The sequence below is a fragment of the Globicephala melas genome, chromosome 8 (genome assembly GCF_963455315.2).
Source record: "Globicephala melas chromosome 8, mGloMel1.2, whole genome shotgun sequence".
In the NCBI taxonomy this organism is placed as follows: domain Eukaryota; kingdom Metazoa; phylum Chordata; class Mammalia; order Artiodactyla; family Delphinidae; genus Globicephala; species Globicephala melas.
In genome coordinates, this window is record NC_083321.1 from 53,745,259 (window position 1) to 54,237,724 (window position 492,466).

The 492,466-nt window shown below is 43.9% G+C and overlaps 5 protein-coding genes, 1 non-coding gene and 1 pseudogene across 10 annotated transcripts; 5 read left to right on the top strand and 2 right to left on the bottom strand.

The window, feature by feature from the left end:
- Window positions 1-17,643: 17,643 nt before the first annotated feature.
- ACER3 (alkaline ceramidase 3) lies at window positions 17,644-208,848 on the top strand. 3 transcript variants are annotated; one of them, XM_030835995.2, is made up of 11 exons: window positions 17,644-17,873; window positions 89,276-89,386; window positions 114,645-114,697; window positions 132,871-132,923; window positions 135,339-135,420; window positions 143,798-143,833; window positions 158,931-158,989; window positions 191,133-191,234; window positions 193,322-193,426; window positions 198,265-198,310; window positions 198,823-208,848. In XM_030835995.2, the coding sequence occupies exons 1-11, from the start codon at window positions 17,771-17,773 to the stop codon at window positions 198,874-198,876; spliced, it is 804 nt and encodes a 267-aa protein (XP_030691855.1). In that variant the 5' UTR covers window positions 17,644-17,770; the 3' UTR covers window positions 198,877-208,848. The 3 variants fall into 3 exon arrangements, with proteins under 3 accessions (XP_030691855.1, XP_060159732.1, XP_030691858.1); XM_060303749.1 differs by lacking the exon at window positions 193,322-193,426; XM_030835998.2 differs by lacking the exon at window positions 114,645-114,697 and having other exon boundaries at window positions 17,852-17,873.
- Window positions 170,930-171,001, top strand: TRNAK-UUU (transfer RNA lysine (anticodon UUU)). The gene has a single exon. It is a non-coding gene; the product is annotated as a tRNA-Lys (tRNA).
- Window positions 208,849-215,316: 6,468 nt separating the features above from the next.
- Window positions 215,317-272,817, top strand: CAPN5 (calpain 5). Of its 3 annotated transcripts, none has more exons than XM_060303751.2 (13): window positions 215,317-215,602; window positions 234,730-234,956; window positions 241,910-242,041; window positions 258,417-258,625; window positions 261,953-262,145; window positions 262,990-263,183; window positions 263,807-263,884; window positions 265,318-265,513; window positions 266,153-266,275; window positions 267,418-267,614; window positions 268,529-268,644; window positions 269,169-269,305; window positions 270,258-272,817. In XM_060303751.2, the coding sequence occupies exons 2-13, from the start codon at window positions 234,792-234,794 to the stop codon at window positions 270,438-270,440; spliced, it is 1,923 nt and encodes a 640-aa protein (XP_060159734.1). In that variant the 5' UTR covers window positions 215,317-215,602; window positions 234,730-234,791; the 3' UTR covers window positions 270,441-272,817. The 3 variants fall into 3 exon arrangements, with proteins under 3 accessions (XP_060159734.1, XP_030691852.1, XP_060159733.1); XM_030835992.2 differs by lacking the exon at window positions 215,317-215,602 and adding an exon at window positions 220,026-220,171; XM_060303750.1 differs by lacking the exon at window positions 215,317-215,602 and adding an exon at window positions 220,221-220,339.
- Window positions 248,010-248,486, top strand: OMP (olfactory marker protein). The gene has a single exon (XM_060303313.1). The coding sequence runs from the start codon at window positions 248,010-248,012 to the stop codon at window positions 248,484-248,486; it is 477 nt and encodes a 158-aa protein (XP_060159296.1).
- A 4,207-nt stretch (window positions 272,818-277,024) lies between the features above and the next one.
- MYO7A (myosin VIIA) lies at window positions 277,025-379,354 on the top strand. The gene is made up of 48 exons (XM_030835990.2): window positions 277,025-277,089; window positions 291,381-291,494; window positions 295,454-295,606; window positions 302,664-302,848; window positions 303,337-303,458; window positions 303,545-303,687; window positions 303,963-304,076; window positions 305,231-305,384; window positions 306,099-306,175; window positions 306,707-306,826; window positions 307,559-307,701; window positions 308,701-308,911; window positions 309,433-309,568; window positions 312,799-312,905; window positions 318,778-318,915; window positions 320,793-320,951; window positions 321,367-321,459; window positions 323,583-323,677; window positions 324,867-324,951; window positions 325,491-325,709; window positions 326,193-326,300; window positions 327,309-327,518; window positions 327,904-328,107; window positions 328,343-328,519; window positions 328,943-329,032; window positions 330,589-330,716; window positions 332,888-333,014; window positions 334,194-334,313; window positions 334,859-335,032; window positions 335,932-336,159; window positions 360,780-360,950; window positions 363,246-363,363; window positions 364,119-364,245; window positions 365,426-365,595; window positions 366,507-366,697; window positions 367,404-367,528; window positions 368,202-368,359; window positions 369,385-369,538; window positions 370,929-371,084; window positions 371,615-371,720; window positions 373,094-373,207; window positions 374,286-374,373; window positions 374,531-374,637; window positions 375,734-375,919; window positions 376,271-376,387; window positions 377,318-377,401; window positions 378,295-378,414; window positions 378,713-379,354. Exons 1-48 carry the CDS (start codon window positions 277,072-277,074, stop codon window positions 378,800-378,802), a joined length of 6,534 nt encoding a protein of 2,177 aa, XP_030691850.1. The 5' UTR covers window positions 277,025-277,071; the 3' UTR covers window positions 378,803-379,354.
- Window positions 354,329-355,275, bottom strand: LOC115841747 (ester hydrolase C11orf54 homolog; annotated as a pseudogene).
- A 62,896-nt stretch (window positions 379,355-442,250) lies between the features above and the next one.
- GDPD4 (glycerophosphodiester phosphodiesterase domain containing 4) lies at window positions 442,251-469,501 on the bottom strand. Its single transcript, XM_060304342.1, has 6 exons — window positions 469,496-469,501; window positions 469,187-469,408; window positions 467,945-468,099; window positions 454,741-454,888; window positions 443,096-443,178; window positions 442,251-442,320 (listed from the first exon to the last, which is right to left on the bottom strand). Exons 1-6 carry the CDS (start codon window positions 469,499-469,501, stop codon window positions 442,251-442,253), a joined length of 684 nt encoding a protein of 227 aa, XP_060160325.1.
- Between the last annotated feature and the right edge of the window lie 22,965 nt (window positions 469,502-492,466).

Genomic DNA, 492,466 nt, shown 5'->3' on the forward strand with positions numbered 1-492,466 from the left:
TGGCAGGCGGACTCTCAACCACTGCACCACCAGGGAAGCCCAGAGTATCGTTTTTTCAGTTTTGCATGTTTTTAAACTTTATATAAAAGGAATTAGAGCACACCTGTTTTTCTGTGACATTTTTTTCATTCAACATTATGTTCCTGAGTTTCATACTTGTTAATACATAGAGTCCTGATTCATTCATTTTCTTGGTTGTATAGTATTCTGTTTTATGAATACATTATAATTTATGTATCCATTGAGTTGAGGAAAACTTAAGATGGTTCCAGTGTTTTTCCATTACACATAGTGCTAGTAGGAACATTCTTGGATATGTCTCCTAGGGCACATATGCTATGGAATTGATCTAGTTCATTCTTTTTTTTTTTTTTTTTTTTTTGTGGTATGTGGGCCTCTCACTGTTGTGGCCTCTCCCGTTGCAGATCACAGGCTCCGGACGCGCAGGCTCTGTGGCCATGGCTCACGGGCCCAGCCACTCTGCGGCATGTGGGATCCTCCCGGACCGGGGCACGAACCCGTGTCCCCTGCACCGGCAGGCGGACTCTCAACCACTGTGCCACCAGGGAAGCCCCGATCTAGTTCATTCTTTACAACAATCATATGAGGTACATATAATTAGCCTCATTTATAGATAAAGTAACTGAGGTTCAGAAAACTTCAATGACTAAAGATAGGAGTCTAATAAGAAGTGTGAGGCTTTTATATATTGAATCTCCCCACCTCATGAAGTGGTCTCTCAGAGGAGAAACCCACCCTCTGACCCATTCCCTAAGCAAAGAGTTGCTCTCTGGACAACTTCTAATCCGTCCCCTCCCCCTACCCCCCTATCCCATTCCTCACAGCATCCTACCAGTCCCTCCCTCCAAACCTCATTTCTCCTTGTCCCCTCCCTTTCTATGCCTAAACCCCACTACTGTCCAGGTTTCAAATTGATGCTGACCACCCCCTGAGTTAAAACCAAGAGCCAAGGACCTTATCTCCCACCTACTCTTCCCACCTTTCTTATCTCTCAGCCTCTTGCCCCCAGGTAGGCATCTTCCCTCCCCTTCTGACGACACACACCTCTGCCCTACTCTGAGAATCCCGATTACTCTGCCTAGGATGCAGTGTATCCCTCTCCCAGATGGAGTTCTTTGAGCAAGGGTCTTTCATGTCTATTTCCACAGCAGTTCCAGAGGGCTTCTCTAGTGATATTTACACCTTATAGCTCATGTTATTAAGGACCTGTCTTATTCTCCTTTATCTCCCCTGGGCCTTGCACAGAGTGAGTAACAAATATTGAATGAAAGGATTGATTTTCACCCAAACCACTTCCTGTGCCATGCCTGGATTAATTTCAGTTACTGTTTACTGATCTGCTTTAAAGTACCAAATGCTGTGCAAAGCCCTCCTGCTCTGAGCAAGCCGAGTCATTCTCTCCATCTCATCTCTCCAGGCTCAAGCAAAGGGCCTACCCTGCATTTGCATCTACACTACCTTGCTGGCAACAGTCTCCTCTGAGATATCCTAAAGTTCTAGCCCCTAACAAAAAGCACTAACATTCACATAGCTCTTTCGAGTTTAAGCAGCACTGTCAGACGCATTTGATCTGTCCAGCCATTCAGTGCTACCGGTGTCATGATCTCCATTTTGCAGATAAGAAAACCAAAGTCCACAAATATCAAGTGACTCACCCTGATCCACACAGAAAGACTACAGAATTGAAGCCAGGTTTTCTAATTTGAGAGCCCTTGCCTTTCCACTATATTTAGCCATCTTCGCCATGAAGCCTTTGTCAAGGCAATGGAAATTGACATGGTAGAGTGGTGTGGTGGGAAAGGATGCCAGCTTGGGGTAAGTCGGCCTTTGAGTTTGAGCTTCGTCGCTTAGTAACTGTGTGACCTTAATCAGGTCACCAACCTCCCTAATCCTGAGTGCTTCATCTGCAAATGGGGCAGTAGCACCTACCTCACAAAACTACAAGGATTCAATGAAAAAAATGTGTGTGAATTGCCTTACATGTAGTCAGGGCTCAGTAAATCTTAGTCCCTTACCTGGCCCTTCCCCCAAACTCTATGACAATAATCCAGTACTCCAAGTTCTGAGCCTTTTATGTGCATGCTGGGGACCGCTCACCCACAGAAGATGGAGACACTGAGTTCAGCACAATGGACAAATGCATAACTTCCTCACTCTTGGGTCCTGGTCTTTTGTGTTCCTCTGGTTGGTTGGTTGCCTTTTGAGACTTTTGAGAGCATATATGTTTGGGTTTGCCCACAGCTTTATGCAGCATGGTTTAGCTACAGAGCATAGTCTTAGCATTCCTTCTCCCATAATGAACCCTTCACCCTGCCCAACAGCTATCAAGCCGCAAAGGAGTTTGTGGTTCCTTGAAGCCCACATCACCTTCAGGGGATTTTTTTGTAGCTGCTTTTCATCTCAGAAATTATCCCCTGGGCTTCCCAGGTGGCGCAGTGGTTGAGAATCTGCCTGCCAGTGCAGGGGACACGGGTTTGAGCCCTGGTCTGGGAGGATCCCATATGCCACGGAGCAACTGGGCCCGTGAGCCACAACTACTGAGCCTGCGCGTCTGGAGCTTGTGCTCTGTGACAAGAGAAGCCATGACAGTGAGAGGCCCGCGCACCGCGGTGAAGAGTGGCCCCCGCTCGCCGCAACTAGAGAAAGCCCACGCACAGAAACGAAGACCCAACACAGCAAAAATAAAAATAAATAAATAAATAAAACTTGTACTACATGCCAGACGCAGGACAAATTTAAAGGAGAAAATTAAGAAAAAGGAAAGAAAAGAAATTATCCCCTTCCACACAGATGGTTGGTCTATCAGTCCATTTCTGGAGACTTAACTGTGTGCCAGCTCATGTACCACACATCAGAAATAATTACTATAATGACTGAGGCTGCCAGTTCCTGGGCATTTATATGTGTGCAATAGCACTATGTGCATTATACACATGATCTCATCTAATCTTAATAAAATATTGGGATGGGTGGCTACTCCATTTCAAAGATGAGAAAACTGAGGATTAGAAAGGCTTGGTAACCTGTTCAAGACTGCACTAGTTGCAGAACTATGGTTCAAAACCCTGTCCGATTCCAAAGCTCAGAGTTCTTTCCCTGCCATAGGAATCTCCCCAGTCTCTTAATGGGACATAGAAACCCAGAAACAAACACCTCATTCGTTGCAGATAGCCCTTTGTTTCTGATTATGAAAATTGGTTCAGAATATAAAGCCCTACTCTGGGGAGGAGGGTTAAGGAACTGGGGTGAGAGGAAGACTTACTTTTTTTTTTTTTTTTTTTTTGCGGTACGCGGGCCTCTCACTGTTGTGGCCTCTCCCATTGCGGAGCACAGGCTCCGGACGTGCAGGCTCAGCAGCCATGGCTCACGGGCCCAGCCGCTCCGCGGCATATGGGATCTTCCTGGACCGGGGCACGAACCCATGTCCCCTGCATCGGCAGGCAGACTCTCAACCACTGCGCCACCAGGGAAGCCCAAGACTTACTTTTTGAGTACTTTTTTGTACTTGGTGAATTTTTGAACTGTGTAGTTACTTTTCTTTTAACCTAATGACGGGAGGCGGGGAGGGAGGCGGGGAGGGTATGCCATCCCCAAACGTGCCACTTTGGCATGTGGGTTATTTTGAGCTGAAGGCAGTCAAGACCCAGCACTTAGGAAAAGCTTTTTACCACTCCCTTAACGGCCTAAAACAATTTAGAGTGGGGGCCTGAACCAAGAAGAGAGCTGTTACCAGAGACAAGTATTTCATCTGAGAGACATATCCGCGTGGCAGCGCAAACATCTGCTCTTCTCACCTTTCTGTGAATTGCTTCCCCCTCTTTGAAGACCCAGACTCCTATCCCTTTCCTTAGCTCAGGATGGTAGATAAACCTCAATTGCCCGGTTGCCTTTGAGTCTCATATATTTGCAGAAATTTGTTTTTCTTCTATTAATCTGCCTTTTAATTATGGGGGTGGGACGTCTCAGCCAAGAACCTAGAAGGGTAGAAGGAAAATTATTTTTCCTCCCCTACACCAGTTTTTTTAAACCAATTAAAACGTAGTAGCACATTTTGAAAATACAGCTAGTAATAAAAATCATTCCTAACCCCACTTCACACAGATACTCACATCTGCCTTTTTCGCTAGGCACACGCTAAAAAATGGGATTATATTTACACATGCCGTTTTTTGTAACCTGCTTTTTTTCTCATAATACTATCTTACGACATTACTTTTCATGTCTATGAATATAGATCTAATGGTACTGATGCAGTTCAGGTGGCTTCCAAGCCCCTTTATATGTGAGAATGCTGAGACGAATTTTGAACGGGAGTTTGCAGCATCCTGTCACAGCGGGAGGCAGGGACAGCGGGCTCACCGCAGGGCATGCTGGGCCCTGTGCTGCTGGCTCAGGGAACCGAGAGGCCAGGGGCGGGGCCCGGGCCGGAAGGCGGGCCCGAGCGTGGGTCCGGGCCGGGTCAGGGCTGGTGTCCGCTGGTCTCTCCACTTCAAGCTCACTGGCGTGGCTAGAGTTGAGTGGAGTAGTGATCGAGCTGCGGAGGTTCATGGCTGGGATCTGCTCCTGGAGGGTAACTGTGGTTCCTCTCTGGCACTAAACTCGGTGGCACCGGCGGGCGGGCGTCCCCGCCGGGGAGAGTTGCAGACTAGGTTACGCGAGTGCCCAGAGCTTGCTAGACTTCAGACCTGCGGGCGCCCATGGCGCAGGTCGGTCATTTTGACAATGAGGCCCCCAGGCAGCCAGGAGGCTTGCGGAGGCGACCACCGTCAGGGATGGTGGTGGAGTGGCCCAAGGGGAGATTTAGGACATTTCTGGACCCCACAGTGTCTATTTTCCGTGTTCTTAATGAAACCTTTTAAAAATTAGGAAATAAGACATACACAAAAATAGAATAATAAAACCAGTCTCTATGTACTCATTACCCAGCTTAGTCACATCTTAGTATTTTCCTATATTTGCTTCAGCTGTTTTGTTCTTTAGGCAATGAAGCGTTAAATATACAGCTGAATGTCTCTGTGTAACCTCCCTAATTGCATTTCCTTCTCTCCCTGTAGATCGTTGCCATCTTGAATTTGGGGTTTATCAATTTATCAACTCAGTGTGTGTTTTTATGCTTCTAGTACATACGTATTTATCCACAAAAATAGACGGCATATTTAGCATGTTTTAATCTTTATATAAACGGTATTCTCCTGTAACTATTCCTGAATTTCCTTTCATCCCCCTCAATATTTTTGAGATTCATTCAATATAACTGCTGTATAATATTTCATTTTGTGATTACACTCCAGTTCATTTAAACATCCCTCTGTTCAATAAATAATCACACAGTGAACATTCTTGGACCTGCCTCCAAATACACAGGTGTGATAATTTTTTAGGATATATTTCTAGGAGTGTACTTGCTGAATCATGGTGTACGCACAGCTTCACCTTTGCCAGACAGCGCTCCCCAGTGATCATAAATCATTTTACATTCCTACCAGCAATGTATAAAAGTTCGTATTGTTCTATGTGGTTGCCAAACTTGATTTACTTTAATAAAGCTTTAAAAAGTTTCTTTTTTAACCAAGTTCAAATTGCATCTCTTCTCTTTGCTCTCAATTATACCCAGTATGAATTATTTTGCCTCTCTAAGCCTGGGTTTTCTTATCTGTAAAATGGGGATAATGATACTTAACCTTGCTATGATGAGTAGGAGGATTAAAGAAAATAATGCATATAAAAATGCATACTCAAATGCCTGGCTAGAATTTGATAGGTACTCCAAAAATAGTAGTAGGAAGAGGAGTAATATTAGTAGTAATAATAACACTAATAATAATAAATGGTAAATTTGTATTGAGTTCTTGCTATGTGTCAGGCGTCGTCCTAAGTGCTTGAAGCTCATTGTCTCAATTACTTGCAATAGCAACCATATGAGGTTGGTATAAGTATTAGCATAGTTTTTCAGGTGAGGGAGCCAAGGTGTATATAGTTCAAGCAAATTGCTCAAAGTCACAGAGATAGTAAGAGGTACTGCTGGATTCAAATCTCAGGTTTGTCAGAGAGTTTGGACTTTGAAACTGCAGACAACGGAGAATCACTGAAGGAGAATAATTCATTCATTTGCCTGACAGCGGTTTGTGCTACCCTATAAACAGTGATCATTATTATTATGTTGACGAGGCAGTGTAGAGAGGAGGAAGGAGAAAATGTTGGAGTTAGATGACCCACTTTGTGCCTGGCTCTGTGCTAGGCATTATGGATGCACTAGGGACCAAAACACTTTCCTTGAGGTTGCCTGGAGTCTGGTTCAGTGTTTCTCAAGACCTGGTTCCTGGACCATCTGCCTGTCAATGACCCTGGCTGCCTGTTCAACATGCAGATTCCCAACTCCCCCCTCCCCAGAGATTCTGATTCTGTAGGTTTCTGGAGAAACATTATGAGCAGAGATTCTGACATTCACATAAGTTTGAGAGTCACTGATCTTGCTGGTGAGGAAGACAAGTAAACAGATGGCTACAATACAGAATGATAAGAGTTACAAAGGCAGGTCCTGGAAGAGTTTCTGGAGGAAGTCCGGTCTAAGCTGAGACCTGTCAGATAAGAAAAAGCCAAGGGGGCAGAAAGGAAAGGGTAGATTCAAGCTGAAGGGAAAATGAGAGAAGTGGCTCTTTTAGAGAAGAGAATTTTAAAGTATTTTAGTGTGACTGGAGTGCAGAATGAAGCAATGAGGCTGCAGAAGTGGGCAGAAAAGTCACAAAGGTCACAGAGCCTTGCTGGTCATGTCAGTGAGTTTGGACTACCCTAGAGGGAGTGGGAAATTTATTTTTTTTGGGAGAGGGCATCGATAGTTTTGAATTTAAGAAAGAACCCTGTGGGGACTGCCCTGGTGGTCCAGTGGTTAAGACTGCGCTCCCAATGCAGGGGGCCCAGGTTCGATCCCTGGTCAGGGAACTAGATCCCGCATGCCACAACTAAAAGCCCGCATGCTGCAACTAAAAGATCCCGAACACTGAAAGGAAGATCCCGCAGGCAGCAACGAAGATCCCGCACGCAGCAACAAAGATCCCGAGAGCCGCAACAAAGACCCAGTGCAGCCAAATGAATAAATAAATATTAAAAAAAGAAAAAAAAGAAAGAACCCTGTGGTAGACACAATGTAAAGAATAGGCTGCAGGACTGGAATAGGGCAAGAATTTCCTCAGGGCAATCAGGAAGGGAACAGGCACTACTGACTAGGACTGAGACAATGGCAGGGAGAGAAGGTGGGAAGTGGACAGATACGAGAATCCATACGGGTGATAACTGATTGGATACGGCTGGATGCGGATAGGAAGGAGTTAAGACTTTCTTTAGCAAACTGGGTCAATGGTTGTGAATTTCATCATAGTTAAAAAAAACACTGGAAGAGAAACCAGTGTGGAGGGAAAATGACAAGATCACTTTAGGACATACTGAATTTGAGATCCTTATGAAATACCCAAGTAGAGCCGTCCAGAAGATAGGTGGAAATCCTGCTAGTTACTCACTCACTATCCTCTCCCCCTTCTTCTCTCCTAACAGAAGCCAGCTTTGTTTGGGACAGTGAAGTGCCCAATTAAAACATTCACCCTCCTAGACTCTCTTGCCAGTCTTCCCAGACTCTCTGTGGTTGGTTATGAGATCCAGTTCTGACCAATAAGCTCTAAGTGGACATCCTCCAGTGGAGGTTCTGGAAAAGCTATTGTTTTCCTGATAACAACGTACAGGCCCAGGCGGCATTTGCCCTTCACCCTGTCCTTCCCGCTTCCTGCCTCAACAGGGTTGCGATGCTTGGACAAGATACAACCATTTTGTAACTTTGAGGATGAAGGCTTATGCTAAGGAAGGTAGAGGAGGGAGACAGAAGGATTTGGACATTTTGGAGCTGTTATATGGCCCTGGGCTGTTTACCATCTGAGAAAAATAAACCCTAATTTAGTTAAGCCATGGGGACTGGTTTTCTGTCACCTGCACAAAACATGATCTTAATTGATTCAAGGGCGAAAGCTCTGGAGACCGATCTGGGTTAGAGATAGCGATTTAGGTCAGCATCTAGATGGTAACTGACAGTGTTTGGGTCGATACAAGAAAACGAGGCACCCAAAACGCACAAAAGTAAGAGATTCTTACGGGTTAAAGGACAGAGAGGGCTCAGTTTGTGGGCAATGTTGAAAGGCGGAATTCCTGTTCACAGGGCAAGTGTCTTTAGGTTACTTTTTTGTTGTTGATGTTTCCATAACCTCATTCAAAACAAAACAATCCATTTAGGACTATTCAATTCATACTCAACCCACCTGAAATTTATTTTGTAACAACTTTCCAGGTGCTTAAGCAAGGGCTGATGACTCTGGTCATAAGTGTGGTGACTTACTTCCCAGGGTGTGGCATGTCTGGGGCTCGGGAGCTGACTTGGTAAACCTCAGCTGTCCTCTGTTTTTCCTGGAGCAAGTACCCCTGGAGTTCCTTCTGGGAAGGTTGGTGCGAGGGCTGCTGGCCCAGGACCTGTGTTGCAATTTAACCGGCCTGTCCTATCTTTTGTCAAGATTATTTGTCACAGCGTCCTAATTGATTAAGAAGCCAATCAGGCTAATTTTCCTGATTCCTCACTTCTCCCCACCTTGCCCCCAACAAAAAAAATCTCCAGGCCAGAAATCTATTCTCGCTAACACATGGAAACATGTTATTCCCTCTCTTGAACACTTTTGTGGTCTCTAGGATAAAGCCCAAATGCCTTATTACAGCATATTAAGCCTCAATCTTTCCATCCTCCATCCCTGATAATTGCTTCTCTGCACACATGGGCAGCCACCCTGAATGTCTCATTCTGCCCACATTCCTCTTGCCCTTTCAAGCCCTTGCAGGCTGTTTTCTTGCCCAATAATGCTTCCTCCATCTCCTGCACTGACTGCCTACCCACACATACTCATTGCAGCCAGATTCATTTGCTGGTCTTCCAGCAGCCAGGAGTAGCTGGAAATCCAGGAGCAGTCCACTTCCTACTTCTCCCTCAGTCCCTCTGCCCCCCATCCCCAGTCTCTCTCCAACTCCTGTTGATTCTATCCCCTAAACATCTGTAAATTTGTCGTCTCCTCTCTGTCACTCCTGATACTAACCAAATCACTGCAAGTCTCTTTAGGAGCCTCCATGTCTTCAGTCTTTCCCAATTCAATCAATCCATCCTCCCCTCTGCACATTTACCCAGGTCGATCTCTTCCTTAAAACCCTCTAGGTCCCTAAGGGAATCGTCCCTGCAGAACTCTCAAGCCTCATTTTCTACGTTCCAGGAGTTGAGAAAGTTCAAATCCAGTGTTGTCCACAGTCCTCTCTGTCCTGCACAGCCCCTCTTCTGAGCTCCTGCAGGACCAGCCTGGCACAGTACTTAAGAACATGGCCACTGGCACCAGAGTGCCTAGATTCCAGCCTCTGCTCAGCCACTATTAGCTGGGTGCTCTTGGGTGAAACCTCACCATGTCAGTTTCATTACTGGTAAATGAGAGCTAAAGGTAGCCCGCATTCATGGGGTTGTTAGAAAGATCGTAGAAGGTAATGTTGAAAAGTACTCAGAACAGGGTCAGGAACAGAGTAAACATTACATAAGTGTTAACTATTATAATTGTTTGTTACACCTCATTTCTATGCTTGAAATGTGTCTATTTTGTCCTCTTCTATTGTCTAGAATAGTGCCAGAGACACTGGCAGCAGATGGCTGTGGCTAGAGTATGGGAGTGGGGGACAGACTGTGAGAGGAAATAACAGGGAGACTAGGGGCCAAGGAAGTTTAGCTACCTCAAGGAATGTGAAATTGGCTTTTTGTTTTCTGTAATCCAAGTTTCATCTTAGTTTAGAAAGAAGTCTTATGGGAAAATCAGGCCCAAATGTTCCCCAGTATCTTCCCTGTGCCTAGTGGACAGTATGATTCCCTGTGCTTCACCAAGGACGCTTTCTCCTCCCTTCAGAGTAATAATACCACAATACCCTGAGATGTACTGATCTCATTCCATTTCCAGGTACTGTATTTAGCAATTATTTTTTGAATTTAATCTAAACATGAAGTGGGTACTACTGCTTCGCCATTTTATAGATGGGGAAACCTTAGAGAGGTTAAATTACAGCTTATTAAGAGGTGAGTTTGGGATACAAGGTCATGTTTGCCACTTTCCAAAGCCAATACCCTTAATGCTATTCAGGTTGCTTCATAAAAGTGGATTTGTCACTTAATCTGAAAAATATTTTCAGATTTGCTCACATGCTAGACCCAGTTCTGGGCACTGGGAACATAAATTGAATATAGGAGCTCCTTTCTCTCCAGGAACTCATAGCTGCCTTGTGGGTACGAACTAGTCAGCAGGCAGTGAAGCCAAGTGTGGGAAATGCACAGGGACCTAGAGAGCAAGGGGAGGGAAGCATTAACTCTGCCTGAATAGTGGGGCTTGGGGTCCAGCCATAGAAGTGGCAGTTAAGTCTCAAAGTTTGGGATTGGGAGTGATGATCACACTAATGATGTTTCTGGAAACAAAAGCATCGGCAGGTGCATAAAACATTTATTCTTTAATGCTTATCATGTACTGTAAGTGACAACGGGAAGCTCCAAAATGATCTGTATTATTTTATTCTATTTTAACAAAACAATACATGTCTATGGCTTAAGGAAACATACACACATGGGCTCCCCTGGTGGCGCAGTGGTTGAGAGTCCACCTGCCGATGCAGGGGACACGGGTTCGTGCCCCGGTCCAGGAGGATCCCACATGCCGCGGAGCGGCTGGGCCTGTGAGCCATGGCCACTGAGCCTGCGTGTCCAGAGCCTGTGCTCTGCAACGGGAGAAGCCACAACAGTGAGAGGCCCGCGTACCGCAAAACAAACAAAAAAACATACACACACACAGAAAAATGTTTGACCAGTTATATACCAAAATATCAGTATTATCAGTGGTTACTACCAAGTGATGAAATTTCAAGTGATTCTTTATATATACATTTTTTTAATTGTGGATTATATTTTTATTTGTATAAATACATTTTATATTATGAAACATAATTTTATTGTAGAAATGTAAATTGGTACAACCACTTTAGAAAACTATTTGGTGTTATCTAATAAATTTGAAGATGCAAAGACACTTCCATTCACAGGTAACATGTTAAAATTTGCACACGTCTATCAGATTTGTAAAAATGAAGGTTCAGGGTAGAATTGGTTATAATAGCGAAAATGGGAAACAACTTATATCCATCTCAGGAAAATGGATAAATCCACTGTGGCTGTCATACAAGAGAAGACTTTTTTTATTTTTAATTAAAATTTTTTTCTTTTTGGCCACACTGCTTGCGGGATCTTAATTCCCCGACCAGGGATTGAACCCTGGCCCACAGCAGTAAAAGCACAGTGTCCTAACCACTGGACCACCAGGGAATTCCCCAGAAGACTTATTATAAAAGACTAAAAATGAAGAAACTACAGATTTATGGCATAACATGGATGACTCTTAAAAGAATAATGTGGAGCTTAAAAAAGCAAATCTCGGAAGAATATTTATTATATGAGTCCACTTTTATAAAATTCAAAAACATACAAAATTTATGCTCAGGGATACATTCATGTGATAAAAGTATATAGAAAAGTAAAGGAATGATAAAAACAAAATTCAGGAAGGTGGTTGCTTCTGGAAGGAGGAAAGTGATGAGATTGGAGAAGGACACACAAGGGCTTAAGGAATCAAGTTCTATCCCTTAAGCTGGGTGGTGGCTATATCAAGATTCACTTCATTATTATTCTTGATACTTTATATATAAGTGATATATTATTTTATATATCATGTATTTCATAATAAAACTTGCCCTTATCTATATTGTTAATTTTTTCATAATGAATGTGTATTGCTTGTTATATTAAACAGAAAGTAAATAACGAATGTAGTAACACTTTAAAAATTCTTCTTCTCTTGTACCTTTTCCATCCTTGTCTTTTTATGTCATTCATTCACCACATATTCACTGAGGACTTAATCTGTATCAAACTGTATGTTGGGGATTACAGTGGTGTTACATGGTGCCTGTACTCGTGGAGCTTACCTTCATGTGTGCCCTCCATATCCCTATAAAATTCTCAGAGTTAGGCTTCATTCTCAATATTTTACAAATTCATTAGCAATTTTTCTTAACATAGCTGTTAAGCACCCATGCTCTGAAGCTAGAATGCCTAAATTCAAATCCTGGCTCTGCTGCCAACTAGTCATGTATATTCAGGCAAGTTACTCAACCTCCTGGTACTTTAATGTCCCTAACTATGAAATGGGGAAAAGAACAGTATCTAAATACCTCATAGGGTTGTTGTAAGATTTAACTAAGTTAATGTAAATAAAGGACTCAGAACAGGGCCTGGCCCATGGTTAAATGTTTAATAAATGTTACCTTATTATTATTATTGTTCTATGACTATTCCCTGAGCACCAATTCTGTGTCAGGCCTAAGTGAGGGACTGGAGGGAGATACGGAGGTAGAATGCGACAGGGGCTGGAGACCAACTCCTAAACAGACTACTGTGAGGGGTGAGAAGGGCTATGGTGGAAGGAAACCCAAGGGCTGCAGGAACATAGAGAGGCCCCAACCCAGGCTGGCTGTCAGAAGACTCTTCCCAGAGAGGCTTGGGGCTCTGTCCCCAGGTTGCAGTCTATTGTATTTGGGTGATGCTCTAATATCCCCTATGAACGGGGGCTAGGAATTGTTGATAGGCTGCCATGACTGTGCCTCACTGTTAGAGAGGCCAAGAGGTAACTTGTAGATCATAAGGTCGTTTAATCTGTGGTGAGCCTACACACGCAGTCTTGGTGGATTCAAATTTTCCTTTGCAGTTATGAAGTTATGGCGCAATGTATCTCATGTGGAAAAAATGGATTACAGCTGGGATTTCTTTAGTTGTTTTGGGAACTAGTAGAAAGGGTTTCCAGTAGGAATCTGGTTCAAAGCTTTCAAATTCGGGTTCTCATTTGTTAGTTGAAAAATAAATATAGGCTTTGGAAATAACCTAAAAACCTAGAAGTAAGGGAGTAGTAACATGGATATTTAATAATTAAGTAAATGGTGGTTTATCTATAAAATTGAATATAACTATTAATACATTTACAAGGATTTTTTTAATAGCATGAGAAATGTTTATGAAAAAATATGCTGTACTAAGGCATTATTAGCTCTATCATGTGAAAAAGAATCCATAGATAAAATGCTTGAAGAAAATATACCTAAAGGTTGACAATGGTTATTGCTAGTTGGTGAGATTATAGGTGATTTCCTTTATTTTTTACACTTTTTTGGATATTTTCTAATTTTTCCAACATGAGAATGTATTTTAAAGAAAGCTTTATTAAGACATAACTCACATACCACACAGTTCCACTATTTAGAACATTTAGTGTACAATTTAAAGTACACAATTCAGACTTCCCTGGTGGCACAGTGGTTAAGAATCCGCCTGCCAATGCAGGGGACATGGGTTTGAGCCCTGGTCCCGGAAGATTGCACATGCCATGGAGCAACTAAGCCCGTGAGCCGCAACTACTGAGCCCATGAGCCACAACTACTGAGCCCACGTGCCACAACTACTGAAGCTTGCACGCCTAGAGCCCGTGCTCCGCAACGAGAGAAGCAACCACAATGAGAAGCCCCCGCACCAAGACCGCAACTAGAGAAAGCCCACGCACAGCAACAAAGACCCAAAACAGCCAAAAATAAAAATTAATTAATTAAAAAAAAGTATACAATTCATTTTTTTTGTTGTTGCGTATTTACAGAGTTGTGCAACCATTACCACAAACTAATCTTAGAACACTTTCATCATCCCCGAAGAAACCAGTGTGTGCCCACTAGCAGCCACTCTGCATTCCTATTCCCTCTCTCAGCCAACAACTGATTTATTTTCTATTCTATAGATTTGCCTGCTCTGGATGTTTTGTATAAACAAAATCATACAATACGTACCCTTTAGTGTTTGACTTCTTTGATGCAGCATAGTTTTCTAGGCTCATCCACATTGTAACATGTATCAGTATTTCATTTCTTTTAATTGCCAAATAATATTCCATTGTATGGATATTCCACATTTTATTAATTCATTTATCAGTTGATGGAATTTGCTTTGTTTCCACTCTTTGGCTATTGAGAGTAATGCTGCTATGAACATCCTTGTACAATTTTTTGTGGACATATGTTTCAAGTCTTTTGAAGTAGAATTTTATATATATATATGTATACCTAAAAGTAGAATTGTTAGGTCATATGGTAACTCCACTTAGCATTTTAAGGTACTGTTTTTCAAAGTGGCTGCATCATTTTACATACTATCAATGTATGAGTGTTCTAATTTCTCCATATCTTTGTTAACAATTGTTAGTTTGTTTATTTATTTATTTATTTGGCTGCACCTGGTCTTAGTTGCAGCACGCAGGATCTTCATTGCGGCATGGGGAATCTTTACTTGCGGCATGTGGGAACTTTAGTTGTGGCATGTGAACTCTTAGTTGCGGCATGTGGGATCTAGTTCCCTGACCAGGGATCAAACCGGGGGCCCCTGCATTGGGAGTGCAGAGCCTTAGCCACTGGACCACGAGGGAAGTCCCATATTGTTTGTCTTTTTGATTATAGCCATCTTAGTGTGTGTGAAGTAGCATCTGATGGTGGGTTATTTTTTTGAATTTTAATTATTTTTTATACAGCAGGTTCTTATTAGTTGTCTATTTTATACATATTAGTGTACATATGTCCATCCCAATCTCCCAATTCATCCCCCCCCCCACTTTCCCCCCTTGGTGTCCATACGTTTGTTCTCTACATCTGTGTCTCTATTTCTGCCTTGTAAACCAGTCCACCTGTACCATTTTTCTAGATTTCACATATATGCGTTAATATACAATATTTGTTTTTCTCTTTCTGACTTACTTCACTCTGTATGACAGTCTCTAGGTCCATCCACGTCTCTGATTGTGGTTTCGATTTGCATTTCTATTATGGCAAATATGAACATCTTTTCATGTTATTATAGGCCACTTGTATATCTTGCTTGGGGAAATGTCTATTCAGTTGCTTTCCCCATTTTTTGGGGTTATTTTTCTTTTTTTGAGTCATAGGAGTTCTTTATATATTCAGAATATGTCTCTTATCACGTATATGATTTGCAAATGTTTTCTCCTATTTTTGGTATCATTTGTATCAAAAGTTTTAAATTTTGTTGAAGTCCAGTTCATCTACTTTTTCTTTTGTCACCTGTGTTTTTGGTATTTTATAAAAGAAACTATTGTCTAACCCTAGGTTACACAATAGATTTACTTTTATATAAACTTCTAAGAGTTTATAGTTTTAGCTCGTACGTGTAAGTCTATGATCCATTTTGAGTTAAAATTTGTTTATTATGGCAGGAAGCTAATTTAATTCTTTTGCATATTGATATCCAGTTGTCACAGCACCAGTTGTTGAAAAGACTATTCGTTCCCTTGGCATCCTTGTTGAGAATCAACTCACCATAAATGTACAGTTTTTATTTCTCGAGTCTCAATTCTATTCCATTGATCTACATGTTTATCCTTATGCCAGTACTATACTGTCTTGATTAGTGTAGGTTTGTAGTAAGTGTTGAAATCGGGAAGTGTAAGTCCTCCAATTTTGTTCTTTTTCGAGATAGCTTTGGCTGTTCTGGGTTCCTTACATTTCCATGCATTGCATTTATACTGGCGGGGGGTAGTTTTTTAGAAAAGAGAGAAAGGAGGACAGACATTGCTGAAGGACCTATGAAATACATTTGTGTTTTCTGAGTGATACTACTGCAGTGCACCTTTTGCCTTTGTGAGAAAAATTAATTTTCCTCCTCTAAATTTTTCCTGGTCATGGTAGGTCCCACCTCCCTGTAACTGTTGATGTGACAAGGTATTAATTTAGCCAAGACCTCATCCCCTGCTTTGAGTCATTTGGCTGAGTTAGGGGTTCTTTCCACATAAGGGCTCCCGCAAAACCTTAATTTTTGCTTTACTCCTAGCAAGTATTATCACAGTCTACAGTTGTGGTCTCTACAGTTTTTATTGCACTCTCATCAGCAAATCACTTTTAGTATGTATTTCTGCATATTCATTATGAGTATACAAATATATGTATATTTATTCATTTATAAATTATATACACTTATGATTAATATATTAAGAATACACGAGACAGAAATTTTAGAGGACAAGATAAAAAATGACTAGAAATAGAAGTTTTCCCACACCTCAATTTTATTAATCTCTCCGGAGACTGCCATCTTGAATCTTTACTGTTGACCTCCATGTGTTCCTAGCACTCAGCCAAAGGCAGGGTACATAGCAGAAGCTCAATGTCTGCTGTTCAAAAGAAAAATTTCGATATCCCACTATTTCTATTAAAACACAGCCTCTATTCCTAGGATTTGCACCCTGCAAGTAAAGGTTCTGCTTCTGTCATCCGGTAGGGTCACTTTGTAGAGAGGCTGTGTGGGTGCCTCATCTCTCCTTGTTTTTTTTTTTACCTTCAATTACACCTTAATTGACTTATTTCTTTAGAAAATAGCAGTTGTATCCTTAACTATACTCTTCATTTCAAACTGCTTGGTCAGGCGGAGTTCTGGGTGTTAGGACCACAAAGAAGGGAAATCAAACTTTCAGATCAGGATGTATCTATCACTGGAGGATGTGAACAAAGGTCAAGGGAGCTCTTGGGGGTGAGAGTCAGGGAGGGTTTCAGGAAGTTGGATTCTAAAGGACCAGTGGAAATTAGCTAAATGGAGAAGAGAGGAAGGCAGGCAGTCCCAGCTGAACTGCAGGAGCAAAGGCAGGAAGATGGGAGTGGACCCTAAACATTCTGAGCTGGGGAAGAGTTTGGTGTAACTGAACACAAGGGGCAGGGGGCGGTTGTATTTGTGTTTTAAAAAGGTCCTTCCAGCAGCTCTGTGAAGTATTAGGGTTTTGAGGCTGGTAGTAGGGGAGGCTGTTGGTTGCCTTAAGAGTAGGACACAATTATAGATTGCTAGAAGGTAGAAACTTCCGAGCTTGGAAGCCCAAACGGAAGCAGGTAAACTCTGCTTTAGTGCTCTGGCTGCACTGCTTTTTAGGATCCCAAAGCCCCCCCCCCCCCATTCTTTTTGCTCGGTCCGGGGTTTGTTGCCCTTTCCCTTTGTTCCCAGGTGACACTTATACCTTTATCAGAAAATTATTATTTTCTGGGAGTCCCCAGTGGGGCTGGGAGTATTCGGTTTCTGAGCTCCTTTTCAGGCCTGCGGCCGAAGAAAGACACTGTGGTGCCTCTCTGCACTGGTTTCATCAAGCCAGGGCTTGATTGAAGACTTCATCCCACCCCCGCCGCAGTAAAATCAACCCCGCCCGCCCCCCCCCCGCCGCACACACACTGAAGCTCAAGCATCCAGATAGAAAACAGCCTCGGGGATGTCAGGAACGCCCAACCCACAGTCAAGGGCGTGTCGAGGCGGGGCCGGTGGCCCAGCTCACACCCCTTCCCTGGGAAGGAGGGGGCAGGGCAGTCCCGGCGCCCTCCGGCTGGGCCCTGCGCCGGCCGCGGTGGGCGGGGTCTCCGGCCGGGCGGGTCTCTGACGGCACTGGGCCCCGCCCCTCGGGGAGGGAGAGCGGGTGGAGCGCGAGGTTAGCGCGCCAGCAGGGCCAGAGCCGGCCTGGGGATCCGCGGAACCAAGCGCAACGAGCGGAGCGCCTGGGCGGCGGCGGCGACGCACGCTATGGCTCCGGCCGGAGACCGCGAGGGCTACTGGGGCCCCACGACCTCCACGCTGGACTGGTGCGAGGAGAACTACACGGTGACCTGGTACATCGCCGAGTTCTGTGAGTGCGGGTGCCGGCCTGAGGCGGGAGCGAGGGAGGGAGGGCGCCGGTCTGAAGGGGAGACGCCGCGTGAGGAAGGGACAGGGTGGACCTGGCCGCCGGGGGAGGCACGGGGCCTGGCCGGGGGAGGTGGCGTGGGGAGACCGGGCCAGGGGACAGGAACGGGAATGCTGCGGAGGAAGGCAGCAGCTAGGGGAATCCAGTGTGGCGGGCGAGGAGGGCCGGTCTGGACGGGTTGAGGGGGGCCTCGAGGTTGGGGGGCGGAAGAGATGTGGAGAGCCCCTGCTGGACCTTAGGGGAAGCCTGAGGGGCAGGGTTGGGAATGGGGATTTCGCTGCCTGAGGGGCAAGTAGGGGCAGCCCGAGTAGAGCTTGGGACAGTGGGGGACTCGGCTAATTTGAATGAGGGCCCGGGACACCTGCTTCTACTGTTGCTGCCACCACCTTCATCGCAAGGGCACAGGAGAAGGGAACAGGTCCTAGCTCAGTCTTCCCCCAAATACGTGAAAACGCGGTCTTTCCCTTCCTCGTTCTCTGTTCCTGTGAGTCCTCCTTCGGTCACCTCTAGGGAACGGTTTTCCTGCTCTCAGATACCGACCCCCAACCCTTACCCCCCAGCCCAGTCCCACCCAGGGTATTTTCGGGTACCAGCTATCACCTCCTTTCTGAGTACGATCATTCAGCTGTCTCCTTGCACCAGGAGTAGAAGGCAGCATCTAGTCTGTACCTTCCGGCTCGTGCCAGGTTCCTAAGAGCACAAGGGATCAAGTCCCTACTCCACTCTGCCTCCTCTCCGACTACCTGACGAAGGTTAAGGTTCTTCTGAGGACGCTACTTGCACTGATTACACCTTCTGAGGACTTGGGGAAGAATCCTCCTCCAGCTGCTGCCCCTGACTGGCCCCTTGGGTGCTGTGTGTGTGTGTGTATTTCCCCAGATGATTGTTCCTTCCAGGCTAGGAACAGGAAAAATCTGCCACTTCTTTTTCTGTAGTTTACTGTGGTCAAGTTTTGAGAGCGCAGCATTTGATCCTTCTTCAGGTACCTGCTTCTGGCAAGGTACAGAGGATATTTTTTGACTCACTATTACTGCCTTCTTTTAATTGGCTCAACTTTCTCAGGACATGAAGCAAAACTCTTTTTTAGCTAACCTTCCCATTGTTGGGTCTTTGTCCCAGGCAGGTGTTTGGCTTTGTAGGAAAGAGGCAAGACTTTCATGCCAGCTGATCCTACTTTATTGCATTCCCAGTAATTGGCTAGGATTAAAAAAAAAAGAGAACTCTTTTGGTAGTTTTTAAGACTTTCAGTACTATTCCCTTTAAACTGCGATTTAGGCTGAGAGTTACTTTTCCTGAACTACTAGCTTAAATTAATAATTTTTATATGATAATGGATGAATATGGGCAAAGGGGTACATTCGTAGTATAATTACTCGGCAGCTCAAATGTTGGCAAAGGAAGTGCTTTATCAGTTTGCTGTTAGATCACGTTGGCAAACCCATACATGGTCCAGAGGAGGACCACGAGAGAAGGGACTTAAAATTGTGCTTTCTGAACTAGAAATTTGTAATGTGGAAGAGTGAATGAAACTCAGGGTTCTTAAAATGTTGAATGGGCTGTGATATAGAGCAGTTAAGCTTTCTGTATTTCTCTAGAATGTGGAATTAGAGCCTATGGGTGGAAACTGCCTGTAAGGGGAGAGATTTTGCTTCAACGTAGGGAAAATTTTAAAGTTATAATCGTTGAATGGGTTGATTTGAGAGGTAGAGGGCTTGCTGTCACTGAAAGTGTTCAAACAGACCTTGCTCAACTAACTCACATGGATATTTTAGGGGGAATTAATTGTTTGGTAGAGAAAAGGGGTTGGCTTTAGTTGGCCTTTAGGTCCTTTGCAGCTTTATGGGTCAATATAGGTAATAATGACTCTTAGTTTAGAATGAAGGATTAGAATCAAAAGAGAAAACTGAGATTAGAGTCAAGAGAAAACTGACAGTTAAGTCATGTGAGTTATGAGACAGCAAGATACTACTGTTCTGACAGATAGCTCTGAGAAATGGGAAATGGCTTTAGTTCTTAACGACCTCAGAAGAGGAAGCTCTGAGCAGCCGGCAGGGAGGGTTTTGACATAGGGATCAGGGGTTGCAAGAACAGGATGAGTGAGTGTTGGCAGCCCTTTGCACTTGTACCTTGGGAGAAAATGATCTGGAGGAGGTTGAGGTCAACCTTCTCAGCCAGCAAGTGGTGTGTGTCTATCATATCTTTGAGTAAGAGACTTGATCTTTGAAAAATAGGCTGATTAATAATGTGTTTAAAACAAATTCAACTTTATCATCATTATAATATTTACAATAATGATAGAAATATTCATAATAATAATAATGGTGATAATAGCTATATCTAAGTGCTTACTATGTACCACACTTTGCTAAGCACTTCATATATCTTATCTTTTTCGATATTTACCATAATTCCAAAAAGAAGGCATTATTATCCTTATTTCACAGATTAGGAAATTGAAACTCTAACAAATAATTTATCTAAGGTTGCAAAAAGTGGGGTAGAGGTAGTATTCAAGTTGAGGTCTGACTCTAAAGCTGCTACACCATATTACTTCTATCACACATTCACTGTTTTGCCCCTGCCTGCAGGGGATGAAGACAAGCATGACTAATATACTATCACAGATGACAAATTGAATAACTATTCAGGAAGCCTATCTTTCAGCATTGGGGTGTGTGTGTTTTGGGTAATCTAAGGACAAGTTTGGGGAGTTGCATGTAAAGATGGCAACAGTTCTCAGTCACTGAAAAACCTGAAACGCTGTCTTCTTAACGTCATCCAAGATGAGCTCATATTCCTTTTTTGCTTGGGTGGATTGTAAGAATGAGGGGAAAAGGTAGCCAGTTTCTCTTCAGTTGTGAAATACTAAGTGCCTTGATGTGCCAGAAGTTACAGGTACTTTGCCTGGTAGTATGGGACAATACAAATGACCATGCAAGTTAAAACCTGGCAAAGAAATCTTCATAATCAATGAGAAAAGTTATGAGTATTCCATGACCTTTACACATTTTTGTCAAACATTGTAAATCCTCTTATTGTTAGTCATAAATATATGGAGAAATGAAAAAAATGTTAAAACTAATATTTATTTAGTACACTGTAATTTAAAACATTAAAAACATTGAGAATTAAAATGTGTTATTTCTTTGTAGAAGAACTTATCTAGAGTACTTTGAGTAGTACTTGCCTTCTTGTCATATAACCTATGATATGGAATGAGTATTTTTTTCTATGCCTTGGTGGATTGTCATGCTCCTTTCTAACTTTGGATCAGGTTCCAACATTTCATTCTTTGCACTTTCAATAATGTGAAATATTTCTGAGAGTTCCTTTAATGCAGAGTTTTTGCTGGTTCACTTCTGTTCCATCTTCATCCTTTTCTCACAATCACTTTCTTCATTTGTGTCGGTAAGTTTGCCTTCACTAAGTTCCTCTGGCTGCATATCTAGTCTCTTGAGTGGCAACAGCGTCAACATTGTCATGGTCAGTTATTTCTTCTATAACTCCGTTTATGTTTGATTGGGATTTTATTTCCAACACTATTACTTTAAAAAAAAATTTTATTTTATTGAAGTATAGTTGACTTACAATGTTGTATTAATTTCTACTGTAAAGCAAAGTGATTTGGTTATACATATATACATTCATTTTCATATTCTTTTTCATCATGGTTTATCACAGGATATTGAATATAGTTCCCTGTGCTGTACCGTAGGACCTTGTTGTTTATTCATTCTCTATATAATAGTTTGCATCTACTAATCCTAAACTTCCAATCCATCCCTCCCCCACCCCCTTAACACTATTACTTTTTGTTTCTTTGCTGCACTTTCATCATTGTTGGCCTGTTCCACCTTTCAATTACCCATTTTTGTAGCATGTCACATACATTCATCACCAGGAGACAAGGAGGCAACTCAGCTACATGCTTTGCCGTCTGTACATGAACTGAATAACAGATGTGCAGTGACTAAACACCAACAGACTTTGCCCTGGTCTTTTATCTGTAGTTAGAAATTTAGGCAGAGAGATATTTTTCTGTCAGCACTTCGAAGATATTATTCCATTGTATCCTGGCTTTTACTGTTACTGATGAGGAGTCCACCAACGGCCTAATTGTTGTTCCTTTGCAATTTATTTTGCCAAATCCACCAACAAACTTTAAAAGAAGTGACTTGATTAGTCACCGATCGTGATGTGCTTCTATTATTTACATAGTCATTTGTGGATTGAAGATCTAGTAGTGAAGTTTGTACTGTATTCAGTTATTCACAGTTAATATACTATGGTAACTGAAATTTGAATTGTGTTGTCGGGGAATTGGTATTGTTTAACGAAACTGTGGTAACTGAAATTTGTGCATATTAGAGCTCTGCAAAGTGAAGACTGCTTGTGTATTTCTAATCCTAGTAACATTCCTAGTAAGTAGGTGGTGTTATCCCCATTTTATAGGGGAGAGAACTGAGTCTTAGAGAAGTTAACTTGCTCAGTGTCATATAGCTATTAAGTGGCAGAAATGGTATTCAAATATAGGTCTGACAACTCTTTCTACTAAGAAACACTGTAACAGGAAGTGGAATTTCAGGTGCTGTCGTTTTTATGGAAGAAATATTTCCTAAAGGGAAGCAGAAGGGAATTCTGTGTTTTAATTATGGCCTCAAGGGAGAATTACCCGGTTAAATTTTTTTTTCAGAATGTTTAATTTATTCAGCAAGTATTTATTGAAAACTTATTTTGTCATTGACTTAAAATACAAAACTATACAAAGACTGTCTCTCTGTTCAAGGTAGCTAATAAGCCTGTAGAGGTATGAACAGATAAGTTCAAATAGGCATTTCCTACTTTCAAGGGAAATGCATTCCTAAAAATGTATTTGAAAGAAGAATGTTTAAAATTTGATATATTATAAAGGAGGGTTTATTAATCAGAAAGCTAAAAAATATTTTTAAATCCTAATTATGGGTTTCATAGGAGCTACTTCAGTCTGAGGGGGGTAACCTGGCTAGTAAGACTTTCATGGATGGGGAGAATGGATGGTAACTTCTGGTAGGACCATCTAGCTATCTCCCTTTTGTTCTTGGGCTAGGATGATTCAAGCTAGGTAGGTGTCGTCTCTTCTCACAGGTTTGCTGCCCCTCTCCCCATCCTATTCATAGGAATTGAGCAGAAGGGAAGCAGGGCAACCCTCAGTCTTTACACCTTTATGATGGGATTTGCTTAGATGGGGTAAAGGAGTCTGTCTTTCATTGCCAGTGCAGCACAAGACTAGAGAGGCTTTAATCAGCTGCCCCTGCCGTACACATATGCCACTCAAGGCATCTAGCTGCTTGTACCTCCTTGCACCCTTTTCCTTTCGTTTTTTCAGGCCCCTTCCCACTATCTTCTCTGAATAGTAGCCTCAAGGAAGTGAGCGTGCTTCAGGCTTCTTTTGGCCATGGGGTCCTGTGGGCTGGTGGAGTGACATCCTGTCACCTTAAGGAAGATAGTCTTTTTCCTGAGGGTTATTGATGAGCAAGCATCACTGCCTCTGACTCATAGCTCAGAAACACCGTAAGTCCACTGAAGAATGAAGGCCAAATGAAGGGTCAAATTTAGTGTACCAAAGGGTTTAGATTTAATTTATACAGTCAGAGACTGCCAGTAAATTGTTCTGGGTGCTATGATGGACATATGTATATGGTGCTTTGGAATGCAAGGAAGGGGTGCTTATAAAAAACTTAAAGCGTAAAGGCTTTACAGTGTTAGTGCTGGAAGAACTGCCATACCAGCTAGCTAGCTGGTTGGTTGTGTATTTATTTATTTATTAATCATTGTGGAAAGACACACATAACATAAAATTTACCATCTTAACCATTTTTCAGTGTACAGTTCTGTAGTGTTAAGTACACTGACACTGTTGTGCAACCAATCTCCAGAACTCTTTTCATCTTGTAAAACTGAAACTCCATTTCCATTTAACAACTCCGTATTCCCTCCTCCCCCGCAGACCCTGGCAACCAATCTTCTGCTTTTTGTCTCTATGAATTTATATAAGTGGAATCAACAGTGGGTTTTTTTGTTTGTTTGTTTTTGGTGACTGGCTTACTTCACTTAGCATAATGTCCTTATGTAGCATTTTGTAGCATGTGTTAGAATGTCCTTCTTTCCAAAGGCTGAATAATATTTCATTGTATGTATACACTACATTTGCTTATCCATTCATCCATTGATGGACACATGGGTTGCTTCCACCTCTTGGCTGTAGTGAATAGTGAGGCTGTGACATGGGTGTACAAATATCTCTTCAACCCAAAAGTGGAATTTCTGGATCATATGGTGACATAGTGTCTATTTTAACTTTTTCATTAGGAAGAAGCATTTTATTATTTTCTGTCATGGGCTCCATGAATTTATTATTATTTTTATATAAATTGTAACTTATTATTTCTACATAAATTATAATTATTAATGTACTTTATCCCCATTTCAAATAATCAGAGGCACATGTGACTATCAATTAGAGGAGATCTAGTCACTGTTACTACACTGTATTGATCCATATGAGATATATGAGATAAGGTAATGTATTACCTTAATATATTGATATAATTCTAGTCCAAAGCAAAAGAGCATAATAATTTCACTGCAGCCTTATTTCAGATAAATATGATTTTTGAGATACTGAAAATAGCCAATAGAAATAATAAAAGCTAACATTATGGGACACTATGTGCAAAGCTCTGTGTGTATATTATCTTATACGAACCCTTATTATAATCCTTATAAGAACTCTTTTAAAGTTTAAGACGTTTAAGTAACTTGCCCTAGGTCAACACTATTAAGTGGCAGAGCCTAAGGGACCCAAGGGCCATTTGATTCTAAAGCTATGCGCTTAACTCTCATACTATCTTGCCTCCCTCCGTTACTACTTTTTCAGACCCCAGTGCATCCAGGGACCTCAGGTTGGTAACTAGTGGTCTAACCTTCTCATTTTACATGCAAGGAGAAGGACCTTGAGAGTTGACATGATTTGCTCAAGATTATATTGCCAATTAGTTGTGAAACCTAGACCAGAATCCACATTCAGTAGTTTCTCAGTATGGGAAATAGTAGAGCTGAGGAGGATGATGTCAAATATCGTTGATGTCATATTGTTAATGGGTTACCAGGTCATAGGACTTCCTCAGAACAACAAGAGCTCCTAATTAACTTTTTTTTTTTATGGTGAAGATACCTAAGGTCTGTAGAGTGCTTTATAGTAGTTCTGCTCAGATTTTAATGTGCATGTGAATTCCCTGGAGGTCTTGTTAACATTCATATTCCAGTACAGTAGGTCTGGAATGTGGCCTTAGATTCTGCATTTCTTATAAGCTATGAGATGACTCCAGTGCTGTTGGTCTGGAGATTATACTTGGAGAAGCAAGACTTTATAGTTCAAAAAACACTGTTAATTCTTTTTTTCCTATGGAGTGTAAGCGTTATCACTGTTTCTATGTAAGGAACCAGGTTCAAAAGGATAAGTGACCTGTTCAGGATCACAGGGCTGGTACTGGAACCTAGGTTTCTAACTTGAAAATCAAGTTAGGTGTTGATCACTACCCCCCTCCTCCACTCTGCTCTCAGCAGTAACAGGCCAAAAATACTGCATGTGAACTGAAGTTTGAAAATGATTGTTCTGGGTAATGAGCTAAATTGAATTTAAAATTGAACATGTTACATTTTCATTTTAGAAAGTTTTCTTTCCATTTGTTCCCAATACCTAAGCGAAGCTCAAACCAAACTATCTTTCAGACTTTGGTCTATAGTTAGTAATTAGTTGTAAGTGTATCTGCACAGTTCTAGCCTGTTTTGTTCAAGGGTCAACCGTATGTACTGTGTTTTTTCATATATATAAATACCTATGGTAAAATTTAATTTATAAATTAAGCGCAATAAGAGATTAATAACAGCTAATAATAAAATAGAACAGTTATAACAATATACTGTAATAAAAGTTATGTGAATGTGGTCTCTCTCAAAATATCTTATTGTACTGTACTTACCCTTATTGTGATAATCTGAGATGATAAAATGCCTACATGATGAGAAGGTGTTGTGATCTAGTGTTAGGCTACTATTAACTTCTGATTATGCAGAGAAGGAGATTCATTTGCTTTGGGTGATCCTGGATCATTGAACCATAATGATGTGGACGGTTGGATGTCAGGAGCAGATGATGTTGATGGCTGAGGATCCTAGGTGGGACAGAGCAGGACGGTGCAAGATTCATTATGCTACTCAGAACAGTGCACAGTTAAAACCTTATGAATTGTTTATTTCTGGAATTTTCCATTTAATATTTTCAGACTGCAGTTGACTATGGGTATTTGAAAGCTTGGAGAGTGAAACCGCAGATTAGGAGAAACTACTGTACTTGAAGGCTAAGTACAGTTTGAAGTCTAATCTTGATTTAGCATTTACCTAGGTCATCCAAGATTTTAACTAGGAAAAATTGTCATTTGGTAGCACCTGTTGGAAGAAATGATTTATTTCCTTTTTTTTTTTTTTTGGCTGCGCCGTGCAGCATATGGAGGATCTTAGTTCCCTAACCAGGGATCGAACCCATGCCCCCTGCAGTGGAAGCGCAGAGTCTTAACCACTGGACCGGCAGAGAAGTCCCTATTTACTTATTTTAGTGGAACAGTAATTGATGTATGGGTAAATAAGGAGAACAAATACCTCAAATTGTAATTTGGGCAAGTTTACTAACTGGAATACAGAGAATAGTAAACATTTAAAGTTTTGTCCAGTACACTATTATTTCAGGTTGAAATTTTAAGTTGTTTATTTGATTTTGGGGTTCTACCCTTGTTCCTTTGCCAACTGTTTCATAGTGGGCGGAAAAAAACACTCACCCGGAGAGTTTTCGGTAGTGCAACAAAGAGTGTTTTATAATAAATAAGTAAGGGCGGCTTCCCTGGTGGTGCAGTGGTTGGGAGTATGCCTGCCAATGTAGGCGACACGGGTTCGAGCCCTGGTCTGGGAGGATCCCACATGCCGCAGAGCAACTAGGCCCGTGCGCCACAACTACTGAGCTTGCGTTCTGGAGCCCGGGAGCCACAACTGCTGAAGCCCGCGCACCTAGAGCCCGTGCTCGGCAACAAGAGAAGCCACCGCAATGAGAAGCCCGCGCGCCACAGCGAAGAGTAGCCCCCGCTCACCACAACTGGAGAAAGCCCGCACGCAGCAACGAAGGCCCAATGCAGCCCCCCCCCAAAAAAAAAATAAGGGCATGAAGAAACATTTTAGGACCCAGAAAAATGATTGAGCCCAAAAGAGACAGCAAAAGCAGTTTATGGTGACATGAAACCCTACATGCTTTCCTGTGGGGAAAGTACCTGACATAATGACTTGAAGTCAGAATCAGAATCCTCTCTGAACTTTGCTCCATTGAACATTGTGACTTTGGGCAAATCACTTAATCATTCTTTGTACCAGTTTATTTTCTATAAAATGAGAACAATGAATATCTGGTAGGGTTGTGAGAATTAAATGGCATGATACATGTGAAAACGCACAGGGAAGTGCCTGGCAAATACTAGGTGCTCAATAAAAGTCAAATTGGAATCTAGTCAAAATAAGTTTAAAAAATAAATACTACTTTGTTATAGTTGTGACCTTCCTATCTGTGATGGTTAGTTTTATGTGTGAACTTGGCTTGGCTATAGTATCCAGTTACTTAATCAAATACTGATCTAGGTATTGCTCTGAAGGAATCTTGTAAATGTGGTTAACACCTACAGTCAGTTGACTTTAAGTGAAGATTACCCTCAATAATGTGAGTGGGCCTCATTTAAACAGTTGAAAGGCCGTAAGAGCAAACACTGAGTTTAGGGATTGGGGTAGGGAAGTTAAACCTTTATTTGGGGAGGTCTCCTGTCTGACCCCTCACCTTGGTGGACTTCCCCTCCCTTCACCCCTCTTCCCTTTCTTCCTTCTTTGTTTCATTTATTTGAATATTTTGAATATACCAGAATTTTTAGATGTTTTCAGTGGAAAGGTCAGTTGGAGTATCTAGTGTGCCGCACAACCTTAACCCGATTGCTTTTGCATCTGCTGTTCCCTTGTCATTTGTAGCTGCATTCCCAGTCAGTGGATACCTCTTTAAACCTTGACTGATTACTCCTTACAGAATTAGGTGCTTCTTCTGTTTCCATTTGAAGACTTTCTATTGACTGAAGGATAAAGGCCAAATAGTAAATATGGCATGAAAAGCCCCTTTTTTAAATGAATATTTTCACATGTACAGCAAAGTTAGAAGAATTTTGCAGTGATTATCCATTCACCTATTGCCTAAATCCTACCAATAACATTTTAGTATACAGTACTTTTTTTAATCTTATATCTATTTATCCATTCCTCTCTCTATCAATTCATTTTATTTTTTGATACATTTTAAAGTAAATTGCAAACATCTGTATACTTTCCCTCTAAATATTTCAACATACATATCATTAAAGTTCAATTCTCTGTTTTTTCTTTGGATGTAAAATTTGTATTCAATGTAAATGCACAAATCGTGTGTATTTGCTGAATTTTAAGAAGTGCATTTATATGCATAACCAAAACCCCTATCAAGATAGAGAACTTTACCCATCAAACATGAAAGTTCCTCATGCCCCTTCCCTGTAATTCTCACCTTCACCTTCCCCCTTCTCTCCAGGGCAACTATCTGTTCTGATTTTTTTCTTCACCATAAATTAGATTTGTTCATTCTAGGACTGCATGTGAGTAGAATTATATAATATTTACTATTTGGTGTCAGGTTTCTTTCACTCACATAGTATTTTTGATATTCATGTTGTTGCATGTGTTGGTAGTTCCTTTTTATTGCCAATTAGTATTCCATTGTATGAATGTAACATAGTTTATCTATTTTCCTGTTGATGCACACCTGGCTGTTTTCAGGTTTTGGTAACCATAAAGCTGTGATATACATTCTTGTACAGGTCTTCTTGTGGATATATATTTTCATTTCTCATAGGTAGATACCTAGACATTTAGGTTACTTCCATGTCTTGGCTGTTGCAAACAGTGCTGCTATGAACATTGTGGTAGTTTTTGTCTTTTCTGGATATATGCCCAGGAGTGGGACTCTGGATTATATGGTAACCCTATTTTTAGGTTTTTAAGGACCATCCATACTGTTCTCCTCAGTGGCTGCACCAATTTATTGTACAATCCCACCAACAGTGTAGGAGGGTTCCTTTTCCTCCACACCCTCTCCAGCATTTATTATTTGTAGACTTTTTGATGATGGCCATTCTGATTGGTGTGAGGTGATGATACCTCATTGTAGTTTTTTTTTTTTTTTTGCGGTACGCGGGCCTCTCACCGTTGCGGCCTCTCCCGTTGCGGAGCACAGGCTCTGGACGCGCAGGCTCAGCGGCCATGGCTCATGGGCCTAGCTGCTCCACGGGATGTGGGATCTTCCCGGACCGGGGCACGAACCCGCGTCCCCTGCATTGGCAGGCGGGCACTCAACCACTGCGCCACCAGGGAAGCCCCTCATTGTAGTTTTGATTTACATTTCTCTAATAATTAGTGATGTTGAGCATCTTTTCATGTGCCTATTGGCCATCTGTATGTCTTCTTTGGAGAAATACCTATTTAGGTCTTATGCCCATTTTTTGATTGGGTTGTTTGTTTTTTTGATATTGAGTTGTATGAGCTGTTTATATATTTTGGAAATTAAGTCCTTGTCAGTTGCATTGTTTGCATTTTCTCCCATTCCATAAGTTGTCCCCATGTACACACATGCTTTTTTAAAGTAGATGTGAGGGCAGTCTGTCTTTGTTGTCTGATATTCTGTTGATCTGTTGATCACTGGAGTTGATTCAATTAGGCTTGCCAATCAAATGGATATTCTTTGTTCTCACTATTCTAGGAATGTCCAATTTAAAGCTTGACAATTGAAGAGAATTATGACCTTGATAAAGGAGGACTATTCTTTGGTTAAGAGCAGCCATCATTGGGTAAACATTTAGCCCCCTATGTGCCCTTCCCTCATCCCATCTTCTTTCTTTTTCTTCAGAGATAACCACTATCCTTAATTTTGTGTTTCATTTCCTAGTCTTTTACCACTTAAGCATTCCTAGAAAATACAGTTTAGGTTTGCTTGTTTTACATTTTATGTGAGTGGAATTTTACTATATATACGTTCTTCTGCAACTTGTTTTTTTCACTCAAATTGTGGTCCTTAGTATCATCCACGTTCCTGAGAATTATCTACGTTGATAGGTTAGGTAGTTCATTTTTTTTCTTACTGTTGTTTAGAATTTCACTGTATGAATATATTGATTTATCCATTCTTCAGTCGTTGGATGTTTTGTTGTTTCCAGGTGTTTGATATTACAAATAATGCTGTGAACATTCTTGTACATCTTCTGGTACACACAAGTGTAAGAGTGTCTGTATATATTTAGGAGTATAATTATTAGATTGTAGAGCATGCCTATATTCAACTTTTATTAGATCAGAGGTTCTCAGACTTTTTGGTCTTATGACCCCTGTACACATTTAAAATTATTGAGAACCCTGGAGAACTTTGCGAGTTAAGTCTATTGGTATTTACTATATTAGAAGTTAAAATTAGAAACAAATGTTTATTAGTCCATTTAAGATTTGTGTCTATGAGAAATGAGATTTGTCCTGCTGTTGAATCAGTAGTTTGTTCCTTTTTATTGCTGAGTAGTATTTCATTATATGAATATACTATAGTTAGTTTATCCATTTACCTATTGATACTAGGACTGTTTACGTTTTTGGCTATTATGAATAAAGCTGCTATGAACATTCTTATTCAAGTCTTTTTGTGAACATATATTTTTCATCTTTCTTGGGTAAATTCATAGAAGTGGAATTACCAGGTCATAGAGTTAGTTTATGTTTAGTTTTTTAAGGGACTGCAAGACTTTTTTCCAAAGTGATGTAACTTTTCATTCTCATCATGGAAGTTTTGGGTGCTCCACACACTCAAGGACATTTAGCGTTGCCATGCTTTTTAATTTTGTCTATTCTGGAGTGTGTATAGTGGCATCTCATTGTGATTTTTTTTTTATTTTGTTGCGGTATGCGGGCCTCTCACTGCTGTGGCCTCTCCCGTTGCGGAGCACAGGCTCCGGACGCACGGGCCCAGCGGCCATGGCTCACGGGCCCAGCCTCTTCGCGGCATGTGGGATCTTCCCGGACTGGGACACGAACCCGCGTCCCCTGCATTGGCAGGCGGACTCCCAACCACTGCGCCACCAGGGAAGCCCTCATTGTGATTTTAATTAGCATTTACTGATAACTAAAGATGCTGAGCACATTTTCATGTGCTTCTTGGACATTCGTATATCTTCTTTTGTATATTGTCTTTTCAGATCTTTTGCCCATTAAAAAAAGTTGGGTTGTCTTTTTATTTTTAAAATTAATTTTATTTTTGGCTGTGGTGAGTCTTCGTTGCAGCACGCGGACTTTCTCTAGTTGTGGCGAGCGGGGCCTACTCTTCGTTGCAGTGTGCGGGCTTCTCATTGCGGTGGCTTCTCTTGTCACGGAGCACAGGCTCTAGGTGCGTGGGCTTCAGTAGTTGTGACACACGGGCTAAGTTGCTCCGCAACATGTGGGATCTTCCCAGACCAGGGCTTGAACCCATGTCCTCTGCATTGGCAGACAGATTCTCAACCACTGTGCCACCAGTGAAGCCCGGGTTGTCTTTTTTTAAAATCTTTTTAGTTAATTTATTAATTTTTATATTTATTTTTGGCTGTGTTGGGTCTTCGTTTCTGTGCGAGGGCTTTCTCTAGTTGCGGCAAGCGGGGGCCACTCTTCATCGCGGTGCGTGGGCCTCTTCACTGTCTTGGCCTCTCTTGTTTCAGAGCACAGGCTCCAGACGTGCAAGGCTCAGTAGTTGTGGCTCACGGGCCTAGTTGCTCCGCGGCATGTGGGATCTTCCCAGACCAGGGCTCGAACCCGTGTCCCCTGCATTAGCAGGCAGATTCTCAACCACTGCACCACCAGGGAAGCCCCCGGGTTGTCTTTTTATTATTGAGTTGCAAGGTTCCTTATATATTCTGGACATAAGTCCTTTTATCAGATGGATGTTTGGTGACTGTTTTCTCCCTGTCTATGTTTTGTCTATTCATTTTCTAAAAAGTATCTTTTAATGAGGAGAAGTTTAAAATTTTTATGGAGTCTAATTTATCTTTTTTTTTTAATAGTTATTGCTTTCCTTATCCCGTTTAGAAACTTTTGTCTACCCTCAGATTATAAAGGTATTTTCCCATATTCTCTTATAGAAGTTTTATAGTTATAGCTTGATACTTAGATCTATATCCATCTCAAATTCGTTGTATATATGGTGTGAGGTAGGGATTGAAGTTTATTTTTTTCTCATATGCATGTCCAGTTGTTACAGTGTTATTTGCTGAAAAAACATTCCCCCCCACATTGGATTGCTTTTGCTCTTCTGTCAAAAATCAGTGAGCTGTACATGTAGGTCTATTTCTGGGCTCTCTGCTCTGTTGATCTATTTGCATATCCTTATGCCATTACCACAGAGTCTTGATATATATAGCTTTATAGTGGACCTTGAAATCAACTACTATAAATCTTCCAACTTGGTTCTTTTAAAATATTGTTTTGGATATTTAGGTCTTATGCATTTTCATATAAATTTTTGAATCAGCTTGTCTATTATGGTGGTTTTAAAAGATGTGCACTTTGCTATTTCTCTGTAGAACTTAATTACCTTCCCCTTGAGTGTGGTCCAAATTTAGTACCTTGCTTCTAATAAAATAAATTAGAAGTAATGTGATGAAACTTTGGATACTAGGTTATAAAAGGCATGACTGCTTCCCTCTTGGCCTCTTTCTTGGATCACTCACTCTGGGGGAAGACAGCCCTCATGTCATGAAAGGTCTGTGATGAGGAACTGAGGCCTCCAGCCAACAGACAGGTGAATTAGCCATCTCGAAAGTTGACCTTCCAGCTCCATTTAGGCCTTCAGATGACTTTGGAGCTGGCCAACATTTTGACTACATTCCCATGAGAGATCCTGAGTCTGAACTGTTTCCATATTTTTGACTCTCAGAAATTATGTGACATAATAAATGTCTGATGTTTTAAGCTGCTAAGTTTTGAGGTAATCTGTTATATAAAATAGATAATACATCAATTTTTATTTTAAAAGCCTACTGGGATTGTATCATATTATAAATCATCTTGGCGAAACAGACATCTTAAAAATATGAGTCTTACAATCCACCATGTTATATTTCTCCATTTATGTAGGTCTCCTTTAATTTTTCTCAGTAGTTTTCATTGTAGAGGTCTTAAACATCTTGTTAAATTTATTTCTAAGTACTTTATATTTTTTGATGTTCTTATACATTATATTCTTAAAATTTCATTTTTCTCATTGTTTCTCTATTGCTAGTATAGATATTTAAATTGATTTTTGTCATCATCCTTATATCTTCTACCTTGCTAAACTTATTAATTTTTTGTCACTAAGTAAATAATCATGTAATCTATGAATAGAAAGTTTCGCTTCATCCATTTCAGTAATCTTTATGCATTATTTTTCTTCCCATACTGTACTGGCTAGGACCTTCCAGTACACTGTTGAGTAGAAGTGATATGAGCAAACAGCTTTGCCATTTTTATTTTTTAATTTAAGGAGGAAAGCATTAAATATTTTATTATTAGATATGATGGGTTTTTTATTATTAGGTAAGCTGTAGATTTTTTGTAGGACTTCTTGGTTGAGGAAATTCTTTTCTTTTCCTGACTTGCTTGAGTTTTATCATGAGTGGGTATTGAATTTTGTCAAATATTATTCTATACCTGTTGAAGTGATTTTGTCCTTTCTGTTAATATGATGAAGTCAATTGATTGATTTTTTAATGTTGGACCAACTTTGCTTTCCTGGCCCATTTGGACATGATGTATTAGCATCTCTGTCTCTCCTTCTCTATCTCTGTCTATGTCCATGTCCATATCCATATCTATATCTATAAATCTATATCTGGGTTTGATTTGCCAGTACAGTTGCCCCATGAACAACATGGGTTTGAACTGTGCAAGTCCACTTATACAGGGATTTTTTTTCAGTGAATATGTGCTACAGTACTACATGATCCTGGTTGGTTGAACCCACTGATATGGAGCCCATGGGTGCAGAGTGCGGACTGTAAAGTTATGCTCAGATTTTCAACTGCTTGGAGGGTTGGCTTCCCTAACCCCAGTGTTGCTCAAGGGCCAACTGTATTTTTGTTAAGGATTTTGTATCTTTGTTCATGAGAGAGACTGGTCTATAATTTTGTTTTCCATTATGTTTCTTTTGTCAGTTTTTTATAGGTTGTATTTTTCAAGAAATTTATTTTATGTAAATTGCTGAATTTTCTGATGTTCTCTTATTGGTCTTTTAATGTCTGTAGACTCTAAGGTGATCTCTGCTCTTTCATTCCTCATATTGGTAGTTTGTGTATTCTCTCTTTTTTTGTTGATTAATCATCTTAGTGGTTTATTAAATGTTATTAATCATGTCAGAGGTACAACTTCTTGCTATGTTAATTTTCTCTACTTTTTTCTTATTCTATTCTTTTTTCTTTTACTTATTTTTTATTCAATTTATTATTTTTTAGTTTCATGAGATAGAAGCTTAGAACACTAATTTTAGACCTTATTTAAAAAAATTAGAATCATTTATAGTTATAAATTTCACTCTTAGCACTCTATAGCTGTGTGTCAACACATTTTAATATGCTTTATTTCCATTCTTCCTGTGATTTCTTTTACATGACCCATAGGTTAAAGAAGAAATCACAGGGGAAGTAGAAATAAACTATAGGTTATATAGAAGTGTGTTGTCTAATTACCAAATATTTGGAATTTGCAAGGTATCTTTTTGTTAGTGATTTCTAGTTTAATTTCATTATGTTCAGAAAACATATTTTTATTTTTTTAAAAAGTATTTATTTGTTTATTTAATTTTTGGCTGTGTTGGGTCTTAGTTGCGACGTGCGGGCTTCTCTCTCTGGTTGCGTCGTGTGGGCTCTTCGTTGCGGTGCACGGGCTTCTCTAGTTGCAGTGTGCGGGCTCGGTAGCTGCGGTGTGTGGGCTTAATTGCCCTGAGGCATGTGGGACCTTAGTTCCCCGACCAGGGATTGAACCCGTGTCCCCTGCATTGGAAGGTGGATTCTTAACCGCTGGACCACCACGGAAGCCCCTCAAACATATTTTTAATTTAAATTCTTTTAAACTTATTGGCTTGTTTTATGGCTTGTCACATGTTTCACTTGGTGAATGTTCCACACGGATTTGAAAAGGATATATATTCTGTTTATGCATGTAGTATTCTATAATAGTCAGATCAAATTGGTTGCTAGTGTTGTTCAAGTCTTCTGTATATTTACTGATATTTCTGTCTATTTCTGTTAATTATTAAGAAGAGTATTGGATCACCAATGCTATACTACAACTTTAGTAGTATATTTTTCTATATCTCCTTTCTATTCTTATATGTTTTGATGCTACATTCTTAGGCATATACACTTCAGGATTGTCATATAATCTTGAGGTATTCACCCTTTATCATTGTGAAATGTCCTTTTTCTCTGGCAATATGCTATGTTCTGAAGTCTCTTTTGCCTGATATTAATGTAGCCATTCATCTTTCTTATAATTTGCATTGGCATAGTACTTCTTTTTTATCCTGTTAATTTTAACCTCTCTGTATCTTTACATTTAAAGTGCTTTTCTTGTAGTTGCTTATAGTTGGCTCTCTCTCTCTCTCCCTTTCTTTTCTTTTTTTCTTTCTGGTCTAGTCTGACAGTCTCTGATTTCTTTTTATTTTTTTAAATTTTTGAATTTTATTTTATTTATTTTTTTATACAGCAGGCCCTTATTAGTCATCAATTTTATTCACATCAGTGTATACATGTCAATCCCAATCGCCCAATTCATCACACCACCACGCCCACTCCTGCCCCTTTCCCCCCTTGGTGTCCATACGTTTGTTCTCTACATCTGTGTCTCAGTTTCTGCCCTGCAAACCTGTTCATCTGTACTGTTTTTCTAGGTTCCACATATATGCGTTAATATAAGATATTTGTTTTTTTCTTTCTGACTTACTTCACTCTGTATGAGAGTCTCTAGATCATCTATGTCTCTACAAATGACCCAATTTCGTTCCTTTTTATGGTTGAGTAATACTCCATTGTATATATGTACCACATCTTCTTTATCCATTCGTCTGTCGATGGACGTTTAGGTTGCTTCCATGACCTGACTATTGTAAATAGTGCTGCAGTGAACATTGGGGTGCACATGTCTTTTAGAATTATGATTTTCTCTGGGTATATGCCCAGTAGTGGGATTGCTGGGTCATATGGTAATTCTGGTTTTGTTTTTTAAGGAACCTCCATTCTGTTCACCATAGTGACTGTATCAATTTACATTCCCAACAATAGTACAAGAGGGTTCCCCTTTCTCCACACCCTCTCCAGCATTTGTTGTTTGTAGATTTTCTGATGATGCCCATTCTAACTGGTGTAAGGTGATACCTCATTGTAGTTTTGATTTGCATTTCTCTATTAGTGTTGTTGAGCAGCTTTTCATGTGCCTCTTGGCCATCTGTATGTCTTATTCGGAGAAATGTCTATTTAGGTCTTCTGCCCATTTTTTGATTGGGTTGTGTGTCCTTTTCTTCCAGGTTGTCCATTTTATTGGCATAGAGTTGCTTGTAGCAGTCTCTTAGGATGCTTTGTACTTCTGTGGTGTCTGTTGTAACTTCTCATTTTTCATTTTATTGATTTGAGTCCTTTCCCTCTTTTTCTTGATGAGTCTGGCTAATGGTTTATCAATTTTGTTTATCTTCTCAAATAGCCAGCTTTTCGTTTTATTGATCTTTGCTATTGTTTTCTTTGTTTCTATTCCATTTATTTCTGCTCTGATCTTTATGATTTCTTTCCTTCTGCTAACTTTGGGTTTTGTTTGTTCTTCTTTTTCTAGTTCCTTTAGGTGTAAGGTTAGATTGTTTATTTGAGATTTTTCTTGTTTCTAGAGGTAGGCTTGAATAGCTATAAACTTCCCTCTTAGAACTGCTTTTGCTGCCTTCCATAGGTTTTGGATTGTCGTGTTTTTATTGTCATTTGTCTCTAGGTACTTTTTGATTTCCTCTTTGATTTCTTCAGTGATCTCTTGGTTATTTAGTAACGTATTGTTTAGCCTCCATGTGTTTGTGTTTTTAACGTTTTTCTCCCTGTAATTCATTTCTAACCTCATAGCGTTGTGGTCAGAAAAGATGCTTGGTATGATTTCAATTTTCTTAAATTTACTGTGGCTTGATTTGTGACCCAAGATGTGATCTATCCTGGAGAATGTTCTGTGCACACTTGAGAAGAAAGTGTAATCTGCTGTTTTTGGAAGGAATGTCCTATAAATATCAATTAAATCTATCTGGTCTATTGTGTCATTTAAAGCTTGTGTTTCCTTATTTATTTTCATTTTGGATGATCTGTCCATTGATGTAAGTGAGGTGTTAAAGTCCCCCACTGTTATTGTGTTACTGTTGATTTCCTCTTTTATAGTTGTTAGCAGTTGCCTTATGTACTGAGGTGCTCCTATGTTGGGTGTATATATATTTATAATTGTTATATCTTCTTCTGGGATTGAACCCTTGATCATTATGTAGTGTCCTTCCTTGTCTCTTGTAATATTATTTTAAAGTCTGTTTTATCTGATATGAGTATTGCTATCCAGCTTTCTTTTGATTTCCATTTGCATGGAATATCTTTTTCCATCCCCTCACTTTCAATCTCTATGTGTCCCTAGGTCTGAAGTGGGTGTCTTGTAGACAGCATATATTTATGGGTCTTGTTTTTGTATCCATTCAGCAAGCCTGTGTCTTTTGGTTGGAGCATTTAATCCATTCACGTTTAAGGTAATTATCGATATGTATGTTCCTTTGACCATTTTCTTAATTGTTTTGGGTTTGTTTTTGTAGGTCCTTTCTTCTCTTGTGTTTCCCACTTAGAGAAGTTCCTTTAGCATTTGTTGTAGAGCTGGTTTGGTGGTGCTGAATTCTCTTAGCTTTTGCTTGTCTGTAAAGCTTTTGATTTCTCCATCGAATCTGAATGAGATCCTTGCCGGGTAGAGTAATCTTGGTTGTAGGTTCTTCCCTTTCATCACTTTAATTATATCATGCCACTCTTTTCTGGCTTGTAGAGTTTCTGCTGAGAAACCAGCTGTTAACCTTATGGGAGTTCCATTGTATGTTATTTGTCATTCTTCCCTTGCTGCTTTCAGTAATTTTTCTTTGTCTTTAATTTTTGCCAGTTTGATTACTATGTGTCTCAGCGTGTTTCTCTTTGGGTTTATCCTGTATGGGACTCTGTGCTTCCTGGGCTTGGGTGGCTATTTCCTTTCCCACGTTAGGGAAGTTTTCGACTATAATCTCTTCAAATGTTTTCTCGGGTCCTTTCTCTCTCTCTTTTCCTTCTGGGACCCCTATAATGCGAATGTTGTTGCGTTTAATGTTGTCCCAGAGGTCTCTTAGGCTGTCTTCATTTCTTTTCATTCTTTTTTCTTTATTCTGTTCTGCAGCAGTGAATTCCACCCTTCTGTCTTCCAGGTCATTTATCCGTTCTTCTGCCTCTGTTATTCTGCTATTGATTCCTTCTAGTGTAGTTTTCATTTCAGTTATTGTATTGTTCATCTCTGTTTGTTTGTTCTTTAATTCTTCTAGATCTTTGTTAAACATTTCTTGCATCTTCTCGATCTTTGCCTCCATTCTTTTCCCGAGGTCCTGGATCATCTTCACTATCATTATTCTGAATTCTTTTTCTGGAAGGTTGCCTAGATCCACTTCATTTAGTTGTTTTTCTGGGGTTTTATCTTGTTCCTTCATCTGGTACGTAGCCCTCTGCCTTTTCATCTTGTCTGTCTTTCTGTGAATGTGGTTTTTGTTCCACAGGCTGCAGGATTGTAGCTCTTCTTGCTTCTGCTGTCTGCCCTCTAGTGGATGAGGCTATCTAAGAGGCTTGTGCAAGTTTCCTGATGGGAGGGACTGGTAGTGGGTAGAGCTGGCTGTTGCTGTGGTGGGCAGAGCTCAGTAAAACTTTAATCTGCTTGACTGCTGATGGGTGGGGCTCTGTTCCCTCCCTGTTGGTTGTTTGGCCTGAGGTGACCCAACACTGGAGCCTGCAGGGTCTTTGGTGGGGCTAATGGCAACTCTGGGAGGGCTCACGCCAAGGAGTGCTTCCCAGAACTTCTGCTGCCAGTGTCCTTGTCCCCTCAGTGGGGGGACAAGGGAAGCCCATCATTCTTTTCTTTTTTTTCTTGTTTCTCTATGTGCTTCAATTTGTGTAGTTTCTATTTCCTTAGATTTAAGTTCACTGATCCTTTTTTTACAATACATACAATGAATTTTTAAACTTTAAATTTTAAATTTCAGATACTGCATTTCTCAGCTTTAGAAGTTTCATTTGATTTACAAAAATAGTTTATAGGGCTTTCCTGGTGGCCCAGTGGTTGAGAGTCCGCCTGCCGATGCAGGGGACACGGGTTCGTGCCGTAGTCCGGGAAGATCCCACATGCCGTGGAGCTGCTGGGCCCGTGAGCCATGGCCGCTGAGCCTGTGCTCCGCAACGGGAGAGGCCACAACAGTGAGAGAGGCCCGCGTACCGCAAAAAAAAAAAAAAAAAGTTTATATATTTCTCTTTGTTGTATTCATGTTTTTCTTTAAATCCTCAAACATATTTTTAATAGGTATTTTAAATCCTCATCTGCTAGTTTTGCTCTTTTCTTCATTTCTAGGTCTGATTTCTTTCCCCTTGTAGTAAGTCACATTTTCCTGATTCTTTGCATGTAGAGTAAATATAGAAACATTTTTATCTATAGCTGTATCTGCTTTAGTGAAAAAAATATTTTGAAAACAATCTCCAATGTAAAGAATAGTTTCAAGTACAGGACAAGTAACTTTTTCTAAGCCATTTAAAGTAAATTGCTGATGTAATCCTCTGTTACCCTTCATATTTTATTGTATATTTCCTTCAAACAAGGATATTGTTCTACATAACCACAATACAACCATTAAAATCAGAAAATGAACATTGATATATTACTATCATCTAATCCTATCATCCCATTTAACATGTTTTAGTTGTCCCAATAATGCCCTTAATAGCAAGAGTATCCAGTCCAGAATCACATGTTACCTGTAGATTTCACGTCTATTTAGTCTCATTCTATCTGGAATAGTTCCTAAATCTTTTTTGACCATTATGACCTTGACAGTTTTAAAGATTATATACCAGTTAACCTTGTAGAATGTCTGCTAGTTTGCTTGCAGTTTGGGGACACCTCCCCTCACTAGGATTGGGTTAGTTGTAATTCTTGCAAAGGAAAAAAAACTCTTTCCTTTGATCAGATTAAGATTCTACCCTGATCAGACTCTCAAAACCAGAACCCTAGAATTTCAGGGCACAACCCAGATAGTCACTCTTTTAACTCAATACACGTACTACGCATCTTAATAATCAATAGAACCTCAAGATAACTGCAAGAGGAAAACCATGTAATTCTGTTATGCAATTGCCTTGGATACCTTCTGATAACTCTGAAGATTCTTTCAGTATAAACAGTTTGAAGTTCTGAACAAACAGAAATAGTGTAGAAACAAACTGTAGAAACAGGCAGGCTTCTCCGTGGGACCCCAGTGAAGGTCATTTTTACCTTTCTGTGCCAGCTGTTATCTGAGCCCCACCTTGAGCCATTATTCTTCAATTGCTGCTCTCATATGGGTTGGTCTAGGCACTAATTGTTGAATTAAATGAACAGCAACCCTTAAACTTTTTAAGTAGGAAATCCATTAGAGTTACAGTTTTATTTTACTTTTAAGTATGAAAGGAGAAGGAAATTCCCAAAGCTCTTGTAACAAAGAAATATTGCAAGTTTTTATCTTTTTAAAAACAAACAAAACCCTGAACAGATAACAATGTAAATATTATCAAAAGGGCAACAGACTATCAGGTTTACTGCGGTTAATATGGCCAGGTGTGGGTCTGCCATTTTATTATTATTTTTATTTTAGTTTTCTCTGTTCTTTGTTACATTAAAATTCTTTTTGGCTATTTTTCAGAATTCCATTTTAACATTCCTATTGGCTTTTCAACTGTATTATTTAGTTAGTGGTTTTTGAGGGATTACAGTATCTATCCTTAACTTTTCACAGCCCACTTCATGAAAAATGTAGAAGCGTGCAGAATAAGACAGCTGTATAGGTCCATATCTTACTTACCCTGTTCTTTATGTTATAGTTGTTATATTACATCTACATATGTTATGTTCACAACAGCTATGTGTTAAAAGTAAATAAGTTATAAATAAATTTAAGGAAAACAAAATAATTAACTTTTGCATTTAACTGGGGGTTTACCATTTTAATGCTCTTCTTTCCTGTCTGAGGATCTGGATTTCCCTCTGGTATCGTTTCCCTTCAGCAAGTTGAGAGTCTTATATCTATAAATTTCTGCCTTTAAGCATATTTTGGGAAACTTTGTTCATTCTTTAAATATTCTTTTCTGCCTTAGTCTCTCTCTTCTATCATTTGTTTCCAGTTACAAGTATGTTGGACTGTTTGTTGTCATGTAACAGGCCTTTTAAGGTCAGTTCATTTTACAAAAAAATATATTTTTATCTCTCTGTGCATGTGCAGCTTGGATAATTTTGATTGATCTGTCTTCAGGTTCACTTACCTTTTTTCTTTCTGTCATTTCCATTTGTCTGTTAAGTCTATTCAGTGAATAATTTATTTCAGATACTGTATTTTTTTCAGTTTTAGAACTTGCATTTAGTGCTTTTTTATCATTTCTATTTTTCTCCACAAATTCCCTATCTTTTCATTATTGTTAGCATATTTTGTTTTAATTCATTGAGGATAGTTATAATAGCTGCTTTAAAGCCCTTGTCTACCTGGGTGATCTCAGAGTCAGTCTCAGTTGACACTCTTTTCTCTTGAGAATGTATTTCATTTTCCTGATTCTTCATATATTGAGTAATTTTAGATTTTATTCTAGATAGTAAGAATGTTAGGGCTTCCTTGGTGGTGCAGTGGTTAAGAATCCACCTGTCAGTGCAGGGGACACAGGTTCGAGCCCTGGTCTGGGAAGATCCCACATGCTGTGGAGCAACTAAGCCTGTGCGCCACCACTACTGAGCCTGTGCTCCAGAGCCCACAAGCCACAGCTCCTCAAGCCCTGGCGCCTAGAGCCTGTGCTCTGCAACAAGAGAAGCCACCGCAATGAGATGCCCATGCACCACAACGAAGAGTAGCCCCCGCTCACCGCAGCAAAGACCCAACGCAGCCAAAAATAAATAATAATATATAAGAAAAAAGAATGTTAAATTGTGGAGATTCTGTTCTTCTTTTTTTTTTTTAACATCTTTATTGAGGTATAATTGCTTTACAATGGTGTGTTAGTTTCTGCTTTATAACAAAGTGAATCAGCTGATCTCCCTGTGCCATGCGGCTGCTTCCCACTAGCTATCTATCTTACGTTTGTTAGTGTATATATGTCCATGCCTCTCTTTCGCCCTGTCACAGCTCACCCTTCCCCCTCCCCATATCCTCAAGTCCGTTCTCTAGTAGGTCTGTGTCTTTATTCCTGTCTTACCCCTAGGTTCTTCATGACATTTTTTTTTTCTTAAATTCCATATATATGTGTTAGCATACGGTATTTGTCTTTCTCTTTCTGACTTACTTCACTCTGTATGACAGACTCTAGGTCTATCCACCTCATTACAAGTAGCTCAATTTCGTTTCTTTTTATGGCTGAGTAATATTCCATTGTATATATGTGCCATATCTTCTTTATCCATTCATCTGATGATGGGCACTTAGGTTGTTTCCATCTCTGGGCTATTGTAAATAGAGCTGCAATGAACATTTTGGTACATGACTCTTTTTGAATTTTGGTTTTCTCAGGGTATATGCCCGGTAGTGGGATTGCTGGGTCATATGGTGGTTCTATTTGTAGTTTTTTAAGGAACTTCCATACTGTTCTCCATAGTGGTGGTACCAATTCACATTCCCACCAGCAGTGCAAGAGTGTTCCCTTTTCTCCACACCCTCTCCAGCATTTATTGTTTCTAGATTTTTTGATGATGGCCATTCTGACTGGTGTGAGATGATATCTCGTTGTAGTTTTGATTTGCATTTCTCTAATGATTAATGATCTTTTTTGGTTTTTTTGTTTGTTTTTCTCCTGATGAGTGTTGTTTCTTTGGTTTCAGTTGACAGTTATCTTGACTGACTTGACTTGAACTGTAAACTCTGTTTTTGGCCAGCACCTTTTTTGCCTTTAGCTGAACTCCTTTCAATCTGTCATATATACATGCATGGGCCTCTAATGGTAGAGACATGAGCAGACAGAATTTGGGGGTACCTTCTCTGTCTTGTTCCCTTTAAGGATTTCTCCATTCTCTTCAGTAGTCATGTTTCTTCTGACTTCAGTTTCTTGTTTCCCCAGGCTAGAAAGCCTGAGTATTACATTCCACTGCTCCTTGTGTGTTGTACTTTGCCCAAGGCTGAAAGCTGTGAAAATGGGAACCCAGTTTGTATAACTCCCCTTCTTCAAGTATGTGCTTTCCATTGGAGTCTGTCTGCTTCTCTTTTACTCTCCAGTGCTTTCACATAAAATTTCTTTTTGTATTATTCCAGATTTTACCTTTTTTTATGAGGGAGAATCAGACAGTAGGATCTTACTCTGTCATTACTGGAAGCAGAAATGTATTTTGTCTTTTTAAATTTATTCCATTTTTCTCTTCATTATTTTCATGTTTTTCTTTATGTTCTTGAGCATAGTTGTAATAGCTGATTTAAAATCTTTGCCAGTTTCACCATCACTGTCATTTCTGGGTTATTTCTTTTGACTGATTTTCTTGCTTTTTAAACTTATATAGCCGTTTTTGTTTGGATGTTGGAATTGTGATGTTTGTTGAGTGACTGAATTTTGTTGTCTTCTTTTAAAGGGTGTTTGACTTCTTTTTTGGCCAGTGATTAAATTTCTGGTCAGCTTCTCTCTCATGGCTTGTTTTAAAACATGTATTTGGGTGGGTTTAGAGTTGTTGTCTTTACTCTCTTGCTAGTTTTGCTTCCTGACTGAAATGTGACCTTTCTGGGATCCCTATTGAATGCGCCAGGTGTTCAGTGTGATCTGTATTCTGTCTGTGTGCTGTGGTAGTTGTTCATTTTACAGCTCTCTAGTAGCTTTTCTCCCCAGTAGTTCTTTTCTTTGCCTAATTGAGTCTTATTCTGTGCATGTGCAGCTTAGTATTCAACAGATTCAAGAGGATCCCTTTAAAGTTTTGGACCTCTTTCTCTGCAAAGCTACCTCCTTTGGTATTCTGTCCTATAAATCTTAATGGCTCAGTCTTTCTGAAGTCTAATCTCTGTCTCCTCAATTTAGTGAGATGGCTGTGCTATGTTTGGATTCCCTTTCCTTACACCAAGATCTGGAAAGTGTGTCCTCTAGAAAACTGGGGTAATCATATCGCTTACCTCATTTGCTTTCCTTTTCTCAGGGGTCACATTTCTGTACTACCTTGTTGTTCAACGTCTGAAAGGAGGTTTTTCATATCATTTGCCCTCTTTTCTAGTTGTTGACAGCAAGGGAAAGTCCAGTCCCAGTTACTCTATCATGGCTAGATGTGAAAGGCCCTCAGATTATTGTAGTGTCCTTATGTCTATTAGTGCTAATGTTTATTAGTTCAAGCCACTTGTGGTGTTAAAATCTTCTGGAACCCTGCTGATTTGGGGCTGGGGGTGGTGTGGAGAGGAGAATGGGGAAAGTTCCTTCATATTTCAAACACTGAGATGGGTATGCTGATGGATATGATTACTTTCCCTATATTATTCTGTTAGTTTTTGCTTTAAGTGTTTTGAAGCTATGCAATTAAATTAGATATGTGTGTGATTAGGGTTATGATATCTTCTTGGTGAATTGGATCCCTATTTTTGTAATACTTTTTATTTTAAGGTTGTTTTTTATCTGATGTTATGATAGCTATACCAGTTGTTTTTTCCTGTAGTAGTTATAGATTATCTTTTCATTCTTTTATTTTCGACTTTCCTGCATTCTCATATCTTATTTGAAACTCTTATGAACAGAACATATCTATTTTTTATTCATCCCTGTATCTTTAGTACTTAGCATGATGACTATCTCTTATTGGGCAAAGAATACATGTTTTACAAATGATTCAATTATTAAAGTGTATTGAAGAATGATATAAGTAAACTCAGTCATGCTAGGAACTGAAAGGAAACAAAAGGAATTTATTCTCCAGGTGATCCATTCAACAATATTTGTTGAGCATGTACTTTATGCCAGGCCCCTATTTTATTTATTTATTTTTTTATATTTTTTGTGGTATGCGGGCCTCTCACTGTTGTGGCCTCTCCCGTTGCGGAGCACAGGCTCCGGACGTGCAGGCTCAGCGTCCATGGCTCACAGGCCCAGCCGCTCTGCGGCATGTGGAATCTTCCCAGACCGGGGCACAAACCCGTGAACCCGTGTCCCCTGCATCGGCAGGCAGACTCTCAACCACTGCGCCACCAGGGAAGCCCCAGGCACTTATTTTAAAGGTACCTGGGATTTGTTTAATTAGGTATGATAAGACACACAAACATGGAAATGATTGCCATAAAGGAAGAATTTTTTATTGCTGTTCCTTAGAAGCAGGAGGCATAGCACACTGTGCAGTACCACATGGGGAAGCGCCAGGATCAGTCCATGGAGGGGAGATGTGGGTGAGAGCCTTTATTGTGGCTTCTGTGGGAAGGAGTGGGCAAGGTAGGGTAAGCAGGCCTGGGATTGGTTAGTTTGAATAATTTCAGTGGGCTCTGGGGCTTAGGGACTGTCTTTAGTTGTCTGGTACATGGCCCAGAAGTGATTAGGGCAGGGGAATAGTGGCCTAGAGTCTGATAAAGGAGGTAGCTGGGGTTATGGGCTGTGATTGTTTGGTTTGCATATAAAAGGTGTGCTTACAGGCAAGTAGTATGCGAACTAGCTAGCCGTGGGAAGAACAGTCCCACCAAGGTCAGCAAGACCCCACAAGTCAAAGCAGAAATTACAAAACCCAGAACACATGGCTATTACAAGTACTGTTCTAGGAGTTTGTGATACAGCAGTGAAGAAAATAAATAAGATTGCTATTGTCAAGAGATTGCATTCTAATGAGGGAAGATGACAAATGTATAAGTGAGTATATAAAGGCTTCTAATTGTGATAAATGTTATGAAGAAATAAAACAAGGTAATATGATAGAGAATGGTTAGAGGACTTCTTTAGATAGGGTAATTAAGGAAGGCTTCTCTGAGTTTGTAGTATTTGGCATAATATCTAAAGAGTGAGAAGGAATTACCCAGAGATAATCTGGGGTAATGATGTTCTATGTAGTTCTGCTTATGGCCCTGAAACTGGAACGGACTTGGTTTGTTTTTAGGAGCATTAGGAAGGCTAGTGTTGGAATGGGTGGGCAAGAAGAATAGTTAGAAGAGGAAGGCAGAGGTCGATTGTGTTGGCTTTGTAGTCCATGGTAAGGTGTTTGGTTTTTATTTTATTTGTGATCAAAAGCATTTGGAAGGTTTTAGCCAGAAGAGTAAATCTTTCTACACTCAGTTCAGAAAAAGTCAGTTTAGTACCAATGACAATGACAGTGTAACGCTTGGGAGATATATTAACATGTTAAAATTATGTGATTAAAAATGAAGATGTTATTAAATTGGGAAAGTTTTCATGAAACAACCATCTTCTAAGGAAAATATTGATCATGGAGGGAGACTAGGATTGATGAAGAACGAGGATGAAATTTGAAAGGAGAAGAATCCAACAAAGCAGGCCTGTGTGCTCAGGTACCCTCGCTTTTTAAATGTAAGAATTTGTTATCAAGAAGGACATATAGATGAAGTTTAAATTTTAAGAATGGCCAAAATAAATGATGAGAGAAAGGATCTATAATATAGCTATATAGATCAGAGAAGGCCATTGTCCTCAACTTTCTATAAAGTATTTTCAATAAGAGATTGGGGGACTAAAGCTAAATTAGTTTTAAGAAAGGATAAAGATTATGAGTAGGTGATGAGAAAGCAAAAGAAAACTCAAGGCGAGGATCATGGGGTTGAGTTTCGTGGTTGTCACACATCTTTTTATACTTCTAAGTGAGGTAATTGTTTTTATTGTTTTATTTGTTTGTTTTTTTGCGGTACGTGGGCCTCTCACTGTTGTGGCGTCTCCCGTTGCGGAGCACAGGCTCCGGATGCGCAGGCTCAGCGGCCATGGCTCACGGGCCCAGCCGCTCCGCGGCATGTGGGATCTTCCCGGACCGGGGCACGAACCCGTGTCCCCTGCATCGGCAGGCGCACTCTCAACCACTGCGCCACCAGGGAAGCCCTATTTGTATTTTTTGAATATATAACAGCTTTCTTGTTTGTCTGGGCTAGTGGGTACTTTTCTACTTAACTTAGCTACTGACTAGGTAGTCTCTCAAGCATTTTAGCTTTATGTAGATGATCTCAGATCTAATTCCCATCCTTGCATGGTCGAATGCCTCATCTGCTATTCCTGTGTGAGCATTGAAACTCAACCTCCTATGGTACTGAGTCAGGCATTTCACTGCCCTACCTTTTTCCCTTGGTAGGAGAGTCATACCCAGATACCATATTGATTTTCAATTTACTCTCATTTTTCCCCCTCTGGGAATTACCTTTAGTCTTTCAGGAGCTCAACTGTGCATTTAAAAATAAACGTATTAAATATTATCCAGCATATCTAGGTGTTTGTAAAGAGAGGACTTCTGGGTTGTCTGCCAAATTGCCCAGTAGGTATTTATTCTCTTTTAACTAAGGATTTATATATTTCAAAACTGGAAATATTGTTTACTATGTATACATATAAATATGTATACTTACATATATGTAAAATAAGAACTTCAGATAATCAGTATAGGGACACATGGAATATAGAGTTGAGAAGTATAGTGTATGAAGACTTTCACAATCTAGCCCTTGATGACTTTTCTGATGTAATCGCTTTCCTTTTTAAACACTTGCACATTATATTTCAGCAGTATAATTCAGCTTTTATTTCCTTGAACACAGAATGCAGCTTCATGGTTTCATGTGTTTGCATACACTGTCTTTTCTGTTTGGGATGTCCTGCTTTCTCCCTCTCATCTCTCTTATTTGGTTAATTCAGCCTTATTTTTTTCCCTCCTAAATTCACTTTTTGTCTTTAGTTTATGTTTGTTTTTGTTTTTGCGGTACGCGGGCCTCTCACTGCTGTGGCATCTCCCCATCTCCCGTTGCGGAGCACAGGCTCCGGACGCGCAGGCTCAGCGACCATGGCTCACGGGCCCAGCCGCTCCGCGGCATGTGGGATCTTCCCGGACCGGGGCACGAACCCACATCCCCTGCATCGGCAGGCGGACTCTCAACCACTGCGCCACTTTAGTGTTTTTAATTATTATATTTTTTCATTTCTAAAGGTTCTGTTGTTTCTTTTTCAAATCTGCCTGATGATTTTTGATGATTTTTTTCTTCTTTGGTTCTTTTTGTTGCTTTCATTTCTTTAAACATATTAAACATACTTAATATTCTGTATCCATTAATTTCAGTATCTTTCATCTTTGCATATTTGTTTCTGTTGCTTGTTCTTTTACTGATTCATTCTTTATGGGTGCATGTTCCCTCATGTGTTTTTGTGATATTTGACCATGAGTTCATTTTTCTGGAGACTTGGGAAGTCTTTGAGGCCATGTTAAATTATAAAGTCTATGAGGGCAGGGACCCTAGAGTTTTGTTCATTGCTGTATCCCAGGCTTGTTACAGTGTTTGTTACATGAGGCTTTCAATAATAATTACTGAATGAATGATGTGTGTACACTTCACACAGTGTTGTAATTATTTATATATCTGTCTATATTCTCCACTATATTGATAATGCCTCAAGTTAAAAACTTTTAAACTCTAACCTTGTATCCACAGCACTTAGCATAGTGTCTAATATGGATTAAGTTCTCAGTAAATGTTTATTAAACCAGTGAGGAATTGTTTGGCATATTCTGCCCATTGTAATCTGCAGAATAAAAAAGATTTATTTTGCCTGGTTGTCATTCTGAAGCCATTTTGATAAAATGGAGAATACTAGAGAAATGATGAACTCAGATAAACAGTAGTGTGTCTTGGTCATGATCGATTAAAATAGAACCATTTTTCAAACTGAACTCCCAAACCAGAACTTTAAGACCAGTGTCCCTGAAGGATAATCAGATCATTAGCTATTCAGGTACTTACTGATTTCAAGGCATTGTGAATATACAAAGTTTTCAGCATATTTACTAAATACCTACTCGATGTGTATTACTTTGCAGTGCTGTATGATGGGATTTTTTTTCCCAATAGGTTATGTGCTAGCTAGTATATAAACTTAAAAATGTGAAAAGATAAATAGCACAAAAGATAAAGGATTCATTACACCAGTGAAGGAATTGTTTTTAAGACAGTATTGTTTCTTTACTCATATGGATTACAAACGAATAAATTCTGTAGAGGTTCAGATGAATCTAGTATAGTTGCCAGAATTATATGATTTGCTTCCCTCTTAAGAATTATTAGAGGGACTTCCCCGGTGGCGCACTGGTTGAGAATCCACCTGCCAATACAGGGAACATGGGTTCGAGCCCTGGTCTGGGAAGATCCCACATTCTGCGGAGCAACTAAGCCCGTGTGCCACAACTACTGAGCCTGTGCTCTAGAGCCCGCGAACCACAACTACTGAGCCTGCGCGCCACAATTACTGAGGCCCACACTCCCTGGAGCCCACATGCCGCAACTACTGAAGCCTGCACGCTCTAGGGCCTGCGTGCTGCAACTACTGAGCCTGTGCGCTGCAACTACTGAAGCCTGCACACCTAGAGCCCATGCTCCGCAACGAGAAGCCACCGCAATGAGAAGTCCGCGCACGGCAACGAAGAGTAGCCCCCACTCTCCACAACTAGAGAAAGCCCGCACACAGCAATGAGGACCCAACACAGCCGAAAAAAAAAGAGTAAGGCTATTAAAGTTAAAAAAAAAAAGAATTATTAGAGTAGACCAATGCTCATGATTTTGTCTCTTTTGTCCTTTTTCTTCTCTTTTGCTTTTTGTTTTTGCATGATGTGGTAGGAGGACCACAGCTTGTTAAAGAGAAATGGTATGAGATTGAATGTAGATATTTCCATTTAGGAGCAATATGACACTGGGCAAGTTTCTTATTCATACTGTGTCTCAATTTCCTGATATGTAAAATAAGAATGTTAACACCAGCTCACAAGGTGATAGTTTGTATTAGGAGAGATTATGTAGGGCTTCCCTGGTGGTGCAGTGGTTGAGAATCTGCCTGCTAATGCAGGGGGCACAGGTTCGAGCCCTGGTCTGGGAGGATCTCACATGCCACGGAGCAACTAGACCCGTGAGCCACAACTACTGAGCCTGCGCATCTGGAGCCTGTGCTCCGCAACGAGAGGCCGCGATATAGTGAGAGGCCTGCGCACCGCGATGAAGAGTGGCCCCCGCTTGCCACAACTAGAGAAAGCCCTTGCACAGAAACGAAGACCCAACACAGCAAAAATAAATAAATAAATTAATAAACTCCTACCCCTAACATCTTAAAAAAAAAAGAGAGATTATGTAAATAAAGTCACCAGCATGATTCCAGGCATACAAGTTCAATAGATTTTAGTACTCTGTTTTATTCTTTTATTATCTAATTTGTGTGAATTTTTTCACTGTTTCATTCTCTTTATTGTTTAATATAAAATCAAAACCAAGTTTAAAAAAGTAAATAAATTAGTATTTAGATTAAAGGTTAATGGAAAAGACGATAGAAATATTCCAGTTATATGTGTGTATGGGTATAACAGCACTGCTGTTTTATTTGGATCACAGAGAAACCACTGTTTGCTACATGGCACACTTGTCTTGGCTGGCCTATCTCATTTTCTCTGGCTTTCTTTAAAGCAGGTTTTTTCAGACCTTTAAAAGCTGACACTTGGGCAATGAATACCCTGGAAAAAAGACTTGTTCCAGTGGAACTTGGCCCAAAGGATTCAGATAGAACTAGAACAGTTCATTTGAGAGATCTGGGAATTAAAAAAATTTTTAAACTTGTGTTTTACTGTCTTTAGTTTTTTCCTTACCGCTTAGGAATTTAGCATTAACACTGTTTAAGAATTTAAGTTAAATGAATTAAATTCATAAACTTATTTTTTACTTAATGTATTCTTTTGGAAAAAATATATTTAGTTGCTTACACTGTTCAAGAATGAGATACTGTTAAACATTAACAACTAATTATACATTTTCCAAAAATTCTACAACTCAGAAAGCTTTTCATGTTTAGAAAATACATATCTAAATTTAGTTATTTGTTTTCATTATATTGATCTGCAGGCTGACTAAAAGAAATGAATGATTTTTATTTCATTTACCAAAAAACTGTTTAAAATTACCCAGAGGTTAAAGATATGTCATTCAATACGTGTTTAAGAAACATATTTAAAGAAGATGTGGCGCATATATACAATGAAATATTACTCAGCCATAAAAAGAAACGAAATTGAGCTATTTGTAATGAGGTGGATAGACCTAGAGTCTGTCATACAGAGTGAAGTAAGTCAGAAAGAGAAAGACAAATACCGTATGCTAACACATATATATGGAATTTAAGGAAAAAAATGTCATGAAGAACCTAGGGGTAAAACAGGAATAAAGACACAGACCTACGAGAGAATGCACTTGAGGTTATGGGGAGGGGGAAGGGTAAGCTGTGACAAAGCGAGAGAGAGGTATGGACATATATACACTACCAAATGTAAGGTAGATAGCTAGTGGGAAGCAGCCGCATAGCACAGGGAGATCAGCTCGGTGCTTTGTGACCCCCTTGGAGGGGTGGGATAGGGAGGGTGGGAGGGAGGGAGATGCAAGAGGGAAGAGATATGGGAACATATGTATATGTATAACTGATTCACTTTGTTATAAAGCAGAAACACACCATTGTAAAGCAATTACACTCTAATAAAGATGTAAAAAAAAAAAAAGGAAACATATTTATAGCCATCAGCTAGAAAGAGAAGTAGATCAACTATACTTCAATTAAAAAAAAGAGAGAGCAGAAAACCATCACTAGGACATTTAAATTATTTTACTTTAAATTCTGAATTATTAATAATTATCATGATAAGCAAATGTTTTACTTAGTGATTTTCATTATATGGATTTTTAAAACAAAAAGTGAAATAGCACATTTAAATCTAAATCAACATAAGAATAATAGAAGTATAAAGTAGAAAGAAAATAAATTAATAGTACCATTGCATTTGAATCTTGACTTTGCCTTATACAAGCTATGTGATTTTGTATATATTAGGACAAATTACTTAATTTTTATTTTCACTTTCCTTAGCTGTCAAATTGGATTAAAAATGTCTCACAGGTTTGTTTTGAGGATGAAATTAGGCAAAGTAATGACCTTATACACTCTAAAGTACTGTATATAAATGTTGTTTAATGACTTTCTTAAGAATTTAGAATATCAGATTATGCACTTAAATTCGAACTTTCTTTTCATCCATGAACTGAAAAGGTATTCATTTTTCTTCTTTAAAATGTCTCACTTTTTCACTAAAACTGTAAACTCTACCTAACACAGTGCCTAAGCCCTATAATAGGTGCTCATATAATTGTGGAGTAAAGGGATTAATATGTTCAGCTTCTTGATATCAACATTGTATATTACTATTAACCTCTTTAATAGATGAATGCAGATGTCTTTATGACTTGTTTCAATAAACTTTATCAGGATACAGAGATATTACCTTAAATCCTCAAATTACAGCATAGGAGTGTACAATTGACCCTTGAGCAACGTAGGGGTTAGGCTGCCGACCCCTGCATACTTGAAAATCCCTGTATAACTTTATACCTGTGTACAGGGTTCCACATCCACAGATCCAACTAACTGTAGATCGTGTACTACTGTAGTACCTATTTATTGAAAAAAATCAGTGAGTAAGTGGACCTGCTCAGTTCAAACCCATGTTGTTCAAGGGTCAACTATGATTGCTGCAAACACTGGGGGCAGCCTAGTACAGCTGAGAGGCCTAGACCTAGGCTTGAGTCCAGTTCTGCCCCTAACTGGTTGAGCTACTGTGGACAAGTCATTTAATGTTTTGAGCCTGAGTTTTTCTAGTAAATGGTGAGACTGTAAATGGTGGGCCCAGCCGCTCCGCGCCATGTGGGATCTTCCCGGGGGCATGAACCCGTGTCCCCTGCACTGGCAGGCGGACTCTCAACCACTGCGCCACCAGGGAAGCCCCAGTGGGGTATTTTTATGTCGCTTTGGTCATGTAGTCAAGGTAGGCTCGCTAATGAGTTCTGTCAGGTGAAAACCATCAGTAAACACTGATTCAGAGGCCACCAGGGCAGTTTTGGACTCTAAACAGCACATCATAAATCCAACTGACCTTATCTTGTCCAAAGCCAGACATCAAGGTGTCTCCAGAGATAAGGATAGAGCTTTCCTAGTCCAACTATAAATTGACTGTATCCTACACAATTATATTGGAGCACCTACTGTGCACAAGGTATATACTATGACTTTGGCATACCAAGAGGAGTAAGACAACTAGAGAGATCAGAGATTAGTGAAGAAAAAATAGAAAATCAACAAAGTGATATTGGCATTTAGAGGAATAAGCAGCTAACTCTGTTAGGGTGTCTGGTAAAGACTTATTTAAGGCTTCACAGAGGAAATAACAATTTAGATGAATTCAAATGATGAATAGAATTTTGCCAATTTCTAGCACAAGTGACTGACATTCAATTAATATTTGATATATTATAGGTCACCTAAAGTAGGGAACAATATGTTCAAATCCATACATGATGAAAGTGCAAGCTTTTCTGGGGAACAGATAATCTAATGTGATTGTGCATAGGATGCATGGTGGTAATGGAAAAGTGATTTAGGGACAGATTATTAAAGCTTTTATATCACATCTTAATAAGTTTAATTTTATCCTATAAATAATAGTTTATCCTATAGACCAGCAGTTCTTTCTTTCTTTCTTTCTTTCTTTCTTTCTTTCTTTCTTTCTTTCTTTCTTTCTTTCTTTCTTTCTTTCTTTCTCTCCCTCTCCCTCTCCCTCTCCCTCTCTCCCTCTCTCCCTCTCCCTCTCTCCCTCTCTCCCTCTCTCCCTCTCTCCCTCTCTCCCTCTCTCCCACCCTCCCTCCCTCCCTCCCTCCCTCCCTCCCTCTCTCCCTCCCTCCCTCTCTTCTTTCCTTCCTTCCTTCCTTCTGCACCGGGTCTTAGCTGTGGCATACAGGATCTTCGTTACAGCATGTTTAGTTGCGGCATGCAGGATCTTTAGTTGCGGCATGCCGGCTCTTAGTTGCAGCATTCAGACTTCTTAGTTGCGGCATGCGAGCTCTTAGTTGAGGTACGTGACCTCTTAGTTGCAGCATGCATGTGGGATCTAGTTCCCTGACCAGGGGTTGAACCCAGGCCCCCTGTCTTGGGAGCATGGAGTCTTACCCACCAGACCACCAGGGAAGTCCCAGACCGGCAGTTCTTAAACAATTTGGTTTTGGAACCCCTTATACTCTGAAAACTTAATTGAGGACCTCAAAGAGCTTTTGTTTATATAGGTTGTGTCTATCAACATTTGCCATATTTAGAAATAAACATATCAGCTCACTTCTCCGACCATAGTTGTAAGCTGCTTTGAGTTGGCTCTGTGCATGCATAGTTCAGGGGTCTACCAGAGACTTGGGTAGAGTTCATATGCAGAATCTAGGGCTCCCCCATCTGTGTTTCTCCCCTCACTCTCAGGTGGCAGTGGTTGCCCTGGGCTCTACTCCCTGGTTCCTCAGGCCAAAGTGACTGTAGGCTTTCTCTCTGGAGGTTAGCTGCACCGTTAGGACTGTGGCTTGCCCTTAGGCCAAACTGCGAAATTAGGAAATTCAGTTCATATCTGTCCCTCTGTACAGAAGGATTCTTGCTTTTAAATGTTTGAATCCTTGAAACATGTTTTACACATATACCATCCATTGTATCCTTACTGTCTTACCAAAGCCCAAGTTCTGGAGCTGCATCTGGGGTTTTCATGACATTTTATTCTTCCTTTTTATCCTTCCATACAATGGTTAAGGGGAATAAAGAAGACTAGTAGAATCCTTCCTTCAGGGTTTCTCACTACCGTCCCACTAAGTGGAAATCTTTGAGACAAAAGTGCATTATGGGAACTTGGCTAAAGGAGACCTCCCCGACCTCAACTCCCAATTCTAGCTGTTTCTGAATAGAAGATTGGCTTGGGCTAGTGCTGTTCTCTCCTGTTCTCAAACTTTTTGCTTTCAGAACCTCTTTCTACTTTAAAAAATTAAGAATCCCAAAGAGTTTTTATTTATATGTGGGTTTTATCTACTGACATTTACCATATTAGAAATTAAAGGTGAGAAAAAAATTTAAAATATGTTTTAATTTATTTAAATTAATATATCTATTACATGTTAACATAAATAACATATTTTTATGAAAAATAGCCAAAAAAACAAAATTTACTGATAGAAATGGCATTGCTTTATGTTTTTGGGGGGTCTTTTTAAAGTATGGCTTAATAGAAGTCATCTAGGGCTTCCCTGGTGGTGAAGTGGTTAAGAATATGCCTGCCAATGCAGGGGACACGGGTTTGAACCCTGGTCCAGGAAGATCCCACATGCGGCAGAGCAACTAAGCCCGTGTACCATCACTACTGAGCCTGCGCTCTAGAGCCCACATGCCACAACTACTGAAGCCCGCACGCCTAGAGCCTATGCTCCGCAACAAGAGAAGCCACCGCAACGAGAAGCCCGTGCACCGCAACGAAGAGTAGGCCCCACTTGCGGCAACTAGAGAAAGTCTGCACACAGCAACGAAGACCCAATGCAGCCAAAAATAAATTTAAAAAAAAAAGTCATCTGGATTCTCACTTCTGCTTTTGCATTTAATCTCTTGTAATAATGTTTTGATTCAAGTGTATAAAGAAAATCAGGCTTTAAACAGACATATGTAGCTGGAAGAGGGAGAATTATTTTAATAATCGCCTTTACAGGTAATTGTGGATATTCTTCTTTGATAGTGTATCAAAACTTGACAAGTGGCTGTCCTGGGGTTAATTGGAATGTGGAATCTGAGGCTGTATCATTGAACTTTTCTTAACTATGTTACATTAAAATTCATTGGTCTGTCTTGCACTTTGAATGGACTTTTACCCATGCATGATTTTGTAGCATCGTGCATCATTGGTCTTATGGAAAATATTGCTTCACTGTTGATGCCGATCTTCCAGATGTTGACATATCTCTTTATATAATATCAGAAGATCACATTTGTTAATATATCATCTCAGATTGCATTGGAAGGTCTTTTAAGTATTGGGAAGCTATCAGACTCACAATGGCAGATGCAAATTTTTCAAAATTCTAATTTTTGCCTGAAAGCTTGAATTTTATCACTGGCAAAAATACTGTTAGTTTTTCTTGAAGTGACAGGCTCATGTTACTCATTTTTAGGAAAACGTCTTCCAAATACCCCAAAATGAATAATCATAGTTTACCTGTCAGTTCTTTTAAAATGGTGTTCTATGGAAAAAGTAGCTAATTGAGATCACAACTCAAAACAGTCACACAGAATTTCTAGAGATGACCATCATGCTTTAAAATCTTCAGTTCTTTATGCAAATTCCCATTTCATTGCAGAGAATATTAAAAAATTGTCTGCTCAAGAGTTGAGATTTAATACAATTAGTAATTTTTATTTTATCAAAATAAAAAGCATTATTTAAAGTCTTCATCAGAATGAAAGCCTTCATCAAAGGCATTGCTGATTGAAACTGCTTTTTTTATTTTAACACTTTTTTGCCAGATTTAATGAGGTATAATTGACAAATAAAATTGTATATATTTAAAGTTCATCATGATGATTTGATACTCATATATACTCATATATATTGTGAAATGATTACCATAATCAGACATCACTTCACATGAAGCTGACTTTTAAAGAAGCTGTGAATGTTCAGTGGTAGGGAAGAATACAATGATTATAGTATAGTTTGGTTGCTACTGCCCTGATTCGCACGAAGATGCCAGCATTTGTACCCAGAATTACCTTCGTGCCATCAGTGCAAATGTCAATACGGTGAATAAAGTAAATAACTCTCGGTATTATGAAAATAGTTTTGACCTCAAGGACCCCTTGAAGAATCCACAGACCACACTTGAGAACTGTTGCTCTAACCTACTAAAAAAAGATTTATACTCTTAGACATAGTATTTAACATTTCGCTTTTTGAAGTCTAGTACTTCGTAGAAGCGTTTACATGGAGTAAACAGGAAGTAAGAAAATATAATTAATTAGTCGTTTCAGATAATGGGCCCTACTCTATGCATAGACATATTTAAAATGCTCATTGGTAGCCTCCCTACCACTGCTAAATAGTTTGATGTACTTCCTGTTCTATTTAAGGACTCTTTCAGTGATTAGATCTGATGTAATTCCTTATGCCCTAGGCAGTAGGAAAGATTTAAATTCTGAGAACTCAGGCCAGTATTTCAAGGAGGAATCACTATTTGTTAAATATGCAGATGTCCAGGGGAAAATGAGTTCCTTTTGTGGCCTTTTCGATAATATTAAAAACAACAATATTAATACAGCAGCTCATATTTACTGGCACGTACTGTGTGCCAGCCACTATGCTAAGCACCTTGTTTAATTATAATGAAAAATCTGAATAGGATATATTAATGATGATGGCCCTTCATGTTTAAAGTTATTTCCTCCTTCTATGGAAAGAAAGCAGGTAACTTTCTTCACACTTCCGACATTTTATGAGGTTTTAGTAGAGTAGTAATTACATATTTGCATGTTTTTATTTGCCTTTTGCATAATCAACTAGAAACCAATTGGGAGTGCATTCTTTCATCATAGAGAACTTTCTTAGACAAATTTATGCCTACTCTTCCGTTTTCCCCATCTTACAGCTGTCTTAGTTCAAGCCCTCATCATCACTTATTTGGACTATTGCTGTAGTGTCCTCTTTGTCCCCTTCCTACCATAACCAGTCTGTCAGACTTATCTTAAAGTTACTTGTCTTTCTGTCATTCTTCTGCATCATTTGCTTTCCATTTGCTCCCTCTGGGATAGAGTTCAAATTTTTCAGTGCGATAGATAACAACCCATGTTTATATTAGTTCTAGTTTATCTTAGTAGCTTTATCTCCTTACACAACTTGTGTGCTAGACATAATATAGGTTATTTATTGTGGTTTCATGGCACACGGTGTTCTTTCTTGCTTTCGCATATCCATGTTTTATCTCTTCCCTGAATACTGTTCTCTGCACTTGTCTAATTCCTGTTCACCCTTTAAGGCATACACAAATATCTCTTCTGTAAAATTTTCATCAATATACCAAACTAAGGTTTAATTAATTGATAATATTTTTTTATCAACCTCCATTATGGTATGTTACATTTTTTTTTTACAATTTTATTTTATTTTTTTTTGAAATTTATTTTTTTATACAGCAGGTTCTTATTAGTCATCAGTTTTATACACATCAGTGTATACATGTCAATCCCAATCGCCCAATTCGTCACTCCACCACCCTCACCCCCTGACGCTTCACTCCTCGGTGTCCATACGTTTGTTCTCTACATCTGTGTCTCAGTTTCTGCCCTGCAAACCTGTTCATCTATATGATTTTTCTAGGTTCCACATATATGCGTTAATATATGATATTTGTTTTTCTCTTTCTGACTTACTTCACTCTGTATGACACGCTCTAGATCCATCCACGTCTCTACAAATGACCCAATTTCATTCCTTTTTATGGCTGAGTAATATTCCATTGTATATATGTACCACATCTTCTTTATCCATTCGTCTGTGGATGGGCATTTAGGTTGCTTCCATGACCTGGCTGTTGTAAATAGTGCTGCAGTGAACATTGGGGTGCACATGTCTTTTAGAATTATGGTTTTCTCTGGGTATATGCCCAGTAGTGGGATTGCTGGGTCATATGGTAATTCTATTTTTAGTTTTTTAAGGAACCTCCATTCTGTTCTCCATAGTGGCTGTATCAATTTACATTCCCACCAACAGTGCAAGAGGGTTCCCCTTTCTCCACACCCTCTCCAGCATTTGTTGTTTGTAGATTTTCTGATGATGCCCATTCTAACTGGTGTGAGGTGATACCTCATTGTAGTTTTGATTTGCATTTCTCTACTAATTAATGATGTTGAGCAGCTTTTCATGTGCTTCTTGGCCATCTGTATGTCTTCTTTGGAGAAATGTCTGTTTAGGTCTTCTGCCCATTTTTGGACTGGGTTGTTTCTTTTTTTAATATTGAGCTGCATGAGCTGTTTATATATTTTGGGGATTACTCCTTTGTCCGTTGATTCGTTTGCACATATTTTCTCCCATTCTGAGGGTTGCTTTTCATCTTGTTTATGGTTTCCTTTGCTGTGCAAAAGCTATTAAGTTTCATTAGGTTCCATTTGTTTATTTTTGTTTTTATTTCCATTATTCTAGGAGGTGGATCAAAAAATATCTTGCTGTGATTTATGTCAAAGTATTCTTCCTATGTTTTCTTCTAAGAGTTTTATAGTGTCTGGTGTTATATTTAGGTCTCAAATCCATTTTGAGTTTATTTTTGTGTATGGTGTTAGGGAGTGTTCTAATGTCATTCTTTTACATGTAGCTGCCCAGTTTTCCCAGCACCACTTATTGAAGAGACTGTCTTTTCTCCATTGTATATCCTTGCCTCCTTTGTTGTAGATTAGCTGACTGTAGGTGTGTGGCTTTATCTCTGGGCTTTCTATCTTGTTCCATTGATCTATATTTCTGTTTTTATGCCAGTACCATATTGTCTTGATTACTGTAGCTTTGTAGTATAGTCTGAAGTCAGGGAGTCTGATTCCTCCAGCTCCGTTTTTTTCCCTCAAGACTGCTTTGGCTATTTGGGGTCTTTTGTGTCTCCATACAAATTTTAAGATTTTTGGTTCTAGTTCTGTAAAAAATGCCATTGGTAATTTGATAGGGATTGCATTGAATCTGTAGATTGCTTTGGGTAGTGTAGTCATTTTCACAGTATTGATTCTTCCAATCCAAGAACATGGTATATCTCTCCATCTGTTGGTATCATCTTTAATTTCTTTCATCAGTGTCTTATAGTTTTCTGCATACAGGTCTTTTGTCTCCCTAGGTAGGTTTATTCCTAGGTATTATATTCTTTGTGTTGCAGTGGTAAATGGGAGTGTTTCCTTAATTTCTCTTTCAGATTTTTCATCATTAGTGTATAGGAATGCAAGAGATTTCTGTGCATTAATTTTGTATCCTGCAACTTTACCAAATGCATTGATTAGCTCTAGTAGTTTTCTGGTGGCACTTTTAGGATTCTCTATATATAGTATCATGTCATCTGCAAACAGTGACAGTTTTACTTCTTCTTTTCCAATTTGTATTCCTTTTATTTCTTTCTCTTCTCTGATTGCCGTGGCTAGGACTTCCAAAACTATGTTGAATAATAGTGGTGAGAGTGGACATCCTTGTCTCGTTCCTGACCTTAGAGGAAATTTTTCAGCTTTCAGTTTTTCACCATTGAGAATGATGTTTGCTGTGGGTTTGTCATATGTGGCCTTTATTACATTGAGGTAGGTTCCCTCTATGCCCACTTTCTGGAGAGTTTTTATCATAAATGGGTGTTGAATTTTGTCAAAATCTTTTTCTGCATCTATTGAGATGATAATATGGTTTTTCTTCTTCAATTTGTTAATATGGTGTATCACATTGATTAATTTGCATATATTGAAGAATCCTTGCATCTGTGGGATAAATCCCACTTGATCATGGTGTATGATCCTTTTAATGTGTTGTTGGATTCTGTTTGCTAGTATTTTGTTGAGGATTTTTACATCTATATTCATCAGTGATATTGCTCTGTAATTTTCTTTTTTGGTAATATCTTTGTCTGGTTTTGGTATCAGGGTGATGGTGGCCTCATAGAATGAGTTTGGGAGTGTTCCTTCCTCTGTAATTTTTTGGAAGAGTTTGAGAAGGAAGGTTGTTAGCTCTTCTCTAAATGTTTGATAGAATTCACCTGTGAAGCCATCTGGTCCTGGACTTGTGTTTGTTGGATGATTTTTAATCAGAGTTTCAGTTTCATTACTTGCGATTGGTCTGTTCATATTTTCTATTTCTTCCTCGTTTAGTCTTGGAAGCTTATACCTTTCTAAGAATTTGTTCATTTCTTCCAGGTTGTCCATTTTATTGGCATAGAGTCGCTTGTAGCAGTCTCTTAGGATGCTTTGTGCTTCTGTGATGTCTGTTGTAACTTCTCGTTTTTTTAATTTGTTTTTTGTTTGTTTTTTTTTGCGGTAAGTGGGCCTCTCACTGTTGTGGCCTCTCCCGATGCGGAGCACAGGCTCCGGACGCGCAAGCCCAGCGGCCAGGGCTCACGGGCCCAGCCGCTCCGCGGCATGTGGAATCCTCCCGGACCGGGGCACGAACCCGCGCTCCCTGCATCGGCAGGCGGACTCTCAACCACTGCGCCACCAGGGAAGCCCGTAACTTCTCGTTTTTCATTTTTAATTTTACTGATTTGAGTCCTCTCCCTCTTTTTCTTGATGAGTCTGGCTAATGCTTTATCAATTTCGTTTATCTTCTCAAAAAAGCAGCTTTTCGTTTTATTGATCTTTGCTATTGTTTTCTTTGTTTCTATTTCATTTATTTCTGTTCTGGTCTTTATGATTTCTTTCCTTCTGCTAACTTTGGGTTTTGTTTGTTCTTCTTTTTCTAGTTCCTTTAGGTGTAAGATTAGATTGTTTATTTGAGATTTTTCTTGTTTCTTGAGTTAGGCTTGTATAGCTATAAACTTCCCTTTTAGAACTGCTTTTGCTGCATCCCATAGGTTTTGGATCATCGTGTTTTCATTGTCATTTGTCTCTAGGTACTTTTTGATTTCCTCTTTGATTTCTTCCGTGATCTCTTGGTTATTTAGTAACGTATTGTTTAGCCTCCATGTGTTTGTGTTTTTTACATTTTTTCCCCTGTAATTCATTTGTAATCTCATAGCGTGGTCAGAAAATAGGCTGGATATGATTTCAATTTTCTTAAATTTACTGAGGCTTGATTTGTGACCCAAGATGTGATCCATCCTGGAGAATGTTCTGTGCACACTTGAGAAGAAAGTGTAATCTGCTGTTTTGGGGTGGAATGTCCTATAAATATCAATTAAATCTATATGGTTCATTGTGTCATTTTAAGCTTCTGTTTCCTTTTTTTATTTTCATTTTGGATGATCTGTCCATTGGTGTAAGTGAGGTGTTAAAGGCCCCCCCCCGTTACTGTGTTACTGTTGATTTCCTCTTTTATAGCTGTTAGCAGTTGCCTTATGTTTTGAGGTGCTTCTACGTTGGGTGCATATATATTTATAATTGTTATATCTTCTTCTTGGATTGATCCCTTGATCATTATGTAGTGTCCTTCCTTGTCTCTTGTAACATTCTTTATTTTAAAGTCTATTTTATCTGATACGAGTATTGCTACTCCAGCTTTCTTTTGATTTCCATTTGCATGGAATATCTTTTTCCATCCCCTCACGTTCAGTCTCTATGTGTCCCTCGGTCTGAAGTGGATCTCTTGTAGACAGCATATATATGGGTCTTGTTTTTGTATCCATTCAGCAAGCCTGTGTCTATTGATTGGAGCATTTAATCCATTCACGTTTGAGGTAATTATCAATATGTGTGTTCCCATGACCATTTTCTTAATTGTTAGGTTTTTGTAGGTCCTTTCTTCTCTTGTGTTTCCCACTTAGAGAAGTTCCTTTAGCATTTGTTGGAGAGCTGGTTTGGTGGTGTTGAATTCTCTTAGCTTTTGCTTGTCTGTAAAGCTTTTGATTTCTCCATCGAATCTGAATGAGATCCTTGCCGGGTAGAGTAATCTTGGTTGTAGGTTCTTCCCTTTCATCACTTTAATTATATCATGCCACTCTTTTCTGGCTTGTAGAGTTCATGCTGAGAAACCAGCTGTTGACCTTATGGGAGTTCCCTTGTATGTTATTTGTCGTTCTTCCCTTGCTGCTTTCAGTAATTTTTCTTTGTTTTTAATTTTTGCCAGTTTGATTATTATGTGTCTTGGCATGTTTCTTCTTGGGTTTATCCTTTATCCTCTCTGCACTTCCTGGACTTGGGTGGCTATTTCCCATGTTAGCACAGTTTTCGACTATAATCTCTTCACATGTTTTCTCGGGTCCTTTCTCTCTCTCTTCTCCTTCTGGGACCCCTATAATGCGAATGTTGGTGCATTTAATGTTGTCCCAGAGGTCTCTTAGGCTGTCTTCATTTCTTTTCATTCTTTTTTCTTTATTCTGTTCCACAGCAGTGAATTCCACCATTCTGTCTTCCATGTCACTTATCCGTTCTTCTGCCTCAGTATTCTGCTATTGATTCCTTCTAGTGTAGTTTTCATTTCAGTTATTGTATTGTTCATCTATGTTTGTTTGTTCTTTAATTCTTCTAGGTCTTTGTTAAACATTTCTTGCATCTTCTTGATCTTTGCCTCCATTCTTTTCCCGAGGTCCTGGATCATCTTCACTATCATTATTCTGAATTCTTTTTCTGGAAGGTTGCCTAGATCCACTTTATTATTTGTTTTTCTGGGGTTTTATCTTGTTCCTTCATCTGGTACGTAGCCCTCTGCCTTTTCAACTTGTCTGTCCTTCTGTGAATGTGGTTTTTGTTCCACAGGCTGCAGGATTGTAGTTCTTCTTGCTTCTGCTGTCTGCCCTCTGGTGGTTGAGGCTATCTAAGAGGCTTGTGCAAGTTTCCTGATGGGAGGGACTGATGGTGGGTAGAGCTGGCTGTTGCTGTGGTGGGCAGAGCTCAGTAAAACTTTAATCTGCTTGACTGCTGATGGGTGGGGCTGGGTTCCCTTCCTGTTGGCTGTTTGGCCTGAGGCGAGCCAACACTGGAGCCTGCAGGCCCTTTGGTGGGTCTAATGGCGGACTCTGGGAGGGCTCACGCCAAGGAGTACTTCCAAGAACTTCTGCTGCCAGTGTCCTTGTCCCCTTGGTGAGCCACAGCCACCGCCCGCCTCTGCTGGAAACCCTCCAACACTAGTGGGTAGGTCTGGTTCAGTCTCTGTGGGGTCACTGCCCCTTCCCCTGGGTCCCGATGTGCACACTACTTTGTGTGTGCCCTCCAAGAATGGAGTGTCTGTTTCCCCCAGTCCTGTCAGAGTCCTGCAAGCAAATCCCTCTAGCCTTCAAAGTCTGATTCTGTAGGAAATTCTCCTCCCGTTGCCGGACCCCCAGGTTCAGAAGCCTGACATGGGGCTCAGAACCTTCACTCCAGTGGGTGGACTTTTGTGGTATGTGTTCTCCAGTTTGTGAGTCACCCACCCAGCAGATATGGGATTTGATTTTATTGTGATTGTGCCCCTACTACTGTCTCATTGTGGCCTCTCCTTTGTCTTTGGATGTGGGGTATCTTTTTTGGTGAGTACCAGTGTCTTCTGTCGATGATTGTTCAGCAGTTAATTGTGATTCTGGTGTTCTTGCAAGAAGACTGAGAGCATGTCCTTCTACTCCAATATCTTGGTTCAGGCTCCACAGTTTTCTGGTATGTTACATTTTAAAAATTGATATTGTATCCATTGACAGATGAATGGATAAAGAAGATGTGGGACATATATACAATGGAGTATTACTCAGCCATAAAAAGAAAAGAAATTGAGTGATTTGCAGTGAGGTGAATGGACCTAGAGTCTGTCATACAGCGTGAAGTACGTCAGAAAGAGAAAAACAAATACCGTATGCTGACACATATAGATGGACTCTAAAAAAAAATGGTTTTGAAGAACCTAGGGGCAGGACAGGAATAAAGACGCAGACGTAGAGAATGGACTTGAGGACATGGGGAGGGGGAAGAGCAAGCTGGGACGACGTGAGAGAGTGGCATGGACTTATATATACTATCAAATGTAAAATATTTGGCTAGTGAGAAGCAGCCACATAGCACAGGGAGATCAGATCAGTGCTTCGTGACTACCTAGAGGGGTGGGATGGGGGGGTGGGATAGGGAGGGTGGGAGGGAGCCGCATTGGGAGGGGATATGGGGATGTATATATACATATAGCTGATTCACTTCATTATACGTTTTACAGCAGAAACTAACACAACAGTGTAAAGCAATTAAACTCCAATAAATATGTTAAAATTTTTTTAAAATAATAAAAATTGATATTATGTTCATATGGATATTCTTCGTGAAAACAACTTTTCTTTTTTTCTTATTAGAAAGTAATTATTTCCCTGTTGTAGAACATTTTTAATTAGTCAGCAAATATTAATTGCTTACTTTCAATATGCCAGGCACAATGCTAAGCCTGAGAGAAACAGTGGTAAAGTCTTTGTGGAGTTCATAGTAGACTTGGGGAAGTATTCAAACAAACAAAGACTTTAACTCTTCAAAATATTGTGAAGGAAAAATTAAAGAAGATATAAAGAAGCAGAAAAAGAAAATGAAAAGCACCAGTAATCACTCTGCCCAGCATTATGTTATAAAATGAAATTGGTAAATATGGGACTTGACCCAAGCAGGTCCATGATGCACAATTAAACTGCACAAGCAGGTGGCTTAGATTCCATGGTACCAGCTCCTACTGCTTCACCATCCCACCATCGTCCCATACCTGTGGCCTCATGGAAAATTTCTTAAGACCAGTTAATTATTTGCTATAAATTTTCCAGACTCTTCTATTTCTGTATGTATATACACATATATTTTTTAAATAAAAATATGATTATGTAATATTTTTGATGTGATTTTCTCACTTAATGAATATAATGAACACTTACATGCCTTTAAAAAGTAATTTACAAGATAAACTCCTATAGAATAAAAAGAAAAGTTTACCTTTAAATTAAAAAAAAATTGAACCTACATTTCTCTATCAAAAGTGAAACAATATCTGTTGACTCCCTGCTTGTAAAATAATACTCTTAGCATGCATTGTTCTTTAAGTTTTCACTTACTTTACTTTTTATCATACAAGTCAAGGTAAGGGCCTGAAATATGGCAGTGACAGTGAAGATGGATGTAAGGGAACTCTAGTCTGGTGAGCATTCTCATCCTTTGTCCATTGACCTTCTGCCTCCTGTGATAGCTAGGACTCCTTTCCTCTTTTCCTTTCCTTCTCCCCCAACCAGAAAGATTCTTCCATATGTATGTAAAGCATAAAGCAAGACACCTGTATAAATGTACATAAATAAGGATTTCACCGAAATACTGTTTAATAGAAAAACATAGGAAACAACCTAGAATGTCCATTGGTATGAGAATAGACACATAAAATTTGTTATATTCCTGTGATAGCATACTATACAGCAATTTAAAGGAATGATCTAGAGCATCATTTATCTAATGGATCTCTCAATTATAATTTTTATTAGTAAAAACTGTTGGTGGGGCAGGAATATACAATGGAGAAAAGACAGTCTCTTCAATAAGTGGTGCTTGGAAAACTACACAGCTACATGTAAAATAATGAAATTAGAACAGTTTCTACATTGACACATCATAATCACCCACAGTCCATAGTTAATCTTAGGTTTCACTCTTGGTGTTGTACATTCTCCGGGCTTGGAAAAATGTATAATGACATATATCCATCATTGTGATATCATACAAAGTACTTTTACTGCCCTAAAATTACTCTGTGTTATGATGTGTCAATGTAGATTTATTTCTGGTAAGAAATGTACCATTCTAGTGAGCAGTGTGGATAATGGGGGAGGCCTTACATGTGTGGGGACAGGGAGCACATGGGAAAACTCTCAATTTTTTTATAAAACCTAAAACTGCTCTAAAAAAAAAAACAAAAACGTTCCCTAACACCATACACAAAAATAAACTTAAAAATGGATTAAAGACCTAAAGGTAAGACTGGATACTATAAAACTCTTGGAGGAAAACATAGGCAGTACACTCTCTGACATAAATCACAGCAAGATCTTTTTTGATCCACCTCCAAGAGTAATGAAAATAAAAACAAAAATAAACAAATGGGGCCTAATTAAACTTAAAAGCTTTTGCTTGGCAAAGGAAGCCATCAACAAAACGAAAAGAAAACCCACAGAATGGGAGAAAATTTTTGCAAATGAAGCGACGGACAAGGGATTAATCTCCAAAATATACAAACAGCTCATGCAGGTCAATATCAGAAAAACAAACAACCCAGTCAAAAATGGGCAGAAGAGCTAAATAGATGTTTCTCCAAAGAAGACATACTGATGGCCAAGAGGCACATGAAAAGATGTTCAACATCACTAATTATTAGAGAAATGCAAATCAAAACTACAATGAGTTATTACCTCACACTGGTTAGAATGGCCATCATCAAAAAATCTACAAATAATAAATGCTGGAGAGGGTGTGGGGAAAAGGGAACCCTCCTACACTGTTGGTGGGAATGTAAACTGGTACAGCCACTATGGAGAACAGTATGGAGATTCCTTAATAAACTAAAAATAGAGCTACCATATGATCCAACAATCCCACCCCTGGCCATATATCCGGAGAAAACCATAATTCGAAAGGATACATGCATCCCAGTGTTCATAGCTTCTCTATACACTTTAAAGAAACTCCCCCACCCCCACCCCCAGTGATGATACCCTGAGGTACAAATTCAGGAAACAAACATTCTTTAAAATACATTGGGCCAGGAACCAGTTATTATGAGAGATACCAATACTCCCTGTCTAGCAACTTTTGTGTTATTATCCAGTTATTTCTTCTACTCTTGAAAGTTTTTGTGTAAATTACAACTCACCAGACACTATTTCAAATGAATCTATTGTGAAACCTGTGCTATTTAGCTAACTTGTTATTAGTGGACTTGCTGCTGGTGTGATTATGTCTCTGTTTCTGTGGTTACTTCTTTCATATTTTTGGCAACAAGGATAACATACTTATCTGGTGACTTTCTTGAGTGCATTTATTTGTTTTCATCCTGATTTTTAACTGTTCAGATTTACAAGATTTTTTTTTTTAATTTTTTATTTAAAATTGTTTTTCACTGTGTAGCATGCAGGATCCTAGTTCCCCGACCAGGGATCAAACCTATGCCCCCTGCATTGGAAGTGCGGAGGCTTAACCACTGGACCACCAGGGAAGTCCACAAGATTATTTTTGAATCTAAGGAAATAAGCCCACAATGTCCAGTTTTATAAAACTATTGTTGCTTATCATGGTATACAAACTATAATTTTCACAGATAACCATTTTTTATTCTTTTTTTTAAGATTACATGTAATTCCAGTGAATCTATTACTGTGTTTTTTCTAACAAATGATTTATAGTTGTATATTTTTCTAAACTCTTTTACCTTATTAGAATAAAACTGTTTATCTTATTATAGAATAAAATCTTAGGAAGGGAACTAACATTTATTGTATACCTACTCAGTTTCCTTTTGCAGTATTTTATCATCATAGCGATAGGTATTGAACCTAATCTACATATGAGAAGATTAAGCCTTAAGGTGGTTAAATAAACTGAATAAACATTTCATAAAATATACTATTAATAAAAAGAAAAATGAATAAACATAAAAGTAATTCAGGGGCTTCCCTGGTGGCTCAGTGGTTAAGAGTCCGCCTGCCGATGCAGGGGACACGGGTTCGTGCCCTGGTGTGGGAAGATCCCACATGCCGCAGAGCGGCTGGGCCCCTGAGCCATGGCCACTGAGCCTGTGCATCCAGAGCCTGTGCTCTGAAACGGGAGAGGCCACAACAGTGGGAGGCCCGCGTACCACACACACCAAAAAAAAAGCAATTCAGTAACCCAAAGAAATATAATGCTACATAATTTTTCACCTCTTAAATAAGACATTATATTATTCAATTTTAGGGTTATACTGTGAGCCACTCAGCCTTACACACTGCTAATAGAACGCTTGTTCCAACCATTCTGGAAAGCAGTTTGGTTGTGTTGTGTAATGTACCCACAAGTAAAATGATTAATAAAGTGATTATCATATGTTGGAACATTATACTGCCATCCAAATTATTATTTTCAAGATTATTAAGTTACATGGATGAATACTCACGTGATAATGTTAAGTACGAAAATTGGCATTCAGTACTATTGAAGTTATAGTATGATTCTAAATTATTGTACAATTGTAAATTTATTTTAATTAGGTGGAAATACATAAAAATATTAACAGTATGGTGGAAAGCTTATGCATGATTTTGATTTTATATTTCTGTGTTTTCCAGTTTTTTTTCCAATGGACATATAGTGCCATTATATTCATAAAAACTATTTTTAGAGCTGTAAAGTTCTTTATTGTTTTTTTTTTTGCGGTACGCGGGCCTCTCACCGCTGTGGCCTCTCCCGCTGCGGAGCACAGGCTCTGGACACGCAGGCTCAGCGGCCCTGGCCCACGGGCCCAGCCGCTCCGCGGCATGTGGGATCCTCCCAGCCCGGGGCACGAACCCGTGTCCCCTGCATCGGCAGGCGGACTCTCAACCACTGCGCCACCAGGGAAGCCCAGTTCTTTATAGTTTTTAAGGTTACTCTCTACAGTGTCTGCTACTGTATGGTGTGTCATGTCTGCTACTCTCTGCCCATCTGCCCTTTTCCTCAGAACAACGTTCTCTGCTTCATTATACACTTTGCCTAAATATGGATGTTTTGACTTTAGCTTTATGCTACCTTTCAGTACAAGTATCCAAAAGAGTGTTGCTTTTATTTGAGTCCTAATTTTAATTTTTCAGTCAAAAAGTCTGGAATTTGTGTGAGATTTGTCTGGGGGGATGAGGGAATGGGGAAGATCTTGTAACCTCCCATTATCTACTCCAGAAGGGACTAGGGAGCCAACACTAAAAGGAAGCTGGACACTTTCTCCAAGAGAAGATTCTACTCCTAGAAATTCATCCTGTGAACTTAATAAAATGAATAAACAATTATGTTCAAGGTTGTAGTGGCTTGAAAGGTATCTCCCCGATGTTTATGTCTACCCGGAGCCTTGGAATGTGACCTTATTTGGAAATAGGGTCCTTGTAGATATAATTACTTAAAGATCCTGAGATGAAGTCATACTGGATTTAGAGTGGGGTCTAAGTCCAGTGACTGATAGTTTTATAAGAAGAAAACACACAGAGACAGAGAGAGAAGAAAGCTGTGAAGATGAGGGTGAGATTGGAGTGATGTGTCTACAAGCCAAGTAACGCCAAGATTTGCCAGCAGCAGCCGCAAGCTAAGAGAAAAGTATGGGACAGATTTTCGCTCAGAGCCTTCAGAAGGAACCAGTCCTACTGACACCTTGATTTCTGACTTCTGGCCTCCCGAAGAATAAATTTTTGTTGTTTTAAGTCACCCAGTTTGTGGTAATTTGTTATGGTAGCCCTAGAAAACTAATACAGATGTTTACAGCATTTTTGTTCCGAAGTAAAAACCTGGAAATAACATAACTGTCCACCAATAAGGGATTGATTATATAAATTATAATATATCCATAAAATGTAATACTATGTGATCATTTGTTAAAATGATAGGTCTCTATTTATAGATTAAAAATTGTTCATGTAATATTTTTTCTTTATTTTTATCTTCCAGTTTTATTAAGATATAATTGACATACAATGCTGTATAAGTTTAAGGTATACAGCATAATGATTTGACTTCCATGCCTCATGAAATGATTACCACAATAAGTTTAGTGAATATCCATCATCACATAGAGATACAGAATTAAAGAAATAGAAAAATTTTTTTCCTTGTGAGGAGAACTCTTAGAATTTATTCTCTTAACAACTTTCATATGTAATATATAGCAGTGCTAATTATATTTATCCTGTTGTATGTTACATCGGTAGTACTATTATAGTACAGTTATCGTATAACTGGAAGTTTGTACCATTTTACTACCTTCATCCAATTCCGCCTCCCCCTACCCCCCACCTGTGGGTAACCAAAATCTGATCTCTTTTTCTATGAATTTGTTTTTGAAGTACAATTGACCTACAACACTATGTTAGTTCCTGGTACATAACATAATGATTTGATTATTTGTAGACATTTCAGAATGATCACAATAAGTCTAGTTACCATCTGTCACCATACAAAGGTATTATGTAATTATTAGCTGTATTCACTACACTGTACATTTCACACCTGTGACTCATTTATTTTGTAACTGGAAATTTGTACCTCTTGATCTCCCTCAGCAATCCCTCTCCCCTCTGGCAACCACCTTTTTGTTCTCTTATCTATGAGTTTGTTTCTGTTTAGTTATGTTTGTTCATTTGTTTTGTTTTTTAGATTCCACATATAAGTGAAATCGTACAGTATTTGTCTTTCTCTGACTTATTTCACTTAGCATAATACGCTCCAAGTCCGTCCATTTTGCTGCACATGTCAAAATTTCATTCTTTTTTTATGGCTGAGTAGTATTTTAGTGTGTGTGTGTGTGTGTGTGTGTGCATGTGCACGTATCTCACATCTTATTTATTTGGGCTGAGCTGCTCAGCTTGTGGGATCTCAGTTCCTCGACACAGGAATTGAACCCAGGCCACAGAAGTGAAAGCCTGGAATCCTAACCACTAGCCACCAGGGAACTCCCACATCTTCTTTGTCTATTCATTTATTGATAGACACTTAGGTTGCTTCCATATCTTTGCAATTGTAAATAATGCTGCCATGAACATTGGGGTGTGTGTATCTTTTCAAATTAATGCTTTCCTTTTTTTCAGGAGTGGAATTGCTGGGTCATATGGTGGTTCTATTTTTAGTTTTTTTGAGGAACCTCTATACTGTTTTCCACAGTGGCTGCACCAATTTACATTTCCGCCAACAGTGTATGGGGGTTCCCTTTTCTCCACATCCTCACCAACATTTGTTATTTGTGGGGTTTTTTAAAAAATAAATTTATTTACTTATTTATTTTTGGCTGTGTTGGGTCTTCATTGTTGCACATGGGCTTTCTCTAGTTGCAGTGAGCAGGGGCTACTCATTGCAGTGCTTCTCTTATTGCAAAGCATGGGCTCTAGGCACACGGGCTTCAGTAGTTGTGACGTGCGGGCTCAGTAGTTGTGGCTCGTGGGCTCTAGAGCGCAGGCTCAGTAGTCGTGGCACACGGGCTTAGTTGCTTGGTGGCATGTGGGAATCTTCCCAGACTGGGGATCGAACCTGTGTCCCCTGCGTTGGTAGGCGGATTCTCAGCCACTGTGCCACCAGGGAAACCTTTTTTTTTTTTTTTGATGATAGCCATTCTGACAGGTGTGTTGGGTGATATCTTACTGTGGGTTTTTTTTTTTAAATAAATAAATTTATTTATTTATTTTTGGCTGCATTGGGTCTTCGTTGCTGCGTGTGGGCTTTCCCTAGTTGTAGCAAGCGGGGGCTATTCTTCGTTGCAGTGTGCAGGCTTCTCATTGTGCTGGCTTCTCTTTGTTGCGGAGCATGGGCTCTAGGTGTGTGGGCTTCACTAGTTGTGGCACACAGGTGCAGTAGTTGTGGTGCATGGGCTTAGTTGCTCTGCAGCATGTGGGATCTTCCCAGACCAGGGCTCGAACCTGTGTCCCCTGCGTTGGCAAGCAGATTCTTAACCACTACGCCACCAGGGAAGTACCTCACTCTGGTTTTAACTTGCACTTCTCTGATGATTAATGATGTTAAGCATCTTTTTATGTGCCTCTTGACATCTGTATGTCTTCTTTGGAAAAATGTCTCTTCAGGTCTTCTGCCATTTAAAAAAATTTTTTTTCTTTTAATGTTGAATTGTATGAGCTGTTTATATATTTTGGATATTAACCCCTTGTAAGTCATATCACGTGTAAGTATCTTCTCCCATTTGGTAGGTGGCCTTTTCTTTTCGTTGATGGTTTCCTTTGCTGTGCAAAAGCTATTTAGTTGATGTAGTCCCATTTGTTTATTTTTGCTTTTGTTTCCCTTGCCTGGGGAGACATATCCAAAAAATATTGCTAAGACTGATGTCAAAGGGCATACTGCCTATCTTTTCTTCTAGAAGTTTTATGGTTTCAGGTCTTACATTTAAGTCTTTAATCCATTTTGATTTTATTTTTTTATATGGTATGAAAAAGTAATCCAGTTTGATTATTTTGCATGTAGCCGTCTGATTTTCCCAGCACCATTTATTGAAGAGACTATCTTTTCCCCATTGTATATTCTTGCCTCCTTGGTCATAGATTAATTGCCCATATATGTGTGGGTTCATTTCTGGGCTCTCTGTTCTGTTCCATTGAGCTATGTGTCTGTTTTTGTGCCAGTACCATGCTGTTTTGATTACTGTAGCTTTGTAATATAGTTTGAAATCAGGGCGCATGATAGCTCCAGCTTTATTCTTCTTTCTCAAGATTGTTTTGGCTATTCAGGGTCTTTTGTGTTTTCATACAAATTTTAGAATTATGTGTTCTAGCTTTGTGACACATGCCATTGGTATTTTGATAGGGATTGCATTGAATTTGTAGATTGCCTTGAACAGAATGGTCATTTTAACAATATTAGTTCTTCCAATCCATGAGCACAGTATATCTTTCCATCTGTGTTGTCTTTAATTTCTTTCATCAGTGTTTTATGGTTTTCCAAGTACAGGTCTTTTCTTCCTTAGTTAGATTTATTCGCAGGTATTTTATTCTTTTTGATGTGATTGTAAATGAGATTGTTTTCTTAATATCTCTTTCTGATAGTTCATTGTTAATGTATAGAAATGCAACAAATTTCTATATATTAGTTTTGTGTGTTACAACTTTACCAAATTCATTGATGAGTTCTAGCAGTTTTTTTGGTGGTGTCTTTAGGATTTTATGTATAGTATTGATATTATGTCAGTTGCAAACAGTAACAGTTTTACTTCTTCCTTTCCAACTTTGATTCCTTTTATTTTTCTTGTCTTGATTGCTGTGGTTAGGACTTTCAATACTATGTTGAATAAAAGTGGCAAGAGTGGTTATCCTTGTCTTTTTCCTGATTTTAGAGGAAATGCTTTCAGATTTTCACCCTTGAGTAAGATGTTAGCTGTCGGCTTATCATATATGGCCTTTATCATGTTGAGGTATGTTCCCTCAGGGCAATGATACACTGTTAAAGAAAAAGGTTATAGCACCCTGATCACTCTTTGGGGGAGGGATACCTGAATCTTGATCAGAGTAACTTGGAGGTAGTGTAACGGTCCAATTTTTTCCCCCTTGTGCCTAATATATATTAAAATGAACTATTTTAAACCATTTTTTGCATGTTTTAAGGCAGTTCAGGAATTTTTTTATGCCACTGGAGAAAACTTAATGAAAATAAATCATAAAAATGTGGACAGTGTCTTTGGTGAGATTTTAATAGTAATAAATAGCTTGCATTTTTATTAATTTAGTCTAAAATTTTAAATGTACTTTACAGGACTTGTACATTCATGATGTTTAAGTGATGTATTTCAACTCTAAGTAAATGAAGGGTGAATGAAAAATTATATGAAATTAGTTTGGAGTGAAGGATGAATCTGTTAAATCAAATTAATTTGAGAGTAAAGAATGACTCCAGGGCTTCCCTGGTGGCACAGTGGTTGAGAGTCCGCCTGCCGATGCAGGGGACACGGGTTCGTGCCCCGGTCCGGGAAGATCCCACATGCCGCGGAGCGGCTGGGCCCGTGAGCCATGGCCGCTGAGCCTGCGCATCCGGAGCCTGTGCTCCGCAACGGGAGAGGCCACAACAGAGAGAGGCCCGCGTACCGCAAAAAAAAAAAAAAAAAAAAAAAAAAAGAATGATTCCATTATATCATAATTGAACTGCATCTAAAATAAAGTCACTTAGGTTTTAAATATTTTTACTATTTTGTAAATTTGATACTAGTTTAATTTGCATGAGGGCAGAGTCTTCTGTTTTCCTTTGTATTCCCTTACATACAATGCTTTTCAGAGTAGATGCTCAGTATTTGCTACTGAATGACTGGATGAATGTAAGGCAACTGCTCTTAAGTTTAACTTAAAGAGATAAGGCATAAATATCTATATTCTGATTTAGTGAAAAGAGAGCTATCTGTGGAAGGCAATCTGTGCTAAGTGCCAGATGAGAGGTTAGAATAAGTGCTGTAAGAAGAGAGTGATCATTTTCAGTAGGGTGATTAGGCAAAAGTAACTTTATTTAGTTGGGCCCTGAAAAGAACATTTTAATAAAAATGGAGAGAAGGTAGAAATTATAAAAAATCTTGATTTCATCAAGTATTTCTCCAGAGAGTTTAAGACTGTCTTATTTCCCTTTTTCTGACTCTTTTCTTCACCATGTTTATCTGTTAACTGTTTATTCTCACTGTTCAGCTCTCATCTTTGAACTTTTTTCAAAGTAGTATTATATACAGGTAATGCTCTTTTTGCTATGAGTCTTTCCTCTCCTCTATAACCTCCGTCTGGTTAGGCTAGAGTTTACCTGAGCCATAATTGATATGGAGCTCCCAGGTTCTTCTCTTATCTCTTTACTGCTATGTATTTGACCTTTCTTCCCAAATCTAAAATGTACTTCCTCTTGAATGTAATATGATCATTTCCATTTTTACAATATGTGGTCTTAAAATATTTTTGTTATCACTTACATGCAGTGTAAGTGCAAGTACATGCACGTGAAAGTGTAACTTAGATGTTTTTTAAAAATAATGTGAAAAACCAGTTTTCATAAATTAAATAATGTTTTTGAAGCTACTTTCTGTGCTGCAGAGGAAGTAGGGTGCTTCTTGTATTGATAGTGATAAAGACTTCTTATCTTTCCCTCTTTCAAGGCATAGCTCAAGTGCCACCTGCTTAATGAAGCCTTTCTTGGGTTCCCTTCTTCCATATGCTGTTTGTGCTCTTTGGTCCTGCTTTTCTCCCTTACTTGTTGTTTACCTGTCTGTCTTTTCTACTACATTGTATATATACTTTCTCAGGACAGCAACTACAGTTGCTAACCTTTCTTCCTATCTCCTGATTCAGTGCCTTGCCCACAGAAAATTCTTAATGAATGTTTGTCAAATTGAATTGAATTTGTGTTTATCGCTTTTTAAAGTAAGACATACCTATAATAGTTTCCTGTTTTTATTCTGATATCTATCTTAATTAAAAGCTGCTAAGGAGCTCCTAGTACTATAACATGCATGTATATAATTTTGTTTTTTAAACTTAGTGAATAAGAGCACTCAACTTTCCTTGTTATTGGTCTGGATTGGAAGACAAACTTTCTCCCTTGTGACAGCTGTTGAGCTGATCCAAGTACGAAGGCAATTCCCAGGCAGCACTTAATTCTTAACATAGCAGGATTGTGGAAGTTCCTATATAATGTTCAGTGGATCTTTCTCATATCAGAAATAATCTTTACATGTGTTATTTGGTCATATTTATTTTCATCATTTTAATTATTTTAAAAGTATTTTTTCCCCTTTTATAGGTCAGGAAACTAAGGCTTAAGCATAAATAAGTTGCCCTCTTCACACAGCTAAAAAGTGGTAGTAGGTATGAACACAGTGTTGCCTTCTATAATTGAGGAGATTAAATTAGATGATCTCCCTGTCTTTTTCTAGCTCCAAAGACTCTGAAGTTCTGGGAATCTTTAACATTATTTGAGCACTTGCATAAACAGTAAAATATTTGACAAAATGAACTTGCTTTGGGGAAAGTACTCGGTTGCTTTCAGGCTCAAATCAGTTAGTTACTGCTTTCATCTAGCTCATTTGCTGACTGTGCAGGAGGGATCCTCACAGTGGCAATGAAGCAGTATAGATCACTTTTTCAGCTTCACCAGGTTTTAATGCTACTATTTTTTGGGGTGGTGGTTACACAATTGTAAATACAACTGAGCTCTAAATTGTCTACCTGGTTGCCCCAGGGCTCTGTATTTTGCCAAACTTGGGAGCACTTTTAAGACTGCTGAGCACACTAGCTCCACCTACTGTCAGGCTGAGGCAAACATCTTCCTACTGTATCTTCATTCAGAGTTGTTTCAAACTTACTCTTCTGCACATTACCTTTTTCCCCTGACCTTCTTTCTTATACTTTTGATATTTGAGTTTTCTTTTCACGTGCTAAAAGGTGGATTTACCTGTTAAGAAGTCTTGAAATTATTGAAATGTCATCAGCTTCGTCCATAATTTGTACTGAGGGGAGAATTCAGAGATATTGTGTTTGGGAGTATAAAAATATGGTTTTCAGATTTTTAAAAAAATCCCATAAGTCCATATCAAAACAAGATTCCCTGTAGAAAAAATAGATTTTTCTTACTTTAAAGTTTTAGTACACTACTGTGTGGTATATGAATGAATCTCTAGTTTTCATTTCTGGAAAAAACCCTGTTTTTTTTTTTGTTTGTTTTTGCGGTACGCGGGCCTCTCACTGTTGTGGCCTCTCCCGTTGCGGAGCACAGGCTCCGGACGCGCAGGCTCAGCGGCCATGGCTCACGGGCCCAGCCGCTCCACGGCACGCGGGATCCTCCCGGACCGGGGCACAAACCGGTGTCCCCTGCATAGGCAGGCAGACCCCCAACCACTGCGCCACCAGGGAAGCCCACAAAAAACCCTGTTTTAATTGAATCTTCTAGAAGCACCCCAAACTCAATTTAACTCTTATAGAAGAAATTTAACCTTTATTTTCTATCATTCCCTTATATTATTAATATTTTAATTTTAAATTACAAGAACAATATAACCACATTGTAGAAAATATGAAAAAAAAGAAGAGAAAAAGCCATCATTTTACCATCTTAAGACTCTCTTATTTTGGTGCTTGGGGAACCCTCATCAGGCATAGTTTGGCCCAGCAATGATAAACATATATGTTTTGGTAACAACAAGTTTTATAGTTGTTATCAGTAATAGTTATCAGTTTATTCCCTCTCTGGCCCAAATTCGTCATTTATCTCATGCTCTGTGAAAATGGACCTGGGCCCTTTAAATTTGCTTCCTTTGCCAACTAGCCGGATGTTAAGCTTTGTCAGTAGAGGGCGCTGGAGAGACGTTGCAAGAGGAAGCGTTTTCCTTCATGGTGGTTGTGTGCTGGCTTGGTGGCTTCTTAAGTGCCTGGCTCTTGCAGTGCCAGTGGTTCATTCAGCCTCTCTCTCATACAATGCCCAGATCCTGAAGTTTGCTCAGCTTCTCCAGTGCCAGCTCATGCATTACTGCAGTCAGCAGCACCCAGTGGCCAGTAGCTCCCCACTCCAGGTGATCAGCTTTCCCCCGCATCCCAGAGGGCGGATTAAAGACAAGTTCCTAAGGGTGGATTTTCACTGAGGTCAGCAGGGGCGGCATCACAGCAACTTCTCTGCTATTTGTTGAGCTGTGGTCATGCCCTCTCCCACAGGGTCTGCATCTCAGCCCTGGCTGAGGCCTCTTCTTTTAGTGTTCTGTCTCCATCTTAGGAGAAGTGGCTGTTCCTTACATCTGCTCTTCCTATATTCTGTAGAGTTCTCTTTACTTACTACTAGCCAATCTCTCATTACTCCAGTTCCCTCTTATAGTTAATGATTCCTTATAGTAAACTTTTCCTGTTCAAATTACTCTGTGGCTTATCGCTCCTGATTGGACCCAGGCTGATAGCATTTTTTAACCAAAAATTTTCAGTCCATGGTAATTTTTTGTGCATTCTTTTTGTTCAGTAAAGTTAAATTAGCTAGTATGCATATATCTCCTTATTTACAAAGCAATTTTGCATCTATTTATCTTTAAATCCAATTTTTAAAAAACAACCTTTTGGGCTTCCCTGGTGGCGTAGTGATTAAGAATCCGCCTGCCAATGCAGGGGACACAGGTTCAAGCCCTGGTCCGGGAAGATCCCACATGCCGTGGAGCAACAAAGCCCGTGCGCCACAATTACTGAGCCTGCACTCTAGAGCCCCCAGGCTACAACTACTGAGCCCACATGCCACAACTACTGAAGCCTGCGTGCCTAGAGCCTGTGCTCCGCAACAAGAGAAGCCACCACAGTGAGAAGCCCGTGCAACGCAATGAAGAGTAGCCCCCGCTCACCGCTACTAGAGAAAGCCCACGCACAGCAACGAAGACCCAAAGCAGCCAATAAATAAATAAAAACAACCTTTTAATCTTCTTGATTTTATTGTCTTAGCTTCTTGACATTTTTAGTCTTTTTGCTTTTGTGGTTCATCCTTTTTGTGTCCTATTGAAAAATTCTTTGCCACTCCAAGGTTGTGAAGATGTTCTCCCATGTTTTCTTCTAAAGATTATACTGTTTTACCTTTCACATTTAGATCTACAGTACATCTGGAATTTATTTTTGTATAAGAAGTGTGAGGTTGGGGTCCAGATTCCTTTTTTTCCCGTGTAAATATCTAGTTGATCCAGTGCCCTTTATTGAAAAGACTGTCCTTTTCATACTGCACTGCAGGGTCATGTTTGTCATAAATCAGGTGACTGTAAATGTTAGTTTGTTCTTGGAATCTTATCTGTTCTACTGTTTTGTTTATCTGTCCTTCCTAATAGGTCTTGATATCTAGTAGTATAAATATTCTAGTTTTGTTGCTCAAGATTGTCTTGGCTCTTCTTGGCCTTTTAAATTTTCATATAAAGTTTAGAGTCAGTTTATCAATTTGTACCCAAAAAACCTGTTGGGAGTTTTATTGATATTATGTCTTGCACACCTTTTATTAGATGTGTATCTAGGTATGTGACATGTGTTGAGGTTATTGTAAATTATATGTGTAGCATCACAGTGGCAGTTACAGGTTCAAGTTGTTGGTCTGACGAGTAAAAAATGTATTTAATACTATATTTACTTAGCTTTATATAGAGATAGAGTGGGTATAGCATCTCTATCTTATCTGGATGCCCAGTGGCTACTCAAATACACAGATTCAAGTATAAAGAAAGAATTCATTGGGAGTGCAGGCAAAAAAGCAAGTCATCTACAAGAGAAAAGTTCAGACTAGCTTCTAACTTCTTCATAGTAATAGTCAATCTGGAAGACAACAGCACAGTACTTACAAACTTTTGAAAGAAAGAGAGACCCCAAAATTTTATAGCTGAGTTATCTTTTGAGTATAAAGGTAAAAGACAATATTCTCACGCACTCAAGAAGTCAGGGAATACAGCATGTATAAATCCTTGAAAAAACTATATGAAGATGAATGATGAAATCTAAACAGGTAAAACTTGGTTTAAAACAAAAAAAGCAAAATGGAAAGAAAAGCCATGGGGAGAAAGACTGGAGTTTGGCACTATATCCATTTAAATAGATACCTGAGACTAAAAACAAAGATGAACATACAATCATGATATGACCCAGGAATTCCACTCCTACGTATATACTAAAGAGAATTGAAAACATGACCACACAAAAACTTGTATATGAATGTTCATAGCAGCATTATTTACAATAGTCACAGAGTTGGAAACAACCCAAATGTCCAACTGATGAATGTATAAACAAAATGTGGTATATCCATACAATGAACTCTTTGTCAATAAAAAAGAATGAAGTTCTGGACACATGCATGCTACAACATGGATGAACCTTGAAGATGTTATGCCAAGTGAGGAGAAACAAACACAGAAGCCTACATATTGTCTGATTTCATTTATATGAAGTGTCCAGGATAGCCAAATCCAGAGACAGAAATTAGATTAGTGGTCACCAAGGACTTCGGGGAGAAGAGATGGGGGAGTGACTGCTAATGAGTCTGGGGTTTCATTTTGGGCTGATGAAAATGTTCGAAAATTAGATAGTGATCATGGTTGCACAAATCTGTGAGTACATTATAAACCACTGAATTGTACACATGAAAAGGGTTATTTTTACGATATGTGAATTATATCTTGATAAATCTGTTATTTTTAAAAAACAAGGATGAAAAATGTGGTTTGCAGAACTAAATGTAAATCCTTGACAATGTGAAATATATAGTCCTTGAAAATGTAGATATGACTAATAAAAATCAGTACATAGTGGAAGGGAGGTGGGAGGAAGTTTAGGAGTGTGAATTGCTTTGTTTCATGGCAAGGATGCATATGCTATAAAAATTAACCATGTAAAAATCAGGACTCTAATCTTTCAGTCGTTTCATACTCAGTTTTACTTTCTTTTGTTAAAACATTTTTATAAAAGAAGAGCATATCTAATAGCCTTGTAAACTTTGTCTTTTCTTTCTTAATTCCCATCCATTCATCTCTCTCTGTATGTGTAAAACTTAGCAATTCTTTTTTTTTTTTTTTGAGCTGCGTTGGGTCTTAGTTGCTGTGCACAGGCTTTCTCTAGTTGAGGCGAGCGGGGGCTTCACTTTGTTGCAATGCACGGGCTTCTCATTGTGGTGGCTTCTCTTGTTGCGGAGCATGGGCTCTAGGCACACGGGCTTCAGTAGTTGCGGTGTGCAGGCTCAGCAGTCGTGGCACGTGGGCTTAGTTGCTCCGCGGCATGTGAGCTCCTCCCGGACCAGGGATCGAACCCATGTCCCTTGCATTGGCAGGCAGATTTTTAACCACTGCGCCACCAGGGAAGTCCCTTAACAAATATTAATGATGATAATTACTGGGTGTTAGGATATTTGATGATTTAATTTTTTTTACACTTTTATGAATTGTTTAAATTTTTTGCAATAAACGTTTGTTACTTTTTAAAAAAGAGTGAAGTTATGCTAAAATAAACAAGCTACCATCTACTATAACCATTGTTAAATCAAAAAAGTAAGAAACACATAATTTTGTGAATAATACCAGGGGATAAAAGGAGAAACTGCTATCCTCAGGTTTCAGTAAGCATGCATGTATGAATTTATTCATTCTACCAGACTTTCCTGAGTGCCTGCTCTGTCCTTGGTATTGTGCCAGTCAAAAGCATACAGATATGAGTAAGACATGGTTGGTCCCTGCCCCAAAAGTTCATAGTCTTGTTACTTTTTTTTTTTTGGACAGCTCTAATTTTAGAATGTTTTGCCTTGTATTGAGTGGAAATATGCTTCTCTGTAACTTCATTGAATTTAATTTTGATGTTTTATAGCCATAGCAAGCCTCATTCACCTTTAGTTTAACATTCCTTTAAACTTTGAAGTTGATATTTGAAGACAGCAGTTATGCCATTCCTCATATGACATGTTTTATTTATTAAGTAAACGATTTCTTTGTTTTAGTATCTCTCTCAGTACTTAGGATCTCTGTTTTGTTTAAAGTAGGGTTCCACAAGTACGTAAGCATTCCAAAAAGAAGCTGAATTAAAGCAGAGAGAAGTAGGATGGTCACTATCCAGCTCTTTCCATTTTTACCTCTAAGTATTGCTTTGAGGTAGTATATTGAGATTTTCCCCCCAAGAATAGTGTACTGTCATCTTTCTGTCTTTGGATCTTTCTCTCAGAGTTGTCCTTATTCTGTCTGTCACAGTAGCCTGTATTTGTCGTCTGCAATTCCTCATTCTAATTTGTAAAACTTTGTGTTATCCTTAATTGAATTTAATGTAGTTTGTGGGACCGTCCCATATCCTCTACCTTTAGAAATGTATTTCTGACTTCCAGAGTATTGACATCTCAGCTAAATTTAATATTATCTGGACCATTGGTCATGTTTCATTTCCTTTATCTCAGTCATCAATAAAGATTTTCATTAGTTTGAATCCTAGGGCTCTCCTAAATGGCATAATATTCAACATCTTCCACAGGTTTACTTAAAGTTATTGATAACTGCTGTTTGGATATATATCTTTCAGTCTGCCTGGCTCCCTACCTTATTTTCACACTTCACCTAGGCAAATTACTTTGTTATTTGTATAATCTGGAATTTACTTAAAACATTTTTAATAGAATACTCTTTGATATAATTTTTTAAATGTTAATAAGGGTCTTCTTTGTGCAAACGCTGTGCTAGTGCATTTAAGGAGAGGAACATTGGCTGTAAGGACAGATAGACCTGGAATAAAATCTTGGCTCCACCATTTGCTTATTGTGAGAATTTGGGTAAATTATATAATCCCGTAGCTTGACTTTGTTTGTTTAATTGGGCGATAATATTTCACAATATTGTTATGAAAAGCAAATGTTAGCACGTGTAAAATGTGAATTCCAGTACCTGGTCCTTAATAATAGGCTCAGTAGATTTTATTGTTCCTTTCTCTCCTTTCAGGGTCTAACTCAAATCTTATCACATCTGTGAAATTATCCCCAACTATTTTATTCCCTTTCTAAAAGTTTCTTTAATTTTTATTTTATTAAAGTAATGCATTAAAAATAGATAAAAATCCAGCCTGTGCTAAAAAGACTTGTAACAAAACCAGAAAGCAGTGCCCTTCCCTAACTCTTTCCTCTCTACCCTCCAATTCTAATCCCCAGAGGCAAAACTTTTTTTTTTTAAAAACAGCTTTATTGAGGTATAGTTGACATGCAATAGAAAGTGCCTATTTAAAGTGTACAAATTAAGTTTTGTCATATGTATACACATGTGAAACCATCACCACAATCAAGACAGTGAACAGATCCATTACCTCCAAGTTTTCTCATGTCCCTTTGTAAGTCCTTCTCCATCCTGCTCTCTCTTCTACCCCAGCCCTACCCACAACCACTGGTCTGCTTTCTGACACTATAGTATAGGTTAGTTTGTATTTTCTAGACTTATATGAAGTGTTTTAATCCTTGTCTGCCAATTCTAACATTTGTATCAGTTCTGGGTTGGTTTCAATTGGTATTTTTTTGGGTTGTTTTTCTTCCTTTTTGTATGCCTGGTAATCTTTTTTTCGGGGGGGGGGCGCTGTGCCATGTAGCTTGTGGGATCTTAGTTCCCTGACCAGGGATGGAACCCATGCCCCCTGCACTGGAAGCACAGAGTCCTAACCACTGGACCACCAGGGAATTCCCTGCCTGCTAATCTTTTTTTTTTTGTGGTATGCGGGCCCCTCACTGTTGTGGCCTCTCCCATTGCGGAGCACGGGCTCCGGACTTGCAGGCTCAGCGGCCATGGCTCGTGGGCCTAGCTGCTCTGCGGCATGTGGGATCTTCCCGGACCGGGGCACGAACCCGTGTCCCCTGCATCGGCAGGCGGACTCTCAACCACTGTGCCACCAGGGAAGCCCCCTGCCTGCTAATCTTTAATTGGATGTCAGATATTGTGCTTCTTACCTTGTTGGGTCCTGGATATTTTTTGTATTACCATAAATAGGCTTGAATTTTGTTCTAGGATTCAGTTAAGTTACTTGGAAATAGTTTGATCCTTTCGGATTTTGTTCTAGCTTTACTGAGGTATAATTGAAATATAACATTATATAAATTTAAGATGTACAAGCGGTTGATTTGATACACATATTCATAAAATGATTACTTCCATAGCATTAGCTAACACCTCCATCCCATCACATAATTTCCATTTCTTTTTTGTGTTAAGAACATTTAAGATCTTCTTTCTCAGCAACTTTTAAGTATATAATACAGTATTATTAGCTGTAGTCACCATACTATTCATTAGATCCCCAAACTTGTTAGTCATGTAACTGGAAGTTTGTATCCTTTGAAAACATCTCCCCCATTTCCCCCACCCTCAGCCCCTGGTAACTGCCACTCTATTCTCTGTTTCTCTGGGTTTGGCTTTTTTAGATTCCACATATACGTGATATCGTATAGTATTTGTCTTTCTCTGGCATATTTCACTGAGCATAATTCCCTCAAGTTTCATCCAAGTCGTTGCAAACAGCAAGATTTACTTCTTTCTCATGGCTGAAATGATATTCTGTTGTATATATATACCACACCTTCTTTATCCATTCATCTGTTGATGGACACTTAGGTTGTTTCCATATCTTGGCCATTGTGAATAATGCTGCAGTGAACATGGGAGTGCAGGTGTCTCTTTGAGGTTCTGTTTCATTTACTTTGGATATATACCAAGAAGTGGGATTGCTGAATCATACGGTAGTTCTATTTTTAATTTTTTGAGGAACCTCCATACTGTTTCACTTAGTGTCTATACCGTTTTACATCCCACCAACACACGTTTTACAACCCTTTTCTCCACATTCTTGCCAACACTTATCTTTTTTAAAAAAATATTTTATTGAAGTATAGTTGATTTACAGTATTATGTTAATTTCTGCTTACAGCAAAGTGACTCAGTTATGCATATATATATATATATATATATTCCTTTTCATGTTCTTTTCCATTATGGTTTATCACAGGATATTGAATATAGTTCCCTGTGCTATATAGGGGAACCTTGTTGTTTCTTCATTCTCTATATAATAATTTGCATCTGCTAATCCCAAACTCCCAATCCCTCCCTCCCCCACCACACCTACCCTTTGGCAACCACAAGTCTGTTTTCTGTGTCTGTGAATTTGTTTCTGTTTTGGTAGATAAGTTCATTTTTGTCATATTTTAGATTCCACATATAAGTGATATCATATGGTATTTGTCATTCTCTTTCTGACTTCTCTTAGTATGGTAATCTCTAGGTCCATTCATTTTCCTGCAAATGGCATTATTTCATTCTTTTTTCTGGCTGAGTAGTATTCCATTGTGTATGTGTACCATATCTTCTTTATCCATTCATCTGTCAATGGACATTTAGGCTGTTTCCATGTCTTGGCTATTGTGAATAGTGCTGCTATGAATATAGGGGTGCATGTATCTTTTTGAATTATAGTTTTGTCCAGATATATGCCCAGCAGTAGGATTGCTGGATCATATGGCCACTCTATTTTTAGCTTTTTTTTATTTTTTAGAAGATGTTGGGGGTAGGAGTTTATTAATTAATTTATTTATTTTTGGTGTGTTGGGTCTTCGTTTCTGTGCGAGGGCTTTCTCTAGTTGTGGCAAGCGGGGGCCACTCTCATCGCGGTGCACAGACCTCTCACTATCATGGCCTCTCGTTGCGGAGCGCAGGCTCAGTAGTTGTGGCTCACGGGCCTAGTTGCTCCGCGGCATGTGGGATACTCCCAGACCAGGGCTTGAACCCGCATCCCCTGCATTGGCAGGTGGATTCTCAACCACTGCACCACCAGGGAATCCCTATTTTTAGTTTTTTGAGGTACCTCCATACTGTTTTCCATACTGGCTGCACCAGTTTACATTCCCACCAACAGTGTTGGAGGGTTCCGTTTTCTCCACACCCTCTCCAGCATTTTTTATTTGTAGACTTTTCAATGATGGCCATTCTGAACAGTGTGAGATGGTACCTCACTGTAGTTTTGATTTGCATTTCTCTAATAATTAGCGATAAGGTGTGAGATGATATCTCACTGTGGTTTTGATTTGCATTTCCCTGGTGATTAGTGTTGTTGAGCATGTTTTTCATGTGTGCTTAAATCTTTAATCCAGTTTGAGTTCATTTTGTAAGATAGAGGTTCAGTTTCATTCTTCTGTGTGTGGTTATCTAGTTTTCCCAACACTATTTATTGAAGAGACTAACCTTTCCCCAGTGAGTGTTTCTGTGGTATTAGTTTTAATATCCTTTTTCTTTTCTCATTTTATTTATTTGAGTCCTCTTTTTTTGAGTTAGTCTAGCTAAAAGTTTGTCAATTTTATTTTTTCAAAAAATCAGCTCTTAGTTTCGTTATTTCCACTCTGATCTTTATTTCTTTCCTTCTGAATTTGGGCTTAGTTTGTTCTTTTTCTGGCTCTTTGAGGTATTATGTCAGGTTGTTTATTTGAGATCCTTTTTCTTAATATAGGCATTTATTACTATAAACTTTCCTCTTAGAACTACTTTAGCTGCATCCCATAAGTTTTGGTATGTTGTGTTTCCATTTTCATTTGTTTCAAGATATTTTTTATTTACCTTTTGACTTCTTCTTTCCCGCATTTGTTGTTCAGGAGTGTGTTGTTTAACCTTGACATATTTGTGAATTTCTAGTTTTCCTCCTATTGTTGATTTTTAGTTTTATGCCATTGTAGTTGGAAAGATACTTCATATGATTTCAGTTTTCTTAAATTTTCTAACACTTGTTTTGTGACCTATTATATCATCTGTCCTGGAGAATGTTCTGTGTGTGCTTGAGGAAAATGTGTACTCTGCTGCCTCTTGGATGGAATGTTTTGTATATGTCTGTTAGATCCATTTGGTTTTAAGTGTAGTTGAAATCCAACTTTTCTGTGTTGATTTTCTGTCTGGATGATCTATCCATTGTTGAAAGTGGGGTATTGAATCCCCTACTATTGTTGTATTGTGGTCTGTTTCTTCCTTCAGATCTGTTGATATTTGCTTAATATATTTAGGTGCTCTGATTTGGGTGCATATATATTTACAACTGATATATCCTTTTGATGAATTAACCCTTTATTATTACATAATGATCTTCTTTGTCTTGTTACAGTTTTTGGCTTAAAGTCTATTTTGTCTGATATAACTATAGCTACCTTTGCTCTCTTTTGGTTTTTACTTCCATAGAATATCTTTTTTAATCCATTCACTTTGAGCCCGTGTATGTCTTTAAACCTGAAGTAAATCTCTTGTAGCCAGCATGTAGTTGGGTCTTGTTTTTTTATCCTTCCAGTCACTGTATGCCTTTTAATTGGAGAATTTAACCCGTTTACATTTAGAGCAATTACTGATAGATAAGGACTTACTAGTTTCATTTTATTAATTGTTTTCTGGCTGTTTTGTAGTTCCTGTATTCCTTTCTTGCTGTTTTCCTTTGTGAATTGATGCTTTTCTGTAGTGGTATACTTCAATTCCCTCCTTTTTGATTCCCTCCAGCAACAATCTTTTGTTGTGTCTAATGTAGGTTTTTGCTTTGTGGTTACCATGAGGCTTACATAAAACAACTTATAGATATAACTTTTTTCCACACTGATAGCAACCTTGCATACTAAAACTCTACCCTTTTATTATACCCTTTTAGGATTTTGATATCACAATTTACCTGCTTTTTATTTTGTATTTATTAACAAATTATTGTAGCTGTAGTTATTTTTAATACTTTTGTCCTTATATCATTGTACTAGACTTAAGTGATTAATACACCATCATATTACAGTATTACAATATTCTGAATTTGATTATGCTTAGCTTTACCAGTGTGTTATACATTTTCATATATTTTCATGCTACTAAGTAACATTCTTTCATTTCAGCTGGAAGATCTTAAATATAAGCACTTATAGCTGTAAATTTCCTACTCAGCACTGCTTTTACTACATCCCATTAATTTTGGTATGTTGTGTATTAATTTTAATTCATCTCTTAAGTATTTTCTAATTTGGTTGGTGATTTATTCTTTGATACATTGATTGTTTAATAATATTTTGTTTAATTTCCACAGGTTTGTGAATTTTCCAGTTTTCCTTCTGTTATTTATTTCTAACGTCATTCTTTTGTGGTTGGAGGAGATATTTTGTATGATAGTTTATATCTGTCTTTTTAAGTCTATTGAGACTTAATTTATGGCCTAACATATGCTGAATGTTCATGTGCACTTGAGAAGAATGTATGTACTGTTGTTGTAGGGTAGAGTGCTTTGTATATGTCCATTAATTGATATTTGTCCTGATATCAGCTCCTATGTTGAAAATCACAAATTTGGAATTTTGAATGTTTTGTGCCACTATATTCCCAGAATAAATGTATAAAATACTACCCAGAATCAATATACAAAATAGTTTAGCCATCTTTTTCCCCATTTTACTATTTATTTCTGCTATTATGGTTTCTATTGTTTCTTTGCTATTCATGTTTCAGCTTTGTTTTTGTAAACAGAGGATCAAAAATCAGATCAAGATCCGTTGCCTTTTGTTTTTACTAGAAACAGAAACTAGGAACTAAAAACATTGCCACAAAAATTAAAGTTTAAGAAGAGATGAAAAATGCAAGCTTTGATTTGTTGTCATTCATTTCAAGAGACAAATTAACTCAGTTCTGTATTTTATCTTGTCATACTGTTATCCATGGACCACCCTTTCAGTAGCATTGGTGTAAGCTGCTTTTTCCAGCTCACTTTTTGCTTATCTTTGAGGTTCTTTCTGAGATACTTTTGCTCTTTACCTTGAGAATTTAGAAGTTCCTTTATTGGATGTTCTGGTTGAAAATTCTTAGTTTCATTTGTCTGAAGGTATCTGTATTTTACGTTGATTTTTGTAAGAAATTTTTGTTGAGTAGAGAACTATTTTCCTTTAGCACCTTGTAAATATCTTTTCATCATCTTTCTAAGAAGACACCTACTTAATTTTTGCTAAGGGCTAACTGTGTATATCTTTATTTAAAATAATATTGATTAATCTCATTATCTTGTGTTTTTTTTTTTTCTATAGGGAATACAGTGAGTAACCTGATTATGATTATACCTCCAATTTTTGGTGCAATTCAGAGTGTTAGAGGTGGACTGGAAAAGCGGTACATTGCTTCCTATTTAGCACTCACAGGTATGTATAACACTTCATCTAAAAAATGATGTGAAAAATATGATGTACCATATTCAGACAGACTGTTTTTCTCATTCTTTCCTATTGTTTCTCAATTTTGTGTTGTTTATTATACAACTTGAGCACATTCTGAAACTTCTGAATTAAAACTCCACAAATCTTGCCAATATTTGAACTGTATTTTGAATAAATTAAAAAAAAAACAAGATATTTCAAGCATCCAGAAAAGAACAGGGATAATATAACAAATATATCCATGTATCTCACCATCCTTCTTTGTCAGATCTTAACACTTTGCCATATTTGTCTCAGTTCTTACTTTTTTAAAGAAATAAACTGCTATAGATAAAGTTGAAACTCCCTTTCTACTCCTGCTTGATTTTATTCCCATCTTCCTCCCAGCTCACCCTGCTAGAGTTAACCTCTATACTGAATTTGATTATCATTTTCTCACATGTTTTTGTATTTATACTATATATGTATGTATCCTTAAAAATATGAAAAGTATCATTCACATATTTTAAAACTTTGTGTAAAGGATATTCTACTATATCTGATCTTCTGCAACTTACTCCTGTTCCTCTACTTGTCTGTGAGACAGGGACTGCATCTTAGTTATCTTTGTATCCCTATTGCCTGGCAAGTTAGTGGTCCTCAGTAAATGTTACATGGAGGGATGAGTGAACTTTACCAGAGCCTAAGATGGGAAAATCACTCTTTCATGTCCTTGCATTATCATCATAAAGACAAAAATAGCAAAGAAAGTAGATTCTAGTTTGCTTCTTTTATGTAACTTTCTAAATTAAACACAATTTCTTTTGTTTTAGTTCAAGGTAGATATTATTTACACATGGGCAGAAGGGACCTCTAATTACCACAAAACTGTAAGCTGTAGTATATCATATCAGATTTTATATAATTATATTAGTCATTGCATATGAGAGAGTTTAATTTCTGAATCTGTTTCTCATATGTGTGGTGTTGTGAGGAAGTTACTTCATTCATCTTCAAAAGGAATACTTGTCCACAAACTTAGCCCTTTGCTTTAATTTCTGGGATGTTTTAAGAATGTTTATAAAATACCAACAAATCACAATCAGTAATAACAATAAGAATAAAAATATTTGAGGGACTTCCAAGTTGCCCTAGGACAATACTGACCTCCTGAGTTAGAATTTGTCCATTCATCCTTCTAGAAAACCATACAGATTAAGAAGGAAAGTAAATAAAACCACACTTAGCCCACACTTTCAGCCTTACTAAGAGAAAAAGAATACCATGAACGTCAAATCATTTTTAAACAAGAAATAAATACCACATTCTACCATAACTGTCTTTAATATTTTAGACTTGGGGAGGTTTGAAAAACTATATGGAAAAGAGGAGAGAAGAGTTGAGGGCTTAATCTGACAAAACACCAATAGAAAGAGAAAGCTTCATGATAAATGCAAAATTTCTGAAAACGTTATGAGACCTGGTAAATCATAGTACTTGATAAAGTACACAGTACTTTAAAGTACCTAGTAAAGGGCTTGAAAGTGTACAAGACCTAAAGTGGCAGTTTGGGAAAGGTATTACTTCTGGGAAAGAAATAACTAGAAAGAGGAAGATAGCCATTGGAAATGTGTAAGTGTAGGGAAAGAAGGAAGTTAGAGTGAGGAATTAAGATCCTACTGAAACAACACAACTATAAAATACATTAGACCCTGCACCCCTGCCTTGCCACCAAAACAAATAAATGTATATGAAAAAGGACACTAACCTTTACTATTCAGAAGGGGGCAGGCTTGAACTTGAAATCTTTTAAGCCACCCCAAACCTTTACTCTTTCCACAAAGTGGAACCCCCGCAAAATCAGTCTACATCCATGCAAAGCTACTGTAATAAAAAAACAGAAAATGAGAATCAATACCTTTTGGCTCATGGATGTTCTTTCCCCACAACTAATTATAAAGCAGAAAGAAACTGCAGCACGGTACTCCTAACTGAATTAGCCTCAAACCAATAAATGAATAAAAATTTAAAAACTAATAACACCTATAAAAATTAATTAAAAAAATAAAAAGTAATAACAGAAATAGCTTCCTCACCCCCCAAAAGAAATAAAATTAGAATTGATTAAACTTAGGAAAGAAATTAAGCCTGAATTACAATGTGTTGAGTATTTAATAAGGGCTATTTAAGAAAGAGAAACAAGCAAGAGAATGAAAATGAGATAAAGAAATAAAAAGGGTCAGAGAGAAAGCGATTGAAATGGAAGACAAAGAAGATTCAATACAACTGTAATTGGAGTCCCTGAGGAAGGAAAATAAAACAATGAAACAGATCTTATATTTAAAATTGTAATTTTCAAATTAATTTGAAAGAAGACTTTTTGGAAATGGAAGAAGACCCATATCTAGATATTGAAAAGTCCATTTTTGTCTCATAAAACTGACTTGGAATGGTCAACTCTGAAAGAGATTAGTAAAATTACTGGATTTTAAAAGTGAAAAAAATCCTCACAGCTCCAGGGAAAAAGACCAGACTACTTATAAGGGCAAGAAAATTAGGCTGGCACTAGACCTCATCAGCAACATAAAAAGAAAGGCATCAGTGGAACTGCATTTTTAGTGCAAACCAAAGATTTTATATTCCAACCAAATTGTTTTTCAGTTATCCAGGTTATAGAAAGATAGTTTTAAACATACAGGTACTCATTGAAAACTGTACACATGACTCCTTCCTGATGAATCCATGAGTACTGCTCTCTCTGATTTAGTACCTGCTAGCCAAATGTAATTTAAATTTAAATAAATGAAAATTAAAATGCAAATTTCAGTTCCTCTGTCACACTAGCCACGTTTCAAGTGCTCAGTACCCATATGTGGCTTATGGCTACTGTATTGGGCAGTGCAGATATAGAACACTGCCTTCATCACAGAAAGTTCTACTGACTGCATTGTACTAGAGAATGATGTTCATCCAACTAAGAGAAGACTGGGCAAACTTGGGCAAAATGTCTGATGATGAGCATTTAACACATTTAACTATAGATCTAAGACTAAAACAGATGTAATAAGGACTGAAGAATAGTATATGGATATTTTATGGTCTGGTAAAGTAGAGAGCATGCAGTTTTTTAAATGGGAGAAGGAAAGGACAAAGTAGAATAAGTTCATTGACTATTGCCTATGTAGTAAGTTGAGTATTGAAGAACATGATCTAAAAGTAACAAACTAGATAGTAAAAGGTTAAGGAAAAAAAGGGGAGAACTCAGGGTTCTATAAAAGGCATAAGTACAAAAGTAACCCCTAGGCCAAAAAAGCCTCTTTTCTAAATACCAAAAGAATTAAGTACAAAAAAGACATTTCACTTAGAGAAATACATTAAATATAAAGTAATATATGTAACTATTTTAATAAAACAATATGACAGAGTTGAGATTAAACATCAGTCATATGAATCAAAATGAATCAGCTTAACTTAATATCAAAAGAAAAAGATTTTTGAATTTGATCAGCAATTAGGATTGAACTTTATGCTATATACAAAAGACACATCTAAAACTAAAGCAAAGTGATTCAGAAAAGTTAGAAACAAATAATAAGAAAGCAGGGGTAGTGATCCTGATATCATATAAAGTGGAATTCCCTTCAAAAAGCATTGTGTGACAAAGAAGGATGTTTTTAATGTTGAAGCCATGATTCAAAGTGAAAATACAAGTTTTTAATAACTCTGTACCAAATAATACAACCACCACTATTATATGGCAGAAACTACAAGAGCTACAAAGAGAAATAGATAGAAACATACGAATAATAGAAGATTTTAATATGCCACACTCAGTACAGGACAGATGAAGTGAACAAAATATATCAGTAATATCTGGAAGACCTAAAGAGCATAACCAATAAAATAGATCTTATGGCTTTATGCTGAACTTTACACCCTTATATTAGAGAATATACCTTCTTTTGAAGTACACATAGAACACTGATAAAAACAAAACAGTAAGTTCTATTAAGTAGAAATATTAAAACAACATCCTCTGGTCACAGTGCATCCATGCTAGAAATTAACAACAAATTCAAACCATAAAAAAGCTCTTCCTCTTTGAAATTTTAAATCTTCTGTTAACTCTTGGTTGAAAGGGAAAATAGAAATGGAAATTATAGGAGTCCTAAAATACAGTTGTAACAAAAAGTCTGCATATCAAAATCTATGGGGATTTATATAAAGCAGCCATCAGAGCATAATACATAGGCTTAAACAATTAAATAATAATAAAAGATAAAAACTAAAGGTAAAAATTAATTAAAATCCCAACTCAAAAGGCAAGAAAAAGACTGCAGAATAAACCAAATGAAAGTTTAAGGGAGGAAATTATAAAGATAAAAGCAGAAAGTAACAAGATAGAGAACAGAAAAACGTTCTAATTAATGAATCAAAATCTATTTTTTTTAAGAAAAAGTAGACAACTAGCTAACTTTAGAAAAAAGGAAGCAAACATAAACATTAAAATAAGAAATGACAAAGAGGAAATATCCACTGAATCAAAGGAAAGAAAAATTTTAAATCTCTATGTAAATAAATAAATTGGATAATTTCCTAGGAAAATACAATTTGTCAAAATTGACCCCAAAGATAGAAAGCTTTAAACAGACCAATTTCTGTATAGGAAATAGAGTAACTTATTAAGGAATTCCTCCACAAAAGTACTGGGTCCAGATAGTTTCACAGAGAGTTCCAATCAACCTTCAAAGACCTGATAGTCCCAATGCTACATAAATTTTTTCAAGCATAGAAAAGAAAACTTCCAAATTCTTTTTATGAGGCAAACAACATTGTTATGTAAACCTAATAAAAATGCCATAAAAAAGAAAATTAAGGACTAATATTGTGAATGAATATCAGTGCAGATATACTAAGTAAATTATTAGCAAACAAAAAGGAATGATACTTTTTGTAAGTACTACTGATACATGTAACAACATGGATGAACCCTAAAAACATTATGCCAGGTGAAAGGAACCAAAAGACGCAAAGGACCACAGATTATATGACCCTATTCATATGAAATTTCTAGAAAAGGCAAAATTATAGAGATAAAAACAAATCATTAGTTACTTGGGGTTTAGAGTGGATGTTGACTGCTAATAGGCATAAGGGAACCTTGGTGGGTGATGGACTTATCACAGAACTGGATTGTGATGATGGTAGCACAACTCTTTAAATTTACTAAAACTCCTAAAACTGTACACTTACAATGAGTGAATTTAATGGTATATCTCAGTACTTGTTTAAAAAATAAAAACCAGGAAATGGAGGAATGTGCACACTATGTGAAAGAAGGGGGGATAGTTAGTCCTTACATCTCAGAGGTGGTGTTGAAGGAAGAAAGAAAACAGTAGAGCAGGAAAAAAAAAAATGTATATATATATATATATATATATACACACACACATATATATATATATGTCAGTGATAGCATGTATAGGTGCTATAACTCTTCCCTAGTAGAATACAACTACTTTCCTTGTCAGGTAGAATCCAGGCAGCCACTCCTGATTGTTCAAGATAGATGAATCCTATTTGTCACTCTGAGGATTTTCTGTTCTCTCTTAACAAGGATCTGGGTCTTATTAAGAGATTTCCTTTGCATGTTAAAGACCTAAAGTTATTTTCTGATCTTTATACAGATAACGATGATTTGAGAAACTATTCCACATACAGTAATCTGCCCTCTTCTAATATTCTTGTGAATATATGGAGGAACATATTTTCTAAATTATTTTTTCCTGTAACCTTCTTCCAACTGAAGAAAGTTGGGGGATATTTTTTATTTTTTTTTATTTTTTTTTTTTATTTTTTATTTTTTTTTTTTTACCTTTTATTTATTTATTTATTTATTTTTAAACATCTTTATTGGAGCATAATCGCTTTACAATGGTATGTTAGTTTCAGCTTCACAACAAAATGAATCAGTTATATATATACATATGTTCCCATATCTCTTCCCGCTTGCGTCACCCTCCCTCCCACCCTCCCTATCCCACCCCTCCAGGCGGTCACACAGCACCGAGCTGATCTCCCTGTGCTATGCGGCTGCTTCCCACTAGCTATCTACCTTACGTTTGGTAGTGTATACATGTCCATGCCTCTTTATTGCTTTGTCACCGTTTACCCTTCCCCCTCCCCATAGCCTCAAGTCCATTCTCTAGTAAGTCTGTGTCTTTATTCCTGTTTCACCCCTAGGTTTTTCATGACATTTTTTTTTTCTTAAATTCCATATATATGTGTTAGCATACGGGTCTCTTGCAGACAGCAAATATATGGGTCTTGTTTTTGTATCCATTCAGCCAATCTGTGTCTTTTGGTGGGAGCATTTAGTCCATTTACATTTAAGGTAATTATCGATATGTGTGTTCCCATTCCCATTTTCTTAATTGTTTTGGGTTTGTTATTGTAGGTCTTTTCCTTCTTTTGTGTTTCTTGCCTAGAGAAGTTCCTTTAGCAGTTGTTGTAGAGCTGGTTTGGTGGTGCTGAACTCTCTCAGCTTTTGCTTGTCTCTAAAGGTTTTAATTTCTCCATCAAATCTGAATGAGATCCTTGCTGGGTAGAGTAATCTTGGTTGCAGGTTTTTCTCCTTCATCACTTTCAATATGTCCTGCCACTCCCTTCTGGCTTGCAGAGTTTCTGCTGAAAGATCAGCTGTTAACCTTATGGGGATTCCCTTGTGTGTTATTTGTTGTTTTTCCCTTGCTGCTTTTAATATGTTTTCTTTGTATTTAATTTTTGACAGTTTGATTAATATGTGTCTTGGCGTATTTCTCCTTGGATTTATCCTGTATGGGACTCTCTGTGCTTCCTGGACTTGATTAACTATTTCCTTTCCCATATTAGGGAAGTTTTCAACTATAATCTCTTCAAATATTTTCTCAGTCCCTTTCTTTTTCTCTTCTTCTTCTGGAACCCCTATAATTCGAATGTTGGTACGTTTAATGTTGTCCCAGAGGTCTCTGAGACTGTCCTCAGTTCTTTTCATTCTTTTTTCTTTATTCTGCTCTGCAGTAGTTATTTCCACTATTTTATCTTCCAGGTCACTTATCCGTTCTTCTGCCTCAGTTATTCTGCTATTGATCCCATCTAGAGTACTTTTAATTTCATTTATTGTGTTGTTCATCGTTGCTTGTTTCATCTTTAGTTCTTCTAGGTCCTTGTTAACTGATTCTTGCATTTTGTCCATTCTATTGTCCATTCTATCTCCAAGATTTCGGATCAACCTTACTATCATTATTTTGAATTCTTTTTCAGGTAGACTGCCTATTTCCTCTTCATTTGTTAGGTCTGATGGGTTTTTATCTTGCTCCTTCATCTGCGGTGTGTTTTTCTGTCTTTTCATTTTGCTTATCCTACTGTGTTTGGGGTCTCCTTTTTTGCAGGCTGAAGGTTCGTAGTTCCTGTTGTTTTTTGTGTCTGTCCCCAGTGGCTAAGGTTGGTTCAGTGGGTTGTGTAGGCTTCCTGGTGGAGGGTACTAGTGCCTGTGTTCTGGTGGATGAGGCTAGATCTTGTCTTTCTGGTGGGCAGGTCCACGTCTGGTGGTGTGTTTTGGGGTGTCTGTAGACTTATTATGATTTTGGGCCGCCTCTCTGCTAATGGGTGGGGTTGTGTTCCTGTCTTGCTAGTTGTTTGGCATAGGATGTCCAGCACTGTAGGTTGCTGGTCGTTGAGTGAAGCTGGGTGCTGGCGTTGAGATGGAGATCTCTCGGAAATTTTTGCTGTTTGATATTATGTGCAGCTGGGAGGTCTCTTGTGGATCAGTGTCCTGAAGTTGGCTCTCCCACCTCAGAGGCACAGCACTGACTCCTGGCTGCAGCACCAAGAGCCTTTCATCCACAGGGCTCCTTAATTTGGGATGATTGGTTGTCTATTCAGGTATTCCACAGATGCAGGGTACATCAAGTTGATTGTGGAGCTTTAATCCGCTGCTTCTGATGCTGCTGGGAGAGATTTCCCTTTCTCTTCTTTGTTCTCACAGCTCCCAGGGGCTCAGCTTTGGATTTAGCCCCGCCTGTGCGTGTAGGTCGCCGGAGGGCGTCTGTTCTTTGCTCAGACAGGACGGGGTTAAAGGAGCCGCTGATTCGGAGGCTCTGGGTCACTCAGGCCCGGGGGTAGTGAGGGGCACGGAGTGTGGGGCGGGCCTGCGGCGGCAGAGGCCGGCGAGAAGTTGCAGCCTGAGGCGCGCCTGTGCGTTCTCCCGGGGGAGTTGTCCCTGGATCCCGGGACCCTGGCAGTGGCGGGCTGCACAGGCTCCCCGGAAGGGCGTGTGGCTAGTGACCTGTGTTCGCACACAGGCCTCCCGGTGGCGGCAGCAGCGGCCCTAGCGTCTCATGTCTGTCTCTGGGCTCCGCACTTTTAGCCGCGGCTCGCGCCCGTCCCTGGAGCTCTCTCAAGCAGCGTTCTTAATCCCCTCTCCTCGTGCACCAGGAAACAAAGAGGGACGTAAAAGTCTCTTGCCTCTTCGGCAGTTCCAGACTTCTCCCCGGACTCTCTCCCGGCCAGCCGCGGCGCACTAACGCCCTGCAGGCTGTGTTCACGCCGCCAACCTCAGTCCTCTCCCGGCGCTCCGACAAAAGCCGGAGCCTCAGCTCCCAGTCCCGCCCGCCCCGGCGGGCGAGCAGACAAGCCTCTCGGCTGGCGAGTTCCGGTCGGCCCGATCCTCTGCGCTGGAATCTGTCCGCTTTGTCCTCCGCACCCCTGTTGCTGTGCTCTCCTCCGCGGCTCCCAAGCTCCCCCACTCCGCCTCCCGAAGCCTCCACCCGCGAAGGGGCTTCCTAGTGTGTGGACACTTTTCCTCCTTCACAGCTCTCTCCCGCTGGTGCAGGACCCGTCCCTATCCTTTTGTCTCTGTTTAGTTTTTTCTTTTGCCCTACCCAGGTACGTGGGGGGTTTCTTGCCTTTTGGGAGGTCTGAGGTCTTCTGCCAGCGTTCAGTAGATGCTCTGTAGGAGTTGTTCCATGCGTAGATGTATTTCTGGTGTATCTGTGGGGAGGAACGTGATCTCCGCGTCTTACTCTTCCCGGGGGATATTTTTTAGACAGGTCTCTTTGTATCAGTATCTCTTCATGGAAAGTCATCCTTATAAAGTTCATTCTCTGAAGTTCAGAGAAAGCCCTTGAGCTCAATTTCTTTCTTTTAATGTTTTCCAGTTACATCACTAATATACATTAACAAGTCCTTATCCAAATCCTTGGGACCAGAAGTATTTCTGAACTCAGATTGTTTTTGAATTCTAGAAAGTTAATAGACTGTGTTGCTATAGTATACCAAGCCCACCAAAACCTGGGACAGCACCCTGTAGGTGAACATATCCATATTGCTGCTTAACGTGTGAATATTCACAGTAACTAGGCTAAATAATCACTATAAATAGCCTCATGTCCAGTTAGGTCAGGTTTTGCTATCAAATGAATTTGCGCCAAACTTAAAGGACAAAACATCTTTTGGTTTTAAAAGATTTTGGGGGAATTTTATTATTAAACAAGATATGTAAATTTATCTAACTCTCTGTTTTCTTCTTTTAAAAAGTAGTAAGCAGTAAACAGAATCTAGTTCGACATTAGGGAAATAAAACAGTTTGTGCCCAGAATGGAAGATAATTCAAATTTAGGAGATCCATTCATGCAATTTACTATATTAATTAATTTAAGAAGAAAAACCACATGATTATCTCCATAGATGCTGTGAAAGCCTTTGTCAAAATTCAGCAACCATTTCTGATTTAAAAAGAAAAACTCAAGAAAACAGAAATTCACAAATCCTGTCTTAACGTGCTAATATACACACATCAGTCCTAAAGCTAGCATTTTACTCAGTGTGGAAGCCCTAGAAGCATTCCTATGAAGGTCAAAACAAGGCAAGTGTGTCTGTCTCCACTGCTATTTAACAAAGTACTGGAGGTATTAATCAACGCATTTATACCAGAGAAAATGATTAAGGACTGGAAAAGAAGGAAAACTATCTCTCTTTACAGCTGTCATGGTATTCCTGAAAACTCTAGCCTAGAAAATCAGTTATCAAGCAAACAATTATTATTCAAACAATAAAACTATTCAGTTTGGTATTAGGTTTAAAATGATCACAAAAAGCAATAGCCTTCATATATACAAACAATATCCCATTAGAGAAGAAGATCCCGTTTACAATAACATCCAAAAGGATAAATATCAAAAGATAAGTTTAACAAGACATGTGTAAAACCTATATTAAGAAAACTTAAAACACTTCTGAAAGACATGAAAATAAACCCAAACAAATGAAAAGTTGTTCTTGAATAACTTAAGAAAACTGAAAGATGTCAGTTATATCTAATAAATAATGCTAATAAAAATACCAATAAGTAGGGGGCTTCCCTGGTGGTACAGTGGTTATGAGTCAGCCTGCCAATGCAGGGGACATGGGTTCGAGCCCCGGTCCAGGAAGATCCCACATGCTGCGGAGCAACTAAGCCTATGCGCCACGACTACTGAGCCTGCTCTCTAGAGCCCGCAAGCCACAACTACTGAGGCCCGCAAGCGTAGAGACCACGCTCCGCAATAAGAGAGGCCACTGCAATGAGAAGCCCGCACACCACAACGAAGACCCAATGCAGCCAAAAATAAATAATTTTAAAAATCCAATAAGTATTTTTTAATTAAACAAGTTGATACTAAAGTTCATATTAAAATATAAACATGCAAAGATATCTAGGCAGTCTTTAAAAAAGAAGAGCTAGAAGGATGTACTAATCCTCCTATATATTAAAACATACTGCAAAACCTGCCTCAGTAAAATAGTAGAGTACAGATATTTTGATAGATAATACAGTGGAATTTAAAAGAAAAAGCATAAATAGACCCAAATCCATATTAGAGTTTAGTGTATGGTGAAGATGGCATCTCTGAGCATTGGGGCAAAGATGAATATTTTAATAAATGATATTTGGAAACATAAAATAGATGTATACCTTACATTATACATGTGAATATGTTCTAAATTGATTAGAGACCTAAATGTAAAAACTGAAATCTTATGGGACTTCCCTAATGACGTAGTGGTTAAGAATCGCCTGCCAATGCAGGGGATACGGGTTGGAGCACTAGTCTGGGAAGATCCCACATGCCGCGGAGCAACTAATCCTGTGTGCCACAACTACTGAGTCCGCATGCCACAACTACTGAAGCCTACGCACCTAGAGCCCGTGCTCTGCAACAAAAGAAGCCACCTCAATGAGAAGCCCGCTCACCGCGATGAAGAGTAGCCCCCACTCGCCGCAACTAGAGAAAGACAGCATGCAGCAACGAAGACCCAACGCAGCCAAAAATAGATATAAAATCTTGCAAGTACTAGAAGAAAACATGTGAATTATTCTATATTTAGTGTGTGGGAAAGTATTTATAACTATAATTCAAAATCCAGATGTAATGTTGGCTAATTAAATAAAACCTTTGGCATGGCAAAAAATACCATATGCAAAGTCCAAAGCAGAAGACCAAATTGTGAAAATATTTGTGACATACACTAAGGATAGAGGTTTAATATCCCTGATACAAAAATGACTTTTAAATATTGAGGATAAAAAAGACCAAACATCCAATAGAAATAAAGACAGAACATTCTCCGAAAAAGATACTACAGAATAGCCAGCATACATAAGAAAAGATATCCAGCTACACTGTTACATTATTTTTCTTTTATCAGATTGACAAAAAGTGAAACACTTGACAACACACTCTTGGCAAGGCTGTGGGAGAAATAGGTACTCTTCACACATTGCTGGTGAGAATGCAAAATTTTTGTAGGTGAATTTGTGAACATCTAACAAAACTGTATATGCATTTACCCTTTGACTCAGCAACCGCATTTAAAAAAATTTTCTGTGAAGATATATCTCCTGTAATTCAAAATTAAATGTGCACAAGATTGTTTATCACAGAATTATTTTTAATTACAAAATAATGTAAACAACCTAAAGCCCATATGTTGGAAATTGGTTGAATAAACTGGTGAATCTACACAATGAGTATTATGAAGATACAGAAAGGGTGAGGAACGTCTCTGAACTGATATGGAGTGATTTCCAGGATTTATTGTTAAGTAAAAGATGCAGCATGTAAAAGTACACGTGCGCGCGCGCACACACACACACACACACGGTATATAATTTTTTTTCTTGGAGAAAGAGGGGAAATAAAATATACATACATCTGCTTAGTTTTTTCAAAAAGAGACATAGAAAGCATGAACCAGAAAAATAATGGAATTAGTTTCTACAGGGGGTGGGTGGAAAGGCTAGAGGAGGGAGTGACACTTCTCTGAGTAAACCCTTTTGTATTTTTATTTTTGCAACCTTGTTATGATTTCACATATTCAAAGAACATAATTAGATCAACCAGAACAGGAGTTGGGGAAATGAGGAAGAGAGACCCTAAAATTGAATACAAAGAAAAACGAATTGCAAAAGACACATCGGATAAAGGACTGTTAATCCAAAATACACACAGAAATTTTTGGACATAAAATATAAATTTAAACTCAATAATAAGGAAACAAACAACCTGATTGAAAAAATGGACCAAAGACCTTAACAGACACCTCATCAAAGAAGATACACAGATGGCAAATAATACGAAAAGTTGTTCCACATCATATGTCATCAGGGAAATGCAAATTAATACCACAATAAGATCCTACTGTACATCTATTAGAATGGCCAAAATTCAGAACACTGACAACACCAAATGCTGGCCAGGATGTGGAGCAACAGGAAGTCTTACTCATTGCTGGTGGGAATGTAAAATGGTACAGCCACTGTGGAAGACAGTTCGGCAGTTTCTTACAAAACTAAATGTGTTCTCACCACACTATCCAGCAATCACTCTCCTTGGTGTTCACCCGAAGGAGTTGAAAACTTACGTCTACACAAAAGCAGCTTTATTCGTAAAGCCCAAACTTGGAAGCAACCAAGATGTCCTTCAGTAGGTGGATGGATTAGGAAACTGTGGTACCTCTAGACAATGGAATATTATTCAGTGCCAAAAAGAAGTATGTTATCAAACTGTAAAGACAGGGAGGAACCTTAAATGCATATTACTAAGTGAGAGAAACCAGTCTGAAAAGGCTACATACTGTATGATCCCAACTATGTGACATTCCGAAAAAGACAGAACTGTGGAGACAGTTAAAAGATCAGTGGTTGCTAGGTGTTGGGGGGAGAGAGATGATAGGCAGAGGACAGAAGATTTTTAGGATCATGAAACTATTGTGTATGATACTATAATGGTGGATATATTTTCCAAACCCATAGAATATACAAAACAAAGAGTGAACTGTAATGTAAACTATGGATTTGGGGTGCTAATAATGTGTCAGTGTAGAGTCATCTGTGGTAACAAATGTACCACTCTGGGGGAGTGGTGTTGATAATGGGGGAAGCCAAAGGGTTGGGGGTGTGAGGAGGACAGGCATTATATGGGAAATATATGTACCGTCTGCCTAATTTTGCTGTGAACCTAAACTATTCTAAAAAAAAAGTCTTAATTTTTTAAATGTATTGTACTCTTTATCAAACAGAGAACATAACCACATAAGAGGAAATTATTAATCTAGTTAACTTTGAAATGGTTTTCTCATATACCCAATTTGAAAACAGAAAGAGAATTCAGTGAGATATTGAACCTTACTTTACTAACTTTATTTACTGTGTATTTATTTATTTACTTTTTATTGTCAGTAATGGTATGAATATAGCAATTCTGAAGTTATCTTTGCATTTTAGGATTAAGCAAATGAGGAAATATATTGATATTGTTGGGGGCTAGGGTTCTCATGTAGAAGAAGGGGATACAAATTTGGATGGAGGAAGGCAAGGAAGAACCCTGAAAGAACATTGAAATCTGAGGTATCAGCATGATTAAAAATAAAAAAAGATTTCACATGTTCTATCCTCTGAAAGGGTCTGGAAGCAATGAATCTTAAGTAGCAATGAACATACCTAGTGCCCACACCTTGGTTTCTAAAAATCTTTCCTCACTAAAAGGAACTAAGGCTTCTTGGAGAAATACCTCATTTCTGGAATAGGGCAGGGAAAGCACGAGATGAGTCTGGAACATCTTATCACTCCAGAAAGTAAGAAAGGGCTGAAAAAATGAGGGAATAATGTCAAAATGACACAGAAGACAGTTTGGCCAAACTGAAAATTTGACCTTCCAAATGGAAAATGACTGTAATGGGTTATGTAACACATGGTATAAGAAAAGAATGCACAAGCTCATACTGATACTAACAAACAAATGGTGTGAGAAGTAGAAAGCTTTTTTTTTAAAGAGTAGAATTGCCAACTAATAAATGTAAACAGAATGATAGGATTTTTTAAAATCATCATTTTGCAACCATCATCGTAATAATTGATTCAGGAGTCATCAGTGAATGCTAAAAATATTGGGTGAAAGTGTTTGGGAACATGATGATTACACAGCCTGAAAGTATCTCCTGATGAATTACTTGCTCATTAGTTACAGATGGAAAAATGGTAACAGCACAGAAATCTGGCAGATACCACCTTATTCAAGTAATCAATCCTAACATCATTAATAACAGTATAAACTAACAACTGATTCTTCCTGGTGTGATGCACTGAAAAGGAAACAACATCATTTATACAATATTATTCCCAGAAGTGCATAACCTGAACCAAATGATGAGAAAACAATCAGAAAAACCCAGTTTGTGAGGGTTATTTTATAAAACAACCAACCTGTTTTTTTTTGTTTTTTTTTTTTTTGAATAAATGTTAAAGTCATGAAAACAAAGGAAGGCTGAGGAACTGTTTCAGATTAAAAGAGACGGACACCTACATGCAATATCTTCATTGGATCCTGAATTGGGGCACAAGGAGAAGGTCTAAAAGGCAATATGGGGCAAATCAGCAAAGGTTGAATAAGAATGGTTTTTAAGTCTGTCCCTTCTACAAGACTAAGCTTTGCTTCCTGAAAGCAGCTGAGTTCTTACTCTTCTGGATTTCTGGCATTCAGCAATACCTGGTGCAAACCAAATACATGAGGCTGTTTGATGAATGAATGGATACTTTATTTTAAACAACAGGCATTTTTGCTAGGACTTCTTTTTCGTGTACTTGTTTGAATTTTTCACTGAGATAAGTCTCCCCACCAAAAAAAAATTTTGTGTGTGTGTGTGTGTATGAGAGAGATTCACATATGCACACACACAGGGAACAAACTTTATCTGGAAACAGATTCGGTTAACAAATCAAGGACATTTACTGAATACCATCTAAGATTTTTCAGTATCTTAATTTTATGACCAAAAATTTATAATAACTACTTAGTTGATATGAACTTTTTGGAGTTGAGGGAGATTTTGCAGAAGGAATTGGAAATTTTGGCATTGTGTAGAAGTATATTAGGAACAGATTGTTAGTAATTTATGAGAGTTGTGTTCTGGCTTAGAGCCTAGATTTACTAAGAATTTAGTCATTTTTTAATTCATTCAACAAATTTTTACTGAGAATCAGTTATGTGCTAGGTCTAGCTCTCAAACCATTGTTCGTTGGAGCTTAGAGTTTAGCAGGGGAAACAGAGATTAATCAAATAATTTTATAATTAAGTATGCACTAACAGTGTGGTAAGTGTTATAAAGAAAAGGTACCAAGTACAGTGAGGAAGAATTAGGGAAGTTAAGGGTTACAGACATTACTTTTAAAATATTTTTTCCCATCCCATGTCCTTGAGCAATTGCCAGTTCTTCCAATAAGCCTGATTTCAGTTTAGTCCACCTGCCCAGTTATAGCTGCTTTGGAACCACCCAGTCCCTTTGTCTAATATTTTTCTCTTCCTCTTTGTTTATTTTTATTCCAAATATGCACATTTTATGAAAGGAAGAGATGCTCATAACATCAATAGAAGAATCAAAAATGTCTTCTCTGATTATTTTTCTAATAGGTCTCTTAGTAAAACTTGCTATTAAAAGGTGGGGGGAGCTTCCCTGGTGGTCCAGTGAGTAAGACTCCATGCTCCCAATGCAGGGGGCCAAGGTTCGATCCCTGGTTGGGGAACTAGATCCCGCATGCACGCCATGACTGAGGGTTCGCATGCCCAGCTAAGAGTCCGCACGCTGCAACTAAGAGGTCCGCATGCTGCAACTAAGAGGTCCGCATGCCGCAACTAAGAAGTCTGCATGCCACAATTAAAGATTCTGCATGCTGCAATGAAGATCCCATATGCCGCTACTAAGACCTGGGGCAGCCAAAATAAAAAAAAAAGGAGGGGGGGATTAAGAACCTAATACTTGTTTTAAGTAAACATTTTTAAAATCAGCAAAATTATTTCTGCTTAAATATAGAGAAGGACGATAAAGAATTCAAATGCATTTGTTACTGCTTGTTCCCTAATAAAACTAGGAGAATAAATTGAAAAGTAAAGACAAGTTATTTGACGCTAAATTCCGCCTGCCTAGTTGCTATTAGTATTTGACGTTAGGACTCTTAACATTTTCCAAGCTTCATGTGGTATTGGCTTAGTCATTACTTTTTATGAGGTCATAAAATTTGCTGCTAATGTTGGTGGAGTTTAGAGAGATAATAGTAATTGTCATTCATAGGGCATTTATTATATACCAGGCTCTGTGGGAAGTACATTAAATTATATTATTATGTCATTTAAAATTCTCTACAATCTATGAGGATCCCTTCAACTTCATTTTATAAAGGTAATATTTGAGAAGAGCAGTAACTTGACCAAGATCACACAATGAGTAAATGGTAGAGCCATACCTTGAACCCAAATATATATGCTTTTAATCATTATGCCATAAGACAGTTATTTACAACTGTGCATTGTCTAAAATAGAACAAACCAAAAGAAGCCCTTCCATGAGATTTGTTTTTCATGAAATTTAATTTTTCTCTTTACTCCCAAAGTCACAAATTGTTGTTTATCTTACTCCTTTAAAATAAGAATAGGTTCGCTTTCCTTTACAAATAATTTTGAGTACATACTACGTGCCAGCATAAAAAGACGAAGTCTGTCCCCAGAGAGCTTATACTACATTGAGGAGAGATGAATTGCATATAAACAACAAAATCTATTTGTAGTTGTACAGATGTATTTGTTATGCAGTTATCTAAATGAGTAGGTAATTGGCAACAAGAAAAAATGAGTGGTAAAATAGTCAAAACATTAATAAAGTAGAGCAGAAAAAGTCTGTTGAAGATAGACTTCAGCGCTGAGATAGAAATATCACAGTCATTTCCCCATGGAGAGGACCACTGGAAATTCTTTGCATGGAGTAGCCTTAAGTTTAGTGTGACCATACTTACAGTAGTCACTGCCATACTGAATCAAAGACATCTGAAGTGATCTTAAGAATATTATACCATTTGTCAAGGGGAAAGTGAGTGGACTGCATACTAGACTAATAATCTTTTAGATTATAGCAATTACACTTAGCAGTGAAACAGGATAAAATCAATATGCTGTGGAAAGGAACTTCAGAAATCATTTCATAACTTGTTTACTAACTTATTTATTCCCCTTGATTTAGTCCCAGTTTTCCAGACATTGCCAGAAACATCAATGGTCTTTTTTTCTAGTTAGTGGAAAAAGTAATATAGTAACATGAAGACAAATTTGGAAGACAATGCGAAATACCCATAATCCCATCACCCAACAGAAATAGTATTTTCTTTTATTAATAGTTCCTGATCTTTGTGCATATGCATCTGTGGTTTTATATGGTTTTATTTGTGGTTTTACTACACTTTGAATAAACATGCCCAACCTAGAAGCCAAAACCCAGGGATAGGTTCAGCCAGAGAAGCAGGAACCAGTCAGCTAAGTAGCCTGTGTAGTCAGTGAACAGGAAGTGAGGAAGTGAAATGGCCAGGAAAATAGCCTGGTAGAAAGTAAAAGTAGAAAGGTAGAAAATAGCCTAAGCCAGGAAGCATGAGCTGTAACAGCTCTTCGTCTGCTTCCTGTGGCCTCAGTTGTGGTTTATGTTTCAGCGTTTTAGGCTGGAGCCAGAATAAGACAATAATTGAATGCAGTTATTTTCTAAGAAAATAAGTATAAAATATCATAATGTCATCTCATTTCTCTTATTATTATGTCTGTTATTATTATTGCTCTAGCTCCATTCTCTTTAACATACCTTAGGCAGTCCAAACATTCCCCTCACTTGGCTATAGATATTCTTAAACAGAATTATTTTGGTTCTCCCTTCAATTACTATATTCTGTCTCATCCATTCTTATCGTTGTTATTTCGTGTTCTTACTTTTCCTCTACCTGTGGAACATTTGCTTGTTACTAACTTAACCTGCCTGAAGGCTTGGATAGAGTTGTTTCAGAACCAGTATGAAAAGTACTAAAGCAAATCACTTAAGGTGGGAATATTTTGACAGGCAAAGTATATTTGGAGCATTGCATGTGAATGTTTCCCCCTCCAAATTCTTTCTTTTTTTAAATTGAGGTGTATTCCGTAAACAGTAAAATGTACAAATCTTAAGTATACATACAGCTCAATGAGATTTTGCCTGTGTAATCACCACCCAGATCAAGATACAGAAATTTTCAGTCATCCCAGAAAGTTCCCTTGTGCCCCTTCTCAGTCAACATATCCCCAAAATGATAACTGATATTCTGACTTCCATGCCGATATATTAATTTGCATGTTCTTGAACTTTATATAGATGGAACCATATAGTATGTACTCTGGCATCTGGCTTCGTTCATTCGATGTAATGTTTTTGACATTCATCTATGTTGTTTCTATCAGTAGTTCATTCTTTTTTATTGATATATAATATTCCATTGTGTGAATATAATTCATTTGCCCATTTTTCTGTTAATGGGCATTTGGGTTTTCAGTTGAGACTTTTATGAATAAAGATTCCGTGGATATTCTTGTATATGTCTTTTGATGGACAGTTGTGCTCATTTCTTTAGGGCTGTATGTCTAGAAGTAGAATTGCTGGATCATAGGGTAGTCTGTGTTTAAATTTATTAGAAACTGCCAAACAATTTTCTAAAATGTTTGGACCATTTACACTCCCACCAGTAATATCTGAGAGTTCCAGTTATTCCACATTGTCATCTATACTTGTCTATCTTTTTTTTTCAATCTTTTTTTTTTTAAATGTATTTATTTATTTGGCTGCATTGGGTCTTCGTTGCTGCACGCAGGCTTTTTCTAGCTGCAGCAAGCAGGGGCTAATCTTCGTTGTGGTGCACAGGCCTCTCATTGCGGTAGGTTCTCGCTGCATAGCACTGGTTCTAGGCACGTGGGCTTCAGTAGTTGTGGCACGCAGGCTCAGTAGTTGTGGCTCGCAGGCTCAGTAGTTGTGGCACACAGGCTTAGTTGCTCCGCAGCGTGTGGGATCTTCCCAGACTGGGGCTCAAACCCATGTCCCCTGCATCGGCAGGCGGATTCTTAACCACTGCGCCACCAGGGAAGTCCTATACTTGTCTATCATTTTAATTTTAGTCATTCTGGGTTGCTATGTGGTGATGTCTCACTGAGGTTTAAATTTGTATTTCCCAATGAATAATGATGCTGAGCACTTGTTATTGACACTTTGGGTATCATCTTTTGTGATGTGCCTCTACAAATCATCTGCCCATTTAAAAATTGGGCTGTCTTTTTCTATCTGATTTTTGTATCACATTTTCTATATGTGAGCCTTTTGTTAGATATTATATGTATTGTGAATATTTCCTCCTAGTCTGTAGCTTGAGTTTTTACTTTACTTCAGAATCTTCAGATGAGCCAAAGTTCTTAGGCAAGAGTTTTAAGAGGCACTTCAGGTACCAGTTTATTAACTAATAAACTAGCCATCTGTTAGTAATTGTATTGGGTTTCTACTGCTACTGTAACAAAGTACCAAAAAAGGATAAGTTTATTATCTTGCAGTTCTTTAAATTAGAATTCTGATACAAGTCTCATTAGTCCAGGTGTTGGTAAGTCTGTGTTCCTTTCTGGAGGCTCTAGGGGGAGAGTCAATTTCCATGTCCTCTCCAGTTTATGTGGCTGCCCACATAATTCCATTTTTTTCCTTCTTGACTTGGACCATTTTCCTCTGTCTTCAAACCTAGCAGTTTTACATCTCTCTAACCATTCTTCCATAGTGACATCTTCCAAAGGTTCCTGCTTTTGAGGGCTCAGATGATTAAATTGAGCACATTGTAATAATCCAAGATAATCTCCCCATCTCAAGGCCTTTAATTTAATCAAGTTTGCAGAGTCATTTTTGCCATTTTAGGTAACATATTCACAGCTTCTGGAGATAGGACATAGACGTCTTTGGGAGCCATTATTCTGTGTACCACACTAGTGTAGTTAGTATGATAGCCCAAGAGTTGCTAAAGTAATGTGGTAGCTCATCTACTACTAATGTTGCAGCATCCATATTGGGTGTGGGGAGAAAGTAATCCAAAATACATTGATAAGGCTAAGTAGGATCTTCCGGCACGTGTGTGTGTGTGTGTGTGTGTGTGTGTATGTGTGTTAGTATAATAAGATTATATACTAGACAAGTGGTAGACTAGAAAAGGGAGTGAGTGATCACTTACCTTTAGGGTAGGTGGGGAGCAATTAGAAAAGTTCTTTTTCAAAACCCTAAATTGGCTTCTTATCATCTTAGGGATAAAGTCCAAACTTCTTAGGACAGCTCTCCAAAGCTCACACTTTTAATTACTACATTCTATGACCTCTCTAATATGAGAGTGCATTTTGTTTCTAATGTGAATGCTAGCTTCTGCTGGAAAGAACAGTCATGCATTCCTATAATTGTAGCTGGCATTGTTTTGACACCACCAATAATACTAAAATGAATTCTGAGTTCATAGGTTTTAAAATAATCACACTTTACACTATTAATGCCTTTGATACTTTGGGGTAATATGCCCTTCTCCTTTTTCATTTATTCTAGGTCCCTTCTTGTGCATCATGGTAAATCTTGGTATAATTTAAAAGGAACTCATAGTATTTCTTGGGCCTTTAAATTTGTGTTGTGGCTACTTCCAAAACCTAGTGATTCCATTCTCTATGTACGTGAATTTTTTTTTGTAGACTGGAAAATAAAATTTGTTGATACCTGTTGTATGCCAGGTGCATGCTAGATAATCCTCACAGCAGCCTTTCATGATATACATTGTTATTTTTATTTTACAACTGAGGCAGCTGAGTCTCAAAGAGATTTAAGCAACTTGCCAAAGTTGATAAGTAATAAGTAACAGTAATTTGGGATGCTAGTTTAGGTCTGATTCCAAAGCCCTTGTACACTCTTTCGCCAGTGTGGTCAGTCAGATGGATCAAAATAAATGTGTATCCGAACACATCTGTATTCTGTCGTAACCTTGAAAAAGTTTGGTAGCATGCCAATACCAGGCTCTTCTCAGTCTGCTGCCTACAAATCATGCCAGTCTTCTCACTGGATGCAAGTGTTCATGGTCTAAGCCAAGCTCCTTTACTTCTTTGAATGCACTACCTTGCCTCTATGTTAGATGATCCTTCTACGTAGGATGATCTCATTTAAAAAAATTCTTTTCACCTGGTTAACTCAGTTTATTTTTAAGTCCTAGCTTATGTGTTACTTCCCCTGATAGCCCTCTTCTGACTCCCTAGGCAAGGTAGTAACCGCTTTGCAAGGTAGTAACCCCTTTGCATAGCTTTGAAATGGCCCCTCTCATATTTTTAGTGGCTTGCTAAAAGTTCTTAAGACAGGAAACATATCTCTCTTGTTCACTCCTTTATCCTAGTGGAAATGCTTGGAACTTTGTTAAGAGCCCAGTAAATATCTGTTGAAGAGGGAATGAGGTTGTGGAGCAACAGGAACTCTCATTCATTGCTGGTGGGAATGAAGAATGGCACAGCCACTTTGAAAGATCAGTGTTTACTAGGGGTTAGGGGAGAGGGAGAGTTGAAATGACAGGGCACATAGGATTTTCAGGGCAATGAAACTATTCTGTATGATATTATAATGGTGGATACATGTCATTATAAATTTCTCTATACTCAAGAGTGAACTGTAATATGAAATATGGACTTTGAGTCATAATGATGTATCAATATGGGTTCATCAATTGTAATAAGAAATGTACCACTGTGGTGGGGCATGTTGATACTGGGGGAGACTATGTGTGTGTGTGGGAGTGGAGGTTATATGGAAAATCTTTGTACCTTCTGCTCAATTTTGCCATGAATCTAAAACTGCTCTAAAACATAAAATCCATTAAACACACACACACACACACACAGTGAGACAAATCTGAAATGTGGAACATTTAATAAGAAAAAAAGAAGGGAATGGGGTAATCACTAGGGCAATGCCAATCAAAACCACAATACCACTTCAATCCATTAGGATGGTAATCAGAAAGACAACCAACAACTAGTATAGGGAGGATGTGGAGAAATTCATATATTGCTGATGGGAGTATAAAATAGTGCAGCCACTTTGAAAAACACTTACACGGTTCTTCAGAATGCTAAACATAGAGTTTCCATATGACCCAGAAATTCCATCCTCAGTATATACCCAAGAGAAATGAAAACATACGTCTGCACAAAAACTTATACATGAATTCTCACAGCAGCATTATTAATAATAGCCAAAATGTAGAAAAAGCCTAAATGTCTCTTAGTTAGCTCAGACTGCCATAACAAAATACCATAGACTTGAACAATAGACTTTATTTCTCACAGTTCTGGAAGTCCAAGATTAAGGTGCTGACTAATTCCGTTCCTGGTGAGAGCCCTCTTCTTGGCTTGCAGAGGGCCACCTTCTCCCTGTGTCCTCATGTGGCCTATCCTTATTTCATGTAGGTGGGGAGAGAGAGTGAAATTCTGTCTCTTCTTCATATAAGGACCCTAATCCCATTATGGGGGCCCTACTCTCTTGACCTCATCTAAACCTGTTTATTTCTCAAAGGCACCATGCCCAACTACTGTCACATTGGGGGTCAGGGCTTCAACATGTGAATTTGGAGGGAACACAAAGGTGCAGTCCTTAGCAATGTCCATCAACTGGTGAATAGATAGATAAAATGTAGCATGTTCATACAATGACATGTTATTCATCCATAAAAGGAAGGTATTATTGATACATGCTGTAATATGAATGAACCTTGAAAATATGCTAACTGAAAGAAACCAGACAGAAAAGACTTCATATTGTATGATTCCACTTATATGAAAAGGCCAGAACAGACAAATCTTTAGGGACAGAAGATAGATTAATGGTTGTCTAGGGCTGAGGAGGGAGGAGGTTTCAAGAGAAATAGGGGTGACTGCTAATAGGCCTGGGGTTTGTCTTTGGGGTCATGAAAATGTTCTAATAATGATAACGGTTGCACAACTCTGTGAAAATATTAAAAACAATTGAATTGTGTACTTTAACTCTGTAGTTTGTGAATTACATCAGTAAAGCTAATAAATTTTAGCAAAAATTGGTACTTTTCTTTAAAGTGGCAAAATATAAAATACTGCATGGAGAAAGGTGATGTTCTTCTATTACATTTCTTTGCATTCTAAATGGAGTGTTGAAAGGAAATAAACTGTAGAGATTTTTTAAAAATCAGACTTTTAATGTGATATAATAAACAGTAACAAGAGGACATTTGGAAAGGTTTGGATAAAAACAGTTGTTGAGTGAGACATGATTTAGTGGCCAGTCTACCTTTCAGGAGGAATAGTCATCCACCTCATTTTAATTTTTTTACTTTATAGTATATTATGTGACTTTAAATAACTCACAGGGTTTGTTTTTTTCCCCTCCTTCCATTAATTTATTCTACTTTGCACCTTCTAATTTCTCCTTTGGAAAAAAGACAGCAACCATCTACTTCCTCATTTCTTTAGTAAGATGAGTGCAATAACTCTTGACTTCTCTCATCTCATTTTGAGCAGTAAATAATGTGATAACGTCTATAATGATTTTTTTAAAAAGCAAGAGTAACAAAGAGTTTGAAATTTATCTCAAGTGGCTTCATACAAATGATTTGGTAACATCCACATTTACCATGTTTGTTGGGCTGACTCTTACATCCTTGAGGCTAACTCCTCTGACGTCATTTTTGCTTTCTCTGACCTCTTTCATAAGTCCCCTCTTCTGTGCTCCTATAGTACTCTATGCATATCTTTTTTTTATCATATCTCCACATACTGGCATCTTCTATTTATCTGCCTGTCTCCTCCATTAGCTTATAAACTTCATTAAGGCCAATGACCGGATCTTATCTTTGTACGTCAGCATCTGTAGTAGAATTTGGCAAATAGGAGGTATTCAGTAAAGGCTTGTTGAACTAAACTTAATCATAGTAGAAACTGTGTTATCAGATGTGATAGGGAGTGATATTTAGTCCGTAAACTTTTAAAGAGTCAAAGCTGTAATTATATTGAAAAAAATGTATACCCACCTTCAAGTTTTATTTTAATTAACAAATAGTTGTATAATCTTTGACAATGATTTGATGTAGGGCGTGGCCTTTGAATATGGGACCCTAATTATAGTTCTACTTAGTCTTTCTTGCATTGAAAAGCAAACAAAAAATTTTAAACCCTAAAATGAAAACAGTTTGTTTAAAATGGAGGCACTTGGAAAGAACTTTGAGACATGAATACAGAATCTTTAGATATTTACTGTTTTTCCCAATCTATAATAGATATCTTATCCACAGCTAATTCAACAGCAATTTTTATTAGCCACTCAATTCTATTGAGTCTGTTTTAAACATTTTAAACAGTTTTTGTAGAAACAGTAGCTCTCTTTTTGCAGTCATACTTCTGATAACTAAACACAGTGGCATTAACAAGTTTAGGAACAAACAGAAGTGACTGGCTCTTATTAAGCATCCACCTCAGCTATTTGGATTAGAACTAGCTAATCCAAAGGAAGTACTGAAGAGTAGCTAACAAGCTGTGATCATTAAAGCTTACCCTGAGCATCTGTAATACATTTTATGCAAAAAAATGGAGAATATTTATTAATCTAATAAATCACTTAGTGGAGGAAATTTATGAGAACTTGTTTATTTCTGTACCAAAATTTCATCAGTTATAGATAGAGCTTAAGCAGGGTCTGCTATATCCTGCCACAAGATTTCATAAATTTGTTCTAAAACTCAGTGCTTTGAAATGTCTTACTGTCTTCTCAAGTCACTCTGGCCACCCCCAAAGAATTTCATGCTAATTGTTTTTTTTTTATTTGTTTGTTTTAATTTCAGTGGTAGGAATGGGATCCTGGTGCTTCCACATGACTCTGAAATATGAAATGCAGGTCAGTAATGACAAAATTGACTTAAATGCTTATTTCTCTTAATCCAGAGACACTTCAAATTTGAGGAAAGAGCACATTACTAGAGGATGATATTGAGGCAAGAAGAAAAAAAGATGGAATTTGTAATCCCTGGAGTTTTTTACTTCAGGCCAAAGGATCCAGGTTGAGTAAGTGAAGGGGCAAGCAAATAAGTGTCCATAGAGAAAACAAGCGAGAGCAGAATGGGTTTTTGACCACCTCTGTGCAGGCATGTATGACTTTAGAGCAGGATTAGAAAGTAGAGTCTCATGGAGACATCTTAAGAAGATAAAATCAGTTCACCAAAGTAATGTATTCTTATTCTTGGCTGCCTACATCCCCTTATGTCTCTCTTGTGGCATCCACTTGAATGGTCTGGTCCCTTTAATAGCAAGGTTTTAGAGCTATGCAAGGATTTTTATTTACTGTCTTTGCTCTAAGGGGGCCATATAGCTAGTCCTCAATCTTTTAACCTCTTTGTTCCCCATCACTAGCCCAGAAACTTCTAGAATAGCACTGTCCAGTAGAAATATAATGTGAACGACGTATATAATTAAAAATCTCCAGTAGCCACATCTTAAAAAGCCACATTAAGAAGAAATAGGTGAAATTAATTTTAATAACATATTTTATTTAACACAGTATATCCAAAGTGTTACTTCAACATGTAATCAGTATAAAAATTTATTAATGAAATGTTTCACAGCCTGAAACTGGGTGTATGTTTCACACTTGCAGCGTATCTCAGTTAGGATTAGGTTTATTTCAAGTGCTCAATAGCCACATAGAGCTAGTGCCTACTGTGTTGGATAGCGCTCTTCTGGAAGGATCTGTTTATACAGTAGTCTAGGAATTATTAATTACAGCTACATTAAAATGTAAGAATTAATTCTTAGAATTGATTTTACTATTCAACACATATTTATAATAAGGTGTCATGTTTCTTGTGCATGCCATGCTTGACATGGAGAATACACAAATGAATAAGACACTGGTCTGACTTAATCGAGCATAGAACACATTTCTTACACTCTCTGGCTGGGAAAGAAGACTTATAAACAGTGATATAATATGGAAATTATTTATTTATTTATTTATTTTTTGCGGTACGCGGGCCTCTCACTGTTGTGGTCTCTCCCGTTGCGGAGCACAGGCTCCGGATGCGCAGGCTCAGCGGCCATGGCTCACGGGCCCAGCTGCTCCGCGGCATGTGGGATCGATCTTCCCGGACCAGGGCACGAACCCGTGTTCCCTGCTTTGGCAGGCAGACTCTCAACCACTGCGCCACCAGGGAAGCCCTGGAAATTATTTTTAAAGAAGTACAAATACGCTATGGCAACACAGTGGAGCTTAGAAGAATCTATAATCGTTAAAGACATTTAAACAGAATCTGAAAGAATTTAGTTGAAACTTTTTAGGTAGTGAAAGGTGAAATGACATACTGCACTTGCATTATGACATAAACAGAAGCAGGGAGTCATTACAATGGTGGTGTATCTGACAACAGTGATAAAGCTAGAACAGTGATAAAGCTAGAATGTGTTTGAAGAAATGACAGGAATGATGTTCAAAAATTTTTGACTGTATGGCAAGAATACCAGCAATCAGAATGGTGATACCAGTGAGCAACAGCTAAATAATAACCCTGAAAATAAGGCTTTGCATTTTATCATACTAAAAAATAACTAGAATTTGTCCAGCTCTAGCAATCATTGAATGCTTCCATATATACTGTCTTAGATAGTTATTACTCATGTTTTATAAATTCTAGTACTAGAGCTGAAAGAGTCTAGTTGATTTGACCAAAATCATTCACAGTTTATAAATGATATACACACACCACACACACACACACACACACACACACACACACACATGCATGCATGCAGATTTCTCTATGCACACATACACACACACACACATCCATGCTACTCTCTGACTCTGTCCATGAGAGGACTTAGGAGCCGGGAACCCCAATACCAAAGAGCATACCTATCATCCAGATCGTTCGTCATTAAAAGGAATCTGGCTGGATTCTGAGGGTTGGGGCAGAAATAAAGGACAATATGAGCCTGAACCATCTTTTTGTGCCAGAAGGAATGAAAATGATAAAAGAATGATGGGAGGGCTTCCCTGGTGGCACGGTGGTTGAGGGTCCGCCTGCCGATGCAGGGGACACAGGTTCGTGACCCGGTCTGGGAGGATCCCACATGCTGCCGAGCGGCTGGGCCTGTGAGCCATGGCCACTGAGCCTGCGCGTCCAGAGCCTGTGCTCTGCAATGGGAGAGGCCACAGCTGTGAGAGACCCGCGTACCGCAAAAAAAAAAAAAAAAAAAAAAGAATGATGGGAAGATGTCAGAAGGACACTGAAGGCAACTTGAAGGGCTTCTCTCAAATTTGAGACAATTTGAGCATCAAAATAAGCAATGATAGTAACAGATTATAAGTTATTAAATCCATTGAAGACACAACCCACTGAATAAAATGGGAAATCATGAGTCCAAACTAAAATAATACATGATATAATAAATGAAACAGTAAGTGATTATGAATAAGTGGATAGATTAAAAGTTTGATGTTGAATTTACATTGTTTCAAAGTACATTATTACAAAATAATTATAAAGGGTAAAAGGGTAACGTTACAGTGGAGGAGACTAGCAGACACCACCTTAATCAAGCAATCAGAATGAGTATCTTCATAATGGGACAAATCAAAATTGTATGCCACCGGAGGATGCAGTGGCAAAAACATAGCATCACTTCTCTGGTATTCTTGCCAAAGATGCATAATCTGAATCTAGTCATACGGAAACATCAGGCAAAATCAAATTGAGTGACATTCTACAAAACAACTGGCATGTAGTCTCCAAAAGTATCCGTGGTCATAAAATTAAAAGATTGAGGAACTGTTCAAGATTGAAGGAGACTAAAAAGATACGAGAATACACTGTGTAATTCTGGGCTGGATCCTGTGTGTGTGTGGTATGTGTGTGTATGTGTATGTGTGTATGCTTATACCTATGATATTATTGCGACACTTAGAAAAACTTAAATGGGGTCTGAGGATTACATGATAGTAATAAATCAATGTTAATTTCCTGATTTTGTTGGTAGTATTGTGAATATGTAGGTGAATATCTTCTTTTAAAGATGTAATTCACATATCATAAAATATACCCTTTTAAAGTATACAAGTTGTTTTAAGTATACTCACAGAATTATGGAACCCATCACCACTCTCTAATTCCAGAATATTTTCATCACTCCAAAGAGAAATCCCATTCCCATTAGCAGTCACTCCCCATTAATCCCTCCACCTTGACAACCACTAATCTACTCTTTCTCCATGGATTTGCCTATTCTGGACATTTCATAGCAATGGATCATACGATATGTGGCCTTTTGGTTCAATTTGGCTGAAATATTCCATTGTTTGGATACAGCACATTTTGTTTATCCATTTATTTATTACTGGATATTTGGGTTGTTTATGAGTTTTTGGCCTTTATATATAATGCTGCCATCAACATTCATACACAAGTTTTTGTGTAGATGTACGTTTTCAGTTCTCTTAGGTATATACTTAGGAGTGGAATTTCTAAGTCAAAGGGTAACTCTATGTTTAACCTTTGGAGGAGCTGCTAGACTGTTTTTCTAAGCGACTACACCGTTTTACATTCCTGCTGGCAATTCTCCATATCCTTGCCAATACTTGTTATTGTCCGTCCCTTTGATTATAGCCATCCTAGTGGGTGTGATGTGGTATCTCATTGTGGTTTTGTCCTGCATTTCCCTAATAATAAGTGATCTTAAAGCATCTTTTCATGTGTATATTGACCATTTGTTTACCTTCTTAGGAGAAATGTCTATTCATATCCTTTTGCCTATTTTAAAATTGGGTTATTTGCCTTTTTGTCATTACATGGTAAGAGTTCTATATATATTCTGAATACTAGACCCTTATCAAATATATGGTTTTCTAATATTTTCTTTCATTCTGTGGGCTGTTTTTTCACTTTCTTAATAGCATCCTTTGAAGCAAAAAAAAGTTTTCAATTTTGCTGAAGTTCATTTTATCTATTTTTTCTCTGGTTGCTTTTACTTTTGATGTTGTATCTAAGGAACCATTGCCTAATCCACGGTTATGAAGATTTATACCTGTGTTTTCTTCTAACATACTTAGAAGTTAGCTTTATAGTTTTAGCTCTTACATTTAGGTCTTTGGTCTGTTTTTAATTAATTTTTGTATGTGGTGTGAGGTACAGGTCTAGCTTTATTCTTTTTTTTTTTTTTTTTTTTGCGGTACGCGGGCCTCTCACTGTTGTGGCCTCTCCCGTTGCGGAGCACAGGCTCCGGACGCGCAGGCTCAGCGGCCATGGCTCACGGGCCCAGCCGCTCCGCGGCATGTGGGATCTTCCTGGACCGGGGCACGAACCCGTGTCCCCTGCATCGGCAAGCAGACTCTGAACCACTGCGCCACCAGGGAAGCCCTAGCTTTATTCTTCTGCATGTGGATATCCAGTTGTCACAAGTCAATTTGTTGAAAAAACTGTTCTTTCCTCATTGAATTGTCTTGGCACCCCTGTCGAAAATCAATCAATTATAAATGTATGAATTTATTTCTTGACGCTCAATTCAACTCTCAGTTGTATTTCATTGACCTATATGTACCTTGATTACTGTAGATTTGTAGTAAGTTTTGAAATTGGGAGCTGTGAATCCTCCAAATTTATTCTTTGTTTTAAAAATGGTTTAATCTATTCTGGGTCCCTTGAATTTCCTTATGAATTTTAGGATCAGCTTATCAATTTCTGCAAAAAGTTAGCTGGGATTTTGAAAGGGATTGCCTTGAATCCATACTTTGGAGAGTGTTGCCATCTTAATATTAAGTCCTCCAATCTATGAACACAGGATGTCTTCCCACTTATTTAAGTCTTTTTAATTCCTTTCAGTGATGTCTTATAGTTTTAACTTCTTTTGGTATTTATAAGTATTCTTTTTGATGCTATTGTAAATGAAATTGTTTTCTTAATTTCACTTTCTGATTTCTCATGCCTGTTGTATAGAAATACCAATGATTTTTGCATATTGCTCTTGTATCCTTGCTGAACTTGTTTTTTACCTCTTACAGTTTTATGTGTATGTGTATATAGATTTGTTAGGGTTTTTTGTGTGTAAAAGATCATGTCATATACAAATAGATATAGTTTTACCTCTTCCTTAGCAATTGGATGCCTTATGCTTATTTTTCTTGCCTAACTGCCCTGACTAGAACTTCTAGCACAGTGGGTTTTTTTAATTGAAATATAGTTGATTTACATTATTATTTTAGTTTCAGGTATACAGCATAATGATTCAGTATTTTTGCAGATTATACTCCATTATAAGTTATTACAAGATGATGGCTATAATTCCCTGTGCTATGCAATATATCCTTGTTGCTTATCTATTTTATATATAGTAGTTTGTTAATTCCATACCCTGATTTGTCCCAGCCCTCTTCCTCTCCTCTTTGGTAACCACAAGTTTGTTTTCTATATTTGTGAGTCTGTTTCTGTTTTGCATATACATTCATTTATATTCTGGACACTGTTGAATAGAAGTTGAGAGAGCAGACATCCTTGTTTTGTTCCTGATCTTAGGAAGAAAGCTTTCAGTTTTTCACCATTAATTATAATGTTAGCTGGAGCTTTACGTAGATGTCCTTTTTAGGCTGAGGAAGTTCCCTTCTATTCCTACCTAGTTTGTTGAGTGTTTTTATCAAGAAAATGTGTTGGAATTTTTAAATGTTTTTTCTGCATCTTGGGATGATCATGTGGGTTTTCTTCTTTATTATATTAGTAAGGTCTGGTATGTTGATTTATTTTCATACGTTGAACCAACCTTGCATTCCTGTGATAAATCCCATTTGGTCAAGGCATATAATGAGTGAATATCCTTGAAGGAAACACACACTAAAGTACTTTGGAGTAATGGAACCTCATGTCAGCAGTTTACTCATATGGTTCAGGGAGAAGAAAATTATTTGTATTGTACTTCTAACTTTTCTGTAGGTTGGAATTGTTTTAATAGTTTCTTTTAAACAGAAAAGCAATATACATATCCTTTGACCCAGTAATTGCACTCGTAGGAATACTTCCTAAGAAAGTAATCAGAGACAGAGAAAAGATTTTCACAAGGATGTTTATCACAGCATTACACGTGATAAAGACTTTTAAATGATCTAAATGTTTTAACAATAGGAAGATTGTTTGGGAATTCCCTGACGGTCCATTGGTGCTGAGGCCCAGCTTCAGTCCCTGGTCAGGGAACTAAGATTCCACAGGCTGTGCAGCATGGTCAAAAAAAAAAAAAACATAAGGAGATTGTTAAATATACTATGATATATCTAAATTAAAATAATATTTTGAAGACTACTTACATGGGAAAATGTTATAGAGACATAAAACTTTATGTAATATGATATCAATTTTATAAATAATAGTGAAAAGACTGGAAGGAAGTACATTTTGCCTCACTTCTTTCCCCTTTCTACAAAGTTTGCAACCTATGGCCCCAAATTAATTATAACTCTTAGCCACCCATACAGATATCCTTAAAGCCCTTGCCCCTTGCTTTTTGAGTATTATTCAGCCCACATCCAGCTCAATTATCTGCCTATTCTGTGCCTGAACTGAGTAGCGAAGTATTGCTCATAGAAATTACATCCCTTTGTTAAATGATCTCACTTTTAAATTATTGAACAGAAATCGCAAATAAGCACTCAATGCTACAAGGCAGTGCCATTACATTTCCCGGATAATTTCACGTCCCAGAACCATTATTTCACACCTGTTCCTTTCTTTAGATTTCTTTTTACATCTCTTTTGCCTCATACCCCATTCTCCTTGCTGATATCTTCTTCAGTATTTCATGAGAATATAGACAGAATCAGCCAAGAACTCCCTCATCTTTCTATCACCTCCTTCTTCCTCCTATTATTACGGAAAAATGTATCAAATCCTGTCAAAGCCAGTGTCCCCTTCCCGGGGCTCTAAACTTACCCCCTCCCTCCTACTCAAAGACTTCACTCCTGCAGTTACATACCCCACCGCAGTCTCTTGCTCTACCACAGTCTTTAGGAAGTCACTACATTCAGTCACTGCCATCTGCATCAAACATGCTCAAACAGTTCCTATCTTTTAAAAATTATTCCGCCATTGACCTTGTGTCCAGCCCTAGCTCTTGAGTCATTGTTCAGTTCCTTATCACATCAGAACCATTTGATTATCTCCTCTCTCTCTCCACTCACCTCCCTCTCTTTCCCTCCCATCCCAGTTAGGCATCTCTTCCCTTCACTTCACAGAAACTGCTGTTGTCAAGGTCAACAGTGACCTTCATCTTGCCAGATCCAATAGACACATTTTTATATTCTTCTTATTTGACCTCTCAGTAGCATTCTACATGTTGTTTGCTTTTTTCTTCATGAAACATTTGTCTTGGCTTCCCAGTTTTCCTTGTTTATGGAAAAGGAAATTCCCCTAGCTTTCTTCCTTACCTCACTGGCTACTCTTTTGTCCTAGGCCACCTTCTCTGTATTCTCTCCAAGGTGATCTTATATAATCTCATGGCTTTGAATGTGATCTATATACTGATGATTCAAAACATCTATCTTCAGCTCTGACCTAACCTTTTAGCTCTAGATTTGTATATCCAATTGTATGTTTGACATATCATAGAAATCTCAACCTTTAATATGGGCAATATATAATTCTTTATTTCTTTTCCCATACCTGTTCCTTCCTGGTATTCCCTTGTGATGCCATCACCCACCCATTTGCTGAAGCCAAAAACCTAGACTCATCCCTGATTTCTTTCCTTCCCTCATCCCTCACATTTAATCTCTTCTTCTGGTTTTACTTTTAAAATATACCTGGATCTGCCTACTCTCCCTGTTTTTACTACTCCTACCTTAGTGTAAGGCATCACCATCCCATTTCCTGACTACTGCAGTAGTCAGCCATTGCCTCTGCAATCAGCCAAGATGATCTTTGAAACTTTAAATCAGATCATGTCATTCTCCTGCTTAAAACTCTCCAAGGGGGACCTCCCTGGTAGTGCAGTGGATAAGAATCCACCTGCCAATGCAGGGGACACAGGTTCGAGCCCTCCCTGGTCCAGGAAGATCCCACATGCTGCAGAGCAACTAAGCCGGTGTGCCACAGACCCTGTGCTCTAGAGCCTGTGAGCCACAACTGCTGAGCCTGCGTGCTGAAGCTACTGAAGCCCGCACGCCTAGAGCCCGTGCTCCACAACAAGAGAAGCCCCCGCAAGAAGCCCCCGCACCACAACAGAGAGTAGCCCCCACTCGCCATAACTAGAGAAAGCCCTCCCGCAGCAACGAAGACCCAATGCAGCCAAAAATAGATAAAATTTAAAAAGATAAAAACCACTCTCCAAGGCATCCATTTGCATTAAAGTGAAATCCGGATTCTTTACCATGGCCTACGTGATCCAGTCAGGCTCCAGTTCTGCAGCTTCAGTGTTTACAATTCCTTTGCATTGTTCACTACATTCTAGCCACACTGGCCTTGTTGTTCTTCAGACAAGACCTCATGCCCTTTGTAATTGCTATTTCCTCTGCCTGCAATACTTTTATCGCAAATTTTTGCATGTCTGGTCCCTTCTGATTCTTCAATACAAATGACATCTATTCAGACATGCTTCCTCTGACCATTTTATGTAAAGCAGTCCCTTCCGTGAATTTCTTTTACTTTATGTTTTTCATAGCACTTATTGCTATTCGAAATTATCTTATTTGCACTTTCCCCTACTAGAATGTAAACTTGAGAGCAGGTATCTCACCTCTCTTAAATACTGCTCTATCTTAGCATATAAAATAGTGCTGACATATGCACGATAAAAGCATACATGGAAGGGAGGAAGGAAGGACATTTAATTAATCACACGAGTGAATGACTAAAGAGTTCTATTGAAATATTAAATTGTAGTTACCCCTGGTTTGTGGGGTTACAGGCATTTATATTTCTTTCTCTCTGCATTTCTATATTTAGGAAGTTTTCTACAATAAATAAGAAGTACTTTTATGATAAGGAAAATACATGTTTATGTTTGTTGTAAAGAAAGGAGACTTTAAAAGACTCCAAAGTTTATTTGGAGGAATAGTAATGCTAATAAGCCAATCAGAATACCCTCATCCTAAAGCAGGCTGCCTCCTATTATTGGGGATATTTAACTCAGTTTTGAGTTTTATTTATGTGGCAAGATTATTTTATTTTCCAAAGATGTTCACACCCATATATCCCATCCCACCTGCTTTCCTTACAAGGTGACACTGACTCTCCTCAAGAGGTGGAATCTCTTGTTTGTTGCCCTTGAATCTGGGCAGGATTGTGACTATAGTAGACCTGAAGCTATATGACATCCAAGACTGAGTCATAAAAAGCAGTACAGCTTCTGCCTAGTCTTCCTGGGACATTTACCCTCAGAACCCAGCACCATATTGTAAAGAAGCCACTTGGAAGAGTCACGTGTAGGTATTCTTGCTACACCTCACTGAAATCCCCAGACTTCAGCCAGCATCAACTGCCAAAACTTTGAGTGGGTGAATCTGTAGATGATTCCAGTCCCCAGCCTTTGAGCTATCCCAGCTCACAGTGAGTGAAGTAGAGATGGGCCTTCCCTTCCCAACCCTGCTTTAAACACACATTAATGAGTAAAGTAAATATTGCTATTTTAAGCTGCTGAGTTTGGGGGGGGAGGTTTTCATACAGTGACAAATAACCAGAAAAATTTACAAAGCTTCTAGTCTGATCCTGTGCATGCAGTATTCTCTGACATTCCCTTAACACATGTTTTCTAAGACTTAAATTTTATTATTATTTATTTTTATTTTTATTTTGTTTTGTGGTACGCGGGCCTCTCACTGTTGTGGCCTCTCCCGTTGCGGAGCACAGGCTCCGGACGCGCAGGCTCAGCGGCCATGGCTCACGGGCCTAGCCGCTCCGCGGCATGTGGGATCTTCCCGGACCGGGGCACGAACCCGCGTCCCCTGCATCGGCAGGCGGACTCTCAACCACTGCGCCACCAGGGAAGCCCTAAGACTTAAATTTTAAAATCTCAAGGATCATTCTTGCTGTCCACTAGTCCTAAAATGTTTACCCTGGAAGTTAGTGTGTGTCTCTTCCATACATGAGGAAACAGCTGGATCAATGTGCTGAGACAAGCTGTCGGGCAAGACTAGGCATCTGAGTGAGGCGGGGCGGTGGGGAGGGGCGGATAGACTCCCCTGCTGTGCGCTGATCAGATCATGACAGGAATATTGCATTCAGGTCTAAGGCCTGACCTGGCTATGTATTCAAATGAGAGACCCCAGAATGGTGAAAGAATTAAAAATCTAGTCATGATACCTGACTAGGGGAAGGAACTGGGAATGTTTAGCTTGAAGAAGAGAAGACATGTTCAGTTACCCCCACTCAGCTGTACACACCAGGCTTTCTCTCCATTCTAGTTTGTCCTTTAAACTCTCAGGCAGAGTGGCAGCTCTTCTAGGAGGCCTTCCATGGCCTCAGGGTGGCATATGTACCCCTCATATGTTCTTCCATATCATGCTCCATGTATCACTATTACTTGCCCTTATCAGTGTTATTTTATGTATATTTATGTGTCTGACTTCTCTATCAGAATGTGAGTTCCTGAGGAGCAGGGACTCTCTCTGCTTGACCTTGGCGTATCCTCTACTTATCCCATGGGTCTGGCACATAACACAACATAAATGTTTTACAAATCAGTATTTAAGTGTTGACACGTCGAAGAGGACCAGGTTTATTCTTTGTGGTCCTAGTGGGGTTAAAGACTAAGAGACATCTTGCACAACATAGGAGAAAATTTTTCTGAGCCCATAGGTAGTAAGGCCTGCCTTAGAAGATCTGGAGTCCTCTGTCCCTGGAGGTACCCAAGCATAGGCTAGACAAACACTTTCATTAGTTCAATAAAATTTTTTTGGTATCTGGGTAACAGTTATGCATAGGTAAAGATTATATAATCCTTCTTTCAAGGAATCTGTGGTCTAGGAATGAAGATAATATGCCAGTGAATACAGTGATTGGAAGGAGAAAGTGATTATTAGGGCGGGGAGGTCAGAAAAGGGGTTTCGTACAAAAGACTCAGACACATGTTTGAATTGCATTGTCAAAGATGAATAGGAATTTGCCAGGCCAACTAGAACACACAGAGTTGTGAGAGTACGTTTGGCTTCTCAGAGCCCTGCAGGTAGTACATTATGGTTGTAGCCTTGGAGTGGGAGGATGTGGTGATGATGGTGACAGTTCTACCAGTAATAATAGCTAACATTTGTTACATTATTGAGCAGGCAGGCAATGAACTAAGTGGCAGGAGATGTGGTTTGGGGAACTAACCACAGGCGCATCAAAGCCTCATGGAATTTATCCCCTGTGAACCATTATTTTAACCTGTATTTTGAGCAGAGGTGGGACACACTTTGATTTGCATGTAAACTTAATAGTTGGCAAGATTGTCACCAAGGTAACATAGCATTTGGATGGACAAGATGGCCTTTGATCCTGAGATCTTTGACACTATGCTTTATCATTATTATCATACTGCTTTATCAACTTCATGGACAAATTTTACACATGCCTTATTTCATTCCCCCTTTGGTCTACACGATGGTGGTTTTATGTGCTTGCCTAACGTGGCAGAAATGACACTTGACCCATTTTCCCAATGATTGAGGAGGAGGGGGGAATCATCAGTATCGAAGGATTTCTTTAAATAGCTTCTCCATTTCTTTAATCTAAACATAACATGATCATGGATATCTCTTGCAGGTTCCCTGTCCTGTCTCCTTTCAGGATAAATTTGACTCAACAGTGTTAGGCCATCATTTGTTACGCACAATCACTGAAGCAAAGTAAGAAATGGCAGTGTTGCCACTTACCTGCCTCTGGTGGTCCGTGAACCATTTCACCAGCCTGAACTTGACTTGTTGTAGCTGTAGGGAAATTGGAGGCCTGTTTTTTATTCCTGCCTAAACTGAGCACAAGCAGATATTAAGAGTGCTGTCTTCAGAATGATTTGGAGCTTGAATGGTATTTTCATCAGATTTATTGTTCCTGGGTGGCTGCTGCATGGGTTCCAGTTATTTATTTATTTATTTGCGTTATGCGGGCCTCTCACTGTTGTGGCCTCTCCCATTGTGGAGCACAGGCTCCAGACGCACAGGCTCAGCGGCCATGGCTCACGGGCCTAGCCACTCCGCGGCATGTGGGATCTTCCCAGACTGGGGCACGAACCCGTGTCCCCTGCATCGGCAGGCGGACTGTCAACCACTGCGCCACCAGGGAAGCCCCTCCAGTTCTTATTCTATCAGTTTACTGGCTATTTGAGCATGGACATGCCACTTAATCTTGCTGAGCCTTAGTTTTCTCATCTGTCTAATGGGTCTAATATGCCTGTAGGAGTATTATGAGGATCAGTTGGTTGGCATATGTGAAAGGACATCCTTATTTAATAGGATCTATTAAATAAGTGTTTAATAAATGTTAGTTTCCTTCCTTTTTCTTCAGTCAGTCAGAATGTTTGAAACCACCATTATTGATTCATTGTTAGTGATTCATTCCTGTAAGTAGTGTTAAATTATGTGTGCCCCTGTGGAGGGTAACATTTTAAGCTATTACTAACTCCTTTTTCTTGATTAATGTGTCACATTCTTGTGGCAGCCAGCCAAGAGCAATACATTTGGGAGTGAGATTGAGGACAGCATTAGAGAAGGGGTAGAGATAACAGGAGTGGAGCAGACGGCCTTCACATAAGGGGTAAAAGGTACCAAAGAACAATTTAGAATCATAGAACTTTAATGTTAAAAGAGATTTTTGAAATTTAGTCCAAATCTATAAATTTTATAAATGGAAGAACAGCCCAAGAGAGGGAAAGTGATCTGACTAGAAGTTAGGAACAAGATTAGGACCCACATTTTGGTTTGTATTCTTTTGTTGCCTTTACCTGTTTTAGGATTTTATCTTGCGTTGATGGTGGTAGGAACTTTAAGTTTTTAGGAGACTTCGCCCAGATTTTCTTTTCATCTGTTCACTCATTCAACTCATTCTTTTTTGCTTTCACTAACTGATATATACAGTTATTGATAATCACAGGGAGGGTAAAATTGAAGGTAATTTCTTAGTTTTTTCTTTCTGTTTTTCTATGTATTCTATACTGAGCATGTAATATGTTTGATGTTAGGAAAAAATGCTAGTAAAAAAAAAGAATGTATTCATGTATTTCTCACAAGTAGAAATAAATATATTTATCCTAGAAAATAAAACCCAAAAAACTGTTTTGATCACTTATAACTTTATTTATAATACAGAAACGAAAACAGCGTAAATGTTAGGTAATGTAAGCTAAGTCAGACTTTATAATGTTAACAGCAGATGTTCTGGTTATAAATACTACCCTTCTTTCTCCTTTGCTCCCTATCTCAGTAAATGAAACCAGCTTACACCCAAAGCCCAAACCAAAAACCCATGATTCATCTCTAATTTCTCCTACTTTTTTCACCTCTACAAACTCTTGATTCAACTTCTGTAATAACTCTTGCTTCAACTTCTGTAGTAACTCTTAAATACGTCTACCTCTAGCTGTCTCCACTGCCACTGCCTTAATCCATCATCTCCAACCCAGATTCCTGTAACTGGTTCCTAATTGGTGTCCCTGCCTCCCCTATCCTTTTGTCACGCTGGAATAGAAATACTCTTCCTGTTTTCATTCTTTTAGCAATGTTTGCTAAGCTTTGTGCGAGTGTTGGGGATGAGATGCATAAATACAGTCCTTGCTCTTCAGATGGCATGTCACTTTTTAAACCTCTTTAATACTTTCCAGAGCTCAAGCGCATGAATTTAAACCACAGGCTTTGTGATCTGGCCTCTGCCTACCTCTCCAGACTCATCTTCAAACACATACCCGACCCCACTCTAGAACTCTGTGTTCTTTTACCAGTCATAATTTTGCTAGTTATGGTTCTGAAATAAGACTTTTGTATTTATATTAACCAGATTTTAAAATCCATGCCATTTTAACATCTGCTTAATTCAATTTAGTTTCTTTAAACAAATAAACAGAAAAGCAGCCAACATCTGGAGTCCAGACCTTTCTTCTCAGCTACAGATCTGTATTTCTAGTTGTCTGATTGACATTTCCACTTGGCTGTCTCACAGGTACCTCAAACTCAACACGTTGAAAATTGTTCTTGTAATTGTCTGTTTTCACAATCTCAGTAAACTATGCTTACCATCAACCGAAGTGTTTAGGCAAGAAACTTGGGAGTCATCCTTGAGAGTTTGTTCTGCCTCACCTTTATGTCAAATCAATCACAAATCTCTGTTTATTTTACTTCCTAAATATTTCTCAAGTCTGTTCACCGAGGTCTATTCCCAATTCTGTTACCTTAATCCAAGTAGCAACCTTGCTTAGTCTGACTTCTGTAACCTCCTAGCTAGTCATCCCACATCCGTGTTTTTTCCCTTCAGAGCACTCTCCACACGTACCTGATCTGGTACCAAATATTTACTACTTTATTGGTCATCTCGGGCTGCCATAACAAAATACCATAGAGTAGGTGGCTTAAACGGTAGATATTTATTTTTTTCACAGTTTGGTGGCTGGAAGTCCGAGATCAGGGTAACAGCATGGTCAGGTCTGGTGAGAGCTCTCTTCCTGGCTTGCAGGCAGCTACCTTCTCACAAGTTCTCTGGTGTCTCTTCTTAGAAGGGCATTAATCCCATCGTGAGGGCCCTACCCTCATGACCTCGTCTAACCCTAATCCCTCCCAAAGGACCCATCTACAAATACCATCAGATTGCGGGTTAGACCTTCAACATATGAATTTGTGTCTGACACAAGCACATTCAGTTCATAACAACTATATTATCTTATGTATTCTTTTTTTTACATCTTTATTGGAGTATACTTGCTTTACAATGGTGTGTTAGTTTCTGCTTTACAACAAAGTGAATCAGTTATACATATACATATGTTCCCATATCTCTTCCCTCTTGCGTCTCCCTCCCTCCCACCCTTCCTCTCCCACCCCTCTAGGTGGTCACAAAGCACCGAGCTGATCTCCTTGTGCTATGCGGCTGCTTCCCACTAGCTATCTGTTTTACGTTTGGTAGTGTACATATGTCCATGCCACTCTCTCGCTTTGTCACAGCTTACCCTTCCCCTCCCCATATCCTCAAGTCGATTCTCTAGTAGGTCTGTGTCTTTATTCCTGTTTTACCCCTTATGTATTCTTGATGTTCTAGCATCTGGGTCCTCGTTGATTAGTAAGAGACTGCCCCTCCCAGGGATAGCCAGTTCTTAGATACAGCAAACAACTCAACCTGGTCTGTGCCTTTCATATGCAAACTAACCAATCCAGAGCCCATTCTCTAAACCACATCTTACACTCCAGGAGGCAGTATTCCTCTGCTCTAATCACCCCAGAGCCAGGTACCAGATAACTAAAGATAGCTCCTATACCCCAGGGCCCCCTGAAGTTATTCGAAGTAGCCAGTTCTAAACCTGCTTACCCTCCCTTGCCTTGCCTTTCTTAAGGAAACCGCAATAAAGGGTCTTGCCCACACTTTTCCTCTTGCTCCTTCTGCCTCCTGACTGACCCTGGTGCTTTCCTATGGTGTCCTGCATTGCATGGCGTGCCCCCTCCTTTTGGGAACTGTGAATAACACACTATCTTTTTTTTTTTTTTTTAACGGGTAAAGTTCCCCCTTAATTTTTACCTCCTATTTTGTTTACTTCCTTGTTTATTTGTTTTGGCCATGCCACATGGCTTACGGGATCTTAGTTCCCTGACCAGGGATCGAACCTGGGCCCCCAGTAGTGGAAGCATGGAGTCCTAACCGCCAGGGAATTCCTTTTCAGTGGCAGTCATCTCCTGATCTGTTGGCTTCACCATACTTGAATAATAATAAAATTTATATTTTGAAACATACTGCCACACTTCTGTGGACTGAATTGTGTCCCCTCAAAAATCACATGTTGACTGTTTGCAGTTGACATGATATACTATACATAGAAAATCCTAAAACAACATCAGAAAACTGTTAGAGCTCATCAGTGAATTTGGTAAAGTTGAAGGATACAAAATAAATATACAGAAATCTGTTGCACATCTATACACTAACAATGAAGTATCAAAAAGAGAAATTAAGGAGGCAATCCCATTTACCATCTCATCAAAAAGAATAAAATACCTAGGAATAAACCTACCTAAGGAGGCAAAAGACCTGTACTCCAAAAACTATAAGATGCTGATGAAAGAAACTAACGATGACACAAACAGATGGAAAGATATACCATGTTCTTGGATTGGAAGAAACAATATTGTTAGAAATGACCGTACTACCCAAGGTAATCTATAGATTCAGTGCAATCCCTATCAAATTACCAGTGACGGGCTTCCCTGGTGGCGCAGTGGTTGGGAGTCCGCCTGCCGATGCGGGGGACGCGGGTTCGTGCCCCGGTCCGGGAGGATCCCACATGCCGCGGAGCGGCTGGACCCGTGAGCCATGGCCGCTGAGCCTGCGCGTCCGGAGCCTGTGATCCACAACGGGAGGGGCCACAACGGTGAGAGACCCGCGTACTGCAAAAAAAAAAAAAAGAAAAAGAGAAAAAAGAAAAATTACCAGGGGCATTTTTCACAGAACTGGAACAAAAAATTTTTAAATTTATGTGGCAACACAAAAGACCCAGGTGTTTAGTGTAAAGTCATTAGATCCTGGTTCAAAACTTTAAATAAAGGAATCTTCTGTATATCATAAAACTGGTGGTAGATTTACCTGCAGTAAGTCATGATATTATACCAGTTTTTTTGAACATTTGAAGGTGATTCAAATGATTGGTTTTGGAGGCAACATAATATAGAGGAGTCCGTTCAAAATCTGGCTCTGTTGCATGTAAGCATGTGATCTTCAGAGGCTCAAGAGGGAGGGAATATGGGTATATATGTATACATATAGCTGATTCACTTTGTTGTACAGCAGAAATTAACACAACATTGTAAGGCAATTATACTCCAATAAAGATGTGGAAAAAAAAAGTTACTTAAACTTTGTAAGCCTCAGTGTTCTCATCTTGGAATGTAGATAATAGTTCCTACCTTAGAATTGTGAAAATTAAATGAAATAATAAATGTGACACATTTAATCATAAGACCTTGCACAAATGCTGTCATTTTCATTCCAATAATTTACTAGAATATATCACTTTGCATAAATTCTCTTCCTTCTTCCTAGAATGCCTTTCTCTGCCATCATTTCATTTCCTGCCACCACCTTTTCTGGCTTCTTTGTGCCCCCTTTTTTGGAATCTTTACTGTGTATTTAATCACATGTTTTTCATTCCCTCTACCTCACTAGACTGTGAATTCCCTGAGGGCAGTGATTATGTGTTGTTTTTATCGTATCCTCAGCCCCTAACATGTTGCCTGGCACATAGTAGATATATTATTAAAGAATTCATCAAATGCATATCTAGTGAATAAATTCTATAGGATTGGTTTAAGTATTAGAAATACCCTATCACAACATGTAGCTGGACACTTAGTGTCCAGCTTGTAGTTTAATATGTAATAGCTATAGCTGTTATTATTGCTAATAATATTATTATTTTTCAGAGACATACTTAGACATCACTTAGATTAACTGACTTCCCCAACAATTTCTATCTCTTTTTATGTATATGACTGAACATTTTATTTATCTTAGGTGCTGTAGGATGGGGGGGAAACGCAAAAGAATACCGATAAGACCTATTACCTATAGATGGTGGACATCATTCTTTCCTGGAGGCATGTTATCATGGTTTATGATACTGAATGATCCAAGCTGACCAGTGAGTCAGGCATCCTACTTAGGTGTGTAGATTAGGACAGATGGGTGGGTAAGCTTCTTTGTTCAAAAACAATAAACTAAATATACACACTGAGAATAAATTAGATGATGATAAATATATGAGAATTAGTAAAAGATATCAGATAATAAGAGGTGACCATCTTAATCATTCTGATGTTTTATTTTGGATTCGCATAATTGCAGCTCTACAATATTCAAGTCCTGTTACCTTTGTTTCTTACAGCTATTGGATGAACTCCCAATGATTTACAGCTGTTGTATATTTGTATACTGCATGTAAGTATTTATGTTTAAAATTCATACGCTTGATACATTTTTAAATTCTTGTTTGCTTCATAGGGAATTATGTAATATAACTAATCCAGTGGTATTACTGGGAGATTGTAACAGTGTAGAAGATTGTAACTTTTGTGATTTCAATGTAGAGTATAATTTCTGGGAAGTTATAATAATATTGTTTATGAACTTGTTTGATCTCAAAACCTTATAGCCAATTTAGATAGAATCTTACTTAAATTAAGTAAGATTAACTTACACAATTTGCCTTTCCTTGAGTTATGAATATATAAAAATTTAGGTAAACATTTTATATATTATGCCATAATAACATTTCTCTACTTTGTACCTGTAATTGTGCTGGGCAGCACACGAAATCATCTCTAAATTCTCACAGTTGTGCAAGATAAATAGGTATTGTCCCCATTTTATCTAAGAATATAAGCAGAGCTTATGCTTAGGTGACTTGCTTAAGGTCATGCGGTTAGTAAGTGTCACAGTTGGAAATTGAACTAGAAGTTTAATAAACTTAACTTTTAAAATATACCTTCTGTTTTCTAGTGTTAATTCTTGAGACTTCTCTGAACCTCTTATGTGATGGTTATCTGATTCTTTTCAACAGGATCATCATTGCTAGCTCAAGAATATCTTCTAAAGATACATAAAAATAAAAATAGTTTGAAAAAATATATTATTTAAAAGAACTCATCAGAAACTTCTTCTGTAAAGGGCCAGACAGTAATTATTTTAGGCTCTCTGGGCCTGTGGTCTCTGTTGCAAGTCTTCAACTCTGCTGTTGTAGTGTGAAAGCAGCCATAGATAATAGGTAAACCAATGGGTGTGACTGTCTTCCAGTAAATTTTATTTACAAAAACAGACTTAGGTTGAGAAATTGGTTCTTGCACTGTAGCTTGCCACCCCGATCTAGAAAAATATTTTCAGGTGACTCTTCTTAATAAGTCATCAGCCTATCACAGTCTGCATCTGTGACAAGCAGATTTGGGCATTTAGAGAACAAGATCAAAAACAAGGAAATCCCATGCACCATTTTCTGAAAGCTGTCCTCAAGACTGAGGCTAAGGTCTTTGCTCTCCTTGACATTGTTTACTGATCTATCTTTTCTGTCAAAACTATATTTATTAAAAGAAAAATAAAGTAACAGTGAGCACTGATATGCTAATGTCCTGATGTACCTGTACCTACATGAGACAAAGCTGAGAGCAGATACTTAAAAAGTACCCAGACAAGTACTACAAGAAAGGGAGAGCAGAAAGCAGAAGATGACTGCTTTCTTACCTCAGTTAATGTTTTGTTCCAAAAACATCCCTCTCAAATAGTCTGGTTATGTGTCTCATTAAATGAAGCAATATGGTAGAACCATCAAGCACAACATGCACACACACAAAGTCATCAAGTCACAGAATTTAAAGATAAAAAAGGTCTTAGTGCTAGTAAGACTTCTCTGAATTCTTTATGCGATGGTTATCTGATTCTTTTCAATATATGATCGCCATTACTTTCCAGCCACCTTTCTTTACAGATAGGGAAATAGGAGTTGGGTCCAATTCCTGTTAATTAGTAAACTGAGAGAACTCTCCTGCTGCTTATACAAAACATAGGTTCAAAGGTTGGATACTTAGCTGATAGCCAAATATATGTTCATATTTACTTATTCACTGAATGTTTCCTGTGTCAGACTTTCCTAGTGACTAGGTATATGAAAAAAAGATTTTATCCCTGCACACAGAAAATTCACAGTCTAGTTGGGGAGACAGATAAGCAAAGAGACAATTGTAATAGAGTAATATTTTCTGTGACAGTGTGCGTTAGTCAGGGATCATTAGTTCCAAGATGTGGAAACCTACCCAAGCCAGTTGATTTAGGAGAGATTTATTTACTATAAGGACATGAGGGAATTATATGGCATAGCAGGAAGTCCAGCTCACCAGAACTGGAAGGGCAACTTCTCTCTCCCTCCCTGTTTTATCTATTCCTTCCTCTCCACATGGCTTCAAGTCTTTGTATCTGCTTTCTTTTTCTCTTCCTGCAGATCACTTCTTTGCTCACTCATCTACTTCAAGTTAGTTGCCCAAATATAAGCATCAGACCTTGTGTCCACACAGCTTTATATGTTGATTCTCTACACTTGATTAAGTCTCTGGCTTCCAAACTCCAAATTTTCAGAAGAGAGCCTCTCACTGGCCCAGTTTAAGTCAGGCATCTACTCCTGGTCCCCATAGCCTCTTGGAGGCTGTAGGCAGTGTGGGTTCTCTAAGATGAGTGTGTGGTTGAGAGGAAATGATGGGCATCACTAGACCCAGGGGCAAGTATACAGGTGGTAAAACAGTGTTCTATTTGTTTTCCTAGTTATATATTCTAAAACAAGTTTCTTTCTCTCTCTTTTTTCTTTTTAAGGTTTGAATGTTTCAAGACAAAGAACTCTGTAAACTACCATCTGCTTTTTACTTTAGTTCTGTTCAGTTTAATAGTAACCACAGTAAGTCATATTTTATTTCTAACAGATTAAGCAAGTAAACTAGCCATTTATGGAGTTTGGTACATTTTGCTTCTAATGTTTGCTTCATGTTGTTCATACTGAAATATTTCTACACAAAACTTACTTATAGATATTGCCCCTTTGTTTCCTGTTTAGGTGTTATTTCTCAACAAAAAGTTGAAACAACTTTTTAAAAAATCTGTTTTTTTTTTTTTTTACAGAAGGGGAAAAAGTCAAAAGGCAAATATTTACTAGCAATGGAAAACAATTAACTTTTCTTCATGGATTCACATATTACCTCCTATTTGTTAAAAAAAGAAATTGGCTCTGCTCCGTAGGGCCTAGTGTGACTCTTTTAATGGTTAACCTTTTCCAAATAGGTTGAGATAGCCAATCACTTCTGATCCTACCCTAGCGCTTTTTTCCTCAAGTGAATTACATTTTGTATTAAGAGATATTAATTTCAACAAGCTTTTATCACAAATCTACCATATCAGGCAGTAGAAAATACAAAGATGACTAAGAAGCAGTCACTATGCTTGAGGACCGCATTCTAGTGGGGAACTTAAACATGTAAACAAAGAATTGGATCGAAAGATGATAATTGCAGTCATACAGGTAAAAACCAGTTATATGATGATGAGATAAATGAGGATTAATGAATTGCTTGAGTGGGTCAAAGAAAGCTGCAGAGAGGTGTGCTTGAGCTGGGTTTTAATTGATTAGGAGTTCACCAGGCCCCTGGGTAAGAGTGTTATGAAGCACTTCTAAATAGACCATTATGTTGTCCACAGGCCTAGAATCTTGGAACACATAGTGAACTGTCGTTTTTAAGTGCTTAGTATGTGCCAGATACTCTACTGAGTACTTTACATTTATTTTCTCATTAAATCATCACTGCCAGTGGAATTGGGAGAGATTTAATATGACTGGATCAAAGTTAAGTGGTGAGGAGTGAACAAGTGTAGTGAATCAGACAAATATCAGATTATGAAGACTCTTATATACCATGTTTAACTTTGGATTTTTATCCTCAAGGTAACATGGAGCCATTAATTGGTTTAAAGTAGAGGAAAAACATCAATAGATACATGTTTTAGAAAGACATGATTATGGATGATGGGTTAGAGGAGTATGAGCCTAGACCTAGGGATTTTTGCATTTGCTTAGGCAAGATATGAGACTCAGACTGAAGTAAAATAACTGTCATAAGTAATCCATGGTACTTGTGACCCACTAAGTAGAAAGGGGTAGAAATGGAGTAAAAAGAAGGAATTGTCTACAATGATTCCTCAGTTTATGGCCTGGTCCTCAGTGTACGTAGTAAGTCCTTAACCAAGACAGGCAACTTGGAACAGGAGCAGATTTTGCAGGAAAGATAATGAGTATGTTTGTGTCACGGGGTAGGGGTAGATAAATTCACTTTAGAATGTGCTGAGGTTGAGGTGCCTGACATTAATGATATCTGAGGCTTAACAAGTAGGTTGGGCTAAAGATGTGGATTTGGTAGTTGTCAGGTTATAGGTAGTACTAGAAATGTGGGAATAGATGAACTGGCACAGAGATAGCATAGACCATTATGATGACCGAAGATACAACCCTTGCAGGGGACCTTCAAGATGGCGGAGGAGTAAGATGTGGAGATCACATTCCTCCCCACAAATACGTCAAAAATACATCGACAGGGCTTCCCTGGTGGCGCAGTGGTTGAGAGTCCGCCTGCCGATACAGGGGACACGGGTTCATGCCCCGGTCCGGGAAGATCCCACATGCCACGGAGCGGCTGGGCCCGTGAGCCATGGCCGCTGACCCTGCGCATCCGGAGCCTGCGTTCCGCAATGGGAGAGCCCACAGCAGTGAGAGGCCCGCGTACCCCAAAAAAGAAAAGAAAAAAAAAAAAACTCCAAAGTTAGCAGAAGGAAAGAAATCATAATGATCAGAACAGAAATAAATGAAAAAAAAATGAACACAGTAGCAAAGATGAATAAAACTATAAAAGCTGGTTCTTTGAGAAGATGAACAAAATTGATAAACCATTAGCCAGACTCATCAAGAGAAAAATGGAGAAGACTCAAATCAACAGAATTAGAAGAAAAAGAAGTAACAACTGACACTGCAGAAGTACATGAGAGATTACTACAAGCGACTATATGCCAATAAAATGGACAACCTGGAAGAAACGGACAAATTCTTAAAAAAGCACAACCTTCTGAGACTGAACCAGGATGAAATAGAAAATATAAACCGACCAATCACAAGCAGTGAAATTGAAACTGTGATTAAAAATCTTCCAACAAACAAAAGCCCAGGAGCAGATGACTTCACAGAAAAGTTCTATCAAACATGTAGAGAAGAGCTAACACCTATCCTTCTCAAACTCTTCCAAAGTATAGCAGAGGGAGGAATACTCCCAAACTCATTCTACAAGGCCACCATCACCCTGAAACCAAAATGAGACAAAGATGTCACAAAAAAAACTAGAGGCCAATATCACTGATGAACATAGATGCAAAAATCCTCAACAAAATACTAGCAAACAGAATCAAACAGCACATTGAAAGGATCATACACCATGATCAAGTGGGGTTTATTCCAGGAATGCAAGGATTCTTCAATATACGCAAATCAATCAATGTGATACACCATATTAACAAAATGAAGGAGAAAAACCATATGATCATCTGAATAGATGCAGAAAAAGCTTTCAACAAAACTCAGCACACATTTATGATGAAAGCTCTCCAGAAAGTAGGCATAGAGGGAACGTACCTCCACATCATAAAGGCCATATATGACAAACCCACAGCCAACATCATTCTCAGTGGTGAAAACTGAAACCACTTCCTCTAAGATCAGGAACAAGACAAGGTTGCCCACTCTCACGACTGTTATTCAACATAGTTTTGAAAGTGTTAGCCACAGCAATCAGAGAAAAAAAAGAAATAAAGGGAATCGAAATCGGAAAAGAAGAAGAAAAGCTGTCACTGTTTGCAGATGACATGATACTATACATAGAGAATCCTAAGATGCTACCAGAAAACTACTAGAGCTAATCAATGAATTTGCTGAAGTAGCAGGATACAAAATTAATGCACAGAAATCTCTTGAATTCGTATTCACTAATGATGAAAAATTTGAAAGAGAAATTAAGGAAACACTCCCGTTTACCATTGCAACAAAAAGAATAAAATACCTAGGAATAAACCTACCTAAGGAGACAAAAGACCTGTGCAGAGAACTATAAGACTCTGATGAAAGAAATTAAAGATGATTCAAACTGATGGAGAGGTATACCATGTTCTTGGATTGGAAGAATCAACATTGTGAAAATGATTATACTACCCAAAACAATCTACAGATTCAATGCAATCCCTATCAAACTACAAATGGCATTTTTCACAGAACTAGAACAAAAAATTTCACAATTTGTTTGGGAAACAAAAGACCCCAAATAGCCAAAGCAGTCATGAGAAAGAGAAAGAGAGCTGGAGGAATCAGGCTCCCTGACTTCAGACTATACTACCAAGTTACAGTAATCAAGACAGTATGGTACTGGCACAAAAACAGAAATCTAGGTCAATGGAACAGGATAGAAAGCCCAGAGATAAGCCCACACACATATGGTCACCTTATCTTTGATAAAGGAGGCAAGAATATACAGTGGAGGGGAAAAAAACCTCTTCAATAAGTGGTGCTGGGAAAACTGGACAGCTACACGTAAAAGAATGAAATTAGAACACTAACACCATACACAAAAATAAACTCAAAATGGATTAAAGATCTAAATGTAAGGCCAGACACTATAAAACTCTTAGAGGGAAACCTAGGCAGAACACTATTTGATATAAATCACAGCAAGATCCTGTTTGACCCACCTCCTAGAGAAATGGAAATAAAAACAAAAATAAACAAATGGGACCTAATGAAACTTAAAAGCTTTTGCACAGCAAAGGAAACCATAAACAAGGCAAAAAGACAACCCTCAGAATGGAAGAAAATATTTGCAAACGAAGCAACTGTCAAAGGATTAATCTCCAAAATATACAGGCAGCTCATGCAGCTCAATATCAAAAAAAAACCCAATCCAAAAATGGGCAGAAGTTCTAAATAGACATTTCTCCGAAGAAGATACAGATTGAAAGGATGCTCAACATCACTAATCATGAGAGAAATGCAAATCAAAACCACAATGAGGTATCACCTCACACGGGTCAGAATGGCCATCATCAGGAAATCTACAAACAGTAAATGCTGGAGAGGGTGTGGAGAAAAGGGAACCCTCTTGCACTGTTGATCGGAATGTAAATTGATACAGCCACTATGGAGAACAGTATGGAGCTTCCTTTAAAAACAAAAAATAGAACTATCATATGACCCAGCAATCCCACTACTTGGCATATATCCTGAGAAAACCATAATTCAAAAAGTGTCTTGTACCACAGTGTTCATTGCAGCACTATTTACAATAGCCAGGATATGAAAGCAACCTAAGTGTCCATTGACAGATGAATGGATAAAGAAGATATGGCACATATGTACAATGAAATATTACTCAGCCATAAAAAGAAACGAAATTGAGTTATTTGTAGTGAGGTGGATGGACCTAGAGTCTGTCATACAGAATGAAGTAAGTCAGAAAGAGAAAAACAAATACCGTATGCTAATACATACGTATGGAATCTAAAAAAAAAAAAATTGTTTTTATAAACCTAGGGGCGGGACAGAAATAAAGACGCAGGCGTAGAGAATGGAGTTGAGAACACGGGGAGGGGGAAGGGTAAGCTGGGACCAAGTGAGAGAGTAGCACTGACATATATACACTACTAAATGTAAAATAGATAGCTAATGGGAAGCAGCTGCATAGCACAGGGAGCTCAGCTTAGTGCTTTTTGACCACCTAGAGCGGTGGGATAGGGAGGGTGGGAGGGAGATGCAAGAGGGAGGGGCTATGGGGATATATGTATTCATACAGCTGATTCACTTTGTTATACAGCAGAAACTAACAACACTGTAAAGCAATTATACTGCAATAAAGATGTTTAAAAAGAAAAGGTACAAACCCTTTGTTACACTGGGCTTTTTATTCTCAGTGAAAACAAAAGAATATGCATTTATGATATACCCTAAAAGTTACAATTGATTTGTCTGTTTGACATTTAAAACCTGTCAATATGCAAATTCTTTTTAAGGGGGAGGGATAGATTGGGAGTTTGGGATTGACATGTACACACTGCTGTATTTAAGGTGGGTAACCAACAGGGACCTACTTATAAAAAAATAAAATTTAAAAAGATAAAATGAGAATGTCTCATTTTATAATGTCTAAGGAATTCAATAAGAATCAACATTTTAAATAAAAATTTAAATTTATCCATTTAAGGTGTACCACATGATGATTTCATATACATAGTGAAAATATTACTACAGTCAAGCTAATTAACATATCACATAGTTACTGTTTCCTGTCTGTGTGATGAAAGCACCTGAAATCTACTCTTTCAGTAAATTTCCAGTATTCAGTCCAGTATTATTAACTGTAGTCACCATGCTGTACCTTGGAACATTGACCACTTGAGGGTCAAGTGAAAGAGATAGAGCCAACAAAGGAGGTAATCAGAGGTGTAGGAAAACCAGGAGAGCTTGATGTCACAGAGTACAAAGAGGTTTCTAGAAAGGGCACCAGTTGCCTCTGAGAGGCTGAATAAAATGAAATTGAGGTTTGACCCATAAAAAAGACCAAGTAACCTTAATGAGGGTACTGTCCACAGCAGATTGATGAAGGCAGAAGCTAGATTTCAGTGAGTTGAGAAGGTGAAAAAGATTGAAAGAGCAAAGATATTGTATTTCCTTATGTTTCTGCATTGCCCTGCGTAGTCCTTTGCATACATACTTGTTAATCAGGAAAGAGTCCTAGAATTTCAGAGGTGAAAGGAAGTCTTGTTACTATATAAAAGAAGAGACTAATGTCCAGAGAGTTTTAGTGACTTTCCTGACCAACCAAATGTATATGGAGAATTGGTGGTAGAGTCAAGACAACTTACCTTTGTAAGTTAAGAGCTGATGTGGCTGAAAACTTAGACTTGGGAGTCAGTCATATCTGAGTTTTGACCATCACTGTTACTTAATAACTGTGGGACTTTGGGTAACTTACTAAAGAGAGAGGTAACTCTCTGCTTTAGTTTTCCTCATCTGTAAAATTAATAATAGCATACATTTCACATTAGTTGTAAGAATTAATACCTGTCACATAGTAAGGACTCCATAATTCTTTTGCCTTAAAAAAATGCTTTTAAGAGGCATGCCCTTCTGTATTTCTTTTATTAGTAATGAGAATCTGAAATTATGTAAAGGAAAATTCGTATTTTGAAATAACAAATTTCAGAGATTAAAAGCATTCTGCCTTACTGAATTTAGAGTTATATAAATGTTCCTACACATCTTACTTAATTTGTTTTTTTTAATTTTTGGCTGTATTGGGTCTTCGTTGCTATGCACGGGCTTTGTCTATTTGTGGTTAGTTGGGGCTACTCTTCGTTGCGGTGCGCAGGCTTCTCGTTGTCGTGGCTTCTCTTGTTGCAGAGCTCGGGCTCTAGGCACGAGGGCTTCAGTAGTTGTGGCTCACAGGCTCTAGAGCACAGGCTCAGTAGTTGTGACTCATGGGCTTAGTTGCTCCGTGGCATGTGGGATCTTCCCAGACCAGGGCTCGAACCCGTGTCCACTGCATTGGCAGGTGGATTCTTAACCACTGCGCCACTAGGGTAGCCCCTACACATCTTACTATTAGAGCTCTATGGGTGCTTCAAGGAAATAATCTCTTGCTGTGGTGAGGGAACTTCCTCCAGGAATAAGAAGTTCTATAGACAAATGATAAAATTACGTAAAATTTATGAGATCAGCACTACATTAAATGAGGCTGTAGAGATACGTAAGAATCGTTCTTTCTGTCAAGAAGATTATTGCCTTGTAGGGGAGAGAAACAAACTAATAAATGCCGTAAAGTTTATGTATGGACAGTCAGGTAAAGAGGATGAGTGATGGATTCTGCTTAGCAGAGAAGGAGTCAGAAAAGATTTCAAGAAAGAGGTATAGTTTGAGCTGAATCTGGAAACATGAGTGTTTACCAGCAGGGGGTAATTTCTGAACAAAGTAAAGCACAGCATGTTTAAAGATACAGAAGCATGAAACTAGCATATTTGTTGGAGCCTAGGATGAGAAAGAGACAAGAGGAGAGGAATAAGACTAAGCAGAAAGGCCGGAGCAAGATTATGGAAGACTTTGAAATTTGGACTTTGTCTTGCATGTGATGGGAGTCATTTCAGGGTTATGATTTAAATTTTGACTCCTCTCTACCATGTCATTTTAAAGGTGTACTGGTTTTCGTTTTTTTAATTAATTAATACATTTTGGGCTGCATTGGGTTTTCGCTGCTGCGCGCGGACCCCTCACTGCAGTGCCCCTCCCGCTGCGGAGCACAGGCTCCAGGCGCAGGGGTCCCAGCAGCTGTGGCTCACGGACTGTAGAACAGGCTCAGCAGCTGTGGCACTCTGGCCCAGCTGCTCCACGGCATGGGGGATCCTCCCAGACCCCAGCTTGAACCCATGTCTCCTGCACTGGCAGGCGGACTCCCAACCACTGCGCCGCCAGGGAAGTCCCTAAAGGTGTACTCTTATAGGGCAATAAATGCATGCAGTAAAGAGGCATTGAACTTAATCACCCACATGACACTGGAGCCTAAAACTAGGGTTTGTGTAACTTTCATGTATTTAGGTGAATGAATTAGAGGTTTTCAGAAGCAGAAGAAAGGACAAGAAATTTGTTTTAAATGTTTTCACCTATTAGCACGTATTATGCGCTAAACACTTACACGTATTTTGGCTTATTATTACTCACCACTATTATTCCCATTATCCAGATAAGGAAAAATGAGTCTTTTGGTTAAGTGACTTGCTCAGGCATGTAGCAAGTAAGTGGCAGTTTAAAATTTAGCTCCTGTCTCCAAGTCCAGCATTCTTGGTGCTGTAGAATAGATCTGCTGCAGGGATTGTCAGCATAACTTCTTCAGCCCTCATGAGTTATCCACGCATCTCTGCCTCTCCTTGATGCTGATGCAGAGGCCAAGAGGCCAGAGTAATCCACAACAGCTTTGAAACATTTAGTTTACCATGATGTAATGAGCACTGGGGCACACCTACCTGTAGGTAACAGCCCTTTTGTGGCATGCCACCTAATCTGATTGGTTTTATATGGCTGGAGTCAGATCTAAGAAGCAAGACTAGGGAAGCAGGAGATGTTTGAGATTTGCAGAGTAGCAGGAATAGGTTTTCTTTCCCCTTTGTAATGCACTTCATTTACATGTATTTCTTTTAATATTTTTCAGGTTTACCTTAAGGTAAAGGAGCCTGTATTCCATCAGGTAATTTTTAAAAATTATTACACATTTTATTATTTAACACTGCCTTGTGTTTTCCTTTTCTAGTAAATTATATGCATATACAACTTCTGTAAATGAAATGGTAGATGTTTTAGGAAAGAACAGTGTTTAAAACAGAGATTACAAACAAGTTCCTGCAGAAGCACATGTAAGCAAAATAGGAATATACCAAGAATAGTCAATGCCCAGGCCGCACTGGCTATTGGTAGATAGTCGTGCAGGTGCAACGTTGCTCTTATAAGCAGAAAAAAAAACCAGGAAGCATTATACACATGCACGTGTAAACAGTCTTTTTTATGACATTATTTTCTAGAAAAGATAAGGGGAAAATACTCAAGGAATGTTCAATCTAACATATTTTAAGTAGTTTTTTGAGGTGGACGGTTATTTATATTGAGGGAAACAAACATAGGAAACTTTGGTATGAGAAATAATAACTTAAGTGCATCCTAGAATGAAACCAGAGTAAAATGAAGTATCAGACCCTAAATAAAAAGAGCTATTATTTATTGAGTGCTATGATGTGCCTGGTCACTATGCTTATTACTACATAGACCCTAATCTCCCCAGCAGTCCTACAAAATATGAATTACTGTCTATATTTTAAGGGAAATGAGCTCAGAGATACTAGGTAATTTGTCCCAGAGTTACACAGTTATTAAGGGACAGAGCCAGGGCTGTAACTAGATTTGTTTGACCCCTGTCATCCTTCTTTTAACAAAGTGGGTAGATAGATAGATAGATAGATAGATAGATAGATATGATAGATATGATAGGTAGATAGATAAAGTATAAATATATAAGCATGCAAACAGGCACATTTCAGGAGGATTAGAGGCCTTGTACTTTTAGAATATTTTGTGCTTACATAAAAAGGTAAATGTTCCTATAATCTTTTAAACTTAAACTAGACAATATCACCTGAAATCTGTTTCTTGAAGAAATAAATTCCAAATCCACGTTATTGTGCCTTGCTTTTTTCCATAGGCCAGCTGAAAGTTGATGTACTAACGTAGATATTATGGGGGGTGGGGCATCCTCACTTTCCTGTTTATTATAGCTTGAAGTGATGTCATTATATATTTACCCCTTTATTAGAAATATTTATTGACACTGTAAAAAATGAAGTTTATTTACGTGAAGAATACTTCAGTTTTTATAAACTTCTTATTTGCCTTTATAAGAAGAAAAATAATAACCACAAAAGAACAAAATTTGGAAATTTTGAGTTAAGTTTTCTAAGTTTATTACCATTCAGTTTTCTGTTTTGTGTTTTTGACTTATTTGACACTGTGTTTATGTAATAAAAGGAACAAACTATTCATATAACATTTCATGCTGCGATTTCCATGTGTTTTTCCAGTAATAAGTATTTTCTTCCCTGTGTATACTTAGATATCTGTATGGTTGGAAGGTAGGCAGGATGAAAACTTATAGCTATGGCTTATATCCTAGGCTTAGAGATTAAAAATCAGGATAGGGAAGTGAAGAAGTAAAGGAATGCTAGGGTGAAGTAGATAAGCAATCTGAAGGTAAGACATTCATTCATCAGGTGTACTTTCTCATTACCAAATTCTAAGCTGGAATTTGGAAATAAAGAGGCAGTAGAGCACAGACTTTTAAGATCCAAAGTGAGGCAGACCTGGATTCAAACTAGTCTCTCTGCTTATTCACAGTATACTCTGGATAAGTTACTTAACTTCTTTGAGCTTTGGTTTCCTCGTTATTCAGCAAGCACTTTTTAAGTGCCTTCAGTATGCCCAGTGCTGTACTAGGCACAGGAGATGTACAAGTGAGTGAAATAATGAGGTCTCTTGCTCTTTTAGAGCTCATAGACCGCATCTCTGAAGTCGGTATAATAATCTCCTATAGTTGTCTGAGTATTAAATGAAATAATGCATTTAATCCTTAGCACATAGTAAAACACTCAGTAAATGTTAACTCATATTAATATACTAAAGCACATAAGACATGGCTGCTGGTCTCAGAGAACTCACTATCTGGTCAGGAAGATTGACTTGTAAAAACGTATTTGTAGTATATACGTTTTGTAACAAACATGTAAAAGTAGTACTAATGTAGGCAAGGGCACAGTCTGTTTAGATGACTCAAAATAGGATTACAAAATACACCTAGTGCATGTAGCTAAACTATTACTTACTCTAGTACTGAAGAACAAGTTAAGAAAAATAGCCCACTAGTTTGATACAATAGTATTCCTCGCTGCTTTGTAAAGTTTTATTTAAAGAGACCTTTGCTTCAAATGTCTAATCTAATCCTATGCTGGTCTGTAAAGTAATTAGAATTGATACTTTCTATTGATATTTATACTTAAGGCTTAAAAAAAAAATCTTTCCCTAATTATTTTCTGGGTATCATTCTTAAGAAAAGAGAACTTCTTTTTCTGAGAATCTTCTAATTGTCAAAGTTTGGAGTATTACTTTCAGTTCTTTCAGGTAACTTGATATTTTTATGTGTAGAAACTTAGAAAAATTGTTTTAGAATTTGTAAGTAGAAAATTGTTTTGAAATTTGTGACAAGATTTACAATATTTTTCAAGATCTTAAAAATAATGGAAAAGGAAGGAAAAGCAGTGTGGTCTAATCTAAAGGAGCTCTGATTAAGACTGGAATCTTGATTTCTTACCACTTTGATTTCTTGAAGTTCAGAATCTCTATTTCTTGCCATTTTGTTATCCACCAACGAATTTCTTGCTGTACCTATTCTTCAGTATCTTCATCTGTAAAATGTTCAAAACAAGGAAAGGTACTATTTCACAAGGATTATATAAAAATAATTAAGGTAATGCAAAGCACAAGGCAATAAACATACTAACACTGTGTGATACTAAAAGTACTTAGTAAGATGTGCATAAATTTCTGCCTATGATGATCATGGAAAGCTTCTAAAAGGAGATATTTGAGTTGAGCTAGAGAGATAAGTAGCGATAGTACAATTAAAAGTATCTGTCACAACAAGGATGATTGTCTTACTAACCAGATTAGCTTCCCTGAGGGAGAATATACTGATAACAGTTCTACTTTACTGTATTAAATCCAAGGTGATCCAAATATCTCCCAAAGAGAGCCAAATGCCATTTATTCATTTTGATGGCCTTGCAAAGGATAATACTCAGATCACATAGCTGTCACATTCAATAGAAACACCAGCATATCTCAAGAAAACAAAAAGAAAAGCATACATGAGGATAGACTAAAAGAACATTTAAGAAGTTATTGAACCCTCTTAAAGTAGCTAATTGACAAATCAGTAGTTGAATATCTCAGATGAGATCTCATCTAATGTCTCAAAGAGTACTGTTGCTTAAAATCTTCTTGCCAAAGTAGATGTCTCTGAAAGATTCTTTCTAGACATGACGTAACAGTATTTTATTACTACCCCTTCTAATTTGACCTTCAAGGTTTGCAAGAAAGAACACTATGTAAACAATTTGAAAAACAGGAACTTGGGTAGATTTTTTAAAATTCTATTATGTTTCATTTGTGCCATTTTATTACAAATTAGGGTAGAAGGAAACTACTGTATAAGCACACTTGGAAAAGAAGATGACGCTTTTTAGTATCTACTATGTGCTAAATATTATATATTCTTTCATATAGTTTATATAGATTGACTCACTCATTATCTTACCAAACTATCAACAAACCTGTTTAGGAATTATCTTCATTTTATAGGTAAGGTAACTGAGAGTCAGAAGGGGTTAAGTAATTTGCCCAGTGTTTCTCAACTAGTTAGTGGCAGAACTGGAAATGGAAACCAGATCTTTTTTTTTCCCCCAAAGCCCATATTGCTTTTATGATATGATATGTCGTTATAGCAGATTACTTTGGGATCTAATTTATTGTCAGATGTTTTTCAAAAGAATGAAAAATACTATTTAGATTTTTTGTGCAATAATGAACTTGGAAAAATGTGAAGACTGAATATGTAAAACTTAGGTATAGCTGTGGTTTACTTTAAGTAAACTTCAATTCAGTTATCAATTCAAAAAACTGCCCGAAGTCAAATATAAGTGAAGTACTTTGGGAATAAAAAGAGATTAAGTAATTTTTATAGAAGGATTTCAGGAAGGCTTCACATAGGAAATGACATTTGAGCAGGATTTATTTGACCATGGAACCCTTTTTTATTGAATATTTCTTAATATCTCTCAGCACGGTGGTATTCTGGGGCACTGTTTGGGAAATCCTATGCTAAATACGAGATCCTGCAGAACATGAGAAGAGAAGGAAGGCTGGAACCAAACTGTGAATCACTGGCTGTCATGCTAGAGTTTGAAACTTACGATTTTGCCATTGACAGAGGCATAAGATTATAATATCTGTTTCAGATAATTCTGGCAGTTGTATGTAGGATGGATTAGAAGGCTGTATAGTTTGGGCAGAATTAAGATTTTTAACCAATTCTGAATATACCTACAAAAACTATGTTTTTACCAATAGACCACATTGCCTTATGAGACTTATGAAATTGTTTTATAGTTAAAAAGTAATATCTACATTTAGCTTATTACTATTTAAACTATCCTCTACGTATGTAGGAAGCACCAACCTTTTAGCCTTATCATATGAGAATAAATTTATATATTAACTCCCAAAATAAAATGCCTCTTACATCCCTATTTTGACTATGATTATAGAAATATGAAACCATAGTCACCTAGTTCAGTCCCTTCATTTTACAAATGGGAGTCCAAGGCTAAGATAAATGAAGTGACTTATTCAAAGTCATGTACTGAGGCAGTAATGAGGTGGTAGAAAAATCTAGAATCCCCCAACTGCAGCCCTTGGCTTTTTCTGTTAGAGGTTCTCTTTACTATGTTTGGGCAATTGAATGAGTCCATTACAAACTTCAAATGCCGAAATCCCATTACCTATTAGCACCATAGGTTCCCACTCATTGGGGCTTTATCCACAAATCCCTACCTGATCTCCCACCCTAATAAACTGTTCGTGACCACAGGTGAGCTGAGTGCCTTTCTCCTAGAGTGAAAGACTTGAGCTCCCTCTGCGCATTCAATGTGAAGCTAATAATTATTCTAGCGGGTTAGTATGGAATTCTTTCTTCATCTTTTAAATGTCTTTTATTTTTAAACAATATCAAACTTACAGAAAAGCTGCAAGAACGATAAAAAGAACTTTTCCACCTGAACCACTTGAAAGTATACTGTCAACCTGTTGGAGCATGACGACTTATGATAGTGTCTATTAGACTTCTCCATTGTAAAGTTATTCTCTGTCCCTTCATAATTAATAAGAACTTTGTAGTAAAGTACTCTGAGACTTACGAAAATACTCTTAATTATTAAACTTTGAATTTATTTTTTATTTCTATGGACTCTCTCTTGTATTCCTATTTTATTCAGTGAGTTATGATGTTACTAACATGGTTTATTTTGGTGTAAAAATTGTCTCAGATTTGGCAAGTGGAGCACTTTCAGGCCGGTGTCTGTGTCCTTTTGACCTGTTCCCATCGTTCTTTGAATATCTCTTACTTTTTGGCACAAGAAGATGTTCTTGGCTCATCTTGTTCTTTCCCTGATCCAGGCCTGATCTCCATGGAGGCTTGGTTTCTTTGAGTGGAGAATGGAATTTAGAAACCAGATCCACGTACTAGATATGTGATTACATGTGTCTCTCCTTTATTAGACTGAACTCTTTGAGGTCAGGAATAGGGTGTCTTTTCATCTTTGAATGATGAATGAATGTCTCGTCCAATGGCTGTCATTCAGTCGGTGTTCAATAAGTATTGGATTGGCCAAAAAGTTTGTTCGGGTTTGTCTGTGAAATCTTACGAACAAACCCGAACGAACATATTGGCCAACCCAATACTTGCTAGAAAATAAACTGGTCAGTTATTTGAAACTCCTCTCCATGTTTTGGCTTAATCCAAGGAATAGACCATAAGGAACGAGTCTATTCCTTAGTGGAGAATGTTAGCTCTGAAGAAATATTGTAAGTCAGTCTCCCTCATTATCAAAATAATTATTGTATATCTACAGTTTCCATGGTCCCACACTACAGCCGCATCCCACTTAATTTGCCCTCTTTACCTCTCTGTTTCATCTATCTTCAGATCTTTCCACACAGGCATCTTAATGCCAAGTCACAGAACAAAAAATTGTTTTTCTACTTTGCTCAAGATACTTTTCTTTTTACTGATAAACAAAAACACAACATGCTTTTTTCCTAGGCTATAGGCTCCTTAAGGATAAATACCAGGTCTCAGTTTACACACAGCATATTTCTATGATGTTTAGCAGGGAGAAAACACTAATAATATTTTTATAGTCTTTGGCGTTTGAAGATCAAAAAAATTATTAAATATGGAAAGATATGAAAATTCCTTGTAAAAATATTTTTAGATGAAAATTGCAGGGAGTGTAAAAGTATGTATTCTATTATCTTTTTATTTAAAAAATGACTTATCTTAAAATATGCATAGAAAAAAGGTTATGTGGACACCTCTAGCTTCAAGAAAGCCTGGGAAATCAAGATTTTATAGCTGGACATATTGCCAGCCTAATAAAATCAGTCTTCTATAAAGACAGAGGCAAGAATAGATACTGAGTAGGCCACTAGCAGGGTCTGCTTCAGATTCCTAGGGGAGAATCAGAATGTATAGGGTCGAGGTGCTTGTGAAGAGAAGAAAATTCATTTGAAAAATCCCCATTGCACTTCCAGTGCATACATTCTTATCCAGCATTTGTTATGTTTAACATACTCCCTGAACAATCCATTTCTTTTGACTTCTCTATGCTGATGAGTCATAAATCTGTTAATTCAGCTCAGTTTTTTCTTCTAAGGTTTAGACCCAGATATCCAACTCCTGCTAGAGATCTCCACTTGGATATCTAACTGGCACCTCAAACTCGAAACATATCCAGAAATGAAGTCAACATTTTTATCCCCTGTCTTTCTTTTCATATTATTCTTTAACACAACAAACAATTTCACTATGCACCCAACTGCCTAAGTCATAAACCAGGCTATCATTGATTTTTCCCAACTTATACTAACTCACATATCAAATTAATTATCAGTCTAAGCCCTAAATATTTCCCTAATCTCTCCATTTTTCTCCTTTCCCAGTAACACTACCCTAGTTCAGGCCCCATGTCTCACCTAGGTCACTGCAATACTTTGTCAGTGGTCTGTTTTCCATCAGTCTTGCCTCCTCCTAATTCATTCTCCACCTAACATAACGGGGACATCTTTCTAATACATGAGTGATCATTTTGAGCTACTGCTGAAACTTTCATTCACTTTGCATTGTTCTTAGGATAAAGTCCAACTCCTTAACATGACTTGAAAAGCCAGACTTGACCTCTGCTTACCTTTCTGACTTCATTTTTCCCACTCTTCTCTCCAACAATATATTCTAGACAGCATTACTTTTTTCTAGTCCCCAGAATGTAAGCTATGACCATTACTGTCTTCCACCTTCTCTTAATGTTTGTTATTATTAATAATGCTTGTCCTATTAATACTTCAGTTATAAAATTAAACATTAAATCCTCCAAAAAGTCTTTTTTTCCTTCCAGTTTTGTTGAGACATAATTGACATACAGCACTGTATAAGTTTAAGGTGTACAGCATAATGATTTGACTTACATACAACATGAAACGATTACCACAGTAAATTTAGTGAACATCCATCATCTCATATAGATACAACATTAAAGAAATAAAAAAAAATGTTTTTTCCTTGTGACAAGAACTCTTAGGATTTACTGTCTTACCAACTTTTATATATAACGTATAGCAGTGTTAATTATATTTCTCATGTTGTACATTACATCCCTAGTCCATGGAAGTCTTTCTGATCTGCATACGTTTGGATTAGGTGGCCTTCCTATGTGCTTAGAAAATACTCTGTTCAGTCCCTGTCAGAGTTAAAATACTACATTTTAACTGCCTGGTTACTTATACCTCTCTTTACTAGATTGTAATTGCAGTGAGGGCAGGGATCGTGCCTTTCTTGTTCACGATTATAGCAGCATGGCTGCAATTATTGATTCAGGTGGGCAATCAGTCTCTAATAGGCTTTCATCTAATACTGTGTTTACTTAGCTTTATTGTAGAATACTAGGTCGAGGATACAGCAAGTGTAATGTTTTCATCTCATCGGGAGATTCAGCGCTATCCTTATACACAGCCTCTTTTGCCCTCTCATCCACATAAGTTCTGTACATCTGCCAGGGATGAGAGCTAAGTGTAGTGGAAGTCACTGTAACATGCAGAAGCTACAGCCCCTTTTTATTTCTTTTTTTTTTTCCCCTACCATTCTTTATAATAGGCATCTTTTATACTGTTCTAATGCAGGCCCCAAGAAGCAGACACAACATTCCCCATTTATCTTAACTGTTGTATTCAAGGCTGGAAGACTTGAGGTCATACGCAGCCAGGCCTACATCATCCCAGGCTGGATATTAGTTAACCCTTTACTCAGACTATGATGTCCCCAGGGTCTAGTACAATGCTCAATACATATTTCTTGGATTCCATTTAATAGAGAGACCACAAATAGTAGGCAGGAGTCATAGCAGGGCCTTATAAGAGTGTCCACCTAAAACATCAGGGTATAGAAAGGTTGAAAGTGAAAGTATGGAAAAATATATATACCATGCAAACACTAAGCAAAAGAAATATGGTATAGTTATTTTAATATCATACAAAATAAACTTTAAGGGGAAAGTATGTCTATTGATAGAGAAGGATTACTTTGTAGTATTAAAAATATTCAATTCAGAAAATTGTATTAATTTAAAACTTGTATGTACCTTTAATATATATAATACCTCAACATATATAATGAAAAAAAGACTGAACTAGAAGAAAAAATAGAAAAATCTATAATCTTTGGGGATTTTAATATACAACTCTCAGTAACTCAAGAAGATATAGAAGATTTAAACTGCTTGATTAAAAAACTTGAGCTATAGGGCAAATGTAAAATACTACACCCAACAATTGCAGAAACACTTTGTTTTTCCACATTTACAAAAATTGACCATATACTTGCTCATACTGTAAGTCTTAACAAATTTCAAAGGACTGTAATCAGAATATAATTTCTGACTGTAATGCAATTACGTTAGAATTTAAGTAATATAATTTTAAATAATATAGATCAAAGAAATATAGAAATTTCCAGTCATAGAAATTGGAAAATATTTTGAATTGAATCAATGAAAATAAATACATGTTAAAACTTGGGGGACCTTCTGGTGGTCCAGTGGGTAAGACTCCATGCTTCCAATGCAGGGGGTCCGGGTTTGATCCCTGGTCAGGGAACTAGAACCCGCATGCATGCCGCAACTAAGAGTCCACATGCCGCAACTAAGAAGTCCGCATGCCACAACTAAAGATGCCGCACACCTCAACGAAGATCCCATGTGCAGCAACCAAGACCCAGAGCAGCCAAAATAAATAAATATATATATATATGTATATAAAAGAATAGCCACATTAAAAAATGTAGCTATTGGATTCAGCAAAATTCATATGTGGAGGGAAATATCTAGCCTTAAAATGTGTGTACCAGGAAAAAAAGGCTAAAAAAGGAAACATATAGCATATATTTCAAGAAGTGAAAGATAAAACCAAAAAGGAATACAATAGAAAACAAATATACTATGGGGAGAATCAGCAAAGCCAAAAGTTGCTGCTTTAAACAGACAAGTAAAATTAACATACTCTTGGTGAATTTGATCAAGAGAGGAAAAGGCAAGCACAAACAATATCAGATATGAAGGGACTTCCATGGTGGTCCAGTGGTTAAGAACCCGTCTTGCAGTGATGGGGATGCCAGTTTGATCCCTGGTCGGGGAACTAAGATCCCACATGCCATGGGGCAACTAAGCCTGCGCACCACAACTACTGAGGCCTTGCATCACAGCTAGAGAGCACGCGTGCCACAACTAATCAGCCCATGTGCTCTGCAGCCCGCGCACCACAACTAGAGAGGCTGTGCACCTCAACTAATGAGCCCGCGCACTGTGAGATCTCACATGCCACAGCTAGCGAGCTCGTGCGTCACAATGAAAGATCCCACGTGCCGCAACTAAGACCTGACGCAGCCAAAAAATAAATAAATATTAAAAAAAGAAGAAATGAAAAAGTGATATCACATCAAGCCCTGGCGACATTAAAAAGTTAATTGAATATTATGAACAACTTTATGCCAATAAATTTACATTTTTCATTTTTATTTTTTTAAATGGACAAATTCCTAAAGAAAGTATAACCTGTAGAAACTTACAGAGAATACAAAACCTGAATTGTCCTATAACAATGAAAAGTGGTTCAATAAGTAGTCAGAAATTTGTGTGCAAATATGACTTTGCTAGAATGTTTACCACACATTAAAAGAAGAAATAATTCCAGTCTTACACAGATTCTCATAGTGAATCGAACAAAAAGAAGAGATACTCTCCAACTCATGTATGAGGCAAGCAAAACTTTAATACCAGTAAGGAGAGTTTGAAAGAGTTAAAATAACAGGCAGAAGTCCTAGGCAAAATATTTCCAAACCAAATCAGCCAATATAAACAAAAATAGGATAAAGCATCATGACTAAATTAGATATATCCCAGGAGTATCAAGTTGGTTAGACTATTAATCAGTATTAGAAAATTATATTAAAAGATTAAAGGATAAAAATTATATGATTATCTCAAGAGATACAGAAAAAGTATTTGATAAAATATATTAATTCATGATTTTTAAAAACTCTTAGCAAACTAGAAATAAAAGAGGGCTTCTTAATCTGATAAAGATTATTTTAAAAAAAATTTTTTTCATCCTACACTCAATGTAACACTTAGTGATGAACCATTGAAAGCTTTCTCTTTGAGACTGAGCATGAGATAGCAGTACTTGTTATCACCAGTTCTATTCATATTGTACTGGAGGACCAGGCCCACTCAGTTAAGCAAGAAAAAGAAATTAAAATTATTGAATTAAAAAGGGTGAGACAAAACTGTAAATATTCACAAGTGATATACAAATGTATATAGGGAAAACCTAAAGACTCTATACAAATAAATTATTAGAAGAGATTTTAAAAGGTAAAGTCACATTATATAAAAGCAGTTTGCAAAAAATGGTTGTATTTATATATAATAGCATCAAACAGGTAGAAAATGACATTTAAAAATTACTACTTATGATAATCATCTAAAAATATTTATGAAGTACCTAGGAGTAAATCTAGCATAAATGTCTAAGACCTATATATGGAAGAAATTATAAAACACATTTACAGACATTAAAGAATATATAAATGAATAAATAGCTATACCATTATTACAAGACACAGACAACACTAATTTAATCTTAAAATTAAGAATTTACGGTCATAAAAAGACACCATAAAGAGAGTGAACATATAACACTATAGAGTGGAATAAGATATTCGCAACACGTATAATCAAGCAAAGACTAGTATATGAAAAGACCTACAAACCAATAAAAAAAGTAGGAGACCCAGTAGAAAAATGGATGAGACCTTTCACAAAAGATTATATCCAAATGGCCGATAAACATACGAAGTGGTATTCAATCTATATTAGTCATCATGGAAATGAAAATTGAAAACACAATGAAATACCACTACATACTCAACAGAATGGCTAAAATAAAAAAGACTTTATAGTACCGAGGGCTGACTAGCAAGGCTATTAAGCAACACTCATACACTGCACATGGGAGTGTTAATCAGTATAACCACCTTCGAAAAGAGTTTGTAAAAACTACTAAACTTGAGTTTATGCATACGCTATGATCCAGCAGCTTGGCTCCTAGGCATATGCCCAGTAGAAATCCCTGAACGTGTACACCAAAAATTACATACACACACACACACACACACACACACACATTTTTTAACATCTTTATTGGAGTATAATTGCTTTACAATGTTGTGTTAGTTTCTGCTGTATAACAAAGTGAATCAGCTATATGTATACATATATCCCCATAGCCCCTCCCTCTTGCATCTCCCTCCCACCCTCCCTATCCCACCTCTCTAGGTGGTCACAAAGCACCGAGCTGATCTCCCCATGTGATGCAGCTGCTCCCCACTAGCTATCTATTTTACATTTAGTAGTGTATATATATCAATGCTACTCTCTCACTTTGTCCCAGCTTACCCTTCCCCCTCCCCATGTCCTCAAGTCCGTTCTCTACGTCTGCATCTTTATTCCTGTCCTGCCCCAGGTTCATCAGAACCATTGGTTTTTTTAGATTCCATATATATGTGTTAGCATACGGTATTTGTTTTCCTCTTTCTGACTTACTTCACTGTATGACAGACTCTAGGTCCATCCATCTCACTACAAATAACTCAATTTTGTTTCTTTTTATGGCTGAGTAATATTTCATTGTATATGTGTGCCACATCTTCTTTATCCATTCATCTGTCGATGGACACTTAGGTTGTTTCCATGTCCTGGCTATTGTAAATAGTGTTGCAGTGAATATTGTGGTATATGACTTTTTGAATTATGGTTTTCTCAGGGTATATGCCCAGTAGTGGGATTGCTGGGTCATGCGGTAATTCTATTTTTAGCTTTTTAAGGAACCTCCATTCTGTCCTCCATAGTGGCTGTATCAATTTACATTCCCATCAGCAGTGCAAAAGGGTTCCCTTTTCTCCACCCCCTCTCCAGCATTTATTGTTTGTAGATTTCTTGATGATGGCCATTCTGACCCGTGTGAGGTGACACCTCATTGTGGTTTTGATTTGCTTTTCTCTAATGATGAGTAATGTTGGGCATCCTTTCAGTTGAAAGACTGGTGCCTTTCAACCTGTATATCTTCTTTGGAGAAACGTCTGTTTAGATCTTCTGCTCATTTTTGGATTAGGTTTTTTGTTTGTTCGATATTGAGCTTCATGGGCTGCTTGTATCTTTTGGGGATTAATCCTTTGTCCGTTGCTTCATTTGCAAATATTTTCTCCCATTCTGAGGGTTGTCTTTTCATCTTGTTTATGGTTTCCTTTGCCATGCAAAAGTTTTTAAGTTTCATTAGGTCCCATTTGTTTATTTTTGTTTTTATTTCCATTACTCTAGGAACTGTGTCAAAAAGGATCTTGCTGTGATTTATGTCAAAGAGTGTTCTTCCTATGTTATATATGTTTATAGCAGGATTATTATAAATAGCTAAAACTTAGACCCCAATGTCCATGAGCAGTAGAATGGATATATAAAATATACATATTTAAATAATGGAATATTAGATAGCAGTGAACACTGATATACCACAGCTCGTATAACAAGTTGAATGAGGCTCACAAACACAATACTGAGTAAAAGAAGCTTGACACAAGTTTATAAAACAGTTCCATTTATATTGAGGTTCAAAACAGGCAAAACTGAACTCTAATGTGAGAAGTCAGCATAGTGGTAACCCTCGGGGTAGAGAAGGGTATAGAACTTGAGAGTGGTATGAAGTTGATTTATGGTATTCTGCCAAAGTTCAGTTTTCTGACCTACGAAGTCAAAAATTGCAAAGATATTTGTTTTGTGATAATCCTCAAACAGTGTTTATGTTTTGAGCACTTTGTGTGTATGTGTTATATTTTAATTTTAAAAGTTTTTTAAAGTTGAAACAGGAACAAGTAAGTAAGAAAATGACAGACAACCGAATAAAAAAATAGGTTTGAACAATAGCAGATATCAATTGGCCAGTGAACATAACATACAGTGTTCAACCTGTAATCGGAGAAATACATATTAAAAACCACATAGACTGACAAAAATTTAGAAGTCTGACAATATCATGTTTTGAGTATGTGGCATAAAAGAAACAGTCAGAATACACATTGGTTGTAGTAAAGGTTGGTATAACCACTTTGGAAAACAGTTTGACATTTTTAGTAATTTTGATAATAATATACCCTCTGACCCAGCAGTTACATTCCTAGGTACATACCCTGGAGAAACTTCTGTATGTGTGTATTAGAATATATGCGTAAAAATGTTCATAGAAGTGAAAACTGGAAATAACCTCAAAATGTCCATCAACACAAGAATTCGTAAACAAATTGTGGTATTTGTTTATGTGATATCAAAAATGAATGAACTATGGCTACATATACAACATAATTGAATTCTAAAAGAAAACAAAAACAAATGTATGTAACATTATTCTATTGTAAATTAAAATTTTAAAAACTTATTTAGGAGTGCATATTTAGGACGCCAGCTTAAGTTAGTAAACACGTAAAGAAAAGCAAGAAAATGTGTTTATTTTAAAAGTCAGGAGAGTGGTTTCCTCTAAGGAGTAGGGGAGAGGGTTGGACTGGGAAGAGATAACATGTGTCTTGACCTGAATGGTACTTTCCCAGTTATTGGCTTTATAAATATTTAAGTTATACATTTATATTCTATGCAGTTTTCTTGTATTTAATATTTCACACTTCTAAAAGTTAAATTTTCCCACTAGGTTCAGGTTTCCAAGTAGTAGTACCTATCCAGTGCTCAATATAGAAGAGAAAGAGGTTAGTTGTTGGAGCCAAGTCTGGGAAGATATGGGAGCATATAGAATAAAGAACACAGGGGAGTAGATTAACCTCAGTCAAGAAGAAATGGGCACTTCTTTCCTTAGAAACTAGGAATGGGAGAAAGAATGCAGGGAGAGGATGCATATGAATGCACAAACACTTGGGAGGAGAGTTTAAAAGAGTTCAGATTTATAAGATGGGAAGTAGAATCATTTGCTGAATGTGAAGCTAACAAGAAGGAAAGGATTTCTAGGGAATATGAGGCAAAAATACAGCATTTGTTCAGGTTTTAGCATATATTTAAAATTTCATGGAACCATTCAGAATTAAAATTGACATGAGACTTCTGATATTGATTATTCACAAGCAGGCTCTTTCCACAAAGGTTAGTATAACTCTTCATTATATAATTATACATCTGTTCTTTAAAATGTAATGAAAGATAATAAATGTTTACATTTAACCGGGAGGACTATTTTTGTAGGCAAAATATACTTCCTTTGCCAAAGAATCATGATTTTACTAACTTCATTTTCCCTTTCTTCTTCAGGTCATGTATGGAATGTTGGTCTTCACATTAGTAGTCCGATCTATTTATATTGTTACATGGTAAGTAGTTTGGATCATGAAAAGAGTACACTTAGGTGGTAAATCTGTAGCCTGAACTGAAATAACACATAAAACCCAACTCCAGAAGGGATACTGGTAGAAAACTTATAACCCAACATTTATTATGGTATATTGCAAGAAATACTAATTCTTTAAATAAGTTGTTAATAGGCATCACATGAAACCAAGGGTTCTAAAATTAAAGAAATTTGAGGAAAGCTGTGTGTGATGGCCTCCTTTTGAATATTTATAATGTACACGAGTTTATTAAAGGCCTTGAAAAATCCTACAGTAGAAAAGAAAATAATTGTTTTTGTGTTTCTCAAACTACTTAATTAAGGAACCCTTTTTGCAGAACACCTCTCAAGAAGACTATTAGTGTCACAGAGAAACAGTATTCCAGAAAGATCATTTAGGAAATAGGCATAATATTTATAGAGTTCATGAAAAATAAAATAAGAAATATTTCATGTGAGTACCTGACATAGGGCCTGACCATATAACAGATGCTCAGTAAGTAAATCGTATGATTTATGGGTTTGTTCCTGTTTTTTTTCTTTTTTAATTAAACTTTTTGTTTTGAGATAATTGTAGAAGCACATGCAATTGTAAGAAATAATAGATCGTCTGTACCCTTTACCAGTTTCCTCTAGTGATAATGTCTTGCAAAACTATAGTACAATATTATAACCAGGATTTGACCCTGACAGAGTCAAGATACAGAACAATTCTATCACTACAAGGATCCCTGTGTGGTCTTTCTGTAGCCACACCCAGTTCCCTCCTACCCCATTTCCTTACCCCCTATTCTTAACCCCTAGCAACTACTAATCTGCCCTTCATTCCTCCAATTTTTCAGAGTGTTATATAAATGGAATCACACAGTATATATAACCATTGGGATTGGCCTTTTGCACTCAGCATAATTCACTGGAGATTAATACAAGTTGTTGAGTGTATCAGTAGTTCACCCTTTCTATTGTGAGCAGTATTCCGTGATATGGATGTACCACAGTTTAATCATTCACCTGTTGAATAACATCTGGATTTCCAGATTTTATTTCTAGTTTTTTACTATTACGAATAAAGCTGCTATGAATATTTATTTACAGGTTTTTATGTGAATATAAGTTTTCATTTCTCTGGAATAAATGCCCAGAGTGGAATTTCTAGGTTGTATGATAATCATATGTTTAATTCTTTTTAAAACTTTCAGACTGTTTTTTTTTTTTAAATTAATTTATTTTTGGCTGTGTTGGGTCTTCGTTGCTGCACGTGGGCTTTCTCTAGTTGTGGCGAGCGGGGGCTACTCTTCATTGCGGTATGCGGGCTTCTCATTGCGGTGGCATCTCTTGTGGAGCATGGGCTCTAGGGCACACAGGCTTCAGTAGTTGTGGCTTGCAGGCTCTAGAGCACAGGCTCAGTAGTTGTGGTGCACGGGCTTAGTTGCTCTTTGGCATGTGGGATCCTCCCAGACCCGGGCTCGAACCTGTGTCCCCTGCATTGGCAGGCGGATTCTCAACCACTGCACCACCAGGAAAGCCCAACTTCCAAACAGTTTTCCAGAGTGGCTCTACCATTTTACATTCCCACCAGCAGTGTATGTGTGACCCAGTTTCTCTGCATCCTTGCCAACATTTGGTGTTGTCACTATTTTTTATTTTAGTCATTCTTACAGATATGTACTGATATCTCATTGTAGTTTTAATTCTTGTTTCCCTAGTGGCTAATGATGTTGAACATATTTTCATGTGCTTATTTACCATCTGTATATCCTCTTCGGTGAAACGTCTGTTCATGTCTTTGCCCATTTTCTAATGGGATTGTTTCTCTTTTTTTAATTTGAGTTTTGAGCATTCTTTACATATTCTAGATACTCTTCATCAAATATGTGGCTCACAAATATTTTCTCACAGTCTGTACCTTGTCTTTCATGCTGTTCACAGGGCCTTTCACAGAGCAAAAGTTTTTAATTTTGATGAAGTCAGTTTATCAATTTTCCTTTTACATATCGTGCTTGGGCGTCCAGGCTAAGGACTCAATGCCTAACCCTAGGTTTTCCCATTTTTTACAAAAGTTTTGTATAGTTTTACATTTAAGTTTATGATTTATTTTGAGTTAATTTTTATGTAAGGGGTAAGGAGTAGGTTGAGGTCCATTTTTTAACCTACAGAGGTCCAGCTACTCCAGGACCACTGGTTGAAAAGGCTGTTTCTTCACTGAATTGCTTTTGCACCTTTCTCAAAAATTATTTGGGTATATTTGTGTGGATGTATTTTTGAGTTTTTTTATTCTGTTGCATTCATTTAGGTGTCTATCCCTCTACTGGTCCTACTCCCTGATAATTGATTACTCTACCTATAAAATACCTCTTCAAATCATATAGATTGATTCCTCTCACTTCTTTTTCAAAACTGTTTTTGCTATTTGGGTTCCTTTGCCTTTATGTATAAATTTTAGAAGAATAATGTCTATATTTAAAATCTTATTGGCATTTTGATAGGAATTGCATTAAACCTGCCTATCAATTTGTGAAGAATTGACATCTTTACTATGTTAAGTCTTCCAGTATATGAACACAGTGTGTCTTGTGTGCCTCTCCATTTATTTAGATCATCTTTGATTTCTTCCATTAGCATTTTGGAGTTTTGATTTTCTTCTTTTTAATTTTTGAATTTTATTTTATTTTTTTATACAGCAGGTTCTTATTAGTCATCCATTTTATACACGTTAGTGTATACACGTCAATCCCAATCTCTCAATTCATCACACCACCACCACCACCCCCCCGCTGGGGGGTAGCACACAGTATTGCTTTAAAGGGTCTGCATGTGCTCACCCAACCTAACCAATCCTGTTCGTGTCCATACATTTGTTCTCTACGTCTGTGTTCCAATTTCTGCCCTGCAAACCGGTTCATCTGTACCATTTTTCTAGGTTCCACATATATGCATTAACATATGATATTTGTTTTTCTCTTTCTAACTTACTTCACTCTGTATGACAGTCTCTAGATCCATCCACATCTCTACAAATGACCCAATTTCGTTCCTTTTCATGGTTGAGTAATATTCCATTGTATATATGTACCACATCTTCTTTATCCATTTGTCTGTCAATGGGCATTTAGGTTGCTTCCATGACCTGGCTATTGAAAATAGTGCTGCAGTGAACATTGGGGTGCACGTGTCTTTTTGAATTATGGTTTTCTCTGGGTATATGCCCAGTAGCAGGACTGCTGGGTCATATGGTAATTCTATTTTTAGTTTTTTAAGGAACCTCCATACTGTCCTCCATAGTGGCTGTATCAATTTACATTCCCATCAGCAGTGCAAGAGGGTTCCCTTTTCTCCACACCCTCTCCAACATTTGTTGTTTGTAGATTTTCTGATGATGCCCATTCTAACTGGTGTGAGGTGATACCTCATTGTAGTTTTGATTTGCATTTCTCTAATAATTAGTGATGTTGAGCAGCTTCTTGGTCATCTGTATGTCTTCTTTGGAGAAATGTCTGTTTAGGTCTTCTGCACATTTTTGGATTGGGTTATTTGTTTTTTTAATATTGAGCTGCATGAGCTGTTTATATATTTTGGAGATTACTCCTTTGTCCGTTGATTCGTCTGCAAATATTTTCTCCCATTTTGAGGGTTGTCTTTTCGTCTTGTTTATGGTTTCCTTTGCTGTGCAAAAGCTTTTAAGTTTCATGAGGTCCCATTTGTTTATTTTTGTTTTTATTTCCATTACTCTAGGAGGTGGATCAAAAAGGTCTTGCTGTGATTTCTGTCAAAGAGTGTTCTTCCTGTGTTTTCCTCTAAGAGTTTTATAGTGTCCGGTCTTACATTTAGGTCTCTAATCCATTTTGAGTTTATTTTTGTGTATGGTGTTAGGGAGTGTTCTAATGTCATTCTTTTACATGTAGCTGTCCAGTTTTCCCAGCACCACTTATTGAAGGGACTGTCTTTTCTCCATTGTATACCTTCGCCTCCTTTGTCATAGATTAGTTGATGATAGGTGCATGGGTTTATCTCTGGGCTTTCTATCTTGTTCCATTGATCTATATTTCTGTTTTTGTGCCAGTACCATATTGTCTTGATTACTGTAGCTTTGTAGTATAGTCTGAAGTCAGGGAGTCTGATTCCTCCAGCTCCGTTTTTTTCCCTTAAGACTGCTTTGGCTATCCAGGGTCTTTTGTGTCTCCATACAAATTTTAAGACTTTTTTGTTCTATTTCTGTAAAAAAATGCCATTGGTAGTTTGATAGGGATTGCATTGAATCTGTAGATTGTTTTGGGTAGTAGGGTCATTTTCACAATATTGATTCTTCCAATCCAAGAACATGGTATATCTCTCCATCTGTTGGTATCATCTTTAATTTCTTTCATCAGTGTCTTATAGTTTTCTGCCTACAGGTTTTTGTCTCCCTAGGTAGGTTTATTCCTAGATGTATTATTCTTTTTGTTGCAATGGTAAATGGGAGTATTTCCTTAATTTCTCTTTCAGATTCTTCATCATTAGTGTATAGGAGTGCTAGAGATTTCTGTGCATTAATTTTGTATCCTGCAACGTTACCAAATTCATTGATTAACTCTAATAGTTTTCTGGTGGCATCTTTAGGATTCTCTCTATATAGTATCATGTCATCTGCAAACAGTGACAGTTTTACTTTTTCTTTTCCAATTTGTATTCCTTTTATTTCTTTTTTTTTTTAACATCTTTATTGGAGTATAATTGCTTTACAATGGTATGTTAGTTTCAGCTTCACAACAAAATGAATCAGTTATATATATACATATATTCCCATATCTCTTCCCGCTTGCGTCTCCCTCCCTCCCACCCTCCCTATCCCACCCCTCCAGGCGGTCACAAAGCCCCGAGCTGATCTCCCTGTGCTATGCGGCTGCTTCCCACTAGCTATCTACCTTACGTTTGGTAGTGTATATATGTCCATGCCTCTTTATCGCTTTGTCACCGTTTACTCTTCCCCCTCCCCATAGCCTCAAGTCCATTCTCTAGTAAGTCTGTGTCTTTATTCCTGTTTCACCCCTAGGTTTTTCATGACATTTTTTTTTCTTAAATTCCATATATATGTGTTAGCATACGGTATTTGTCTCTCTCTTTCTGACTTACTTCACTCTGTATGACAGACTCTAGGTCTACCCACCTCATTACAAATAGCTCAATTTCGTCTCTTTTTATGGCTGAGTAATATTCCATTGTATATATGTGCCACATTCTTTTTCTTCTCTGATTGCCGTGGTTAGGACTTCCAAAACTACATTGAATAATAGTGGCGAGAGTGGGCAACCTTGTCTTCTTCCTGATCTTAGAGGAAATGCTTTCAGGTTTTCACCATTGAGAATGAAGTTTGCTGTGGGTTTGTCATATATGGCCTTTATTGTGTTAAGGTAGGTTCCCTCTATGCCCACTTTCTGGAGAGTTTTTATCATAAATGGGTGTTGAATTTTGTCAAAAGCTTTTTCTGCATCTATTGAGATGATCATATGGTTTTTCTTCTTCAATTTGTTAATATGGTGTATCACATTGATTAATTTGCATATATTGAAGAATCCTTGCATCTGTGGGATAAATCCCACTTGATCATGGTGTATGATCCTTTTAATGTGTTGTTGGATTCTGTTTGCTAGTATTTTGTTGAGGATTTTTACATCTATATTCATCAGTGATATTGGTCTGTAATTTTCTTTTTTGGTAGTATCTTTGTCTGGTTTTGGTTATCAGGGTGATGGTGGCCTCATAGAATGAGTTTGGGAGTGTTCCTTCCTCTGTAATTTTTTGGAAGAGTTTAAGAAGGAAGGTTGTTAGCTCTTCTCTAAATGTTTGATAGAATTCACCTGTGAAGCCATCTGGTCCTGGACTTGTGTTTGTTGGAAGATTTTTAATCAGAGTTTCAGTTTCATTACTTGCGATTGGTCTGTTCATATTTTCTATTTCTTCCTCATTTAGTCTTGGAAGCTTATACCTTTCTAAGAATTTGTTCATTTCTTCCAGGTTGTCCATTTTATTGGCATAGAGTTGCTTGTAGCAGTCTCTTAGGATGCTTTGTACTTCTGTGATGTCTGTTGTAACTTCTCGTTTTTCATTTTTAATTTTACTGATTTGAGTCCTCTCCCTCTTTTTCTTGATGAGTCTGGCTAATGGTTTATCAATTTTGTTTATCTTCTCAAAGAAGCAGCTTTTAGTTTTATTGATCTTTGCTATTGTTTTCTTTGTTTCTATTTCATTTATTTCTGTTCTGATCTTTATGATTTCTTTCCTTCTAACTTTGGGTTTTGTTTGTTCTTCTTTTTCTAGTTCCTTTAGGTGTAAGTTTAGATTGTTTATTTGAGATTTTTCCTTTTATTTGAGGTACGCTTGTATAGCTATAAACTTCCCTCTTAGAACTGCTTTTGCTGCATCCCATAGGTTTTGGATCATCGTGTTTTCATTGTCATTTGTCTCTAGGCATTTTTTGATTTCCTCTTTGATTTCTTCAATGATCTCTTGGTTATTTAGTAACGTATTCTTTAGCCTCCATGTGTTTCTGTTTTTTACGTTTTGTCCCCTGTAATTGATTTCTAATCTCATGGTGTTGTGGTCAGAAAAGATGCTTGATACGATTTCAGTTTTCTTAAATTTACTATGGCTTGATTTGTGACCGAAGATGTGAGGTATCCTGCAGAATGTTCTGTGCGCACTTGAGAAGAAAGTGTAATCTGCTGTTTTTGGTTGGAATGTCCCATAAATATCAATTAAATCTATCTGGTCTGTTGTGTCATTTAATGCTTCTGTTTCCTTATTAATTTTCTGTTTGGGTGATCTGTCCACTGGTCTAAGTGAGGTGTTAAAGTCCCCCACTATTATTGTGTTACTGTCAGTTTCCTCTTTTATAGCTGTTAGCAGTTACCTTATGTATTGAGGTGCTCCTGTGTTGGGTGCATATGTATTTATAATTGTTATGTCTTCTTCTTGGATTGATCCCTTGATCATTATGTAGTGTCCTTCCTTGTCTCTTGTAACATTCTTTATTTTAAAGTCTGTTTTATCTGATATGAGAATTGCTACTCCAGCTTTCTTTTGATTTCCATTTGCATGGAATATCTTTTTCCATCCCCTCACTTTCAGTCTCTATGTGTCCCTAGGTCTGAAGTGGGTCTCTCGTAGACAGCATATATATGGGTCTTGTTTTTGTATCCGTTCAGCAAGCCTGCCGTCTTTTGGTTGGAGCGTTTAATCCATTCAAGTTTAAGGTAATTATTGATATGTATGTTCCTATGACCATTTTCTTAATTGTTTTGGGTGTGTTTTTGTAGGTCCTTTTCTTGTCTTGTGTCTCCCACTTAGAGAAGTTCCTTTAGCATTTGTTGGAGAGCTGGTTTGGTGGTGCTGAATTCTCTTAGCTTTTGCTTGTCTGTAAAGCTTTTGATTTCTCCATCGAATCTGAAAGAGATCCTTGCTGGGTAGAGTAATCTTGGTTGTAGGTTCTTCCCTTTCATCACTTTAAGTATATCATGCCACTCCTTTCTGGCTTGTAGAGTTTCTGCTGAGAAATCAGCTGTTAACCTTATGGGGGTTCCCTTGTATGTTAATTGTCATTTTTCCCTTGCTGCTTTCAATAATTTTTCTTTGTGTTTCCTTTTTGCCAGTTTGATTACTGTGTGTCTCAGTGTGTTTCTCCTTGGGTTTATCCTGTATGGGACTCTCTGCGCTTCCTGGCCTTGGGTGGCTATTTCCTTTCCCATGTTAGGGAAGTTTTTGACAATAGTCTCTTCAAATATTTTCTCGGGTCCTTTCTTTCTCTCTTGTCCTTCTGGGACCCCTATAAACACATTGTTGTGTTTAATGTTGTCCCAGAGGTCTCTTAGGCTGTCTTCATTTCTTTTCGTTCTTTTTTCTTTATTCTGTTCTGCAGCAGTGAATTCCACCATTCTGTCTTCCAGGTCACTTATCTGTTCTTCTGCCTCAGTTATTCTGCTATTGATTCCTTCTAGTGTATTTTTCACTTCAGTTATTGTATTGTTCATCTGTGTTTGTTTGTTCTTTAATTCTTCTAGATCTTTGTTAAACATTTTTTGCATCATCTCGATCTTTACCTCCATCCTTTTTCCAAGGTCCTGGATCATCTTCACTATCACCATTCTGAATTCTTTTTCTGGAAGATTGCCTATCTCCACCTCATTTAGTTGTTTTTCTGGGGTTTTATCTTGTTCCTTCATCTGGTACATAGCCGTCTGCCTTTCCATCTTTTCTAACTTTCTGTGAACATGGTTTTTGCTCCACAGGCTGCAGGATTGTAGTTCTTGCTTCTGCTGTCTGCCCTCTGGTGGATGAGGCTATCTAAGAGGCTTATGCAAGTTTCCTGATGGGAGGGACTGGTGGTGGGTAGAGCTGGCTGTTGCTCTGTTGGGCAGAGCTCAGTAAAACTTTAATCCACTTGTCTGCTGATGGGTGGGGCTGGGTCCCCTCCCTGTTGGTTGTTTGGCCTGAGGCGACCCAACCCTGGAGCATACCCATACTCTTTGGTGGGGCTAATGGCGGACTCTGGGAGGGCTCTCGCCAAGGAGTACTTCCCAGAACTTCTGCTGCCCGTGTCCTTGTCCTCTCGGTGAGACAGAGCCACCCCCCACCTCTGTAGGAGACCCTCCAACACTTGCAGGTAGGTCTGGTTCAGTCTCTATGGGGTTACTGCTCCTTCCCCTGTGTCCCGATGTGCACACTACTTTGTGTGTGTCCTCCAAGAGTGGAGTCTGTGTTTCCCCCAGTCCTGTCGAAGTCCTACAATCAAATCCCACTAGCCTTCAAAGTCTGATTCTGTAGGAATTCCTCCTCCCGTTGCCGGACCCCCAGGTTCGGAAGCCTGACGTGGGGCCCAGAACCTTCACTCCAGTGGATGGACTTCTGTGGTGTAAGTGTTCTTCAGTTTTTGAGTCACCCACCCAGCAGTTATGGGATTTGATTTTATTGTGTTTGCACCCCTCCTACTGTCTCATTGTGGCTTCTCCTTTGCCTTTGGATGTGGGGTATCTTTTTTAGTGAGTTCCAGTGTCTTCCTGTCAATGATTGTTCAGCAGTTAGTTGTGATGCTGGTGTTCTCGCAAGAGGGAATGAGAGCATGTCCTTCTACTCTGCCATCTTGAATCAATCTCCGGAGACTTCTAGGAAAACCACTGACTTGGTACTGAGAAGGAAGCCAACTAAAGCTTTGATTTTTTTTTTTAAGCAATTGTAAATGGTATTGTATTTTTAAATTTTGGTGTCCACACATTTATTGCTATTATATAGAAACACAGCATATTAATAATGGTACCAGAGAGATCAAGATAGCAAAATAGAAGGACATGGAGCTCACCTCCTCCCACAAATACATAAAAAATACACCTACATGTGGAACAGTTCTCACAGAATAACTACTGAACACTGGCAAAAGATCTCATACAACAAGAGCCACAAGAAAGATCACCATGTAACTGGGCAGGATGAAAGAGAAAAAAAAAAAGGAATTGGTGTTCGACCTACACCCTGGGAGGGTGCTATGAAACAGGAGAGGTTCCCTCACCTTGGGAACCCCCATTGGTGGCTGGAAGATCAGCCAGGACAGAAAGGGAGCGTCAGAGGTTCAGAGGAGAGTGCAGCAACTGGCTTGTGGCAGGCAGAACGGAGAGAAACCAGCACAGTCATGGCCACCTTGCTGCATTCCCCAGCCTGAAACATGCATCTGCTGGTGTGTACAGGGCCTGGGTGCTGAAATTCGGGCTTCAGAGGACAAACCTCGGGAGAGGACTGGGGTTGGCTCTGCGGAGACAGCCCGAAGAGACTGGAGTGTGGCCCAGGCCGCAACTTGGGGTATGGGCAGGACTGAGCCCAGGTATGCCATAGAAGCCCCATTGTTAACGCACACGCAAAGGGAGGGAAGGGGCCCCACCACAGCAGCTTCATTTTCCTCATTGCTCACAGCAGGCACAACTCCACCTCTACGAGCTCTGGGAGCTTGCAAGTCCTGGCAGTTGCCCACACCCAGAGGCAGGGCTGAAATCTGGGCTTGCAGCTTTACGACTGATGGATTTACAGCACTGGTGCCTTTATTAGCTCAGTGCCTTCTGGCCATCTCAGTGGATTACTGGTGCTCCTGAGCCTGGGTTGGGTCCAGATCTAGCACCTGTTGGCTTTGCGGGCATGTGCACACAGAGGCGGGCCATGGTCTGTGCTGATTCCATAGCTCCCATGGCAAGTCCCTGTGTCTGACTTTGGCAGATCTGTGCCAGCAGCTTTGTGATCACAGCAGCTGAGGGACATTCAGGCCGATTGCCTGTATTCCCTTGACTGAGACGGGGCCGAAGGCAGTACCAAGAACAGTGTACTTTGTGAGCGTGCACAACCGGTGACAGATGACACCACAAAGCTCACTTTCTGGTGGACAGCTCCTGCGGAGGAATACTTAGTGGATCCTCTTCCAGTGGAAGTGCTCCAGTTCCACCTACCCAACACTGCACTTAAGAATTGGATGTGGGGGCTTCTACTCCAACAGCTGGGGAGCAGATCCTGCCCCTGACAGGGCTGTGACAGCCACAGAGCAAAGAGGAGGCCCCACTCAAGATCCAGTACGGGCTCTGGTCTCCACAACACAAGTTACACCCCCTGTCAACGGGATAATGGCCAGCACACGCTAAGGAAAGAGACAGCAGGCATCCATACTAAAAACAGCCCTCACACCAAAAATATTAGACTCATGCAGGCTCCACAGGAATGTTTCCACATACAAACAGCCCTTAAAGACCACAGTAGATAACTGTTTCTCCTAAATTCATAGAGTCAAAGAAATATAAGTAAAAAGAACCAGAGGAAATAGTCTCAGTTAAAAGAATGGGAGAGGGCTTCTCTGCTGGTGCAGTGGTTGAGAGTCTGCCTTGCTGATGCAGGGGACACGGGTTTGTGTCCTGGTCCGGGAAGATCCCACATGCCGCAGAGCAGCTAGGCCCGTGAGCCATGGCCACTGAGCCTGCGCGTCTGGAGCCTGTGCTCCGCAACGGGAGAGGCCACAACAGTGAGAGGCCCGTGTACCACAAAAAAAAAAAAAAAAAAAGAACGGGAGAAATCCCCTGAAAGAACAATGAAACAGACCCCTCCAGTCTAGTAGATCCCAAGTTCAAAAAGGAGGTAATAAAAATTCTGAAGGAATTAAGAAAGGCTATTGACAGAAATACAGATCACTGTAACATGGAACTAGAAGCTATAAAGCGGAGCCAATTAAAACTAGAAAACTCATTTGCTGAGATGAAAGCCAAGCTGTAAGCAATAAATAGAAAACTAAATAATGCAGAAGAACGAATAAGTGATTTGAAAGATAGAATAATGGAAATCACCCAATCAGAACAGCAGACGGAAAGACAAATGAAAAAAAAATCAAAGCAATATATGAGACCTATTGGATAACATAAAGTGAGCCAATCTATGTGTAGTAGGAATCCCAGAAGGAGAAGAAAGAGAAAAGAGGATTGAAAGTATATTTGAAGAAATTATGACTGAAAACTTCCTAAACGTAAAGAAGGAAACAGATATCCAGATACAGGAAGCCCAGACAAGATGAACCTGAACAGACCTACACCAAGACATGTTATAAGTAAAATGGCAAAAGATAAAGATAAAGAGAAGATTCTAAAGGCAGCAAGAGAAAAACAAAGAGTTAGTTACAAGGGAATCACCATAAGTGTATTAGCTGATTTCTCTACAGAAACATTGCAGGCCAGAAGGGAGTGGCAATATATATTCAAAGTCCTGAAAATAAAAAGCCTGCAATCTGGGATCCTCTACACAGCAAGATTATTATCTAGAATAGAAGGATAAAGAATTTCTCAGACAAGCAAAAACTAAAAGAATATAGCAATACTAAACCTAACCTAAAAGAAATACCGAAAGGTCTTTTCTAAATAGAAAAGAAGTAGGGAATTCTTTGGCAGTCCAGTGGTTAGGACTTAGCACTTTTACTGCTGGGGCCCAGGTTCAATCCCTGGTCAGAGAACTAAGATCCTGCAAACTGCACAGTGCAGCATAATTACATACATACATACATACATACATAAATCAATAGAAAAGAAGCAAGAATCTATAGGAGGGCTTCCCTGGTGGCACAGTGGTTGAGAGTCCACCTGCCAATGCAGGGGACATGGGTTTGTGCCCTGGTCTGGGAAGATCCCACATGCCGCGGAGTGGCTGGTCCCGTGAGCCATGGCCGCTGAGCCTGCACATCTGGAGCCTGTGCTCTGCAACGGGAGAGGCCACAGCAGTGAGAGGCCCACGTACTGCAAAAAAAAAAAATCTATAAGAAAGAGAAAAATCACAATTAGAAAATAAATCCCTTAAATAAGGCAGTACGTAGATTAAAAAAAAACTTTTCTGTGTGCAAGCAATGGTAACTATGATGAACAGCCAAAGTATAAACATGAAGATGTTAGAGAGGACATCAAAATCATAAAATGTCGGGGAGGGGAGTAAGAAATTGTAGGGGTTTTTTTTAGAGTGTGTTTGAGCCTATATGACTACCAGTCTAAAGCAAGTAGTTATAGTAATGGGTTATCATACTTGAAAAACAGGGTAACCACAAATCAAAAACATAGTTGATTCACAAAAACCAAAAAGTAGAGAACTCAAGCATAGTGCAAAAGAAAAACTTCAAACTACAAAACGAAAAACAGAAAAAGAAAGGAACAAACAAGAAATACAGAATCCACTGGGAAACAAGGTTTAAAATGGCAATAAATACATATATATCAATAATTACCTTAAATATCAATGGACTAAATGCTCCAATCAAAAGACATAGAGTGGCAGACTGGATAACAAAACAAGAGCCTACAATGTGCTGCCTACACATAGATTGAAAAGTGAGCGGATGGAAAAAGATATTTCATGCAGATGGAAATGACAAGAAAGTGAGACTTCCAGTACTCATCAGACAAAATAGACTTTAAAGCAAATGTTATAAAGAAAGATAAAGAAGGACACTATATAATGATAAAAGGATCAATACAGGAAGAGGATTTTACACTTATCACCATATATGCACCTAATATAGAAGCACCCAAATATATAAAACAAATACTAACAGACATAAAGGGAGAAATTGATGGGGATACAATAATAGTAGGAGACTTTAACACCCCACTGACATCAGTGGACAGATCTTCCAGACAGAAAATCAATAAAGCAACAGAGATCCTAAATGATACATTAGAAAAGTTAGACTTAATTGATATTTTAATTTTGATACTATGACATTACATCCAAAAAAAACAAAATACGCATTCTTTTCAAGTGCACGTGGAACATTCTCTAGGATAGACCACATACTAGGACACAGAACAAGCCTCAACAAATTTAAGAGGACAGAAATAATTTCAAGCATATTTTCTGACTACAACAGCATGAAACTAGCAATGAACCATAGAAAGAGAAACAAAAAAATCATTACTAAACAACATGCTATTAAAAAACCAGTGGTCAACTTGAAATCAAAGAAGAAATTAAAAAATACCTTGAGACAAATGACAATGAAAACACAACCATACAAAATCTATGGGATGAAGCAAAAGTAATCCTAAGAGGGAGGTTCATAGCAATATAGGCTTTCCTCAAAAAATAAGAAAAATCTCAAACCACCTAACGTACCACCTAAAAGATTTAGAAAAAGAAGAACAAATGAAAGCTAAAGTTAGCAGAAGGAAGGAAATAATAAAGATCAGACAGGAAGTAAAAAAAAAAGAGAGAGATTAAAAAAAACAATAGAGAAAAATCAGTAAAACCCAGAGCTGGTTTTTTGAAAGGATAAACACAATTGACAAACCTCTGGCCAGGCTCACCAAGAAGAGGTCCCATATAAACAAAATAAGAAATAAAAGAGGAGAAATAATATCTGATACCTCCACAGAAATACAAAAACTCGTAAGAGAATACTATGAACAATTATATCCCAACAAATTGGACAACCTAGAAGAAATGGATAAGTTTCTAGAAACATACAGCCCACTAAAACTGAATCAAGAAGAAATAGATAATTTGAACAGACTTATTACTAGAAGTGAAATAGAATCTGTAAAAACAAAAACAAACAAAAACAAAAAAACACCTCCCCGCAAACAGAAGTCCAGGACCAGATGACTTCACTAGGGAACTCTACCAAACATACAAAGATGAACTTATACTAATCCTTCTTAAAGTCTTCTGAAAGATTGAAGAGGAAAGAAGACTCCCAAAGTCACTCTATGAAGCCACCATCACCCCAATACCAAAACCAGACAAAGATACTACCAAAAAAAGAAAATTACAGGCCAGTAGCACTGATGAACATAAATGCAAAACTCCTCAACAAAATATTAGCAAACCAAATCCAGCAACACATAAAAAGGATCAGACACCATTATCAAGGTGGATTCATCCCAGGGTCACAAGGGTGGTTCAACATAGGGAAATCTATCAATGTGATACACCACATCAACAAAAGAAAAGACAAAAATGACCTCAATAGATGCAGAAAAAGTATTTGATAAAATTCAACATCCATTCATGATAAAAACTCTCCCCAAAGTTGGTATAGAGGGAACATATTTCAACATAATAAAAGCTATTTATGACAAATATACAGCCAATATAATACTCAATGGTGAAAAGCTGAAAGCCTTCCCACTAAAATTTGGAACAAGACAGGGTTGCCCACTCTCACCACTCTATTCAACATAGTATTGAAAGTCCTAGCCACAGCAATCAGACAAGAAAAAGAAATAAAAGGTATCCAAATTGGAAGGGAAGAGGTAAAATTGTCATTATATGCAGATGATATGATACTATATATAGAAAACCCTAAAGATTCCACACAAAAGCCACTGGAACTGATAAACAAATTAAGCAAGGTAACAGACTACAAGATTAACATACATTTCTTTACACTAACAATGAATTATCAGAAAGGGAAAGTAAAATAACAGTCCCTTTTAAAATCACATCATATATATATATATATATATATATATATATATATATATATATTTACAAATAAACTTTACCAAGGAGGTCAAAGACTTTATATGCTGACAACTATAAAACGTTGATAAAGGAAACTGAAGATGCTTCAAAGAAATGGAATGATATCCCATGCTCTTGGATTGGAATAATTAATATTGTTAAAATGGCCACACTACCCAAAGCAATCTACAGATTTAATGTGATCCCTATCAAACTACCCATGACATTTTTCACAGAACTAGAACAAATAATCCTAAAATTTATGTGGAACCATAAAAGACCCAGAATTGCTAAAGCAATCCTGAGGAAAAAGAACAAAGCTGGAGACGTAACCCTTCCAGACTTCAGACAATACTATTGATGCAAATGTACAGTAATCAGAACAGCATTGTGTTGGCACAATAACAGACATGGATCAGTAGAACAGAATAGAGAGCCCAGAAATAAAACCACATACCTATCATCAATTAATCTTTGAGAAATGAGGCAAGAATACACAATGGAGAAAAGAAAGTCCCTTCAGCACGTGACGCTGGGAAAGTTGGACAGCCACATGTAAATCAATGAAGTTAGAACCCTCCCTCACACCATACACAAAAATAAATTCAAAATGGATTAAGGACTGAATTATAAGACATGATACCATAAACTCCTAGAAAACAAGATAGGCAAAACATTCTCTGACATAAATCATACCAATGTTTTCTTAGGTCAGTCTCCCAAGGCAACAGAAATAAAAGCAAAGATAAATAAGTGGGACCTAATCAAACTTATAAGCATTTGCACAGCAAAGGAAACCATAAACAAAGCAAAAAGACAACCTACGGACTGGGAGAAGATATTTTCAAATGATGCGACCAACAAAGGCTCAATTTCCAAAATATACAAACAGCTTATACAATTCAATAACAAAAAAAAACTAATACCAAAAAAAACAAACAACCCAATCAAAAAATGGCCAGAAAACCTAAATAGGTATTTCTCTAAAGAAGACATCCAGATGGCCAGTAAGACACAAAAAGATGCTCAATATTGCTAATTGTTAGAGAAATGCAGATCAAAACTACAATGAGGTATCACCCCACACCAGTCAGAATGGCCATCATTAAAAAGTCTACAAATAATAAATTCTGGAGAGGATTTGGAGAAAAGGAGACCCTCTTACACTGTTGATGGGAATGTAAATTGGAGCAGCCACTGTGGAAAACAGCATGGAAGTTCCTTAAAAAACTAAAAATTGAGTTACCATAGGATCCAGCAATCCCACTCCTGGGCATATATCTAGAGAATTGACGGATGAATGGATAAAGAAGATGTGATGTGTGTGTGTGTGTGTGTGTGTGTGTGTGTGTGTGTGTGTGTAGTGGGATATTATACAACCATAAAAAAGAATGAAATAATGCCATTTGCAGCAACATGGATAGACCTAGAGATTATACTGAGTGAAGTAAGTCAAGCAGAGAAAGACAAATATCATATGATATCACTTGTATGTGGAATCTAAAGTATGACACAAATGAACTTCTTTTTTTTAATTTAATTTTATCTTTGGCTGCGTTGGGTCTTCTCTAGTTGCAGTGAGCAGGGGCTACTCTTCGCTGCAGTGAGCAGGGGCTACTCTTCGCTGTAGTACATGGGCTTCTTATTGTGGTGGCTTCTCTTGTTGCAGAGCACGGGCTCTAGGCGCTTGGGCTTTAGTAGTCATGGCTCGCGGGCTCTAGAGCACAGGCTCGGTAGTTGTGGCACACGGACTTAGTTGCTCCGCAGCATGTGGGATCTTCCCAGACCAAGGATCGAACCTGTGTTCCCTGCATTGGCAGGGGGATTCTTAACCACTGCGCCACCAGGGAAGTCTCTGAACTTTTTTTCAAAATAGAAAGAGACTCACATAGAATACAAACTTATTGTTCCCAAAGGGATACCAGAGGGATAAATTAGGAGTTTGGGATTAGCAGATACAAACTAGTATATATAAAATAGATAACAACAAGGTCCTACTGTATAGCACAGGAAACTATATTCAGTATCTTATAATAAACTATAATGGAAAAGAAAAAAATAAAAAGAAATCAGTGAAATTTCTTTTAATCCCATTATATATAACCAGTATGTCAAGATATCATCAATTCATTGTGTAATCAATATAAAAAATATTGAAAATGTTTAAAAAAATTAATGCCTACTTTGTGGGGTTCTTATGAGGCTTAAATGTAGTAATTCATGCAGAGCATTTTAAGCTCTATGAAGAATACCCAGAGCATAGGAGGCACTCAGTAAATATTAGCTTAAATTTTAAAAAGAGAAAAAAATGCGATTGATTTTCTTTTTGTTTACCTTGTATTCTGCCACCTTGCTGAACTTAATAGTTCCAGGAGACTTTTGTAGATTCCTTGAGATTTGCTGCAAGTAGAGACAGTGGTTTATATCATTCTTTATAATGTATGTGGTTTTAATTTCTTCTTTTGCCTTATTGCCCTGACTAGAACTTCTAGGACTGTGTTGAATAACAGTGGTGAGAGCAGCTATCCTTGCATTGTTCCCAGTCTTAGGGGAAAAGTATTCAGTCTTTTACCATTAAGTACGATGTTATCTGTATAGATTTTATAGATGCTTTTTATCAAGTTGAAGAAGTTACTCTCTATGCCTAATTTTCTGAGAATCTTTATCCTGAATTGTGCTGAATTTTGTCAGATGCTTTTTTCATATCACTTGATTTGATCATATATTTTTCCTTTTAGTATGGTGTATTCACTGATTAATTTTCAAATACTGAACCAACTGTGTATTCTGAATGAACCCTACTCAGTCATGGTGTAAAACTCTTTATATATTGCTGAATGATACTTGTTAATATTTTGTTAAGGATTTTTACATCTATATTCAAGATAGATATTGGTTTATAGTTTTATTTTTGTACTGTCTTTGTCTGATTTTGATTTCAGGGTAATATTAGCTTCATAAAGTCAATTGGGAAATGTTCCCTTCTCCTTCTATTTTCTGGAAGAAATTGCATAGAGTTGGTGTTAATTCTTCTTTAAATGTTGGGTAAAAATTCTCCACAGAAACCGTCTGGACCTGTAGTTTTCTTGGGAGACCAGGATATGGCCTTTCTTGGCATATGTTCCATATGTGTGCTTGAAAAGAATACGTATTCAGCTGATGCTGGAGGAACTTTTCCATAAATGTCTATTAGATCATGTTGTTTGATGGTTGTGTCAGGGATCTCCAAGACCACACTCAGGTTCAAAGATTTTCCAGAAAGACTCACAAAGCTCAGAAAAAATGTTATACTCATGGTTACATTTAACCTGAGGTTAAACTGATACAGTGTGCCCAGCACCCTAAGCAAAGAAACAAACAAAAAAACAGACATTTACTATTAGTCACATTATTAGTGTAAACTTTATGGTGTGGCCCTAGGTGTCAGGTATAAAAAGACACTCTTATAGAACAGGATATTCGAAGGAATTAGGCGTTATCTCCCACGAACCAGTCAAGGGCCAATCCTGTCTTTGGGATGTACAGTATTTGCACAGCCCAATCCCAATGAATTAACCATTTGCTGCACAATGGTGTCTTTGAGTTTTTTTATATCCTTGTTGATTTTCTGGGTAGTTGTTCCATCAGTTGAGAGGGGGATGTTGAAGTCTCCAAATATACTTGTGGATTTATCTATTTCTCATTTATTCTATAAATTTTTGCTTCATTCGGTCATCTACCCTATTTTGCAGTTCTCTTGTTTGATGCATAGACATTTAGAATTCCTATGTCTTTTTGGTGGATTGTCCCTTTTGTCATCACGTAATGTCCTTCTCTGTCTCTGGTCATTTTCTTTGGTCTGAACTCCACTTCATCTCTCATTAATATAGCCATATCAACATAGATTTCTTTTGATTAATGTTTGCATGATACACTTTTTCATACTCTTGCTTTCAACCTGCCTGTATTGGTATATTTGAATTGAGTTTCCTTTTGGATATCATATGCTTGGGTCATGATTTTGAATCCACTTTTCCAGTCTCTTTTAATTGGTTTATTTAGATCATTTATATTAACATAATTTTTATATTAAGGATTAATTCTACTATTTTATGTTTTGTTTTCTGTTTGTTCTATATTTTCTTTTTCCTGCCTCCCTGTGAGTTACTTGAACATTTTTTAGAATTCCATTTTAGTATATCTCTAGTGTTTGTGAGTCTTTCTCCTTGTACAGTTCTTTTAGTGATTGTTTTTATTATTACATTATATATACATGATGCCAAAATCTCACCCTGTGTACACTGGTGCCAAGTCAAATATCAGAGACAGAGTTTTGGGTGAAGTAGAAAAGAATAGCTATATTGCTTTCCCAGGCAAAGGGGGACACAGCGGGCTCCTGCCCTCGAAAACTATGTGTCCCAATCTGGGATGATTTGATGAGGGGTCTTATAGCAATAGTTCAAGGGTGGGGTTGCTGACAAGATTAGGGTGTGTGCAGCGCTTACACTCCCTTCATCTTGTCTCAGGTGGTCTCCTAATCTTGATGGGCTTCTCTGGTCCCTTTATTCTTGCCTTAGGTGGTTTCTTGGCTGCTCCTCCCTTGATTAGCAACTGTTCGAATCTGCAGGGAAGGTCATGGAGGCTGGAGTCTTGCCTACAAGAAATGGGAGACAAAGCAGGCCTCCATGCCCAGGAACCCCACAGGGCCCTGCTCGGTTTCATACATAACATCACAGTCTAATGGTGTTAACATTTTACCAGTTCCAGTGAAGTGCAGAAATCTTACCTTCCCTTTACATACCTATACTAGTTTCCTAGGGCAGCTGTAACAAAACACCACAAGCTGGATAGCTTAAAATAACTGAAGTTCATTGTTCTGGAGGCTAGAAGTCCAAAATCAAGGTGTCAGTAGGGCCATGCTTCCTCTGAAACCTGTAGGGGGATTCATCCTCACCTCTTTCTAGGTTCTGGTGGTTTGCTGGCAATCTTTGGCATTCCTTGACTCTTATCTGCATAATTCCATTCTCTGCCTTTGTCATGACATGGTGTTCTCCCTGTGTCTCTGTGTCTTCACATGGCTGTCTTCTTACAAGAATTTGAGCCATATTGGATTAGGAGCCCATTCCACTACAGCATGACCTTATCTTAACTAGTTATATCTTCAATGACCCTATTTCCAAATAAGAGCACATTCTAAGATACTGGGGGTTGGGACTTCAACATATCTTTTTTGAGGGAAAACACTTCAACCTGTAACACTGCCTTTTTCCTGCCCCATTTAAAGTATAATTATCTTAAGTATTTTCTCTGCATGCATTTATAACCACATCAGATAGTATTTTGATTTTTGCCCAAATCATACTTTGGAAACTCAAGAGAAGTAAAATGTATTATAATCTAACCAAATTTTTACTCTTTCCATTTCACTTTCTTCCTGCCTAACATTCCAAGATTCCTTCTTTCATCATTTCCTTTCTGTTTTGAAAACTTCCTTAGCCATTCTCTTAGGGTAGATCTGGCAACATATCCTCTTAGTTTTCCTTCATTTGAGAATGTCTTGATTTCTGTTTCATTCCTGAAGAATATTTTCACTGGATATAGAACTCTAGGTTGACAGCTCTTTTCTTTTAAAACTTGAAAAATGTGCCACATCCTTCTGGCCTTCAAGTTTTCTGATGAGAAATCTGTCATTCAGATTGTTTTTTGCATATGGTGTAGGGTAAGGTATTGTTTCTGTTACTGCTTTTCAACATTTTTCCCTTGTCTTTAGTTTTCAGAAATTTGCCTGTGTTGTGTCTTGATGTGGATTTCTTTGGTTTTAACCTGTTTGACGTAGGTTTAGCTTCTTGAATCTGTGGGTTATAGTGTTGTTGTTCGTTATGTGTGTGTGTATGCCAGCTTTGAAAGTTTTCAGCCATTATTTCATGAAGTACTTTTTCATTCCTGCCCTCTTTTTCCTCTCCTTCTGGGACACCAATAACATGGATGCTAGATCTTCCTTATAGTCCCATAGGTCCCTGAGTGCCACCTCATTATTGCCAGGTACAGGTAGGAGTCCAGGTTCTTCCTTGCCATCTCTTGACACACAAATGGGGGGAAAGAGCTCCTCATTACTGCTGAGCTGGGGTAGGAATTTCCACTCTCTACTAGGCCTTCCTGATCCTGCCTGGGAAGGGCAAGAGTGCCTAATTATTTCTCACCATGTGGCCTCCACTGACAGCTCAGTGGTATGACCTTGTTACCTCTGGTCAGTGGTAGAAATTCTGACTCCCCAGTAGCTCTACTTTCATACCACCTCGTTATTACCACATGAAGATGGAAGTTCGGGCTCCCCATGTGGTCTCCACTGACACTGCAGGAAGTGGAGAGCTTGTTACTGCTGGGTGGGGAAAGATCCAGCCCCTTCCTTCTTGACATTACTGTGGCAGGAGGTTAGGGCACCTTCTTAGGGCCTGATGAGGAATGAAGTCTAGGCTTCCCACTCAGGCTTTGAGAATGGATGGGGGTGAGGCCACAGTTTTTTTTGTAGTGTTTGGCTGTAGAGTGGTTATTGTGTAAGTTTTCTATCTTGCTAGACTGCCTTTTTCCTGGTTCTTTGGAGAGAGAGCAGGCTTTTGTTGGGCTGTTTTTTGTCTGTGCCTAGTGGTGTTTCTGGTTTACTAGTTTCTTCAGTTCCAACTCTCAGGTGTCTGAGGCAACAAGAAAACACATGGAATTTATCACAGTAGCATTACTCGGGTCCCAAAGTCCTGAACCAGTCTGCCTCCTTCTCTCCACCTTTCAGAGTCTTCTTATGTTTTTTATATATAATGTTCAAGGTTTTAAATTGTACTTAGTGGGAAAAATAGGGAAGATTATGTTCGTTTCATCTTCCCAGAAGCAGAAGTCTCCAGTTTTTAGTCTAGGCACCTTAGGGAAATATAAAGAAGCATATAAAACACAGTCCTTGCCTTAAATTCAAGTCTGATAGATAGGGTACCAATACTTTTAGAAATAAATGATGGACCTATATAAAATGGAAATCCTCTGAAATAAAAACGTCTTTCTTCCATCTGCTTTACCACAGCTTCTTTCTTATATCTCCATTTTGTGATCGTTTTGTACTGTTCATTATTTACTTATCTCTTTGCCCAACTGGATTGTAAGTTTTCTTGAAGTCTTAGTTATCTTGATAACTCCTGGAACTCAGAATAGTGCTTATCAGTAAAGATTTTTAAAATCAAACTGAAACTCTGAAACTTCTGTTTCTTTTATTATGTCTGACAAGATACGTGAAAATCTCTCCTGTAACAAAACATCTAGAAATTTCAGATAAAATACAATAGATGTTCTTTTAAATGCATAGCTGAGCTCAAAAGAATGTAAAGAAAATTCCAAAGCGTTAACTCCAAAGGTGGAGCTGAATACTAGACTGACAAATGATCATGACAAATCATGATCAACTTGAAGGCATTTGCAGATACCAGGAAATCAGAACTTTAGGTTTGAGATTGAAGGTAGATAGAAGACAAAGCTTAGGGCATGTTTAAGATGAGCAGTTGGAACTCCCTCTCCACCACCACACACACATGTACACATAAAGTCAGGACCATCAAAGAGATACTGTCAGTGGAAGCCTGGGCTAGAAAAAAACGTGCCCTTCAGTAACAAGATGACAAGGCAACTTGTCTTTCAGCCTCAGTTTTAGGTAGGAAATATTACTTCCCTGAGAATCTATAATCACTAGTATGCCTTCACACATGTTTGAGATTCAAATGTACATAACCTTCATTGTCTGGGAAACCTCAAGATGTAAAATTAACTCAAACTGATCCACCTTTTATAGAGTCCCAATGTATCTAAGAGAAGCAAAAGCAAATTAACTTCAAAGAAATATACCTTAATGTAGGCCCCTCAGGATTTCCACAGATTGGCGCTCAAACATATGTGCACAATCAATAATTCTAAAACGAGAGTAGGAAATAAGCTACCATAAGCAAAAGTCAGGAGAAACAGAACAGCAGAAATAACCCCCGCAAATCAGATGCTGAAATATAAAGTAACTATTCTTTAAATATTTAATGAAAAAATAGAGAAAATTAAAATATGACAAAGGAACAGATTATTAAAAATGAAATTACAGATTTGAAAAAGAATCAAAGACATTAAAAATAATCATTGAAATGAACCTATCTACAAAACAGAAACAGGCTGATAGACATAGAGAACAGACATGGTTGCCAAGGGGGAGAGGGAGAGGGAGAGGGAGAAGGATGGACTGGGAGTTTGGGGTTGGTAGATGCAAACTATCACATTTAGAATGGATAAACAACAAGGTCCTGATGTATAGCACAGGGAACTATAGTCAATATCCTGTGATAAACCATCATGGAAAAGAATATTAAAAAAGAATGTGTGTATAACTGAGTCACTTTGCTGTACAGCAGAGGTTGCTACAACATTGTAAATCAACTTCAATAAAAAAAAATCATTGAAATAAAAAAACTCAATGGATAAGTTAAAAGTAGATAAGACAGTTGAAGAGAGAATTAATTAAATGGAAAGACAAGTCTAAAGAAATAAGCCAGAAAGCATCACAGAGAAATAACATGTCTAATTGCAGTTCCAAAGAGAGAGAATAGCAAAAATGGGGAAAGAAGAGATATTCAAAGAGATAATAGGTGAGAATTTTCTAGAATTGGTAAAAGACATAACTCTTCAGCTTCAAAAATAATAATTCCCAAACAGGATAAATGAAAGAAAATCTTTCTCAGGTATGGCAGATTTGATAGATTAGCTCATTCAACTTTGTTTCAGCCTCTTTCAAGTGAGCCTTCCTGTAATGTAGATGCTAAAAAGCTAAAACCTATATTTCCCATCTTACCTTTGCAGGTAAGTTTTCAGATACATTCAGGTGTTTTGCCAATCACATGTATTCACATGAGTCTTGAATTCAGAAGCAAGTTAAGTGGGAAGGAGAAGTGGTAGTATGTAGGCATCTGTTTACTTATATGGATCTAGGGTGTGCATCATAGCTGTGGAACAAACAGGTGTGATGGCAGCTTCCTGACTGTGAATTATAGCTAAGATGGTATGATGGTATGATGGTGGATGCAGCAGTTGGTCCAGAGGCTTTCCAGTTCTCTAGCTTCATAAATGTGAAAAAGAAAAATATTCCTTTGGCAAGATAATTCTGTAGTAGTGTTTGTAAGTCATTCCCAGAGAGCCTAAATCTGTTGAGCATTTCTTTCAGAATTGAAACTATTAAATTATTTTCTGCTTTAGATAGAGGTATTATCTGCAGTTGAATCCTGATTGACACCTGTTTTCAAAAAGCACACTAAAATTGCTGAAATCCAAAGACTAAGATCTTAAAACCATCCAGAGATAAAAAAACATGTTACCAACAAAGGCATAACAAATAGTCTACAGCAGGCTTATCAGCAGCAACAGTGGAAGCCAAAACACAGTAGACTATTACCTTCAAAGTGCTGAGAGAAATTAACCATCAAGTTAGAATTGTATACCCAAATATCTTTCAAGAACAAGGGTTAGGTGAAAACATTTTGAGACAATTTTACTAGTACACCTCACTAAAAGACCTTCTAAAAGATATTCTTTAGGAGGAAGAGTTGAGATACAAGAAAGAACAGTGAAGGAGAAAAAGTGAAAAACCTATGCGACTATCTGAACAAAATATTATGACTTTAATAATATCTAATTTGAGAGTTTTTTTTTCTTTTAAGGAACTAAAATGATGACAAAATAACGTGAGATACAAGAGAATAATCTTAGTCACATAGTTCCTAAGGTCTTTCTTATTTGGGGATAGGGTACATTCAGTGATTAATTTTGGATTTTACATGTGCTTTTTTGGTAACCACTAAAAACAGTAATTGATTTCACAATTTCAGTTACAAAAACCTGAAGGAGTAAATGGGATTATAAAAACTGAATCCAAAAGAAATCAGGAGAAGGGGGAAAAGGGATGCAGAGAAAAGTGAGGACAAATACAAAGCAAAAAATGAAGGGGTAGAAATAATTCAAAATATATCAGTAGTCACAGTAAATATAAATGAACAGAGCTAAGCAATTAAAAGACAAAGACTCAAATGGGGAAAAATCCAGGTATCTACTGTTCATAAGAAACATGGTTAAAATATAAATACATAGTAATTTTGAAAGAAAAAGATACAAAAAGATACATGCCATACAAGTATTGACTAAAAGAAGGCTGGAGTAGCTATTTTAATAACAAAGAAATTTAAGGCATTATTCATAACAAATGTGTTCATTACATTGTTATTATAAGATTCAATTTACCACACCCCAAAAAAAGACAACTCTAAACTTGTATGGAAAACTTTAAACAAAAATTGACAGAATTACAAAGGAGAGATAGGTAACTACTCTATCATGAGGAGGTATTTTAACACAGTAACTCAGCCCAAAAAATATGAATAAGATTGATAAAATTTGAATAACGTAACAAAATGATTTACTATACTCAACAATTAAAGGATGCATGATCTTCTCAACCATGCATGGAGTAATTATTAAATCTGCCAATACTAGCTTTAAAGCAAAGTTCAACAAATTTTAAAGAATTGGTATCATGCATAGCATGTTCTCTGACAATTAGTTAAAACAAAACAGGATTAATCAAAATAGCCCATATATTGGGAAACCTAAAACTATACTTGTAAATATGAGTTAAAAAAGAAATCATAATAGAAATATTGAAATACTTTGAATGGAATCATAATGAAAATACTATAAACCAAAGTAAGATGTAGCTAAAGTGGTTCTTAGAGGGAAATGTTTACATTAAATATTTATATTAGAAATAGAGAGGCTGAAGAATAATGAACTAAGTATTCAACTTGAGTAATTAGAAAACAGATGAATAGAATAAACCCAATGAGAAATGAAGAATGATACTGATAAAAGGCAGAAATTAATAAAAAAATAAGTACAGTGTTGAAGATCAACACATATCTAATTTTGTTCCTTTCTGAAACCCTAAGACTACAACAAAGGAATTTATTTATAAAGCATAAATCCACAAGGAGAAGACTCAATAAAATTTTAGAAGCTAGAAAGTAAATGGATTACTGCTAACTGCCTTAACCCAAGAAAGCCAGATTCTAAGTCAAGAATCTCCAGTTTACATCAGAGAATTGATTCTTGAGTATCAGGCATTAGCAGCAACAGGCAGTTTGGCAAAGGAGATGGAGGAGGGGTCTAAAATAAAGAGGTTTGGTTAAAAGCTTTAAGAAACTGTTAATTGCTTAGGCAACTGCATGCCATGGAGCAACTGCAGAAGTCTGCAGGTTTATTCTCTGGAAAGGGTGAACAGTATCTCTAGGTTGGATTTTGCCAGGCACAATTGAGCACGCAAATACCATACTGAAATCAGGTAAATGGGGTGACCTTATGCTTTATGAATGCTGAATGCAAAGACATCTAGGCAGAATATTGAAAGAATCTTCTTATAGGGAATATGAGCAGCCTAAAAGACCTGATGATATTGGGGGTTCCCTAACAATTGGCCCAGAAAAATAACCCTATGGTGAAGGTTACTAGTCTAAAGCCCTCAACCATATGCTCAGAGCTTGTGATCACCTTTTTAGTTTTGTACTCTTTAAAAATGAGGAGGGGCTTCCCTGGTGGCGCAGTGGTTGAGAGTCCGCCTGCCATTGCAGGGGACATGGGTTCGTGCCCTGGTCCGGGAAGATCCCCCATGCCGCGGAGCGGCTAGGCCCATGAGCCATGGCCGCTGAGCCTGCGCGTCCGGAGCCTGTGCTCTGCAATGGGAGAGGCCACAACAGTGAGAGGCCCGCGTACCGCAAAAAAAAAAAAAGAATGAGGAGACAGTGCCAGACATATGATGAATTGCATTCAATATGAAAGAGTGGGTGGAAATAGACCCATGCCAGTTTAAGAATTATAGACAAGGACATGTACGAGTTTATAGAGTTAGAAGGCAGATATACACACAAAGGATCAGGGATCAGAATGGTTTTGGACTTACCAAAGCAAAACTGGAAGCCAGAATTATAGGATAGTAACCTAGCCAAACTGTCTATAAAATATGGTGACAAAATACATTTTCATACATTCAAGTTCTCAAAAAAACTTATATTCCATAAACTATTGCTCAGGAACCTGTTGAAGGTTGTGTTTGACCAAAATGAGAGAGAAAACCAAAAAGGAGGAAGACATAGGATGCAAGACATAGGAAATCCAACACAGAGAGAGGTGAGGCAATTCCCAAGGTGAAGGCGAAGGGAAGGGACTTTTCAGATGATAGCAGTACACTAGAGAGGCAGCCAGTCCAGAAAGAAGCAGTGTGACTCCAGACACAGATATGTTGAGGGCATTCTGTATTATACTACTCTTGACCTGATAATATATAGGTAGTCTGTCCCCAGAATCTTATCTGTACTTAGCTTGCATGGACCATGTGCTGATGAAGTTCTTGCTCTCTCTCACGTGCCCTGCTACCTGGATAACCAAAGACATTCATTTCACCCCACAGAAGAATTTTGCTTTGAACTACTTCTGAGAGCTGAAGATTGGCCCTGGTAAGTAAGCTTAGAAGGAGAAAATAGAGAGTATCCCACCCCCACTGATCATATCCCTGTCACATCTCAGCACCTGGCCCACACTGCAGTTCTGCCAAATGCCTTCACTGTGCTGAGCTCTGTGCTTCCTGGGACTCATTCTTGCCTCCCTCAAATGGGGCAATGATAAACTCAGAAAAGCTGAAGGCGTACTATGACTCTCTTAAGCTCATCTCTGAGAACCTTCATCAAACAGTGGCAATAATGTCCTTTTCATGCACAGCCAGGTTTGTGCTTTCCTGATGATTTCTAAGTTAATCACCCCTTTCATTTGTTTATATGCAAATACTTATAGTTAAAATAACAGAATATAAAAACTGCATGATGATAGCAATAGATTCAGAGAAAGCATTCTGAAAAATTCAGCTGCTATTTATGATCTAAGTAAACCACATAAACAAAACAAAACCCTTTACAAACTCAATAGAATGAAACTTTCTCAACCTGTAAACTACAGCATCTAACACATTTAGTCATGAAATGTTTTTAAAAGTTACCTTTAAAATCAAGAATAAAACAAGGATATCCGTTGTCACCACTTCTGTTCAACACTACACTGGTGGAAGTCCTATCCAACGTAGTGTTTGCAAATGACATGATCGTGTACAGAAAATACCACAGAACAGGTACCAAAAAACTACTAGAAGCAATAAGTGGAAATCAGCAAGGTCATGAGATTCAAGTCAGTATTCAAAAATCGTATTTCTTTGTATTAGCACCAAACAATTGGAAAGTGAAATTTTTGAAAGTACAATTTACAGTACCATCAAAAACATCAAATGTTTAAGGATTAAATTTAACAAATATATGCAAGCTCTGTATATTGTGGTGAACAGTTTTTTGCTGAGCAAAATTAACGAAGCCCTAAATAAATAGATATATCATTTTCATGGGTTAGAAAACTTCAGTGTTATTAAGATGTCAGTTCTCTCCAAATTGATCTATAGGTTCAAAGCAATCACAATCCAAATCTCTGCAGGTTTTTTGGTAAAAATTGAGAAACAATTTTTGAAATTTACATGGATTGCAAAGGACCTAGAAGAGCCAAAACAATTTTGAAAAAGAGCAACAAAGAGGCTTATCTACAGAACAGAAACAGACTCACAGATGTAGAGAACAGACTTGTGGTTACCAAGGGTGGGGGGTGGGGGTGGGGAATGGATTGGGAGTTTGGGATTAGTGGATGCAAACTATTATATATAGAATGGATAAAAAACAAGGTCCTACTGTATAGCACAGGGAGCTATATTCAATTTCCTGTAATAAACCATAATGGATCAATGCAATCTCTATCAAATTACCAATGGCATTTTTTACAGAACTAGAACAAAAAATCTTAAAATTTGTATGGATACACAAAAGACCCCGAGTAGCCAAAGCAATCTTGAAGGAAAAAAATGGAGCTGGAGGAATCAGACTCCCTGACTTCAGACTATACTACAAAGCTACAGCTATCAAGACAGTATGTTACTGGCACAAAAATAGAAATATAGATCAATGGAACAGGATAGAAAGCCCAGAGATAAACTCATGCACCTATGGTCAACTAATCTATGACAAAGGAGGCAAGAATATACAATGGAGAAAAGACAGTCTCTTCAGTAAGTGGTGCTGGGAAAACTGGACAGCTACATGTAAAAGAATGAAATTAGAACACTCCCTAACACCATACACAAAAATAAACTCAAAATGGATTAAAGACCTAACTGTAAAACCAGACACTATTAAACTCTTAGAGGAAAACATAGAAAGAACACTCTTTGACGTAAATCACAGCAAGATATTTTTTGATCCACCTCCTAGAACAATGGAAATAAAAACAAAAACAAATGGGACCTAATGAAACTTCAAAGCTTTTGCACAGCAAAGGAAACTATAAACAAGATGAAAAGACAACCCTCAGAATGGGAGAAAATATTTGCAAACAAATCAATGGACAAAGGATTAATCGCCAAAATGTATAAACAGCTCATGCAGCTCAGTATTTTTTTTAATAAATGTATTTATTTATTTATTTTTATTTTTGGCTGCATTGGGTCTTTGTTGCTGTGCACGGGTTTCTCTTGTTGCAGGGCATGGGCTCTGGGTGTGCGGCCTTCAGTAGTTGTGGCATAGTTGTGGCTCACAGGTTCTAGAGCACAGGCTCAGTAGTTGTGGTGCACGGGCTTAGTTGGTCTGCGGCATGTGGGATCTTCCTGGACCAGGGCTCGAACCCGTGTCCCCTGCATTGGCAGGTGGACTCTTAACCACTGCGCCACCAGGGAAGCCCGCAGCTCAATATTAATAAAACAACCCAATCAAAAAATGGGCAGAAGATCTAAATAGACATTTCTCCGAAGAAGACATACAGATGGCCAAGAGGCACACGAAAAGCTGCTCAACATCACTAATTATTAGAGAAATGCAAATCAAAACTACAATGAGGTATCACCTCACACCAGTTAGAATGGGCATCATCAGAAAGTCTACACACAGCAAATGCTGGAGAGGGTGTGGAGAAAAGGGAACCCTCTTGCACTGTTGGTGGGAATGTAAGTTGATACAACCACTATGAAGAACAGTATGGAGGTTCCTTAAAAAACTAAAAATAGAATTACCATATGACCCAGCAATCCTGCTACTGGGCATATACCCAGAGAAAACCATAATTCAAAAAGACACGTGCACCCCAATGTTCATTGCAGCACTATTTACAATAGCCAGGTCATGGAAGCAACCTAAATGCCCATCAACAGATGAATGGATAAAGAAGATGTGGTACATATATACAATGGAATATTACTCAGCCATAAAAAGGAATGAAAGTGGGTCATATGTAGAGACATGGATGGACCTAGAGGCTATCATACAGAGTGAAGTAAGTCAGAATGAGAAAAACAAATATCGTATATTAACGTATATATGTGTAATCTAGAAAAATGGTACAGATGAACCGGTTTGCAAGACGGAAATAGAGACACAGATGTAGAGAACAAATGTTTGGACACTGGGGGGGGAAATGGGGGTGGTGATGGTAGTGATGGGATGAATTGGGAGATTGGAATTGACATATATACACTAATATGTATAAAATAGATAACTAATAAGAACCTGCTGTATTAAAAAAATTCAAAAAATAACAATAAAATAAACCTACATTAACACATCAAAAAAAGCCATAATGGAAAAGAATATGAAAAAGTATATATATATATATATAACTGAATCACTTTGCTGTACACCAGAAAGTAACAGAACATTGTAAATCAGCTATACTTCAATTTAAAAAAAAACCTTTTTTTTAAGAATCCAAAAGAAAAGAAAATGAAAGGCAAGTCACAGACTTGGAGAAAATGTTTGCAAAATATATGTCCAACAAAGGACTTACAATTAGAATATATAAAGAACTCTTGCAACTCAATAATAAGAAGGCAAATAACAATTTTTTTAATGGGTAAAGATTCAACAAACACCGTATCAAAGACGATACAGGGTTGGCAAATAAACATATGAAAAGATACTCACTAGCAATCATTAGGGAAATAAAAATTAAAACCACAATGGGATACCTCTATACACCTACTGAGGCAACTAAAATGAAAAAACCTGATGTCATAGCAAGTGTTAGTGAGGATGTAGAACAAAAAACACTCCTACCCTGCTGGTGGGAATGTAAAATGATACAATCACTTAGTAAAACAGTTCAGCTGTCTTAAGTTTAACATTTACCTGCCAGACAATTCAGCTCTTCTCCTAGCTTTTTACCCAAGAGAAATGAAAGCATATGTCCATACAAAGAGTTATTTATTAATGTTCATAGCTGTTTTATTTGTCATAGGAAAAAATGAAACAACACAAATGTCCACCAACATTTGGACAGATAAACAAATTGTGGTATATCCATATAGTGGCGTACTACTCAGCAGTAAAGGGAAATGAGTATTGATACACATAACAACATGGATGAATTTCAGAATAATTATGCCAAATGAAAGAAGCCATATAACAAAGAGAACATACTGTATTATTCCATTTATATAACATTCTAAAAATATATATAAACTAAGCTTTTAGAGGTGATGGATAAAACTATAAAAAATACATTAGCTATACGTGTTATTTTGGATAACTCACCAAGCTTCAGTTCCCTCATCAGCGAAGCAAAAAGAATAATACCTGCCTCACAGAGTTTATTTGAAGATTGTATTCATGTGTGTGTGTTTATGTATATATATTGTGTGTATCTAACATACTGTAGTGCCTGACACAGCAAATGACTCAATTAATGTTCTTTCTATTCCACCACCCCTCTGCCTCTTCCAAGTGACTGATAAAGTTACTGGGTACTTTCAGATTACTCTCTTGATACACTTAGCAAAGTCTTAGTGGCACATTTTTTTCTTAGTACCTTTTAATGGCTAAATGTAATAGGCAAATGTATTAGAGAATTTAATAGATAAGTTTGCTTTTAATACTTATGAAAACCTTTTCCTGTCATGACAGTGATGACTTCAAGCTCTCGTCATGACATGAATTGACAAAATTTCATTTTGCTTTTTTTTTTACCCACAGGGTTTATCCATGGCTTAGAGGACTGGGTTATACATCCTTGGGTGTATTTTTATTGGGATTTTTATTATGGAACATAGATAACATCTTTTGTGATTCACTGAGGTAAGATATATTTTCAATCTCTGAAAAATATTTTTGGAAGCTATTAAGCAGACCATTTCATAGGCATATAGAATTATTAGTGCACTGAAGTGAATTTTTGGCATCATTGAAATTAAAAATATACATATAGCACAATAAAGCTAAATTCTGGGAATGCTTGTTTAAATTATGTAAAAATTTGGACCTAAGAATATTCCATAACATCTGTAGGGATTTTTTGTGTGTGCATTGCAGTACTATACAGTTAATCAAATATTGACTAGGGCTTTGAAATCTGCCTAATCTGCTTTACTGAAGAAATAAGAAATGGGAATGATTTGTAATAAGCATATGAAATACGTGTATATAATTTTGTACTTTAATATGCTTAATGTTATTTTCTAAGAAAGGCAAGTATTCCTTTTTACTACCTTTTCAGCAATTACATATTCACTGGAATTTTAATCTTGGGTCTCTGGACTCTAGTCTGTCACCTAAGACACTGTCTGTCTGGGCCTCAGTTTCCATAAAATGAACTTGTTAAGTAGGTTAAACTAGTGGATCCTTCCAACTCAAAATTCTGACTTAATAGTTTTGCATAATCATAGACAACAGAGGAATGTATTGAATAGCACCACAAAAAGGCAATCAGCAAAATTCAAACTGTGGGAGATCTATAGAATGAATGACCTAGTCTCTTCAGCAAGTAAATTGCAGAGGGGGCAAAAAAGGAAGGAGGAACATAAGATTAAAAGAGACTTAAGAGATATTATCAACCAAACTCAATGTAATTACTTTTTTTTGGATCTTGATTCAAACCAACCAAGTGTTTAAAAAAAAAAAAAAGCTTATGATCAGTAATCGAATATCTAATGATGTTAAGGGATTATTGTTAATCTTTTAGGTGTGAAAATGGTATTATAGTTATGTTTTAAAGAAGTTTTAACCTTTTAGAGGTATATACTGAAATATTTAGGGTAAAATGATAACAATATCTGGGATTTGCTTCAAAATAATATGGGAGGGGAGAAGTTTAGATGATACAAGATTGGCCATAAATTATAATTGTTGAAGCTGGGTAATGGGTACATTATTATTTTGCCTACTTTTGCATATGTTTGAAATGTAGACTTTACATGCACATAAACAAATAATACATCTTGCTTAAAAAACTAAAATCTAAGTGAGTGGTTCTGAATCAGTACCATAATATCCATCAGAACCCCAACTGGGGCTTTTACAATGCAGAGGTAAGTCATCATCCTCTGGGTGAGATCCTCTGTTTCTACTAAGAAATAAAGTAGGTTCTTAAAGATGTCTGCAAAATTTGTGGGGATATCTAGAAAATAATTTGGTGTTTCACATTGAATTTCCCCCCTCTAATAAATGAGAATATTAATATGATACACACTTAATCAAAAGATCTAGAATTTGAGACTCAGCTGTACCACTAGCTGAGTGACTGGGGCAACTCAATAATCTCTCTGCATTTTAGGTTCCTCACCTTGAAAGCAAAGCTTGTAAAGCCACCTGAAAGACTCACTATGAAGTGAAATAATATTATAAATACAAAAAGACTTTATAGACTGTTTGGTGCTCTTCTGAAATGATGGTTGTACATAGGGCATAGAAAAAGCTCATGTCTAGTTTCTTGAATGAATAGCTAAGTTGACCAGTGTTTCCCAAAGTGTTTTTCCAGGAAACACTTGTTCCGTAAGGTGTTAATAAGATATTACCTGAAAGAAGGGTTCCTTCTTAATTAGCAGGTTACCTGAAAAAAATGAAGATAACCTGTTTAGTTATGGTAGGACTTTTTAAAGCCTATAATTTGTTAATATGCATTACAAGTCTCCAAGAGGGCAATAACCTATGTACTGTTTCCTACATTTGTTTTGACCAAAGAGTCATTTCTTCATGGAACTTCTGCTAGGAATACCGTTCCTCATAATACACTTTGGAAAACAGTACAGCAGGCTACAGCAGACATAAGGAAATTAAATAATTGCCGTGTTTGAGAATGACATTTCAAAATGCTCTAAGACTGTCAGCATTAGTTGTTAAATATAAAAAATAATTGACATGCATATTCCCCCCCCCTCTCCACACAGGAACTTTCGAAAGAAGGTGCCACCTATCATAGCTGTTACCACACAGTTTCATGCATGGTGGCATATTTTAACTGGCCTTGGCTCTTACCTTCACATCCTTTTCAGGTAGGAAATAGACTTTTTTAGCCTAGTATTGGAGTGTTTCTTTCTTTACTCTTCAAATACAACAGTGTCACAGACGGAATCAGAAACTTATGTTCCAACTTTGCCTCTGCCACCGGGTGATCTTAAGCGAGTTGCTTACTCTCTCTGAAGCTGTTTTCTCATCTTTAAAGGGTGACAGCTCTAGTAACTGACCTCTGGCACATGATCTACATTTTAAGTAGATCATTCATCTCCTTTTTTAGTGCAAGTAGGATATAAACATTTCAATTTCTTGTTGATCATCGTATCTTTGTTTATAGAGAACAAATTTATGGGGAAAAAAGCAGCCAGGTCCCCCGAGTGGGGACTGGGAAAGCACGAGTATCTGAAGTCCCCAACTTAATTTGTCTCCTTCCCTGAAATAAATTGGTTGCCACTTTTCTTTCCTTGTTCCCCTAATAAAGAACTTGTTGGGGCTTCCCTGGTGGCACAGTGGTTAAGAATCTGCCTACCAATGCAAGGGTCATGGGTTCAAGCCCTGGTCCAGGAAGATCCCACATGCTGCTGAGCAACTAAGCCTGTGCGCCACAACTACTGAGCCCATGCGCCACAACTACTGAAGACCACGTGCCTAGAGCCCATGGTCCGCAACAGGAGAAGCCCATGCACCGCAGTGAGGGAGTGGCCCCCACTCACCTCAACTAGAGAAAAGCCCGCACACAGCAATGAAGACCCAACACAGCCAAAAAATAAATTAAATAAATAAATTCAAGTATTTGTTGGAGGTCAGCCATTTATAGCAAAAATGGAATCAGAATTCTCTCTGATCACCCTGCTCAAATAATACGTCTGTATCACTCTTTCCCCTTACTAAGCCTTAGTTTTCTTCACGGCATTTATAACCAGTCATGTGTTAACTTGTTTACCTCCCCCAACTAGACTGTAAGTTTCTTGAGAGCGAGGACTTTATCTTATTCACTGCTACTCTCCCAAGTGTTTAAATCAATGCCTGTCACATAGTAAGCACTCAGTATATATTGTTAAATGATTTAATGAATGAATGTGTACATATTGATCTCTTTACCAGGGGATCAGTCTATGTTTAATCTCAAATTCATCTCAAGAATTGAGAGAGCCGAAATATTTATAGAAAGGGGAAGAAAATTTTCCTTTGAACCAATGTGAAAATTTACTCTAGTGAAATTTTTAGAATACCTTTTAAAACATTTGCATCTCACCTGTCTAGAGATCAACTTATTTAGGCAACCTGAATTTAACTACTTGAGAATGATATAAAAAGAACTTCTGGGCAACCAAATAAAGATCACTGAATTCATACTGTGAAGATCTCAAGGTTATTAATCATGGAAGAGTTCTTTAAACTCTGGCTCTAAGTATAATTATTTTATTTTTTGCTACTTCTTACTGCATTGAATATTTGGATTCTCAGCCCATAGAATATTAGAAATAACTATTTAAGAGGGAGGGTTATGGGAGGAAATGCTTGGGGAAACTGGCAAATGATAGAAAAGGAGAAACAAAAATAACTATAAAGCAAACCCGAGAATTAAAAACTTGGCACTTTAACACTGCCTACGAAGTCCCAAGGACATAACTGCAGTGTAATATAATACAGCAATGAATACTTCTTACCTGACAGATGGCTTGCCTCAGAGGGAGCATCTCTAGAGAACCAGGTGGAAGCAGTGGGGCCTTTTATAACCTAGTCTCAACTCAAATTGTATCACTCTCACAATACTCCATTGGTCAAAGTCATAGAGTCTATCTCTTGACAGGAGGAGTATTGAAGAATCTGGGGACTCCAAACTCATGTCTGAACAGGCGGCACTGTTCAGCTGGAGCTGGTATCTGAGCTCAGAGGAAAGTCCCCATGGGGCTGAGACCCAGGACTCTTAAGAAGGGTACTGCTGGGCTTCTTTGGTGGCACAGTGGTTAAGAACCCACCTGTCAATGCAGGGGACACGGGTTCAAGCCCTGGTCTGGGAAGGTCCCATATGCCATGGAGCAGCTAAGCCCGTGCGCCACAGCTACTGAGCCAGCACTCTAGAGCTCGCGAGCCACAACTGCTGAGCCTGCGTGCCCCAACTGCTGAAGCCCACGTGCCTAGAGCCCATGCTCCACAACAAGAGAAGCCACCGCAACGAGAAGCCCATGCACCACAACGAAGAGTAGCCCCCGCTTGCCACAACTAGAGAAAGCCCACATGCAGCAGCAAAGACCCAATGCAGCCAAAAATAAATAAATGTATTAAAATAATGGTACTGCTGCTACAGGAAAAAACTGTTGCTGCCACAGTGATGGAGTGTTGTTAGGATGCTCTTCACAAGAACCACAAGCCAGTGGCCCTCATAAAAATGAAACAAAAATGAAAAGTCCTTTCTCCTCCAGCTTTTCAGTCTCTCTCAAATGCCCTAATTAGCAGAGCCTCTTAGGGAGCATCTGGCAAGACAGGAATGTAGTTTGTAGTCTCATCTCCTTCATCACAAATAGGATGGAATATAGAAGAGTGGATTTGGAGCTGAGATAGATTAACTTAACAGCTGACCCATCTGGTGAGACTAAAAGAGAAAAGGGGAAAAGCATAAATAACCAGTATCAGAAATGTAGCAAGAAACATCACCACAGATGCTGCAAATATAAGGAAGATAAGGAGGTATTTTTAACAACTTTATATGATAGGTACTTTTGTTTATGTTTGAAATTTTCCACAATAAAAAGTTTGAATTTTCAGCTCATAGCCTCATCTGGGCTTGATATATATTATTCCTTTAATACTCACGATGGTCCTGTTTTACACTTGAGGAAAGACAGGCTCAGAGAAGTCAGGTGCCTCACACATGATCTTAGTGTTATTGCCTGGATTTGAGCCCAGAGTTTTCTGTCTACCCAGACCAATCAAGACCTTAGAAATCAACTAATATAACTTCTTAATTTGATGGTGAAGGAAACTGGGGCCCAGAGAGAAGTGACACTCAAGGTCACTGGCTAGTTGGAGTAGAATATATTGGATAATGATTAGACAGCACCTGAACTCAAATCCTGCTTCTAGCATTTACTAGCTGTAGCACCTTGAATGAAATATTTGACCTTTTTTGAGACTTTCTCATATGCAAAACAGGAATAATAATACCTACCTAGTACGGTAGTTTAAGAATGAAGTGTGTATAAAGCTCTGGGTCCAGTGCTTGCCCCCATGCTGTAGGTACTTAACAAATAGTTGGGAGCGGTGGAGGTGACAGCAAGGGTTGGAACCCAGGGCTTCTCTGCCCCAGTCCAGGACTCTTCACTAAAGAGAAGAGAAAACATGGCAACTTTCTTTTAGAGATTAACATCTGAAAAATTGTCAGAGTAAGATTATATTCTAAGACAGTAAAGTATTCATAATATATGATGCTTCTCTTTACAGTTCCAGTTTTGGGTACATTAGAATGGCATCATAGCCACACTAAGTTACTCAAATTCAAACATACGTGCTCTTTTTCATTCTCTTATTTAAAGGAGAAAATTTTTCATGCTATAAAGTTATGTTTTGCATACGTACTTATACTGTATATTACTATTCAAATACAGTTAAATCGTGTACTATATATAAACTATGTATGCTGTTAAGTTATGGACAGTTTAATAAATTTTTCAGAGATAAATTTAACTTTATTTTTGCTGTACGGACTGATATATTAGAATCTGATCTCATCTTTATTTTTTTTAAATAAATTTATTTATTTATTTTTGGCTGCATTGGGTCTTCATTGCTGCACACGGGCTTTCTCTAGTTGCGGCGAGCGGGGGCTACTGTTCGTTGTGGTGCACAGGCTTCTCATTGCAGTGGCTTCTCTTGTTGCAGAGCACAGGCTCTAGGTGCGCAGGCTTCAGTAGTTGTGGCTTGCAGGCTCTAGAGTGCAGGCTCAGTAGTTGTGGCGCATGGGCTTAGTTGCTCCGCGGCATGTGGGTTCTTCCCGGACCAGGGCTTGACCCCGCGTCCCCTGCATTGGCAGGCAGATTCTTAACCACTGTGCCACCAGGGACGCCCAGAATCTGATCTCATCTTTAGAGGTGACTCATTTTAAAGGATTCTCTGAAGAAGTGATACCTTCCTGGTTATTTCATACCTGTATTGTAATCCTGATAGAGCTGGTATAACCGTTTCTAAAATATTCTAGGAATACACTACCTTAATTCTTACTACCATATATCTTCAGAGATGAAACTGGCAATCATGACATGAATCACATCAAGCATGAGCAGAATGCTCCCTACTAAACTACAAACATCCTGAGGTTACAATCTGAGAGTTGATCATTTCTATCTTCCTTAGGATCTTGCCAACTGTTCTGCATAGAGTAGGTCCTCAAAAAACGGTTGCTAAAAGAACAAAGTTTATTTGTCAGTGTTGCTTTTTCTTTGTATATACAGAGGCACTGTGGTTAAATTTGTCAGTAAGCCAGTTTGCGTGAATTTAAAAACTTGTCTGAACTTATTTACAAAACAGAAATAGACTCACAGACATAGAAAACAAACTTGTGGTTCCCAAAGGGGAAAGGGGGTGGGGAGGGAGGGATAAATTAGGAGTTTGGGATTAACAGATACACACTACTATAAATAAAATAGATGAACAACAAGGATCTACTATATAGCACAGGGAACTATATTCAATATCTTATAATAACCTATAATGGAAAAGAATCTGAAAAAGAATATCTGTATATCTATATATCTATATATATCTATCTGAATCACTTTGCTGTACACCTGAAACTAACACAGAATTGTAAATCAACTATACTTGAATTTTTAAAAAATTTGTCTGAAAAGCTTTCCCCTCTCCCCTTTTCTTTCAGTTTATATACAAGAACACTTTACCTGAGATACAGGCCAAAGGTGAAGGTAAGTCCACTTCCTAGGGTGTGTGTGTGTGTGTGTGGAGGACGGAGGTAATGGGAGGATGGGATGGAGGTGGAAGAAGGGGGTGGGGTGGAGATGTAGCAGAGAGAGAGTACAGGCTATGGGACGAGATGCTCTTGGATCTTAAGTCTTCCACTTACTGCTCTATGACCTTGGGCAAGTCTCTTTTCTTTAAGCCTTAGTTTCTTCAGTAGTAAAATGGAGCTGTTAATAGCTACATTGTAGAGTTATTTTAAAGATCTGAGATGATTTAAATGCCCAGCTCTATGCTTGACAAAGTAGATGCTTAATATATTTAAATAAATTAAATAAAAATAGTTTCTGGGATCTGGTGTAGACCTACAAAGAATATGGTCTGCTCAGGTTATTAATACCAGGACAACCTCTAGCAAACCACTGTAGTCATAGCCCATGGGTTCTTTTTCATCCTTTTTCAAGGATAACATGGAACAATTTTATCTTCTTTCATTTTGTCCTAACTTGTTTCCAAACAGTTTCTCTTCGGAATCTGGCCAGTGATCCTGTTTGAGCCTCTCAGGAAGCAGTGATGAATTATTTCACCAGTAAAACGAAATAGCACGTACCATAGGCCGGGTCAAATGATTAAGGAAATCTTTAGAGATCTACACGTTCAAATATATCATGACCATCGCAGCAAAGGAGTGACTTTCTGACTAATGCTGCCAGCCATACAGAGAATGAGGAATGGGGCTTGTTGGATGTTTAGCTTGTGTCTTTATCTCATTTGTCTTCCTCCTCCTCACCCTCACTCTAAGATGTTTCAAAAGAAACAGACATGATGTGTATGTATATACTCGAATGCTGGAAATATTGGGCTTTTCTTAACAGGTTAACAGTTTGTGCTGATCATAGGAAATTAACCTTTTTCTCTCTTTTGACAAGGCTTGCATGTGAATTAAACTTTTCTTAATATTTGATTAAATAATGAAAACAGTCAGCTAAGGACTGGCAAAACCCCATATCCAGATGGCCAGCTATGAGGCAGCACTTAGCTATTTCAGCCTTGATTTATATTTTTGTCATAGTAACCTCATGGATGGTTTCCCAAGGTAAAAAAAAAGAAAGAAAAAAGAACTATCTGTGGGATTCTGGTAGTTCTTCATTGTCTGCCTCTGTGCTGGTCCGAGTGTTATAAGCAAGCTCAGACCTGCCACTGGGTTCTATACTTGTCACATTCCAGATTTGCAGTGGTCTCTGGGATGTCGTTTGTGGTCACAGCCCGGCAGGGTGGGTGGGTCATCTTGTAACCTTTATGAAGGCCACCAGGACACCTGTAGAATGTTCCACCTCCACCCAGTTAAAGGTGGTTGCTCCATTTCCTTTGCTCTTTGCAGATCTTTAAGTTGTCACTTTTTATGGCTAGGCAAACATGATTGGTGGGCAAACATGTTTCATCCTCCTAGAATAACTCATTTGAAGTTACCAGTAAATGTCGTTATAGTCTGACTTTTAAAATTACGCAATATTTTCCAGTTTTCAGAGAGGCCATGGTTATGCCCAGGGAAATGTGTTGGGTGAACTAGAGCTAAAATGATCAGGATCTTATGTACATAAAGCTTATTAGAATACCTGCTCCTTCATTTTGTTGAAGGAAAGTAATATAAGGGTTGAAAACAGCTCTAACTTACTTGAACTTGTAACAGAACTACCAAAAATTAAAGTGCTAAGACATGGCAGTGAAATCTCATTGTAAGGCAGCTAGTTCTAATGTGGATTTGAATGTATAACAAATTGAATCACGCTTCACAAACATAACACCTGCCTGGAATAAAAACCTGATTTGACCCCTTTGCTCATATATCACCATATTTGTAGCTCTGTACCATTTAGCATTTTTACAACTTTTCCCTGCTTATACATTATTATAAAATCCAGATTGTTTTTACTACATGGTGTCATTACCCCAGACTAAATTCTGAGCTACGGCTTCCAAAGGAAAGTCACTTTTTTCTTAAGCAAAGGTATAAGACACTTCTGTTGTTTTTCTAGTATTCAGTAAGAAGCCTTGGTACAAATTTAAAACAAATACAGATTTTGTTGTTTTTCTTCACTTGCTGGCCTTAGTTTTAGTCCAGGTACTCTTTTCCTTACTTTAGCATGCCAACATGCCATTAGGCAGATACTTCCCACCTGCTTTTATGATCCTCCAGCAAGAAAAACACTTGCCAAAATATAAATCTAAAAGAACTTTGGTTGTGCCTTAGGAAAATATAAACTAAACAGTTCCAACACAAGCCTGTAAGACTGTTCTTTATTTTGCCACAAGATTCTGGAGTCTGGCTACATTCGTGTGCAACTACGTAGGCTGTCAGTCATCTAACAATTTTTAATGAGTTCATTTGTTTCACACCATTGTCGTTTTTGTACTTTTCACTAAGAAGTATTTCTGTACAAAGAATCTGTATAAAAACAAAGGTACATCCTTCCTAACAATGCTAAACGCTGTGAGGCTAAGGTTTTGCAGTATTAAGGCCGGATTAAGGGTACAGAGAGCATGCCCTGACACTGAGGCCCTTTAGAGCAGTTTGTTGAATGAGCAGTTCAGCCACTGCCACCTGTAGTTTCTTATTGAATAAAGCTGTCCAGCACCTTAGAGACTCGTAACACTGTGGCCAAGTCTTCAAAGACCCTTGTTTCTGTTGTAAAAACAAACGGCATGAAACTGCTCAGCAAAGAAGTTTTAGAAGGGTTGAGCAGAAAGCAGAGACTAAATCCAGGCTCTTTAATTTTCCAAGTTAGTTTTTGTCTCACACATGGCTCCCTTTTTAGCAACCTAAGTATTAGCACACTCAAGACTGTATCTGTGCCATGTCAAGTATTGTGGAAATACTGGGGACCTTTAGGATATTGCTAAATTGTCTTTATTTCAATATGGCTTAATTTTTTTCCTTTCTAGGACTCTGGGTTGTATTATTACAGGGTTGGATTATTACCGTTCCCCCACACACACACTTTATTTTCTTGAGAGAGTCGCTGTTAACTAGAGTGTACAAAAGGACCTGTTTCCTTTTGAGCAGATAGTGGCTTGTGTGCATATCAACTGATGTGAAAGGTGCTCATCTCTGAGCCCTACAGCAAATTGTATTCTAGAAAACATTAGTACTTTATGAGGATGTGAAAGAAGCAGTTAGCTTGCACATTTTATTATACTACCTATGCTGCCATTTTCACTCCAGAAAATTGAAAGCAGTTTGACTCTTTTTAAGGAAAAACTAGGTGAAAGGTGGTTGTGTTCATCTGATTGGTCACTCTACCTGCCTACCCCTTCACACCTTGGTGCTTTCATGAAACATTGCCACTCCTGAAGTGATCTCTTTTATCCTTGTGATATTATATAAATTAATGATGAACAGCAGAAACATTTGTTTTTGAATAATCCACAAATAAGACCCCCAAATAGTGGTATTTGGTTTAGAATTAGCTCAAATATTTTGGTTTAACCTCAGTGCAAAATTTCCAGGACTGGGCTTTCCTTACACCAAGAGGGTTTTTCATATACGAAGGAGAGGAAGAGGTGTGAGTCAAAGAAAATCAAGAGACCAAAAACTTCAGGTACACGATGCATGAAAATCTTTAAATGCCTGAAAAAAATTAAGTTCTGTTTTAATGCCAACACCCTCAGAATTTAGCCAATGTCCCTAGAGGTGACTAATAATTTAGTTCAAGGGTTTCTTATGAGTCCTATGGGTTGCATATTACTTTGCTCTTGAAAAAAATCATCTGTTGCTAAGTTTAACAGTTTTAGCTCTCAATTCCACATTTACATGACAGAAAAAAATTATTCTAGCCCTGTGGTTTATGATGTGCTATTGGATAAGTGTTTATGTAAAACTGATGTTTCAAAGAGAACCAGTTCTAATTGGAATTTGCAACTAAGTGGCAATATGCAGATCTACCTCTGTCTTACATTGTGCATCATATCAATACCATAATATAATTAGTTTGATCACTTTGTCTTATTTTTCAATGTCTAAAATTACAGTTACTCACCATGCTGTAAACATTTGGAAGTAATGACTGAAATTTGGCTAAGTATCCTTTGTGCAGGGGACAGTAAGTGAAAAAAAGCAACCGTCAAGACCCGTCTGAATGGAAAATTTCAGTGCTGTTTTTTAAACTCCTGCACTTCCTTTAAGAATAAGGAAACTTTTATGTCTAATTGGAGTTGCTGGCTGGCGAAAAGCTGCCAGTGTTCCTGAGGTTTATGGGAGCGTGCCACTGTACTTAACGGTTTCTCCAGTTGCGGGGGAAGCCTCTCCTCTACCCTCTTAGATTCAGTTGTTGAGGCCTGTGAAATAAACTGACAAAGGACAGATTAGCAAGAGAAAGGGCAGATTTTTATTTACATATGTAAATGGAAGTTCAGAGAAAAATGTAACTTAAGGCAGAATTTACAGCTTATATACCATCTTAATAAGAGAAGGGGACAGCAAGAAAGGGCACTTAGGGGAAAACAAATGACTTTTAGGAAAGATAAATGGGCCCTTAGGAGAATAGGTAGGAGAAAAGATAGTTCTATGACAGTGTCTTTTTAGATGTGGCACTGAAACTCCCAGGAGAGGATTTGACAGTTGAGTCCTTTAGGGAGGTTCTGCTTTTAGTCAGATAAAGGGAATTCAGGAAAAAAGCCTCTTCCTGCATCTGTTGATTCTCAAATGCATTCAGCTCGAAATGTTTTTTATGCCCCAGCGGTGTATTCTGGACCCTTTTATTTCCCCTGTCTAAAACTTTCCAAGAAGTTTCACAGACCAGAAGCCAAGTTGGTGGCTGTAGAGAGAAGATTCGGGTTAGAAGTTAGGAGAGAAGAGATCTGTAAAGGGAAGGAAGGCATAGATGTATGGAGAAACAAAAGGAAAAGCAAAAATTAATAGTTGGAGCAGATTATATAGACTCAGTTTTTGAGTACAGAGGGCAGTCAAGCCAAAGGATTTCTAGATGTTGGTCTTAAGGCATCTTTATTTAAGCAGTGGAGTCAGGATAGTAGTGGCAGTCTCACACACGTGGTTATTTCCCAGAGCTCAAAGGACCATGTTCTGGTGAACTTCCTGAGTGGCCCAAACTGTAGTGGTGGTAAATCCCTTAAAGTTACATCCAGCTTCAGTTTGCAGGGCTTCAGGAAAAGGGCAGTTTTAGTTCTTAGTAATGCCAAGTCAGAAGGATGGTAGAAAATTGGAAATGTTAATTAGTGACAAAATGCGCAAGATGGCAGGATCCAGCTTACAAAGAGGTGAAAATAGCTCAAGGAGAATGAACAGGACTAGAATCTGATAATCCACATGGGTATATTATACTTTTCCATTGAAACATAAAATTTGTCTTTATAATCACCCTAGTTTTGTCAAAGGTAATCAAGGTAAGACGGTTGTTTGCAAAACGAGTCTAGTCTCATCAAACTTGGCCTGATTGTTTATATAAGTGCAATGAAAATAGTAAGTGATGACACAGGCCTTTTGAACTTTTATTAGGAATCCCAGATGGGACTTTTAAATTCCTCGAGTCTAGGAAGCCAAGCTGAGAACTTGCCATCAGACTTCCCTTGCATGCCTTCACATTTGGATGAATCCCTCCTTCTCCAGGTCCCCAAAATATCTTAAGCTTTCTGGTCCTGCCAGGAAGTGGCCTTCCTAACTCACCCGTAAGGCTGGGACCCCTGTAACCCAGGCACTAGGCAGCTTTCCAGGAGGGCTTTGTAAGCACTGGCTCCTTAAAGTCAGCCTTATTAATTCCTTAAAACTGGTCATATCTATGCACATCATCCTCAAATATGACATTCCAGTCAAAGCCTTGGTAATATAATCAGTGTTTCCAGTTGTGTCCTGTTAACAGGGAGAACAAATTCTTATTGAACTTGTTCAAATAACTATATTGCCATGGAAATAAGTATTCAATAAGAGTTTTTCCAAATTTTGGAGGGTTCAGACAGGGAGAAAAGATAAATGCTTCATTTTTGTTTACAAAGATATGATCTACTAAATTGCTGTAAGTGCTAGATAGCTTAAGAGAAAAGGCATTCCTTAAGTCCAGAAAATAGAACATTAAAGAACCAGTAATAAGGGACTTCCCTGGTGGCACAGTGGTTAAGACTCCGCACTCCCAATGCAGGGGGGCCCGGGTTCCATCCCTGGCCAGGGAACTAGCCAGGACTAAGGAGCCTCAACTAAGGAGGCTGCCTGCTGCAACTAAGGAACCCACCTGCTGCAACTAGGACCCGGCACAACCAAATAAATAAATATATATATATATATATATTTAAAAAATGAAGAACCAGCAATATTCCAAGCAAAAGTCATAGAAGGAATCATAATCATTCTTCATTACTCTACTCAGTCCCATGTGATAAATTCAGGTCTTTCTTGATTTCGGTTAGCAATTTCATGAACCCATGAGCTTCTCCGTTAGTTCTGGAAATCCTTATTAAGTCCAGTGGTGCGATCTTAAAGTTATGTAAGCCTGTACCTCAGGGTACCTGTTACAGTCTTTTCCATGGATCTCTGAGAAGATCTTGAAAATGAAGCCTGTAGCTGATTACAAGAGTTTTCAGGAAGGCTTCAGAGTAAAACAATATCTGTGAATGATGAAAAGCTTAAAATGGCTATGGTTAAAGGTCTGATGAGTTCATTAAAATGTAGTTGAAAAGGAAATTTGGTTGACTCTGTGACATTCAGCATTTCAAGATAAATGGAGTTATGACATTATACCAGGACATATCGTGGACAGCTATGACATTAACAAACTTCTAGAAATTTCATACAGTTCCTGAAATACTTATATTAATAACACATACCCATGGAACTATAATCTAGGGAAGGTTAAGCATCACTTATTTGACAATGCTTGCCATGCAATTTAACATATCAAATAAACCTAATTAGTTTAACACCTCTCTTTTTACGAAGTGAGAGAACAAATCCTTTGAGGTTTTCCAGGGGCCCTCTGGGAAATCTCAAAGTCAGAGGTCAAGAAGACTTCATTTAGAATTTGATTTGGAGAAGTTGTTAAAAGGTTTGAATGCTTAATTAAATAATATTATAGGTCACTGTGAAAAAATACTTACCTATGTAACCAAAGTGACAGTAATTGCTTTGTCTCATTAAATACAGACCAATAATCCAAGAAACTCCGTCCTTTTAACAGGGAATTTCAACCTCTAGTTTTGCATTTGTACACTATTGAGCTCTTTGTGTGTGTGTGTGGGGGGGGGTGAAGGCAAGTACAGCATTTATTGCAGGCACCAAGCAAGGAGATCAGGCAGTTCATTGAGCTCAGTTTTTTAAAATTATAAATAAATGCATTCAGTCTTAGCCAGCTTGACCACATGAATAAGATATTCTCCCCGGCCCCATTCCCTTCTCTACCTCTCCTCCTCCCCCCACCATCTGCAGCCCCTTTACAACTTTCTATACCCATTCAGGTTTTTGTCTTTACTTTCCTCTTTCTCATTCTGGTAAACCATTTGACAACCTCTAAGCAACTACTTTAGGACAAAATTACTCTCCTTTTTTCTTTAACAAAAACACATCCTTCATTTCTTTCAGACCTTTCAAGATTGCTTTCCTTCTTTATTTCTAGTATTTTTATGTATATTGATTAGAATTCTTAACCCTTAGTAACCTTAATTTCCAGTGAAAATGAGGAATTAGACAATTGTGAACTGTCACATCAGAATTCTGTAGTAGATTAACAAATTTATGAATACACCACCTCAATTTATAGAAGCATATGTTTCTTTTTTTTTCTTAATTAATTAATTTACTTAGTTTTGTCTGAGTTGGATCTTCGTTGCTGCGCATGGGCTTTCCCTAGTTGCAGCGAACGGGGGCTACTCTTCATTATGGTGCACGGGCTTCTCATTGTGGTGGCTTCTCTTGTTGCAGAGCACAGGATCTAGGCATGCAGGCTTCAGTAGTTGTGGCGCACGTGCTCAGTAGTTGTGGCTTGCAGGCTCTAGAGTGCAGGCTCAGTAGTTGTGGCACACAGGCTTAGTTGCTCCACGGCATGTGGGATCTTCCCAGACCAGGGCTCGAACCTGTGTCCCCTGCACTGGCAGGTGGATTCTTAACCACTGTGCCACCAGGGAAGCCCAGCATATGTTTCTTTATAGTACAGTTTTTGAATGTGGTAAAAGGACATGTTTATCAACAAACCCAAACATGTTTAGTCCCTCTGTAAAAATAAGTCAAAAGTAGATAAATTTATGCTTAGTAATTAATGTTTCAGTAGTTTATCTTTTTTTTCAGTATTTTATCTTATTTGGACATTACCTAGACCCAGATAAAGACACTTCTTCACTTGAAATTCACACTGAAGATAAAACTCTAGCTTTAGACCATAACCTTTCACCTTGGGTAATGAAACCTTGACATATTTGAGGGAAAGGTGGAAAACAAAGGTGGCAATCAGAGCAGCTAAGGAGAAGACAGATCACTAAGGAATTTAAGCGGTATTGCTACCTACAGAATTTCTGCTGTTGTTGATGCACATTTGGAATAAGCAGACTGACCACCGTCTTTACACACTTTAAATATCTGGTATTGTTTCACAAGACCTTCATTATCATTAAATCAGCAAATTGCTGCCTGTTTTGATTGGTAGCTAGCGTAGAAAATGATCACAAGAATATTTCCTACTAGAAAACCCTAAAACCCACTCGATTACAGGCCTGCAAGTGACCTAAAATTGTCCCACTCTGTTTAGCTCAGCAGCTGTCAATATTACAGCACCAATCACAGGTCACACTTTGCTCTCAGTTCCTTTTTAACCCTCATTACGAGACCTGCTTCATGGCTTTTAAGGAGCACAGTGTTGCAATGTGCACCAGATTTAGTCATTGGTAATTTAAATATTTACGAAAATGTCATAAAGCTTCTGAAACTTCTCTGGCAAATGTCAGATCTGCATATCATCACTTTTAAATCGAGTGTGCAGAAGTAACTCTAAGGTTGCAGCAGAGCACATTTATTAGAGAAATCTTTAAGCACAGAAATACGGTTCCCTACAAATATTCATCCTGACATCATCTGCACCTAAAAGAAAACGATAAAAGTTCTGTGATATCCAGTGGCTCTGGACCAGGGGTTGGTGAACTACAGGCCACAGACGAAATCCAGTCTGCGGTTGTATGGCCTGCAAAGTAAGAATGATCTTTACACTTTAAAAGCATTGTTGAAACATACAATAATAAGGAGAGGAGGGGGCTTCCCTGGTGGCACAGTGGTTGAGGATCTGCCTGCCAGTGCAGGGGACACGGGTTTGAGCCCTGGTCTAGGAGGATCCCATATGCCGTGGAGCAACTGGGCCTGTGAGCCACAACTACTGAGACTGCACATCTGGAGCCTGTGCTCCACAACAAGAGAGACCGTGACAGTGAGAGGCCTGCACACCGCAATGAGGAGTGGCCCCCGCTCGCTACAACTAGAGAAAGCCCTCGCACAGAAACGAAGACCCAACACAGCCAAAAATAAATAATTTTTAAAAAAAGAAGAAGAATATGTTACAGACGTGTGTGTCCACAAGGCCTCAAATGTTCACTATCTCGTTCTGGGAGTTTGCCCCCCATTCTCTAGACCTTCCGCAAATATGGAAGGTCGAAAGTCCTTCCCACTGCACTTCTCCATAGGGTGATTCCAGTGTGTATTTGTCAGAATGAAATATACATTTGAGACATCGCTCACTTCTTTGTTGAATGTAATCATAGGGTTTGTGTTTAAATATTTACACTATAAAGTATTTCTTCATACCAGTTTTACTAGATTGGCAACAGCCTGCTGCAAAGTGCCTAAATCTTTGGGGGAAATTACATGATTTTGTTTTCGTTATAAAGGAAATTCCATTCCCTGCTATAAAGTCCAAAAATGCTACTTGCATTCAGCTTTTGAGTTGATTTCCAGAAAGATGAGATCATTTGACCATTTTTTTCTCATGCCATGTAAAATGTGTCATGTGGTAATGTCAAGGGACTAATAAACTATCGTAGTCGTGTACACATTTTTTTACTTTCCAAAAGGAGAAGTTCGAAATCCTTTCCACAATTAGTACTTGTTTGTTTTGGCTCTTTTAGAACTAAATTACTCAATAGCAATTAATAAATGAATCATTTTAAGAAATAGGTATAATTTTCGTTTAATGTATTATAAGGCATTGTTTACTCTCAAACATTTCCATACTTTGGATATTTCTGAGTCATTTATCAGTGTGACCATTAGGTAAACTTTCCAAGCTAGTACAGGGTTTCCTGGTTTCATTTTGGTGCAGATATTTGTTCTACTAGCAATTATTTAATAAACATAGGTGGTCGTGAATCTATACAAGGAACTAACCATTTTCAGGTGATCTCAGACTTGCTTATTCACTTTTTCTGTTTGATTTGCCAATGCCACAGTTATTTTTCTAGAAGATAGAATTGTGTAATTTTATACACAATTCTGCTGTAATCTAGGCTATATGTCAGCATTAATCACCTCACTATAGGTGAAAGTATTAAATGATACTGTTCTGAATAAGACTTCTGGTAATGTTTTATCCCTGGTTTCTATTTAATGTATCTGTACACTTATATAAAGGCAGGGCCACATGTTTAGTTATACAGTTTGTGCACTGCACAATGGTACCCAGTTGGGGGAGGGGGTTAGTACAGGCTGAAGCCTCACGGTATGTGCCTTGGAAGAGTTGCGTCTCACGACACACTTTTTTCCAATTTCTGAGTGAAGGGGGCTGTATAGGCCAGCAGCAATCCTGTTCATGGGAAGGATGTTTAGTAATTATGACTTTTTTTGTCATTAGTCTTAAGTGATACTGCAGTAAATTTCTACTCCAAGCCTGGGTGATTTACAAGGTTAAAAGCTAATAACTTTTCAATTAAACATTAATGATCCATAAGTACACAGCATTCTTAACTTTATGAGCTCTGGAGTAAATGCATGAACCTTCCAGCTTCACACAATGAAGGGGGACATATTGGAAACAGAAAAAACTTACTGCATAAGCCACATATGTCTAGGGTCCTATCTTTGGTAATGACCAAAGTGCCTTATAAGATGTAAAACAAATTAGAATTTCCAGGCTTCCCTGGTGGCGCAGTGGTTGAGAGTCCGCCTGCCGATGCAGGGGACACGGGTTCGTGCCCCGGTCCGGGAGGATCCCACATGCCGCGGAGCGGCTGGGCCCGTGAGCCATGGTCGCTGAGCCTGCGTGTCCGGAGCCTGTGCTCCGCAACGGGAGAGGCCACAACAGTGAGAGGCCCGCTTACTGCAAAAGAAAAAAAAAACTGCTGGACAGACCTGAGGGGTCAACCCCTCTTCCACTGGCCAGTTCAACCTGGAACAACCAACTTTCCTCCCCTTCCTGGTCATCTGGCTGACCTGTGCCCACAGAACCTCTTTGTCTTGGAGGTGGGGACGGGTTCCTCTGCCTTATCCCATCCCCCGTTTTTCTGACGAATGTGTGGCAGGGCAAGCAATGGACCAAGACCTTTCACACTAGGTGAAAGCAATCACCCACTGTAAAGGTGAGGGCTGAAAAGGAGTTAGGATTGCTTTACTCCAGCTCTTTTGTTCCACCTCTGAACAATACACCTCTCAGATACCACCCTACCACCCACACCCAGTACATACATCTCACTCAGTTCCTCCCTGGCCATTCCAGAACCTTCCTAGAGAGGTCATCACTGCCTGTCCTAAAGTCTGGTCACTTTATTCCAATAAGCTTACCATCATTTAACTTTCTCCCCACTTCAATTCACCCCCAAACTTCCCGAAAGACATTTCTGCTAAAGAGAAAAGATGAGTTTTTAGGGAGCTTGGAGAAAGTGAGTTAACAACATTAAGTCATTGGGCCAACCTGGATGGATGTCTGCTCTGTGTCAGGCCTTGGACTCAGCCATGAGTGGGACAGGAGTTGACCAGTCTGGGGAGGAATACAGTCAGGCCCGTCCCACCACTCTCCCCTCATACGGATCCTCACTCTTCTCTCATCCAGACATCCCCCTTGCCCCTGCCCAGCCCCTCTAAATTAGCAAGGAGAACAAGGAACCTGAGAGGTGGAACATTCTTACAGAATCCAGTAAGTTACCAAGCTCTGAGGACACCATCCCTGACCTTCTGATGACCCCTGCCCAGTTCAGGCCTGGGCCTCACCTCTCTCTCATGGATCACTGTACCCGTCTCTGGGTTCCCTTCCTCCACTATTTCCCTCTTTGGCATCTATACCACATATGGGCTGCTACAATGGACTCTTTTTTTTTTTTTTCTTTTTGCGGTACGCGGGCCTCTCACTGTTGTGGCCTCTCCCTTTGCAGAGCACAGGCTCCGGATGCGCAGGCTCAGCAGCCATGGCTCACGGGCCCAGCCGCTCCGCGGCATGTGGGATGTTCCCGGAACGGGGCATGAACCCGTGTCCCCTGCATCGGCAGGCGGACTCTCAACCACTGCGCCACCAGGGAAGCCCTGGCAAGCGGATTCTTAACCACTGCGCCACCAGGGAAGCCCTACAATGGACTCTTGAAAACACATACAGACTGGTCAAAGCTTTCAAAGGATCAAGTTAAAACTCCAGGTACGGCATTCAAGGCCCTTCTCAGGAACCTCTAATTTATCTTTGCACCTTCAACTCCCAATATTTACCCTTCCAACGACACAAAACGTGGAATGTTTCCCAGACATGTCCTGTTTAGTCCCACCTCTGTACCTCTGCCCAGAGTGCCCTCTCCCTCTTTACACCACTTCTTACCTGCTGGGAAAACTCCCTACCACCTCAAATGCCATGTGGTAGGTTAAATATGGCCACAAATTTTTGGAACTCCTCCTCACCCCTTTTATCTGGGCTGGTCTTGTGACTTGACACTATTGCCATTTGGGGTAGGGCGGTTCCTGAGCATGAGAGAGCATTTAGCCGTATGCGTGTCGTCTGCCCAGTAGATGCTAGAATCACACCCCGAGTCATGACAGCCAAATATATCTCTAAACATTGCCAAATGTACTCTGGTGAGCAAAGTCACCTGTGGTGGGAACCACTGGCCTAGAGGAAGGCAGGGAAACAAGAGGGCTTCCCAGTTCACTCCAGGAAGCCGGGCTGCCCATAGACTGACCTGGAATACTCAGCTCAAACTATTGAGAAGAACAAAATAAACCTTTATGTTTTTTGAGCCTCTGGGATTTTGTCAGCACTTTGTTAGGGCAGCCTTGCCTTATCCCAGGTAACCTAATGTGTCCTCTCTGATCCCTGTTTCCCCCCAACCAGACTGACTGCTCCCAGAGGGAGGTACCATGTTTGAATCACGTCGGGTGTTACCCCGCAGAGGGAGGCCCTGGCATCTTGCAGGCTCACTCTTGGCTCTGGGAGGTGGAAAGAGCAGGAGGAAAGGCACCATCCAAACACCCTTTCTGCAGTCCCAGTGCCTTGGCCACTTGTCCCTTGCCGGCCTTGCTTCTGAGCAGAGTCTGGCTCATAGTAAATACTTCCTAAATGCTTTAGGGGTGAACAAATGAATGATGTGCCCACTCATTTGTGCCCATCTGTCCGAGTGGCGTGAACTGTATCCATCGGGAGAGTGTATCAGTTTCCTATTGCTGCTGTAACAAATTACCGCAGACTTTCTGGCTTAAAAACACAAACACAGTTATTATAGCCCTACATATCAGAAGTCCAGAATGAGTCTTGCTGGGATAAAAGTCAAGGTGTCAGCAGGCCTGCATTCCTTCTGGAGGTTCTAGGGCAGAATTTATTCCCCTGCCTTTTCCAGCTTCTAGAGTGTGCCCACACTCCTTGGCTTGTGGCCTCCCTTCATCTTCAAAGCCAGCAGTCACATCATTCTGACCTCTGCTTCCACTGGTCCCATATCCTCCGACTCTTCTGCCTCCCCTTTCATTTATGAGGACTCTTTGATCACACTGGGTCTGCCTGGGTAATTCAGGATTATCTTCCTGTTTTTTCTTTTTTTATAAATTTATTTATTTTTGGCTGTGTTGGGTCTTCGTTTCTGCGCGAGGGCTTTCTCTAGTTGTGGCAAGCGGGGGCCACTCTTCATCGCGATGCGCAGGCCTCTCACTGTCGTGGCCTTTCTTGTTGCAGAGCACAGGCTCCAGACGCGCAGGCTCAGTAGTTGTGGCTCATGGGCCTAGCTGCTCTGCGGCATGTGGGATCCTCCCGGACCGGGGCACGAACCCGTGTCCCCTGCATCGGCAGGCAAATTCTCAACCACTGCACCGCCAGGGAAGCCCGCTGATCAGCAACCTTCATTCCATCTATAACCTTAATTCCCTTTTCCCATGTAACCTAACATATGCATAGGTTTCAGGGATTAGGGCCTAGACATCTTTTGGGGGCCATTATTTCTCATACGACGGTGTCCAATAAGTATTTGTTGAATAAATGAACAATAATGAAATAATGAACAAAAATTAATAAATTAACAGATGTGATTCCTTCACACGGACCTCTGTGATGTGAACTCATTCTGGACAGCTGAGTATCATTAACCCTGAATTCTCTTCCCACTTGCCATTTATCAAATGCTTGTAACAGACAAGAAAACAAGAAGGCTGAGGAGTCGGGAGAGGACGCCTCTGTGTCCTTGGAAAAGTCTGAATTCTGTGCTGTGACAACTTCCTCCCATTTTCCTGACAGGCAGGTGGATTATCCCCACTTTATGGGTAAAGAGATTACGATTCAGGAAACTCACAGCTCAGAAGAGTCAGGACGCCACATTTATAGGCCTACTTTGTCACTCTGGGTCCTGGTCAATCCATCTCTGAAGCTGGGCTGCTCACTGTCACCAGGCCCAGCGAAGGCCTACGGCCCGCGCAGCCCTGGCACCCCCTGATGTTACCTGGTCCCTTCCCCTCGCCTGGCTCATCGGGCTCTTTTGCGCCCCGAAGCCGCCAGGGGGTGCGCCCTGCATACAGTTTCCTTGCGAAGGCGGGCGGCTGGTCTTTGGGTCTGGGTAAATCTGGGCCCCAGGAGCCTGTGCTCCCAACTCCCTTCACCAGGCCGGCCTAGCTGACAAGAACCCAACGAGCAAGGAATATGATAGGGCTGTCTCACTAACAAACACAGATGCAAAATCCTATACGAAACGCTAGTAGACAATGTGGCAGTATGTAAAAAGGATGTCAGAGCACCCAGATGGATTTATCTCAGAAATTTGAGGTGGGCTTAGCATTAGAAAAGGAATCAGACTACATGGATAAAAAAGGAATATCTGTCAATGTGGCACATCACATCAAGAGAAATATGAATCTCTCAGACGTGGCGGGGGGAGGGAATGTTTGATAAAATTCAACATCCGTTCGTGATTTAAAGAAAATCTTGGTAAAAGGTGAAAGCATTTCCTTTAAGAGTCAGAAAAGACTAGACGTGTCCATCATCACCACTGTTCAACATTGTCCAAGGCTTGAGAGCACAGCAAGGCAAGATAAAGATTTAAAATGATAATGAGGGAATTCCCTGGTGGTCCAGTAGGTAGGACTCCACCCTTTCACTGTCGAGGACATGGGTCGTCCAGGAACTAAGATTCCACAAGCCATGCAGGGCAGCCAAACAATAAAAAAATAAAATGATAATGACTTGAAAAAAGAAAGAAAATTATCAGAACTTCAGAGGCTTGCAACCCTATCAGATCCAATTTCCCCACAAAATTAATGCTATACTCCCTATTCTGAAATGAAATTCTTAGAGAATATAATCTGTCCACACATATATTTTCCAAAACTCAATACAATTCTTTTATTGTAATATAAAAGGTTAATAAAAGACAAATAAAATTGTATGAATTATGATGTGTAAATTCTTGGGCACAACAAAAAACTCCCTTACAAATTTTCAAATCTCCCCCCAGGGGGCAGTACACCTCATTGAGAACCATTAGCCTACTTAGAAAACCCACCAAAACACACACACAAATCCTACAGTTAATTAATTAAAATAATTTTTAAATGTACCAAGTCTTCCAGTACAAAATCAATGTACAAAAATCAATTTAACTTCTATATAGTAGTAACAAGCGATCAGGAAAAGTCATTTGTAAAAGTACCATTTATAATAGAAATAAAAATGTACCTAGGACCGAATCTAAAAGCAATGCAAGAAAAAAATGTTAAGATATTTTTAAACACCTAAATTAATATGTCGAGATATCATGTTATAAAGCACCTCCAAGCCCCTGACTTCCTTGTATCCTCCCCCCATCCAGGGAACAGAGATTATTATCATCCCCATTGGGCAGATGTGGAGACTGAGGCCCAGGTAAGTAAATGACCGGGCCTCCTGCCTGCCATTCCTGGGCCCTGACCACTGCCCCGGGCACCATGCCTGACGTCCACCACACCCAGAGCCGAAGGCTGCAGCGGCACAAGGCCAGAGGCCAGGTCTCTAGGCTCCAGAGAGAAGGAGGCAGACAGCAGTTTGCCACACACACACACACACACACACACACACACACACACACACACACACACACACACACACACACACACACACACACACACACACACAGCCATGACATTATTTGTGTCTTCAGCAAGGGAAAACCCCCTCAACCCATCTCAGCGGCATTTGGGAGCAGGAGGCAGTAACCCTTCGAAGCAGGAGGGGAGGGTGGAGCTCAAAGGTAAGGCCCTACCTCAGTTTCCTCCACCCAGATGCCATACCTATCCCCTCCCTCAAACCCGGAAGAAAAGAGCAAATAATGATTCTGGGGAGACCAAGTCCGAGCCTGAAGGGCCCAGAGAGATGCCTTCCCTGCCCCCAGCCCCAGTGGAAGGGAAAGCGGGCCAGAAAGGCGCAGTGGCTCCAGCGTCGCACAGTGAGGGCCCCAGGCCCGACCCCAGCTCGGAATGCAGCCCTGGGGAGCGGATGCTCTGGGGTTTGAACAATAACTACTTCGACTGTTTGTCTGCTCGGGCCCTGAGTGAAGCCCCACCCGGCGCTGCCCAAGCAGAGTGAGGACTCCGCCCGTCAAGGCTGGGCTCTGAGCCGGAGGCTGAAGCCGGGAGAGCAGAACCACCGGCTTTGAAGGGGCCTCCCGGGCTGGCTGCCCGGCTTTCGCGGTGGGGGTGGAGAACTCTCAACGTGTTAGCCTTGACTCAACGTCGTAACAGTTGTTGGAGCTGGCCTCTCTCCACCCTGGGACGGTCATTCGCAGAATGATTCTGTAGTGGTGACGACCCTCTCCTCCCCTCCAGCCTAGACTCAGCCTGGCCTTGGAGGAACAAACAGGCCCATTAACCTATTCTCCCAGCTGAAGAGCAGTCTTTCCGAAAGGTTAGTTCTCATACTCCCAAGAACACAGAAATGACGTTTTTAAAATGTCTTTTTTTTTTCTTTCTTTACTCCTGGTCTCAAGAGTTTGAAGCTATAGATAAGAAATTGGATTTGTATTCTAGAAAGTTCAGTTGGCTGTGGGAGAAGGGATCTGAGGGGCAGAAGGGGTCCTGGGGAGAGTGAGGCGGTTGTTTATTTTATTTTTGGCTGCATTGGGTCTTCATTACTGCGTGTGGGCTTTCTCTGGTTGCAGCGAGCGGGGACTACTCTTCCTTGCGGCGCGGGCTTCTCTTGTTGCGGAGCACAGGCTCTAGAGCGCAGTCTCACTAGCTGTGGCACACGGGCTTAGTTGCTCCGCGGCATGTGGGATCTTCCTGGACCAGGGCTCGAACACATGTCCCCTGCATTGGCAGGTGGATTCTTAACCACTGTGCCACCAGGGAAGTCTGCCACCCATTTTATTTATTTATTTATTTATTTATTTATTGCTGTATTGGTTCTTCGTTTCTGTGGGAGGGCTTTCTCTAGTTGTGGCAAGCGGGGGCCACTCTTCATCGCGGTGCGCGGGCCTCTCACTATCGCGGCCTCTCTTGTTGCAGAGCACAGGCTCCAGACGCGCAGGCTCTGTAATTGTGGCTTACGGGCCCAGTTGCTCCGCGGCATGTGAGATCTTCCCAGACCAGTGCTCGAACCCGTGTCCCCTGCATTGTCAGGCAGATTCTCAACCACAGCGCCACCAGGGAAGCCCAGCCACCCATTTTTAATTTTAGAAGCTTTTATTGTTTTATGTCTGCTAAAGCTATTTCCTCCTCATAGTATTACTTTTTCAGTGTTCCCATTCTTGCATGTTTATCTTTCCATATGGACTTTGCATCTTGTCTATCTTCATAAGAGAGCTTGCTGGTATTTTTATTGGGATTGTATTGAATTTACAAATTAACTTAGGGAGAACCAACATCTTTATAATGTTGAGTCATAAAATTCAAGAACAGGGGATATCTTTCCATTTGTTCTTAGTTGGTGTCTTTCAAGAATGTTTTAAAATTTTCCTCATGTAGGTTTTATGCATTTCTCATTAAATTTGTTCCTAAGCACTTAATCTTTTTTTGTTTTTATTATGAAATGTGTTTTATCTATCCTTATGACCTTTGTTTATTATTTGTATATATAAAGGCCGTTGAATTTTGTATTTTAATTTTGAATCCTGCTACTTCACTGAACTCTTTCACTATTTGAATTAGTTTTATCATTGGTTCTCCGGTTTTTCTCTTTTTTTCAGGTATAACATTATATCATCTGCAAATAGATATAGTTTTTTTTTTCTTTACTCAGTCTTAGGCCTTACGTTGATTTATTTTGTTTAATTGCATTAGCTAATACCTCTAGTACGATGTGGAATAGTGGTGTAGATAGAGGTTATTCTTGCCTTGTTTCTGGTCTTAGTGGAAGTGCTTCCAGTGTTTCTTGATTAAATAAGATGTCGGCTTTAGGACTACATTTTATTGTGTTGAGAACGTATCCCTCACTTCCTATTTCATTGAATGTTTTTATTGTGAATCGGTGTTGAATTTTGTTAAAGGCTTTCTTGGCATCTAGAGAAAAAAATCATGGTTTTCCCCTTAGGTTCATTAATATGGTACATACTGGTTATGGGTTGAATTGTGTCCCCCCAAAGATGTTGAAGTCTAACTTCCAGTGCCTCATAATGTAAATTTGGAAATAGGGTCTTTACAGAGGTGATCAAATTAAAATGAGGTCATTAGAAGGACCCTAATCCAATATGACTGGTGTCCTTATAAACAGGGGAAATTTGGACACAGAGATAGACAGACACACAGGGAGAACACATGTGAACATGAAGGCGTAGATCATGGTGTTGTGTCTACAAGCCAAGGAGTGCCAAAGATTGCCAGCAAACCACCTGAAGCTAGGAGAAAGGCACGGAGCAGATTGTCCCTCACAGCCCTCAGAAGGACCCAACCCTGATGACACATTGATCTTGGACTTCTAGCCACCAGATCTGTGAGACAATAAGTTTGTGTTTAAGCTGCCCAGTTTGTGGTACTTTCTTATGGCAACCCTAGCAAACTAATGCTATTAATGGATTTCCTGTTATTAAACCAACTTTGTATTCCTGAATAAATCCCACTTGGTTTTGGCTGGTTCTTAATAATATCCAGGATACTAACAAAATATAAGCAGTGTTTCAGAGTAGCATGGAATTAAGAGCAACTCAAAGTTCATTTTGTCCTTCATATCCCTATTTTCCATGGTGTGTGCTCTCCCCTGGAGTCCAGTGTGACTCTCCCATTTCTCAAACTCTCAGGAGAATACTATTAGTTCTGCATGTCCTGAAAAGTTCTGTATGTCCAACTCCACTTCTCTCCCTGCGATCCCGTCCCCTTGGCTAGATGGGTGTGGGGGAACTTGAATGGTTACTTGAATATTTTACCCTAAGACACCAGGCGTTAGGAGCCTTCGTGTTGAGCCATTTCCCATGCCAAGGGGCTTCCTTTAGGGTTCTCAAACAATAGCTAGACAATTAGATCTGTTGGGATTTTTAAAAGAAATTATTATTATAAGGATTTCACTTGGGAAACTCGTTACATACAGGAGCAGTGAAGATAGGGGTTTGCTGGCCTGTAGCAAAGAAGATTCTCTCCAGGGCTCTGGTGGGGTGGAGGCTATGGAGTCCTGCAGAGCTAGGAAGAGGGAACTAGGTCACAGCTCTGGGTGACAGAGACTCTCCCAAGACAAGTAGAAAGGGCTGCCCTGTGAGGAAATGAGCTCCCAGTTACAGGGGGATGCAGCAGAGGTTGGACATCCAGTCAAGAAGCCATCAGAGGTGGCCTTTCCCTGGGGGAGAGAAGAGGAGGAGGGGGATAGAGGAGGAGGAAGAGGGGAAGGGCATGAGTGGAGTCAGACAGGGTAGGGAGGATCCCAGTTCTGCTATTTCCTGATTGTGTGACCGGGGCATCTCCTGAGGCTCAGTTCTATCATCTGTAAAATGGGGCTAATGAGGGCTCCTGCCAAGGTGGTTGTGAGAATTACATGGGAAAAGCACCTGCACAGCAGGCCCCGTGATGGCATGGGAATCAGTTTATAGCAACCGACCAGCAGGGACCTGGGGCCAGAGCATCATCCCCAGCCCCTTCCCCCAATTTTTTGGGAGACCAAGCTCTTCCTGGCTTGTCTGGAAACCTCTCCATCTTAACCCTCAACAAGAGCAGGGCCAATGCCTCCCCCACTGCACCAGGCTGGGTGCCCTGGACAGGTCACTGTCCCTCTCTAGGTCTCTTTCCTCATCTGTCAGAGAAGGTGGGAGCTGCCAGAGATGGGCTCTGAGGTGGGCCCTTCCAGTTCTAACATCCTAGGATGGCTGGGCTTCTAACCAGCCATGTGTACATGTCTCTGCTCTTGGGACCCAGTGTCTTCAGAAAATGAGGGGGTTGGGCTAGATTGAAATAACATCGAGAGCACTTACTTTGAGTCAGGGCCCACTCTAGGGGTTTTACATGGCTCAGTCCATTTAATCCCCACAACAACAGCATGGAGTGGGTGCTACTATAATAATTTTATAGGTGAGGTGACTGGGGCACAGAGAGTTTGGGTCACTTGTCCAAGGTCACACAGCTAGTAGGAGCCCAGGCAGTGAGTCCAGTGTACATTCTTGCAACCACCACGAAACACTCCTCTTGTGGCTCCAACAGTCGGAAATACAAAAGGGGGGCTGATTAGTCAGAGTGACTTAGAGGTACACTGGGAACACTGGAAGGAGAGATGAGTGGGTCTGAGCTTCTCCATCTGCGAAGTGGGCTGACACAGGCCTCGGATGAGCATAACAAACACGTCTGCCCTGCCATCCCAGAGCCCCTACTGTGTGCTAGGGCTGGTCACTCACAAACCTTCTCAGTCTTATGTGGGATACATGCCCCTCCTGCTGTCGCCCCATCATAGCATATTGAGTAAATAAATACTCAATACGGGCCTGGAGCTTGCTTTCCCCATCTGACAAGGGCCCTCCTTGTGACTCCTGGGGTCTGGGTCCCGCTCCTCCATCCAGAATCTTGGGGATGGATATGGACATGGAGATAGCGCTCGCCTCTTCCAGTCCTTCTTTTCCCAGCCCCCTGCCTCGGTGCCGACCTAGGCTGGGCTCTGGGGAACTCCCGGAGATGCTGGGAGGGAGGGGCCGGAGAACGCGGGCCCGATCAAGCCGAGAGGGGTCGGGCTGCGCCGCGCAGGCCCCCAAATCCTCGTCTACTCTCCAGCGGGAGCTCTGCAGCCACCTTCCTGCCCGTTCGCCTCACAGCTCGGCGCCAGTTCGCATGCGCTGCAATCCTGGCCCTCCCGCCCAGCTGGAAACCACGCCTCTGTCCCCCCAATGGGCGGAGGCCGCTGGGCGGGCCCGGCCGCCCGGGAGTCCTAGCTCGAGCCCCGCCCCAGGCCAGCCCCAGCTGATCTCCGGCCGGAGCCAGAGGCAGCTGAGGGGGCCGGTTCAGCTTCCGCTCCAGTGCCAGCGCCGAGCCCGGCATCCCCGAGTCCGCTGGTCCCGCGGCGGCGCGGCAGGTAGGAGGCGCTGCGCAGAGGGAGGTGTGTGTGAGCGCGCGTGTTCATGTGTGTGTTTCGGAGGTGTGTGTGTGTGTGTGTTATGGGTGCAGCGAGGGCCAGCGCGTGCCCTGTGAGCGCGAATCGCTGGGTGTGGGGTTGCACATCCTGCAGCCGGGGAGGAAGGAGGTGAGCGCTGGCTTTGAGGCCCCGGGGGGGGGGCGGGCGGGGACCTCCAGGATCCGCCCCGGCCCCGGGGGTTCGTCCCCACCCCTGCTTGAGGCTAGGGGCCTCTTCCCACTGTACCCGAGTGTCCGGAGCTGGTTTCATGGTGCTTACGCGCCGGGGTTTACCTCCTGGGGCTTGACCGGCCCTTGCCCTCCTCTTCCTCACAATTCCCCTTTCGTGTCCCTTCCCAGGCCTCCGCCCATTCAATTCCACAACCCCTCCCGGGTACCTCCCCATCCTCCGTCCCCCGGCTTGGGAAAGGGGGCAAGGCCACAATCGATTCCCTTCCTCACCATCTTCCCAGGTTGAATAGGGGCCTTTTCTCCTGGGCTGCTGGGCTTGGGTGTGTGTGTGAGGGGGCCAGGGAGGCAGGGACAGCTGGGGGAGAATGGATCTTGGGCTGCTCTGATCCTGCCACCACCTTTCAGAGTTGGGCATCTGAGGAGACCCACCTGGGTTCCAGAGGTGAAGCAGGACGGATCGTTAACAGGTGCCAAGTTCTCGCCAGGCTTCATTTCCTGTGGTGGGATTCAGCCCCAGACCCCACAGGGTGGAGGAGAGTGAGGCACAGAGGGTGAAGTGACCTACTCTCTCTCTCAGGGTTGCTGAACCAGAATTTGCAGCTGGGTTGCCCTGGCTCTCAAACCAGAATCCTCTCCCTACACCAGCTTCGAAGAGAGAAGTGCCCAGGGCAGTTATTTGTAGGATTCTGGGGAGGGAGAAATCTGGGCAGACTTCCTGGAAGGGAGGGTGTTTGAGTGTGGGGCTCAGCCTACCCTATGAGTGTGAGGCCTCCTGAAGAAACTACTGTATTCTGCTGCAAGGATTGAAAGCCTCCCACCCAGGGTCTTTGGGCCTAGCCTTTGCTGCAGTCCCCAGAGTCCTGGGGTGGGGGTGGGGAGGCCTGGCTGCTTTCCCAGGCTGAGGGTGGGGCAAGCTGGGCCCAGCTGTTGCTGCTTCAGGCCAGAGCTGGGAGCCTGGACGTGGATGTGCTTAGGTGGGGTCATCGCCCTGAGGAACCTCTCTTCTGACCGACGAGGCAGATGGGTCAAACCGAGAAGGCCCTGCCCAGATTTGCACCCAGTGCTGGGTGCCAGTCCCTGCCCAGGAACTGGGGAAGGTTTCACTGCAAAGGATATATCGGTGCTGGGTGCTGAAGGATGGAAAGTTCACCAAGCAGAAAAGCAAGGGCAGGGCACTGCAGGCCCAAGGAATAGATGGGTAGAGGCCTGGAAACGTAACTGAATGATAGCCCATAGGGAGGGGCATTAAATCATCAGAAGTGCATCCCAGAAGTGTCGTCTTTGGCTCTGTGGTGGGTGAGTTGCTAGGGAGCCCCGAGCAGTGGGAGGCCCCTTCCTCTTTCCCCTCGCCTCTCCCCTCCCCAGCTCCCCACCCAGGGCTAGGCTTGGCACCTGAGGGGGGCATCTGATAGGGCTTCCCAGAGCCTGCACAGGAGGGGTGGTGGAGCAGGGGGGAGGGGGGGAGGGGAGCCCTATCTGAGACGGAGCCACCACTGGGGGTGGAGCGGGTTTGGGGGAAGTTGATGAAGTGTGAGAGGCCTGTGGGCTTCGGCGGATGACATCCAGGCCACTGCTCCCAGGCCAGTGCTGTCTCTGGCTGCTTCTGCCCCTGCCTTCCCTGTGGGCTCTCAGGACAGCCCTGAAGCCCTGATCCCTGAACAGGTGGCCCTCCCGGAGGCCCCAGTGGCCACAGGGAAGCCTGTCTCCATGACCTCTCCTACCTGCAGGGCCTGTCATTGTGTCACGCCTCCTCCTCGCTGAGACTGGCTCTGCACGTGACCTTGAGACAGGGAACTTCCCCTGTGAGTCTCAGTTTCCTCATATGCAAAATGGGGGTAAATGCTGCCTAGTCATAGGGATTTAAGGGTTGATGATGAAGTTAAGTCCCGAAACGAAGTACATGGTGTCTGGTAGTCATTATAACTAATAGTACCTAACAGTCAGCACCACTTAATCCCTTCTTCCCTGGGGGAGGGACAACCCAGAGGAAGGAGGGGCCGACTTTGGGAGGAGAAGGGTGAAAGGAAACAGGGTCTCTCCCATTGAAGTGGAAGCCCCTCTTGGCTTCAGTGGTTGAGAACTGTGGCCTACTCAGCCCTCCTGTGGCGGGGCTCACTATCGGGGCCTGGCAGGTGAGAAGTCTGTCTGCTGCTGGTCTTCTCACCTCACGCCTGACTTTCTCTGCCCCAGGGTCCTCAAGTGTTTTGAGTGCCTTTAGAACCCCCTCCCCTCCACCCCTCTAGCCCCTCCGGAGACCTCTTCTGCCCCTTCATGCCTCGCCCTTTCTGCTCAAAACATTCCTTGGCTGGCCTCCCGGGCCTCGCCTTGAGGACCGCAGACTCTGCAGCTTCTTCTCCTCCCTGGGTCGATGGTGATGCCCTGGGATTGCCTCACTTTAGTTCAGGCCGAGCTGCTGACTTCACTTTGGCCTCAGGCCTTGCCTTTCCCTGTTCACTAATGGCAAAATGGGCCAAGTCCCTTTGGGGTTCTAATCCAGGTTTTTTTAGGAAGCCAGCCTTCAGGCTTGGACGTAGGAAGTTGCGAAATGTGAACATTTGCTGGCCTGTAATGGCCCGAGCTATTGCTCCCCGTTCTGATTGTTCAGGGATGTGTTTCTAGGGGTCTCAGCTTTCCCAGGACCAGGGGTATGAGGGTGCCACTGGCTGGGGCCATGGTGGCTTGTGGGCGTGGACTGTGGTTTTCTGCCACAATGGTGCATGTGGTCAGCTGTGAGACAGGGGACTGGTGGCCGGACTAGACCAAGCCCATTCATTGGTACCCAGCCGGCCAGCACTTTCAGGGTATGCCCAGGATGGCCTCAGGATCTTGCAGCCTGGGGGACAAAAGGCAGAGAGCCTGCTGGCCTGATCTGCCTGCCCCTGCCCAGCCAGCCCCTGCCCCATTGCCCACTGCTGGGTAACTTCTGCTAGTCAGGGTGCGGTGGTAGGACTCAACTGGTGTGTTACTAATAATATAGTAACTAAGACACTGGAGTTTGGGGTGGCTTTGTTTTCCATTGGAGCAGTTCATCCTCGCTCACTCACTTCCTTGAGCAGGAGAGAGGTGTGAGACTACATACTTACCCACAGGAATGATACTAATGGTATACATTGCCTTTCGCTGCTGTAACAAATGAACACCAATTTAGTGGCTTAAAACAACACAAATTTATCCTCTTACTGTTTTGGAGTCAAAAGTCTGGAAAGAGTCTTATGAGCTAAAATTAAGGTGTCAGGCTGGTTGCCTCTGGAGGCTCCAGGGGAGCCTCTGTTCCTTGTGGCTGTCGGCGTTCCTCACGACCTCATCACCCCATTCTCTCTACTTCCGTAACCTCATTGCCTTTTCCTCTTTTGGAGTCAAATCTCCCTCTGTCCCCCTCTTAAGGACACCTGTGATTACATCTAGGGCCCACCCGGATAATCCAGGATAATCTTTCCATCTCAAGATCCTTAATTACATCTGCAAAGTCTTTTTTGCCGTCTAAGGTAACATTCTCGGGTTCCAGGGATTGGGATGTTGGCATTTTGGGGAGCAGTTATTCAGCCTACCACAGGAGCCAACTGCAGTGTCATTGCAGGCGCCATGGGTGCCCACAGCTGCTTCCCCGAGGGGGTCACCCTCAGTGTCTGCTTCCGCCTCAGCATAGGAGCCTTTGCCGGCAGAGCCTGGGCTGCTGCAGCTCTGGCCCCGAGCCCAGCCTGAGGCCACAGTAGGCAGAGCTCAGGGATGTTTGGAAGAGGGGAGTGTGCTGGCGTGTCCCCACGGGTTGACCCAGAGACCAGACCCCATCCTGGGGTCCTTAACATAAGAGTAGGTTAAGTCTTCCAGAGTGGAGTGCATCTCAGACATTCATTCACTAGCCCCAGTGCTGTGCAGGGTCACTTGATCCCCACCGTCACCCTGTGAAGGCCAGGCTGGGAGCCCCATTTCGCAGATGCGTATACCAAGGACAGCTGGGGCTAAGCCCTGCCTAGAGCAGAGATGTGTGAGGGGAGCCAGGGGTGAGGGCAGGTTGGGCCAGCAGAGTGGGAGACCTGCATTTCATAGATGAGAGCTCTGAGGCACAAAGAGGTAACTGTTCTTGTCCCTTTCTGGCCTCATTCTCCCCATCTGAAGATAAGGATGTGGACGGGACATTCCGAGGCTCTGATTTCTCCTCTGGGCACGGGGAGGAGGAGGCACTGGCGTTCAAGGCTGCTTCGGGCAGGAATGTGACATGGGGCCCGGAAGTGCCGCCAGCACGCCGCTTGCCCAGAGACGTGGTTGTCATCCTGGGAGGTCGTGAGCCTCCTGGTGCCTCCAAGGAAGGACCCCCAGCCAGACCCCCAGATAGCGCCTGGTTGTGTGCTGCGGCCCCTGGCCCAGTGTGGGTCTGCATGGATCTCCATGGCCAAGGCCATGCTTTGCAGGTCCATTTCTACAGCCTGGTCTCCCTGCCTGCGTCCTGGCCTCCTTTCCATCCAGACTTCTTGTGAATCCTCCAGGAGCCCAGCTCACACCCTGGCACTCTCCCGAGTCCTTAGCCTGGCTTTCAGGGTCCCCATAACCTGGCTGTGGCAGTGTTGCCTTGCTAGCCCTTTCTTCCTCTCCCCTGCACCCTGTCCTCCCGCCTTGCCTAAATGGTTTCCTCCTCCCAGGAGGTTCCGTCTTCCTCTGAACCTTCCAGTTCTGTCTCTTAAAAATCACAGCCCACCCTATGAGCTCCTGCTTAGATGCCGCCTCCTCCTCGAGCCTTTCCTGCCCCGTCTGAACGCATCACTGCCCTCTTAGAGCAGATCTCTCTGGCTGGTGCTGGGGTTGCTGTCTCTCCTCCACCAGGCTGACCTCCCGGGCTGAGCCTGGTCCGACTTTTCGCTGCCCCCTTGGCCAGGCGCAGAGCAGGTGTGGGAAGGTTGAATGGGAGCATGCGGCTGAGTGGGACTCCCTGGAGCTGATGAGTGGGTCGCTGCCTTTGCTCGAGGGAGGGAGTGGTGGGCCAGGCAGAGCAGAGCCCTGACATGAGGCAGGCTCCTGACTGTCCTGAATGCACCTCTTCCCTCTCTACGCCCCCTGGGCCTCATCTGTGCAATGAGAACAGTACAGCTCATTTCTGAGGGTGTGCAGGAGTTTGACCTAGGAATTGAGCCTCAGTTTCCCAGTCTGAGAAATGGGCACCATCCCACCAGGTTTCCAACCTTGGTTCTTGGAGGCAGATGGTGCGAGAGGCACAGACTACCTATGCAGGAAGCAGAAAAAGAGGCTGTCCTGGTGACAAACATAGCTGATTGGAAAAGAGCAAGAAGTGTCCCCCTCTCCACCATTCAATGGTGAGAGCCTGCAGGCCAGAGAGGGCAGGGTCTTGCCTGAGGTCACACAGCCCAGTGGATCTGAGGCAGCTTCAGTGACCTGATCAAGTCTCATTTTTGTAGGTTGTTTCCCCTGTGGGGAGTGAACAGCACCTGTGAGCTGCAGGTGTCTACCCCGCCCCAGTAGGGTAAGAAACAGCCGCTGCTGCTCCGGCGCTCAGTGGCGCCTGCCCCTCCCTCTGCACTTTCTCACCAGATATGCTGCTGGGCTGGGTTTCCCAGGCCCAGTGACCTTCAGTGCCCAAGCCAGCTGCTCACCCTGCCCGATGCCGAGCCTTGGCCAGCCTGCTGCCCACGAAGGTTCCCAGCTTCTTCCTGTCCCTGCTGATGCCCGGCAGATCCAGCTGGATCTCACCTGCTTACTGAGGCTCCCCGGCCCCCTCCTCACAACACCCAAGTCCCAGTGGGAACCGCTGAGGGGCAGAGGCCTGGGGACTCAGCCAGGGCCACACAGCGAGCCAGCCCCGAGGCTAGCTTTCCCCTCATATACACGGCCGGCCGGGGGACACCAGCACCCCAGGACCAGCGAGGGACCCTGAGCCCCAAACACGCCTGGCCCTGCCCTCCAGACCCACTTGTCTCTTAGCACAGAGCGCTTGGTAGGGTTTACGTATTAGAAAGCTCACTGCAGCTGGGTGGAGACTGGATTGGACACAGATAGAAACCATAAGGGGAGGGCAGTGGAGAAGAAAGACAGGATTTCCCAGTCCCGGTGACGCCTACTTGGCCTTGGCCAGAGTGACTCACTGGGCCTGGCCCCCTGGTTCTGCTGCCGGAGCCCCCGTGGCCCCTACGCAGCTCACGCTTCTCGCCCCTTCTCCCCCACCACCCTGCCATCCGTTCCTCAGCACATGGTGCATGGGGGAGATGGGGTCCTGGGAGGCCACAACACAACCACAGTCGGACACAGAGAGATGTGTTGAGCATGTTAATGAAACGGTGGCTCGTGGGGCAAGAGAGGAGTGGGAGTGGCTCTACAATAAAAGGGAAGGAACTCATTGATAAAACCCAAACTCTGAGGCTCCAGGCCCCCTCCCTGGCCTCTGGCCTTCCCTGCCCTGGCTCTGGCTGAGGCTCTCCCTGGCCCACGTTACTACTTCAGCACCTGACCCTCGGTCTCACCCCTCCACCCCTCCCTGGCTGCCCCATCCCCTCAGTGAGAGCCCACTTCCCAAAGCCGGCATCCCAGTCTTGCAAACCCGGTCCTGCCAGCTTCCCCACTCAAAGCTCTGCACCCTGGCCTTCCCTCCACCTGCAGTGCATCCTGCCTGCGTGCTCCCCCTGCAGATTCCCGCCTAGCCTTCCAGCCCTGCTCTGTCCAGTTCCATCTTGGAGAGACACCACCATTCTTCCTGCCCCTATAGCCCCACCTGCAACATGCATTGCTTCTGGGACCACTGACCACAGTGTGTCTGGCTTAGTTCTTGGTCTGTGCCTGTCACCCTGTGCCTCTCCTCCCTGGGACTGCCATGAGGGTCTGACCCCCTCCTGTCAGCTCAGGACCAGCCCAGTGGGGTGCCAAAGAAGACGAGCATGTTGGAATTGACTGTTCCCTGAATTACAAGCTGCAGCTGTTCAGCCCTTCCCTGGTCATGTGGCGTAGGGGAGGGGGCTCTGTTGCCTGGAGTGGGATGTGGTGGGAGGTTGAGGAGCGGGGCCGGGGTCGGGGAGCTTTGTCTGTCGGGCATGCTTGGCTCCTTCGGCCGGCCCTGGATGACACCCACTCTGCCAGGCCATGCTGCGCCATGGGCACCCACTGTGGGGTGTGGGAACTGGGGCACAGAGGAGGGACCCGCAGCAGGCCTCCTGCAGTCTCCTTTCACTCCCGCAACTGGCTGGTCCCCAGGTGGAGTTGGGTCTGCCTCCCACCCAGCTCTGCGTTCACACATGGGCACACAGGCTCTCTGGCCTGCCTTCCGGTTTTGCTGCCCTGGTCGTGTCCTTTTCCAGTGCATTCTCCATGTGGCAGCCAGGTGGATCTCAAGTCCCTCCCCTGCTCAGCACCCTTCCCGCTCTCCATCACCTCAGGATGAAGCCCGATCCCTGCGCCTGGCCTTCCGGGACCTCTGGCTGGGATCCTGGGCAGTCTTGCCTGTGGTCTCCTCCCGCACCCACACCGCCACTCTGCCTCAGCTCAGTTCCTTTCCCTGAGCGCCCTGCCTGCCCTCAGGGCCGAGAACATCTCCTGAGGATGGGGCCTGGCTGGTTGGTACCCCCTCCTCAGAGAGGAAGCTTTGGAGGTGTGTGCCCTGTGGGGTGTGGGGCTGCCACCCCGACCTTGTGGGATCCTCTCTTGGACTTGAGCACCTCAAGGGTCAACGCCACAGGTGTCCTGAGAGACAGAGGAGGCGGCTCGCAGGAGGTCACAGCCTGTGCATGAAAAAGGCCGAGCCCGGACTAGTGCTGTGACCCAGCCTGGGCTTCTTCCCTGCTCTACACCCCCTGGGTCTTCCCACCCTGGGTGCCAGGCAGAACCCTACGGCTATGTAATGTCCCCAAAACTGGTGGGATCGGGGTCACTAGATTCAGCTAGGCCTTCTTCCCAGGGCCCCTGCACAGGCTTTTTCTGTTTAAGATTTTATTAAAGCACAACTGACCTACAGAACAATGCTTAAGTCATAGATACGTAGCTCTGTGACCCTATCCGTGCGGCCAGCACCCAGATCAAGGAGCAGTGTTACTGGAACCCCAGAAGCCCCCCTCCTACCCCTTCCAGTCACTAGCCCCAAAGGCAGCCACCATCCTGCCTTCAACTCACCATAGATGGCTTATATCTGCTTTTCAGTTTTTCATCAGTGGAATCGAAGTATTGTTCTCTTGTTTACTATTGTGCTCATGAGAGCCACCCGTGAGTTGCATGCAGCAATAATTTGTCCATTTTCATTACTGTATAATATTCCATTAAACACCACATTCATCCTTTCTTCTGGTGATGGACATTTTGGGTTGCTTCTAATTTTTATCTATAACAAATACTACGACACTAAACACTCTTGTACTTGTTTTTTGGTGAACATGTGCACGTGCTTCTGTTCAGTATCTACTTAGGAGTAGAATTACTGAATGATAGAGTATGCATTTGTCCAGCTTTAATTGATGCGGTCAGATGTTTTTGCAAAGTGGTTGTATTAGTTGACACTCCCACGGCCAACGTGGAAGAGCTGGACTTGGGGGAGAGAGAGAGAGAGAGAGAGAGAAAGAGAGAGAGTGTGTGTGTGTGTGCACGCGTGCGCGCGTGCGCGCGCGCGCGCGCAGTGTTTTCCCCTGCAGCCATTCCGGTCAGGGCATAGTGGTATCTCATTGTGCTTTTAATTTGCATTTCCTTGATGATTAGTGAAGTCCAGCACTTTCCTTCCATCTATTGGCCATTTGGATATGCTCTTTTTCTAATATTTTCTTCAAAAAGCTTCACTGTTTTACCTTTCGGTTAGATTTGCAGTCTATGTGGAATTGCTTTTGAGTGTGGTGTGCGTTCGGGGTCAAGATGAAGCTTTTCCCACACGGATAGCTAGTCAACTGAGCACCGTTCATTGAAAAGACCATCCTTTCCCTAATGCACTGTGATGTCACCTTTTGTCAAAATCAGGTGTCCTCGTCTTGGAGGGCTCTCTAGTCTGTTTGTCTACCCTATGCCAGCCCCACACTGTGTCAATCACTAGAGCTTTGTGAAAGGTCTTGTCACCTTGAGTGTGAGTCCTCCAGCTGCTCTTTTTCACGTGGGCTCGGCTGTTCTTGGCCCCCTGAGTGCTGGCTCTGTTACCCCACCCCTTAGAGGAAGCTCCAAGGCTCAGAGAGGTGAGGTGACTTTCCCCTGCCACACAGTTCTGGAACGCAGTCTTGGCTTCTTCCTGGGCAGCACCCTGCCCTCCAGGTGTGATGTAATGCTACGGTTCCGCCTGCACCACCAGGAACTTAACAGATTTCTTGAAATCACCTTCCTTCTTCCTTGATATTTTTGAAAGGAAGCTGTGCGTTTACTCTAAATGGAAAGTCAGTATTACTCTCTAAGTACAAGGTAACTGGAAGAATCTTAAAACTGAATGAAAACAACAGAAAAATCCCTTCCGTTGCAGCCAGGTGCTGTTGCTGTGAGCCTGGGGCTGGCTCTTCCTTTGTTAAGTAGGTGGGCAAGGGCCGTGAGGGTTTCAAGACTTGCTGGACCGAACTGAGTTCTCCTTGAGAGAGAAGTGGATGGGGAATAACTTTCTTACTGACTTATTTACTGCCACGTAAAGCAATTTAGAGCGACCCCTAAAATGATCACAGTACTAACGTGGGGCCAGCTTTGGGAAGCCCCGGTGTGATGAGGAGGCTGGAGGCTTGAGGTCCAGCTCATGGGCTGCAGGTTTTGTGCATGTTCCTTTTATGTTCTCATCTAAAAAATGGGACTGAAACTGTCTCCTGTTTCCCCCTGGCTGCGGTGGCTGAACTGTCCAGGAAGGCTCAGTGCTATCTGCCCCCGCTGTAGCTGACTCCTTGTGGCCTGCTGCAAGATGAGCCCTTACTCTGCCCACGCACCCCTGGCCTGTCCCTGCCACCTCCAGCAGGTCCAGGGACAGCAGATCAGGGCACACCCTCCCGGAAGGAGGTACACACTGTTTCCAAGGTGAGGATAGATAGAGCTCCTATGGGGCAGGCCCCGGGGCAGATGCCACCTTACAGGCTGGAACCAGGAAGGGCTGATAGCAGTTCAGAGGGGTTAGTAAATTGCCCAAGGACACACAGCGCTAAGTGGTGCAGCTGGGATTCAAACTCAGGTCTGACTGACCTGCTGGAAGGCTGGGTTCCCTGAGCTCCCTGGTGGGTGCTCCCATGCCCTTGTTCTGACCCGGGTCAGTGCCCCCATGCTCAGTCTGTGGAATCCCACTGTGCCAGCTGGGTCTGAATCAACTTGTGCTTTCCTGCCTCTGAGCCTTTGCTTGAGCTATTCCCTCTGCCTGGAGTGGCCTTTCTCTCCTAAAGCACAGCTGAATTCTGGGTCCAGGCCTTTGTGAAGGCTTCTTTGTGTCCCTCTTGCTGGAATGACTCATATTCCATGCTGCCTTGTGTCTGTTGGCTGCAGGAGACCATGAAGTTCCTTGGGGACAGGAACCCTGAATTGTTGTAACCCTCCTGGCAGGGGAGGCACATAGTAGATGTGACCCAGACATCCGTGCTGACATCCCCCAGGGACACAGTGCATTGAAGTATGCCAAGTGCTAGTCCATGCGGCCGTGTCTCATTTGATCCTCCCAGAGGCCCTGGCACATTATCTCTTCCTTCCACACAAGGACCATGCAGACCAGAGAGGTGACGTGGCCTGTCCAGGTCTCACAGCTTAGGGGGACATTGCGAAACTAAAGCCAGGTCTCCGTCAGGAGCTAGAGAAGGGCTGGGCCACAGCAGAGAGCTCCAGGGCTTTAGCTGCATTTTCCACGGACAGCATCAGGAACAGGAGGGGAGGAGGGGAGACAGAGAGAGAGAGAGGCCTGATCTAGTGGGAAGGGGCGAGCCCTGGCCTTCAGGAGACCTGAGAGCTGGTGCAGCTCTGACACGGAAAGCTGATCCCCCTTGGGAGTCCTGGGCACTCTTTGAACCTGTTTTTCCCATCAGTGAAGGAATTCCTCATGCATCATCTGTGTTGGTTCATTCAACCCAAATTCACTGAAGCCACCCCCGCTCCCCAGTGTTGGACACTAGGGATACAGAGAGGAGCTGGACATGGGCTCTGTCCTGGAGGGGGGTAGGCTGGGGAGACAGACGAGTCATATGCAGATGGGGTACAATGTAACGGGCGCTGTCACAGGGGTTCCAGGACTGTGGAGGTAAGGGGAGGAACAATGTCGCACAGGTGGGAGGTACTTGGGCTGAGTCTTGAAAGGTGACCAGAATTCTCCAGGTGTGCATGTGTGGATGGAACAGTGTGTGCAGAGGCCCTGAGTGGACCACAAGGAGCTCGTAGCACTGGAACCTAGGCCCAGGGTGGAGAATGGTGGGGGGAGCGAGATTGGCAGGGGCAGAGGGAAGAGGGCAGGCTGGGGGGCAGCTGGGAGGCTCAGGCTGTCCTGGTAGTGCCTGGCTCAAACTTCAGTGTCCTGAAGACAGGACGTGCCCCAGCACCAAGCTCAGACCCAGGGAGAAGAGGCCAGGGTTTAGAAGCTGGCCTTCCTGATTGCTGGTTTATCTGTATCTATCAGTGGTTATGCCTGGAACTAGAGGGAGAGAGCAGAGCTCAGAGGCTGGCGACTCTGACCCCTTGGGCGTGTTGACTCAGTGGGTGGAGTGGGAGGCGACCTTGGGGCAGATGGAGGGTGCAGGAGGACGGTCGGCATGAGGTGCAGCCTGTGCAAAGGCCAGGGCCAGAGAGCCTGGCATAAGTAGGCCAGGGTCAGCCTGGCGGCCAGGGGTGAGGCTGGAGAGATGGCTGAACTGGGTCAGACCCTCAGCCAGCCAGGCCTGGTCCCGGTTCTGGACCTGGGCCGAGCCGAGCTTCCCCCTCTCTGTTCGCTCCTCCCTTCTGTCCTAGGAGCAAACCTTCCCAGCAGCGCTGGCCGCTGCGCGGCCTGGAGGGTGGCCAGAGCCCTCATTCTCCACCGGCCTGGCTCTGTGACCTCGGCCAGCTCGCTCCTCCTCCTTGGGTTCTGGGCTCTGAACACTGGAATTGCTAGAGCTGATTTCTGGGCTCCTGCTTTCAGCTTCTTTGATCTAATTCTTGCAGCTTAAATTGCTTCCTAAACAGGCCTTTCAGGAAACTGTGAGGCTCATGGCGCTGCTGGTGGCTGTGTGCAAGAGCCCAGGGGCTGCCTCTCCAGGTCCCCCCTTCTCTTTCCCTCAGGCCCCCAACGCTGGGAGGGTGGGTGGGAAGGGGCAGGGTTATTGGCCTTCCCGGGTAGAGGGATGGCCAGAGAGGTTAAGGGGATTGTCCTGAGGTCACACAGCAGTGGGACAGGTGGGCCCTGTATGACGTATGGGCAGAAGCTGAAGTGGCTGTGGGTCCAGAGCAGGGGACAGGCCAGCCCTCAGACCCTCGGCAGGCGGGGACCATCAGCCCCGCTCTCCCTTCTGTGCATCCGTGTTCCACCCTCACCCCTCCATTCTCACCTCCTTCCTTCCCTGTTTCTCCCCTCCTTTGAATCCTGTGGGGCTGGCTCAGCCAGGGTGTGTGTGGGGTGAGCCCTGCCCGCGCTTTGGGGTCACCAGGCCAAGATGAAGGCTCCAAAGTCAGAGGATGTGTGTTCAAGTCCAGACTCTGCCATGGAACTTGGGCAAGTTGCCTCCCCTCACTGAGCCTCAGTTCTCTTTTCTGAAAAATGGCAACAGTGAAAGGCCTACCCAGCAAATCCTAAACGCCAACCTCTAGCCAGGTGGTTTGCACACGGCAGGTGCCAGAGACGCGGAGGTTCTCTCTTGGGAATAAGAGGGGCTTTTCTACTTCTGTTCTTCCTCTTCCCTCTGGCCTGCTAAGCAGTCTCCGCAGCCTCTGGTTAATTTTACTGGCATCTTCCAGTTACTGAAGCAACGTTGTTCCCATCTTGGAGATGAGAAAATAGGGAATCAGAGAGGTTGAGTGACTTGTTCAGGGCCACACAGCAGGTGAGTAGTACAGCTGGGACTGACACCCGTATCAGTTTGCTCACAAACTCATGTTGGCCCTAGAAGCTGGCCTAGCTTGCCTCAGTTTCCCTCAGCTAGGCTGCGAAGTTGGGGCCTGTGTCTTGGGGGTGCGGGATTGCAGCGTTGCCCTGAGCAGGCCCAGTGATAAGTAGGGTGTGGAGATCCCGGCTGGAGCCAGCAGCCCAAATGGAGTGTGAGATACAGGGCCATAGATGGGGCTGTCAGTCAGGTGCCTGGCTGTCCCAGCCTCTGTCAGGGCACCTGGCTGCGGCTCCCTCTCCTCCCCTCCCTCCCAGAGCCCTTTCCTGAGTCGGTCCAGTCTGGGTCTCTTGCATTTGGTCAGCACACGGCTACAAGGTTCAGGGTGCTGGACTGCGAGGCGCTGATAGGCGCGGCACCTTCATGTGCCAGGGCTGCGTGTGGATTCAAGTCCAGACTCTGCTGTGGAGTCTGGGCCTCGCAGGAGACGGGCCAGTTGGAAGCCTAGAAGACGGGTCCAGGCTGAACAGAGGGATGTGGGGGTCATCCATCTGCCAGGGGACCCCTGAGGGGGAGGGGAGGTCAGAGGGGGAGTTGGGTCCGGACCAGCGCTAGATGCCCCCGAGGCCTAGGAAGAGGAGACCGACCGTCCAGGAGTGTGAGACGCTGCAAGGTCTGGGAGGCCGTGTGGGAGAGTCTGGCTTTGGAGACTGGAAGGTCACAGGGTGGGGCTGGGAGTCCTGGGGGAGGTTAGGTCACCAGCATGGAGGAGAGCGCTCCCTACAGAACTGGAGGCATTTATTCCGAAGTGCGGTGGAGAAGGCAGAGTGCTGGAAGGAGGTGGTGAGAAGGGATGTGACTGAAGGCTGGACGGGCCTCCAGGGCCAAGGGTTTTCCACACAGGACAGAGATGATCTTGCGACTCTAGGCTAAGGCATGAGGGTCCGGAAGAGGGAAACTTGGAGACAGTGCTGCCGCTTTCCTGTGGGTGTGACACCAGCCAGGGAACTGCTGGGTCACCACTGGTCTGATTCTGTCCGGGAGCTCTAGGAAGGCTGGTGGAACAAAGGAAGGGAGGTCGTGGGTGCGGCCAGGCAGCCCTGAGCGCCATCATGGTTGTGCCCTGTCGGCCCGCGGGCCTGGCGTCATGACCTCTAGGCATCAAAAATGAGGAAATTCAGGCTGTGGAGTTAGTCGGTTCCTCTCCCTGCTCTGTGCGTACCAGCTGTGTGACCTTGGGCAGGTCTCTCCCCCTCGCTGAGCCTCAGTTCCTGGCCTGTGCAATGGGGATGAGGGTGCCCACTTCCCAGACCTGTGGGGAGGGAGCACGCGGGGACCACCTCACTCAGCATATCCCTCGGGGCCTCCAGTCCTCAGGAAGTGATGCTCTTCTGATTTTCTGTCCTCCCAGGTGCCCCAGGAGCTGCCCTCTGCTGCCTTGTCTCGGCCTCCCCTCCCGGGTCAGCGGTCACCATGTTCTCCTGCGTGAAGCCCTATGAGGACCAGAACTACTCGGCCCTGAAACGGGCCTGTCTGCGCAGGAAGGTGCTCTTTGAGGACCCGACCTTCCCCGCCACCGACGACTCACTGTATTATACGGGCACCCCAGGGCCCGCCGTCAGGTGGAAGCGCCCCAAGGTCAGTGTCTGGTCCGAACTGGTGCCGAGGTGGGCAAGCCCAGACCCACCCAGTCTGCGGGGGACAGTGGGTGACTGGCAGGGGTCGCTCTGAGGCCCCAGGCGGCCGAGAAAGTGGAGCGGCTGATGCTGGGCCCGCCTGCTGTGGGATTTCATCCGGTTGGGGAGCCAGGAGAGCGGCCCCCAGTTCCGTGGCCACCACTGCCCAGCCAGGACCTCTCTGGGCCTCAGCTTCCTTATGAGGAAAGTGGGGCCCTCTGTTCTGCAAACCCTCCTGCCAGGGTCGTTTTTCGGACACAAATGAGGTGACTTGGACGTGCCTTTTTTTTTAGTACAACGTAGAGTGACATTCAAGTAGAAGGAATGTACTTCGCTGATTATTGTCATAGTGATTTTGAAATAGTCATTTGCTGTACATGGAAGGTATTTATTACGATGGTTAATCAGTAATAATAGTAATAGTAAGAAATAATAGTACCGCATAGAGTTGTGGGCATTAAAAGAGACGATGCGTGAACGCCTGGCACCACGCCTGGCACCCACAAGCCAGCTGTCACCATTATTGCTGGGATCTGTGAATTACGGAGCATCTGTCTGGTGGCTCCCTCTGTCCCAGCCTTGGTCGCTGTGGCTGGAACGTGTTGAACAGAAGCTTCTGGCCTCATGGCATGATCTCATTCCCTTTAACCCCGATTCCTGAGTGTGAGAGTGGGTGTCCCGGGGGCCTGGGTGACGGAGAGGCTGCTGAAGGCCAGTGCCCCAGGTCCCCTCCCCAGTCTCCGTGGCTGTGCTGGTGACACTGAGAGTTGGTCACACCGGAGGGACTTCAGTACAGGAGACGGTGCTGGACCGAGGTGCCTGGGGCGGGGGAGACTCCCCCTCCAGTGCTCAGAGGAGGCATCTCAGAGTTGAGGGGTGAGAGCGTGGGGTGTGAGAAAGACACGAGCTTGAAACCTCAGCCTTATTTGGGACGTGGCAGGAGCGTGGGGTGTGTGGGGTGAAGTAAGGGGAGAGGAAGCCCCGGGGGCCCTGGGGTCGGCAGGGCTGGGCCAGGGCAGCTATGCTCTGAGGCAGCGGGGATCTGAGGCCAGGCTGTCAGCAGCGTGTGACGGGGGAAGATTTGCACGTTACCAAGTGCCTTCCAGCCCCGCTGGACATTTTGGGAAAGTGAAATTCAGTTTTCATGTTCCTCTCACAGGCCAGGCTCTCAAGTCCCTTCCAATGCACAGAATCCGATGTTCTTGGACTGGGGTGCTTAAGAGGTAGGGAAACTGAGTCCGGGAGGGGCAAGCACGTGCCCCGATCGCCCAGCGGGGCGCAGCAGAGTGGCCTGCACTGGTCCTGCAGGCCACTGGGCTGTCCCTTCCTCCCCGGGCTCCTGCCCGCCCTGGCCCACCTCCCCGGTCCCAGATAGAGGGTCCTTGGTGCCCCCTGGGGACCTCAGCCTCATGAGCTGTGCTGCCTTGGTTCTCCGAACTCCCAGCCTCCTCCAGGCCTGGCCTGAGACTCCTGCCCCTTGGTGAACCCCCAACCCCCATGGCTTCCTCCCTCTCCTATGTTTGGTGGGTGGGGAAGGAGGCCGGCCTCAATAGGCCTTTGTGAGGCCTTGGGTGCTCGAGCCCTCCTCTCACTCCACCCCCTCACTGCTCCCCTCCTGACCCTTTGCTGCCCTCTGGCCATCACTCAGACATTTTAGATCCTGCGGCTCTGGAAGGAGGCTGGTGAGGCATGGCTTGCTGCAGTGAGAGGAGGAAATGCCAAGCTGGCTGGGCTCAGCATCCCCCTGCTGTGTGACCCTGCTGGAGTCACCTGCCCTCTCTGGGCCCTTTGCCTGCCAGTTCCGGAGTCCTGCCACGGCACACTCTCCTTCGCTGCCTTTCTCACTGGGCTTGGTGCCTAGCTGTTCCTAGACACATAAAGAGGAGGAGCGGAGCTGCCCCTGCCTTGGATGTGGAGGCCGGTGACAGGCAGCTTGTGGTGGTTGGCGTTGAGACGGAGACGACTGAGCGGGGCCCAGGGGCGGTGGTGGGGGTCAGTTCTGGGTTGGGAGGCAGTTCAGGGCCAGGCACTTCTGAGTGGTGTGGGATGACGGGGTGAGACGGTGTGGACTGGGGTGTGTGTGATGGACGGCCCTTTGTAAGTGGGGCTGTAGGTGGTGGCAGGGTGGGATAGCGGGCAGGCCCTGCTCCACAGCATGCGGGATGTAGGGTTGGTGGAGCAGGAAGTCAGGCTCACTTGCCTCAGGCTGGTGGGGTGGGGCCAGCCCAGTGGGGTGACCATTAACTCCCTTGAGGTGGAGCATGGCCCGAGGCAGCCGTGTTTCTATGGAGTCCCATTTCCTGGGTCCTGTGACCTGACTGTTTACAAATGGAGCAAAAAGCCAACTCTCGAAGGCCCAGGGGAAGCCCGTCTTCACTCCCACCCCTCCCCTAGCTCCTTCTCTTGACATTAGTTGTGGCCTCTCTGCTCTTGGGGGGATCTCCTCGGCCAGCCTCCCTGCCTGCCAGCCTCCCTCTTCTTTCTCCCAAAATGGAATGAGGAGGCTGGCTTTTGAGCCAGATGGCCTTGGCCCTACCTTGCAGGAGGTGTGACGTTGAACAAGTCACTTCCCCTCCCCGGGCCTCAGTTACCTCATCTGTGAATGGGGAGAATAGTTCTCGCTGCTCCTGGTTTCTGGAGGTTGAAGTGATTTGAGGTATATCTGTGCTGTTCAACACACAGGGGGCAGATGACAGACTGCCTGCTCTCACCGCCTGCTCCTGCCAGCCTGGTGTTGGGGACCCAGAGCCAGCCCCGCCCGGAAGTCCCATCTCTTGGACTCTCTGGTCCACTTCAGTCCCACCCAGGGCACCTGCCTCGGCCCACACCCTCCTCCGAGGTCCAGTGTTTCTTTGTTTTTTTTTTCCCATTCAGTAAACATCTGCTGGCCTCCCTTAGGGGCCTGGCCAGGGAGATAAGAGGAGATAAGAGACTGGAGGATGCCTGGGACTCGGGGAATCCCAAGGGGATGGGTGGATGGGAGGCTTCCTCCTCTGTCAGGCCCAGGGCCTTAGTACCGCCGCTTCTCATCCCTGCGTACCACTCCACCCCATGTCCCCCCTTGCTGCACTGTGCCTTGTCCCATCTCTGGGGATGAACCTGCAGGTCCTTTGCTGGAACCAAGAAGGGAACAAATAGGGATCCCACAAGCAGACGTCAGTTTTGGAACCTCCCAGAATTCTCGCAAGGTGGCCTGGTGGTCCCGGCCCCATCTGGGGCTCATGCTCGCACCAGCACCTGGAGAAGGCCCCGCTCTTTGGCTGTGCTGAGCATGAGGCCCCTTTATGTCGTGAAGCAGGCAGTTTGCGTCAAGTCCAGCCACCTGGGCCTCTGCCCTGCCCCGCCCAGGAATGATCCCCTCCCTGGCATGTGCTCCGGTGGCCTTGAAGGATGGGAGGATGGGGCAGGGAGGCAAGTCTGTTGCAGAGGGGATGGGGCACAGGCTGTAACCCCTGAGAACACTGCCCTGTTTTCGGTCCCAGGCAGAGGTCCTGCTTCCTTCCTGGGCCTCAGTTTCCCCGTTCTAATCGATTCCAGCTGTGATCTTAGCTTCCAGGAGGGAGGTGACTGGGGTGAAGGTGGATGGATGAGGAGAAGCGGGGAGAGCGGAGGGGCTGAAGGCGCCCTGGATCTGTTGACTAGCTGCCTTCCTGTTTCTGCACCGGGCCTGGAAACCTGAAGTTCTGGTTCAGTGAGGAGATGGTTACGGGCTGTGACCTATGTCTGGTGCAGCTGGCCTGGCAGGCTGGAAGGGGCCGAGAGGTGAGAGGTGACCGCAGGAGCAGGAGGCTGTGCCCCACAGAGACGTACGTTGACCGGAGGAGTGGTCACCCCAGCCCTGTCCTGCAGGCCACTCTGCTGTCCCTTCCTCCCAGGGCTCCTGCCCGCAGCAGAACCTGCCGAGTCCTGTTCCTGACACCGGAGGTGGGCAGAGCCAGACCTGGGCCCTGCCCTGGAGCTCTCAGGCTGGTGAGGGAGACCAAAGGTGAACTTCAGGGAGGGCAGCGTTGGGAGGGAGCACAGCTGGCTGGGGGCCCCGGGGAGGATGGCGTCAGAGGTGGCATCGGTCTCGAGGCTGTGGCTGGATCCCATCTTGGGGGGGAGTTTGGCGTCTCCATTCGCCTCTGGAGCCTCCCTGCCCATCAGCCCTCTCCATGCCTGTTCTGCTGGCGTCACCGCCTCCAGGCAGCCTCCTCTGATCTCTCCCTGGGTTCCTGCTGTCACAGCTGTGCTCACATGGAGGGTTACGCTCAGACTTCTCCTCCTCAAGGGCGCTGCCTGTGGGCTGGGAATTTTCTGACTGGCTCTGTCCTCTGTGCTTAGCCAATGGCCCAGGGAAGGTGGAACGACAAACACTGGTCTTGAGAAGCCGGGGCTGTATGGTGACAAAGGTGAGGGTCTGCGCTGCCCCTGCCCCCTTGATCTCATTGCCATATAGCAAGTCCCCCAAGCTGGGCTAAGGACAGGTGCAGGGGATGGAGAAGGGATGGTAGCTTTGTCACTCATAAGTCCTGGCCCAGCTGGAGGCTCTGGAGCTGACTGTCTGAATTGGAATCTCAGTTCACCTCTTCCTCTGTGGCCCTGTGCAAATGACTTACCCTCTCTGTGCCTTGGTTTCCTCATCTATAAAATGGGGATGCTAACCGTACGTGTCTCACAGGGTTGTTCTGCACAGCTGGGCACACAGCAGGTGCCCAGTCATTGCAAGCTGTGTCTGATTGTTCCATTCAGGGTGTCCCAAGGTGGCCGCTGGACTCCAGGTGTCCCAAGGTGGCCGCTGGACTCCAGGTGTCCCAAGGTGGCCGCTGGACTCCAGGTGTCCCAAGGTGGCCGCTGGACTCCAGGGCCAACCCCAGGTGCCGCCGCCAACCTCAAGTCGTTTCTCTATCTTGAGCTGGCAAACCCGCGCCTCTCCTGGCAGCGGGAACACACCCAGACCACCTCCTCCTCTCCGCCCCCTCCCAGGCTGGCAGATTCGCCCCAGGTCTCTGCTCTATCACAGGGAGTCAGGGCGGTGCCGAGCCTGGAACCACGGACTCCGGAGCCCTGAGCTCAGTCTCTCCCAGGGGCCAGAGGAGTGTCTGGGGCAGGCTGGGGTGGCTGGACCTGCCCACAGGCTGCCCTGGCAGTGCCGCTTAGTGGGGAGGAGAGCTCTGTTCCGGGGGCTAGGCTCTGTCTCATCCATCCACCTGCCTCATGACCCCAGGCGTCCCTGCCCCGTCCTGGGCCTCGGCATCTCCCCTGTGGAATGGGTGGTCCTGTCTCTGTGCAGGGCCCACAAGGGGGAGGGGTGCCTCGGAAGTCACTTCCTCTGATGCCAGGCGGTAGCTGTCTCTTTTCCCATGGTGGGGATGTGGCTGGGGTCCTCCAGGTACGAAGCCCCCCTCCACCCTTGTCCTGCCTGCCCTTCCGGGCCCCAGGGAGGCAGATGCTAAGTCATGGCTCCCTCTGGCTCAGAATTCTGAGCTGGGCCTGGGAGATAAGATGAGGACGGCAGCTGGGTGGGAGGCAAAGCCACTGCTTCCTGAGAGCTCACAGGGTTTCCAGCCTCACTGGGTTTCCATGACCTGGGGCAGTGTTACTCAGACCTGTGGCATTCCACAGTCTGTACTCTGGGGGAGCCTCTTGCAGCTTGGCCCTGGGTCACCCTGAAATCCCATCTGGAGTGCTCATGCCCTCAGGGGAGTTACAGCGCTCAATGGCCCTCCCAAACTCTGGTTTTCCCAGGCAGAGGTGGCAACAGGAGTCCTGAACACCTTAGTGAGACCTGATGGCCCTTTGCCCCGTTTTCCCCTGCCAAGTGCTCTGCCTGCATGTTCTGTGGAGTCCTTACACAGCCCTGCAAGCATAATAATCTACTTCCTTTGCACGGGGAGGAAATGGAGGCTCAGAGAGTTTGAGCCACTGGCCCAAAGTTGCACAGCCGGTAAATGAGGAGCAGGAATTTGAATTGTCTTCCTGACTCTGCTGCCCTCTGCTGGCTGCCTCCGGTAGGACCTCAGTAGCTCTGTTGTGATTGAACTGGTTCAGGAGCACCAGCTGAAGTGGAGGCAGGCCAGTGCTGTGTGGCTGGGGTATGTTGTTCAACCTCTCTGGGCCTCAGTTTCCTCATCTGTGAAATGAGCACAATGCTCACCTCTCAGGACCATGGTGAGGATAGATCACAGTGCCAGCAGGAAGGAAAGCATGTCTCAATGTTTACCTCCCCCAGCCCGTATTGTTGCCCCCCTTGGAGAGCAGTCACTCGCTCTCAGCTCTGTAGAGTGAAGATGCTGATGGGTGAGGAGGAGGGGACTGGGGTGGGCACTCGGAGAGCTCTGGGTGTGTCTGCTCAGCTCTGCTCGGCATTTCTTGCTGTGTGTCCTTGAAAGTCACTGCCTCTCTCTGAACCTTCATTCCTCATCCATAAAATGGAATAAAAATGCCACACTGCTTGGGTGGGGTGAGGGTCAGATGAGACAGCCCGAGGATGTGCCCATATGGGTCCTGGGATGGTTGTCTCCTCGCTTCTCCCTGGCCCTTTGCACTCGTCATGTGCAATTTTGATGTGTTTCTGCCCTGCACCTCACCCCACTTTGTGACTGTGGGCCCCTGAGAGCTGACTGGGATGGCCCTGCAGGGCTGCTGGTGCTGGAGGATGATGGACACTGAGCCCTTGCTGGTCAGGGAGGACCACAGAGGGCAGGAGGAAGGTGGTGGCCCGGGTCCAGCCCCTCGAAGTCCTTCCACAGTATTTGCTCATCATCCAAACTTCGGCAGAAGAGCAGAGTTCTTCAGCCAGGGGAGGGGAGAAGGGCTTCCTGGGCAGCCCTGGGGGAAGCTGGACTTGGAGAAACTGACCCAGGGCCCCAGTCGGCAAGGGGAGGCGTGCGAATCTCCAGCAGACAGTGAGGTCTCCTCTCGGCTTCTCCACAGGACATATGCGAGGACCCCCGCCTCTTTGTGGATGGCATCAGCTCCCACGACCTGCACCAGGGCCAGGTGGGCAACTGCTGGTTTGTGGCGGCCTGCTCGTCCCTCGCTTCCCGCGAGTCACTGTGGCAAAAGGTGAGGCCTGGGTCAGGCAGGGGTGCTGGGGAGACTTAACTCAGCCTGGCGCCCTCCCCATCAGATGGGGGAGGTGCAGCCTGAGTGAGCAGGTGAGACGTTACGACAGCCTGTGTGGGGATGGGGCGGGGTGATGCCAGGGCTCCCCAGTGCTGACTGAGCATCAGAATTGCCTTCCCTGCCCCTGCCAGCCCAGGGGCAGGTGCTGGGAATCTGCAGAGCTCCCAGTTCTGATGCGGCCGCTCTTGACTGTTGGGGGCCCACTGAGCAGAATACGCACCTGTGAAATGTGGAGGCTGCCTAAAGCATGTGCAGTGCGGAGACACCACTAACTGCGGCTCAGGAGACCCCTGCCAGTATCCGCTGTGCGACTTGGCCAGCTCTTGTCCTTCTCTGGGCCTCACTCTTCTCACTCTGAACAGCTGGAGTGATCCAGACAATCCTGTTTCATGATTCATGGTTCCAAGCAGCTGATATTCTGGACCAGAACCACAGGGTTTTAGGTTGGAAAGAATGGGCTCCGGTCCTGACACTTCGCCCTCTCGTGGCAGCATTCGGCGGTGCAGCCCTTAAGTCCAACACTCAGAGCTCCCTCCTTGGGGAAGCAGGGAGGCTGGAGTTGTGGTTTCTAAAGAGTAACTGATGGCTGCATCCTGGGTTCCCACGCCAGCAAATACAAGTCATTGCCCCTTTCTCATCCCTGCCCTTTCTGCTCTTTCTGTAGGGACTAGCGGTAGGGCTTAAGAACACCAGGCATCCGAGTCTTACAGGCTCAGGTGCGAGTCCCAGCCTCGCCGTTTCATAGCTTTGTAATTAGCCTCAGGTTACTCATCCAGAAAGTTGGGATATCAGAGTAGCTCCCTGTCGGGGAGCTGTGAGGGTGGAACAAGGTACTGTGCTTACAGGGCCTTGTGCAGGGCAGCGCTGCAGTGACCAGTGTTGTGATCATTAAGATTCATGGGGCTTCCCTGGTGGCGCAGTGGTTAAGAGTCCGCCTGCCGATGCAGGGGACATGGGTTCGTGCCCCGGTCCGGGAAGATCCCACATGCCACGGAGCGGCTGGGCCCGCGAGCCATGGCCGCTGAGCCTGCGGGTCCGGAGCCTGTGCTCCGCAACGGGAGAGGCCACAACAGTGAGAGGCCCACGTACCGCCTAAAAAAAAAAGATTCATGGAACATGATGGGTGTTCCTGGGCAAGCAGGGTGCAAGGGGCAGATGAGTTTGTTCTCATCCTCTGAGGCGTCCCTCAGCCATCAGAGGGAGCTGTGCCCTTCGCCGAGGCTGGGACTGTGGTAGGTGTCCTGTTGTCATGTCTTCTGAACAGGGATGTGACCTCTCAAAGCCACCCCCGAGTGGGCATCCCTGGGGCCTGGCCCCAGTGGTCCTGTGGGATACGGGAAGCTCTGTGCTGTAGGCCCCTCGGCAGAGGCCGTGGGTGGTCACGGGGCGTCCAAGCTGGGAGGGCCTTGGAGAGCCTCATGGCTCGGGATCTGGCGCTGTTCTTCAGGTGTAGAGCTGTCCTCACCCTCCTGCCTCCAGGCTCCAACCCCTTCTCTGAGCCCAGAACAAGGTGCCCCGGTCAGGGCTCCGTCTAGGGCTGGAGGTGGCACATGGGAACCCTGTGGGGCTGGCCTTACACCTCCCACCCAGCCCTGTAATTGCCTGTTTATCTGTGATCTCCCCTCTCGAGCTCACAGACAAAGCTGGTCTATATCTTCCTGCTGACCCCAGCAGGAGCCCGGCACAGAGAGGGCTCAAGAAAGTTTTGAGAACAGAGTTCCTCCCCAGCGACTGGCCAGCAGCCCCAGGCCTCCCGGGGCCTGCAGTGGGGCCAGGGCCTGGCCCTCTGTGTCCCCTCCTGGGGAACGGGCTGTCTAGTCATTTGTAGAGATGAGCCTCAGCTTACCGTGTGCCCTGCCCTGGGCCCGACCCCTGGGACAGCTCTCCACCTAGCAAGTGGAAGAAGGGGCCCCGGACCCGCAGGCAAGAGGTTTTTGTTGGTGCTTTGTGACCATGGGCAGGCCTGTGTTTATCTCTGGGCCTAAGGTTCCTCCTGCAGGGTGTTGGGGCACCCAGCCTGGCTTGTCTGGAAGCTTCAGGGGCAGATCTCCAGGAGCTTAGGTCCCTGGGAGGTTGGGCGAGGCAGGGCTGCTCTGGGCTAATCGCACTCTGCCTTCTGGTGCTGCTGTGGTGAGAGACCCTGGGTCCCGGCGGCAGGCACGAGGCCCCGGGGAGCTCATTACTGTGCCTTACCTCCCCCTCCTGTCCCTGCTGACTGGGCCCTGTTTGTTGTCACCCCTCACTTGCTGGGCCTGTTGCCCTGCAGGGCCTCCCCTGCCCCACCCTGTTTTCTCCATGGAATGGGGGCGCTCAGCCTGAGCTGCACCCCTGCTGCCTCCACCCACCTCACACTCTGGGGGTGCTGAGCCTCAGTGCAGGCACATCACGCCCCGACACACATGCCCCCTTCTCCAGGAAGCCGCCCCTTTACCTCTAGTACTTGACACGGCCTGGGGCCGACAGGCGGGGGATTTGAAGCCAGCGGGTCCTGGGTTTGATTCTGGCTGGGTTTCTCGCTAGTCGTGTGACCTTGGTCAGGTCATGTTTCTTCTCTTGGCCTCTGTGTAAACCTGACTTTTCCAGTCCCCATGGTAGTGGGAGGATTAAAGGAGCCCACGGGGTAGGGGTGCGGGGCAAGCCCATGGCATTTAGCAGCAATATAAATCCCTCCCTGCCCCTCCTCTGGCCTCCCACCTATTCCTCTCTTCTGCCGGACACTTCTAGGAAGCAGGCCTCCCCGTCCTATGGGATCCCTGATGGGGGCATTATGGTCTCCCCAACTTGACTGTGCATTCCCTGAGGGCAGGGCAGTGGACTTCAGGTGACCAGGTTTTGTGGACCAGACGTCAGATGTGACGCTGGGGTGGAGCATTTGCCATTAGCCTGGCCTGGCCCAAGCCAGGTGAGCGCACCTTCCCTAGAGCCTGGCGTGGCCCCAGGCTCAAGGGCAGGCCTGAGCCCTGCTCTGAGTCACGGGGTACCCAGGCCCAGGAGGAGACAGCCATGACCCCGGTGGGGGGAGAGCAGAATTGAGCAGAAACCCAGCGGGGTGCCCGAGTGTCTGAGAGCGAGTTTTGGGGGGTGGGCATCCTGGGCCGGGGCCTAGGGGAGGCACCTGGTGGCAGGGCCTCGCAGTCTTTCAGTTCCAGTTAAAAACGTTTCCCATCCCACCCCTGCCCATGTTATATGAGCAATCCCCGCCCTTTAGCATATAGCAGTTCATGTACCACTCGATAATTGAGCACCAGCTATGCCCCAGCGCCACTCTAGGTACTGGGGACAGGTGATTTTAAAAACTACCTGGAAACAGCCAGTGTGGAGGGTTTTCTACATTTCCTTCTAGTCTTTTTTCCATTGGGGGTTAAAGAGGGGCTTGTTCATTTGTTATGATCACATGTTTGCAGTCACAGATGCCAGTCTGGACCTTGCTTTTCTCTTCTCTGTTCACTCCTACGTCCAACCTTTGGTGGGGCCTCCCAAGGCATCTGGTGGCCAAGCAGAGGTTTGTGGGAAGCAGTGGGCCAGCCCCACCCGCAGCCTCCCGCCTGCCCTTCCTTCCCCTCTGGCCGTCCTTGGTCCCCACGGCTCCCTCCCTCCTGCCCTGCCTGTCTGTGAGGCCCCAGCCCTGGTAACAGCTTCCACCTTCAGCCTCTTCCTGCCGGTCGGTAACCCTCTGCCCAGGCCGAGACCAGGCCCTTCCCCAGGGTCCTGCGGCCTCTGAGTCCTCGTTGGTAGAAGCTGGACACCTGCCACCATGTCCTGCAGGCCCGGAGAGGCGGCGGCATTCTCTCCCTTCAGTGATGCCTCCAGACCACACCCTCCCCATATAGACCCCTGCACGCTCATGCCATTTGTCCCCCACTCCCCCCACCCCCGGCCCCCACCAGCATCCCACCTTACTGCCATCCCCTGGCAACCAGCTACCCTGGCACCCAGGCATCAAGGGCTCAGCACCTCCAGTTTCCCAGCCTTTCCCACCCCAAGTACTGCTGCGTCCCAGGGGTTACTGTGCCTGTGTGGCTGACACCCTGCCCTCATCACCCTGGCCCAGTGCTTGGTTCTGTTCCTCCATCACCCTCACCTTCCAGCTGTCTCCCTCCTTCCTGTGCCGATGCACAGTTGTCTCTAAACCACATTTTGACTTCGGTCAATGCCCGTGTACTCTCTCCCCATGTGCCCATCTTCCTCATGTCGTCCTTGTCCTTAGGCCTCATGATCCATCAGCTATTCTCTTGTCAGTGTCATTCGTTCATTCATTCATTCAGGATTTCTGAGGGCCTCCTATGTGGCAGCCCTGTTCTAGGTAGTGACTAGAGTGATGAACCAGACAGCCACAGTCCCTGCCCTCTTGGTGGGGAGACATCACAGACAAAAACGAAGCAAATGTACAAATAAAAATGAAAATTTAGTGCTGGGAAGGAAATAGCTCCTCCTCATGAAGGAGAGAGAAGCTCCCCGAACAGTCACTCCCCAGACACATTGTTCCCCTCTCCTCTGCTGTTCCAGCTACAAAGTAAAAGGTTCTGTGAGGGACAGGCAGTTTAACATTTGCTGCCTGGTTTTCTCGAATACCATCGGGGAATTGCTGTCAGCAGCCCCCAGAACTGACCCAAGGGCTTGAGGTGTTGTCTTAACAGGATCGGGTGCATGGTCCCCTTTGGTGACCCTCTTGCTGTTTGTGTAGCCCAAGACCCCACTGACTTACTTAGCTTCCATCTAGCAATTGACTGTGCTTGTGGTCCACTGGGCCCTTCAGATTGTTTTCAGTTATTACACTTTGGCCTGTGCTTCTGTCCTCTTTTCTTTGTGTGGCAGTGTCATGGCAGCTTCCCCTCTCCCTCACCCCCACCCCCAGTTACTCTCACATTTCTTCCATTTGCCCACGTATAACAGCTGAGCTCCTGGTTCCCCCTCAGGCACCGGGGATACAGACGTTTGTCAGATTCTTCCATGGCCTCAAGTCTCCTGGGGGAAACTGAGGCTCAACACAGGGGTGATAAGTGGTGGGATTTTAGTAGAAGAGCTTCCTGGGCATGTGGCTGCCATGAGGCGCAGGGTTGAGGTGGGGCCAGCAGGCAAGAATCATCCAGGTCAGTGATTCTCAAAATACAGCTCCTGGACCAGCGGTATCAGCATCACCTGGGAGGTTGTTAGAAATGCAGGTTCTCAGGCCTCATCCGAGACCGATTAAATCAGAAACTCTGGGGTGGGGCCCAGCAAACTGAGTTTTAAGTCCTGCAGCTGGTTTTGATGCTCCCTGAAGTTTGAGAACATCGGTCTAGGTGAGAGATGATGGTGGCTGGGCCGGGGTCCTGGCAGTGGGGCTGGGGAGACGTGTTTCCAGGGTCATCCACAGGCCTTGCCCATCGGGCGTGGAGGGGTGCGGGGTGAGGCCGAGTCAAGGAGAGTGCCAAGGTTCGGCTTAGGTGACTTCAAGTCTCAAATCGGTGGGCCCCTCTCGGCCTTGTTTCCCACCCTCCTGCCAGGGGCTCTTCAGCCTCTCCTGATGTGTCTCCAGTGAGCGCTTGCCCCCCGCCTCCTGCCCTCTTACTGACTGTAAGCAATGTTCCCTCTTCACAGCAAGCCAGCTCTCAGCCCATCCGTGGTGGCCAGCGCGGTTGCCACAGCAGCTGGTCCCTGAGGAGCCTGCCACCCTCCTGCCTGCCCGCAGTACCTCCATTACCGCTTCTGCGAGGAGTAGAGAAGGAGGCATGTGGGGACGCCCGCCCTCCTGCACACTCCATTTTGAGGACGGGGTGGGGCTGGGAAGCGCCAGTGGCAAAGAGGGGCGGGACGAGGAGGGGGCGAAAGGGGAGACGGGGCCCCTCTTTGGTGGCCTCTCGCCTTGGCCGTGAGGCCCCAGTCCACTCGGCTCCTGGACGGTGGAGGCGGCAGCAGCGAGGGGGCCATGGCGGAGAACGAGCCGAAGCCGACCCAGCTGGACACGCCCCTGGTCCTGGGTGAGGACCTGACCAAGCAGATGCGGTTGCGCGTGGAGAGTCTGAAGCAGCGCGGGGGGAAGCGCCAGGATGGCGAGAAGCTGCCGCCGCCAGCCGAGTCCGTGTACCACATCGACTTCATCCAGCAGCAGAGGCTGAACGTCATGCTGGACAAGCCGGGCAAGGTCACCATCACGGGCACCTCCCAGATCTGGATGCCCGACCTCACCAACCTCATGACGCGGCAGCTGCTGGACCGCGCTGCCATCTTCTGGCGCAAGGAGGACTCGGAAGCCATGGATTGGAATGAGGCCGACGCCCTGGAGTTTGGGGAGCGCCTGTCCGAGCTGGCCAAGATCCGCAAGGTCATGTACTTCCTCATCACCTTCAGCGAGGGCATCGAGCCTGCCAACCTCAAGGCCTCCGTGGTCTTTAGCCAGCTCTGATGGCAGCTGCCCGCTGCTACCCTCTCCCTTGGCCCACCTGCCTGGCCCCTGCCCATACCCCTTTCCCCCATGTGTGTGTTTGGGGACATTCTTCTAGCTGCTGGCCTGTACTTGGCTTGGCCGGGACCCCTGAGCCTGCGTCCTTCCTTCTCTCCTTTCCCTGGTGCTGGCGCTCCTGTTCACGGGAGGAAGATGCAAGGGCTCCGTAGTCTAGAAGCTGACCTGGCAGCCGCTGCTTCTGCCGTAGACCATGGAGACCTGGTCGGGGCTAGTGTGGGAAGATGGAGAGGCCATGGGAGATGGCCTTCTCTCTGCTCCATTGTTGGGAGAGAGACTGAGAGACCAAGACAGAGACAGACACAGACCGAGAGAGACACCTCTAAGGAACCAGCCATTGGGCTTCCTCCGGAGACAGGGGCCCAGAGATGACAAAGAGATGACAAAGCAGCTTCCTTGGAGAGTGGCACACAGGCATCTGCTGCCCTCCTGGCCACGATGCCCCTTCCCAGTGTCCGTGTCTGGAGGTGAACACTCAGCCTGCTGCTCCGGGCACCTTGTGTGGGCCCACGACACCTCAGGGCTCTTAAGACATTGGGCAGGGTTGCTGTGAGGGCTGATTTGGGCAGTGGGCAGTGGCTGGCACGCTGGAGGCTGTGCAGGCCAGCTCTTGGTTTTCTGGGACTTCAGGAGGGGAGAAGTGAAGGGGGAGATCTCAGAAACGTTGCATAGAGATGTATCTATCTATACATACACATATGTCTTGAGAGAGAGCATGCTATATTCATATGGTTGTATTCCGTACCTGCCCTGTGGATAAGCCTGAATTGCCCAGCTGGTTCCCTGGTGGCCCTTAGCAGGGGCTTGATCAGGATGGCCTTGGGGAGGGGAAGCTCCTGAGCCGGTGAAGTGGGGAACAGTGTAGTAAACAGGTTTCCCTCTGCCTGGGGGAAGCTGGAGAGAGGGGGTCCAGAGCCCTGGAGCTGGAGACAGTAACATCTCTGGGGCCTGAGGTGTGCCCTCCTGGGATGTCAGGCTTTTCCTGGCTAACTGGTCGGAGAAGGCAGGTGTGTCATCCTGGTGCGGCACCTTTGGTGGGGTTGAGGGGTGGGAATCGGGGGCAGCCTTGGAGGGGAGCTGTGATGGTGATGGTCAGAAGTGGGCTGGAGTGTGGTGTGACGGCGGAACACTGGCCTCAGAGGTCACAGGGCAGAACCCGCTCACCAAACAGAGGGAAACTGAGGCACAATTGCCAGCAGATTCAGTTCCAAGCCCCCCTCACGCTGCACAGGCCCAGTGAGCTCCTCTGAGGCCTGGCACCAGCCGAGGGCACCTCAGGAAGCGCCCCCGACACCGTGTCTCCAGGTCAGCCCTGTTTTGTGTCAGGGACGCGCCCGTGACATTTCCCTCGTGAAGCAGAGCCATCGGGGGGCTGCAGGGCCCTGGGAGCAGAGGCACTGAGAGATGGAGGGTCAGAGCCAACCCTAGTGGCCAGGGCTGCCGGGAGGGCAGGCCCCCACTTTGGAGGCAGGCAAGCAGAAGCAGTTGGAGTTGATTCTTCAGTGGGAGATTTGGCCGTGGTGTGAGCGATGGTCCTTTCTAACCTGAAGCTCGGTGTCTGTTCGGGACACGCTTGGATTCCTGCCTGCTTCTCTGCTGACTCCGGGGGAGCCTGGAGGCTAGACCCCTGTGGATGGCCCTGTCCTTCTGCCTCTCTGCTTGACCCCTCCGTGCAGCTCTGGGGCCCCTCTGGCTGCAGACTGCTTGTATCCGCACCCCAGCGCGTCTGCTCTGTGCAGGCATGTGAGTGCCTCTGCCGTGCTCACTGCGTGTCCCCGGTAAAGCCTGTGTGTCCCCGCCTCGTGGTACGCGTTCTCTTCCCAGGAGCCACCCCTCCCTGGGCCCCCTGCACACCCCTGCCCCCTCCTCCTGCCGCTTTCAGGGCTGAGGCCCAGAGCAGGTGGTGACTGGCCCAAGGTCAGACATCAGCATGGGGTTTGAAACCAGGTCCCCTGACACCCAGCCAGGAACCAACAGCCCTGGCAGTTTTTTCTCCAGTGGCCCCCAGACCAGCCTCTGTATGGGGCATGGAGAGAGCCATGCTGAGGCCTCGGGGAGACACTTGGGGCCCACAGGGGATGGTGGGGACCCACCAAGCCGTGCTCAATCTGGAGTCTCCCTCCCTTGCAGGGTGGCCGGGCAGGAGGCAGACGCGACAGGGGAGTGGCTGAGAGGTGGGGTGGGATCAGGCCTGTGCCCCGATTTCCCTAACATGCTGTATGTCCTCAGGCAGCCCCTGACCCTCTCCCAGCCTCAGACCTTCTAAAGGGAACAGCCTGGTTCTCGGAAGCCCCTTGCGGCCCTGCCCCCCCACTGACCAGAGAAGACCCATGTCACCACGTCGCCTTAGTGCCCCACCTGACCCTGACCCTCACTCAATTTGTGGACGGTGACAACAGAGGCCCGGGGAGGAGGCTGCTGGCTCGAAGTCACAGAGGGTGTGTGGAGGGGCCGGCGACGGGGTGCACGTGGATCAAGCTCTGGGTCTGTGGGCCTTCGACCCCATGACCCTGGCACCCTGGGACGGGAAGGGCCGATGCCCCCATCCCATCTGAGGGCCCAGGCCCAGGCAAGGCCGGCTTCTCCCCCAAGACAAGGGCAGGCCCTGCTTCCGAGGCCGCTCTTGGGGCTTTGCTTGGGAACAGCTCCCCGGGCAGGTCTCGCATCCCCGTCTCCCTCCACCCCAGAGCCCTGCCCAGAGTAGCTGCTGCCGCCTCATTTCCCTTCCCCAAGCCCTGCCCTCCAGCCCCAGCCTCCATCCACTCCTAAAGATACTTCTGGGAGGGGTGGGGGGGAACAGAGATGGGAACCCAGGCTTCCCACCCCGAGGACGGCAGTAGAAGGCCTGGTTCTGCTCCTGAGACTGGGTCGGGGGGAGTGCAGGGAATGGGAGATGAGGACCTGCTGTCCACGGAACCTGTGAGAAACCACCGAGCAGAGAGACCCGCAGTTTCCTGAGCTCCTGCCTCCCACTGAGCCAGTGTACGGTAGGGTGAGGGACCCAGCCTGGCGCTGCCGCCAGCCACCACCCGCGTGACCCTGAGCAGCCTCTCGGAGCCTGTTTGCTCATCTGTCGGTGGGGATAGTAATGGTTCTTTCCTCATCGGGTCACTGGGAAGATGAAATGACTTAAAGCTAGTGAAGCACTGAGCTTCCTGAGAGGCACACGGGCTTCCTCTCTGGATTTCCTCCTTGTACTTTCCCAGTCCCAGAGTCTCACTTTGCACCATGATTCTGAGAGGAGGGTGTTAGGAGAACCTATTTACTAAGGAAGAGTGTAGGGTTCAGAGAGGTGTAGTGAGTTGCTTGAGGCAACACAGCAGCCAGTGCTTAGGGCAGCAGGCAGTGTGGGGTGGAGGGATAGGCAGGGTCCAGGCCTGGCTCTGTGGTTGGAGAGAGTGGTCATGGGGGAGTGGATTCTCCTCACCATTACCAGGCTTGGAAGGGCCCAGCTGAGGGAACCTTAAGCCCTCACAGTAGCCTGGGAGCCTAGCCCGAGGGGCCGCCCAGGTCTCTGAGCGTCTGGCTGTGCTCACTCCTTGTGAACAGGGATCCCGGGGCCCCTGCAGGTGTGTCAGCACCCCACGCTCCAGGTGGTGGGCTGGAGGTGCTCCTCTCCCAAGGGGCTGGGGGTGGGGATTGCCCAATCTTCCTGGCTTCTTCCAGCTGTGGCGTCTGAAACTCAGGAATTTGAGACTCTTGGAATCAGAAGCTGAGAACTGAGAAACCAGATGCTCAGAACCAGGGACCCTCTCGTTCTGAGGATCTGGAGAGGACTGTGGCTCACCTCACCCAGCTTGGGTAGCACAGGAAACTCCACTGTAGCCCCTCAGCCTGCAGCCCTACTGGCCTTGTTTAGAAATGCTCCTGGCTGGCCCTCTGGGGTCCCAAGCAGAAATGTGTGGGAAGCTCCCTCTCTGCCACACGGACAGACACACACGCACACACTTGCACGTACACATGCATGCTTCTGTGCACACACTCACACACGGGCGTTCACTCACTTGCCCAGGGTCCCAGCAGGATTTGAGCCCAGCCACTTGGGTCTGGGTGGGAGTCCCTGGGGGAGATCACCGGGGGGTGCTCCAGGTCCTGGGGCACCAGGGGGTACTGTGGCACACCCATCAGTGGGACTCTGAGGTTTCTGGGTGATTCTGCAGTGGGTGGCTGTTAATGGGCGCACGAGGGGCTCCAAATCCCACAGAGTTCTTGCCTCACTGCCCGGTCAGCCCAAGGAGGTGCCCCAGCCCCTTCAGGCCTGTTTTTCCCATCTGCACAGTGGACTGTCGTTAAGGTTTTCCTTTCTCCTCTTGGGAGGGAGGTGGACCAGGTCCCCCCGAGGTTTGCACACACCATGTACTCCACACACCAGCAGGGACGACCCCTCATGTGTGCACAGCCCTCCACAGTTGATGCAGTACAGCCAAGGCCGTTCTCCACCTTCGTTCCCACAACAGCCTTGGAGGGAGGGTAGGTAGATGCGGAGACACTGAGGCTCCGAGAGGCGACCTAGTCGAAGCTTAAGTCCCAGCCACACACCGAGGTTGGTAAATTGATGTCCAGCATCAAACGACAATCAGTATCAAGGCTACAGAGGACAAGGAGCTTTATTTGCAGGTCTTAGGAATTGCAACGGGGGAGACACAGATTCAGGTAGAACCAAAGAGCGTTCCAGGGAAGAGGAAGTCGGGCTTGTAAAGGCGAAAGCCATAAGGTCGTTAAAGGACATATGTGTCCTTGAGGCTGTCAAGAGTTATTTTAGGGTAAGGATCCAATAAATATCTTGAGTTTCTGGAACACTGGGCAAATGTTCTGGATGGCTGCGTTAAGACAAGAAGTGGTCAAAGTTCAGATTCTGTGCGGGTGATGACGTGCAGAAATCACACTTTCTCAGTGGCCTCCCAGCTCCGTTTTAGAGCGCTGTCTTAGTAAAACTGACTCCATGTGTATTTTCCTTTCACACCAGTAGTGTGTACAAGCTCACCAGCTGTCCAGGCCCTCGCTGCGGCCGGCATTTGGGGATTTTCCTCCCAGAAAGACTCAGCCAGCTGTGGAGCTGGCCTTGGCCCTGTGCTGGGTGGTGGGGATCTGAGCAGGAGCTTGGGGGAGGGGCTGCTGGACGGCGCCCAAGGGGAGGGTGGGGTCAGGAGGACCCTGCAAGCTGCTGCTCAGCTGGCCCCGGAGGGACAGGGACGGGATGAGGCCGGCAGAGGGAGCCACCCGTGCAAAGCTGAGGTGGCCTGAGGCATTCCTATAGGGCCTGAGGGAGGCAGTGTTCAGGGGTGAAGCTGAGAGCTGCCCGCAGGGCTTTGAATGCCGGGGCCAGGGAGCTAGTGTCCCTGGCAATGGGGCTTTTCAACTGTAGTCACGCGAGAGGAGAGAGACAGCCTAGTGAGCCCTTGGACCCATCCCTCCACCTCAACCACTGCCAACTCGTGGTTATTCTTGTTTCCTCTACAACCCCGCTCCCCCCAGGCAGCATGTCATTTCATCTGTAAATATTTCTGGATGTATCTCTGAACGATAAGGACTCGTTCAAAACCCGGAACCATAATATCGTAACATAACTAAAGTAACTTTATAATAATTCCTTAATATCATCAAATACCCAGTAAATGTTCTGGTTTCCACTCTGGGTCACAAATGTTTATATGTATATTTTACAGTTTGTTTGAATCAGATCCAAAGGTCCATTACTGCAGTCCGTGGGTTCCCCTTCATCTTTTCATTTTTTTCCCTTGCAATCTAGTTGCTGAAGAAGCCAGTCATTTGTCCTGGGAGTTTCCAACCATCTGGATTTTGCAGGCTTTGTTTTCATGGTGTTGATTAACATTTGTGCCCTGAGTTTCCTGTGAGGTAGCACTCACCTCTGGAGCCTTCATAAGATGCGGCACAATTTTTTTTGCACAACTGCTTCATAGGTGAAGTTGTCTCAGGAGGTACATAATGTCGGGTTGTCTCTTTTTTGTGACATACGAACCGTCGGTGATCCTAAATCGATGTTAGAAGCCATGATTACCTAAATCCATTATTTGTCAGTGGTTGCAAAAGAATAGAAGTCTAGGAATTCCCTGGTGGCGCTGTGGTTAAGAATCCACCTGCCAAAACAGGGGACATGGGTTCAAGCCCTGGTCCAGGAAGATCCCACATGCCGCGGAGCAAATAAGCCCATGCGCCACAACTACTGAGCCTGCACTCTAGAGCCCGCGAGCCACAAGTACTGAGCCCTTGTGCTGCAACTACTGAAGCCCGTGCGCCTAGAGCCTGTGCTCCACAACAAGAGAAGCCACCGCGATGAGAAGCCCGCCCACCACAATGAAGAGTAGCCGCCCGCTCGCCGCAACTAGAGAAAGCCTGCACACACAGCAATGAAGACCCAACGCAGTCAAAAATAAATAAATAAATATATTAAAAAGAAAAAAGGCATAGGAGTCTAATATTCTAATTTCTTCTCACTTCTTAGATGGAATTCATCACCAGATAAAAACCTCCCTTGATCTGCTGTTGGTTACTCTATGGCACAGTTTGTATAGAAAAGTCAGGTTAAGTCTTTGATTTTTTTTTTCCTTTCGATTTCCAGTTTCAAAAAAATGAGTTGTTTCCCTGCCACCCTCCAATAGTGACTAATTATTTGTTTGTGTTAATATCATCATGGTCTCATGGATTTGAACATATCGGATGTGTTTTCATTCATCACTGTCATTATCCTTTACTGCTGCTCAGATTGGCCCGTCTTTGGCTAGTGGGAGCCTCTTCAGATTGGTCCTGAATCCTCTGGTTGCTTCCTTGATTTCTGGCATGACCGGATGTGGTGTGGAGGGTGTCTGGTTTGTGTGCCCGTGGGAGCACACCTCCCTGGACAGACTGCTTCCTCTCGCTTGGTACCCTGGCTGGCAGCAGAGAGGGGCTGAGGGGTGAGAAGGCTGGCCTGGGGCTTCCTTGAAGGGCTGTGGTGTGGGAGGGAAATTGAGGCCCGTGGAGATCGCTGACTCTTAATCACAGGCCCTGGAGCCTCATTAGCTGCCTTTTGAGTAACAGAGGGTTCAGAGCCAAGCCCTGGGTTTAATGATCCTCCCGTGGCCCCAGTGGTACCTCCCAGCTCCTGCAGGGCTCCTCTTCTTCCCTCCCAGAGCTTTCAGAGCAGGGAGGAGTGGAGGAGGGTGCAGTGGCCAGGCCAGTGTTCCCAGCTTCTGACTCTCCATTGCTCTGTGCCCCTGCATGTACCCCCTTTTTTGCAAAATAAATTTATTTATTTATTTATTTTTGGCTGTGTTGGGTCTTCGCTGCTGCGCGCGGGCTTTCTCTAGTTGCTGCGAGCAGGGGCTACTCTTCATTGCGGTGCGCGGGCTTCTCATTGGCCGGCTTCTCTTGTTGCAGAGCACGGGCTCTAGGCGTGCGGCTTCAGTAGTTGTGGCACATGGCCTCAATAGTTGTGGCTCTCGGACTCTAGAGTGTAGGCTCAGTAGTTGTGACACACGGGCTTAGTTGCCCCATGGCATGTGGGATCTTCCTGGACCAGGGCTCGAACCCGTGTCCCCTGCACTGGCAGGCAGATTCTTAACCACTGCGCCACCAGGAAGGTCCCTGTACCCCATTTTTGATACACTTTCCTGTCCTGAAATCAAGTGTCAGGGAACCTGCCAGGGATCAGGGCAGAGGCCGGCCTGGGAGTTTTCACTGAGAAAGGACACCCAGTTGACTGAAAAGGGACCAGCTAGTAATCAGCCCTTGCTGGGTTCTAGACTCTGTGTCAGGCTCTGAAGCCCTGAGTGTGAATCCTGCCTCCCTCACTGGTGCCTGTGGGTGGCCTTCTGCAGCGACTTCCTGCCCTAACTCTCAGAAGACAGCCCTGAGGGTTCAGGCGCTTCGGCACTTAGCTGGGCTCCATTAGTGGCTGTAGCGCCTCTCACTGTGCTTATCATTTTCATTGTCTTGGTCCCGAATGTCCCACTAGGGAGCATTTCTCTTTGCCAGCATCCCTGTTGATGGTTAGAGGCATGTAAACAGAAGCATCCTTAATGAGGGTGGGGGTTGGGAATGGCTTTTGGCTGAAGTCTCTGTGCCCAGGCTGCTCCGGACCTTGGGATTTACAGCCTCCTGATACATCTCTGGCTCCTCAGGCGGATTGCCTGCGTGCCCTCCCCCATACCTGGGAGTGATTTTCTTCTAGAAGATGGTTCTTCTGGTCTTGATGGGGTTTGGCTCCTCTGGGTCCTTGCCCGAAAGGGCCAGCAGGTCCCCCTGACTCAGCAGGGTGAGGGTTTTTTCCCCTGCCTCCCCACCTCCTGCTGCCCCGAATTCTTCTGTTTGTCCTAGTCTGCTGGGGCGATGCCCACTGCCAGCTCTCAGGACACCTGCTCAGAAGCTACTGCTTGTCCTCCAGGGTCAGGCCCACCACTCCCTTCTCTCCATGGCCCCGCATGTACCCCGTGTCAGCCTCAGCACTTGCCTGTGTGCCTACCTCTCCCACCAGACTGGGAGCCTCCCGAGGGCAGGGACCATGTCTGAATCATCTGGGTCCTCAGTGCCAGTGTGGGGCTGGGTGCAGAGTGGTCCACACTGATAAAAAACTCCTTATTTGGAGGCAGACAGACCTGCGTTTGAATCCTGGCTTCAAACCCAGGTCTGCCTGCCTCCAAAGAATGTGTATATTTTCTAGCTGTGTGATCCTGCCCTCTCTGAGCCTTGATGTTCTCATCTGTAAAGTAAGGATGGATATATTAGTAATTTCATGGGGTGGTTGTGTGAATTGAACCGAGATAACCCATTGCAGTCACAGGCTTGGTATCTGGCATTTCCAAGATGCTCCATAAATAATCAATTTTATTAAGAGTCCCAGTGGATGCCTGTGAATTTATTCATTCAGTTAACACATGTTTATTGAGGACCCTCTCTGAGCCAGGCCCTGGACTAGGTGCTGGGTGGATAGCAGTGACCAAGACTGACGTGTCTCTGCCCTAAGAGAGTTGACATTCCAGTGACAGTATCAGCACTGAACACAATGTCACACACTTGTGTAATTATAACTGGGGAGAGTGTCTCAGAGGAGAAGTGCCAGGGGCCGTGAGTTGGATGGACAGGGGTCCTGGCCTAGTCTGAGGAGTCAAGGAGGGCTTCCTGGAGGAGGAGGGTAGGCCCTAAAGGACAAGTGAGAGTCAGCTGCAGGAAGAGCAGGTGCAGAGTTCCTGACCAGAGAAAGAGCCTGGAGCAGGGCGCAGTAGGTGGAGGCTGGGGTGGGTGAGGGTAGAGACACGAGCCTGAGGACAGAGCATATTAAGGGTTTGGGCTTTATTTTCCAGGGGACCTGATCAGAAAGATCACTCTGCTGCTGTGTGGGGCAAGAGCAGATGTGGTTGCTGATGCTGTTAGTGTCCCGGGGCGAGGAGATGGGGGACCGGGCCAGGGTGGTGCCGGGGGGCTGGAGAGGAGGAGATGCATTTTAGCAGAATGTGGGAGCTCAGATTGCATGGAGAGAGGGAAAGTGGGGAGGCCAGCATGGCTGCCGACTTCTGGCTCGGGCAGGGCAGGGGGCAGGGTGGCACCACTGACCAGGCGGGAACTTGGGTGCATGTGCTATATTTCTGAGGGGGAGGATGCAGATGGAGGCATGAGGAAGGGAAGGGGAAGCTCATAGAATCTTAGAATGACAGAGCTGGGAGGAGCCTCAGGGGGCCTCCAACCCCTTCAGGGATGGGGAAACTGAGGCCCGGAGATGAGAAGGATTTGCCCAAGTCCCATACTGGTTCATGGCAGAGATGGGAATTGAACCCAGTATTCCTTTCCATTTGATTCCCTGGAGGCATGCAGCCCCACTTCCTCAGGAAGCCAGCCGTGACCCTCAGTGTGTCCCATCCTGTCCCCCTCCCCGTCCAGGTCATCCCAGACTGGAAGGAGCAGGAATGGGACCCCGAGAAGCCCAACACCTACGTGGGCATCTTTCACTTCCATTTCTGGCGCTTCGGGGAGTGGGTGGACGTGGTCATCGATGACCGGCTGCCCACAGTCAACAACCAGCTCATCTACTGCCACTCCAGCTCCCGCAATGAGTTCTGGTGTGCCCTGGTGGAGAAGGCCTACGCCAAGTAGGTGCCAGGGTCGGGCGGCCAGGCTGGGGTGGAACTGCTCTTGGGCTCTGTGCGGGTGTTCCTCTAGCTGGGGCTCCAGGCACAGAGAGGTGAGGGGCAGGTGCAAACACACACAGCGAACTCAGAGCCCGGCACCCAGAGCACAGCCGGGTGTGGTGCAGGCCTGGACTGCAGGGCCTCTGGGTACCTGGTGTCAGGTCCCCACAACCCGCCCACATAGGGAAGCCCGCTTCCACCTGGGAAGATGGAGGCCCAGGCAGGTGTCCTGCAGGTAGCCGGGGGCAGAGCCAGCAACCATATTCAGGTCGATGGTTCTTTTCCAAAGATCCAAGTTGCTGAGCCGTCCCTGGAGGCCTTGCTGGGCATGTGGTGTCTCTGAGCCTGGGCTGGTCGAGGAGGTTGGGACAAACCCCTGCCTTTCCTGCTGGCTGGGCCTCCCCTTCACCCACCCACTGGTCTGTCTACCTGACTGCCCAGCCATTCTATCTTTGCTGCCCCTCCTCCTGCTCTGTGCCAGGCCCTGGGTTCCCAGCATGGGCATGAGCAAAGGTTTGCTGAGCTGTGGAGGGCTTTGGGGCAGAGTGACCTGCCCAGGCCCCTGCAGGACAGGTGCAGGCCTGGCACAGGAGGGCCAGTGGGGTCAGAGACCAGCTCTGTGGGAGCCTCTCCTTGATTCTTCCTCCCAGGCCTGTTTGTCACTCTCCTTGGATAGTGGTGTGTGTGTGTGTGTGTGTGTGTGTGTGTGTGTGTGTGTGTGTGTGTGTGTGAAAGGAAAAACAAAAACTCCATCATCAAAAACAAACCCATGGAACCCTCTTGCACTGTTGGTGGGAATGTAAATTGATACAGCCACTGTGGAGAACAGTATGGAGGTTCCTTAAAAAACTAAAAATAGAACTACCATATGACCCAGCAATTCCACTACTGGGCATATACCCAGAGAAAACCATAATTCAAAAAGACACATGCACCTCAATGTTCATTGCAGCACTATTTACAATAGCCAGGTCATGGAAGCAACCTAAGTGCCCATCGACAGACGAATGGATAAAGAAGGTGTGGTACATATATACAATGGAATATTACTGAGCCATAAAAAGGAACGAAATTGGGTCATTTGTAGAGACGTGGATGGATCTAGAGACTGTCATACAGAGTGAAGTAAGTCAGAAAGAGAAAAATAAATATCGTATATTAATGCATATATGTGGAACCTAGAGAAATGGTACAGATGAACTGGTTTTCAGGGCAGAAGTTGAGACACAGATGTAGAGAACAAACATATGGACACCAAGGGGAGAAAGTGCCGGGGGCTGGGGTGGTGGTGGGATGAATTGGGAGATTGGGATTGACATGTATACACTAATATGTATAAAATAGATAACTAATAAGAACCTGCTATATAAAAAAATAAAATAAAATTGAAAAACAAACCCATGAAAACATGTCGGAAGATTCCATTTTTAGTCCTAAGAAAGCGAAACCCGCCCCCTGGTGGTCAGTTGGTCACCATGGTCTTTGGTGCAGGCTCCTCTCCTCCCGCTCTGGGAGACCCACTCAGTGACTCAGCGGGCTAGCTCTTTTTTTTTTTTTTTTCTTTTAAGTAAAATTTTTATTATTTTAAAAAATTGTCCAAAATATAATATTTATCATTTTGACCATGTGTAAGTGTACGATTCAGTAGCATCAATTACATTCACAATGCTTTGTACCCATCAACACTGTCTATATCCAGTATAGATGATGATACTTTTCATCATCCCCAACATAAATTCTGTTACCCACGAAACAATAACTCCCTCTTTCTCCCTTCTCCCAACCCTGGGAACTTCCATTCTGCTTTTTGTCTCTATGAATTTTCCCATTCCAGGTAACTCATGTAAGTGGACTATTTGTCCTTCTGTGTCTGCCTTATCTCAATTAGCGTAGTGTTTTCAAGGTCCTTCCATGTTGTAGCATGTATCAAAATTCCGTTCCTGTTTATGGCTGAATGGTATTCCATTGTATGTGTGTGCCACGTTTTGTTTATCCATTCATCTGTTGATGGACACTCGGGTAAACTGTTTCCACCTGCTTGCTATTATGAATAATGTGGCTATGAACATTGATGTGCAGGTATCTGTTTGAATGTCTCCTTTTAGTTCTTTGGAATATATACCTAGGAGTGAATTGGTGGGTCGTATGGTAGTTCTGTGTGTACATTTTTGAGAAACTACCAAACTGTTTTGACACAGGGGCTGCACCAGTTATGCTTGTTGTTGTTGTTGTTTTTAATTATTTGCTTTTAAAATTATAAAAAGAATGCATGTCTGTTATAGGAAATCCAGAAAATATAGGAACCCATGCAGAGGATAATAAACCTCTCCTATTCTCCTGCATATTCTCCCAGGTTGCTGTTCGCCCCTTCCCTGTTTTGGGCCATCTGGGTTAATGGGGCAGCTCCTCTGTTCCGGACAGCAGGACATTGTCCCCTCAAGGCCCCACCCCCTCTCCATGTCTTCCATTTCTTCCCTTTGCTCTCTCTGCACTCTCCCCACACCACTGGCAGCTCTTTTAACATCTTTGATGGCTCTTTCGTTTGTAGGTTACCTTGCAAAACCTGTGCTGGTGTTTTGTGGGCGCATATTTTCAATTTATGGAAATGGTATTTTGTCATATATCCCATTCTGCTTCTCATGTTCGCATTTGGCACTCTGCCTTTAAGACCCCAACCTTTTTCCTAACATTTAAATAAGGAGCCACAGCTGTGTCCTAGCACCTGCTCTATTGCACATAGTAGATGCTTAATCTTTTTGAAATGAATTATTGCATACATTTTAGACACAATTGGAGTCCGGCTGTATTGCCTTTTCAAATGTAACAAGCAGGCACTAGCATTTTCCTGCAGTAGGAATTCCTTTACAGTGTTTTCTTCAATGGCTGCTTGAGATGCAACATTAGCTTTTAAAACCAGTTCTCTGTTGTTAGACGGTTAGGTGATTGCTAGTTTTACATTGTTATAAATAATGTTACTCGTCCAGAATTATGTCAAAAGACATATGAACTTTTAACACTTCTGAAAAGAATTGCTGGATTTCTGGACAGCTAATTTTTGAAGATGGGGCTATGAAGGCCAAGGGGAATTTGAGTGACAAAATGGTGTGGTTCAGTGGGACCGATGTTGGCCTGGGAGCCGGAGACCTGGGTTGGCTCTGTTGTGTGGCCTGCTGTGTGACCTTAGCAGTTCTCTTGACCTCTCTGAATCTCAGAAATCTCCCCTATCAGGTGAAGGATTTAGACTGGCTGGGGAACATGAGCTGGGAGTTCTTTCCACATTGCTTCCAGGCTGGCAGGCTGTTACCAGGCCCTGGATGGAGGCAACACAGCGGATGCGCTGGTGGACTTCACAGGTGGGGTTTCCGAGCCCATCGACTTGACCGAGGGTGACTTTGCCAGTGATGAGGCCAAGAGGAACCAGCTCTTTGAGCGTGTGTTGAAAGTGCACAGCCGGGGAGGCCTCATCAGTGCTTCCATCAAGGTGAGAACACAGAACCGAGCCCCAGAGGCGGCCCCTCCCCTTCACTGACCCTGATTGGGGTGGGAGGTGACTGGCTTTTCAGGGAGAGCCCCTGCCCAGGTTGGATCACAAATCCAGACCCTCAGCCTCATGGAGGAGAGCAGTTAGAGGCTGCAGCCCCTCCCCAGTGCTGGACAGCACAAGCCTTGGGCCCCCTGCCCTAACCTTTACACTACGAAAGGCCTTGCCCACACTGTTCAACTAGCGTCCCCCTTTTCCAGCCCTTTCATAACGGAGTGATAGGTCCTTTGGCCAAGGTTTAAGGCATCACAGTTGCGAGGCGATGGGAAGGGCGAGGGAGCCCCTACTGCCTGCTGGCACAGGCCTGGGCTCTTCAAGACGATCGTCTCATTTCATTGACTGCTCACGTTTTGGGTGGGAAAGTTGGGACTCAGTGAAGGCAGAATTTGAACCCAGGTTTGGCTGACCCAGTGGTATGTTGATAAAAGACTGGAAAATTTAAAAGCCCTGGTTTGCTGACTTCTGTGGTGTAAATACTCCCACCGTGGTTGATTTCAGGCTAACGTTTTAACAACCAGATTGCAAAACTGAGCCAGTGCTAGTCGACTCCAACACAGCCCTGGGCCGATCCCACTGCAGATCCCTTCCTTTATCCCCCACTGCTGTTCCCCGGCTTTGTAAGGGGCTGTGAATGCGGAGGTCAGTCCCTAACCTCAGAGGAATGATGTCTCCCCTTTGTGCGGGGCTGCCATACCCTCCCCGTCCTGTAGGGGGTGGTGTGGCCTCTGGCTCCAGGTGGAGCCTGCCCTGCCCTGCCCTGCCTCTGAGCAACTGTGTCCCACAGGCAGTGACAGCGGCAGACATGGAGGCCCGGCTGGCGTGTGGCCTCGTGAAGGGCCATGCGTATGCCATCACTGATGTGCGCAAGGTGCGCCTGGGCCGTGGCCTGCTGGCCTTCTTCAAGTCAGAGAAGCTGGACATGATCCGCCTGCGCAACCCCTGGGGCGAGCGGGAGTGGAACGGGCCCTGGAGTGACACGTGAGGCCCGGGGCTTGGGCAAGGACAGGGTGGACTTCCTGGAGGAGGTGGCACCAGGGCTGGGCCTTAAAGGATTTGGGGGGAGGATGACATTAGGAGAAGACTTACTTTGGAGCAGGCATGTGTGTGGGGGGATAGATTCAGCATGGGCAGAGGTCTGGAGGTGGGGATGAGCTGATTCCTGTAGGGGATGTAGAGACCAGTCTTGGCGCTTGAGTGGGGAGGAGAGCAGGGAGGGAGGCCACCAAGGGTGGGAATGGGGGTGACTGCCCTGTGCTTGGTTAATGGCCCTGGTGAGGCCAGGAGAGGAGCAGAGCCTAGGCCCCCAGTGAAGGAGCTCCCTTCACTGAGGGTCAGTCCCCCCACTTGCCCCAAGCCTGCAGCTTTGCTCCCAGACCTCCGGATCCCCGGCATGGTGGCAGCCCACGGTTGCCTGAGAGAGTGGGCAGACAGCACTTCCTGGAGAGGGGCCTGGGCATGGCCCTGGGTGCCCCCAACTACACCCACACTGATGGAGGCCTAGAGCTGAGCTGTCCCTCATGCCTCCTGACCCTTGCCAGAGTGGCCCTGAGGGCGTCCCTCTGATACTCCTCTCTCTTCCCTCCCCTGTGCTCACATCCCAGCTCAGAGGAGTGGCAGAAAGTAAGCAAGAGTGAGCGGGAGAAGTTGGGTGTGACTGTGCAGGATGACGGCGAGTTCTGGTGAGTGTGCTCTTGCCCTGGGCGGATGTCCAGGGCTGAGAGGGGAGCCTCCTGTGTGCCGGGCAGGAGGCACTGGACAGGGAGGCGGGAGCCAGGGCTCTAAAAATGCCCCACCATCAACTTGCCGTGTGGCCTCGGATAAGCCACTGCATCTTTTTGGGCCTGTTTCCTCCTCTGTAAAGTGAATTGGGCAGAATGGACCCTTTCGTCCCCATAGCCTCCACTGCCCATGTCAGGGGACCCTGGGCTGCTCTGGTACCCGAGCTGAGCCCTCGGCAAGTAGGCCAGGGTACCAGCAGGTGGGGAATTGACCAGAGGGCAGAGGGCATGCTGGCAGCCTGATGCCGAGAGCAGGTAGGAAGAGGAGAGGCCCTTTGGAGGAGCTAAGACTCAGGGTGCAGAGGAGCCCTTGGGCAAGGACAGAGACCCAGCCCAGAGGCAAGAGAGCACACTTGGGTTTGGGATGGGAAGAGTGAGTTCAGGGAGGTGAGGAGGTGAGCTTGGAGGATGGCAACAGCCTTGCTTAAAGAGCATGATAGTGACTCCTGCATTCATTCACTCCTGCATTCATTCATTCGGCATTCATTCATTCTGCATTTAGCCCTGCTTGCCAGGCTCAGTGTCTTTCTTCAGCAGGACACTTGATTTGGAGACTGAACCACTTCCTGGAGGGATACAGGGTACCCTGTGTGTGGGAGATGTTGTGAGGGCCCCAGGCAGATCCAGAGGCAGATGGCAGTGATCCTGGAAGTCCCCTCCTGCAGGTGTCAGGGGACCTGCTGCAGGAAGCCCCCCAGGCCTTTTGGTGTGGGCTTCTGTGGATGAGATCCACTTTGCCCAGTCTGGCTCAGGGGCCAGTCGAATTAAAACATAGCGGTAGAAAACCCTAATCAGGAAAGGGCTTCCTCCTAAGGCCTTTCTCAGATATGTTCACCCTTGATGCATATATGTGCATATTCTCATATATGTGCACACTTGAAGGTGGGTGGGCACTTCCCTTCCCCCCGCCCAGGCTCCTGCAGGTGTGGCAGTATCCTGGCCACTGCAGCTCGCCTACCAAGGGGTTTCCACCACTAGCTGTGGATGACAATGGATGGAAACTGTAGAGGGCTGTACACATTAGTTATTCATACTATTAATAATTGTAACGGCCAGCCTTTGGCAACTCCTGTCTGCTGGAAGTTGTATTACATGCTTTTATTGTTATTGCATTGCTCAATTCCTGCACTAACTCTGAGGTAGGCAGCTGTCATTAGATTTATTCCCGTTTTACAAAGCAGGAGACTGAGGCCAAAAGAGATGTGAAGGGTCCGTGTGATGCCATGTCCACACTTGCTGTGTAGGCCGTGGTGCAGAGCATGTGGGGCGAGTGGGCAGGCTGGTGGGCGGGGTGGGGTGGGGAGACCGGCGGCTCAGCCCCTTGCCACGCCCAGGATGACCTTTGAGGACGTGTGCCGATACTTCACGGACATCATCAAGTGCCGTCTGATCAACACGTCTTACCTGAGCATCCACAAGACGTGGGAGGAGGCCCGGCTGTGCGGCGCCTGGACGCGGCACGAGGACCCGCTGCACAACCGCAGCGGGGGCTGCATCAACCACAAGGACACCTTCTTCCAGAACCCGCAGGTGGGCCTCCTTGGGGATCCCCCCCGCCCCCACCCCTTGAGCAACTGTGGGGCCCTCGGCGCCGTCCTGCCACGGACTCCGGCACGACCTCGGGTACATCCCTGTACCTCCGTGGGGTTCGGTGCACCGTTTGTACAGCGGGGTTGGATGGGCGTGTCTGGGAGGTCCTGTCACCCGCAACCTCACAATGTGACCTGCAGGCTCTGAGGACTAATGAGTGCCCTGATAAGAGTTACGGGGACATTGTATTTAGAGGCTGAGCTGGGGCCTCAAACCCCTTGTTTTCACACATGGTGCTGCTCCTTCTGGGGAGACTTGGCCAGGCTGGCTCCCCACGGGACTCCTCCCCTGCGGCCTCCTCGGTCATGACCCTGGCACCCGCCTGGTCCTCACGCCCGGTGTGCCCTCATTGAGCACCAGCTGCATGCAGGCTCGGAGCTGAGCATCCATCGTTTCCCCGAGTCCTCCCACCCCACGTGCGGGGTGGACACTGCCAGCCCATCTCACAGATGAGGGACCGAGGCTCGGAGAGGTGACGTGATTTGCCCAAGTTCACACAGCTGAGCTCTGGGCCGAGCTTCGGGAGCCGTTTTCGGGGTGGCCTCACCGTGCGCCCCTCTTCCTCTGCTGCACCCGCAGTACCTCTTTGATGTCAAAAAGCCAGAAGATGAAGTGCTGATCTGCATCCAGCAACGGCCCAAACAGTCCACCCGCCGGGATGGCAAGGGTGAAAATCTGGCCATTGGCTTTGACATCTACAAGGTGAGGCCAGCTGGGACCCCTGCTCTGGGTAAGGAGAGTTTGGGCTGCCTGGGCCTGGGGGAGAACACTCTAGAACACTTTGGTCTCCGACATCACCCCTGTCCCCCTGGCCACATTGGCTGATGCCATGGTTGTGCTGTGACACAGGTCCTGTTTCGATCCCCGCAGAGGCCCAGCCTGCCTCGGATTGGTCCCACTGGAGCTCTCAGCCTGATTTCTTCTTGCCCAGACCCACAGGCTGTTTGGACGGGGGAAGGGGACGATTGCTGGTGGTCGGGCCTAGGCTCTGGGGGGCCCCCCACGGCTTCCTCCCTCAGGGCTCTGGCTCCCCTGAGTTGGAAGCCTTGCTGGGCACTGGGAAGAAGCATCCTGGGCAGAGCCAGGAGGGCTTCCCCCTGGCCACTCCCCTGGCCTGGGCCCCGAGGCCTTCCACACGTTGTGACGCCCCGTGTGTGACGACACGCAGCGTAGCGGGGCGCCGTGGGCCTGCCAGACACCAAGAACCTAATGAAACCAAGTGCATGTGCTGGGCCCACGGCTTGAGTCGAGGCCCTGGCATTTGATGTGCTGGGTCGTATCATAACCGTTTGTCCACGTCAGCATGTTGGAACATTCACTGCGTGCTGACGTTGTGACTTTGACGTGACATGACCTTCGCTGATGTGACTATAGCTTATCATGGCACTTATTCCAGGAATTGTCCAGCATGTCCCGGCAGCTGGTGATGTCATTTCATGGACACATGCTGTGTCCTGCGCAAATAGTGATACTTGATTCTGTTGTGATGTCAGAAACCCCGCAGACATTGTCACCAGGGGGATTCCCATTGCCACCCCTCTCAGTAGCTTTATGAGATATAATTCACATACCATATGACTCGCTCACTTAAAGTGTATTTGTAGAGTTGTGCGGCCATCACCACAGTCAATTTGAGGCCACTTCCATCACCCCAAAAAGAAACCCCGCACCCTTTAGCCGCCACCACCCAGTTGCATCCACCTCCCTCCCCGCCAGCCCTAGGCAGACAGATTCTCATGTACTTCTGACTCTGTAGATACGCCTCTTCCGGCAACGAGGGGGAGATGTGGGGTGCGGGGTGGGGTGAGGGGCTCTGTGTGACCCGATGTCTCCACCCCCGTCAGGTGGAGGAGAACCGCCAGTACCGTATGCACAGCCTGCAGCACAGGACCGCCAGCTCCATCTACATCAACTCCCGCAGTGTCTTCCTGCGCACGGAGCAGCCCGAGGGCCGCTACGTCATCATCCCCACCACCTTCGAGCCAGGACACACTGGCGAGTTCCTGCTCCGAGTCTTCACTGATGTGCCCTCCAACTGCCGGTGCGTGGGGACTGGCTGGGGGCCTGGGTTGGCAGGGCCTAGGTCCACACTAGGCTGGCCCGCAATCTTCAGCCCAGAGATCTTCAGTGTCGTCCTAAGCCATGGAGCCTGGGCCTCCAGCCTCCCTGGCCTGACATTAGCATCCATCCCCTTTCTTCCCCTTCCTCTCCTCCCCTGTCCCAGCCTCTCTTGGCCACACGAAGGAGCAGCTGCTCACGTGTGCAGAGCGCTTCACAGTTTACAAACAAGCTTTCACTCAGCTCATTTGCTCTTCCTGAACCCTCGGGTGGGAGGCCTGACCCCTTCATTTTATAGATCAGAACTGGGGATCGACGTTGGCTGGGGGTGGTTTCTGAGTCCGTGCCACCAGTGGCAGAGTCCGGCTAGGTGGACCCTGAAACCACCCCCAACCCTGCTGCAGTGCAGACCTGTGCGTCCCACACTGCCCTCCCACCTTGCTAGGCGGCCCAGAGTCGGTGCTCCCTGCCCACGTCCCAGACTGGGGGGGCAGCTTGTGGAATTAGCGGACCTCGGTCCCGCCAGTCTGTGCTGTGTTGGGCAAGCCCCTTCCCCCCAGCGATCCTGATGCTTCCTAATCCGTAAAATGGGCAGAGTGGCAGTCACTTATCTCCCAGGGCTGTGTGAGGATTAGAGACAATACCTGTAACATCCCAGCAGAGTGCTTGGCACACAGTAACGCTCGGTACATTGCTTTTCCCTTGGGAGAGGAGGGGGCACCCTTGGGTAGGGATGGGGCAGCGGGAAGCTTATGGGGCTTTGTTTGCCCGAGACAAGCATTGTCTGGACTAAACGCTGCTCTTGACCCCCGCCCCACTCTTCTCGAATCCCCTGACCTTCCGTCTTCCCGGACCCTCTCCATCACCTCCCGCCCCTTCTCCTCTGCCCTGCATCAGGGAGCTATGCCTGGATGAACCTCCCCACTCCTGCTGGAGCTCCCTGTGCGGCTACCCCCAGCAGGTGACCCAGGTGCATGTCCTGGGGGCCGCCGGTCTCAAGGACTCCCCAACAGGTGAGCTTGCCTGGAGAAAACCCCCAGCCCTCCTCCCCTCCCAAGCCACAGACACAGCCTCCAGAGCTCTCCTGCTCTCACTCATTGAATGAGCAAACCCATCCTGACATCCACTTTGGGCCCAGCCCTGGGATGAAGCTGGGCGTATAGAGAAGAACACGCTCTGCCTCCTGCCCTTGGGCGGCTTCCAGTGTGCCAGGGCAGTCAGCCGCAGGGACAGGCAGCCAGGAGGGAGGGCTCAGGGAAGGCTTTTTGGAGGGGGGGCCTTTCTCCAGGCTAAGGAGGTATTAAGGCGTGAGGCCTGGTGAAGGAAGGTAGGGGAGAAAGGTGCTCCGGGCAGGGGGACAGCTTGGTTAAAGGTCTGGAGACCAGAGATTACCAGTGTGTCCCCTCCTGTCTCTGGAAGTTAGGGAGCTGGCCAGGCTCTGGTCTCCCTTCTCCTGAATACACGAGCCCAGGCTTCTGTCTCATCCGGGGCCTGTCCCAGCCCCACCCTCACCCCGTTGCCCACTCCCTCTTTCTAGGGGCTAACTCGTACGTGATCATCGAGAGTGAGGGGGACAAAGTCCGCTCGGCCGTGCAGAAAGGCACCTCGACGCCTGAGTATGATGTGAAAGGCATCTTCTACCGCAAGAAGCCGAGCCAGCCCATCACTGTGCAGGTGACCCACCTGTCTGGGGTCCCTCCTGGGCCCCCCGCCTCATGCTTCCGCACTCAGAGTGGCTGGGCCCAGCGTGGCAGGGCCTTTGACAGGGACCCAGGAACACTGGGTTCTGGTTCCCACTCTGTCCCTGGCATGGTGTGGCCTAGGGAATTCTCTTGCCTGCCCCTCCCGGTGCCCCAGAGTCCCCTCTGTGGGGTGGGATGAGTTGGGTTAGCTGTAGGGATTGTGGGACACAGCAGGGTCAGACTCCTGGCCAGGGACAGTGGGCATCTCTGCCAGTCTTGCCCCAAAGCCTTGGGAGTTGTTCCTTAAATTCCCCTGGTGGCAGATGGTGGGAGTGACTATTGCCTGAGAGCAGGGGATCAGAAAGCCAGGGTCCTGGGCACGGGCTTCCTTCCCCTCTCAGGCCAAGGGGGCCACAGTTCTGAGCTCATTGGCAGGAAGCCCTCTGTCCCTGGGGTCCAGGCCAGCATCTCTCCCGGTGAGAAACCATCTGTAAACAAACGCTCGGGTATCCTGGGGGAGCTACTATAGGGTTTCCAAGTTTTTTAACACTGAGTCCTTCCGGATCAAATCACAGACCCATAGATGTTTGGGCTGGAAGGACCCTTAGGAGCCGTTGATCCAAACCTCATGTTGAAGATGGGGAAACCAGAGCAGGGGGTGTATCACTTGTCCAAGGTCACCCAAGGTCAACAGCAGAGCTAATAATGACAGATTTAACTGTATACATGGAGGGGAGCTTTGACATATGGGAGGAAGCCTGAGGCTCTGGCAGGGGCATGGCCTTGCCCAAGGTCCATGGTGAGGCAGACGCAGGGCTCCTTTTCCTCAGCCCAGCTTGCATCACAGGAAGGGGAGTCAAGGCTCTGCCGCCGCTGTCAGCAGCCCTCAGACCCATAGTCCTTGTCTTGGAGATGGCCCCCAACCATCCTCTGTCTCCCTCCAGATCTGGAACTACCGAGTCCTGAAGGATGAGTTTCTGGGCCAGGTGCACCTGAAGGCCAGCTCAGACGACCTCCAGGCCCTGCACACCCTCCACCTCCGAGACCGCAACAGCCAGCAGCCCAGCGACCTGCCGGGCACCGTTGCTGTGCGCATCCTCAGCAGTGCCTCCCTCACGGCCATCTGACGCCTGCCCATCTACCTGCACCCACAGTTCTCACCACCATCTGCATGTCCCCAGCCAGGCCAGGGACTAACCTGGGAGCCGGGACACTGGCGTCCTTTTCCCAGCTTTTCCACTGACTTGCTGTGTAACCTTGGGAGGTCTCTGTCCCTCTCAAGGACACTTGCCTCAGCGTCCCGAGGACCCCAAAGCATTCCCTTCTCATAGAGGAGTCGTCTTGCCTGAGATTTAAAATAGCCCTCCCTACCCCAACTGCCACCATGGCTAAGGGCCTCTATCCGTTGAAAACCTTGTCCCAAGGCCCTGCTGTCTGCCAGCAGAGTGCCAAAGATGTCACTTGTTTACACACAAACTACCACATCCCCAAGGCCCACTCCTGCCCCTTGTGTCCCAGACCTGCCCCAGTGTCCAAGACTTGCTTTCTTTGTCACCTACATCTGGTTTTCTAGCCACCTTGAAAGGACTCTGGGCTCTTGGGTTCCTGCCCAGGCTAGAATTTGGGAAATGTCCAGGTGACATCTGTCCATTCTCGAATCCCATCCACTCACCCGCCCATCAGGTATTAATTCAAAGGAGATTCGCCAAATGAATAAACGATGCCCATGAGACCCCACGTGGAGCCGGGCCTCTCCTCGCAGCTCTGGGAGACCCGGCGTCCGTCCTGGGCCTCGCCTCTGCTCTCAGGTCCTCTCAGATACAGACGCCCAGAGGAGCTGCAGCCACCTTCTCCTTCTAGGTTCTGATTGCATTCCCAGCCTCTGGTTTAGGGTCCCTGGAGAGGGGGTGGAGAGGAAGGGCGTCCTGCCTCCACTGCCCTGACGCGGGAAGGAGTGTGTCTGATGTAGTGGGCCAGGCGGGGAGAGACCTGAGAGGAGGCACCCCCCTCTGCTGCAAGACCTGGGCTTTTCCCGGGAGCAGGGACTCTGGAGTGGTGGTCTCAGGCCCGCTGACATCAGTTTGCACGTTGGGCTTGACAGGAGATGGTAAATCCATTGTCTGACCAGAGGCCCTTCCACCAACATTCCCCTCAAAGCGTAGCCGAGGAGACATCACCCTCTTGCTGCCTGGACCAAAACTCTCCTTTTAGTCCTCAACGTTTTATATTCTTTCCGTTTTAACTCTCAATTTTAACCAGGGGTTTTTAAAGGAAAACTGAAAGCCAGAACCCTTTTTTCTTCTTAAGCTCCAGTTCCTGTGATCCTCTGATTTTATTTTGATCTGCTTGGGGAGGGACGTGGCGAGGTCATACCTTCTCAGAGGAGGTCTGGAGGTGGATGAAGAAGATGGGGGTTTGTACTCGGATGTTTTACAAGCCAGCACCTACTGCGTTCTTGGAGAGTGTTGGCGCTGTGACCATCTTTGGATCTCCCTGTGCCCTTCTTAGGCTCCAGACCAGGTGATGTCAGTGAAAAAGTCCAGTTGGTTCAAGATCAGGAATTCCTGTGGCCTTGCTGGGAGTTCCTTTGGGGAAGCTGACTTTTCCGCTCCAGATCTGGCTCTTGGGTGCAGTGACCTGGCTGGATATGCTGGATTCTTGACCCCTCGCTCTGGCTGGCTCTGCTCCTCTGTCCTGGCCCTGGGTCACGGGAAGGGCCAGGAACTGAATGACAAGGAGGACAAAAGGATTCCTTCTCGAAAAGCTGGGACTTCTCCTCAAGAGCCCGAACCTAGGGTGAGGACTTTGCGTGTGACCAGGAGCAAGTTGCTTAAACCTCCTGTGCCTCGATTTCCCCCTCTGCAAAGTGGGGCCAGTGATTATCGTTTGTCAGCACTCTTCCTAGCAAGTGCTGTATAAGAGCAAAACAATACCCTTTCTCTATGTATCTTTGTATCCGTACACACTAGACACAGTCATGTAATCACCACTTCTCAGTGTCTGTTTGAAAGGAAGACTCCTGAGTTGGGTGGAGTGTCGAGGGCCAGATAAGCCAGCTTGGGGCCTCTGGGGCCAACACACGGGTCTTTGCTCAGCCATGTCCACCTGGGCTACGGGGGCAAACCAGGACCAGCTGGAGACCTGTGTGGGCTTTAGCCTGGGGGCTGGGCATTTTGTCAGAACTGGTTCAGACAGCCCTGCCCTTGCTCCCTGCCCCTCTTGGTTGGCTCCTGGCTGTGTGGGGATCCTGGTCCCCCGGAGGCCCTGGGGACTGGGCAGGTGAGGATGGAGCTCTTTCAGGCTGGGACTGGAGGGTGAGTGGGGAGAGCAGCCGCTCTGTTTGCCTGGTGCACCCGGCAGCCCACAGGGGCCTCAAGTCCCCATTTGCAGATGGGTGGGGCCCCTGCTGCACAGCACCCCGAGCTGGGCTGCGTTCTCCTCAGGGCTGAGCGCAGGGTCAGGGGAGTGGAGACCTGTTCCGTTCTCAGAATAAATGTTACCACAATTCCAGAAAGGCCTTCCTGTGTCTGTCTGTCCCTCTGGGGATATGGGACAATGAAGGGAATGTTTCCCAGGCCTGGGTGACTGTCTGTTTAGAGAGTGAAGGAGTTACAGCTGAAGCTGGACCCCGATGCCTGCCTGGTGGGACCGTGCTGGCATTCGGCTGTCCCTTCACCTGGCCTTTTCCCAAGTCCCGGCCCAGGCACGGGGGCGGGGGGAGCAGCCACAGTGCCTGCTCCGGGGCAGCGTACAGACTGGTGGGGAAGACATGCAGAGAACCGGTGGCGAGGCAATGTGGGAGCTCAGGGTGTTCCCTGAGCCTGCTGGGGGCAGGAAGTCCTCGCCCTGAGCCAGTTGTGGAATAGAGGGGGGCAGCCGCATGAAGGGCAGCCGAAAAGGAGATGGGCTTGTGGGGGTACAGGTGGATGTAGGGGATCAGAGTGGAGGCTGTTGAGGGGGAGATGATGGCAGCTCGAGCCAGAAAGGCGGGGGTGGCGGGGAGGAGAAACCAGAGGGATTTCAGAGGTAGAGTGGACAGAACTTGGTGGCTGGGTTGGGAGTGGGGAGTAAGGGAAGAGTAAATGCACTAAGACCAAGATTTCCTCATAAGACTGTGAGAGAAGGATGTGCTGAGCGATGTGCCCGCCCTAGCGTAGTGCCTGGCCACTGTTGGGTGCTGAGCAGCTGTGCAGCACCTGGAGGGGACCACACACCCCCGCGCCACTCCCACCCATCCTTCGCAGCTCAGACCTGCGTTCTGCCTGGGGCACCATTTCCTCTTCGGGCCTCAGCTCTCCCATCTGTGTGAGGCTGACACCACTCGCCCCCCCAGTCTGGCCGGCTCAGCAAGAGATGATGAGAGGGGTGGTAGGTATCGAGTGCGGACGGCAGGTGGGAGTCCAGCAGTGGGGACTGTTCAGGAGCAGCTCCGGTCATGGGCACCCAGCCAAGCACACGCCAGCACCCAGGGGTCTTCGGGGGTCAGGATCGTCGGGTCAGAGGGAGCCCCAGCCTCGGCACAGCCGGGGTCCCAGCGCCGTCGCTTCCCACCCGCTGCTCCAGGCGGAGGCCGGATGCTCAGCCTTGCCCTCCAGGGGGCGCCGTCGGGCAGCTGTGCCCGGGAGGTGGCGCAGTTGGGCCATTGTTCCCTCCCTGGGTCCCCCACCCCATCCTTTGGGTGGCAGCCAGGTGGCCCCTTCCCTGCAGGCACAGCCCAGTTACAGAGACTCCAAAAGAGTACCTCCCTCCGCCCCGGCCAAACCTGTCCCGGAGAGGCCTGCGTGGCTGGAGCTGCTGCCAGGGTCGCTGCAGGCGAAGGGCCATGGCGTGCAAGGGCCAGGTCTCAACAGGGAGTCCTCGGTGTCACCGTCGTCGCTGATGCTAATAACGAACATGTTGTTCACTCTCTACCCTCCTCCCCTACTGTAAAATCGCATTTTCCACCTCAGTTTGCACGAGCCCCTGGTACATGCAGCGTTGCTCCCAGTCAGCTGCTTTGAGAAGGTTCCCTGCATGATTAGAGACAGCAGGCATCTCGCGCCCCAGCCCCCAGAACAAGCTGTGGGGCAGTGGCGAAGTGATGAACTTCAGGGGGACGCATCTGAGGTGAGCCCTCGGGAAGTGGCCTGGGGCAAGGGCAGTGGCTGTGTGTGGGGGGGTGCGGGCAGGGCGGCAGAAAGGGCCAGGAGGCAGGGCTTGCTTCCTCCTGCCCTGCCTCGCCTGGTCCTTTGCTCTGAGTCTCAAACAGCCATTTTGCGGAGAAGGAAACAGTCTTGGCAGACAGCAGGCAGGGGCCAAGACTCAGCAAATCAGTGACCAAGTCGGGATCAGAACAAGGTTTCCTGCCCAGGTGCTGAGAGCAGGTGGTGGGCATTACTGCAAATGACAGGAGGCAGCTGAGGCTGGGATGAGTGGCTCCGGGCCTGCTCCCACGCCGGTCGGCAGCACAGCCGAGAAAGACCCCAGTGCCCCGGCCTCCCCGCTGGGCGGCCAGGGCTCTGCCAGGGCCCTGGGCAGCACAGCCCGCCTCCCACGCTGATGTCACGACACCCAGACCTCGGAGGGCCCTCCAACTCCGCCTCCCAGGGGAAGGCTCTGGAGTAGGGAGGAGAGGGCAGCAGTGCCGGCCGGAGAGCTGCCCTGGGCAGGAAGGAAAGGGAGAGACTGAGAGAGAGAGTCACACAGCGAAAGACCGCAAGACCCAGAGAGACCCCCAGAGCAAGTCACGGAGCAAGACAGAGGAAGAGGGGGCTTGTGTCTGCAGATTTTTCCACCCCTGCCACCCCAGCTTCCCGAGCCCTCTGTGCTGGTGGCAGCTCCAGCCAGGCCGGTGGGCAGCAGGGACCCAGGTAAGGATGGGCTGCCCGCTGTCCTGAGCCCTGGGAGAAGGGTTTGCTGGACTTCGGGGGAGTCATGGGCTCAGGCCACCCTGGAGCCACGGTCCCCACAGCCAATTGCTCCTGGTCTGGGCCCCCTGCCATCTCTGACCAGAGCTGGGACGGGGGGCAGACATGCTGGGGGTGGCAGACAGAGTCCTCTGTCCCTGACTCTTTGTCTCCTTAGGCCTCTCTCAGCCACTATCTCTTTCTTTATCTCTCTCCTTGGATAAGTCGCTTCCTTCCTCTGTGCCTCAAATTTCCCATCTGTGAAATGGGAGATGAAGCCCCATCAGCCATGGTTGTTGGGAGGACAAGGTAAACTGAGCATGGGTACAGAAATGGAAATACAGTTCTGTGTTCTCTGTTGTCAATTTAAAAAGCAATTAACTTGAACAGGGATTAGTTATTATTTTGAAGAAAAAAAATGTCTATTTTGTAGCTTTTTCCTTACACGTGGCCCTTAAATTCTATGCCCTTTCAACCCCTTTCCACCCACCAAGGCCCTGAAGGCCCCGGTTCTGCCCCTGGCTCTCGGGGCTCACACTGGTGCAGGATGCCAGCACCACAGCTGGGCATCCTCTTCACAGACGTAGCTCCCCACGGCAGCTGCCTGCTGGCCTTTGTTGAATTCCCTTCTCAGCCAGACACCCAGGCCAGGTGCAGGTCTCCAGAAGGACGGTGTGCCTGCTGTATCCCGGAGCCCCAGGGCAGGGGTCAGGGCTCGGGTGTCAGGTAGTGTCATGGGCAGAGGATCAAATGCCCCAGCGCCTCTGAATGCACCTTGTGAAAAATTGATGCTCATCCTGGGAGGCAGGTAGGGGGCCAGAGGGGCCTCATGCCGGGGCCAATGGGCTGGGGCTGCTTTTGATCACCACACTCAGTCCCACGAGTCCTTCCTGAGCTGTCCCTGTGCTGTGTGAGGTGATGGCTGAGCCCCACACCCTACCCTGTATCAACTCCCTCACTTTGGGAGCAGAGGTGGGGACAGACCCTGACCAGACAACAAACGGATATAGTCAGGGCTGGATAGAGGGAAATATTGGGGCTCTTGGCAGCCTGGGGACAGTCAGGGAAGACTTCCTGGAGGAGGTACCATCTAAACTGAGCCGTGAAGCATAGGTGGGAATTTATTAGTCAGAATTCCAGGCAGAGGGTCCAGTGTATACAAAGTCTAAGAGGTATAAAAAGGGCCAGCATATTTCAGGAAGAGTGAGTGCTGAGAACGGCCAAGGGCAGGGGTGGGGAAGGAAGAAAGCAGAGAGAGGCAAGACTGAGACGCATAGTGCTGGGCCTTAAACGCAAGATGGGGGAGGGATTAGAGCCCCCATCCTGAAGGCCGGGGGTGCTCTGGAAGGGTTTTAGGCACGTTGTGTCATGAGCAGGTCATGTACAGCCTGACCCTCCTCTTGGGCCAGGCTGTCCCTGTCACCTGTACTCCTGGGGCAGCTCTGAGCTGGGTGGCCAGAGACCAAGTCCTAATCCTGAATTTGTCCTGTCCTGCTGTGTGACCTTTGGCAAGCCTTGGTCCCTCTCTGGCCCCTTTGCCCATATGTCCAGGGGAGGGGGCTGGACTTTCTACTTCTTAGGAGCCCTTTGGGAATCTCTGAATAACAGTAGTAAAAAGGGAGCTCAGCTGCTCTGGGCAGTGGAACTGGTGATGGTGGCAGAGGCTCAGGTCACGCAGGCTGGGCTGTGGCCAGAGGGAGAGAAGCCAGGGAGGGTTCCTCAGGGAGGAGGGGCTGGGGCTTTGGGAAGAGCCCAGGTGACCCAGCCAGGCTCAGTGCTTCCAGGGCTGGCTGGCTCAGAGGTTTGACATGGTCTCTCTCCCTGCAGAACTGTGTCTGGCCAGGCGGGCAGTAGGAGCATTTGACCAAGGACAATGGTGATTCTTCAGCAGGTGAGGACTCCTTCATCTTTCTATCAGGAATAACCCTGTTGGGTGGCTCATCCTTCCCTCTCCCATATTCTCTTATCCATGTTCTTAGCTGTAGAATCCCCTCCCTAATCCTTTCTTCTAGAAAACTCCTATCTATGCTTCAAAACCCAGGTATGAAACTTTCCCTGACTCTCTCAGGGCCCATTCTCCCTGTGATGTGTCTGTTGGGGCCTCCCTTTCTCATTGCACTCACCCCACTGGTCAGAAATTACTTATTTATACACATCTCTGAATCCTCAGGTAGTCCAGGCAGTGGAACAGCATGTGCAAAGGCCCAGATGTAGAGAAGCCCTTGGAGAAAGGGAAGACGAAGTTGGCAAGTCTATTGAAGCCAGAGCAGGAAGGGCCTTGAGCCTGACTGGGGAGAAGTGAATGGGGGATGACGTAGCCAGAGCTACAGGCTCCGAGGGTAATATGGGGAAGAAGCAGAGGTGCTGCCCCTGGCTGAGTCCTCCAGCCCCCCTTCCTTCCCAGGGCCACAGTGGCCCCTGACCCTCAGCCCTTCCCCGTGATCAGCCTGAAGCTCTAATGAGCTCCTGGTCTCCAGATTCAGGAATGTGGGCCCTGAGCCAGGTCGGCCTGGCACCAGGCCCTTGGGCTGGTAGGGGTGTGTGCTGTGGAGGCTTGGCCAGTGGCTTCATGTCCTCCAGGACCATGTGGGACCAATGGGCAGCCGTGCCCTGCAGCTGCGTGTTTGAGTGTGAGTTATGTATATGTGTGTGTGTGAGAAGGCAGGCGTCAGGGCAGGATCAGGATAGACAGTCTTCTGTCCTGGGGCTGGAGGAGTCACCCCCTAGAGCCCCTCGGCCTGAGAGTCTCTTCAAAGGCCCATCAGAGATGGCCAAGACCAAAAACAGAAGGAAAAGTCACTGTCACTGAGTGTTTGCTGGGTGCCAGGGCCTGGGCTACAGGCGGGGCTGGGTGGATGGGGACATTTGCAGACCCCAGAGGGAGGGCCTGGGCCACTCATAGCTCCCACAGCCGCTTTCCCTCGGGAGGCCTCTGACTTGCTGTCCACCCTCCTCCAACCAGCCCCCCTGAACGCTGGCCCATCTCGTCTGGCAGCCTCTGCTGGGAGCAGGTATCTGCAGGTGGACCTGGCTCTGCCCGCCCCTCACACAGAAAGCACATTTCTGTTACTTCTTTGGTCCTGAATGAAGTCCCAGCTCTGGGGAGCCAGCCAGCCACGCAGCTCCACAGGCAGAGCCCGCAGCCCTGGGCTCATCTTGGGCTTTGCTGTTGCTAAGTGTGCGGACCTGGGGCACGCACGTCCTTCAGCCTTCCTGAGCCTCAGTTTCCTCATCTGTAAAACGAGGATAAAAACCCTCCTTTCCCAGGATGGTTGCTGTGAAGATGAAATGCCACGAGGGGTTCAGTCAGAGCGCTTGCCTTTCACCTGCCTACCAGGTCCACCTCCTCCCGCCACGCCTTCCCTGTCCTGAAAGATGGTCGGTCTGCCCGAGCACTTGGTCCCTCTTCTGACTGACTTCTAAGTCCTCTCTGTGGCCACGACTCCCTTTGGGACCCTTCCCTCCTCTGCGCGCACTAGAGTCTGACCGCACGCCACCTTCTTCCCCTGCCTTCCTGGGGCGTCCTGGTGAGCCCAGAAATGGGGGACAGCCTTCATCCTGCTCCCCACGGCCTCCTCAGCTCCAGCGCCAGCACCCGCAGAGATGGAGCTCTGTGCCGAACGAATGAACGATTGTGATTTCACCCTCATTTTGTCCGAGGGGCTGGGGCGAGCATGATACCTACCTCAAAGGGATGTTGGAGAACAAAATATCATAACACGTGTACAACGCTCAACCCAATGCTGGACACAGCTCAAAAGAGTTTAACGGCCACGGCGACCACTACTAAAATCATATCAGTAGTGTTCCTGTGTATGAGAATTTCCCATTCTTTTCTCTCTTTTACTTTACTTGGCATAAATATTTATTTGGGATAAATTATTTGAGGAGACCTCAGAGAATATGACGTTTCTTGCCCCGTGTGTAGAGTGGCCCAGTGTGGGACATATCAGTGACAGATACTCACCCATCCCTCCCTCATTCCCTCCATTCATCCATCATGCCAGTCTTTCTGAGCCCCACAGAGTACCAGGCACAGAGAACACTTTCATAAAGTTGTGCTCAGAATCCAAATCTCTTCATTATGAAGAAATGTTATTCATTTGTTGAGGGTTCTAATTCTTCAAAAGTAGCATCCACATTGGTCCTACTATGTGCCAGGTACTCTCTATACATGATCTCATTTTATTGCCGTAAGGCTGTAGGGTAGGGATCTTTGTGCTGATATTGCCGGTGAAGAAACTGAAGCCCAGATAGGGTAATTTATTTTTATTTTTTTTAAATTTCAGCTATGCTTTTATTTATTTATTTTTTTAACTTCTTTATCGGAGTATAATTGCTTTACGATGGTGTGTTAGCTTCTGCTGTGTAACAAAGTGAATCAGCTATACATATACATATATCCCCATATCTCCTCCCTCTTGCGTCTCCCTCCCACCCTTCCTGTCCCACCCCTCTTGGGGGTCACAAAGCACTGAGCTGATCTCCCTGTGCTATGCGCTGCTTCCCACTAGCTATCTATTTTACATTTGGCAACGTATATATGTCCCAGATAGGGTAATTTAGACATGAGCTGGGGCAGGTCCAGACAGGATAGGGAGCCATGCTGGTGAGGGGGGCAGCATGCAGGGAGAAGAGAACTTGGGAAGAGGCTGCTGTGTAGGGCACAGGGCTGTGGCACAAGGAGCAGGCACAGGGCTCAGGGGAGGAGGTCAGATTTCCCCTGCTGGGTGGCATTTGCAGAGCGTGAGCTCTTTCCCAGGCACCCTGTGGTAGGCTGGGCAGACCCATCATGTTGATGGCTTTGGGAGTAGGTGGGAGTGTCTGGAGGTTCCTAGTGTGCCGGAATCCACCTCCTTCAGCCAAGTACTCACTCACCCACCCAGCAAAGTGGCACTCAGCCCCTTCTCTGTACCGGGCAGGGCACAAAGGGTACAGAGATAAATTGACTGCTCCCTGTCCTGGAGGAGTTTCCAGACCAAAGAGGGAGGCAGCTCCGAAACACAGCAAGGGTGCCCATGAGCAGAACTGTGATAGCAGGAGTCCTGGGGGTGGAGTAGGGTGGGAGGGAGCCTGGGGATGGGGGAGGCTTCTGCCCCGCCTGCGGTACGGCAGGGTGGGGTGGTGATGTCAGGGAAGGCTCTGAGGCTGTCGTGGTAGCCCCTCACATACAGATGGGGGGCTGTGGTCTCAGGAGGAGGGACTTGCCCCACGTTGCAAGGCCAGCTGGTGCTTGTGAGAACCCAGAGATCTGTGGTACACGTGACCCGCTTCTTTAGGACCTCAGGGAAGTCTGCTGTGCTTCGGTAAGATGTGATTTCTGGCTCTGTGGTGAGGCCAGTGTAGGGACTAGATGTACTTTGCCCAGATTCCTGGATCAGAGTGAAGTTTGAAGATAAATCTGTGGACTGTTGATAACAGTTGGGTTAAGTCTTTTATTAAAATATAATGTTCTTCTTTGTCTGTTGTGACAATTCCTGATTTAAAGTCCATTTTGTTTGTTATTAGTACAGCCACCTCAGCTCTTTTTTGGTTACTGTTTTCAAGGAGTATATTTTTCTATCCTTTCACTTTCAACCTATTTGTGTCTCTGGATCTAAAGTGAGTCTCTTGTAGATAGCATATAGTTGGATCATGTGTTATTTTTTAAAACCTTTTCTGCCGACCTCTACCTTTTAATTGGAGAGTTAAATTCATTTCCATTTAAAGACTTACTTCTTCCATTTTGCTGTTTTTTTTATATGTCATATCTTTCCCCTGTCAATTCCTCTATAATGACGTCTTTTTTTAATTGAAGTATAGTTGATTTACAATGTTGTGTTAGTTTCAGGTGTACAGCAAAGTGATTCAGTTATATACATATACATATATATATATATATATATTTCAGATTCTTTTCCCTTATAGGTTACTACAAAATATTGAGTATAGTTCCCTGGGTTATACAGTAGGTACTTGTTGGTTATCTATTTTATAAATAGTAGTGGGTATCTGTTAATCCCAAACTCCTAACTTATCCCTCCCCCACTTTCCCCTTTGGTTACCGTAGTTAGTTTGTTTTCTATCGCTGTGGGTCTATTTCTGTTTTATATTTAAGTGCATTTGTATCTTTTTTTATGATGCCTTCTTTTGTGTTTGATTTTTTTTCCCCACTCTACTGTTTTGGTTCCCTTCTCATTCATTTCTCTCTCTCTCTCTCTCTCTCTCTCTCTCTCTATATATATATATATATATATATATATATATATATATTTCCCCCCTAATAGTTACTCTGGGGTTTACAATTAACACCTTACATTTACAACAATCTAGTGAGGGTTAACACCAACTTAGCTTCAATAGTACATGAAAACGCTGCTCCTATACAGTTCCATCACTCTCTCTTTACAGTATTATTGTCAGAAATTACATCTTTATACACTGTGTGCCCATTAAAACATAGATTTATAATTGTTATTTTATGCATTTGTCTTTTAAATCACATAGGAAAAAAAAGAAGTGACAAACCAAAAATAACAATAAGGCTGGCTCTTATATTTACCTTTGTAGTTACCTTACTGGGTTCTTTATTTCTTTGTATGGCATTGAGTTACTGTCTGGTGCCATTTAATTTTAGCCTGAAGGAATATTTTTGGCATTTCTTGTAGAGCAGGTCTATTAGCTACCAACTCCCTCAGTTTTTGTTTATCTGGGAATGTCTTAGTTTCTCTTTCACTGTTGAAGAATATCCTTGCCACATACAGAATTCTTGTTGGAAATGTGTTTTTTTCCTTTCTGCATTTTAAATATATTATCCTACTGCCTTCTGGTCTCCATGGTTTCTGATGAGAAATCAGCAATTAATCATATTGAAGATCCTTTGTATATGATGAGTCACTTCTCTCTCACTGTTTTTAAGATTCTCTTTTTGTCTGTCTTTTGATAGTTTGATTATAATGTGTCTCAGTGAGGATCTTTTTGAGTTTATCCTACCTGGAATTTATTGAGCATTTTAGATGTGTAGATTCATATCTTTCATCAAGTTTGGGGAATTTGGGGTCATTATTTCTTCGAATATTCTTTCTGCCTCTCTCTCTCCCCTCCCTCTGGGATTCCCATTGTGCATATATTGGTCCATTGGATGGTGTCCTGTAGGTTTCTTAGTCTCAGCTCATTTTTCTTAATCCTTTTTTCTTTCTGCTCCCTAGCCTGGATATCTCAGTTAAGCTATCTTTGGTTTGCTGATTCTTCTTTCTGCCCTTTCAAATCTGCTGTTGACCCCTCTAGTGAATTTTTCATGTCAGTTATTGTACTTTTCAACTCCAGAATTTCTATTTGGTCCCTTTTTATAATTCCTGTCTCCTTATTGATAGCCTGTACTTGGTGAGATGTTGTTCTGGTTTTCTCCAGTTCTCTGAGCATATTTAAAACAGTTGATTAAAGTTTTTGTCTATTAAGTCCAGTGTCTCGGCTTCCTCAGGGAAAGATTCTATTAATTTCTTTTTTTCCTATGAATGGGCCATGTTTTCTTGTTTCTTTGTACGTCTCATAGTTTTTTTTGTGTGTGTTATTGTTGTTGAAAACTGGACATTTTGATTACTATAATGTGATAACTCCAGAAGTCAGATTCTCCCCCTCCCCAGGGTTTGTTGTTACTGCTTATTGTGAATTGTAATTTTGTTGAGTGACTTTTCTAAACTATTTTGTGTGTGTGTGTGTGTGTGAAGACTAGATTCTTTGTTGTGTGTGGTCCCTGAAGTCTCTAAAACCCCTGGAAAAACAACAAAACAAATAAAAACAATCTCAGACTTTGCAGTTGGGCTGTGTGTATGTTGGCGCATGACTTCAATGCTCAGTCAGGACGTTTACAACTCTGACTTAGCCTTCACTCCCTGTCTGCATGGAGCTTGAGGTCAGTCAGAGGTGAGAGCTTAGGCTTTCTCATACTTTTTCTGAACATTTGTCCAACCCTGGGTGTGTACGTGGTCTTCTAGATTCCCCAGTATATGCTGAAGCTTTTACAAAGCCCTTTTTCCCTGGTGCATCTCATTCCCCTGCCTTTCTTCCAGGCTTTTTGGAGTGTCTATTGTTTGTTCCAACTGATTATTTTTTTCCCCAGGTGGTAGTTCATTTGCCTTTGGATGTTTTTGACCAATGCCCTCCATAGCTACTTCTCTACCCTGGGGTCCCTAGTTAGGGAATAAAGACAAACCTTTAGCATTATTCCTTCAGGGGTCCCCCAGACAGGTTAAAACCATCAAAATTCTTTGATAAAAAGGTCTGTTCTGCTCCCTCTGACCCCAAAAACCCACACCAGGGATACAGGCTGCCATCCCCAAGGTGGGGGGTGAGGGAGGATGGGTAGGTTAAAGTACCACAAAGCTCTCCTGTGGGGTTTCAGTCATCTTCCTCTTCCTTAAATGTTCAAATGGTTACTGTAAACCTTTGCATATTTTCTAGAGTTCCAGTAAAGTTGACTCTGACAATTTTTGCTATGTTTTTTGGTGTTTCTGTAGAGTTCTTGGCAGACCTCTCTACTCTTTGCTGATATCACTTGCTGATGACAACTGGCACAGTTATTTCCTGAAAGCTTTTCTGTTCCAGCTTGCTATGTATACTTGGATAGGTCCTTTTGCCCCTTCTGAACCCCAGTCTCCCCATATGTAATATGGGTGGCCAGAATTGGACCAGATGGTGGTATGGTGGAGGTGACAGCAGCACTATGGGTGTGAGGCATGAAGGGAGGAGAAAAGAAGGTAGTGAGGTGTGGGGACCAGGGGGCACATAGCTAAGTGGAGCCTTGGTGGCTAAGTGGGGGCAGGGAAGAGTATGGTGGAGGTGGAGCATTCCTAGCAGAGGATTCAGCATAAGCAAATGTAGGAGGCCCTGTCCTGCGTGGCCAGGCAGCAGGAGACAAGGCTGGGGGAGCAGTGAGCCCTGGCTCTGGGAGAGAGTCTGGTGTGATGCCAGAGTGGGTCCCAGGGGCATTAGACCTGCCTTCCAGACCTGGCGTGCAGCCACCTGCAGGGAAGGGACCTACTCCTAGGCTTCATCTCAGGGGTGGCCTGGGTGCAGGGTGTTGAGTAGTGGGTCTGGGTCAGGGAGGGCCAGTCTCTCAGTACTTTACTAGGTCTCTCTCATGGGGCCTCTCTCCATCCACCAGACTTGTTTCACCATCTCTTCCTCTTTACCTCTGCTTCTCTGTGCTTTGCTGTGTTCTTTTCTGGAACACCCTTCTCCCTCGTATCTGCCTAAATAATCACAACACCACAACAACATGACTTGCTCAGTTAATAATAACTAACACTCACACAGCATTTGCTCTAACAGGCACCGATCTGAGTGAGTTTCACACGACCTGTTTAACCCTCACAAGCACCTAATGAGGTACTGTTATCCTGTTATCCGACAAATGAGAAAACAAAAGCACATGGAGGTTGAGGAACTTGCCCAAGGTCACACAGCATGTGAATGGCCTTGTCATCATTGAACCGGTGTTGGCTCCAGAGTCCAATCTCATAGGAGCCATTCTATCCTGTCTCTCCAGGGTTAATCTGTCCCTTATCTGGTGGTACCATCCTTTTCTGTGTCTGGGTTTGTCCACCCCCAGGCTGGAAGCTCTGAGGACGGTGTCCCCTAAGCTTTAGCCTGAGCCTGTGAAGGTTTTTGGTTTTTTTAAATTTTAAAAATATTTCTTTATTTTTGGCTGTGTTGGGCTTATTTGCAACATGCAGGATCTCTCGTTGCGGTGTGTGGGCTTCTCTCTAGTTGTGGCATGCAGGCTCCAGAGCACATGGGCTCTCTAGTTGTGGCTCTTGGGCTCAGTAGTTGTGGCGTGCTGGCTTAGTTGCCCTGCAGCACGTGGGATCTTAGTTCGTGGGATCTGACCAGGGATTGAACCCATGTCCCCTGCATTGGAAGGCGGAGTCTTAACTACTGGACCACCAGGGGAGTCCCTGTGAAGGTTTTTTAAATAGACAGATGGAAGGATGCCTCGAAGCCCAACTCTAGCACCTCCCTGGGTCTGAGGGTCTGGTTCCTGTCCCCACGGACTCTCCTAGGAGGGTGGGCAGGGGTAGGTGTGCTTGTTCTGGGCTTAACTCTGGAAAGGACCCCTTCTGAGAGCAGGGCCCCTGAGAGGGCACAGGAAATGGGTGGGAATCATTGCCGACAGTCATCTGTGTGCTGGGTGGCAGAGCGCTGGGTCCTCGAGGCTGGAAAAGGGGGGGGGGCGTGTAGAAGGAAGCCCAGGTCCAGAGGGGCAGCTCCGAGTTCTGTGTGAGACATCACTGTCTCCTTCCTTGTCATTCCCTCTACTCCCCGCTGTGGTTTGCTCCTCTAGAACAGAAAGTTGGGTCTTACAGGATTTCAGGCAACGCTGAGGGCCAAAAATGAGACTTGAAGAGAGAATAGGAGAAAAGAGGGGAGAGGATAAGGATAAGTAGGGAGAGAGGAGGAGGCAGGTGTAGGAGGAGAGTCATAAGGCCTGGGCATTCCACGCCTTCTGGATGGGACAGTGGCCACTGTGGCTTGCAGCCCAGCATGGACCCAGGCTGGCACCCAGTCCTGTGTGGCTGCCAGGACACAGGAGCCCAGCTTGGCGCCCACTGTGGGGTGAGCTCTGAGCCATTAGGGGTGACTTGCTGTCCTGGGGAACGAGGGGACGCCCCTCCTTTAGGCCTCAGTGCCTCCTCTTTGACCTGGAGATCACCAGCTGGCTGGCCTCAGAGGCTGGGTGAGGACCAGAGACTCTTCCAGGGCTTTCCCCATAAAGTCCCCTCCCAACCTCAAGGCTTTTATCTGCCCTCATTCCCCAGAGGCAGCCAGTGGGCCAGAAAGATCTTTGACGCACCTTCCCTTTAGTCTTAAAAAATTTACGAAGTTTATTGTGTTCCACTCCATAACATCCCCACGTTTCTCTCCGCAGAAAACATACTGATTTTCTCCAAAACTGCGGTCAAGGTGAGGTTCCAGGTGCCTCGTTTTTGCCGAGGCCCCGCATCTCGTTTCCTGGGTGCCGTTCGCAGAGGTCCTGGTGAGGCGGGCCCGGAATCCCCGACGATGTTGGGTGTTGGGGTCGCGCCAGGATGGGAGGGGGCTGGGGCGGCGCGGGCGCCCCCTCCTCGTTCCCGCCAGCGGGCGTCACCTAAGCCGCCGTTGCCATGGGCCCGCGGCAGATGGCCGGGTTTAGGGTTCCCCGGCGGGCGGCGCGCACGGGATTAGGTGAATTAGGGAGCTCGAGACGTGTTGCCACCGTAGCCGCCGCTAGGCCCTCCGCGCCATGGAGCCCCCTGCCCATCCCGCAGACCCCGCCAGCCCCGAGGACGCCGCTGACCCCGGCGACCCTGCCGAGGCGCGCGCCAAGCAGCCGGGCAAGTGGGCGCTGTTGCGTAGCCTGAACCAGGCGTTGAAGACATACGCGGTCCTGCCGGTGAGGCCCGGGTCGGGAGGGGGAGGACGCGCCCCGCGGACCCGGTCCTGGGCCTCGGTTTCCCCGCCTGTCTGGAGCCAGGCGGGCCGCAGGGTCGCAAAGCCCCAGGGTGCACGCACACTTGAGCCCTCTGGTGCCGCGCGGCCCTAGACGCCCGGCGGGAACTTGGCCCCCAGCTGCCCCTGCCTGGGCGGGGAGCTTGTGCAGCTGGAAAACGGGAGGTGGATGGGCCAGCGCTGGGAAGGGGCTTCCCTGCCGTTGCCTGGGTCCAGAGCAGGGGGTGACTCCAGGTGCACGGAGGGGGCTCGGGGAGACGTTTGTGGACTGGCTGACCGGCTGGTAGAAGGAAAGCATGGCCCGCGGGTCCCCTCCTCCACCGAAGATTAGCAACCAGACACTTCCTTGCTCACTGGCGCCCCTGGCAAGTCAGCTGGCCCATCTTTCTCACCTGTGAAAATGGGGCTAATGTAACCAATGTCCCGGAGTGACTATGAGGATAAGTGAGGGTGGGGGGAGTGTCCTGAGACAGACTCCTTTTCATTGCACAAACGGGGACTGAACCTCAGGCCCTGCCCCAGAGGAGGAAAGAGGCGTGTAAGGCTAAGGCCCTGCGGGGAGTTGATATTGATCTGATCCCGGGCTCATGCCTAGGAGGGAAGGTGGGTGGACATCAAAGACAACTTCCCTTTGCATGGGTCTCTCATCTTCACAAGCACTGACTCCTTTCCTGTTAAGGTTGTTGAACTCTAAGGCTCAGAGAGACTGAAAGACTTACCCAGAGTCACACAGCGTTAGTGGCAGAACTGGGACCTGAACCCAGAACTCTTCACCTTGTGTTCATTGTGGATGTGGGCCAGCTTCCCTGGAGGAACCCCCACTAGGGTTGTGGTGTACCCTTGAGAACATTTACGCAAAGCCATCTAGGAACTCACCGTTCTGGGGCTGGGAACCACTCAACTGACAGCAGGGAAGCTGGAACTTGCCCCAGGTTACACAGCCACACAGAGGCAGGTGTCTACACAAATGGAACTTTTGATTCCGGGTGAGGTGCCTAGTGGGGCACCCCTCACAGTGGAGTGGTAAGAATGGGGCCAGATACAGTCATGGGCTGCCTGGAATCGGCTGTGGGGAGGGGCTGGTGGGGTTAGACCTGAGCCCAGTGCCCCTTTCCTCTCCTCCCCTCTCCTGCCCCTCAAAAAGTGTCATGTTCTTTTACATCTTCCTTCCTCTGCTCCTTCCTTCACGCATCCAGTGATTCCTGACCTACCCTGTTTTGGGTTCAGGCTCTGCCCTGCAGATGCTCACAGTCTCATCAGTCACTGATTTGATGAGTGACTATGGCCAAATCCCTTTCTCGCTTTCGGCCTCAGTTTCCTCATCTGTAAAATGGGGACCCTTACAACCCAGCTGCATTCTGATGCCCCAAGTACTTTCCATGGGACCATGGGAACTGTCCCCCTCAGAGGTTCTCAGGCCCCAGGTTCCTCCCTGAAGCCTCTTAGCTGCCATTTTAGCCTCTTTCCTCGAGTTCAGACCAAGAGAAGAGAAAGTTAAGTCGCCACCCTCCTGGTGACAGTCCTTGGCTAGGAGGGTTCTAGACATTTCTGTTTGCTTTGCTGCCCTTAGCTGGAGCTTCTAGTTTGCCTTTTGGGTCCACAAACCATCTCCAGCCAGGGACCCTATCAGTGCTTCCTGTTCTGCCTGCAGAGCTGGGTTCAGGGTGGGGCCCAGGGGATGTAGGGAGAGAGCACTGAATTTGGAGTTTGCCAGGCGTGGGCTTCATTCCCAGCTCTACCACAAAACACCCGTGTGACCTTGGGCATGTTTCTTGACCTCTTTGAGGAGATGAAGTAGAGAGAGAATACCCTGCCTAAGCGTTGTCATAAGGTTCAATGAGACAGTTAATTACAGGGAAGCATGCAAGTCACTACCTGGCCTGTTGCAGGGGTATTGAGTTTGCATAGAGCAACGTCCTGGTGCCACTGGCCGCCACCGCTGGCCTCTGGGAATCAGGTAGTCTCTCTCTTTCTCTCTCTCACACACGAACTCTGTCACATGCTCCCTCTTACCTACTCACACACATGCTCACATACGCGCTGTTTCACATTCTGATTCTCTGTCTCACTGAGAGAAGAACTGTTTCTCTATGTTTGGTTCTGGGGAGTCACCAATGGAAGACTCAGACCAGCCCTGCCCTCACGGGGCTGCAGGCTAGCGGGGAGTGGACACCCATGGTGATGACCCAGAGTGGTGCTGGCTGTTAAGGGGCAAGTCCAGGGGCCCCGAAGGCTGGAGGAGAGCCTGTGTTCTTTACGTAGCAGCCAGGGGAAGTTTTGAAAATGTAAAGCCATCATGCCATTCTCTCCTGCTTTAAAACCTCCCAGTGGCTACTTGTCCTACTTGAAAGAAAGTCCAACGTCTGTCCATGGCTCCCAGGGCCCTGTGTGCCCTGGTGCTGCCCATATCCTCCAAGCGCCCCCTCATCTAGCTCCAACCTGGGCCGGCCCTTACTAGGCCCTCTGCTTTCCCCTCTGTTCACTGCTCTGGCCCCAGGGTCTGGAGTGAAACTGGCCCACAGCGGACTCTCCACAGATATGTACTGAATGAATGAACTAACTCTTTAGGAATTGGGGAGGAGGTGGAAGGTGCGGCAGTGAGGAGGGGCCAGGGAAGAGTTGCTATTTGCTTTGGGTGTCCACTCAGTGGAAAGGTGGGGTGAGATTGGGGGCAGTTGGAACAGAACAGCCTGAGCAGGACTGTGTCAGGTGGTCCTGGGCTGGCGCTTAGAGAGGGCGAGGAGTGTGGCCGGAAGCACAGCTTGGACTTGGGACTAAAGCAGTCGTGAGGATTAAATGGGAAGCAGTCATGCAGCTTGGGCACACAGTAGTTGCTCAGCAAATGCATGAGTTCTCCTCCCATCCCAGATGCTCTCCAATTTTTCTCACTTTCTCTGGGAGACAGCTTGGGTTTGAAGCTAGTCTGTTTCTAACATGTGCTAACCTCCCATGAAGTGAAGGCCCATAATGGCGGCTGTGGCTGAAAAGTAGTTGGTTCTGATGGGAACAGGAGGAGGCTGAAACAGTGAAGAGCTGGCCTTGGGACTCACCAAGCCCACGCCTCACTGAGGCATGTGGAAACTGAAGCTCAAAGAGGTCAGCGATTTACTGGAGGCCAAGTGGGTCCTGGATCCCAGTCTCATAGCCCAGAGCTGTTTCCCCTGGGCCATCCCCATGGGCTTATTTCATTGTGAATCAGTTTTAGCAACTGTTATGCTTTTAACTGCCGCTTGATAGGAAGTTATATTTTTATTAGGATGTCTAGGTTCTCTTACCCTTCTGGGGAACTTGGGAACCACCCCCAAAAAATACTCTTACTAAGATTAGAATAAGGGCTTCCCTGGTGGCACAGTGGTTGAGAGTCCGCCTGCCAATGCAGGGTACATGGGTTCGTGCCCCGGTCCGGGAGGATCCCACATGCCGCGGAGTGGCTGGGCCTGTGAGCCATGGCCGCTGAGCCTGTGCGTCCGGAGCCTGTGCCCTGCAACGGGAGAGACCACAACAGTGAGAGGCCCGCATACAGCAAAAAAAAAAAAAAAAAAGATTAGAATAAAATTCAAACTTTTACCTCCAGGCCAATGAGAGTCTATGAGTCCTGAATCTTGCCCATCTCTCTCTCTCATCAGGTCCTGCAACAACCACCTCTTTGCGGTTCCTTCCTGCCTCAGGGCCTTTGCACTTATCATTTCCGCTGCCCAGATTTCTACCCTTGCTCTTTCCTAGCCTGACTGCTTTTCGCCCTTCAGGTCTCAGCTCAGAGGTTTTCTTCATAGAGTGGCTTCTCCGGCGAATGAGTCTCCAGTTGGCCGGCTCTGTCTTTCTCCAGCGTTGGTGTGCTCACTTCCATCACAGCACTACCGCCATCCCAAGTGACCGTGTACTTGCTCAGTTGTTTGTTTTCTGTCTCCTCCCAGCTAGAATGTGGACTCCATGCTCACTGCTCGATCCCCAGCATTTAGATCCATCAGTGCCTTGTACACAGTATGTGCTCAGTACATGCATGTTGAATGCATCAGTGCTGAAAGTGGTTGTTCTAAGTCCATTTTCTGACTCTGGGTTGTAGATTTGGCTTCTGTGAACGCTTACTGAGCGTGTAGTGGGAGCCAGGCCCTTTGCTGAACGCTGCAGGGGACACAAATATAATGTTCCCCTGGCCCCAGATCGGGATGTCCCCACAAGCCAGGAGACAGTGTGGCTGAGAGCGCTGCCCACATATATCATGGGGCCTGGCACAGAGCAGCATCACTGCAGGGAAGTCATAACTGTGGGTGTTGACCAAGGAGGTGACAGAGGCTGTTTGAATGTCCTGGGGGTACGCCTCCTTTAGGACAGAAGGGAAGTGTTTCTGCCTAAACTGCAATGAGTCTGCTGTACATGTGTGGGCTGTAGCGTCTTGGGGAGAGGTCAGGGCTTTGGACAGGCCTGGGCTTGAAGCTGCCCAGCTGTGTGGTGTTGGCTCTTCCCCTCTCTGAGCCTCTGCTTACTCATTATAAATTGGGGACAGTAACAGCTGCCCCAGAGGAGGGATTGATGACACTACATCGTGCCCAGCCCAGGCCCTGGCACCATGGCTTCCACAGTGCCAGTTCCCTTCTCTTCCCTCTTCTGTGGTTGGCACAAGAGCCTCTGGTGGTGGAGGGGTGGGCACAGGACTGCTTGGAAGGAGTACCCGATCCCCCTCCCTGCTCACCTGGCCTGGGCCTCTCTCACCCGCAGGGGGACTATGTCTGGATGGACCTGAGATCCGGGCAGGAGTTTGATGTGCCCATCGGGGCAGTGGTGAAGCTCTGTGACTCTGGGCAGATCCAGGTGGTGGACGATGAAGGCAATGTGAGTAGCCCGTGGCCACCCCGCCCCCAGGCCTTGGGGGGGACCCAGGCTGACAGGTGACCTGCCTCAGGGGGATGGAGGCAGTGCCTGTGCCCCGCTTCTGCCTCTCAGAGCCCCCTTCCCCCATGGAGCTTTCCCCATCACCCCCGTGGGAGGGAGCCTCCCCTTCTGCCCCAGGCTGCCTGTTCTAGTTCCACCAGCACTTCAGTCCATTCTGCCTGGTATTAGAAATGTGTGTCTGTGTGGGCATACCGGTGTGTACAGTGGGGCAGGAGGTGGCACCGGACTGGGAGCTCCTCAGGTACAGGGGTGCTTTCGGGTCAGACAGACCGGATTCAAATCCCATCCTGCCCACTTGCTAGCTATGCAACCTTGGCCAAATCTCTTTCCCTCCTGAACCCTCACAGAGTTATTGATTCATATGTGAGATCACACGTGAATGCCTCAGAAGAGGGTGAGGGGGTCTGAAAACGCCCGCTCTCGTTCTGTGGGGTTATGGCATCACACGAATTCACTGTCCACCCCAACGCTGCCCTGGAATTAGTCTAACAGTTGAATGCTTTATCTCTTGTGGCCCTGAAGAAAAGGGCCACAGGAAGTGTAAGTTTAATAGACAGTGAGAGTGGGGCCTTGGGGAGGGAAGAAAAGGTCTTAAGTCAGGGTCCTGCCTTAGAGAAGGTGACCCTGATGAGGGCCCAGAGGGGAAGCCTGGGAACTCTGGACATGTGTGCATGTGCATGGCATGTGTGTATGCGGCAGGGGCACATGTACAGCCTAGTGGGGACATGGAGGACCAGAGAGATTAGGTTCCACCGTAATCTGGGTTGTGTCTGATGCTGTGGCCGGCGCTGGGGGCACAGAGACAGTCCCCATCTTAGCCTCTTAGTTTGATGGGGGTGGAAGAGGGCGCAGTGACTTGGAGAAGAAGGCTCTGTTGAGCGCCAGGGGAGGGCTCAGGACCCTGGAGGCCTGGTACTGAACGTGGAGGAGGCAGGGACATCACTGCTATCCCTGCAGCCCCCAGGGATACCCGCCTTGGGGTTTGCAAAGCCCTTTGACCGAAGTTCTATCTTTAGGTCCTCACAGTGTCTGTGAAAGGCAGGGAGGACAGCAACTGTTACCCCAAGGGGAAACTGGAGTCCAGAGAGGGACCCTCAGGACGAGTCGCACAGCTAGTGAATGATGGTGCTGGGGTCAGGATCCGGACCTCTGGGTTTTGTGTGGGCGTTTCCTCTCCCAGCATCTCAGTGGCAGCTTAGAGCTCAGGTTCTGTTAACCACACTTTTGTCCCCTGAGCTTTTAGAAATGGAGTGCCTGCAACGTCATTCCAGAGGCTCCAGTTCCAGGGCCTTCTAGGAAGCCCCTGTGAGGTTGCAGCCTCAGAAGGGGGACACGGATTTGGCTGGCAGCACACACAGGCCCACAAGCTAGCCTGGACCCCCCAGGTGGGGCCCAGGGACTCTGTCTGCAGGCTTGAGTTTCATCTGGGTCATGTTGCATGTCAGATGGTGTCCCATAACTGTGTCACCGGATCCCAGAGGTCCCCTCCCACTTGCCCCCTGAGAACGGGGGCTGCAGAGGGGGGAGGGATGTGGCTGGCTGGCTGGGAGCAGGTTAGCGGGCTGGGTTTGCTTCAGTGGCATTGGGCCCCTAGCGGCTTCTGGCCTCCCCTTTCACCAGCCTTTCCTACTCGCACTCCCTCCCCCTACCCCACCTCCAGGCCATCATCTTTGACCCCTCTGTCTGCCCACAGACTCCCTCAGCTTGAGGGCAGGGACCAGGTGAATCACATCTGGTTCCCCAGAGCACAACAAAAGGTCTCCCAGAGAAGGTCCTCTGTAAAGACTTGCTGAATGAATGAAAGGTCATGGTTCCGTCCTCACTGGAGTCCTAAGGCTCTGCTTTTGTCCAAGCTGTTCTCATTGGCAGATGTACCCCTCCTTCCCTTCCTCTACAGAGCACGTGGTCCTTGCCTCTCTGAGCTCAGTGCCAGGCCAGCTCGTTCCCAAATGTGCCCCCAGGCCCTAGAATTGGCCATGTTCCCTCTCTGTCTCTCGCTGGTATGCCTTCAGGGCCAGGCCTCAGTTTCTGCCCTGGTTACACTTTGGTCTGTGCTGTAGGTGTCTGTGGACGTTGACCTGAGCGCTACTGACCTCAGCCGGGCGACCTTCCATGCAGGAAAGGGGCGGGGAAAGGCTCAGCTCTGCCATCTAACTGAGCGCGCCACTTTACCTCTCCAATGTGACTCCTCACTGTAAGACGGGACTGGTAATTCCATGATGAGATGTTAAGAGAAACAAATGAGAACATACATCTCTTTTGCAACAAAAACTGGAAAACATTAAAGTGATAATACCCAGCACTGGTTGAGCAATTATCAGGCACCAGTGCTTTTTAGACCTGGCAGGAGTGAAACAGAGGTTGGCCATTATTGTATCAATTAACCCTCCCAACATCTCCAAGAAAAAGGGATTGTTAATCTCATTCCCATTTCACAGATGAGGTTGTAGAGGTTCAGGAAAGCAAAGTGATGTGCACAGGGCTACAGGTCTTGCAGTGGCTGAGCCACCTCTTAACTCTGTGCGGAAGTGTCTTGGGGAGGAATCATGGGACCAGAGGCTGGGGTCGAGCGGGGAAGGCAGACAGCCTGCCCAACGTCCTCTCCCCTCTGGCCCACTCCAGGGCTTAGGACCGAGTCAGGGAAAGGGAATTTTCCAATTGGATCAGCTTTTATCAAGAAATAGGGTGGGAGAGAGGAATGTTCCACACGGGATTGGAAAGTCGGCGGGTTCTTTGATCTCACCACCAGGCGCATTCACGTCAGGGCTGTCTGAGGGCCTGACCTGGAATGTAATGCCCTGGCCCAGGAGATGCCGTGAAATGCCAGGGAAACTGGAGTCATGAGCAATCGCTGGCCTGCCCCTCACCTCTCTGAGGGCCGTGGTCCTCTGATCCTATTTTCTCATGTGATGTGAGGGGGCTGGAATAGGGGACTTCTGGAGTCTCTCCATGACTAGGACTCTGCTTTTAATTCAGACTGGTTCCTAGTAGTCCCCAGCCGGCCATCTGTCTCATCGGGGATCCCCTGCCACGTCATTTGTGCCTGGCCCCTATATGAGGCACTGTGAACCAGGCGTATAGCAGACATGGAACCAGCCTTGGGGAAAATGGAGGGGTCAGGGCCAGAACTGCGCTCCGACAGTGGCAGTGACCATTGCCTTGCAATGGGAGACCTAGGGTATGTGGGAGCCCAGAGGAGGCACCGACCCCAGCCTGGGGAACCAGTCAGCTTTCTGCCTGGTCCTGAGGCTCCCAGGGTTCCGGCATTTGGGAACAAGGAGGGGGCCCCAGAGGGCTTTGGAGGTTTGACTCAGGTTGTAGCCACAGTGCAGAGCACAGGAGAGATTCTCACTTCTCTGAGAAGCTGGGGCTGTGAGTAGAGGGTGCTGGAGACCACCTGGGGGAGGTCAGAGGAAACCACGGCTTCACAAACTTGTTGAAAGAACAAAGGCTATGGCCCAGATGTGCAACCATCTGCCCCCCGTGGCAGCAGGAAATACTGCACTATCTGAATAATTCTTGTGCCTTTGTTTATCGGAGTTTGGATTTGAAGCCAAGTCTGTCTAACTCCAGTGATTACACTTTCCACTCCATCCTGTAAGGTGACTGGAGAGACTAATCCCCTTTATGACAACCATGAGGTAGGGCCCAAATCCCTGCCATGCCCACCTCTTAGGTCTGCAGAGAGAATCCCCTAAGAGGAGGAAGAGTGGTCCATGAAGGGTAGGGGTGGGCGCTAACGTCCTCATAGATGTTAGAAATGATAGAGTTTGGCCGCAGGAGAGGCCCTTATGGGGTCGCAGGTACCCGGGGTTCCCGTCCCTCCCGGGACTGTTCTCTAGCAAAGTGCAGCCAGGAGGACGCAACTAGCTTACGTTAGCCACTGTGCCTCCCCGCAGGAACACTGGATCTCCCCGCAGAATGCCAGGCACATCAAGCCCATGCACCCCACGTCGGTCCACGGCGTGGAGGACATGATCCGCTTGGGGGACCTCAACGAAGCTGGCATCCTGCGCAACCTGCTCATTAGATACCGAGACCATCTCATCTACGTGAGTGCCGCCCCGCCTGCCAGCAGCCCCGCCCACTTGCAGTCCCTCTGACTTGCAGCCAGCCCTGCCCAGCCTCTGCAGCTGGCCACTGGGGACCAGGGACTCAGCCCATGCCCACAGCCGCTCGGGTCTGTGGCTCATCCTCTCTTTTGGGCTGTGGCTTGTGTGGTCTGTGATTGGAGAATGGGGAGGTTTTTTCCCAGAGGTTCATGTGCCTCCGTAGGGCTGAAACCGCCGGGAGGCCAGACCAGGGAGGGGACGGTGACAGGCTCAGTGCTTTGCCCAGAGATGGGGGATCTGCTGCTCTCCCTGGGTTTGCTGTGGGGTCAGGACCTGCCACGGGTCCTCAAAGTCAAGAGGGGATGGGTTGGAAGTCTGTGTCCTCTTGAAGGGGATGGGGGCTGGACATGCTCCTTGATCCCCCAAACCCTTGAAATTAGAACCAGTCATACACACCCCCCCACACTTCCCCACCTTGAAACTCAAGAGGACAAATAAAGAGCATCTCACTCAGCCAGGAGTGAGCTGATCCCAAGAGGTGAGCTGAGAGACCATGAGAACAAGAAGGGCCCATCAGGATCATTTAGTCTAGAGATTCTCACACTTTCTGGCCTCAGGAGTGCTTTATGTTCTTAAAAATTATTGAAGACCTCAAAGAGCTTTTGTTTATGTGGGTTGTATCCATTGATATTTAACATATTAGAAATTTAACTGAGACATTTAAAAGTAACCACAAAAAATCCATTACAGGATAATGTATTTTTATGAAAAATAACTATATTTGCCAACATAAAACAATTAGTAAGAAGAGGGGCATTGTTTTACATTTTTTTCAAATATTTTTAGTATCTGACTCAATAGAAGACAACCCGATTCCTGTATCTGCTTCACATCCAGACTGATGTGACATTGTGTTGACTGAAGTGTATGAAGAAACTCTGGCCTCACAGATATGGAGGTGGAGAAGACAAGACCTTATGGACTTCCTGAAAGGGTCTCTGGGACCCTCAGGGGTCTTTGGACCACACTCTGAGAACTGCTGACCTAGTCCCATTTTACAGACAGGGAAACTTAGGCTCTATAAGGCTTAGCCAGGCCCGGAGCTGTGTGCCCAAGCAGCTCAGGGGTGAAGGAAGCTGTGGGTGTACAACAAGGAGAGAGCAGGAGGGAGCCCCCTGAGCCAGGTCCCCAGGCTGGGCATGCTCAGGGGAGGTGTGGGGTGATAAGTGCCTGAGAGGGGTGCGGAGCTGGTTCCGCAGAGTCTGTAGGAGTGAGGTCTCGCTCCCAGGTCACCTCCTGGCCGCTGGCGGAGATGGCGTTCAGGAAGGGACACTTCATGAACAGAAGGCCTGAGGCAGGACCGTGCCGAGTGAGTGATTTGTCAGACTGTGAAGGGGAGCCAGGGAGACAGAGCTGGGAGAGTCTGAGGGAACCTGAGGAAGCACAACAAGGAACTCTCGGGCCCTCAGAAGTCCTGGAATTGTGGTGCCTCAGCTGCTCGGGAGGCCCCCTGCCAGCCTCCCCACTCTGGGTCCTTCTGTAGCTTTGAGCTCCCAAGAAGAGGCTGTGCTTGGGCCCCTGACGTGCGTTGATTGCATTGGCACAGCAAGCAGCTTTCTCAGGGAGACCCTTAGTACCCACAAAGCCCCTCTCACTCCTTTCCTCACCCAGGGGGCAGGGCACAATGGCACCTCCAGATGTGAGCAGTGTCACCTAGACAATGGCGTGGGGGAGCTAGGACTTGAGCCCAGGCCAGAGATATCCCATGGGACCCACTGGTGTCTGCACCCCAGTTCTTGGCGGTTCCCTCCTCCCTCCTCTCTCTGGACAGCAGGTGGACACAGGATGGTCCAGGGGCTCTCCATGGCCATCCACCCAGGTCTGGGTGGAGTCTGACACTTGGGTCTGGAGGTGAGTGGGAGCCTACCTACTTGCCTGCCCAGGGAGGCCACTGCAGAGCTGACGTCCTGACACAATCTCCTTTTGGGGGTGAGCTTCACAGGGGGGAGCTGAGTGAGGTGGGAGTTGTTTCCACCAGGGACCCCGCGGACAATGTCTAAGAATAATTCAGAGGCATGTAGTTGGTTATTTTGCACGTTGTTTAGTGATTTTGCCGGCAAAATGGTTCTTTGTAAGTGAGGGGGTCGGTTGGTAGACTGAATCAAAGAACAAAGGCAAACGCAGGATTCAAAAGGGAGAGAGGAGGAAAAAACTTCAGACAGTCCGAGATCAGTGAATCTTGTTTGTGAAGTTTTGAGGGTAGACTGGCAGCCGGCAGAGAAATCAGCCTGAACATTAGGCCTTACCTAGGTTGACTGTGGGATCAAAGAAAAGAATTCTAGAGTTTTGTGGATTCTCCAGAGAACGCTGGGATCTGCACCGTTTGCCTCATTAGAAGTTTCACTAGTAGCCTTTCTGACTGATTTTTGGGTGAGGGTGGGAGGGCACGGGGGTGGAGCCCACACGAGGTGTCTGAGCTGTCTTTCTCCTTCACAGACTCATGGCTGGAAGTCAAGTCGTGGCACCTGGAAGGTGCCCAGCTTGGATAGTCTGTGGGCCTGAGATGCTGGGTGTCTGTTGGTCTGGGGAGCTGTGCTCCACAATTGTAGGGCTCAAGAGTCAGCTCAAATGACTCTCTGACTCTATGATTCTGTGACTGGGTGCGTGAAGTAGGATTAGAGCAGGGCTTTGAAGAAGCAGCCAGGCCATTGTCCCACCCAGAAACCATACCTGTCCCTAACCATGGCAACCCCTGGTCACTTCATGGCTTGGGTTACCCTGGGCACACCCCCACACGCCCAGGATTTCCTCAGATTACCACGGCCACTCACAGCCTTTGGCCCGGAGGACGCTCTGTCCCTGACTGTCTGCCCAGGGCTTGCCTGCTCCAGCTGGCCTGGCCCCAGGTGTGTGAGGGACAGCACCCCAGGGCCGTAAGTCAGCCCGAGGCACCCTACATGAGCAGAGCCTTCAGAGGACACCTAGCAACCTCTCACTGGGTGGTCCCAGAGGCCAGGGGTCATCCCTGGGTCTTGCAGGCAGCAGGTGGCAGGGCTGATGCTAAACATGGGCTGGAGCCCTGGTCTGGGGGCTGGGGGGCCTGGATCCAGGTCTTGACAGGTCGCCTTTAGGGAGTCCCTACCCATTTCTGCTCTCAGCCGTCCCTTTGGCACAATGGGGTGGGTGCCTCTGTGACACTGGGAAGGTGTATGTGTCGAAGATGTATGTCTTGGTCTCCATGGTCTGCTAAGGGAGAGGCCCCAGGGCTAGCAGGCCCGGAGGCTTCCTGGAGGAGGTGGATTCCTACCATATCTCCTGGGGTGTGTCTCTGGCCCAAGAGAGGCTCCTTGATCTCCACCTGGGGACTTGGGGGCCCCTAGGGACCTGTGTGCTATGTCCTTGTCTTGGGAATAATCCTTATCTCTTCCCTACTCCAGCCCATGGGCCCACAGGGCAGGCTTTATTACTGGAGAAGAGGCCTGTGCTGGGTAGTTGGACATTAACTCTCTGCTGACCATGAACCCTTGGAGAGACAGAGCCAGAGGGCCTCAGGGAGCAGTGCCTAGAGCCTCAGGGGACGGACGGGTGCTAAGGCCCAGAGAAAGGCAGGATGGGCCTGGGTCTCATTGTCAGCAGTGGCCAAGCCCCTCACTTCTCTTACCTCCCCCACTGCCAGCTCCGCAGTCTCACAGGTGAATTCCTGGGATCTGGGGGAGCCCAGGTGGGGAGGCGAGAGCTGGGGTTCTGGTGCCAGGGTCCCTCCTTCATCCCACTCCCTGCTTATCTGCTGTGCAACCTTGGCAAGCCCCGCCCCTTCTCAGAGGCTCAGTTCTCCCATCTAAGAAGGGGCGTCATGACTACATCTCACAGGGGCCTTCTGACAATACAGAGAGAGATGGCCTGGAAGCTGCAAGTCCTGCGCCCGACAGGGATCTTCCTGGCAGGTGGTGTGTCCTTGTTCTGCTGGGCCGGGTCCTCTCGCTGAAGGAAAAGGCTTCGTTTTTATTATTTAGTTTGAAATGGGTACATGTGCTACAGATTGGAAAATATTCCTTCTGCCACAGAGATGACCGCTGCTACTCACTTCTTATCTATCCTCTAAGAGAAAGACTATATATATATGATATATATGATATTAAATTATATATATATATAATTAAAAATTTTTTCTACACAAATGATAGCATTTCTCCTCACACCTGTGTGCTTTTTCCACTAGCCCCAGCCCGGGCCATCCTTCCTGTCAGCGTAGGCAGGCCCGCCGCAGTGTTGCTGACAGGCCTGTCCCCTCAGCTCCTTTTCTTGCTGTTTCCTGTGGACAGCAGTGAATTTCTTCTCCGTCCATTAATTTAGTGACTCATTCGTTCACTTGCCAAACATTTGCTGAGTGTGTCTTACGCACCATGCACAGTATTGGGCCCCAGGTAGAGAGAGGAGTGAGGCTGGGGGGCAGAGGCCTTGAACCAGAATTATGGAGGAGTTGGGGGCCAAGTGAAGGGGACCATGGAGGCTGTGATGGGTCACACAGGAGGGCGCCTGGCTTCCTGCGGGGGGAGCGCTCATCTCCGTTTGGACCTGAAGGATGAACAGGCATTAGCTGGGTGAGGGGGCAGGGGACGGAGTTTGGAGCTTTTAACAGAAGGTTTAATATGGAGGGAGCCTCTGGCTGTGGGATGCAGATAACGAGGGCCAGGGCTCGGAGGTCTGTGGGCAGGGGAAGGATACTGACTTTGTCCTGAGGCCATGGGGAATCTCCTGAGGGTTTTCAGGAGGAGGATGACACAGTCAGATTTTCAGAGCTGACTCTGGTTCCCAGTGGAGGACAGATTGTAGGGGCCAGTGTGGAAGCTGGGAGCCCAGAGGGGAGGCGCCTGGCCGGGGAGGTGGCCGTCCCCATGGAGTGAAGTGCATTGTTATGAAGGAGAGGGAGGCCTCCCGGCGTCCCGCCCTGGTGAAGGTCCGCCCTGGTGAAGGTCCGTGGTGAAGGTCGGCAGTGAAGGTCGGCTGTGAAGGTCGGCTGTGAAGGTCGGCCGTGAAGGTTGGTGATGGTGCTGTTGGCCGAGTCGGGAGGCAGAGGAGGAGCAGGGTTGAGGGGAGAGTAGGCTCCCATCTGGACAGGCTGGTGGACATCAAGTGGGGGAGGAGGCTGAGGGGTCTAGCGCTCAGGAGGGCCCTCTGGGCTGTGGGCAGAGTAGACAGGGCCATGGGAGCTGTGAGGGGGAGAAGAGGGTCCAGGCCCAGCCCCTGGAAGGCTGCTTGTGGCATCTCAGCGTTCCCTTTGCCCTGTGCTTGGTCTGTCCTCAGGGCCACCTCGGTCTGGCTCTGACTCCCCCCGTTGATCGGTTCATTGGGTCTGAAATAGTGTCTCTGCCTCCTGCGTCTGTAGCTGCTCTTCATTCGCCCCAGCTGCCAGGGTGACCTTTTCCCAGCAATCCTCCCAAGTGTCCCGTCCTTTTATGCCTCTGTGCTTGATCCCCACTGACGAGCCCTCCACTCCCCCGTCCCCCCCCCCCACCGCCCCAATCTCAAGGAATCCGTGTGTTCGGTGCAAGCTGCCAGGGCCCCAGGCTCTCCCTCCCTGCCACCCAGCGTGTGGCTGTCAGCCTCCCCACGTGCCTCAGGGAAGGGTTCTTGAATGACAGCACGGAGCCTAGCTGGCCCGAGGCCAGGTCGTTGAGCATCGCTTTGTTAGGGAAGTATTCAGAAGAAAGGAAGGGAGCATTTGTGGACAGCTGACTCTATACCAGACACCTGTCAAAGGTTGTGCCCTTTGGTCTCTATGACAGCCCTGGGAGGTGGGTGTTAACCATCTCCCTTTTACAGATGAGCAAACTGAAGCTTAGAGAAGCAAAGTGATCTGCCAAAGGGATGTTCCTTGTGGCTGTCTCTCCTACCTGGTTACCAGAGTCTAGCTGGTAGGAAGAGCCAGGGGGAGAGGAGAGTCCACTGGGGCCCAAAAGGACAATGTCTGGCAGGAGAGAAGCCTGGGTCTGGGGTGCTCAACCCAGGGCAGCTTTGCATGGCCACACCTGCCCCCGGGGTGGGCACTTGCCCTGGCATGCGGTGCTGGCAGCAGCGCCTTCCCTGCACGGCCACCTTGGGCCGAGGCTGCTAGGGTGTGACTGGGGCTCTGGTATGGTGCACTGGGCCCTGGGTGGGAGGGGATGGGCAGGGCTGTCGCCTCCCCTGCACAGTCACGTCTTTCTTCAACCCCTCTGGGCCCAGATGTCAATAGATCCGTCACCATTTATAAGCTGGGCCTGACCTTTTTGAGTTGGAGTGGGGAGAGGTGGGGAGGGAAGGAGAAGTAACCCCTGAGGGCCTCCCTGTGTCCTGGTGGCAGGAGGGCCAGGCCTTGTGTCCCCTGTGTAGCAGGGCCCACAGCAGGAAATTTTGCATGTAGGTGCCCTAGCAGAGGAGCCCGAGGAGAGAAAGCCCCCAGAAGGCTCTCTGAGGTGTGTCTGGCCTGTGTGTCCCCACTGCCTGGGATGGCTGGAGGCACTCTGTCCCCCACAGCACAGGGGCAGTGCTGCAGAGACTGGGGCCCACCCAGCCCCTTTAGCTCTTTATGGCTTCATTCCACTTCCCCCTCACCAACCCAACTCCTCCACTCTGGGAAGGTCCAGTTTGTGAATTTTGCTCTGAAGGTTTGGGATGCAGGGTTTGGAGGCAAAGGTGGGGGCCAGCATTTGAGAATTACCTGCAGTGTGCTATAAATTTTAAAGTCCACCATCTTCTTTCATAAAGTTATATTATGCCCATTTTACGGATAAAGATAAGGAAATTGAGGCTTTAAGACCCGCCTTCCCTCCCTCCCCACTTCCTCCCTCCTTTCATCAAATGTCTCTGAGCACCTACTGTGAGCCCGACCCAATGCTAATCTGAAGGCCCCACCCTCAGCTCATAGGGAGGTAGGATTCTGACCCCAGATCCATGGGACTCCAAAGCCAGTGCTGTCCCTTCCAGAGGGACAGAGCAGGGCAGAGCCTGAGAGCTTTCTAGAGTCAGAGCTTCCCACGTGGGAAGGAGTGAGCTCCCTGTTCCTTGTTGCCCACAGACCTACACGGGCTCCATCCTGGTGGCTGTGAACCCCTACCAGCTGCTCTCTATCTACTCGCCAGAACACATCCGCCAGTACACCAACAAGAAGATTGGGGAGATGCCCCCACATATCTTTGCCATTGCTGACAATTGCTACTTCAACATGAAGCGCAACAGCCGTGACCAGTGCTGTATCATCAGGTGGGCGGCCCAGGACCAGCATGGAGCTCCAGGCTTGGCCCCTAGAACTCCTGCTCTGTGCTCCTGCTAATGCCTCCTAATATAGAGAATCACCTCCCCTTGCCCAGGCCTTATACCTCTATTAATGCTACCAAAGCGCATGTTAACTGTTAAGACCAACCTTGTTTACTGCCGGCTCCTGTTAAATTATGGTCAGTTGCAACCTTAGGCTCCTGTTCTCTCTTGGGCAGAGGGTAAAACAACAAAGCATTGATCGAGCATCTAGTTCGTGCCATGCTGTGCGGCAGTATGGGTGGAGGAGCGTGTGTGTCTGAATAAGGGGAAAGAAGGTAACCTTTAGCTGTGGCAGGGCGCTGAGCTCCTTTCGCCTTCCCCAGACCTGGAAGGTCCGTAGTGTCAGCCCATTTTACAGATAGGGAGCTGGTTGGAGGGGGGGCTGTAGTTTAGGGCAGTAACAGGTCTTGCCTCTGCCTGGGGCTCCTCTGCAGTGGGGAGTCTGGGGCAGGGAAGACGGAGAGCACAAAGCTGATCCTGCAGTTCCTGGCGGCCATCAGCGGGCAGCACTCATGGATCGAGCAGCAGGTGCTGGAAGCCACCCCCATCCTGGAAGGTAGGGCCGGGCTCTCAGGGCGGGGCTGGGGGGCTGGGGGGCGACTGACATTGACCGTGACCCATGAACGTCTGCCCACCCTGCAGCATTTGGGAACGCCAAGACCATTCGCAACGACAACTCAAGCCGCTTCGGGAAGTACATCGACATCCACTTCAACAAGCGGGGCGCCATCGAGGGCGCCAGGATCGAGCAGTACCTGCTGGAGAAGTCACGTGTCTGTCGCCAGGTGGGCCCGAGGCCCTGGGCAGAGCTGCAGCTGCGCGGGAGCCCCAGCCTCAGGGGGGTGTGGGGTGCACACCGTCTACATGGCCTTGGCTGTCCCTGTGTTGCAGTTCGCTTGCCTCAGTGCCTGAAATCCCAGCAGGAAACCCACCCACGGGGACTTTTTCATGAAAGGCACTTGTTAACATAGTAAACTGGTTACAGTCTGCTTGTCTGTCTGGCTCCCGATGGCCTCCTCCCGCCCTCCCATCCCCCAACACCTTGTGCTCCCATTTTCAGGCCCCCGATGAAAGGAATTACCACGTGTTCTACTGCATGCTGGAGGGCATGAGTGAGGAACAGAAGAGGAAGCTGGGCCTGGGCCAGGCCACAGACTATAACTACTTGGCCATGGTGAGGCCCAGGTGGGGCACCCGGGGAGGGGGACACCGTCCCAGCCCCTCCGCAGCTCCAGGCCTGGTGGGTAGGAACTTCTCTGTGGGCTTCCTTCCATCCTCTGACTGGCCCCAGCCCACCATAAGGCCTGTTCCCCACGTGGGCACACGCCTGCTTGTACACACATCTAGACGAATTATCACCACAGACACACACAGGCCTAAATGTGTTCACGTCCCAGCCCCAGGGACGCAAAGACACACACACGCCCACGAGTACGCGCACCCGGCCCTGTCTGCACACGTGGGAGGTGATACGTTATTCTTTGAGGACGTGGAGACTGGGACCTCTGCCAGGGCCCCCAGGATTGTAGGGTACAGCCTGCTGTGGCTTCAGCCCCGGGGGCTTACTGGTTGCCGGGCCCTGTTGCCAGCCTCTTGCTGTCTGGACATAAAGGAAAAGTGGGCCTGAGGCCATTGCTGCCACTCAGCGCCAGTGGTGGGCCATGCACACAGCAGGCTGGACTGGGGGGAGCCCACGCCGGGTTGTCTGGACCTGAGGTGCGCCAGCCACGTGGACACAAGTGTGGGCCATGGCAGCTGAGGGATGTGGGACAACCAAGGGGGGTGTGTGTGTATGTCTGTGTATTGTAGGTGTGGCAGGCCTTTCTGGACACTTCCGTTAGCTGGTTGGCACACTTGGATACACACACACACGTGCACACACGGGTCTCATAGGCACACACAATGGGGCAGACCCCAGGCGATGCCCTGCCTGTCTGTAGTTACCACCTCCCGCCTTCTACCCCAGGCTGCACCTTGTGAGGGGTTCAGGTTCCTGAGGGTGGATGTCCATGGGGGGAGAGGGGTAAGGTAAGGCCTTGGTGCTGTGACTTGCCAGGCGGGGTGACGGGGGCAGGCCTGGCATCAGTGACCCGGCTCCTCTCACTCATGGGAAGAAGGGGCATCCATGCTCCCCAGATGTGGGCAATGTATTCCTGAGAAGGCCAGCCAGGAGCTTTCTAGACTTCCTGGAGGAGTCATAGGTGAAGTCAGTGCTCAGAAACCCAGGCTGGCCTGGCCAGGCAGAGGGCCCTTCAGCCCAGGCACTGTGGGTACCTGTGGCCTCCCCGACACCCTTCTACTCCCCACTCTCCCACCCACTCCCACCAGGGTAACTGCATAACCTGTGAGGGCCGCGAGGACAGCCAGGAGTATGCCAACATCCGCTCGGCCATGAAGGTGCTTATGTTCACAGACACGGAGAACTGGGAGATCTCAAAGCTCCTGGCCGCCATCCTGCACCTGGGCAACCTGAAGTATGAGGGTGAGTGACTGAACAGCCATCTTCAGAAAGGAAGGCAGGCTAGAAAAGGGAAGACGTTCACTCATCTGACACTCCAGCGATGTGCCAGGCTGGGAGGAGGTCCTCTGAGACAGGCACCAAGTCCACTCTGCTCTTGCCCTGGTGTCCAGCATGGCCCCAGGACAGAGTAAGAGCTCTGGGAATGTTCGCTCAGTATGAATGAATGATCCCAGCTCTAAGGAGCTCACAGTCTAGTGAGTCTTGAAAGACTAAGAGACGTGGAGAAAGCACGCACCAGGCAGAAGGAAGAGCCTGTGCAAAGGTCCTGAGGCCTGAGAGAGCAGGGCACATTTGGCGAAGGGCAGATGGTATCAGGCACAGAGCTAGACAAGTTCTCCAAGCCTGTCTCAGGAGCCCCTGATTGCTCTGGGGGTCTGGAGTGAGGGTCATGGGAGAGAGGGCCGTGACTGCCAGTGTCCGCTACGTGGATATCAGGCATGGGGCCAGATGCTGGGCATACGTGCTCCCTACCCTCCTGGTGCCCGTGGCTCACGGTGACAACATTCGTCAAACTGATATTAACCCAGAAAAGCATTTAGTCATGGTGCTGATGCCCTCTGTGGGCAGGGCAGTCCCCCTGAGACTCGAGAAAAGAGCTGCCTTGTCCTGCTAGACCGTCCCTTTCCCCCCACGCCCCGCCCCTTGCCTGACGCTGCGCCCTGATGCTGCTGACAGACCGTACGTTTGAAAACCTGGATGCCTGCGAGGTCCTCTTCTCCCCATCCCTGGCCACAGCCGCGTCTCTGCTCGAGGTCAGTGAGAGCTTTCTGTCCCCTCGCCTGCTTCTCCCTCTCCCAGAGGGGCAGTTTTGACTTCATCAGGGAGCTGGGGCCCTCTGCTTGGAGAGTTCTGGAAGTTCGACGTCGAGAACCGGTTGTGTGCAGGATCTGTGTTGGGCACGGGTCCCAGAGGAGGAGTGGGGACCTAGCACGGCTGCCCCTGGGGAGGGTGTGGAGCATGAGGGGCCCTGAGAAGGTCAGTCAGTCTTGTAGTAAAGATTTACTAGACTCTGCCTCGAGTTGGAAAACTGGTATAAATAAAGCCAGAGTCAAAGCCGGTGCCGGAGGGACAGGGGACATGCTGGGGGGATGGGAGGGGGCTGTCGAGGAGAGAGCAGTTCCTTCTCAGCCGCCCTTGGGTGGGTTTGATGACTGGGGAGGATATGGCCGTGGAGGGCAGAGTCTGAGTCAGGCCTGGTGGAAGGCGGGAGGGGTTCTAGGTGTGATGGAGGGAGGGGTAGGCTGGCGGGCGGCTGAGTGGGTGCCTGGATGTTGCCCCACTAGGTGAACCCCCCAAACCTGATGAGCTGCCTGACCAGCCGCACCCTCATCACCCGTGGGGAGACGGTGTCCACCCCGCTCAGCAGGGAGCAAGCGCTGGACGTGAGAGACGCCTTCGTCAAGGTGGAGTGGCTGCCGGCTCTCCCCGGCCCACGGGAGGTGGGGTTGTTCACGGACAGGAGCCGAGGAGTCCACAGAGCTGGAAGGACGTCTGGGCCCTGACCCCGGTCTGCCCTTGGGTCCGGCTCCAGCCACTGGCGCTCTCTGGGGCTTGGGCAAGAGTCTGCCTTCCCCGGAGCCTCATTCGTCTGTCCCACAAGGGGTGGGAGCTGTGCTCTTCAGCGGCCCCAACAGCTCTGGTGCCCTGAGGCCCTCCACACCTGGCCTGCTTCGTGTTGAATCATAACCTTTGGTCACTCGGTCTGCTGTGCTATTCCCAGCCCAGGGCATACCCTCTCTGATCTCTCCAACGAAGACCGCCGAAGAGGGGCTGGGTCGGGTGGAGAAGCCCCCCAGTCCTGCCGTTTTGTCATCCGTCGAGCCCCTCCGCTGTGCCAGGCCCTGTGCTGGGCTCTGGGACCCTCGTGATAATCAGACCTGAAGGGGAGACAGAGATGGTTGGGAGAGATGGGAGCCCAAACTGCATGAGGTCAGGAGAAGTTTCTTGGTGGAGCTGACGTCTCCACAGAGCTTTGAAGGACAGGCAGGAATTGTTCTGGCAGGAGAGGGTGAAGCTTGGGGGTTTCGTGCTGCAGGAAGGGGCTGGAGCGAGGCCGCCGAGGCCCAGGAGCCTGGCCGGTCCTCCTGCGAGGCTGTGGCTGCACCCGTGGCTTACGTGGCTGCCTCTGCCCGCAGGGGATCTACGGGCGGCTCTTCGTGTGGATTGTGGACAAGATCAACGCGGCAATTTACAAACCTCCCTCCCAGGAAGTGAATAACTCTCGAAGGTCCATTGGCCTCCTGGACATCTTTGGGTTCGAGAACTTTGCCGTGAACAGGTACCACGTGGGCTGTGTCCTGTGGGAATTTTCTTCTGCAACATGGACTTCAGTGTCAAATCTCTCCCTTTAAACTACATTTAGTGGCTCCAAGCACACTCTGCCAGGCTGTTGGAAAATTTGACTCCAGACACCCTCTGGGGCCCTTTCCCCTTCTTCCCTGTCCCCTCCAGTCCCTGGGTCAGCTGAGGCCAGCTGGGGTGGTGGAGCGAAGGCTCTTACACCATCACAGACACTCTAGTCCCCGCTGCCCATCAGTCCAGTGTCCAAGTTCCAAGGTGCCACAAAGCAGGTGAGGCCGGGCCTGAGCCAAGCTTGAGATGGGGTGTTGGCCATAGCTGGTGTCCCACTTGGGGGCTGTGTGAGGGGCAGATCGATGGAGCAGGCCCAGGTGGACACTGGAGCTGGAGGCAGCCAGCCCTGCCCCACTTTTTAGCTGTGTGACCCCAGGCAAGTCACTTCAATTCCTGTAATGTTCAGATGTCTCAAAGCCCTCCACACCACCAAAACACTCACACTGAACACATGAAGTGTCTGTCACCTGGGAGAGCACTGAGTTGGTGGCGCAGAGATGTCACTGTCAAGGCCCTTCTTGCCCAATCTCGCGAGCCCGCTTCCCATGTCTGCTGACGCTTTGGATCTCTCTTTGAGGCCCCTCCCCAGCGCTTTGGCTCTTCCTCTCCCAGGTGCTCTGCCAGGGGTGTGGTGCCCATCCACCAGCCCTCTCTCAGGGCCTGGTCATGCAGGGAAGAGGGCTCCAGCCTTAACTCTCCTTCCGACTCACTGAGTGACCTTGGGCAAGTGCTGTGCCCTCTCTGGGCTTCCATGTCCTCTTCGGTAATGGAGGGGGTTGGACTTGCAATGCTGGTTCACCTCAGAGATTGGAAGTCCCAGGGGCACACTGCACACCAAGCTGGGGCCGGCCCCTGAGCGGCAAGGCAGGGCCTGAACATCCCCCTGCCTCCCGCTGCCCCCTGTGCCCTGCACCCCTCCCTGCAGCTTCGAGCAGCTGTGCATCAACTTCGCCAATGAGCACCTGCAGCAGTTCTTCGTGCGGCACGTGTTCAAGCTGGAACAGGAGGAGTATGACCTGGAGAGCATCGACTGGCTGCACATCGAGTTCACAGACAACCAGGACGCCCTGGACATGATCGCTAACAAGCCCATGAACATCATTTCCCTCATCGATGAGGAGAGCAAGTTCCCCAAGGTGGGCCTGCAGCGGAGCGGGGCAGACACGTCCCCTCCACACTCTGAGCCTCCGCTTTCCTCATCTGTGGAATGGGACTAATGATATGCGCCTCTCAGAGCAGCTCTGGGGCCGGTTCAAATGCGCTCATCTGACATTTGGGAATTACCTACGGTCCAGTGGGTCCTGGACCAAACTATGAAGATCTAAGCATGCAGCTGGTGCAGAATAGGTGCTCCAGACACAGAATATGTCTTGGAGTGGGGGAGGGGCTGCTCTCATGATTTTAATCATGGAAAATAGATTTTCTAAGCTGGAACGTACTTTCAAGGTTGTGTAATTCCAATTCACCCGCTTAACAGATGGGGAAATGGAGGCCCAGAGAGCTCCTGTGTGGGGAATAAATAAAGGGAGGGAAGCTGTTGGGAAAAACAGAAGAGGGGGTGAAAAGAAAGGGGGCAGGAAAGGCAGTAGGGCCTGGTAGAGAGTGGGACGACGGGGAGGAGTGGGTGGGCTTGACAGCTGCCGCTTGGTTCCCACAGGGCACAGACACCACCATGTTGCATAAACTGAACTCCCAGCACAAGCTCAACTCGAACTACATTCCCCCCAAGAACAACCACGAGACCCAGTTTGGTATCAACCACTTTGCAGGCGTTGTTTACTATGAGAGTCAAGGTACAGGTGGGCCCTCCGGGGCTGGCTGTCTCTCTTTGCTTGTGTCCCCTCCCTTCCTTCCCCTTGTCCAGCCCAGGACAGAGACCAGGGCCCTGGAATACAAAGAGGGAAGGGATGTTAGGAAGCACTGGGCTCAGTGCTTCTTTTTTAGGGATTTAAAAAAAATTGTGGTAAAATATAATATGAAATTTACCATTTTAACAATTTTTAAGCCTACAGTTCAGTGGCCTTAAGTATATTCATAATATTGTACGACCATCACCACTCTCCAGAGCCTCTTCATCACCCCAAATAGAAGCGCTGTACCCACTAAACAATGACTCTCCACCCTCCCCCCACCCGCTAGTGCCTGATAACCTCTATTCTACTTTCTGTCTCTATGTATCTGACTATTCTAAGTACACCATATAAGCGGAAACATACACTATCTCACCTTCTGTGTCTGGCTTATTTCACTTAGCATAATGCCCTCAAGGTTCATCCCTGCAGCATGTGTCAGAATTTTCTTCCTTTTCATGACTGAATAATATTCCATTGTGTGTGTATATGTGTGTGTGTGTGTATATACACCACACTTTATTTATCCATTCATCTGTCGGTGGACATTTGGGTTGTTTCCACCTTTTGGCTGTTGTGATAGTGCTGCCATGAACATGGGTGTATACCTATCTTTTTGAGTCCCTGCTTTCAATTCTTCGGGTGGGCTCAATGTTCTTTTGCACATATGGGGAAACTGAGTCTCAGAAGGGGCAGTTAATGTTTTTTTTAGATCACATGGCCTATTGGCTGCAAAGTCAGGCCTAGAACTAGCCCCGTTACTCACCAAAACTCTTCGAGCAGCAAGACCAAGTTTGGTCTTTGAAGGAGATGTATCTTCTTTCCTCTTGGGAGATACAATTGGGCTCATTTTAAAGCTAGAAGTGAGGAAGACGGTCAGAAAACGGTCAAGTTTTCCCCACTTGGAATTCCTACAGGGTCTGTCAAAAGCGGGCAGACTGCCCTTGCCAACCTCAGTCCTCACACCCTGGTGCAAAGGGCTGGCCCTGAATGGGCATCAGCTGTGGGATGTGTCTGCCCTCCCGCCTTCAGTCCCAAAGTGTCCCAGCCACAGCCAAAGCCAGTGAAATTTCAAACGAACAAGCAAAGAGCCACTGCTTTCATACTTCCTTGTTGAGTTGGTCCAGGAGGCAGAGAGCAAGCCATGCGGCAATTATGCAATCAGAAGGCTGCTCAGCCCTCATTAGGGTGTGAGATCCGCCCCACCTGTTAGAAAGAAGAAACCCAATGTTAAGTTTGAAGGAGTGTTGAACAAACAAATAGATCTGTTGTTTGGAGTAAGAGAGGGTTTTTTTTTTCAGTGCAGTCCAACCAACGTTCACTGAGCATCTATTATGTCCTAGGCTTCATGATGTGGCTGAGGAGACGAAAATGAAAATTGAGCAAACTCTACTCAGTTATAAAATTATAGAATATTATTAGATCTGGAGGAAACATACGGCTCATCTACTTTTATGGATTTGGAAACTGAGGCCCCGAGAGGGAAATGACTTGCCTAAGGTCACTAATCAGTTTTGAGCTACTTTAAACAATTGTGTCAGCATTTTCTGTGTACAGAGCACTGTTTCAATTCAGTAAATTTTATTTATGACATGTGTGGTGCTAGGTGATCCAAAAAGAAGCTAGAGCTTATGGGTGCATCGTGTTCATTCAACAGATAAGGAAGCTGAGGCCCAGAAGGGGACCTCCCTAGGGTCCCGTAGTGAGTCTGTCATAGAGCTTTAATTAGGACCCTACAATTCCATCCCAACTTCAGAGCCCCCCTTCCAGTACTGAGTGCCACCTGCAGCTCACCCCTCCCCAGATGCCAGGTGGGCAGCTCTGCACTGGGTCTCTGTGCCATCTGCCAGCCAGGGCAGCCTGAGTCCTGGGGGAAAGGGTGCTGCTTCTCTGCAGGGTTCCTCCTCCTCGGGCATCCCCAGCCCTTGGGCTCCTCATCTTCATCCCCGCGCTAGCAAGGCCCCCCATTAACCAGTTCCTAAGTCCTCAGGCCCTGGCAGTGGTAGCCTGCTTTGGAGTCTCTGGTGCAGGGGAGCCTCCCTGGGCTGGTGCCAGGGCTCCTGTGCTCAGGTCTTAACTCTGCCCGTGGCTTGCTGTGTGCAGTTAGACAATTTGCTTAGCTTCTCTGAACATCAATTTCTTCCCTTGTGAGAGTGGGGAAGATAGTCTCCACCTGTCCTGCATATACAGGGGGAGTTGTGAGCATTCCAGCTGTGAAGCCACTACCCAAACACAAGGTATTTTAAATGCATTCCTTTACTATTAGCTGGTACCAGATGAACTTGTGTTCTCTCCCAGGGCACACACTTAACGAGGGCTTTTGACACCTTTGTCACTGAACTTGGGTCCTTGGACTTTTTAATCAATAGAAATTGGTAAGAAGCCAGACGAGAAATTCAGGCAAGCTTTACAGGGGCTCGTGCTGCTTTAGCACGAGGGAGTGAGAACAAGAAACAGGTGCCTTTGCTCACTCCCTGAGCGGGGGCGGGCTGGTTCCTTAAATGAGGTGAGGGCGGTGGCGGATTGGTGGGCCGGGCTGGGGGGTGGGGCGGCTTACGTGGTCAGCTCACTCTCTTGGTGGTGCTGTGTGCTGGGGTCACGGGCAGTTCCCTGCTTTTGCTCCCAGCAGCTCAGGAATGGCAGTCGGTTTGTGGCCTTTTTGTATCTTATTGTTCACAATTGCTGGTACCGCACATGCGTGTGGTTATTTTTAGTCCCTAAGTTTCTTTGTATTTTGTTGCTGGAGGAGACGTTTGTCCAGGTGCGAGCACTCCGGTAGAGGGTCCCAGGTCCCAGACTATCTCCCCTTCGTCCAAAAGACTGAAGCTGGCATTTCAGGGGTTGCGGTGGTTGAGCTGGCAAGGTGCCCCGCTCCCTACCGGGGCCTGAGACTTCCTGCCCTCCGCTTTGGCCAGGCCGGGAAGAGGTGAGCTGTGAGGCTGGGGAGACGAGTTCCAGTGCTGGCTCTGCCCCTCGCTTTCTCTGGGACCGTGGGCAAGCTACTGTCCTCTACAGGCCCCAGAGTCCCCAGCTGTAACGTGGATGTGGTTGAACTAGGTGGCTTTTGAGGGTCTTCCTGGACCAGGCGTTGTGGCTTCGGGGAAGGGGTGAGTCTTGTCAGGGGGAGGCTGCCGGGAGCTGGCGAGGTGTGACCGCTCTTTGCCGCCGCCCAGGCTTCCTGGAGAAGAACCGGGACACCCTGCATGGAGACATCATCCAGCTGGTCCACTCCTCCAGGAACAAGTTCATCAAGCAGATCTTCCAGGCTGACGTCGCCATGGTAATGTCGGGGTGTGGTTTTCATTGGGCAGGAAGGGCCCCCAGAAGCCAGGCCGGTATCTAGATGCCCCCTTGTCTAGTGGCTTCAGCTGAGCTCCTCTGGCCATAGAGCAGGGGTGGTGCTTTGCTGTGGTTCCGGGAGGGGCTGGAGGGCCTCCAAGGTCCTCCTATCGGGTCCTCTTGTACTAATGAGGTAGAGTGGGTGGGGTGCAAGGCCCAGAGAAGGATCACGTGGGGTGCTGCGGAGCAGAGCTTGGTCAGGACTCGGTTTTCCATGGGGGGGCAGGACTCGGTTTTCCATGGGGGGCCCCTCCCCCACCCTGACCTCCAGCAGCTAACAGGGAGCACGGGCAAAGAGGGGACGTCCAGCCTCGAGGACACAGACAGGTGTGGGTGTTCAGAGAAATGGGCCCAAACGGCATATTTGCACCAGCCCTGGACCCCAAACTGCGGGGGGCGGGGGAGAATTTCCCACCCTCGACATTTCCCACCCTCGACATTTCCTTTGGCCCTAGCGTGTTAGCCTGGACTCTGTAGTGGGCTCAAGCCAGATTCAAATCCCAACTCCACCACCTTCTCAATGGGTGGACTTGTTTCTTGCAGGATTTTATGCCTTTTTATCTCATATTTTCCTCCTGTCCCATGGCTTCCTGGAGAGTGCATGGAGGGGCTCGGGGGGGGGGGCAGAGCCGCTGCCCCCCTCAGTGCCTGTCCTGCTGCCTGTGTTGCCCCCAGCCTCCCAGAAGCCCAGACCACTGCCCTGAGGGTTGTCCTCTCTCCCTGGTGGATTTTGCTCCCTGTTTTCTGACCCGCCACGTTCTCCTTGCCCCCCACCCCATCTCGCCGTGCACTGTGGTTCCTGTTGTAGTTTCTCTGTGGTTATTCATCGGGCACTCTCCGCCAGTCAGCGGCTTCTGCGAAGGTAAAAGACCCCAGCCCGGGGCCAGAGGATGGCGGGAGAGGCCTCAGCAGCCCTTGGGGCTGGGCTGTGTCCTCAGCCCCTGAGGCACTGAGGCTTGGGGAAAGGGCCCTTTTTTCTTTATTGTTTTGGAGTGTGCGTTTTTGTGGAGTGGTTTGTGGAGTGCTTTGATTTTTGTTTTCTGAGTTGTGTGGACTTCAGGCATCTCAGTTTCTTAAAGGAGGAAACTGAGCCCTAGAAAAAGAGGTGTGAGACCTGCCCAGTGTATCGGGGCAGGGCTGGGACTCGAACCCTTCTCTCCCAAGTTCTCTGCCTCCACGGAGTCTCTTGGAGGCATCAAGGCCTGCTCCTTCCATCAGGCCCTACTAAGGGTTTCTACGTCCATGACTCAGTCAGATCCTCTGATTAACCTTGTAGGTCAGGAGAGACAGGTGGTAGTATTTTCTGAATTTTGCAGATGGGGGACTGAAGCTCAGAGATGGAGTGTGGTTCACTCCCAGTCACAGCATCTGGGGGAGCTGGGACTAGAAGCCACTCCCTGCCCCCTGACCTCCTTAGGCCCTGGAACAGCATCCCTGGTGTGTCCTGACCACCAGCTGCAGGTCGTGCGTGGCTCCCAAGGCTCTTTGGGCCCCAAAGATGCTGGGTACCCTTAGCAGCAGCATAGCTCTGGCGTCCCTTCGCCTCCCTTTTCTCTTCTCAGCCCTCAGTTTCCTCTCTGCCTGATGCTGACATCCTCTCACACTCGCTCTTGACGCTGGGTTCCCCTTCCTTCCTGCATGTCTGGCATCCCCCTGCGGCCTGGTGCCTGCAGAGTTCTGGCACAAATCACAAAACCACTGGTAGTGCAGGGCCCCCAGCACATCAAGAGCAGGGAGGTCGTCTGGAAGGAGGCCTCTGTCCTCTGCCCACAGTCGGCCCCAGGCCAACACTGGCCCAGCCGGTTGATGGGATGAACGTAGGGCCACCACCAGAGAGGGGCCCAGGCGCCTGGAGCTCCAGCACCGGCAGTCCCCAGCGTGAAGCCCACAAACTGCTGGTCGCAGTGTTGGTGACACAGGTGTGGCTCTGGACTCTCCCCCACTCTCTCCTGTCCTTCTGTAGACGCCAGCCCAGCCCCTACCAGGCCTACCCACTCGTCCTGGTCTTGGGCAGTCCCGGAAGACACTGAACCCATCTTTTCCTCCTACTTCTCTTTCCCAAGCCCGTGGAGGCATGTGAGGACCTCTCCATGAAGTTTCCTGTTCTAAGCCCCCTTCCCTGAACTCTGGGAATAGAACCCATTTGCTGAGGAAACGTGGCGAGGTCCAAGTGTGAGACTGTGAGGTGTCCAGAAGTGGCCCGCTCCCGAGGGAGTTTTTGGAGCACAGAATGAGAACATGGCAGTGACAGATTTGATACCAATTACATCTACTCTTCTGGCCCACTTAGGCATCCCCGTGAGTAATTACTATTGCCCCTACCTTACAGGTAAAGTAACTGGGGCCCAGAGAGGCCAAGGTCTTTGCTAGAAGTCACACAGCTGGTGACACACAGGGATTGGTTCCAGGTCTGTCTCAGGGAGGTGCAGGGACTTGGCCAAGGTCACGTACAAGTGAGGGCTACAGTGAGGCTTTCTTGTCCCTGCTCCTTTTCACTGTACTGTGCTACCTGCAAGCTTTGCCTCAAGGAAAGAAAAAAATACTTCGTAACTGTTGGAAACATGATAGCTCTGTTAAAGGAACGAGCAAATGGGCTTGGTGAAGTGTGGATGCTGAGTCAGTTTGTTGGATGACAGCGTACCAGCCGCAGAGTTCTCTTTAGGGTGAGGGCCCACGTCCTTCCGGTGATCTGACCTGTGTCCTGCGCAGGTCCCCAGCCCCTGAATTTCTACCCTTTTGACTCTTGTGTCTGCCTCCTCAGGGCGCCCCGGGCAGCCCCACCCCAATCGTTGCTACTGGAGGGAGCAGCAGAGCGGGGCGGCTCTTCCAGGGCGTGAACACCACCCCACCCCCAACCCCAGGCACATGACCCGGGCGCCCTGAGTCCACAGGACGCTGGTTCACTCCTTATGCAGGTGGCTCCTCCTGACAGTGACTTCCCAGCACCGATCACATCATGCTCAGGTGCCTGTGCCTCACATCCCCTCCGAGGCATCATTTAACGCTGACCTTTGGACTTCTCACTTCTGCCTTTACCCCGTCCCTAGTTATCTGCAGATTATCCCAGAAAACAACAAATGTCGGAAAAGACGACCTTTCCCCTCAATGAAATAAAACCAAATCAGAAACCAGGTGGCCAGGGAAGTGAGAGCAGATCCTGAGATCATAGACCCCATTCACTCATTCCTTCCTTCCATCACAAATACCTACTGAATGCCTGTTATATGTCAGACAGCGTCATATGTGCTGGGGACACAGTAGTGAACAAAACAGAAAGGAACCTCTGTCCTCGTGGGGCTTGTGCTCTAGCAGAAGGAGGAAATAGTTAATAAGCAAATAAATAAGTGTATTACATAATTTTAGATGGTGACTTATGAGATGGGGAAAAATGAAGGCGGGAAGGGTGCTGGTGGTGGGGCTTTGCAGTTTTGAATAGGGGATCAGGAGAGGGCTTACTGAGAGGTTGGTGAGGAGGTGAAGAAGCCAGCCACGTGCTTTCTGGAGGAAAAGCATCGCAGGGAGAGGGAACAGCAACTGCAAACCCTAAGGTGCTTTTTAAGCCCCAACCTGCCCTGGGAAGAGCATGGAGGCAGGGGTGGCTGGAAGGGAGGGAATAAAGTGGTGGAGAGGCTGGAGGTAACTGGGACCAGGTCCTGTGGGGTGGGTTCTTACAAGGGACCTTGGCATTCATGCTGAGTGAACTGGGGAGCCACTGAGGATTTTGAGCTGGTTGGGGGAGGGCAGACATGACTGGATTTGTGTTTTAACAGCCTCACTATCACTGTGTCGATAGTGGAGTGGAGGGCGGTGTGGAGAGTGGGCAACAGAAACAGGGAGACCGGTTTGGAGGTTATTGCAATAACAAGAGAGCCATGCAGGCAGCTTGGACCAGGCTGACAGTGGAGGAAGTGGTAAGAAGGGGTCAGATTCTGGGTCCATTTTGGAGGTAGAGCCAATAAGATTTGCTGACATATTGGATATGAGAGAGGAGGAGTTGGGAATGGTTCCCAGATCTGTGGCTTGAGCAGTGGGACAATTTCTCGGAGTTCAGCACCACTTCAGTTCAGCAAAGTGTTGTTGATTGTTGCTGTTGCTGGGCCCTGGGGCACAGCAGTAAACTAGGCAGACCCGCCTGTTCTCACGGGGCTCACAGCTCAGCAGGGAAGACAGACAGAAAGTGGTTCCATAGTGCTGATCGAAACCGAAGAAGGGTGTGTCCTATGTGTGTGTGTGTTGTTTGTGTGTATTGTGCATGTGTGCATGCTGTGTGTGCGGGTGTGCTCTGTGTGTGTATTTCTGTGTATGTGGTGTGTGTATGTGTGTTTTGTGTGTGTGTCTGGTGTGTGTGCCGTGTGTATTTGTGGGTGGCGTGTGTGTATATGTGTGTCTGTGTGTACATTTGTGTGTTATGTGTCTGTGTGTCTATGTGTGCTGTGTGTGCCTGTGTGTGTGCTGTGTGTGCACACACGTGCTCCTGGCAAGGCCTCTAATGCAGGCTGTGTACAGCCCACCCTGGACAGCCTCCCCCCCAACTGGGGGTCACCCAGTGCTACTGCTGGATCAGGTTCTGGGGCAGACTTGGGGGCTGAAGACCTGACATTCACCCTACCCCAGTGCAGATACTCCTCAGCTTCTCTTGGCAAAATCCTAGAATGTGTTCCAGATAATACTAAAACAGAAAACATGGCAAATTTCAGAAGAGCAAGCATTTGCTGTTTCTTGGCAAGTTTCATTTCATTCTGGGGGCGTGTGGTTTAACTTTAGAAGGGGTTAAATGCCTCTCCCTCCCCCCATATCTCACACGTTGACATCTGCATCCTTGGGTTTTGGTGCTACAGGATATCAGATAAAATGATGACTCATTTAAAATATAAAATCTTACAATAATAATCAAATTCACTAATTAAAACATCCTCACCCCAAAGAAATTGCCAGGAAAACAATAACATCAAAATGCTTTGGAATCGAATGTTGTTTCTATGTCCAATTTCTTGGTCTGAGAGGTTCTGCTTCCTGTTTGCTTGTTGCTCAGGTCCTCCCCCAGGACCCCAACTCATTTCCTAGTCTTCTGAGAGGGGGACCCCAACAGGGCAGGGAGGTGCAGGGGGCCGCTGGCCGGCTCACCCAGATGGTGGCTGGTGGAGCACGGGGCCCCTGGGCCTTGGTGCTGGACGCGGCCAGATGCCAGCTCGGGCCTTCTTAGGGGCTTATCTGGGTCTGCCCCGCCCCCCTGCTGCTGACCTGCTAATCCCACAGGGAGGGCAGAGGGTGTAGGTAGCACCGCCGCCCTCGCGGGCTGCTGTTTACTGAGACACTCTCACAGCCTGGTCAGCTAGATAGGTGGCACTATTCCCATTCAGGAGACAGGCTCAGTGTTGCTTAGTGACCTGCCTAAAATCACGGGACTCCGAGGTGGTGAGCCAGGGTTTGAATTTAGGTCTGTCTAACCCGTCTCTAGAGATGACCCCATCGTCCTGAGGCGACCAAGTCTGGTCACTCATTTATACTGGGAAGGGAGGGTGGAGACTCAGAGAGGGGCTGCGTCTTGCCCAGAGTCATCCAGCACACCAGGGCGTGTGCCGCGCTCCTGGGCCCAGGATCGGGGAGGCTTTCCAGAAGGGGGTGCGTCTGGGATCCAAGCTCCAGCGCAGACCAGGCGGGTCACAGGAAAACCCATGTGCCTGGCCAGCCTGCTTCCTTGGGCGGCTCTCCCTCAGGACCTTGACCAGCTGACCTCTCCTCTCCTGCTTCCCTTCCGGAGGGCTGGAGGGGTACGGGTCAGCCCCTCCCATCGCTGTGGTCCATCCCCCCAGGGCGCCGAGACCAGGAAGCGCTCGCCCACGCTCAGCAGCCAGTTCAAGCGGTCCCTGGAGCTGCTGATGCGCACGCTGGGTGCCTGCCAGCCCTTCTTCGTGCGCTGCATCAAGCCCAACGAGTTCAAGAAGCCCATGGTGAGCAGCCCTGGCCTGGGAGGGGGCAAGGGGGAGCCAGATAGGGCCAGCCTGGGGGGTGGGAGGGGCTGCGCCATGTGAGACTTTGTGCTCTGTGGGGAACGGCAGGGCCCCTGAGGGGCTTAAAGAGCAAAGTTCCTATTTACTGGAGGCAGCAGGTGCCCTGGAGAGAGCCTGGACTCTGTAGTCGTGGGCTCGAGCCAGATTCAAATCCCAACTCCACCACCTTCTCACTGGGTGACTGTAGACAAGTCACTTCATTCTCTCGTGCCTCAGTTTCCTCACAGATGGAAATGGGACTGATCGTACCCACCTCCTGGGGGTATTCCATGCAATAACGCATGCAAACTGCCTGGTGCCTAGGAAGGCACTCAGTAAATGGCAGCTGTGTTTCTTGCTGCGGCCCTGACTTTGAAAGCCTTCTCTCCTTTGGTCCAGCCAATGACCACCTCCTCCTGGAAGCCTTCCTGGATTCCTTTGATTGGTTGGGAACATTTTCGTTTTTGGCTTTTCTGAATAACATCTGTTGAGCCCTTTCTGTGCGTCCGGAGCAGAATGGATTGTCTCTCCAGAGCCTCATTTAACCTTCCCAACAGCCCAGGAGGGAGGGACGTTTATGGCCCCGTGTTCGAGATGTGGAAGCAGAGGCTCAGGGAGGTTGAGGGGCTTGAGGCTGCAGATCCAGGAGCCTGGGCCGCCCCTCCCTGGGAGCCCTCTCCTTCCCCAGCTCTGGGAGGTGTTGTTTACCACAAGCCTCTTCCCAGAGATAGGAGGGGAGGCCCAGGGGAAGCTGGGGCCTGAGGGTCTGGGGAGGGCCGGAAGGCGGGAGGCCAGTGCTGGGCCAGGGAAAGTGCCTGTAGGGAGAGGAAACGGGTGGCGGCAGCCAGCCTTCCGCACGCTAACTCTGTCCCCTGTCCCCTGCCTGGAAACGGTCCCCAGAGTGGGCTGGCCAGACCCCTGGGGATCGGGACGGGGTCTTCAGGGAGAGTCACAGAGGGCTCCAGTGGGCTCCCCTCTAAGGCAGGAGGTCCAGGGGACCGAGGCCAGGGCCCTGTAGTTGGGCACCATCTCTCTTGCTCTCAGATGCCTCTGGAACCTTCTTTGGGCTGACCTCCGCATCTGTGGCCTGGCCCTTGGCTGCAGGACCTCCTCCCTGGGCCTCCTGCCTCCTGCCCCCCACTTCCGTCCTCCTCCCCATTGCAGTGAGAGACATGGTTCTCAAACACAAATCTGACCCGGTCACCTTCTGCTTCCCTAGCCTGGTCTCTCAGGTCCTTCACAGCCCATCCAACAACCCTGCTGCTATCACAAAAATGACTTTGTGCCAATTAGAAAAATGTATCTCTTTCTTAAGGAAGGTACTTTGCTGTCAGCAGCCAGAAAGCTGTCTGAAAAACTATCAATCTAAGATGGCTATAATATGAAGGGCGACCCCTGGGGTTGTACAAGGCACCCACCACCTGCACAGCCATAATCCTGGCATAGATTAGCCTCCTCAGTCCCCATAAAATCCCCCAACACGTCCTGTGCTTTCAGGCTTGCTCACCTTTGCCTGAGCTAGCTCCTCCAGCACCCTCTCTCCTGTCAGGGTCAGAGCAAAGGTCCTCCACGAAGCCCCCTCGAGAGGTCCCAAGGGGAATTAAGCTGTCTGTCCCCTGTGCCCTCAAAGCACTCAGCTCACCCCACGTGAGGGCCTCATTCCGTGCTGCTCCGTGGGGTTTGGACTGCAGAGCCGCGTGTGGTCCCGCCTTTGCTCCTCATGTGCTGTGTGACCTTGGCCTCTCGGGGCCTTTGTCTGGGGCCAGGAAAATACAGAGCAGGGCTGGCCTCCCAGCGGGGGCCTCCAGCCCCGACGCCCTTGGCTCCTTGCTCGGCAGCTCTTCGACCGGCACCTGTGTGTGCGCCAGCTGCGGTACTCGGGCATGATGGAGACCATCCGAATCCGCCGAGCCGGCTATCCCATCCGCTACAGCTTCGTGGAGTTCGTGGAGCGGTACCGAGTCCTGCTGCCCGGCGTGAAGCCGGCCTACAAGCAGGTACGGAGCTGGGGGCATAGGCGGGCGGGTGGGTCCCAGCCCTGGGCTGGGCGAAGGTCCCTTGTTCTCATTGGAACAGTGTGCTGGGCGTGACATCCCCTCGGCCCCCTCAGGTATGGCTGGGAAAATTGGGGTCAGGCAGTGGAGTGCATCTGAGAGCTTCCATCGCCATGCTCGGCTGGTGTGGACTTCACACGTGTGGTGAGTGGGCCCTGGCTCTTAGCTGGAGGCAAGGGTTTTACAATCACCGGGCCGAGCGAAGGAGAAAAGCGAGTGTCAGAGACGGCAGGGCCCGGCTGCGACCACACACAGTTAGGGGCAGAGCTGGAGCAAGAGCCCCGGCTCCCAGCCTCGGGAGGGACACCAGGTGGCCTTTCCACGGGTGGGGCCACCCATTCTCTTATGTACCCCACAGGATGACCTTCAGGGGACATGTCAGCGCATGGCTGAGGCTGTGCTGGGCACCCACGATGACTGGCAGATCGGCAAAACCAAGATTTTTCTGAAAGTGAGCACGGCCTCTGAGTCCAGCTGCCTTGACGGGGCTGTGGGCTCCCCGTCACGGTGGGAACAGGTCCTAGGGGTGTGCTATAGAGGAGTTGCAGCACCGAATGGGGTCAGTGCTGGGCCTCTGTGACCCTCCTGCCCTGCAGCTGTGGCTGGTTGGAGCGGGTAGTGGAGGGGCAGTTGGCATTTGAGAGCATCTATGACCTGGAGGTGGGGTTGGAGCAGTGACCCCGGGTGAGGAAACCGAAGGCCAGAGGTGGGCTCATCAGGGAGGCCTGGGTTCAGTCCTGACCCTGTGGTTGTCTGTCCTGGGAATTTGGGCAGGTCACTGGCCGTTTCTGAGCCTCATTTTCCCATCTGTAAAATGGGATGTGCTTGTGGTAGGGGGCTGTTGAGTGTACCTTTGGTCCATTCCCTTTTTTCCTGCCAGGCGGGGCTCATGCTAGGCTGTGGTCAGCCGTGTGCTACTCACCTTGCTCTCTGGTGTCCCCGGGCCTGTTCCCGTGCTCCCCGAGCAGACACCTGGGGCCCTCTGGCTCCCACCACAGCTTGGGCAGGACTTTGGGGGCTGGGCGGTCAGGGAGGGGGCAAGGCTGGGAGCAGGAAGCTGGGCCGGGGGAGCTTGCTGGAGCTGGTGGAGACGGGACAGCTAGAGCAGGGACAGCGTGAGCGCTAGCTTCTCCATTTCCGTTTCTGCTGTTCTAGATTTCTGGCTGTCCTGGGTGATGGGGCAGGGCTCCTTCCTCTGCATAGGGTGGGCCCAGGCAGCCCAGGACAGCTGGGGAGAGGGAACGGGGGAGCCAGCCCTGCGCTGGAGGGAGTCCTGGGATCTAGTTTAATTCCTCCCTGGCTGAGGGGCCTGGGCTGGTGCCTTCGTATCTCTGAGCCTTCATCTCCTCATCGGAAAAATGTGTTGACTCTTCCCTGCCTGTGTGTCTCACAACTGCCACCTGGAGAACACGTTCCGTGGGCCAGGCCCCAGTGGGGGCTTTTTGTCCATCATCACTCATTTAGTCATCACAGCAGCCCGTGAGATAGAATTATTATGCCCGTTTCAGAGGCTTAGCACGTAGGGGTGAGGTGCGCATGGTCAGGCGCTACCCTGGAGTGGAGAGCAGGGCTTCCAGGCTGTGGTTCTGATGCCCAGCCCACATGGGTAAGGGAGGGAAGGCATGCGGCATGGCGGCATCTAGTCCCAGAGACGTCATTGTCCCCATCCTCCACATCCTCACTTTTCTGGGCTCTTCAGAAACCAGTAGTGGTTTCTAGACCCCAAACATCTGCTTCTCATTCGTTCCCTCCCTCGTTCACAAAGCCTTGGCTAAGCAGCCCCTCTGTGCCGGGCCCTGTCCCCAGCTGATGTGTCCTGCGATTATCTGATGCATGTTCCTCCCCCACCAGACTGAGACTCCCCAGGGCGGGGCCCAGGTCTGCCTGGTTCATTGCAGCCTCACCCTAGCACTTAGCACACGGCTGGCACATGGAGATATTTGATTCATGTATTGAATGAACCATGAGTTTTGTCCAACTGGAGTGAGGGTTAGGGGCTCAGGGGTGAGAAGGAGAGGGGGCTGGAGAAGTGGGCAGGGCCTGATGGTAGAGGACCCGGGTGCCAGGGGAGGAGACCAGCCTTGACCCCGGGAGACAGTGGGGTATCTCTGTGAGATCTGTCCTTGAGGGAAGGCCAGAGGGGGAGCGACAGAGGACAGGAGACTGGTTAGGAGGCTGTTTCTAAGATCCTGGAGAGAAACGATGGTGGCCTGGCCCAGGCCAGGGGCTGATGTGACAGAGACACCTAGAAGAGCTGGGACTGGGGTAGAGATGGCCATAGGATGAAGCCAGTGTGTGTGCGTGTTGGGCCCCCGACTCCATGCAGTCAAATTAGGCGCCCCCTGCTCCCTTTGTCCCTCCCAGGCCTCTGGCACCCACCACGACAGTACCTGTCTGTACTTGCGGCTGTGAGAGGCTGCCCCATGGGGCCAGGGCAGGGTTGGGAGCCTTTGGGGCCCAAATGAGCCCTAGGCCTGGGCTCTGAGTGAAGGAAGAGGGGGCCCACCTGGGGCGGCCTCAGCTCTGGGACTGGAGAGGTTGGTAGGGGCGCCGCTCAGGAGCTCTGCCCTCCAGGACCACCATGACATGCTGCTGGAGGTGGAACGGGACAAGGCCATCACTGACAGAGTCATCCTCCTCCAGAAGGTCATCCGGGGCTTCAAAGACAGGTTCGTACCTGGACCAGCTCTTCCCCACCTCAGCCCGCATGTGCGTGTGTGTGTGTGCGTGTGCCTGGCTCACCTCCGCTCCTCCCACGTGAACACGGAATAAACACCCACGTGCACACACAGAAACATGCACACACGTGCACAGCATGCCCACAGGGTCATGAGAACAGGGTTGAACACTCAGACACGTGGACCCATCTGTGCCCCCGTGCCCAGTAACACAGTACCCCCACCTACACACAGGCTTGCACACGTGGGTACGTAAGGCACACAAGTGGACCCTCTGTTGGTCTCAGATGCCCGATGAAATTTCCCAAAGAGGAAATTTGAGATTTTGTGAGTGACAAAGTGTGTCCCATATTCCATGTAAGGGGCATGTGTACAGCTGTGTCAGTTCTCAGATGGGCAGGGCTGACTCTGGAGTGTGATTCAGCTCCACAAAAATCCCACAGCCTGCATCTTTTGCAGTTCATCTGGTCACTCTCTTCCTCTATCCGTCCACCTACTTGTCCATCTGTCTGTCCATCTGTCCAGCCATCCTTTGTCCATCCATCCACCTGTCTGTCCATCAACTTGTCCCTCGTCCCACGGCTGTGCCCTCGTTTGTGCGTGTATCCAGGGATTGGCTTGCTGGCTCACCCACACTGACGTAGCCATCCTTCACTCCTCCCTTATTTATTTCTACGTTCAGGAGACACCTGCTGTTTGATGTGTGGTCTCTTGTCCTCCATCAGGTTGAAGGTGACTGTCGGCCCGTAGAAGCTGCCTAGTGTACACAGGGAAAAGCGTGGCGCTCAGTCAGTCAGAAGACGAGGGCTCCGGCCCCAACCTCATCAAGTCTCAGTTTCCTCACCTATAAAATGAGGGAGTTAGGTACTCAGTAATAAGTGATGTTTACAGTTTTCAAAGTGTTTAATCTTTATTTACTGACTACTCATACATTTATTCATGAGTAACCTTCTGAATGTCCACCTTACTGGGTTTATGTGACGAGGCTGTGAGGTAGGCAGGGCAGGTATTCTGCGTGTTTTACAGATAAGGAAGCTGGGGTGCAGAGAAGTTATATGCCTTTGCCCAAGGTCATGGAGCCAAGGAGACGCAGAGCTGGGACTCAGCCCTGCTCTCCTAATTCCAAGCCCCGCCCCCCGGACCCTGGCAGAGGCCCTCCTGCATCACACTGCTGTTTTAGGTCCAACTTCCTGAAGCTGAAGAGCGCTGCCACGCTGATCCAGAGGCACTGGCGGGGCCACAACTGCAGGAAGAACTACGGGCTGGTGAGCCTCCTCGAGGGAGCTGCTTGTTGCCTCACGAAGCCTTTGAACCTGGCCCTGTTGCCATAGCAGCAGGACTTACCTGTTTGCGGGGCCTGGCTGACCTCTTGCCACCCTACCAGCCCCTACCCTTCCTCCAGCCCAAAGTCCGAGTCTGGTTTTGCAGCTCTCCCCATCTGGTCAGCAATGCTTGTGCTTTTCTTCTGGAATGTTTTGGTGGGTGATGAACACCTGGGTTATTAAACACCTCAGAGGGGGCCGGGAACGGGTGTGTCCCATGGATCCCTGTGAAGGAACTGGCCTTGGGGCTGGGGAGGTGGACAGGAAGGAGGCCCACTCCTGGTCTGAGGATGGGAGTCTCCTGGGGGGACCACATCACAGGGGAAGCCAAGGCCACTCCCTGGGCAACTTTGGTCTGAGAGGAGACAGCTGGGCCTTCGGGGAATGCAGGTTGGAGAGTGGAGCCTGGGGCAGTGACCTCCACTGGGCAGGGTTGGTCTGGAATCAGGGCCCTGGTTCTCAGCAGGCGGCCATCCTTGCAGATGCGGTTGGGCTTCTTGCGGCTGCAAGCCCTGCACCGCTCCCGGAAGCTGCACCAGCAGTACTGCCTGGCCCGCCGGCGCATCATCGGGTTCCAGGCCCGCTGCCGCGCCTACCTGGTGCGCAGGGCTTTCCGTCATCGCCTCTGGGCTGTGATCACCGTGCAGGCCTACGCCCGGGGCATGATCGCCCGCAGGCTACACCGGCGCCTCAGGGCTGAGGTAAGGGTCCCAGGCCCACAGCGGCCACAGCTCTGAGCCCTGTGAGAGCTGTATCCTCCGAGGGGTGCTCTTCCACCTCAGGCAGACACATCGCCCCCACGTGTGGCCTGAGCCTGTCGGGGGGTGCGGATGTAGGGCTCTACCTCTTTGGAGGCATGCACAAGACTGGCTCCCTCATTTCCCTCTTTCCAGCCAGGGGCAGGGCAGGGGCCCAGTCCCTGTTGTGACTCTTTGGGAGGCCAAGGCGAACCTGCTGTGGCTTTGGGATCAGCGGTGCCCCCAACCCGCTGTGGCACCTGGAGGGTTTCTCATGTGCCTCAGTTTCCCCCTACCAAATTATTTGGCAAAGTCATTCCCAGTCCCAGAACTCAGCCGGGGTGGGGTGGGGTCACACACGGTTTGGTGCGCACCCTGCCGCCCCCTCCCCCAGTACCGTGAGGGTCACACACGGTTTGGTGCGCACCCTGCCGCCCCCTCCCCCAGTACCTGCGGCGCCTGGAGGCTGAGAAAATGCGGCTGGCGGAGGAGCAGAAGCTCCGGAAGGAGATGAGCGCCAAGAAGGCCAAGGAGGAGGCTGAACGCAAGCATCAGGTGAGCTGGGGATGTGCCGACTCCTTAGACATCCATTCACTGGTTCAGCAGCCCTCAGCCAACACCGGCTGTCCAGCCTCTGTCCACGCGACCTTCCTTCATGCGCTGGGTGCCTGTTCTGTGCCAGGCCAGAGGGCTGTGGCTCCAGGGCGAGCGGGTCCAGGCCCTCAGCTGTGTTGTGACAGGATAAACAGCCTGAGCCGGGGTGGGAGCCCCCAGCCATGTGTAGCTACAGAGCACTCGAAAGGGCAAAGCACTGTCAGTGCAAAATACAGACTTGATTCCTTTTTCTTTTTTTTCTTTTTGGCCACGCAGTGAGGCTTGTGGGATCTTAGTTCCCCGACCAGGGATCGAACCCGGGCCCACGGCACTGAAAGCACCAAGTCCTAACCACTGGATTTCCAGGGAATTCCCAATTACACACTAGATTTTGAAGACTCAGTAAAAAAAAAAAAAAAAAAAAAAAAAAGGAATATAAAATATCTCAGTACTATTTTTTAATATTAATTACATGTCAAGATAATACTTTGGAAATATTGGGTTAAATGAAATACATTATTAAAGTTGATCTAACCTATTTTTTGAAAAACTATTTTGAATGTAGCCACTACGTATGTGGCTTGCATTATATTTCTATTGGACAGTGGTGGTCTAGAGCCTATACCCAGTGGCTCTTGGATTTGGGGGTTGGTGTGGTCCCCTTCGGGTGGGGAGAACTGAGCAGGCTTCCTGGAGGAGGTGGTCCCAGCTGAGCCTCGAGGCAGGCAGGCGACGTTACTGTCTGAGCTTGTTGTGAGCTGTCTCTGGCTCAGCACCGGGCATCTGTCTGCACTGAGCTGTGAGGGATGAGCTGGTGTGTCCCAGGGTGGAGAGGCCCGAGGCTCTGTCCTTCCCAGCGGTCAGGAGGGCCCCGAGGAGGTTGGGACTCTGGCCTGGCTGCTGCAGGGGCTCCAGTGGGCTCCCCACGGGGGGCTTGCTCCCTGACGCTGCATCACCCCCACCTCGCAGGAGCGCCTGGCCCAGCTGGCCCGTGAGGACGCAGAGCGGGAGTTGAAGGAGAAGGAGGAGTCTCGGCGGAAGAAGGAGCTCCTGGAGCAGATGGAGAGGGCCCGCCACGAGCCCATCAATCACTCGGACATGGTGGACAAGATGTTTGGCTTCCTGGGGACTTCGGGCAGCCTGCCAGGGCAGGAGGGCCAGGCACCTAGTGGCTTCGAGGTACCAAGCTGGGGAAGGGGCTGGAACAGGCCCCAGTGTGGCGCTGTCCCTCCTCTTGCACCCCTCTGTGTTAAAGTCCACGTGGTCCTCTCTGAGCAGAAGGCAGCTGTGATGACGTGGGACGGGGCTGCAGTCCCAGGCCCTGTCCAGCCACCAGCCTGCCCTATGACCTTGGGCCAATCACTGTTCCCCTCCAGGGCCATTCACAAACCTTTATTCATTCAGTGTTGAGGATCTACCTTGCACTGGGCTCTGTCTGGGGAGTGAACAGGATGAACAGCACCCTACACTTCTGGAGGAAGAGCTGGCCCTACAGGGACAGGCTGGGGGACTGCAGCCCAGCCCCATTTGCCCCTATGGCAGGGAACCCTTTCTGTCTCCCCAGGACCTGGAGCGCGGGCGGAGGGAGATGGTGGAGGAAGACCTGGATGCGGCCCTGCCCCTGCCTGATGAGGATGAGGAAGACCTCTCCGATTATAAATTCGCCAAGTTCGCTGCCACTTACTTCCAGGGCACGACCACGCACACCTACACCCGGCGGCCGCTCAAGCAGCCACTGCTGTACCACGACGATGAGGGCGACCAGCTGGTGAGGGCTGGGGCCCAGCCGTGCAGGGACCAGGGCTGACCTCATCCCGCACCCAGCCTGCGGCCGGGCCACAGGGCAAGGCCCTGAGGAACGCCCACAAGGCACTCAGCTCAGTGGTCCTCCTCCGGTTGGCGGGAGCGGGGTTCCCCATCCTCTCCCCCACCCCTGGTTCATTTTGACGGCTTCAGCCGCATCCTGCGCTCAGGCTTTCTGACTGGCCTGGGTCTGTCCCCAGGCGGCCCTGGCGGTCTGGATCACTGTCCTCCGGTTCATGGGGGACCTCCCTGAGCCCAAGTACCACACGGCCATGAGTGACGGCAGCGAGAAGATTCCCGTGATGACCAAGATTTATGAGACTCTGGGCAAGAAAACATACAAGAGGGAGCTTCAGGCCCTGCAGGGCGAGGGCGAGGTGAGTCGCAGGTGCCCTCTGGCCAGGGTCCCTTCCAGGCCACCCCCAGCCTTAAGGTCCCCAGCAGAAGGAGCACCCCAAAATTTGCCTCTGCCTCACCTCCCTGACCCCTGCCCTCCTCTGTCTACTCCTGGGAACGATTAGTGTGAGCTTGATATAAACTGTAAAGTGCTGACCACGATTGAGGCCACGTGGCAGGGCAGACAGGCTTTGCAGTCAGAGCCAGCTTCAATTTTGACTTGCTGGGAGGCGGTGGGTGGGTTACTACGCTTTTCAGTCTCAGTTTTCCCATTTGTCACTGGGCTGATGGGCTGGGGTGATACACGTTAGTGTGGAGGTGAGACAATTCTAACCACATTGTCAACTGCTCTTGTCATTACTTTCGGTCCAGTCGTTTGACTCTGACCCCTGTTTGTCCGGCAGGCCCAGCTCCCTGAGGGGCAGAAGAAGAGCAGCGTGAGGCACAAACTGGTGCACTTGACCTTGAAGAAGAAGTCCAAACTGACAGAGGAGGTCAGAAAAGACCCTGCACGGCCTTGGTGGCCCAGGCTGGGGCAAGGCTGGGCTTGGGACCAACAGGGACGGGAGTGGAGTGGATACTGCCTGTCCTCAGGGGACCAGGGTGGCCAGCAGGACAGCGTTGGATGTGATCAGGCAGACAGGATGCAAGGAAGAGGGCGCTGTTCTCAGGCTGGGGTCGGTCAGGGAGGCTTCCTGGAAGATGGGCCACGAGAGCTGGGGAGGGCTGGAGTGGCAGATGGTGAGAGGGAGGACATGCCAGGGCATGGACCCAATGCTTTTGATCCAGGGACTTTTTTTTTTTGCGGTACGCGGGCCTCTCACTGTTGTGGCCTCTCCCGTTGCGGAGCACAGGCTCCGGACGCGCAGGCTCAGCGGCCATGGCTCACGGGCCCAGCTGCTCCGCGGCATGTGGGATCTTCCCGGACCGGGGCACGAACCCGTGTCCCCTGCATCAGCAGGCGGACTCTCAACCACTGCGCCCCCAGGGAAGCCCTGATCCAGGGACCTTTTAGTCGATGAGAATTTTCTGTGGGATAACAGTGCCCATGGGGCATTAACACTATTAGTTTGTTTGTCATTCATTTAGTCACCTTGTGTTTTCTGAGCACCGTCCTGGCCCATTGCTCCAGGAATGTCCAGGCTGGGAGGGCCGACAGACACAAACTAAGGCATTCATGGTGCAGAGGGACTGGTTCCTCCATGCCCCTGCTTTTGTGCACACCAGTCCCTCTGCCTAAACTTCCTCCTTCCTCTTCTGTGCCTGGGGGGGTCACCTCCTCCAGGAAGCCTTCCCCTCTACAGCAGAGTCAGGCTGCTTCTCCTGGGCTTCCTCAGCCTGCTTTGTCTCTGTCCTCATTTTGTTCCCCATCTGAGGCTCCAATCCAGTCTTGTAGCTATGTTACCCCAGATCTGAGTCCCAGCTCCACTGCTCGGTATCCAAGGCACCCAGGGAAGAAAATGCCTGCTAGTGGCTTCCTGGAATGATGGAGTGAGATGATGGCCGTGGGTGCTCAGCAGACATGAGGACTGCCTGCAGGGGCGTGCTCCCGCCACTCACCCTGTCTCTGGGCAGAGCGCGGGGCTGGCGTTGTGGCACATGTGGAACCAGAGAGGAAAAGCCCATCTGTAAGAACCCAGGCCCAAGGCTATTCACACAGGAGCCAGGGAGTTAATGACAGGTGATGGTGGCCGGGTGTTTGGAACCCAGGTGTACTCTGGGTGTCGGAGTGGTGCGTGGCCCACCTCAGAGAGAGAGGGATCCCATCAGGAGTCAGAGGAGCCCCTGGCCTGGATGAGGGGACTTCCCTGGGGCAGGGCTGGGGGTAGATGTCAAGGAGGCTGCAGAGGAGCCTTATCCCAGAAGCGCGTAGCCCCGGGCCAGGCATCCACCCAGCATCTGTTCTGCACGGGCGGGGCTATGACAGTGGTGGGGAGCCAGCTCTCTGGCTACTCCCAGGATTCTGCTCTCTGGGGGAGTGGGCAGACTCAGGGAAACAGCAGGGCCCCGGCCAAGCCTTGGTCAAGCCTTGCCCCTCCCTGTGGCCCAGGTGACCAAGAGGCTGCATGACGGAGAGTCCACGGTGCAGGGCAACAGCATGCTGGAGGACCGGCCCACCTCCAACCTGGAGAAGTTGCACTTCATCATTGGCAACGGCATCCTGCGGCCAGCGCTCCGGTCAGTGCCTGAGGGGCAGGGGCACAGGGAGGGGACAGCTATCGGGGAGCCATCCCGCACTTCCAGACCTGAAAGGCTTTTGCTGGCTGAGTGGTGGCTCTGTCACTTTAGCAACTGATTAAGCTAAGCAGGCCTGGGTTTAGCTCTGCTGCTAGCTGGTTGTGTGACCTTGGTAGAGTGATTTCAGCTCTGTAAGCTTCAGTTTCTTCATCTGTAAAGATGGAATAATAAAAGTACCTACCTTGTAGGCTTGTGGGCAGATAAAACTATGGAAAGTGTGACACAGGACCTACACAGTGGGCACTCAGTAAACGGTAGCTGTTGTTAGCATTATCTGACATGCATCTTCTGCTGTAACCCTATCCCTGCCGGCACCTTTGGTGACCCAGCCCAGGCCCGTGGTCAGGGTTACTGTGGTCAGAATGCCTGGGATCCTGCAAGTGGCTCCTTCCCCACACAGGCCCAGGAGAGGCCTTTGCTCAGGTCCCTGGGGTGTTGGGGAGGAGCTGCGATGATGCATGACTTTCCAGGAGCAATTACGGAATCAACTCAGCTGCATCAGCGGAGGGAAGGCAGATAGGGTTTCTCTGAGAACTCCATCTGCACGGGATGGCTGGTTAGGAGAGCTGATCCCGTGAACTTGTGTGTGCTGGCTGGGAGGACAGCAGGATGGGCCGGGTGGGGAGGTCAAGTGTCATTTTCCCAGTGGGAGACATGAGGTCCAGAGAGGAAGAGGTTTGCCCAGGGGTCACTGGCCTCCCTTTCATTGCTCCTCGAGGCCAGTGACTACCTCGCTCGCCAGAGATGTAGCACTTGGGGCCGCCAGCCTCCAGGAAGAAAAGGTGGCTGCCCAAGGTATGTTTAAGGGCAAGAATTTGCCTCCCAGTTAGCTCACCATCAGACCTAAAGGGGTACTTCTAGAGAACACAGTGCCAGGAGCCCTGGACCGTTAGAAGCCTGGGGTGCCAACTCCCTGAGGGACCATGGCTAATCCCTCCTCCCGGCCTCCGTCTCCCTGTCCATGAATCGAACGGGGTCAGGGGCTCCCAGCTACGGGTGATAGTTGTCACTGGTCTGTAGCAAGATGGGAAAAATAAGGATGTTTCTAAATTTGACTTATTTAAAGCACTGTTCTTTGTTCTGAGATTTTGCCCTTCCTACTTTTTGGATATTAAAATTACATTTGTTTTATAAAATGATTGTGATAGATAGTGGGCAGGTGCTGTGTGTGTGGTGTGTTTTAAATGTCCTTATTGTCTTGATAATAAGTTAGCGACGTCCACAATTTATTTTGAGGTTGCATTGGTCCATGAGCTCTCAAAACTGGGGAGCCACTGAATTAGATACCTGCCCTTCACAGAGGGAGGAGCAGCAGTTAGTGCCCCCTGGTGGTCACTCCATCTTGGTGGGTCCCGTCCTTGGCCCTGGAGGGGGCATGCAGCATCTTCACAGCTGCAGCTAGGCTGGCATCGGCGGGGGTTTACTGTGCTGGGCACCATGCCAGGTGCTGTATAAGCCTTGGCTCATTTTTCTTCACAGAAATCCTGTAAGGAAGGGGTGGTATCATTTCCCTTTAAAATGAAAACAAAACGAAAAACTACCTTCATTGCTTTAATCTGATTGCAGACGTAAAGCATGGCCATTTCAATATTCAAATATTATAGCACTATATCAAGAGAACGTCATTCCATCCCCCAGAGAAACTCCCCAGCTGTCCTTCCTGTATCTGCTCTGCCAGTTACCATTAGTAGAAATTGTACCTGCTGCCGTGTCTGTGGGCCAGGCTCAGAGGTGAGCTCACCTGCCCAGGCCGTGCAGCTTGGTGAGGCAGGAGGCACGTGGGGAGCCTGTGCTTCTCATCAAAGTGGTCACCAGTGACTGGGGCCACTGTGCCCAGGAGCAGGGTATGCACCACCCTCTGGATCACGGGGCCCCGGCCGTGGACTCTGGACTGGAGTCAGGAACGTGCGTGCTTCACGCCTGATGAGCCTATCTCCTGCGGTAGCCGCAGAGCCCTGGGCTCAGCCTTCCCCACCTGGCCTCGCCTGCCTCCTCCCAGGTGGTCTTTGGCAGGTGGGAGAGCAAGCATCCTATCTGCTGCTGGGAGGGGTGGGGCTTTCCCTCTGAGACAGTGCGTCTCCCGTCCTTGCCCCCCACCCCCGCCTGCCTAGGGATGAGATCTACTGCCAGATCAGCAAGCAGCTCACCCACAACCCCTCCAAGAGCAGCTACGCCCGGGGCTGGATCCTCGTGTCCCTCTGCGTGGGCTGCTTCGCCCCCTCTGAGAAGTTCGTTAAGGTAGGGGAGGCTTTTGGCCTCCGGGGGTGGGAAGGGGAGCCGCGCCCGGTCCCTGGGGTTGAGGGGCAGAGCACGGGGAGGAAACTCAGAGGGGCTTGGCAATGAGGCCCTGCCCGGGTCATCTCCTCCCAGGCCTCCCCACCTCCGCAGGCCCCCTCCTCCTGGGCACCCACCACTGCTCTCCATCTCCTCCGAGCCCCATTTTCATTATGTGGATGCTGAACGTGACAACAGCGCCCCCTAGACCCTCCACATGCTGGTCTGAAGCGCTTCCGTTCATCTCAGGCCCTTTCGTGACTCCTCCTCAGTGTCAGGCCCTGGGTGCTGGGGACACGGAGGCAGAGCAGGTGACGGCTGGATCAACCCAGCTGGTCAGCGCTGCAAAGAGGGAGGGCTCAGGGAGGTGGGCCCTGGAGGAAGAGGAGCAGTCAAGCTGGGTGAAGGGGGTATGGTGTGTGGGGTGAGGCAGGAGGTGCAGCTGAGACTAGGCGGGGCCGGGTCATGGTGGCCGTGCTGCCAAACGTGAGGGAGGTGGACTTGATCTGGAGGACACTGGGGAGGCCTGGAAAGCCGAGGAGGGACGGGGATGGATGGGCCTTGAGGAGCGGGTTCAGTGTGGGTGGAGGGACCAGAGGCAGGAGACCCGGGGAGGCTGCTCTGATGGTCCGGGGGTTACCGACCTGGGTCCTCTTTAATCGATAGAAGTTGATAAGAGGTCAGACAAGAAATTCAGGCAAGGCTTTACTGGGACTCATGCTGCTTTAGCACGAGGGAGTGAGAACAAGAAACAGGGGCCCTTGCTCACTCCCTGAGCAGGGGCGGGCTGGTCCCTTAAATGAGGTGAGGGCGGTGGCGGATTGGTGGGTCAGGCTGGAGGGGGAGCTTAGGTGGTCTGCCCACCCCCTTGGTGGTGCTGTGTGCAGGGGTCATGGGCAGTTCCCTGCTTTTCTCCTGGCAGTTGGTTTGTGGCCTTTTTGTATCTTATTGTTCATAATTGCCCTGACCGCACATGTGTGCAGTTTTTAGTCCCTTTTGATTTCTTTGTATTTTATTGTTGGAGGAGACGTTTGTCCAGGTGCAAGCACTCCAGTAGAGGGTCCCAGGTCCCAGGCTATCTCACAGGTGGGGAGGCCGAGGGAGGCTGGAGTGGGGCCCCCTCAGCTTGTCCTCTGTCCATAGTACCTGCGGAACTTCATCCACGGGGGACCACCTGGCTATGCCCCATACTGTGAGGAGCGGCTCCGGAGGACCTTCGTCAACGGGACACGGACACAGCCACCAAGCTGGCTGGAGCTGCAGGTGTGGCCCCCAGGCGTGTGTGTGTGTGTGTGTGTGTGTGTCACCAGTGCACCCCAGTGCCCCAGAAACATTGCCTACTTTGGGATTCTGTGGTCATTCAAGCACCCACCCTCAAGTTCTGGAATTTCAGGGCTACTGGAACGGGAAAGCCCACAGTGGTAATGACTCCCATCTGCTGGCTTTATAGTCAAAGTGACTTGGGCAGGGGGTTTCCTCTGTGTCTCAGTGGCTTCATCTGCATACATGACAGTAAAGATATTCATTTCACAGGGTCTTGTGATGGTTACATGACAGGAGGGCGGAAGCCCCTGAACGTGGCAAAGCCCAACCACCCAGCCCTAGTGCCCCACCTCAGGGACCCTGAAGGTCCTTTCAGGGTGGGGAGCACAGCAGGGCTCCCTGGGCACCTGTGACCAGGGACAGGCAATGCGCCATGGGATGCTGAGGTCCGAGGGCTCCAACCCCATAGGGAGCAGGGAGCCAGGAGCTCATAGGCAGATGTTCTGAAGTGAAAGGATTCCCACAAAGCCTTGGATCACTTTCAGGCCACCAAGTCCAAGAAGCCCATCATGTTGCCTGTGACGTTCATGGACGGGACCACCAAGACCCTGTTGACAGACTCGGCAACCACGGCCAAGGAGCTCTGCAACGCGCTAGCCGACAAGACCTCGCTCAAGGACCGCTTCGGGTTCTCCCTCTACATCGCCCTGTTTGATAAGGTGAGGTTGGCCCTGATGCCCCTCCTCCTGGCGCCCCCAGGGCCACCCACCAGCTCCCACCCCAGTGCTGCCACCTACTGGCTCAGGTGCCCTTGCATGGTTGCTGACCTTCCAGGGCCTCAGTTTCCTCCCGTAAACCAGTGGTAACCCTGGTCCTGCCCCAACTCCTTAGGATCAGGGAGAGGTCCTAAGCACCTAAAGAGAAACCCAACAGCACACTGGTGATTGAAATCCAGGGCTCACTGCACGCGTATGTGTGCAGGTGGATTCAATCCTCTGCTGGTGACAGAAGAAGAACATGGCAGAGACAGAGAGAGCCACTGGCTCGCTGATATAAAAAAAAATGGGTTTTCCCATTTGCAAATGGGCATGTGATTCCTTATCAGGTTGCTATGGTAGTTCCTCTTCACTTGTTACCGACCAGCCAGAGTGTATACCTCCCGGGGCACATCTGGGCTTGGAGTCTTCTCTGCTGAGCTGGCCCTGGGAGTGGGTGATTTTGCCTCCACACCCAGCATCACCACCCACAGCAGAGGTGACCCCCAGCCCTCACCCCAGCAGGTCCAGCGATAGGCACATGTTGTCTGATGCCGTTTGCCTGGACTTTTCTCACCAACAGCTACCTCCCGTGTTTTCAGTGGCCATTTGTCCATCAGTTTCACCAAAGGCTTGTACTAGGAAATGGAAACTCCCACTGGCTGTGCTGGCTCAGAGCCCATGAGTTAGGATCCAGGGGTCCCATGCTGGTCTGCATCCTGGGTGACCTGGGCAAGCCCCTCCTCTCTCTGAGCCTTGGTTTTCCATCCGAATGAGAAGAGTTGGCACAGTCAGTAGCTCCTTGCCGTCCTTCCCAGCCTGCTCACCCTTCCACTGGGTGACCTCCAGCCCTGTGCCCGCAGGTGTCCTCCCTGGGCAGTGGCAGCGACCACGTCATGGACGCCATCTCCCAGTGTGAGCAGTATGCCAAGGAGCAGGGCGCCCAGGAGCGCAACGCCCCGTGGAGGCTCTTCTTCCGCAAGGAGGTCTTCACTCCCTGGCACAACCCCTCAGAAGACAATGTGGCCACCAACCTCATCTACCAGCAGGTGGTGCGAGGGGTCAAGTTTGGGGAGTACAGGTGTGAGAAGGTGAGTGAGAGCTAATTTTCTGGCTGAGTTTGTTTGGTCAAGTCACCTGTGTGCTGAATTGGGCTGAGTGTTGCTGCCCTTGACTCACCATCAGCGAATGTGGAGGTTAGCCAGATGGAGGCTGGGCATTATCTAGGCTTCTCCTGGATTTAACACGATCTATAGGAGCAAGGGCTTTGAAGAGTAGCCTGAATTCTGCAAGTAGGAGCTGTTCCTGCTTTGCTGCAGTGACTGTACATGCTTCAGAACTTGCTGTATTGTTCTTTTGTTTTTTTTGACCTCTTTAGATCACTTATTTATTTATTTGTGGAGTATATTTGATTTACAATGTTGTGTTAGTTTCAGGTCCATCCACGTTGCTGCAAATGGCATTATTTCTTTTTTATGGCATCATTTGCAAATATTTTCTCCTATGGGTTGTCTTTTCATTTTCTTTATGACTTCCTTTGCTGTGCAAACCTTTTAAGTTTAATTAGGTCCCATTTGTTTATTTTTGTTGTTATTTCCATTACTTTACGAGACAGGTTGAAAAAGATTTTGCTTCAATTTATGGCAAAGAGTGTTCTGCCTATGTTTTCCTCTAAGAGTTTTATAGTATCCAGTACATTTAGGTCTCTAATCCATTTTGAGTTTATTTTTGTGTGTGGTGTTAAGGAGTGTTCTAATTTCATTCTTTTACATGTAGCTGTCCAGTTTTCCCAGCACTAATTATTGAAGAGATTGTCTTTTCTCCATCATATAGTCTTACATCCTTTGTCATAGATTAATTGACCATAGGTGCATGGGTTTATTGCTGGGCTTTCTATCCTGTTCCATTGATCTATATTTCTGTTTTTGTGCCAGTACCATTCTGTTTTGATCACTGTAGCTTTGTAGTATAGTCTGAAGTCAGGGAACCTGATTCCTTCAGCTCCATTTTTCTTTCCAAAGATTGTTTTGGCTATTTGGGGTCTTATGTTTTTCCATACAAATTTTAAGATTTTTTTCTTCTAAGTCTGTGAAAAATACCATTGGTATTTTGATAGGGATTGCATTGAATCTGTAGATTACAGTGGGTAGTATAGTCATTTTGACAATTTTGACTCTTCCAATCCAAGAACATGGTATATCTTTCCATCTGTTTGTGTCATCTTTGATTTCTTTCATCAGCATCTTATAGTTTTCAGAGTAAAGGTCTTCTGCCTCCTTAGGTAGGTTTATTCCTAGATATTTTATTCTTTTGGACGTAATGGTAAATGGGATTGTCTCCTTGATTTCTCTTTCATATTTTTCATCATTAGTGTATAGGAATGCAAGAGACTTCTGTGCATTAATTTTGTATCCTGCTACTTTACCAAATTCATTGATTAGCTATAGTAGTTTTCTGGTGGCATCTTTAGGATTCTCTATGTATAGTATCATGTCATCTGTAAACAGTGACAGTTTTACTTCTTCTTTTCCAATTTGTGTCCCTTTTATTTCTTTTTCTTCTCTGATTGCCGTGGCTAGGACTTCCAAAACTATGTTGAACAATAGTAGTGAGAGTGGACATCCTTGTCTTGTTCCTGATCTTAGAGGAAATGCTTTCAGCTTTTCACCATTGAGAATGACGTTTGCTGTGGGTTTGTCATATATGGCCTTTATTATGTTGAGGTAGGTTCCCTCTATGCCCACTTTCTGGAGAGCTTTTATCATAAATGGGTTTTGAATTTTGTCAAAAGCTTTTGCTGCATCTGTTGAGATGATCATATGGTTTTTCTTCTTCAATTTGTTAATATGGTATATCACATGATTTATTTGCATATATTGAAGAATCCTTGAATCCCTGCGATAAATCCCACTTGATCATGGTGTATGATCCTTTTAATGTGTTGTTCGATTCTGTTTCCTAGTATTTTATTGAGGATTTTTGCAACTATATTCATCAGTGATATTGGTCTGTAATTTTCTTTTTTTGTAGTATCTTTGTCTGGTTTTGGTATCAGGGTGATAGTGGCCTCATAGAATGAGTTTGGGAGTGTTCTTTCCTCTGCAATTTTTTGGAAGAGTTTGAGAAGGATGGGTGTTAGCTCTTCTCTAAATGTTTGGTAGAATTCTCCTGTGAAGCCATGTGGTCCTGGACTTTTGTTTGTTGGAAGATTTTTTTTTTAACATCTTTATTGGAGTATAATTGCTTTACAAAGGTGTGTTAGTTTCTGCTTTATAACAAAGTGAATCAGTTATACATATACATATGTTCCCATATCTCTTCCCTCTTGTGTCTCCCTCCCTCCCACTCTCCCTATCCCATCCCTCCAGGCGGTCACAAGGCACCGAGCTGATCTCCCTGTGCTATGCGGCTGCTTCCCACTAGCTATCTACCTTATGTTTGGTAGTGTATATATGTCCATGCCTCTCTTTCGCTTTGTCACACCTTACCCTTCCCCCTCCCCATATCCTCAAGTCCATTATCTAGTAGGTCTAGTAGGACACAGTCTTTATTCCTGTCCTACCCCTAGGCTCTTCATGCAGGTTTTTTTTTCTTAAATTCCATATATATGTGTTAGCATACGGTATTTGTCTCTCTCTTTCTGACTTACTTCACTCTGTATGACAGACTCTAGGTCTATCCACCTCATTACAAATAGCTCAATTTCGGTTTTTTTATGGCTGAGTAATATTCCATTGTATATATGTGCCACATCTTCTTTATCCATTCATCCGATGATGGACACTTAGGTTGCTTCCATCTCCAGGCTATTGTAAATAGAGCTGCAATGAACATTTTGGTACATGACTCTTTTTGAATTATGGTTTTCTCAGGGTATATGCCCAGTAGTGGGATTGCTGGGTCATATGGTAGTTCTATTTGTAGTTTTTTAAGGAACCTCCATACTGTTCTCCACAGTGGCTGTATCAATTTACATTCCCACCAACAGTGCAAGAGTGTTCCCTTTTCTCCACACCCTCTCCAGCATTTACTGTTTCTAGATTTTTTGATGATGGCCATTCTGACTGGTGTGAGATGATATCTCATTGTAGTTTTGATTTGTATTGCTCTAATGATTAGTGATTTTGAGCATTCTTTCATGTGTTTGTTGGCAGTCTGTATATCTTCTTTGGAGAAATGTCTACTTAGGTCTTCTGCCCGTTTTTTGATTGGGTTGTTTTTTTTGTTATTAAGCTGCATGAGCTGCTTATAAATTTTGGAGATTAATCCTTTGTCAGTTGCTACATTTGCAAATATTTTCTCCCATTCCGAGTGTTGTCTTTTTGTCTTGTTTATGGTTTCCTTTGCTGTGCAAAAGCTTTGAAGTTTCATTAGGTCCCATTTTTTTTTTTTAATTTTTTTTTAACATCTTTATTGGGGTATAATTGCTTTACAATGGTGTGTTAGTTTCTGCTTTAAAACAAAGTGAACCAGTCATACATAAACATATGTTCCCATATGTCTTCCCTCTTGCGTCTCCCTCCCTCCCACCCTCCCTATCCCACCCCTCCAGGCTGTCACAAAGCACCAAGCCAATATCCCTGTGCCATGCGGCTGCTTCCCACTAGCTATCTACCTTACTATGTTTGTTAGTGTGTATATGCCCATGATTCTGTCTCGCCCTGTCACAGCTCACCCTTCCCCCTCCCCATAACCTCAAATCCGTTCTCTAGGAGGTCTGTGTCTTTATTCCTGCTTTACCCCTAAGTTCTTCATGACATTTTTTTCTTAAATTCCATATATATGTGTTAGCATACGGTATTTGTCTTTTTCTTTCTGACTTACTTCACTCTATGACAGACTCTAGGTCTATCCACCTCATTACAAATAGCTCAATTTCGTTTCTTTTTATGGCTGAGTAATATTCCATTGTATATATGTGCCACATCTTCTTTATCCATTCATCTGATGATGGGCACTTAGGTTGTTTCCATCTCTGGGCTATTGTAAATAGAGCTGCAATGAACATTTTGGTACATGACTCTTTTTGAATTTTGGTTTTCTCAGGGTATATGCCCAGTAGTGGGATTGCTGGGTCATATGGTAGTTCTATTTGTAGTTTTTTAAGGAACCTCCATACTGTTCTCCATAGTGGCTGAACCAATTCACATTCCCACCAGCAGTGCAAGAGTGTTCCCTTTTCTCCACACCCTTTCCAGCATTTATTGTTTCTAGATTTTTTGATGATGGCCATTCTGACTGGTGTGAGATGATATCTCATTGTAGTTTTGATTTGCATTTCTCTAATGATTAATGATGTTGAGCATTCTTTCATGTGTTTGTTGGCAGTCTGTATATCTTCTTTGGAGAAATGTCTGTTTAGGTCTTCTGCCCATTTTTGGATTGGGTTGTTTGTTTTCTTGTTATTGAGCTGCATGAGCTGCTTGTAAATTTTGGAGATTAATCCTTTGTCGGTTGCTTCATTTGCAAATATTTTCTCCCATTCTGAGGGTTGTCTTTTGGTCTTGTTTATGGTTTCCTTTGCTGTGCAAAAGCTTTGAAGTTTCATTAGGTCCCATTTGTTTATTTTTGTTTTTATTTCCATTACTCTATGAGGTGGGTCAGAAAGGATCTTGCTGTGATTTATGTCATAGAGTGTTCTGCCTATGTTTTCCTCTAAGAGTTTGATAGTTTCTGGCCTTACATTTAGGTCTTTAATCCATTTTGAGTTTATTTTTGTGTATGGTGTTAGGGAGTGATCTAATCTCATACTTTCACATGTACCTGTCCAGTTTTCCCAGCACCACTTATTGAAGAGGCTGTCCTTTCTCCACTGTACATTCCCGCCTCCTTTATCAAAGATAAGGTGACCATATGTGCGTGGGTTTATCTCTGGGCTTTCTATCCAGTTCCATTGATCTATCTTTCTGTTTTTGTGCCAGTACCCTACTGTCTTGATTACTGTAGCTTTGTAGTATAGTCTGAAGTCAGGGAGCGTGATTCCTCCAGCTCTGTTTTTCGTTCTCAAGATTGCTTTGGCTATTCGGGGTCTTTTGTGTTTCCATACAAATTGTGAAATTTTTTGTTCTAGTTCTGTGAAAAATGCCAGTGGTAGTTTGATAGGGATTGCATTGAATCTGTAGATTGCTTTGGGTAGTAGAGTCATTTTCACACTGTTGATTCTTCCAATCCAAGAACATGGTATATCTCTCCATCTATTTGTATTATCTTTAATTTCTTTCATCAGTGTCTTATAATTTTCTGCATAAAGGTCTTTTGTCTCCTTAGGTAGGTTTATTCCTAGATATTTTATTCTTTTCGTTGCAATGGTAAATGGGAGTGTTTTCTTGATTTCATTTTCAGATTTTTCATCATTAGTGTATAGGAATGCCAGAGATTTCTGTGCATTAATTTTGTATCCTGCTACTTTACCAAATGCATTGATTAGCTCTAGTAGTTTTCTGGTAGCATCTTTAGGATTCTCTATGTATAGTATCATGTCATCTTCAAACAGTGACAGCTTTACTTCTTCTTTTCTGGTTTGGATTCCTTTTATTTCCTTTTGTTCTCTGATTGCTGTGGCTAAAACTTCCAAAACTATGTTGAATAAGAGTGGTGAGAGTGGGCAACCTTGTCTTGTTCCTGATCTTAGTGGAAATGCTTTCACTTTTTCACCAATGAGGATGATGTTGACTGTGGGTTTCTCATATATGGCCTTTATTATGTTGAGGAAAGTTCCCTCTATGCCTAGTTTCTGCAGGGTTTTTATCATAAATCGGTGTTGAATTTAGTCGAAAGCTTTCTCTGCATCTATTGAGATAATCATATGGTTTTTCTCCTTCAATTTGTTAATATGGTGTATCACGTTGATTGATTTACGTATATTGAAGAATCCTTGCATTCCTGGAATAAACCTCACTTGATCATGGTGTGTGATCCTTTTAATGTGCTGTTGGATTCTGTTTGCTAGTATTTTGTTGAGGATTTTTGCATCTATGTTCATCAGTGATATTGGCCTGTAGTTTTCTTTCTTTGTGACATCCTTGTCTGGTTTTGGTATCAGGGTGATGGTGGCCTCGTAGAATGAGTTTGGGAGTGTTCCTCCCTCTGCTATATTTTGGAAGAGTTTGAGAAGGACAGGTGTTAGCTCTTCTCTAAATGTTTGATAGAATTTGTCTGTGAAGCCATCTGGTCCTCGGCTTTTGTTTTTTGGATGATTTTTAATCACAGTTTCAATTTCAGTGCTTGTGATTGGTCTGTTCATATTTTCTATTTCTTCCTGAATCAGTCTTGGCAGGTTGTGCATTTCTAAGAATTTGTCCATTTATTCCAGGTTGTCCATTTTATTGGCATAGAGTTGCTTGTAGTAATCTCTCATGATCTTTTGTATTCTGCAGTGTCAGTTGTTACTTCTCCTTTTTCATTTCTAATTCTATTGATTTGAGTCTTCTCCCTTTTTTTCTTGATGAGTCTGGCTAATGGTTTATCAATTTTGTTTATCTTCTCAAAGAACCAGCTTTTAGTTTTATTGATCTTTGCTATTGTTTCCTTCATTTCTTTTTCATTTATTTCTGATCTGATTTTTATGATTTCTTTCCTTCTGCTAACTTTGGGGTCTTTTGGTTCTTCTTTCTCTAATTGCTTTAGGTGCAAGGTTAGGTTGTTTATTCAAGATGTTTCCTGTTTCTTAAGGTAGGATTGTATTGCTATAAACTTCCCTCTTAGAACTGCTTTTGCTGCCTCCCATAGAATTTGGGTCGTCGTGTCTCCATTGTCATTTGTTTCTCGGTATTTTTTTATTTCCTGTTTGATTTCTTCAGTGATCACTTCGTTGTTAAGTAGTGTATTGTTTAGCCTCCATGTGTTTGTATTTTTTACAGATCTTTTCCTGTAATTGATATGTAGTCTCATAGCGTTGTGGTCAGAAAAGATACTTGATACAATTTCAATTTTCTTAAATTTATCAAGGCTTGATTTGTGACCCAAGATATGATCTATCCTGGAGAATGTTCCATGAGCACTTGAGAAAAATGTGTATTCTGTGGGTTTTGGATGGAATGTCCTATAAATATCAATTAAGTCCATCTTGTTTTATGTATCATTTAAAGCTTGTGTTTCCTTATTTATTTTCATTTTGGATGATCTGTCCATTGGTGAAAGTGGGGTGTTAAAGTCCCCTACTATGAATGTGTTACTGTCGATTTCCCCTTTTATGGCTGTTAGTATTTGCCTTATGTATTGAGGTGCTCCTTTGTTGGGTGCATAAATATTTACAATTGTTATATCTTCTTGGATCAATCCATTGATCATTATGTAGTGTCCTTCTTTGTCTCTTCTAATAGTCTTTATTTTAAAGTCTATTTTGTCTGATATGAGAATTGCTACTCTAGCTTTCTTTTGCTTTCCATTTGCATGAAATACCTTTTTCCATTCCCTTACTTTCAGTCTGTATGTGTCTCTAGGTCTGAAGTGGGTCTCTTGTAGACAGCAAATATATGGGTCTTGTTTTTGTATCCATTCAGCCAATCTGTGTCTTTTGGTGGGAGCATTTAGTCCATTTACATTTAAGGTAATTATCGATATGTATGTTCCTATTCCTATTTTCTTAAGTGTTTTGGGTTCGTTATTGTAAGTCTTTTCCTTCTCTTGTGTTTCTTGCTGAGAGACTTTCCTTTAGCAGTTGCTGTAGAGCTGGTTTGGTGGTGCTGAACTCTCTCAGCTTTTCCTTGTCTGTAAAGGTTTTAATTTCTCCATCAAATCTGAATGAGATTCTTGCTGGATAGAGTAACCTTGGTTGCAAGTTTTTCTCCTTCATCACTTTAAATATGTCCTGCCAGTTCCTTCTGGCTTGCAGAGTTTCTGCTGAAAGATCAGCTGTTAACCTTATGGGGATTCCCTTGTGTGTTATTTGTTGTTTTTCCCTTGCTGCTTTTAATATGTTTTCGTTGTATTTAGTTTTTAACAGTTTGATTAATATGTGTCTTGGTGTATTTCTCCTTGGATTTATCCTGTATGGGACTCTCTGTGCTTCCTGGACTTGATTAGCTATTTCCTTTCCCGTATTAGGGACGTTTTCAACTATAATCTCTTCAAATATTTTCTCAGTCCCTTTCTTTTTCTCTTCTTCTTCTGGAACCCCTATAATTCGAATGTTGGTGTGTTTAATGTTGTCCCAGAGGTCTCTGAGACTGTCCTCTGTTCTTTTCATTCTTTTTTCTTTATTCTGCTCTGCAGTAGTTATTTCCACTATTTTATCTTCCAGGTCTCTTATCTGTTCTTCTGCCTCAGTTATTCTGCTATTGATCCCATCTAGAGTAATTTTCATTTCATTTGTTGAGTTGTTCATCATTGTTTGTTTCATCTTTAGTTCTTCTAGGTCCTTGTTAAATGTTCTTGCATTTTGCCTATTCTATTTCCAAGATTTTGGATCATCTTTACTATCATTATTCTGAATTCTTTTTCAGGTAGACTGCCTATTTCCTCTTCATTTGTTAGGTCTGGTGGGTTTTTATCTTGCTCCTTCATCTGCTGTGTGTTTTCCTGTCTTCCCATTTTGCTTATCTTACTGTGTTTGGGGTCTCCTTTTTGCAGGCTGCAGGTTCGTAGTTCCCGTTGTTTTTGGTGTCTGTCCCCAGTGGCTAAAGTTGGTTCAGTGGGTTGTGTAGGCTTCCTGGTGGAGGGTACTAGTGCCTGTGTTCAGGTGGATGAGGCTGTATCTTGTCTTTCTGGTGGGCAGGTCCACGTCTCGTGGTGTGTTTTGAGGTGTCTTTGACCTTATTATGGTTTTAGGCAGCCTCTCTGCTAATGGGTGGGGTTGTGTTCCTGTTTTGCTAGTTGTTTGGCATAGGATGTCCAGTACTGTAGCTTGCTGGTCATTGAGTGAAGCTGGGTGCTGGTGTTGAGATGGAGATCTCTGGGAGATTTTCGCCGTTTGATATTATGTGGAGCTGGGAGGTCTCTTGTGGACCAGTGTCCTGAAGTTGGCTCTCCCACCTCAGAGACACAGCACTGTCTCCTGGCTGCAGCACCAAGAGCCTTTCATCCACACGGCTCAGAAGGTAAGGGTAGAGTATGGAGCTGAAAACAGGAACGGTGGGAAGTCTGTGTATCAGTCTCCCATGTGTCCTCCTTCACTCTGAGCAGCCTGGAAACGATTATTCCTTTACCCTGGGAGATGATTCGGCATCTTTTCTGTGGCTAGTTTGAAAACCTGCTGGTCTTGGAGAGCCTCCTGGAGAGGTGGAGGGCAGCTGCAGCACATACAGGGGAGCTCCTTCTACTGCACAAAGCCCATGCTGGCGGGCGCCATTGCGGAGGCTCCTCCTGTTGGAAGATTTTTAATCACAGTTTCAATTTCATTACTTGTGATCGGTCTGTTCATATTTTCTGTTTCTTCCGGGTTCAGTCTTGGAAGGTTATACCTCTCTAAGAATTTGCCCATTTCTTCCAGGTTGTCCATTTTATTGGCACAGAGTTGCTTGTAGTAGTGTCTTAGGATGCTTTGTATTTCTGTGGTGTCTGTTGTAATTTCTCCTTTTACATTTCTAATTTTATTGATTTGACTCCTCTCCCGCTTTTTCTTGATGAGTCTGGCTAATGGTTTATCAATTTTGTTTATCTTCTCAGAAAACCAGCTTTTAGTTTTATTGATCGTTGCTATTGTTTTCTTTGTTTCTGTTTATTTCTGCTCTGATATTTTTAATTTCTTTCCTTCTACTAACTTTGGGTTTCGTTTGTTCTTGTTTCTCTGATTCCTTTAGGTGTAAAGTTAGATTGTCTATTTGAGATTTTTCTTGTTTCTTGAGGTAAGCTTGTATTGCTATAAACTTCCTGCTTAGAACTGCTTTTGCTGCATCCCATAGGTTTTGGATCATTGTGTTTTCATTGTCATTTGTCTCTAGGCATTTTTTGATTTCCTCTTTGATTTCTTCAGTGATCTCTTGGTTATTTAGTAACGTATTGTTTAGTCTCCATGTGTTTTTGTTTTTACGTTTTTTTCCCTGTAATTGCTTTCTAATCTCATAGCGTTGTGGTCAGAAAAGATGCTTGATATGATTTCAATTTTCTTAAAATTACGAGGCTTGATTTGTGACCCACGATGTGATCTATCCTGGAGAATGTTCCATGTGCCCTTGAGAAGAAAGTGTATTCTGTTCTTTTTGGATGGAATGTCCTATAAATGTCAATTAAATCTATCTGGTCTATTGTGTCATTTAAAGGTTCTGTTTCCTTATCAATTTTCTGTTTGGATGATCTATCCATTGGTGTAAGTGAGGTGTTAAAGTCCCCCACTATTACTGTGTTACTGTCGATTTCCTCTTTTATAGCTGTTAGCAATTGCCTCATGTATTGAGGTGCTCCTATGTTGGGTGCATATATATTTATAATTGTTATATCTTCTTCTTGGATTGATCCCTTGTTCATTATGTAGTGTTCTTCCTTGTCTCTTGTAACATTCTTTATTTTAAAGTCTATTTTATCTGATATGAGTATTGCTACTCCAGCTTTCTTTTGATTTCCATTTGCACGGAATATCTTTTTCCATCCCCTCACTTTCAGTCTCTACGTGTCCCTAGGTGGGTCTCTTGTAGACAGCATATATATGGGTCTTGTTTTTGTATCCATTCAGTGAGCCTGTGTCTTTTGGTTGGAGCATTTAATCCATTCACGTTTCAAGTAATTATCAATATATATGTTACTATTACCATTTTCTTAATTGTTATGGGTTTGTTTTTGTAGGTCCTTTTCTTCTCTTTTGTTTCCCACTTAGAGAAGTTCCTTTAGCATTGGGTGGAGAGCTGGTTTGGTGGTGCTGAATTCTCTTAGCTTTTGCTTGTCTGTAAAGCTTTGATTTCTCCGTCAAAGCTGAATGAGGTTCTTGCTGGGAGAATAATCTTGGTTGTAGGTTCTTCCCTTTCATCACTTTAAATATATCATGCCACTCCCTTCTGGCTTGTAGAGTTTCTGCTGAGAAATCAGCTGTTAACCTTATGGGAGTTTCCATGTATGTTATTTGTCATTTTTCCCTTGTTGCTTTCAATACTTTCTTTGTCTTTAATTTTTGTCTCTTTGATTACTATGTGTCTTGGCGTGTTTGTCCTTGGGTTTATCCTGCCTGGAACTTTCTGTGCTTCCTGGCCTTGGGTGGCTATTTCCTTTCCCATGTTAGAGAAGTTTTCAACTGTAATGTCTTCAAATATTTTCTCGGGTCCTTTCTTTCTCTCTCTCTTCTCCTTCTGGGACCTCTATAATGTGAATGTTGTTGCATTTAATGTTGTCCAAGAGGTCTCTTAGGCTGTCTTCGTTTTTTTCATTCTTTTTTCTTTATTTTGTTCCGCAGCAGTGAGTTCCACCATTCTGTCTTCCAGGTCACTTATCCGTTTTTCTGCCTCAGTTATTCTGCTATTGATTCCCTCTAGTGTATTTTTCATTTCAGTTATTGTATTGTTCATCTGTTTGTTCTTTAATTCTTCTAGGTCTTTGTTAAACATTTCTTGCATCTTCTCGATCTTTGCCTCCATTCTTTTTCCATGGTCCTGGATCATCTTCACTATAATTATTCTGAATTCTTTTCCCGGAAGGTTGCCTATCTCCATTTAGTTGTTTTTCTGGGGTTTTATCTTTTTCCTTCATCTGGTACACAGCCCTCTGCCTTTTCATCTTGTCTAACTTTCTGTGAATGTGGTTTTTGTTCCACAGGCTGCAGGATTGTAGTTCTTCTTGCTTCTGCTGTCTGCCCTCTGGTGGATGAGGCTATCTAAGAGGCTTGTGCAAGTTTCCTGATGGGAGGGACTGGTGGTGGGTAGAGCTGGGCGTTGCTCTGGTGGGAAGAGCTCAGTAAAACTTTAAACCACTTGTCTGCTGATGGGTGGCGCTGGGTTCCCTCCCTGTTGGTTGTTTGACCTGAGGTGACCCAACACTGGAGCCTACCCAAGCTCTTTGACGGGGCTAATGTCAGACTCTGGGAGGGCTCACGCCAAGGAGTACTTCCCAGAACTCCTGCTGCCAGTGTCCTTGTCCTCATAGTGAGACACAGCCACCCCCTGCCTCTGCAGGAGATCCTCCAACACTAGAAGGTAGGGCTGATTCAGTCTCCCATGGGGTCACTTCTCCTTCCCCTGGGTTCCGATGTGCACATTACTTTGTGTGTGGCTTCCAAGAGTGGAGTCTCTGTTTCCCCCAGTCCTGCCAAAGTCCTGCAATCAAATCCTGCTAGCCTGAAAAGTCTGATTCTCTAGGAATTCCTCCTCCTGTTGCCGGACCCCCAGGTTGGGAAGCCTGACATGGGGCTCAGAACCTTCACTCCACTGGGTGGACTTCTGTGGTATAAGTGTTCTCCAGTTTGTGAGTCACCCCCAGCAGTTACGGGATTTGATTTTATTGTGATTGCGCCCCTCCTACCGTCTCATTGTGGCTTCTCCTTTGTCTTTGGATGTGGGGTATCTTTTTTGGTGAGTTCCAGTGTCTTCCTGTTGATGATTGTTCAGCAGTTAGTTTTGATTCTGGTGCTCTGTCAAGAGGGAGTGAGCACACGTCCTTCTACTCTGCCATCTTCAAGATTGTACCTTCCTAAGAATTTGTCCATTTCTTCCAGGTTGTCCATTTTGTTGGCATACAGTTGGTTGTAGTAGTCTCTTATGATCCTTTGTATTTCTGTGGTGTCAGTTGTAACTTCTCCTTTTTCATTTCTAATTTTATTGATTTGAGCCTTCTCCATTTTTTTCTTGATAAGTCTGGCTAAAGGTTTATCAATTTTGTTTATCTTTTCATAGAACCAGCTTTTTGTTTCATTGATATTTTCTATTGTTTTCGTTGTCTCTATTTCATTTATTTCTGCTCTGACCTTTATGATTTCTTTCCTTCTACTAACTTTAGGTTTTGTTTGTTCTTTCTCTAGTTGCTTTAGGTATAAGGTTAGGTTGTTTACTTGAGATTTTTCTTGTTTCCTGAGGTAAAATTGTATTGCTATACAATCTTAGAACAGTTTTTGCTGCATCCCATAGGTTTGGATTGTCATGGTTTTGTTGTCGTTTGTCTCTAGGTATTTTTTAAAAATCTTTTTGGCTGTGCTGTGTGGCATGTGGGATCTTAGTTACCCAACCAGTGATTGAACTCACCACCCCCTGTGGTAGAAGCATGGAATCTTAAGCACTGGACCACCAGAGAAGTCCCTAAGTATTTTTAAATTTCCTCTTGATTTCTTCAGTGATCCATTGGTTGTTTAGTAACATATTGTTTAGTCTCCATATGTTTTTGTTCCTTACCGTTTTTTTTTTCTTGTAATTGATTTCTAATCCCATAGCATTGTAGTTGGAAAAGATACTTGAGATGATTTCAATTTTCTTAAATTTAGTGAGGTTTGATTCGTGGTACAAGATGTGATCTATCCTGGAGAATGTTCCATGTGCACTTGAGATGAATGTGTATTCTGCTGCTTTCAATGGAATGTCCTATAGATACCAATTAAGTCTATCTGGTCTAATGTGTCATTTAAGGCTTGTGTTTCCTTATTAATTTTCTGTCCGGATGATCTGTCCATTGCTGTAAGTGGGTTGTTAAAGTCCCCCACTATTACTGTGTTACTGTTGAGTTCTCCTTTTATGGCTGTTAGCATTTGTCTTATATATTGAGGTGCTCCTGTGTTGGGGGCATATATATTTACAATTGTTATATTTTCTTCTTGGATTGCTCCCTTGATCATTATGTAGAGTTCTTCCTTGTTTCTTGTAACAGTCTTTATTTTAAAATCTATTTTGTCTGATATAGGTATTGCTATTCCAGTTTTCTTTTGATTTTCATTTGCATGGAATATCTTTTTCCATCCCCTCACTTTCAGTCTGTATGTGTCCCTAGATCTGAAGTGGGTCTTTTGTAGACAGCATATATACAGATCTTGTTTTTGTATCCATTCAGCCCATCTATGTCTTTTGGTTGGAGCACTTAATCCATTTATATTTAAAGTAATCATCAATATGTATGTTCCTAGTGCCATTTTCTTAATTGTTTTGGGTTTGTACATCTTTTTTCTTCCCTTCCTCTTTTGTTCTCTTGTGGTTTGATCACCATCTTTAGTGTTGTGTTTGGGTTGCTTTTTCTTTTGTGTGTGTGTATCTATTGTAGTTTTGGGTTTGCATTTCCCCTGCAGTTTTGATTTAGCAGTGTATATATGTACCACTGTATATAAAACCAACTTGTTTTAAGTTGCTGGTCTCTTTCCCACCTAGAGAAGTTCCTTTAACATTTGTTGTAAAGCTGGTTTTGTGGTGCTGAATTCTCTTAGCTTTTGCTGTAAAGCTTTTGAGTTCTCTGTTGAATCTGAATGAGAGCTCTGCTGGGTAGAGTATTCTTTTTTTTTTTTTAAATAAATTTATTTATTTAATTTATTTATTTTTGGTTGCATTGGGTCTTCATTGCTGCGCCTGGGCTTTCTCTAGTTGCGGTGAGTGGTGGCTACTCTTCATTGCAGTGTGGAGGCTTCTTATTGCGGTGGCTTCTCTTGTTGTGGAGCATGGGCTGTAGGCGTGCGGGCTTCAGTAGTTGTGGCACACAGGCTCAGTAGTTGTGGTGCACAGGCTCTAGAGTACAGGCTCAGTACTTGTGGCTCATGGACTTAGTTGCTCCGAGGCATGTGAGATCTTCCCAGACCAGGGCTTGAACCCATGTCCCCTGCATTGGTAGGCAGATCCTTAACCACTGCACCACCAGGGAAGTCCCTGAGTAGAGTATTCTTGGTTGTAGTTTCTTCCCTTTCATCACTTTAAATATATCATGCTACTCCCTTCTGGCCTACAGAGTTTCTGCTGAAAATTCAGCTGATAACCTTATGGGGATTCCCTGGTATGTTGTTTGTTGGTTTTCCCTTGTTGCTTTTAATATTTTTCTTGTCTTTAATTTTTGTCGTTTTGATTAATATGTGTCTCAGTATGTTCCTCCTTGGGTTTATCCTGCATGGGATTCTCTGTGCTTCCTGGACTTCAGTGAGTTTTTCCCTTCTCATGTTAGGCAAGTTTTCAGCAATAACATCTTCAAATATTTTCTCAGGCTCTTTCTCTTTCTCTTCTCCTTCTGGGACCCCTATAATGCGAATGTTCATGTGTTTAATATTGTCCCAGAGGTTTCTGAGACTGTCCTCATTTCTTTTCATTCTTTTTTCTTTATTATGTTCTGTGGCAGTGATTTCCACCACTCTGTCTTCCAGCTCACTTATCCTTTCTTCTGCCTCATTTATTCTGCTGTTGATTCCTTCTAGAGTATTTTTCATTTCAGTTATTGTATTGTTCCTCTCTATTTGTTCTTTAAATCTTCTAGCTCCTTGGGTTTTTAAATAACTAACTAAATAAATAAATAATTTAAAAATTTTATTCATTCATTCATTCATTTATTTATTGCTGTGTTGGGTCTTTGTTGCTGCTTGCAGGCTTTCTCTAGTTGCGGCGAGCTGGGGCTACTCTTCGTTGCAGTGCACAGGCTTCTCATTGCAGTGGCTTCTCTTGTTGCGGAGCACAGGCTCTAGGCTCACGGACTTCAGTAGTTGTGGCACGCAGGCTCAGTAGTTGCACCTTGCAGGCTCTAGAGTGCAGGTTCAGTAGTTGTGGAGCATGGGCTTAGTTGCTCCATGGCATGTAGGATCTTCCTGGAGCAGGGATTGAATCTGTGTCCCCTGTATTGGCAGGTGGATTCTTAACTGCTGCGCCACCAGCAAAGTCCATAGCTCCTTGTTAAACATTTCTTGTACCTTCTTGATCTGTGCCTCCACTCTTTTTTTTGAGATTTTGGATCATCTTTACTATCATTACTCTGAATTCTTTTTCAGGTAGATTGCCTATCTCCTCATCATTTAGTTGTTCTTGTGGATTTTATCTTGTTCCTTCATTTGCAACATATTTCTCTGTCAACTAATTTTGTCTGACTTTCTGTATTTGGGGTCTCCTTTCCACAAGCTGCAGGATCATAGTTGCTCTTGTTTCTGGTGTCTGCTCCCCGGTGGGTGAGGTTGGTCCAGTGACTTGTGTAGGCTTCCTGCTGGAGGAACTGGTGCCTGCCCTCTTGTGGGTGGAGCTATGTCTTGTCCCTCTGATGGGCAGGGCCGTGTGAAGGGGTGTGTTTTGAGGTGGCTGTGAGCTCAGTATGACTTCAGCCAGCCTGTCTTCTGATGGGTGGGGCTGTGTCCTTATCTTGGGCGTTGTTTGGACTGAGACTTTCCAGCTCTCAAGCCGGGCCTTGGTGCTGAAATGAGCACCTCTGGAAGATCTCACTCTGATCAGTATTCCCTGGGCCTTCAGTGTCCTAGCCTTCACAGTGAGTGATAGTTGACCTTCGCCTCCCCAGGAGACCCTCTAAGACCCCTAGGTAGGTATAATCCAGGTTTCTATCAGGTACTGCTTTGTGCTGGGTCCCAGTGCACGTGAGACCTTGTGTGCACCCTCCAAGAGTGGAGTCTCCATTTCCTCCAGCCCTGTGGAGCTCCTGCCCTCAAGCCCTGCTGGCCTTTGGGGCTAAATGCTCTGGGGGTTCTTCTGCCCAATGCCAGACTCTCACACTGTCTTGGAGGGCTATTTTATGTGGGAATGTCCATGTGTAGCCTGCGTGGGTTTAATATTTTTTGGTGCGAGGGTTGTTTTTAGTATAGATATCTGCCACTTCTTTCCTCAGTGTATTCTGGATATTAGCCCCTTTATAGGAGGTATGACTGATGTTGTGATGACCATAGCCTGTACTGGATATTGAGTAGAGCATCCCCTTTGCTCTGTGGTTGTCACTGCCCTGTCAGAGATGGGCTCTACTCCCTAGTTGTTGGAGTAGAGGCCCCCAGATCTTCTTCTTAGCTGTGGTTCTGATCTGCACTGTGAGGTAGGCAGGATTGGAGCACCTCCACTGGGAAGGAAGCCACTGAGTATTCCTCCTCTGGAGCTGTTCACCTGTGGGGATGCTCTGCTGTGTTACCTTTCACCTGTTGTGCGAGGTCTCAGATTACACCATCATTGGCACTGCTCTCAGCCCCACCTTAAATGTGGGTATGCCAGCAATCGGCCCTGGTGTCTCTCATATGTTGTTTTCACCAGGCCACCAGCATAGATCTACTGAAGTCAGGTCCTAGGATTGCAGTAATCATGGATCTGGACCCACTGTGGATGCTATGGGGGCAGCTCCAACTCTAGGCCAGCCCAACCCTCATGTGTATGTGCCCACAAAGTCTACAGCTGCTAAAGCTAGACCTGCCTTGGCTGCAGGAGCACTTATTGTCCATTCAGATGTTCTGTAGGTGCTAACTTTACAAGGCCAGTCACGGGGGTGTCAATTCATGGTTTGTGCAGCAGTGAAGAGAGATTTCAGCTTTTCTTCCTTAGTTGCATGTCCCCTGGGACTCAGCTGTCGTTTCAGCCCCACCTCTGTGGGTGAGCCACCCACAGGGGTCTGCTCCCAAGGCTGCCCTGGAACACATGAGTCTACCCTGGGGCAATGGGCACGTGGGGGAGCCAGCAGTCACGGGCACAGGAGAGCTGGCCCCAGCGGGGGCCCTTCTTAGTTCCCCGGGGAGGCAGGGGCTGGCACATGGGAGAGAGTCTGCAATGGCAGCTTTGCCCCTTACGCATCACTTAACTATGGCTCTTTGCTTCTGTGGCAGTCCAAGTTTCCTCCACAAGCATTTCTGGTTGTGGATTTCCTCACTTTCACCCCCTCAGGCTGTCTCCTCACAGCCAACAGAAGTCCTCTCCTGGGTCTGCTCTCCAAACCCCATGTTCCAGCACTCAGCCTCTGTGCACACCAGTGGACACCTGTCTCAGGCTGGGGCGCACAGGACTGTGGCACAGACCATCTGTGTAGGTTTCACTCTGTCCTGCTTGGCTGTTGGCACTCTCTTCCAATAGCCCATGAATTCCCTTGTGTCCCAATTCATGCCCCTGTCTATGAGGGGGCTTCCCCGGATGTGGGACCCTCTCCTCTCCTTTAGCTCCCCACGACCCAGGGGTGCCATTCTCATCCCGCTTCCTCTCCTTTTCTTTTTCCCTTTTTCTTTCTTTCATCCTACCTGGTTACACGGGGATCTTTCTTGTCCTTTTAGGTATCCAAGGTCCTCTGCTAGTGTTCAGCTGGTGCTCTGTGAGAATTGTTCCATTTGTAGATGTATTCTTGATGCGTTTGTGGGGAGAGATGAATTCCACGTCCTCCTACTCCTCTGCCATCTTGCTGACCCCTTTGGATTTTATATTACTATCTATCAATGAGTTAATCAATCAATTAACCTTAATTATGTCTTCTTCTAAATGAGTATCAGTTGATTTAATCTTGCCCAAAAGAATGGGTCTCTTTTGGTTGGTCAATGCAATACAGAAACTCTGCAGGTAAGAAGTATCCAAGTTATTCCACTATATCTGGGGTGGTGTCATAATAGTAGTGTCCACCTTTTCCATGATGACTGAAACACCGAGTGTGCTCCAACCTCAAATCAAACCCTGGGTCTCTGAAGACAAAAACCAGCAGACAGACCAAAGGAGCCTTCATCTCATAAAAACGCAACAATTTATTCATGTCTTCATCAGAGTTCAATGGGCAGGAAGACAATTCTGTGGGCATAATGTGAGTCTTCACTTTTCTCTTCTGAATCACGAAAGTACCTCCCATCCCCACAGACTTATCTCCATAATCTTTTTCAAGAGTCTGTCTCATACAAGTCACAAAGTTAAGTTTTCCAGTTCTTCTTTTGGCTTTCATCTCAATGACCTTTCCAGGTTGGCCCCCACTGGCAAAAAGATTAGCCAGTAATGCACACCCCAAATCATGATATTCTCACTGTACTTCTCTAGTAGGCACCCTCCATCTTTAGGGTTAACACGAGCAAATTAACTTCAATACACAGGAGGTTTGTGTTCACTTTCTGTTTGAACAACTGACATAAACTCAGAATTGAATCCAAGAGTCTGAAATGGGTCTACTCCTGCTCTAAGAATAAAAGCTCTGGGAAGTTGGATTTCTTTTGCAATCTTATTTAGGTTATAAACTTGTTTTTTGATTTACAAGAGGCAATAAGTAAGGCATACCTCCTACTTCTGCAATTCTAGTTTTCCCACAGATGCCTTTTACAGGAAAGGTAAATGGTCCTTAGTCAAATCAGGGCACTCAACTACAGAGACCTGGACATCAGCAAAGTTATCCTTTAGCACCTTCTGCAGAACTCCAACAAGCTCCTCTAGACTTGACAGCTGAAAAGAATACTCAGTGCAAGCCATCTTCCTTAGGTGTGAATGAAACAAGAGGGAAGGGGGCAGGGCACAACCTGGAATGGTGCTTTTTATTCTTCAATTTGTTAATGTGGTGTATCACACTGATTGATTTGCAGAGATTGAAAAACCCTTGCATCCCTGGGATCAATCCCACTTGATCGTGGTGTATGATCCTTGTAGTGTTGGATTTGGATTGCTAGTATTTTGTTGAGGATTTTTGCATCTGTGTTCATCAGTGATATTGGACTTTTTGTGTGGTATTTTTTGAATAGTTTCAGAAAGATGGGTGTTAACTCTTCTCTAAATGTTTGACAGAATTCACTGTGAAGCTATCAGGTCCTGGACTTTTGTTTGTTGGGAGTTGTTAAATCACAGTTTCAATTTCAGTACTTCTGATTGGTCTATTCATATTTTCTGTTTCTTCCTGGTTCAGTTTTGGGAGACTGTACTTTTCTAAGAATTTGTCCATTTCTTCTAGGTTGTCCATTTTATCAGCATATAGTTGCTTATAGTCCTCTCTTATGATCCTTTGTATTTCTGTGGTATTGCTGTAACTTCTTTTTCATTTCTAATTTTATTGAGACCTCTCCCTCTTTTCCTTGATGAGTCTGGCTAATGGTTTATCAATTTTTTATCTTCTCAAAGAACCATCTTTTTGTTTCATTGATCTTTTCTGCTATTTTTTTCATCTCCATTTCATTTATTTCTGCTCTGATCTTTATGATTTCTTTCCTTCTACTAACTTTGGGTTTTGTTTGTTCTTCTTTCTCTAGTTGCTTTAGGTGTAGTTTAGGTTGTTTATTTGAGATTTTTCTTGTTTCCTGAGGTAAGATTGTGTTGCTTTAAACTTCTCTCTTAGAAAAGTTTTTGCTGCATCCCACAGGTTTTGGATCATCATGTTTTCATTTTCATTTGTCTCTAGGAATTTTTTGATTTCCTCTTTGATTTCTTCAGTGATCCATTGGTTATTTAGTAGCATATTGTTTAGCCTCCACGTGTTTGTGTTTTTTACAGTTTTTTTCCTTGTAATTGATTTCTAATCTCATAGCATTGTGGTCAGAAAAGATGCTTGATATGATTTCAGTTTTCTTAAATTTATCAAGGTTTTATGGCGCAGCATGTGATCTATCCTGGAGAATGTTCCATGGGCACTTGAGATGAATATGTATTCTGCTGCTTTTGGTTGGAATGCTATATAAATATCAATTAAGTCCACCTGGTCTGATGTATCATTTAAGGCCTGTGTTTCCTTATTGATTTTCTGTCTGGATGATCTGTCCATTGATATAAGTGGGGTGTTAAAGTCCTACACTATTATTGTGTTACTGTTGGTTCCTCCTTTTATGGCTGTTAGCATTTGCCCTATATATTGAAGTGCTCCTGTGTTAGGTGCATATATATTTACAGTTGTTTTATCTTCTTCTTGGATTGCTCCCTTGATCATTATGTAGTGCCTACCTTTGTCTCTTGTAACTGTCTGTCTTTATTTTACAGTCTATTTTGTCTGATATGGATATTGCTACTCCACCTTTCTTTTGATTTCCATTTGCATGGAATATCTTTTTCCATCCCCTCACTTTCAGTCTGTATGTGTCCCTAGATCTGAAGGGGGTCTCTTGTTGACAGCATATATATGGGTCTTGTTTTTGTATCCATTCAGCTAGTGTATGTCTTTTGGTTCATTTGCATTTAAGGTAATTTGATTCATTTGCATTTAAGGTAATTACTGATATGTATGTTCTTATTGACGTTTTGTTAATTGTTTTGTAGTTCTCTCTTCTTCCCTTCCTCTTTTTTTCTCTTTTGATTTGATGACTAGTGTTGTGTTTGGATTCTTTTTTGTGGGTATCTCTATTGTAGAGTTTTGGTTTGTGGTTACCATGAGATTTTGATATAGCTGTCTATATATATACAATATTGTTTTAAGTTGTTGGTCTCTTAATTTCAAATGTGTTTCCAACATCCTGCATTTGTACCCTCTTCTCACCATTGCTGATTTTGTTAACATATTTGTGTGTGGATGGTTTCCCACCTTTACTGTATGTTTGCCTTTATCAGTGAGCTCTCCCATTTGTAATTTTCTTACTTCTAGTTGTGGGCTTTTCTTCTCTACCTAGAGAAGTTCCTTTAGCATTTGTTGTAAAGCTGGTTTGGTGGTGCTGAATTCTCTTAGCTTTTGCTTGTCTGTAAAGCTTTTGATTTCTCCATCAAATCTGAGTGAGAGCCTTGCTGCGTAGAGTATTCTTGGTTGTAGTTTTTTCCCTTTCATCATTTTAAATATATCGTGCCACTCCCTTCTGGTCTGCTGACGACTCAGCTGATAACGTTATGGGGATTCCCTTGTATGTTATTTGTTGCTTTTCCCTTGCTGCTTTTAATATTTTCTTTTTGTCTTCAATTTTTGTCAGTTTGATTAATATGTATGTCAGCGTGTTCCTCCTGGGGTTTATCCTGTATGGGATTCTCTGCACTTCTTGGATTGGGTGACTGTTTCCTTTCCCATGTTAGAGAAGTTTTCAGCTATTATCTCTTCAAATATTTTCTCAGGTCCTTTCTCTCTCTCTTCTCCTTCTGGGACCCCTGTAATGTGATTGTTGGTGCGTTTAACATTGTCCCAGAGGTCTCTTAAACTGTTCTCATTTCTTTTTCTTTTCTTTTTTTAAATAAATTAATTTTATTTATTTATTTTTGGCTGTGTTGGGTCTTCGTTGCTGTGCGCAGGCTTTTCTCTGGTTGAGGTGAGCAGGGGTTACTCTTCGTTGTGGCGCTCGGGCTTCTCATTGTGGTGGTTTCTCTTGTGGAGCATGGGCTCTAGGCACACAGGTTTCAGTAGTTGTGGCACATGGGCTTAGTTGCTCCGTGGCATGTGGCATCTTCCTGGACCAGGGCTCAAACCCATGTCCACTGCATTGGCAGGTGGATTTTTTTTTTTTTTTTTGCGGTATGCAGGCCTCTCACTGTTGTGGCCTCTCCCGTTGTGGAGCACAGGCTCCGGATGCGCAGGCTCAGCAACCATGGCTCATGGGCCTAGCCACTCCGCGGCATGTGGGATCTTCCCGGACTGGGGCACAAACCCGTGTCCCATGCATCGGCATGCGGACTTTCAACCACTCTGCCACCAGGGGAGCCCAAGCAGGTGGATTCTTAACCACTGTGCCACCAGGGAAGCCCTGTCCTCATTTCTTTTCTCTTTATTCTGTTCTGTGGCAGTGATTTCCACCACTCTGTCTTCCAGCTCACTTACCCTTTCTTCTGCCTCATTTATTCTGCTATTGATTCCTTGTAGAGTATTTTTCATTTAAGTTTTTGTATTGTTCACCTCTGTTTTTGTTCTTTAGTTCTTCTAGGTCTTTGTTAAACATTTCTTTTACCTTCTCAATCTTTGCCTCCATTCTTTTTCCGACATCTTGGATCATCTTTACCATCATTACTCTGAATTCTTTTTCAGGTAGATTGCCTATCTCCACTTCACTTAGTTGTTCTTCTGGGGTTTTATCTTGTTCCTTCATCTAGAACATATTCCTCTGCTGTCTCATTTTGTCTAACTTTCTGTGTTTATGGTCCCACAACCTGCAGAATTTTAGTTCCTCTTGCTTCTGGCGTCTGCCGCCTGATGCATGAGGCTGGTCTAAGAGGCTTCCTGGTGGGAGGGACTGGTTCCTGCCCACTGGTAGGTGGAGCTGGGTGTTGTCCCTCTGGTGATCAGGGCCATGTCCAGGGGTGTGTTTACAGGCAGCTGTGGGCTCAGGAAGACTTTAAGCATCCTGTCTGCTGATGATTGGGGCTGTGTTCCTGGCCTTCTGGTTGTTCAGCCTGAGATGTCCCAGCATTAGAGCCTTCGAGCTGTTGGGTGGGCCAGGTCTTAGTGTCAAAATGGCAGCCTCCAGGACAGCTCATGCCAATGAGTACCCTGTACCTCCACCACAAGTGTCTTTGTTTCCACAGTGAGCCACAACCCCCCCCCCCGTCTCCCCAGGAGACCCTCTAAGACCTGCAGGTAGGTCTGGCCCAGGCTCCTGTGGAGTCACTACTTTGCCCTGGGTCCCAGTGCATGTGAACTCTTGTGTGTGCCCTCCAAGACTGCAGTCTCTCTCTCCCCCAGTCCTGTGGAGTTCCTGTGATCAAGCCCAGCTGGCCTTCAAAGCCAAATGCTCCAGGGGCTCCTCTTCCCTTTGCCAGACGCCCAGACTGGGGAGCCTGACATGGGACTCAGAACTCTCACTCCTTTGAGAGAACTTCTGTGATATGATTATTTTCCAGTTTGTGGGTTGCCCACCTGGCTGGCATGGGGTTTGATTGTATTGAGAATGCACCCCTCCTACTGTCTTGTGTGGCTTCTTCTCTGTCTTTGGAAGTAGAATATCTTTTTTGTTAAGTTCCAGTGCTTTTTTGTCGATGGTTGTTCAGCAGTTAGTTGTGATTTTGGTGTTTTTGTGAGAGGAAGTGAGCTCAGGTCCTTCCACTCCACCATCTTGTCTGTGCATCTTGCTGTATTGTTAGTTAGTCTAGAAACTCTGCTCTAAAGGAGTAAGAGATCCACTCGTTTAGACCACAGTTTACAAACGTGTATCCTTTTATCTCCTGAGGACAGGATTGATGTGGTTGCTTTGTTTTTGATGGTGATGATGGTTTTCATGACACTTATGGTTCCGTTGGTTATTATGATGGAGGAATAAGGATGGAGATGATGGAAATGAGGGATGATGGTGGAGGTAGTGATGGTGTAGGTGGTGGTGAAGGTAGTGATGATGATGATGGTGCTGCTGATGGTGGTGTTGGTGTTGGTAATGGTGGTGATGATAATAGTGGTGGTTTTGGTGTTGGCGAGCTGATATTCAAGGAGAATGTATTAGTACAGCCATATCAGTTGCTAAAATTCCAAACTACTTTGAACTAGTTGGAAAACATCTACTGCCTTCAAGGTGCACAAGACCCTTTCCCTATTGCCCCTGCTGCCATAGCCCTGGGGAGCCCCAGGCAGGCATCACTGGGGCTGCCATGCACCAGCCTCAGACAGAAAAGGGGCAAATGCTCAGTGCCCATCTGGCTCTCTGCAACCTCTGCATTATGACTCACTGGTTGTTCAATGCCTTGACTGTCCCCAGGGGGTGTAGTGATGGTGATGGAGGTAGTGATGCACCCCGTTCCTCTGATAGTCTCCAGTGGTACCCAGGTCCCCCATTCTCCAGGGCAGGCCTTTCTCATCAGGCTGAGAAGGTAGTGGCTGACCCATTACCAATGGGCTGGCTGGTCCCCCTGGGTCAGCTCATGTGCCCCTGGGCAGAGTCCAGCTCTGTGCTGGTGCTGAGGAAACCCAGGAGCAGGTGAGTGTGGTCCTGCCCTTGGGGTGCTCATGGCTCCACCAAGCAGACAGGAGGTCCTGGTGAGTCAGGGAGAGCACAGGGTCCCAATGGCAAGGGTCTGAAAGTGACAGGATGCAGGGCCTGGAGGCTTTGGTGGCCCGGAATGGCTTCCCAGAGCGTGTGTGAATGAGATCTCCCCACACCTAGGAGGATGACTTGGCCGAGCTGGCCTCCCAGCAGTACTTTGTGGACTACGGCTCTGAGATGATCCTGGAGCGCCTCCTGAACCTCGTGCCCACCTACATCCCTGACCGTGAGATCACGCCCCTGAGGACGCTGGAGAAGTGGGCCCAGCTGGCCATTGCTGCCCACAAGAAGGTCAGAGGGCTGGGGTTGTGAAGGAGGGGCTTTCTGATGACCTGGCTGAAGGGTAAGGACCTGAGAAATCAAAGAGGCCACAGCTCTTACCTGACATCTGTCTGTCCATGGGGCTGGGAGGACAGGATGGCACCCTTGACCTCCTGGCTCCCAGCAGCCTTTCTCCACCATGGGTATCAGTTCACTTGTGTTTTCTGCCCTCTACTCTACACTGGGCGCCAGGGACACAGAGATGGATCAAATCTAGCCCCATGGCCTCATGAGGGAAACCATGGGTCCATGGGCACTGGGGGTCCCAGCTCCTGGCCTCCCACCAAAGCTTATTAGTGCTGCAGCTCAGGAGAGTTGGTGCATGCTGGAGGAGCTTCTAGGAAGTGCACCTCCTTTCCCCTAAAAGAGCTCTGGCCCAACTTCCTGCCTGGGGAATTTGAGGTACTGGCCCCCTCTGCCTCTTGTTTAAGGCCCCAGGCCCATAACCAGCCCTGAGTAGCTCCCTTCTAAGCTAAGAGACCCGCCCCAAGTAGAGCAGGGGTGCCCTGGTTGGGGTGGGGGACCCTGGCTGCTGGAGGGGACCCATGGGCCTCCCCATCTCCAGGCCCTGGTTGTATAAGAGCAGAATCCTCTTTGCACACAAGTTGCCAAGGGCTCCAAGATCAGTGTGTCTCAACCCCTACGCCACGTGGCCTCTTCCCTAACCCAGGAGCCCCATGTGTCTCCCCCTGAGCTCTTTGCCTCCCCTTGAGCTGCCCACAAGTCTCCACCTGCACCCGAATGCTCCCTGCACCCCCTGTGCTTCTAGGCCTGGCTCACCCCCGAGGACCTCCCTGTCCTCAGCCCCCTCCAGAAGAGATGCATGTACTCCCTCCCCCACTCTCTGTCCTTGGCCACCTCCTCTCCCTCACCCCTCACACTTGGTTAGCTGCTGAAGCCCGTCCATTCCACCTGCCAGCAGCTCCAGCCTCCGTCCCCACCTCCACTCCTCTGCCTTCCCTGGGTCCTCGGTGTGCGCGGCCAATGTGCATGTGGCACCTGGCATGTTCTGGGTTGGGTGCCATCACTCATGAATTCCCTTTGTTTTGGGTGCTTGCCATGTGCTGGGCACTGCACCAGGCCCTGGAGACACAGCTGCGAGTACAACAGATGTGCCCTCTGCCCTCTCAGAGCCCATGACCGAGCTCGTGTGTCTCCCCCTGGACTGTAGTGCCCTGGCCTGTGCGTTCCAGAGCCCTGGCCCCGGCCTCTTGTAGAGTGGACAGGTCCGAATTAGCATGATTATTAGGGTCAGAGGAGTAAAAACATTTTATTTTGAAATAATTTCAAACTTACGAAAAAGTTGCAAGTTAAAAAGCTAGGCCTGCTGTGTACAGTATGCACTTCACCTAGACTCACCAGATGTTAACATTGTCCCACATTTGCTTTTATTTTCTCTGCACACATACATGTTATTATTTTTTCTGAGCCATCTGAGATTAGGTTGGAGATGCTGAGCCCCTTATCCCTGAATACTCACAGCTCTTGGGATGGCATTGCTTCTGGGCCCTCTTCGTGCATGGAAATGTGACAGCACAGGGGCTGGCACACACACGTCTTCATCTATGTTTGTGTTCATAGATGATAAAAACCATGAGTTCATTCTGATCCCTCCAATTCTACTCCAATACCACCAAGTTCTTATTAAAGCTCGGAAGAATATTTTTAGATAATAAAACATGCGTGCATTAATTTCTTGCCAGGAGCACTGCATTATTCCCCCATCTGCTTGCCCACTCCAGGCTCCAACCCTTCTCTACCCTGCAATCTTCCTAACTCCCAAGTTTACCTGTCAGTTTCCACTAAGAGACCAGCCTCACAGTGGTGGCCTCGCCCATGGTTCTCTGTGACCTGGCTCCTACTCACCGGTTTCCCACTCCCTCTTCTTGGTCAGGCCTGGCACCCCCCCCGGCCCCATCCTTAGCCACTCATGTTCCTGTTCCCCAAACTCTTTCCCTGATCCCTGCCCTTGTGCCTTGCACATGCGCCGGCTGGGATTGTGGGCTTTCTTGTCACTCTGCTGAATCGGGAGCTCCCTGAGGGGGGGACCCATGTTCCTCTAGCAAGTGCTCTCCGCTGTTGATGGAATCGGAGGAAGATGGAGTGACAGGGAGGCTGTGGGCTGGGGGGGTGGGGTGAGGCCATGGTGTGCACGAGGACACGGTGGCCTGGGGCCCACTTCTGACGTGCAGACAGGGACGTTTGATTTCCAGGCAGAGCTTGTGCCAAGTCTCTTGTCCCCTGTCCCTGTCTGTGCCCCTCCAGGGAATTTATGCTCAGAGGAGAACTGATGCCCAGAAGGTCAAAGAGGATGTGGTCAACTATGCCCGCTTCAAGTGGCCCTTGCTCTTCTCCAGGTTTTACGAAGCCTACAAGTTCTCAGGTACCCCTCAGCCCACCTGCCTCCCATCCCTCCCTCGATGGCTCTGGTCCGTGACAGAGGGAGGGGGATGGCCTGAGCCAGACTCCCCAGTCAGCCAGCCTCCTGCCCGCAGGGCTGCCTGGCCTCCAAGTGAGTGTGCTGAGTGGGTCCTGCCTCCCTGCAGCCCAGTAGGGCTCCGTGGCACATAGTAGGTACTCAGCAACACACTGGGTCAAACAATTGACTGAGTATTGTGATCATTAAAGCACCTACTGTGTACAGAAGAGGGTGGCCCAGAGCACAGGCTGGGCCGAACCTGTGAAGCTGAGAGTAGATGCAGCCGACAGACCTGTCCTGGCCACTTGCTTAGCCAACCTCGGGCCACCGGTACCAGGCACCTGCTCCATGCCAGGCCCTGTGCTGGTGGTGGCTTCACAGAACCACCAAATATCAGGTTCGAGGGAACGTTGGGGCTCAGTTTGTCTGACTCCTCCCCGTATCCCACCATACCGCAGGGCAGGGACTTGTCCCAAGCTGCACAGACCAGTGGCAGGAACGCGGCTCCAACCCAGTTCCTTAATCCAACACTCTCTTCCCGCCGCACCTGGGGTTTCGGCTCGTAGGGAGGTTGTGTTCTCCGAGCCTCAGTTTCCACATCTGTAAAATGGACATCAACATACCCCACCCTGGCCACCTCCCTGGTAGTTATGAGGATCGAGAAGGGCTGGGTCCGGCAGCGGGCAGGTGCCCTCTCAGTGCCTCTGTCTCTGCCCCAGGCCCCAGCCTCCCCAAGAACGACGTCATCGTGGCCGTCAACTGGACGGGCGTCTACTTCGTGGACGAGCAGGAGCAGGTGCTTCTGGAGCTGTCCTTCCCCGAGATCATGGCCGTGTCCAGCAGTCGGTTAGTCCAGCCCCCACCCCCCGCGTCAGTGCAGGGCGGGGACTTGTCCAAAGCCGCATGAAGACCAGTGGCAGGGATGGGACTCAAACCCAGGGTCCTGATTCAGCACTTTCTGAAGTGAGGAGGGGCAGATGGAGACACAGGCGGACACACAGGGAAGGAGAGAGCTCCCGGGGCTTTTCTGCGGGTCATGGGGGCCTTTGAAGGAAACCTAACAGAGGACATCACCGAGGTGCAGAGACACGCAGTGGCCTGTCCTGGTCGCACGTGACCGAGCAGTATGTGCTGCACCCTGCAGACCCCTCAGGCACCTTCCTCCCTATAGGGTGTGGGGGGGCGGGTATTTACAGCACATTCGTGGCTGTTCTGAGATGGGCACGGGTGGTTAGGAGAGTCAGGGACAGTCGAGCGTGTACAAAAAGCTGGCCTGAGATTCAGGGCTCCGTGTGGGACTCACCTCCACGCCCTCATCTCTAAAATGGAGGTCTTTCCATCAGTACAGTGGTGAGGAATACATGCAATAATTGATAGGAGAGCTCTTTGTAAACTGAGAAGTGCAGTGCACATGGGAGCAACGTTGGGAGTGGGTCCTGGAATGGACTGGCATTCCCAGCAGTGCCTCCTCCCCGCATCTGGGGCTTGTAGGAGTGTCTCTGGGCTGTGTCCGATGTGGGCAGGGGTTGGGTCATGTCCAGCTCTGACCAGGCACATGGGATGCAGTGGTGACAAGATAGTCCTTGTCCTCTTGCAGCTTCACTTGAGAGGGGAGATGGGCATCGAATAAGCCATTGTAAAGTAGGGGCCAGTGTGCTGAGGGCTATGGGAAGGCAGGGAGAGCTTCCTGGAGGCGGTGGTTTCTAGGCTGCGCCCTAAAGGGTGAGTGGGAATTAGACAACAAAGGGGAAGTGAGCTCCCCCTGCAGGCCTCCCAGGACCATGTGTGACTTTGGCCTGGCCGTGGCTGACTCAGGCTGAGCTGTGGCTGCCTGGGCCCCATCTCACCCTGGCTGGGCCGGCCTCTTTCTGGCTGGGCCACATCTGACTGGGCTGGCCTTGGTCTCCTTCAGGGAGTGCCGTGTCTCGCTCTCGCTGGGCTGCTCTGACCTGGGCTGTGCTGCATCTCACTCGGGCTGGGCAGGAGTGACCCCGACAGGGCCCTGTTCTCCGTGTTGGTCCTGCAGGGGAGCGAAACTGGTAGCCCCCAGCTTTACGCTGGCCACCATCAAGGGGGATGAGTACACCTTCACCTCCAGCAATGCTGAGGACATCCGTGACCTGGTGGTCACCTTCCTGGAGGGGCTCCGAAAGAGGTCTAAGTATGTGGTGGCCCTGCAGGACAACCCCAGCCCTGGTGAGTGGCTCCTGGCACGAGATGCCAGTCCCCGGGGTCAGGGTGTTAAGCAGATTACGTGCCCTGGCCTTGGCCTGGCGTTCAGGATCACTAGAGCCTGTTACCCATTCTTCCCCATACACCTTCGGTTCCAGCTGGACCAAATAGCTCAACCCTGTGCCTTCGATCTGTGCCCTGTGGGGAACCTTCCTCCCTCTGGTCTTAAATACCTATTACTTGCCAACTTCTCCAGATGAGATCAGGGGTTCCTCCTCAGTGTTCCCCCAATACCCACCATCTTCAAATGATGACAGTGGTAACAACTGTGGACCGTGCATCGCCGGGCCTTTGAGGTCCCGAGCAGAGCGTGAGAAAGAGATGAAATGAACCCAGCCCTGCCCTCAGTGGGGAGGGGTTGGGAGCAGTGACCATCCCTGTGATAGTGCAGTGACCCGGGAAGCCCAGAGGCTCTGGGAGCCTGGGGTTCGGGGAGGACGTATGTGTGAACAGAACGTTTGGGGCAGAGAGGAGAACCGAGCAGAGGCTGGAGGGGGCAGGTGTGTCTGGGAACTGCGGGTAGTTTGTTTCGGCTGGAATGGGTGAGGTGAGGCGGGAGGGGCAAAAAGTGAGGCAGAAGACATCAGGAAGGCCGTCTGTCAGCAACAGGCCTGTAGCGTGTCGAGGAGTGTGGGGTTCCTTTTAGGGCAGTGGGGAGCCACAGAAGGCTTCTGAGCTGGGAAGTGGCCCCCTCCGATGGCTATCTGTGTTGGGGGTTGTGCAAGGTAGAGGCAGAGCGGCTGCTGAGCAGATGTGGGACAGGGCCTCAGTTCCAGTGGGGAGGAGAGGCTTATGGGTCATCAACCCCAAGAGAGGTGTTCCAACCCAGCCTCTCTCTCTGCCCCCATGTGGCCCTGCTCACCCATGCCTTCCAGCGGGCGAGGAGTCAGGCTTCCTCAGCTTTGCCAAGGGGGACCTCATCATCCTGGACCATGACACAGGAGAGCAGGTCATGAACTCAGGCTGGGCCAATGGCATCAATGAGCGGACCAAGCAGCGTGGGGACTTCCCTACCGACTGCGTGTATGTCATGCCCACTGTCACCATGCCACCGCGGGAGATTGTGGTACGTGGCCCGGGGTGGGGCAGATGCATGGGAGGCTCCCCTGGCCCCTCCCCTGCCCCTCCTTGTCTTCTTCCCACATAAAATGGAGTGAGGGGTTACAGTAGATTCATGCTTTGCAGCTTCTGTGAAGATGATCTGGGGGTCTTATGGGACCATAAACTGAAAGTTGGGGGCAACTATCAAATGTATGCCAGGTGGAGAGGGACCTAGAAATTGCATCAGAGGAGGAACTGCCCAGGGGTAGGGGATCAGAGAAGAGTGGCCTAGGGGATGGGGACGGGGGTAGGGGCTTGCACTGTCCAGAAAGGCAGTGAGGGCAGAGATGGGAAGTGAGGCCCTGCTTCCTCTGGAGCCCCTTGAGCCAGCACTGAGGACTCGGAGCCCAGTTTTCCAGGCAGCTCCGGAGCCAGGCTCTGTTGACGGGGCAGTTCTCACACTGCATCCGCTGCCTTGTCCAGGCTTTCTGACTGACCCAACTTAGTTCAGACACAGGGCACCAAGGGAAGGGGCCTAAGGCCAGCATGATGGAGGCAGTGGTAATGTCAGAGATCCCCCAGGAGGAAAGGTGTTCCCAGGGTCAGAATGGGGCACAGGGTCCACCTCCAGACCCACTTAAGAAGGCTCTGGGCTTTACCATGTTGATCCAGGGGCCCGGGGTAGAGATCCAGGGGTGCCTGACCTCAGCTCCCCGTCTCTCGGTCTCTAGGCCCTGGTCACCATGACCCCCGACCAGAGGCAGGACGTTATCCGGCTCTTGCAGCTGCGAACGGCAGAGCCTGAGGTGCGCGCCAAGCCCTACACGCTGGAGGAATTTTCCTACGACTACTTCAGGTGACGGGGGAAGGGGAGAGAGGGCCCCAGGACAGGGAGCTGCAGGCTTCTACTCTCTGGTCTGCGTGCTGGGGTTGCTTTGTGGTGTCCCTGTCTGTGAACAGTGCCCAGGTCAGAGGGAACCAGAGGGCAGTTTCAGTCCATCGAGATGACGCTTCTCATGTTGTGTCATCTTATCCTTCCTTTATTTAAGATACTGTGACTGCGCCCACCCTAGGTGGAGTCCTGGGCACTCCTGACTCAAGGCTGTACCTGCCTCACCGATTCACAGTCCTGGTGGGGAGACAGGCATGAGACCAGGCGGCTGTTATTCTGTGCGCCCAGTGTTGTGATGGAGATGCTGGGTCGGGGTGGAGATGGAGGCTTCGTGGAGGAAGTGGTGTCTGAGCTAAGCTGGGGCGGGGTGAGCCGGGTGGAGGAGCGCCACAGCTGGAGCAGAGCGAGCAGAGAGAAGCAGGCACGAGCAGCTCAGGGAGGCGGGCAGGGCTGCCGGGGCCCAGCCAGCCTTGTGGGCTGAGAAAGTAAGGCCCCTGCAGGGCTGGTGACTCATCCCAGGTCACGCGGCGCAGCAGGGAAGCCGGTTCCCTCCGCTCCGCTTCCTGCACGGGGCGGGCGGGATGGGGCTGGAGTCTCACAACCTGGCCGTCAGTGCGGACTGTCCCGTGCTGTGCAGGCCCCCACCCAAGCACACGCTGAGCCGCGTGATGGTGTCCAAGGCCCGCGGCAAGGACCGGCTGTGGAGCCACACGCGGGAGCCGCTCAAGCAGGCGCTGCTGAAGAAGATCCTGGGCAGCGAGGAGCTCTCGCAGGAGGCCTGCATGGCCTTCATCGATATCCGCACCCTCAGGGCTGGGGGGGGCACGGAGGGTCAGGCAGGGGTCACGGGGAGGGGGCGCCTAGGGCAGGGGAGGGCTGGGCTGGGTCTGGCCTCTAGGGTTTTCGTCTAGACACTTACTTCCTTCTGAGGGGCCCAGCTGGGGCCTGGGCAGACGTGGGGGGATGCTGACGGAGCGGCTCCCTCTGTGTGCCCGGCACCTTACAGCGTGCAGGGGGCTGCCTCACCCGTTGTCTCCTCGCACCCTGTCACTTGGTTGACAGATGTATATCGTGCCATGTGCTGGGCCAGGCATGGAGACACGGCGGTGAGCAGACCCAGTCCCTAGCCTCATGGTGCTCATAGTTGAGAGTGGAGATGTGCTGATCGGGGTCAGTGCTGTGATGGGACCCGACAGCACATTGACCTGACTTGGCCTTGGAGGAGGGCAGGGAGGACTTCCTGGAGGAAGTACATCTAGGCTGGAGACTGGGTAGGCCTTGGCCAGTCAAAGGGGAGATAGGTGGGGAATGTTCTTGACAGAGGGAGCAGCATGTATAAAGGCCCTGAGGCAAAACAGAGCAGGGCTGTTTCAAGGGCAGAAATTAACTCAGCACAGCTAGAGGCTAGAGTTCAAGAAGGGAATCCTAAGATGTGGGCTGATGGATGAAAGTTTCCCAAGGCCTGTTAAGAAGCTTGGACTGTGTCCTGCAGTGCAGCCATGGGGAGCCACTGGGGCAGGGGGTGGCATGGTTAGATCTGTGATTTGGAAAGTTTATTCTGGTTGCTGTGAGGACTCTGGTAGTGGGGCTGGGGCCTGGAGCACGATGGCTAGTGAGGAGGTGGCCAGAGGAGTTGAGGAGAGAGGGTGGGCAGTGGGCATGGAGAACAGTGTGGGCAGATTATGCCCATTTCCTGGGTGAGTAGCCTGAGGCCCAGGGCCACATGATCAGGGGTGGCAGACCCTGCTGGAGAGTGTGGCCGCCTGCCTCCCGGGCCATTGTTCCCCGATTGGCCACAGCCTTCCTTGACAGCTCCCCACCCGTGCTCAAGTACATGGGTGACTACCCGTCCAAGAGGATGCGCTCCGTCAATGAGCTCACAGACCAGATCTTCGAGGGTGCCCTGAAGGCTGAGCCCCTCAAGGACGAGGTGTACGTGCAGATCCTGAAGCAGCTGACTGACAACCACATCAGGTAAGCCGGGATGGTGGGAGGGTGAGGGGCAGGCCCCCCCCAGTGCTAACAGCTGAAGGTAATCGTGAAGGTCCTCCTCCCACTGTGAGCTCACTCCCTGCCCAGGCAGCAGCTGGCTCTGCCTGGGAACAGTCCTTCTTCACTCAGAGCAGGAAGCTGTCCTCAGGCCCCCTCATGTCCTAGCTCTCCCTCAAGGCCCAAGGAAGAGGGTCAAGAACCGAGAGGTGGTGGCTGCGCCCTGAGTCTGTCCTCCCCGCAAGCTGAACAGCCCCGGCTCCTCCTCATTTCCCGCTGCTCTCTGCCCGAGCCTCCTCTGGATACCCGCCCTAGCCCAGATGCCACTGTCGCCTACAGGTGCATCTCATGAGCACTTGTCCCATTCCTGGCTCAGGCTGAGCTGTCAGTCAGAAGCTCTGGCTAAAAACTCTCATGGGGGCTTCCCTGGTGGCGCAGTGGTTGAGAGTCCGCCTGCCGATGCAGGGGACGCGGGTTCGTGCCCCGGTCTGGGAGGATCCCACGTGCCGCGGAGCGGCTGGGCCTGTGAGCCATGGCCGCTGAGCCTGCGCGTCGGGAGCCTGTGCTCCGCAACGGGAGAGGCCACAACAGTGAGAGGCCCGCATACCGCGAAAAAAAAAAAAAAAAACTCTCATGGGCTGGGGGTGTTGGACCCCAGAGGGTGTCACCGCCTCCCTGATGGCCCAGACCATGGCAGGAGGGGCAAGTCAGGCACATGCTCATCTCAGAGCCTGAGAGAAGCCCCACCCTCTCCCTTTATTCCCAGACTTCCAACTCCCTCCCCAGCTTTGTCACTCTCTACATCTCTTAAACAAGTCTACCATTGGACCATGCGTCAGATCTTTTCGCACATTCTGTGCCCACAGCCAGGAAAACCTTTCTTCTCCTTTGCATATCAGAATCTGCCTCAGTCTTCAAAGCCTAGATCAAATGCCACCTCCTCCTAGAAGCCCTCCAGGCTTCCCTCCTGCCAGACCGAAGGAGCTCAGAGTAGTGCCTGAGGGAGTCCTGGGGCTGGTCTAACGTAGTGCTGCTCAAATAACATACGAGTTAAAGAGCTGCTGCCATAATATAAATCACACACTGCTTCCGTCATAGGAAAGTCTTTCTAAGAAAAAAAAAATCTTAGCCAGAGTGCTTGATGACACAGCTGACACAAGCACCTTACCTCCACCTGACTAGTAAGTGTGCGGCCTGGGGTGGGGTTGGCAGACCAGACTTTGAGTAGCACTAATGGGATCAGGCTGTCAGGGGGGTGGGTCCGTGTTGGTCCTCAGACAGGGGTGGGGGTGAGGGCAGGCATGTGCTGCCGCGTGAGGAGCTGAGGCGTATCGGCCCGCGGTGGCCCTGCTGGACACCACACCTCTTCCTGCAGGTATAGTGAGGAGCGGGGCTGGGAGCTGCTCTGGCTGTGCACAGGGCTCTTCCCGCCCAGCAACATCCTCCTGCCGCATGTGCAGCGTTTCCTGCAGTCCCGCAAGCACTGCCCACTCGCCATCGACTGCCTGCAGCGGCTCCAGAAAGCCCTGAGGTACAGCAGGGGCTGCAAGGGGCAGAGGGGGTGGTGGGCATAGTGCGTGGCGGCAGGCACTGGGATGGGCTTCCGGCCACCCTGGCTTGCGAGACGAGTCCCTTGGGGATGCTGAGGTCCTGACCCATCATCTTCGGGGTCCCACAGCTGCCAGGTTGACAAAGGTGGCAGTGCCCAGTACCCATTCTGGACAGTCTGAGAGTCTGGTTGCTCAGAAAGTTATTTTCTCATACCTTCAAGTCTGCTGGGGAGGCAGACACCTGGGCCGCACTCCACACTCTGCAAAGCCCACCTGTACCCTTTGCTTCATTCGGTCCCCTCCACATCCCTATCTGGTGGGTACCATGATCACCTCATTTTACAGATGAGGAACTAGAGGCTTGAGAGTTTGTCACCTGGTAGGAAGTGGTGGCTGGGGATTAGGACTGGGTTTGCCTGTCTCCAAAGTGCCCTCTGCTCTCTGCTCCCCATGGCCCCAGGAATCTGCTGCCTCCTGACTTGCCCCCCTTCCCCCCCCCGCTGGTTTTCAGAAACGGGTCCCGGAAGTACCCCCCGCACCTGGTGGAGGTGGAGGCCATCCAGCACAAAACCACCCAGATTTTCCACAAGGTCTACTTTCCCGATGACACAGACGAGGTGAGGGACTCTGGCTTCTTGGTCTGTGGGTGCCCCTGAAGGACCAGGCTCCCTCGGGGACACGGGGCAGCCCTGCTGTCTCTTCCCCACCACCCCCACCTTTGCCCCCATCCTCCTGCCCCTCAGTGGAGCCGGGGCTCAGTCAAGAGGCCACAGACGCCTCGGGTCAGGAGCCCTTGGGTTCCTGGTTCAGCCCCTCACTTCCTTGATCAGCTTCCTTGAGAAGCTCACCCCTCCCTCTCTCTGAGGAGCCTCTGCTTGGAGAAACGTGCTTTCTCCCTCTGAGCTGAGCTCTGTGTTGACGTCATCTCCGATGCCAGCTCTGTTCCTGGGCACAGGCCTGCTCCGCAGCCCAAGGCCTCCCCCATTGCCCCGAGCCCACTCTCCTGCAGACTAACACTTCCTTCCTTCTCACCTGACCTGAGTGTGAGTCCCCTCCACCGCGGTCCCCTGGGCAAAAGTCCTATTTGTCTTCTTGTCATGCCGGCTCCTGATCTACACCCCCTGCTCCATCCCAGCACAGCATCTCATTCAGATAAACAAGACCAACAGTGAAATTTTCGGTTTGAAAAGCAGTTTAAAACAGTTTAAAAACTTGTCTAGACTAGAGACTCAGAAATACCACTAGGGGATTCTAGTCACAAGGACAGAAAAACTTCCTAAAATCTTTTCCTGTCCCCTATGGAGGGTTACATGGAGCACCCCCCCACCCCTCAAATTGCACTCCTCCCTCATCTGGGCTTCTCCAGACCCTCCCATCCCTCCCAAGCCCAGTCTGGGCTGCTTCCCGGCTCTTGACTCCTCACCCTTTCTGGAGTTTGCTCTCTCCTTCCTCCAGTTTCTCTCCTTCCATTCACCCTGTCCCTCCTGTGCTCCCTTGGCCTCTGCCATCACTCATGCTTGTACAGCTGGGCCCAGGACCCTGGAGGCCAAGGCTTAGTCCCGCTTGAAGGGTTGGGAAGGGCACGATCTGGGAAGACCCAGACAGGAGTTGCTTTTCCTTCTTTTAAAAAAAATTATTTTTAATTGAAGTTTAGTTGATGTACAATATTATATGAGTGTCAGCTGTACAACACAGTGATTCACAAATTTTAACGGTGGTGTTCCATTTATAATTATTATAAAATATTGGCTATATTCCCTGTGTTGTGCAGTATATCCTTGTAGTTTGTTTATTTTATACAGGGTCGGTTTTATACTTCTTCCTTGTCTTAAGCATGGTGCCCAGCTCTGGGGAAGCCCCCTCAGGAGGAGGGTGTCTTGCATGGGAGGGGGCTCCGTCCAGCTGGAGGCACAGCCACAGGGATGCGAGAGGCCCTGGGAGAGGCCCTGCCAGAGGCAAGCAGGTGCTCCCCCGCCACCCCTTCCCCCAGGCCTTCGAGGTGGAGTCCAGCACCAAGGCCAAGGACTTCTGCCAGAACATCGCCGCCCGGCTGCTCCTCAAGTCCTCCGAGGGATTCAGCCTCTTTGTCAAAATTGCAGATAAGGTGGGTTGGGGGGGGCATTGCTTGCTTATCTGCCTGCTCTTGGTCTGTCTCATGGGAAATTTGCTGGCGCCCTGGGAGCTCATGGGGCAGCGGGGGTGGGGACAGAGACAGAAGGAGGGACGGGGAGAGGAAGAGGCCCTCTTGCACACGGCATCTGATTGTGCCCGTCTCTTTCTTACATCCCTGCAATGGCCCCCTGACATGCAGCAGCTATGCCTACATCTCTCTCCTCTGAGGCATTGCACAGCCTGGCCACAGACCTCTTGGGAGCACTCTGTGCTCTGGACACACTAGGCTCCTCGCCCTGCCCCAATACACATGTACTTTCCAGAGTTGATTTGACTGGTCCCTCAGCTGCCAGGCTGAGGTCAGTTCATCTCTGAAAAAGCCCTTGAAGGGAGGATGACCATCCCCACCTAATAGACCACAAAACCTGGACTCAGAAGTGTTAAGTGACTTATCTCAGGTCACACAGCAGGGACTCAGATCCAGGTGGGGCTGACTCTGAAGCACAGGCCCCTGCCTTCACCCCACCTTGCCCCCCGCCCCATTTATGTCCGTAGGAGTCAAAGGCCCAGCTTGAAAGCCCCTTCCCCTGGGGGGCTTCCCTGACCCTTGCAGGCAGGTCAGGTGCTCTCTCCTGTCGCTCACCCACAGTTCCCTGTGCATCCATGTCTGTCTCCTCACTTCATGTCTGTCCCTGTGCCAGACACTGTGACCCAGAGGTGATCTCCGTGAGGTCCTGGACCCAGCGGGGCTTAGAGCCTGTGGGAGGAGCAGGACACGGATACCAGAGAATGTCCAAAGCAGGGACTGGGCCCCTTTCTCGGCCTTTTTTCCAGGGTCCTAGAGCAGCAGTGACTCTTTGCTGAATGACTGAAGGGAGTCACTGTCACTGGACAGACACACTCAACAGGCACAGTCGGGGCAAGATGGGGTTGATACATGGACACTCCCTCTGGCTGCGAGCAGGAGTTCTTCTGGAGAAGGGGCTGCCGGGGAGGCCTTGGGTGGGAAAGTCAGAAAACTCAGTATTGCTCCAATTAAAATGAGTGGACTAGAATGGCCATGTCCCTAGGTCATCAGCGTTCCTGAGAATGACTTCTTCTTCGACTTTGTACGACACCTGACGGACTGGATAAAGAAAGCACGGCCCGTCAAGGATGGTAACGTGAGGCTGAGCCCTGGGATCATCCGAGGCCTGGGCCCAGCAGGTCCTGGCTCGGGGCCATACCTGAGGCCCACCTGGGTGGGGCCCGAGTCAGGCCTTCCTCCAGGGCTGGTGCTGGGATCTTCTGGGTGACCGACTGCCCTCTGCCACAGGAATCGTGCCCTCGCTCACCTACCAAGTGTTCTTCATGAAGAAGCTGTGGACCACCACGGTGCCAGGGAAGGACCCCATGGCCGATTCCATCTTCCACTATTACCAGGTGAGCTGCCCAGAGCCTCTCTGCTGTGGTTGCCTGCTGTCCTTGCCAGGGGAGGGGCAGCAGCATGGACTGGAAGCCATTCCTGCTGGGGTCTCCGGAGGTGGCCCAACTTCAGATCCTTCTCCTTCCCAACCCTCCAGCCCTCGGGCTGAGCTCGCAGGCCCTTCCCTTGGTGAGGGGCTATGCTCTGGATTTGGGATTCTGCTGGTACACCTGGGTCTGTAGACGTTTTCCAGCAGGGCATGGGCCTGCGGGAAGCCAGCAGGTGGCTCCCAGGCTGAGCCTCTATTGTGTGTCTGGCAGCTTGTACTCATTCTGTCCTCCCAACAACCCCCAAGAAGGAGTTACGTTGTTCCCATTTCACAGAGGAAAACTCAGATCAAGTGATGTAATTAGGATCACAGGGCTGATGGAACTGGGGTTGGATTCCAGGTCTTCATGACTGCAGACTCAGTGGTCTCTTCCGAGGTGGCCGTTTACCGTTCTGTGGGACAGACAGACCAGGATGCTGGGAGGGGCGCCAGTGGTGGGGAAGGCAGCTGCCCTGGTAGAGAGAACCATGGCCTGCGAGCCAGAACGGCCGCCTTCCTTCAAACCCAGGATCTTCCTCTCCCCTTTGCCCCATGTTGCCCGTTTAGCAAGTGGCACCGTTAACTACCAGCTCCCCCAAGGCAGAAACCTGAGTCAGCGTGGACCTCTCCCATGTCCCAAATCACTCACCTGAAGACTTTACCTCCCGACTGTCTCTTATCTCTGAAACGCATTCACGTCTCTCCATCACCACCTCCACCAACTTGGGTCGGTCCACCATCTTCTCTCATCGGGAAGAAGCCCATAACCTTCTCTCTGATCTCCTCCATCTGCCTTTTTAAATCTGTAAAGCGCTGAATCTGTGGCATAATGCTGTTTCCCCGTACTGTGCCTTCCCCCCTTGGGGAGCAGTGTCAGCTGAGGTTGGGGAAGCAGGTGGGCCCAAATGTGGGGTAAAGCAGTAGACCCGGCCTCACGGGGGGTGGGGGGGTGGGGGGTGCTTAAGGGAAGAAGCCCACTTCCTCCAGGTGCCTCCACTGCCTGTGACCCGCTCTGTCTCTGGCAGGAGTTGCCCAAGTATCTCCGAGGCTACCACAAGTGCACGCGGGAGGAAGTGCTGCAGCTGGGGGCACTCATCTACAGGGCCAAGTTTGAGGAGGACAAGTCCTACTTCCCCAGTATCCCCAAGCTTCTACGGGAGCTGGTGCCCCAGGACCTCATCCGGCAGATCTCGCCTGACGACTGGAAGCGGGTGACCGTGGGGGAGACAGTGGGAATAGGGGCCCCCTGAATGGTTCTCTGGGTACCCCAGGGTCAAGGGGGCAGGTGCTGGACAGCAGCCCAGGGAAGTATCTCTTGTGGCCCCTGTAAATTCAGCCGGCCACTTGGCAGTAATTTGCCCTGTCCTGGTTACCATGGTGACCGGATTTTAATTGATACTGTTTGGCCTGCTTGCTTTGGGGAGGGAAGGGCTGTCAGGAGTCCATTAACTGGTAGAAGTGGGGAGGCTTCATGGCCTCCAGGGCCCATGGCAGCTGCTGACAGTGCAGATGGGGCAGGAGCGGCAGGGGAGAGGACTCTGACCCCCCCGCTCCCCCTGCAGTCCATCGTCGCCTATTTCAACAAGCACGCAGGGAAGTCCAAGGAGGACGCCAAGCTGGCCTTCCTGAAGCTCATCTTCAAGTGGCCCACCTTCGGCTCAGCCTTCTTCGAGGTGAAGGTATGCCGTGGGTGCGTGCTTCTCAGGACGAGGGGGAACCAGATGGCACAGAGGCTCCTCCCCATGACTCTGGGAAACTGCAGTGGCCTCTGCCACCTGCCTGGCAAGGAAAGGAGGAAATGGCCCAGCTAGGTGTCTCAGCTAAGTACTGGGCCCTGGGCTTAGTCCTGGGACGCTGAGGCGGCTTCCTGGAGGAGGCAACGTTGAGCTTTCCAGGGAGACCCTGAGGGGAGGGTTCCTGGCAGACGGCCTGGCACGAGCAAAGACCCAGAGAGGTGTGAGAGCTCAGGCCTGGGCAGGAAGTGCGAGTGGGTGAGTGTGGATGGGCGGGGGTGTGAGGCGCGCAGACTGCGGTAAGCAGCAGGTTGGCGAGCAGGAGAGGCCAGTAGGGTTCCTCCTGCAGGTGGTGCCCAGCCTGGACGGTTTTGCACAGGGATGACTGATGGGGCCAGAGCCCACTCTGACTTCAGGGTGGGGGTGGATCTGAGGGGCAGGACCAGAGGCAGGAGAATGGTGAAGTGGCTGGGGCGAGGGGATAGGTCAGGATGGAAAGGGGGGAATGGCCTTGCTACACACTGAGGAGAGGGCCCCTTTGAGAAGCCTGGCTGTGCAACGAAGAGAGCCTGGAGGCAGGTATAGGGTTCAAGGAGGCTTTTTAAAGATGAGGGGCTTTAGGGCTGAGAGGGAGCAATAGCAGAGACTCCTAGAGAAGCAGGACAGAAGGGCTGAAACTGCTGCCGGGCTGGTTGGGGGCCCGTGAAGGGATTTGGGGTAGCTCTGGGGGCCCAGCAGAGGTATTGCTAGAAACCACGAGGTCGTGGAGCACCAGTGCACCCCTGGCATCACGCAGGCAGCGGGAGAGGCAGACTCAAGCCCAGCTGGGGGTGGTTCCCCACCTGACGTCTCTGGCTTTTTTTTTTTTTTAACTAGCAAACTACAGAGCCAAACTTCCCTGAGATTCTCCTAATCGCCATCAACAAGTATGGGGTCAGCCTCATTGATCCCAGAACCAAGGTGAGCAGCGACAGGGAAGAGGAGGCGGGTGGGCTTCTCTGTTTGCACTTCTAACAAAGGCCCCCAGACTCAAACCCCGAGAGACCCTATCAGCCACCACCATCCTCGCTTCATCCACCCAGCTGGCCACACATCTGAGAGGCTGACCGTGTTTGCTGCGTCTACTTCCTTACCTCTCATCTCTCCATCGAAACTGCTGAGTTACTAACAAACAAAGCCCTCGCTACTAAATCCCATCACTCTAGTGCTTGGCCTTTCAGCGTCACTGGATACTTCCAAGCACTTCCTCCCAGAATGCTCTCTGTCCACACTGGTCAGGGTGGGAGGCTCTACTGGAGTAACTGCTGCTCAGGTCTGTGGGCCTGAGCAGTTCCTACCGAGGGGGCCAGGAGACAAGTCCTACCACTGACACAGGGAGGGCACAACGGGGGCTGTTGGCGAAGGGGGCAACGACCACCATCTTCCCCGTGGCTCTATGTGCCCACTTTCCTGGTTTTCCTCATGTCCCCCTTGGTCTCCCTCTCAGGCACTTCTCTACACAGCCCACACACTGTGTTCCCCCAGCCTGTGTCTTCTTGTCTCCCCCCTCCAACTCCGCTGGACCGTCTCATCTGTGACCACAGTTTCAGTTCCTTCAGGCTCTCAGATTTCCAGTTCCGGGCCCCATACACCTGACGGCCTCTTGTCCCACCAGCCGGCCCCACCCAAGGCCTGGAGGGGGAAGGCATCTGCTTCCCACAGCAGCTCCACAGCACAGCTGGACTCTTCCCTTTGCCCCTTTTCTCGTCTGAGAGTCTGGGGTCCTTCGCATGGGTGGTGTCTGGGCTGGAGCTGAGGAGAGTGAGGCCGGACGGTCCAGGCCGTGCAGCTTCAGACACTCTCTGCTCCCCTAGGACATCCTGACCACTCACCCCTTCACCAAGATCTCCAACTGGAGCAGCGGCAACACCTACTTCCACATCACCATCGGGAACCTGGTGCGCGGGAGCAAACTTCTCTGTGAGACGTCACTGGTGAGAGCTCTTCCTTCCAGGCCTGGCGGGCTCCCCTGCCTCACCTGCAGCTTCAATTGAGGGACCCACAAATTAGCACCTTAATGTGAGGTCGCAACAGCTTAGAGCCCTAGATGTCTGGCTGGATGAATCCAACCCTTCAGCTGTGTGGCTGGGGAGACTTAAGTAAGTCCAGAGCAGGGAGCAGGATCTGCCTTTGTCTGGGCTTCTGTCCACTGCAGTTTGCTGGGAGCTGTGTCCTGGGTCTGAGTGGGCGGCCGTGTCCTACATCTGTTTATCTTCTTGCTGCTGTTTCCAGGGCTACAAGATGGATGACCTCCTGACTTCCTATATTAGCCAGATGCTCACAGCCATGAGCAAACAGCGGAGCTCCAGAAGTGGCAAGTGAACAGTGGGGAGGTGGCGCTGGCTCTGTGCCTGCCTCTAGGCAGCAGCTGGCTCAGGACCATCAGCTACCTCTGCAGCCAGGGGAAGACCTTTGCCATCGAGGCAGGGAGGCTGGGCCGGCTGGCCACCACTGACCGTACCATCGTGGCCTCTGAGCCTTCTTCGGGTGCAGCGGCCTCGCCGGGATGCAGAACTCCCCTCCACCCCTGAAGCACCCGGTTGGCTCTAGTCCTGGCTTGCTGTGGCCTTCCCAGTTGTAAAACCCTGTGCTCCTTGGATGCCGTTCTTAGCTCAGACTAGCCCTACTATGTGACCTCTTTTGACTTTCTGTGCACCACCAGGAAAGGTAACCAAGAGGACTACCTAGTTCTTCAGGCTGGGAACCACCAACCAAGATTGTTCTGAAGCCTAAGGGACTGGCTTCATTCCCCTAAGTCCAGGAGCCTCAGCTGGGGTGAGGGAGACAGACCACTTTTATATATTACAGTGTGAGTGAGTGCTGAGCCCCTGCTCGAGGCTCCCCTGATCACCTCAGGCATAAAGCATGTGTTCCATCTTCTGGCCCTGCAGTGTCTTTGCTGGGGGAGGGGCAGGGTGTGGGGCCAGGACAGGGCCCTTTGGGGGAGCGGCCTATAGAACTGTCTCCTTGTTCTGGGTCTGGGGGTTGGTTGGGGGTGCTTAAAGGACTGGCTGAGCCTGGGGCAGGCTGAGGGGATGCTGCCCTGGGAGGTGGTGACCTCAGTGTGGATGAGCTGGAGATCCAGAGGGGGGAACCAGCTTCTGGGCCTTACCTAGGGCCAGTGGATCAAGAGTGGCCCTTGCGTCCTGCCAGAAACATCTCCTTGGCTCATCAAGAAACCTCCAAGAACCTCAGGAACCACGCTGCCTTGGGATGAATGCTTACGTCCAGTAGGTGCCTGTAAAATATTACTTTGTGACCAGGATGGAACATACAAGTTTGGACAGGACCTGGGCAGGTCCGGGGGTGGGGGATTCAGACAGGGAAGGTGTGATCTGGGGGTGGGCTCCTTCTGGGCTGTGGCTGGGATGAGCGCCTAGAGAAATGACAGGGGAGAGGTTGGCATGTTTGTGATCTGTCCTCAAGGCCCCCACTGGTACTTCAGCACAGCCAGCCCAGCTCCACTTGCCCTCACACACTCAAGGGTCTGGGGTCACCTGCATGTAGGTGACAAACCACTCCACAGGGAGTGCTATTCCTGCTCTCTCCAGATGCCTGTGCGGGAGGTGGAGGGGCTGGCTGGTGAAATGGAGGCCCCAAACCAGACAGCCCTGCTTTCTGGGAGGACAGTGCAGCCACCTGAGGCAGCCCTGCCCCACCAATGTTCACATGACTCCACAGTCAGCCCGGGATAAATCTGAGCCCTAAGGAAGGTGCTGTGGTGTCTGCCCCTACACGTCATCAAATACATGGGAATATGAGCCCTGGACGCGTGTGAATACCTGGCGGGCACATCATAATGGAACACAACTTGCTGCTTCTAACGCTGGGCTCCCAAACAGGTATTCTCAGCTCTAGTTTCCCTTCAAGACCAAATGCCTTTGGGTGGACATGGGATTATGCCCATCAATCAACCCACTGGGGAATCAGCCAATGACAAGCTATTAGGACGCACCCACTGCACACTGTACAACAGGATGTGCGTGTGGGATGAGATCTTTACCCCCAACGCGTGCCCATGCCACCTCTCCTTCTCTGACTCACTTTGGCAATCATCCCCTAGTCTTTGTCAGTCTGAGTGACCACAGACGGTCTAAAGATTGCATCACTTACCTTCGGAGTTCCTGAGAGGTTGTCTATTTTTTTTAAACATCTTTATTGGAGTATAATTGCTTTACAATGGTGTGTTAGTTTCTGCTTTATAACAAAGTAAATCAGTTATACATATACATATGTTCCCATATCTCTTCCCTCTTGCTTCTCCCTCCTTCCCACCCTCCGTATCCCACCCCTCTAGGTGGTCACAAACCACAGAGATGATCTCCCTGTGCTATGCAGCTGCTTCCCACTTGCTATTTTACGTCCGGTAGTGTATATATGTCCATGCCACTCTCTTTGTCACAGCTTACCCCTCCCCCTCCCCATATCCTCAAGTCCATTCTCTAGTAGGTCTGTGTCTTTATTCCCGTCTTACCCTTAGGTTCTTCATGACCTTTTTTTTTTCCCCCTGACATTCCATATATATGGGCTAGCATACAGTATTTGTTTTTCTCTTTCTGACTTACTTCACTCTGTATGACAGACTCTAGGTCCATCCACCTCACTACAAAAGAACCCAAATAGCCAAAGCAATCTTGAGAATGAAAAATGGAGCTGGAGAAATCAGACTCCCTGACTTCAGACTATACTACAAAACTACAGTAATCAAGACAGTATGGTACTGGCACAAAAACAGAAATATAGATCAATTGAACAGGATAGAAAGCCCAGAGATAAACCCACACACATATGGTCACCTTATCTTTGACAAAGGAGGCAAGAATATACAGAGGAGAAAAGACAGCCTCTTCAATAAGTGGTGCTGGGAAAACTGGACAGCTACATGTAAAAGTATGGGATTAGAACACTCCATAACACCATACACAAAAATAAACTCAAAATGGATTAAAGACCTAAATGTAAGTCCAGAAACTATCAATCAAACTCTTAGAGGAAAACATAGGCAAAACACTCTATCACATAAATCACAGCAAGATCCTTTTTGACCCACTTCTTAGACAAATGGAAATAAAAATGAACAAATGGGACCTAATGAAACTTCAAAGCTTTTGCACAGCAAAGGAAACCATAAACAAGATGAAAAGACAACTCTCAGAATGGGAGAAACAATCTGCAAATGAAGCAACTGACAAAGGATTAATCTCCAAAATTTACAAGCAGCTCATGCAGCTCAATATCAAAAAAACAAACAACCCAATCCAAAAATGGGCAAAAGACCTAAACAGACATTTCACCAAAGAAGATATACAGATTGCCAAGAAACACATGAAAGAATGTTCGACACCATTAATCATTAAAGAAATGCAAATCAAAACTACAGTGAGATATCATCTCACACTGGTCAGAAGGCCATCATCAAAAAATCTACAAACAATAAACGCTGGAGAGGGTGTGGAGGAAAGGGAACACTCTTGCACTGTTGGTGGGAATGTAAATTGGTTCAGCCACTATGGAGAACAGTATGGAGGTTCCTTCAAAAACTCAAAATAGAACTACCATATGACCCAGTAATCCCAGTACTGGGCATATACCCTGAGAAAACCATAATTCAAAAAGAGTCATGTACCAACATGTTCATTTCAGCTCTATTTACAATAGCCAGGACATGGAAGCAACGGAAGTGTCCATCAAAAGACGAATGGATAAAGAAGATGTGGCACATAGATACAATGGAATATTACTCAGCCATAAAAAGAAACGAAATTGAGTTATTTGTAGTGAGGTGGATGGACCTAGAGTGTGTCATACAGAGTGAAGTAAGTCAGAAAGAGAAAGACAAATACCGTATGCTAACACATATATATGGAATCTAATAAAAAAAAATGTAATGAAGAACCTAGGGGTAAGACGGGAATAAAGACACAGACCTACTAGAGAATGGACTTGAGGATATGGGGAGGGGGAAGGGTAAGCGGTGACAAAGGTAGAGAGTGGCATGGACATATATACACTACCAAACATTAAATAGATAGCTAGTGGGAAGCAGCTGCATAGCACAGGGAGGTCAGCTCGGTGGTCTGTGACCACCTAGAGGGGTGGGATAGGGAGGGTGGGAGGGAGGGACACGCGAGGGGTAAGGGATATGGGAACATATGTGTGTGTGTGACTGATTCACTTTGTTATGAAGCAGAAACTAGCACACCATTGTAAAGCAATTATACTTCAATTAAGATGTAAAAAAAATAAAAAACGAAAAAAAACGTAGCCAGTCCCAATTAGTACATATTGTGTGATCCGATTTATATGAAATGCTTGAAACAAAAATCTCCAGAGACAGTAAATAGGTTAATGGCTACATAGGGCTGGGTGGGTCAGGAAGCCAGTTGGGTGGGGAGTGACTGATAGTGGGTATAGAGTTTCTTTTTAGGATAATGAAAGTGTTCAAAATTGCTTATGGTGATGGTTGTACAACTCGATATACAAAACTCATTAAATTACATACTTTAAATGAGTGAATTATATCGTGTGTGAATTATATCTCAATAAAGTTATTTTTTAAAAGGAGGGTGATCTGTACGCAAACTTAAGGATAACAGTAATGCCACTCATTTGGGTAATACTTAATTTTTTCCAAGTGCTTTTTGATCCATATGGCACCCCTAAGATACATGCAGTATGAATGTTCTAATTTACAATTTAAAGATAAATAATTTGAGGCATATTGATTTCCCCAAGCATACATTTGCATATATTCTCTACCAGTGAAAGTCAATTTCTGGGGTGAGTGAAAAACATCTTAGATATTCCAGTTGTTGTGGCTTTCCAAATGGCCACTGTACATAAACAGGTATATAGTATAACTATGATATCAAATTTTATGTGATTAGGAAGCAATGTCTTAAAAGGCTCCTGGGGCGGGTGGGGGCGAGTGGAGACAATGAAAAAAAAGTTGAGAAACACTGCCTTAGTGGTACAGCAAAGAAAATAAGTCAGATCTTCTAAGCATCCCAGGCCTGTGTTACTTCCATTAACGTGTGTGTGTGTGTGTGTGTGTGGGCGCGCGCGCGCGTGCACGTGCGTGTTCTAGATCTCAGGGGTTTTAATGCAAAGGTGATCATATTTTCTAGGACAGTAACAATTTCACATGATTTTATTTTTCCTAATATTGATTAAACATACAACTACGGGGACTTCCCTGGTGGCGCAGGCTCAGCGACCATGGCTCACGGGCCCAGCCGCTCCGCGGCATGTGGGATCTTCCCGGACCAGGGAGCGAACCCGTGTCCCCTGCATTGGCAGGCGGATTCTTAACCACTGCTCCACCAGGGAAGTCCCCAGACCTTAAATTTTTAATAGCAATGAGGAGAAAGGCGATACCGATTTAAGCTTTGTTTTCCATTTCTTTTGCCTGGAAGTACTTTACCCTAGACTTCTGCCTGGCTTGCTTCTGCATACCATTAATATCTTTAGTCAAATGTATGGCAAAACCTTCCCTGACTGCTCTGTCTGAAATAGTACCCCCTCTGTCATTACCTTCTTTCTTTTCCTTATATCCTTCATAGCACATGAAGAAAGTAAAATTAAAATATGATATAAACATATATCCATATAAAAGAGATAATGGAAAATATTACAAAGTGTTTACAGCAATTAACATATACAGGTTGAAATTATGAGTGAAAAAAATATACATGGTACTTCCCAATTTGTCTACAATGTTAACATAATTTTGTTTTCAAAATAAAGGTATCATTAAAGAAAATATTATGTTAACAGAAATTCCAAAACAGGTGTAATAAGAGAATGAAGGGGAGTTCAGTTAATTTCTCCCACCTCTACAGTGCCCAGGCTGAGATCTCAACAGGTGCAGAACTTTGAGATACATAGATATGGAGGCCACGTCCTGCTCAAGGCTGGTTGGCCTCTGGCCTTACCTCATGGCACACAGCTCCAATCTGGCCTTCATCCATGTGGGTTCCCAAGCATTCCATGTCAAAGAACCTCCAGCCAAGTATTCCATTACGACTCATAGCCCATCTCCCGCAAGGTAACTGTAGGAGTAAAGATAACGGGTGAGAAGGAATAGAGTACCCTGGGCCATAGCAGTGGTTTTCAAAGGACAAGAATACACACAGAGTGACTCTGCATTTCCCTCAGCTCTGGAAGAATCTAGGGCTCTTTTTCCTAAGCAAAAGCAAAATCTGGGGGACAGGATTACTAACTTGACACCTCTTAAGTATTCACCAGGAGAAAACAAAGTAGACTCTTCTGTGAAGCCCCAAAGGGCAGAACTAAAATCGAGAGGTTGAAGATATAATAAAATTTTATTTCATCACAACACAAAGTAGTAATGCCTAAAATTAGGCATGACTCCCAAACCTCTAAAAGCATGAAAGCAGAGAGCACCCAAACATTTGACAAAGTTGGGATTTGGAGTCCATGTTACCAATATTAGGGAAAATCACTAAACCTCCTTGAGTTCTATTAGATTTGAGATCCATGAGGCCCGCACTGGGTCTTGTTCAAAACTCCATACCCAGAGAGTCCAGCACAATGGATGTCAGTATTTGCTGAATAAATCAAATAAAAGACAATTGTAAATACTAAGTGAAATAAGCATCATAAAAGCCACTGAAAAGCTGTAGAGTTTTATACACATGTCATCATGCTGACAATGATCTCCATTTTGAATGTCTCCGATTCTAGGAATGGAATGAATTCAGTAAGGGCTGCAGAACCAAAGCCTCTTCTGGAAGCCAAGGGCTGCCAATTAAGTACTGTCGGAGAGATTATGGGGCTGACACGAGTTAGAACTGATAGCTTCACTCAGAGATTGGATCACTCAGCGCTATTATGTGATAAATTAAAAGGTCACTTGGCCTGTCTGGTCAGTTTCCTCAGCAGTAGAATAAGACAAATAACAACAAAGGTAGTCCAGAGCTCTACAGACTCTTGTGCTCGCTTTAGACAGAGAAGCTAGACTGGACTGACTTAAGCTGTGTGGTGTGTCATCTTATCTTCATCCAGATACTGGGACTATTGCTGGGCAGACAGGGAGACTACTGGAAAAAACACATGGTCTCAACCAAAGGGTAAGCTTTGAGCCCTATTCTCTTGACTATGGTTCAATCCAGTCCTCTTTCCATAATGTTCTTCATTCTTTATACTTGAAAGTCATGTAGTTTTTTAATGTCCATGAAGAATAAATATGACAGATTGCTTTTCTCTTCAACAATCACTTCTGAGAGAGAAGACTATGGGAACGTGGACCAAAAGAGAATCAGGACTGGGTAAAAAGCCTTCCACTTGCCAGGAGCCTATTTCCTCACTGACAAAGAATACACATTTATGGCCTGTCACCCAGCACATGGAGAAGACATCTTCAACTTGGACTGACTGGGGGAAAATATGAGGGTCCAAAAGACTATCTCTAGACACTGACAAAGCTGATTCTCTTTCCTGGGTCCGACATGTCCCTGTCAAAACGAATACAATGCAAGACCAGATTCAGGTTGTCTCAAACACTTTGTGACTACACACTGTGCCAAGGTAACTTCTAAAATCACATCTCAGGGAATTCCCTGGTTGTCCAGTGGTAGGGACTCTGCACTCTCACTGCTGAGAGCCCGGATTTGATCCCTGGTCGAGGAACTAACATCCCACAAGCCGAGCAGCATTGCAAAAAAAAAGAGAACAAAAAAGCAGATAGCCTTTTCATTGTATGATTAAAATCACATCTCAAGGTAAAACCTCAGAGCATCACATATTTTGAGAAGAAGTAATATGAATGGAGCTCTCTTCTGGGAACTCACAAAAGCCATAGACTCTCAAATGCAGTACCTTCACTGAGTGCTCAAATTAAGAGCACCCACTTTGTCCTCCCGCAGGAGCCCCCCGGTATTCTTTTCTATGCCAAACTAGGAGCTATCTGATGGCAGGGACTGAGCCTTATACTTCTGATTCCACAGTAAAAGCCTCTGGAGACACCAGAAAAGGCACGATCAATAAACAATTTATAAATCTTCTAATCCCTTCCTAGAACACAAATTCCTTCAACAACATTGTCATGTATTTACTGTTTAGATAACTCCAATGATGATGGGAAACTCCCTGTTTTATGAGACAGGCCATAACTCTATTGGACAGCATTCATTTTTGCTTATCCTGAGACAAAATCTGGTACCTTATAACTTTTAGTACTTTGTCCACACACTATTCTCTGTATGAGTTCATAAAAGAGATGAGAAGATGGAAAATAACTTTCAGAGGCTTTTTCAGAGCCAGTCATGACCCACATTGTGGAGAGACAATCATCCCCCAAAAGGATAAGGCTCTGTTTTCTACAGTTATCAACAGCATGTGTTGGAAAGATCAAAGTCCTCTTAAAACAAAACAGAAACTTACCAATGTTTTAGATGCAGAACAAGAATCTGGCGGAATCTAGCAGAAATGAAATCTAGCAGGCAATGCAATATAAACAGTAAAGGAATTAGAGTCCAAGACTTGGGCCAATATCACCTGCACCTGTGACATCTCTGAGCTGGGCAAGAAGCTCACTTTCTTTTTTACATTTGAAAAATGGAAAGGGAATGGATGTTGATGTAGGAATATTCAAATCCAAAACCCTCTTTTGCTACTTACTCTGGCTTCCTGATCTTGGACAAGTTATTAACTTCTATGAACTTCAGTTTCTTCATCTGTAAAATATAGATAATAAACCCTGCCTCACAATGAGATACTACTGTTCAGGAAAGTGTTTAGTACAAAGTAAAGCATGACACAAATGTTAGCTACAGCCCTTATTATTATGCTGAAGAACAGAAGTCTGATGGACTGGAACAATGGAGTGGAATATTCAAAATGGGGTTTAATGAAGATAATTTAAAAGTTCTATGTTACCAGCTTAAGGCAATCTCATGTTTAAGAAAAGGGTCAGAGATTTAAATTGGCTACAACTGTACCAGGGGTCAACAATGAAAAAGACCACCTAAAAAAAAAAAACCACAGAACAATGAATGAAATCATTAGGTTGTGTTGAGTTTCTAACAAAAGCTGAGTCCCAGCCACTCCATAATGGTCAAATCTCAAAGGAAACTACTGAGTGTCACATTTTAAGAGAATGCAGACAAACTAGAAGTTATTCAGCAGGGTAAGCAGGATAAGGAAAGATTTGAGATGCAGAATGATTTAAAGACCTATACGTTTGACTCAGGCAGATGGGCTGAAGGCGTTCCCTAGGGCAGAACAAACAGTACCAGGACCAGCTGTGAGAAGGTACACGGTGGTAGGGTTCAGCCTAACCCCAGAATACTGTGCAGCAATCAGAGGTGTCCAGCAACATGCAGGGTCAGAGGCAGAGAGCCAAGCATCATAGACTAATCTTAAATGGAGGCAGTTCTGAGCACTGGTGTTGCCTTCTCCTCTAACAGCTCCACCATCCATCTGTCCCAAAGGCCCTATTTCTCTGGCAGGACTCCACTCCATAAGTAGTTCACAATATTTGGGCTCTTGCTTTCCCTTATGACCAGGATCTCATTAATAATCAGGTCTCTCTTCAGCTGCTGCTGAAGGTTCATCTGCTTAATGGCCACCTGAAATCAGAATACATTCAATGTACAGAGTGACTCGGTATGTACTAAGCACCTACTAAGTACCAGACCATAAGCACTTAGGAGACAGAGATGAATAAGATATGGTCTTAGCCCTTGAGGAACTCACAGTTTATTATCGGAAACCAGTGGTACTCAATGTGAGGTCCCCAGACCAGCAACATCAACATCATCTGGGAATGAGCTAGAAATGAACATTTTCAGGCCCCACCCAGACCTGAACCAGAAACTCTGTGATTTAATAAGCTCTCCAGGAAATTCTCATGTGCACCAAAGCTTGAGGATTAAACTTTGTACTAAATAAAATACTTACATTAGAAAAATACTTTTAAAAATCACAATATAAAAGAGGCTAACTACAGCAAGAGTCCAAAAGGAATCCAAACTGGAAAAGAAGAAGTTAAACTGTCACTATTTATAGATGACAGGATACTATAAATAGAAAATCCTAAAGATGCTACCAGAAAACTACTAGAGCTCATCAATGAATTTGGTAAAGTTTCAGGATACAAAATTAATACACAGAAATCTTGCATTTCTATAAACTAGCAATGAAAGATCAGAAAGAGAAATTAAAGAAACAGTCCCATTTACCATCACATCAAAAAACTAAAATACCTAGGTATAAACCTACATAAGGGACAAAAGACCTGTACTCCAAAAACTATAAGATGCTGATGAAAGAAACTGAAGACAACACAAACAGATGGAAAGACATACTGTGTTCTTGGATTGGAAGAATCAATATTGTCAAAATGACTATACTACCCAAGGCAATCTACAGATTCAGTAATCCCTATCAAATTACCAATGGCATTTTTCACAGAACTAGAACAAAAAAATCTTAAAATTTGTATGGAGACACAAAAGACCCCAAATAGCCAAATCAAACTTGAGAAAGAAAAACGGAGCTAGAGGAATCAGTCTTCCTGACTTCAGACTATACTACAAAGCTATAGTAATCAAAACAGTATGGTACTGGCACAAAAACAGAAATATAGATCAATGGAACAGGATAGAAAGCCCAGAAATAAACCCACATACCTATGGTCAATTAATCTACAACAAAGGAGGCAAGACTATACAATGGAGGAAAAACTGTCTCTTCAATAATTGGAGCTGGGGAAAACTGGACAGCTACAGGTAAAAGAACGAAATTAGAACATTCTCTAACACCATACACAAAAATAAACTCAAAATAGATTAAAGACCTAAATGTGAGACCGGACACTATAAAACTCATAGGCAGAACACCCTCTGACATAAATCACAGCAGTATCTTTTTTGATTCGTCTCCCAGAGTAATGGAAAAAAAACAAACAGATGGGACCTCATTAAACTCAAAAGCTTTTGCCCAGCAAAGGGAACCATAAACAAAACAAAAGGACAACCCGCAGAATGGGAGAAAATATTTGCTAATGATGCAACCGACAAGGGATTAGTCTCCAAAATTTACAAACAGCTCATGCGGCTTAATATCATAAAAACAAACAACCCAACCAAAAAATGGGCAGGGGCTTCCCTGGTGGCACAGTGGTTGAGGGTCCGCCTGCCAATGCAGGGGGCATGGGTTTGTGCCCCGGTCTGGGAGGATCCCATGTGCTGCGGAGCGGCTGGGCCCGTGGGCCGTGGCCGCTGAGCCTGCGTGTCCAGAGCCTGTGCTCCGCGACGGGAGAGGCCGCAGCAGTGAGAGGCCCGCGTACAACAACAACAACAAAAAAAAAATGGGCAGAAGACCTAAATAGACATTTCTCCAAAGAAGACATACAGATGGCCAAAAAGCACATGAAAAGATGTTCAACATCATTAATTATTAGAGAAATGCAAATCAAAACTACAGTGAGCTATCACCTCACACCAGTCAGAATAGCTATCATCAAAAAGCCACAAACAATAAATGCTGGAGACGGTTTGGAGAGAAGGTACCCTCCTACACTCTGGGTGGGAATGTAAACTGGTAAAGCCACTCTGGAGAACAGTATGGAGATTCCTAAAAAAACCTCAAAATAGAGCTACCATATGATCCAGCAAGCCCACTCCTGAGCATATATCCAGAGAAAAACATGGTCTGAAAGGATACATGCACCCCAATGTTCATTGCAGCACTATTCACAATAGCCAGGACATGGAAGCAACCTAAATGTCCATCAACAGAGGAATGGATAAAGAAGATGTGGTACACATATACAATGGAATACTACTCAGCCATAAAAAAGAACAAAACAATGCCATTTGCAGCAACATGGATGGGCCTAGAGATTGTCACACTGAGTGAAGCAAGTCAGAGAAAGACAAACATCATATGATATTGCTTATACGTAGAATCTAAAAAAAAGGACACAAATGAAATTATTTACAAAACAGCAACAGACTCACAGACTTAGAGAATGACTTATGGTTACAAGTGGGAAAGGTGGAGGGGAGGCATAGTTAGGGAGTTTGGCCTTGACATGTACACACTGCTATGTTAAAAATGGATAACCAACAAGGACCTACTATATAGCACATGGAACTCTGCTCAATATTATGTAACAATCTAAATGGGAAAAGAAGTTTAAAAAGAATAAATCCATGTACATGTGTAACTGAACGAAAAAAGCTACCTGACTTGCAAGAGGATTTGTTACCCAGCCCTTATAGTCCTGCACTAGAATCGCTTTAATTTTGACGAAGAATACCAGAAAAGAATTTGCCAAGACTTATCAAATGACTCTTAATTGTAAATTATTTTTTTCACTTAGAAGCACCTCACACTCAGAAAAGGGAGGGAAAATTGGAAATAGTCTTAATTTCAATACTTTCTTCCGAATACAGTATTTTCAATAAAATTTATTTTTATTGAAAAAAAAAGTTCCACATACTGAAGTTTATGATGATTAGTTAGGGTGTGTATCTCAAGCAGCTTGTGAGCTCATTTGAAAGCTCAGAATCCCTGCTGCCAAGTACAGGGCCTGGAACACAGTGGGTGCTCAGCAAACATTTGTGGAAATGAAGAGGGGAAGAGAGAATTCAGTGGGTTGATAAGTACTTTGTTGTTAAACAACAAAAAGCATCAGCAATAGGCTACTCTATCCCAGAGGACTAGACTATAAATTACTTGGTAAATGTTTATTCCCTAAAGATATTTTATCTTTTTCTTGCTTAACAGACAATAACATGACAAACTAACAGAACAACTAAATTAGTCTTTCCAGAATCAGCAAAACGTGTAGAGATGAATAATGCAAATTTTATGGGAAAATTCTAGACTCTATTATTTCTTCAAGTCAAGTATAGACAATCTTCTGCCAAGAGCCAGTTCATCAGTAAGAATAGAAATGATTTTTTAAAACATTTTGATCACCTCCATTCCCTGCCCCAAGTGAGAAAAAATTGCTTTGGAGTGGAGTCTCCTATCAGCTTAGGCTTCTGGTCTGGCTGCAGCTTGCTATAACAGCTGATGATTAGCTTTTTCTAATGTCTGAAGAGGAACACAGTGATCTAAAGACACATTACATTAAGACTGTAAGCCCTTACAACACATACTAAGATCTGGTTCTCTAAGTTCTCAGGCCATCCTGGAGGATGGGACAGCGCTAGTGAACCTCACAGAGGTCACTGCTGCAGTAGCAAGGGAGAAAAGAGGCAGCCTGTGGATAACAGACGGGGTGGCAAGACACCAGGAATCCTTTTCAATAGCTACTGACTAACTATGGGCTAGGCTAATGCCCTTCACCTAATCAGATCCCTCCTATTCAGGCCAGCAGATAGCACTCCTATAACAGAAAAAGAACTGGACTTGAACTCTGGGGGCCTAAGCTCTGGGGCTGGGTCTGTCACTTACTAACCTTGACTAGTCACAAGCTCTCTGAGCCTCCGTCCCTTTATCAATACTGAGGATAATAATCCCACCCTGAATCCCCTCCTCACAGGATTGTTCTGAGAACTAAATGAGACAGTGGTCAATGTGTTACTCATACATAAGAAATGTAAATAATACAGTAAGACAACAATGAAAATGCTAATCATTGTCATAACTGCATTTGATGAGTAATTGGCACAGAGCAGCAAGAGTGACAACGTTAACAGCAGGAATGACAGCAAAAACAAACCACCCTCCCACCACTACTGTTTATTGAATGCCTGCTCTGTGCCAGCGCTGTGTTAGGTGCTCTACTGACATTATCTCTGTAAAACCTAACAACAAGCCTGTCGAGCAAAAATCATTATCTGCATTTTCAGGGAAGAAAATGAAGACTAAGACTTGCAGAAAGTTGCCCAAGGTCATAATCAATGCTTTCAGGTTCATATGACTTCAAAGCCTCTTCCAGTCCATTCTTTCTATTACACACATTCCCTCTAAAAAATGGGCTTGAAAATTAATTGCTGGATCTGTAACTGGAGGATTTCCAGCACTAATATGCTAATCTTCTTACATATGACAGACAATAGCTCTCCTCTTCTCAGCTGGATAACTCCCAATAGGCACTTGCTCACAAACACAGAGTATCTCGCTAGCTCCACTAAAGATTTACACTCCCTGGGGGAGGAAATGAGGCCTTCCTGGCTACACTGCATCAGCCACCCTAATGCACTCGCTTTCACTCATAGTTCTGTAACCACAAGGCAGGCACATAGTGAAGTCACGTTTGTTTCCTGTGGCCAGCTGCTCACACATGGAGCCTCCAGCCCTTCCAGGAACCGGCCAGCACCAGCCTGCCTCCCATCAAGGGCTGTGAGGTCCTAGAGGCCAGAAACACGACCAGGGGCTGTGGTGCCTAACCTTAGCTCTGCTGCGGCCTTGCAGCCCAGAAAGCACAAGTTAAAATTTTAGAATCAAAGGATTCTAACCCAGCCCTTGCTAACTGCTATTAGCACAACCCGGCCAAAGTTACTAAACTCCCGAGTCTCCAATTCCTCATCAGTAAAAAGGAAATAATATCACCTACCAGGTAGGGTTCTTTTTAGTATTGGTATCATCTCATTTTTAGGGTTCTTTTTAGAATTGGTATCATCTCTTCTTCTTTATTTCTGCCTCCAATTAGCCATATTTAAAATTGGCAGAGTGATACCATGCTAACTTCTCACCATTATTTTACACAGGTGTCTTGTCAGCACTACAGTTTTATATGTACATGATGGAAAAAATGGTTTCTTACATTTATGTACTACATGATTATAATGTCTGAATCTTTAACAGTTCTTAGCACAAGGTGTAGCATAAAGCAAATGTTCAGTAAATGCTTTATGGAACAAATAAACACAAGTAAAAATTAATATATATGTAATTCTTAGTTTATGATGCATTTTCACAGGCATTACTTTACTCAACTTTTTCAACACTTTCATGAGGTATATGTTATCATGCACATTTTACAAATAAATAGAATTCAGGCTCAGGAGGTCAAATGACTTGCCCAAGGTTATGTAAGTAGGTAAAGGTAAGCATCTAGGTTATTGGATTCTTACATCCAAGAACAATTAATAAATCTTTTTTCTTTTAAGTTGACTTACCTTCGATGGAGCCTCAATATTTGGCTCAGACACTTGTAAAAGCCTGACCAGAGCACAGTGAGGTATGTGCTGTCCCTATTAAGCATGACTTCACCAGTACATCATCATGGGGTTTCAACCATCAAACATATACAAGCAGGTCCCAGTAGCCTCCCTCAGAGGAGCCCAACTCTATTTTCACTGGAAAAGGAAATACCTCTTTTCATCTCTGAGCCCCAATAGCCTTTGAACTATTAGTTCAAAGACTTGGTCTTTGATCTAAGAACATCCCCAGGCAACTCCCACCTGCCAACCTTCTCACTCTACAGCCAATGATTTTGATGGATAGAAACCTCAGGTACTCTAGATTCCCTTCATGGCTTCCTCCTGCTGAAGATAAGAGCTTGGGTCATCAGGCCTTAGCAATAAGATCAGAGCCTTCCCAGCTTATGAAATGTGAGAGACAAAGAGGTGCCTCCAAATGAGGACTTCAATGTCTACTGGAATCCTGGGCACAGAGTAATGCAAGGACCACTAGATTGGGAGGCAAGAGACACATGTTTAAATCTCTTCTATATCAGATTTCTCTCCCAAGCACCAGACTTGTAAAAATAATTGTCCAGGAGTGATGTCAGCATCAAGATGGAGAGAAGGACGTTCCCTTTGTCTCTCTCCTCAATCTCTAACCAGTAAAATATCCATAACTCAACAAAGGTGCCTCTGCCCAACGCATCACAATGGTGGAGAATTCTACACATCTGTATATCTAAAGGTGAAGACATGGGAACACATAGAGGAGGTGGAACCAGGGGAACCATGGAGGCAGTGAAGAATCCCAGCTCCCTGGCCTCAACAGCTGAGTCCACATTCCCAGAGAACCCAGTAGCAGCAGGGGAGGTGGCCCACATGACTTTGGCTTCCCAGCTACAGTGTCACCCATGGCCACAGGTAACTAGGAAGCAGTGAACCCTACCCATCCAGCCACAGAGGCACCCACAACTCCACTCCACCCCTACACACAGTAGTGGAGTCCGAGAACCTGACAACAGGAACATGGCAGAGGTGTCTACCTGACCCAGCTCCCTGCCCACTCCCACCCCCACCTGCAAGAGTGAAGCCTGAAGCTCAGCAGGTCCCAGACACAACAGAAGAGCCCATCATCTTGGTGCCCCAGGCAGCATCACCAGGAACAGTGGCAGCAGCATGGCAACAGTGACTGTGGGAAGCACAAGAAATTATAGTGAGTGCAAGGGGCCAAACTTCCAACAGACATAAACTGGAGGATGTAAAGTGTGGACTCTTAAATATAATCAGAGGCAGGTCAGGTAAGTGAAACCAAAGACATGTGCTATAGTGCCACCTACTGGAAAACAAAAGAAAGACCTCTAATTTCTTATCTGTTGAATTGTTAGAAACAAGTAGAAAGATGTTCACTACCTCAAATGCACTGGTAGAGGAACAACTAATCAAGCACCATGCAGAACCACAGTAACACTGTAACACACGCACACACACAAAATGACAATTCTTCAGAAACCAAGCTTAAAGTCAGAGAATATTGCAATCTAACTGATAGAGAATTCAAAATGGCTGGCATGAAGAAACTCAACAAGCTACAGGAAAACTCAGAAAGGCATTTTAATGAGCTCAGGAATAAAATTAATAAACAGAGGAATAATTTATCAAAGAGACTGAATATCTGAAAAGAACAAAACAAATTCTAGAGCTGAAGACTCAGTAAATGAGACGAAGAATGTATTAGAATGCATTGGAATGAGAGCAGAACATATGGAAGGAAAATTAGCAAGCTCAAACATAGAAATCTAGAAATTATAGAAGTAGAAGAAGAAAGAGAAATAAGATTTGAAAAAATAAGGAAATTCTACTAGACCTATCCCACTCTTCTAGGAAGGGCTGCATTAGGGTAATTGATACAGCAGAAGGAGAAGAGAGGGAAAAGGAAGCAGAGAGATTACTGAAAGAAATAATAGCTGAGAAATTCCCAATACTGGGGGACAACTATATGGTCCATGAGCTAAGAGAATACCTAATTACATCAACACAAAAAGACCTTGCCCAAGACATATTATACAAAAGCTATCAAAAGTCATTGATAACTATACTACCTAAGGCAATCTACTAATTCAATGCAATCCCTATCAAATTACCAGTGGCATTTTTCACAGAACTAGAACAAAATTTTTTTTAATTTCTATGGAAACACAAATACCATGAATAGCTAAATCAATTCTGAGAAAGAAAAATGGAATTGGAGGAATCAGTCTTCCTGACTTCAGACTATACTACAAAGTTACAGTAATCAAAACAGTATGGTACTGGAGCAAAAACAGAAATATAGATCAATGGAACAGGATAGAAAACCCAGAGATAAACCCATGCACCTATGGTCAATTAATCTATGACAAAGGAAGCAAGGATTTACAATGGACAAAAGACAGTCTCTTCAATAAGTGGTGCTGGGATAACTAGACAGCTACATGTAAAAGAATGAAATTAGAACATTCTCTAACACCATACACAAAAATAAACTCAAAATGGATTAAAGACCTAAATGTAAGGCCAGACAGTATAAAACTCTTAGAGGAAAACATAGGCAGAACGCTATTTGACATTAATCACAGCAAGATCTTTTTTGACCCACCTCCTAGAGTAATGAAAATAAAAACAAAAATAAACAAACGGGACCTACTTAAACTTAAAAGCTTTTGCACAGCAAAGGAAACCATTAGCACGATGAAAAGACAACCCTCAGAATGGAAGAAATTATTTGCAAATAATTAAACTTAATAAAACTTACAAAGGATTAATCTGCAAAATATATAAACAGCTCATGCAGTTCTATGTTAAGAAAACAAACAACCCAATCAAAAAATGGGCGGAAGACCTAGACATTTCTCCAAAGAAGACATAAAGATAGCCAACGAACACATGAAAAGATGCTTATTGTTAGAGAAATGCAGATCAAAAGTACAATGAGGTACCTCCTCACACAGGTCAGGATGGCCATCATCAAATAATCTAGAAACAATAAATGCTGGAGAGGGCATAGAAAGAAAGGGAACCCTCATGCACTGTTGGTGGGAATATTAATTGGTACAGCCACTATGGAGAACAGTATGGAGGTTCCTTAAAAATCTAAAAATAGAACTACCATATGACCCAGCAATCCCACTACTGGGCATCTACCCAGAGAAAACCATAATTCAAAAAGACACATGTACCTCAATGTTCATTGCAGCACTATTTACAATAGCTAGGACATGGAAACAACCTAAATGTCCATCAACAGAGGAATGAATAAAGAAAATATGGTACATATATACAATAGAATATTACTCAGCCATAAAAAGGAATGAAAGTGGGTCATTTGTTCAGGTGTGGATGGACCTGGAGTGTGTCATACAGAGTGAAGTAAGTCAGAAAGAGAAAAACAAATATCATGTATTAACTCATATATATGTGGAATCTAGAAAAATGGTATAGAGGATCTTATTTTCAAAGCAGAAATAGAGACATAGATGTAGAGAACCAATGTATGGATATCGAGAGGAAGGGGGGGTGGGAGGTATTGGGAGATTGGGATTGACATATATACATTATTGATACTATGTATAAAATAGATAACTAATGAGAACATACTGTATAGCATAGGGAACTCTACTTAATGCACTGTGGTGACCTAAATGGGAAGGAAATCCAAAAGAGGGAATATATGTTTATGTATAGTGGATTCATTTTCCTGTACAGTAGAAACTAACACAACATTGTAAAGTAAATATACCCTAATAAAAATTAATTTAAAAAATAATTTAAGTAAAATTTTTCAATTTTATTTAAAACCAGTTATGTTCTCATTATATTTTAAATAATATAGAAATATAAGGAGTTAAAGGTGAGTATTCTTTAGGGATGTGGTAAAGATGGCAGATTGAACATAGGCATGGTCTTTTAAAGCCATTAAACCTAGAAGTTTGGGGTGAACAGGAAAGGAGACAAGATCAGCAAAGGAGGCGATGACATACTGGTGAGCAGTAAATAACTCAAGGAGGAATCCAGTGCTGACAGTGGGCAAAACTGAAGACCAATTTATATATCTATGCTTCCGAATCCTCAAAAGGTTCAGGAATTGGTAGCACAATATGCTTCTGAAACTGGAGGAGTGGAGCAGGGGTGGGGGGTACTAAAGCCAGATTCAATGAAAGTCACTTAAATGCAGTTAGATCCCCAAACTCTTTCCCTACTCTGTAACACTGAGTGATTGCCTACACCTTCCTCAGCAGAAAATTGGAGGTTTATTCTCTGGAGATGGAAAAACACAGGATTTCTGGATTAGGCAATGTAAAGTACAGTTAAATATAAGAGGATCATAGGAAAAACAGGGTAATAAAGTAAATATATGCATACTAATGCTGAGATCCCTAACCCTCTTATCTTACTGTGCTCCTGAAATATTACTCAAACTTTTATTCTCAAAGCAGCAGATTAGAAGATTCTTCGCTGGATCTGATCAGCCTAAATTCTAAACACAAAAATAAAGAAAACTGGGGCTTCCCCGGTGGCGCAATGGTTGAGAGTCCGCCTGCCGATGCAGGGGACGCGGGTTCGTGCCCCGGTCCGGGAAGATCCCACATGCTGCGGAGCAGCTGGGCCCGTGAGCCATGGCCGCTGGGCCTGCACATCTGGAGCCTGTGCTCCGCAATGGGAGAGGGTCAGGGAACTAAGATCCCACATGCCACAGGGCGACTAAGCCCGCATGCCTCAGCTATTGAGCTCATGTGCTCTAGAGCCTGCTCACCACAACTAGAGAGCCCATGCACTGCAACTACTGAGCCTGCATGCTCTGGAGCCCACACACCACAACTAGAGAGCCCACACGCCACAACTACCGAGCCCACGTGCTTTGAAGCCAGTGTGCCACAACTAGAGAGCCTGCGAGCTGCAACTACTGAGCCCGCATGCTCTGGAACCCACACACCACACCTAGAGAGAAGCCAGTGTGCCGCAACTAGAGAAGCCCATGCCTCAATGAAAGATCCCACATGTCACAATGAAGATCCCACATGTCATAACGAAGATCCCCCGTGCTGCAAATGAGACCCGACACGGCCTAATTAATTAATTTTTGAATTTTTTATACATAGTATCCTGTCATCTGCAAACAGTGACAGTTTTGCTTGTTCCTTCCCAATTTGGATTCCTTTTATTTATTTTGTCGGATTCCATTGGCTAGGACTTCCAATACTATGTTGAAGTGGTGAGAGTGCACATACTTGTCTTGTTCCTGATCTTACAGGAAGTACTTTTAGCATTTCACCATTGAGTATGATGTTAGCTGTGGGCTTGTCATATATGGCCTTTATTATGTTGAGGTATGTTCTCTCAGTAGCCACTTTGTTGAGAATTATTATAAATGGATGTTGAATTTTGTCAAAAAGTTTTTCTGCATCTGAGATAATCATATGATTTTTATTCTTCAGTTTGTTAATGTGGTGTATTACACTGAGTGACTGGTGGACATTGAGCCATGCTTGCATCCCTGGGATAAATCTCATTTCATTATCACGTATGATTCTTTTAATGTATTGTTGAAATTAGTTTGCTGATATTTTGTTGGGGATTTTTGCATCTATGTTCATCAGTGATAGTGGCTTGTAATTTTCTTTTTCAGGGAGTCTTTATTTGGTTTCATATCAGGGTGATACTGGTGTCATAGAAAGAGCTCAGAAGCAGGCCTTCCTCTGTAATTATTTTTTAATAGTTTGAGAAGAATTTGTGTTAACTCTTCTTTAAGTGTTCGTTAGAATTCACTTTGAATATAAGATGGCACTCCCTTCTGGCCTACAAAATTTCTACTGAAATTCAGTTGATAGTATTATGGGAGTTCCCTTGTATATAACTAAAAATGCCACAAAAATCTAGTAGAACTAACATATAAATTCAGAAAAGTTGCAGAATACAAAATTAATATACAGAAATCTTGCATTTCTATACAGTAACAATGAACAATCAGAAAGAGGTATTAAGAAAACAGTCCAATTACAATTGCATCAAAAGAATAAAATAACGAGGAATAAATCTAATCAAGGAGGTTAAATAACTGTACTTGGAAAACTGCAAGACACTGATGAAAGATATTGAAGATGACGCCGACAAAGGGAAAGATACACCATGCTCGTGAATAGAAAAATCAATATTGTTAAAATAAACTTACCACCCAAGGAAATCTACAGATTCAAAGCAATCATTGTCAAAATACCAATGGCATTATTCACAGACCTAGAACAAACAATTCTTTTTTTTCTTTTTTCCTGCTGCACGCAGGCCTCTCACTGCTGTGGCCTCTCCCATTGCGGAGCACAGGCTCCGGACACGCAGGCTCAGCAGCCATGGCTCACGGGCCCAGCCGCTCCACAGCATGTGGGATCCTCCCGGACTGGGGCACGAACCCATGTCCCCTGCATCGGCAGGCGGACTCTCAACCACTGTGCCACCAGGGAAGCCCAGGAACAAATAATTCTAAAATTTGTACAGAAACACAAAAGACCCTGAATATCCAAAACAATCTTGAGAAAGAAGTACTAAGCTGGAGGTATCATGATCCCTGACTTCAAACTATACCACAAAGCTACAGTAATCAAAACAATATGGTACTGGGACAAAAACAGACACATAGATCAATGCAACAGAACAGAGAGCCTAGAAATAAACCCACACTCATACGGTCAATTAATCTATGACAAAAAAAGGCAAAAGTATACAATAAGGAAAAGACAGTCTCTTCAATAAATGGTGTTGAGAAAACCAGACACCTACCTACAAAAGAATCAAACTGTATCACTTTCTCACACCATATATAGAAATAAACTCAAAATGGATTAAATACTTAAACATAAGATATGAGACCAAATATTTCTAGAAGAAAACTTAGGCAGTACACTCTGTGACATTGGTCTTAGCAATATATTTTTTATTTTGTATATGTCTCCTCAGGCAAGGAAACAAAATCAAAATACAAACAAAATTGATTATATCAAATTAAAAATCTTTTGCACAACAGAAGAAATTATCAACAAAAGGAAAGGGCAGCTTACTCAATGGGAAGATCTCTTTGCCATGACATATCTGATAAGGGACTAATAACTAAAATATATAAAGAACTCATACAACTCAACATACAAAAACAAAAATTCAGTGGTCCTTAATAGACATTTTTCCAAGGAAGATATACAGATGGCCAACAGACACATGAAAAGATGCTCAGTGTCACTAATCATCAGGGAAATGCAAATCAAAACCATAATGAGATACCATCTCACACCTATCAGAATGGTTTTTATCAAAAAGACAAGAAATAACAAGCATTGGCAAGGATGTGGAGAAAACAAAAAACTTGTGCACTGTTGGTGGGAATGTAAATTGCAGTCCTAGTGCAGCCACTAGGAAAACAATATGGATATTCCCCCAAATATGAAAAATAGAACTCCCATATGATCCAGCAATTCCACTTCTGGGTATTTTCCCAAAGAAAACAAAATCACTAATTGGAAAATATATATGCACCTCTATGCTCATGGCAACATTCTTTACCCTAGCCAAAATATAACAAGCTACCTAAGTGTCCATCAATAGATCAATGGATAAAGAAGACACACTCACTCACTCACACACACACACACACACAGGAATATTACTCAGCCATAAAAAAAGAACAAAATCTTGCCAAATGCCACAACATTGATGGACCTAGAAAGTATTATGCCAAGTGAAATAGTTCAGACAGAGAAGGACAAATATCATATGATTTCACTTGTATGTGAAATCTAAAAATCAAAACAATCATACATAACAAAATATAAACAGTCACATAGATACAGAGAACAAACAGGTGGTTGCCAGGGAGGAAGCGGGAAGATGAAAAAAATGTGTGAGTGAGATTAAGGGGTACAAATTTCCAGCTATAAAATAAATAAGTCACAAGGGTATAATACACAACATAGGGAATATAGTCAAAAATATTGTAATAACTTTTTATGGTGACACATGGTAAGCAGTTACCATGGTGATCATTTTGTAACATGTAAAACTATTGAATCACTATGTTGTACACCTGAAACTAATATACTATTGTAAGTCAATTATACTTCAATGAAAAAAAGAAAACATATTATCTGGTATAAGCTTGGAATCAAAATTCTGCTACCTTTTTCTTACTGCAAAATGGAGACTGTGGGACTTCACGGTTAAGACGCCGTGCGTCCACTGCAGGGGGTGCAGGTTCGATCCCTGGTCGGGAAACTAAGATCCCACATGCCACGCAGTACGGCCAAAAAGTAAAAAAAAAAAAAAAAAATGGAGACTGTCCCTGCTCTTTCAAATGCAGAATTTTAATTAATTTATCCATGAATATAACCCAGGATTCATTCCTGCTTCTTATATATATTCTCTCAGTCCATATTCTCTGGAATTACTCTTATCTTCTAGGATTTTTCTCCTCTACATAATTAAGCTGTGGTTTCTTCTGCTCCAATCAGTCTGACTTTACCTGCTTCCTATCTTCCATGAACCTTCTGACCATGGTCCATTCATGTCCTGTTTTTGTTTTGGAGCACTGTTTTTTTTTTTTTTTTTTTTTTTTGCTGTACGCAGGCCTCTCACTGTTGTGGCCTCTCCCGTTGCGGAGCACAGGCTGCGGACGCGCAGGCTCAGCGGCCATGGCTCACGGGCCCAGCCGCTCTGCGGCATGTGGGATCTTCCCGGACTGGAGCACAAACCCGTGTCCCCTGCATCGGCAGGCAGACTCTCAACCACTGCGCCACCAGGGAAGCCCTGGAGCACTGTTTTGAGTTCATTTTTTATGTATCTTTTCTGAAATTAAGAAATTTAGCATAACCAGAGAGAAACACATGAATTCACTCTACTACCCTACCCTGATCAAAATTCTTTCTAATATGGTAGTTTAGACTAAAATGCCCATCCAACTATATTAATCTCCCATCTAAAATACTTCCTCAGCTTCAGCACAAAGTCCAAATTCTTTGGCCTGACATGATGAATCTTTAACTTGGCTTTTGTTCATGCTACCTCACACAAGAAACCATTGCCCTTCTCTCTGGCTCGTATCCTTACCTGTGCTGACCTGACACTGTATTATAAATCCTTATTTACATGTTCTGAGTCCTCACTAAATTATAAGATCAAAAGCAAAGACCTTACCAGTCCTTGAGTCTTCAGCACCCAAAGGGCCTATCACACAGCAGTTGTTCATTTTATAAATAAGAATTTGGGCACAAAAGTGCTACTGAAAGAGCTGGATCTCAGACCAATGAGCCACGAATAAAAGAAGTTTAGAGTGGAAAGAACCTTAAATATCATGTTTGTTAAATGAACAAATAGTGAGGACCCAACGATTCCATACAAATTTCCTTGTAATACCAGACAGAATAAGTCACTCCATCAAATATGACCCTCATTGTACATTATTCATGTACCTCTCTTGCAGCCCTTATCCCTCTATTCTGTTGTTAATTTTTTCTCAAAGACTAAGAGAGAGCATATTCAATTTTGTATCACCAACACCTGGGCACAAAGAAGGTGCTACACAAATATTTTTGGTATGCATGAATAAATAAATGCTTAGGAGAACTGGATTTGGTATTGGTCTCTACTACTGACTCATTCAAGGGTACAGAGCAAGTCATGTAAAGTATCTGAGTTCCAATTTCTTAATTTGTGTCATGGAGATAACAATCCCAACCAATTATTTTACAAATAAAATGGAATGATTTGTGTGAAAACAATGCCATGCTCCCACAATACAAAACCACATGCCCCACATAAAACTAGCAAGGAAATAAAGAGGCCTGAGCCACAGGGACAGTATTCTGAACTGGGGGAGATAATGTCCTTGACAGCCTGAGTAGTTTTAATTGTAGATACTAAATCAGTACAGGATTTTACCAAGCAGGTGTCATCCTCTCTGCCATATGGCATGAGCCCCAGGGCCCCTCCTCCTCACCAAGGAACAACAGACCTAAGGCTTTACTGCAGCCTCCTTTATAAGACCTCTCTGACATCTTTCTCAGTTCCCTGCCACAGTGAAAAGAATGCTGGATGGGGACTCAGAAAACCCTAGATCTAATCTGGTTCTGCCACAATAGCAATTATGAGCCTTCAGGAAAGTCTGTTTTGTCACCAGCAAAGAGGGGAGGATAATACTTTCTTCACAAGGTAATTGTAAGGACGAATTATTCTAACATACATAAAGTTATTAACACAGTGCCTGGCACATGTTAGCTACTCAATAAATAATAGCTGTTACTCCTCCTATAAAAACATAAAGACATTTGAGTCACAAAGCAAAGCTCAGCTTTGTTCAGACCCCCTTCTTCAATAATTTACAGTTCAGCAATGGGGAGAAACTCCCAAGGATCTCAACATTTGCACATTCTTCCCCATCTTTTAATTCCATTTCTTCCATTTGATGAAAGAGTGGATCAGGGGAAAGTGACACAGACCGCAGATCAGATACCTTATTGTTATTAACCCTTCTTGATTTCAGTTTTATCATCTACGAAACAAAGATAAGAAACCACCTCACTAAATTCCAGTGAAGATTAAAAGAGATAGTGAATAAAAAAGGACCTGGTATGCCACAAGGCATTAGATATGTGAATACTTTTGATAACTGATAAGTGTATAAATGACTCAGAGTAAACTTCCCCACTTCTGGAAGCATGCTTCAAAGTAGTTGGATGGTTACTCAGTATTGTATTAGAACGTACGACCCCCACTTAAAATTTTTCAATAGCTTCTCATTACCTTAAAGTTATAACTCCTATATGATCAGACCTGTCTACCCTCCTCATCACCCACCTCTAGTCCCTTCACACTTCACATTCCCATCATAACAAACCACTTGCAGTTCTCTGTGTAAGCCTACCTCGTGAACCTTGTTACCTTAGCACATGCTAATTATTCTGTCTGCAATACTCTCATCTCTCCTTAATTCTCAACCTAAATAACTCATTTAGCTCAGACTCTACCATCAAGAAGCCTTCCTTATACATCCAACCTTTCATTCAGTCAATTGTTCCTTGCCAGATACATGGATCCAGCAATTAACAAGTCAGACACAGCCCCTGGCCTCATGAAGTTTTAGCATGCTGCACTGTAACTGTTTGTGCCTTCATGTTGTTCACAAGATTGGGAGATTCTTAGGAGTTGGGACAATGCCTGATTCATCCCAATATTGTCACTTCTCCACACAGGACCTGGCAAAGTGTAGGGACTTTGCAAATGTTTAGTAAATCAATATGATTTAATAAATTCATATAATTACCACCTTCGTACAAGAGACAATATCAGGTATAAAGAAGAGCAGTATTCTTTTTAATGGCTGAGTAATATTCCATTATATATATTACCACATTTTCTTTGTCCTCTGTCAATGGACATTTAGATTGCTTCCATGTCTTGGTTATTGTAAACAGTGCTGCAATGAACACTGGGGTGCATGTATCCTTTCGGACCATGTTTTCCTCAAGATACATGTCCAGGAGTGGGATTGCAGGATCATATGGTAGCTCTATTTTTGGTTTTTTAAGGAACCTCCATACTGTTCTCCATAGTGGCTGTACCAATTTACATTCCTAGCAACAGTGCAAGAGGGTTCCCTTCTCTCCACACCCTCTCTAGCATTTATTGTTTGTGGATTTTTGATGATAGCCATTTTGACTGATGTGAGGTGATATTTCATTGTAGTTTTAATTTGCATTTCTCTAATAATTAGTGATATTGAACATCTTTTCTACAGATTGTCATACTGAGTGAAGTATGTAAGGCAGAGAAAGAGAAATATTGTATGATATCACTTACATGCGGAATCTGAAAAGAAATGATACAAATGAACTTCTTTACAAAACAGAAACAGACTCACAGACTTAGAGAATGATCTTATGGTTACAGGGTGGGGGGGAGGCAGGGGGGGAGTGATAGTTAGGGAGTTTGCAATTGACATGTACACACTGCTATATTTAAAATAGATAACCAACAAGGACCTATTGTATAGCACAGGGAACTTTGCTCAATATTATGTAACAACCTAAATGGGAAAAGAATTCAAAAAAGAATAGATACATGTATGTGTGCATATATACATATAACTAAATCACTTTGCTGTACATCTGAAACTAACATAACACTGTTAATCAACTCTACTCCAATATAAAATAAAGTTAAAATAAAAAAGAATAGCAGTATTCTCTCAGTTATGTCACAGCTTATAAGACCCTTTCAAATACATCCACATCTCGTCTTATCTGCTCTGAAAAACAGAATTTGTAAGTTGAGAGAGACAGAGGGATCCTTGAGGTCCTTTAATCTTACTTTCTACCCAATTCATCAATGGTTCCTATAATATCCCTTCAAGTGACAGGACATGCACAACAACTTCGGAATGAATGACTTTAAATTCATAGAATCCGCTCCCTTCAACAAGTAGTCCTAATCCTAGTTTTGTAGACCCAACAAACCCAAAAGAAGGAATTCTCTTCTAAATTCAGTTATTTGAAGACATGTCAGGAAAGGCAAAGTGTATTACGCTCACTTTATTGATGAAAAACACTGAAGCTCAGAAAGGCAAATTGGCTTTGCTAATGTTCAAATCTATAAATGAAAAACTGAGTCCAGCAGCCAGTTCTTCTGGTTCCAAGGTTAGGATTTCTACAACATTAATAAACTAAAGCTGGAAGGGATGCCTACCGTTTATTAAGTCCAAGTCCTTTACTCTGAGGCCCAGGGTGGGAGAGTGACCAAGATGAGTACCCCCCAGCCCAGGCTCTGCATCTACCACACTGACTTGATCCCTAAAAATCATACCTGCCCACATCAGAATAGAGGAAATAAAGCTTACCAAAGTGTTAGAAGGACTATAATCCTCAGCTAATTCACCTCCAAAGGAAAAAAGACACTGGATTTAGTCAGTAAACAATTACAGTTAATCCTTTCTTGAGAGCTAAGGAAGCCTATTCAGTCAAGCACTTGCTAGGCTCAGAGAATAATCATCATAGTGTTATTGGTACTATAGGCCCAACAGCGTGCTAAACACGTTACACACGTTACCTCCTCTAATCCTCACTACGGCTCTCAGTACTATTATTATGTCTACTTTCATAGATTTGGAAACTGAGGTTCAGGGAAGTTAAGTAATTTGCCCAGTAGTTATTTAACACATGGATTGGTAGGAATCAAGAGTTGAATCCTGGTGTACTTCTAAACACTATGCTAGAACTGTATCCACATCAACAAATGCATCATCTTCAGGCCTCAATGGCCAAAGAGATTTCCTGCATTATAAGTGAAAGGGAAAGAATTCAGGGCTGGCACTGTGCTGAGCCACCCATAACAAATGATGACCAGTTTTTAGAGAGGACCCTTCTACATCCATGTCTATTCCCCACAGGGAGAGAAAGACTAAGCCTTAGGAAAAGAGAGGCTTTAATCATCTCAAGTTTAATCAAAGGCAGGGTCTTATTTTCTAAGAATAGATCCAACTTCCTGAAAGCAGATAATTACCATAGTTCACCGATTCTTAGATGTATATTTTTTCACATTAACACGTCTGAAACAGATTTGTCCTACAATCAAAGGCATTCCATGGTTCAACTATTTTTCTTTAATGGCATATAAAATAATGGTGCATTTTACAATGAATGATAGCTTAGATTTGATGAAATATGAAACATAGATCCAATGGAGATCATAGCAAAAACATAAGTTTAAAGACCAAGTATTGTGTTTCTTTTTATTCTTTAATTCCTAAAGGTCTAAGAAGAAACTGACTTCACCAGCTCATTACCAATGGAATTAAGGAGGAGAAAAGTCTACCAAATTCAACCTATTTCTCAACAAGAACCAAGCCCAAAGACTGTCCAAGATCCCAGTTCCATCAGATAAGAAATTACCAGGTACAGTTTTTTGGTCCTATGACAAATCAAATCATGAATACATAAACTGTGACAATAAGTTCTTAAAATAAACCTTGAACATCCATCTGTACCTTGGAGAAATCAATTCAGGATTGATTCACATTTTTTTCTTGTCCAAAAGTACATCACCTTAGACAGAACAAAGTATAATACTATGCCTTCATCTTGTGCACTGGATATTCTGGTATTAAATATATCACCACTCTATAAAAGACAGGTAAGCACTGCTCTTTTTTTTTTTTTTTTTTTTTTTTGCGGTACGCGGGCCTCTCACTGTTGTGACCTCTCCCGTTGCGGAGCACAGGCTCCGGACGCGCAGGCTCAGCGGCCATGGCTCACGGGGCCCAGCTGCTCGGCGGCATGTGGGATCCTCCCGGACCGGGGCACGAACCCACGTCCCCTGCATCGGCAGGCGGACTCCCAACCACTGCGCCACCAGGGAAGCCCAGCACTGCTCTTTTTAAACATGATTTACAATTTCTATGTATCAAAATCACATTCCATAGCCCAGAATGACAGAACAGAAAGTACTTTCAATCCCTTCATTTTATAAATGAATAAACTAAGGTTCAGAAGAAAAGAAACTGGTACAAAGTTACATAAATCAGTGGCAAAGTAGGGCTAAAACCCAGAACCTTGGGTTGTCTATCTAGTTTAGGTTTTGCTTATCACATTAGCTACTAATTGGTACAGAATATAAAGTGCTAAAAGAAATAGGAAACGTGACAAAAATTGGCATGAAGGATTGTGCTTGGATTCTAGACAGCAAACTGTTTAAGGGCCCAAGTTGAAAACACCCTTCCATCACGTATCAGTTGAGTCGCTCTGAGTAAGTCACTTACTTTCCCGGAGCCTAATTAATTTGTCTGAGTCTGCAAAATCGGGATAATAATCCTTTCCCTACCAATCTCTCAAGGCCATCATGAGAATCAAATGAGATAACTCATGTGTAATCACATATAAATTGAAGTTGTTTTATCATAATTAGTAGTATGAGAAGAGGGGAAAGTTAGCCCTGGACTTCAACTTCTAGAAAATTAAAAATCCTTCACATGTGTGCATGCACACACATGTACACATACACACATGCACATATACACGTTTGCATAAATTTATACACACAGAAGTAGCTGTATGGGCACATATCTATACATATACACTCAATGTTATTCATTTATGCATGCACAGATGAACATACACAGAATTACCTGAATGTGTATATCTATACCCATATTTAGTCATAAATACTTAAATGGACTTTAATTCCAAACATTGGCAAACTCACAGAGCTATGCTTCCATATACATAAATGGCATTTGTACATATCTACACACATACACATAAAAACAGACTCTTCCAAAGACTTTGCCGCTGAGGCTTTCAAAGCCATCTTCTCATCTGTTGTCTCCATGACAAACTTTATAAAACACAAGCCTTCATCTCCTGACCAGAAAACTTTGCTACCCAGCACCCCTCAACCCCAATGACTCCTTGGAATGATCCAGGCCTTCAATGAAAGAAGTGAGACAGACCCAGCAGGCCAGATGTCAGGAAGGAAATATGCTAGGATCAGGCATAACCCTCTCCAGGGCACCACTATGCAGCATGAGCAAAGCTGCAGTCTGTCATCCTCACCATCTGTGCCCTTTGCTGCAAGCCAGATACTTGCTGGGGAAAGCATCCTTCAAAATTAGCTAGTTTCATCCCGGCTCTCACCTTCCCCAACAATACTGCCCTTTGAAAGAGACAGCATGAACACCAGAAAAAGCACTGGACTCAGAGTTAAGACCAGTGGTTAAGAGATCACTAATTTAGCCACATTAGAAAGGCATTTTGGGCTCTAACGTTTGCAAAACAAGGGGAAACTGGAAGTGGTATATACTAAAGATACTTCTTGCCCTAACATTCTAAGATGCTATATACAAGGCAAGTTTCCAGAAATGTAGGCCTTCCTATGACTTGCCTAAGAAAAGAAAAATCTCTCTGCTATGGAGGTGCTCCAAATAGAGTTACTAGAAGCAAGTGGTAAACTGAAAAGGTACTGGTCAAGGAATTAGGAGACCTGGATTTTAATCCCAATTTTGCAATTAAAAACATTCTGAAAAACATAGTCCCTTATATATATAGAGAGAGAAAGAGTATACCTAAAGAACATTTATTATTACTGGCCTATTTTTCATTTGATAAAAATCAGTTTCCTGAGGAAGGAATTGGGTTTGCCTACTTAAAAGATACACATTAAATGTCATCACATAATTCATTAATATTGAAAACAAAGTTTATAATGATGGCTACATTTCCATGGTTCTGTTTTACAACCTATAAAGAACTGGGACTTCCCTGGTGGTGCAGTGGTTAAGAATCCAACTGCTAGTGCAGGGGACACAGGTTCGAGCCCTGGTCCAGGAAGATCGCACATGCAGCGGAGAAGCAAAGCCCGTGCGCCAGAACTACTGAGGCTGTGCTCTAGAGCCTACAAGCCACAACTACTGAGCCCACGTGCCACAACTACTGAAGCCCGTGTGCCTAGAGCCCGTGCTCCGCAACAAGAGAAGCCACCGTAATGAGAAGCCCGCGCACTGCAAAGAAGAGTAGCCCCTGCTCACCACAGCTAGAGAAAGCCCACGAGCAGCAACGAAGACCCAACACAGCCAAAAATAAATAAATAAATATATTAAAAAATAGAAAGAACTTCTACATCAGTGAGCTCATTTATCTGCACTACACACTCTGGAGACTGGTATTATTATTCCCATTTTGAGCTTCGAAGAAATGAAGTGACTGTTAGAACCTACTGAGTGTCAGAATCTACGTCTTCTAGCACAAAGTCTACGTTCTAAATATACAAAATACACTACTTTTAAAAAACCTGCAGTTTCAGGGGATTCCTTGGCAGTCCAGTGGTTAGGACTCTGCGCCTTCACTGCCGAAGGCCCAGGTTCAATCCCTGGTTGGGGAACTAAGATCTCACAAGCTGCACAGCACAGCCCCCCAAAAAACTAACAAAATAAAATGAAATAAAATACCTGCAGTTTCAGAGTAAAGACTCCATTTGATGCAAAAACCCATCATCTTGGCTCTCAAATTCCAAAATTCCATCTCAGTGAACGTGCCATCTCCACTCTTTCTGATACGTTCTTCCTCCACCCCACACTAACAGGCATCTACTAAGATGAAAACCTCTTCTTTCCTAGACTGCCCTGGACACAATCCCCATACCTGTAAAGCTCTGGCTATTGGAGGTCTTCTTCGAGTTATAAAATTCCAATACACCCAGGACTGCCTGCGGGTTTTTCTTCTGCTCCGACTTGGTGATATTTGATGTCTGAAGCAAGCGGGCCCACTGCTCTGGCATCCCCTACAAGAGAGACATGCGAGGCTGTCAGCAAGGCATAATCACAGGGGACCCTGAATGAAATTCAGAACTAACTCTGATAACTGATGGCAGCTAAAGATGGGTTTAGTCATTCCTTTCTCTCTCTGCCCTCAGAGTTCCACACAGGTCTCTCTTATAACACATCTCTTACTATATCTGTCATTTCTTGCGGTATTTGCCCCTTCACCAGGCTATTCCTCCTTTAGAACAGGAATCATGTCTAATTTTTTGTCTCTGGATCATCAGTGCCCAGCACAGAGCCTGACGCCAAGGGGTCACTTAACCGAGGTCTATTTAAGGAATGGAGATTCAAAGGCTTCTCAAGTACAATTCTGGAGGGGAGGAACGTGTCCCTCTCATTACTATAAGAAGATAGGAATGAGGGTCTCGGGCAAAGATAGAGGCATCAGAAGTCTGGAAAGGATTAAATCTAACAGTGCATAGCCAGAACTCTGAAAGACCAAAGGTCTTTCTGTGACCCAGGACTTACTGTAAACTCGCCTGTGACAGCATCAAAACCAATGTGAGGGCTTCCCTGGTGGCGCAATGGTTGAGAGTCTGCCTGCTAATGCAGGGGACGCGGGTTCGAGCCCTGATCTGGGAGGATCCCACATGCCGCGGAGCAACTAAGCCCGTGCGCTACAGCTACTGAGCCTGCGCATCTGGAGCCTGTGCTCCGCAACAAGAGAGGCCGCGATAGTGAGAGGCCCGCGCACCGCGATGAAGAGTGGCCCCCACTTGCCACAACTAGAGAAAGCCCTCGCACAGAAACGAAGACCCAACACAGCAAAAATAAATAAATTAATTGATAAACTCCTACCCCCAACATCTTCTTAAAAAACAAACAAAAAAAAATGTGAATCGTGTACTCAAAATCTGAAGGAAGAGAAATCTCTGACTGTTCCTTCTCCTGCCTTTTTTTTTTTTTCTGCAAGAGAAACAGGGAAAAGTAGATAAATCCAGGACATTATTATATTTTTAGGCTTATTTAGCTATTTGTTGAGCTCTTAACTCCTTTAGAGGCCAAGGACTGTGATTAAAAATTCACACGTGTATTTACAGAGCTCAGAGTTGGATCTAGGTTGGAGTAGACGGAGTAGTAAATTAAGCCATGATTAAAGGCTTTTCATTGATCTAAAGTAAGGGAGGGGCAGAAAGAACTTTCATCGGAGTTTATAGTCTTGGTTCTACCACTAATGAGTCAGTTGATCCTGACTCATTAGTGGTAGGTCAAGTCACTTCCTCTCTCTGAACCCTGGTTTCCTCATCTGCAAAACAAGAAGACTCAAATAGATGGTCTATAAAGACCTTTCCAGCCCCGGACATCTTACATTCTATGAGCTTCTATAAGCTGCATCCCACCATTTTGGTCCTTGATTATGGGCCATTGTAAGGTTCTCTAAATTACAGCATTTTAGATTTGGAACTTGTTCTAATAATATGAATCGCTAATATTATCATATCAGGTGTTCAGTAGACAGTGATTCAAGTTCTTCACATGTATTAACTTGCTTCAGCCTCACAGCAACCGTACCAATTAGATACTATCATCCTTATTTTGCAGATAAAGAAACGGAAGCACAGAGATTCAGTGACTTGTCCACAATCACATGATTACTAATTGGCAGTAGCCAGACCCAAACCCAGGCAGTGTGGCCCAGAGCCTGAGCTCTAACCACTATGCTATGCTGCCTCTCTTGCTAGGACCCTAAAGGATCATGAAGTCCAAATACTTGTAGTCATCCCTCTCCCATCAAGAGTCTTGCATACAGTAGATGTTCACTAAGGTCCTGATGACCTGACAGGAAAAACGTCCAATATTTAAGGAGTTGTATTGCTGAAGTACCCTTGTTAGGGGATGAATTGTGTTCCCCAGATTCCTATGCCGTAACTCCCAGTACCTCACAATGTGATCTTATTTGGAAAGAGGGCCTTTGCAGATATAACTAGTTAAGTTATAATTAGGTCATACTGGAGTAGGGTGGGCCCCTAATCCAGTAATTCTGGTGTCCTTATTAGAAAAAAAATTTGGAGACAGATGCACACAAGAGAACATCTTAAGATAAAGGCAGAGATCAGAGCAATGTTTCCTCAAGCCAAGAAACACCAAAGATTGCCAGAAAGTCACTAGAAGCTAGGGGAGAGGCATGGAATAGAGTTTTCCTCACAGGTCTCAGAAGGAACCAACCCTACAAACACCTTGATCTTGGGCTTCTAGCCTCCAGAACAGAAACAATAAATTTCTGTTGCTTAAGCTCCTGGTTTGTGGTAATATGTTGCAGCAGATCTAGCAAACTAATATAACCCTCTTCCAACTAAAAAGAGTTTCAGGTTCTTGCTATTATCTAGACCTCAGCAAGCACCTGCAAATGCAACCCAGCTGAAACAGGCTTAAATACCTTCCAAGGCTCAGCCTGATAATCTTTCTTCCTAGATAGGGACCTACAGAGCCAAGATTTTAAACATCTGTAGAAACCCTCCCCCTTCCTTCAGCCAAGGTTCTTCTTCCTTCAATGCCCTAGGGAAGAGGTAGAGGACAGGACCATGTGGTCTAAACTTGCAGAGAACTCCCTACATATCACCTAGGGTTACTGGTTTCAGAGGGTAACTGCAAAAGCTACCATTTATGAAGCTATTAGTATGTGCCAGGCATGCATTAAGAATTTTGTATGTGTTATTTCACTGAATACTCATGAAATGCTGCAAAACAGATATTAATATCCCCATTTTATAGTACTTATTTTTAATAATTTGCTTGACCATTCCTGAGTATCAGTGACAAGCATGACCTGAAAGTATCCAACTTGCCATATACTCAAACCAGAAACACATTGCAGGCCTATGAGGCAAGACCAGAATATCCCCTCTTTAAGGCAAGTGAGCGAGGAAAGGCCAGGAGCCCTGAGCCTCTGGTCTTCCCCACTACCAATCTCCCAAGAAAACCTCCAGAGTTTCTCCCTGTAGGAGAAGTTATTCTCCACACTATCACAATCATGTCACAAAATCCTTGGCTCCATGACAAGCTAGACATTTTCCCTCCTAGAAATGCCCAGCACCATACACCAGCAAGGCTCAGCGTTAAAGAATGGAAGCCCCAAATTCACCTCTAAAAGAATTCAGTGAGGGCTTCCCTGGTGGCGCAGTGGTTGAGAGTCCGCCTGCCGATGCAGGGGACGCGAGTTTGTGCCCCAGTCCGGGAAGATCCCACATGCCGCGGAGCAGCTGGGCCCGTGAGCCATGGCCGCTGAGCCTGCGCGTCCGGAGCCTGTGCTCCGCAACGGGAGACGCCACAACACTGAGAGGCCCGCGTACCGCAACAACAAAAAACAAACAAACAAAAGAATTCAATGAGCAGTACCTGGGCTGGGGTCAGACAGGGGCTGAATGCCAGGCTTGTCTGGGCCTATCCTTGGAGTTCATATTAAAAGTATAGGCTAAAGCCCATGGGCTAAAATAAGGCTCCCAAATCCACAGTTAAGGCCCCAGTGCCCAGGAAGAGCTGGACTGCATTTACATGAGCCACTTATTCTGTAACACTTGTGCTATTGCCCTTCCAGGTTGAAATGTCTGAGCCTCACTACCAGACTGAATATTCCTACAGGCCAAAGAAATTATCAGTATGTCACCGGCAAAGCCCATTAACAATTCGCAGGAAACAAACATAGAATCGGGTAATAAAGTCTAACCTTTTTTTTTCCTTCGTGCTGCTTAGTCTAGCTTCACTTGCTCATTGGGTACCGTGTGCAGAAGCCCTGCACCAAGCCCTTCAGACCAAAGCTGCTAGTGGGAAACGGCTGGTCCCGACACCGCAGCTCCGCAGGGCCACGGGCAGAAGCTCTGGCAGGACACCGCATCCAAGATGGCAGCGAGGGGCCGCGAACCGAGACGCTGCGCCTGGCTCTGCAGTCTTAAGCCTGAGCAGCGCAGCAGTGCCCGCCCACAAGGACTCCTCCCCCTTCCCTGTTGAGACGAACCCTATAAAGCAGCCCCGCCCACCGCCTTTCAGCTGAAGCAGGGGCTCTAGAGCACAGGTTCACATCTCTTCATGCCTTGATCAAAGAATAAAACTTTCCTTGCCTTCTAAACCAAACTCAGTCTCATCCTGTTGGCTCAAATGACACTGGGCAGGAGGACCCTTGTTGGGGCCTGACTCAAAAGGGTCAGTAACAAGTATACCCCCTAGCACTTTAGATTTACATTTCATAATAATTACAATGATCACCTTCATCTGTGTCATGCTCTCGTTTACATTTCATAATTACAATAATCACCTTCATCTGTGTCACGCTCTAGTTTTGACAAAGCACTTTCACATACCGTAGTTCATTAGCACCTCAAAACAACTGTGTGACAACAGGGCAGTGATTATGGTGCCCAGTTGACAGAAGAAACAGAGGTCCCAAGAAATTAAGTAGCCTGCCCCAGTTTACATAGCAAGTTAGCAGCAGATCTGGGGCCAGGACTGAGGTCTTCGGACTCCCAGCCCCAAGGCCTTTGTATTCAGTCATTCTGCCTCCTCTGGACAGCTGCTGCTCATGATGATGTTATTTCTCCTCTCTCTCCCAATGCATTCCACTCACCAAGTCATTAATGATTTTATCTTCTATACAGTGATCAAATTTACCCACTTTTCTATGTCACCATGGCCCCCACCCTATTTCAGCCATCGTTATCTGTGGCCTGAATCATTCTAACAATAACCTGTCACCTGCATTCTGGTCCCCTCCAATGGAAACAGCTGCCAGGGTGATCTATAGCCTTGCTATCAAAGCAGCAACAGCATCACTTGGGAGACTGCTGGAAATGTGGAATCCCAAGCTCCACCCCAGACCTACTGAATCAGAATCTGAATTTTAATAAGATCCCAAATGATCCATGTAACTTTTACATGTGCATGTAAAAGTTTGAGAATCAAGAGAATGTGAAGAAAAACCAGAGACAGGAAGAAAATATTTGCAAAAGATACACAGTTGGCCCTCCATATCCATGGGTTCTTTATCCATGGATTCAACCAACTGTGGATCAAACATATTTGGAAAAATATCCAGAAAGTTCCAAAAATCAAAACTTGAAATGCTGCACTGGAAACTATTTACATAGCATTTACATTGTAGTTACAACTATTTACATAGCATTTACACTGTATTCGTTATTATAAGTAATCTAGAGATGATTTAAAGTATAGGTATAGGTTATATGCAAACGCTATGCCATTTTATAGAAGGGACTTGAACGTCCATGGATTTTGGTACCTGTGGGGTCCTGGAACCAATCCCTCATGGATACTAAGGGAAGACTCTATCTTATAAAGGGCTATTATCCAAAATGTACAAAGAACTCTTAAAACCCAGCAAGAAGAAAACAAACAACCTGATTAATAAAATGGGCAAAAGATCTGAACAGACACCTTACCAAGAAGATATACAGTTGGAAAAAATGCTCAACATCGTATGTCATTAAGGAGCTGCAAATTATAACAACAGTGAAATACCACTTCACACCTATTAGAATGGTCAGCATCCAAAACTGACAACACCAGATGCTGACGAGGATGTGGAGCAATAAGAACTTTCATTCATTGCTGATGGGAACGCAAGATGGTTCAGTCCCTCTGGAAGACAAGTTGGCAGTTTCTTACAAAATTAAACATACTTTTACAATACAATCCAGCAATCACACTCCTTGTTATTTACCCAAATGAGCTGAAAACTACGTTCACAAACAAAAACTTGCACACGGATGTTTATAGCAACTTTATGAATAATTGTCAAAACTTGGAATCAACCAAGATGTCCTTCAGTAGGTGAATGAATAAATAAACTGTGGTACTTCCAGAAAATGAAACATTATTCAGCACTAAAAAGAAAGGAGCTATCAAGCTATAAAAAGACAATGAGAAACCTAAAATACATATTAAGATCAGTGGTTTCCATGGGTTGGGGGGAAGGAGGGGTGAATTGGTGGACTACAGAGGAACTGTAGGGCAGTAAAACCTATTCTCTATGATACTATAATGGTAGATACCTGTCATTATACATTTCTCCAAACCCACAGAATGTACAACCTGTGTAAAATGTTGTAACCCTAATGTAAAATATGGTCATAAATTGAATATGATGTATTGATGTAGGTTCATCAATTGTAACAGATATGCCACCCGAGTGCAGGATGTTGGTTGTGGGGAAGGTTGTGCATACGTGTGGGCAGGAGGTTTATAGGAAATCTGTGTACTTTCCACTTAATTTTACTGTGAACCTAAAACTGCTCTAAAAAATAAGCTATTTAGGGCTTCCCTGGTGGCGTAGTGGTTGAGAATCTGCCTGCTAATGCAGGGGACATGGGTTCGAGCCCTGGGCGGGGAGGATCCCACATGCCGCGGAGCAACTGGGCCCGTGAGCCACAACTACTGAGCCTGCGCGTCTGGAGCCTGTGTTCCGCAACAAGAGAGGCCGCGATAGTGAGAGGCCTGCGCACCGTGATGAAGGGTGGCCCCTGCTTGCCACAACTAGAGATAGCCCTCACACAGAAACGAAGGCCCAACACAGCAAAAATAAATTAATTAATTAATAAACTCCTTCCCCCAACATCTTCTTTAAAAAAAAAAAAGCTATTTAACAAATAGATTGGGAAGCTCTGCTCTGCAGACTTGTATCCTCTCCTTCATCTCCCACTACTTACGCTTCATACACTCTACACCCACTACACTGAACAGTGATGGTTCACCAAACATAATGGGCTCTTTCACATCCCTTCAGCTTGTCTCATGTTGCTCCCTTTGCCTGTGAATCCTGCCTTTCTCTTTCCCTTCCCTTGCCGCCTCACCACACAAGCCCTTTTATTTATCCTTGTCAGGTCTCAGCTTAAAGGTCATCCCTTCTGTGAGGTCCTCCCTGATCTCTAGTTTGGGTCGTTCTTCACCGTCTCCTCCTCAGACCCCAGTATGGTCTCCCCCAGCACCATACTAGTAATTGTCTGTTTTAAGGGTCTATCTTCCCAGCCAAACTGAGTTCCAAGTGCAGGGGCCACATACAATTTACCATGAATCCCCAGCGGCTAGCAAGGGTCTGGCATAAACCAGGTGCTCAGACAATGAATGAAGAAAGGAATAAATGACCAGGCCCCAAACTCAACCTGGCAAGGAGTCTAAGGAATCAGCCTAAGACATGCAAATTCTCTCCAGAGCAGGAATAAAGGTTTCATTTTTACTAGCTCTGACCTGACCTACACAATCCTGTTTTAAAACCTGCTCTATGGGAGCTTCGCACACTGGCCAAAAGATATTCTGAAGTCCTTGTGCCTCCAGGGACCCAGCACAACCCTGATGAAAAGCAGCAAAATGGGGGGACAAACAAGAAGATCTAGAGTCCAGGCCAGTTTTGCCTCTACCACACCATATAGTCCAGGTGTTCATCTCTCTTATCTGAACCATGGAAAGAATGGACTAGATGATTTTTTTATTATTGAAGTAAATTGACTTACAATATTAGTTGCAGGCCTACAACAAAGTGATTCCATATTGTTACACATTACAAAATGATCACAACAATGAGTCTGGTTACTATCTGTCACCATACAAAGTTATTACAATATTATTGACTATATCCTCTAGGCTGTACATTACATCCCCAGGACTTACGTATTGTATATCTGGAAATCTATCTGGTCTAATGTGTCATTTAAGGCCAGTGTTTCTTTATTGATTTTTCTGTCTAGATGATCTGTCCATTGAGATAAGTGGGGTGTTAAAGTCCCTTACTATTACTGTGCTACTGTCAAATTTCCCTTTATGTTTGTTAATATTTGCTTTATGTATTTAGATGCTCCTATGTCAGGTGCATATGTATTTAGAATTGTTATACCTTCTTGTTAGATTGATTCTTTTCTTTATATTTCACTTAATTTTTATTCTCAAATTACCCATTTTTATTCAATGTGTCAATAATAGTTTAAATTTATTGATGTATTTATGAAGCTTTATGCTCATTATTTCTTTTTGAATCTCATTCCTTTATTCTAGCTCAAGCTTTGTCTCCTGAAATGTAACCATTTGATATAGATTTTTTAACATCTTTATTGGATATAATTGCTTTACAATGGTGTATTAGTTTCTGCTTTATAACAAAGTGAATCACCTATACATATACATATATGCCCGTATCTCCTCCCTCTTGCGTCTCCCTCCCACCCTCCCTATCTCACCCCTCTAGGTGGTCACAAAGCACCAAGCTGAGCTCCCTGTGCTATGTGGCTGCTTCCCACTAGCTACCTATTTTACATTTGGTAGTGTAGATTGATTCTTTTATCATTATATAATGTCCATCTTTGTCTCTTGTTACAATTTGGCATAATACGTGTCGCTACCCTTGCGTTTTTTGTTTCCATTTGCATGCAATAACTTTTTTCCATTACCTCACTTTAGGCTGTGTCTTTAGATCTGAAGTCAGCTCCTTATAGGCAGCATATATATGAGTCTTGTTTTTTTAATCCATTCAGCCACTCTGTCTTTTCACTGGAGCATTTAGTCCATTTACATTTAAATTGATAAGTATGTACTTATTGACATTTTATTCATTGTTTTCTGGGGGTTTTTTTAGTACTTTTTATTCCTCTCTTCTTCTTTTGCTCGCGTTCCCTGTGGTTTAGTGTTATGTGTGGATTCCTTTCTCTTTTTTCTGTGTATCTATTATAGCTTTTGGATTGTGGTTACATTGAGGTTCTTATATAACAACATATATGTATATATAGTGCTGATCTTAGGGTGATGATCTCTTAAGTTCAAATGCATTCCAACAAGCCTGCATTTTTACCCTGCCCACTTTAATTTTTTTTACATAATATTTTATTCCTTTGGTTTTATGTGTCCCTTAACCTCTTACTGACTGTGGATATAGTTGATTTTACTATTGATACTTTTGTCTTTTAATCTTCCTACTAGCTATAAAGGGTTGATCTATTACTTTTACTGTATGTTTGCCTTTGCAAATGAGATTTTTTTTTCTTGCTTAATTTTTATGTTTCTACTTGTGGTCTTTTTTTCCACTTAGAGAAGTCCCTTTAACATTTCTTGTAAAGCTGCTTTAGTGGTGCTAAACTCTTTTAGCTTTTCTCATCTGTAAAACTCTTTATTTCTCCTTCAAATTGGAGTGAAGGCCTTCCCAGGCAGAGTATTCTTGGTTGTAGTTTTTTTCATTTCATCATTTTGAATACATAGTGCTACTCCCTTCTAGCCTGCAAAGTTTCTACTGAAATTCAGCTGGTAGTCTTTGGGAGTTCCCTTGTACATAGCTAGATGCTTTTCTCTTGCTGTTTTTAAGAATCTCTATATTTAAATATTTTGGCCATTCTAATTACAATATGTCTTGGTGTGAACCTCTTTGGGTTCATCTTGTCTGGGACTCTCTGTGCTTCCTGGACCTGGATGTCTGTTCCTTTCCCCAAGTTAGGGAAGTTTTCAGCTATTATGTCTTCATGTAACTTCTCTGCCCCCTCTTCTCTCTTTTCTTTTCCTGAGACCCCTATAATGTGACTGTTAGTGTGCTTGATGTTTTCCCAGAGGTCTCTTAAACTATTCGTATTTTTTAAAACTCTTTTTATTCTTTCTGTCCAGCTTGAGTGATTTCCACTCTTCTGTCTTCCAGTTCACTGATCTTTTCCTCTGTATCATCTATTCTACTGTTGCTTCCTTCTTGTGCATTTTTTTTTTTTTTTTTTTTGCGGTACGCGGGCCTCTCACTGTTGTGGCCTCTCCCGCTGCGGAGCACAGGCTCCGGACGTGCAGGCTCAGTGGCCATGGCTCACGGGCCCAGCCGCTCCGCGGCACGTGGGATCTTCCCGGACCGGGACACGAACCCGTGGTCCCCTGCATCGGCAGGCGGACTCTCAAGCACTGCGCCACCAGGGAAGCCCCTTTGTGCATTTTTTATTTCAGTTACTGTGTTCTTCATCTCTTTTGGTTCTTCTTCATATTTTCTAGGCCTTTGTTAAACTCTCGCTGTGTTCATCCATTCTTTTCCCAAGTTTGTTGTGCAGCTCTATGATCTTTACCTCGAACCCTTTATTGGATTGATTGCTTATCTCCACTTCACTTAGTTTTTCTTCTGGGGTTTATCTTGTGTCTTCATTTGGAATGTATTCCTCTGTCTACTCATTTTGCCTAATTCTCTGTGTTCTTTTCTATGTATTACATAGGTCTGTTACACTTCCCAGTTTTGGAGAACTGACCTTATGGAGGAGATGTCCTCTGGGGTTCCCCTCTGGTCACCAGAGCTAAATGCTACAGGGGTGCCCCAATGTTGGTTTTGTGGGTCCTACTTTCATGACAAGGCTGACTATTGTGCATGCACTGGTGTGTGGGGCTGGACTCTGGCCCAGCTGGCTGTGAGGACCTGCTTCCTTCAGTGGCTGTCAGTTACAGGAGGCAGGGCCTTGTCCTAGCCTGGCTGGCTTGCAGACCAGGGGATTCTGGGTCTTGTTCCGACCTGCTGCTGGGCAAGGCCAGGTCCGATTGTGGCTGCCTTCGTGGCCATGTGGTCCCAGAGACCATGTCTGCCTGCTGGTGGGTGGAGCTGGGTCCTGGGATGGCTGGCTGTGGGGCTCTGGAGGTCTTGTAGCTGGTGTCAAGACCCAGGAGGGCTCCAGGGCTGGTGCCAGCACACAAATGGGTGAGGTCAGGTTACTATCCAGCTTTCTGTTTGGCCTTGGGGGTCATGGACCTGGTGCTGGTACACTGACTGTGGGCACATTCCTGGCACTAACAGGCTAGGGGGAGGACTCCAAAATGGTGCTTGCCAGCACCAGTGTCCTTGTGGTATGATGAGCTCCCCAGATGGCTGCCACCAGAGTCTGTGTTCCCATGGGGTATCTCTGTTGCCTTCTGCCTCTCTGGGAGGCTCTCCAAGGTCAGCAAGTGGGTCTGACCCAGGCTCCTTTAAAATTACTGCCTCCGCTCTAGACTTGGAGCTTATGAGATTTTGTGCATGCCCCTTAAGAGCAGAGTCTGTTGCCTACAGCCCTCCACCCCTCCCATACAGAAGCTCCATTGGCTTTCAAATCCAGATATTTTGGGGGCTCATCTACCTCGTGCAAGACTCCTGGACTGGGGAGCCTGATGTGGGAATCAGACCCCTCGCTCCTTGGGGGACCCCTCTGCAATTGTGATTATTCTCCTGTTCGTGGGTGGCCTACCCAGGGGTGTGTGTCTTGACTACACTCATCTCCGCCCCTCCTACCCATCTCATGGCATTTCCTTCTTTATCTTTTCAGTCGTGGAAAATCTTTCCTGTGAGTCTTCAGATCGTTCTCATCGATGGTTGCTCTGTAAATTGTTGTAATTTTGGTGTGCCCGTGAAAGAAGGTGAGCTCAAGGTCTTCCTCCACCTTCTTGGCCTACCTGGACTAGATGATGTTAAGTGCCCTTCCAGCTCCTACTTTCTAAATGTCTGTGAAAACAGAAAGATCAGTACACTCAAAGCTCTGTAGCTATATCTCTTCCTGACACAGCATCCCACAGTCTTTAACAGGTACTTCACACACATCATTTCATATAATGAACACAATCCTGAAGCTCAATTTTTACTTGGAGATTAGGAAGTTGAAGCATGGGCTTACCTACAATTATTTAAGTAACTGAAATTCACAATGTCTGGCATCACAGCCAAGGCCATTTACATTTCTACTACTGTAGCTCCCTTAAAAAAATTTCAAGTGGAGTCAAGAAAACATACTTTGGTACGATGAGAAGAAGAAATAACATTAAATAAGAACTTACCATGTATAAGATACCATTCACAACTATTTTCCAATCCTATGGGATACATTATTACTACTGTCATTTTACAGATAAGGAAACTAAAAAGCAGTTAAATAATTTGCCCAAGCTCATACAGCTAGTAAGAGCTGGAATTTGAACCCAGGTCTCATTCCTAAAGTCCCTTCCTCAATATCTTAATGAGAACTATTTGTCTACGTGCCCGTTGTTAGTGTTTAAGTTATTTATATAAGTGGCCAGTTCCACTCCAGAAGCAGCTGCTTTGAGAAAGGGAAAGCTAGGGGTGTATCAGGACCCAAATTAAGCTGTCATCTATGACACAAGCGCATCTGTCTTACTCATAGCTAGAATACATGGGACATGCTGCAGGGCTTTGGAATTGCTGTCTGTTCCTAAATTTCCTCTCATCTAGTCACTTAAAAGATTTTAGGGGGTTTCCCTGGTGGCGCAGTGGTTGAGAGTCCGCCTGCCGATGCAGGGGACACGGGTTCGTGCTCCAGTCCGGGAAGATCCCACATGCTGCGGAGCGGCTAGGCCCATGAGCCATGCCCATTCAGCCTGCACGTCCGGAGCCTGTGCTCCGCAACGGGAGAGGCCACAACAGTGAGAGGCCCACATACCGCAAAAAAAAAAAAAAAAAAAAAAGATTTTAGGAAAAAAAAATTATGTTTATGTTCTATTTAGATTTTTGTTTTATATTTATGTGCTTTATATTTTCATATTTTATTTCCATTATATGTTATTAATATACTGTGTACTATACAATCATAGGCGTGAAATGTCAAATACAAAAAATGCACAAGGAACTTTGGTAATAGTGACGTGAAAGAGAGTGGCTCAGAGGATGAAATAAGTGTATAGAAAATAGCCCCAGGGAAATGAAATCATTTAAGGCATGAACAAACATATAGGGAAATGCTGAAGTTGGCTTTTCTTCCACAGCTCACTTTTCACCCCACAACCTTTGCATATGCCTCCCAGATCCCCACCGCCCAGTTTTTGCTTACTTTTCCTTCTCCTTGCTTAGAACGTTGCTCCTTTCATTCTCCCTGTCCAACTCTCAACCACCATTTAAAGACTGGTTCAAGTGCCACCTCTCCCTGGAAGGATTTCCTGACCTCCCCTCTCTGTATGAATTCCCAAGACATGGAGTTTGCCAAACCACCGTGCATTTGGTCATCTCCTGATTTGTATGATTCTTTGACGTTTTTAAGACTTACCTCCTTACCTAAAATGTAATCTTCTTGAGGACCAAAATCATGGCCTACAATCATGGCTTCTTCTTATGATCGTTATACTTCTGAATCTCAAGTAGGACCCAACACCAAGCTTACTTAGTTCAGGAACACCTCAGAAGATATTAGGAAGTGACCTCAGAGACTAGGTTACTCTACTCCCCGAGGAAAGGGGCTTGTGTCATAGAGCGCATAGCGGTAATACTCAGTTTACCTGATCAAGTCTTTTACCCTTTGTGATCTCCCCTGATTTGACTGGAAGCAACTACTGACTGATTTGACTGGAAGCAACTACTGACTGAAATAACAGTTGAATACAGACCAGTCCTGAGGAATAATATGAGGAAGAGCTTGGCTGAAGTGGGAGAGGAGGGAAGTGTGGGGAGGAATGAAACTTAGCTGCCAGGACTTATTATGAGTGCTGTGCAATTTAGGCTGAGTACTTACTGGCTGGAGGTCACAGCAGAAAACTGGGTACCTGAGGCAGGAAAGCAGGAGAGAACTGGAGAAGCCATGCAATCACAGAAGCATCTGGCACTCAGTAAATATCTTCCTGGAAGTAACAATCACTTCCCTCACATGTGTATAGCCCTTCACAAACCCCATTCACAGTCACTGTCTAACTGGCTCCTCACAAATACTCCAGGAACTGAACAGCATGAGTTATCTCCATTTTACAGCTAAGAATACTGAGGTCAGGCAATTAAAAGAAATATATCTTGCCTAGTTCATCCACCTGTAATATTGCTGCCTTTCATTGTTTTAGTTTACAACCCCGAAAATTGTAGCAAACCGATGATAATACAAATGATTCTTGTCCGTAAAAAAGAAAGAAAGAAATATATCCTGGGCTAGGAGCCAGAGGAAGATGGATCCAGTATATCCTTGCCATTAACTCACTTTACGAACCTGGGCAAGTCCCTTTCTTTCTCTGAGTTCAAATCCTCAATCTGTAAAACAGGTCAATGATCCATGCTCAGGCTAGAGAGAAAGGTAAGTAATAAATCACCTTTCTGGAGAAGACACTACCTCAAAGAACTCGCGAAGGATAAACAGGAGTTGGTCAGGCAGAGATGGGGAAGGCCATTCCAGAAAGAAACAGAATAAACAAAAACCCAGAGGAGTAGTGACAGGGATCTTTGTCCCAGCTTTCTGCCTGTCCAGCAAGCCAAGCAAATTTTATAAACTCTTACTAAGGGTGTACTCTGGGCTTGAGACTGAGGGAAGATAAAATAAAGAAAATGAAGCAAACTCAGGATCCTGTTAGTCCCATATCCCCAGGCCACAGATATCAGGATCCCTGGGACTACTGCTGCTGCAAGCAGATGATTGGTTTTGGTTTGTCTTATGGTGACAGAAGTACGAGTCTACAGGCATCTGATGAAAACTTGTGTCTACACAAAAACGTGGAAGTGAATATTCACAGCAGCATTATTCAAAAGAGTCAAAAAGTAGCAACTCAAATGTACCTCAGCTGATGAATGGATAAATCAAACGTGGTATAGCCACACAATGGAATGTTATTTGGTCCTTAAAAAAAAGAAAAGAAAAAAGAAATCCAGATCCTTGCTACATCATGGATGAACCTTGAACACATTATGCTAAGTGAAAGAAGCTAGTCACAAAAGGCCATATATTGTATGATTTCATTTATATAAAATGTCCAGGAAAGGCAAATCCATAAACAGAAAGTAGATCAGTGGTTGGCAAGGGCTGAAGGAAGGGAGAAATGGGGTATGGATACTAACAGTTTCTTTTTAGGGTGATGAAAATATACTGTAATTAGACAGTTGTGATGGTTATACAAGCTTGTAATGTACTAAAAATCACTGAATTGTACACTTTGAGATGGTGAACTATGTGGTACATGAATTACATCTCAATGTTTTTAAAAAAGTAAATGTAATTTACCATATTAACAAAATAAAGAAGATAACGTATGGAATCAATTAATGCAAAAACGGATTTGCTAAAATTCGACATCCAACTGTGATTAAAACCTCTTAGTAATCTAGGATTACAAGGGAATTTACTTCATCTAGTAAAAAAAGCTAATTACCAAAAACCCTAGAGCAAAAACCATACTAAGTGATGAAATGTTGACAGTTTTCCCTCTTAGATTAGAAATAAGACAAGGATGTGCTACCACTACTTCTATTCATCATTATACTGAAGGTACTAGCAGTACAATTAGGAAAGTAAAAGAAGAAAATGAAGGATTAGAAAGGAAGAAACAAAACTATCACAATTTATGGATAATATGATCATGTATACAAACATAGAAAGTTCTAATAGAAAAAAACTTCATATCTTAGAGTAGGTAAAGATTTCAGATATAGAACAGAAAGCATTAGAAAGGAAATAATTAATAAATTTGACTATATTAAAATTCTATCAAAGACACCATGTCATGTATCTATCAAAGATACCATCAAGAGCATAAAGAGTACTCCTGAGCATATATCCAGAAAAGACAAAAACTCTAATTCAAAAAGATACATGTACCCCAATGTTCATAGCAGCACTATTTACAATAGCAAGGACATGGAAGCAAACTGAATGTCCATCAACAGATGAATGGATAGAGAAGATGGACGTATATACAATGGAATATTTTAAGCTGTAAAAGAGAATGAAATACAGTAAGTCCCCTACATATGAACCTTCAAGTTGTGAACTTTCAAAGATGCGAACACGGAGCTTACTAATGAAGCCGTGACAGAATTGGAGGCCCAGAGAAAGGACGAAGACAGACAAGAGGAAGAAGAAGTAACTGAAGAGAGTCACGACGCAGGAAATGGTAAGGGGATTTTCTTTATCTGAGGAGGCACTGTTAGTTTTTGAGGCATAGGACCCAAACGTAGAATGGTACACGAAGGTTGCAGCGGCCGTTCAGAACGCAATCCAGTGTTACCATGTCATCTATGATGAGAACAAAAGAGCTACTACCCAGACATCACTGGATCGTTTTTTCAAGAGGGTAGATAGAGTTGAATCCAGCAAGGAACCAGAACCTGTGCCATCAGCGTCAGGCATCAGTGAAACTGCAGCCTGGCCTCCATCTCCTGCTGTTGATGATCCCTCAGCTCTACCATCTCCCACCTCCTCTCCCTCCTCCAGTCAGTAACTCTTCTTGCCTGTTCACTCGATGCCAGCCCCTATATGCCAGCTGTTGTACTGTACTGCTGTACTTTCCAAGGTATTGTACTGTAAGATTAAAAATGTTTTCTTTATTTTTGTGTTTGTTTTTTATGTATAATTTGTGTGAAAAGTATTATAAACCTATTACAGCACAGTACTATATAGCCGATCGTGTTAGTTGGCTACCTAGGCTAACTTCGTTGGACTTAGGAATGCAATCTTGTAACAGAATGTTCTTATGTAGGGGACTTAATTGTAAAATTATTTGCAGGAAAATGGACAGACCCAGAGATTATCATACTAAGTGAAGTAGGTGGAACAGAGAAAGATAAATATCATATGATATCACTTATATGTGTAATATTTTTAAAATGACACAAATGAACTTATTTAGAAAACAGAAATAGGCTCACAAACATAGAAAACAAACTTATGGTTATCAGTGGGGAAAGGGCCAGGGGAGGGATAAATTAGGAGTTTGGGATTAACAGATACACACTACTATATACAAAACAGATAAATAACAAGGGCCTACTGTATAGTACAGGGAACTATATTCAATATCTTGTAATAACCTATAATTGAAAAGAATCTGAAAAAGAATATATATGTGAAAAAGTATCCCTGAAACTAATACAATATTGTAAATCAACTATACTTCAATAAAATTTAATTTTTATTTTTAAAAGAGTCTATTACTGAAATCAACCCTATATTCATCAATACTACAATGGAAGATATTCTTATAAGAGACTATTATATAGCAATGAAAATAAACATGTATGTAAAAAAAATAGAAATATCTTATAATCAATGTTAATCTAATGAAGGCAAAGAAAATAATATACACTGCATGATTCTATGAATAGAAAGTTCAAAAACAGGCAAACTCATTTATGATGTTTATCTTCTGAAGGAGACAGATGTTAGTGCCTGAAAGGGAAAACATAGGGAGCTTACAGGGGGCTGGTTATACCCTGTTTGTTGGTCAAGGTAGTGGCCACACAGGTGGTCAATGTGGTAATTCATTGAGCTGTACACTGCTGAACTGTACGTTTTTCTACATAAAGATTTAACAAATGCAGTGGAGGAACATACAAGAATCATGGTTCATGAGCTACATATGACCTTACAGAGCATTCAGTCCAATTTATTCATTTTACAGATGAGAAAGAAACTGAAGCCCAGAGAAGGTCATGGAGTTGTCACACAACAAGTGGAAACATTGCAATAGGGACAAAACCCCAAACAAGATATTTTATATTTTTTAACAGATGCATTTATTTTTTTAATAAATTTATTTATTTATTTTTGGCTGCGTTGGGTCTTCATTGCTGCACGCGGGCTTTCTCTAGTTGCGGTGAGTGGGGGTTACTCTTCGTTGCGGTGCGTGGGTTTCTCATTGTGGTGGCTTCTTTTGTTGCGGAGCATGGGCTCTAGGCACACAGGCCTCAGCAGCTGTGGCACACGGGCTCAGTAGTTGTGGCTCACAGGCTGTACAGTGGAGGCTCAGTAGTTGTGGCACATGGGCTTAGTTGCTCCGCAGCATGTGGGATCTTCCCAGGCCAGGGCTCAAACCTGTGCCCCCTGCCTTGGCAGGCAGATTCCTAACCACTGCACCACCAGGGAAGCCCCAGGATATTTTTAAATGTTATTACTTAGAGAATCGTGAACACATAGTTGGCTGATAAGCCTAACTCCTGGTATATCGTATGTACAGCAATGTTTCCAACCCTGTTGACAACAACTATGTAAGTGAATTAGGAGAACGCAGAGGAAGAGAAAGAAAGAAAGGGAAAAGGGAGATGGTTAGAGTAAGAAAGAAAAAAAGAGTATCTGAGATTTGTAGTTTTAAGAGGCTTACCTTCTTTGGCCTCAGTTTCAAATACAGTATTTGTTCCAGAGGCCCAGGCCCACGTCCAGAGCTTAGAATCCTGCTTCTGACGTTACAGAGAACTCTTGAGAACTCCTTAGGAAACCTCTCCTTGGGTCTGCTTAGTCTCAGTGCACGAAATTCTTTAATCTGGCCTTTCCAATAGCCCTATCTAAGCCAACAGGAAATACAGCCTATATGTAGGAAGAGAAAGGCTTTTTACCCCAGGAAAATTCTTTAATTCTATATTGGAGCAACTCCACTAAGAGTTGTTATTTCTTAAATCTCATAACAACTCAAGTGTTAATCACAGATTCCAAAAGAAAGCCATGACTGCAAGCAGTAATAGCCACAAAATTACTTCCAACTCTTAATAAAGCTGCAGTTTGCATAACCTTTTTCACACCTTTAGCCTTATAAATCCATTCAGCAACTCTATGAGGTAAATATTATTATGTACCTATATTACAGGTAAGACAACTGAGGTGAAGGAAGGTAGAGCAACTTACCAAAGGTCACAGAGTCAGGGATGGTCAATGGTGATAACCTCAAGTGCTTGAACTCCAACGTAGCTGCTTCTACATGCACTGTGCCTTCCCCATATTGCAGACCAGGTGAATGTGAATGGATGTCATTAAATGCAAATTTGTTTTAAGGTTAAAAGAACTAACTAACTCATTTCTACTAAATGCATTAGTCTGAACATCTCTAGGATGGGGAAACTTCAAATACTATATGGTGTCTGAGGACTTAGAAGAATTAAAGAGCACAGTACAGAAATCAAGAGACAATGGTTGAAATGCAGACTCCATGCACTGCAACCATGCAGCATGTGACCTCGGGCAGGTCCTTGATTCTCTGAGCCCAAGAGTATCACTGTTGTACAGTGGAAAGGTGCTTGGAATCATAGAGAAGAGCTAAAATCCCAGTTCAGCCATCCTAACTAGAAGACCTTGGGCAAGTTACTTTAAAACTATGAACCTCAGTTTGCTGTCTACAGAGTGAAATATTTATCTCCCTGAAAGGATCAGTACACTTCACAAACATGAAAGTTCCTAGTATAATATGTGGTAACTAACAGGCATTCAATAGATAGTAGCTTGGTTATTGCTGTTTCTATTTTACGGTTATTACTATTGTGTTATTGCTATTTGTTATTAATATTTTTATTATTGCTGTTCTTATTATTTTCAGGATCAACTAAGGTAAAGAAAATGTATTTACTTTGTAGAAGCTAAAGAGATTTACAAACATGAGTTATCATTAAATGAAGGAAAGGGTCAGAGTAAGATTTCCCAACCCACTCATTAAGACAGAGAAACTGTGGCTGAGGAAAAAGAAGAATGAATCACCTGATTTCATGAAACTAGAGATTAAAGGCTTGAGGAAATAAAGTGGAAAAAGAAGCCTGCAACCCTATCCATCCTATATTTGGCCAAATCTATTTGCTTCCTGGTAGCATGGGAAATGAGGCTGACATTGCCAAGTCCCAGGTTGCCGTACAGCCGTCCAAGTCTCATCACGGATCACTGACCTTGTTTATTTTTTCAAGATTTATTTTTAAGAAGCCCCTCTCATTAGTTCAGCTGAGCTAATCTAAGCTCAAGGCAGTAAAAACTCCAAACTGGAGAGAGGAAACACTGACGTAGTCCAGTTTTTAAATCAACTTTGTTAAAATCTTCCCAAGCTTGGAGAATTCCACCTTCGTTGTGAAAACGCAGCCAGAAAAGAATTCTAAACTACATGCTGTAGGACTTCTTAGAATAAACCAAAGGCTCCAGATCCTAGCCACAGGAACCAGGCTTTCCCACAGGGAATTCTGCAACTCAGCGCCACCTATCACAGGCCCTCAATTACAGCTTCTTGCAATCATTTACGCATCCCCCCAGGCACACACTGAAGCCACGCTGGAGGTCAGCATTAGGTAATGCCCATAGACATTCTACCCATTGCCAGCTCAAATCTCAACCACTAACGCAGCCCACAGAGAGCTCTTCTTTCTCATCTCCCAAATCCCCTTAGACCCCAAAACTACAACTCTGGAAATTCTGACGCTGAAAGTCTGGGTGGGACCCAGGCAGCTGTATTTCAGAAAAGCACCATGAGTGAGTCAATTTGTGTAAGCTGGGCTGGGAACAACTAACAGAGATACAATGTTGTGACATAATCTTTAGAAAGACTTAGTTCCACACTCATCCCTGCCACTTTCCAGGTGTGAGACCTTGATCAATTTACTTTTCTCTAAGCCTCAGCCTCCCCAGGTGAAAATGAATTGTTGTGGGTATCAGATAAAACAAGAAATGAGGTTTCCTTTAAAAATAAAATAGTTCAGGGCTGGAGATGGCCAAGACGGTGTAGGAAGACCCTGAACTCACTTCTTCCCACAGACACACCAAAATTACAACAATTTACAGAGCAACTACCTATGAGAATAACCCGAAGACTAGCAGAAAAGATTTACCACACCTAAACATGTAGAGAAGGAACCACAGCAGGATGGGTAGAAAGAGCAGAGATGCAGTATAGTCAGGACCCACTCCCCTGGGCCAGTAACCCAAAAACAGGAGGAATATCACAATTGCAGAGGTTCTCCGCAAGGCGAGGGGTTGAAGCCTCACATTGGGCTCCGCATCCGGAGGGTCCTGAACCAGGAAGATGAGCCCCCAGAAAGTCTGGCTTGGAAAACCAGTGGGTCTTCTGTTCAGGAGAGCTGGAGGAAAGAGCCTACACTTTTTTTTTTTAACATCTTTATTGGAGTATAATTGCTTTACATTGTTGTTTGTTTCTGCTGTATAACAAAGTGAATCAGCTATACGTATACATATATCCCCATGTCTCTCCCTCTTGCATCTCCCTCCCATCCTCCCTATCCCACCCCTCTAGGTGGTCACAAAGCACTGAGCTGATCTCCCTGTGCTATGCAGCTGCTTCCCACTAGTTATCTATTTTACATTTGGTAGTGTATATATGTCCATGCCACTCTCTCACTTCGTCCCAGCTTACCCTTCCCAATCCCCGTGTCCTCAAGTCCACTCTTATTAAAGGGGCACACTCAAAAGCTCACACACTCTGAGTTCCAGTGTAGAGGCAGTAGTTTGAAAAGACCCTGAGTCAGACACATTTGCTAATGTTGGAGAGCCTCACAGAGAGTCAGGAGTGAACTGGGACTCTCCTGGGGGAAAGCATTTCTTCTCTGGTAATTCAGAGGAGAAATGATATCTTTTTATTGAAGCATAGTTGATTTACGATGTTGTGTTAGTTTCAAGTGTACAGCATAGTGATTCAGTAGTTTTGCAAATTATATTCCATTATAGGTTATTACAAGATATTGGGTATAGTTCCCCTGTGCTATACAGTAAATCCTTGCTGCTTATCTATTTTATATATAGTAGTTTATATCTAGTTTGTATCTGTTAATCCCATACCCCTAATTTGTCCCTTCCTCTTTCCCTCTCCCCTTTGGTAAACATAAATTTGTCTTCTATGTCTGTGAGTCTCTTTCTGTTTTATATACAGATTCATTTGTATTATTATTTTTTTAATTCATACTAAATTCTTTTTCTTTTGTTTTTCTTTCTATTTTTTTTTAACATCCTTATTGGAGTATAATTGCTTAACAGTGCTCTGTTAGTTTCTGCTTTATAACAAAGTGAATCAGCTATACATATACATATATCCCCATATCTCCTCCCTCACACCCTTCCTATCCCACCCCTCTAGGTGGTCACAAAGCACAGAGCTTATCTCCCTGTGCTATGCGGCTGCTTGACACTAGCTATCAATTTTACATTTGGTAGTGTGTATATGTCCAAGCCACTCTCTCACTTCATCCCAATTTACCCTTCCCCCTCTCCGTGTCCTCAAGTCCATTCTCTACGTCTGCATCTTTATTCCTGTCCTGCGCTTAGGTTCTTCAGAACCACTTTTTTTTTTTTTAGATTCCATATATATGAGTTAGCATACAGTATTTGTTTTTCTCTTTCTGACTTACTTCACTCTGTATGACAGACCCTAGGTCCATCCACCTCACTACAAATAACTCAATTTCGTTTCTTTTAATGGCTGAGTAATATTCCATTGTATATATGTGCCACATCTTCTTAATCCATTCATCTGTCGATGGATACTTAGGTTGCTTCCATGTCCTGGCTATTGTAAATAGTGCTGCAGTGAATATTGTGGTATATGACTTTTTGAATTATGGTTTTCTCAGGGTATATATCCAGTAATGAGATTGCTAGGTAGTATGGTAGTTCTATTTTTAGTTTTTGAAGGAACCTCCATACTGTTCTCCACAGTGGCTGTATCAATTTACATTCCCATCAACAGTGCAAGAGGGTTCCCTTTTCTCCACACCCTCTCCAGCATTTATTGTTTTTCTTTTTTTTGTGTGTGGTATGCGGGCCTCTCACTGCTGTGGCCTCTCCCGTTGCGGAGCACAGGCTCCAGATGCGCAGGCTCAGCGGCCATGGCTCACGGGCCCAGCCGCTCCGCGGCATGTGGGATCTTCCCGGACCGGGACACGAACCCGTGTCCCCTGCATCGGCAGGTGGACTCTCAACCACTGCGTCACCAGGGAAGCCCCAGCATTTATTGCTTGTAGATATTTTGATGACAGCCATCTGACCAGTGTGAGGAGATACCTCATTGTAGTTTTCATTTGCATTTCTCTAATGATTAGTGATGTTGAGCATCCTTTCATCTGTTTGTTGGCAATCTGTATATCTTCTTTGGAGAAATGTCTATTTAGGTTTTCTGCCCATTTTTGGATTGGGTTCTTGTTTTTTTAATATTGAGCTGCATGAGCTGCTTGTAAATTTTGGAGATTAATCCTTTGTCAGTTGTGTCATTTGCAAATATTTTCTCCCATTTGGAGGGCTGTTGTTTTGTCTTGTTTATGGTTTCCTTTGCTGTGCAAAAGCTTTTAAGTTTCATTAGGTCCTGTTTGGGTTTTTTTTGTTTGTTTTTATTTCCATTTCTCTAGGAGGTGGGTCAAAAAGGATCTTGCTGTGATTTATGTCATAAAGTATTCTGCCTATGTTTTCCTCTAAGAGTTTTAGAGCATCTGGCCTTAAATTTAGGTTTTTTAATCCATTTTGAGTTTATTTTTGTGTGTGGTGTTAGGGAGTGTTCTCATTACATTCTTTTACATGTAGCTGTCCAGTTTTCCCAAGCACCACTTACTGAAGAGGCTGTCTTTTCCCCATTGTATATTCTTTCCCCCTTTATCAAAGATAAGTTCACCACATGTGTGTGGGTTTATCTCTGGGCTCTCTATCCTGTTCCACTGATCTATATTTCTGTGTTTGTGCCAGTACCATACTGTCTTGATTACTGTACCGTTGTAGTATAGTCAGAAGTCCAGGAGCCTGATTCCTCCAGCTCAGTTTTTCTTTCTCAAGATTGCTTTGGCTATTCGGTGTCTTTTGTGTTTCCATACAAATTCTGAAATTTTTTGTTCTAGTTCTGTGAAAAATGCCCTTGGTAGTTTCATAAGGACTGCATTGAATCTGTAGATTGTTTGGGTAGTATAGTCATTTTCACAATGTTGATTCTTCCAATCCAAGAACATGGTATATCTCTCCATCTGTTTGTATCATCTTTCATTTCTTTCAGGTCTTTCTTCTCCTTAGGTAGGTTTATTCCTAGGTATTTTATTCTCTTTGCTGCAATGGTAAATGCATTGCATTGTGGTGCACAGGCTTCTCATTGTGGTGGCTTCTCTTTTTTTCAGAGCACAGGCTCTAGGCACACAGGCTTCAGCAGTTGTGGCTCGTAGGCTCTAGAGTGCAGGCTCAGTATTTGTGGTGCACAGGCTTAATTGCTCCGTGGCATGTGGGATCTTCCTGGACCAGGGCTCGAACCTGTGTCCCCTGCATTGGCAGGCGGATTCTTAACCACTGTGCCACCAGGGAAGCCCTTGTTTGTTTTTTATGTATTATTTGTGTGAAAAGTTACTATAAACCTATTACAGTATAGTGCTATATAGCTGACTGTGTTAGTTGGTTTCCTAGGCTAACTTTGTTGGCCTTATGAACAAATTGGACTTAATGAATGTGCTCTCGGAACAGAACTTGTTCTTATGTAGGGGACTTACTGTACTGGGAAGTGCACTCTGTGGTATCACCTGTCACCCATACACTGTTTTTGGCACTGCCCTCAGCCCGGACTCATCCATGGGAATTCAGGCAATCAGCCCAGGTGTCCCTCAGGCACTGTACTCACAAAACCTCTAGCACAGATCTGTTGGCACAGAACCACTGAAGTCAGGCACCGAGACTGCCACAGTCACTCACCTGGACCCACCACGGGAGCTACTGAGTCAGTCCCAACCTTGGCCCCGCCTCAGTGTGCTTGCGCGGCAAAGCCTGCAGCCACTATCGCCGGATCCGCCCCAGCCACAGGAACACCAGTGATCTGCTTGGATATCCCAGACAAACTGAGTTTACATAGCTACGTGTGTCGCATAAGTCCCTGGGTTGCAGAACCACTGCACACTCAGATTTCAGTCCTGCTTCTGAAGTCGCTCAGCCTCTGGGGATCAGCTGGAATTTCAACCCCACCTCCACTTGCAACCTACCAGCGCTTGCGTGCTCCCAGAGCTCATAGAGATGGAGCCACTCCTGCTGTGAGCAAGTTGAGGAAAGCTGCTATGGTGGGGCCCATCCCTCCCTTCGTGCACATTAACCGTGGGGCTTCATTGGCAGAGCCCTGCCAGCTGTGAGCACGCTGAGAATGAGGCTGCTGTGGTGAGCCTCACCCCACCCTTCGAGCATGCATGTTAACAATGGGGCTTCAATGGTGGACCTGGGCTCCTTCCTGCACACACCCCCAGTCGCAGCTTGGACCACACTCCAGGCCCTTCAGGCTGTCTCCATGAAGCCAATCCATCTTCTCTCTGGGTCTGTCCTCCGAATCCCAAGCTTCAGCACCTAGCACCTCACACACACCAGCAGACATGTGTCTCAGGCTAGGGAGTGCAGGGAGGTGGCCAGATCCTCTGTGCCGGTCTTTCTCTGTTCTGCCTGCTGCAAACTGGCTGCTGCACTCTCCTCCAAGCCTCTGGAGCTCTCTTTCTGTTCTACCTGATATCCCCACCAGCGAAAGCGCTTCCCAGTGTGAGGGAACCTTTTCTCTTTCACAGCTCCCGCCCAGGGCACAGGTCCCATCTCAATTCCATTCTTTTTCTTTCCTCCTACCCAGTTATGTGGTGATCTTTTTTGTATTGGTTTTATGAGATCTTCTGCCAGCATTCAGCAAGTATTCTGTGAGAACTGTTCCACATGTAAATGTATTTTTGATGTATTTGTGGGAGGAGGTGAGCTCCCCATCTTTCTATTCCACCATCTTGATCAGGCTCCCCTTGTTTTATTTCTGATCTTAGAGGGAAAATATTCATTGTTTCACCATTAAAATGATACTGGCTGTAGGTTTTCTGTAAATATTTTCCATCAGATTGAGGAAGTCTCATTCTATTCCTAGTTTGCCCAGAGCTTTGATCATAAATGGCTGTTGATTTTTGTCAAATATGCTTTTTCTACTTTATTTTGTTAATATGGTGGATTATAATGATTAATTTTCAAATGACATATTTATCTGGCACTGTTGGGATAAAGCAGACTTACTCATGATGCATTACCCTTTTTATGTACTGATAGATTCAATCTGCTAATATTTTGTTCAGGATTTTCGTCTAAGTTCATGAATGATATTGATCTGTATATTTAGTACTTGTAACATCTTTGTCAGGTTTTATATGAGTTTATTGCTGACCTCAAAGAATCAGCTGGGAAGTGTTCCTTCCTCTTCTTTTTTCTGAGTTGGTATGGGATTTCCTTCCTTCCTTCCTTCCTTCCTTTTTATTTCTTAAATATTTGATCAACCAGTGAAACTCTTTGGCCCTGGACTTTTCTTTACGGTGAAGTTTTTGATAGACAAATTTGACTCTGACAGATAGTAGGCTATTACAAATTTATGTATCTTTTCTCAATTCTAGGAAGTTTTGTATTTCAAAGAATTTCTCTACTTCAAGTTGTCAAATATAATGGCATAAAAATGTTCATAATATTCCTTTTTATGTCTAGGATCTGAAGTGATATTTCCTCTTTCATTCATCATTTATCATATTGGCAATCAAACTCTCTCTCGCTAAAAGTTTATCAATTTTATTTATCTTTTCAAGAACAAACCTTTCATTTTCTCTCTGTTTGTATCTTTTCTATTTCATTGATTCCTGCTGTCTGTAGTGTTTCCTTCCTTTTACTTAGAGATAAATTTACTTTTCTTTTTCTAGATTCTTAAGGTAGAAAATTAATCAATATTAAACCAATCTTCCCTCTAACATTTAAAGTTAGAAATTTCCCTCTAAGTCCTGCTTTAGCTGTACCCCACAAATTCTGTTGTTGTATATGCATTATCCTTTAGTTTGAAATATTTTCCAACTTCCCCTGTGATTTATTCCTTGATCAATGGGGTGTTAAGAAATACGTTAATTTCCAGCATCTAGAATTCATGTTTGTTTCTAATTTAATTTTGCTGTGGTCACAGAACATACTCTGTAAGATTTCAGTCTTTTGAAATTCACCTATTGATGACACTTTTCACACTTTTTAATTTTATGCATTCCTTAATTATTGCAATTTTAGTTATTTTTACTTTTGTCTTTTAACCTTCATGCTTGCTTTTAACCTGCATGCTTGCTTTATAAGTGATTGATCCCCTACCTTTATTATATATTTACATTTTCCAGTGAGATTTTAAGTTTTGTATGTTTTCTTATTATCAGTTAGTGCCATTTCTTTTCAGTTTAAAGAAGTCCCTTTAATATTTCATGTAGAATCAGTGTAGTGGTGATAAACTCCTTTAGCTTTTGCTTATCTTGGAAACTCTTAATCTCTCCTTCATTTCTGAATGATAAACTTGCTGGGTAGAGAGTTCTTGGTGAGATTTTTTTTTCCTTTCAGCACTTTGAATATGTCCCACCACTCCTTTATTGCCTCAAGTTATTTTTCTCTTGCTGCTTTAAGGATTTCCTCTTTATCCTTAACTTTTACCATTTTAATTGTAATGTGTCTCTTTGGGTTCATCTTATTTGGAGCTCTCTGGGCTTCCTGGACCCAGATATCTGTTTCCTTCCCCAGATTAGGAAATTTTTTAGTCACTATTTCTTCAAATAATTTTTCTGGCCCTTTCTCTCTCTCTTCTCCTTCTGAGACCCAAATGTTATTCCACATGACGTTTTCCCAAATCTTCCATATGATATCTTCACTTTTTAAAATTCTTTCTTCATTTTGCTGCTCTGTCTGGGGGAGTTCCACCATTCTTTTAGCTTGCTCATTAGTTTTCCTACCTCATCTACTCTGCTGTTGAAGCTGCTAGTGCATTTTTTCAATTCAGTCATAACTTCTGTTTGGTACTATCTTATATTTTTTATCTCATTGTGAAAGTTCTCACTATGTTCATCCTTTCCTCTCCCGAGTTTGATGAGCATATTTATGACCATTACATTAAAGTCTATCAGGTAGATTGCTTATCTCAGTTGCATTTAGTTGTTTTTCTGAGGTTTTTGTCTTGTTCGTTTGATTAGACCATATTCCTCTCTCTCCTCATTTTGCCTAATTCTCTGTTTCTTTCTATGTATTAGGTATATCAGCTGTCTCTCCCAGACTGTTGTATAGATTGTCATGTAGTCTATTTGGGGAAATATGCCATGTACACTTGAAAATATTCTGCAGTTGTTGGGTAAGATGTTATATGTCAATTAGGTCAAGGTGGCTAAAAGTGCTGTTCAGACTTCTATATTCTTTTTGTTTTATTTTTTGTGCTTAATTGTTCTTTCAAGTACTGAGTAAAGAATGTTAAAATCTCCAACTATGATCTCTCTTTCAGTTGTTGTCTAACATGTTTTGAAACTCTGTTATTAACTGAAAACAGAGTTATAACTATAATGCCTTCCTGATATACTGACCTTTTCATCATTATGAAATCTATCTCTGTTTCCAGTAATGTTCCATGTTTTGAAGTTTATTCCTTTTCAGAAAATATTTTTATGTTTATTGTTTGCATGGCATATCATTGTCCCATCCTTTCACTTTGTAATCTATTTGTACCTTTGTATTTGAAGTATTTCTTTTGTAGACAGCATATGGTTGGGTCTTGTGTTTTTCTATCTAGTCTGACAATCTCTATTTTTGATTTGAGTATTTGATCCATTTATACTTAATGTAAGTAATTAAATGGTTGAATTAATGATGACCATGTTTCAACTTGTCTTCTATTTGTTTTGTCTGTTATTTTGCCTCCTTTGTCCTTTTCTCTCTGAATCCATCTACTATAAAGAGAGATTCTCTTGCTGGCATTGAAGAAAAATCTGCCACATTGGGAGTGGGCCAAATGGCTAGGACTGGATATAGTCTCTAAACTCAAATCAAAACCCAGTCAACAGTGATCACAAAAAAAGGGACATTTCAGTTCCTGTAAGGAACTAAATTCTGCCAACAACCAGTGATCTTGGAGACTCTAAGTCTCAGAAGAGATTGCTGCCCAGGCCAACACCTCTATGTTAGCCTGGAGAGACTCTATGCAGACGACCCAACAAACCCATGCCTCCACCCGTGACCCACACAAACTGTGAGATGATAAATTTGTGTTGTATTGAGCTGCTAAATTTGTGGTAATTTTTTTCTATAGCAATAAAAACTAATACATATGGTAATAGAATCTATCCAAAATGAAGCAAAGAAATTAAACAGGCTAAAAATAAACATGAACAGAGTTTCAGTCACTTATAGGATAAAATGAAACTGTCTACCATCTATGTAATTGGAATCCCAGAAATAAGGTAGAGGCAAAAAATTTTTTGAAAAATAAAGACTGAAAATTTATCCAGTTTGATAAAAATTATACTCTGACTGATCTAAGGAGCTCAAAAACTCCAAGCAGGATGGACACACACACACACAAACACACTCACTCACTCACTCATATGCACACTCATATACAACAAGATAAACTATAATCAAATTACTGAAAACCAGTAATAAGAGAAACAATCTTTAAAAGCAGCCAGAGAAAAAGGACATATACAAGTAAAAAAAACAATGATTTTTTTTAAAAAATGAAAGATCTTTTTGGAAGACTTTTCATAAGAAACTATATGAGACGGAAGACAAAGGATCAACTTCTTTAAAGGTCTGAAAAATATATCCTAAAGCTAGAGAGGTGATAAAGCATTCCAGTGGCAGCAGTAGGTGCAGCAGTACATGCCCATCTTGGAGATGGTCATGGTGCAAGATGTGACACTATGCTTAGTGTTCAAGGCTCTATTCTCCCCAAACTGGATTGGTCTGGACTGTGTTTTCGGCTTCTTTCCAGTCTTCCTTGTTCCTTGCCTGATTCCAAACTTGGTCCACCCCTTCTAGGTATCTCTTGGAGGTACTCAAACAGCCTTCTCATGCATTTACCTAGTTCAGGCAAAATTGGTTTCCCTAATTGGGCAACTAAAAAATCTTAAAAACAGGAAAAATTCTTAATTTATTTCCTACTTACCTTACTTTCTTATCATCATTCAACACAGTTGGAAGTTGGGGTCAAGTTAACTGACTACTTTTCTAAGGCATTATAGCCATGTCTTTTATCCCAATTTAAACAGCTCTTTGAGCTTTCCTTTAAAAGTTCTCTCCGTTCATGCTTTCCTCAACATTCCCATATTCTTTTCATTTCTTCACTGGATTACTGTTATGGGCTAAATTGTGTCCCACATTCATATGTTGAACCTCAAAATCTGACTATATGGAAACTAGATTAAAATGAGGCCATTGGGGTTGGCCCTGATCCAGTCTGACTAGAGTAGAGAAAATTTGGACACACAGAGAGACATGAGGCAGGGGTGGGTAGAGGTGTGTGCACAGAAGAAAGGCTGTGTCAGGACACAGAAGAAAGTGGCTATCTGAAAGCCAAGGAGAGAGGCCTCAGTAGAAACCAAACCTGCTGACACATTGATCTTGCACCTCTAGCCTCCAGAACTGTGCGAAAATCAATTTCTGTGTTTTAGCCACCCAGTCCATGGTATTTTGTTATGGCAGCCCTAGTTTACTAATAAAACTACTAAAAGTCATAAGGGAGCTGGAACATAGCCTTCAGACTTCTTAACAGCCAGCAGGATGATCTAAAAATCCATGTAACTCAGTGTTATTTGAGATCTCTCTGTCCCTTAAGAGATTTGAGTGAGCTTGGTTTAAACCTTCAGTTTCACAGAATGAAAGTCTATTTCCTTTCATTTAATTTATTCAAATTTCTGAACTTATTTTTTCATGGTCCCTTTGGATCCATTGCTGCAACTCTAAGTAATATATGAGTTTAACTCTCTGCCAGCTGGTACATGGCATCTCATGATCTTTACCATTGTCCACAATAAATTAAATTAATTCATGATTTTGTGACTGTATCAACTTTACTTAAGGCTCCAAGAGCTATGGGAAGAAACTGTATCTGGTACTGCACAGTCCTCTGCTTCCTAACTGGTTTTCCCTTTGACACTGCACTGACTTCCCAAACCTGCAACTCACTGTGTGATTATACCCACAACCACCTGAATAATAAACTCTAGCTTCCATTCCCTTACTGGACCTATCTCATTTAGCCTCTGAGTTATTCTGTTGAATAATAAGTTATTCTGCTATTCCATCCCTTTACTCAGAAGTCTGCACAAGCTCCCTTGTTTGAAATTCACTTGCCATCTCCTGATTGCTTATATGCAGAGCCTAGACTCGATTCCAGCATCCCCCCTCCACAGTTTTCTCTCTCCACCTTCCAATATACATCACCCACAACTGAAGCCATATAAAGCACATTCAGCCCTGGTAAGCATGGCACCTTCTCTGTCCTGGACCTAGGGGCCTAGCCTAATGGCATCAATTGCTATGCCTCTGCCTGCTTCGTCACTGCTCTCTGTGGGCCAGAACCTCTGTTCTCTTGTGTCACCCCATAGACGGCTTTCAGTTACTTCAGTCTCTCTCACAGTGCCTGGCACAAAGTAGGTACTCAATAACTATGTGATGAATGAATATATCAACAAGTGAACAAAAAATACCCGTGTTCAAAATCTTCCAAGGAGTCTCATTGTTTAGAGGATAAAGTCCACAATGAATCCTTATGCCAAGGGCCCTCCAGAATCTGTGCCCAGCCTCTTTGTCCCAACTTCTCACTGGTCCCCACTCTTTCAACGCTTGTCAAAAACATTAAAGGCAGGCCCTGTATCCTGGAGGCAATGGGTAGGAATTAAGAGAGTGGGCTAGGCCTCTGATTTACCTGTGTGAATGCCAGTGCTCTGGAGTAATTTTTCTTTTTGGCTCTCTCTCCACCTGGAAGGAAGCAGACTATGCATGAGCCTCACAGACCTCTTCCAAAATAGGCCATAATTCAAGGCAGTGGCCAGAAAGGAACATTATCCAGTCAAATTCTACCTTAAGCAGAGGGTTTGTAGTTTCCGCCTTTAAAGGAGAACTCAAATGAGGAAATGATGGGCATGATGAGGTCTAAACCACCATGGACTCTTCTAGCTAAAATTCTTCTACCAGATGTCCCCTCTCCCACCCTGAACCTTGCAATCTTGAAGCATTTTCCCTCAAGAATTCTCAAATGTTATTTTCTTGGACAGATAAAAAGACTATGGTCTGGAAAGGGGCAGTGATTTTCCCAGGGTCACCCAGAAACTAAGGGCAAAGCCACAACTAAAATCCAGGCTCCCCAGTTTGTGAACTTGCTCTTTACACAGCACTCTGCATGTCCAATTTTGTGGAAGGTGGGGAGGTGGAGACACTTGTTCTGAACAACCTTCAATCCCTGTCCTCTCCCAACTGATCCACACCAAAACAGTAGTAACAGGATTTGATTAAGCTTTAGTGAGAGTCCTTATTCTTAGAATATGGTCTCATTTTTAGGAGGTAGAAGGGGTGTGAGGAGCTGCAAGCAGCATGAGAAGAAATGGGAGGTTCAGATGATAAAACCCTGTCTTCCTGAGAATTCGCCATATAGAATTATGGGGAAAATGTAACTGTTTTTTCTCAGATTTACATAAGGACCATTTATATTTTTATTTTGGGAAAAAATCATTTAAAATTACAAACATATGCTTACCAATGAAAATAAAATATGGCAACAATGAAAACTGCAGAAACACAATCCACGAGAATCCACATGAACTTATAGTAACTTGGTGTCTGCAAAATAGAAAATAGTTAAAGGATTTACAGCTAGAAGGGATTTTAGATCATGTAGGCCAGGTCCCTTGCTTGGCTGCCCGGGAGGAGAGGGGGCAGACCAGGCAGAGGAACCTTGATGATGGAGTTGGTCTCAAACACAGAGAGTACCTGCTGCTATCCTAACAATCCCCCCTTACATGTGCCAAAGGCTCTACAAAGGATAAAATACTTCCCACACCTCTCCCTGGACCCTCAAGATAGGTGTTTGAGGGAGTCCCAGAGATGTCACAGAGCAAGTGTATTCTGGACCCAGGACTACAGCCCAAGTTTCTTGACTTCCAGTGTTCTCTGTTTTCATGGCATGGCTTCCCAAACCTGGCTGTGCATCCAAATCTACCTGAGCAGCTTTTAGTAATACAGGTTCCTGGGCCTCACTACAGACTCAGGAATTAGAATTTCTGTATTTTTAACAAGCTTCCCAGGAAAAAGCAACCAGTCTGTAAACCAGCATTTAGGAATCCTTCTCCTAAATCATCATGTTTCAGATAAATATGTTGAAATTATAATTCTTAACTAACATGCCAACTTCTCTAGTCTCCTTGCCTGAATCACCCATTCCACAGAGCTCCATTTTCTAGGTTCTCTTGTATGAGTTTTTCACTTCGCTAGTTTACTCATCCCTTTCCACCTTCATTGTCCCCCTTCTAGTATTACTTGATGGTACTGGGTCTATCATTTTTATTTTTTCTTATGCCATTTCCACCCTATCCCATGGTCTTTCCTTGGACTGATTAACAATGATAATAATAACAATAACATGAACTATCATGATAATGATGAGAACAACAGCTAACATTAATGAGAATTTACAGGAGTTAAGGAAGCATTCCAAGCACTTCAAAGGTATTTTCACAGTTAATCCTCACAACAGCTCTACTAGGCATGTACATTAGAAGCTCTTAACCAACTTCCACTAAATTGAGGCTCTTAATCCTCTCTGGGAACCTAACTGACCTATGCTTTGGCCTGCTTCAGGTTGCCCACTAAGTGAGCTGTACCGTCACCAAGAATCAGTTGTTCTTACTACCCAAATGGCTTAGAACAGCTGTACCAGTTGTTTAAATTGCGCAGTGTAATTCAGTGTTACTTAAATCTGTAAAATCTGAGTTTAAAAAGTATGTCATTTTCAAGGAAACTAAGTCGATGCTTTGAAAAACTTGATGAAGAAAGAAAAGGTCATTAAAAAATAAACTGCTTTTGATTTAGGTATGAGAGAAACACTAAGAGATGAGGGGAGGATTATAAAAAACTGGGTGGCTTCCTCATTCCCGTCATTTCTCCAAATGACTTCACATTGTTTTATTTTTAATTTTTTGAAGTATTTATTTATTTATGTATCTTGGCTGTGCCAGGTCTTAGTTGAGGCATGCCAGATCTTTTTGTTGTGGCATACAGACTCCTAGTTGCGGCATGCGGACCTCTTAGTTGTGGCATGCAGACTTAGTTGCAGCATGCAGGCCTTTTTGTTGTGGCATACGGGAATTTTTAGTTGCAGCATGCGGGTTTCTTAGTTGTGGCATGCAGACTTCTTAGTTATGGCATGTGGGCTCTTAGTTGTGGCATGCAGGATCTTTTAGTTGCAGCATGTGGGCTTCTTAGTTGCAACATGCGAACTCTTAGTTGTGGCATGCATGTGGGATCTGGTTCCCTGACCAGGGATCAAACCCAGACCCCCTGTATTGGGAGCGCAGAGTTTTACGCTCTGGACCACCAGGGAAGTCCCTCAAGTTCTCGTTGTGCTTTAAGGAAACAAAACGTAGAAATCATAGATGGTTCATTGGAAAGTATACATAAGCAAGAGAATACAGAAATCAATCAGCTGAAATACACTCAAAGGAAAGACATTGAGTCTATGTCAAAAAGTGAATGATTTAAATTAAAATGTGTGAGGTATGTATGTGGTAGATTGTTTATAAAAAAGACCAAAATATTCCTCCCAAAATGCAGGTCTATATGCAATGTGACTTTGCTGTTCCTCTCCATCAAAAGGTAAAGTCTGTTTCTTCCCTGCCCCACCCTGAATCTGGACTTGACCATGTGATTTTCTTTGGCCAATGGAACATTAGCAAACATCACCCTGGGATATCCTTGAAAAGGTATGTGCATTGGGACTTGACCTCTCTTGCTGCTGAGAACCCAATGCAACCAGGTGAACATACACAAGCTGGATTCCTTAAGGATGACTGACCAAACGAAGAGAGACCACAGTCATCTCAGGTAAGACCATAGACATATGAATGAGGCCATCCTACCACTTAGTCCAACCAAACTGGCTGAGCACAGAGAAACCACTCAGCCATCATAGAGAATGTGACAAACATTTGTTTGTTTTAAGCCACTAAGTATTAGGTACGTTTTTTTAATGTAGCAAAAAGCTAATACACTGTATATCATTTATTTCACGATTCCCCATTTAAAATTTTTGAATTAACAGACTGCTAAGCAAACAGGATATTTTGGATAAAATTGCTTCTATTGTAGTATTTTTTTAAACATCTTTATTGGAGTGTAATTGCTTTACAATGGTGTGTTAGTTTCTACTGTATAACAAAGTGCATCAGCTATACAGATACATATATCCCCATATATCTTCCCTCTTGCAGCTCCCTCCCACCCTCCCTATCCCACTCCTCCTGGTGGTCACAAAATTCCAAGCTGATCCCTCTGTGCTGTGTGGCTGCTTCCTACTAGCCATCTGTTTTAGATTTGGAAGTGTGTATATGTCCATGCCACTCTCTCACTTCGTCCCACCTTACCCTTCCCCCTCCCTGTGTCCTCAAGTCCATTCTCTACATCTGCATTTTTATTCCTTTCCTGCCCTTACGTTCTTCAGAACCTTTTTTTTTTCACATTCCATATATATGTGTTAGCCTACAGTATTTGTTTTTCTCTTTCTGACTTACTTCACTCTGTATGACAGACTCTAGATCCATCCACCTCAGTATAAATAACTCAATTTTGTCTCTTTTTATGGTTCAGTAATATTCCATTGTAGATATGTGCCACATCTTCTTTATGCATTCATCTGTCGATGGACACTTAGATTGCTTCCATGTCCTGGCTATTGTAAATAGAGCTGCAATGAATATCGTGGTACATGGCTCTTTTTGAATTATGGTTTTCTCAGGGTATATGCCCAGTAGTGGAATTGCTGGGTTGTACAGTAGTTCTATTTTTAGTTTTTGAAGGAAACTCCATACTGTTCTCCACAGTGGCTGTATCAATTTACATTTCCACCAACAGTGCAAGAGTGTTCCCTTTTCTCCACACCCTCTCTAGCATTTATTGTTTGTAGATTTTCTGGTGATGGCCATTCTGACTGGTGTGAGGTGATACCTCATTGTAGTTTTCATTTGCATTTCTCTAATGATTAGTGATGTTGAGCATCCTTTCTTGTGTTTCTTGGCAATCTGTATATCTTCTTTGGAGAAATGTCTATTTAGGTTTTCTGCCCATTTTTGGATTGGGTTCTTTGTTTTTTTGATATTGAGCTGCATCAGTTACTTATAAATTTTGGAGACTAATCCTTTGTCAGTTGTGTCATTTGCAAATATTTTCTCCCATTCTGAGGGTTGTCTTTTGGTCTTGTTTATGGTTTCCTTTGCTGTGCAAAAGCTTTGAAGTTTCATTAGGTCCCATTTTTTACTTTCGTTTTTATTTCCATTTCTCTGGGAGGTGGGTCAAAAAGGATCTTGCTGTGATTTATGTCATAGGGTGCTCTGCCTATGTTTTCCTCTAAGAGTTTTATAGTGTCTGGCCTTATATTTAGGTCTTTAATCCATTTTGAGTTTATTTTTGTGTTTGGTGCTAGGGAGTGTTCTAACTTCATTCTTTTACATGTAGCTGTCCAGTTTTCCAGCACCACTTATTGAAGGGGCTGTCTTTTCTCCATTGTATATTCTGGCCTCCTTTGTCAAAGATAAGGTGACCATATGTGCATGGGATTACCTCTGGGATTTCTATCCTGTTCCATTGATCTATATTTCTGTTTTTGTGCCAGTACCATACTGTCTTGATTACTGTAGCTTTGTAGTATAGTCTGAAGTCAGGAAGCCTGATTCCTCCAGCTCCGTTTTTCTTTCTCAAGATGGCTTTGGCTATTCGGGGTCTTTTGTGTTTCCATACAAATTATGAGAGTTTTTGTTGTAGTTCTGTGAAAAATACCATTGGTAGTTTGATAGGGATTGCATTGAATCTGTAGTTTGCTTTTGGTAGTACAGTCATCACAATGTTGATTCTTCCAATCCAAGAACATGGTAAATCTCTCCTTCTGTTTGTAGCATCTTTAATTTCTTTCATCAGTGTCTTATAGATTTCTGCATACAGGTCTTTTGTCTCCTTAGGTAGGTTTATTCCTAGATATTTTATTCTTTTCATTGCAATGGTAAATGCGACTGTTTACTTAATTTCCCTGTCAGATTTTTCATCATTAGTGTATAGGAATGCAAGAGATTTCTGTGCATTAATTTTGTATCCTGCTACTTTACCAAAATCATTGATTAGCTCTAGTAGTTTTCTGGTAGCATCTTTAGGATACTCTATGTATAGCATCATGTCATCTAAAACAGTGACAGCTCTACTTCTTCTTTTCTGATTTGGATTCCTTGTATTTCTTTTTCTTCTCTGATTGCTGTGTCTAGGACATCCAAAACTATGTTGAATAATAGTAGTGAGAGTGGACAATCTTGTCTTGTTCCTGATCTTAGAGGAAATGTTTTCAGTTTTTCACCGCTGAGAATGATGTTGGCTGTGGTTTTGTCATACATGGCATTTGTTATACTGAGGTAAGTTCCCTCTATGCCTACTTTCTGTAGGGTTTTTGGCTGTTTAATTAGGTTGAAAGCTTTTTCTGCAGCTACTGAGATGATCATATGGTTTTTCTCCTTCAATTTGTTAATATGGTTTATCACATTGATTAATTTGCGTACATTGAAGAATCCTTGCATTCCTGGGATAAACCCCACTTGATCATGGTGTATGATCCTTTTAATGTGCTGTTAGATTCTGTTTGCTAGTATTCTGTTGACTCTATGTTCATCAGTGATATTGGCCTGTAGTTTTCTTTTTTGTGTGACATCTTTGTCTCGTTTTGGTATCAGGGTGATGGTGGCCTTGTAGAATGAGTTTGGGAGTGTTCCTCCCTCTGCTATATTTTGGAAGAGTTAGAGAATGACAGGTTGTAGCTGTTCTCTAAATGTTTGATAGAATTCGTCTGTGAAGCCATCTGGTCCTGGGCTTTTGCTGGCTGGAAGATTTTTAATCACAGTTTCAATTTCAGTGCTTGTGATCCGTCTGTTTATATTTTCTATTTCTTCCTGGTTCAGTCTGGGAACATTGTGCTTTTCTAGGAATTTGTCTATTTCTTCCACGTTGTCCATTTTATTGGCATAGAGTTGCTTGTAGTAATCTCTCATGATCCTTTGTATTTCTGCAGTGTCAGTTGTTACTTCTCCTTTTTCATTTCTAATTCTATTGATTTGAGTCTTCTCCCTTTTTTCCTTGATGAGTCTGGTTAATGGTTTATCAATTTTGCTTATCTTCTCAAAGAACCAGCTTTTAGTTTTATTGATCTTTGTTATTATTTCCTTCATTTCTATTTCATTTATTTCTAATCTGATCTTTATGATTTCTTTCCTTCTGCTAAATTGGGGGTTTTTGTTCTTTCTCTAATTGCTTTAGGTGTAAGGTTAGGTTGTTTATTTGAGATATGTCTTGTTTCTTGAGGTAGGATTGTATTGCTATAAACTTCCCCCCTAGAACTTTTGCTGCATCCCATAGGTTTTGGGTCCTCGTGTTTTCATTGTCATTTGTTTCCAGGTACTTTTTGATTTCCTCTTTGATTTCTTCAGTGATCTCTTGGTTATTTAATAGTGTATTGTTTAGCCTCCATGTGGTTGTATTTTTTTACAGATTTTTTCCTGTAACTGATATCTAGTCTCATAGTGTTGTGATTGGAAAAGATACTTGATATGATTTCAATTTTCTTAAATTTACCAAGGCTTGATTTGTGACCCACGATATGATCTATCCTGGAGAATGTTCCATGAGCACTTGAGAAGAAAGTGTATTGTTCTTTTTGGATGGAATGTCCAAAAAATATCAATTAAGTGCATCTTGTTTAATGTGTCATTTAAAGCTTGTTTCTTTATTTATTTTCATTTTGGATGATCTGTCCATTGATGAAAGTGGGGTGTTAAAGTCCCCTACTATGATTGTGTTACTGTCGATTTCCCCTTTTATGGCTGTTAGCATTTGCCTTATATATTGAGGTGCTCCTATGCTGGGTGCATAAATATTTACAATTGTTATATCTTCTTCTTGGATTGATCCCTTGAGCATTACGTAGTGTCCTTCTTTGTCTCTTGTAACACTCTTTATTTTAAAGTCTACTTTGGCTGATATGAGAACTGCTACTTCAGCTTTTTTTTGATTTCCATTTGCATGGAATATCTTTTTCCATTCCCTCACTTTCATTCTGTATGTGTCCCTAGGTCTGAAGTGGGTCTCTTGTAGACAGCATATATATGGGTCTTGTTTATGTATCCATTCAGCCAGTCTATGTCTTTTGGTTGGAGTATTTAATGCGTTTACATTTAAGGTAATTATCGATATGTATTTTCCTATTACCATTTTCTTAATTGTTTTGGGTTTGTTAGTGAAGGTCTCTTCTTTCTGTTGTGTTTTCTCCCTAGAGAAGTTCCTTTAGCATTTGTTGTAAAGCTGGTTTGGTGGTGCTGGATTCTCTTAGCTTTTGCTTGTCTGTAAAGGTTTTAATTTCTCTGTTAAATATGAATGAGGTCCTTGCTGGGTAGAGTAATCTTGGTTGTAGGTTTTTTCCCTTTCATCACTTTAAATATGTCCTGCCACTCCCTTCTGACTTGCAGAGTTTCTGCTGAAAGATCAGCTGTTAACCTTATGGGGATTCCCTTGTATGTTATTTGTTGTTTTTCCCTTGCTGCTTTTACTATTTTTCCTTTGCATTTAATTTTTGATAGTTTGATTAATATGTGTCTTTCTCCTTGGATTTATACTGTGTGGGACTCTGCGCTTCCTGGACTTGATTGACTATTTCCTTTCCCATATTAGGGAAGTTTTCAACTATAATCTCTTCAAATATTTTCTCAGTCCCTTTCTTTTTCTCTTCTTCTTCTGGGACCCCTATAATTTGAATGTTGGTGCGTTTAATGTTGTCAGAAGTCTCTGAGATGGTCCTCAATTCTTTTCATTCTTTTTCTTTATTCTGCTCTGTGGTAGTTATTTCCACTATTTTTTCTTCCAGGTCACTTATCCGTTTTTTGCCTCAGTTATTCTGCTACTGATTCCTTCTAGAGAATTTTAAATTTCATTTATTGTGTTGTTCATCATTGTTTGTTGCTCTTTAGCTCTTCTAGGTCCTTGTTAAATGTTTCTTGTATTTTCTCCATTCTATTTCCAAGATTTTGTATCATCTTTACTATCATTACTCTGAGTTCTTTTCCAGGTAGACTGCCTATTTCTTCTTCATTTGTTTGTTCTGGTGGGTTTTTACTTTGCTCCTTCATGTGCTCTGTGTTCCTCTGTCTTCTCATTTTGCTTAACTTACTATGTTTGGGGTCTTTTTGGAGGCTGCAAGTTCGTAGTTCCCGTTGTTTTTGGTGTCTGCTGCCAGTGAGTAAGGTTGGTTCAGTGGGTTGTGTAGGCTTCCTGGTGGAGGGGACTGGTGCCTGTGTTCTGACGGATGAGGCTGGATCTTTTTTTTCTGGTGGGTAGGACCGTGTCTGGTGGTGTGTTTTAGTGTGTCTGTGACCTTTTTATGATTTTAGGCAGCCTCTCTGCTAATGGGTGGGGTTGTGTTCCTCTCTTGCTTGTTGTTTGGCATAGGGTGTCCAGCACTGCAGCTTGCTGGTCTTTGAGTGGAGCTGGGTCTTAGCGTTGAGATGGAGATCTCTGGGAGAGCTTTTGCCATTTGATATTATGTGGAGCTGGGAGGTCTCTGGTGGACCAGTGCCCTCAACTCAGCTCTCCCACCTCAGAGGCACAGGCCTTGACACCCAGCCGAAGCACCAGGACCCTGTCAGCCACATGGCTCAGAAGAAAAGGTAGATGGGAAAGAAAGGAAGGATGGAAGGAAGGAAGGAAGGAGGGAGGGAGGGAGGGAGGGAAGGAAGGAAGGTAGGAAGGAAGGACAGAAGGAAAGAATAAAGTTATTAAAATTAAAAATTTTTAAATTATTAAAAACTAAAAAAATTTAAAGAAAGAAAAGGAAAGAAAGAAAGAAGAGAGCAACCAAACCAAAAAACCAATGATAACACGTGCTAAAAACAACACAGACACACACACACACAAATGGACAGATAGAACCCTAGGACAAATGGTAAAAGCAAAGCTATACAGACAAAATCACACAAAGAAGCATACACATACACACAAAAAGAGAAAAAGGAAAAAATATATATATATCTACATATAAAAAAGGAGAGCAACCAAATCAATAAACAAATCTACCAATGATCATAAACTCTAAATATTAAACTAAGATAAACATAAAACCTGAAACAAATTAGGTGCAGAGAGCAAACCCCAAGTCTACAGTTGCTCCCAAAGTCCACTGCCTCAATTTTGGGATGATTCGTTGTCTATTCAGGTATTCCAGAGATGCAGGGTACGTCAAGTTGATTGTGGAGATTTAATCCACTGCCCCTGAGGCTGCTGGGAGAAATTTCCCTTTCTCTACTTTGTCGGCACAGCTCCTGGGGTTCAGCTTTGGATTTGGCCCTGCCTCCGCATGTAGGTCACCTGAGGGCGCCTGTTCTTTGCTCAGACAGGACAGGGTTGAAGTAGCAGCTGATTAGGGGGCTCTGAGTCACTCAGGCCGGGGGGAGGGAGGGTTACAGAATGCAAGGCGAGCCTGCGGTGGCAGAGGCCGGCGTGACGTTGCAACAGCCTGAGGCACGCCCTGTGTTCTCCAGGGGAAGTTGTCCCTGGATCACGGGACCCTGGCAGTGGCGGGCTGCATAGGCTCCCGGGAGGGGAGGTGTGCATAGTGACCTGTGCTTGCACACAGGCTTCTTGGTGGCTGCTGCAGCAGCAGCAGCCTCAGCGTTTCATGCCTGTCTCTGGTTTCTGCGCTGATAGCCGCAGCTCACACCTGTCTCTCGAGCTCGTTTAGGCAGTGCTGTGAATCCCCTCTCCTCAAGCACCCCGAAACAATGGTCTCTTGCCTCTTCGGCAGTTCCAGACTTTCCCCCAGACTCCCTCCCAGCTAGCTGTGGTGCACTAGCCCCCTTCAGGCTGTGTTCACGCAGCCAATCCCAGTCCTCTCCCTGGGATCTGACCTCCGAAGTCCGAGCCTCAGCTCCCAGCCCACACCCACCCCGGAGGATGAATGGACAAGCCTTTCAGGCTGGTGAGTGCTGGGCGGCACCGATCCTCTGTGAAGGAATCTCTCCGCTTTGCCCTCCACACCCCTGTTGCTGCACTCTCTTCCGTGACTCCGAAGCTTCCCCCCTCCGCCACCTGCAGCCTCCGCCAGCGAAGGGCCTTCCTAGTGTGTGGAAGCTTTTCCTCCTTCACAGCTCCCTCCCAGAGGTGCAGGTCCGTCCCTATTCTTTTGTCTCTGTTTTTTCTTTTTTTTTTTGCCCTACCCAGGTATGTGGGGGAGTTTCTTGCTTTTTGGGAAGTCTGAGGTCTTCTGCCAGCATTCAGTAAGTGTTCTGTAGGAGTTGTTCCACATGTAGATGGATTTCTGATGTATTTGTGGGGAGGAAGGTGATCTCCACGTCTTACTCCTCCACCATCTTGAAGGTTTCCCTATTGTAGTGTTTTTATTCCCAATTTACAAATAAACAAATAACCTGTCTGAGGCCCAGACAGGTTAACTAACATTTCCAAGGTCACACAGTAAGTGGTAGAGCCAAGATTTGAATCTGCATATTCTAACCCAGAGTGTGGGCTGCTTAGGAAAGTCCTTGGGATACTGGCCCCACCTCCCTGAACAAAGTGACTTTGGGTCCTTTAAAAAAGCCCAGGCCAGGTGTAGAGGGAAGTTTTTTACTTACATTCTTTTATACTCTTTGAATTTTGAATCACATGAATTTATTATCAATTCAAATATTATGAATTAAAATATTAAAATGAAAAGTTTTACTTAATAAAGTTTTATTTGATATATACAAAGGGACAACGTTAAGATATTACTGATTTAGGGGGGATAGGATTATGGAGGAGTGTACTGCTTTCTAATTTATAGGTTTTCATAATGACTGAATTTTATATAATGAACAAGTTTACTTTGCAATCAATTTTAAAAAACAAAAATGTTAGAAAAGTATATAGTACATACATGAAGCGGGATGGTATGGGGACAGACAAGTGGAGAGGTTTTATCTATGCCAAGGGACCTGCCATCCAAGGTTTCCTTGAGGGTCATCTATAGAAACTGCCGGAGCCACCAAGAAAGAAGAGGGAAGTAATTTTACACCGCCACCAGAGGGCCTCAGTACAGCACTGGCCCTGTGAGATTGTGCCCTTGGCCTTGATCCCCTTTCTCCTGCTCCTGACCCTGATCAAGACAGAAACAAGGGCCAGTGAACCTGGAGTATGGAGAAAGCAACAAGAAATATTTAGGCCTCTCATTTAAAAAGCTTTAATTTTCAAGGCAGTTTAGAGTCTGGGTTATTCTCTGGACTAGACTGTTGATGCTGAACTGAGGCTTTTTGGTGACTAAACTGTACTTTAAGAAATTATCTAAGAGTGACTAGAAAAGCTATGGGATCTGAGTGAGACCTCATTCAAGGGCAAGGAAAGATCTAGTTCACAGAGCAGTTTAAAGAGTCAGTGGAGAGAAATTAAGCTGTTTTCTGTTATAGATGTCCGACTCAGTCAACATACTCTACACTGATTTGAAAAACAGCTTCTGTAGCAGTTAACTGGTTAGCTGGGGTTCCCTCTACAGACAGTAAGTGGTGGGATTTAGCTGGGATTAAAACACAGGTCTTCAGGTCCCCACACTTCTGGCCATAAGCAGTAGCAGGACAGAGGTGAAATCAAGCTCGGTGGCTGGACACTCACTCTCCTTTGCTCAGGACACACAGTTTTCACTTTGGAATCAAGTACACTTGATTTTCTCCCCACACCCCATGCCACTGTCATTGTTGTTGTGCCTACAGGAAGGTGTGGCTGCAGTAACAAAACTCTGGAGTCAGACCTCATTTTGAATCTTGTATCATGTGAAGCTACAAACTTCAGATCCCCCATGGGGATACTCCTAGTGGCTAACTCAGAGGGTTAAATTACATAATGCACGAAAGGCAGTGTGAAGATTCAATATTAATTCAATTATTAAAACAACATTAATTTTTCCCTGAAAATCACAGAAGGATCTGGGTGAGAGAAAGGGGAATGCCATTTCCAAGGTCACATAAATCTCTGCTCTTAAGCAGCTTCCCTGGGGACTGCACAGTGGGCAGTGTAGGGGTGGGGTGGGGGACAGAGACCCCTATTATACCAGAGTCGGAAGAACAATCTGGACCATCAGCTCACCATGAAGAAGTAAGGGTGATTTATCTCATTTAGGACCTGAATGTTGTCTGTGGTCACTGAATGAATGCTGGAGCACCAGGCCAGTGAGAAAAGCCAAGGTTCATTGACGATGTATAAGTTGATGTTGATGTTAACTGCTTTATATTCTCTGGGAAGAAAAAGAACCCACAGGAGATTTAGACTTAATCTCACTCTCATCATGTAAAAGGGAAACAGCCACCATGTCTGTGAAAGGCTGTTGCTTAAATCACCAGAAGTAGTTGGTAGTAGGACAACTTATGATATGACATGCAGAATGAGCTCATGTTACGGTGAGATAAAGGACTGGATTTAATACCTTTCCTCCTGTACCAACAGTAGTATTTTAGTAAACTGGCTTCCTAAGGGAAAGAGGAGGGAAGGAAGGAAGGAGGAGAGGGAGAGTGGGAGGGAGGGAGGAAGGAAAGGGAGATGGAGGGAAAGAAAAAAGAAGAAAAGCCCTAACTGTAGAATTTGCCAATTTCCATGGTGTAAATACTCCCACAACTTGCTCCCATAAGCTGAAATGCACCAGCTCCAGTACACTGTTTTGTAGCAAATGTACTTCCTTCCATCAGAGTACTTACCACACTCTACTCTATTTATCTGCTTTCCTATCAGTCTTCTTTACTTGACTGTAAGCAAATTAAAAGCAGAGACTGTGTCTTACTCATCTCTGTATATCCAGTACCTAGCATACCTGCCTTCAGAAATAGTTAAAGGAAGGAGTGAAGAAATGAATACCAATTTGTTGAATATTTAAATTTCAAATATAAAGAATTTTTATAAGCATTGAGTAGGGGGAATGGAACACAACACTTCCCAATGTCAGAACTTCAAATGTCAGTAAATATTTGTGCACTATCTACAGAAACAGTAGAAGAACACCTAGTCAAGTTGTTATTTTCAGAGATTAAATTTCTCAGAAAATACACCATGTAAGTGCCTTCAAAAGACTTTTTAAACCCTGAGATGGTATAGCATATTGAAAACAGCTCTGTACAAGCCTGGGTTTGAATCCCAGCTCTGTCACATACTAACCTGGCGATTTCTTAGGCTCAGTGTATACACTGTAAAATAAAAATAACCATACCACCTTTACAGGAGTGCTTGCCATTAGTTACCCAATATGTTAGATTGTCTTTAAGAGAATTCTACAGATCACCTAAAGATAAATTTAAAAAATAGAAATAAGGAAATGGTTTTTAAAAACCTACTTTTTATACTTTTTGAAACCAACACATAAAAACCAAACACATTTCTATATATTAATAAACATATAGAAATTGAAATTTAAAACAATACTATTAGCAATCACTCCAAAGAAAATTAAATACTTAGGTATAAACTTAACAAAACAAGGAAGGATCTGAAAGCTGTAAACTGCATAATAGTGATGAAAGAATATGTTTAAAACATAGGAGAAATCTTTGAGATCTAAGAGCTAGACCAAGAACTCTTAGACTTGACACTAAAAGCATGATCCATAAAAGGTAAAATATAACTATTTTGTAACTATGGAATCTATTGAAGGCTTTCAACTTCCAGGGGAGTTCTGGATGGTAAGTTATAGTTAACTTTCATTGATTTCATCACTTGGCACAGTAGCAGTTACAGTACACCAGCCCCTAGCCCCATGGCAGGCAGCTGTGCCCATGTTCCTGAAGCAGCTTGCACACACCTTGTAGGAGCCAAGGTGAGCCAAAAGGATGCTATCCTTCATATATTAGGTATCTGTGCTCTGATCACTGATTGATGCTTCCATCCACAGAGCTGTAGACAGAGTAGGGAAGCCATGATTTTTGTACCTTCCCCCATTGTTGCAAACCCCTCCCACTCCCACTGAAGTGACTACCAGGGGTTAAAAGGGCCAGCACTCTTTCCTCCCCACCTTTTATTTTTCTTTTTTTCCCTTTTTGGGAGTCATACATTAAAGACTAGGACATGCAAAAGCAACTTTATATATGGGGAAAATTAGAAAGTGACATGTATGAGCAAGGAAAGGAACAGAAGAGATTTGAGAAGAACTCAGGCTGATCCTTGGCACAGAGACAGCCAACAACAACAAATAAACAAATAACAAAAATACAGCACACCTTGAGGAAGGGAAGAATCTGATTTCCAGAGTTACCAGATTATTAGATTGAAATATACATTTTTCAACAAAAAAAAATCACAAGGCATACTAAGAAACAAGAAAATAGGGTCCATTCAAAGGAAAAAAAATAACTTGATAAAAACTGTTCCCAGAAAAGAGCTGTTGGCAGATATGCTAGACAAGGACTTGGAAACAAGTATTTTAAAGATACTCAAAGAACTAAAGGAAGATGTAGATAAAGTTTAAAAATGTATAAACAAAATTTAAATATTAATAAAGAACATAAATCCTAAAAGAGAAACCAAAAAGAATTCTAGAATTGAACAGTATAGTAACTGAAATGAAAATTTTATTATTAGGATCCAAAGGCAGATTTGAGCAGGTAGAAGAAAGAATTGGTGAAGTTGAAGACAGGCCAATAGACGTTAACCATTCTGAAGAACAGAAAGAAAAAAAATTGAAGAAAAATGAACAGCCTAAGATGTCTATGGGACACCAGCAAACAGATCAATATATGCATTCTTGGATTCCCAAAAGGAAAAGAGAAATAGACCAGGACAGAAAGAATATTTGAAAAAATAATGGCTTAAAACTTCTCAAATTCGATCAAAGACATGAAGGAAAACATCCAAGAAGATCAACAAACTCCAAATAAGATGAATTCAAAGGGACTCACGCTGAGATGCATTATAATCAGATTTTCAAAAGCCAGAGAGAGAATGCTGAAAGCACCAAGAGAGAAGCAACTTGTCTCATACAAGGGATCCTCAACATCACCAGCAGATTTCTCATCAGAACTTTGGAGGCCAGAAGGCAGTGGACCAACCTATTCAAAGTGTTAAAATACTGTCAATGAAGGATCTTATATCCAGAAAAACTGTCATTCAGAAGTGAGAAACAAATTAAGATATTCCCAGAAGAACTAAAGCTGAGGGAGTTCATGGCCACTAGACTCACCTTGCAAGAAAAACTAAATGGAGTTCTGCAAGGTGAAATGAATGGACACTAGACAGTTACTCAAAACTGAAGGAAGAAATAAAGATCTCAATAAAAGCAAATATATGGGCAATTATAAAAGCTAGTACTATTGTAACACTGGTTTGTGACTGTACTTTTTATTTTCTACATGATTTAAGAGACTAATATATCTAAAGAAAAAAAATTATTAGTCTAAAAGTTAGTATTATTGTAAATTTGGTTTGTAGCTCCAAAAGTTGTTTTCTATGTAATTTGAGACTAATGCCTTTTTTTTAAATTACTAGTTTATGTTTTGGGGCACACAATGTATAAAGATTTAATTTTCTGATGTTAACAACCCAGAAAGGTAGGAATAGATCTGTAAAGGAAAAGAGTTTTTCTATATTATTGAAATTAAGCTGATATAAATTCAAATAAGAGTGTTAAAGCTTTAGTATAGTAAATGTAATTCCCATGCTAACCACAAATAAAATAGATATAGAATATACACCCCCCAAAAATGAGAAAAGGATTTAAACATTTCACTATAAAAGGTCAACAAAACAACAAAGAAAATTGTAATGCAGAAACCAAAGTGACAAAAAAGGTATAAGGCATACAGAAAGTAAAGAAAGAAAAAAAAACAGATGACAGAAACAAAATAACAAATATTTACAGAAATGACAGAAGTAACAGTGTGACAAAATCCCTCCTTGCCAGTAATTATTTTAAATATAAATGGGTCAAACTCTCTAAGTAAAAGACAGAGACTGGCAGAACAGATAAAACATATGTTTCAATTCATGATGTCTACAAGAGACTCACCTTATATTCAAAGACACAGATAGATTACAAGGGAAAGGATGGAAAGACAATCCATGCAGATAGTAACCAACAAGAGCAGGGGTGGCTATGCTGATATTAGACAAAATAGGCTTTATATCAAGGTTATAAGAGACAAAGAAGGACATTATATATTAATAAGAGGTTCAATACAGCAAGAAGATACAACAATTATAAACATTTACACACCTAATGACAGACCAGCAAAACTGACAGAGCAAAAACTAACAGAATTGAAGGGAGAAATAGACAGCTGTACAATAATCATTAGAGATTTCAATATCCCACTCTCAACAATGGATAGAACAACCACACCAAAGGTAAGTAAGGAAATAGAGTACTTAATCAACACAAGGACTAACTATATCTAACAGACATATACATAATACTCAGCCCAACACTAACAACATACGCATTCTTCTCAAGTGCACACTTTGCAAGACAGACAACATGTTAGGCAACAAATTAAGTCTCGATAGATTCAAACAGATTGATACCATACAAGTATCTCCTCCAACCACAACAAGATGAAATTAGAAGTCAATGACAGAAGGAAAACTGGAAAATTCACATATCTGTGGAACTTAACACACTTTTAAACTACCAATGGATCAAGAAAGAAATCACAAGGGAAATTACAAAATACTTGGGACAAATGAGAATAAAAACACAACATACCAAAACTTATGGTATGCAGCAAAAGGGGTGCTGGGCGTAAATTCATAGTTATACATGCTTACATTTAAAAAACAAGAAAGATCTCAAATCAGCATCCTAACTTTGTAACTTAAGGAACTAGAAAAAGATGAACAAATTGATCCAACATAGCAAAAGAAAGAAAATAATAAAGATTAGAGCAGATATAAATGAAATTGAAAACAGAAAACCAATAGAGAAAATCAATGAACCCAAAGGTTAGTTCTTCAAAAAGATCAACAAAATTGATAAACCTTTATCTAGATGTACTATTAATAAAAAGAGAAACTCAAATTACTGAAAGCAGAAATAAAAGTGGGGACATTACTACCAATTTTACAGAAATAAAAAGGATTATAAGAGAGTACTATGAACAGTTGTATCCCAACAAATTGGATAACCTAGATGAAACAAATTCCTAGAAACACAAAACCTACCTTTTAATCATAAAGAATTAGAAAATGCAAATAGACATACAATGAATAAGGAGATTGCATCATTAACCAAAAACCTTCCAACGAAGAAAAGTCCTGGACCCATTGCCTTCACTGTTGAATTCCACCAAACCTTTCAAGAAGAACTAATACTAACCCATTAGGATAGCTACATCAAAAAAAAAAAAAAAAACCCAGAAATCAACAAGGGTGCAGAGGATATAGAGAAATTGGAACCCCTGTGTACTGTTGGTACAGCTGTTATGGAAAGCAGTATCCTCAAAATATTAAAAATAGAATTACCATATGATCCACAAAGTCCACTTAATGGATATATTGCCAAAACAATTGAAAGAAGGGTCTTGAAGAGATATTTGTACACCCATGTTCATAGCAGCATTATTCACTATATCTAGAATGTGGAAGCAACTCAAGTGTTCATCAACTGATGAATGAATAAGCAAACTGTGGTGTATACATGCAATGGAATATTATTTAGCCTTAAAAAAGAAAGAAATTCTGCAATGGATGGATTTAACATGGATGAACCTAGAGCATTTTATGCTAAGTGAAATAAGCCAGTTGCAAAAAGACAAATACTACATGATTCCACTTATATAAGTCAAAATCAGAGAAAGAATGCAGAATGGTGGTTGCCAGGGTCTGGGGGTGGGGGAGTTGGTAGGGATGTTATTGTTTAATGAGTACAGAATTTGAGCTTATAAGACAAAAAGTTAGGTAGCTTGATGGCAGAGATGGCTGCACAATGTAATGAATGTATATTAGAATGACTGAACTGTATGTTTACAAATGATTAAAACAGTACATTTTATATTATATGTATTTTTACCACAGTTAAAACATTTTTTAAAAATGACTAAAATCTGAATAAACTATAGACTTTTAATTTAAAAACCTTATGTTCACATGAAAACCTGTACACAAATGTTCATAACAGATTTATTTATAATAGCTCATAAACAGAAACAGTCAGATAGCCTTAAGTTGGTGAATGATTAAACAAACTTCAGTACCTCCACACAATGGAATACTACTCAGAAATGAAAAAGGATAAACTATTATATACGTAATAACCTGGAAAACTCTCAAAGGGAGTTATAGTGAATGAAAAAAAGCCAATCACAACAGGTTATATACTCTATGATACTATTTATATTACATTCTCAAAATGACAAAATAATAAAAGTAGAGAACAGATTAGTGATTGTGAAGAGCTAGGGTTTGAGGTGAGGGGAAGTGGATGGAAGTAAGGGGAGTGTAGTTATCAAAGGGAAACAAAAAGAATACTTCCAGTGATGAAACTAGTCTATGTCTTGGTTGTGGCACTGGATATACAATCCTACACATGTGAAAAAACTGCACAGAGCTATATATACAATCACACACAAGATGAATATAAGTAAAACTGGGGAAATTTGAATAAGATTGGTGGATTGCATCAATGTCAATACCTTAGTTTTGATATTGTACTAAAGTTTTACAAGTTTTACCATTGGAGTAAACTGGGTAAAAGCTATACAGGATCATTTTGTGTTATTTCTTACAGGTTAATATGCAATTATCTCAAAATAAAAAGTTTAATTTAAAAAATACAATTTTTTTAACATCTTTATTGGGGTATAATTGCTTTACAATGGTGTGTTAGTTTCTGCTTTATAACAAAGTGAATCAGTTATACATATACATATGTTCCCATATCTCTTCCCTCTTGCGTCTCCCTCCCTCCCACCCTCCCTATCCCACCCCTCCAGGCGGTCACAAAGCACCGAGCTGATCTCCCTGTGCTATGCAGCTGTTTCCCACTAGCTATCCACCTTACGTTTGGTAGTGTATATATGTCCATGCCTCTCTCTCGCTTTGTCACAGCTCACCCTTCTCCCTCCCCATATCCTCAAGTCCGTTCTCTAGTAGGTGTGTGTCTTTATTCCTGTCTTACCCCTAAGTTCTTCATGACATTTTTTTTTCTTAAATTCCATATATATGTGTTAGCATACGGTATTTGTCTTTCTCTTTGTGACTTACTTCACTCTGTATGACAGACTCTAGGTCTATCCACCTCATTACAAATAGCTCAATTTCGTTTCTTTTTATGGCTGAGTAATATTCCATTGTATATATGTGCCACGTCTTCTTTATCCATTCATCCGATGATGGGCACTTAGGTTGTTTCCATCTCCGGGCTATTGTAAATAGAGCTGCAATGAACATTTTGGTACATGACTCTTTTTGAATTATGGTTTTCTCAGGGTATATGCCCAGTAGTGGGATTGCTGGGTCATATGGTAGTTCTATTTGTAGTTTTTTAAGGAACCTCCATACTGTTCTCCATAGTGGCTGTACCAATTCACATTCCCACCAGCAGTGCAAGAGTGTTCCCTTTTCTCCACACCCTCTCCAGCATTTATTGTTTCTAGATTTTTTTCATGATGGCCATTCTGACTGGTGTGAAATGATATCTCATTGTAGTTTTGATTTGCATTTCTCTAATGATTAATGATGTTGAGCATTCTTTCATGTGTTTGTTGGCAGTCTGTATATCTTCTTTGGAGAAATGTCTATTTAGGTCTTCTGCCCATTTTTGGATTGGGTTTTTTGTTTTTTTGTTGTTGAGCTGCATGAGCTGCTTGTAAATTTTGGAGATTAATCCTTTGTCAGTTGCTTCATTTGCAAATATTTTCTCCCATTCTGACGGTTATCTTTTGGTCTTGTTTATGGTTTCCTTTGCTGTGCAAAAGCTTTTAAGTTTCATTAGGTCCCATTTGTTTATTTTTGTTTTTATTTCCATTTCTCTAGGAGGTGGGTCAAAAAGGATCTTGCTGTGATTTATGTCATAGAGTGTTCTGCCTATGTTTTCCTCTAAGAGTTTGATGGTTTCTGGCCTTACATTTCGGTCTTTAATCCATTTTGAGCTTATTTTTGTGTATGGTGTTAGGGAGTGATCTAATCTCATACTTTTACATGTGCCTGTCCAGTTTTCCCAGCACCACTTATTGAAGAGGCTGTCCTTTCTCCACTGTACATTCCTGCCTCCTTTATCAAAGATAAGGTGACCATATGTGCGTGGGTTTATCTCTGGGCTTTCTATCCTGTTCCATTGATCTAGCTTTCTGTTTTTGTGCCAGTACCATACTGTCTTGATTACTGTAGCTTTGTAGTATAGTCTGAAGTCAGGGAGCCTGATTCCTCCAGCCCCGTTTTTCGTTCTCAAGATTGCTTTGGCTATTCGGGGTCTTTTGTGTTTCCATACAAATTGTGAAATTTTTTGTTCTAGTTCTGTGAAAAATGCCAGTGGTAGTCAATTTTTAAAAATAAAATAAAAATGTACTCTAGGTTTATAACAAAAATATTATTTATAACAACAATAGCACAAAGGGCAGCAGTCAATGGAATTAAGATTTTAATATTCTATACTCTATATTAAGGAATAATTTAACTCAAGGTGGATTGTAATAAGATAAGGATACTTTTTATAATTCATAGAGCAACCAGTAAAAAATAATTTAAAATGTAAGAAGCCAGTAGAGGAGATAGAATAGAATACTAAAAAATAATTGATTAACTAAAAAAAATTAAAAGGCAGGAAAAGAATGACCAAAATAAACAACCTAGAATAAAAAGGACAAATAGAAAAAAATAGTATGACGTAATATAAACCCAAGTATATTAATTATTAAACTAAATATTAATGGGCCAAACATTCCCATTGAAAAGCAGAGACTGTCCTACTAAATATAAAAGCAAGAACCTATAATATTTTATGAGATGTTTATAAGAGATGTACTTTAAATATAAAGACACAAAGCAGTTGAAAGACAAAGGACACAAAAAGAAATATCACACAAATACTAATTATAAGAAAGCAAGTGTGGCAATATTAATAAAAGTAATCTTTAGGCAAGAATTATAACCAGAGAAAATGGACATTTCATAATGAAAGGGTGGATTCACCAAAAAGATCTAACAATTATAAAATGCAAATACACCTAATAAAAGAGTTTAAAATATGAGAAGCCAAACAACCATAACAATCACAATAACAGCAACAGACAGAGCTAAAGGGAGAAATATACAAATCAACAATCATAATTGGAGATACTACACCCCCTTCTCCATAACTGACAGATGATGCACAAGGAGGCCTTAATTTCTCTCTGACTGAAGAGGTTGCTCCCAGAAGAAAGAAGGAAGAAGACATGGTCTAATCTCCTTGTCAACATGATACCTACATATTTTCTAAATATAATAATAATATTTACCAGGAAGAAAGGCCTTATGTATAGAACATTTTTTAAAAGGATGTTTCTGGTTGAGTATTTCTTTATTATATATTTTGTAAATAAATACAGAATGTGGATTTATGAGGCATGCGTCCCTGGAGAAAGTCACATAAGCCATACAACTCCCTGGGAGTATTAAATGCAGATGTTCTGTAACTCAAATGCTCTCCTTCTAAGTGAAATAACCCTGCAAACACTCACTTGGAGGCCGTATCTATTACTGTGGGCCACAGAGTACGGGTCCAATAAAGGAAGAAACCTGCAAAGTTGAAATCAATGTCTCTGACCTCTCCTTGCTTTGTCTGAGCCTCTTGATAGACTGCTGTATCTTTGAAATTAATAATAAAACTTCATAGTAGGTAAGTTCTCTGATGTGTGTGAGTTTGATCTGCAAACTAATGTTTCGTGTTAACTGAATAGGAAAAGCAGGGGGAAGATGCAGTATAAAATGCTTAAAAAGACTATCAACCAATTTAAACTAATTGATATTTATAGAATATCACACCCAACAAATGAAGAGAGCTCACCTTTTTCAGGTGGACATGGGAAGTTCACCAAGATATACAGCATAGTGGTCTATAAGAAAAGTTTAAATACATTTAAAGTACTGAAATCATGTGTTTTATAATGTTCACCGAGCACTCTTGATTAGCACCAAGGTGAGCTTTGGTGAGATTTTTTATCATTTCTATGTGTCTGGACTACAGGAAGAAATCAATGGGGAGGAGATTCATAAATCAGCGTTCATGTCAAGACAAATCAGAATAATGCCTCTATTATTTCAATCAATAAACCATCTTTACTCCCAACATCTGATATACACATTGTGTCCATCTGTTTGTATTTCAAATTGGCCGCTTTGCCTTATACCAAAACAAACCTTTCAAAGGCATGTCAGTAAAATTAAAAATTTAAAAATAAAGTATTGAAATCATATAGAGCTGTTCTCTGGTCACAGTGACCTTAAATCAGAAGTCAATAACACTAGAGTAGACGGAAAATCCTCAAATTTTAAAAAAGTTAGCAACACGTTTCTAAATAATCCATGAGTCAAGTGGGAACTAAAAAAACTTTTAAATATTTTAAATTGGATAATAAGAATATATCAAAATTATTTGTGGAATGCAATTAAAGCAATGCTTGCAGGGAAATTTACAGCCTTAAATGTTTACATTAGAAAAGATCTAGAATCAATCACCTAATTTTCTGCTTCTAAAAGAAGAGCAAATTAAACCTAAAGGAAATAGAAGAAAGAAAATAATAAAGATAACAGCAGTCAAAGAAATAGGAAAGAAAATGTGCAACAGAATAAAGCTAACAAAGCCAAAATTTGGTGTTTTGAAATTGTTAGTAAAATTCATAAACCCCTGGCAAGACTGACCAAGAATCAGAGGGAAAATAAAAATGTTCAGTACCAAAATGTATTGGAACTACAGGTGACAGTTGCACAACATTGTGAATGTACTAAATGCCACCGAATTGTTTACTTTAAAATGGTTAACTTTATGTGAATTTCACCTCACTAAATTTTTAATAAATTAAAATTTTTTAAACACTTAAAAATTCCCACATCAGAAATAAAACAGAGGGCATCTCTATATTCATATAAGTTTGATCAAAGTAATGTATTTAAAGCATTCTCAGTCAAAATGGCAAGGTCACAATGTCTTGTGAGTGTGGTCTGATGGAAGTAAGCACTGCTCACAGAGAATGTATTGGAAATGTGATCATAATAAGTATTCTGGTCATGAACAGTATGCAAATAACAAGTTACAACCGCTTAACTTCTTAAAATTTAGTGTTTCTTGAGGGGAATGACTTGGAATAAAGTCTGCTCATGAACTGTCACAATCAACCTTGTATTATAGGCATATGGAAGAAACCCTTATTCTTATTAGAATATATAGTTTCCTTAAGAAAAAGGATGATGCCTCGCTTATGTTGACTTTTCACATAAAACTAGCATGGCATGCTGTACCTATTACTACTCAGTGAATATTTGCTGAGCTAAATTAAACTGCTTGATTTTCTAATAGGACTCAGGATATGATCTCTCTTAAGTCTGATGCCAGCTGAAACTACGTCCATATAACTATGGCCAAAGAATAACTAAAGGCTTATTAGTGAAAGAATTTGGACTCTGGAGTCTGTCAGGCCTATATTTAAATCTCAGTGTGGTCCCTTACTGACCAACTGTATTGACTTTGGTGAATTACCTAACCTCCCTAAACTTTTCCTCTTTACAGGCAAGATGCCTCATTCGCAGAATGGTAGTGATGATAATTTCCAGGGCACAGAATGTAAGGATGGTGATAATGAAAGCAACATTCATACAACAACATATGAACAACATTATGTTCATATATTTGCCCAGCATTTTGCTCTGTGCATATATGAATTATGTCACTTAATCTTTCAACCATTCTATCAAGTTACTGTTATCCTTAATTTTCAAATGAGAAAACTGATTATTAGAAACTTGTCCAAAGTCACACGCATAGCTGATGGGTAAGCCAGAATTTCCAAAAGAGCCTGTGGTCTACCAACAGAACTTGACACATAATAAAGGCTCAATAGTGGAAGCTATTATAATTATTTCCAACTACTAGATGAATCTAAATTATGATTAGGAGAGAAGCAAATCATCTTGGAGCCATTTTCTCTTTGATAAAAAAGTAAAAGGGGGGCTTTCCTGGTGGCGCAGTGGTTGAGAGTCCGCCTGCCGATGCAGGGGACACGGGTTCGTGCCCCGGTCCGGGAAGATCCCACATGCCGTGGAGCGGCTGGGCCCGTGAGCCATGGCCGCTGAGCCTGCGCGTCCGGAGCCTGTGCTCCGCAACGGAAGAGGCCACAACAGTGAGAGGCCCGGGTACCGCCAAAAAAAAAAAAAAAAAAAAAGTAAAAGGAAACAGAAATACACTCAAAACAGAGAAGTAGTTGGGCAAAGAGAAATCTTCTGAATGGGAAAAAGAGGTAATACATGTATAATTATCTAATTCTAAAAGAAAAAAGACATATTTTATGATCATCTCCCCCCATGGCCAGAGAGGCTGGAAAAGTCAGAACATGAACAGAGGTGTATCCAACAGCCTAGCTCATGGCTTGAGATACAGAAAGATATCTAGGGGAATTTTTACTAGCTCAAGAGATTTTGGAGATATATATGTATATCTGAACAAAATACATATACATGTTCAGACTGTCTCTGAAGCCTTTACAATTACCTGAAAAAAATTATTTTTAATCTAAGAGAAAGGGAATATGGATTAAATTAAACAGTGATTAATAATAGCTAAGTTTGAAAAAGTTACCACTTTATTCCCAGGTGCTTTTAATTCTAAAAATCTGTCTCTGATTATATATTTATAAATGTGGTGGTTAAGAATTTCAGTTTCTTCTCATACTTGGCTGTTTTAAGGGTTTTTCTAATAATGATTTAATTATGTTCTGAATTATATCTATAAGAAATCTGGCTATCTGGATTACAAAGTTATTTACAAGGTACTGCAATCCATCTAGTAATGGCAGAAGGAAATCGACAACTTTCTGAGTTCTGACTTTTCAATGATCAATTTATATAAAAACAAAAACACCAAGCATACAAAAAGGTGTGTTGAACGATGAGAGATGGAAGCATGAAGGAGGAGCTGAAGAGTATGTTCCAGGAAGAGTCTACCCTTGATAAATGTTTGTTGGCAGAGACGGAGGGAAGGGTAAGAAGATGAAAACAGGAGATTCCAAAAAGATAGCCACACACAGAAATCTTGAGGTGGGAGGGGGGACCTAAGTAGCTTGGTTGGGATACAGATTTCGTGCAAGTAAGGCAATATATGCCGAAAGAGATGTGGCCAAACACTTACCTCAATCCACTGTAGAACAGCCTCTTGTGGTCAACATTTATTCTACTGATATTTTCTTTTGTGAGGCGTTCAATGGAGAATAACTGGCCCACTTGCTGAAAACCAGGAGCTCTTCTCCTGACATACTCCCTATCAAAACCAGGCAACCAAAAAATCTGTAAGGAAAAACAGGAAGTCTTTCAGTGGATAATCCAGCTGTTTAGGTACCAACAGCCCCAAGTAGAATGGCTGGAGCCCCATTCCAGCATGGGTAACAGTCTATAGGGAGCAGAGAGATTCTAGCCCTTGGTGATAGAGTCAACCTGGCCTAATACTGTCTAATGAATTCTTATAATGGGGCTTTCACCCAGGTTGTTCTGGAGCTGAGTTTTCCCAGTTAACATCATGGGACCAAGGGTCCACTGTGTCCTCACACTGGCCAGGGTGGATGAGGAGCTGGTACGTGCGGAGGAAAGGTGGGAATCATAAACATCTCCTCTGGCTAATGATGCTAAGAATCATCTTTGCAGGGGGTCATTTCCTGCCAACAGGGAATGCTATTATGACTCATCTGTGGAAATAGTTCTATTTGCAAAAAGACACATATTTGTTTCACTCATAGCGTTCTTCTATATTCTGAGAATTTAAGACATTTGGAATGACTGACTGCCCAAATGCAGAGTTGCTTCTGAAGAACATGATGAAAAACTCTCTGCTCAAAAAGTCTCTTTATATGTCATTAATGAAAGCCAAGTCCTCAAAGCCTTAGTGTTCCATACCGAGGCTCTTTCTTTTCTTTCTTTTTTTTTTTTTTATAAGGACCAATGGCTATAGAACTTGAGTGGCTTGGCCAATTAAATAAATTATTCCCCCCAGTGGGGAGCAGCAACTAAGAGAAGAAAGATGGGGTAGATTCTTTCTCCCCGTTACCTCAAGGCTCTTTCTAACAGCTGTATGCTGGTGATGGTGCAGGTCACGTCATATAGCCATTACACACATTCCCTTTTAACAGAGTGGTGACATTTCGTTTGGTTTGTAATAGCAAAAAGCCTGAATGTTTTTCCCCACTGATGTAAATTTCATTGGGTCGTTCTTAGATTGCCACATATAGCTGTATAAAGTAGTCATCTCCATTTTTACAGGGAGCAAAATCATTTTAGGATCCCAGGGAAGATCTACAAGGTAGGTCAGATTCAGCTGCTATGCTCCTGGGACATGCTACCCACCTCCCAACCTCTACCATAAATACTAAGATAGACATACCAGCTGTTGCTCGATCTTAGAGTCAAGGATCACGCTTACTACATGGCGGACATACAAGCTTCTGTGAAAATGTCTTGGTGCAGGGGCATTAAGATCAAATATCACAGATCTTTTTTCCTTCTGTGCAAGTTCCAATAATTCAGCTAGTTTTGGAATCTTCTGATTTCCTGCTTTTTCTCTATCAGCCTCTGATAGGGGCTTCATATTGTAAAATGGTTTGAACTAAAAATAAATATATCAGAGAAAACACTGGCTCCTATCAAAAGCATTTTCCAATTCTCCTGCTTTTAGTCCCATACCCAGCCCTACCTCCATGTTGGTCCATTACCATTCAACCCACCAGGCCCTCCAAAATACTGGTCCTGAGAGAAGATTTGCCAAGAAGAGATATTAAATGTAATCTCCAGAGGTAATCATGGTATTTGGAATGATTTATTCTATATTGTAGAACCTGGTGTATTTGTACTGAAGGTCCTTCATGTTCTTGTCTTGAAGTTCCTTTTCAACCTTTTTTTACTATAACTCAAAATATTACAATCCCCTTTCAGTTGCACTGGCTTCCACATTTTCTCTCACTGTTCTAGTTTTGTGTAATGGAAAGAAAATAGGCTTTGACTTCAGACTGAATTGAATTCAATCCCAGCTCTATCACTCATTTGCCTTTGTTACCATATCCACCTGTTAAAATCCTATCCTCAAACTGCAAAGCCCAGTTCAAATGCTACCTCCTTAATGAACCCTCCCTTAAATATTCCTAAACTAAAGAGACTTCAATGGTGCTAAACCCCAATGACCCATTTTTAGGCCTTTGTAATTGTATGTCTCATTCTGCCTTCTTCAGTCATTTGTACATATCCTAGACCAGATTCAAATCCTAGCTTCGTATACTTCTTGCTGTGTAACATTGGTAAAACCATTTAAAATTTCAAAGTCTTCATTACCCTAATATAAAATGGGGAAGGGGAGAAGTAATCTATGTATCCACAGGATTATTTTGAAGATCAAGTATGATAAAATATTTACCAGGTCTAGGAGCATGTCTGGTACACAGAGAAGTGCACAATTCACAATAGTTCACTCACTCTCTACTGCTTCTACTGCAGCGCAACTCCCTAATGGCAGGAACTGTTATAACTTCTTTGCAGTACACAGCATTTCATCTTATACCTCAGTCCATACATATATTAGCTATATTAACTTTAAGAGATGGCTACTTTTATTGTCATTTGCCAATTTGTGGGTAAAGTCAGTGATAACAGGCTATCTCTCAGGAAAGGAAGCAGCAGCTGCCTCACATTTTACCAAGACTCAAATAATCTCTCTTTTTCTCTATACAACTTTATCTTCATTCTCCTTCTCACACTTTCCATTTCTTCTCCATCCTTTGACTTCCTAAGCAACCTGCCCTTTCTCACCTTTTTCTCAAGAAAGAATAAATCACATTGCACAATATTCCCATGCTATACCTGAAGGCAGATCGTAAGTCTGGAATTAAACCATGGTCTACATCTGAGTAGAGGTTTATAAGTAAAGGTTTTCTTAATCCTCAGGAAAATAGAAATTTGCTTTGGAATACAAGCTTTTGTTAGATTCTACCAGATCTAGACCAACTGATGCACTTAATCATTAGACCTTCATGAGGGGAAAATTGTTAAAAGAACAGGATGGGAAAGACCAAGAAAGGATTTAAATAACTCAGCCGTGCATGATTTTTAAAATGTCCCTGAATGGGAAAAAGGAATAAGAAATGCACTATACAAGGACATTTATTTATGAAACCTTTACTTTAATGATAAAGTAGATGAAAAATTCAAAATAGTAAAACTATGAAGATTAATCAATAGAGTTTAAAACTAGATTCCAGTAATCTCTAAATAGCATTACAGGGTAGATCTAATATCTGAAGTAAGTTGAGCCTCTTTTTTATATATAAAATGGGAGAACTTATTCAGAAAAATAAACTGGAAAGGGACAATGCCAGTTTAGACTATCTCCAATGTAAAGTTGAACATTTTCAAAACAGTACTAAAAAGTTCTCTATGCCTATGCTTAGAAAAATTTCAAGTAGAAGAGCCAGTGGGTGATTCAATGTATCATATTGGTTTAGAAGTAGGAAAATTATCCAAAATCTGCCCAATGATACCACTCTGAGGGAAACAATACCGCTCAACAGACAATTATGAGAACTATCTGTAAATATCAATGAACAACAATACAGTTTTCTTGTTGATACAGGTACAACTACCTTTACTATTAATGTCACTACCATAGCAAATCACATTTCTCAGAGCACTAAAACCAAGAAGTGGGAATTTTTAACAACCCTAAGTCCTTTTCCATGTCTTTATCTGTAACTGTCAGAAGAACACTACTCTCTTCTCTATGGCACACTCTTATAAGCTTTGTTAGGAACCTACTTTGCAAGAACCACCAGAAGAAATGTACCACAGACAAGTTACTATCAGGAGTCACAGAAAATTCTACTGCACATTATCAAATTATAACTACGGACTTGAGTATGTTGATTCAAAAAAATGACCAAATAATTGTCCACGGTACCAGAACCCAAGGGGAAAAGAGGCAGAATAATTGGAGTTAAACCCACAGGAGTTCAGATTGACTCTGTCGACACTGTTGCCTAAGATCCTATTAATGCTGAAGTTAGAAAAGATCTAAGCCAACTATAACAGGCAATATAACAAGGCTTAATTATCCCTTGCATTAGTCCAAGCAATATGTCTATTTTACATGTTTTTTAAAAACCCCAAAACTGAGATGGTGGTCTGCCATCAATATCTGTGAGCTATTAACCAAAGAGTTATACCTCATTTTCTAGCACTGCCTAACCTGAATGTACTCTCTTTGGTCCTATCTTTACTTTCATTTCCTGGCTTATAAAGATAGCCAATATTTATTGCTTTCACCAGAGCAAAATCAACACTTCACCTGGAAAGTTATGTTTCAGGCATTTATGGAAGTCCCATCCTACTTTTCTCAAGTCTTAAACCAAGATCTTAAGGATATGCAGTAACCCATACCCATCTTGAAATTCTAAGACTGACTCTATAAATTCTATTCACATAGACTCTAAGGAGAAATTTTAACTGTACAAAATAACATTTCATTATCCAGGAATCAGCAAACTTACTCTGTGAAGGGCCATACACTAAACATTTTTGACTTTGTTAGACATATAGTCTATGTCACAATTATTCAACTCTGCTATTATATTGCAAAAACAGCCATAGACAATTCATAAGTAAATAAGTATGGCTATGTTCCAATAAAACTTTATTTATGGATACTGAAATTTGACTTTTATATAATTTTTATGTGTCATGAAACATTATTCTTTTGATTTTTCTTCAACCATTTAAAAATGCAAAAACCATTCTGAGCTCACAAGCTATAAAATAGTCAGTGGGCTGGATTTGAACAGCATGCCATACTTTGCAAACCCCTGACCTTGGCCATGACCTATTGGCTAAGGAGAGACATAACCTAGTGAGAGATTACAAATTATCCAAAATTATCCAAGGCCAAACACTCAAGAAAATTAAGATGATTTCTGGGATTAACTGGATGTTGTAGAGTATAGGTAGCAAGCTTTTTTGAAATAGCTCTCTGTTATGATTTGACTTACATCTTGGAACCATTCTCACAAAACACAGAAAGACCTTCAGTGATCTCAAAATATTTCTTCAACCATCATCTTTGCTGATCTTCCAGATCATCATAAATCTTTCTTTTTGAAAGTAAAAGGGAAGGCCATAGTCTATGGGTATTAATTTAACGACAAGACATACATCAAAGACTGCCTATTAATGCCTATTCCTTGATCCAAGGCTTTTTATCTTTGCCTCAGAAAAACATGCAGTCTTAGCTAAATTAGTCTAATAATCTTCAGATCTCATAATAGGTTCATCTATTTTATGGTACCACATTCAATATAATGCCTCTTGTTAACTTAAAATATCCAGTATTTTTATATTAGTTGATTAATTACAAAATACCTACCTTCTCTTTCTCATATTACCAGTTACTAATGTAACACGCTTAATAGCAACTGTATTATCCTATCAACAGAGGAGAATCTCATCATTTCTATAATTTGAGAACTGTCCATACCTGGAACAGATCTTTTGGATGCTCCTATATCAAATCTTGATTTAATGTTACTTATTGATAGGTTAAACTTAAAAATGAAAAAAGGTAATAATAGGCTGATTATGCAATAATTTTTCTAGATTCCCTTATAGAATCTCAGATCCATTACCAGATATCAAATTGGCTCAACTGGCCAAAATTATGGCTGTCTCTATGGCATGTGGGATTACTAAAAATAAAAGGGTAAATATATGCATTGCTTGTTTGCCTTTCAAGTGATTCACAACTTGGGAATGTTATGGGGGAAAAAATAGAGATTTTTAACCTCTTCAGTTATCTGTATTAAAAATGAATAATAAATATGCATATTACTAGATGTTTTGGAACTCCCCAAACAAACTGCTGTCCTAAAGGTAGAGCCCCACAGTAAAACAGACATTAGAGGAAATACTTTGGCAGATCATCAACAGATGATCTAAACAGAATGCTCTGATTAATGTCCTTAGACAAGGGCCTCTTATAGAAAAGAAAGACCAACCTATGGAATTCAAGAATTCCATCATTAATGCAAACTTGGTAATTGACGAGAAATTTATTCTCTCACAGTTTGGAGGCCAAAAGTCTAAAACCAAGGTGTTATCAGGCCCATGCTCACTCTGGCGGCTCTGGCGGAGAATCTGTACTAGCTTCAGGTGACTGCTGACATGCCTTGGCCTTCTTTGGCTAATAGCCACATCACTCCAGTTCCTACCTCCATGATCACATCGCTTCCCTTCTCTGTGTGGTCTCCTCTATATGTATGTCTGTTCTCCCCTTGTCTCTCCATTACAACAATATATGATTATATTTAAGGCCCACCCAGATAATCCAGGATAAGCTCCTTCTTTCCAGATCCTTAACTTAATCACATCTTTTGCCTTTATGATAATGGTCACAGGTTCTAGGGATTAGCATGTGGCTATATCTTTTCTGGGGTCACCAATCAGCCTACTACACCAACTCAATGATTATTTGTGTAAGTAATACCTAAATGAAGGGAAATATACTTAAGCTAGTAGAAGATTTTTTAAAATGCTTGGGGTGTAATAGTGAATGTTTGTCATGACAATTCTCAGAGAAAATATACATAAATTTCACTAAAGTTGGTTGTGTCTCTTGTATAATTTCTGTCTTCTTTTAATATGTGGGAATCAAGCTTTTTGATGTTAACCCAGGACAAGGTTAAATGTTCTCTGGGGCTGTTAGACCTCTCCAATTGTAGGACTCCCCAAACCCTTAGAAAACAATATCCGCTTATAAAGAGTCTGAAAAAATAGCGTATTTCCTAGGAAACAGCCTTCTAAGCATATTGATTCCATCAACAGGAATTGAATAATTTGAGGTAATTATCAAAAATTTGTCTTTCACTTTGGCTGATACAATAAACATATAATTTATTATAGTATTATAAATAACATAGCCCAAGCCCTCGGCATACATCACACTTTAAATTCTTTAGCCTGAGTAAATATAGAAAATAAAAAAGCACTAAATTTACTTTTAACCAACTAGCACCATTGTTAACACTTTGTGTTGTAGCTCCATTGGGTGGGTGATGTTTATTAAATGCAATTACAAGGACTTGCATTGGACTTGGTCTTGTGGCAGTGGATGGTACTTGAAATGCAGTGTTACAGGAAAATTAATTTATCAATGCCATTAACTATACATTTTCAACAACATTGAGAGAGAAGAAATGAGTATGACACACAGATTTGCTTACTAAGCCCTGGATAACCATTCATTCAGCAAGCTTATGCTGTGCGTTCATAAAACACCAATCCTGCTCTCAAGATATTCACAGTATAGTAAGGGAGATAAGACAGACAGACAAATAAAACATGATATAGGTTCCATGACAGTGGTCACTGAAAAAGTGACCTTCTTAGAGTTGGACTACAGTAACAATAAAATACAATTTGCAGAAAACTTCAAATGCATTATTTAATTCAACCGCAGAACACTACATTAAAAATGAAAAAACTGAAGCTTGAAAGCATAAATGACATGCCCAATGGTTCAACTAATAGGTAAATGATAAGTGACACCCAACTGTTCAACAATTGATGAACAATTCCAGGCAAAAATCTAACCCTGATGCTGGGATGCTTTCCTCAGCTGTATTATTTCCCACTATAAATATGTTAGAATAAGGGTATTCAAAGTACTGGTTAGTAATGAGGTGGGGAGTTTGTACCAGAATATATTTTAATCAACTACTTTCTTCACCAAGAAATCTTGCTATGTAAAGAAAAAACTGAACTAAACAGTGTGTTTAGTGACACAGCTGATTTAAATTATCCAGTTGTTCTAGAATAATAATAATTAAAAACAAATAGGTGGGTACAATAAGTTACAGAAGATTTGAGAGAAAGTGAACTATAGTTGCTTTAGTTTATGATAACTGAAAATAATGAATGTGGTAAGAATCAATTAAATACATTAAAATTTTGACAAAGTTGGTTCAGAAACAAGCTCATTTAAGATTTTTTCAAGTCTTGTGAATCCTTTACCAACAAATGTTATATTATTGCAAGATTGTAATTCAGTTTCCTCTTTGTTAAAATGACAAAACTGATCTTTGAATATTCAGTCTTTTCCTTAAAATATGGACTAAATCTTTATTTACCTTGTGCGTCATCTGCCCAAAATATCTGTCCTATTTTTCCCCAAAATAACTGTGTACTTTGTGGTAACCTTGGCATGCCTGGTATTATTTTTAAATAAAAACAGAAGTTCCTCACTTCTGAAGGAACTCAAGTTCCTTAAAATTATGTTATCTTCTGCTATTTTTATTTTAAAACATTGTATTACTAGTCTGCTTAATAGGTAGTAAAACTACAAACATTCATTGTTCTCAAGTACTTAATATTCTTAAGTGACCAACCCACTACAATAACATTTTTTATATCACCTTTCCAGTATAGGACTCTAAATTCAGAAAAACAGAACTCCTTGAACAATGCAGGAGTTAGAGGTGCTGATCCCCACGCAGTCAAAAATCTGACTGTAACTTTACAGTCGGTCCTCCTTGTCCACAGTTCTGCATCTGCGGATTCAACCAACCACAGATGGTGCAGTGCTCGGTATGCGTTTTTTTTTTTAATCTGCATGTAAGTGTACCCATGCAGTTCAAGCCCATGTTGTTCAAGGGTCAACTGTGAGATTATTAAATACTTTTACAACCAAATTATGTGCTGTTTCTTAGATAGCAAAGTATCAAAGGTTGACTTCTTCATGCTATATGCCATATCCTACTTACAAGCAAGAAGGATGCCAGAAACACTTAGATATGTTTGGTATGCTCTGAATTACTTTTAATCTTGGCAATATTCCTTGTTTACAAATCTATGGTAAGTGTATGTTTATCATTACAAGCAACAGCCAAATGGTTTTCCAGAGTGGTTGTATCATTTTGCATTCCCACCAGCAATGCATGGGAGTCCAAGGGATCCATATTCTCACTAGTTATTGCTATTCCCAAGACTTTCTTTTTCTGAAGTCATTCTATAGGTTTTACCATAGTATCTCATTGTGGCTTAAATTTGCATTTCCTTAATGATTAATTAAATTGAGCATCTTTTCATGTGCTTATTTGCCATCCATGTACTTCTTTGGTGAAGTAGCTATTCAAATATTTGGCCATTTTTTAAATGGCTTAATTTCTGATTTTTGAGTTTTGGTTTTTTTATTATTATTCTAGATAAAAGTCCTTTATCAGATATGTGATTTGCAAATATTTTCTCCCAGTCTGTGACTTGTCTTTTCATTCTCTTAACAATGTATTTCACAGAGCAAGTTTTTCATTTTGATAAGGATCAACTTATCAATTTTTTCCTTTTAAGGATCATGCTTTTGTTGTTCTAAGAACTCTTTACTAATCCAGGGTCACTGCAATTTTCTTCTACACTTTCTACCAGAAGTCTATACTGAATAATAAAAATAGAAGATTTTATTTTTAAGTGTCATTTATTCCTTCTCTGATTCTCTTTCTTTCATGTCGATCCAAGTTTCTGACCTATGTTATCTTCCTTCTCTCTGAAGAACTTCTTTTGATGTTTCTTGCCAGGCAATTCTCTTGGTGACAAATTACCTCAGTTTTTGTTTGAACAAGTCTTTATTTCTCCTTTAATTTTGAAGAATAATTTTGCTGGATATACAACTTTAGGTCAGTGGGTTTTTTTCTTTCAACATTATAAATTGTATACTCTTCTTGTTTGCATGGTTTCTGATGAGAAGTCTCATGTAATTCTTATCTTTGCTCCTCTGTAGGTGAGGATTTTTACCCCTCTCTTTGGATCCTTTTGTCTTTGGTTTTCTGCAGTTTAAATATAGTATGGCTAGGTATAGATCTTTTGGGTATTTATCCTGCTTGGTGTTCTCTGAGCTTCCTGGATATGTGGTTTGGTTTCTGTCATTAATTTTGGAAAATTTTCTGCCATTAGTACTTCAAATATTTCTTCTGTTCCTTTCACTTTTTCTTTCTCCATTTGGAATTCCTATCACATGTATGTCATACCTTTTGTAACTATCCCACAATTCTTGGCTCTTCTGTTCTTTTCTTTTCTATTACATTTCAGTGTAGGAAGTTTCTAGTGATATATCTTCAATATCACTGATTTTTCCTTATCATTTTCCAGCCTACCAATGAGTCCATCAAAGGCATTCTTTATTTCTGTTAAATGTTTTTGATTTCTAGTGGTTCCATTTGATTCTTTCTTAGAGTTTCCATCTCTCTGCTTACACTACTTATTTTTTCTTTCATGTTGTCTACTTTTTCCACACTTCTGTTAGAGCCCTTAACATATTAATTATAATTATTTTAAATTCTCTGACATTTCCAAAGTCTGTGTTATACCTGAGTCTGGTTGTGATGCTTGCTTTGTCTCTTCATACTGTGTTTTTTCTTGTCTTTTAGCATATCTTATAATTTTTTTGCTGGAAGTTGGATATGATGTAAACAGTAATAGGAACTGAGATAATCATGCTTTTACTGTCAGGTTTTATATTAATCTGGCTAGGACCTGGACTATGTTTAATGCCTACTATAGCTATAGGTACCAGAGGATTCAGTTTCCTTGTTTTATTTTGTGCCCTATCCTATTTCTCTGGGTTCCTTAAGAACTTAAACAGAGTCTGTTTAAGTTCTCTCAGTCATAATCCACTTTTATTATACAGAAGCCCTGTTCATGTAAGGTGCTGAGGAAGGGAAGTATACTATAACCTTATGATTAAATCTTTGTATTTTTTAGTGGGTCTGAGTCTTGGCTATGACTTTCAAAAGCATTTCTTAGTATTTTTTTTCTCTACCTTTACATGACAGGAAGGCTAGAGAGGGCTTGAGTTGACTGATTTCCCTCCCCATGTATTTGATAAGGTTATGGTAATGTGGTTACTTCTGGAGACTAAACCTTTGTAATGGAGAATACTCTGGATGTATTTCAAAAGGGTTATAGTCTCCTTTCCCTGTTCAAAACCAGAGATGGTTTTGTTTTCTTGATCTTCACTGTAAGAAACTGATGGAGTTCCTGGAGGCAAAACCCACAAAAATGTGGGGGCCTGTATATAAAACTGGGCCCTCAGGAGTTTTTAAGACTCAAACTAGTTCACACTCAGCCTTCAGCAATTACTCAATATTACCACTTATACTTAAACTGCTCCTACCAGTTACTGGCTCCAATGGCTTCTGCTTCTGGTAAGCTGATCTTGGCTGTGATTCTCTATATTCACTTGTCTCTCCAGATTTCAGAGTAACGGTTTGCCCTACAACTTCAATTCTCAAATGTATCCAAGAAAATTCATTGATTTTCAGTTTGCTTGGATTTTTTCTTGTTTTAAGGAGGGCAGTGACAACTTCCAAACTCTTTACATATCAAAGTTGAAACTGGAAGTCCTCTCTGATTAGATTAAGGGGGTTTGGGGGTTTGCTTTCTTCAAATATTGACTTTGTATCCTGTGTCCACCCTAAACTCACCTATTAATTCTTGGATATTTCTGGTAGATTCCTTGGGATTTTATACATAGACAATCAGATCCTCTGCAAACAGAAATAGTTCTCTTTCTTCCTTTGCAATCTGTATGCCTTTTTCCTTACTTATTGCACAGGCTAGGACTAACAATATGATGTTAAATAGAGTGATGAGGCATCCTCCCTTTTGCCAGGTCTTATGGAAATGAATTCAGTCTTTCACCATTCAGTATGATGGTGGCTATAGGTATACTGTTAAGAAAGGTTGCTTTCTGTTTTTAGTTTTCTGAGAGAGTTTACCAAGAATGGAACTTGATTATATTTTCTTCTTTGTGTATGTTAACATGATAAAATTCATTCATTTTCAACTGTGAACCAGACTTGCATTCTCAGGATAAAACCCCTTTGATCATGACATGTTATCCTTTTTATATATTACTGGATTCAGTTTGTTAATATTTTGTTGAGGATGTCTATATTTTTATCCACAAGGAATACTGTTCTAAAGATTTTTTCAAATGGCTGGGACTTCCCTGGCTGTCCAGTGATTAAGACTCCATGCTCCTGATGCAGGGGGCAAGGGTTTGATCCCTGGTCAGGGAACTAAGATCCCCATGCCGCACAGTGCAGCCTAAAAAAAAAAAAGGATTTCTTCAAATGCCTTTTTATGGATTTGTTATCAGAGAAATGCTGATATCATAAAAATTCATTAGAAATTATTCTCTCCTCTTCTATATTCTGGAAGGTATTTGTAGAATTGGTCTTATTTCTTCCTTGTGCATTTTGTAGAATTCACCAGTGAATATGTAACCAAGCAGGACCCCATGGGGGCCTTCCCAGGACAGACCCTCCCCCATATCCTCTGCTTTAGCTCCTCTCTGAAGTACCTAGATAACAGTATTTGATGCACATTTCCTGAGTTGTTTTGCAGATGTAAAAATCCCCCCTCTCCAACAAATGGAAGGTGCTAACTACTTGAGACCACGAGCACATAGCCCCAGGCCTTCTGGAGCCTAAGGACTGATAATGTTAATCCCTGTGACACCACCCTTATACCTCATCATCAGCCAATCAGAGAATTGTGCACAAGCTGATCACATACCCTTCAAACCCCGGCTCCCTCACCGGGCTTTTAAAAGTGCTTTGCCGAGGGCTTCCCTGGTGGCGCAGTGGTTGAGAGTCCGCCTGCCGACACGGGTTCATGCCCCGGTCTGGGAAGATCCCACATGCCGCGGAGCGGCTGGGCCCGTGAGCCATGGCCGCTGAGCCTGCGCGTCCGGAGCCTGTGCTCCGCAACGGGAGAGGCCACAACAGTGAGAGGCCCCCGTACAGCAAAAAACAAAACAAAACAAAACAAAGAAAAAGTGCTTTGCCGAAACCCTTCAGGGACCTCGGGGCTTTTTAGGGCATGAGCCACGTTGTCTCCTTGCATGGTCTTGCAAAAAATCTTTCTCTGCTCCAAACTCCGACGTTTCAGTTTGTTTGGCCTCAACGTGTGTTGGGCACACGAACTTATGTTAACAAATACATCAGCAACTGGAATCTTCTGTTGGAAGTATTTACACTACAGATTCAATTTATTTAATAGATATAATACTATTTAGTTTGCGCATTTCTTCTTGAGTGAGTTTTGGTAGTTTGTGTCTTTAAAGAATTGTTCCATTTCATCTAAATTGTCACCTTTATGAGCATAGAGTTGTTCATAGAAAATGGTGTGCTGCTAAATGTTTAACAATGGGCTCTCCATGAATATAAAGGCCTGATCTATACTGTTTGCCAATTTTTGTTGCTTAAATACTACAACCATGCCTAATATCGTAACTGGGTTTAACAACTAGTTTCAAAATTTCTGAAACGTAATAATTGGCCCTCATGAGCCAATATGAGCCAGCTCCACAGTTCACACTATTTCATTATTATCCTTTTTTAATGTCTGGAGAGTCTGTAATGAGGAACATTCTTTCTTTCCTTAATATTGAAAATTTGTCTTCTCCGTTTTTGTCTTGGTCAGTTGACTAGAGGTTTATGAATTTTGTTGGTCTCTTTAAAGAATAAGTTTTTGTTTCACTGACGTTTTCTATTTCTCTGTATCTATTTCATTGATTTCTGTTCTTTATAATTTATTCTGCTTATTTTGGGTTTAATTTGCTCTTCTTTTTCTAGTTTCTTAAAGAGAAAGCTTAGATTATTTATTTGAGACTCTTCTTTTCTAATATAAGCAGATAATCCTAGGGTTTTTCCTCTAAGCAGTGCTTTAGTTGTAATCCACCAATTTTAATATGTTGTATTTTTATCTTCTTTCAGTTCAAAGTATTTTCTAACTTTCCTTGACATTTACCTTTTATCTATGGGTTATTTAGAGGTGTGTTTTTTTAATATTTGGGAATTTTCCAATTCTAAAAAAGAACCAAACAGAAATTCTGGAGTCAAAGAACTCAACAAATGCAGTAGAATGCACTGAAAATAGAGCAGATCAGATAAAAGAGAGAACAGTGAGCTGTAAGATAGGAATCTAAAAATAATTTGGGTAGGAGATAGAACTAAGGTTTTTAAAAAGTAAAAAAAAAAATCCCTGCAAGAGGTATCAGACTCCATTATTAGAGCCAACATAAGAATAATGGGTATACCAGAAAGAGAAGAAAAAGAAAAGGGGACAGAGAGTTTACTAAAGGAAATAATAGTTGAGAAATTCCAAACCTGGGCAAAGACCTGGACATCCATGAAATTAATTGATCACCTTATTATCTCAGTGCAAAAAACCTTCTCCAAGACACACTATAATGTAGCTGTCAAAAGTCAATGATACAGAAAAAAAATCTTAAAGACAGCTGTTGGGGGTGGTGGGGAGTAACCTTCAAAAAAAACCAACCCACTAGACTATCATCAAATTTCTCAGCAGAAACTCTACAGGCCAGGAGGGAATGGAATGACATATACAAAATATTGAAAGATAAAAATTGCCACCCAGAAAACTCTATCCAGCAAAGTTATCCTTCAGATATGAAGGAGAAACAAAGGCTTTCCTAGACAAACAAAAGCTGAGGGAATTTGCTACCACTTGACCTGCCTTACCAGAAATGTTGAAAGGAACTCTTCTATCTGAAAAGAAAAGACAAAAGTACACAAAACTCTAAGGAAGGTGATAAATAGGATTAGGAAACTGTAACTCTATTTTAGAATAGGGTGTTAAACATTTGATTATAGCATAAAGGTTAATGGAAAAGAGCACTAAAATGGACTATAGCCACTATAATTCAGTAATGAACTCACAGTATAAAAAGAGGTAATTTCTGGCAGCAAAATTATAAAAGGGGAAGAACAAAAGGACAGAACCTGTATGGGCAAATGAAGATAAGTTGCTATCAGTAGAAAACGGACTAATTTATTTATGAGACATTTTATTCAAACCTCATAGTAACTGCAAAAGAAAAATCTAGTGCAGAGACATGAAACATTTAAAAAGGGGGAAACTGAGCAAACTATCATGGAAAACCAATTTAAAAAGGTATACGGAGAGCTTGGCCAAGATGACAGAGTAGGAAGACCCTCAGCTCACCTCCTCTCATGGGTTCACCAAAATTACAAATATTTACAGAGCAACTATTGATGAGAAAGACCAGAATCTAGCAGAAAAAATCTTCTATAGTTAAGATATAAAGAAGGAATCATGAGACATGTAGGAGGGGTGAGGTTGCAGTGTACCCATACCCCCAGGTGGGAAACCCACAAATGGGAGGTTAATTGCAATTGCAGAAGTCTTCCCCAAGAAGCAATAGTTCTGAGCCCCACATCGGGCTCCCAGCCAAGGGATCCTGCACCAGGAAGATGACCCCACAGAGCATTTGGCTTTGAAGGCCAGTAGGGCTTACTTTTGGGAGACACAGAGGGCTGTGGGAAATAGAGACTCCATTTTTTCTTTTCTTTTTTTTAATATATTTATTTATTTATGGTTGTGTTGGGTCTTCGTTGCTGCACGCGGGCTTTCTCTAGTTGTGGCAAGTGGGGTTGTTGTGGTGCGCAGACTTCTCATTACAGTGACTTCTCTTGTTTCAGAGCACAGGCTCTAGGCCTGTGGGCTTCAGTAGTTGTGGCACGTGGACTCAGCAGTTGTGGCTCCCAGGCTCTAGAGCATAGGCTCAGTAGTTGTGGCACATGGGCTTATTTGCCCTGCGGCATGTGGGATCTTCCAAGACCAGGGCTCGAACCCGTGTCCCCTGCACTGGCAGGTGGATTCTTAACCACTGCACCACCAGGGAAGTCCCAGAGACTCCATTCTTAAAGGGCGAACAGAAAATCTCACATGATCCAGGACCCAGGGCAGAAGCAGAAATTTGAAAGAAGCCTGGTTTAGACATATCTGCTGATCTCAAAGAGTCTCCCAGAGAGGCAGGAGGCAACTGGAGCTCATCCTGGGGACAAAAACACTGGTAGCAGCCATTTTCGGCAGCTCATTCTACCACATGGACACTGGTGCCGGCAAGCACCATTTTGCAATCCTCCCTCTAGCTTATTAACACTGGGACCCAGCCCAACCCAACAGCCTGTCAGCACCAGTACTGAGACACCTCAGGCCAAGCAGCTACCTGGGTGGGAACACAGCTCCACTCTCCAGCAGTCAGACTGCCTTAAGACGCCCTGAGCCCACAGGTGACCTGGGACACACCCCACACACCAGTACACAGGCACTAGACCCAGGACCCCAGGGCCCTGCAGCCAGATACCCTAGGACACACCTCTGCCAGTGAGTGGACCAGCACTAGCCCCAGGACTCAGCTTCATCCACTGGTGGGTGGGAACCAGCAACAGGAACCCTTGGGCCCTGACCCCACCAACCAGTAGGTGGACACCAGCCCCAGGACCAATGCAGCCCCAGAGCCTGCCATAGCAGGACCGAAACCACCTACCAGCAGGCTGGTACCACCCCAGGACCCCCTGGGTCAGAGCCCTACCTACCAGAAGGCCAACACCAGCTCTGAGACACCTTGGGCCCCTCACCCAGCTATCCCAGGATAAAGCCCCACCCACCAGTGGGCTGACATAAGCTTCTGGACACCCTGGACTCCAGAGCCAGCTGTGTAAGGAACTGGCTCCACCCAACAGCAAGCCACACCAGCTCCAGTACCCCCAGGACCCTGCAGCAAGAGATTCTGACACCCACCTCTACCCACCAGTGAACTGGCACTAGCCCATGATGCCCCAGGCTCTGGCCCCACACCAGCAGGCCACACCAGCACCAAGATTCCTTAGATTCCTCAGCCAGCCACTCTGGGGTCCAGTGCCACTCACCAGCAGGCCAGTACCAGTTTTGAGATACCTCAGAAACCACAGCCAGCCACTCTGGGGTCCAGTGCCACTCACCAGCAGGCCAGTACCAGTTTTGAGATACCTCGGAAACCACAGCCAGCCATGTCAGGAACCAGCACCCCCACCAGCAGACCAACAAAAGCAGTAAAATCAAATACGTCTGCAATTAGCATTAAGGGATACAAAACAAAAAGCAGTAAGATATGATGTCAAAAACCATGGGAAAGAAGACTGAAAATGCAGTTATTAAAATGAGTTAGAAATTAAGAGATTAGGAACTTAAAATATTTACATATATATATAAGTATATATATAAATAGATATATGTAAATAGATACACACACACACACACACGCACACATAAACACACATTGCTATTATACACCTCATGGTAACTAGAAACCACAAATCTATAACAGATACAAAAAAAAGAGAAAGGAATCCAAACATAACACTAAAGGTAGTCATCAAATCACAAGGAAAGAGGAAAAAAGAAGACAAAAGGAACAAAAAAGAACTATAAAAACAATTAACAAAATGGCAATAAGTATATACCAATTCATAATTACTTTAAATATAAATGGCCTAAATGTTCCAGTCAAAAGATCTAGAGTGGCTGAATGAATACAAAAACAAGACCCATATGTATGGTACCTACAAGAGACTCACTTCAGATCTAATGACACAGACACAGAGAAAGCAGGGGATGGAAAAAGATATTGCATGCAAATGGAAACAAAGAAAAAGCCAGGGTAGCAATACTTATATCAGACAAAATAGACATTAAAGCAAAGATTGTAACAAGAGACAAAGAAGGACATTACATAATGATCAAGGGATCAACCAAAGAAGATATAAAAATTGAAATATGTATTTACCCAACATAGGAGCACCTAAATACATAAAACAAATATTAACAGAAAAACAGGTAGAAAAACATAATAATACTATGAGAATTTAACACCCCACTTGCATCAATTGACAGATCATCCATAGAAAATCAATAAGAGAGATCAGCTCAGTGCTTTGTGACCACCTAGAGGGGTGGGATAGGGAGGGAGGGAGTGAGACACCACAGGGAGGGGATATGGGGATATATGTGTACGTATAGCTGATTCACTTTGTGATAGAGCAGAAACTAACACATCATTGTAAAGCAATTATACTCCCATAAAGATGTTAAAAACATAAATAAATAAAAAGATAAGTGTAAAACATGAAAAAAAAGGAAAATCAATAAGAAAACACTGGGCTTAAATGACACATTAGACGAAATGTGTATCTATTAGACTTAATAGAATATTCCATCCAAAAGCAGCAGGAGACAGACACATTCTTTTTGAGTGCACATGGAAAATTCTGCAGGAAAGGCCACAAAACAAGTCTCAATAAATTTAAGAAGACTGAAATGATATCAAACAACTGTCCTGACCAAAATGTTATGAGACTAGAAATCAACTACAAGGAAAAAAACTGCAAATACACAAACACGTAGAGACTAAACAATAAGCTTACTAAACAACCAATGGATCACTGAAGAAATCAAAGAAGAAATTTTAAAATACCTGGAGACAAATGAAAACAAGCCAACATCTATGGAACACAGCAAAAGCAGTTGTAAGAGGGAAGTTTATAGTGACACAAGACTACCCCAGGAAACAAGAAAAATCTGAAATGAACAACCTACCCTTACACCTAAAGGAACTAGGAAAAGAAGAACACACAAAACCCAAAGTTTAGAATGAAAGAAATGCAAAGATCAGAGCAAAAATCAATGAAATAGAGACTAAAAAAATAAACAATAGAAAAGATCAATGAAACTAAGATCTGTTTCTTTTAAAAGATAAACAAAATTGATAAACCTTTAGCCATAGTCATCAAGAAAAAGAGAGCGTCCTTAGCAGGTGCAAACTATTATATATAGAATGGATAAACAACAAGGTTCTATTGTATGGCCCAGGGAACTATGTTCAATATTCTGTAATAAACCATAATGGAAAAGAATATGAAAGAGAATATTATATATATATATATATATATATATATATATCCAGAAACTAAGACAACACTGTAAATCAACTATACTTCAATAAAAAATAAATTAAAAAAAAAGAAAAAGAGAGGGCCCAAATCAATAAATCAGAAATGAAAAAATTTACAACTGACACCACAAGAATATGAAGTATCACGAGAGATTACTACAAACAACTGTATGCCAATAAATTGACAATCTAGAAGAAATGGAAAAACTCCTAGAAATGTAAAATCTCCTAAGATTGAACCAGGAAGAAATAGAAAATATGAACAGACCAATTACCAGTAGTGAAACTGAATCAGTAGTATAAAAACAAACAAACAAACAACAACAACAAAAACCCAATTCCCAATAAACAAAGTCCAGGACCAGAGGGCTTCAAAGGTGAATTATACCAATGTTTAGAGAAGAGTTAACACCTATCTTCCTCAAAATATTCCCAAAAATTGCAGAGGAAGGAATGCTTCCAAACTCTTTCTATGAAGCCAGCATCACCCTAATACCAAAACCAAAGATACAACACACAGAAAAAATTACAGGCCAATATCACTGAATAACATAGGTGTAAAAATTCTAAACAAACTATTAGAAACTGAATTCAACAACACATTAAAAGGTCCATACACCATGATCAAGTGGGATTCATCCCAGGGATACAAGAATGGTTCAATATCCACAAACCAATGTGATACACCACATTAACAAATTGAAGAATAAAAATCATATGATCATTTCAATAGATGCAGAAAAGCTTTTGACACAGTTCAACATTCATCTATGATAAAAACTCTCAACAAAGTAGGTATTGAGGGAACATATGCCAACATAAGAAAGACCATGTATGATAAGCCCACAGCTAACATCATTGTCAAAGGTGAAAAGCTGAAAGCATTTCTTCTAAGATCAGGATCAAAACAAGGATGCCCACTCTCACCACTTTTTCTATATACTAACAATGAACTATCAGAAAGAGAATTAAGAAAATAATTCCATTTATCACTGCACCAAAAAGAATAAAATATCTAGGAATAAATCTAACTAAGAAAGTAAAAGAACTGAACTCAGAAAACTATAAGATGCTGATGAAATAACTGAAGACAACACAAACAGATGGAAAGATATACTGTTCATGGATTAGAAAATTAATATTATTAAAATGACAATATTACCCAAGGCATCTACAGATTCAGTGTAATCCCTATCAAAATACCAATGGCATTTTTCATATATCTAGAACAAATAATTTTAAAATTTGTATGGAAACACAAAAGAGCCTGAAGAGCCAAAACAATCTTGACAAAGAAGAACAGAGATGTAGGAATCATGCTCCTGGACTCCAGACTATACTACAAAGCTACAGTAATCAAAACAGTATGGGCCTTTCCAGTTTTTATAGCAGGAGGTGGTCCTGTCTCTTAAAGTAGAGGACTTCCCAAATACAAGAACAGTCTGGGGCTCAGAGTAGCCTGCCCAAGATATGCCATAATGCATATTATTTTGAATTAAAGTTACTTGAGAGAGGAGATTCAAGATGGCAGAGGAGTAGAAGGACGTGGAGTTCATCTCTCTCTATGGAAGCATCAGGAATACATCTATAGATGCAACAATTCTCACAGAACACCAGCTGAAAACTAGCAGAAGACCTTGGACCCTGGAAAGAACTATAAAAATCCCTACATAACTGGGTAGGATGGAAAAAGAAGGGAGAGGAAGAGGAGAGGAAGTGGGACAGGGCCTACACGCCGAGGCAGGGGAGGTGAAGCAGAGGAGAGATTCCCGAATTCGGGGAAACCCTCTCTCCAACACAGAAATCAACTGGAACAGAAGGGAAGCATCTGAGGCTGTCGGAAGAGGGCCAAGTGGCCAATCTGTGACAGATGGGACAGAGTGAGAAATACACAGATAGTCTGTACCATGGCCCAACGTGTCCTGGACTTGGAGGTGTGTTCACAGATGTGCAAGGGGGCTGGGAGCTGGAGTGTGGGGATTTGAGAAGAGGCCTGGAGCGAGAACTGCTGTTGGCTGTGGGTAGACGGACTGAGGGGACAGGAGGGAGGAAACCCGCAGCAGGGAATGCCTACAGAGGAAGACTGGACTGCCTTGGAAGCAGGGCATTACTGCTGAGTCACACACAGGGGAAGGAGCTGCTCTTGTAACCTCTCTCTCCCCACATGCCAACGCCTGCTGCTGAGCAATAAAAAAAGCCCCCTCAGAGCTGGCCTTCATGCACTAGCTGCAGAGCAAAAAAAAAATAGCCCAGGGAAGGGACCTTCACGATGGCGGAGGAGTAAGACGTGGGAATCACCCTCCTCCCCACAAATACATCAGAAATACATCCACATGTGGAACAACTCCTACAGAACACCTACTGAATGCTAGCAGAAGACCTCAGACTTCCCAAAAGGCAAGAAACTCCCCACGTACCTGGGTAGGGAAAAAGAAAAAAGAAAAAACAGAGACAAAAGATTAGGGATGGGACCTGCACCTCTGGGAGGAGGAAAACTTTCACACACTAGGAAGCCCCTTCACTGGCAGAGACGGGGGGTGGGAGGGGGAAAGCTTCAGAGCCATGGAGGACAGTGCAGCAACAGGTGTGCAGAGGGCAAAGCAGAGAGATTCCCGCACAGAGGATCGGTGCAAACCAGCACTCACCAGCCTGAGAGGCTTGTCTGCTCACCCACCACGGTGGGTGGGGGCTGGGAGATGAGGCTTGGGCTTCAGAGGTCAGGTCCCAGGGAGAGGACTGGGATTGGCTGCATGAACACAGCCTGAAGGTGGCTAGTGTGCCACAGATAGCTGGGAGGGAGTCCATGAAAAATTCTGGACCTCCCTAAGAGGCAAGAGACCATTGTTCCAGGGTGCGTGAGGGGAGGGGATTCCTTTCCAGTGTGCCAACAGAAGGCAGAGCACCACCTAAACAAGCTCCAGAGATGGGCACGAGCCATGGCTATCAGCTTGAACACCAGAGACGGGCATGAAACGCTAACACTGCTGCTACAGCCACTAAGAATCCTGTGTGCAAGCACAGGTCACTATACACAGCTCCCCCACCCCGCCCCAGGAGCCTGTGCAGTCCGCCAATGCCAGGGTTCCGTGATCCACGGACAACTTCCCCGGGAGAACACAAGGCACACCTCAGGCTGTTGCAATGTCATACTGGCCCCTGCCACTGCAGGCTCACCCGGCATTCCAATTATAACTACTGTACACCTCCCTCTCCCCGGCATGAGTGAGCCGGAGCCCCTAATCAGCTGCTGCTTTAACCCCATTCTGTCTGGGCAGGAACAGAAGGCTGAAGGCAACCTACACGCAGAGGTGGGGCCTAAACCAAAGATGAACCCCAGGAGCTGTGCGAACAAAGAAGAGAAAGGGAAATTTCTCCATGCACCCTCAGGAGCAGTGAATTAAATCCCCAAAATCAATTTGAGGTACCCTGCATCTGTGGAATACTTGAATAGACAATGAATCAGCCCAAAACTGAGGCAGTGGACTTTGGGAGCAACTGTAGACTTGGGGTTTGCTGTCTGCAACTGACTAGTTTCTGATTTTTATGTTTATCTTAGCATAGTTTTTAGCACTTGTTATCATTGGTGGATTTGTTTATTGGTTTGGTTGCTCTCTTCTTTTTTTAATTACTTCTTTATTTTTGTATTTTAATAATTTTATTGTATTTTTTTCTCCCCCTTTTCTTCTAAGCCACGTGGCTGACAGGGTCGTGGTGCTCCAGCCTGCTGTAGGCCTGAGCCTCTGAGTTGGGAGAGCCAAGTTCAGAACATTGGAACACCAGAGACCTCGTGGCCCCACGTAATATCAATCAGCGAGAGCTCTACCAGAGACCTAAGTGTCAATGCTAAGACCCAGCTCCACGCAACAGCCAGCAAGCTCCACTGCTGGATGCCTCATACCAAACAACTAGCAAGACAGGGACACAGCCACACGCACTAGCAGAGAGGCTGCCTAAAATCATAATAAGGTCAAAGACACCCCAAAACACACCACCGGACGTGATCCTACCCACCAGAAAAACAAGATCCAGCCTCATCCACCAGAACACAGGCACCAGTCCCCTCCACCAGGAAGCCTACACAATCCACTGAACGAACCTTACCCACTGGGGGTAGACACCAAAAACAACGGGAACTACGAACCTGCAGCCTGTGAAAAGGAGACCCCAAACACAGTAAGTTAAGCAAAATGAGAAGACAGAGAAACACACAGCAGATGAAGGAGCAAGGTAAAAACCCACCAGAACAAACAAATGAAGAGGAAATAGGCAGTCTACCTGAAAAAATATTCAGAGTAATGATAGTAAAGATGATCCAAAATCTTGGAAATAGAATGGAGAAAATACAAGAAACGTTTAACAAGGACCTAGAAGAACTAAAGAGCAAACAAACAATGATGAACACCACAATAAATGAAATTAAAAATTTTCTAGAAGGAATGAATAGCAGAATAACTGAGGCAGAAGAACAGATAAGTGACCTGGAAGATAAAATAGTGGAAATAACTACCATAGAGCAGAATACAGAAAAAAGAATGAAAAGAATTGAAGATAGTCTCAGAGACCTCTGGGACAACATTAAATGCACCAACAGTCGAATTATAGAGGTCCCAGATGAAAAAGAAAAAACGAAAGGGTCTGAGAAAAATCTTTGAAGAGATTATAGTTGAAAACTTCCCTAATATGGGAAAGGAAATAGTCAAGTCCAAGAAGCACAGAGAGTCCCATACAGGATAAATCCAAGGAGAAACAGGCCAAGACACATGTTAATCAAACTATCAAAAATTAAATCCAGAGAAAAAATAGTAAAAGCAGCAAGGGAAAAACAACAAATAATATACAAGGGAATGTCCATAAGGTTAACAGCTGATCTTTCAGCACAAACTCTGAAAGCCAGAAGGGAGTGGCAGGACATTTTTAAAGTAATGAAAGGGAAACTCCTACAACCAAGATTACTCTACCTGGCAAGGATCTCATTCAGATTTGACAGAGAAATTAAAATGTTTACAGACAAGCAAAAGCTAAGAGAATTCAGCACCACCAAACCATTTACAACAAAAGCTAAAGGAACTTCTCTAGGCAGGAAACACAAAAGAAGGAAAAGACCTACAAAAACAAACCCAAAACAATGAAGAAAATGGTAATAGCAACATACATGTTGATAATTACCTTAAATGTAAATAGATTAAATGCTCTGACCAAAAGACATAGCCTGGCTGAATGGATACAAAAAGAGACCTGTATATATGCTGTCTACAAGAGAGCCACTTCTGACCTAGGGACACATACAAAGTTAAGGGATGGAAAAAGAAATTCCATGCAAATGAAAATCAAAAGAAAGCTGCAATAGCAATTCTCATATCAGATGGGGAATTCCCTGGCCGTCCAATGTTCTCACTGCCGAGGGTCCAGGTTCAATCCCTGGTCGGGGAACTAAAATCCCACAGGTCATGCCATGCAGCGAAAAAAAAAAAAAAAAAAAGGAAAAAGATATACCTTTTACATGTATCAGTATTCCATTACCAGGATAATGCTATGTACCAAGCATGGACAAAACCTTAGTCACATATAACAAAAAGCATCTACTACTCACACACCTGAGTTGATTGGCTCTCAATTCTGCTTATCTAGACTGGCTTCAGCTAGAATGACCAGACAACTCTGCTCCATGTGTCACTCAACCAGGTTGGCCTGAGTATGTTTTCATGGTGATGGAAGTTGTCCAAGAGAACAAGTCTCAATGTCAAGCCCATCTCAAGCTTCTGCTTCAAGGGATGTCTTGAAGTCAAAGTCAACTCATGGTAGAGGGCACTGTAAAGTTGC

Bases quoted from the DNA above. Each gene is read 5' to 3' on its own strand.
- ACER3 (XM_030835995.2), top strand. From the start codon at position 17,771: ATGGCTCCGGCCGGAGACCGCGAGGGCTACTGGGGCCCCACGACCTCC. The intron at 132,924-135,338 runs GTAAGTATTTAT...TTTCTTTTTAAG, and splicing joins TGTATATTTGTATACTGCAT to GTTTGAATGTTTCAAGACAA. The intron at 191,235-193,321 runs GTAAGATATATT...CTCTCCACACAG, and splicing joins ATCTTTTGTGATTCACTGAG to GAACTTTCGAAAGAAGGTGC.
- CAPN5 (XM_060303751.2), top strand. From the start codon at position 234,792: ATGTTCTCCTGCGTGAAGCCCTATGAGGACCAGAACTACTCGGCCCTG. The intron at 242,042-258,416 runs GTGAGGCCTGGG...CTCCCCGTCCAG, and splicing joins GCGAGTCACTGTGGCAAAAG to GTCATCCCAGACTGGAAGGA. The intron at 258,626-261,952 runs GTAGGTGCCAGG...CATTGCTTCCAG, and splicing joins GTGGAGAAGGCCTACGCCAA to GCTGGCAGGCTGTTACCAGG.
- OMP (XM_060303313.1), top strand. From the start codon at position 248,010: ATGGCGGAGAACGAGCCGAAGCCGACCCAGCTGGACACGCCCCTGGTC.
- MYO7A (XM_030835990.2), top strand. The intron at 308,912-309,432 runs GTGGGCCTGCAG...TGGTTCCCACAG, and splicing joins AGGAGAGCAAGTTCCCCAAG to GGCACAGACACCACCATGTT. The intron at 334,314-334,858 runs GTGTGGCCCCCA...GATCACTTTCAG, and splicing joins CAAGCTGGCTGGAGCTGCAG to GCCACCAAGTCCAAGAAGCC.
- GDPD4 (XM_060304342.1), bottom strand. The intron at 454,889-467,944 runs GTAAGTGTTTGG...TTTTCTTCCCAG, and splicing joins CTGTTCTACAGTGGATTGAG to AGAATATAAAGCAGTTAACA. The intron at 442,321-443,095 runs GTAAGCATATGT...GCTTCCTTCCAG, and splicing joins GCCATATTTTATTTTCATTG to GTGGAGAGAGAGCCAAAAAG.